Source organism: Elephas maximus, chromosome 17 (genome assembly GCF_024166365.1).
Source record: "Elephas maximus indicus isolate mEleMax1 chromosome 17, mEleMax1 primary haplotype, whole genome shotgun sequence".
Lineage (NCBI taxonomy): Eukaryota > Metazoa > Chordata > Mammalia > Proboscidea > Elephantidae > Elephas > Elephas maximus.
Window position 1 is genome coordinate 62,503,162 of NC_064835.1, and position 487,587 is coordinate 62,990,748.

General features: G+C 47.0%; 10 protein-coding genes and 1 long non-coding RNA gene across 16 annotated transcripts; 6 read left to right on the top strand and 5 right to left on the bottom strand.

Annotated features, from left to right (window-relative positions):
- Positions 1–34,981: 34,981 nt before the first annotated feature.
- EGR4 (early growth response 4) lies at positions 34,982–36,841 on the top strand. The gene is made up of 2 exons (XM_049857363.1): positions 34,982–35,129; positions 35,526–36,841. Exons 1-2 carry the CDS (start codon positions 34,997–34,999, stop codon positions 36,839–36,841), a joined length of 1,449 nt encoding a protein of 482 aa, XP_049713320.1. The 5' UTR covers positions 34,982–34,996.
- Positions 35,115–80,649, top strand: FBXO41 (F-box protein 41). 2 transcript variants are annotated; one of them, XM_049857362.1, is made up of 13 exons: positions 35,115–35,129; positions 65,037–66,067; positions 68,863–69,088; positions 69,563–69,636; positions 69,892–70,244; positions 71,058–71,299; positions 71,553–71,668; positions 71,782–71,934; positions 72,125–72,220; positions 74,371–74,489; positions 74,681–74,839; positions 76,022–76,137; positions 76,269–80,649. In XM_049857362.1, the coding sequence occupies exons 2-13, from the start codon at positions 65,175–65,177 to the stop codon at positions 76,329–76,331; spliced, it is 2,610 nt and encodes an 869-aa protein (XP_049713319.1). In that variant the 5' UTR covers positions 35,115–35,129; positions 65,037–65,174; the 3' UTR covers positions 76,332–80,649. The 2 variants fall into 2 exon arrangements, with proteins under 2 accessions (XP_049713319.1, XP_049713318.1); XM_049857361.1 differs by lacking the exon at positions 35,115–35,129 and adding an exon at positions 45,183–45,342.
- On the bottom strand, positions 44,642–65,176 carry LOC126060283 (collagen alpha-1(III) chain-like). Its single transcript, XM_049856363.1, has 3 exons — positions 65,046–65,176; positions 45,582–45,658; positions 44,642–45,474 (listed from the first exon to the last, which is right to left on the bottom strand). Exons 1-3 carry the CDS (start codon positions 65,174–65,176, stop codon positions 44,642–44,644), a joined length of 1,041 nt encoding a protein of 346 aa, XP_049712320.1.
- A 2,863-nt stretch (positions 80,650–83,512) lies between the features above and the next one.
- On the bottom strand, positions 83,513–106,866 carry CCT7 (chaperonin containing TCP1 subunit 7). The gene is made up of 12 exons (XM_049857091.1): positions 106,724–106,866; positions 95,025–95,178; positions 93,012–93,118; positions 91,304–91,429; positions 90,235–90,287; positions 89,735–89,906; positions 88,020–88,184; positions 87,023–87,211; positions 86,233–86,330; positions 85,722–85,854; positions 84,789–84,995; positions 83,513–83,901 (listed from the first exon to the last, which is right to left on the bottom strand). Exons 1-12 carry the CDS (start codon positions 106,727–106,729, stop codon positions 83,680–83,682), a joined length of 1,632 nt encoding a protein of 543 aa, XP_049713048.1. The 5' UTR covers positions 106,730–106,866; the 3' UTR covers positions 83,513–83,679.
- Positions 106,867–108,115: 1,249 nt separating this feature from the next.
- Positions 108,116–112,270, top strand: PRADC1 (protease associated domain containing 1). Its single transcript, XM_049857189.1, has 5 exons — positions 108,116–108,288; positions 110,206–110,306; positions 110,842–110,951; positions 111,227–111,394; positions 111,612–112,270. Exons 1-5 carry the CDS (start codon positions 108,222–108,224, stop codon positions 111,730–111,732), a joined length of 567 nt encoding a protein of 188 aa, XP_049713146.1. The 5' UTR covers positions 108,116–108,221; the 3' UTR covers positions 111,733–112,270.
- A 259-nt stretch (positions 112,271–112,529) lies between these two features.
- On the bottom strand, positions 112,530–126,813 carry SMYD5 (SMYD family member 5). Its single transcript, XM_049857188.1, has 13 exons — positions 126,697–126,813; positions 120,762–120,870; positions 119,872–120,011; positions 119,273–119,394; positions 118,823–118,892; positions 118,216–118,320; positions 116,938–117,000; positions 116,657–116,727; positions 116,228–116,334; positions 115,767–115,823; positions 114,922–115,016; positions 114,208–114,278; positions 112,530–114,107 (listed from the first exon to the last, which is right to left on the bottom strand). The coding sequence occupies exons 1-13, from the start codon at positions 126,790–126,792 to the stop codon at positions 113,960–113,962; spliced, it is 1,254 nt and encodes a 417-aa protein (XP_049713145.1). The 5' UTR covers positions 126,793–126,813; the 3' UTR covers positions 112,530–113,959.
- A 2,239-nt stretch (positions 126,814–129,052) lies between these two features.
- On the bottom strand, positions 129,053–133,113 carry NOTO (notochord homeobox). Its single transcript, XM_049856364.1, has 3 exons — positions 132,669–133,113; positions 131,267–131,478; positions 129,053–129,211 (listed from the first exon to the last, which is right to left on the bottom strand). Exons 1-3 carry the CDS (start codon positions 133,111–133,113, stop codon positions 129,053–129,055), a joined length of 816 nt encoding a protein of 271 aa, XP_049712321.1.
- Positions 133,114–162,861: 29,748 nt separating this feature from the next.
- On the top strand, positions 162,862–173,963 carry LOC126060583 (uncharacterized). The gene is made up of 4 exons (XR_007513628.1): positions 162,862–162,905; positions 171,513–171,609; positions 172,191–172,297; positions 173,700–173,963. It is a non-coding gene; the product is annotated as an uncharacterized LOC126060583 (long non-coding RNA).
- Positions 173,964–238,573: 64,610 nt separating this feature from the next.
- Positions 238,574–289,843, top strand: RAB11FIP5 (RAB11 family interacting protein 5). Of its 2 annotated transcripts, none has more exons than XM_049856860.1 (6): positions 238,574–239,180; positions 273,166–273,602; positions 273,718–274,417; positions 281,444–283,444; positions 287,193–287,382; positions 287,648–289,843. In XM_049856860.1, exons 1-6 carry the CDS (start codon positions 238,750–238,752, stop codon positions 287,849–287,851), a joined length of 3,963 nt encoding a protein of 1,320 aa, XP_049712817.1. In that variant the 5' UTR covers positions 238,574–238,749; the 3' UTR covers positions 287,852–289,843. The 2 variants fall into 2 exon arrangements, with proteins under 2 accessions (XP_049712817.1, XP_049712818.1); XM_049856861.1 differs by having other exon boundaries at positions 281,768–283,444.
- A 1,846-nt stretch (positions 289,844–291,689) lies between these two features.
- SFXN5 (sideroflexin 5) lies at positions 291,690–456,211 on the top strand. Of its 4 annotated transcripts, none has more exons than XM_049856851.1 (15): positions 291,690–291,827; positions 308,648–308,716; positions 320,883–320,960; positions 354,607–354,633; positions 355,211–355,265; positions 357,108–357,133; positions 384,403–384,456; positions 385,482–385,538; positions 391,619–391,684; positions 405,576–405,666; positions 426,861–426,976; positions 429,022–429,107; positions 435,823–435,940; positions 451,829–451,902; positions 456,130–456,211. In XM_049856851.1, the coding sequence occupies exons 1-15, from the start codon at positions 291,726–291,728 to the stop codon at positions 456,167–456,169; spliced, it is 1,059 nt and encodes a 352-aa protein (XP_049712808.1). In that variant the 5' UTR covers positions 291,690–291,725; the 3' UTR covers positions 456,170–456,211. The 4 variants fall into 4 exon arrangements, with proteins under 4 accessions (XP_049712808.1, XP_049712810.1, XP_049712809.1 ...); XM_049856852.1 differs by lacking the exon at positions 456,130–456,211 and adding an exon at positions 452,254–454,780 and having other exon boundaries at positions 291,691–291,827; XM_049856853.1 differs by lacking the exon at positions 456,130–456,211 and having other exon boundaries at positions 426,861–426,980; positions 451,829–454,780.
- Positions 456,212–463,492: 7,281 nt separating this feature from the next.
- Positions 463,493–479,566, bottom strand: EMX1 (empty spiracles homeobox 1). Its single transcript, XM_049856850.1, has 3 exons — positions 478,962–479,566; positions 473,135–473,319; positions 463,493–463,983 (listed from the first exon to the last, which is right to left on the bottom strand). Exons 1-3 carry the CDS (start codon positions 479,482–479,484, stop codon positions 463,816–463,818), a joined length of 876 nt encoding a protein of 291 aa, XP_049712807.1. The 5' UTR covers positions 479,485–479,566; the 3' UTR covers positions 463,493–463,815.
- Between the last annotated feature and the right edge of the window lie 8,021 nt (positions 479,567–487,587).

Consider the following 487,587-nt stretch of genomic DNA (forward strand, 5'->3'; position numbering starts at 1 on the left):
CCAAATTCCAGTGTCATTTTTTAATGTGATAGAGAAACAAATCACCAACTTCATATGGAAGGGAAAGACGCCTCGGATAAGCAAAGCGTTACTGAAAAAGAAGAAGAAAGTGGGAGGCCTCACTCTACCTGACTTCAGAACTTATTATACAGCCACAGTAGTCAAAACAGCCTGGTACTGGTACAACAACAGACACAAAGACCAATGGAACAGAATTGAGAATCCTGATATAAATCCATCCACATATGAGCAGCTGATTTTTGACAAAGCCCCAGTGTCAGTTAATTGGGGAAAAGATAGTCTTTTTACCAGATGGTGCTGGCATAACTGGATATCCATTTGCAAAACAATGAAACAGAACCCATACCTCACACCATGCACAAAAACTAACTCCAAGTGGATCAAAGACCTAAACATAGAGACTAAAACGATAAAGATCATCGAAGAAAAAATAGGGACAACCTTAGGAGCCCTAATACAAGGCATAAACAGAATACAAAACATTACCAAAAATGACGAAGAGAAACCAGATAACCGGGAGCTCCTAAAAATCAAACACCTATGCTCATCTAAAGACTTCACCAAAAGAGTAAAAAGACCACCTACAGACTGGGAAAGAATTTTCAGCTATGACATCTCCGACCAGCGCCTGATCTCTAAAATCTACATGATTCTGTCAAAACTCAACCACAAAAAGACAAACAACCCAATCAAGAAGTGGGCAAAGGATATGAACACGCACTTCACTAAAGAAGATGTTCAGGCAGCTAACAGATACATGAGAAAATGCTCTCGATCATTAGCCATTAGAGAAATGCAAATTAAAACTACGATGAGATTCCATCTCACTCCAACAAGGCTGGCATTAATCCAAAAAACACAAAATAATAAATGTTGCAGAGGCTGCGGAGAGATTGGAACTCTTATACACTGCTGGTGGGAATGTAAAATGGTACAACCACTTTGGAAATCTATCTGGCATTATCTTAAACAGTTAGAAATAGAACTACCATACAACCCAGAAATCCCACTCCTCGGAATACACCCTAGAGAAATAAGAGCCTTCACACGAACAGATATATGCACACCAATGTTTACTGCAGCTCTGTTTACAATAGCAAAAAGCTGGAAGCAACCAAGGTGTCCATCAATGGATGAATGGTTAAATAAATTGTGGTATATTCCAATGGAATACTATGCATCGATAAAGAACAGTGACGAATCTGTGAAACATTTCATAACATGGAGGAACCTGGAAGGCATTATGCTGAGCGAAATTAGTCAGAGGCAAAAGGACAAATTTTGTATAAGACCACTATTATAAGATCTTGAGAAATAGTATAAACTGAGAAGAACACATACTTTTGTGGTTACGAGGGGGGCAGGGAGGGAGGGTGGGAGAGGGTTTTTTACTGATTAATTAGTAGATAAGAACTGCTTTAGGTGAAGGGAAGGACAATACTCAATACATGGAAGGTCAGCTCAACTGGACTGGACCAAAAGCAAAGAAGTTTCTGGGATAAACTGAATGCTTCAAAGGTCAGCGGAGCAAGGGTGGGGGTTTGGGGACCATGGTTTAAGGGGACTTCTAAGTCAATTGGCAAAATAATTCTATTATGAAAACATTCTGCATCCCACTTTGAAATGTGGCGTCTGGGGTCTTAAATGCTAACAAGCGGCCATCTAAGATGCATCAATTGGTCTCAACCCACCTGGAGCAAAGGAGAATGAAGAACACCAAGGTCACACAGTAACTAAGAGCCCAAGAGACAGAAAGAGCCACATGAACCAGAGACCTACATCATCCTGAGACCAGAAGAACTAGTTGGTGCCCGGCCACAATCGATGACTGCCCTGACAGGGAGCACAACAGAGAACCCCTGAGGGAGCAGGAGATCAGTGGGATGCAGACCCCAAATTCTCACAAAAAGACCACACTTAATGGTCTGACTGAGACTAGAGGAATCCCGGCAGTCATGGTCCCCAAACCTTCTGTTGGTACAGGACAGGAACCATCCCCGAAGACAATTCATCAGACATGAAAGGGACTGGACAGTGGGTAGGAGAGAGATGCTGATGAAGAGTGAGCTAATTATATCAGGTGGACACTTGAGACTGTGTTGGCATCTCCTGTCTGGAGGGGGGATGGGAGGATAGAGAGAGTTGGAAGCTGGCAAAATTGTCACGAAAGGAGAGACTGGAAGGGCTGAGTCATTAGGGGGAGAGCAAGTGGGAGTATGGAGTAAGGTGTATATAAACTTATATGTGACAGTCTGACTTGATTTGTAAATATGTTCACTTGAAGCTCAATAAAAGTTATTAAAAAAAAAAAAAGTGGTGGTTGGCGAGAACCCCTGAGGGAGCAGGAGAGCAGTGGGATGCAGACCTCAAATTCTCATAAAAAGACCAGACTTAATGGTCTGACTGAGACTAGAAGGACCCCGGTGGTCATGGCCCCCAGACCTTCTGTTGGCCCAGGACAGGAACCATTCCCAAAGCCAACTCTTCAGACATGGATTGGACTGGACAGTGGGTTGGAGAGGGATGCTGGTGAGGAGTGAGCTTCTTGGACCAGGCGGACACTTGAGACTATGTTGGTATCTCCTGCCTGGAGGGTAGATGAGAGGGTGGAGGGGGTTAGAAGCTGGCGAAACGCACATAAAAGAGAGAGTGGAGGGAGGCAGCGGGCTGTCTCGTTAGAGAAAGAGCAACTGGGAGTATGTAGCAAGGTGTGTATAAGTTTGTGTGTGGGAGACTGGCTTGATTTGTAAACTTTCACTTAAAGCACAATAAAAACTATTAAAAAAAAAGAAAAAGTGGTGTTTGGGGAGGAGGTGGTAAGGGACAACCGAACAGACTAAAAAAGAAACTACCTTTTTTTTTTTTTTTAAAGCAACTTCTGGAACTCACTCAAGTGGCAAGACATCCTATTCCAAGGATGAGGAATACATTTCATTACTTGGCAATAAGATGGATTGACAACCTAGTAGCATCTATTTCAACATTCCAGGCATCTCAAGTAATGAGAGAATGATCTACATTTACGGAGAAATATTTAAGATCTTCCATAAATTTGTGTCTCCTGTACAGAGTGCTGACAAGCCGGAGATGTAATGACGATAATGAAATCTGGGCTTAGGAATTCCTTTGAAATCGGTCCAGGCTTGTCAGTGCCTTTGAAAGGCATATGGCCAACGGCAGCAATGATAATAAAAGTCCAAGGACACACAGCTCAGTTGCTCAGTTGCTTTCCCCCCCCTTGCTGCCTCTGCTATCTGCCCATTATACACTCTCTGAGCCATCGGCAGGAAGTCTATAAATGTCAGTGTGAGGAGTTCTGGTGCATATTATTACAGCAGGCAACATTATTGTTTTTTCTCTCCTTTAGAAAATATTTTGGCAAGATACCTGAGACTCTGGAATGGGCCGCCAGCTCTCAGTAGGAATCCAGATGGTTGAGATTCCGGCTCCTGGTGTCCTGATGTCTCCCCCTCCCTCCTCTTTCAGATATTTCCATTTGTGTGCTCCTCAGAGATAAATATTTCCATGTCAACCAGCCTCAAGAGCGGTCATTATTCAATGCTTTGGGATTAACCTTGAAGCAGATTAGTTCAATAATATACTCTTGTGACGTTCAGCCTTTGCACCACCCCTTCCCACACTCCCCTAGCCCTTTTTAGCATCTTCCTCCCCTCCCTCTCCTGCTGAGATGTCCTGTGCAGACCTGACCTACTAATGCTCTCTCTTTCTTCCTCCCATTTAACTGGCTGGCCCCTGATAGGTGTTCAAGCACTCTCAGATTGATGTGTGAGCTCCTCTGTAGTCCTCCCCTGACCTCTGTAATCTGGGTGACTGCCCTTCTTGGGGATCCCATAGCATCTCACGTCATCCTCTCTCGTAGGAATATAATGTAGTGTGTAGTGTAATGTGCTTGGCATAGTACTTGTATATAGTAAGTGTTCTATGAATATTTAGCTATTATCACTGTTAACATTATAGCACTTTATTTCAACCATTGAATGGGTGTCTGTCTTCCATTCTGGACTATAAGCTCTTGAGAGCAGGGACTATATTTTTGTCGTCTCTGATTCCCAACTCCTAACACCAAAACCAAAACCAAACCCATTGCTGTTGATTTTGACTCATAGCGAACCTACAGGACAGAGTAGAACTGCTCCCACAGGGTTTCCAAGGAACGGCTGGCAGATTTGAACTGCCGACCTTTTGGTTAGCACCCAAGCTCTTAACCACTGCACAACCAGGGCTCCGTAACTGCTAACACAGTAGGTATCTATGTAGTCTGCCTCAAATAGAATTTGCATGTTTAAGTGAGGCTATTGGAAGGCTGTACCCAAGATAAAAGGAGCCACTTTGATAGGAGAACTATGAATAAGTCAAGGACATTTCAGCTACTTGACTCATATGGCCATCTTTGGCCCTGAGGGAGGGAACGCCACATTACTAGTCCTGAGGGAGAAGAAGTTGCTCAAAGCTAGGACATTCCTAAGCCATGTTTGTTTTACTAGTAAGCAGAGTGACTGTTCTGTATGACAGGGGAGAGTTTGGGCTGCACCCTCTCTTTCATTCCCTGCCTCCACGCAGTGAGCAGCGCAGGCTTACTGTCCTTCTGGTCAGCCTTCCCTGTTCCAACTTCTGTGCCTGGACCAGTGGGAGGGAGGGAGGGTATAGGGTCAGCAGGGTCAATGATTCTCATTTCGGAGGAAAAGGCTAGGAAGCCCCTTCAGGCTTTCAGAACTAAGCTTTGCGCTCCAGCCAAAGAAGCCTTGCTTCTGGCAGGTGGCATCTACCTGGGCACTATTAATCGAGTGATGCTTTGTTTCCCACTTCCATGTATAGCTGAAGGAACCCCAAACTAGAGAAGGAATAAGTGCCGTGAGCCAAAATCTCACTCCAAACCAGGGAAAAGATGCTAACACAAATCCAGACACTTTTGAGACATTCTGAGAGGGTGCTTGGGATGGGCTGGAACAGAGTTTTTCTTGTTACTTTCTACCCTTCCGTTCTGATTAAATCACTTGTGATGAGCAGGGACGGCCTCTATAATAAAAAAAGGTGATTGAAAGAAAACAGAGGCATTAAGCCTGGCTTGGTAGCAGTGAACAAGAGCCAGGGCAGGGCAATCACCCTTCTTACCTTCTTCTTTGAGCCCTACCTCAAGTCTCCTTCATCCCACCTTCTGATTCCCCACCCCCACCCCCACCCTTAGACACACTATCTTCTCCCCAACACTCCCTCCATGTTGTAAGTAAATAGCCCTTGGGTGGCAATCGGGTGACCTGGAATCTCGCCCAGTTCTGCCCTTAACTCACCAGCCTTGGGACCTTGAGTTGTAACCTCTCTAAGAGTCAGTTTCCCATCTGGAAAATGGATATAAATAGTTAGCTCTTAGAAGACTGTCAGGTTATGGACACGTGATGTATGTGAAAGCTCTTTCCTAAGTACACAGTGCTATAAACAATGTCCCCATAGGTTGAGGAAAATATTGAAACACTCAGTATTCCATGGCCCAATGCCAAGAGTTAAGACAGGTACAGGGCTACAGAGTCAGAGACAGCAAGGACATTCAAGTCTTAAGTGATGAGACTCAACTCCTGAACTAGGGACTGGCAAAAGTGGATTTGGTCCTCCCACTGCCTTATGCTGTGATCCCAAGTAAGTCTGAAAACTTCGAATTCCATGATTTAGAGTGAGGAGCAGTGTTGAGGCTTATTTATTCCTGCCCCTTATTCCATAGGTGCAGAAATTAAGGCAGAAGGTTAGCAATTTCTCCTGGTTCTCAGTCCAATTTTCTTCATGCTACATACATCCCTCAGTAAAATGATTAGGTTGGGGGAATGGACCCTTCAGTCCAGGTCAGAGAACTCAATGGCTGTAGAGCTGAAATAGAAGGCTGATATCCCACTACCTAGCCCAGAGGTGGTGTGTCTTAGTTTCCAGGCACTGCTGTAGCAGAAGTATCACAAGTGGTGGCTTTAGAGAAAGGAAATTTATTTTCTCACAGTTCTGGAGGATAAACAGCCAAATCAAGGTCTCAGCTGTGTTGATTCCTTCCTTGTAGGTAGTCGTGGGCATTCCTTGGTTCCTTGGCTTGTAGACAACCTTCACATGACGTTTGTCTCCCCCCACCCCTCGTAGGTGTAAAAACATGAGGGTGGTGTCTGACCTCCTCCAACCCAACAAGCGGAAAGGAGAACCAATATCAACAGTGCAAGGCTGACTCCCATGAGGCAGAGGCCAGAGAAGCCTCCTTTCTGTCCCTCCCACAGCACTCTCTACTCAATTCAATAATCCATTGCAATGGCCACACAGAACTCACAAACCATACTTGAGATTATGGGGTTCATAAGGGAAATAACAGTTACACTTCAGGCTCAGAAACACTCAGGATACAGTTCTTCCATCAGGACAGCCTCTGCCCAGCTATGCTCACAGGCATACCTCTCCCTGGCCCTCAGCCTCTGCCCAGTGGCACTCAGCTTTCTCTCTCCGTGGGCCAGGAAGCCCACCATGCTGTCTCCTGCTGCCAGGTCTCTGCTGTCAGGTCTCTCCTGCCACCACTTCTCACCATCTTCAAAGTTACAGCTCACTGTCTCTTGGTCTTCTACTTCCAGGAGTTCCTCAGCACAGAGATTCCAGGTCCAAAGGATACACTCTCTGCTCCTGGCTGTTCTTCCTTGGTGGTGGTAGAATCCCCCTCTTTGTGCCAGAATTGGCTCTTTTTTAAGGCAAAACTGACCAATCCCCTTAGTAGGCCACAATTACCCTATCACACACACAGTCCCCCCCAGTCACCTGGGTGGCAGTTAAAAGACCATGGCTAGCAAGGCCACACAAAAGTAATCAATCGTACTGCAGCATGTCTCTATCTAATTTGCCCTTTTCATAACTCAGAAGTGATTAGATTTAGAACCCACCATATTCAAGTACGAGCTAATTAACGTAACAAAGAAAACCCTATTTCCAAACAGGATTACATCTACAGGTATAGGGGCTAGAATGGCAACACACATTTGGAGAGACACAATTTAATCCATAACATGGTGCTCCTGGTTCTCACTGGGACATAAACGGAAAAATCCAAATTTCAACCCCATTCTTAGCCCATTCCTACAGGTTCAGTCTGGATAGGGGCTCTTTTGATGAAAGTCATGATTTCTGAGTAAGAAAACAGGTGCAGGAAAGTTCAAAGGGACCATGCTACATGCTTGTTTGGGGACATTAGCAACAAGTTTGGGGCTATCCAAACAGAGTGAGATGGCCTTTTACATATCTGGGCCCAGAACCAAAATCTACTCTCCAAGTGAGCTACAAGGCAACAAGGAGAAGAGAATTCCAGAGTTCTAGTGGCCATTTGGAAACCCGGGTGGCGTAGCAGTAAAGTGCTATGGCTGCTAACCAACAGGTTGGCAGTTCAAATCCACCAGGGGCTCCTTGGAAATGCTATGTGACAATTCTACTCCGTCCTGCAGGGTCACTAGGAGTCAGAATCGACTCAATAGCTACGGGTTTGGTTTTTTTTTTAGTGCTCATTTAGCACAGCATATGCTTGTAAATCATGAGTGTTTCACTCTCTAACCTTTGGGATATGGCTGGCTCGATTCAATAACTGTCTACTGAATACTGATACTGCATCAACACTGTTGGGGGCACAGGGAAAAAAGCATCTGTGGAACTTGGTACATCAGACAGATGGCTTGGGGAGGCGAGACTCAGACTATGAAAGAATGAACTGACAATCCAAGACAGTTCAAAGTGTGAGGTTGTGGGTCAAAACAGTGAAGCAGACCATACGTTCCATGGAAGTTAAAGCAGCGAGGAAGCAATGCAGGCTGCAGTGATCCTGAGAGACTGCAAGATAAAAACAAGAGGTGGGGAGTTGAAAGTTATGTCTCCAAAAGTGGAAAAGTTCACAGAAGCAATCCAACTCCTTGGAATAATCCAACTTCCTGTAAGAAGTGCTCCCAGCCAAATTACCATCACCCTTTACAGAGAATTAGGGCTTATACAGGTTTTAAGGCCTATGTAGGTAGGGTTATAATGACGATTTTACAATGAGACGTGTGAGGGTTAGAGAAGTAGGCAACTTATTAGACATTCTCTACAAGTAAAGGGCAAAGCCATAATTGAAACCCATGTAGTGTGACACCAAGTTCACATCTATTCCCTCCTGCTGCATGAGGTGTGACTCTAACCTCCTGTGAAAATACGATCTGAATCCAGCAGGGAATATCAGAATAGGAACTTCTACCATGTACCTGGGATGCCTAGGGCCAGGGTTGGGCTTAAAGAGCACATGGATCTGGAGCATTGTCAGCATAGAGTTTTACCTACTACACAGATATACTAATCAAGTTGCTGTGGTTGTTAGCTGCCATGGGGTTGGCTGACTCATGGTGACCTTATGTACAACAGAACTTAACTTTGCACCACCCCGTGTCGTCCTCACGATTGCCAACATGTTCTCATCCATCCTTGCAGCTATTGTGACAATCCACCTCGCTGAGAGTCTCCCATACCCTTATTGGTCCGCTACTTCACCATTCACTCCCATGCCCTTGTTGTTAACTCCAGTGATTGATCCCCCTGATGATGTGTCCAAAGCAAGTGTGTCAAACAGTGTTCTGCTGTGATCCATAAGGTTTTCGTTGGCTAATTTTCAGAAGTAGATCTCCAGGCTTTCCTCCTAGCCTGTCTTAGTCTGGAAGCTCCACTGAAACCTGTCCACCATGAGTGACCCTGCTAGTATTTGAAAAACTGGTGGCATAGCTTTCAGTATCATGGCAACACACAAGCCACCACAGTACAGGTGGTAGATTAATCGAATAGGTGAAATGAAACCTAAAAACATATAGACTTGAAATAGCATTTTGAGCTATTCTGAGCTGGGTAGACACTAACTGACCACCCCAGGGAACAGTATGAATATTCACTCAAACCAGGGTACATAATCATCTTTGTGATTCACAAAGCTTATAGAGCAGACACTGTTGCTTGGATAAGGAGCCCTGGTGGTGCAGTGGTTAAAAGCTATGGCTGCTAACGAAAAGGTCAGCAGTTAAAACCCACCAGCTGCTCCTTGGAAATCTGATGGGGGCAGTTCTCCTCTGCTCTATAGGGCCACTATGACTATGAGTCGGAATTGACTCTAGAGCAACAGGTTTGGTGTTTTTTGTTTTGGTTGCTTGAATAACCAGCAACCAATCCTAGTCTGCTTCAGCTTTACTTTCTGCATTACACAGGTGGAAAGCCTGATACTCTCCCAGCCTCCTCTGCAGCCAAGGGTGGCCAAACAACCCAATTCTGATCATAGAGATATAGGAGAAGTCTACTGGGGGTGGGTGGAAGTAGGAAGGCTGCTACCAGCTTGATAAAAGGGCTAATGTGAGAGAAAAATATGATGGTGCCACCCTTCTCCCCCTCCTCTTCCTGCCTGGAATGAGCGTATAATCCCTGGAATTATGCTAGTATTTTTTTGACAGTAAGTTTGGAGAAAAGTACTAATACATTAAATCTGGGCTCTGAGAGGGGTTCAATAAACAGTACTTTTATTCTTTGTCTAGGTTCTAAGCCAACTGAGAAATAAAACAGCAGATTCAGTTGGTGGAGAATAAAATACCACCTTTACTATTGATAAAGCTAGTGTACGGGACACAGTTCAACATGGGGGCCTGCTGACTCCCTACCCCACTACAGGTAGTCTGACCCCTCTTCCTACCTTCCTGTGTCCACCCCCAACACCAGCAACAACTCTTTCGAGAATCCTCCAGGGCCATGATGGAGGTAATGCAGATTCTGCCCCCAGAAACTCCTGAAATGAGTTAGAACAGATCTCCTCCCAGGCCACTGTCTCCAAGGCAGAGAGTTCATTGTCTTTTATTCCCCATCCCAAACAATTCCCAGGTGTGTCTAACATAGCCATTCAGAGGTCCTACAATTAGACTACGTGAGAATATTGGGGTTCTCCAATAATAAAATGTTGACGTGTAGTTCCTCCAGCTAAAACATAACTGGTCCTTTCTGGTCAATGTAGCAGATGATGTTTCTGAGATGCTAAACTGAAGCATTCCCCACAAGGGGCGAGACCTGTCACTCTAAAAAACTTATGTCGTGAGGGAGAGCATTCAATGGCACATGACCTTAGCCCTAGCAACCAACTCCCAAGAGGAAAAGAGCTAGACCTAAAATAAGTACACCCAGATTATTCTACCTAACTTTACTGATCAGAGAAGTCATTTCATTTTCCTTAGAGAAATGACAGGAACTATACTAATGGATGTGCCTGCTCATGGAAGAGAAAAGCAGGGTTGGGGGAGAGGTATCCTCCCAAATCTAAGGATGGTGGAGAAAAAGATAAAAGGAGCCTGCATCTTTGATGGCACCACACAGCTACCAAACCACCCTGCCACCTCCTGCCTCCAGACTTCTTGATATGTGGGCATTAAATGTCCTCATAATGTAAGACTGTGTCCAGGTATTTGGTTATTTGCTGCCAAAAATGTTCTCAATAATATACTTAGATGTATATATATATCTGTATTATTTATTGCTGTATAATAAAGTATTCAAAACTTAGCAGGTTAAAACAATAAATAAACATTTGTTATATCACATACTTTCTGTGGGTCAGGAATTCAGGAGCAGCTTAAGTGGGTAGTTCTGCCTCTGGTTAAAGTCTCATGAGGTTAAAGTCAAGACGTTGGCCTGAAAGCCCAACTGGGCTGGAGGATCTACTTCTAAGATGGCTCATGTGGTTGGTGCTAGCTGATAACCAGAAGCCTCAGTTCCTCTCCAGGCGAACCTCTCCAGAGGTCTGCCAGTATGTCCTCAGGACATGGCAGCTGCCTTCCCAGAGTGAGCCAGGCAGAAGTTGTGATGCCTTTTATGATCTAGACTCAGAAGTCACACACCGTCATTTCTGCACTAACCTATTGGTTACACAGGCCAGTCAAATTCAGTGTGGGAGGGACACAAATATCAGGAGGCAAGGATCACTGGGAGCCATTGTGGAGTCTGGTTACCACCATTTCCACAGAGTTTTTACATCCTCTATGTTATTGAACTAAATAAAATACCATTTTAATGCTTCTTGTTTATAATTTACCTTCCTATACATGGAAACTGGACATTCTTTTATGACTTCAACTGTGTCTTCATTCTCTCTGCTGCTTCTATGGTCCTTCTCAAAAGATCTTGCAAGGGAAAAGGGCATAACTTCTACCTTTTGGGAGGATGAAGCATGACAGGAGATATAATTGGGAGTATAAAGCATAGCAGGGGTGCAGAAATGTAAATGTAAGCTGGGGGAGAGTAGCTAGAAACGTGAGCAAAGAAATTTAAGCAAAGGAAAAAGCAACCCTATTGTACCCACTACAAGTACAGAACTCCTTTCTATGAAAGACAATTCAAGTAGGATAATAAACAGAAGGATATAGAGAAATTTAAAGATGATTAGAAAAATAACAAATTAATAAAAGAAAACTGGGGATTTAGTGGGGCTGTTTTAGTTACAATTTTATTGGTTGAAAAGAACAGAAGCTATCTTACACTAGTTTAAGCAGAAAATAGAGCTTATTCGGACACCTCACTGAACCCCACCCTCAAAAATAGCAGCCCCCCACTCTCGGGCAGCTCTGAAGACCTCAGCAATGAGGAGTTTCACTCTAGAATGTCATCATTGATGTGACTCAACACTAGGGACTCTTAGTCTATGTATCTCAAGTTTCTATCTCCCAGGTCCCTGCAAAAGAGAATACACGTGGCCCAACTGGTACAATTACTGCCTGGTGGTAGATTTAAAGTGTACAGACATGGTTGCTGGGTCCCACTGCTATGATAAGGGGCAGGTCTCAGATAAAGAGCAATTGTGAGCTGGGAAAGCAGCCTACCACAGGGACCATAATAAGCCTCCATCCTTTGGCATCCTGTCTCAGCAGAGCTCTGGCCTACTGGAGGCCCACCCAAATCTTTGCTCATGCTTTGATCTTCCTTATGTTACCCTGTTCTTATGTCCTTTAATGTCTGCACCAAAAATAAAATTACCTTACCAGTGACTATCCATGAAGACACCCAGAGCCCAGAGGATGATGTGAAACATATTTTTACTTTCCGCTTAATATAGCTGTTCGGTGCAGACCCAGTCAGTCTTAGGTGGGAGTCTCAAGTCCCTTTTTCTCTGGATCCCTCTGTCTTAGGCTGGGTTCTCTAGAAAAGCAAAATCAGTAAGGTATATAAATATATACATAGAGAGAGATTTATATCAAGGAAATGGCTCACGCAGTTGTAGAAGCTGGAACATCCCAAGTCCATGGGTCAGGATAGAGGCTTCTCCTGATGCATGTAGCCACAGGAGCTGGTGAACCTAACATCAGTAGGTTGGAGAGCATGGCTCTTGTTCACAGGCTGTGAAGATTGATGAATCCCAGAGATTGGCAGGCAAGATTGCAGGTAAGCTGCTAGCTAAAGTCCCAAGAACCAGAGGTCAGACGAACAGGAGCCAGCTGCAGGATCCAGAACAAGCAAAAGTCCATAGCCTGGCCAGAATATCCATTTATATTCAACGAAGGCCACACGCCAAGGAAACTCCCTTTCAACTAACTGGCTACTCACAGCAGATCCCATCATGAAGGTGATCACATAATATCAAATCTCATCATGGAAGTGATCACACCATCACATAATTATCAAATCACTGAGAATCATGGCCCAGCCAAGCTGACACACAACCTTAACCATTACACCCTCCCTCTTTTCTACTCCTCTGTCTCACCACCTCCCACCTTACCCTCACTCTACGCCCAGGCTCCAGACTCCAGGTTCTATTCTGATAGAGCCCCTTGTGGTCAATGTCTTGGAGGCTGTCTTTCTCTTGGTGTCAGATGGAGCTTCCTTACAGCACTTTAAGCATAGTTAGTTTGTTGTTGCTGTTAGTTGCCATCCATTTGGCTCTGACTCACGGCAACCCTGTGCACAACAGAATGCCAGTTCTGCATCATCTTCAAGATTTTTGGCATGCTCAAACCCACTGTTGCAGGCACTGTGTTTCATAATGCCTTCCAATCTAGGGGGCTCATCTTCCAGCACGAAATCAGGCAATATTCTATTGTGATCCATAAGGTTTTCACTGGCTAATTTTCAGAAGTAGATTACCAGACCTTTGTTCCTAATCTCTCTTAGCCTGGAAGTTCTGCTGAAACCTGCCCACCATTGGTGACCTTATTGGTATTTGAAATACCATTGGCAGCTGCGGATACAGAGGGAACGAGAATCACAGCATCAAGGAGTGGCCTTTGAACCTTGAGCTGATGGGTGCTCAGTACATTAGAGATCTTAGAATCAAGGATCCCTCCTGTGGTAGGTTGAAATGTGGCCCCCAGAGATTGTGTCCATTGGGAACCTCAGAGGGTGACCTTGTTTGGAAAAAGGGTCTTTTCAGATGTGAGTAAGGCAAGGATCTTGAGAAGAGATCATCCTGGATTTGGGTGGGTCCTAAATCCAATGACAAGTGTCCTTACAAGAAATAGAAAGTGGAAAAGACATATATACACACACATGAAGGCCATGTGAAGACAGAGGTAGAGATTGGAGTGATGCTTCTACAAGTCAAGGAACGCCAAAGATTGCGGGGAGCCACCAGAAGCTGGGAAAGAGGCATGGAACAGATTGGAACAGAAGAAACCAACCCTGCTGACACCGTATTTCAGACTTTGGCCTCCAGAAACATGAGAGAATAAATTTCTGTTGTTTTTAAAAAATAAATAAGTGTAATACCAGTGGCATAGCTTTGAACATCATAGCAACTCATAAGCCACTATTGTATGAAAAACTGACAGGCAGGTGGTGGCTATATAGCTTTAGGACTTTCATACTCTTCAGAGTAAAATATCTATAAGACAAACAGGCCTTTACCCTGCTAATTCAAATCAACTCCTATAATTCATTTTTATTTTAAGATATCCTCTCCCCATCAAGGGTAAGGATGAAAAGGAACTAAAGGGGGTTCCTCTACACCTAACGGTCTCTTCATTCCCTCTCCTAGTCTGGGTGTGTGTCCTATGACTCCTACTCACTGTCTGGAGCTGCTCAGGAGCACAGATACAAACTCAACACTGGGAACAGTGATGAACAGCAGCACGTGTCACTCCATGTGGCAGCCTCAAAATTCTGAGACTAGCAGGAGAAAGTCCCTCAGGAGCCATTACACCCTACAGCAGAGGCTAAGAGAAAAATACTAATCGGTACTGGAAAGAAGGTGGGCAGAGAGTGTGGGGTAAGAATCTCTTAGTCAGCTGCCCTGGTCCTATCCTAGAAGAAAGAATTTCTGAAATGTGACAAAGGAAGTTATATCCAAATTGGTAGATGATGGCTTCAAGATGAATAATAGCTATATTTGAACTCTTCTTAAACATAGAAATTCTGCTACAAGAAGCAGCATTGGATCTGAGCTTTATTCTCTGCCAAGCCAAGTTACTTTAGGATTTTTTTTTTTTTTAATGTTATGCCTGCCAAAGCAAATTTGCCCTACTGCTGACAAAGGGGGCAGATGAGATGGTGATATAACAGGACGGGCCACTCTGACTCCAAACCAGATTTGAATACAACCTGTGACTTAGTTACCTAGTGGTACTGTAACAGAAATACCACAAGTGGGTGGCTTTAAAGAATAGAAATTTATTTTCTCACAGTTTAGGAAGCTAGAAGTCCAAATTCAGGGTACCAGCTCTAGAGGAAGGCCCTCTCTCTGTCAGCTCTAAGGGAAAATCCTTGCCTCAGCTTCTGAGACATGGCATCTATCTTCCCCTCATTTGTGCTTGCTTGTCTCTGTCTCTCTGTTGCTCTTTATAACTCAGAAGTGATTAGGTTTAGGATGTACCCTACACTGATATGGCCTCATTGATGTAACAAAGAAAATCTTATTTCCAAATGGGATTACATGCATAGGGTCCCAACACATATTTGGGGGGGGGGGCACAATTCAACCCATAACAGCATGGGTGAGGGAAGGAGAAGGTGAAGGGATAGGATGAAGACCATAAGGTTAGAGGTGGATTACTGCCAAGGTCCCAGTTCTGTTTTGAGTAGTGAGTTTGTGGGCGTTTATTACATTATGGGACTCCCTGGTGGCACAAATGGTTAAGTGCTTGACTACTAGCCCAAAGGTTGGTGGTTCAAACCCACCCAGAGGTGCCTCAGAAGACAGGCCTGATCTGCTTCCGAAAGGTCACAGCATTGAAAACCCTATGGAGAAGTTCTACTCTGTACACATGGGGTCACCATGAGTGGTATTGACTCAGGGGCAACTGTTTCTTGTTGTTTTTAATATATATATATATATATATATATATATATATATAACATATTATAATTAGCTAACTAAATAAAAGTAAGTTGTAAATGAGGATGCGGGGTGGAAGAGTCACTTAAGTCTTCAGCAACTCAATGTTCCTATCTTTTAAACTGGATTTTTTAAAAATGTTTGGAAAATACAAAATTCACAAAAAAGTGAAAATCTTCATAAGCCTACCATGTTTTGGGTGTGGAAATTATATAAAGAAGTCAAAGTCTCTCCTACCATCACTTTGAACCCCAGAGGTGACCTTAGTAAGTGCGGTAGACACTTCCTAACTTATAAAATGGGGATATAATTGGAAGATCTTCATGTTCTTCAGTTCCCCACCCCAATCTACTTGGTAGAAATACCCCTTTAAATATCCTCAAAAGTGTTTACTCACATATGCTTTTCATGGTGTAAGACTAAGGATGGCAACCCTATGTGTGAATGGACGTAGATCCTGGACCCCCTTAAAGCTTGTAAATTAGGAATGATTAGGAAAGATTGGGAACAGGAGTTATTACATAAACAGATGTAAAGAAGGTTGCTTTCATTTTGTTCGGGTTAAAAAAAAAAGTGTCAAAGGCATGTAATGGGTGGTGAATAACTGTGGGGCCAGGAATAATTTGCACCCTCTGGCAGGTCACTTGGACAAATGTGCATCTGTCCAGTGTGTGCTAAGCCCAGGCTAGGTGCTGAACAGGGTGCAGAGATGGATAAGAGTCAGTGCCTGCCCTCGAGGAGTTTGGAGTCTCATTACGGAGATAGGTGTCTACATAGATACTTTATACAAAAAGGTAGTATCTGACCAAGGCTAAAAAAGAGGTGATGAGAGTACGGAACAAAGGGGAGAGATCAGAGTCTGTGTTTGAGAACTTGAGCTACCTTGAGCTGGGACCTGGAAGAAATTCCAGAAAGAACTTCATTGGAGAAGGCTGTAAGTGAGGGGCTTGGAGAAAAGAGACAGTGATACCATACGCCTAAAGACTTAGAAAAGGTGGGTAAAAAGCAGCAAAGACAAGGGGCATGAGGAAGGTCAGCCTCTAAATGTGGGTCACACCCCTGTGCTTTCCAGAACAGCCCATAAGGATGAGGCTAACATGGCCAGCTTGACAGGAGGAGAGCTGGGCACAGATGCTGGGGTCATGTGCTCTGGAGGAACAGACAAAGGGCCAGAGGCCTGGGTCTGTACTTAGCTCTAGGACTCACCCCTTGGGGAGTTTGTCTCTGGAAAGCCAGGTCTACTGTGGGGTAGGAGGTCCCCTGCCTGGGAAGCCAAACCAGAGGCAGGGTCAGGAGACTGGTAGGAAGGTGGTTCATCCAGATGTAAGAAAGTATAGGCAGTAGAGTGAAGTGGTTAGAGGCATGGGTCTGGAACCCAACTTCAGCATTTATGTCCCAGCTCCTAGGACCACTTCCTACCTGTGTAATCCTGGATCAGACCTTAACCCCTCTGTCCCTCAGAACCCTGATCTATAAAATGTGGACAATAGGTCACATACTACCCCATAGGTCTTAGATGCTAGCAAGCAGCCATCTAAGATCCATCAATTGGTCTCAACCCACCTGGATCAAAGGAGAATGAAGAACACCAAGGACACAAGGTAATTACAAGGCCAAGAGACAGAAAGGGCCACATGGACCAAAGACTACATCATCCTAAGACCAGAAGAACTAGATGGTGCCTGGCTACAGTCAATGGCTGCCCTGACACGGAACACAACAGAGAACCCCTGAGGGAGCAGGGAAGCAGTGGGATGCAGACCTCAAATTCTCATAAAAAGACCAGACTTAATGGTCTGACTGAGACTAGAAGGACCCCAGTGGTCATGGCCCCCAGACCTTCTGTTGGCCCAGGACAGGAACCATTCCCAAAGCCAACTCTTCAGACATGGATTGGACTGGACAGTGGGTTGGAGAGGGATGCTGGTGAGGAGTGAGCTTCTTGGATCAGGTGGACACTTGAGACTATGTTGGCTTCTTCTGCTTGGAGGGGAGATGAGAGGGTAGAGGGGGTTAAAAGCTGGCGAAATGGACATGGAAAGAGAGAGTGGAGGGAGAGAACGGGCTGTCTCATTAGGGGAAGAGTAATTGGGAGTAAGTAGCAAAGTGTATATAAGTTTGTGTGTGGGAGACTGACTTGATTTGTAAACTTCCACTTAAAGCACAATAAAAGCTATAAAAAAAAAAAAAAGAAAAAGAAAGAAAGAATGAGAAGGCACTGGCCTGGGAGTAAAGAAAAAAAAAATTACCTACCCCATAGACCTCTGGCAGGAAAGAAATGAGTAGACAAATGTTAAGTGCTAGCAGCACATGGTTAGCACTCATCAATATTAACTAGGAGTATTCTCTAGGCATTCAACCTGAGTGCCTTACTGTATCTCCATTCCTCACTGATTTATTTTTTTAAATCCATTCCATTTTAACCCAGGGCCAATTCATTCAGTTGGTCAAAATGTGGACTGCTAAGGCCAACAGTTTGGGGCTTGGTCCACGGACCCATTAATGTTTCTTGGCTCTTCATCAAAGGTGGAGCACACTCCAGCACAGACCCCAGCCTGTCCACCTTGGCCGGCCATTGGAAAGCAGGTGCTCTTGGTCATGGGCGGGGTGGGGGAGAGGCCTGTAGGAAAGCAGGGTAGGTCCCCCCCACCACCACCACTGAATAAACAATTTGGACTGCACCACTGCCATTATTCTTTAATTTTCTAAAATAAGCAGAATAAATATTTTCAATCATAGGTTTCAATTCCTGTTTTTCCCTCAGCGCCCCTCCCATTCCTTCCATCCTTTCCCACAAAGCTATCACCCCACAGAAGAGAGTCTTGGCGCTCCTGCTGCTCTGGAGAAAGGCTCAGCTTCTGATAACACAATAGAAACGAGGCTCCTGAAGTGGCAGCACCACCGTCCGAAGCAAAGGTGTCGGCAGCAAGCAGCCCACAGCCTATATACGGATCTGCCAGGAAAGCACCGTTTCCAGGGTGAGCCGGCACATCCATTCAGGAAATGAGCAACTCAGAACTTAGCAACGTAATTGAAGCCTAACAGGCTCACCTCTCACCCCCACCCCCTCCCCAGCTCCTGCTCTGCAGAGCTGCCTTAGAGAATTCCTTGCTGGAACTAACAGCTGGGTGAATTCTCCTCACTTGTGTTTCCCAAACAGCCCTGAAGGAGATCTGGGTCTTCCATGGTGTTGGGTTTTTTTTTTTTTTTTTTTGGCCTCAACAGTGGGGCTCCGGTTGTGGAAATAGAAGCAACCAATGAAGAGAGACGAAAGAGTCAAAACAGACAGCCCTCTCGAATCAGCCTGGATGCTCCCATTCAGAAATGGACACATGTGCTTGGGATGGTGACTGATTCTTCTCCTAACCACTGTCATTACAACAAAACAACCGTAAGGGCAACGGCAGATTAAACAAGAGGAAATTAAGGAATCAGTGTACTGACCGAATACATTTATGAAAATACAGTGGGTTCCTGCCAACACCAATTCACAGACCACTTCCTACCCCCACCTGTGTGGTGGCAAAATGGCCTCCACAGACATAGCTGAGTGGAGCTCCGCTCCTTCCTCATCAAGGCCAGGATGACGACCCAGGTGTGATGGCCACAAGGACCAAGAAAGACTGTGGATATAGACCACCACATCCAAGGAGATTTGCTCAGGCAGAAGTCTGAAACTAGCATGGAGAAGAAATGGCTAAGGAAACAATAAAAAGAAGCACAGCAGTCAGAGACAGGACCTCCAGAGACAGACTTCAACAAGGTTACCAGCGGCAGCCCTGAGAGGTAATCCTTTCCTTGTTGCTACTGAATCAGGACATGGAATGTGGCAGATTGTACTTCTTAAAAATGGCCACAATGTTTCCATTCCACATACTCTTCCAGAACTTTGCCACTCTCCACCAAGAGATGGAGTCTTAGTCCTCTCCCCTTTAGCCTGGGTGGTCTTTGTGACTTCCTTTAACTTCTAGAGCATGGCAGAAGTGATGCTTTGGGTCTTCTGAAGCTAAGTGACAAAGATGATACAGCTCCTCTCCCCTAGTCTTTCTCTCTGTCTCACTCTCTCTCTCTGTTTCTCTGTCTCTCTCTCACACACACGTACACACACACACAGAGAGAGAGAGAGAGAGAGAGAGAGAAGGCTCTCCCTTGGACTCAGCCACAATGCTCTGAGGAAGCCCAGGCTACATGGAGAGTCCTGTGTGGACAGGAAGTAAGAAATCCCACTGACAACCAGCATCCCTCTTGCCTGCCATATGAGTGAACCCTCTTGGTAAGCAGATCCTCCAGGCTTCAGGAGAGTCCCTCCCTTCAACTTATACTGTGTGGAGCAGAGATGAGCCTTGCCTGCCAAGACCTGTCCAAATTTCAGATTTGTAAGCAAAATAAATGACTGTGACTGTTTTAAGCCACCACATTTTGAGTAGTTTGTTATTCAGTGACAGAGAACTGAACTAGGAAATAGAAACCACTTTGGGTATTTTAGGGACGCCCTGGTGGTGTAGTGGTTAAGAGCTACGGCTGCCAACCAAAAGTTCGGCAGTTCAAATCCACCAGGCAGTCCTTGGAAACCCTATGGGGCAGTTTTACCTTGTCCTTTAGGGCCGCTATGAGTCAGAATTGACCCGACAGCAACAGGTTTTTAACGGGTTTTGGGTATTTGAAAGAGTAAGAAGTTTATTAGGGGATATTAGGTACTTAGAAAATCTTTGGAAGGGCTAGAATGAATCCTAGAACATAAAATTCTTGAGTTCAGAAACACACTGCCATGTATGCAATCCAGGAACTAGAAGTCCCTGCTGGCCCACACAACTACCTTTCAACATCTAAGAAGCCCATGTGTAGACACTGGAACACTGTTGCCAACAGAAAACCTTATGTCTCCTTAATGTAGCTTGGCAATGGCAGAAAAACAACCAAAAGAGGCATGAAGTTCAAGAATAGGCAAAATGAATCTATACTAATAAAACTGAGAAAAGTGGTTGTCTCAAAGAGGGGATGTGTTTGGACTGGAAAGGGGCACAGGAGAACTTTCTGAAAGTATGTAAGTGCCCTATATCTTGTTATGGGTAAAAAGTCATTAGATTGTACACTTCAGATTTGCTCATTTTTATTGTATACAATGTATAACTTGATAAATCAAACACAGTATGTGCGGCTGGGGGCACTCTACTCCTCCTGGAGATTCCCCACCTAAATTCATAACTACCTATATTAGTTTCTAAGGCTGTTGTAACAAAATACCACAAATTGGGTGCCTTATAAGAACAGAAATTTATTGTTTCACAGTTCCGGAGGCTAGGAGTCTGAGTTCAGGGTGTCGTCAGGACCATGTTCCCTCCAAAGGCTCTAGGAGAAGATTCTTTCTTATCTTTCCCATCTTCTGGTAGCCCCAGGCATTCCTTGGCTCGTAGCTGCAGCATAACTGGCCATTTTCCCTCTCTCTCTCTGTATCTCTTCTCATCTTTTCTAGGGCACAATTTAGACTGGATTTCGGACCCTGCTCCAGTATGACCTCATGTTGACTGATAATATCTTCTAAGACTCTATTTCCAAACAAGGTCACATTTATAGGTACTCAGGGTTGGGACTTCAACATAAATTTTTTGGGGGGACACAATTCAATCCACAGTATTACCCATTTACAAAATCAGAACTCAAGAGTCAACCCTGATTCTTCCCTGTCCGCTTTTCCCCTTCATGTAACTAATCCCAGATAGGAGCTATTACAGAATAGCTCCTAACTGGCTATTGGCTCTGAAAGCATCTCCACTCCCATTGCCATTACCATGTGTCTCAGGCTGGGTTCTCTAAAGAAGCAAAACCAGTGAAGCATCTGTATATAATAGAGATTTACATCAAGGAAATAGCTCACTCGGCTGTAGAGGTTGGAAAGTCCCAAGTATGTGGGTCATGCTGGAGGCTTCTCCCAACGCGCATAGCTGCAGGGGCTAGCGAACTCAAGATCCAGACCTCGGAGGCTGACGAATTCCAAGATCAGCAGGCAAGCTGGTAGCTCAGGTCCCAAGAACCGAAGGTCAAATGAACAGAAGCCAGCTGCAGGATTCATAGTGAGCAAGTGCCCTCGAGCCTTACCGGAAAGTCCACCTACACTGGATGCAGGCCACACCCCCAAGGAAACTCCCTTTCAACTGACTGGCTACTCGCACCAGATCCCATCATGGAGGTGATCATATTATATCAGACCTCACCATGGAGGTGATTACATCATTACATGACTGCCAAACTACATCATAACTGCCAAACCACTGAGAATCATGGCCCAGCCAAGTTGGCATACAATCTTAATGATCACACCATGGTTCAGGCCTCCCCATCCTGTCTCACCTGAATTGCTGCAGCAGCCTCCTAACTGATCTCGTCTCCAGGTCACTTTCTATACTGTGACCAGACTGGTCTTTCTAAAATAAAAATCACATCATCCTACAGAGCTTAAGCCTCTTCAGTGGCATCTTATTACCCTAGGGATAAAATCCAAATGCCTGGACATACTAAAAAGGCCCTCTAGGACCTGACCCTGGCCACCTCTCTAGCTGGACCCCAATTCTCCTTTCTATCCCCTTTTACTCCTTGTTATGGATTGAACTCAGTCCCTCCCAAAATATGTGTTAGAATCCTAACCCTTATACCTGTGGATGTAATCCCATCTGGGAATAGGGTTTCCTTTGTCATGTTCATGAAGCCATATCAGTGCAGACCAAACCCAAACCCTTTGCAGTTAAGTCGGTTCTGAGTCATAGTGACCCTGGAGTGTAGAGTATGTCTTAAACCTAAGGACTCCCCCCATCCCCCAGGGAGAAAAAATCCCTGGAGTTGTTTTGCCATTGTTGTTTCACTAACAACTTGGAGAAAGGCTGGAAGTAGTGTGAGGGAGAGGAGTCAGAAGTGACTTCAAAACAACTGTGGCTTTTACTGAGCACCAACTGGGTGCAATGCATTGTACTCAAAGTTGTATGAAAACCTAAGGACTTTTGAGATACAAAAAAAGCAGATTATACACAGAAAGAAGCAAGCACAAATGGAAAAATAGATGTCACATGAAGATCATCACAGAACCAAGGGACGCTAGGATCACAGAAGCTAGGACAGGGGTTTTCCACAAGAGCAAGTGGACAGAAAGAGCCTTCCCCTAGAGCCAGTGCCCTGAATTCAGGCTTCCAGCCTCCTAAACTGTGAGAAAATAGAATTCCGTTCTTTAAAGCCATGCACTTGTGGTATTTTTGTTACAGCAACACTAGATAACCAGGACACTCCTTGTGCTCTAGCCATCCTGGACTTCTTCAGTTCCCTGAATCATTTTCTCTCTTTTGCTCCCCTCTGTCTTTCTCTCATCTTCTGGCCTTTGCATACACTCTCCTCTTTGACTGGAACATTCTCCTCACTCAACTTTTTCACTTTTCCTGGTTAACTTTTACTCAACCTTCTAGTCTCAATTTGAATGTCACTTCCTTGGGAAGCCTTCCCTGAGTTTCTGAAATAGATAACTACCTCCTGACTCATTCTGACCTTCCCCCACTGCCACATGCATCACAGCTTTCTGCAACAAGTTGTTGAACTTGCTGATATATTAAGTCCCCAGTAAATATTTAGATGAATGAATGAATGACAGCAAAGATTGGAAGAAAAAAGCCAGTCATGAAATTCAGGTCGTGGTGACCAATCCCACCCTCACATGAGGAGGTGCCCAGAAAACATAGGGAACAATTCCGGGCTGGGGAAGGTTATTCACTGTCCAACTGGATATACTGCTTCTCATATCACCTCCCATTGCTGTAGCAAGTGCTTGTGCTTTGACCAACTTAATTCGTTAATTCTTAGTCCTGAGACTGTAGGTAGAACAGATAACATACCCCCATTTCTCAGGAGAGAAAATGCAAGCACAGAAAGAATTAGTAATTTGCTCAAGTAACAGTATGAGCTAAAGGCAGAACAGAGTTGGAATCAGGTCCCCTGACTCTCAGGCTTGGAGTTTATACTTCATGGTCCTATTCTCTATGTCCCCTATAGGCCCTCTGTCCCCACCAACTGTAGGGGTCACTGGTTTGACCTTTATGGGAACTGAAGTCCAGTCGTTCTGTTGGAGTTCCTTCCATTCCCTTCCTATCCTGTACCAGAAACCCACTGCAAATCACAGAGAAAGCCAGTTCTGTTCTGGATCCCTGCTTGCTACTGCCTAGGGTGGTGACCCAGGGGCCCTCCCACTCTTGCCGTGCTGGAGACTTCACATGGCGCACCGCATGAACACGTGGGACCCACTGGTTGCCAAGCTGAATGTGGCTCCGGATTATTCTAGGAAACAAATAAGTTGTTTTGCTCTGGATTGCAGGAATTGCTAATTAGGGATTTTTATTTTGGGCAATGTTCCTTGGAGCTGGCAGACAGATGAAGTAGGCGATTTGCTCTGGGGGCATTGTTAAGCAAAGGGAACTATCCATTCCTGCCCCTAGTGATGAGAACAGCCAGAACTCATTGCTGCCTAGCTCCTGCCCTCAGAGACCCAAGCTGAGTCCTCTTGGGAGACTTCCTGGCTTGCCACGATTTCCTCTTCTCTGGAAATGGCCCCCAAAACATAGGCACAAGCCGTTAGGAGTCTTGTCAGCTGTATATCACCCTGCCCCGTAGCTAGATAATTGTCCTAGTGAAGACACCAGAGGTCTTTCTGGGGCTTCCTATCTGGAACTGAGCACAAGAATCCATTTATCCCAGCAGGTTGAGGTGCAGAACACAGACTCTGGTGATGATCGTGTTTTCAGTCATCAGTGAGAAAAAATAGGAAAAGCTGAGAGCATCCTGGAAACTCAGAGGCCCTGGTTAAGCCAGCACCCGACACCCATTGCTGTACTGATCTCTTGCAGGTTGGTTGGTTGACACTTCCTTGAGTTCTGTGAGATGATAAATTCCTCTTTTTTTCTTTTTGGTTTAAGCTAACTCTGGTTGCATTTCTGTCACTAGCAGCCACCAGCCACGTGGTGGGCAGAGGTCAGAGATTCAGGGACACATAGAGCACACAGGCCTGGCTCAATGGACCTGGCTGTGGATAAACTACCTGGATATTTTGGAGTCATGTTGTCAGACCCCAGACACTTACCAATCCATTCCAAAGCAATTTAAAGAAAGCTATCTCAAGATGGGGGAGGAGAGAGGGTAAAAAAGATGCTCAAGATGGGGGAGGAGAGAGGGTAAAAAAGATGCTGAGGTAAGCTCAGGTAAGAGGAAGCAGGAGGCTGGATCAGACCCAGACCCAGTGCCATTGAGTTCATTCCGACTCATAGCGACCCTATAGGACAGAGTAGAACTGCCCCATAGAGTTTCCAAGGAGCGCCTGGCAGATTGAAACTGCCGACCCTTTGGTTAGCGGCCAAAGCACTTAACCATTATGCCACCAGGATTTCTTCTAAGAGGCCAGGGGGAAGATAAATATGGCAGGTAAATGTAGCAGGTTTGCTTCTGATTCCAACTCTGTTCTAGGGCTACAGGCCTCTCAGTCTACTCTCTGAGTCTCCTTTTGTTGTTCTCAGCTCATGAATTAAAAATCAGTGCTCTGAATACCATTACATTATGTAATCAAATAAAAGCATTTATCAAGGCTCAAGTACTTTTTTGCCTGCAAAGGGAGAAACAGGCTTAGATACAAAGGGGTAGCGGGAGTTTGGTTCCAAATCACAGAGCAGGGAGTGCAGTGTGGAGAAGTCATTGTGTCCTTCCGCCTGCCTCTGACCCTCCTAGAAGCCATCTGATTCACACCTCTTCTGTGATTATCTACCTCTCAGCTCTGATGTTGACTCTACCCAAGGAGGGAGATGTCAAATGAAAGACAAGAGAAAGAATAATCTCCCTCTTTCCTGTGGGACAAAACAGCTTAGAAGCTACCGTGGAAGAATCTAAGAAGCTTTCCCTAAGTGGTTGGCAGCCATATTGTTTTCCTCCTCTCCATCTCCCCCTATGACCCAAAATAGAAGGAACGAAAGGGAAAGGGTACAGAACCCCACACTCTGTATCCCCACCCCAGCCCTCCTCACAGTCCATGCCAGGGCAACCTCACCTTCAGTGGTCTAGACATCTGCCCACTGGAGGGTTGTGAGAAGCATGATGAAGACTCCTGCTCAAATGCCTTTTTCTCACCCAGGTATCTCAGGACAGCCTTAGCACTTTATTCATTTGGGTGAGGCATGGGGTCCCTACATCCTAGAAAGTAAATATGAAGACCCAAATACCAAGACCTTATGAAAAGATTCTCATCCTTACCGATAATTTTTGCAATATAAATTAAAATATCACTGGATACCTCCTTCTGCTTCTCAGTTGGCTTTCAGACGCTGCTGTTTGACCCAGATATTGGAATAATATTTTTAGAGGAAGAGTTGACAGCATATATTATAATTTTAATTATTTGTACCTTTTACCTACGAATTCCACTTTTTTGAAAACAGTCTATGGATAAACTGTAGGTTCAAATACTGGTACCATCACTGACTAGGCAAGTTTCTTAACCTCCCTGTGCCTCAATTTCCCCATCTGTAAAACGAGATACTATTAGTACTCATCGAGTTTTTGTGAGGATTCAAATGATAAAAATACATAAAGCTCTTAAAACAATACCTGACAAATAGTACTTATAGTCAGTGGGACGGCAACGGTTAGTCAGTGGTATGTAAATGTTAGCTACACGCGGTATTCTCATCATTCCCACTGGTACACCAAGTCTGCACGTGAGGGTATGTATGGCCAGATTCTTTATAATAGTGAAAAACAGGAAACTGTCAAGTTAAAAGATTATAGATAGCTACATGATGGAATATTCTGGAGCAGTTGTTAGCAACACCATAGATCATCAGTTTGTATTATGATAGAAAAAATAAAAACCGTTCCAGGTACAAAGCCAAGTTAGTAATAAACATGCATATAGTATGATACCAAGCCCAAAACCCATTGCTGTCAAGTTGATTCCGACTCAGCAACTCTGAGTAGAACTGCCCCATAGGGTTTCCAAGGAGTAGCTGGTGGATTGGAACTGCCAACATTTTGGTTAGCAGCCAATGTCTTAACCACTGCACCACCAGGGCCCCAGTCTGATACCATTTGTATAAATGATGATGATGATGACGCTACTGTTGAATACATGAATGTTGAATGAATATGCATGAAAGAAATCTACCGGAATAGACCTGAAACTATTTAAACGTATTTTTTGTCTGGACATAGGATTATGAAAATAGGATTATGAAAGGTGTTTTCATTTTTTGTGTTACAAATTTTTAATATATTTGTTTTTTCCAATGAGACTGGACTTGGGTGGGCGTTAAAATATACTGCTAATAAAGGAAAATTCTGCTGACCGAAACCATTAATCATGCATGGCCAAGGAAGAGGAAGGAAGCAGCAAGAACTCTGACAATGGGCCCCTTGCCTCAGGAATAGGTGAGCAGATGCATGCCCTAGTGGTCTGCAGAACCTGGGGGCACTTCATGGTCTTGGGGAGGGGAGCTGGGTGCTACAGAAGCTGCAGTTAGAGGCAAACTTCATCTCTGCTGAGGACTCAAAGCCTCATCGGCCTTATTCCTTGTTAGTCTGGCAGCCAGGCCCCGCTTCTGTCTCTGCGTTTAAATAAATCCATTAGGAAAAGAAAAGGATTGGGAGTGGAAGGGGTGCGTGGGAGAGAAGAGGAAAGGAGGGGAAGAGACAGAGAGGAAAGAGAGGGGAGGAAAGGCAGTGTCCCTGCATCTCTGTGGCCCCGGAAATAGGACATGGAACTGCTCCTCAGCTCTCGCTCAGGAGTCGCCATGGCGACCGAGCACTGGCCTCTTCATAATTAATACCCTGAGGCAGCTGTCTTCTTGGAGTCTTCTAAAATATACACACCATTATTTGAACACAAAGGAGCCCTGGTGGCGCAGCAGCGGTTAAGCACTTAGCTGCTAATCAAAGGGTCAGCAGTTCGAACTCACCAATCCCTCTGAGGGAGAAAGACGTGGCAGTCTCCTTCCGTAGAGATTACAGCTGTGGAAACCCTATGGGGTAGTTCCACTCTGTCCTGTAGAGTTGCTATGAGTTGGAATTGACTTGACGGCAACAGCTTTGGTTTTTTGTTTTGTTTTGTTTTGAACTCAATGATATTTGGAGCAGAAAGCCCAGGGTGGGGTGTGAGGCAATAGGCAATGGCATTACCAGAACTGTGACGGGGGGAAGGGCCCTTCCCAGAGGAGAGAGAAGGGAGCCTGCCTTTACCCTCCCCCCCCCCCCCGCCAGAGCTTCCAGGTTTATCCACTGCCACATCCTGGCTGGCACAGGGCTGTGCTCAATGAACATGGGATGAATGAATTTGTTCATTCATTAATTCATTCAGCAAATGTTTGTTCAGTGCTGGTCTAGAAAGTGAATTCTCCTTCCCCCACCTTTTCCCATGGTAATAAGAAATTTCCTCTCACCCTCCCCAAGGCCACCCACCCCTCCCACACACACACATCACCAACAACGATTTCCACAATGGCTCCTAAGGACCTTGTGTGTGCTCCTCCTCAGCACATGTCTGCTGTGACCTGATGTGGTTCTATCCATGGCAGTCACTTCAGGAATTCTTGCAGGGATGGACACCAGGTAGCCCAAGTTTGTGCACCACACCCTATTTGAAAAGCTAGAGGGAGAGTCTCCATCTAAAAAGCCATTCTAGAGGGAATCCTTTAGTGAAATGAATTATCTTTTCCCAAAATGTCTTATGGAGTAGGATAGCCTAGGCTTGACTCTCAGCCCGGCACTGAGTAGAAGCATGGCCTTGGGCAAGTCATTTAGCCTTTTCGACTCTGTCTCTTCACCTGTGAAATTAGGTTTCCAATTCCTTACTACATAGAGCTTTTATGGTAATTAAATAAGGTTTATAAAGTGCTCAATGTATGTGATTTCCCTTTTTCCCCTCTGTGTAAGTCTGTGTTTTTGTATGTAGAGTATGATTAAAATGGAGCTCAGAGACCTTCCATTTGTCACAAAGAAGACCTCTATTCTCTCTGTGCCCAGCGTCTCTTTTGAAGCTGTTACAGTTGCGGGGTAGGGCCAGGACGGTGAGCTGGGAAGTGCTACAAAATGCTCACCCTCCCTTTATGATCTGTTCCCCTCCTCAAGGAACCAAATGAAGATATGAATTGTCCTGTGGGGCAGGGGGAATATTCTGTGTGAGGGTGCCTGTGTGTGTCCACTGAAGGTGAGTAGTGTAGAGAGGGGGGTGTGGGCCGCCTACACCCGGAGCACAAGTCTCTTCCCCATCTCCTCTCCAACTCACTCCTGCCCCCCAAGCCTTGACCCCAGGCCTGGTCTCTAGCAAGTGGAAGTTGCAGTCATTCGGATCCTTGTCCTAACACAAACCAAGCCTGAAGGCCCTTGACAGACCAAAGCAGTGACCTGGCAGCTCTCCAAAAAAGTAGGGGGAATTATCCATAACCAAGGCGGACAAGGAACGCTATGGCAGAGGAAAGAAGAGCACAAAAGACGGTGTCTTAGTTACCTAGTGCTGCTATAACAGAAATACCACAAATGGGTGGCTTTAACAACAGACATTTATTTTATCACAGTTCAGGAGGCTGGAAGTCCGAATTCAGGGTGCCAGCCCTAGGAAGAAGACTTTCTGTCTCTGTAGGCTCTGGAAGTTCCTTGTCTCTTTTGAACTTCTGCTCCTGGGCAATCTTCATGTGGCTTGGTGTCTGTCTTCTTCAGTCTCTGCTCTACTTGCTCGTTTAATCCCTCTTATATCTCAAAAGAGATTGACTGAAGATACACCCTACACTAATCCTGCCTCATTAGCATTACAAAAACAACCCATTCCCATTGCCATAGAGTCAATTCCAACTCACAGTGACCCTATAGGACAGAGTAGAACTGCCCTATAGGGTTTCCAAGGCTGTAATCACAGAAGCAGACTGCCACATCTTTATCCTGCGGAGAGGCTGGTGGGTTTCGAACTGCCAACCTTTCACTTAGCAGTCAAGCACTTTTAACCACTGCACCATCAGAGCTCCTTCCCATAGGCATAGAGGTTACGCTTTACAACACATATTTTGGGGGGACACGATTCAATCCATAACAGATGGGAAACCTGGGGCTGGGCAATCTGGCCCGACGGGGCAACCTGGGGAGCCCTGGACACTGTCCCAGCCAAAGCCCTCCTCCCCCTCTCTCCCAGGCAGCAAGATGCCAGCATGTATCTGAGACATGTGTGCCCTGCGTGTCTGGTGTGGGCTCACCTGGCCTTGGCAAAGCATTTGGATTAGAATCAAGCCCAGGTCTGAAATACAATATAAGGGAAATAGTGCTCTATGTGTCTAATCCTTGCAGATATATGCTGGCTTCTTCATTTCCTCCATGCAAACATATGTGCTGTTCACATAGGAATATGTGAACATAGAGGTATATGTAGCATTTGTTATGACACGCTGCACATGTGACTCTGAAAACCTTTGCAGGATTTGCTGGCCTGCAAGTGTGTCAGCAAGGTGACTGCGATGAATAGATTCCATGAACACACAGGATTGTTGTAGACTGGAGGGTGGGCAGCTAGGGATGGAGATGGGCTTCGGGGTCCCAGTGTAGGCATTTAAGGACTACAGGCTGAATGAATGAACATTGAGAAATTGAATGAACAGATATTTGGCTAATGGACATAGGGTAAAAGGACTGAGAACTTGGCAGGTTTTGGGCATTCTTAGGCAGTCTTTCTTAAAAAGGAGAGTAGGGGGGCAGAAGAGGATTGGATATGCTGCTAGCCACACTGAAGCCCTTCATCCCCAATGGCTTTGTTCCCGTTTCTAGGCAAGTAGAGAAGGAAAGGGGAGTTTCAACTCTCCCCTTCACCTTCCAGCATTCAGAGTCCCAGGGATCACTGTTCTTTGTGAAGAAACATATGCTATCCCATGTATTTACTTAATCCTTTAATTTTGTTCCAGAAAAGAAGTTAAATGTGTTATAACACAAAATAAAATGAAAGTTTAAAAAGGGGATAAGCCTGAGACCAGAAGAACTAGTTGGTGCCCGGCCACAATCGATGACTGCCCTGACAGGGAGCACAACAGAGAACCCCTGAGGGAGCAGGAAATCAGTGGGATGCAGACCCCAAATTCTCACAAAAAGACCACACTTAATGGTCTGACTGAGACTAGAGGAATCCCGGCGGTCGTGGTCCCCAAACCTTCTGTTGGCACAGGACAGGAACCATTCCTGAAGACAACTCATCAGACATGAAAGGGACTAGACAGTGGGTAGGCGAGAGATGCTGATGAAGAGTGAGCTATTGGTATCAGGTGGACACTTGAGACTGTGTTGGCATCTCCTGTCTGAAGGGGGGATGGGAGGATAGAGAGTTGGAAGCTGGCAAAATTGTCACGAAAGGAGAGACTGGAAGGGCTGAGTCATTAGGGGGAGAGCAAGTGGGAGTACGGAGTAAGGTGTATATAAACTTATATGTGACAGTTTGACTTGATTTGTAAACGTTCACTTGAAGCTCAATAAAAGTTAATATAAAAAAAATAAATTAAATTAAATTAAAAAAAGGGATAAGAAAATGAGGGAGGGAAAACCTGAGACCAGGGGAATAGGCAGGCTTCTTTGCCAAGGTTCACAATCTCCCAAAAGTTACGGGGGCGGGGGGGGAGATTTTTTTTTTTTTTAATTTTTCAGAAGAAGCACTATTATTCTACGTGCAGATGCCAGGGAAACATTTCCTGTGAATCCTTTGTGTGTGGCTGGGAACAATGTCCCTAGAGTAAAAATCTATAGAGGAATCTTACAGGGGGAAAAAGGGAGAGCGGGAATTGGCCGTAGTTTTCTAGAGGACAATTTGCCAGTTATCAAAATGTTTCATATCCTTTGACTCACAAATTACACTCATTGGAATTTATCCTACAGATACATTCACATTTATATAGTCAAGTAAGTTGACTACAACACTGTTAGTGTTATGGATTGAATTGGGTCTCCCAAAAATATGTGTTGTAAATCCTAACCTCTATACCTGTGGTGGAGTCCTTGTGGTGCAGTGGTCCAGAGGTCAGCTCCTAGCCAAAAACTCAGCAGTTTGAAACCACCAGCCACTCCTGGAAGCCCTATGGGGCAGTTCTACTCTGTCCTTTAGGGTCACTATGAGTTGGAATCAACTTGATGGCAATGGGTTGTTTGCTGTCATTTTGTTATCATTAACATCACACACAAGTAAAATTTTGCTGAAGACCATTCAAAAGCTGTTGCAGCAGTATATCTACAGGGAACTGCCAGAAGTTCAAATTGGATTCAGAAGAGGACATGGAACCAGGGATATCATTGCTAATGTCAGATGGCTCTTGGCTGAAAGCAGAGAACACCAGAAAGATGTTTACTTGTGTTTTATTGACTATGCAAAGGCATTCAACTGTGTAGATCGTAACAAATTATGGATAACAGTGTAAACCATAGGAATTCCAGAACACTTACTTGTGCTCATGAGGAACCTGTACATAGACCAAGAGGCAGAGAACAAGGGGATATTGCAGGTTTTTAAACTCAGGAAAGGTGTGCGTCAGGATTGGATTCTTTCACCCAAGAAAATCAAACCCTCTGCCATCGAGTTGATTCCAACTCATAGCAACCCCATAGGGTTTCCAAGGCTGTAGATCTCTGCAATACCAGACTGCCACATCTTTCTCCCATGGAGCTGCCGGTGGTTTCAAATCGCCAACCTTTCAGGTTAGCAGTCGATCGCTTTAACCACTGCACAACCAGGGCTCCTTTCCTTTCACCATACTTATTCAATCTGTATGCTGAGCAAATAATCCAAGACACTGGACTACATGAAGAAGAATGTGGCATCAGGATTGAACAAAGACTCGTTAACAACCCACGATATTCAGACTACACAATCTTCTTGCTGAAAGCCAAGAGGACTTGAAGCACTCACTGATGAAGATCAAAGACTACAGCCTTCAGTATGGATTACACCTTAACATAAAGAAAACAAAAATCCTCACAACTGGACCAATAAGCAACATCATGATAAACAGAGAAAAGGTTGAAGTTGTCAAGGATTTCATTTTATTTGGATCCACAATCAACACCCATGGAAGCAGCAGTCAAGAAATCAAATGATTGCACTGCACTGGGCAAATCTCATGCAAAAGACCTCCTTAAAGTGTTAAAAAGCAAAGATGTCTCTTTGAGGACTAAAGTGTCCCTGACCCAAGCCATGGTATTTTCAGTTGCATCATGTGCATGCAAAAGCTAGATGATGAATAAGGAAAACCAAAGAAGAATTGAGGCCTTTGAATTATAGTGTTGGTGAAGAATACTGAAGATACCATGGACTGCCAGAAGAGCTGGGGCCCTGGTGGCACAGTAATTAAGCGTTTGGCTGCTAACCAAAAGGTCAGCAGTTCAAATCCAGCAGCTGCTCCTTGGAAACCCTATGGGGCAGTTCTATTCTGTCCTATAACCAAACCCAAGCCCACTGCCATCGAGTCAATTCTTAGCGACCCTATAGGACAGAGCAGAGCTGCCCCATAGAGTTTCCAAGCAGCACCTGGCAGATTCGAACTGCCGACCTCTTGGTTAGCAGCCATAGCACTTAATCACTACGCCACCAGGGTTTCCAGTAGGATTGCTATAGGTTGGAAATCGACTCAATGGCGATGAGTTTTTAACAGTTCAGAAGAATGAACAAATCTGTCTTGGAAGAAGCACAGCCAGAATGCACCTTAGAAGTAAGGATGGAGAGACTTCGGCTAACATACTTTGGACATGTTATCAGGAAGGATCAGTACTTGGAGAATGACATCATGTTTGGTAAAATAGAGGGTCAGCGAAAGAAAAGAAGACCCTCAACCAGATGGGCTGACACAGTGGCTGCAACACTAGGCTCAAGCACAACAACAGTTGTGAGGATGGCGCAGAACCAGGCAGTATTAGTGTAGGGTACTTGTTAAATCAATCTCTTTTGATATGTAAAAGGAGCAGATTAAGAAAGCAGAGATGAGGGAGACAGATGTCATACCACATGAAGATCACCAAGGAACCAAGGAACAAGGCCCTTCCCTACAGCCAACTGAGAGAGAAAGCGTTCTCCTAGAGATGGCACCTGGAATTCAGACTTCTAGCCCCCTAAACTGAGAAAATAAATTTGTTTGTTAAAGCCACCCAGTTGTGGTATTTCTGCTATAGGTAACTAAGACAGTTAGTAAAAGCAAAATGTGGGAAGCTGTCTACATGTTCATGGATAGGGGAGAAATCAACTAAATCATGGTCTTCCCTTACCATGGAGTACTGTAAACCAAACCCACTGCCATCATTCCAATACATAGTGACCCTATACGACAGAGCAGAAGTTCCCCATAGGGTTTCCAAGGAGTGGCTGGTGGGTCTGAGCTGCTGCCCTTTTGGTTAGCAGCTGTAGCTCTCAACCACTATGTCACAAGGGCTGCGTGGAGTACTATATAGCCCCGAAATGATGATGCTCTATATGTCCTTGAGAAATCTCCAAGCTATTTTAAGTGAAAAAATAAATAATACTGCAGGACAGTATGTATGCTTGTGCATACATAAATATTTTCTGAAAGAATACCCAAGAAACTTAAATGTGGCTACCTCAGGAGATAGGAATGGGGGTGGGACAAAGGGAGTTCCACTTTTCAATTTAGAATATACCCTCCTGTACTAATACCATCTGCCCTGTTCATTAGCAAGGATTACTTTACTTTTTAATTTAAGTAATAATTATTTTTCCTAACGCAAACTAAAATGAAAACATTAACCGTTAATAAAATGGAAAAATTGCTACTGGAGTGCACAAAATATGAACGAATAATAGGAATAATCTCTATGGTTTACTGAGTACCCATGTGCCTGGAACTTCACGTGCTCACACAATTACCTTCCATAGAGAACTTACGAGGTAGGTATAAATATCTCCATTTTACAAAAAAAAAAAAAAAAGGAAACTGACATTAGGGGAAATTAATTGAAACAGCTAGAAACGGGAGGAGGGCGGATTCGAACCCTAAACCTCGGAATCCCAAAGCCCACGCAGTCTTCCCTCTTCGTCCTTGGGCCTCCTGCTCCAGGCAGCAAGTGCGCCCACTGGGCGCCCGGTCCCACACCGCCCAGACCCCTCCCCCAAGCTGGGCGCATCCGCGGCCCCGACGCGCACGGGTCCACGCTCGGGGAGCGCGCGCGCACGCAGCAGCGCGAGCCCCGCGCCGGTGGCGGCGGTGACGTCACAGCCCGAGCTTTCCTTTTCGGGAGTCCCCGGGACACATCCTGTGTCCATGTTTGGGCATTTACGTCACGGCGGCAGGGCCGGGGCCTCCCGAAATGGCAGTGGCCCGGGGAGTCGGAAGCCCAGAGCCAGAGCCGCCGCTGCTATATAAGTGGGGGGGCTGCGGGTTGGGGGAGCCTGGCTGCGCTTTGGAGAGGCGAGAAGCCACCGCCCTAGGCCGGTCCCTGCGAGCGAGGCCGCCGCGGTCCTCTGGCCCTTTTCCCAAAAGCAAGCGCTCAGACCCAGGAGCTCGGGCGCCTGGGTCTGCGCATCGAGGGGCGCCCCGACCGCTGGCCTCCTCTCCACCCGCGCGCCCCCAAATCCAGCGGGTGAGGCCCCGGGCGCCCCGCAGCAGCCGCCGCGCCATGCTCCACCTCAGCGAGTTTTCTGGCCCCGACGCGCTCCTGGTCAAGTCCACCGAGGGCTGTTGCGCGGAACCCAGCACCGAACCCCGGCTACCTGCCAGGGACACTCCAGCGGTGAACGGCTACCCCGGAGGTAAGGAGCGTGGCCGGGGATGCTCAGTCGGCAGCTCAGCGCGGGGGCGCACGGTGCCTAAGAGCGGGCAGGGATTGGGACACAGGAGCTGTGGGGGTAGCGGCCGCCGGAGGCGCGGAGGTACTGGGGCGCGCACCCCCATTCCCATTTCCAGAGGGCCACCAGCGCCTCCGCAGGAACTTGTGCACGCATCAGGGCGTCCTTTTGCCTGTGCACGTGTGTTTTGCGTGTGCATGTTTGTCCGTGCGTCTTGGAGCGTATGCCGGGCCCTTGCCGTATCGGAGTGTGCAGAAGGCACTTTGTGTCCGTGCGCACCAAGGACTTCGTGGGCAGGGGCTGCGGACTCGGAGGCGCGCCCTTTGAGGTGCCCAAAGTTGATTCCTGCTCTGTCCTCAGCAGGCGACTTCTTGAGCTGGGCTTTGAGCAGCTGCGGCGCCGGGGGAAACTTAGCCGACTCCTGCTTCCTGGAGGGGCCTGCGCCCACGCCCCCTTCCAGCCTCAGCTACAGCGGTAGCTTTTTCATCCAGGCCGTACCTGAACACCCGCACGACCCAGAGGCACTCTTCAACCTCATGTCAGGCATCCTAGGCCTCGCACCCTTCCCCGGCCCCGAAGCGGCAACATCCCGGTCCGCGCTGGACGCCCCTTTTCCCACGGGTTCCGACGCTTTGTTGCCGGGTCTGCCGGATCTTTACTCCCCGGATCTGGGCGCTGCCACCCTCCCAGAGGCGTTCTGGGAGGCTTCGCCCTCCGCGGGCGCTCCTTCGCAGTGCCTGTTTGAGCCGCAGCTCTCCCCGCCCGACGTCAAGCCGGGCCTCCGAGCGCCTCCGGCCTCTCCAGCGCTTGACGCTGCCTCGGCCTTCAAGGGCCCCTATGCGCCCTGGGAGCTGCTCTCTACCGGGGCCGCAGGGAGCTGCGGGTTACAGGGAGGCTATCAGGCCTCCCCCGAGGCCCGTTTCCCAGCGATAGGAACCAAGATTGAAGACCTGCTGTCCATCAGCTGCCCCGCAGAACTGCCGGCCGGCCCGGCCAACAGACTCTACCCCGCGGAGGCCTACGACGTTTTCCCTCTGGTTCCTGGTGACTTAGGGGAGGGGACCGAGAGCCTCCCGGAGCTCCTGACCCCACCTGGTGGGGAGGGTGGGGGTAGCGGGGACGGCGGAGAGTTTCTGGCCAGTACACAGCCTCAGCTATCCCCGCTGGGTCTCCGCGGCGCCGCGGCGGACTTCCCGAAACCTCTGGTGGCGGACATCCCCGGAGGCAGTGGCGTGGCTGTGCCTCCCGGGCCGCCGCCCTCCGCATTCACCCCGGCCAAGGCGCGACGCAAAGGGCGCCGGGGCGGCAAGTGTAGCGCTCGCTGCTTCTGTCCGCGGCCGCATGCCAAAGCTTTTGCTTGCCCGGTGGAGAGCTGTGTGCGCAGTTTTGCGCGCTCCGACGAGCTCAACCGCCACCTGCGCATCCATACGGGCCACAAGCCCTTCCAGTGCCGCATCTGCCTCCGCAACTTCAGCCGCAGCGACCACCTCACCACGCACGTGCGCACCCACACCGGCGAGAAGCCCTTCGCCTGCGACGTGTGCGGCCGCCGCTTCGCGCGCAGCGACGAGAAGAAACGGCACAGCAAAGTGCACCTCAAGCAGAAGGCACGCGCTGAGGAGCGGCTCAAGGGCCTCGGCTTTTACTCGCTGGGCCTCTCCTTCGCCGCCCTGTGAGCGAGATGAGTTTGTAGGTTGGGGCGCCGCCGCCAGGCGCGCACTAGAAGACCACGTCCCTCCCTTCCCCCCTCCCCCCGCCACCGCCCCCCTTCCCCCCTCTTCCCTGCGCGCCCCTGAGCGAGCCTCAGGTCCCGCCTTCAGTTTCCGTGAAGCACTTGCCACACATGTCTCGTTCAGCACCAGCTCCGCGGACAGCTCCCGCGGTTTGTGAGCGGCCTTAGCCGCCAGCCGCGCTTTGGCGAAAGTCCTCTCAGGCCATCCACTGAGTAGGCACTTCCTTGGGACTCAAGACAGTCTTTTGTATCTGGCGCACGCCCCACGCCTTCCCTATGGCCCCCAGAGACAGGCTGGGGCAGCGCCGAGCCGGTCTCGCGCGGGACTTTGTAAAGGAATGTCGCTCCCAGCAGCCATTGGTTGTAATGTTTTGCTTTGGGGTTATTTCCTTTTTGTTGTTGTTAATTTTTGTAAAGCAGATGCTACTCTCAAGCAGTTGACAAAACTGTTTATTTTTGCAATTAAAATTGTTGTGCTAAAAGCTTACTGAATCTGCTGTGCAAGCTCCTGACCGTTGCCCCCAACCTCTCCCCCCAGGAGAATCATACCGGGCGGGGGGCGGGAAGGGAACTCCCCATACTCACTGAGTCCAGGCCCTGAATTGAGGGGGAGAACATAGATCAGACATACACCTACTGTCAGGCACACCTGCCAGGCACTGTGGCACATAGTAAGCATTCAATAAGTATGTATTAATGAATTACAGGTAGTCCCTGATTTACGAGGGGGTTCCGTTCTGACGACTCCGTCGTAAGTCGGTTTTGACGTAAGTTGAATACTTTTTTTTTTTTAAACTTTCATTATTATTGCCTTTTATTATCGGTATCTTTATAAAGCCTATCTTTATTTGCCTTTGGGGGTTAGAAACATCACATATAAACTTACATATTTTAGCACTGTATGTAGTACATATTATAAAATGTACCCCCCCCAGAAAAGGACGGTAGTAAGTGCTGTTCATTGTAACTCCAATATGTAAATCGGGGGACTACCTGTAATTTAATCACAGCTGACCTAAGGAGTAGAGATTTTCTGGAAATTGGTTGAAAGGCTTAGATATCAAACATTGCGCATGTATTATCCTTCTTAATCCTACAAAGGAGCTCTGATGGCACAATTGTTAAGCACCGGACTGCTAATGGAAAGGTCAGCAGCTTGAACGCGCCATCCGTTCTGTGGGAGAAAAGACCTGGCAATCTGCTTCCATGAAGATTTCTGCCCAGGAAACCCTATGGGGCAGTTCTCCCGTGTTACATAGCATTGCTATGAGTGAGAATCAACTCCATGGCACACAGCAGTCCTTACAACCTGGAGTGAAGCAGGTATATACCCAAGGCTTCCAACCCATTAGTTCCGATTTGAACCCCTGCTGAGAATTTGCATTTCTAACAAGTTCCCATGTTATGCTAATACTACTGGTTAGGGACCAATTCTGAGAACTACTAGTAGAGCAGTGGTTCTCAAAATTTATTATACATAAGAGTCACCTGAGGATCTTGTTAAACTGTAGATTCAGTATATCTCGTATGGAAATGCAAATTCTCAGCAGGGGTTTGAAACAGAACAAACCGGTTCGAAGCTCTGCATAAACTCCCATTTCAAAGACGAGGAAGCAATGTAGTGATTGGGTAGGTAACTTGCTGAGTAAACACCCAGGAACAGAAAGGGTCAAACAGATCTGTCTGGCTCCAAAGCCAATGCTCCTTTTCCTACCCCTGAGTGGAGGCACCTGAGCTCAATAGCAGTTTGGCAAGGCTTCCTACCAGGAGGTGAGAAACAGGTTTGGCAAATACAGGGAGCCCCAGGCAGTAGTGAGAGCAGCGGCAGAAGACTGCAGTATCTCAGTGCTGTCCGTGAGCACCCAGAGTGTTCAGTCTGACACTGAAAAGCGATGCATATGCATCTGTCAGAGTATCACGTGCTGTCAGGGCTATAAGGGGCTTAGGACTCAGCTAGACCACACCTGAGTCTGATTGATGGGCAGAGCCAAGCCCAGAGGAGCAGGTGCTTTCCCGAGATTCTCAGCCACCTTGGTTGCTCTTCCCACAAAGGTTCTTGTCCAGGAGGCAGCAGCCCAGCCATGCACATGCCAGGGCCCCTTTTCCCAAGCTCTCCTAGGTGACCCCTTGATGACTTTGGGGGGTGGAGCTAAAGAGGATGGAGAGAAAGCATGATCCTGTGATGGGGAAGATGGGAGTGGGTGAGACTTGTCCCTTCCTTACCCCAAAGCTTTTACATTCTGGATGCCTCAGGCAGACTTTGCCGCATAAAAAGACTGCCATGCATCTCATCTCTTCCTTCTGCTAAGGATGGGACAGGGCCTGTTTCTGGGGGCTTCCTTCTTTTCTATTCTGAGCCGATCTGTCCTTGAATGAGGAGAGCCTACAGCCCTGTGATGCCAGATCAACCCAGTTTCTGATCCCCTGGCTTCTTCATCCCTTCACTCTCAGATTTGCTTGCCCTCCACCCTTGCAGCTCAGTTTAAAAAACAAAAACCAAACCAGTTGCCATTGAGTTAACTGCAACTCATGGCAACCCCATGTGCGTCCAAGTAGAACGGTGCTCCACAGGGTTTTCAATGGCTGATTTTTGGGAAGTAGGTCGCCAGGCCTTTCTTCGAGGTGCCTCTGGGTGGACTCAAACCTCCAACTTTTGGCTTAGGAGCCAAGCATGTTAACCATTTGCACTACCCTGGGGCTGCAGTTTAAGTTTGCCAAGGGTGAAATGATTAAGTCAGAGGATTCTACCCCTTCCCTCTCCCATTTCTCTCCCTAGGTGCTAAGTGCATTCACTTGGTTGAGTATTTGGTATTTCATAAACTAATTTGTGGTAAAGGATTCAATATTACCTTTTCTAGGAGAGTTATAGGAGCCCTGGTGGTGCAGTGGTTAAGTGCTAATCAAAAGGTCAGCAGTTTGAACCCACCAGTCTGCTCTGTAGGAGAAAGATGTGACACTTTGCTTCCCTGAAGATTTAAGTCTTGGAAACTCTATGGGGCAGTTCTACTCAGTCCTATAGGGTCGCTATGAGTCAGAATCGACTCCACAGCAGTGGGTTTTGGTTGGCAGCCCTGGTGGCACAGTGACTAAAGCACTCAGATGCAATCCAAAAGGTCAGAGATTTGAGCCCATCAGCCACTCCATGGGAGAAAGATGTGGCAATCTGCTTCTGTGGATTTACAGCCTTGGAAACTTAGTTATCTAATGCTGCTATAACAGAAGTACCACAAGTGGGTGGCTATAACAAACAGAAAATTATTCTCTCAGTTTAGGAGGCTAGAAGTCCGAACTCAGGGCACTAGCTCCAGGGGAAGGTTTTCTCTCTCTCTTGGCTCTGGGGGCAGATTCTTGTTCATCAATCTTCCCCTGGTCTAGGAGCTTCTCAGTGCAGGCACCCCTGGTCCAAAGGATGTGCTCCGCTCCTGGCTCTTCTTACTTTGTAGTAATGCGCAATTCTCTCTTTTATATTTCAAAAGAGATTGGCTCAGGATACAACTAATCCTGTAGATTGAGTCCTGCCTCCTTAATATAATTGCCTCTATTTCTGCCTTATTAACATCATAGAGGTATTTTTTTTAGGATAATCACATCAGATCACAAAATGTGGACAACCACAAAAATACTGGGACTCATGGCCTAAGCCAAGCTGACACACATTTTTGGGAGACACAATTCAATTGAAAATAGAAACTATGGGGTTAGTTCTACTCTGTCCTATAGAGTCGCTATGAGTTGGAGTCAACTTAATGGCAGTGGATTGGGTTTGGTCTGGTTTTGAGGAGAGTTATTTTAAAAGACTAACCTGCAGAGGGCAGTGTTTAAATCAATATTGTTGGGCGCTGTGGAGTCCACTGATTCATAGCAACTCTAGATGACAGAGTAGAAATGCTCCAATGGGTTTTCTAGGTTGTAATCTTTACAGGAGCAGATTGCCAGGTCTTTTCTCCTGCAGAGCTGCAGGTGAGTTCAAACTGCTAATCTTTCAGTTAGCAGGTGAATGTTTAACCACTGTGCCACCTGAGCTCCATGTTTAAACCAATAGAAAAGAGGCTCAAATGATGGTGAAACAGGCACTGTGATAGGTAGGTGGTGGATTCATGGAGACGTTGACCCTCATTGTTTTACTATTTAAGTGACCATTCCTTTCACTTCACTTCCCATGCAGAGCAGGGTCAGGAAGAGCATAAAGGCCCAGATTACAAGCATCTGGCCCCAAAGCGCACAACCTGAATGAAGAAGGAATGGTAGACAGGCTGTGAGTGGCTGGTGTTTGACCACCCATTTCTCCCCCTCAGCAGCATTCCACCCAGAACTATCGTCTGGTCCTCACACTCACCAAACAACTGACTTAGTAGTAGTGCTGGTACCAAAGCCCGGGCTGATTCCAGCACTCCCAACTGAGGAATCCCTCCTGGTTCTCCCCAGTGAAACTGCCCCTTTACTGGAGCTTCCCCTAGTGTGTCTGAGGGAGGAGAATTTTAGACAAGAGGTGGAAAGAATTAAAATCAAAACATTGGAAAATCAGTCCAAACCCAAGGCCCAAATAGAATCAGGAAGTGACAGCCCATTTTCCTGACTTGCTCTTCTTTTTCCCCTGATGCTCAAAATGAGGGTGTTTTCCCAGACTTAGTTCTCACCTATCTCCTTTCCTATTTCCACACACCCCTTGGAGAGCACATTCGTTCCCAGGCCTTCACACACATCAGTAACAGGCTCACTCAAGCCCTGAGTCTCACACTGGAGAGGCAGAGAAGATTAAGAACCTTGATGAGAGTTTCACAAACATCTGCTGTTTCCTCTCCCTTCACCCTAGGCCCTGTTTGAGACAAGCTTGTCCTATTCCAAATTACTTCCTGTGGCCCTTCTGCCTCCATTCTCTCCCCCTTCCATTCCACACTGCACAGCACATAAAACACCATTCATGATGTGTAAGTACTGACCTCAGTTCCACCTTCCTATAAAAAATACATATTTCCCACCTTTTCAGTTGTTGTTAGGTGCCATGGAGTCTCTTTTGATTCGTAGTGACCTCATGTGACAGAGTAGAACTGCCCCATAGGGTTTTCTAGGCTGTATTCTTTCCAGGAACAGATCGCTAGGTCTTGGTGGGTTCAAACCACCGTTTTGGTTAGCAGCCAAGTGCTTACCAGGACTCCTTACGCCTTCAGTTAAAGCCCTCCTATATCTGACCCAAACTAATCTTCCAGCCTCCTCCCTTACCTCTCATGTTCTCTGCCCATCCTCCTCATCTTCACCCCAAATCCTCCCACCCCAACTATAGTCTGAGCTCCTTCAAGGACAGAGTCCATGTCTGATCCACCTGGTCTGATATCATTAAGCCTACTGCCTTTACTGCCCAACATGCTTAAGTGATTTATTATTGCGTTGAATGGCTGACCAAAAAAAGGCCTAAACGGAGGAGAAAAGAGAAGGGGGAAGGAAGGTGGCTGGAGAGCATGAAGCTGGGAAAGAGAAGAAAAGGGAGGAGGAAGGATCAGGAGGGAGAGCTGGGAAGAAGCAGGATTGAGGCCCTGACCTGAGCCATGGCGTCCGTGACTGGCACCACAGCTCTGACTGGTGTGGGCCTGTCCACTTCTCACTGAGCCGGTGATTCTCTTTCTCAGCTCTGGGACCCCAGATGTGCCTGTTGCTCAGCTCTCCCTCTCCCTTTTGGTTTCTCTGGCCCGCAAGGAGTGGGATTCACTTTAACATTTTTAGAACTGTGGTTCCCATAACAACCAAGCAGGAACTGTTGTTTGTGAAATGTAGCCTGGGCACACATGCGCACAAGCACAAATGCATACACACATACACATGTATAACCCACACATACGCACACACGTGCATGTACACACACACATACACAAATACATGCACACCCACAGGCATACATACCTGTATGTACTCAGATATATATGCACACGTGTACACACTCATGCGAACACCCATGCATGCACTCACACGCTTATACATACACATGTACACACATGCATATGCATACTCTCACACATGCACGTCCACATATATACACACACGCATGCATTCACACATATACACTTATACACACATGCATGCACTCACGAATACATGCACATGTGTACACATGTACACAGCACACACACAGATGCACATCTACACACACATGAACTACATGCATGCACACACACACAAAAAGCACACACAGACGTACACAAACCAAAAACCAAACCAGTTGCCATTGAGTCTGTTCTGATCCAAGCACACCCAAAATGATGTACACACGTTCACAGGAAGCACAGAGTGAAGACAGACAAATATTACAACAGCAAAGGTGGAGCCAAGACACATATGGGTATTTTTGGCTGTCTGCAAAAGTAGGTGTATGTAGGGGGTCTGCATTTTGGCAGGAGAGGCTCAGAGGCCTTTACTACAGCAAAGGGTGGCAAGAAGGCACTGTAGTTACCCATAGTCTTTGGAATTCAGAGATTTAAGTTCCCATCGTTGCTGTGCCATTTGCTGGGCTCTGAACTTTTAGCTTCCTGACCTCTAAAGTGGGAATGATAATAATACCTACTTAATTGGGTTCTGGGTTAATAGGTTTAAGGTTAAGCGCCCAACTACTAGCTGAAAGGTTGGTGGTTGAATCTATCTAGTGGCTCCTCAGAAAACAGGGATGGCAATCTGCTTCCAAAAGGTCACAGCTTTGAAAACCCTATGAAGCAGTTCTACTCTGCACACATGGGGTCGAGATGAGTCGAAATCAACTCAATGGCAAGCACCACCACCAGCGACAGGTTTATTACGAAGATTAAATAATGTGCAGAAAATTGATTAGCTTGATGCTTGGCACTTGGTTAAGAAAAGCTGTTGATTTCTCCTTCGACTCAATCTAAGAAAACTTCCTGGAGGAGGAAGGAAATTCAGGAGCTACTGGAAGGAAGAGAAGATGCTTAAAACAGAGGAGAGGGAAGTTTGACTTGCTTTGCTACCATCTGGCCTCAGTCCTTACTAAATTTGCCTCTGCCCAAGAGGCAAACAATCTGACAACAAATTTACAAATTACCCTTCCTAATGCCCCATGCCTCTGCCTTTGTGGAAGTAGGACAGGGTGGAGACAAGTCCCCATTAGCCTCAGATTTACTGGAGAATCCTGAGCTATGTTGGATCCCTGCTCTGCTGCAGCCAGAGTGCCCCTCATGGCCTTAGCACAGACCCTTCCCAAGCCTGCCTCGGTGCCTTTGCCCACGCACTTCCCTTAGCCTGAAATGCCTTTTCTTCATCCAAGTCTCAGTTCAGCCCTGGTCTTGGTAGCCCCCAAACCCTCTCTAATTTCCTCCAACAGACTGCAAACCCCCTCCATGGCTAGGATAGCCAGATTGTTTTCGCCTCACCAGCTAAAGAGTTCTTAAACTAAGGGCAGGGCACTCTCGGTGCTCCAGTCCCAGGAAGCCTGGCTTCTGTCCCGGCCAAGCTAGAGGTGGGGGTGGGTAGTTGGGAACCAGGACTGTGGAGGCTACTGCCCCTTTCCTTCTCCGCTAGGTCTGGAGTGAGCCTTGTGATGGGGACATGTGCTCCTAGATGGCGCCCTAAATGGCAGGAGGGCCAAGCGGGGGCCTGGCCACTGGGCCTGGCAGCGGCCACTCCCCAGCTCCCCTGGTGTCCTTGGGACGCCCAGAGGGAGGGATCTAGCCTGTCTGCGCCGCGACCACGTGTCTAACCCGAGGTTGCCGAGGGTACCACCTAGGCGTGCCGCCCACGAGGCCGCTTAGGAACCGTGGCGCCGGTCCCCTTCCCAACCAGCAGCACCGCCCACCTCGGGTTTTGCCCCGAAGGGGAGCAGGCCCAAGCAAGAGTGAGGGTTAGGGCAGAGAGGCTCGGCTTTGGCTACAATCCCTAAAGGTGGACAGCAGAGGCCACAGCTTGACGTGCCTGGGGCGGGGAGAGGGCACTGGGCGGTGCCGGGAACCAGGAAGACACGGACCGGGGAGGAACGCGGCGCTAGCGCTCTCTGCACCCCGCGGGCGACGCCACGGACCCCTCCCCCATCGAAGCCACCTTCAGCGGAAAAGGGGGGTCCCAGCGCAGCTGCTTCTGGCGGCGACTGCCGAGCCCCAGCTCTCAGCAGAGCCCGCCCCGGAGGAGGGGCCGGCTCCGCCCCACTTCCTCGCCGCCTCCCTCCCCCATCTCTTCCTTTCCTTCGGCCTCGCGCCCCCTCCTCCCTCCTCCTTCTCCATCCTTCCCCCACTCGGTTTGTGCGCCCCTCCCGCTGCGACTGGCTGGGAGGCTCGGCCGCCCCCGCCCCGAGAGGGAGGCGGGGGCCCAAGCGGCGGCGGCCACCCGAGGCTGCGGAGGGGGACGGGATCCGAGGCCCCGAGGCGGCCCTGCGTCTGGACCGGGCACCCGGGGGCCGCCTCGGCACCCCCAACCCAGGGCCGCGGGGCCTGGCCTCGCCGCGGGGTGGAGGAGGTAAGGGCGAGTCGCGGGAGCGCTGCAGGACTGCTCCAGGAGAGGGAGGGCGGGGAGGACCCCGAACCGATTCGTTGCCTCCTCCTCCCCATCCTTCTCCCCCACAGCCCTCCTGAGGCCCGCGGGGCCGCCCTACCAGGAGGGATTCGGAGCAGGCCAGGCCAGAGGCAGGAAAGGGGTTAATTTAAGGAAAGAAAATCAGACCGATTTGAGCCCAGGCTTCCCTTCCCCCCTCTCACCTGGGGCTCCCCGAGCCAGGCTGGGGGGCGGGAGCGGGGGCGGGGGCGGGCTCAAGATCCCCACTGGGACTCTGGACCTTGGAGAGCAGGGCCGGAGGGAGCGCCCTCAAGCCCCAGCCCTCCCCACCTGCATCTGTATGGGGGGGGCAGGGAAGGACCCGGTGTTGAGGCCTGGCTGGGCACCTGTGCGGGAGTCTGAGGGTGGGAGGGTTTGGGTGCCTGTGCGTGCTGGTGTGCACGTGTGATAGTCTGGAGGTGTGCAGGTGTGTGCACGCCTGTTTCTGTCTCCTCACATCGGAGTCCTACGCGGGTGTATGTGCAGACGGCATCTCTGGATGTGAGTGTGCCCCACTGCGTTGCTTTGCCTGTGCCTATGTGACCCTGCTGTGTAAACTACCCACAGTCTGCCTGTGAGCATGCTGTGGGGCCTGATCCTCCTTAGGCTAGTCTGCAGCAAGGGGCCCAGATGGTTTTCTGCGAGTGGGACCCAGGTGCTGGAGCCTGTGTGTGTGACCTTGGGAGGTGTGTGCATGTTCGCAGTCGAGTGAGGAGGAAGCTTAGAACAGATAAGCCAGTGTCGCACCTCCAGCAAGCAGAGGACTGGACGCATTGACCCTGTGGGTCTCCACCAGGCTGAAGTGACTACTATGGGAGGTGTACATGTTGAGGCCTCAGTCTTCTTGGAGGTGGGAGGGTCAGAGGGATTTAGAGAGGCAGGGGACATTCTTTTATTCCCCACCCACAGGGTACAGTGGGATTGGAGTAAAAGGAAATCGGTTTCTCAAAGCCAGGGAAGAGAGAACAGAGCTGAACTTAGCTCAGCCTCTCTGAGTGGGTGGGGGGAGGGGAAATAAGCTATTATCAGGGGACACTTCCAGCTGCCTCCCCTTCCTTAGAATACCTCCTCCACCTACCTGCAGATGCCTCCTGAAACCACTGAGCTTAGAGCTTCATTTCTTTGGCTGGTACATCCATCTATTACCACCCAAACCTTCCTCCTCCCTTTCTGTAATTTCTACCTTCTCTGCTCCTTTTCTACATGTGGGTTTTATATGGCAAGAAGGGAATGAGCTGTTGGGCCCTGAAGGCCAAGCGGGAGAGAAAGGAGATGCCAGGGGCTTGATGGGGAGTTGGGATCAGTGGAGAGGAGAAGATTGAGGCCATCACAAAACAAACTCTGCTAACTTCTCAGTTTTACCTGATCTATATTTAACAGAAAAAGAGAGAGTTTGGTGATGCCCACACACTTGTTTCTGAATTTAGGGATGCCTAGCTTGTTTGTTTTTGGTTTTTTTTTTTTAAGGAACCCTGGTGGCGCAGTGTTTAAGAGCTCGGCTGCTAACCAAAAGGTCGGTGGTTGGAACCCACCAGCTGCTCCGTGGGAAAAAGATATGGCAGTCTGCTTCGGTAAAGATTATAGCCTTAGAAACCCTATGGGGCAGTTCTACTCTGTCCTATAGGTAACTATGAGTTGGAATCGACTCTTCGGCAATGGGTTTGGTTTGGTTTTAGCTTGATTTTGTTTTTGGAATATTTGAAATGGCAAAGGGAGGATGGTTGTTGAAAGGGTACCTGCCATTCTGCCTTTGAATTTCCTGGACCTTCCTACCTCTCTGGTGACCCTCAACACTCTTTATTCATTAATTCAATAAATATTTATTGAGTGCTCCTATGAGCCAGCCTGTGAATATTATAGTGTTGGTACTACATTCTACTCCCAACCACAAGGAGCACAGCACAGAGGCTAAGAGCATGGATTCTGAAAGACAGGTAGTACTGAGTTCAAATCTTAACTTGTAACTGTTCCAGTTATTCATTGGTGTGTAGTAAACTACCCGAGAACTTATGGGGTTAAACAACAGTGATATATTATTTCTCTGGGTCAGCAGGTTGGGTTGGCCATGGCTGTGGACTCTGCTGGTCTCACTTGGAATCTCTCACACAATTGCATTCAGCTGGGAGATTGATTGGGAAGGAACATCAAAGATGGCCTCCTATCTTCCCGGGTCTCTCTACACGTGGCATCTAGTCGCTCAGTAGTCTAGCCCGTGATTCTTATAAGATGGCAGCTGGATCCCACCAGGGGATCTAAAATGACAAGTCCTAAAGTACAACTGCTTATCAGGCCTCTGCCTGCATCAAGCTTGCTAATATCCCATTGGACAAAGCAAGTCACATGGCCAAGCCCTGAAACAATGTGGGAGGAGACCGCATAAGGGCAAGAGGCACCATTCGTTGTGGCCCACCAAAGCAACAATCTGTTGCTGTCGGCCTTGGCCAAGTGATTTGGCCGCTCTGAACCTCAGTTTCCTCATCCTAAAATAGAGACGATACCACCTACCTGGCAGCATTGTCATGAGGACTAAAGGAGAAGCATGGTGTCTGACCAGAATAATTAGTAGGTAAATGTTCACTCTTTTGATTATTAGCCTGCAACTACCCTAACAGCATGGCTATCTTACTCATCTTTGTATCCCCAAGGCATAGGCTTTGTGCTTGACATCTTTTTGCTTGCTGGGTGGAATAGTATGAAGCAAACAAGCCCCAAAGCTTGATGCTCAACTAAAGCAAGAGTGTTGAGAAGATACAGCAAGTTTTTACATCCTAGTAAGTGATGAGCAGAGCCAGGGAGGCATCTGTTACTCGAGGTGATTCTCGGATTGGTCTGATTGTAACCAAACTCACCCAGTTCCAAGATGGTGGTAGAGATCACTTTGGTTACATGAAATCAATCAACTCATCCCCTATGCAGTGTGATTCTTCTAACAGTATACTGATACATACTGTGTGTAAGATGAGTCAGTTGTATTGTCTCTGTAATCAAATGTATATGGTGCAGGGGGATCTGATGTGCAAACAGGTCCATTATCATCCCTCTGTGTGTGATACCTGTTACCATACATGAAGAATTATGGTAAAAAGTGATTCATACCGTGTGTGATTTAAGCTAGTGGTGGGGGTCAGGGACAGCTTTATGGAAAGGGTAACATTTGAGCTGGACCAGCAGAATTCACCAATTAGAGAAGGTACTCCCAGCATGGACCAAGACTTGGGGGTGTAATGACACATGATACTTCATAGTAGAGCTGAGCTCCATAGGGCTCACTAAGGATGCCCATGGGAAGCAGTGGCAAAAGCTGGAGCTGGTAAGTGGTGGTCAGATTATGGGCAGCCTTGAAGGCAGGCAAGGCAGTGTGGACTTAATCTTTCAGAAGTTGGCTACCCTTAGAGGTTTTCTAGAAGAGTGACATGACTGGGTGTATATTTGCAGAAAACTTTGGAAGCCATGAGAATTCCAAGTTGGAGGAGTTAGGAAAAACAAATGAAACAAACAAAAAAAACAAAGTTAGAGTTAGAGACAGTATCAGTGGTCCAGATAGAAGGGTATATAGGTCTGAACTGGGACCGTGGCTATAGGAAAAACTACAAGGAGACAAAGTCAAGAAATATCTAGGAGACAGTATTGACAGAAATCAGTAATTGATGAGATATGAGAGAAGGGACACACTGAGACTTCAGAGATGCCTTGGAAATTGCTATCTAGGGTGCTGAGGAGATGATTTGATGGTGTTGGTTAAGATGGGAAACACGACAAGAAAGCAGATTTGGAGGTGGGAAAATTGTGAGTTCAGTATTAGCCATATTAAACTTTGAACCACTAACATTTAAATATTGTTTGTTAAACACTTCTGCTCATCAAAAGACTTCATCAAAAGAGTAAAAAGAGATCCTACAGACTGGGAAAAAATTTTTGGCTATGACAAATCTGACAAAGGTCTAATCTCTAAAATCTATAGGAAAATCCAACACCTCTACAACAAACAATCTGATTAAAAAATGGGCAAAGGATATGAACAGACGCTTCACCAAAGAAGACATTCAAGTGGCTAACAAATATATAATAAAATGCTTGCAATCACTAGCCATTAAAAAAAAAAAAGTTTTTTTTTTTAATGCAAATCAAAACCACAATGAGATAACATTTCACCCTGACTTTACTGGCACGAACCAAAAAACCAGAAAACAAATGTTGGAGAGGCTGTGGGGAGATTGGAACTCTTATGCGTTGCTAGTGGGAATGCAAAATGATACAACCATTTTGAAAAATGATATGGTGCTTCCTTAAAAAGCTAGAAAGAGAAATACCATATGATCCAGCAATCCCACTCCTAGGAATAAATGCTAGAGAAATAAGAGCTGTTGCACAAATAAGACATATGCACACCCATGTTCATGGCAGCATTGTTCACAATAGCAAAAAGATGGAAACAACCTAAGTGCCCATCAACAGATGAATGGATAAACAAACTATGGTATATACACACAATGGAATACCACTCAACGATAAATCTGTGAAGCATCTCACAATGTGGATGAATGTGGAGGGCATTATGCTGAGTGAAATAAGTCAATCACAAAAGGACAAATCTTTTATGAGACCACTACTATAAAAACTCATGAAAAGATTTACACAAAAAGAAACTATCTTTGATGGTTACAGGGGAGGGGAAGGGTGGGGGTGGAAAAACACTAAATAGACTATAGGTAAGTGGTAGCTTTGATGAAGGATAAGACAGTACACAATACTGGGGAATTTAGCACAACTTATCCAAGGCAGGGCTATGGAAGCTTCATGGATTCATCCACACTCCCTGAGGGACCAAATTACCGGGCTGAGGGCTGTGGGCACCATGGTCTTGGGGAATATCTAGCTCAGTTGGTATAACATAGTTTATAAAGAAAATGTTCTACATTCTACTTTGGTGAGTAGCGTCTGGGGTCTTAAAAGTTTACGAGTGGCTATCTAAAATACACCAGTGGTCTCGCCCCGTCTGGAGCAAGGGAAAATGAAGAAAACCACAGATATAAGGGCAAGATTAGTCCACAGTACTAATGGTCTACAACTACCACAGCCTCCACCAGACTGAGTCCAGCACAACTAAATGGTGCCTGCTTCCACCCCTGACTGCTCTGACAGGGATCACAATAGAGGGCCCTGGACAGGGCTGGAGAAAAATGGAAAACAAAATTCTAACTCATACACACACAAAAAAAAGACCAGATTTACTGGAGAAACCCCGAGAGTATGGTCCCTGGACACCCTTATAGCTCAGTAATGAAGTCATTCTTGAGGTTCACCCTTCAGCCAAAGATTAGACAGGCCCATAAAACAAAATGAGACTAAATGGGCACACCAGCCCAGGGGCAAGGATGAGAATGCAGGAGGGGACACGAAAGCTGGTAATGGTCAAGAAGGGAAGAGTGTTGACATGTCTTGGGGTTGGCAACGAATGTCACAAAACAACACGTGTATTATTTGTTTAATGAAAAACTAGTTTGCTCTGTAAACCTTTATCTAAAGTACAATAAAAAAAATTTTAAATAAAAAATGCTATTTAAAAAATAACAAATAAATAAATATTGTTTAATTGTAACTAAATTCTGATGAAATATTGCCTTTTTGTTCTCTCCCTCTCTGTTGGCTGCTTCTAAGAATCATTTTTAAAAAAAGGATTGCCATAAATGTTTAGGTCTAAAGCATTGGGCTGTCCATGTCTCAGCCCAGTGAATGATGAGATGGAGTAGAATTAGGTTATCTCTAAGAAGGATTTAAATATGTTCAGGTCTCTCCCATCTTAAAAACTGCTTCTGGGTTGTCCCATGCTGCCTCCTCCCCTTCACAGGTGGCTTCTTGTGTCCACTGTCACTACTCGCATCCTTACTTCTCTCACTCCTCAACCCACATCAGCCAGGTTCTCCAAAGCAGCCCTCTCTAAAGTCACCAGTGACTTTAGTACAATACTTTCTACTGCTCTTGAGTTGTCAGCATTATTTCCACTGTTGACTACTCCTTTCCTCTCCACTTGAAGGTTTCCTTGATGCCAGACCTCCCATTTCTGCTGCTGGTTCATAGGAACTTCTTGATTCTTATCCCTCCTCTGCTTTCTTGAGGGTCCATCTTTGCCACCCCTCTCTGTACCCTCTCTCTGCTCAACCACTTTTGTTTTTATGTTTTAGTTGCCAAAATTGTATTTTTGATCCTATATTGCAAACTGTGGGAACCCTGGTGGCATAGTGGTTAAAAGCTATGGCTGCTAACCAAAAGGTCAGCAGTTGAAATCCACCAGGCGTTCCTTGGAAACTCTATGGGGCAGTTCTACTTTGTCCTATAGGGTCTTTATGAGTTGTAATTGACTCGACAGCAACAGGTTTTTGTTTTTGTTTTTTAATTGCAAACTATGTACCAAGTATTTCTATTTCCAAGGCCCAGTGGAACCTCAAACTCATGAAATCTACAACCAAATTCATTCTCTCTCTCCCCAGACCTGCCTTCCTCCTCTTTCTGTCCTTACTGAGCTGCATCCCCATCTACCCATTTGCTCAAAACCCAAATCCAAGCCTCACCCTTGACTCCTCCCTTTCTCACCTGCCAGTCATTCTGTGACCAAGCCTCTTGACTCTTTTTCCTTAGTTGTCCCCATATCCACCCTCCTCCCCATTCACATTTCTGCTACCTTGGTTAACAGTTTCCAGCTCCAGTGTTCCAACAGCCTTGTTCCTGACCTTGGCCCTCAGTAGTCCGTTCTCTAAATTGTAAATTTGATCATGTCCTTTCTTGTTTAAAATCTTCCAGTGGGTCTCCAATGCCCAAGAAGGGCATTGTGTGACCTGCAAGAGGCTTCATGAACTGACTTGCCTCCATTTTTCTCTTCCACCGACCCTCTCTGAGAATTGTGCCACACTGAAGTCCTTGCCATTAATTCATTCCACAAATACATATTGAGCACCTACCACACTCCAGTCACTATTCGAAGTGCTGGGGAAATAGCAGTGATTAAGAAGACAATGTCTCTACCCTCATGGAACTTATATTTTAGCTCCCTGAAGGAGGCATACTCTTTCTCACTTCCTTGTCTTTGTAGCGATGATGTGTCCTCTGCCTGGAAACCTCACAATTGCCCTTCTTTACCTGACAACTCTACATTGCTCTTCAAGAATCAGCCTAATAATAAAATCTATTAAAACATTCTGCATCCTACTTTGGAGAGTGGCGTCTGGGGTCTTAAACACTAGCAAACGGCCATCTAAGATGCATCAATTGGTCTCAACCCACCTGGATCAAGAAAGAATGAAGAACACCAAAGACACAAGGTAATTATGAGCCTAAGAGACAGAAAGGACCACATAAACCAGAGACTACATCAGTCTAAGACCATGGTGTCCGGCTACAACTGATGACTGCCCTGACAAGGAACACAACAGAGAACCCCTGAGGGAGCAAGAGAGCAGTGGGATGCAGACCCCAAATTCTCATAAAAAGACCAGACTTAATGGCCAGACTGGGACTAGAAGGACCTCGGAGGCCATGGTCCCCAGGCCTTCTGTTAGCCCAAGGCAGGAACCATTCCCAAAGCCAACTCTTCAGACAGGGATTGGACTGGAATATGGGATGGAAAATGATACTGGTGAAGAATGAGCTTCTTGGATCAAGTAGACACATGAGACTATGTTGGCATCTCCTGTCCGGAGGCGAGATGAGAGGGCAGGGGGGCCAGAAGCTGCCCGAATGGACATGAGGAGAAAGAGTGGAGGGAAGGACTGTGCTGTCTTATTAGGGGAAGAGCAATTAGGAGTGTATAGCGAGGTATATGTAAATTTTTCTATGAGAAACTGACTTAATTTTTAAAATTTCACTTAAAGCAGAATAAAAATTAAAAAAAAAAAATCAGCCTAGACTTCATCTAAAGTACAATAAAAAAACAAAAATAAAAACTATTCTTTCCTCCAAAAAAAAAAAAAAAAAGTCAGCCCAGAAGCAGCCATCTCTGGGGGTACCCACTGCTCTTGGTTAAATGGAGGATCTTGTACCTGCCTCTTGCATGGCATGTATCCCATGACTGCAATCATCCAGTACCTCTTCAGTCTGCCCCAGGAGATGACAAGCAGCTTGACGGCAAGGGCCAGATCTTGTCTATGTGTCTTCACCATACGTACAACAGCAGCTGGCACAGTTCATGGCACACAGTAGATACTCAGTAAATGTACATTGAATGAATTGATGTTTGAATAGCACTTAGAAGAGAAGTCTAGAGTAGTAATATAGATTTTGGAGCATATTAGTTAGAACTCTTGATTGCAAGTAACAGAAATCCAACCCAAACTATTTTAAGCAAAAAAGGGATACATAGTAATTCATATAACTGGAAAGAAAAGGGGTCTTGGGCATAACTGCACCCAGGTTACAAAAAATGTGGAAAAAAAATTTCTTTAATGTGGTAAATATGGTATGGACTGTCTTTCCAGCCCTTGGCTCAGCTTCACTCTGAACGTTGCCACATTTTCCCCCACCATGCATAGGCTTTCTTCATATGGTGGATTGCAAGTAGTACAAGGCCATAGACAGTTTCATCATCCTAGCAAGTGATTCCAGAGGGACAAGAGGACTCTTCAATCTTCCATATAAACTCCCAGTGAAGGACTCTGATTGGCTGAGCTTGAAGAACATGCCCGTCCTTGGGCTAATCATTGTGGCCAAGTAGATGGTGGTACTATGATAGGCCAGGCCTAGGTCATGTGTCCACCCTGCAGGGTACTGAGATTGGCAGCTCCACCAGAACTACATGGAGTAGGGAGGGGCAGTTCACCAAAAAAAGAATGAGATCTTGCTATTATCAGCAGGTGAAGAAGACTTGCTGAGCAGATGAAAATAATATCCACTGCAGGAATTATCAGTGATCCTATGGTAGTGGAAGCCATGGAAATACAAGATTATCTGTGTTTCTGGCAGTCAACATGTGAAAGTGTGACAGACGGGAGTTAGAGAAGACACATCTTAAGATGGTTGGTCTTGTTTGGAGAGATAAAACTCACATACATGAAAGTCTTTAAAAAATAACCCAAGATGGTGCCTCTGATTTGTTCGGCCCGTAGAGTCTTTTTACCCGAAGAAAAGGGGAACCTTGAGCTGAACTTGAAAAAAACGCATTTGGACTTGAGATAGGCATTTCAAATGCAGAAGGAACATGAAAGGTCCCGGGGATGGTATGAAAGGAAGCAGGGCCAGGCTAAAAAGGAGGCAGGTCTTAGGGCTGCAGAGGTTGCTGATCTGGGGAGACTAGAAAGTAGAGGAAAATATGACTATTCTGTCCTGGTGCTCATAGTACAGGATTGTGATGGGATTTGAACAGAGTACACATCTATTTTTCTTTCTCCTCCTTTCTCTCCTCCTTGCCTCTGTTGCCTTCTTGCCTGCATTCAGTTAATGCTTCATGCTCATGCTGGAGAGGTGTGTAAATCTAGGCAAAATTATTCCTAGGTATAATTCATGGTCATTCCTCAGCTCCAGCAGATGGAGGGAAACTGGGGCAGGCTAGCCTGGAGTGAAGAGCCACCTGGACTCCAGAAGCCCCTCCCCTCCTCAACCCTGCACATCCACACACAGAGCCTGGCTAGCAGGGTGCTATGCAGGCGAAGGGTGCTGTGAAACTGCAAGGGTTGGGGGACAAGGGAGAAGACTGGCAACTTCTGAGACCCTGAAAAGTGCCCCCCATAGGAGGACTAGCGCTTAGCTGACATGGGCAGGCACACACAGGTGCTCTGACACCAGGCTGACCATACATTATGTAATAACCCTGTTCCTGAAGAGTTGTGTGTGCATGTATTGAATTCTACTTATAATATCCTTGGTCACTTTGTCAGTTTCTTTAGTTTTAGTCTACTCAGGTTTTCTATTTCTTCTTGGGTCAATTTTGATAATTTGTATTTTCCTAGAAGGGCATTCAGTTCATCTAGATCTTCAAAAATTTAGGCCAAGAGTTGTATCTAGTAGCATTTTAGTAATTAAAAAAAATATTTTCTTTGTCAGTGGTTATATCCCTTTTCTCATTCATAGTTTTGTGTATTTGTTTTCTTTTTTTTTCTCTTTAAAGAGACTTACCAGAGAGTTGTATATTTAGCTGGTCATTAGAGAGAACCATCTTTTTCATTTACCCCTCAAGTCTACTTTTTGGGTTTGAATATACATAGAGGGTGATAATGTTGGAACAATGATTAAATATTTATTTTAAAAAAAGCAAGTTAAATCCCTGTCTCAAAAAACTATGGTATTTATGGATGAAATAATAGAAAAACTAGGATTTGTTCAAAATTATTCAATGGATGGGAATGGGTGTGAAGCCGGGGAGCAATGTACAGATGAAACAAAATTTGACATGAGCTGTTAAAGCTGAATGATAGGTATACAGGAGTTCATTATAATATTCTATTTTTGAATATATGTGAACATTTCCATAAGGCAAAGTTGTTTGGGTTTTTTTTTTTTTTTAATCCCTATCTCCTTGTGCACACCAAAAATTTCTAGATGGATTAAAAATTCAAATGTACAAAAGGAAACCGCAAAGTACTAAATGAAAACATATATAATTTTTTATGTAGTCTTTGGGTAAGGGCAGACTTTCTAAACATGACAATAAAATCAGAAATCATAAAGGAAAAGGTTGATAAGTTTTACTGAAGCAAACTTTTAAAACTTTTAATCTATCAGTAAAAACCATAAACAAAATTAAAAGCCAGTCAACAAACTTGAGAAAAATATTTACAATATATAAATGACAAAGCTCAATACTGTAAAAAGCCTTTCCAAGCCAATAATGTGAATGTTCAGTGTAAAAACGAGCAAAGTAGTGCATAGGCAGTCATCAAAGGGATACAGATGACTGATAAATGTGTGAAACATGTCCAACCATAGTCACTAAAGAGACGTGAGTGAAACAGCCAGGCCATTTTTCATTTTCAAACTGGCAAGAGTACACTGAGGCCAAACCAGGAAGATGAGGAGTTTGGCTGCAGTTGATAGACAATGGAGAGCCACTGGAGGAGTGTGAGCAGGAGTCAAATGTAAAAAGAGGAACCTAGTGCCTTATAGAAAGGAGACTAGAGCTATGAGACTGAAGGCTAGCCCAGCAATCTAGGTGTGAGGAGGCAGTGGCCCAGAAGAGCACGAAGCATGAGAAAAGAATGGTTCAGTTGAAGGCATTCCAGAAGAAAAATCAGCAGGTCTTGACAGTTAGCAGAGAAAAATCAGGACAGCCAGTGGTGTGGCATGACTGGGAGGACTGTGGTGCCGTTGAAAGAAACTGGGATGCTGGGGGATGGATGAGTGAGGGAAAGGCCAGGATTTGGTTTTTGACACCACGGGTGGTTGTATTAGTCTGGATTCTCATTTATTAGTGACTGGCAACTGACTCAGATGGTTTAAGCAACAAAAAGAATTTACTGCCCCACATACTTGAAAAGTCCTGTATTAAAGCTTTAAGCATTTTAGATCTGGCTCCTGAAATGATATCAAGAATCTTTTTCTTCCTCTCTCACAAGGAGAGGACAGAAATGGCCACAAGCAGCTCCAGGCTCACCTCCCAGCTGAGCACAGATCCTCAGGTAGCTGTATTGGCCAAAATTTGGTGGCATGCCCATTCCTGAACCAATCACTGTACCTCTCACTGTACAGATCAAGGTCACATGCAGCCCCCTCTGGAGACAGAGGCTGGGGCAGCCCTACCCAAACAACATAGATTCAAAATGGGGGAATGGTTCTCTAAGGAAAAATTGGGGGCCTAGGCACAAAGAGGGACTGGAGCTGAGTAGCAAAAATGTTGACTGCCCACTGCATTCCACCTCTCAGCTGTCCAAGATCTACATGCACACTCTTCCCTTCATATAATTAAAAAATTCCTCCTGTTTAACATAATATAACTATCCCATGCACAACTTAAAGCACACTCGTCCCATCTCTGGAGGGAGATGTCCTAGTTGTCACCCACAACCAGCCCCAATTCTGAGATCTCGGGGGTAGACTTCCTGTTTGGTTAGGTGCTGAGCCAGCCCATCATGGTCATTTAGTTTATGGCCAGACTACAATGATGGAGGAAGAATAGGGTACCTGAAAAATCAAAAGCTCTCCATGTTAAAGAGGGGAGATAGTGAAAGTCACTCAGTGGTTACAGGTCCAGCCTATGGTCCATGTCCTGCTGGACCAAATGGCAAGGATGAGGCTTCCTGGCTTACCAATCAGCTGCTCCAGCTCTGCTCTCTCTGAGTCTCCCTCCCTTGTCCATCATGCTCAGTGGCCACATGTGAGCCGGACACTGACAGGTCACCTCCCATTGGTGCAGGTTTTTTTTGTTGTTTTGGGGAGAACCCTAGATGTGAAGAGTCCCTGGGTGGCTCAAACAGTTAAGATGCTAAACTCCTAACCAAAAGGTTGGCAGTTCGAACCTACCCAAAGGTGCCTCGGAAGACAGACCCGGCGATTTGCTTCTGAAAGGTCACAGCCTTGAAAACCCTATGGAGCACAATTCTACTCTGAAACACATGGGGTTGCCATGAGTTGGAATTGACTCCATGGCAACTGGTTCATTTTTCTAGGGACTGAGTAATCCCAGGCCTTTGTTTTCCAGGTTTGCATTTTTTTGTTTTTGTTTTTTTTTCTGGCCCCCCCCCAAAAAAAAAAAAAACTAGTTGCCATGGAGTCGATCTGAACTCATGGGGACCCCATGTGTGTCAGAGTAGAGCTGTGCTCCATAGGGTTTTCAATGCCTTTCTTTCAAGGCATTTCTGGGTGGATTCAAACCTCCAACCTTTTGGTTAACAACTGAGTGTGTTAACTGCTTGCACTATCCCCCCAAAAAAAAAAAAAGCCAAAGCAAACCTGTTGTCGTCAAGTTGATTCCGGTCCCATAGCGACCATATAAGGGACTCCTTTTCTAACAATACAATTCTCCGCATCATTAGGAAGCATTCCATCAATTTGCATTCAGTAATTCCCAGATCTAGTATCCAAAGCTAGAGACATCATTGAAAGTTCTAATTCTCGAATCTAGTCCCTTGTACTGGTGTTGGGAGGAAGGAGGGGGTTGTCTCTTAGCAACAGGCCTTCACCCATCCCAGGGACCTTCAGTTCTGTGGCCTCTCACTAGGCCTCTGCCACACAGCAATACAAACCCCTAGTCTGGGGCAGGAGGCAGAGCTTATTTGCCCCTTCTCACTCAAGCTGCAGCCCAGTGGAAAGCTGTCTATAATGTAAGCTAAGGTAATGGTTGCCCCTGATGAGCTGGGAGGACACAGCAGGAGGGGTTCAGGAGAGGCTGAGGAGCCAGGTGCCTGTCAGGCCCCAGGCTTGTCTACCCCTGTGTTTCCAGCCTTCCTCTCTTTGCTTGAGCTGATGTTAGCTTGAAGCAGAGAACTGGGTCTTAATTATCTGACTCTCAGCCATACTGGATTACTGGCCTCAGTCAGAAAGGGCTCCTCTGGGCAAAACCACATTTTCTCCCTCTCTGCTTTCAGGTGGACCTCCTTTAGCCAGAGTGTGTCTCTTACTGAAAGCCATGAGAAAGGCCACATAACACATCCTGACATTTTTTCTAAAAGTCCTCTAAAGCCCCAGCCTTGGTAGGGATCTGTTCTGAGCACTGGAGGCAGTGGGAGGTAATTTAATCAGCTGCTTTGCTGCTGTGTAACAAGGTTTGCCAACTTCTGAGTGGGGAATTAGAAAGTGGTAATATCTTACACCCCAACTTAGAAAACAAACATACGAAAAAAATATTGCCGTCAAGTCGATCCCAACTCATGATGACCCCATGTGCTTCAGAGCAGAATTCCTACATAGGGTTTTCTTGGCAGTAATATTTACAGAAGCAGATTGCCAGGCCTTTCTTCCATGGTACCAATGGGTAGGTTTGAACCACTAACCTTTAAGTTAGTAGTTGAATACAAACCATTTATGCCCCCCAAGGACCTCCACTCCACCTTATTTCAGCTAATTCTGTCTTAGGTTCTATTACTTGAAAAAGAAAACCCATTTCTGATTCTAATTTCTTGGTTAGGACTTTTTGCTAGTACAAGTAACAAAGGCCCTATTCCAACTAACTTGAGCAAAAAAAGGGAATTGATGGACTCATGTAATTGAACAAACCAGGATCTTAAACAGCGTCTGTGGCAAATCTCTCTTTCTCCATCTCAGTTTTGTTTTTCTGTGCAGGCTTCATTACCAGGTGGTTCCTCCCAAAAGGAGACAAAGATGGCCCTAGCAGCTCTGGCCTTACCCACCAGCTTTGAAACTTCAGACCAAAGAGGATGACTTTTCCAAGTAGTTTGAGAAAAGTGCTGGACCTGACTCAGCTCAAATGGGGTGATCTGTACCCATGCCAGGACTCTGATCAGCCAGGCCTATGTCATATTCTTATTCCTGGAGCCAGGAGTGGACCACGACACCTCATGAGACCACATGGACGAAGAGAGTGGTAAAGGAAAGATGGTTCCCCAAATCAAAGCAGGGTGCTATTACGAGGAAGAATAATGGGTGCTGGACTAGCAAAGGGAACAGATAGTCACATGGTAATGCACAGAAGGCAGACGGAACTCAGGAGCAGGTTAGGATGGAGAGGAAGAGTCAACAGAGGCTTAAATGTGTGAGTGAACCTGTGGGAGCAAACCAGACTGCCTGGGGAGAGGACAGAGGCAGAGGAGGATTGAAGTGGACCTCAGGGAATGCCCCATCAGGAGACAGAAAATTTAGGATGGCAGAAGGGGAGATTTGAAAACAACAAGAAAAACCCAACAGGGACAGAATTATGGCAGCCTGTGAAGATGAAGGGGTCAAGAGTAATCGGCCAATGGAACAAGTGGCCAAATGCCCTCGATGACAACTGGAAAGGATACTTCCGAATTCATTCTATGAAGCCAGCATGACCCAGATACCAAAACCAGGCAAGGACACCACAAAAAAAGAAAATTACAGATCAATATCTCTCATGAATATAGATGCAAAAATTCTCAACGAAATTCCAGCCAGTAGAATTCAGCATCATATTAAAAAAAAAAAGATACACCACAACCAAGTGGGATTCATACTAGGTATACAAGAATTGTTCAACATTAGAAGATCAATCCACATAATCCACCGCATAAATAAAACAAAATAATCACATGATCATCTCAATCGATGCAGAAAAGGCATTCAATAAAGTCCAATAGCCATTCCTGATTAAAAACTCTCAATAAGACAGGAATAATAATAAAAAAAAAAAAAAAACAGGAATAGAAGAGAATATTCCTCAACATAATAAAGGGCATCTATACAAAACCAACCCTGGTAGCGTAGTGGTTAATTGCTACGGCTGCTAACCAAAGAATTGGCAGTTCGAATCCGCTAGGTGCTCCTTGGAAACTCTATAGGGCAGTTCTACTCTGTCCTATAGGGCTGCTATGAGTCGGAATCGACTCAACGGCACTGGGTTTGGTTTTTTGGTTATACAAAACCAACAGCCAACATCATTCTTAACACAGAGAGGTTGAAAACCTTCCGCCTGAGAACAGGAACAAGACAAGGATGCCCTTTATTGCCACTCCTGTTTACCATTGTGCTGGAAGTCCTAGGTAGAGCAATAATGCAAGAAAAAGAAATAAAAGGCATCCAAATTAGTAAGGAAGAAGTAGAACTATCCCTATTCGTGGATGATATGATACTATACATAGAGAGCCCCAAAGACTGCACAAGAATACTACTGGAACTAATAGAAAGATTCAGCAGAGTTGCAGGATACAAAATAAACATACAAAAATCAGTTGGCTTCCTCTACACCAATAAAGAGAACTATGAAAAGGATATCAAGAAAGCAATACTGTTTATGATAGCCCCTAACATAGTTCTCTTTATAGGCATTACTGGCACGAATCAAAAAAACAGAAAATAACAAATGTTGGAGAGGCTGCAGGGAGATTGAAACTCTTATGCACTGCTGGTGGGAATGCAAAATGGTACAACCATTGTGGGAAATGATATCGTGCTTCCTTAAGAAGCTAGAAATAGAAATACCATATGATCCAGCAATCTCACTCCTAGGAATATGTCCTAGAGAAATAACAGCCATCACACTAATAGATATATGCATGCCCATGTTCATTGCAGCATTGTTCACAATAGAAAAAAGATGGAAACAACCTAAGTGCCCATCAACAGATGAATGGGTAAACGAACTATGGTACATACAACAACAGCATACTACACTATGATAAAGAACAATGATGAATCTGCGAAACATCTCACAACATGGATGAATCTGGAAAACATTATGCTGAGTGAAATAAGTCAATGACAAAAGAACATGAGACCACTATTATAAAAATTCATGAAAAGGTTTACACACAGAAAGAAACAGTTTTTGATGGCTATGAGGGAGAGGAGGGGTGGGGCGGGAACACTAATTAGTAGATAAGTGGTAACTTTTGTGAAGGGTAAGACAGTACACAATACTGGGGAAGTCAGCACAACTTGACCTAGGCAAAGTCATAGAAGTTTCACAGACACATCCAAACTCACTGAGGGACAGAGTTACTAGGCTGAGGGCTGGGGACCGTGGTCTCAGGGACATCTAGCTCAATTGGCATAACATAGTTTATAAGAAAATGTTCTACATCTGACTGTGGTGAGTAGTGTCTGAGGTCTTAAAAGCTTGTGAGCGAGAATTATTTTAGGTAAGGGGAAGGACAACAGACAATACAGGGGAAGTCAGCACAACTGGACTAAACCAAGAGCAAAGAAGTTTCCTGAAAACAACCAAACAGTTCAAGGAACAGAGTAGCAGGGGGAGGGTTCTGGGGACTATGGTTCCAGGGGATATCTAGGTCAATTGGCATAACAAAGTGTCTTAAGAAAATGTTCTGCATCCCACTTTGGTGAGTGGCGTCTGGGGTCTTAAAAGTTAGCAAGTGGTCACCTAAGATGCATCAATTGGTTTCAACCCACCTGGAGCAAAGGAGAATGAAGAACACCAAAGACACAAGGAAACTATTAGCCCAAGAGACAGAAAGGGCCACATAAACCGAAGACTCCATCAGCCTGAGACGGGAAGAACTAGATGGTGCCCAGCTACCACCAGTGACTGCCCTGACAGGGAACACAACAGAGAAACCCTGATGGAGCAGGAGAAAAATGGGATGCAGACCTCAAATTCTAGTAAAAAGACCAGACTTAGTGGTCTGACTGAGATTGGAGGGAGCCCAGAGGTCATGGCCCCCAGACTCTCTGTTAGCCCAAAACTAAATCCATTCCCAAAGCCAGCTCTTCAAAGATTAGACTGGACTGACTATAAGACAAAAAGATACTGGTGAGGAGTGTGCTTCCTAACTCAAGTAGACTATGTGAGCAGCTCCTGTTTGGAGGCAAAACGAGAAGGCAGAGGGGACAGGAGCTGGTTGAATGGACATAGGAAATACAGAGTGGAGAGAAGGAGTGTGCTGTCACATTGTAGGGAGAGTAACTAGGGTCACATAACAATGTGTATATAAGTTTTTGAATGAGAAACTGACTTGAATTGTAAATTTTCACTTAAAGCACAATAAAAAAATAAATAAATAAAGCTTGTGAGTGGCCATGTAAGATACATCTGTTGGTCCCATCCCAGCTGACGCAAAGGAGAATGAAGAAAACCAAATACACAAAGGAAAGATTAGTCCAAACGACTGATGGACCACAACTATCGCAACCTCCACCAGACTGAGCCCAGAACAACTAAGTGGTGCCTGGCTACCAGCAGCGACTGCTCTGACAGGGATCACAATAGAGGGTCCTGGACAGAGTGGGAGGAAAATGTAGGACAAAATTCAAATTCACACACACACAAAAAAGACCAGACTTGATGGTCTGGCAGAGACTGGAGAAACCTTGAGAGTATGGCCCCTGGACACCCTTTTAACTCAATACTGAAATCACTCCCGAGATTCACCCTTCAGCCAAAGATTAGACAGGTCTGTAGGGCAATCAACACACATGAGGAGAGTACTTCATAGTTCAATCATGTATACGAGACTAAATGGACACAGCAACCCAAAAGCAAAGATGAGAAGGCAGGAAGGAACAGGGAAACTGGACAAATGGAAATGGAGAATATGGGGTTGAGAAAGGGAGAGTACTGACACATCGCGGGCTTGGCAACCAATGTCACAAAACAATTCGTGTATTAATTTTTTAATGAGAAACTAATTTTCTCTGAAAACTTTCACCTAAAGCACAGTGAATAATAATTACAAAGCATATCAGCCAGTGGAACAAGTGATCAAAAGCCTTCAGTGACAGCTGGATTGGCTGGTTAGCAGGTGGCCTGTGACCGTGAGGAGCACAGTGGCATTTGAGGTTGGCTGAAGTCTACTGCAGGCAGTTAGGAAAAGCATGGCAGTGAGGAGTGGAATGCAGGTCCCAGAAGGCGGAGAAGGGGTGTCAGGAAGCCAAGGATGAAGGGGGATGGACAGCAGGAATTGAGGGGTGATGAGGTGGTAATGCCAGGGTGAGTAGTGGCTTGTGCCAGAACAAGCCTGTGGAGCACAGAAAACGTGGCCCTTGGGGCAAAGGGTGGACAGGGACACTTATTGGTGGCCTACTTAGCAAAGAAATCTGAGAAAAGGACCTAGGTCCTGTGCAGGAGTGGGAGGGTGAGGTACAGAAGCAGGGACAGGAACAGACAGTGACACACACAGATATCATCAGGTGGGGTGACATCTTGGTCACTGCAACACAGTGCCAATCATGCAGCCTGTGTGATGGATATGGTTTCCATGAGATGAAAATAAGCATCTTCTTTTTAAGATTTTTTTTTTTAGATTTAACAAAATAGTGCACTAATCTTGTACAGCTTGCTGACTGTTTACATGTATATACACTTGTATAATCACCACTCAGATCAAGATATAGAACACTTGCAGCATCCCATAAGCTTCCCTCATGCCTCTTCCCAGTCCATATAGCACCCAGGGGTGAATCTCTGTTTTGACTTCTGTCATCATCAGTTTTGTCTGTTCTTGAACTCCAAATATATGGAATCCTACAGCATGTGCACTCTTTAATATGGCTTCTTTTGTGCAAGATAACGTTGAATGGACTCATCCATGTTATTGCAGGTACTAGGAGTTCCTTTTCTTATTGCTGGGTAGTATTCCATCATGAGGGGTACCTGCGTGGTGCAAACTGTTAAGCGCTGGACTACCAGCTGAAAGGCTGGTGGTTCAAACCCACCCAGAGGCACCCCAGAAGATAAACCTGGCATGTGCTTCCGAAAGGTCAGGGCCTCGACAAACGCCATGGAGCACAGTTCTACTTTGTTGTATATGGGGTTGCCAGGGGTCAGAACTCACTGGATGGCAACTAACAACAACATGCCATTATGAACATACTACCGTCATTGTACTGCTGATGCGCACTTGGGTTGTTTCCAGGTTGGGATTATTATAAGTAAAGCGAGTTTTCCTTTTTAAGAACTCTCGTTCTTTCACTCTTGTACATGTACAGGCCCTCTCGGAGGTTAGGCCATTGGTCTTCCCCCTGCATTCTAAGAACTTATTCCCTGGGAAGGGGGCTGCCGGGGAGCAGTGATACCAACCTCCTAAGACTTCCTCCCTCTCTTTCAGCTTCCTTGCCCCTGGCAGCGGGCGCCCTGAGCCTTCCTGACCCCACAGGGGGGCTCGCCCGAGGCCCCCCATGAACGCGCCTGGCTGACCAGTGGGGCGGCCGCGGTGGAGCCCGGGCACCGCGGGGCCAGCGGGGCCATGGCCTCGCTGGACCTGCCGTACCGCTGCCCGCGCTGCGGAGAGCACAAGCGCTTCCGGAGCCTGTCGTCGCTGCGCGCACACCTAGAGTACAGCCACACCTACGAGACACTCTACATCCTCTCCAAGACCAACAGCATCTGCGACGGGGCTGCAGCTGCGGCAGCAGCCGCGGCTGCGTCAGGCTTCCAGCTGGCGCCCGAGCCCGCCGCCCTGCTGGCCGTGCCCGGCGCCCGGCGTGAGGTCTTCGAAAGCACGTCCTTCCAGGGCAAGGAGCAGACGGCCGGGCCGCCCGCAGGGCCACACCTGTTGCATCACCACCACCACCACGCGCCCCTCGCCCACTTCCCCGGCGACTTGGTGCCCGCCAGCCTACCTTGTGAGGAGCTGGCCGAGCCGAGCCTGGTGCCCGCCGCGCGCTACGCGCTGCGCGAGATAGAGATTCCGCTGGGCGAGCTGTTCGCGCGCAAGTCGGTGGCGTCCTCTGCATGCTCGACGCCACCACCCGGGCCTGGGCCCGGCCCTTGTCCCGGGCCCGCCTCAGCCTCGCCGGCATCGCCGTTGCCCGCCGATGTGGCGTATGAGGAGGGACTGGCCCGCCTCAAGATCCGCGCGCTGGAGAAGCTGGAGGTAGACCGGCGGCTGGAGCGGCTGAGCGAGGAGGTGGAGCAGAAGATCGCGGGCCAGGTGGGCAGGCTGCAGGCCGAGCTGGAACGCAAAGCGGCCGAGCTGGAGACTGCGCGGCAGGAGAGCGCGCGGCTGGGGCGCGAAAAGGAGGAGCTGGAGGAGCGCGCCTCTGAGCTCTCGCGCCAGGTGGACGTGAGCGTGGAGCTGCTGGCCTCGCTCAAGCAGGACCTGGTGCACAAGGAACAGGAATTGAGCCGCAAGCAGCAGTGAGTGGGGACGCAGGGCCGTATGGGTGGGTTTGCCGTGAAAGTTTCTGAATGGGTGACAGTGTGCCACTGCGCCACCACCACCGAGAGCTTGCTTGAGTGTGGCTATGAGTGTGTCTGTGTGTGGGACCAAGAGCATGTCCTGATGGTATGTGTTTGACTGGAACTGTGAGTTCAGGGCAGTATGTGCTTGCCAGTGAAGACTGCCTATTTCTCTTCCTTCTCTAGCTGGCATCCTTGTAAAAGCCAACCCCTGCATTTTTGTACCAGATGCTGTCCTTTTTGCCTGCTCAAAGACATGGCTCAGTTCTCCCCTCTTCCACAAAACCTCTCTAGCTACTGTATCAGTCCTAAAAGCAGTCAAGCATGATGTCATTTCTGCCACCTGTCTTAACCCTACTACCCTATAAGCTATTGCCTTGTTTCTCTTCTCCTTGTTTCTCCTACCTCCTTGAAAGTATTGTTCATATTTCTGTCTCCAATTTCTTTCCTCCCGTTCTCTCTTGAACCCACTTTGGTCAGGTTTCTGCCTTCACCACTGTCCTTTGTGTCACCAATGACCTTCATGTCGCTAAGGCTGAGTCATCACCTTGACCCCTCAGCAACATTTGACACAGCTGATTCTTAAAGCACTTTCTTGGCTTCCAGGACACTTTTCTGGGATTTCCTCCTGTTTTTGCTCCTTCTCAGGCTTCTTTTCTGGTTACCCCGATATCTCTCTAGCCTTTAAATGTAGGAGTTATGGGACACGTGGAGGTTATTTATACGTACCTGTTGTGATGGAGGAGCCCTGGTGGCACAGTGGTAAAGAGCTTGGCTACTAACCAAAAGGTCGGCAGTTCCAATTCACCCGCTGTTCCTTGGAAACCCTATGGGGTAGTTATACTCTGTCCTCCAGGGTCACTATGAGCCAGAATCGACTCGATGACAACGGTTTTGGTTTTTTTGGTTTTATTGTGATGGAAGCTCCATGAGGGCAGGGATTTTTCTCTCTTTTGGTCACTGCTATATCCCCAATGCCTAGAATGGTGCCTGGCACCTAGGAGTTGCTTGTATTAGTGCCCGAGGGCTGCCATAACAAATTGCCAGACACTGGGTGGCTTAAAACAACAGACATTTATTCTCTCACAGTTCTGGAGGGCAGAAGCCCAAAATCAAGTTTTGGACTGAGAGATTGGTGAGTGAAAGATGGTTCTTTCTGGAGGCTCTGAGGGAGAATCCTTTCCATGCCCCTCTCTTAGCTTCTGGTGGCTGTTGGCAGTCCTCGGCACTTCTGGCTTGTAGCTGCATAACTTCAACCTCAGTCTTCACATGGCCTTCACGTGGCCCACAGAGGAGAACCCTGTCTCAAATCTCCCTCTCCTTTCCTTCATAAGGACACCACTCGTTGGCTTTAGGGTCCACCCTCAATCCAGTATGATTTTATCCTGAAATTCTTAATTACATTTGAAAAGACCCTGTTTCCATATAAGCTCACATTCATGAGTGCCAGGGGTTAAAAGCTGGACATATTTTGGGGGAGGATACAATCCAAACCACTACCCGTTAAAAAATGCATTACCGTTGAGTCAATTCCGACTCATAGTGAACATATAGGACAGAGTAGAACTGCCCTACAGGGTTTCCAAGGTGCGGCTGGTGAATTCGAACTGCCGACCTTTTGGTTAGCAGCCGATCTCTTAACCACCACACTACCGGGGCTCCCTGCACCACCAGGGCTCCCCCATTACAGTGCTCAATAAACGTTGAATGGATGAATGGACAACTGTGAATGCACTGGGGAATAAACGCTCAAGGGACTGTGTGTTCATGCAACTCCTGGAGGCTGGTGCCATTATAAACAAGTGTCTGCATCTGAGTGTATTTCCCTATGTGCTGATGTGACTTCATGGGTGTATTTTGGAATATTTCTGTAGGCCTGAAAATGTGTGTGTTTGAGTGTGTTGCTGGGACGGTGCCTTCATGTCTTTGTGTCTCTTAGACTGTGTGTGTGTGCCTGAGAATGAATATAACATGAATACATGTACATGAATGTGTGGGGCTGGACACGGGGGCTGTGTATTAGGCTATGTGTAGGGCTGTGTGTATGTGGCTGTGCCTGTGTTTCTGTGTTGGGAGGCTGTGTGTGACTGAGTCTGTGTGTTTCTGTGTGAGATGGATGTGTCTGGTTATGGTGGATAGCTGTGTGGTACTGTGTGTGTGTGTGATATATGACTCTGTGTGCCGGTCAGTGTTTCTGGGGGGACAAGTGGCAGTGTGTGACTGAATATGTCTGTGTGAGATGGATGTGTCTGGTTGTGGTGGATGACTGTGTGGGGCTGTATGGGCTGTGTGTGTGTGTGTGTGTGTGTGTGTGGTGTGTGGTATATGACTGTGTGTGCCTGTTTCTGGGGGGACACATGGCACTGTGTGACTATGTCTGTGTGAGATGGATGTGTCTGGTTATGCTGGATGGCTGTGTGGAGCAGTGTGTGTGTGTGTGTGTGTGTGTGTGTGGTATGACTCTGTGTGCCTGTCAGTGTTTCTGGGGTGACATGTGGCAATGTGTGACTGAGTCTGTCTGTGAGCACTTCTGTGGGGAGCAGTGGTATCTGGTTGAGTGTTTGGGGCCGGGTAGGTGGGGTGTGAGTGTGTGTGCCACTGTGAGGGGCAATCTCCTGACCCTGTTGTGCATGGATCTGTGTGACCATGAGCAGACAGCTCTGCCTGTGTCTCTCCACGGGCTAGGGTCTCACCCAGAGGGTAGGTGGGCAGCCAGGCAGAGGCAGCGAGGTAAGAAATTGCTCTGGGCCCAGGGAGGTGGTGCAGATCGACCAGTTCCTGAAGGAGACGGCAGCGCGGGAGGCCAGTGCCAAGCTGCGGCTGCAGCAGTTCATTGAGGAGCTGCTGGAGAGGGCTGACCGGGCCGAGCGGCAGCTGCAGGTCATCAGCAGCAGCTGTGGCAGCACACCCAGTGCCAGCCTGGGCCGTGGCGGCGGGGGCGGTGGTGCGGGGCCGGGGCCCCGGGGCCCAGGCCGGATGGTGAGTACCTGCCTGCCTTCCCTTCCCTCCTTCACCTGCACAGCCGGCCCCCACGGCCTCCCCTGTAGTACTCCTTGCTGCCCTTCTTTGGCTCCTCCCGCATGAGCAGGCTGCAGGCCTGAAGTTGGGATTCAGGAGCCAAGGGGCCCTCTGATTGGGCAGAAGTGCCATGCCCCTGAGGGGTGTAGAAAGGTGTGCTCCAGTGACCCTGGCCCTCAGAGGCTTATCTCTGCCCCTCCCTGCAAATGAGAACACAGGGCAGGGTCTGGGGGGCTGGGTGGTTGTGGGGAGGGGGCTGGTGAGCCTACCTCTCTGGGCTGTTCTGTCTGTCCATTCGTCCATCTTTCCCAACTTTTTTCCTTCTTCTCTCTCCTCTCCCTCCTCTCCTCTCCATCTTATGCCATTTCTCCTGCTCCTTCTCATCTTCTTCCTTCCTCTGCCCCATTCCTTTCCCTCCCGCTCTGGGGCCCACAGCGAGAGCACCACGCGGGCCCAGCCGTGCCTAGCACATACGCGGTGTCACGGCATGGCTCCTCTCCCAGCACAGGGTAAGCCTCGGGCCTGGCCCGCCCCGCGCAGCCCACCCTCACCCTGGAAAGGTCCAGTGGCCATTGGATGGCCACCCATCTGGGGCCTCATCCCCTCCTCCTTCCCCAGTCCTCTGTGGGTCACCTCGTCTGCCTTTCCACACTCAGAAGGGCTCTTGGAAAGCAGGGTGGGTGGGCTGCCCATGGCTGGTGTGGGGGGCAGTTTGGGCCGGCCTAGTGCCCCTCGCCCTCACCCTCTGGTCCACCCTGCCCCAGGGCCTCCAGCCGCGTGCCAGCCGCATCCCAGAGCTCAGGCTGCTATGACAGCGACAGTCTGGAGCTGCCCCGGCCAGAAGAGGGGGCCCCTGAGGACAGTGGCCCTGGGGGCTTGGGCACACGGGCCCAGGGGGCCAACGGTGGCTCAGAGCGGTCCCAGGCCCCTCGCAGCTCCGGCCTGCGGCGCCAGGCCATCCAGAATTGGCAGCGCAGACCCCGCCGACACAGCACTGAGGGGGAGGAGGGTGACGTCTCGGACGTGGGCTCCCGTACCACCGAGTCAGAGGCTGAGGGCTCCTCAGATGCCCCCCGCCCCGGGCCTGCTGGGCCACTGAGCAGCTGTCGTCTCTCAGGTAAGTCCTGGGAGGGTGGGCAGACAAGACAGCCTTTCCCATAGTGCCAGCCCCCTCAGGGTCTCCGGGCTAGATGGCGAATCTCCTGGTCTTCAGCACCTCCCTTCCCTTTCCCCGGGTTTGCCCAGGAAGAGGTGACACACTCCCTCTCGCACTGGGCCCTTTGCCCTGGGGCAGGAACTGGCAGAGCAGGGAGGGCTGCCCCACAGGTGGGTTTTGGCTGTGTGTCGCTCAGGACTCCACATCTACAGGGCCATTTACATGATCAGCTCTTTAACGCCTAGAGTAGTTGAGTGTTCATTCCAGACTCGAGGCCCCCCTGGAGCAGTGGGTGAGAGCCCCTCCCATACACCCACCCATGCCCACAAGGCCATGCGCATGTGTGGGTGGGTTAGGGCTCGGGCCGAGGCATTAGGAGGTTAGAGGCTCCATGTGACTGGGCTCCAGGCAGTCTTCTGTTCAGAGGCCCAATTTCCATCCATGCATATCCTAGCCCCTGGCGCCTTTCCTTCTCCAAACCTGACTCATTGCCTTATCTGGGGTGAGTCTGGACTTTGTGATAATATACTGTCTTACTAAGAACGTTTAGTTGAGGAAGAGACACCTTTTTCTAATTCACAAAATTAGGGATGGGGTGATGACGAGGAGAGGGAAGTGGGGCCCCAGTCCTTCCTCCAGAGTCACACGGTCCTCAGCATGGGTCTCTCATGCCATTCCTCCTGCAGCTCCTAGCCCTGCCCAGCTCCCCCTACCCACATCCCCACTCTGGCCTTTGACCCCTCCTGCTCACCTTTGCCCTCTGGTACTCTGCAGCCCGCCCTGAGGGAGGCAGTGGGCGGGGCCGGCGAGCTGAGCGGAGCAGCCCCTCGCGCTCCAATGAGGTCATCAGCCCGGAGATCCTCAAGATGCGAGCAGCCCTGTTCTGCATCTTTACCTACCTGGACACGCGCACGCTGCTGCATGCCGCCGAGGTCTGCCGGGACTGGCGCTTCGTGGCTCGCCACCCCGCCGTCTGGACACGGGTGCTGCTCGAGAACGCCCGTGTCTCTTCCAAGGTGCCTGCCCCTATCCATGCCTGCCCTGCACCTTCCACTCACCCCTGCCCTGAACTTGCCTCCCCCCTTGGTAGGGTCTGACCTCCCAAGTTTGAGTCCGTCAAGGTCTGGGCCTTTCAACCCTTACAACACCCCAGCTCCAGCATGGCTCCCCACAACATGCCCGTGGGGCCTCCCATCCTGATGCCGGCCCACCTCCAGCCAGCCAAGCTCAGACTCCTCTTATCCCTGGGGAACCCCCCTCTCTCTGCAGTTTCTGGCAATGCTGGCTCAGTGGTGCACCCAGGCCCACTCACTAACCCTGCAGAACCTGAAGCCCCGGCAGCGGGGCAAGAAGGAGAGCAAGGAAGAGTATGCCAGGAGTACCCGGTGAGGCCCACGGTGGGTAGGTGGTTGGGTGCTCCTGGGCTGCAGGCCCAGAATTGAGCCGGAATGCTTACCGAAGGTGGCCACGAGCAGCTCCCTGTCCTGGCCATCCCTAGGGGCTGCCTAGAAGCAGGATTGGAGTCACTGCTGAAGGCGGCCGGGGGCAACCTGCTGATCCTACGCATCTCCCATTGCCCCAACATCCTCACTGACCGCTCGCTCTGGCTGGCCAGCTGCTACTGCCGTGCCCTACAGGCTGTCACCTACAGGTGGGTCCTCTTACCAGAAGCAAGGCCCATATGCCCTGGGCCTTGGGCTTCAAGGGGTCCCTAGCTTCTGCACACCCTCCCTCAGGGTTCTCAGGTGAAGGGATCCAAGAGCTTTGTGACCCAAGGGAAGGAAGCCTCGTAGGAGCAGAGGCCACCAGCATGGGTGGCCCCAACTTTGTCTTTTCAACAGGAGTGCCACGGACCCTGTGGGCCACGAGGTCATTTGGGCCCTGGGCGCAGGCTGCAGAGAGATTGTCTCTCTCCAGGTGGCACCACTCCACCCGTGGTGAGCCCTGGCAGGGTGGGGAGGGCTGGCTTGGGATGGGCTGGGGCTGGGTCTGGGTCTGAGGACTGAGCTGGTCTGGGCCCATCCCATAAGGATGATTGGGGACCAGATCACTCACATCAGTCTATGCATTTAGGCAGTGTAGAGAAAGTATGAGGAGCAAGGCTTTGGAATTGACCTGGGGTCACTAGTAGTGTGACTTTGGGCCAGTTACCTGACCCAGTCATGCCTCAGTTTCTTAACCTGCAAAGTGAAAGTGACATGAGGAATCTATTGATCTCCTGGAGCCCCGGTGGTACAGTGATTAAGAGCTCAGCAGCTAACCAAAAGGTCGGCAGTTCCAATCCACCAGCCACTCTTTGGAAACCCTATGGGACAATTCTACTCTGTCCTATAGGGTCACTATGAGTTGGAATCGACTCAATAGCAACGTGGTTTTTTTTTTTTTTTTTTTGGTTTATTGATCTTCTTAGGGCCATTGCAGCTCAAATGAGGTCGTGTACATGAAGTCTGCAGGGCACACAGTGAGAGCAGTCAACACTAGCTAAAAAGCCGTATTTGTTTGCCATATGAAAGGCAGTTCAGGGAGGTCAGCGTATAATATAAAGAAGAGCTGGTTGTTTGAGAATCCAGGGTGTGACAGTCATGCATCATTCCGAGTTCCTCAAACACACCAGGTTTTTCACACCTGTTCCCTGGCTTCCATGCCCTTTCTCCACGTAACAGCCCCTCCCAGGGTATCCGGTGTCCCTTCACTAACATCCCATCTAGACTGTCACTGTCTCCCCACTGCCCCATTCCCCTCATAATACCTTTTTCTGACCCCTACTGTAGTTCTTTCTGCAATAATTTTATATGTATATATATATATATATATATATATTTATTGTGCTTTACATGAAGGTTTACAGAACAAATTAGTTTCTCATTAAACAATACACATATTGTCTTGTGACACTGGTTACCAACCCCATGATGTGTCAACACCCACCCCTTCTCAACCTTGGGGTTCCCCATTTCCACTTGTCCAACTTTTCTGTCCCCTTCTGCCTTCTCATCCTTGCCCCTCACCTGGTGTGCCCACTTAGTCTTGTATGCATGGTTTAGCTATGTTTATTATTGTTTTATGGGCCTAATTTGTGGCTTAAGGGTGAACCTCAGGAGTGACTTCAGTACTGAGTTAAAAGGGTGTCTGGGGGCCATATTCTCAAGGTTTCTCCAGTCTCTATCAGACCAGTAAGTCTGGTGTTTTTTTGTGAGTTAGAATTTTGTTCTACCTTTTTCTCCAGCTCTGTCCGGGACCCTCTATTGTGATCCCTGTCAGAGCAGTTGGTGGTGGTAGCCTGGCACCATCTAGTTGTGCTGGACTAATCTCTTTATATTTCGATCTCCCACACTAGACTCCCGGTTCTCAGGGCAGAGGCTGTGAATGTCCGTTTCCGTATCCCTGGTACCAAGAGCATTGCATACGCCAGAGAGATGTCTGTTGTCCGGATGAATGTTGAGGGATGAAGTGTTCAGGGAAACAGCAAGTTTGGTGTGAGTGGAGTGGGCAGGGCCAAGCTGTGAATGTTGAAGGCAGGCTGGGGCAGGGTCACTAAGGGCCTTCTGAAGGGGATTAGATTTTTGTATTTTATCCAGAAAGTGCTGGGAAGCCACTGAGGGGCTTTTGGCTTTTAAGAAAAGGATTAAGAGCACTGGTAATGTCCTATGCTCCCCTCCCCCTAGACTTTCCATTCTTGGAGGACAGGCACCATGCCTGTATTGTTCACCACTGTACTCTCAGGGCCTAGCTCGGCTCTTGGCTGTAGTAAGGGCTTGATAAACATTTCTTGAGTGACTGAGCGAATGTGTGAATGAATGGCTCGCTGTCAGCAGTGTGGAGGATGAATTGGCAGGGAGACTGGTTATAACCCAGACAAATGATGATGGTGGTCTTAACTGTGGGCTCGAGGGTTATTCAGGAATCAGAATCTGCAGGACTTGGTGGGAGGTGGGGGAAGAGGAGTCAGGATGATCCCAGTTTTCTGACTTGAGCAGCTGGGTGGTTGGTGGGGCCCTTGCCTGAGAGGGGGCCCCAGAGGAGGAGCAGTCTTGGGTGATGTGCATCCAGAGGCTTCCCTGACTGCCCTCTCTACCCCCTTCTCCAGCCAGCAGCCCACACGCTTCAGTAACCGCTGCCTGCAGATGATCGGTCGCTGTTGGCCGCACCTCCGGGCCCTGGGGGTTGGGGGCGCCGGCTGTGGGGTGCAAGGCCTGGCATCACTCGGTGAGTCTTTCCTTGGGACTGGGGTGGAGGTTGGTGGGAGCCAAGCATGGGTGCCAGCATTGCACTGTTAAATCCCAGAGAGGCTCGGGGGCTGCAGCCTGGGTGGTGGCCAGAGGCGCCAGGGTGCCAGGCAGGAGATGAGAACTGGAAAGTTTGTCATCAAGATATCATCTTTTCCTCCCTCTCCCCAGCGAGAAACTGCATGCGGCTGCAGGTCCTGGAGCTGGACCACGTGTCAGAGATCACCCAGGAGGTGGCAGCAGAGGTCTGCCGGGAAGGCCTCAAGGGACTAGAGATGCTGGTGCTTACTGCCACCCCTGTCACCCCCAAGGCCCTGCTGCATTTCAATAGTAAGCATGGGGGAATGCTGGTTGGGGTATGACTTCATCCCTCACCACACCCTGTCAGCATAACCAGTTCCCTGTCACTCCTAGGCAGCCAGCACCAGACCTGGGTCAGACTGACCGGGGTCTAGCTCTGGCTTGGCCACCAATGACTTTTGATCTGGCCCAGATAGTTCACTTCAATAGACCTTATCTGCCATGTGCTCTGCAATTAAGGGACATGAGCTTTCCAGCACTAGCGCGCGGGGCGTGCCGAGGCAGGAAAGCAGATGGGTCAGACCACGGGTTCTGGACTGAGCTTGGTCCCAATTCCGGCTCCATTGCTAATAAGATGACTTTGGGCAAGTTACTGCACCTGAGTCCTCTAATTCCTATCTTCTTAAACTGCCTTGCAGAGTGGGCAGGAGGGTTAAGTGATACATGTATAAGCACCCTCCTCTTCTAGGACAGTTCTCAGGGTGAAGACTCTTCTCTTGCTGGTATACACTCCAAATCATGCCTCCTCTGGCCCCTACCACCCCCGACTCTGCTCTCAGTCACTCCTCCACCCTCACTGAGGACACGAGTATCCATCTTGGGCTTCTTGCACCCAAATGAGACCATCATCTAGGACCATCTGACCTCTGCAAGGACCCCGTGCCCTGTCCACTTGGTACCTGGACCTTACAACCAGAATTAAGTGCTCAGCCTCCGAAATCACCATCTCCAGGGCTCCTCCAGGCTCCTGTCTGTCTTGCGCCTATTCCTCCTGACTTCATGGAGACATCAGCCCCTAAGCCTTTTGGCTCCCAGCTTGGTTGCTCCATGTCTCCCCTTCCTTTACACTCCAGCTTAGACCCATCACCTCACCTCAGCCACTCAGTTCCTTGTAGTTCATGTTCAAATCTCAGGCCTACTGTTCCCTCTGCCAGGAAAGCTCCTGGAACTCCTGCACAACTGACTCATGGCCACTCATCCTCCTGGGGTCTGCTGCAGCCTCACCTCTTCCTCAGCCCCATCTTCCAGCTTCTCCCCATGTCCAGTGGGAGCCTCTGGAGGGCATGGGTCTGCTTTACTCTCATGTTCTCAGTGACTGGCATGTGGTTGCTCTCAGTGGGTGTCTGTGATTTAACTCAATCAGTGAGGGAAGGGGAGGTGCCCCCTTGCCCTGGCCAAACACGGGCCCCCACCTTATCCACCTTTTCCCAGGTATTTGCCGGAACCTCAAGTCCATTGTGGTCCAGATTGGGATTGCTGATTATTTCAAAGAGCCCAGCAGCCCTGAGGCCCAGAAGCTGTTTGAGGACATGGTGACAAAACTCCAGGTAAGGGGTCTGGCCACCCAAGACCCCAAACAGCATCCCTGGGTGGGACCTGGGTGACCCTGGGTAAGCATTGCGTGAGGGCCCCACCTGCCTGGTGCTGGAGGAGAACTAACCCAGGGTTCTGTCCACAGGCCTTGCGGCGGAGGCCCGGCTTCTCCAAGATCCTGCACATCAAGGTGGAAAGTGGCTGCTAACCCGGGTGGGGGGGCAGCAGGGCCCCCGCCAGCCCCACATCAGGGTACTCTTTGGACCTCTGGAGGGACCCTGCTTTGGATTGGACCTTCAGAGACTTAGTGTGTTATCCCTGGCTTCCAGGGAGGGGTTGACAATTTCTCATCCTCCTCCCATGACAGTGGAGCAACAGGCCTGACCCCCTGGCACTGCCTCCCCATGGCAGGGGCTCGGACAGAGGCTGTCCTCTGACCCCTAGCCCACCCCCAGCTGGAGCAGCCTTCTGGGCCCAGCCAGCAAGGAGCCGAGTCACCACCAGCACCTGGTATCATCATCTGGGGGATCTGTAGTAACCAGCCAGTGGGTCTTCGACCATTCAGTCAGGCTCCCACCCCTTCCTGAGGCCCAGCATCCTTGTCAGGGACCTCTGCCAGGCCACAGGCCAGAGGGGGCTCCACAAGGCAGCTCAGACTTGGCATGCAGGGCTCTTCTACCATCTGCCTTGCCCCCAGCCCTCTGGGGCACCCCCTTCAGACAGCCCACTGAGGCTCTGGGTCCACATTCTCCAGGGATAACACAGGTGGGCCTTGGGGCCAGGGCGTGTGGCTGGTAAAAGCTGGGGGAGCAGTGGGGTAGTAAACACAGGTGGGGATGGGTTTGGGAAGGCAAAACATTAATCCGGAGCTTCTCCCCAGGATATTGAGACTACCTCCCAAGGGGAAGAATTTCCAGGTGGAGAAAACTTGAGTATTTCTGTAAGAAAAGACAAGACCCCTCCTCCCAACCCCTACACACCCCAATCACACACCAGAGCTGAAATTCAGAGCTAAAAGGTGCATGTCTCTTACCTACCATCCACTTCCAAGCCTCTGGAGGGTCAAGTCCAAGCCCTGGGAAATCTTGTCAGCCTGGAGAGGTTGTTCCTGTCCTCACGGAGTTTCCTTCTAATCCAGGTGCTTGGGCAGGAATCTAATGGCCTTTAGGTCCCCAAGGCTGTCTGGGAGGGAGGCACTGTGCTAGGGACCTGAAGGAAACCTGGTGGAGGATGGTTTGGTTTGTCCCTTGTCTGGGGCTTGGTTGAAGATGTGGGGCCAAAGAAGAGGAAGATCATCAATGGACTGACATGCTCCCTTCCTCAGTCCCCACTGGCCCCATGGGCTGACAGCTGCCTTGGGGTTCTTCTGCCTGGGGGCTGAGCTGGGGCCTGAGTGAGAGCCACTTGACTTTAAAGCCACAGAATACGAACGAGGGTTTTCACTGATCCTTGCATGGTTCCCAAAAGACCAGGTCTGGTACTAAGGCTCCAAAGACTCAGGTGTCCCCACTTCTCCCCTCAGAACTCCCACAATGGCTCAGAGACCGTGGGTCCTGCCAACCTTCATTTGGAAAGTTCTTCCAAACATCTCAAACATCTAATCAAGTTCCATCTTGGAGTTTCCTTCTCTCCTATGCAGGACTGGCACCCAGCCCTAGCCATCAAGCTGACTGGTCCCTGCTGGGGTTGGGGTCCTCTCCTTTCCCAGTCCTCTCCAGGGATCCAATTTTCTGCCACAATCTGGCTTGGACATCAAGGCCAGCCCTGAGTTACCTTGTAATGAGTTCTCCAGGGCTGGGACCCACGGGCTCACCCCAGCTCTCTGGCTCCTCTCCCTGGCTCTGTCCCAGTGCTTTTCATCACTGCTCTGGCTTTTTTTCCGTGGCTTGTTGTCCCTGCCCTCTGAAGACCCAGAATATACAGGGTGTCATGTTGACAAGTCCCTATCCGGTCTTGCACGAAGCCTTGGCTGTGTGTGGCACTCCCACCTCTACCCCAGAGCAGCTAGCTCTGTCAACTGCCACCTCCCAGCCCTGTCCCCAAGTTATGGGAAGGAGTACAACTTCCCTGTCCCTCCAGGGGCCTGGAAGGAAGGTGGAGGTCCACTCAGGGCCCAGCAGCTGTGGGTGTACCTGTCTTGCTTTGCCAGCTGTATCCCCTGTAGCCCCTGCTCTCTGCGATCCCAGGACCAGAGGTTACCCTCCCTGTTTTCTGGGCAAAGCACAAAGGGATGCCCCGCATGGTCTAAGCCTGTCCAACAGAGGGCTTTCACTGCCCCAGGGAACCTCCATCCCTCAACAGAAGGCTCTGGGCAACATCTCACTGGATGGATACTCATCAGAATGCATGGCATCAACGCTGGGAAAGATCAGGATGAATGGACAGAGAGAAAGGTAGTTCTGAAAGGTGCTGATGTTGGTCATAGGTCCATTCACACACACATTCATTCAGGCAACAGCCCTGTGCTTAGGCAGGTGAACAAGAACTCCCTCTCCTCACGCTGGCCTCCCAAGGGTTTGGCCAGGAAGGCCAGACAAGTCCCCTAACCTGTATTTCCCAGCTGTGTGTGGGAGGACATGTTGCCCAAGCCCCTGCCAGTGGGAGTGGTGTTATGTCCCACTGTACACCTGCCCCTGGGACTGACAGACTTGTGTGTCCTGGCCTTCATGCATGCCCCAAGAACTGGCAGCTTTGCAGCACCCCAATCCCAACAGCAACTTAATGCTATTCTTTTGCCTCAGGGGAGATGAGCCTGCTGCCGAGTGGGAGCTTTTGCTTGCTAAGACACTCCATTATTCACTTTCTTGACAGCTACACGCTAGCTAGGGCTAAGGGTGGGAACAGGGATGGAGGGCCTGGCCGTCCCTAGAAACACCTTATCCCATCCTCACCCATCCAGTGGGCCACCCCTCCTCCTCGATACCTCATACCTAGATGTGAAGAGGAGGACTGAAGAAGCAAACCAAGGCAGGCCCCACTCCAGGGGCCCAGGAATGTATAGAGGGCTATCGGTCGTGGCCACTTGGTGTCCCTACAGCCCTCCTCTTGCCACACAGCCTGGCCTAGCACCTGGGAGGCTTGGCATATGTGGCTGGAGTGTTTTGCCGTGATTCATTCAGGCCACTTCCCCACACCCGACAGGAAACGAGGGAGATGCTGTGTTCATCTGGATCCCTGTGGGGAGAGGGAGTAGGTTGCCCAGGCTTTTCACAGACCAGGACAGACCACGTAAGAATCAAGGCATCTCATGTTTTCCTAGTTCCATGATAGAATTGAGCCAGTCCCTCAAGAACTGCATCGAAAAGGGGGCCTTCTCCCAAGGCCTGCTGCCCCAAGGTTTAGCTGCCTGTCTTTTGCCTTTGGATCCCGCCTGTCCCCCTGGCCTGGTCTCTAATATTCTGGGACACAGGCGGGGAGCTGTCCAGGCCCCAATCCCTCTAAGGCACTAAGTTGAGGGAGACCTTCCCAGAGTGACTATTGTGCCAAAGACCCAGTTCCCAGTGGACTTGGGGTACAAACAGGAGAGGGTGAATGCCCAGACAAGTTCCCTCAAACCAGTGAAATCTGTCCCAGTCTGTCAGTTCATGATGAGTGTCCTTCCTTTCCCTGGGGGCCCTTCTGTTTACCCTTGGTGGCCATGCTTCCTCTTCCAGCCTCATCCCAGGCCTGCATTTCTGTATATACTGCTGTGTATTGTGTGTATGTATTTATTCTTGGACAGGTGTGTTCATTTGCAGCCCTTGCCTGAGGATAAGGTTTAGGATTAGGTGAAGATCAGAATACCAGGGCCAACTAAGGGAACCAGCCCCTATTTCCTCCCCAATCTCCTGGGACCCTGGCCAGTCCCAAAACAGGCAGGCTTTCCCACCATGGGTCCCAGCTTCCCCTGCCACTGCCAGCATGGCTCCAGGGAGGCTTGGCCTCAGGCTTCCCAGCCTCGGTTCTTACCCTCGAAGGGGCCTTGTATTCAGGCGCAGCAGCCTGAGGTGACTAAGGCCTGACCTCGTGGCTGGTGCCAATAGGCTTGGCTTTAGCAGACACCACTTGTGGAGACTTCCACAAGTGCCCCCCTGGCCCTGTCTTTCTCACACAGGCAGGCAGGCTGCACTGGGCCCAAGCTGTGAGAGGGTAGCTTCGCCCACTCTAAGCACATCAATCAGGCAGAGGGGTGGGGAGCTTTTTTTGGTTTTACTTTTTGGTAAATTTCTGAAGTGGTGCCTGTACCTCCAGCCCCCAGGGGGCCTTCCCTGTCCCCACTTCTCTGCCCCACCCAGGCATCGCCATCCCAGCACTTTGCTCCACGTCACTCATAGGTGCCCTTGCCGAACGTTCCTGAGTTTATGTATCTAAAGACTCGTGTGGGCGTCAGAATTTATGGCTCGGTATCCAATAAAAGATGGTGAAACTGCCGTATCTGACCCAGGGAGGTAAACGGTATGTGGCCACATCTGTCAGTCGGCCTCACCACAGCCTTTCCGCAGTGACGTGGGCTGAGGCAGGAGGCGGCGGGTAACCTGATCGGTGTCGGCGGGGTGAATAAAGGACTAAAGAAATCACTGGAGAAAGGCACCCAGGTTACTGCTCCGACCATAGTTCCCTCTGTTTTCAGTGTCTACAGCCAGATACAAGGCCTTGGGGTGAGACTCCTGACTGGGCCATAAGGAGGGGCTGACCTGAAGGGCAAAGCCGGCACTAGTACAGCCGGAGCAGCAGGCGTGGCCTTCGCGGACCTGGCCCAATCCCCCCACGAGGCTCTGGCCTGGGGAGACCAAGCTGCCCACCACAGCCTGGCCTTGACTTGCCCGTTTTGTGGTTGCCACTGATTTGATTACTCAGATTCTGAAGTATTTAAAATTAGAAAAAAGAACAGGTGCTTCGGCTAAACTGTGGCACTAATGTCAAGGGAGTAAAATGAGTAATTCCATCTGGGAGTCACCTGTTCTCATCCTCGTTGTACAGGTAGAGCAGCTGAGGCTGAACAATTAGTTTGTCCACATCATTAGGTTAAGATGGATAACAGTCCAAATCTTGTTCCTGCCCACTGACCCACTCTGCTCTTGAGTTTATCGGAAAAAAAATTTTTTTTTTTAATCACTTCCCAGTTTCAGGCAGTAAAAGCTTCTGTGGCTCAAGGTGATAGATACCTCCAGCTTCAACAATTACAATAGCTAGTTGCAGGCAAGCTATTAGAACTAGTGTAAAAGAAGCTGTTAGACCCTACTAGATTCCCTGGGTGGTGCAAACAGTAAAGCGCTCAGCTCAAGACACCCAGAGGTGCCTCAGAAGAAAGGCCTAGCAATCTACTTGTGAAAGACCACGGCAACTGGTTTAGCTTGTTTTTGGGTAGACCCTACTGGATTTCTCCAAGGGAGAAAAGACCTGGCAATCTGCTCCTGTAAAGATTCAGCCTAGGAAACCCTATGGGGCAGTTCCACTCTGTCATACAGGGTCACTATGAGTCAGAATCAACTTGCAGCACACAACTGGATTTCCAGTTATGCTGGCTATAGAAGCCCTGTTAGCGCAGTGGTTAATGGACTCGGCTGCTAATCTAAAGGCTGGCGGTTTGAATCCACCGGCCGCTCCACATGGTCTGCTTCCGTAAAGATTACAGTTTTTGGAAACCCTAAGGGGCAGTTCTACTCTGTCTTATAAGGTTGCTGAGTTGGAATCGACTCAACAGCAACACATTTATGCTGGTTATTACAAATGTCCGTGAAAGCAGGCTCTCAAAAAGTAAAGAGAATCCTGAAAGCAGCAAGAGAGAACTGAACAATCACATATAAAGGATCCCCAATAAAATTAAGTGCCAATTTCTCCTCAGAAATACTGAAGACCTGATGGCGATGGAATGACATATTTAAAATGCTTTATGAAAAAACTGTCAACCAAGAATACTATACCCAGTAATTATGAGCCCAAGAGACAGAAAGGACCACATAAACCAGAGACTACATCAGCCTGAGACCAAAAGAGCTAGATGGTGTCTGGCTACAACCCATGACTGCCCTGACAGGGAACACGACAGAGAACCCCTGAGGGAGCAGGAGAGCAGTGGAATGCAGACCCTAAATTCTCATAAAAAGTCCAGACTTAGGTCTGACTGAGCCTAGAAGGACCCCAGAGGTCATGGTCCCCAGACCTTCTGTTGGCCCAAGACAGGAACCATTCCCAAAGCCAACTCTTCAGACACAGACTGGACTGGACTATGGGATAGAAAATGATACTGGGGAAGAATGAGCTTCTTGGATCAAGTAGACACATGAGACTACACTGGCATCTCCTATCTGGAGGGGAGATGAGAGGACAGAGGGAGTAGGAAGCTGGCCGAATGGACACGAAAATACAGAGTGGAGGGAAGGAATGTGTTGTCTCATTAGGGGGAGAGCAATTAGGAGTATAATAGCAAGGTGTATATAAATTTTTGTATGAGAGACTGACTTGGTTTGTAAACTTTCACTTAAAGCACAATAAAAAAAAAAAAAAAAACTATACCCAGTGAAACTATCCTTCAAGAATGAGGGTGAAATTAAAATACCCCCAGACAAACATAAGCTGAAAGGTCGTATCTACCAGATCAGCCCCACAAAAAAATACTAACAGGAGTTTTGCAGATGGAAGGGAAAAGACAATGGAAAGCAATTCAAAGCCATACATACAAATAAAGATCTCTAGTAAAGGTAAGGGCGTGGGCAAGTATAAGAATTAGTAATAAGGTATTCATGCCTGATAACTCTTAATTGTTTTCTCCTGTGTATTTTAATGACAAATGTATAAAACAAATGTCCACGGTACAGAAGAACAGCCCATGGTCGTTGGTGGTTGAACTGAAAAGACCAGGCGGGTGCTTTCAGCCATCTCTCCTCAGTGGATTTCTAAGAAGTCACTAGCGTTTATAGAGGATGTGGCCTCCCCAAAACATCCCTCCTAGAGTACTCAACCTCAAGATCTTGAATAAAGAGCAGCCAAACACTGAGTCAAAAAAACATGGAGGCAGAGGGGGCACAAGGTGATGTAATGCATTTACCCAAACCCAGAGAAACCATGAGAACAATGCCTGGGCAGGACACGCAGACTGGTGTGCCAGTGCTAAACAAGATGGCATCAAAACAGAGGGAAGGTCTAAAAATGCAACCAGAAGGTGGCCACTCTAGTGGAGTTCACCCCTTTATACAGCAATAAAAGCTTCTCTTATTTTAACTCTACCTCCCAAAACAAGACCTGGAAGAGTCAACCCACACATGGCCTTGAATAGTGACTGGAGGCTGTTGAGGACTTTGGCCAACAGGAAGGAAAATCATCTCTTTCTGCCTGCTGGGTGAATGCATGCGAAGCGAAAATTCTGGACAGACAGACACGAGAGTAAAACTACAGCATCCAGATAATCTGCAAAGATAACTCTAGGCCTTATGTTTTATTTAAATAACCTCCAGTGAGAAGAGAGTGGACCAATTACAACCCCGCTTCCTTGTAACATCAATTAACCAAGACGGGAGAGTAAACTACACACACCCTGCAGCCAGCCTGTCAGCCAATCGCACGATGAGTGGGATGTCTCAGTGCGGGCGGCTACGGCCTCGGCCCCTGCCACCTGGTGGGGGAGCATCCACAGTCGAGCGGGGGTTCTTGATGGTTTCATCTACAGACACGATAAGGCACGCAGCCTCAGAGGCTGCCGTCAGGGCGTTGATCCGCACCATAGCTGGCTCCCACACGAAGGCCTCAAAGTTGTCAGCAATGTCCTCGTTGTTGATGTCCACCCCATACCACATGCCCCCCTGAAAGAGTGGGAACACAGAGAATAGGTCATATAGAGCTGCTCCCAAATTTCTTCCTGCACACCCTCCACGAGGCCTGGTAACTGCTGGGATGCTCAGGTTTGTGACAGTGTTGCCCTGAGCGCAACTTCCCATGGCACCACAACAGGAGCCGGCAAGTGCACCTCGAAGCAGCCCTCCCCTGCCAGCAAGTCCCTTCACACTCTGGATGTGCTGACCGCACAAGAGCTCTGGGTCCTCTCCCAGGCAAACTGCTGTTCTGGGGAGGCTACATCCTCAGGCCACCTTAGCGACATGTACCTAACCATGGTTCTCAGGAGAAACGAAAATGCAGACTTTCCAAAACACTTTCCAATTCCTTATTTTATCACACCATTGCTTCAACTAATCCCCATTTTACAGATGAGGAAACTGAGACACAGAGAGGTATAGCAACTTGCTTAAAATCCTAACACAAGTCAGAAACAAGGTCCCTCATTGAGTGCTGTAGTTATGGTGCTAAGCACTAGACAGACATACCACGTTCAACAAATAGAGAAACTAAATTCTGAGAAGTTTAAATAACCAGCGTGAGCCCACAACTTGGAAGTGGTGGTGCCACGGCTAGAACCCTGGTCACAGGATTCCGAAGTTCCTCAGGGTTCCTCTCCTAAGTGTTTGACTCCAGCACCTTGAGGAATGCTCATTGTCTTGGTACAAGCACTGGAAAAGCCTGGAACCTCCAGTCCTGGCACTGCTTCCCCTGCCCTCAGAGGCAGTAAGCTGGTACTGGGATTAGTTCCAACTCTGCCACCTGGGCCAAGCACACAGTCTTAGTAAGCGCACCACACCCTTAGATCTAGCCCTATCCACCCAACCCTTGGGCTCTAAGGACAGCAAGGACCCACCTGGGCATGCCGGGCCCGCAGCTTGTTGAGGATGTTTGTGGCATCAAAGCCAGCATTGTCACACAGCTGGCGTGGGATAATCTCCAAGGCTTTGGCATACGCCCCAATCAGCAGCTGTTGTTTTCCCGGGATGGTCCTTGAGTAATCCCGCAGGTATTTGGAGAGCTCCATCTCAATGGCACCACCACCAGCCACCACTGAATCATTCTGCAGAGACCAGACCCACATTTTAATGCCTCTGGCTCAAGTTTCAGCCATGGCCAAGTTGGGCCAGACCAGAAAGAGTGGTTCCTCATTCTTTTCCCCATCCTGAGCCCCAGGAAGCCCAGACACGGCCCCTGCTTGCCAGCTTTGCCTAGCATATCCCAATCTTGACCCAGTGAGCTTGATGGTTTTTGACCATCTTTAAGGTCACCTAAGCTTGAGGGCACTGGCACAATCGTTAGGATAGCTGACCATATCGGCTCCAGTTTGCCAGCAAGAACAAAGCTTAGTAAGTGCCCATCATCAGATCAATGGATAAACAAACTATGGCACAAACACACAATGGAATACTACACAACAACAAAGAATAATGACAAATCTGCCAAACATCTGAAAACATGGATGAATTTGGAGGACATTATACTGAGTGAAAAAAGTCAATCACAAAAGGACAAATACTATATGAGACCACCATCATAAAAAAAACAAGAAAAGGCTTACACACAGGGGGGAAAAAAAAAGAACAAATCTTAGCCTGCAAGGCAGCATGACCTATTTTTGAGAGACTGAGGCTCAGTTCTCTGGATTTATGGGGCACATTAGGGCCCTCCATACCACCAAGGGAATGAGAGTTTATATACGGAAGGAATCACCATGCGAACGCAGGGTCTTATCAGCTAGTAAGGGAGAGCACACAGTCATGCAGGCAGGAAGCCACCAGCCCACTACCTTGATGGCCCTCCTGACGATCATGATGGCATCATGCAGGGACCGCTCTGTCTCTTCCATAAACTGCTCAGCACCGCCGCGGAGGATGATAGTGCAAGTCTTAGCCTTGGGGCAGCCAGTGAAGAAATTGTACCTACACTCAGGGTCAAACCATAGAGACGTGAACTCTTTTATGTCACCAACCTGCCACGCTCCGACTTCACTGCCAACCTCTCCTGCCACTGAGCAACTGCTCTTACGTTCTTCACTAGGGTTCCCCAAACCAACTGTAAAGATATTTTCTTGGCAAAGCCTGGGGCTGTACCATCGAGGCATAAAGATTGTGAAGACAGACTTTTGATCCATCTAGACCTTCTTTCCCCCTGAAATACTGCATCTGGGCTCTCTGTGCTCCGCAAAGAGCAGCACATGCTGTATGCCACACCCACAACATGGCAGAAGGCCAGACCTGGGTTATACAGGGAAGGCTCAGGAGACCTCAGCCAACAGGTAGCTCAGGCCCATGGCTTACCTCTCGCCTCCAATCTGGGTCTCCTCAAAGACCTGGCAGCAGCCAAGCACATCTGCTGTTAGAGCATTCACGCTGGTCTGGATTGAGCCTCCACAGGCCTGAGGAGCACAAGGCAGGCAAAACCATTAGCAGTGACGGCTCCCAGCAGGGCTAGAAATGAGTTTCCTGCCACCTAGTCTCAAAGCCAACTCCCACGATAGGTTCTGCCATGGTGCCCCAAATCCCTCTGTGCTGGGTAAATCACTCTCTCCCTTGAGCCTTACTCCCTCTGAAAGAGCAGAAAACAAAATACAACTACAACACATAAAGGGCAAACAGATCTAGTCAAAAGGAGTGGGCACCCCTTCCCACTTCACTCAATACTACTTCCTGCAAACTAGAATGCTCTGGCCCAGCAACTGAACCCAGGAGGAGAGTTTTACACCTACAAGTGTCTTTTAGGATGCTCAAGAAGAAAGGGAAGAAACTGGCTATAAACATCAATACTTAGGCTAGCCCAGCTAATCACAGCATTACCACTAGGCTCCTGCACACACCAAACTAACTTCCTGCCTTGTTTCTATGAGACTAAAGCAGTCTGCATTACTGAGCATACACACGTTAGAAATGAAGTGGGTCCGATAACATCTTTGAGGACCAGGTTTAACCAGGAAATCCTTCATGGCAAGAAAAAAAAAAAAGACCTGAGAGAATAAGGCTGAATTTGCATGCCGACCTGACAGCACTCTATCATTCCAGGGGTAAATGAAAATCCCACCCGGGCCAAGAAGCAGCCTGTGAAAGCTGTTACCATCATCGTCCTCTTCAGATCCTCTTCAGGCACGCGGCCAGCACAGAACATGTCCCTGTCAGCAAAGTACTGGGTAGCCACATCCCCAATGGGGAGTTTGGACAAGACGACTTTGGCTCCAGAACGATGGATCTTCTCTAACTTGTCATAGAGAATGTTCCACTCAGCATCAACGATTGCCTGATAATCCTAAACAAAGAGCCAGAAAAGTGTGCGGACCCTCTGAGGGTGGAGATTAGCATATATGGCAGGCTACTCAAACATGCCGATTTAGCTGAGAATTCACAGAGGTAAGACAGAATAGCCCCTTCTTGATCGAAGCAAACATGGAAGCCCAAAAAGAAGATAACTTAAGAACCACCAGAAACTTTCCAACACACAAGTGGAAAGTAACCCCAGGGCTAGGACAAACTCCAGAGCTGGCATTGCCAAGGCAGGAGCAAGTCTGGCCTGGATGAGTTCTAGCCTTCCTCTGAGCCACTGCACCCATGTAGTTCCCAATGACAAGACCCCTTTCCCCAAAGGCCAGTCTGTGGTGGGGACACATTTCTCAAGAGCATCTGCTTACAGCTGAGTGACACAGCTACCTCCAGAGGCAGCCCTGGTAATACCAATGAGACAATGAGAGGCACACACGTGTCACTATGGCGTTGAACCCAGTCTAGCAGGAGCCCAAAACTGCCCACACAAACTAAACCAAAATACTGTGCAGGCTGTGTGCTGGAGTGTCCTACCTACTCCCCCCCGGGGGCCATAGCATACATCTCTAGGAGGTCTTATCCTAACCAAATCTTTTCAGGTTGAGGTCACTCAGAGAGTACAGAGTGAGAAAAGAAGTGGGCCTAGTATTTAGTTATCAACATTTAGGGGGCCAGGCAGGAGAAAGGAGCCCACAAGAAGCCTGAGAAGCAAAACTGGGTCCAAGACGCCTTGAAGATATCAGGATTTGGCCCAGGAAGCTGCCCATTTCCGTGCACTGCCAGCTGGTGGTGCTTACCTCCACCGTGTGAACTCGGACTTCAGCATTATCTTTCTCAGCTTTCAGCTCAAGCTCAACGTTTAAAAGGGCAATTGTGGGATTCTCGTACTTTTTGGGTTGCATTTCAAACCCAGCATAAGAGAAAGTCTTCTTGAATGCAACGCCAGCTACTAGCTGGGACTCCTGTTTTTAAAATTAAAAAAAAAAAAAAAAAGGTTCAACAGTTCAATACTGGCATGAAACAAAACCAAGTTAGCAGTTTGCTGGGCTAGAGCTTATTCATTTCTGTGAACCTGAAAGACTGAACCATGTCTTCAGTCACCACTGTAACAAAGTGTTTCATTACCAAAAGAGTTGGGAAAAATCAATTAAAAAAACAACATATTTTAGTTGTTCCTTTAGTGGAAGGAAAACCATTCAGTTTGCAGTTACTAAGCATGGTAAAGGCCTGTGTGGGCCGTTCTCTAAGACTGGCCCCTGAAGCACTTCCCAAGAGATAAATGATGTTATAAGAGTCCACACACTGCCAGGAAAGGAACCAAGCAGGGACAAGTAAGGCACAGGCTGTCCAATGCCAGTCGCATTTGTCACCCAACCCTCTAGCCTCCTCCTACTGCCTGCACCTCCACAAACCCCGACCTGTAATGCACACGTATAGACACACCACAACACACGTGCTAAAGTCTGGCTCCCCATATCTCAACCCCTTGTTCCATAATAGAGTTTCCTGTGGTTTGGATTTCACAACAAGACATAATAGAAAGCATGCTGCACTTGAGACTGGTCTCAGCACTAGCAGTAAGCTCAGGTTCAAATCTTGCCTCTCTCTCTTACTGAACGACCAAGTCACTTTCCCTCCATGATAAGAGAATATTGTGGTCAATGTCTTTTAGATTCTCCGCCAGTGCTAATCTATAATTCTAAGCTACAATACTACAGCCCATTGGTAAACAGTATTGTCCCCAACTTCTATCTGCTACGTCATTCGAATCCATGGCCTCCTAGAGAGCGATGCCTGAGGTTAACCACGATGGACGAGCAGAAATTAGTCGAGCCAAGAAAAGGAAAAAAGGGGTGTTCCCAAGAGGTGTGAGGCAGTGTTGTGGAATCGAGGAATGAAAGAAAAGCCATTTAAAACTGCCAGAACATGAAGTACACAGCAGGGACTAGCCGGTGAGGAAGGAGAGGAGGTAGACAGGGGCCAGTTTAGAACCTTCTAGGCCTGGCTCTTATCCTGCAGGCAATGTGGAACCATGGAAACGTTTACATGCAGGGCAGTAAGCTGGGGAACTTTGCCATGCAACATAAAGTAGAATGGAGTTGGGGATACAAGACCAGAAGGATGACCACTGCCATGGTGGTCCTGGGAATAAATAAAGAGGTGGATTAATAACAAATCAGTGGGTAAAATCAGACAACAGTGACTGACAGGTTGCGGGGAATCAAAAAGATATGCAAAACTGATCCTAGATTTCTGGTTTAAGTGGCTGAATGAATGACAGAGATAGCCACTGTGACAAGGAATGGAGAAAACGCTATAGGTTTGGAGGACAAGACGATGAGCTCAGTAGCAGTTAGGTACAGGAGAGTGGTTGCATCTGTGGCAGGGGTGGAGGTAGAGGAGACCTCCTTTTGACTGTAGACCCTAGTGTGTGTCCTCCTCTCCTCCTCCATCAAGTTGTCTGAAGGGGCAATGTGAAAGCAGGGCCCCCTCAGGAGCCCAGCTGGCTTACCTCTAGGGCTCCCCCCTGCACTTTCTTGATTCCAATCATTTTGAGCTGTAGCAAATCATCAAGCATCATCACCGCATCAACCACCATCTTCGCGAAGAAGGCTTTCTGCTGGGAGATCAGCTTGGAGCTCAGAGCGGTCATGGCACACTTCTCCAGCAGCTTCCTCTGCTCCCTGGCACACGAGGGCAGGACCAGCATTAGGCCTTGAAAACCCCTCATCTCATTCTGTTGTAATGTAGAGGTAATTCCTCTTCCACCTCTAAAACCAGCCCTTCCCAACTTCACTTTCTGTGTCTTTATGGCAGATTATCAGTGACAGATGGTGACTGCAGTCAAACACCTCACAGACTATAGCCTCTTTTGTGCTGTGCAGGTTGGGGCAGTCAAGGGTCTGGCGAGAGCCCAACAGTCCCAGGCCTATGTAGGGATCGCAACATGCTTCTGCATCCAGTTAGACTGCAGGAAGTTTATGGCTCTGACAAAACCCACTGCAAACTTACACTTTATCTTCCTTCTTCACGGTCACAGCGATCTCTTTGATCTTGTTAACTGCCTGCCAAAACAGAAGTTGAGTGAGTCTTTCATGCTGAAGGTAAACTGGAAAGTGGATCCCAAGGTCTCTTGTTAGTCCCTAATCTGTTTACTCCCAAATATTAAACATTTCTACCCTATGGCTGAAACATCTCTAGGTTTTGTAGCTGCCCAGAAGAACATAAAACCCTACAGTTTAGAAAGCCCCCAAAGTTACACAAACATAGAGTGGACATAGTTTTGAAGAACCATTAGTATGTTTCCCGGATCTAGCACTGGACCTCAGGTAGTGGACTAAAACACGAGTGGAAACACACCAGGACGGTAACCAAAAAACCCAAACGCATTGCCGTCGACTCTATTCCCACTCATAGCAACCCTACAGGACAGAGGAGAACTGCCCCATATGGTTTCTAAGGAGCACCTGGTGGATTCAAACTGCCAACCTTTTGGCTAACGGCCATAGCTCTTAACCACTATGCCACCAAGGTAGATTAAGGCAAAATTCCTGGCTTACTAAAAGCACCTATGACAATTTCTAGCATATTACACTTTATGTCTTTTCAAAAGCACCCCTCTTACATCACATTTTAACGTCACCACCCTGACAAGGTGATAGTAAGGGGAGAAAGTAGGGCATAGAGGTATTAAGCAACTTGCTCTAGGTCACAGAATGAAGGTGAGAATGGTGAATAAAGGCTAGGTCTCAGGATGCCATGAAGTACTTGATAAAAACAAAACCAGCTTTCATTTACTGAGAGCCTATGATATGTCAGGCACTGTGCTAGTCACTTTATATGTACCACCTCAAAGAGATGAAGCTCAAAGAGATTAAGTAACAGATCTAGTCAAATAGCAACCAAATGGTAGAACTGAGATTCAAACTCCTCTGAGGTTGGTCAAGGATGGGAAGAGAATTCAGAAAATGCTCAAGGAATACTGTTTGCTAGTCCCTTGTTATTCCAGTAAAGACATCATCCTCACTAAAAGAAATGCGAAGATCCCCAGTCACGAGGCCAGTTAGCCCGTATTCCATACCAACTGGGTGGCAGTGCGGAAAGCTCGGATGATGATCTGGGGGTGCAAGCCTTCCTCTACATACGGTTTCACCTGCTTGAGAAACTCCGCAGCTAGGAGGGTCACTGAGGTGGTGCCATCGCCAACCTGGAAGAGAATGACAGGAAATACATGTTTCACAGCTAAAGTACTCTGCTTTAGAAAAGCTGGCAGCTCGAACTCAGCAGCCTCTCTGCAGGAGAAATATGTGGCAGTCTGCTTCTGTAAAGATTACAACCTTGGAAACCCTATGGGGGCAGTTCTACTCTGTCCTATAGGGTCACTATGAGTTGGAATAAAGCTCCCGAATGCCATTTTTAGGGAATCTACCCATTTAAACCAGACACCATTTAAATGAGTGTCCAACTGTTTTCTGAAAACATAGGCCTTTCCACAAGTAGAAGCAAAGCGATGGTAGATAGGTATCCGTCTTGTCAAACGGTCCTGGACTACAAAGGTCAGGCTCATTCTCTAACGAGGGCCGATTTGGACAATCAGATTTTTTCGGATATGAAATCACACATGAAAATTAACTGAACACCAATTTACTATGTACAAGGCACTGCAATGTTTAAGACAGTCCTTGTCATGCTTACAATAAAGGAGATGGTATCTCAGATAACCACAGTTATAAGAAGTGTGAAATATTTGTTAAACAGTACAAAGTACTGCAGAAGTTTACGAAAAGGTAATTTCTAGCCAAATCCCACTAAAACAAACCTCTCAGGACCAGCTAAAGTTCTTTACCCCAAGTCCTTCAGGGTTTCAAGGCTGTAACCTTTCAGAAGCAAACTGCCAGGCCTGTCTTCCGAGGTGCCTCTAGATGTACTCAAACCACCAACCTTTTGGCTAACAGCTGAATGCTTAACTATCTGCACCTCCCAGGGATTCCACACATTTTATAGTACTTGCCAGTACACGGATCATAAGCGAGTTCCATTCTTAAGTGTGTCTCTAAGTTGAATTTGTATGTAAATTGGAACAGTTAGGTATGATTCCTATCTAATGTCAGTTAGTCAAACGCTTGTCTTAGAACATAAAAAACGTTAAAGAAACACCTGCAGATACACTAAAATATCTTTAACATAATAACACAGTAACATTAATAATGTATTGATGCACAGTGCAAAACAGTGCCCGCTTGTTATCACAAACCATCGTATGTACCTTGGGTTTTTTTCAGGCCTTGTAGGGGCTGGTTTTTATCTATGGGTTGTACATAAGTCAGAAGTTAGTACCCGGGGACTGCCTGTATTCTTAAAACGTGAATCTGTCTTTCTCAACATTTATTATGAAGACTCCATTGTTAGAAGTAAAGTAATTTTAAAAAAGGTAGACTGAAAATCTTAGGATTTCCATCCGCATATTTTAAGGTGACAAACAGATCAGAGGTAAAATTATTTTCCTAGCAACTCATACGAATGATAACACATGGCCCCTTCCTAAGACCTCAGGCAGCAGGCTTAGCTCTAAAGACCACTGCCATTCACCACTATGTTAATGAATGTGAAAAGCTACACACATAAACTTCAAAAGACTATTAATTTCATCTGAATATTTTTACAAGCATGTATTACTTGTGCAATTACAATTTTAGATGTAAAATCAAAATGTTTTTTAGAGAGAAAAGCGAAGGAGCATGTGGGCATATGTTCCACCCTTCATTAAAACAGATGATTAATTTTCCTACCTCAGCATCTTGGGACTTGGCTATGTCCACTAAAGTCTTTGCTGCAGGATGGACAACATCAAGCAGTTTCAGAATTGTGGCTCCATCATTAGAAATGGTTGCTTTGCCTTAAAAGGAACAAAAAGTAAAAGTTTTATACTTTCTTTTTATTATTATTTTTATTGTGTTTTATAAACACCTTGCTATATACTCCTAATTGTTCTTCCCCTAATGAGACAGCACACTCCTTCCCTCTCTCTTCACATCCATTCGGCCAGCTTCTGACCCCCGCTGTCCTCTCATCTCCCCTTCAGACAGGAGATGCCAACATAGTCTCATGTGTCTACTTGATCCAAGAAGCTCATTCTTCACCAGTATCATTTTCTATCCCATAGGCAAGTCCAATTCCTGTCTGAAGAGTTGGCTTTGGGAATGATTCCTATCTTGGGCTAACAGAAGGTCTGGGGACCGTGACCTCTGGGGTCCTTCTAGTCTCAGTCAGACCATTAAGTCTGGTCTTTTACGAGTACTTGGGGTCTGCATCCCACTGCTCTCCTGCTCCCTCAGGGGTTCTCTGTTGTGTTCCCTGTCAGGGCAGTCTTCGGTTGTAGCCAGGCACCATCTGGTTCTTCTGGTCTCAGGCTAATGTAGTCTCTGCTTTATGTGGCGGTTTCCGCCTCTTAGGCTCATAATTACCTTGTTACACTCCTTTCTTAAGTTCTGTCTTCTAGTTGGACCTGGAGCCTGTGTACACTTTCTTATGATGGAGCAGAGGGGATCACGGAAAGGAATGATGGGAAAGGAGGCCAATCTGATCTTTTTATACAGAGTCCTCTATGTACAAAGGGGCACCTAAAATCCTAAGCTTCCAAAGACCTGATTCTCTTTGAACAGCGCTTAGCACAGCTCAAAGAGAAAATATTAGAAATGTAGAAAATATTTTTAAAATGAGAACAAGTGATCATTTAGATATTCTTAACACAGTCATCATCCTAATAGCTCACATGCAATAAATATGATGAAGTATAAAGGGGAATTTTCTCCCTGCCTCACCTTCATATACAATGGAGCAGCCACAGGCAACCTCAAATGGTTCTTGTTAGAGATAAGGCAGATACAAAGAACTGATCTTATAACTCTCATAGAGTGGCCCAATATCCAAGTTTGGAGAACCCTTTGTGCTACACAATCCTTCGATGCGGACAGCCCTCAGTCTAGACTCAGTGAGCCGTAAACAAGACATTTGGGAGGCCAGGGTTGCTGCTAAGAAGATGTGGGACATCAAACTACCACCTTGCGGCACCACGGCCACAAGGTTCCAGGCCCTCACAGTCCACAAACTGTCATCTGCCACATGCTCTGTCAGATGAGAGGGAGGTTTGAGTGGCAGCTCAAGCCCGAATTCTCCGGTCTGGATTCCCAGGCCCTATACTATGGCCCCATGGTACCCATCCAGCCAGCTCTCATGTGCCTCTCCCAAATGCACAGGCCACACTGCTCTGTGCTCACTTCTCCACACATCCCTGACCACTGAAATGCCCTTTCTTCTACTTATATGAGTTTGCCTCATGCCTCCAGCCCCAAGTCCTCTCCTCCATCTCTGAGCTCCAAGGGCACACAGAGCAGGTCTACTCACTCCCAATTCACTAGCTTGTACTGCTCTCTGATCCATGGTCTCAGGCTGCATCTCCTCATAAGGCAGCAGGCTCCTGAATCCCCTTCTCCCATATAGTCTCACCAAACCAAAAAAAAAAAAAAATCACTGCCACTGAGTCGATTCTGACTCATAGCAACCCTACAGGGCAGAGGAGAACTGTCCCATAGGATTCCAAGAAGCAGCTGGTGGATTTGAACTGCCAACCTTTTGATTAGCAGCCGAGCCCTTATTCAGGATAATGTATGGAATGGGGCACTTCTGAGTTAGCAATACTACAGATCTTAAAAGCATGGATTTTTTATGCCAACCTCTTCCAGCCCGCTTACTCCCCAGAGTCTCCATCTCTGCTCCCAGGCCTGAAGGAACAGCAGACTTACCTCGGCCATCCACAATGAGCTTGTCCATGCCACGAGGGCCCAGAGTGGTTCTCACAGCCTCTGCAATCACCTGGCAGGCGCTGATGTTACTTACAAGCTGGGGAATGCCTTGCGAGCTATCGGTCCCCTCTTTCAACAGGATAACTGGTGTGGGCTAGAGAAAAAGAGCAATTGATTTCTTTTTAATATGCCCTACCATAATCATCTATATTAATGAGACTCCAGGTGAGAGGAGGGGGAAAAAAGCTCCCACCTCCCTGTAACAGAATCATCTGGAGGCTTTTTTAAGACCACATTCCCCATGTTCCACCACAGCCATTCCCCAACCAGCCTCAACCTCCAAAGACACTACCATGACCACAGCACACCCTACAGATGTGCTAGAAAGGAAAACGGTTTGAGCAACACTGATCTAGACTAAAGAACAAATCAGATCACGTGCTCTCTGGTACCCAGCTAAACGGGCACAGCCTTCCAACTTCTGTGCTAAGGAATTTGGTCACAGCCAGGAGGAAGCAGGACGTGCTCAGCACTCACCCCCTGCAAAACATCCACTGGTCTGTATTACAGCTCCATCCTGAAGAAGGAGAAGGGGCATTGCTGCAAAAGCCAAGATGCCAAGAGCTGCCGGTACTGTCCTGCAGGTGCCCAGGCTGGCAGCCTTCCCAGTGATGCTCAGCCAGAGAGTAAGAAAACAGGCAGAGAACCAAAGAGCACCTCTGTCTTGCCTCACAAAGGGACAACAAATATAATTCATACTGTAACGTTTCTACTCCTCCTTACGTTCTCATGCTGGCATCATAAAGCTTCCTGGTGACTAATCTCCAGCCGGAGACCCCAGACATTTTTCTCTATTTTGCATTAGCCCCTAGGACAGGCACTATCCTCATAGGGGCTTAATTTGCAGACCTGCTTTAGAAACTCTGGGAAGACAGGGAATATCTGCTTACTTCAAAAGGCCTTCTTAGACATCTCTGCTCCAGTGCCATTAGTACAGATACTAATTTCTCAGAGTAGAAAACCAAAGTTCTCTCTGCACACCAGCGTAAGCCTTCAGAGATGAGCTCACGAACCAGACCAAGTCTTCCAAATCAGTGTTCACAGCTAATATTTTTTTATGTGTGTGAAACAGAACATAGTAGGTAAATATTATTTCAAAACTTTTGCTAATTACATGTTATGTTGTTAGCGGGCTGTGGTTTAAAATTTCTTTTACTTTGGACTGCCTAAAAACTGGATTGAAAGCCAAGGCCCTAGTCTACTCCTAGGGGTACTTCAATGATCTGAGCAGGGAAAGCACAAGGCTGCCTCAATCTGTTAATGAGTGAGGAATTCACATACCAGGAACAGAGTCCAGCAATCCATGGGGCTGACTGACTCCCTATTAACTGGGCAACTCCTTAAAAAGTTCAGCCCACGTGGCCAGTGTAGATGGAGGGTAGTGAGAGCAAGACTGCAATAAGGCTGAAGAGGCAGGCAGGAACCAGGTCACAAACAGACTAGCAGGTCATGGAGGGGGTTTAGATTTTATTTCTACCACTAAGGGAAGTCCTGGAAAAGCTTTAAGCAGAGGAATGACACAGTCTGATCTGCATTTAAAAAACAAAAGAGCTTTGTAGAAAATGGGTAAAATAGAGTATGTAAAGACATAAAAACGGAAGCCCCAGAAAACATAGGCATAAAAGAGTGGGGACAAAGAGGGTTCTGACACTTTGTACCATTTATTTTTCTAACCACTGTGCCACCAGGGCTCTTTTTCAACTTTTTTCTAATAATCATATTGTACCTTAGTCATTTTTTAAAAAAATTTTTTAAAGAAAGTCTGTGAGCACTAAACCCATACCTATCAATAATTACGCTGAATGCAAATGGACTAAGTGCACCAATAAAGAGACAGAGAGTAGCAGAATGGATTAAAAAACACGATCCGTCTATATGCTGCCTACAAGAGACACACCTTAAAGACACAAACTGAAACTCAAAGGATGGAAAAAAACTTATCAAGCAAACAACAATCAAAAAAGAGCAGAAGTGGCAATATTAATCTCTTGACAAAATGGACTGCAAAGTTAAATCCACCACAAAGGATAAGGAAAGGACACTGCATAATGATTAAAGGGTCAATATACCAGGAGGACATAACCATAATAAATATTTACACACCCAACGACAGGGCTCCAGAATACATAAAAAAAAACTCTAACAGCATTGAAAACAGAGATAGACAGTTCCACGATAATAGTAGGAGACTTCAGCACACCACTTTTGGTGAAGGACAGAACATCCAGCAACAAGCTCAATAAAGACACGTAAGATCTAAATGCCACAATCAACCAACTTGATCTCATAGACATATACAGGACACTACCCAACAGCTGCAAAGTATACTATCTTTTCCAACACACATGGAACATTCTCCAGAATACGCCATGTATTAGGTCATAAAGTAAGCCTTAACAAAATCCAAAACAGTGAAATATTACAAAGCATCTTATCTGACCATAAAGCCATAAAAGTAGAAATCAGTGACAGAAAAAGCAAGGAAAGAAAATCAAACACATGGAAACTGAACAACACCTTGCTCAAAAACTACTGGCTTATAGAAAAAATTAAAGAGTGGAAAAAAAAAATTCATAGAATCAAATAAGAATGAAAATACATCCTACCAGAACATTTGGGACACAGCAAAAGCAGTGCTCAGAGGCCAATTTATAGCAATAAATACACACATTCAAAACAAAAGGGTCAAAACCAAAATATTAACCCTACAACTCGAACAAACAGAAAGAGAGCAGCAAAAGAAGCCCTAGAGCACCAGAAGGCAAACAAATAAAATTAGAGCAGAATTAAATAAAATAGAAAAAGAACTTAAAGGGTTAACAAGACCAAAAGCTGGTTCTCTGAAAAGATCAACAAAATCAATAAACCACTGGCCAAACTGACAAAAGAAAAATAGGAGAGGAAGCAAATAAACCAAATAAGAAATGAGATGGGCAACAGCACAACAGACCCAACTGAAATTAAAAGAATCATAATAGAATACTACCAAAAATTATACTCTAACAAATTTGAAAACCTAGAGGAAATGGACAAATTTCTAGAAACACACTACCTACCTAAACTAACACAAACAGAGATAGAACAGCTAAATAAACCTATAACAAAAAAGGGCTTGAAAAGGTAACCAAAAAACTTCTAAGACAAAAAGCCCCGCCCCTGACAGTTTAACTGGAGAATTCTACCCAACTTTCAAAGAGTTAACACCACTACTACTAAAGGTATTTCAGAGTACAGAAAAGGACAAAATATTCCCAAACTAATTCTATGACACTGGCATTTACCAAAACGAGGTAAAAAAAAAAACCCCAGTACAAAGACATCACAAAAAAAGAAAATTACAGACCAATATCCCTTATGAACATAGATGCAAAAATTCTCAACAAAATTGTAGCCGATAGAACTCAACAACATATCAAAAAAATAATAATTCGCCATGACCAAGTGGGATTCTGGAAACCCTGGTGGCATAGCTGTTAAGTGCTCTGGCTGCTAACCAAAAAGTAGGCAGTTCGAATCCACCAGGCACTCCTTGGAACCCTACAGGGCAGTTCTACTCTGTCCTACAGGGCCCCTATGAGTCAGAATTGACTCCATGGCAATGGGTATTTTTTTTAAGTGGGATCCATACCAGGTATTCAGGGATGGTTCAACATTAGAAAAACAATTGAAAAAAAAAAAAAAAAAAAAAAACCACTGCCATCAAATAATGCATCACATAAATAAAACAAAAAACAAGAACCAAGTGATCTTATCAGCTGATGCAGAAAAGGCATTTGACAAAGTCCAACACCCATTCATGATAAAAAAAAAAAACTCTCAGCAAAATAAGAATAGAAGGAAAATTCCTCAACGTAATAAAGGGCATTTATACAAAGCCAACTGCCAACATTACCCTAAATGGAGAGAATCTGAAAGCATTCCCCTTGAGAATGGCAACCAGACAAGGATGCCCTTTATCACTACTCTTATTCAACATTGTGCTAGAGGTCCTAGCCAAAGCAATTGGGCTAGATAAAGAAATAAAGGGCATCCAGATTGGTAAGGAAGAAGTAAAAGTATATTTGCAGATGGTCTGATCTTATACACAGAAAACCCCAAAAAATCCACAAGAAAACTACTGGAACTAATAGATTTCACCAAAGTTTCAGGATACAAGATAAAACTACAAAAAACAGATTTCTCTACACCAACAAAAGAGAATTTTGAAGAGGAACTCTCCGAATCAATACCATTTTACAACAGCCCTCAATAAGATAAAATACTTAGAAATAAATCTAACCAGAGGCATAAAAGACCTATACAAAGAAAACTACAGAACACTACTGCAAGAAACAAAGAGAGACCTACATAAGTAGAAAAAACATTACCTTGCTCATGGACAGGAAGACTCAACACTGTGAAAATGTCTATTCTACCCAAAGGCATCTACAGATACAACGCAATCCTGATTCAAATTCCAATGGCATTTTTAATGAGATGGAGAAACAGATCACCAACTTCATATGGAAAGGGAAGAGGCCCCAGATAAGTAAAGCATTGCTGAAGAACAGCAACAAACTGGGAGGCCTCACACTACCTGATTTTAGAACCTATTATACTGCCATCGTAGTCAAAACAGCCTAGTACTGGTATAACAACATACACGTAGATCGATGGAGCAGAATTTAGAATTCAGACATAAATTCATCCACCTATGAGCAGCTAATATTTGACAAAGGCCCAAAATCCATTAATTGGGGAAAAGACAGTCTCTTTAACAAAAAGTGCTGCGACAGGGTTAACTGTGCTGGTGGAAGAAAAGAGCTGTTAAAAGACTACCATCTAATGTTGGCATCTCCTGCCTGGAGGGAAGATGAGAGGGTGGAGGGGATTAGAAGCTAGCGAAAACGACACGAAAAGAGAGAGTGGCGGGAGCGAGCAGGCTGTCTCATCAGGGGGAGAGTAATTGGGAGTGTGTAGCAAGGTGTATATGGGTTTTTGTGCGAGAGACTGACTTGATTTGTAATCTTTCACTTACAGCACAATAAAAATTATTTTTTAAAAATTACAAAAAAGAGGGAAAAAAAGTCAAACCGGGTAATACATAATCTTCATCATACTCCCCGCCCCCAAAATCTCATTTGGAACCCCTTCCTGAATGAATGTATAATTTGTTATAATATTAATGACTTTCCAACCTTAAATTTCTATTTACTTCTGGTGAACTGTGAAATATTAGGCATTAATTTTCTTAGAGTTTAGCAGTTTAGAGCTCTATTTATAACAATAAACAAAATCAAATTTGGTAAATTAAAAAAAAAAAAAAAGACTACCATCTAGAAGTTAGGTAAACAGGAACCACACCCTGTCAACAGGAGAAGGTTGAAACAACCAGTGAATTTTTTCTTAGTGTTTTTCTAGTTCCCTTCCCCTTTACAGGTTCCCGCACGTGCAGAAGAACAAAGTGTGACCGCTGTTTAACCTTCCTTAGTACTCCGAAGATCGCAATGTAATGCCAAAGATCAGTGTGCTTGTGGTATATCCCATAAAAAGTGATGCCAAGGGTTGCCGAAAGGACTCCACCTTGAATATCAGCAGGTTCCATCTTGAATTCCAGATGCACAAACAACCTAATTAACATGCACCACCATTTTGAGAAGTACCCGCCCCTTGAAAGAAATCCACTAAACAGTCATTACTCTATTGTCTCCACTGAACCCATAAGAGCCCTAGCCTTGCTCCCTTTTTCAAGTCAGCCTTTTGGAGAGGCTTAGTCCCCCACTGACTCCTTTTGCTTGACTCAGGCAAAATAAAGCTTGCTGAAGATAAAGTTTGTCTTTCACATGAATTCTTACTCAGGAAAAGACAAGGACCCTTTGTATCAGATTGGCAACTAGTATCAGTCCTGGCATAACTGGACATTCAGCTGCAAAAAAATGAAACAAGACCCATACCTCACACCACGCACACTCACTCAAAACGGATCAAAGACCTAAATACAAAATCTGAAATGATAAAGATCATGGAAGAAAAAACAGGAGCCCTATTACGTGGGTAGCATAAACAAAATACAAAACATTACTAAGAATGCACAAACACCAGAAAAGGAACTAGACAACTGGAAGCTCCTAAAAATCAAACACTATGCTCGTCAAAAGACTTCATCAAAAGAATAAAAACACAACCTACAGAAGGGGAAAAAAATTTTGTGGCTACCGCAAATCTGATCAGCGTCTCATCTCTAAAATCTACAAGACACTACAAAACCTCAACAACAAAAAGACAAATAACCCAGTTAAAAAAATGGGCAAAGGATACAAACAGGCACTTCACCAAAGAAGACTTTCAGGTGCTGACAGGTACATGAGGAAAAGCTCACCATCATTAGCCATTAGCCATTAGGGAAATGCAAATCAAAACTACAATGAGAAACCATCTCACCCCAACAAGGCTAGCACTGATCCAAAAAACACAAAATAAAACACTTATACACTGCTGGTGGGAATGTAAAATGGTACAAACGCTTTTGAAATCAATTTGGTGCTTCCTTAAAAAGCTAGAAATAGAACTACCACATGATCCAGCAATTTCACTCCTTGGAATATATCCTAGAGAAATAAGAGCCATCACATGAATAGATATATGCACACCCATATTGACTGCAGCACTGTTCATAATACCAAAAAGACAGAAACAACCTAGGTGCTCATCAATGGACAAAGAGATAAACGAATTACAGCATATTCACACAATGGAATGCTACGCAAAGAAAAATAACGATGAATCTGTGAAATAGCTCATAGCACGGATGAATCTGGAAAGCATTATGCTGAGTGAAATTAGTCGCAAAAGGACAAATATTGTATGAGACCACTATTACAGCATTCTTTGATGGTTATGGGTATGGGGAGGGAGGGAGAGGGGTATTCACTGACTAGATCAAAACCAAAAACCAAACCCATCGCCGTCTAGTCAATTAGGACTCATAGTGGTCCTATGGGACAGAGGAGAACTGCCCCACAGGATATCCAAGGAGCAGCTGGTGGATTCGAACTGCTGACCTTTTGGTTAGCAGCCTGAGCTCTTAACCACTATATTACCAGGGCTCCCACTAACTAAATAGTAGACAAGAATTATCTTAGGTGAAGGGAAGGACAATACACAATACAGGGGAAGTCAACACAACTGGACTAAACCAAAAGCTAAGAAGTTTCCTGAATACAATCAAACACTTCTAGGGACAGAGTAGCAGGGGCAGGGGTCTGGGGACCATGGTTTCATGGGACTGCTAGGTCAAGTGGCATAACAAAGTTCATTAGGAAAATGTTCTGCATCCCACTTTGGTGAATGGTGTCTGAGATCTTAAAAGCTAGCTAATGGCCATATAAGATGCATCCATTTGCCCCAACTGACCTGGAGCAAATGAGAATGAAGAACACCAAAGACACAAGGAAAATATTAGCCCAAGAGACAGAATGGGTCACATAAACCAGAGACTCCATCACCCTGAGACCAGAAAAACTAGATGGTGCCTGGCTACCACCAATGACCGCCCTGACAGGGAACACAACAGACAGTCCCTGACAGAGCGGGAGAAAAGTGGGGTACAGAACTCAAATTCTAGCAAAAGACCAGATTTAATGGTCTGACTGAAACTGGAGGGACCCCAGAAGACATTAGCCCAGAACTGAAACCGTTCCTGAAGCCAATTCTCAAAGATTAAACTGGACTGTAAGACATAAAATGAGACATAAAATGATACCCGTGAAGACAGTGCTTCTTAGCTCAAATAGATACATGAGACTAAATGGGCAATTCCTGTCCTTAGGTGAGATGAGAAGGCCAAAAGGGTTAGGAGCTGGTTAAATGGACACAGGAAATTAGGGATGGGAAGGAGTGTGCTGTCACATTACAGGGACAGCAACTAGGGTCAGATAACAATGTATGTATAAATTTTTGTATGAGAAACTAACGAACTATAAACTTTCACTTACAGCACAATAAAAAAAAAGAATGCCTGTCAGATAACCCTTTAAATCTGGGGCCAGGCACGGTACCTTGGATACTTTTCCTGGCAGTGACCCAGTTCTGGTGGCAAGAAATGGCTTCTCCTAGCATTCTTTCCTGCCCCTTAGCTGGCCTGGTGCCTGGCACCTTCTATAAGGGAACCCCATCATCTCCCAGTCCTGCTACATCATTCCTTATGGTGGCCTCGAGTCTTCTCTGCTGAGTCCATCTCTGCTCTGGATGGAGTATCACACTTTAAATAAAAAATCAACTTCAGACTCAATCCCTTCCTACCACCTTCAAAAGGTTCTTTCACCAATTCAACAGGCTGGCTTACCCAATGCTTTTGTAAATTTTTTCTCACCTCATCCTTGAAACTGTTGTTAGTTGCTGTCGATTGCAACTCACAGTGACTTTGTACATGCAGAACAGAACTGCTCCATAGGGTTTTCAAGGCTGTGACCTTCCTATTGGAAGCAGATCACCAGGCCTGTCTTCCCAGGCACTTTTGCGTAGGTTCGAATCACCAACCTTTGAGCTAGTAGTCAAGCGCTTAACCATTTGCACCACCCAGGAACTCCATTTGAAATCATATCCCCATCTAAAAAGAGCCAACCTGCCACTTTTTACCAAAATCACTTCCTTAGCACAAAGCCAGCAATTCTTCAGAGCCCCAATTCTCCCCAAATTTTCTCTACAAAAGCTAACAGGAGTAACCTGAACAGGGGATCCTACAACTCTCCTTTCACTTACCCTTGCTCACAACCTTTACATCACCATCCACTTTAATGTATGAGCTTCCCAAAGGTAAGCACTATAGCAATCTCCATTTGTAGAACGGCTAGATTTGGCCACATGTGAAACAACATTCAGCAGCTTTTGGTGCTGAAATTTCAACCATTACATAAACTAGAGGGGACACTGGTAATTCAGTGATAGAATTCTTGCCTTTTACACACCCAGAAACCACCCAGTGTCGTCGAGTCGATTCACACAAGAGACCCAAATTCAATTCTTGCCAATGTACCTCACGTATGCAGAAGATGTGGCAGTCTGCTTCCGTAAAGATTTATAGCCTTGGAAATCTTATAGGGTCACTATGAGTCAGAATCAACTCAGTGGCAGGGCGTTTGGTTTTTCTGGTTTGCACCCCATGTGCAGTCGCCACCAGTTTGTCACTGGAGGCTTGCGTGTTGCTACGATGCTGAACAGGTTTCAGCAGAGCTCCCAGATGAAGAGACTAGGAAGAAAGGCCTGCCAATCTACTACTACTAAAAATCAGCAAAGAAAACCCTATGGATTTTAACAGGCGTTTTCTTCCACTGCGCACGACATCACCATGAGTCAGGGCCCAACTTGACAAAAGCCAACAACAACATCATATACTAGAAAGTGCTTGATACAAGCCATGAAATAAGATAGGACTGGCTTATTTCATTAAAGAGTTGGCAGTATGGTGACACTAAATACACTGAGAATTCAATTCTTAAGTACAAAGCAAGGACTTGGAAGCAGCTGACCGCATGTTCTCCAAGTTCCCCATGCTTTGTAGTCCCAACAGAAACGACAGTCTGGGTAGAGAGATCCTATGGAGACGTAGCAGAGCTGGACTGAGGCAAGCCTTGTCAAGCAGGACCAGTCCTTTTCTATCATATTCCCAGGGCGATGCAGTGGTTAAGAGCTACAGCTGCTAACCATAAGGTCAGCAGCTCGAATCCACCAGGCATTCCTTGGAAACTCTATGGGGCAGTTCTACTCTGCCCTACAGGGTCGCTATGAGTCAGAATCGACTTGACCACAACGGGTTTGGTTTTTTTGTTGTTGTTTTCTTATTACCCTAGAAGACTTTTAGAATATCAGAGAACAATCTGATGACAGCAAGGAGGATTCTCGGTGAAAGTTTCACATTACAAAAGGAGGAGACATCTATCTAAACAACCAAAAGAGCAGGGAAATAGGGTCAATCTGGCAATGATGAGTAGGGGTCCATTCAGGAAAAACCCAAGTGCAGTGGTCTGAAGTCCCCTGGTGAAGGGTTTAATTATCAGACAGAAGAACCTGAGTTCTGATTCCCAGTTCTCTGAATACCAACCTAAACTCTTATGGTAGCCTTGGCAGTAGGATAGACTACAGGGAGGAAAAGGAAGTAAGCAACCACCTGGCTGAGTAATAGCTAACATTTACTGAGTGCTTACTACATGCCAGCCATGGCTCTAAGCACTTTACATACATTAATTCACTTAATTCTATACAATACTCTACTCATTGCTATCTCTTCTGACTGACTGAGGACCAGAAATTAAGTAACATGTTCCAAGTCACACAGCTAGTAAATGGGAGAGTTGAGTTATAAACCTAGACATTCAATATGGCTCCAGAGCCCTGACTCTAAACAGTTATTCTATGCTGCCTCTGTCCAGAAAGTGAAGACCATGTCAAGAATAGGTAGTGTTGAAGGTGGATTGAAGAAGGATGGTGCCAGAGGTCCAAAGTGGGGAGGGTTGCAGATAAACTACAGGTTCCTTGTATCTTGGGCACAACCTGGGTTCATGGGGCATTCAGTAGCAGAAGGAACACCTCAAAGGTGTCAGTCATACATCTACCAGGGCAGGGAGAAGCGGCAGGGAGCCAGAAAAGAGGACGAGTCAGACCGAGAGGCCAAAATGAATGAGAAAACTGCCAGGTGCACAGGGGAACAATAACTTAAGAGTTTTGCCAGCAATAACCTCCTTAAGAGCTGACCTCGTCCAACAGCAACTCAGTAGATAACTACCTAAGTTTGGGAAACAGGGAAGGAACCTGCAGCTCCGAGATAGAGAAAAGGGATGTTGTGGGAGGGGGAGAGCTCCACGATCCCCCAGTCCTCTATTCTAAGGAAAAGACCCAGAGTTAAGGGCCAACTAGAAAAGTCTAGTCCAATGTCGCACCAAGAGGTCGGGGGTCACAGCCAGGGTCTTCCAACCTCTGAGTGCGGTGTTCCCGTCTACCCTGCCCATTCTGGCTAAAGAGCTGCACCTCCTGCGACAAGCTGAGCCTGGTACATTCAATGGGCATTAAATATACGTTTATTTAAGGAATGAATGAGTGTGTGAATGAATGAAAATACGAGCGGAGGAGTATTTATGCTGTCTCAATTTATGCTGCACCGGATAGGCTGGGGGACAGTGAGCTACCATAAAGTGAAACCCTGGGCTCGGCCAAATGTAAGGTCCCCATGCTGCCTCTGCCCGTTCTAGGAACCACATAGCGTCTTTACATCCAGCATTCTCAGGGGCAAGCCAGCTTCCCAGCCGCCAACCGCAGAAGCACGCCCAACTGGCACTCCTTTCACACAAATCTCGATGGGGGACCCCAAAAACGGGGTGCCCGGGTCCACGACGCGGGCTCGTGGCCCCGAAGCACCCTGGGACTTGTAGTCCCCAGCCGATCGGCCAGAGCCTCCCCTGGAGCCCTACGCAGCCCTCGCCAACGGCCCCTGCTCGGTGCCCTAACCGAGCCAGGCCGCTGCGGGCCGGGGTCGCCCACAGGCTGCGGTCGGGTGGACACAGAGCTGGTACGCAGGAGAGGGCTTTAAGGGATGGGTCCCGGCCAGACGGTGCCAGCCACGGGCAGGATGGCAGCGGATGGCGACGGATGCGCGGGACTCCACTCACCATCATTTTGGAAGCTTATTTAATGGCCCGCTCCTCCTCCTCTCTTCTCTGGGTCCCGGCCGTCCGGCAACCCCACAATGCCTCGCGCCAAAGAAGTTCGCAGAACCTTCGTCAAGGCGTTGTGCCGGGAGAGGAAGGGGACGGGCCACTTCCGCCACTCTATGGTTCTTCTACCACAGAGTCGGCAAGGCTAGAAGGGCCAGAGGCTGGGCTTCGGAAGGAGGTGTAGGTCCCGCTACCCGAGGCCTTAATTACCGAAGCTTCTCCGGATTCCGGTCGTGCGTTTTTCTTCTCGGTGGTGCAGGCTTCTTACTCCGCCCCCGTCACCTACTAACCCTGATTCCGCCCCGATCCCCCACTGGACACTAGACCAAGGAATGCAATAAACGCGTGCATTTATTGAATGCTGTGAAACTGGCCTATGCTAAGTAAGCGCTTTTCGTAAATGAGCTCAATCCTAACAACCCTATTGCCTGGGTACTATTATTATACCTAGGGGCCGTGGTGTTGCAGTGGTTAAGCGTTTGGCTGCTAACCAAAAGGCCGGCAGTTCGAGTCCACTAGCCGCTCCCTGGAAACGCTGCCAGGCAGTTCTATTCTGCCTTATAGGGTCGCTAGCTATGAGTCGGAATCGACTCAACAACGGGCTTGGTTCTTTTGTTTGTCTTATTATTATACCTCTTTTCCAGATGAAGGAACTGAAGCTCAGAGAGGTTAAGAAATGGTGTCCAAAGTCACAGTTGCACACAGTGTGACAGTGAGGCGGGGTGAGAACCTGGCCCCAATACTCGTTTTCTGGCTCTGCACTGGCCAAAGCCTTACGGCTGCAGATCAGGCCGCGTTCCCAACGCCTACGAATAGTGAGCGCGCAAGAAATGATGCAACTGGGCATAAGACTGGCGGGCCTTGAACGCCAAGCCGAGAACGGTGGGCCACCTGGGCGCTAGACAAATGCCTTCCCGCGGGGTGGGGGCGTGGGACGGATTGGGGGAAGGAAAGCAAAGCAGAGTGCTCACGCCTGGGAGAAGGCAAATAAATTGTGAAGCGGCCACGGAGAGGATCCGGCCGAGATGGCAGGAACTAACCGCCAGGGCTTTTAGGCCGCTGAAGCGAGTCATCCGGGGTGCCCACCCCCAATTCTCCCTCCTCCCGGACCGGCCCACCAGTCGGTGAAGCCTTGGAGAGTCATATCCAAACTGAGAAGTGCTGGGGCGGGGCTGGGGCGAGGGCTGGCAATTGGTGTTCACAGCTTAAGCCAATCAGCCTTCAGCCCCACTTCTCTTGGCCAATGGGAAGTAGGCTAAGGCGCAGAGGCGGAAAGCGTGGCTACATGAGCAGGCATGAGAGCCAATCGGCAACAGGCCTCGTTCCGGTTAGCCAACAAGCCACGAGAGCGGGTCTGTGGGCGGGAGGCCGGAGCAGCTCTCCGGCTGAAGTCCGGCGAGGGACGCGCGGCGGGGCGCCGGGGGAAAACGCAGAGCCGGGCAGGGCCCTGGAAATGGTCCCTGGGGCCGCGGGCTGGTGTTGTCTCGTGCTCTGGTTCCCCGCGTGCGTCGCGGCCCACGGTGAGCAACGGGCGGGACTGCGCTGTGGGGCAGGCCGTCCAGCTTGCGCGCGTCTCCGGCTGGGGGCCACGGGTCACCTTGGGGACCCCGCGAGTTTGAGGCAGGGCAGGTGCGGGGACAGATGGCTGGCTGGTTGGGTGCTGGTCCCCAGGGACATGCGCTAGGCGCAGCCCAAGCCTAGACTCTGAGTCCTCAGCCCCCCACGTTGAAGCAGGACCCAGGTGGCCGAGGGTGGTGACCAGGACGAGGCACAAGGGACACCTGGAAAATCCTACAAGCTGGAGATATGTATGTGAGCACTCATACACATAAAAATATAATAAAAAATTATACAGCATATAATCCTACATCTGGGCTCTCACACAAGCACACACAATCTGTTAGCACCTACACAAGCACATGTACGTATACAGCCATGTATACATGTATGTATATATTTGTATATGTCGTTAGGTGCCGTGGAGTCGGTTCCAGCTCATAACCCTATATATGTGTGTATGTGTGTGTATACATATATATAAACCCCCCAGTGCCGTCGAGTCGATTCCGACTCGTATATATACATACACACATATACTCACACTTAATTTACACAGATAAACAGATGCAGAGGCTAGGCAAGGAGGTGGGGTGGGGAGCTTAGCTTTAATTCAGGAAGGCCTCCTGGAAGTGCATCTGTATTGGATGGAGAGTCCCCATTCTTGGGTCAAAACGCTATTGCCCAGTGCCAAGCCAACAGAGCGCTACCTGGTGGCAGTGATGTGGGCAGTAGGCGAGGACAACTAGTCACAATCAGCCCAAAGTCTGGCACATGGTAGTGCATGGTAATTTGTTGGCTAGCTGATCCATGGCTAAGGAAACCAGGGACTCGAGGCCAGGTAAAATATTAAACTTTGGTGCTGAAAAGAAGTTCCCACACCCCAGGAAAGTCTGTTTGCTCTGGCAATTCTCTTCCTCAGTGTGTTGGAGCCAGAAATAGTTGCTCATTCGTCACCCTTTGTTGAGCACCCGCTATATCTTAGCCCCTGTGTTAGACACTGGGGATGCAGCAATGAATATGAATACAATTACAAATTTTGTTGAAAACGTCAGTGGAGAAGAAGTACGAGGGGAACTCAATTCGAATGGGTGTTAGGAGAAGGCAGTCACAGTGCAGAAAGTTTCTCTGAGAAAGTGAAATTTAAGCTGTGACCCAAAGGATGCATAGGAGTGAGGCAGGTAAATACGTGGGGTGAGTGAAGGTAGGGAGCCTTCTAGGTAGAGAGAACAACTTGGAGGAAGACCTGGAGAAGTGAAGAGCTGGGATGGTCAAGAAACTGAAAGGAGGGCAGCGTAGTTTGAATATAGTAAGGAGGAGATGAGCTTGCAGTAGTGTCCGGGGGCCAGATCAAGCAGTGTCTTGTAGGCTGTTAAGACTTAAGATTCGATTTTAAGTCCAAAGGGAAGTCATTGAAGTCCTGGGGATGACAACATGGTCGTGTTTATGTGTTAAGATGGCTATTGTTTGGAGAATGGACCTTAGGAAGCAAGAGTGGAGGCAAACAAAAGTTAAGAAGCTGGAACAGTCAGGGCAATAGGGTGGGTGGGCTAGGGGAATGGCAGTGGGAACAGAGAGTCAATTTTAAGTTTTAGTGAGAATTGTTTACCGGGGCCACGACATCTCCACCTTGAAACTCCCAGGCCCACTTCAGAGCAAACAAGGATTAACTCCCCAGAGAGAGAACACTAGAACAGCAGCTATAAATCTCTGGGGTTACTAATGTTATCTGCCTCAACTCTATCCTCTACAGGGCAAAGACCGTCTATCTCACCCTCCTGGGGAGACCAGTCAGCCCAGGTTCAGACCCAGAGTCCACGGTCTGAACCTGAACTAACTTGTTCCCCGGAAGCTTCTCACCTGTACTCTTTGTCCTTCAGGCTTACGTATCAATGACTATTTGTACTTCCAAGTGCTGAGTCCTGGGGACATTCGATACATCTTCACAGCCACACCTGCCAAGGACTTTGGTGGTATCTTTGTAAGTTTCCGGAGGCCCTCTCCATTTTGACGTTCTTCCTCCCCTCCTCACTGAGCTGGGTGTCCCTCTCATCCCTTCAACCAGTACCTGAGTGCCGCCACGGCCCAGTGCTGAGCCGGGGAATGGATCAGAACCCAGCTGTGCCCTCCAGGGGCTGCAGTGCAGGGAGGAAATGCTTCCAGCTCCTCCCGTGGGTCTAGCACAGACCTGGGCACCATGGAGGGACAGGCTGTCATGACATAGTGAGAAACCAAAGGCACCAGCTTCCTCTGCCAGCTCTACCTCTGAACTATGTGATTTAAGGCAAGTCACTTCCCCTCTCTGGGTCCACACAAACTCCCCTATCTCCCAGAAAGGCAGGGTTGGGTAGGACAATCATCTGGGCCTTCGTGAGAATTACAATGCTCCAGTTCCCTGCACACAGAAACCAGTTCATGTTTCCTTCACACTCTACGGGAAACCAATTGGATGGGATGTCAGCGCAGTCAGAAAGCAGCCATCTTTTCACACTCTATTCTACCTGAATGTCTTTCAGCACACAAGGTATGAGCAGATCCACCTTGTCCCTGCCGAACCCCCAGAGGCCTGTGGGGAACTCAGCAACGGTTTCTTCATCCAGGACCAAATCGCTCTGGTGGAGAGGGGGTAAGGAGCGGGCAGACATGGACACAAGGGGAGAGCAGGCATAGGGCAGATTTGGGGGTCATAGTTGTTAGTGATGCTTTGAAACAGCTTTTCTGGGGACGAGTCATTGTTTTAAAGGTGTTTAAAACTATCTTAAGATGATTCCGGCCCTTTGGCTATTTACCTACTAGCCATTATAAAAAATCCTCCATGGTCCTTCTTCCACCCACACAGGTGATGGTCTGGAAAGGGGTAGCTAGGACCCTTTCCTTCACTCTCATCTCCACCTCTTCCAGGGGCTGCTCCTTCCTCTCCAAGACCCGGGTGGTGCAGGAGCACGGCGGGCGGGCAGTGATTATCTCCGACAATGCGGTTGACAATGACAGCTTCTACGTGGAGATGATACAGGACAGTACCCAGCGGACCGCTGACATCCCAGCCCTCTTCCTGCTCGGCCGAGATGGGTGAGGGCTCCTTGTCTCTGGCCACATCAGCATCAGCTAGGTGCCATCACTTGGGGAGGTCAAGGGCAATTACCAGTCCCTTCTCCTAGGCCTCATCTTGGGGTACCCCGATTGGGGGGCAAAAAAAGTCCTTGGGACTCCCAGAGACATGGGGGCAGCAGGGCGTGATGGGGTGCTGAGAAGGTGACCGTTGCCACCTCTCTTCATGCCCTCCCAGCTACATGATCCGCCGCTCTCTGGAACAGCACGGGCTGCCATGGGCCATCATTTCCATCCCAGTCAATGTCACCAGCATCCCTACCTTTGAGCTACTGCAGCCACCCTGGACCTTCTGGTAGAAGAGTCGGTCCCACATTCCAACCATAAGCAACTCTGGGTTGGAAAAGGGAAACCTGGGAGTTCTGCTGTTTGGGAGTTGGGGAGAGCATATGGGGATGGGTGGGAGCCAGGGAGTGGCTTGGGCTTGGGCTAGGCTGAAGGAGGGAAGCTGCACCACTGGCTTCTCTGCCCAGGCCCTAGGGCTTCTGGCTAGGATCTGGAACAAAAAGTGGCCTGAGAGCCATCTGTGAAGGGCTACATCCCACCTGGCCCCAGCCTTCCTACCCAGGGTCTCCTCACAATGCTGTTCACAGCCCCTCCCCCAGGAGTTGCTGGAGTGGTTTGAGGAGCAGCTGTTTTGGGACTCAATAAACCTTCACTGACTTTTTAGCAATAAAGCTACTTACCAGGGTTGCAACTGTTTGTCTTAGAATAAGAGCACACAGTGGCAGAAAGGGCCTTCAAAACTCACTTGTCCCATACCCTCATTTTGAGAGGTAGAAATTGAGGCCCAGAGAGGATAAGTGATTTGCCCAAGGTCCTTAGGGACCAGTGCCCAGACTGCTGGTCTCTGATCCCAGCAGTCTCCTGCTCCAGCACTGAGGAAGCCACCTAGGGAGAAGACTCATCCTGTAGCCTGGGAGTGGGGACCCACACTGGACTTCAGAGGACTGTTGCTTTTGGGCTCATGGAACATTTGCACAGCAGAGTGTGGATGAGACCAGACGTGAGGCTCCCATTTCCCACCACTGCCTGGCCTAATGCTCCCCCTTTGCACCCACCTGACTGCTAGGTGCCCCAGGTAGCCTGTCAAGCCACTGTCTACAAAGCATTCCTGCAGAGGCCTGTCACCACTCACGTTTTATTGAGAACAGTGGGTAGGTGGGCATGGGAGAGGGTGTTGGCTGCTGTGAAGAACCCAATAAGTGAGGGGGCCAAACAAGCAGGTTTCACCTGGCTCCATAATCCAGCAAAAGGCCTGTAGTGGGCACCCACCCTCCTGCGATCCCTCAGCAGAGGGATGTGGCAGGCCCCTCAGAGAAGGTAGATAAGAAGGAATTGGGAGTGATGAGTTGTAATTGCCACAGCACCCAACTAGAAAGCAATGGGTAGTGGTAAATGAGGAGTGAGAAGGGGGTACAGTCAGGATTAATCTCAGAGTTTCTAGTCCAGCTTTTCTAGGTTTCTGGAAGACTTCAGTGTTCCCCTCTGGAAACCCTGAAGATGAAGACTGAGGCCAGGAGAGCCTCTCACTGACCTAGGGAAGACTTTTTTATTTTTGAAGACTTTAGAACATCCTAAATTATGGAGCACAGGCCTGTCATCCCTAGGTCTCGGCCATGCTGCTAAAGTCCTCAGCAGGAAGGGGTGATGATCCTCACATGCCTCATCTGAGGAAGGCCAGGCATCTTCTGTACCCCATGGGGCCAGCCGTTGTGCCAGGGCCTGAGAGCAAGGCACAAGTACAGAGATTCTGGCATCTGGGGAAGGGGCCATCTCCACTATCCCAGATCTCCAAATGCCGGGAGTGAGGCAAAGAAGGAAGTAATCTCCTCTTCCTGATGCAATATCCCCTGTCAGAGAGCCTTAGGGAAGGTGCTCCAGAGGCCCAGCTCCTCCTCTCTCCCTCTGACAGCAGTTGCCTTATCACCTCCAACTGTGGCAGGTGGGAAGAAGGGGAGGGAGCCTCACCTCCTTCCCATTTCTGCTTCAATGAAATCAGGCTGTTCTCAGATTTGCCAGTTCCTGGTGGTGTTAGTTGCCATCCAGTTGATTCCAACTTAGGGCGACCCCACGTATGCAGGGTAGAACTGCTCCGTAGGGTTTCAAGGCTGTGCTACTTTGTTACCCCCCTCAAAACAGAACAGCAGGTTGAGAGGGGAGAAGCCTCAGGTGGATGGGTGAGGGTAGGCTGTGAGCCAAGGGGAAGAAATACTGTTAGGCCTTGACCTTGGATCCAGCCTCTCACACCCTAGAGTGGAGTGCCTCAAGGGAAGGCCAATTCTGAAGGGCTCAGTGACAGTGCAGAGCCTGAGCCAACTCAGCAGCAGTGTCCAGGGCATGAGGTCTGGTGGGAGGTGGAGGGCCTAGGGTCCATTCTCTATCCTACCATCTGGCAGAGACAGAGCTAGAATGGGGGAAAAGCAGGCAACAAGGGTGGGGACTTCCTTCCAAACCTCCTCTCTGGAGGAAGGGCCCCCTTTTCTGGCAGGGACTGGGGTAGGGCCCCTTCTGGGCAGGGCAGTATCACACATCAGTCATCTCATCCCCCAGCTCTGCGTCTTCTGGCTCTCCTTCCTCTTCCTCGTCTTCTTCCTCTTCCTCCGAGGTCACATTGGGGTCATCAGCCTCTGCCAGGCATTTGGGGCAGGAACAAACAAACAGATAGTTCTCCCTGCAGGGGATGGGGGGATGGCAGTAGGGGCGAAAAGTCAGGCAGCCACGGAGACAGAGGACCCCAGAGCCCCGCTGCCCGCCATGGCCCCAACTGGCACCTGAGGATCTTGTGGCGGCTGTGGCGGCTACGCTCCCGCTGGCAGCAGTCTAAGTAGCTGATACAGATTTCCTGCAGAGGAGAGGAGAGGGTGGGGTCTAACAGTCTGTTCTCTATATGAGATGGGATAAGCGCTTCCCCAGTCACCCCCGATCCCCAGGAGCCAGGCCTGAGCTGCCCCATCCGTTCCCCAGCCTTCAGCAGGCAGGCCACTATGAGGCTCCAACACGTGTGTCTGAGACAGAAGGGACTGGGGTTGGCCTCAGGCCATGGTTAAAGCCAGGTGCTGGCCCAGGTCTGTGACTGGGGTCAGAGGTTAGCTTTGTGTGATGCTACTTGCCCTGGAAGAAGATTCAACCAGGCTCTGTGCCCTGTGCTAATAGCCAGGACCCCCAAACCCACGCCAGCCCCCCATGGACCAAGCTGCCAAGAGCTATCTCCTCCTGCTTTCTTAGAAATTAGACTTGTTGATCAAGAGAACCTGGCCGTACACAGCTGTCCTTCAAACACTGCTGCTCTGAGGCATTCTGGAATTATTTTTTGAAGAGGTGGGGTAGGGTGAGAGTACTCATAAGCAAAAGGATTTGTGCCCTGGGGCACATGGGGATTCAACCCAGCAGCCTGGACTTTAAGGGGCTCTAGCCACTGCTGCTCCCAATACCAGAGAGAACTTACGAGGTCGACTGCCCACCCTCCAGGGCTCTGGCCCCCTCACCTCTCCTGGCTTAATATCCTCCAAGGCAGTGACATGCAAAAGGAAGTTGTTTTCTGGGAAGGAGGTCTCTGCATTGGGAACACAGCTGTGGTTGCCTGGGTCAGGAGAGGCAGGTAAGGATTACCAGCTAAGAAAAATAATAGCGTCAGCAGACAAAGCACTGGGTCCCATCTTCTCATTTTCTGATCCCTGCCCCACGTTTCCTGACTCTCCATCCAGTGCTCTTCTGAAGGCCATAGAGCGCAGGCATATCACCGCCCCCTCCCACCCTCTATGACTGCCCTGCTCTCCTCACAGGCTGACCTAATTCTCAGTTTGCCAGTGTCTGGAGAAGGAGCGCCAGGGCCCTGAACAGTTCTGTCTGCTACTGCATGATTGTAACAGCCAAGCCAGGCTCTTTGAAAGCCCAGCTTGGGAGGGGTGGAGTGGCCCTGCAGCTTGGGCAGGAGTGTTTGCAGTGAGGAAACCAGAGGGTGGGAGGCTTAGATCTGGAAAAGGCAGTTAGCTCTCCCCTCCCATCAGGTGCTGATGAGCTTCCTCTTCCCAGGATCCTGAGGGCCTCCCAGCCTCTCCCAACGCTCCCCTGCCAAATCTCCCTTTGCAAGAGTCTGAGCTTTGCACAGGGGCTGGCCTGCTGGAAGGTATTACATATGATCAGTCAAGTGAATGAATGAATGGAAAAATGACAGCACAAAAAGGCCCCCGGGAAATCCTTAAGGAAGCTCAGACCTAACCCTGCTCCCAGATTCAATCCCACCAACATAGAAGGGACCAACTGAGAAATTAACTGTGGCTTTGAGGCCACTTGGCAAAGGCAGAAATGCCCCCGGGACCCCATGACTCACAGCAGCTCTGAAGCACAAAGAGGCCAGATCCTTCACAGTTAAGAAACTCGCCAGTTGCTGGAAGGGAGTAATATGCAGGCATTATTCGACCCATTTTAAAGGTGGGAAAAGGGAACTTGCTTACAAGGACAGGGACTGGCTCCACTGTCCACCAGCCCCACCGCACTGATGCACCTGGTGTCCACCATTTTACCCAAAATTACTCCTCTAAGGCCAAACCTTGCTTTTCTAACACCACCACCCTATTTGTCCAGCACCCCTCCCCCAAGCATTGAGCCTCTGCCCAGATCTCAGGCCATTTCTTCTCCACGTGTCCTGTGGACAGATCTGAGGCTACCCACAAGCACACAGGATTACCTTCCCCCACCATTCACTTAGAGCTCTCTGGGGGAGGACTGTGTCCACCACCTGACTGGGAGGGGTCTCCAAGTTGGGTGAGGCCAAGGCCCCATGTCACCCACCTGCCTCGATGTCCTTGTACAGTTGGTCAATGAAGGCGTCCAGCTGCTCGCGGTCCTGAGGCTTCAGCTCCAGAGCATCACAGGCATGGACCCACTGGCTCAGGGAGCTGGGGGCCCCAGGCAGCCAAGGGTTGGGGAGGAGGAGGCCAGGTCACAGGGCTTTCCACTTCCAGGCAAGTTAAGCCCAGATGGGAGTTTCTCACCCATACCCCGTGTCTTCCTCAAGGGTGGGGCCCCATCTTCCCCGACAGATCAAGCCCCCAAGAACATTTTTTCTGAGTCCCCGCACTGTGTCTGGTACAGTGCTCTGGCCAGAGTCACATCCTGCCTCACCCTATCTTTAAAGGAGCTGTGGCCACCTTCCTCAGTCCATCTCCCACCTGAGCCCTGAGGGATAAGTCCAACAGCCCAGGAACATTCTCTCCTAACCTGGTCCCGATTCCTTGGCCATTGGTCCCAACAAGAGCAAAGAGAGACCGGAATCCATCTGGAGTGAACCACTGCAGGAGAGAGAGGAGATGAATGCTAGGGTTACAGCCACTTCCTGATGCACCCCTCTGTTCTGGAGGTCTTCTCTGAGTGACTCCCATACCAACTCCAGAAGACCAATTCAGCTCTGGCTTAGCGGTCCCAGCAGGAAAGGCTGAGCCCAGTTGCTCCTGGAGAGCTGGACTGACTGGGAGGCCCCGGCCTACGCTCTCCACGCTCACCTGGCTGAGTGCTTCTTCATACAGGGCCTCTGTGAAGAGTCTCCGCAGAAGATCCAGCTGGCCCTGGTTTAGGGGAAGCAGGGAGAGACTTGCATCCCTGGGGATTTCCCATTAGCACCCAGCAGGGCCCAGAATACCAGGTGAGGGAAGAAAAAGGGCCAGCTCTGTAGACTGAGCTTTCCCTCGGGGCAAAGGAAGGCCACAGAGTCCTTATCTCCAGAGAGCTTTGGCAATCCACTGGACTGCTCCAACCCAAGGTGGCAAACCACAAAATTGTCCCTATTTTCCAGCATTTGAACCAGCAGGGCTAGCCTAGTCCTTACCACCAACCTCCAGGCTCCCCTAATCTGACTCCAGACCAGCTTGGAGCCCCCCACCCCTTCCCTCAGAATTCCATGCTGGGAGGCCCATCCCAGATGCATCCCTTTCACACACCTGCCTCCACCCTCAGGCAGCTCCTGCATGGAAGTCTGGTGTCCTCAGCATGAACTGGTAACTGACTGGAAGCGGGCACTTAATAAACTGTGTTTCACGCTGCTCCTGGACTCTGTGGGACCCCAACCCTCAATTTGCTATTATACCTGATTTTTTTCACTGCTATCCTATCATAGGAAACCCTGGTGGTATAGTGGTTAAGTGCTACGGCTGCTAACCAAGAGGTCGGCAGTTCAAATCCGCCAGGCGCTCCTTGGAAACTCTATGGGGCAGTTCTACTCTGTCCTATAGGGTCACTATGAGTCGGAATCGACTCGACGGCAGTGGGTTTGGTTTGGGGTTTTATCCTATCATGAGGAATCCCTGGGTAGCGCAAATGGTTAAGTGCTCAGCTGCTAACTGAAAGGTTAGAGGTTCAAGTCTACCCAGAGGGGCCTTGGAAGAAAGACCTGGTGATCTACTTCTAAAAAATCAGCCACTGAAAACCCTGTGGAGCACAGTTCTACTCTGACACACAAGAGGTCCCTGTGAGCTGGAATCAACTCAATGGCAACTGGTTATCCTATTACGAGGGTTCTGCCTTCCCGCATCAGGGTAAAGGGCACTTTCAGGACAGGGTACCCAGCTCTGCATTCCTCTGTCACCACCCCGCTTCCCTATTTCAGGGCCACTGATCATGAAGTTAAACAGTAACAGGAATACAAGTACTTACAATTGATTTTGGACTCAAGCTCTAACCCCTTCATGTGGCTGGGGAGGGCCCAAACATGAGGCTCCCCTCAGGTAGCCATCACAGGCTACTGAGGGCAGGGCAGGGCAGGGCAGGGATCATAGAAGACCGACCTTGAATTTGTCCCCCAGGAGTTTGTGGACAATTTCCTCCTCCTCATTGGCCGTTTTGTTACAGAACTGGGAAAAGAGCCTGATCCAACGATCCTTATCCTTAGCCTGCAGTGAACAAATACACTGAAGGGTCACACTCACCCAGGCACATGTGTGCACATACCCACGTGGACTCATGGACACCTCCCCACCCTCCCCACTCTAATCATCTCCCCTACTGGACCAAGCTAATCAGTACACCCATACTTGGGAAAATAAGGCTGAGGAACCAAATTTTGACAGAAGGTGCTTATACAGTGGCTGGTCTCATTTGATGTAAGAGACAGTCCTGAAAAGGTGGTACCTATAAATCAAATGTATGAATTGCTACTGCCCAAGAAGTCCTCCCAGAGATGGAAGACAACAGAGAAAATGAGCCCCACTCTCCCACTCCTCATGCCTGATTTACAGTTAGTGGACTCCTAAGGTTTTACGGAGCAAGCAGCTCTTCTTTGGGAAGCCAGGGAGAACTCTGCATCCGAGCCACGGCCTTAAGGCGAGGAGGAGACTAAGCCCGAGGGCTGAATGGGCCCAGAGCCAGCTCCCCAGGAGGGACAGGTGGGCTCACCTGCTTCACCGTGGCCACCATCCGGGCCATCAGCATGATGCTTGCAGTCTCAGGGGGATAGTGAACACTCCTAGGGAGGAAAAAAAGGTTGGCCTAGAAATTCCCTCCCCAGTAGCTGAGCTCAGGGAGGCCCAGTCTGATTGCTACAAAGAACCCTTTGTACCAATTCCATGTATAACCAAAGAGAGAAAGACATAAGCAGGGACTTGAGCAGGACTTTTCATCCTCATGGGCTTACTGAGGACCTCTGTGGGAGTGTGTAAAATGTCGAGGATGGCAGGACTGGCAGCTCAGATTAAAGGCAGGGGGTTGGGTACTGCGGCCTCTGCTTAACCCTAAGAATGGAGGAAAAATCAGAGGGTGGGGGAATGGTAACTTAAAGATGGCTGCTGAGCTGAGGACAGGCAGGGAGAGAGGAATAAAGCAAAGAAGAGAGGAAATGCTACTTACCTCCATGCCTCCTGCAGCTTATTGAGAGGATGCAGGGGGTCGTCCTGGGATGGCCCTGCACACAGGACCTGGTGGTACTGCTCAGCAGCTGCCTGCCGACACTCTGCACTGCAGTACATCACCTGTCAGGAGGGGCGGAGATTGTGGGTGCTTAACCTGGGTGCTTGCCATGGGGTGAGGGGGCTAAGGCACAGCCATCCCATGTTACCGCCTCTAAATGCATTCCTTCCACAAACTGGCCCTGGGCAGGAGCTCAGTGGTTAGATGAACAAGCACAGGGTGCTCTGGGGACTGGGAGAGGGTACCTACCCCAGGCTCATTAAACCACAGGAAGGGAAGACACCTTTTCAGGTAGATGGGAAAACCCCTGCCAGGCAGAGGGGGGAGAGGGGCTTGAAGGAAGAGGGCAAGCTCCCACCAAGCCCACTTTCTAGACAATGGACCTGGAACAGGAAGGATGGGACCAAAACAATAACTGAGCCTTTTCAGTGTCTCACCCTCTACTGTGATTCTCCAGGGCCATGACCAGGTCTGTTCTCACTCCTGTCTCCCCCAAGAGGATCAGCTAAGGTCTCTTCCACCCACCGAGGGACGCTCACCTGGCAGTGGGGACAGTTCTGATGCAGGTCCTTCCGCACAGTGCATAGCTCTGGATGAGGCAGAACCTGGCCTGGTTTTCCAGTCAGCCTCTGGGCGTTCTCCTCGGCCTTCTCCAGTGCCCGAAGGCAGTGGTCACAGGCTGAGGGTGAGAGCCAGACGTGACCACGTAAGTGCCCTGAGAGCAGAGGCCATGTCTGTGCTCTTCAGAGAGGTATTCTCAGGGCTCACCATTGCCTGGCACACACCAGGTTCTCAGTAAAAGTTGGGGAAGTGAGTGAATGAATGACTACGTTAATGAATGGAATGAATGAATGGATTTCACCTCCTCCTGCTCAGGAGCTGCCACCCCTCCTGTCTGACTCCCTGCTCCTCACCGGGACTCAGTCTGTCAGGTTCACCCTGTCCTCCACACTGGGCTTTCCCCCACACTCTGGAGCCAACTGACCTTCCTTTCACAGATGGGCTCTAAGCTAAGAAAAGTGTGCAAAAAATATGCAGCTAGCAAAGCCCAGGGCATCCAACTTGCTTCTGAGCCCTAACTCTGCCTTCTTTGACCAAGAGCCACACGTCCTCCTCTTGGTGGGGGCTCCACTTAGGCACAGAGCCCTTCAGCATGATGTCCTATGGGGCCAGACTCTGAGTGACACTCCTCCACCTAGGGAGACACCAAGAGGACCACTCCACTGCAGGCTTACAGCTCCAAATGGCCTGAGACTGGACAGAGGCGTAGTTCTCAGGCACGTTTCTCTCGACGCAAGACAGCCATTTTCTCCCGAACACCCAGGGTCCCAGAGATGTCAGTCAGTAGGGGGCATAAGCACCTCTCTTCCTGTGCACAAAGGTGACTGGGCCCAGCAGCCATGAGGAGTGGACAAGGAGATGTGCTCACCTCGATAACGATAAAGTGCATTCCAGAGAAACTGTGCAGCCACCAGGGGCCGTTCTACGAAGATGGTCTCCCCCTTCCGGATCAGCTGTTTGGCAAACAGCCCCTTTCCCTGAGGGCAGAGAGGGATAAGATGGCCATTAGAAGAGACAGAGGACCATCCAACATTACCCCGACGTGTCTCCCTCTCAGCAGAAGCCTCTGCCTCTGGAGGGTTCATGGAGAATGGTCAGCAGCCTCCATAAATGCCTCTTCTGGAAATACAGCTCTGACCTACTTTCAGTCACACCTCTTGAAGACCATTCAGAGCAGAGGGCTCAAGGCAGGGATGCAGCCTCCATGGCAGCCAGCTCAGAATACTCAGAAGAGAATTTTTAGAATGGCCAGAGCATGGCCAAGGCTCATAGCAAGCTGAGTGGTACCAGGTGCTGGTGATGGTAGGGCATCCTTCTCTCAGTCACCCATGTGCCCCTCCAGGATCCTGGCAGTGATGCTGCCGCTGCTCAGGGTTGTACACAAACCCTATACCACGGGAGAGGGAGGCCTAGTTTAGGGCACAGTGCTCTACTTCCCTGGTCAGCTGGTACTACAGCACCTAGCACAGTGCTCAGGTGCTGCACTAAAGGAATGAGCTAATCCCAGCACCAGTCCTAATGCTAACGTGCTGTGAGCCTTTAAGCCAACTGCTTCACTTCTTTGCCTCTGCCTCCCGTATAAAAACTGAGTATTATAACACCTACCAGGTGCAATGACATAGTATAGGTGAATGCACCTCAAGAGCTCTGGCTCCTTGCTACTCAAGGTGAAGTCCATGGACCGGCAGCACCAGCATCACCTGAGATTGTTAGAAATGCAGAATCTTGGGCCCCACCTGCTGAATCAGAATCTGCATTTTGACAAATGCCCTGGTAATTTATTGCATGTTAAAGTTTGAGAAACACTGGTTAGGGCACTGCATATATCATGTGAGGATGAAAGATGAGAAAACAATCTCCAAACTGCCATGTGCAAAAGGACTCAGAAGACAGCTTCAATATCCAGGTGGAGCTGCAGGCCCAGGAGGGTACTTACTCCCACTGTTCACTTAGAGAACAGGGATGGTGCCCCCGCCAACACTGAGCTGCCACGACAAAGGGAGAAACGAAACTGACACAGCGGCAAAATGACCTGTCACACTGTAGCTCCCAAACAGCCCCGCTTCCTACTAGCACTGGCACTTTGGCCAGATAGGGGTGCCGCCCACACACAGAACAGCAGAGATGTGTCAACAGGACAGGCCCTGAGCAACCCATGAGCCACATATCTCAGTCCTGTGAACAACTCCAGGAGTTTATCCAGCAGTAGAGAGAGTGGTAGAGGGGCAGAGGAGAAACAAAACCACTGGGCCAAGCTGTGGACACACCCTTGATGGTCTAGCCTCTGACACACCAGTTTCTTTTCTTTTTTTAATTTTTATTGTGTTTTAAGTGAAAGTTTACAAATCAAGTCAGTCTCTCATACAAAAATTTATATACACCTTATTACATACTCCTAGTTGCTCTCCCCTGATGAGACAGCACACTCCTCCTCTCCACCCCTTATTTCTGTGTCCATTGAGCCAGCCTCTGTCCTCCTCTGCCTTCTCATCTCCCCTCCAGACAGGAGCTGCCCACATAGTCTCATGTGTCTACTTCATTCAAGAAGCTCACTCCTCACCAGTATCATTTTCTATCTCATAGTCCACTCTAATCCCTATCTGAAGAGTTGGCTTTGGGAATGGTTCCTGTCTTGGGCCTACAGAAGGTATGAGGACCATGACCTCTGGGGTTCTGCTAGTCTCAGTCTGACCATTAAGTCTGGTCTTTTTATGAGAATTTGAGGTCTGCATCCCACTGCTCTCCTGCTCCTTCAGGGGTTCTCTGTTGTGTTCCCTGCCAGGGCAGTCATTGGTTGTAGCTGGGCACTGTTTAGTTCTCCTGATCTCAGACTGATGTAGTCTCTGCTTTATATGCCCCTTTCTGTCTTTTGGGCTCATAATTCCCTTGTGTCTTTGGTGTTCTTCATTTTCCTTTGGTCCAGGTGGGTTGAGACCAATTGATGCATCTTAGATGGCCACTAGCTAGCTTTTAAGACCCCAGACACCACTCTCCAAAGTGGGATGCAAAATGTCTTCTTAATAGATTTTATTATGCCAATTGACCCAGATATCCCCTGAAACCATGGTCCCCAAGCCCCCATCCCTCCTACACTGGCCTTCGAAGCATTTGGTTTATTCAGGAAACTTTTTGCTTTTGGTTTAGTTCAGTTGTGCTGACCTCTCCTGTGTGTTGTCTTACCCTTCACCTAGAATAGTTTTTGTCTACTAATTAGTGAATATCCCTCTCCTTCCCTCCCTCCCCACTCTTGTAACCATCAAAGAATACTTTCTTCTCTGTTTAAATTATTTCTTGAGCTCTTATAATAGTGGTCTCATATAATATTTGTCCTTTTGCAACTGACTAATTTCACTCAGCATAATGCCTTCCAGATTCCTCCATGTTACGAAATTTTTTCACGGATTCATCATTGTTTTTTATTGATGCGTAGTATTCCATTGTGTGAATATACCATAATTTATCCATTCATCCACTGATGGCACCTTGGTTGCTTCCATCTTTTGCTATTGTAAACAGTGCTGCAATGAACATGGGTGTGCAAATATCTGTTCATAGTTGGTAAATTTTTGAAAATCATTCCTGCCAACGTTCACTGAAGCAACAAAGTGGTCAAAAACTACTCCCACGGGAGGTCCCTAATCTATGAGGTTTCATGAGCCAGCTCTCTCAAACCTTCAAAGTAATTCTTATGCTATTTGAACTATTCAATACAGAAAAAATGAAAAGCATCTCCATTTAAAAAAAAAAAAAAAGCATAACCCTGATGTGGAGGAAGACAGCACAAGGCCAAAAAAAAAAAAATCCCAAACTAATCCCACTTGAATATAGATGCAAAAAGCCCAAAATAACCCATCTTGTTACCAAGTCAGGGTGGGTATATGATTTTCTCCAGCAGCACATCAGGTGCAGGCATGGGAAAAGCACATTCTTCCGGAGCTGAGGCTTTGACAGAAGGCTAGGACAGAATAATTGGGCAAGTAGAGGAGCTGAAGTGATAAAGTGATAAGGAAGAAGTGAAGAGAGGAGGTGGCTGAGAATTAGGAGGCTAAGTGGAAGTAAAGGTGACTGTCACTGCACACTACTAGTCAAGAACCTGAGAGACCATCACACTGTGGGGCTGATGTGGCATGTGGTCGTTGGAATCGACCAGGAGCACTAGAGACCCTGGGGTACAGGTGGGAGATGTGAGCAGCTAAGGAGACCGAAAATTAGGAGAGCTGATTTACAGAGAGGAATGCTCTGGAAGCCTCTGGAGTAGAAAGCTGAGCTGAGGAATTAGATCAGTATTAAGACGACGAGATCAGGAAACAAATGACTAGAGGGCTGGCGTCTTGGGCAAGGACCAAGGGTACACACATCCACTATATGTAATAAATTATTCAATCTCACCAAACAAAAAATTGTAAATGAAAACAAAGCCAAAGCATTTTGCATGTATCAACTGGCAAAGATAACAAGGTAAGAAAATACTCGGCACTGGAGAGAACACACACGTGTGCACAGAAATTAAGCTCCAAGACCTTTGACCCTGCCCCCCAGGTAAAAAATTATACAAAACAAAATGTCTACAAATAAGGGGTTGGTTGAATTAACTGTGATCCTCTCATAAAATAGAATATTACTCAGCTTTAAAAAATTAATACATAGGAATAGTTTCATTGATAGTGAAAGATTTATTCCTACCTCAAAAAGCCAACTCCACTGTGGGCAAGTCAATTCTAACTCACAGTGACCCTATAGGAGAGTAAAACTGTCCCATAGGGTTTCCAAGGCTGTAATCTTTAGGGAAGCAGACTGCCACATCTTTCTTCATCAGTGTAGCTGGTGGGCTCGAACTGCCAACCTTTTAGTTGGCAGCCGAGCACTTTAACCACTGTACCACCAGGCCTCCTTCATCAAAAAGCAGTTTTTAAAAATATTATATATATATATACATATACACACACACACACATTTGGAAACCCCGGTGGTGTAATGGTTAAGAGCTACAGCTAACTAAAAGGTCAGCAGTTCGAATCTACCAGGCGCTCCTCGGAAACTCTATGGGGCAGTTCTACTCTGTCCTTAAGGATCACTATGAGCCGGAATTGACTCAACGGCAAAAAGTTTGGTTTCTTTAATATACATATATTTGCACAGGTGTGGTGCAATGGATTACTTTTATATGGCCTTTCTCACCACCATTTTATAACTCTTACCAAATGATTGGGTGGGGCTATGAAAATAAGGTGCCTGTGGCTCACCAAGAGGACTGGACAGCTTCCTGATAATGCAAATAAGGTGCATGTCATCCTTAAAGTATATGGAACCCTAACAAGGGGATTGGTCAGTTTTACCGTTCCACTAGGCTTAAAATGAGCCATCCCAGAGCTGGAAAGGGGAGGACCTCACTACCACCAAGAAAGAAGAGCTAGGAGTGGAGCATGTCCATTGGACCTAGAATCCCTGTGCTGACAACCTCCTAGACCCAGGAGACAGAGAGAGCTGTAACTCTAGAGGCTGCGAAAAGTAGCGGCAGAGAAACAGCAGCAGCAGAGGCAGCAGAACCAGGAGACAGCTCAGTGGGCTTCCTGGCTTACAGAGCGAGAGAGAGCGGAGAGTGGGGTGCCTCCAGGCACCTGTCAGTGGAGCTAAAGAGCTTTGTAACACTTGCCCAAGTAGGGCAAAGGCTGGGCGCAGGGCCAAGGAACTTGGAGAGTCCTGCCTATGGACACAGCAGAGAAGCTGTCCTGACAGAAGAACTATATTCTGAGTCGTTCCTGATCCTAAATTGTAACCTGTTACTTCCCTAATGGAGCAGTGGTTAAGAGATTGGCTCCTAACCAAAAAGGTCGACAGTTCCAATCCACCAGCCACTCCTTGGAAACCCTATGGGCAGTTCTACTCTGTCCTGTAGGGTCCCTATGAATGAGAACTGACTTGATGGCAATGGGTTTAGTTTTGTGACTTCCCTAATAAACCCTATGAGATTGTCGATGAGTTTTGTGTGGCCACTACAGCAGAGAAGTAGAGTGCTGTGGGAGAGACATCTGGTATCAGAATTGGTAAAAAGGCTGGAGAGATGTGGTATGTCCAACCTCCGCCTCATATGATTGGCCTTGGGCTGTTGGTCTTGATGCTCCTTCCCCCTTCTGAAGTCAAAGGAGGTCAGATGCCTCCACTGCACCATTTTTACAACAAATATAGAAAAATGTGAAAACGTCTCTGCATGATCGAATTGAGTCATTTTTATCTTTTCTTACGTGCACTTTTTTTTCTACAACGAACTTTTAAAGCACGATAATAAAGAGGCTAAAATCATGTCACTATCCCGCATACAAACCTTTCAAATGCTCCCACGGCCTTCAGACTCCAGTCCAAATCCCATGGTACTCTAAGGCCCTTCCTGAAGGGTCCTGCCGTCTCTCCTCACCCCCGACTCAAATTTCACTCAGAGAGTTCCCTTAGGACCCACGCTTTCAGGTACGTCAGTTCTCTGCCCACCACGTACCCGCCCACCGCTCCCAAGGCCCAGCAGCAATGTCCCCCAACCCCTCCAGCCATAGCAGGGCTGCTGGCAGGCTGGCCCGGTTCCGGGGGGAGAGGGCCGCGCACGGAGAATCCGGAAGCCCCCAGTCCACCGCGTCACGGCGCCCCGAGCCTGCGCGTGGGGACCCGCAGGGAGCCACCGGCCCACGAGCAGCAGCTGGGCCGCAGCATCCGAGCGGCAGAGAAGCCTCTAGGCTCCAGGAAAGGAATCCCGGAAGACTGTCTCCAAGGCCGGACGGGATGGGGGTTCCCGGCGGGGCCCGCCCCAGCCTCACCTTGGAGCTGCTCACGAAGCGGACTTCCACCGTGCCCCGGGCCCGGCCCGCCACGCCCACGCAGAAAGAGAACACGTCGCACATGGAGGCCGCCATCTTGGGGGCGCAGGCGCCTCCGCCTCCTGACCCTTGACCCCGCCTCGACCCGGGAGGCCCCGCCCCTCCCTGGCACCAGCCCTGGCCCAAATGTCCCGCAGGCTAGGAGGGTTTGCGTTTCGACTTAGGTCCCTTTTGTCTTTATGTGTAAGGTTGATTGGTTCGTTGTGTGTAGCCGGGCATGCCTTTGTGCTTTTCTGCCCGTGCAGTTTTACGTCTGTCTTCGTGGCTAGTATCTCCCTCTATATCAGAGACTGTGTGTGCATGTATTGCTTTGATGTGTCTCTGTGTCCGAGTCCGTGGACCCTCAAGCTAAAGCTCACCCTGGGGCTTCCCGACCCCGCCCATCCATCCTATGAACCATTTGGCAGTGGGGCAAACAGCCCTATGAAAGGTCAAACTTAACTTTTGACTCTCAGAACTCTTCAGTGTCAGCCTGGGGGGTGGTGAAGGTCTGCATGGTGGACTTCAAGGGATCTGGGGGGAAAAAAAATAACCCGTTGCCTTCGAGTCAATTCCAACTCATAGAGACCCTGTAGGACAGAGTAGAACTGCCCTATAGAGTTTCCAAGATTCACCTGGTGGATTCAAACTGCTGACCTTTTGTTTAGCAGCTGTAGCACTTAACCACTACACCACCAGGGTTCCTGAAATTGTATGCAGAGTTGAGTGTGCACACTATCCTGAGAACAGCAGGGAAGAGGCCTGTTCTCTCATTCAGAATCCCCAAAACGCTGCAAACCACTGAGGTATAGCGTCTGTCCCCACAACCTGCCCTGGCCTGGCCACCACGACTTGTTATTGTTTCCTTGCCCCCCAATTGATTCTGTGCCCCTTGAGAAGGTACCTGTCTCAGCATCTACTGTGGTCTCATGGTGACATCTGGGGGTCAAGTGGAGCCCAGTAACTGCTGAATAGGTAACTGGTTATTTATTTACAAAGAGAGAAAAAAAAAAGTTGAACCAGTCATCTCTGGAAGAAGCAGGTGCAATTGGGTTCCTCTGATTAATAGAGTTGACTTTAAGTCCAGCATTAGGAAGGATTTCCCTGAAGGACAAGGACAGAGAAGCGTTCTTGAAGCTGGATTCCGGCTTCCCCTGAAGTATGCAACCTGGTATCCAGGAGAGGATGGTCCACTGCCTTGGGGCCAGATGGTACTTTGAAGGCCACCGCTCCCTGCCTTTCCTCTTCAGAATGGGCAACGCTGAGAGCAGCTGGGGACGATGCCCTCTCTTACCACTAGGTGGCAGGGCAGGCCTCCTTCCACCAGAGACTTGCCTCTTCACCTCTACCAGGAGGAGCCATTCCGGATTCTGCGTCAATACTCTAAACAGACTGGCCCAGAAGTGTGGAGCTCTGGAAATGCTGGTGGTGGGCCTCACAGAAGTCAGCTATCAGCCAGGCTTCTTAGGAAGAAAGCAAGCAGATTCCTTGGAAGGAATGGGATCCATGAGTCAGGGTCGTGAAAGGGGAAAAATAATGACCATCTTGTGAAAAGTTTATGATAAAATGCTAGCCTTGGCAAAGACAGTCAAATCTCTCCATTTTCTCTAATGATGGGGAGGGAGTCGAGGCAGTTAGCTGTAGGGTGACCAGGATAGCATGTTTGCTCAAAAAAGGCAGCGGGGCCTGAGCTGCTTCTAAGAGTGGTAACAGTCCAGGTAAAACAAGAAAACTTTAAAAAACTGAGTAGAAGGGAGCTAAATAGTCTGTCTTTGCCTCCTCCTTGCTCTTGACCCCACCAGCCCTGGTAGGAAAGAGTCTTCTATGCCCAAACACTGATTCAAGGAGGCCCCTTCCCCACAGTCAGGCCAGGAGAAGATGAATCCCTGAGGAGACAAGGGCTGGTGCAGCACGGGCACTCCCCCAGGTGAGGGTGGCCAAGAAAAGCCTCAACAGTGGCTGCACATTTAACACTGGGCCTGGCACATTTTTAGTGCTTCACAGACATCACCTCACCCACGTAAGGTATAAGTTATTAGCACATCCATTACAGAGAGAAAAAAGGCTCAGAAGTTCAGTAACGTGGCCAAGGACACAGAGCTGAAGGTCAGTGTCTGTGCCTCTGATGATTACGTTACTCCACCCTCCCAGGAATCTATTTAGAAAAGGGAGTCCTTTGACAGGTCAGATTCCTCTGGTGCCCTTTGGGTCTGGAAAGGCTCTTTGGTAAGTAAAATCCACATGTGAGCACGGAGGTCAAGTAGGTGCCCCAGGAAGAATGATCCCAGAGGGCCTGGGTAGAGGCTCTGGCCAGTCCTCAGCTGTCTATTCCTGACTCGGTGTCTTCACCCTGGGTCTTGGTGTCAGAGCTGCTGGAGGGCTCGTCCGGAGAGGCAGCTACAGCAGACGGGGCCGGCAGTTTCAGCTTTTGCTGCTTCTGATATTTGACCCTGCGGTTTTGGAACCAGACCCTCACCTGTAATTGGGGGCAGTGGGTAGAGATCAGAATGAGAGCAGCAATTCCTGCTGCTCCCCCACTCCTGGTATGCCCACCTCTCTCTGCCTGGCAAAAACTTGCTCGCTCTTCTAAAGGAAGCATCTCTCCAAAACACTCTTTCTGGTTATTCCAGTCACCATTCATTCATTCATTCACTATCTAATGAATGAGCTCCCACTATGTGACAGGCATGATCCTAGGTGATGGTGAGACAGTGGTAAGCAAGAGACAAATGGAGCTCACAGTCTGGTGGAGGAAGACTAATGCCAAACATGTATGCAAAGAACTATATAAACACAGATGAAGATAGGAACAGGGGGCTAGGTAGGAGGAATGCCCCTGAGGAACCAGCACTTAAGCCAAGGCTTAGAGAATGAGAGGTCAATCTGGTAGGGACAGAAAAGAGAACTTATAGGAAGACTATGAGGTAGAACCAAGCTTGGAGTGTTTGAGGACCAGAAAGGAGGGTAGCATGTCCAAAATCTGACCGTAAGAGGAAAGTGAAGGGACAGAAAGTGGGTGAGGTTAGCAGGAGTTAGATCACCAAGGACCTTGAAGGCCACAGGTGAGGAGAGTCAACCTTGAGGCTTTCTAAGTGAGATGTGACATAATCTTACTGACATTTCATGAGAACTGCATGTCTGGCTACAGTGTGAAGAATGGATTAAAGCAGAAGCAGGGAGACAGTTGGGACACTATTGCTGTAATCTAGTGAGAGCCGCAGGTGGTATGAACCAGGGCCAGTGGAGAGACATGAATAGCTTCCAGTTGCATTTTGGAGGTGGAGATGATAAGGCTTGCTGATGGACTGGAAGTGGGGGAGAAGAAAGAATGAAAGATGAGTGGGTTTTTGAGCAACTGTGTAGATGGTGGGATCATTTAGGAAGAAAGGACAGATTTGGGAAGGAGAAAAAAATCAAGAATTGAGGTTTAGGCTTATTAAGTTTGAAATGTCAGCCCAGGAGGCATCCAAGTGGAGACAATGTACAAGTCAGAAGAGAAAAGACAAATTTGGGACTTGTCAGCTTGTAGATAGTATTTAAAAACCATCTAGACAAGTCAGCTGGGAGAAGATGAGGTCAACTGGAAAGAGACTGTGAGGTCACAAAGTGAAAAAGTAGTCTGCAAAGGAGACAGAAATGGCCAAAGAGCTGGGAAGAAAACCAAGAGAACGTGGTGTCCCGAAGACAAGAGTGTGTTTCAATAGAATAAGGACCAGTCAACTGCACTGAGTGCTGGTGGGTTGAGAGTAAGAAAAGGAAAGTATCTATTGGCTTAGGCAACATGGAAGTCATTAGAGACCTTGATGAAAAGCTTTGATAGAACAGTAGGGAAAGAAGTTATATTGGAATGCGTTGGGACAGTAAACGGGACAGTGAAGGGGGAAAGTTTTTTTTTTTTAAATGAAATATATATATTTGATTTAATTTATTGTGCTTTAAGTGAAAGATTACAAATAAGTCAGTCTCTCATACAAAAACTTATACACACCTCGCTATGTACTCCTAGCTGCTCTCCCCCTAATGAGACAGCACACTCCTCCTCCTCTCTACCCTGTATTCCCCGTGTCCATTCAATCAACTCCTGTTCCCCTCTTCCTCCTCATCTCGCCTCTAGACAGGAGCTCCCCACATAGCTGAATGAGAAAACTTTTTGAGAAGTTTGCCTATGAAAGGAGCAGAGAAGTGGTACAATAGCTGTAGGACAATATGGGGGTCAAAGGAATATTTACTATTATTTTTTAATAGCTAGTCCCTTGAACATCTACTTAAATTTACTGTCTGCTCCTTATTTAGCATGTAAATATTATAAAGTTCTAGGGTAGCATCAGGATTAACTTTATGGGTTGTTCCCATAATGTAATTTCAAACGGGACTGTTTTTCTCATCATATAGGGAGTATGCCAGTGGTTAGGGCCTGTCTCCCCCAGTGGGCACAGAGGAGGAAGGCCCATGTTCTCCCGCTTCAGCCCTCACAGAAAGTAGTGCCTGTCCCCAGGTGCAGCCCAGGCCCAACCGGATCACTTGCTCCCACCTGGTTCTCCGTAAGATTGAGCCGGGCTGCCAGCTGGGCTCTCTTCTTCCCCACCAGATTGTGCTGCTTTGAAAACACTTTCTCCAGCTCTACCAGTTGCTCCAAGTTAAACATAGTTCTAACCCTTTTTTGTTGATCAGTGTCATAAAGATCCTCAGCTGGGGACCAGTCTGGGTGATCCCAGAGGCCTAGGCAGTGAGTCAGCTCCAAGCCTGAAGAGCAAGCATCAGAAGGGGAGGTTAGCCCGAACCCACCCATCCACCCACTTTGGAAGAAAGAGAATAAGCACACAGTTCCACTGCCCTGCCTTCCCCTTGGCCAGGTAACGCAGCAAGAAGGCAGAGTGGGGAGGGACTGGACAGACATAACAGAAAACAAATCAGTGAGAAAGAAGGGACAATGCCAACAACTACTTCTTCCACTGCTCTCTGCTGAGTGGCTTAACCTCTGGCCGCCCCTCTCTGCCAAACCTCTGTGTCTCCTTGCCCTTGCTCTCCTTCCCATGGCTATTTCAGGAAACTCCATGGGATGAGCAGAGAAGGGACCTCCAGGGGTTCACCTTGTTCATTCAGTAAATACTTTTTAGAATGCCAACTATTTGTCAGGCGTGGCTCCAGGACAAAACAGAAAATCTCTGTCTTCATGGATGTTATAGATTGAATTGTGCCCCCCAAAAAACATGTGTTGAAATTCTAACCCCTGTACCTATAAATAAGGAACCCTGGTGCTGCAGTGGTTAAGGGCTGGCCGCTAATTGAAAGATCAGCGGTTGGAATCCACCAGGCGCTCTGCGGGAGAAAGATGTGGCAGTCTACTTCAGTATAAGATTATAGCCTTCAAAACCCTATGGGGTAGTTCTTTCCTGTCCTACAGGGTCGCTATTCAGAATCAGCTGGATGGCAATGGGTTTAGCAACCTCCCTGAAGAGCACCACCCGTGGCATCCGCTTCTCCCCATAGAGACCGGGCCCTGGGTTGGGACAAGAGCTGCCTGGGGGAACAGTCTGCGCTACCAAGCGTTATCCAAAGGGGATGTGGTAGGGGGTCAAGGCACTCTGTACAAATCCCTCCTCAAGGTGAGCGGGGACCGAGAACAAGACTGAGTACTCCTGCAGCCCCACCGCTGGCTGTGCCAGTTTTCCCAGACGCTCACTAGTGCACCCGCCTCGCTGCTCTGCACACGCCCACCCCTTCCACCCGCTTAGCAGAATGCTGGAGGAGCCACGCGCCGGGGTCTGGTCTCAGCTAGTCCTTCTCTCCGGCCTCAGTTTCAACTTTAAGGTCAAGTGCCGTAGGGATCCTACCCACCCCAAGCGTTTGTGACCACTGTCGCGGCCTCCACTCTTCTCTCCCTCTCCCCATTTCTCTGGAGGCGGGCACCCGGGCACCCCGGCACCCCGTACCTGTGACGCCGAGGCCTGGGAGGATGCAGAAGTGAGCCGCGCGCAGCCCCAGCACTGAGGGCTGGGAAGACAACGGGTAGAGACCCACGCCCAGGTAGGCGGGCAGCCAGGTCGCCGGGCACGCCCAGGGCAGAACCGGGCCCGGGGGCCGGGAGGGAGCGGGCCAGAGACTCGGGGCTGCATAGGCGGCGACTGACAACCCGGAGGCGGCCGGTGCGCCGGGATCGGGCCTACCCAGGATGGCCTCGACGGAGAAGGGGGACTCGAGGCGGCCGGGGCCGCTCCGTGCGCGCCCGGCATCCGCACGCAGGGGCGTGCCTGGGCCTGCGGGGCGACTCTGGGGATTCCGGGTCGGGGGCGCGGGAGAGCCGCCAGTGGGCGGAGGCTGGACCTGTGAGCCGGGGGGAGTCGGCGGCCGGCAGCGGCGCGGCCCGGGGCTGGCCATGGCACAGGGAAGGAAGCCCGAGAGGCGAGCGTGAAGGCCCTGCAAAACCGACAGAGAATCGCGGGCGGACGATGGCTCCAGCGGTCGGCGCCGGCTCTTAAACTTGGCGGGGCGGGGAATGGCGGGGCGGAGCCCGGTGCGCGCCACGGGAGTCCCGGCTGCTCCGACGTCGGGGCGCGCTCGGAAGCCGGAGGCTGCGCCACACCCTCGACGAGGCAAGTTGGGAGGGAGAGCCAAGGAGTGTACTCTCCCTCCGCGTTTGAAAATGTTCACCCTGGTGCGATCGGGAAAAGAGTCCTGCGCTCGCAACCGCTCGGTGGGAGATCTTGGGCGAGCCTCCCAGACATTAGGCATCGTATTTGCCCCTCGTAATGGGAGCTTTTTTTTTTTTTTTAATGGGAGCAGTGTTCCCCTTCTTGTCTGGGCTCGGTCGGGACAGAGTTGTGATCTAGGGTCTATTTATCCGTGTCGCCTTCGAAATAGTAGCCCCGGGCACAGTAAAAAGTGAATTTCTGACCCTGTCCCTAGCAGCCAGTTTCCCTGCCTGGAGACACCAATGTGGTTACCAATTTCTTTTCGATCTTTCTCGGGACTTTCTGCATCCACATCACCTAAGGCCCCACTAGAAGGATCTTTCCTGTATCCAAAAAGGTAGAAGGGAAAAAATTAATAAGAAGGGTTTTTATTTATAAAATCTGTAGAGTATTGTAACGAGTTCTGAATTAAGAAATACTAATTCATTGTCACTGCAGAGGAATTGACGGTCTACAAAATTCCTTGTGTTATGTGGGCATTGGACAGGTATTTGTATCCCCAGTTTACAGATGGATAATGGGTACTTATAAGATGTTGTCCTCGGTAACAAAAAAAGTTACTGTTTGTATTTTCTAACCAGTAAAGTGGATAATAATAGTACTTACTTCATCAATTGCTGTGAGGATTAAATGAGCAGACTTGGCCTGGTGCACAGTGGGTGCCATGCTGTGATTGTGGGGCTCAGACGGACCCCTGACTCCCAAGCTCTCATCGCGCTGTGTCTCCCCATATCAATGTCTAATATTGACTAGCTACCCAAACAGCTTGAAGATGGTTTTGTGTCATTTCAATAGGCAACAGCTATTTCAGACACAAACACGTCCCTCTGCTTCAACAGGTAGGGACGGAAGAACCTTGCTAGGGTGGGCAGCTGCTGGATCCACCTCCTTCCGCCTTCAGCAAACACTGCCCTCTTTCTGAGCAGCCTCCCAGCCTGGAGCATGAGATTGTCAGCGGATGAAATGAGCAGCTGGAGGCCAGACTGGCACCAGGTCTAAGTGTACTGTGTTCTGGGAAGGGGGTGCTGGGTTACAGAAGAGGGAAAGCAAATGGGCACACTGGGACCGGGCTTGGATGGGATGCAAACTCAGAAGGGGACGCTTCCTAGTCTGAGGTCAGACCCACTGGGAGTTGGGGGGTTGGATGAAAGTTCTAGAGACGTTCCCTCCCCACCAATGACTCTCAAATCCAGTACACACCACTCTGCTTTTCAGCGTATTTCTTTTCAGCTTTTCCTTGGAGAGGTACCCCCAGGACCTGCCCAGATTGGAGTGCCAAGGCACCAACAGCTCACCTCTCTAGGAGGGATGGGGGAATCATCCATTTCATACCCATAAAGACAACAGCTTGTGCTGCTGAGGGCAGTGGGGCATAGTCACTGAAAATGGGGATTTTGCAGATAGAGCAGACCAAATGCGCGGCTCCTGTCAGGAGGCAGGATGAGAAGGCAGCAAGGGACAGGAACTTGTTGAATGGACACAGGGAACCCACGGTGGAAAGGGGGAGTATGCTGTCACATTGCAGGGATTGCAACTAATGTCACAAAACAATATGTGTATAAATTTTTGTATGAGAAATTAACTTGACCTGTAAACTTTCACCTAAAGACAGTAAAAAAAGAAAATGTGGATTTTGGAGTTGGACAGACCTGGCTTCAAATCCCAGCTTTGTCACTGAACACTTCTATGACCTCAGATATGTAGTTTATTCACTCTAAACCCCAATTTTCTGTAAATTGGGAATGTTCTCTTAGGTGGCAAAATAATAGTTATCTGATGGGATTGTGACAAGAATTAAATGAGATGTTTTTAGCTACGTCTCCTACAAAGAAAGTAAACCAGAACTCACTGCCGAGAGTTGTTGACTCAATTCTGACTCAGCGACCTTATAAGACAGAGTAAAATTGCCCCATGGGTTTTCCAAGGCTATAATCTTTACCAAAACAGACTGCCACATCTTCCTCTTAAAGAAAGCAAACTACTCAATAAGGGCTAACCATTATGAGGAAAGGGAGGAGCCTGGGTGGTGCAGTGGTTAAGAGCTTGGCTGCTAACCAAAGGTCAGCAGTTGGAATCCACCAGCCTCTCCTTGGAAACTCTATGGTGCAGTTCTACTCTGTCCTTTAGGATCACTAACAAGTTTTTGTGGGGAGAAGGAGGCTGATAATAGTGGATGAGCTGGGCTAAGCTTCTTAAAGGTGTGCAGTGAGAGAAAGAATGGAGCCAGATTTATAGGACCTAGTTAGTACCTGATCTATGTCAACGAGAACCTCAACAGGTTAATCTGGCAGCAGCATGCACCCTGGAATCAAGGGGAGGCAACAAAGAGCAAGACAAAACTTGTAACATGGAAGGCTTATGAACGTTTTGATAAGACTATTTGTGCTGATTTTTAGGTTAAAAAAAATTATGGTCATGGTGTCTGTAGGGCTGAATTTTCAGTACATAATTCAGTATATTTCCATACATAATTACCTATTATCTGTGGTTTCACTTATTTACCCATCAGACTGTAAATTTTTGAGGGCAGGCAGTAATATCCTTATTTTCATGTAAGTAAATAGAATCAGAGAGGTTAACAGACTGCATAGATTCAAATTTCCTAGTTATGTGACCTTAAGCAAATTTGGCTTTAATTTGCATTTCCCTTAATGCTTTCATGTTGAATATCTTTTCATATGCTCATCACCACTTAGATGTCCTATTTTGTGTGAAGTGTCTGTTCCAGTGTTTTGCTTATCTTTGTGTTGGATTGCTATCTTTTTCTTATTTATAAGAAAAAGCTTTTTTTTTTTTTTCGCCATATGTATAGGTAGATATAGCTATTTTGGATTTAAATCCTTTGTTACAATATATCTAGAAGCAAAGATCTTCTACTCTGTGGCCTGCCTTTTCATTCTCTTAATTTTTTTTAATATTGTTGTAAATATGTAACAAAATTTTTGCCATTTCAACATTTTTATGTGTAAAATTCAGTGACATTAATTACTTTCATCATGTTGTACATCCATCACCACCATTATCTGTTTCTAAATTCTTAATTTGTTCTCTAAATTTTATTTTATTGTTGTTGTTGCAAATGCACACAGCAAAACATACACCAATTAACAGTTTCTACATGTACAATTTAGTGACATTGATTACATTCTTCAAGTTGTGCAACCATCCTCACCCTCCTTTTTGAGTTGTTCCTCCCTCACTGACCTACACTTGCCGCCCCCCAAGGTTCCTATCTAATCTTTCAAGTTGCTGTTGTCAATTTGATCCCATATAGATAGTTCTTAAAAGAGCATACTGCTCAAAGCAGACCTTTTTTAATAGTTAAACTAAACTATTATTTGGTTTTAAGATGACTTCAGGGGATATTTTTGGTTTAAGGTCTAAAGATTATCTCAAAACTATAGTTTTAGGAGTATATCCACCCTCCATGGCTCCAGAATGTCTGGAGTCCATGAGAATTTGAAATCCTGTTCTGCATGTTCCCCGTTTTGATCAGAATTCTATGGATTCTTTGATCAAAATGTTCAGTAATAGGCACCATCTAGTTCTTTTGGTCTCGTCGCAAAGTAGGCAGTTATTCATTGAGGCAATTAGCCACACATTCCATATCCTCCTCCTATTCTTGACTCTACTTCTTTCTCTGTTGCTTCAGGTGAACAGAGGCCAATTATTGTGTCTTAATAGTTTTTTGATGACAAAATTCCTAATTTTAGTAAATTTTAATGACCTGCTTTTGTGTCCTTTTAAAGAAATCTTTGCCTGCCCCAAGTCATGAATATAACCAAAAGTAATTTTTTAATTCTTTGTTATTTTACATTTAGGTCTGGAATTTATTTTTGGATGAGTCAAAATCTGAAGCCATAAAGGAAAATATTGGTTTAAATACACAAAATTTTGAAAATTAAGCATACCAAAAATGAAACAAAACTAATAATAGACTTAAAAAAAGACTTTTGAGTTGGAACAGTACGTGAACTAGATACTTTATAGAAGTTATTCAAATAGCCTAAAAGTATATGAAAGATGTTCAACCTTGAATTATCTGCGAAGTACAAATTAAAATCACAATGTGATACTACTACAACCCACCAAAAGGACTATATATATATTTTTTTTAATAATTTTTATTGTGCTTTAAGTGAAAGTTTACAAATCAAGTCAGTCTCACATGTAAACTTATATACACCTTACTACATACTCCCATTTGCTCTCCCCCTAATGAGTCAGCCTGCTCCCTCCTTCCAGTCTCTCCTTTCATGACCATTTTGCCAGTTTATAACACCTTCTACCCTCCCATCTCCCTTCTAGACAGGAGATGCCAACATAGTCTCAAGTGTACACCTGATGCAAGTAGCTCACTCCTCATCAGCATCTCTAACCATTAAGTCTGGTCTTTTTATGAGAATTTGGGGTCTGCATCCCACTGTTCTCCTGCTAGGACTGTATTTTTAAAATATAGAAAATACCGAGTGTTGGTGAAAATATGGAGCAACTGGAACTCTTATCCACTGAACATGGAAGTATAAGTTCATGCAAACACTTTAGAATACTGGCTGTTGGTATTTACTAAAGCTGAACATATGCATACCCAAATGATGCAGCATGTCCTCTCTTAAACATATGCCAAAAAAAATATGTATATATGTTTACCAAGAGACATGTTCAAGAACGTTCATAGCAGCATTATTTGTAATAGCCCCAAATTGGGAGCTATGCAAATGTCTACCAACAGTAGGATAGATAAAGTGTGATATATTCATAAATGGGTTATTATATGGCAATGAGAATGAATGAATTACAATTACAAGCAACAATGTGGGTGAATCTCATGAACATAAAGTAGAGAAAAAGAAGCCAGGCACAAAAGAATACATACTATATTATTCCATTTATATGAAATTTTAAAACACGCAAAACTGTCTGTACTGAAGTCGGATAATGGTTACCTGTGGTGGGGAGGGGTTAATGACTACAGGGGGCATGCACATCTTACTTTAATAGAAAGTGTTTTTTTTTTTTTTTTTTTCAAAGAGGGCATTGGATGAAACCTTTTGGTCCACCCTGGTCCTCTTTTAAATACAGAGCAATAATAGGTAAAATATTAACAGAGAAATCTCAAAAGACAAAGCTAGGCTCCAAAGTGACCTAAACATTTCTGTAGACCAAAAGTGGAACAGAAATTGAAAGCAGAGGGGTTTCTGAAGCCTTGGGACTGCTGGGCTCTGGATCTGGAATCATGCAGCAACAACTGGGACTTTGGTTCCTGGGAGTTGATGGGCTTGTCTTAGAAACCTGGTGCTCGTCATGTGAAGCTGGGGTAGTAGGGAGAGGCTCCTCTGCTTTTGAAAGGAGGTTGAAGAAATCTTCTGGCAACTTTTGCTTGGAGAGGAGCCCGATTATATAAAAATAAAGTCTAGCCCCAGGACAGGAAATAAACCAAGCTTCCACCAGCTTACAGGCTGAGACTCCTCTAAATACTCTTAGTATTGGCCGAAGGCTAACCATCATAAGACCCAGATCTGAGCTAGAGTCTGGAAAGGTGGAGGCAACTTTAAAAATTCTAGGCAGAGAGGAGTAATAGAAGAGACAGAAAACTCCTTTCATGCAGAGTTCTGAAATGGACCCTAATATAGATTGGAATTTTTAATGCAATTAAAATGGGCTTGTGAAATAAAGTTCTAAAACACACATAAAAGCCTAATTCTAGGATAGACAGACGATCAACAAGAGGAGGATGAGCCGAGTGAAATAAGTCAGTCATAAAAGGATAAATATTGTATGAGACCACTACTGTAAATAATCATGGAAAGGTTTACATACAAAAAGAAACAATCTTTGATGGTTACAAGGGAGGGGATGGGTAGGGGTGGAAGACAATAGATAAGTGGAAACTTTGGTGAAGAGTAAGATAGTACACAATACTGGGAAAGCCAGCTCAACCTTGGACAAGGCAAGGTCATGGTAGCTCCATAAAAATACATCCAAACTCCCTGAGGGACTGAATTGCTGGGCTGAGGGCTGTGGGGACCATGAAGTCAGGGACTATCTAGCTCAATTGGCATAACATAGTTTATAAAGAATATGTCCTACATTCTACTTTGGTGAGTAGTGTCTGAGGTCTTAAAAGCTTGTGACCGGCCATCTAGGATACTCCACTGGTCTCACCCCTTCGGGAGCAAGGAAGAATGAAGAAAACTAAAGACAGTCCAAAGGACTAATGGACCACATCTACCACGGCCTCCACCAGACCAAATCCACTACAAGATGGTGGCCACCTACCACCACTGACTGCTCTCACAGGGGTCACAATAGAGGGTCCTGGACAGAGCTGGAGAAAAATGTAGAGCAAAATTCTAACTCAAAAAGAAATACCAGACTTGCTGGCCTGACAGAGACTGGAGAAACCCTGAGGATATGGCCCCCAAACACCCTTTCAGCTCAGGAATGAGGCCACTCCTGAGGTTCACCCTTCAGCCAAAGATTGAAAAGGCCCATGGAACAAAACAAGAATAAAGAGGTCCACCAGCCCTGGGGCAGGCACTGGAAGGCAGGAGCGAACAGGAAATCTGGTAATATGGAACCCAGGTTTTCGAAGGGAGAGTATTGACATGTCGTGGGGTTGTTGACCAATGTCATAGAACACTGTGTGCACTAACTAATGAGAAACTAGTTCTATAAACCTTCATCCAAAGCAGAATGAAAAAAAAAAAAAAGAGGAGGATGAATTCACTCTAGATGAAATGAATCTTATAAAACAGTCCGGTAAAGACTTTAATTGTTTATGTTGTCCAAGAAGATAAATGAAAGCTAATATCCATAGGAAAATAAAATAAATTATAAAACAAAACCAAGAAGAAATGAACTAAGAAAATATAAAAATAACCAATATGGTTATTCAAGTGGATGCACATGTCAAAAGTTACAGGGCTGTACATCTAGAAAGATAGAAAAATTGTACATAAATTATACCTTAATAAATCTTACTTAAAATAACAAATTAGAAATGTTTGGGGATGGGGTAGATACTGAAATAAAAAGAAAATGAAATGAATGCTCCCAAAAAAGCAACAGAGTGACAAAAAGATTTTTAAAAGATGTGATAAGCCAATCAGTTAAGGGACGGAAGGTCAGATGGAAGGGCTCCAACACGCATTCAACAGGAGCTCTGGAAGGAATGGCAGAGACATGGGGCCTTGGTTTGAAAATGCACACAGAGTTAATAAAAATAAACCCACACCTAGATAAAAACATTAAGGATAAATGGAAAATCTTAAAAGCTACCAGAAATAAAAAGATTTTCTTTAAAGGAACAACAATTACACTGACAACAGAATTAAAATAAGCTGGGGGTGAACGAAGGGGCCTTGGCGGTGCAGTGGTTAAACCACTTGGCTGCCAACCGAAAGGTTGGAGGTTCGAACCTACCAGCTACTCTGTGGCACTGTGGGGCAGCTCTACTCTGTCGCATAAGATCTCTAGGAGTGGAAATTGACTGGATAGCAATGAGTTTGCCATTAGGGGTGGATGAGAGTAGAAACCAAACAAGAATGACCATGAGTTGAAAATTGTTGAGGCTGGCTGATAAGTACATGGGGCTTCATTATAGTATTCTTTCTGCTTTTGTTTATATCTAAAAACTTTTATAGTAAAAAGTGACAGTAAGAATAAGGACTGGAGATAAATGAGTTGTGTTTAACTTAAGAAGGTAGAAAAAAGAGCAGGGGAAAGTTAAAGAAAAGATTATAAGGAAAGAAAAAGATACAAATAAGAACATTAGATAATGTAATACAAAAAATATATAGTTGAGAGAATCAATAAACTCCAAAAGAGTACTTTGGAAAAGATAATAGGATTAACAAATCTCTATCAAGACTGACCAAGAGTAAAAACGGCAAAGGCCTAAATAATAATATTATGGATGATGATGAGGCAAGACCAGAGATGAAATAGAGATTATTCCATCATAAGAGAATATTGTGAATAAAATTGTCAATACATTTGAAAACTTACATGAAATGGGTAATTTTCTAGAAAATTATAAATTGTCACAATTAACCTCAGAAAAAATAGAAAACCGTATCACTGATCATTCAGTGATAATCAAAATTTTATGAACCACATTCCCTTTTCCCCCCAAAAGATATCCAGTCTCAACAGTTTTATAGGCAATTTTTTTCCAAATCTTCATGAAGCCGATAATCCTGATTGTATACTGTTTCAGGGAGTTGCAAAGAGGGACAGCTGCCCAAATCGTTACATGAGGCAAGTCTAGCCTTAACATCCAAACCAGGAAAAAAGAGTATAAAAGAAAAAAAAAAAAGATTGAAATGAATTATCCTTGTGAACAAAGCTGCTAAAAGGCTAAATAAAATATTAGCAAATCAAAGCAGCTTATACAAAACAATAGTCATGATCAAATAGCGCTTGTTATAGGAATGTGAAAAAGGTCAATATCATAAAATCTGTTCAGGTGTATACCATATTAAAGATTAAAGAAAAAATATATAACCATTTTAATAGATGGAGAAGAAAACATTTGATCAAATTCTACAATCATTTTTAAAAATATAAACTTTTAGCAAACTAAAGGGTGAAAGTAGTCATCAAAGTAGCACTCCATATTAACAGATTAAAGAAAAAATAGCCTTAGTAGATGCAGAAAAAAGAATTGGTAAAATTCAACATTCATTTAAAAAGTATACCTTTTACCAAAGTAAAGGGTAGTCATTAAAAACATACAAGCATCATATTTAATATGAGAATTTAGGACCAGCCCTAGTTAAAATCAGGAAAAAGACATGTACATTCATTGTCATAGTGTTTATTTGTCATTGTGCTGGTGATGCTAGGAAACACAATAAGACACAAAAATAAAGATATATAAGAATTGGAAAGAAGAAAAGAAAACTGTCCTAATTTATAGGCAACATGATTGTCTAGAGAAAAAATTCAAGCAAATCTGCGGAAAAACTATGAGAACTAATGGGAAAATTTAGTAAGGTTGCTGGATACAACATCAATATATAAAAATCAGTAGTGGCCAGTAAACATAATAGACAAATAGATCCCATTCATAACTGCAACAGAAACTATAACATACATAGGAATAAACTTAAAAAAAAAAAACTTAAAAGGTGTGTGAAATATTTCAAGAGAAAATTAGAAAACATTATTGAGGGACATAAAATAAGACCTAAAGACTCAGTATCATAGATGGCAATTCTTCCCATATTAATCTAAAAATTAAATGCAATTACAATTTTATAAATTTCAGTCTAATTGTGGAACTGGACAAGTGGATTCAAAACCTATAGAGTAAAGCTCCAGGAATCTCCAAGATCATCTGAATAAGATGACCAAGGTGAAGGAACTTGCTGTACCTGAAATCAACACTTCTTATAAAGCTATGGAAACCCTGGTGGTGTAGCGGTTAAGTGATACGGCTGCTAACCAAGAGGTGAGCAGTTCGAATGTGCCAGGAGCTCCTTGGAAACTCTACAGGGCAGTTCTACTCTGTCCTATAGGGTCGCTGTGAGTCGGGATCGACTCGACGGCAGTGGCTTTGGTTTTTGGTATAAAGCTAAAGTAATAAAGATGGTGTGATAGCAGCAGAGGGTGAAACAAATGGAACAGAATGGAATAAACTGACCGAGGCACATATGGAAACCTAAGGTATGACTGAGGAGGCACAGTGCATCAGTGGAAGATAAAGGACTCCCCCAAAATGTAACCAAATTAATTGATTATGCATATGGGAAAAGAAAAAGTAGATTACTACCTTACAGCATACACAAAAATAAATTATAACGGGTGCTATGGATTGAATTATGTCCCCCCAAAATGTGTGTTAACTTGGCTAGGCTATGACTCCCAGTATTGTGTGATTGTCCACCATTTTGTCATCTGATGTGATTTTCCTTTGTGTTGTAAATCCTACCTCTATGATGTTAATGAGGCAGGATTAGAGGTGGTTATGTTAATGACGGGAGCCCTGGTGACACAGTGGTTAAAAGAATGGCTGCTAACCATAAGGTAGGCAGATCGAATCCACCAGCTGCTCTTTGGAAACCCTATCTGGCAGTTCTACTCTATCCTAGAGGGTGGCTATGAGTCGGAATTGACTCGATGTCAACCTTTTAATTTTTTTTTATGTTAATGAGTCAGGACTGAATTTACAAGATTAGCTTGTATCTTGAGTCAATCTCTTTTGAGATGTAAAAGAGAGAAGCAAGCAGAGAAACAGGGGAACCTCATGTCACTAAGAAGGTAGTGCCAGGGGCAGAGTGAGTATTTTGGACCCGGCAACCCTGCACTGAGAAGCTCCTAGACCAAGGGAAGATTGATGAAAAGGACCTTCCTCCAGAGCCAACAAAGAGAGAGAAAGACTTTCCCTGGAGCTGGCACTGTGAATTTGGAGTTGTAGCTTCCTAAACTGTCAGAGAATAAATTTCTCTTTGTTAAAGACATATGCTTATGGTATTTCTGTTATCACAGCACTAGATAACTAAGACAATGGGTTTGAAAACCTAAATGTAAAAAGCAAAATTTCAATTTTTTTGGAGGAAATGTAGAATAGCTTTATGACTTCATAAAGCTATGAAGGAACCCCCCCCCCCAAAAAAAAAACCCATTGCCATCCAGTTGATTCTGACTCATAGCAACCCTGTATGAAGGAAAGGGAAAGGAAAAAAATTCTTAAATACGCAGAACACATCATCAAGATTGCTGCATTCAAATTTAAAACATAATAAACAAAGAAAATAGATGAACCACAAACTGGGAGAAGATATTTATAACGCACAGAGTTGACAGGGTTTGAACAAAGAAGCAGAGCCACTAGGGATTACATGGAATAGGGAATTTATTATGAAATTTTTACTTTACACAATTATGGGAGCTGGTTAAACAGTTTATGTACAGCTGTTGCTTGTACATCTGGTGCTGAGACCTGAAGCCAGCAGGACAGGCAATGAGGAAGAAAAGATGGACATGAAGTGGGAGAGACAAGGACAACATGAACCTTTGACAAAAGCTGGAACTCACAAGGATAAATGGGAACTCATTTGGGTCTCTCACTACTTCCAAGCCTCCAGCTTCAATGATGCAAGTGACCTGTAGGATAATCTGATGCCCTTCGTCCCAGGGTTAAAATCATACCTAGCCCAGGAGTCAGAGAAGCTGAAGGAAGAGCTGTAAGAGCTGTGAACCTGGATGCTGCCTCACACCAATAAAGTGAGTTAATACGTCCACAACAATGTACTTGGGCTGTAATAACACCTGGAACACCCCTTTTTCACCATACTTAACTTTCAAATAAAGACTATAGCAAATTAGTGATTCTGCTAACATAATGCTAACATGATTCACTCACACAATGAAAACATATCAGATCAATTGATTATCCATATGGAAAGAGAAAAATATATTCCTAACCCTCCCATTCTCTACCAAGGAGGATACAAAGTCCTTTTATTCATCCTGCACCCTGAAGGACATTACCCAAGCCCTGCATTGTAATTTAGTCTTCAAAAGGCCATTCTACTGTTCTTTCAGGCCATCTGCTTCAGGGTGATGAGGAACATGGTGAGACCAGTGAATTCTATGAGCCTGTGCCCATCGTGGGTTTCATTTGCTATAAAATAAGTTCTTTTGTCAGAAGCAATGCTGTGTGGAATGCCATGACAGTAAATAAGACAGGATTATGATGATACGATGGGCAGGAAAGACAAATCTGTATCAGAGTAAATGGATATTCTAGTGAGAACAAACCAGTGCCCTGTCCTATGTAATCAACCTGTCACCAGATCACTGATTCATTGCTGAAGAATGTTACCATATCAAGGGATCAGTGTTGGTCTCCGCTGCTGGCAGGTTGGGCACTCAACAGTGACTATAGCCAGACTGGCTTTGATGAATGGGAATCCATATTACTAAACCCATGTATACCCTCCATCCCTCCCATGATGGCCACATTTTTCACGAGTCTGTCTTAGGCTGGATCCTCTAGAGAAGCAAAACCAATAAAGTGTATAAATATATATATAGAGAGAGATTTATATCAAAGATACAGCACAGGGGATTGTAGAGGCTGGAATGTCCCAAGTCTGTGGATTAGGATAGAGGCTTCTCCCTATTCATGTAGCTGAAGGGGCTGGCGAACCCAAGATCAGGAGATTGGAAAGCAGGGTTCTTGCTCACAGGCTGTAAATATCAACAAATTCCATGACTGGCAGTCAAGTCCACAAGGCTTCTCCTGATTCACACAGCTGCAGAGGCTGGCAAGTCCAAGATCAAGTAAGCTGATAGCTCAAGTTCCAAAAACTGGAGGTCAAACGAACAGGGGGCAGCCACAGGATCCAGAGCGAGCAAAAAAAACAGAAATTCTACTTATATTCGGATGCAGGCTGCACCTCCAAGGAAACTCCCTTTAAACTGATTGTCCACTCACCATAGAATCCATCATGGGAGTGATCACATATAAACACTGAGAATCATGGCCCAGCCAGTTTGACACACAGTCTTAACCATTACAAACCCATTATGGTAAATATACCTATTTTGTCTTTGGGGATTAAGTACCACCAGCTGGCCCCTGCCAACCTGGCATCCCATCATCCCCATTGAATTTGGGGAGTCCAGTTCAATGGCATAAGTTCTCATAGTCATTTCTGGCCTACAGAAAATATACATCACTGAGGTCTTCAAAGATGGCCGAGTCCCTTCACAAATATGTTTCTCACAGGCTTGGTGAAGAGAGTATCCTCTGGACCTTCCTGGGCACATATTTAGATGGCAGGCAAACAGGTCTTATATGATAAATCTATTCTAGCATTCCAATCTCTCTCAGCCTTTGTATACCTTTTTCTGCAGTATACCAATATTTCAATCAACCAACCAAAGTGCTAGAGCCACTGAAGGTAATACATTGAGTCAGGAATCTCTGCTTAGTGAATGCTTATAAACAAATCCAGCCTAATTCAACTTTGTATTCCTGATGCCACATCTTCAGGTTCATTTACACACAATTCCCTGGGTTTTTGCCAATATAAACTGGCAGAATCATGCAATTGTTTTGGTGTGTATTGCACCTCCTTGTGGGTCAAACTTTGTACCTCACCCTCTGGAGCCTGCTTGGACTTGAGCCTAGAAACAATGAAAGGTGATGGAAGTAGGTCCTGAGAAGAATCAAGGCTACCACCTCAGGGAAGGTGATTACAGGTTCTTCAGTCAAAGAAAGTCTAACTTCCTCAGATGGGGTGGAAGGGATTGTTCTCTGGAAAAGAGGGTTCAGCCAGATTTAAGGACTCAAGATCCTCAGATTTATTGGAATCTGCGCATATATGTTTCTATTCCAATTTTCAAGGTCCCATTCCTTCCCAATTAATGACCTAACTTTAACAGAAGACACCTGTGAGGTTGAGACTATAATTTGCCCCATAGGACACCCATAGAAACTTTCAGGTCCCTTACATGGACCTTGAGATGGGAATTTAAAGCCCTGATTCATCATACTTTTTCCCCTAAGTTCTTCAGGGCACTTGGAAACCACTCCCATTTCCTTTATAAAACCCCTTATGGAAACTCTGGTGGCTTAGTGGTTAAGAGCTATGGCTGCTAACCAAAAGATCAGCAGCTCGAATCCGCCAGGTTCTCCTTGGAAACTCTGTGGGGCAGTTCCGCTCTGTTCTATAGGGTTGCTATGAGTCAGAATCGACTTGATGGCAATGGGTTTTATTCCCATTATACTTGTATGTCCAAGCAAATATTTGGTCAATCAAGACCATGACTTCTATAGGCACTTGGTTACAGTGGTATACAGGTATAATATCAGTAACTTTTTCCATTGCATGCCATGGAATACCAGTGACCTCTTTACTCTGGAAAAAGGGTCATTCATGCCTTGAAGTGTACTCAGACCACAGAATCAATTCTGGACAACCCAGACCCAACTCAGAGAACCTATCCCTAAGGTTCTGTTCCTCTGGAACCACATCTGGTAGCAAATTCTGTATCCTCAGTGTCCAGAGAAGCAGACCACTAGGAGTGGTGCAGAATAAGAAATTTGTTATGGAAATTTGACCTTACACAGTGTGTAAAGGTGAGGCTGTTACTTCTTTGTCTGGTGCTGAGATCTGAAGTTACAGGGCAAACAGTGGGGGAAGGAAAGGTGGGTGTAAATGGGGGAGCAGAGACAAACCAGAACCAGGAGGAAGGGCAAAGATGAACTGGAACGTACTTCAGCCATGCATCAGTTCCAAGCCCCTTATTTTGATGATGCTGGTAACATGCAAGAAAACCTGGTGTCCTTCATCCCGGAACTAGCCGAGGAGTTGGGGAAAATGAAGAGGTGGTCTGGTGGGAACTGAATCAGCTGTGTACCCAACTCCTCTCATCACTAAGAGACTCTCCCACCCCCTTTTCTGAACCCATTCATATACAGGCAAACTGTTTAGAGAGGGAGGGGAAAAAGTGGTGGTACTAGAGATTGCTAATATGTACTGATCACTTAAGCTTTGCACTTGGGTTATCTCATTTAAGTAGAGAACAAGTTTCTTTCTTGGACTGAGGAAGAAGCATAGCTCTAGAGGGGAATGTTTTGAGCCCTAGTAGCCTGGTTGGTGATCTACTTCCAAAAAATTGGCCACTGAAAACCCTGTAGAGCACAGTACTACTCTGACACACTTGGGTTCACCCTGAGTCGGAGTTGACTCCAGGGCAGCTGGTGGTGGTGGTAGGGGTCCCCAAGCCACTAGGCAGAATGAGGAAGTTGGGGAAGATGTGTGGCGGAAGCCCCTTTGCTGTCCTTTTTCCCAGCACTGTCATGAATCCTTGGCCTTTTCCTACCTTTTCGTTCTCTCTTCTGCAGGTCTCGTATTTCCAACGGAGGCTTTTTTTATTCAGAAGAAACATGCAAAATGGTGACCACTCAGGTCTTTAGAGCTGGGATGGAGGGCCCACACGCATCGTGCCTCAATACAAGCCCAGCAGCAGGGTGAAGGTGCCCCAGGCTGCCTTGGGGGTAGCCCTACACCTCCTCCTCCCGCCTGAGCGGTCTCAGCTGCGGCCACACCTGCTCCTCACCTGCTTTCCCCCATCCCCGCATGCCCTGCACCTGACAGGCCAAGAGCAAACAAGGCTGTTTGTTCCTCCCTCCCCGGAATGCACAGCGACACCAAGGAGGAGCCGTGTGTGCTAACACACATAGCACTTTGCAGCCACCTAGTGTTTCCTGCCTTTTCTCATGTATGCTACTTTAAAGCCTTTCTCTGAAATCCCACACTCTTCAATTAGACTGAAGTCAACAAACATTTGTTTGAGGCCTATTCCATGTGCTGGGTTTTATGAGGGGCACAAAAAGGACAAATACAGCTTCTGCCCACTGGGAACTCACAACCTCACGAGGGGGCAGGGTGAGGGGAGATTCATCCACAACTAACTAATGCTAGTGTCAAAATAAAGGGACAAACTCTGTGGGAGCATGAAGAGCAGAGAGATTAATTATGACTTCTGAATTTTGGATCTTCAGAGATCCAGGGAGGCTCCTTGGAGGAACCTTGGCTCTGCAGATACCTACAAAGGAAAGCCTGTTGAAGGCGTGGGAGTGGTGAGTTCATGCAGAAAGAAAATGTTGTGAGAGAAGAGAGGAGGGCTAGCATCTACCCCTTGGGGACTTCCACCTTGAGCACGGGGCAAAGTCAGAAGGAAGAAGGAATAATTTGACAGGGAGGACGAGGACCAGGGCACACAGCCCTCGCACAGTGAGACGATAGCCGTACCTATCACCCAAAACCAAAAACCAAACTCAGTGTGGTCAAGTCAATTCTGACTCATAGCAACCCTATAGGACAGAGCAGGACTGCCCCGTAGAGTTTCCAAGGAGCACCTGGCAGATTCAAACTGCCAACCCTTTGGTTAGTAGCCGTAGCACTTAACCACTTTGCCACAAGGGTTTCCAATACCTATTACAACACCTAGCAAATAGTAGGTGCATACATATTTGCTGAATTAAAATTTCTTTCTCCCTTATTCCTTCTGTTTTTAAAGAAAGGGACAAGACAGAGGGATGGTACTTTGCTGAACCCCTGTTATACCACTGGCACCACAGTGAGGCATTGGCGCTTCAGTGGTAGAATTCTCACCTTCCATGCGGGAGACCCGGGTTTGATTCCCAGCCAATGCACCTCAGACACAGCTACCACCCATCTGTCAGTAGAGGCTTGTGTGTTGCTATGATTGTTACTATGCATGGGGTTTCCCTGAGCCAGGGCCAACTCCACTGCAGCCAATAACAACTATACAAGGTACAAAATTATGTTATCTTGCTTGGTCCTCACAATTATGCTGTGATTCCCATTTTACAGATGAGGAAACTGGATCTAGGAGAGTTAAGTGATTTGTTTGCAGCTAGTGAACCATCAGAATCCAAATCCAGGCCTTTCTGATTCAAAATTCCACAAGGAGAAAAAAAAAGGAGAGTGTCAGTTAAAATGGTTGAATTGCGCTGAACTGAACTGATTTGTCCTCTGAGTCCCCAGCACTTAGAGGGGGAAGGGGTATTTCTTTTTCCTTTCAGGACGAATGGGGTGTGGAGTTGTGATAGAAGAATATGGTGTGAGACAGAGAGAAATAGCTTTTAAGAAATAACTAGTTTCAACTATTCATAAATGGTGTTACTGGCTTGCGATAAAGCTGAACTTCCAACACCAGCAGAAACAGTAAGCAAAAGCATACATTTTTTTATTTTTGTTTTTTTTATTAAATCATTGGCTCTCTTAGGCTTCAGCCCCTCTCTCAACCTCTTCAACATTCAAGCTCAGGGGCACTATTGTGGTGGAAAGATACAAAAAGATTTGCATTATGATTAGTGATACCTAGCCAAGTGCCTTGTAAGCAGATGGGGTTAGAGAGGGGAGAGGATGAGAGAATCACCTAGAAAGAGGTTTCTGTGCTCAGAAAAGAGAAGGCTGGAAATAATAATATGATGATGATGGTGATGATGATGTGTGTGTGTGAGTGTGTATGCATGGGGGTGGGGAGGCAGGTGAGTGTCGGATGGAGCTGGGCAGAGGAAAAGGAAAGGCTTGGCACAGGCCCTAAGGCTCTTCTGGAGGTGGGCTTCTGGAGTTGTCATCAAACCTTTACTACCCCCTACAAGACTGGGGAGGCTGAGTCCAAGGGGAGGGCAGGATGGGAGAGACTGAAGGAGGAAGGGGACCTAGAAGTCCTGGAAAACATCATCATCCAGGCCAGGTGCAGAGACTGCATCGTGAAGTCAGCTGGGGGTCCAGGAGTGGGGTGAGGGCTCTGGGTGACTATTTGTTCAGCACCTAACTAAGGTTCCTGTTAGGAAATGCCCTTGTTTGTCTCCAGGCTGATTTGTTTGCTGTTCGCACTTGTATGGAAAGCTGCTCCTTGAAGTTCTGGCTTCAAACACAGGGGTGGGTTTGGGAAGGAGGTGTGTGGGCTGATTGCAGAGCCCCCAGAGTCAGAGGATAATCTGGGAAAATCAACATTATAAGTTCCCGAAGAGGAGGGGACGGGCTTGGCCCTGTGAAAGCTGCATGACAGAGGCTCAGCCCGGGTTCCCTCCTTTCCGGAGGAGAGCCTTGTGGGGCCTAGTCCAGTGAGGACTCTTATCAGGAAGGGCTTGGAGTCTGGCTTCCTTACTCAGCCGGGATACTTCTTAGTAAGGAACAAAATACCGTAATCCTGGGGTCCTGCCTCAGAGATGCTATATATTTGGTCTGGGGTGTGGTCTGGGCACCTAGAGTTGTGAGAGCTTCCCAGGAGACTCCAATGTATAGCCAAGGCTGAAAACCACTGCTCCAGAATCTACCAGCATTTCTCAAACATCAACGTGCACATGAACCACCTGGGGATCTTGTTACATTGTAGATCCCAACTTGGGAGGTCTGGGCTGGGGTCCTTAGACTCTGCATTTCTAACAGGCTCCTGGGTGATGGTAGTGCTGCTGGTCCAGGGACCACACTTTGAGTAGCAATGCTCTATACCTGCTTTGAACTCCTTATTCCAGTTGTCCTCACTGCTCAGTGGGAAGGGGGTGGAGCCATGTCCTCCCATCCCCAAGCTTCCTGCACTTGTTCACCTAGCCCATCCTCTCCCACCACCTTACTTGGTAAAGTGATCACCAGACTCCACAGTTTCTCTGGCCAAGGCCAGTCCTTCAGTCCTACTCTGGGACTAACTGGACAAAATAAGTCCCTGAGACAAACCAATTCAACTAACTACAGTTGGGAAATGAAGGGGGAAGATGAGCAAAAGTAGCAGGTACATCCTTCTTCTGTCCTCTTGGGAACTTAGGCCTGTTGGGCAGACAGGACACAAATACTGTGTGGTAAGGCATGTTTCCAAAGATGGCTGCAATAATTTCTCCTTCCTATATGCTCTTTTTTATATGCTCTGTGGCAAAACGACTTTGGCATTTCTCCTCCCCCTCCTCTTAGATCTACATTAGCTCTGTGACTTTTTTTAATCAATAGACTGTCATGAAAGTGGTTCTGTATAACTTTTGAGGCTGGGCCTTATGATCTTTCCTTTTGCTACTTGGGGCACTCATTCGTGGGATCCAGCTGTCATGTGAAGAAGCCCAGGCTAGCCATTCAAAGAGGGAGAGGTCTCAGCCTCCCAACCAACCTTGCCAAGACCCTAGATTTGTGAGTGAAACTATCCTGGGTGTTTCAGCCCCAGCCACCATTTGATTGCAGCCAGGACCAGCTACATGGTTTGTGGGTCCAAGTGCAAAATGAAAATGTGAGATCCATTGTTTAAAAATTAAGAATTTCAAGACAGTGGAATTAGAGCATTAAACCACAGGAAGGCCCTTTTGAATACAGAGCACTGTGCAGCTGCACAGTTTGCACATCTAAGAAGCCAGCCCAGAGTACAATCTCATAAGCCATCCTAGCTGACAACACGTAAAGCGGAAGAACAGCCTAGCTGAGCCCTGCCCAAATTTCTGACCCACAGACTTGTGAGCAAATATAATAGTTGCTGTTTTATACCACTAAGTGTGGTTTAAAAGTTTAGGTATGGTTTGTTATACCGCAGCAGATAACTGAAATGCATTGTATGGTCTGATGCTTTTGTAGAATGGGAGGTCCCTGAGAGCAGGCACTGGCAGGTCAATGTCTGGGGAATCTCGCAGGCTAAAACCAGTGCTAATCTCAGTAAATGATAATGAGTGTTAGCTAAATCTCTATGAAAATGAAGATAGTTCGTAGACTGCACAGTCAAAACCTAACTCCAATCTAGTGATTAAAGGTGCAATTTTCACCTTCAGTCACTAGATTAGATGATGCCAATCTGGATGAAGGCAGGGGAGTGCAGGTGGAAACACTGGAGACAGGACCTCACTTGCCCTGCCTCTGCCCCAGCTGGCAGCATGGAGGAGTGGAAGAAGAAAGGTCTTTGGAGTCAGACAAACCTAGGATTAAATCAGGCCTGCCCATATTCACATTATGAGAGTTTGGGGGAGCCTCACTCCTCCTCATATGTTCTTTTCTTGCTCCTCCTGAAGCCTTTCTCACCCCAGAAAATGGCAACTTCATCCTTCCAGCTGCTCAGGCCCCAAAACTCAGTCATCTTTGGATTCACACTTTCTCTCATGCCTACCTGCAGTCCACCAGCATAATCCTCTTGGCTCTACCTTCAAAACACAAACAGAATCTCACCTTGTCCACCCACCTCCACTGCTACCGCCATGGGCCAAGTCTCCATTATCTGTTGCTGGGTTTACTGTCTATATGCTCCCCTGCTTCCACCCTTACTCCTCGACAGTCTTCAACCTAGGAGTCTGGCAAGAAGGGTCAGATCCTCCTCTGGCTGAAGATCCTCCAGTGCCTCCCTAAGTCACCCCAGGTAGGGGCTGACAAGGCTCTTCATTCTTCTTAGCTTCCTGACCTCATCCATTCTCTCACCGTGCTCCAGCCTCACTGGCCTCTTGGCTCTCCCCTGACCAAGCACACTCCTGCCTCAGGGTCTTTGCACTTGCTGTTCCCTCTGCCTGGAATGCTTGTCCTTCAGATTTCTGCATGGCTCATTCCCTCACCTTCTCCAGGTCCTAGCCTAAATGCCATCTTCTTAATGGGGTTTTCCCTGCCTGACCTTTTCCACCTTGTCCCACATCCCTTATTTCCCTGTACAGCTTTATTTTTATCTGAAGTACTTATTGTCCAACAAACGTATATGTTGCTTACTTACTTGTTTTTAGTGTCTCCCCCAGCAAGAATGTAAGCTCCCCAAGGACAGATATTTTTATCTACTTTGTTTTTACTCTTGGTGCCTAGAACTGAGCCTGGCACATAGTGGGCACCCCACAAATATTTGTTGAATGAATAAATCAATGGATGCATGTAATGAGTATTAGCCTTATCTAATAAAGCTCATCCATTAGATTTCAAGAAGTCAAAAAGGGCTAATAAAAGTACAGTACCTGGCATGAGGAGTCCCTGGGTGATACAAATGGTCAACGTGCTCTGCTGCTAACTGAAAAGTTGGAGATGCAAGTCCACTCAGAGGCACCTTGGAAAAAAGGCCTGGCAATCTGCTTCTGAAAAAGCAGCCGTTAAAGATCCCGTGGAGCACAATTCTACCCTGACACATATGGGGTTGCCATGAGTCAGAACAGAATTAACAGCAACCAGTTTTTTTGCTTTGTTTTTTACCTGGCGTGAAGCAGGTGCTTGTTCGCACATATGTTGGGTGTTGGGGGCAGGGGTGTGAGCAGGGTGGGAAACAGCTTATCAGGCTGTTCAGCGTCTGTACCTTTGAGCCAGAGAAGCTGCTGCACTTGGGCTCCCCACATCTCTGCTTCTCTCAGCCTGGGTTTCCAGTTCACGATTACCAGGGCTTCACCCTTCATTTAGGGAGTTCTGGGTAGGGACTGATTTGGGCCAAATATATCATTATATTACTTGAAACTTGTGGCTTTTCTAAGCAAAAATAAATATCAGAACTAGAGTTTCCACAAGTTCCTTCCCAGCCTTCACCACTCTAAATCTCATAGTCGATTATTTAACCCAGTGGCTCTCAACCTTTTTTGTACGTCTAGGAACACTTTTCTTGTAGCGGCTCCTGCTCATTCATGGCCACTGTCAGAGATCCACCCAGACCCAGCTCTTCTTTCTTGTCTTTCTTTTCCTCTTTATCTCCATCCCCTTGCCAGTTCCCTACCCGCTCCCGTTTCTGATGTATTTGCTATTGGCTGTTTATGGATCCATGTGAAATATTTGGGCTGTTTTATTGTTCTTGTTTTATACGCCTTCAAGTCAGTTCCAAATCGTGACCTTATGCACAATAGAATGAAACACTGCCCGATCCTGTACCATCCTCATAATCTTTGTTATGCTTGAGCCCATTGTTGCATCCACGGTGTCAATCCATCTCATTAAGGGTCTTCTTTTTTGCTGGTCCTCTGTTTTACCAAGCATGATGTCCTTCTCCAGGGACTGGTCCCTCCTGATAACATGTCCAAAGTATGTGAGACGAAGTCTAACCATCATTGCCTCTAAGAAGCATTCTGGCTGTATTTCTTCCAAGACAGATTTGTTCTTCTGGCAGTCCATGGTATAGTCAATGTTCTCTGCCAACACCAAAGGCATCAATTCTTCTTCGGTTTTCCTTATTCATTGTCCAGCTTTCACCTGCATATGAGGCGATTGAAAACACCATGGCTTGGGTCAGGTGCCCTGTAGTCCTTAAAGTGACATCTTTGCTTTGCAACACTTTAAAGAGGTCTTTTGCAGTGTATTTGCCCAATACAATGTGTCCTTTGATTTTTTGACTGCTGCTTCCATGGGTGTTGATTGTGGATCCAAGTAAAATGAAATCCTTGACAACTTCAATCTTTTCTCTGTTTATCATAATGTTGCTTATTGGTCCACTTGTGAGAATTTTTGTCATCTTTATGTTGAGGTATAATCCATATTGAAGGCTGTGGTCTTTGGTCTTTATTAGTAAGTGCTTTGAGTCCTCTTCATTTTCAGCAAGCAAGGTTGTGTCATCTGCATAACGCAAGTTGTTAATGAGTCATCCACCAATCCTGATGCCACTGTCTTCTTCATATAGTCCAGCATCTCAGATCATTTGCTCAGCATACAGATCGAGTAGGTATGGTGAAAGGATACAATCCTGGCACACACCTTTCCTGATTTTAAACCATGCAGTATCCCATTTTTCTGTTAAAACGACTGCCTCTTGGTCTTTGTACAGGTTCCTCATGAGCACCATTAAGTGTTCTGTAACTCCCATTCTTTACAATGTTATCCATAATTTGTTATGATTCATGCAGTCAAATGTCTTTGCATAGTCCATGAAACACAGGTAAACATCTTTCTGGTATCCTCTGGATCGCTCCAGCCGGGATCCATCTGACATCAGCAACGACATCCCTCATTCCACATTCTCTTCGGAATCGGCTTGAATTTCTGGCAGTTCCCTGTTGATGTGCTGCTGCAACTGCTTGGGAATGATCTTCAGGGAATTTTACTTGCATGTGATGTTAATGATATTGTTCAATAATTCCTGCATTCTGTTGGGTCACCTTTCTTTGGAATAGGCATAAATATGGATCTCTTTCAGTCAATTGGCCTGGTAGCTGTCTTCCAAATTTCTTGGCGTAGGCAAGTAAGCACCTCCAGCACTGCATCCACTTGTTGAAACACATTAATTGGTATTCCATCAACTCCTGGAGCTTTGTTTTTCACCAATGTCTTCAGCGCAGCTTGGACATCTTCCTTCGGTAAAGTCAGTTCTTGATCATATGCTACCTCCTGAAATGTTTGAATAGCAACCAATTCTTTTTGGTACAGTGACTCTGTGTATTCCTTCCATCTTCTTTTTTTTTTTTTTAATTTTTATTGTACCTTAAGTGAAAGTTTACAAATCAAGTCTCTCATACAAAAATTTATAAACACCTTGCTATATACTCCTAATTGCTCTCCCCCTAAAGAGACAGCACACTCCTTCCCTCCTCTCTCCTTCTATCTTCTTTTGATGTTTCCTGCATCATTTAATATTTTGCCCATAGAATCCTTTAATGTTGCAACTTGAGGCTTGAATTTTTTCTTCAATCCTTTCGGCTTGAGAAAGGCTGAGCATGTTCCTCCCTTTTGATTTTCTAATGCCAGGTCTTTGTACATGTCATTATAAGACTTTGTCTTCTCGAGCCACCCTTTGAAATCTTCTGTTCAGCTCTTTTACTTCATAATTTCTTCCTCTCACATAAGCCTCTGTACGTTCAAGAGCAAGTTTCAGAGTATCTTCTGACATCCATTTTGGTCTTTTCTTTCTTTCCTGTCTTTTTAATGACCTCTTGCTTCACTTATGATGTCCTTGATGTCATTCCACAACTCATCTGGTCTTCAGTCATCAGTGTTCAACATGTCAAATCTATTCCTGAGGAGGTCTCTAAATTCAGGTGGGATATACTCAAGTTCATACTTCGGCTCTCATGGGCTTATTCTAATTTTCTTCAGCTTCAGGGTGAACTTGCTTGTGAGCAATTAATGGTCAGTTCCCAGTTGGCCCTGGCCTTGTTCTGATATTGATATTGAGCTTTTCCATCATCTCTTTCCACAGATGTAGTCAATCTGATTCCTACATAATCCATCTGGTAAGGTCCATGTGTACAGTCACCATTTATGTTGTTGAAAAAAAGGTATTTGCAATAAAGAAGTTGTTGGTTTTGCAAAGTTCTATCATGTGATCTCCAGCATTGTTTCTATCACCGAGGCCATATTTTCCAACAATCCTTTGTTTCCAGCTTTTGCATTCCAATTGCCAGAAATTATCAGTGCATCTTAACTGCATGTTTGATCAATCTCACACTGCAGAAGTTGGTAGAAATCTTCAATTTCCTCAACTTTGGCATTAGTGGTTTGTGCCTAAATTTGAATGATAGTCATGTTAATTGGTCTTCCTTGTAGGCCTATGAATATTTTCCTATCACTGACAGCATTGTACTTCAGGATAGCTCTTGAAATGTTCTTTTTGAAGATGATGCAACACCATTCCTCTTCGATTTGCCATTTCTGGCATAGTAGACCGTATGATTGTCCAATTCAAAATGGCCAATACCAGTCCATTTTAGCTCACTAATGCCTAGGATATTGATGTTTATGAGTTCTATTTCATTTTTTACTACTTCCAATTTTCCTAGATTCATACTTTGTACATTCCACGTTCCTATTTTTAGTTTTATTAGTAATGCATGTTTGCAGCTGTTTCTTCTCATTTTGAGTTGTGCCACATCAGCAAATGAAGGTCCCAAAAGCTTGACTTCATCCACATCATTAAGGTCAACTCTACTTTGAGAAGGCAGCTCTTCCCCAGGTGTCTTTTGAGTGCCTTCCAACCTGAGGTGCTCATCTTCCGGCCCTATATCAGATAATGTTCCACTGCTACTTATAAGGTTTTCACTGGCTAATTTTTTTTTCAGAAGTAGACAGCCAGGTCCTTCTTCCTAGTCCAGCTTTGTCTGGAATCTCAGCTGAAACCTATCCACCATACGTGACCTTGCTGGTGTTTGATACTGGTGGCATAGCGTCCAGTATCAGAGCAACATGCAAGCCAGCATAGTACAACAAACTGAATGTGTGTGTGGGGGGGGGGCGTTTTGTATATATATTAAATTTTTGTAAATAGTATTGTTATAGACCTCTTCTTCTTCTTTTTTACTCAAAACCCTTTTAAAGGTCTCTCTTTTGGTGCTATATGCATAGATGTTCCATTGCTTCTAACAGCTGTATTCTAGTACGTATTTCATGTTGCAGATGAAAATTCTGCTGTCAGGTTCATCTTTTACTTGTAGAAAATTTTGTTTAAAGTCTGATAAGATTTGCTCTTTACCATTAGCATTCAGAAGTTGCAACAAGATGCTTGGGTATACATTTTCTCTCAAACTGTCTTTCCAGCTGTGGGCCATAGGCAGTTGGAGGGGGTGGTTATGAATTGACTTTAGGATGTACTGAGTATGCGGTACCTGAGAAACATCCCAGTTGGGATATCTGACAAGAAGGTGGATAAGAGAACGTGTCTGGGCTAAATCTAGACTCAGGAGTCATCTGCATGCGGGTTGTAGTTTCAAATGAAAAATACAAATGGATGAGGTCAAATGTTGAGAGTAGGTCAAGCAGGGAGATCCATGGGCTGGGCTGCTGGAAGCAGAGGATTACCTGAGGGTCTACTATTAGATGAGGTTTTCCTTTCTTTCTTTAATTCCTTTTTAAAAACATTATAATTAAATTTTGCAAATTCCAAGAAAGCTACAGATAAAAATATAATAAATCCTCCCAAATCCCATCAACTATCATCAAATTTTAGCTTTTGCCACATTTACTTCTTTTTTTTTTTTTTTTATTAAAAACACATTACAGACATGTATGCAACCCCTTTGTACCTCTCTCCAGTTCTGTTCGCTGGCGATACCTGCTATTCCGAACTGGTGTTACCATTTTCACTTATGTTTTCATACAGTTGCTCCATATTTATTTATCCATAAGCAAAATAGAGAAGTGCTTTGCGTGGTTTTACAATTTGTACAATATATGTGGCGTCACACTGTACCTATTCTTCAGCTTGTCTCTGTCACTCAGCACTGTGTTTGTGAGTCTCACACATGTAGCCCTGGTTTATTAGTTTTCATTACTGTAGAGCATTCCAAAGTCAATGTAGCCATTATACTGTTGATGGACATTTGAGTTGTGTCCCATTTCGGCTTAATCTCACAATGCTGCAAAGGACGGCACCTGCTACTCTGGGCTAATGGCCACACTCAGGCAGTTCTGGGGACTAACTAGAAACCCTTAGGGGACCTAAGGGCTATAAACCAAACCAAACCCATTGCCATAGAATCGAGTCCAACTTGTAGCAACCCTATAGGACAGAGTGGAGCTGCCCCATAGGGTTTCCAAGCAGCAGCTGATAGATTCAAACTGCTGACCTTTGGTTAGCAGCAGTAGCGCCTAAGAACTATGCCACCAGAGCTCCAGGAGACCTACTATTATAGAACATCTGCTATATGCTGGGTATGGCAAAATTGTAGCAGTGAATTTTTACCACAACCTAGGAAAAATCATAAATCCTAGTTTATAAATAAGAAACAGAAGGCTCAGATAGGGTAAGCCGCTTGTCCTGATCACAAAGCTATTAAGAGAGGGTGAGGCACCCTCTTAATAGCTTTGTGGCCAGGCTTCTCTGGCCATGACTACTTTGTCCTTTCCCTGGGGAACTGACATTCTCAGGGTCTCCTCTTACAGCTGCAGCAGTGGGGAGAGGGGTGCTTCTGGGAGCTTCCCTGAGCAGGTTCACCTCTGCTGTGTGGGAACACACCGCGGCTTGGTTCTGGGAAGGGCCCTATTAGGGCTCACTGTTGGGTATGCGAGGCCCAGTGACAGGACGGGTGGATTCAGCTGTTATTTATGGGTCCAAGTGCAGGCAGCTGACAAGGCACAGGATTAGGCCCCTGCCTGCTCTAGGGCTCCAGGTTCCTGGAAGGCAGGATCTCGTGTTCTACGCTCTGAGTCTCCACAGAGCTCTTTGTACAGTGCCTTGGAGACTCTAAGATCCTGTTTGTGGTTTATAGAGCTCCAGGCTCACTGCAGAAAACCTGGATTCTGGTCCAGCCCTATATCTAACTTGCTGCGTGACGCTGGAAAGTCACTTAACTTCCTTGTGACGTGGGATGATAGCCTCATGGGGTGTTGGGCCCGTTAATGGAGACACCATTTTGTCTTTTAAGCGCCTGCCACACCTGGGTGCTGTTCTAGCGCGGCCTGGAGAAGGCACCGGGATGTGAGCTGACCTTGGCACCTGGAGCCTGGAACCGAAGGCCGCAAGGGCAGGGCGGACGGAGAGCGTCCATTTCTCGCCGCAGGCAGCAGGGGGCGCGCGCAGACCGTGTGATACGGGTGCGGGCCAGCAGAGGCGTGCGAGCGGGCGTGCGGCGAGGGAGAGGCTCCTTCCTCGGGGGCCTAGGAGTGAGGGCCAGCTTGTTCTACAGACCCCTCAGAAGCGACGGGAAATGAAGCAGGCTGGGGAGCAGGGGCGGGGCGTTGTGCCCCGAGGGTGGTAGAGGCTGGGTGCGGGGAGTGGCGCTGTGTCGGAACCCGGGACCGACGGCTGTTCTTGGGCTTGCGGAATGAACGCTTCCTAACAGCTGGGAAGAGTGTGGAGTCAACTGCAGGAGACCCCCAAATGCCAGAGCCGAAGAGACCCCACTTTTCGTTTGGTTCCCCACCGACCTTGGAGAGTCTCGGAGCGAGGAAATGAACTGCTCCTACGCGGTCACGCTGGGAGGCGGCAGTGCGGGGGTTTAGGGGAACCTATTTTTTTTTTTTTTTTTATCTTCCCGCTCCCAGACCAGAGCCCTTGCCAGCCCCGAATCTGCTGCCAGCTGAGGCCCTTCTGTCCTGATAAGAGCTTATAGCCAGCTTTTTCCCTGATAGCCAAACTAAACGTTACATAAAAATATACCAATACCGAAATTATTCTTAAGAAAGTTAAAGTCCTCCATCATCCCCCAACGAAATGACCACTGTGAGCAGTATTTTTCAGATTTATTTCTCTTCCATGCACACACCTAACATATATCTTTATAATAATGATTTTCACAGAAATTGAATTACCTTATATAACTGTTCTTCAACTTGCTTTTTCACTTACTATATCGTGGATAGGTCACTGTGGCAATGTATATAGCTCCACCTCATTTTCTAAAACTGGTTCTACATGGCCCTGCCAGACATCATTGAGCCAGCCCACCACTCATGGGTCTGGAGAGGGTTTTCCATTTTCCCTCATTTTCTCTGTGCTCCCTGCATACCCTCCTTTAGGAGAGATTCCTAAATGTGCAATTTCTGGGATAAGAGAGAGGCTCATGTGCTTTGTTGGTTGATGTTGCTGAATTTCCTTGCACAGAAGTTGCCTGGTCAGTATGTCCACCCATGGCGAATGACAGGTCTTGATGGGTTTAGCCACAGCCTCTCTCAAGGTAGAAGCTGAACCCCTACCCCCCAACTCTTGAATCTGGTGGTTGGCGGAACTGGTCACTTCTGGCAGACCAGCAGCTCACTAAGGAACTTAAGGGAGGGTGAAGAGGAAGGGAGGGCATGGTGGTGGTAGCGGGCGGCGGGAGTATTGCTTGGTGAGTTCAGAAGCAGCTATGGCATGAGAAAGGACTTCATAACACATCCAAGAAGAGGGGTGATTACAAAGTGGCCTTGCCCCCTCTGGGGCCAGAAGAGGAGCAGGACAGTCAGTCAATCTCAGGTGGGTGTCCCTAGGAAGGAAATTGTACCATTCCTGGGGGAGAGGGGCCCACATGGGCACAGGTCCCCCAGGGGCCAGCTAGCTCACTGCCCTTTCAAGGCCCAGCATCTGTGTGGAGATGGGAGAAATCCTACCCCTGGGCACACCTTCCAGCCTCAACAGCCTGTCTTTGGAGAAGGAGGAAGGCAAGGACCCATGCAAAAATGGAACCAGATGTAAATAGGTTCACAGGCCGTCGAGATGGAGAAGATCTGAACCACTTCCTGGAGGAGCTGGTTGGGAGGCAGCTGGGCCTTGGTAGATGGGCAGGATTTGAGCCCTCCGACAATACTAGGCAAAGGCATGTTTGTAGGAAAGGGCATGAACTGAGGGTGAGTGGGGGGAAGAGGCAGGGCAGGAGGAGCTCTGGCTGGGGATGTGGCAGAGGCTGGTGGTACAACATCTTACAGGGCCTAGGAGAGGAGTTTGGGGATTCAGGGCTATTGGTTTTTTTTTTTAATAATTTTTATTGTGCTTTAAGTGAAAGTTTACAAATCAAGTCAGTCTCTCTCACAAAAACCCATATACACCTTGCTACATGCTCCCAATTACTCTCCCCCTAATGAGACAACCAGCTCGCTCCCTCCACTCTCTTTTCATGTCCGTTTTGCCAGCTTCTAACCCCCTCCACCCTCTCATCTTCCCTCCAGGCAGGAGATGCCAACATAGTCTCAAGTGTCCTCCTGATCCAAGAAGCTCACTCCTCACCAGCATCCCTCTCCAACCCACTGTCCAGTCCAATCCATGTCTGGAGAGCTGGCTTCAGGAATGGTTCCTGTCCTGGGCCAACAGAAGGTCTGGGAGCCATGACCACTGAGGTCCTTCTAGTCTCAGTCAGACCATTAAGTCTGGTCTTATGAGAATTTGGGGTCTGAATCCCACTACTCTCCTGCTCTCTGGGCTATTCTTGTTACCTCTGGGGCCCTAGGAGATCTGGTTAAGACTCTGGACAGGTGCCCTGGGGCTGCTGGAAGCCTGTCAAAGGCTCACTTCCCAGAGCAGCCGAGGACTCGCTGAGACCTCGAGCGGCGATCAGCGCGGAGCAGTGCGGTTTCCTGGGCACCAGGGGGCGCCGTCTCCCGCTGCGCCGTCCAGAGCTGCCCGGCCCGGGAAGCGAGGGTCCTGCCTCTCTCCAGACTCTGCACCCTCAAGGTTGGCTGTTTGTCCTTCCCCACCCCCAACCCGGAATCCTTTCCTCATGCTTCTCCAGGCCGACGGTTAAGTAGGGCTGTGCGAGTGAGGAGCGGGGAGGTTAGAGCCAAACCTGAGGACGAATTGAGGAGGGTCGGAGGGTGAGCCAAAGGAGGCAATGCTCGGGTGTCGTCCCTCCACCAGCCTGACCTTTTCCCCTTCCTCCGCCCTTTCGCTTGCCTCTCGACCCCACTCCCGTCCCTCTGCGCTCTCTCCCGTGACCGTTCTTCCCTGTTTCCCTCATTTTATGTACCATCCACTGCAACGTGTATGCTTATTTTGGGTAGGGTACAAAATTCATAACTTCGGAAGTGAGACCAAAAAAGCCATTGTCCCCCCACCCCGGGGCCTGCCTCCTTCTCTGAGTCGCCCCGCCCCTGTCTGCGTGCGGCCCCAGGGGCCAGGCCTCCCCTGGGTTGGGTGGGGAGGGCCGCGCAGGAGGGTCCCGGCCTGCACCCCCGCCCCCACGACAGGCAGATCAGGGCCAGGCCGGCGCGCCGCGGGCGGAATCCGGGGCCGGGGATTGAGGCGGCCCCCAGTGTTTGCCCAGCGCCCGCCCCCACCGCCGCGCGCCCTAATCTCCGTTACACTTGCAAGTTGGCTTCCTGCCCCGGGGCCCTGGCTCCCCGAGCAAACAGGCCGAGCGCGGCTCTGCATCCGAAATGTGGCATTTGAGCCACGCCGCGCAGGAAAGCCAGGGCGCGGCTGCTCTGCGGTAATTGCCCTTCTCCGCCCCTAATCCCCCGGCTGCCCCTCCCGGCGGCTGCGGCCCTGTGATTAGGGCGGGAGCCGCAGGCTCAGCCCCGCTCGGAGGGGCCATACCCACCCTGGGCCTTGGAGCGCGTTGGGACACCCTCCCCCCGAGCCGTGGTCCGTCTGGACTCAGGGGTGGAGGATGTCCCTGCAAAGGACATGGAGACTGCGAGACTGTGAAGTGACAGATGGGGGAAGGGTAGGGAGGGAAAACCATCTGCCAATTTGCAAAGGGAGTCGAGGCCAGACACAGGACACACCCGGGGGTTTAGGGAGACCAGACTACAGGCCACTGCTCTGTCCAGTATCATGAAATAGGGGGAGCCGAGGACCCACAAGGGTATAGGCTGGGTATGAACCCACCCTGAGGGCTCATTACAGACCTCGAGTCCCCCAAACCACCCTCAAGGGCCCCAGTGCCTCTGCAGTGGCCAGGACCAGCTTCTAATGGTCTGCTCAGAGGGCCCCCGGCCTACAGGGCCCCCGTTCAGTCAGCACACGAGTACCAACTGCACGCCTGCTAGAGCAACAAAGGAGCCACGCCAGGCTCCAAGCAGGGAAACAGACGTTGCCTTTTACACAAGTAGTTAATGACAGAGGTCAGTGCAGAGGAGAGAGATGGGGTGCTATGGGATCCATTGCGGGTGAACCCACTGAGGCCTGGGTGATGGCTTCACCAGGACAAGTCTCTGTTCCCAGCTGGGGTGAGCTTTGTTTCTTCTCTCTCACCTCCTACCTTCCCTCCAGGTCCAAGGCCCGCACCCTTTCTTCTTTCCCTTCCCAGAATAGGCACCCAGGCCTCAAAGGGCAAGACTTTGCCTCCCTGGACCTAGGCCCACAACTTAAGCTTGGCTTCTCTGTACAGGGGCAAAGATTGAGATGCAGTGTCCCTTGGGGATCCAGGGAGCAGGGCACCCTGGACACCCTGAGGCCCAGGTAAGGAAAGCTTGGGCCAGCGGCAAAGGCCGATCCAGGGTAAGTGGAGCTTGCAGAAACAGAGCATAAAGGCAGAGATGTAGCGAGAAAGCAGGCTTCTGCTGAGAAGACTCACTAGCAAACTGAAAGGTCATCCCTCAGTGCCTCGTCCTAAAGCTCCTGAACAGGGCTGGGGCTAGGGTGAAGGAAGGATGCACCTAAGATAGAAATTTTAGGGAGGTGCTGACTCTCTGGGGCATGCAGGTGTAGGCTCGGCGCCTGAGAGTGAATGCCTCCTTAACTTTTGTGCCTTAGGTGCTTCTGTCACCAGGCCAGTGGTAGGAGTGGCTCAGGAGGGGCACAGGTCATTCCATGGGGGAGAGGGGGCAGTAAAAGCCAAGCTGATCAGATGAGGCTTTATTATACAGAGGTCAGTGCCAGAAAACTCTCAAAGGACAGGGAAGCACCAAGAATCACCTGGGTAGAGGATGGTGCACAATAGTGAGGACTGGGTGTTTTATACACCCAGCACATACCAGTATGTCATCTAATGCTAGCGTAGGGAGAACAATGTGCCCGTGTGCAGGGGAGTCTAAATAATGATTAACAGGGTTGTTGTTGTGCTAGCTAGGTAATGGGTTTATGTAGACATTACCGTGAAGTCAGGTGTGTTTTTTCCTGGCCCAGGTCACTGCTCGGTAAGGTACTCTGGTTCTTCCCCAGTTCATTTGTGGGAAGGATCCACCTCGTATTGTTCAGGACCCCCTCAGCCTCCTTGCCCATCCTAGTCTCAGACTGGCTGTCACTGCGCATAAGAGAGCCCTTCCCTCACTTGAGGCAGCCCCAACCACTACCCATTGCCCTGTTGATTTGCCTCCTAGCCCCGAACCTGCCCTGACACCATCTTTGCTATTTACCTGGTGGTTAACCTTGGGTGGTGCAAACAGTTAACACGCTTGCTGCTAGCTGGAAGGTTGGAGGTTCGAGTCTACCCAGAGGTGCCTTGGAACAAAGCCTTGGTGATCTGCTTCCAAAAAAATCAGCCACTGAAAATCCTATGAAGCACAGTTCTGCTCTGACACACATAGGGTCCCTGTGAGTTGGAATCAATTCGATGGCACCTGGTGGTACTGGTAAGTACTTGCTTGGTACTGCCTCCCAGCTGGGACGGAAGCTGCACAGGGCAGGGGTGTCATCCCTCACAGCTACCTCCAAGAGCGGTAGCTAGCGGGCAGTGAGTGCTGAATAAATTGCTGATGAATGAGTAATGACCCTGGATCTCCCACCCTCCTCTCCCCCAAGCCTGAATTCTCCCCTCTAGACATGGCCTTGCTTTACTTCAAACCCCACTTAATCCTCAGAGCCTGCACCTAAGTGTGCTCATGTGCACAGTTGGTGTGTGTTTGTTCTCACATCCTCTGATATCAAGCCAGGCTTCTCTCTCCAACCGGACACCGAACTCCCTGAGGGCAGGGACCAAGCCTGGCCAGGAATTCCTTGTTTTCCCTGTAGAACCCAGCCCAGAGCGGGCCTCAAAGTATGCTGCTTATTGAAGGATGAAACCCAGGGCCTTTACCCCCATCTGAACACTGTGACGAGTCCTCCTAACGCCTTATTTCTGGTTGGAGGCTGATCCAGGCCACGTGTCTCGGTAGTAGCAGAGCTGGGGCTGAAGCCAGGCTCTGGCTTTCTGGAAGCCTGATCTTTCTACCCAGACTGTATGAACGCCTCTTTTTACTCGATAATCACATCAGGCAAATTATAAAGATACAATACTCGCTGCCTCCTGAATGTAGGCATGGGTCGTTGGGGGCTTCTCAGCTCTTCTCGTAGCTACCAGGTCCTTGGCCACTGACTCCAATGAACATGACAGTGTCTGTGTGAGCTGGTGGGAGTGCGTATGGTATCTGTTGGGGGTATGTGTATGTGTGGTGTCTACTGTGTATATGAACGTGTGTGTCTAGGAAGATGTGTCTGTGTGGTGTCAGTGAGGGTGTGTATGGATCCTGTTGGATGTGAATGTAGGCTTGTATGGGGGTGTTGCTGGGTATGTGTGTCTGTTGAGTGGGTGTATATGTGGTAGCTCCTCGATTGTGTCTGCGTGTTTATAGTGTTTGCTAAGGGTGAGGGTGAGTGGTGTCTGGGGGTGTATCTGCAGAGTGTGTGCCGTGCTGGCGGGGGTGTGTGTGTAATTCTGCTCTGCGTGCGTGCAGGTGGCCGGGTGCCTGTAGGCTGTATCATGATGCTGCTTTCCGGAAGCCTCTGTGTAAAATGCCTGGTGATATGCCCCCACCAGAGACCCTAGACCAGCTAGGGAGGCATGCCGGAAAGATTTGGGAAGTCCAGTGCCTCAGGAGGTCAGGAAGCTGAGGAGACCCAGGCAGGGGCAGATGCTGACTGGGAGAGGGACACAGAGAATGGTACCTGGAGACCTCGAATCCTGTTGTATACAGATGGCAACACCCCCTGCACTGTACAGATCTCAGGCAGAGCAGGGGGATTGACATGTCAGGTCTGGTTCTCAATCCAGGTGACACATTCAGGACAATTCAGGAGAGGAGCCCTGATAGAAGGCTGAGCTCAGGTGGTGGAGAGAGGTAAGGCAGCTCTGGGGGGCTAAGGCAGCCACTGGCCCACATGGCACCCTTCTGGACAGATGCAGCCCCATGCCAGGGCAAAGGTCTTGGTGAAAGGAGCAGGAGCTGGTTCTCAGCCACATGCCCCCTGGTCAGGGGGCCTTGTGCAGTATACTACCTGCCCAACTGTACATGGTGGCCCTGGACCATGGCCTGGGAGCCTATGATCTTCCATTTCCTCTAGAGGCTGATAGGTGACTGGGTGAAGGTGCTGCACAAGGCCTGGCTGGGAAGAGCTGGCTTCAGAAGCAGGACAGCAGGAGACCTGTTGGCTAGGCACACTGTCTCCTGGGTCCCAGGCTGGCCTTCACAGCAAAGGCAGGGCAGAGGGCACCAGCAACCCGGAACTGTCTTGCTCCACAGAATGCAAGAATGGCCACCCATCAGCCATGGGAGATCTAAGATGGGGAAGACAAAAAAGCAGAGGGGAGGGCTGACCAGAAAGGAGTCTGACAAAGGAGGAGAGAGGCCTCCCAAACAGAAACAGGAATCACCAAGATGACCCACTAACTGTATATGTAAACTCGAACCACTAACTTAGTGCTGGCCTCAGTTTTGTCATCTGACTAAGTGGGGTGGGATGCAATGATTTCCCACTGACTCAAAAAAAAAAAAAATTTTTTTTCCCCACCAGTCACACAGAACTGGCCTGGCCTAGGACTGACTTGGTCTTGCCTTTCCCAAGGCCCTGTCCTCATTCCCATGAATAGCTGGCTATGGGGTGGGCAGAGTGTTGTTGGCTCAGTGAAGCCCATTTCCAGACTGAAACCCAGCTCAGGGCTCATGTCTTGCCTTCTGGAACACTGTGATCACACGTGAACAAAGGTGCATCACTATTGTCTGCTTTTCGTCCAAGAAGGGCTGTGTCTTTTAACACGATTCAGGAATCAAATTTGGAGCCCAGATCTCTAGACTTCCAGGGCTGAGATCCTGGGAAGCTCCAGCCAAACTCCAGAGCTGATGCAAGCAGCCGGAACTATTTCTTTGCTCACTGGGGCCCAGAGGACAGACAAGGGCAGTGAATCCTGGGCCTTTGGAGGTCAGGGAGAAAGTGGAGGAGGAGGAGGGAGCTGGCTGTCTCTGCTCAGAGGAGGGAGGGGGAGGCGATGAGCAAGGTTTTTCACTCCTTCAGTAAAACAAACAAAAAAAATTATTTCTCCTATTTTCTTCTCTGAGATTAATGATAAACTGTCTATCCCCTAAAAGAAAATGATAAAGGCTCTAATTTTACTTGGAGGCTTAAAAATGCCATTTCTACGCAAAACAGGGAGCCCGTAATCAGACCTGAGCGGGGCAGCGCTTTGATAGAAAACGTTTTCCTGTTTCCCCCTATTCCTTCCCCTCCTTTCCTTCGCAAACCAAGATGCCCAACAGCAAAGAACAATGCTCAATAAAGTGAAATAATATTTTAGTCAAAATAGGCTGAAACTGCTCCCAGCCAACTGTAAATTAGCATTTTGAGGGCAAATATGCAGACAATTTGAGATAATGAAGCCTGATTATTCAATCCAATGAATGTTAACTAGGGGCTGAGGCTCCTCGGCCTTATCTCACACCCTTCGATTTATTTTTTTAATCGTTTCACATTTGAACTCTTTATTTGTTTCTGTTTTATGCACCCTGTCCCTGTCTCCCTCGTGTACACACACACACACACACACACACACACCCCACACACCCCACACACACAGTCTCTCTCCCTTTCTCCCCTCCTCCACTCCTGTCCAGGCTGCAGAAGAGGACCATCATAGGGACTGTCAGTCTGTCCACGTAGCCTGGCCATCGGGTCTGATTCAGCAAGCCCAATGAAGCACCTACTGTGTGCACAGTCTTTTGTGGAGTGGAAAGGGGAATAAGAGGCTAATATGCATTAAAGACAAGAAGACACAGGCTTTGCTTTCCAGGGCTCAGAACAGGGCTGGGTATGGGGCATAGAAAAGTCACCTGTGTGTATAAAGGAGCATGTTGGGTGTGTGTGAAGTAGAAGATTCAAGGTGGACATGAAATCCAAAACAACAGGAGAAATACCATTCAAGTCCTTCAACCCACCCCTCTTGAAAGGCTCATGGGAATCCCTGTTGCCCCCAGGAGCCACGGAAACCTTTCTTAAATTATTCTGGGTTCCAGGTAAGAATGACTTCATAATTTATAAAGCCCAGTGCAAGGTGGAAATGCAGAGCCCCTTCTTCAAAAATTATTGAGAACTTCATGATGGGGATGGCAGAGCATGAACCCAGGCTGAGGTCCTTCTGAGCAGGGAGACCTGTGTGACTGCTCAGCTCCGACACCTGTGAAGCCGGCTTGGCCCCAGGAGCAAAGTCCAGCCTCAAAGCTGGGGGAGGTAATCCAAAAAGGCTTTCTGAAGGAGGAATGAGGTCACTCTCAAGTGAGCAGTGATGTTCCTGAAATGCTGGGGAGAGTTTTGGCTGACCAGGGCTAGCCCCGGGGTAGGGGTGGAGTGGGTTAGCCAGGAACCCTAAGTCTCTGAGCAGCTGTCAGCACAGCTGTGTTGCCCCTTGGCAGTGTCCATTATCCAGTCCAGAAATGATACTCCCACCTGGGCGAGGGTTTCCCCCATGCTTCTGTGCTTCCTTGGGCCTCAGGCCCCTTTCTTTGGGGTGGGGAGGGCTGAGCACATGCTCCCCTCTTTTCCTCATCAGTGCCTGTCCCCCCAGTTCGTTCCCTTTCCCTCACAGCTTCTGCCTGGTGCCTGCCCCTGCAGCTTCCCCTTGCCTCTGTGCTCATTGAGTGCCCTCCATGGTGTGGGCGGTGCTAAGTCTTCTCTCAGCATGGCCTCACCCCTTCTCTGCCCTTCTTCTCAACATGCCCACTCCCATTAGACCTGACTGACCACTGAATCACTTGTGTACCCCCAACACCTCTGCTCACACTGGGCCCCTCACCTGGAGTGTCTTCCCTTCCTTCAACCCTCTCCTCCCATCTATTCTATTTCCATTCATCTCTTTACTCCCAGGAGCCCTGGTGATGTAGTGGTCAGGAGCTTAGACCGCTAACCAAAAGGTCAGCAGTTTGAATCCACTACCTGCTCCTTGGAAAGCCTATGGGGGCAGTTCTACTCTGTTCTATAGGGTCGCTATGAATCAGAATCGACTTCATAGCAAGGGGTTTGGTTTAGTTCTTCACACCCAGCTTTGATGTCAGCCAGCCCTGGTTCTATGTCCAGCTCTGCCCTTTATTACCGTGTGCTCTTGGGTAAGCTATTTCACCTCTCTAAGCCTCAGTTTCCCTGTAAAAAAGTGGGGATATATTGGATCTTGTCCCGTGAGGTAAGTGTGAGCATGGTGTCATGGACTGAATTATGTCCCCCCAAAAATGTGTGTATCAATTTGGCTAGGCCATGATTTCCAGCCTTGTGTGGTTGTCCTCCATTTGTGATTGTAATTTTATGTTAGAGGGATTAGGGTGGGATTGTAACACCACTCTTACCCGGGTCACACCCCTGATCCAGTATAAAGGGAGTTTCCCTGGGGTGTGGCCTGCACCACCTTTTATCTCTCAGGAGATAAAAAGGAAAGGGAAGCAAGCAGAGAGTTGGGGACCTCATACCACCAAGAAAGCAGTACCAGGAGCAGAGTGTGTCCTTTGGACCTGGGGTTCTTGTCCAGAGAAACTCCTAGTCTGGGGGAAGATTGATGAGAGAAGGCCAACAGAGAGAGAAAGCTTTCCCCTGGAGCTGACACCCTGAATTTGGACTTTAGCCTATTTTACTGGGAAGAAATCAATTTCTTTTTGTTAAAGCCATCCACTTAGGGGATTTCTGTTATAGCAGCATTAGATGACTAAGACACATGGAATGAGCTGGTGCATGTAAAGCCCTCAGCACAGGCTGACACACCTGAATGTGTACGTGCTAGCTCGCAGCTCTGTGAAGCCTTCCTCGCATTACAGCTCTGAGTGCGAGCCTCTCAGAACTTCTGTGGCATTTGGAGTCCTCATCATACAGTCTACACTATCCTTGACCTGACTGTGAGTTTCCTAAGAATGGTGTGGAGGACACAGGATGGGTTCCCTCAACCTCCCATACCGCTCTTCTGTTGGCTGGAGAGGCTGGGAAGTTAAAAACTGCATTGCCAGACTCCCTTGAAGCTAAGGTTCTGGAAATAAATTGGGTTCCATGAATTGGTTATACTCAAGAAGGTAAAAGTGAGGTCAAGGCCATTCATTTCCTGCCTGTAGTTGTTTCCCATAGCTGATAAGATTGTAGAAACAAGATTTTTTTTTTCTTCTCTCTGTCTCTCTGCAGCAGCTTCCCATTGTCCTGGTTCTCTAGCTTCTGAGTGTCAAGAGGCCACAGCAGCAGTGACAGTACCAGTTGTGGCATCTTGATCTCTTTATTGCAGGTACAGGAGTGTGGTCTCAAACTCATAGTTCAAGGGGTGACCTCAGAAGTTGTTGTGCTACAGGGTGTCAGTTCAGAATTCTTCTAGGGGTCATTCCTGAATGTCCAGGATAGAACCCACTAATCTGGCCCTTCCAACCATTTTGTAAAGCATCTAATTCCCTGTATTAAATCTTTCCCTGGTTAAAACGCCCAGTGGGTGTTGCCACACTAAACCCTGACAAGCACAGATGGGAACCAGGCATTCTCCTTCTCTTGCACACTCAGAGCACTGCACCTCCACACAGGTCTCCCTCTCCTCAAGAAAGCTGATTCTTCCCACTGGCAGACCCAGCACCAGGCCCAGCCTCTGAGTTGCCCCATTCGGCTGGTCATTTGCCTATTTGCTCCCCAATTCATTGCCTGCCCTTCCCCTGCTCTGTCCTGTATGCAGGAAGCTCGCCCTGCAGATCATATCTCCCAGGCTGCCTTATCCACTGGTTATCTGTTGAGTGCAAACATCCGAGGCACTGGTGGATGGTTGGAGAGTGGGAAGAGGGGAAAGGGTAGAGTATTTCTCATCCTTTCTCTCTCTGCTTCCAGCGGTGGATCCAGCCTCTGCCAGGCAACCCCCAGGATGGGTCCAGCTCCCAGCCACTGGCCCCTCCGCAGCTCTTGCACTGACCTGTCAGCCCAGTGCCTGGGCTCTGGTGAGCACCATCTCTTCCCTCTGACTCTCTAGCTCTAGAGGGGGTAGCAGCTTCCTGCAATGGTTTATCTTTGAGTTACCCCACCTCCCAGTTTTCAGCTCTTACAATACTCCTGTAACTCGGTTCTGAAACTAATCTCCTCTATAGTGAATTGGATGAGGGCAATGGCAGTTGAGTGATAGAACGCTCACCTTCCATGGAGACCTGGGTTCCATTCCTGGCCAATGTACCTCATGTACAGCCACCGCCCCCGTCAGTGGAGGCTTGCATGTTGCTATGGTGTTGGACGGATGTCAGTGGAGCATCACGTCTAAGATGTTTGAGGAAGAAAGGCCTGGTCATCTACCTTAGAAAATCAGTCAATGAAAACCCTATGGATCACAATGGTCTGATCTGCAACTGGTGGTGGGGGAGGGCACAGGACTTGGCAGCTTCCCTCCATTGTGCATGGAGTAGCCATGATTCAGGGGCTGACTCGACGGCAGCTAACAACGCAGTGAACTGGAGTCCCTGGGTGATGTAAACAGTTAATGCGCTTGGCTGCTAACGGAAAGGTTGGAGGTTCAAGTCCACCGAGAGGCCTCAGAAGAAAGGCCTAGCGGTCTACTTGCAAAAAAAAAAAAAAATCACTATTGAAAACCCTATGGAGCAGAGTTCTACTCTCACACACAGGGATTCACCATGAGTCAGAGTAGGCTTGTTGGCAACTGGTTTGGTTTGGTTTTATAGTGAGCTAGCTGGCGTGAGTGTGGTTTCCTGATAGCGCCATGCCTGTTAAGCCCTGGTCATGAGGCTGAGGGGCTGGAGCCACATCTTCCCTCCTCAGGAACACAGCCTGTCTTCTCTGAGGCCTGCCTGGCCAGCTGGTCCAGGTCTGCCTGCAGAAACATTTGGGCAGAGTCCTTTGGGGGTCCCCTTCCCCAGCTGGGGTGTGGGGCGTGGGGGAGGAGCGAGGGCTGAATGGCAGCTTTCGCCAACACCTCACTCTTCTCTTCTCGACATGTTTACTCACAGGCTGTCTGGGAAGTGAGAATCCTCCCTAACGGATGTTTCACCCAATTAAATAATTAACTCGGAGTGTTGCTAAGCATCCCCAGTGATCGTCTTCTAGTCCTGGAAGCTCCCCCATGCCAGGTTGTGGCTGCTGCTGGCCTGGGCCAGGCCAACACTGGGTGGAGAGACGCTGCTGGGAAGAGCCAGGGGGCTGAGGGTGCCCCCCATCCCATGCTTCTGGGCCAGTATCAGGGAAATTAATGCACTTGAGAGGCGGGACATGGAGGATATTTAGAGAAGGGAGTCCAAGGGGAGGCTGAGGTGTCTAGGAGGGGGCGGCCGAACCTTCTGGAGCCCTTCTAGGCTATACACCACCCCTGTCCCCCATTCTCCCCTTATTCCACTGCAGAGTCTCTATCCATTCAAGAAAACAAGAGGAGACTGCTCCCTAATGTGTGGTCTCGGGGAAGGAGCTGAGCTGCTCTCCTAATGGACAATCAGGTAAGGAACCTACAAGAGTGAGGCTAAGTATGAACTGTGGAATATCACTCAGCCCTGAAGAAAATGAGATAAATTCACATGCCGAGACATGCAAAGATCTCTAAGATATTGTAATGTGAAAAAAATGCAGACACCTGTAGATGTAGTTCCATGTAATCTATGTAAAAATAATGCAGACATGCACACGCATACTTTATATCTACAGAAAGGGGATTAGATGGAAGCACACCAGAATTGTTCATAGTTAGGGCCTGGGGGCCAGGGATTGGGGTGGGCAGAAGGGGGTGTTCTTATTTTACTCTCTGCACCCCTGAAATGCTTGACTCTCTGACATCAGGAATGTGTTCTTGTATCACTTCCATAATTAAAGCAAAAAAAAAAAAAAAAAAAAGAGAGAGAGAAACAGCTGATTAAAAAAAAAAAACTGCTTGGAGGAGCGTTAGGATAAATTAAAGAAAATAGATTCTTAACCCCAGAGAGTCTAGATTCTTGAATCAGTATTTTTTAAATCATTTTGGCCTCAACCCACGGTAAGATATAGGTTTTCATCAGAACCCAGTACACACATGTGTATATATACCAAACAGAAGTTCTATAAATACTTGCCTTCAGTAATACCACTCACTCTGGTGTTTTCTGTAATTCTCCCTTAAAATATTTCTAATATCATGAACATTAATGGGTTCCACCCTGCAGTTTGGAAAACACTGCCTAACCTGATGGGGTTCTGGAGCTCCCTTGGGAGAGAGGTTTGGCCATCAAGCCCTCAGGACCCCAGAGTCCCGAGAGGAACGCTGGAGCTTTTCGGTCCAAGTTCTTGAAGGAAGAGAGAAGTCCTGCACGGCCATGACCACTGGGTGGCGCGCTGGCTGCATTCCCCACCAGCCCCGGCGCCAGGCCTGATAAAAAAAAAAAAAGAACCACAACACTCCGTAGAAGGGGCCCAGATCTACTCCCTCACTGGTGTAGCTTGGCCTTAAGAATGGGACCAAATCCCGCTTACCCTCCACCCCCAGGTTCAAACCCAAGTGCCGGTTAAAGTAGCCGCGTGGCCTTGGACAAGTTTTTTAACCTCCTGTGTCTCTGTTTCCTCGTCTGTAAAATGGGCATACCCAACCCACTGCCGCCAAGTCGATTCCGACTCATAGCGACCCTATAGGACAGAGTAGAAGTGCCCCACAGAGTTTCCCAGGAGCTCCTGGTGGATTCGAACTGCCGACCTTTTGGTTAGCAGCTGTAGCACTTAACCACTGCACCACCAGGGTTTCCAAAATGGGCATAGATAATTATAATACTTCATTCTGTCAAGTTGTTGTAAACATAAAATGAGTTAATACAGAGCGCTAAGAACAGTGCAATCGGTAAGAGTAAGCTATTACTAGGGCACGGCTCTTCCCCGCTGTGCCTCCGGCTCTGGGGCTGGAGCCGGCGGGCCGGCAGGGCTTTAGAGGTCAATTAACTGCAGAAATGAATGAAACCCCGGAGAGCCCCTTCCCACCCACTCCCTTCGGCGGGGCAGTCAGGCCTGAACGGTGGGGTGAGGGGAGGTGGAGTGTGGCCGGTGGTGATGAGGCTGATAAGCCACGACTCCCGCTCTCCTGTGACCGAGCCCTGCGGCCCTGCCGCGGCCCCCTGACTCCCTCCCTCCACCCCACGCCCACCCTCACCCCCGCCCTCACCCCCAGAGCCAGGCCTATCTCGGCCATCAGTGGCCCCGAGCCAGGGCCACTCCTTCCCTTGACCCAGACGAAAAACGCCCTGCAGACCCGGGGAAGGCCTCATTCCATCCTCCCCGCTCCATCCGGCCCTGTCTGTATCAACCTAACCTCCCCCAGGAAGCTGGGAAGACTCCCCTCACATCCCTTATCCGCCCCCTGCGCTCTCTCCCCCTCCACCGGGTGCAAGGTCCCATCCCGCCAGAGGCATCTGCTCCTCAGGGCTCGGTGTCCTCCCGCGTCTCTCTCTCCAGTCAGCCTCCCCTCCCTCTTGAGCCTCCGGCCTCCCTTCTCTCCTCTCTGCCTCGCTAAAAAGCATCCTCAACGCACCCCGCTTCCAAAAGCCCTTTCCCAGACCTGTGTGGCCCTCCGCACGTTCACCCAGAGCAGGCCTATCGCAGCCATCACTGGCCCAGTGAGGGCCCAGCCGCGGAAAATAGGCCTATGGCAGTTAGTTTTAAATTGCTGAATGAGCTCTCACTGCCGGCAATGCCAACAGAAACTGCTCGTTAGCGCCCCTCCTCCAGCGGTGCCCAGGGCACTGCCCTACCTGCTATACCCTAGTTATGCCCCGACACCAGCGCTTTGGCCTAAGCCATCTTCTAAAAAAATGTCAGACCACCATGTTATCTATTTAGAAGTCCGAAAACACCTTCCCAAAGTATTAAAAGTACACCTTCAAAGCGACCGCGTTTCTTTGTTGCAATTGCCTTGAGGCTAACAACTCAAAGGCAGACCTGGCAAAGAAGAATCCGGCATTTAATCCAACATCTCTTATGAACCTTCTAATTTCAATTTTTAACATAGGTAATATACATGGGAAAAATCAACGATTCCAAAGGGCATTCAGTAAAATCAAATTTCCTCATAACAACTAAAATGATATGCAGAAACCTTGATTGGATTCTTGTTTGGGAAAAATAAAACAGACTTTAAAGACACTTTGCTGACAATCAGGGGAATATGAACTTGGATAGGGTATTAGGTGGGAGTCCTCGGGTGGTACAAGCAGTTAACCGCTCAACTGCTAACAGGACAGTTGGAAGTTTGAGTCTATCCAGAAGCATCTCAGAATAAAGGACAGGCAACCTATTTCTGAAAGATCAGCCATTAAAAACTCTATGGATGGACAGGAGCTGGTTGAATGGACACGGGAAATACAGGGTGGAGAGGAGGAGTGCGCTGTCACATTAGAGGGAGAGCAGCTAGGGTCACAATACAATGTGTGTATAAGTGTGTGAGAAATTGACTTGAATTGTAAACTTTCACTTAAAGCACAATAAAAAACAGAGAGAGAAAAAGAAAACGCTATGGGCACAGTTCTACTATGAGTCAGAACTGACAGGATGGCAATGAGCTTGGTTATATAGACACTGGACTCCAACTCATGGAGCTTGGCATTGGCCAAAGTGGTTTCAGTACAGCCATACTTGCTAAAATGAGGCCTCTGAGAGATCAGGACGACATGTTAGGAGGAAGAAAGTAGTTTGGGGGCTGAAGTTGAGGGTGTTTCCTTTTTATGGGAACGATTTTCTGTATGAAGTAGGAGGCTTTGTGGAGGAGGTGGTTTTAGCTGAGCTGTAAAGGATGGGTTGGATTTGGCCTGGTCGAGATGAGGCGTGATGGCATTCCTGGGGCCAGGAGTGTGTGAGCCCAGATGGAAATGTGGGGATGAAGAGGACATACTGGGGACAGCTGGAGGGTAGGTGCATGTGGGAGGCAGGGTGGGCAGGCGGGGCCCAGTGCATGGAGGGCCTTGAATGGTAAGCTTAGCATCACGGCTTCATGTAGATGCAGTGGAGGACTTTGATCAGAGTTGTGACGTGATCAGAGCAATGACTTAGCGCGGCCAATCTGTGAGTTGAGTGTAGGTTGGATTTGGTAAGGTCTGGAGCCCTGGTGGCACAGTGGTTAAGAGCTCGGGTCGTTTGAATCCACCAGCCGCTCCTTGAAAACCCTCTGAGGCAATTCTACTCTGTTCTATAGGGTCGCTATGAGTTGAAATTGACTCGATGGCAATAAGTTTTATTTTTTTTTGGAGGCCAGACCGCCAATTAATTAAGACAATTTCAATGACTAAGGAGGTGTTCAGAAACCCTGGTGTCATAGTGGGTAAGAGCTACATCTGCTAACCAAAAGGTCGGCAGTTCAAATCCACCAGGTGCTCCTTGGAAACTCTACGGGGCAAGTCTACTCTGTCCTACAGGGTCACTATGAGTCAGAATCAACTCGATGGCAATGGGTTTTTGGAAGGAGGTGCTCCGACTGCTTGATACCAATTTTTGGGTCCACTTACTAGTTACTGAATCTTAGCTACAAAATGCTAATAGTAACTTTCTTGTAAGGCTGTGTGAAGTTTAAATTTGACCGGTTACTCTTGCACAGCGATTGGCACATAGTAAATACTCGGTAGACATTAACCTTTATTGTTAAGGGAACCCAGCTCCGAGATAGAATTGCAAGGGGAAGAGCCATGGTAAGGGCAAATTTTGGTGACTAATTAATGGGAGGAGAGAATGAGAGTAGATGTTATGTGTAAGGAATGGGGGGGCTTGGTGCACAAGGTTTCCAGGTTCCTGGCAGCATGGCAGCTCCATGAACAAAGCCAGGGTGGGCAGGTGAGGAATGACTTTGGGGACAATGAGATGTTGGGTCGGGTTCGGTCTCATGGTGTGAGCAGGAAGTTGACTGGGCCTTAGAACAGAGGTCAGAGCTGTGGATAAACTGCCTGAAAGCAAGCGTGGTTGAAGATGCAAACGGAAGGAAAGGCCAAGTGAATCCTGTGGAATGTCTGTAGTGGGGGTGGGGGAAGAAGTAGAAATGGGAAAAGGAGCACAAGAGAGATAGGAGAACCAAGGGAGACCAGAAAACTCCAAAAGGCAACAGAAGAGTGAGGGTCAGCAGCATCGCATGCCTCTGAGAAACTGAGGAAGATGAAGAGTGATGAAGGGTCGTTGGTGTTTTTGGTGAAAGCAGTTTCAGTGGCGCGGTTGGGGCATAGGCCAAACTACTGTGCGTCAAGGAATGAGGAGGAAGTGAGCAAATTACAGTCCTTATCGTACATTATTAGTGTAAACCATGGGGTCTCTGGGTGGCACAAACAGTTAAGCAGCCAACTATTAGCTGAAAGGTTGTCGATTCAAACCCACCCAGAGTGCTTCAGAAGAAGGCCCTGACAATCTCTTTCCGAAAGATCATAGCCTTAAAAACTCTATGGAGCAGTTCTATTCTGCACATATGGAGTCCCTGTGAGTCAGAATTGACTCAACTGCAACTTACGATGTATATTACCTTATCCCTTTAAAAACTTTGTCTATGAGCTCTTCTATAGTTATGCTCAAATGATAGCAGAAGAAGCATATTTAAGGATGTTCATTACAACATTGCTCACAATTCCAAAAAAAATCAGAAATCATCAATTTGTTGTTGTGGTGTGATGGATCACTTTTGTGTGGCCTTTCTCACCACGGTCTTGTAACTCCCACGCAAGTGATTAGGTGGGACTGTGCCAATAAGGTAACTGTGGCTCACCAAGGGTATTGGTCAGTGTTGCCATCCCGCTAGGTTTAAAAAATAGAGCCAATTCTAGAGCAGAAGGAGGCTCTCGCCACCACCAAGGAAGAAGATCCAAGAGCAGAGTGAGTCCTTTGGACTCGGTATTCCTGTGCTGAGAAGCTCCTAGAACCAGTAGACAGAAGGAGAGAGCTGTGACACTGAAGATGGCGAGAAGCAGTGGCAGAGAAATGGCGAGAGGAAAAGACTGGAGGAGATGGTGCAGTGAGAAAGCTGAGTGCCTTTGGGCAAGAGGCCTGCTGGTGGAGTAGGGTGCCTCCGGGCACTTGGTGGAGCTGGGTACACCAACCCATGGGGCTAGAGCTGACTGCCTTCAGTCTGAGGCTTTCTGGTGGAGTGGGTTGCCTTGGCGCACTTACTGGCAGAGCTAAAAGTGCTTTGTAACACTTGCCCTGCGCAGGGCAGAGAGGGGCCAGAGACAGGTGTGCTGAGAAGAGGCTGTCCTGATGGAAGACCTGTATCCTGAGTGTTTCTGAGCCTGAATTGTAACCTGCTGGCATAGTGGTTAAGAGCTTGGCTGCTAACCAAAAAGTCTGCAGTTTGAATCCACCAGCTGCTTGTTGGAAACCCTATGGGGCAGTTCTACTCTGTCCTATAGGGACACTATAAGTCAGAATCTACCCGATGGCAACGGGTTACTTTCTTAATAAACCCCAGAATCATGAGTACTGTCTGTGAGTTCCATGTCGCCATTGTAATGAATTATCAAATCCAGCAGAGAAGTAGAGCGCGCCATCGGAGGGATGGTTGGTGTCAGAATTGGTAAGGATGGCAGAGAGAGGAGGCATGTCTGACTTCTGCCTCATAAGACTCAGCCCTGGGCTGTTGATCTTCATTCTCCTTCCCCATCCTGAAGGTAGAGGAGGTCAGATGCCTCCCCCAAGCCATTCTTACAGTTAAATAAATGATAGTACATCCATACATGGAATACTATGCAGCTGTAGAAAAGAATGAGACAGGCTATATGAACTAAGCGGGTACGATCTTCATGACACAACAGATGGAAAACGCAACTAAGCAAAATATGTGTATCATGCTATCATATCCAGGAGGAAGCGGCACCTTTTAAACTGCATATCCTCAGGGCTACAGACTAGTACAGGGCGGGGGAAGGGGGGCCGCCTCTTTCTAACCACTCAAAGGCAGGGTGAGAGCCATCCAGGCCCAGAGTCCGGGTCTGGCAGGCTGCACCCACATTCACACTGGCTCGGCCTGCCTAGGCCAAGGGATCAGGGCTCCACCCTCCTGGAGGTCCTGCCTTGGCTGTTGAGTGGGGAGAGGAGGAGGAGCAGAGCCGGGAAGGGGGGACAGGCGGTGTGCCTCGTGGAGCAGTGGAGGCAGTAAAGGCGGCCAGGGGCTGGGAAAGGAGGGGATGAGCGATTGCCTTACTGTTCATGGGCGACCCTGGAGGTGGCTCTGCTGGCTGGGGCAAGGCAACATTTTTCAGAGTAGAAACCTGAGTCCAAACCATGTTCCAGCCAGCGACTCAATAGAGCACAGCCGGAATTGTAGTTCCGGAAATGAACATCAGAGGGCGTCCCCGGCTTATCTCTGCCCAGTGAGGGAGGTGGGAGGTTGTGTGTATGTGGCTTCACCGTGAGAAAATGGGGTTGGGGGGGGCAAGAAGGGGGCCAGGTCTTAGAGCCTAAATTTGACCCTGCATCCCCTCTGTCTCCACCTCCCCCTCGCCTCAAGGTGCGGCCACATATTCTAATGACAGCAGTACACAGGATAGATCCAAAAGAGGGCAAGCCTGAGGCGGGAGACGGGAGGCTGGTAACGAGAGCTGGAAAGACGTGATAAGGACTGCACAAAGGCAATGACAGTGCGGATTGGTTCAGGAGACAGGAAGTCAGATATAATGGAAAGGTTCTAATAAGCAATTGAATGCGGGGAGCAAGTGTGAGGGAGAGGCGAACTGACTTCCAGCGTTTCTCACAAGTATGGCGTCCAAAACCCGGATAGGAATACAGGAGAGGAGCAGCGTGGTGGTGGTCAGGGAACACGAGCAGGGTATGAACCTGTGGGATGTGGGGTTCTGACAGATAGCCTGTCCAGAGATGTGTTGGGCAGTTGCTGTACCATTCTGGAGCTCTGGAGAGAGTTGGGTGAAACCTGAGGTTTTGGGAGTTTTCGTTGTGTATGCAACATTAAAGCCCTGAAGTGGCTGAGATTACTCAAGGAGCTTGAGAAAAGAGGCAGGCCAAAGGCAGAAGTCAGAGGAGCATCAACATTTCAGAAGCTTGGAAGAGAGGTTCCGGGGGTGGATTTGAGGTAGTGGAATAACTGAGAGAGATGGAGTGGGCACAATGGAGGAGAAAGTTTAAAAGTGGAGAGTGGTGAAAATGTTTCAGGAAGAGTGGTGATGGTTGAAAAAAAAGGGGGGGTGGGGATTAGCATCCCTATTGCTCACCTTCTAAAGAAGGTGCCAGCCTGGTCCCAGGACCTTTTACGATGTATGGTTCAGAGAGTGGAAGAGAAGACAAAGCCAGAGGAGTTAAGGGGAAGGTGGGACCATTTGTCAGAAAGGAGTGGAGTATAGGAAAGAAAAAAATCCGTGGAGGGGGGTGTCACTGAAAAAAGAAAAGCTTTGGGGAGTGGAAGTGAGCGGGTATCCTGAGTAGCTCAGAGTAAGAATTGGGGGAGAGGGGAAGGAGGGTGGGCTCTGGGAAAATGTGTTCTTCTAGTAGAGTGTAAGTTGAAATTTGTTTTTGATTTCTATTTGGGGGCCAAATAACGCCTCTCTGAATGGTACTCTGTACCAATATTGAACCACCCAGGACTTCAGTATTTATTAGAACTCATTAAACCTTAGCAGGCTATACATAGGGAAAAAAAAAAAAAACCTTAACTTGACAAACAGAAACTACCAGAAATCAATAGTATCTAAATGATAAAAGCATTCCCATAAAATTTAAGATCAAGACAAAAATATCCACTATTGTTGCTATTATTCAGCATCGTACTGAATGTCCGACTAAGAAGACAAAAAAAAAAGTATAAATTTTGGAAAGGAAGAAATCAAAAATATTAGTTGCTATTGTGTACCTAGAAAATTCAAGACTCAAGGGAAAAACAACTAGACCTAGCAAGATAGGTGACCACATACCATGTAAAAATCAACGGTTTCCCTCCACACCAGTAATAAAAAAAAAATCAAACCCGTTGCCGTCAATTCCAACTCAGTAAGTGATGAAAAAACATGAAGGTAAAAAGGTACTATTTCCAATAGCAACAAAAACTATGAAGTACTGTGTCTAGGATTTGAATTAGTAAAGAAACAAAAAAAGTCCAACACCTATTTGAAGAAAACTCTAAAGCTCTACATAAGAGAAAAGAAAACCTAAACAAATGGAGAGACATATTATGTTCCTAGATGCTATTGTTGTCCAGTATTTTAATTCTATTTTAAACCCCATAAATTAGACATTACTGGTTCGATGAGTTTGATGAGTGAGGTATTATTTTCATTAAGGCAGCATTTGTTTACCTATATGTTTACCAATTTCTTTGCTTGTCATTCCTTCTTGAGTCACTGACCTTCCTTCTAGGATCATTTCCTTCTTCCTAAAAAACTTTTTTTTTTTTTTGTACTTTAGATAAAGGTTAACACAGCAAATTAGTTTCTCATTAACAATTAATACACATATTGTTTTGTGACATTGGCTGCCAACCCCATGACATGTCAACACTCTCCCATTCTCGACCTTGGGTTCCCCGTTACCAACTTTTCTGTCCCTTCCTGACTTCTCGTCCTTGCCCCTGAGGTGGTGTGCCAATTTAGCTTCTTTTTGTTTTATTGGCCTGTCTAATCCTTGGCTGAAGGGTGACCCTCAGGAGTGACTTCAGTACTGAGTTAAAAGGATGTCCGGGGGCCATGCTCTTGGGGTTTCTCCAGTCTCTGTCAGACCAGTAAGTCTGGTCTCCTTTTGTGAGTTAGAATTTTGTTCTATAGTTTTCTCCAGCTCTATCTGGGACCCTCTATTGTGATCCCTGTCAGAGCAGTCAATGGTGGTAACTGCACACCATCTAGTTGTGCTGAACTCAGTCTGGTGATGGCTGTGGTAGTTGTGGTCCATTAGTCCTTTTGACTAATCTTTCCCTTGTGTCTTTGGTTTTCTTCATTCTCTCTTGCTCCAGATTGTGGGCGGGGGAGGGACCAGTGGAGTATCTTAGATGGCTGCTCATAAGGTTTTAAGACCCAAGATACTACCCACCCAAGTAGGATGTAGAACATTTTCTTTACAAACTATCTTATGCCATTTGAGCTAGATGTTCCCTGAGACCGTGGTCCCCAGCCCTCAGCCCAGTAATTTGGTCCCTCGGGGAATTTGAATGTGTCTGTGAAGCTTCCATGACCTTGCCTTGGTCAAGTTGTACTGACTTGCCCTGTACTGTGTACTGTCTTACCCTTGCCAAAGTTACCACTTATCTATTGACTAGTTAGTGCTTTTCCCTCCCTTGCCTAAACCAAACCAAACCAAACCAAGACAAAACCCATTGCCATTGAGTCAATTCCAACTCATATAGGACCCTATAGGACAGAGTAGAACTGCCCCATAGAGTTTCCAAGGAGTGCATGGTGGATTCGAACTACATGACCAGCGTTTCCTCTCCTGCCTAGTAACCATCAAAGATTGTTTCTTTCTGTGTATAAACCTTTTCAAGAGTTTTTTTTAAGTAGTGGTCTCATACAGTATTTGTCCTTGTGATTGACTTGTTTCACTCAGCATAATGCCCTCCAGATTCATCCATGTTATGAGATGTTTTGAAGATTCATCATTGTTCTTTATTGTTGCATAGTATTCCATTGTGTATATGTACCACAGTTTGTCCATTCATCTGTTATTGGGCACTTAGGTTGTTCCCATCTTTTTGCTATTGTGAACAATGCTGCAACAAACATGGGTGTACACAGGTCTATTCGTGTGACAGCTCTTATTTCTCCAGAATATATTCTAGGAGTAGGATTGCTGGATAGCATGGCATTTCTATTTCTAGCTTTTTAAGGAAGAGCCATAACATTTTCCAAAATAGTTGTACCATTTGACATTCCCACCAGCAGTGCATAAGAGTTCCAATCTCCAACATTTGTTTTTTTTTTTTTTTTATTCCTGCCAGTAATGTCAGGGGCAAGATGGTATCTCATTGTAGTTTTGATTTCTATTTCTTTGTGGCTAGTGATTGTGAGCATTTCCTCATGTGTCTGTTAGCTGCATGAATGTCTTCTTTGGTGAAGTGTCTGTTCATATCCTTTGCCCATTTTTTACTTGGATTATTTGTCATTTTATTGTAGAGGTGTTGGATTGTCCTGTAGGTTTTAGAGGTTAGACCATTGTTGGATTTGTAATAGCCAAAAAATTTTCCCAGTCTGTAGGTTCTCTTTTTCCTCTTTTGGTGAAGTCTTTTGATGAGCATTAAGTGTTTAATTTTGAGAGGATCTCAGTTATCTAGCTTATCTTCTCGTGTTTGTGTATTGTTAGTTATGGTTTGTATGCTATTTATGCCATGTATTAGGGCCTGTAGCATTGACCCTATTTTTTCTTCTATGATCTTTATAGTTTTCGGTTTTATATTCAGGTCTTTGATTCATTTTGAATTAGTTTTTGTGTATGATGTGAGGTATAGGTCCTGTTTCATTTTTTTACAGATGGACACCCAGTTTTGCCAGCACAGTTTGTTTAAAAAAACTGTCTTTCCCCCATTTAATGAACTTTGGGGCTTTGTCAAAGATCAGGTGACCGTAGGTGGATGGATTTACATCTGGGTTCTCAATTCTGTCCCATTGGACAATGCGTTTGTCATTGTACCAATACCAGGCTGTTTTCGCTACCATAGCTATATGATTCTGAGGTCAGGTAGTCCTCCTACTTCATTCTCTTTCTTCTATTTCTTTACTTGTCCAGGGCTGCTTTCTTTTTCATATAAAGTCAATGATTTAGCTTTTCCTTAAAGAGTGCTGTTGGTATTTGGATCGGGATTACATTGTATTTGTAGGTTGCTTTGAGTAAAATTGGCATTTTCACAATGCTGAGTCTACCTATCCATGAGCATGGTACGTTTTTATATTTATTTAGGTGTTTTTTGGTTTCTTGCAGTAGTGTTTTGTAGTTTTCTTTGTATAGGTGTTTTACGTCCCTGGTTAGATGTATTCCTAAGTAATTTATTTTATTAGGGGCTACTATAAATGGTATTGGTTTCTTAATTTCCTTTTTGTGGTTCTCTTTATTGGTGTATAGGAACCCAACTGATTTTTGCATGTTTATCTTGTATCCTGCCACTCTGCTGAATCTTTCTGTTAGTTCCAATAGTTTTCTTGTGTGGTCTTTGGGGGTTCTCTATGTATAGTATCACATCATTCACGAATAGGGACAGTTTTACTCATTTCTTACCAATGTGGATGCCCTTTATTTCTTTTTCTTGCTCTATTGCTCTAGCTAAACTTCCAGCACAATGTTAAATAGGAGTGATGATAAAGGGCATGCTTGTCTTGTTCCCGTTCTCGGGGGGAATGTTTTCAGCTTCTCCCCAATGAAAATTATGTTGGTTGCTAGCTTTGTATAGATGCCTTTATTATGTTGAGGAATTTCCCTTCTAGACCTGTTTTATTGACAGTTTTTATCAGGAATGGGTGTTGGACTTTATCAAATGCCTTTTCTGCATTGATTGAAACGATCATATGATTCTTTTGTTTTATTTATGTGGTGGATTACGTTGATTGATTTTCTAGTGTTGAATCATCCTTGCATACCTAGTATGAACCCCACTTGATTGTGGATTTTTTTTTTTTTAAATATGATGCTGAGTTCTGTTGGCTAGAATTTTGTTGAGAATTTTTGCATCTATATTCGTGAGAGATATTGGTCTGTAATTTTCTTTTTTTGTGGTGTCTTTGCCTGGTTTTGGTGTTAAGGAACATTTTTTAGCGGTTCTATAGTACAGGTTTATTGGTAGTAAACTTATTTTTTGTTTATCTTGAAGTTATCCTTAATTCACCCTCATTCTTGAAAGATAGTTTTGCTGAATGTATAATTCTAGCATGACAAGTTATTTTCTTTTAGTCCTTTGAGTATACAATTCTCTGGCTCCCATTTTTCACTCTTGCTATTGAGAAATCTTTTGCCATTTTAATCGTTGTTTCTTTGTAGGTCATCTGACTTTTTCTGATTGCCTTTAAAAAAAAAACAAAACAAAACTTTTTACTATGGAAAATTTCAGACGTACCCAAAGTAGAGAGACAAGTATAATGAACTTCCAACACTCAGCTTCCACAGTTAATAACATCTTAGCAATATTATTTCTTCTGTTCTACCTCCCCTCCCTCCAGGCGTTTTTTTTGACTGGAGCATTTAAACCAAGTTCCAGATAGATGTATGTATCAGGTTGTGTCTCTAGTAGATAAGGACTTTTTGTTTTATTTTATTTTTGTATTAAAATCTTAATATCATCTAATTCCTTGTGCTTGTTTGAATTTAAGACTCAGAAGACGCATCACCCAAATGCACAGTGTGGCCTTTCTAGAGCAATCTCTTCTTTTTTCTCTCATGATAGTGATGTGTTGAAGAAATTAGATCAATTAACCTGTGAAATGTCCCAATTTCTGGTTTTGGCTCTTAGCTTCCTCATGGTGTCATTTAATCTTTTGTTTGTTTGTTTTAATCCTCTGTGTTGCTGTATGGAGCCCTGGTGGCACAGTGGTTAAAGTGCTCAGCTGCTAACCAAAAGGTGGTTGGTTCGACCCACCAGCTGCTCTGCAGGAAAAATATGTGGCAGTCTGCTTCTGTAAAGATTACACCTTTGGAAACCCTATAGGGCAGTTCTACTTTGTCCTGTAGGGTCTCCATAAGTTGGAATCAACTCAGCAGCAGTGGGTTTGGTTTGGTTTGTGTTCTGTAAACTGGAAACTGGCTCTAAAGTCTTCATTAGGCTTGTGTTCTTTTTCTGGCAAGACCAGTTTATAGGCGGTGCTCTGTACCTTATGGAAACCCTGGTGGCGTAGTGGTTAAGTGCTACGGCTGCTAACCAAGGGGTGGGCAGTTCGAATCTGCCAGGCGCTCCTTAGAAACTCTATGGGTCAGTTCTACTCTGTCCTATAGGGTCACTATGAGTTGGAATCGACTCGACAGCACTGGGTCTGGGTGTACTTTATATTGTATCACATCAGAATGCACACATTGTACATTTGCTCCATGTCCATTAAGTTTTCTTATTTTAACAATTCCATGTTTCTTTTCTAAAAGTTCTATTTTTCCTTCAATTCTGTCTTGTCCTTTAAAATAGCCTCTTCTTTCTTGCTCATTTTTGTAATTCCATCTTTTATTTCCTCAAGCCTTTCATACATAGGAGTTTTTATTCAAAAACCAACCAAACCCATTGCTGTTGAGTCGATTCCAACTTATGGCGGCCCTACAGAACAGCCTAGAACTGCCCCAGAGCTAGTGATTCCACTCAGTTTGGAAATCTACATCTATTGATTGCTCCTGCTGACCCTCGTTGTAGTTTGCTGGGTAATCTTTGATGGAGAACCCATGTTTAGGTGATCCGATCTGAGCCTAAAATAGGAGTGCTTTCCTCCAGGGAAGGAGCCCTGGGGGTGCAGTGGTTAAGTACTCAGCTGCTAACTGAAAGGTTAGTGGTTCAAACCCACCAGCTGCTCCATGGGAGAAAGATGGGGACAGTCTGCTTCCTTGAAGATTACAGACTTGGAAACTCTAAGGGGCAGTTCCACTCTGTCTTACAGGGTCACTACAGCTTGACAGCAACCAGTTTGGTTCCTTCTGAGAGGATCTGCATTTGCTTCCTGGAGAAACGTGTGCACTAAAGGCCTGGGATAACCTTTGTTTCCTCTAGAGTCCCACCACTTGATGTAGGGGTCTCAGGTTCAGGGCCCCTTCTCAGACTCACAAATAGATTAAAAGGCTGCGGTTGGCATTTGCCTCAGGGCAGCCCTGCCTAGTGAGTTTTGTATTATTTACCACTCTGATTTCAGTCCAAGTTTTTTGCTTAATTTTATTTGTTTTGTTTTGGTTTCCCTTTCTCTTTGGAGATTTCTCTTACACCAGTAAAAAAAAAAAAACAAAAAAAAACTCCCAGTAAGGCTAACAAAAACTTCATGCTTTATGTATATTCTACTTATTTTGCAGTGGGAGCACCCTTCATGAGTATCTAGTAGGCCTTGCTCCTGGAAGTGGGAGTTTGCAGCACAATTTTTAGAATTAAAATCTGGGAACAACCTGAATACTTATCCGTGGAGTGGCAGTTTAATTAATTATGGCGCATCAGTACAATGGAGCACAATGGAATAGTTTAAATAAAGAAGACATGGATCATCTCACCCCAGCATTACTGGCACGAATCAAAAAAGCAGAAAATAACAAATGTTGGAGAGGCTGCAGGGAGATCAGAACTCTTATGCACAGCTGGTGGGAATACAAAATGATACAACCATTTTGGAAAACAATATGGCGCTTCCTTAGAAAGTTAGAAATAGAAATACCATATGACCCAGCAATCTTGTTCCTAGGAATATATCCTAGAGAAATAAGAGTCATCACATGAATAGACATATGCACACCCATGTTCATTGCAGCATTGTTCACAATAGCAACCTGGATGCCCATCAACAGATGAATGTATAGTCAAACTGTGGTACATACACACAATGGAGTATTACACAACGACAAAGAACAACAATGAATCTATGAAGCATCTCATAACATGGATGAATCTGGAGGACATTATGCTGAGTGAAATAAGTCAATCACATAAGGACAAATACAGTATGAGATCATTACTATAAAAACTCATGAAAAGGCTTACACACAAAAAGAAACAATCTTTGATGGTTACCAGTGAGGAGAGGGGTGGGGATGGAAAAACTCTGACTAGACAATAGATAAGTGGTACCTTTGGTGAAGGGTAAGACAATACACAACACTAGGGAAGCCAGCACAACTTGTACAAGTCAAGGCCATGGAAGATCCACAGACACATCCAAACTCCCTGAGGGACTGAATTGCTGGGCTTAGGGCTGTGGGGACCATGGTCTCAGGGAACATCTGGCTCAGTTGGCATAACATAGTTTATAAAGAAAATGCTCTACGTTGTACTTTGGTGAGTAGCATCTGGGGTCTTAAAAGCTTGTGAGCAGCCATCCATGATACTCCACTGGTCTCACCCCTTCAGGAGCAAGGAAGAATGAAGAAAACTAAAGACACAAGGGAAAGATTAGTCCAAAGGACTAATGGACCACATCTACCACAGCCTCCACCAGACTGAGTCCAGTACAACTAGATGGTGCCTGGCTACCACCACTGACTGCTCTGACAGGGATCACATTAGAGGGTCCTGGATAGAGCTGGAGAAAAATGTAGAACAAAAGTCTAACTCAGAAAGATAGACCAGACTTGCTGGCCTGACAGAGACTGGAGAAACCCTGAGAGCATGGCCCCTGGACACACTTTCAGCTCCGTAATGAAGTCACTCCCAAGGATCACCCTTCAGCCAGAGATTGGACAGGCCCCTAAAACAAAATGAGACTAAAGGGGCACAGCAGCGCGGGGGCAAGGACTAGAAGGCAGAAGGGGACAGGAAAGCTGGTAATAGGAAACCCAAGTTTGAGGAGGGAGAGTGTTGACATGTCGTGGGGTTGTTAACCAGTGTCATAAAACAATATGTGTTCTGTTTAATGAGAAGCTAATTTGTTCTGTAAACCTTCACCTAAAGTACAATTAAAAAAAAAAAAAAGAGATAGATCTATGTGTAATGCATGGGAGATCTCTAATACATGTTGCTAAACGAAAAACCAGGTTAGGACTCTTTGTGGTATAATCCAATTTACATATTAGAGAAAGTCCAAGTAAATACATACCTAGATAAATAAATAGAAAAAGGCCTTTTATTAATCTATTAATAGAAGTATTGCAATTTATTGATAATAGTAACCTCCAAGGAAGGAGAAAGCTGAAGTAGGGGCAGAGATTAAAGCTGCCTTTTCCTCTTTTGCTCTATACATGTCTGTATGGTTTGTTTTTTTTTTTCCCCCATTTTGGTATCACAAGTAGGTACTTACCTATTACTTACATAAATTTCCTTTTTAAAAGCATTAGTTGCCACAGACAGGCCAAGGAAGGACTTCACAGAGTCCACTGAATTTGGCTACTTGAACAGAGCAGCTTCAGACCCATGGTGAGGAAGAAGCTGGGCTCAGGGGCGAAGAAGGAGCCAGAGATGGGGCAAGTAAAGAAACTGAATTAATATTTAAAATCTTCCTGCAAATTAAAGTCCAGCCCCAGATAATGTCCAATGGTGCATTCTCTTAAATATTTAAAGAAAATATAGTACCAATTCTATTTTTTTTTTTTTAAAGTGATGCACAATTTATTTTGGGTGTTATGCAAGTACTTTTACACTCATTTAAACCCAACGAAAACCTTTTATGATAAGTAACTGAGAAAACTGAGATGCAGAGAGGTTAACTAACTTGCCCCAAGAGGTAGTGAAGATGAGATTCGAACCCAAGTCTGTTGGAGCTGAAAGCTTATCCTTTCTTTACAACTAAGTACTGCTTCCCATGGATCCCACTGCTGTACTTCCAGCTAATTGAAAGTGGTTCACCTTTTTAAAATTCTACCAGTTCTTTTCAGCTCCAACATTATATTAGTATTGGCACAGTGAACACCAACTCCTTTTAAGTGACAGACCTAATTCACAGCCATTTTCTCTTCAACATTTTCTTCCATGTCACCAACAGATCAAGTACTTCTTTCTCTAAAAAGTCATTACTATTTTTAGCTCCTCAAAGATATATTTTTAAAAATTTTTATTGTGCTTTAAGTGAAAGTTTACAAATCAAGTCAGTCTCTCATACAAAAATTTATATATACCTTGCTGTGTACTCCTAATTGCTCTCCCCCTAATGAGACACCACACTCCTTCCCTCCACTCTCTATTTTCGTGTCCATTCGGCCAGCTTCTGACCCCCTCTGCTCTCTCATCTCCCCTTCAGCTAGGAGATGCCAACATAGTCTCATGTGTCTACTTGATCCAAGAAGTTCATTCTTCACCAGTATCATTTTCTATCCCATAGTCCAGTCCAATCCCTGTCTGAAGAGTTGACTTTGGAAATGGTTCCTGTCTTGGGCTAACAGAAGGTCTGGGGACCATGACCTCTGGGGTCCTTCTAGTCTTAGTCAGACCATTATGTCTGGTCTCTTTACAAGAATTTGAGGTCTGCATCCCACTGCTCTCCTGCTCCCTCAGGGGCTCTCCGTTGCACTCCCTGTCAGGGCAGTCAACGGTTGTAGCAGGGCACAGTACCAATTCCTAACAAATTCTTTCAGAAAACAGAGGAGGAGGACACACTTCTTAGCTCATTTTATGAAACCGGTATAACCCTGATACCAAAGCCAAGCAAAGATATTATAAGAAAAGAAAACTATGGACCAATATCCATTATGAACATATGTGATCGTTAAGGTTGTGTGTTAACTTAGCTGGGCCATGATTCTCGGTGGTTTGATAGTCATATAATGTTGTGGTTACTTCCATGATGAGATTTGATATTATGTGATTACCTCCATGGTGGGTTCTGCTATGAGTAGCCCATCAGTTGAAAAGGAGTTTCCTCGGGCATGTGGCCTGCATTGAATATAAGTGGATATTCTGGCAAGGTTTGTGGGATACCATGATGGTGGATAAGGCATTCTGTAAGTCCACGGATGGTAGTTTTGGCAGAAGCATTGCATGCAGGGAAGCAAATCCATATTCAGAGTGTCTATTCCAGTAAGAACAAAACGCTGCCCTTTCCATGATGGAAGTGGTCCAATGTAATCAACTTGTCACCAGGTTGCTGGCTGATCACCTTGAGGGATGGTGCCATATCAGGGACTCAGTGTTGGTCTCTGCTGCTGGCAGATTGGGCACACAACAGTGGCAGTAGCCAAGTCAGCCTTGGTGAGTGGAAGTCCTTGTTGCTGGGCCCATGCATAACCTCCATTCTTGCCACCATGGCCACTTTGGGCTCCTTATGCCTCTGGGTCAACAGGCACGGAAGGGAGTTATCATACTGGCTGGTGTGCTTGATCCTGATTACCAAGAGGAAATCGGATTGATATTACATAATGGAGGTAAAGAAGAGTATGTCTGGAATGCAGGAGATCCTTTAGGGTGTCTTTTAGTTCTACTATGCCCTGTGATTAAAGTCAATAGAAAACTACAGCAACCCAATTCCAACATTACTACTAATAGCCCACACCCTTCAGGAATGAAGGTTTGGCTGACCCCACCAGGCAAAGAACCACAACCAGCTGAGGCACTTGCTGAGGGCAAAGGGAATATGGAATGGGTGGTGGAAGAATGTAGTTCTAAATTCCAGTTACGATCACATGACCAGTTGCAGAAGCAAGGATTGTAATTGTTATGAGTTATTTCTGCTTTGGATGTGTGTTCATTGTATCATGTTAGGTGCAAGTATGGTTTTATAGTTGTCCTTATTCAGATATTATGTATGGTCTCAGGAGATATGTACAGGTGCCAAGTTGGCAAGGGCTGGACTGTGATGGTTAAGGTTGTGTGTCAACTTGGCTGGGCCATGATTCTCGGGGGTTTGATAGTCATATGATGTTGTGATTGCTTTCATGATGAGATATGATATTATGTGATCACGGACCTGCTGTGAGTAGTCAATCAGTTGAAAGGGAGTTTCCTTGGGCATGTGGCCTGCATTGAATATAAGTGGATATTCTGGCAAGGCTTGTGGGCTTTTGCTCATTCTGGATCCTGCAACTGGCTCGTTTGTTTGGCCTCCTGTTCTTGGGACTTGAGCTAGCAGGTTACTTGTAGTCTTGCCTGCCGATCTTGGGGTTCATTGATTTTCACAGCCTGTGAGCAGGAGCCCTACTCTCTGACCCGCAAATCTGGGGTTCACCAGCCCCTGTGGCTACACGAATCAGGAGATGCCTCTAGCCTGACCCATGGACTTGGGATGCTCCAGTTTCTGCAACCATGTGAGCCATTTCCTTGATATAAATCTCTCTATATGTATTTATATGCTTTACTGGTTTTGCTTTTCTAGAGAACCCAGCCTAGGACAACAGAGATGCAAAAATCCTTAACAAAATGTTAACAAATCAAATCCTGCAAAAGTGTAAATGGGATTGTACACCATGGCCAACTGGGCTTTATCACAGGAAAGCAAGGTTGGTTTAACATCCAAAAATCAGTTAAAGTGAATCGCTGTTTTAACAAAATAAAGGATGAAAACCATATGATCATCTCAAGAGATGCAGAAAAAGCATTCAACAAAGTCTAGTTTTATTATCCATTAATGATAAAAACTCTTAACAAAGTAGGAATAAAAGGAAACTTCCTAAATTTGATAAATGGCACCAAAACCTAAAGTCAACATTATATTCGTAATAATGAGAGACTGAATTTTATCCCCTTAAGATAAGAAATAAAACAATCCCATGATCTTCTAAATCAACACAGAAAAGACGTAAGGTAAAACCCAACACCCATTCCTGAAAAAACTCTCAGTAAGATAGAAATAGACGAGAAACTCCTCGACATAATAAAAGGTATCTGTACAAAACTAGGAAACCCTGGTGGCATAGTGGTTAAGAGCTACAACTGCTAACCAAAAGGTCGGCAGTTCAAATCCACCTGGCACTCCTTGGAAACCCTATGGGGCAGTTCTACTCTGTCATGAAGGGTCTCTATGAGTCAGAATTGACTCAACAGCAATGGGTTTAATACAAAACTAACAGCCAACATAATTTTCAATGGAGAGAAACTAAAAACATTCCCCCTGAGAATGGGAACAAGACAAGGATGCCATTTGTCACCACTCCTATTTAACATTGTGCTGGAAGTCTAAGTAGAGCAATAAGGCAAGAAAAAGAAATAAAGGGCATCCAAATGGTAAGAAAGAAATAAAACTGCCCCTATTCATGAATGATGTGATACTATATAGAAAGAACCCCAAAGACTCCACAAGAATACTACTGGAACTAATAGAAAGATTCAGCAGAATGGCAGGATACAAGATAAACATACAAAAATCAGTTGGGTTCCTATAAACCAATAAAGAGAACTACGAACAGGAAATCAGGAAAGCAGTACCATTTATAATAGCCCCTAAAAAGTAAATACTTAGGAATAAAGTTAACCAGGATGTAAAAGACCTATACAAAGAAAACTACAAAACAGTACTACAAGAAACCAAAAAAGACCTACGTACGTGGATAGGTAGATTCAACATTGTGAAAATGTCAATTCTACCCCAAAAAAAAAAAAAGCAAGCTACAAATACAGTGCAATCCCGATCGACATACCAATAGCATTCTTAAATGAGATGGAAAAACTAATCATTAATTTCAAACAGGCCACGGGTAAGTAATGCATTATTGAAGAAGAAAAACAAAGTAGGAGGCCTCGCACTACCTACCTCAGAACCTACTATACAGCTGTGGTAGTCAACACAGCCTGGTACTGTACAATAATAAATACATTGTCCAGTGGAACAGAATTGAGAACCCAGATGTCAATCTATCCACCTACAGTCACCTGATCTTTGACTAAGTCCCAAATTCTGTGAAACGGAGGAAAAGACTGTCTTTTTAACAACTGTGCTGGCAAAACTGGAAGTCCACCTGTAAAAAAAATGAAACATGACCCATACCTCACACCATACAGAAAAATGAATTCAAAATGAATCAAAGACCTAAATATACAACCCAAAACTATAAAGATCATGGAATAAAAAATAGGGTCAATGCTAGCAGCCATAATATATGGCACAAATAGGATACAAACCGTAATTAACAATACACAAACACCAGAAGATAAGATAGATAAATGGGATCTTCTGAAAATTAAACACTTAGGCTCATCAAAAGACTTCACCAAAAGAGTAAAAAGACAGCCTACAGACTGGGAAATAATTTTTGACTGTGACATATCTGATAATGGTCTAATCTCTCAAATTTACAGGAAAATTCAACATCTCTATAATAAAAAGGCAAATAATCCAATTAAAAAATGGGCAAATAATATGAATAGACATTGCCAAAGATGACATTCATGCAGCTAACAGACACATGAGGAAATGCTTGAGATCACTAGCCATTAGAGAATAGCAAATCAAAACTACAAGGTACTGTTTTGCCCCAACATTACTGGCAGGAATCAAAATAACAAATGTTGGAGAGGTTGCGGAGAGATTGGAATTCTTAAGCACTGCTAGTGGGAATGCAAAATGGTTACAATCATTTTGAAAAATGATATGGCACTTCCTTAAAAAGCTAGAAATAGACATACCATAAGGTCCAGCGATCCCACTCCCAGGAATATACCCTAGAGAAATAAGAGCTATCATAGGAATAGACATATGCACACCCATGTTCATTTGCAGCATTATTCACAGTAGTAAAAAGATGGAAACAACCTAGGTGCCCATCAACAGATGAATGGATAAACAAATTATGGTACATATACACAATGGAATACTATACAATGACAAGGAACAACGATGAATCTTTGAAGCATCTCACAACACAGATGAATTTGGAGGGCAATATGCAGAGTGAAATAAGTTAATCACGAAAGGACAAATACTGTATGAGACCACTATTATAAAAGCTCATGAAAAGGTTTACATACAGAAAGAAACAATCTTTGATGGTTATGAGGGAGGGCATGTGTAGGGAGGGAAAAACACTAAGCAGATAATAGACAATGGTAACTTTGGTTAAGGGTAAGACAGTACACAATACTGGGGAAGTCAGCACAACTTGACCAGGGCAAAGCCATAGAAGCTTTACAGACACATCCAAACTCCGAGCTAGTGCGCTGAGGCCCGGGAACCATGGTCTCAGGGAACATCTAGCTCAATTGGCATAAGATAGTCTATAAAAAAAAAATGTTCTACATCTGACTGTAGTGAGTAGTGTCTGCGGTCTTAAAAGTCTGTGAGCAGCCCTCTAAGATACATCTTCTGGTCCCATCCCAGCTGGAACAAAGGAGAATGAAGAAAACCAAAGACACAAGGGAATGATTAGCCCAAAGGACTAGTGAACCAGGGCTACCACAATCTCCACCAGACTGAGCCCAGAACAACTAGATGGTGCCCCGTTACCACCGCTGACTGCTCTGACAAGAATCACAATGGAGGGTCCTGGACAGAGTGGTAGAAAAATGTGGAACAAAATTCAAATTTACAAACAAAACAAAACAAAAACCAGCCTTGCTGGTCTGACAGAGACTGGAGAAACCCTGAAAGTATGGTCCCCGGAGACCCTTTTAGCTTGGTACTGAAGTCACTCCTGAGGTTCACCCCTCAGCCAAAGATTAGACAGATCTATAGGGTGGCTATGAGTTGGAATTGACTCGATGGCACTGGGTTGGGTTATAGGGCCAACATTAACACCTGTGAGGAATGTGCTTCGTAGTTCAATCATGTATATGAGACTAATGAGCACACCAGCCCAAAAGCAAAGATGAGAAGGCAGAAGGGACAGGAAAACCGTATAAATGGAAACAGGGAAGCTGGGGTGGAGAAGGGGAGAGTGTTGACACATCACAGGGTTAGCAACCATTCTCATAAAACAATTTGTGTATTAATTACTTAATGAGAATCCAATTTTCTCTGTGAACTTTCACTTAAAGCACCACTTAAAGAAAAATAAAAGGTTAAGGAACAAGGCAAGAATGTCTGCTTTTGCCGCTTTTGATCAACATTGTACTGGAGGTTCCAGTCAGTGAAATAAGGTAAAAAAGAAAAGAGAAAACAAAAATAAAGGCAGCCACATTGGAAAAGAAAACTGCCTTTAATCGTAGATGACATGATTCTATATATAGTAAATCCTAAGAAATCCCATGAAAAACTACTGTCGTTAAGATGGTTGGTAATACTTCCCCAAATTGATACACAGATTCAATGAAATCCCTATCAAAGTCTCACCTACTTTTTTTTTTTGCAGAAATTGGCAAGCTGATTCTAAAATTAATGTGAAAACATAAGAGACCGAGAATAGCTAGAACAATCTTGAAAAAGAAGAAGAAAGTTAGAGGATTCACTTTCTTACTTCAAAACTTACTACGAAATTATAATAACCAAGACAATGTGGTACTGGCATAAATATAAACATAGAGATCAATGGAGTAGAAGTGAGACTCCAGAAATAAACCTTTACATTTACGGTCAATTTATTTTTGGCAAAGGTGCCAAGGCAATTAAGTGGGAAAAGGATATTCAATACAAGTGTTCGCAGAGTTGTGAAGAAACTAGATTCCTCAAATAAAATGGTACAACCCCTTCAGAGAAAAGTTTGGCGGTTCCTTAAGAAGTTAAAAATAAACTTACTATTCGGCCTAGCAATTCCACTCCTAGGTCCTACCCAAGAGAAATGAAACCATATGTCCACACGTATGTGAATATTCATAACAGCATTATTCATAATAGCTAAAAACAGGAAACAAATCAAATGTCTATCAACAGGTTAATGGATAAACAAAATGTGGTATGTTCACACAATGGAACGGTCTTCAAAAATAAAAAGGAATGAACTGCTGATACATAGTACAACATGTATGATTTCTTTGTATGAAATATACAGAAAAGGAAATCTATAGAGTCAGAAAGGAAATCAATCATTGCTTGGGGCTAGATCTGAGGGTGATCTTGACTGCAAAAGAGCCCAAAGGGATTTTGGAAATGATGAAACCAGATGCTGGGAGGTGCGCTGAAGAGGATTGTGGCATTCTTGGGTGGGGCAGGGGTGCAAAAAGTGGGTAAGTTTTTGTAAAGGAAGTGGTCATTCCAGTTGTCAGTCTTTCTTGGAGGGGACAGATCAGAGTGTGGAAAGACCAACCTTAGAATCGTTGCTTGAGTAAAGGCTACTGGGAGCCCAGGACTCCAGGAGCCTTCAGCAAAACAGCCCTCTGGGTTCTCCGCTCTGAAGAGGAGATTACCCTGTAGTCCTTTTGTCTCCTTCCTGGCTCTGCTCCCAATTTCCTGTGGGTAACTGCTTCAACCAGGAAGCACCCAAGCTTTTAGCCAAAACGTAGCTGCAGAGAACGCCTAGTCTGAATCATACTTTTTGAAAAGAAACATTTTCCTAATCCTTAAATGGGTTGGCATCACCCTTAGGAGACAATGCCTAATCCTTAAAGCAGCCCCCAAAGTCCTAGAAGTGGGGCTCTTGCCTTGCCCTACTGCCATTCCCCTGAGGTGCTCAGACCACACCAGCCTCCAGCTCTTCCCTGTCTTGGGACTTGGGACAAGCGATTCCCTCTCTATGCAAACTTCCAGGATTCCTTTTATCTTCTCGTTTTTCTCTGGTTTTGCCTGGATTTTGTGGAATTTCCTCAGGGAAACCTTCCAGGTCTCCCTCCTGAAATAAAATGCCCCTGAAACACCATTACCAGTTGCCATCCAGTCAACTCTGACTCAAGGCGGCGACCCCATGTGTGTCAGAGTGGAACTGTGCTCCCTAGGGTTTTCAATGCCTGATATTTCAGGAGCAGATAGCCAGGCCTTTCTTCCGAGGCACTGCTGGATGTGTGGACTCAAACCTCCAATCTTTTGGTTAGCAGCCAAGCAATGTATTTGCACCACCCTGAAATATAGGCTCCTGTAAGCCTGTGCTCTCCCCTCCCAGGACTTATTTGCAGTTCATAGTTTCACATTTTTGTAGTTATATGTTTAATATCTGTCTCCCCCTTGAGAGTTCCTCCCTTGTGGCGGAGTTGCAAGAGAGGCTGTGTCCATCTGTCTCATGTTTGTTGAATCAATACAAGAAAGAAGCCATTTACAAAGACGTCCGCTCCTTCCTCCCCAAAGATTTAAAAACTGCAGAGTAGTTTAGCTTCTTATTTTTGAAAAACCTTTTGTTTTAAAATAGGACATTGGATGTATCACTGCAATTGGCTTAACCAAAAGGCCCAAGGCTTAAGTGTTTTCCTCAGAATAAAGGAGAAGTCAGCCACCAAAGGCAAAGCCTGGCAACACACAGAAAGGCTGATGCCTTGAGCCCACAGCTTGTTCTTGCAGGTTTCAAAGGCCTGCCGGCCAATTTTCAGATGGGGCTGCAAGTCCAAGCACCTGGGCCCCAGCTTGGACCAGCAGCGTCTGCGGAGGAAAGTTTTCCCAAGCACAGGCTGGGGCAGGGAGCCTGTTCTGAGATAAGGGCAGTGCAGATACAGCTCCTTCTCCCCCAGCAGCCTGCAGCACTTAACGGCCTTTTCTCCCATAAGCCACTGCATCATTTCTGTCAGCGGATATTTAGGCTGCACCCTTAGTGTTTTGCTGTTTTAACTCCTGCATAAATGAACATCTTTATACAAAGTTCTTTGAATACTTGTCTAAGGATTTCCATAGGGTAACTTGCTAGAAATGGAATTGCCAGATTAAAGGAACAACCCATTTTAAATTGTTGATCCAAAGAACCAAACCAATCCCATTACCAAGGAGTGGATCTTGACTCATAGCGACCCTATAGGACAGAATAGAACCTTGGGGTTTTCAAGGCTATAAATCTTTACGGGAGCAGACTGCCACATATTTCTCCTACTCAGCAGCTGGTGGGGTGGATAGGCTGACCTTTTCGGTTAGCAACTGAGCACTTAACCACTGCACCACCAGGGCTCCGAAATTGTTGATAAACTAAACCAAACCAAACCGGTTGCCATTCAGTCAATTCCGACTCATACCAACACCACAGGACAGAGTAGAACTGCCCCGTACAGTTTCTAAGGAGCATCTGATGGATTTGAACTGCTGATGTTTTGGTTAGCAGTCCTAGTTCTTAACCACTAGGCCACCGGGGTTTCTGAAATTGTTGGTAGAGAGCTCCAAAAATGTTGTGCCAGTTTGTACTAACACCAAGAGTGTCCCTTTTACTCCCACATTGGACATCCAAACCCAAAACCAAGCCCCACTGGTGACTCATGGTGACATCATGTGTTACAGAGTAGAACTGCTTCGTAGAGTTTTCTTGGCTGTAATCTTTATGGAAGCAGATTGCCAGGCCTTTCTTCACGGAGCCGCTGGGTGGGTTTGAACTGCCAACCTTTAGCTTAGTAGCCCAGCACAAACCATTTGCACCACCAGGGCTGCCTACACTGGACATCACTAGTATTAATTTGTGCTTTTAAATGAGTAGTGAGGTTAAGCATTTTTACATATGTTTAATTGTCCTTTGTATTTTCCCTGTGAACTGTTGATTCAAATTGTTTGTGCAACTGAGATATCAACCCCAAATATAAAAAATAAACTTTTATATTTTATTCTGGTACTTCAGTAGGGTTTTTATTATATATTTAGGCCCTTAATCTGACACATTTTTTATGAATTGGGATTCTAACTTAATTACTATTATTTTTTACAAATAGAAAGTAAACTCGTCCTTTTCCTACGTACTGGAAATACCATCTTTATCATATATTAAATTCTTGCGCCTGTGTAAACCTATTTCTGGACTTCCTATTCTCTTCTCATGATTCTGTTTAGCTATCTCTGGCTTCGCACCAGGTTGTTTAGTTATTGCGGCTTTATAACACATTCCTGATACCTAGACACTGAACAGATGTTGGTTAACTCTCTCAATCTATTCTTCTGAATATACTTTAGAATCAATTTGTCAAGTTATTTAAAAACCCACTGAGATTTTTATTTCTTTTACTTTCAAACTCCTTAAGCAATTTTGAGACATATGTAATGAGCAATTGCAGTCTACTCTATTCTGACACCAACTGAGGAAAATCAATCAATTCAATCCTATTCCATTCTGTTCCCAGCTGCATGTGGAGCACTTCTTCCTCTGACCCTAACCACCAGGGCTAGGTAAGATCTCAAGTTAAAGGACATGGTCCTTCAGACTGCCAAGTCTGCCCAAGATCTTAGATGGCAGCCGCAAGCTTGAGACCCCCACAACACCTTCACTTCTGACCTGATAGTGACAACCTTGGGAGTTCCCTCTATCTCTTCAGCATATCAGCCATAAACTCAGGATCCCTAAACCTCCATCACTTCTGACCTGCTGGCTCCCACTACTCTCTTGGGTTTGAGTAACCAGAGTTACCTCATTAGCATAAACTATTAGGTGTGACCTGGAGCCATTATAGATAAAGACACTTCAATCAGTGGGGAAAATTCCAAGGTTTTAGAGGTTATCTCTCAGGAACCAAGGACACAGACCAAATTCTTTGTGTGAAGTTAAATTCTTTACCCCACAGCATATCTTTTATTGATAACATATGTTTGCATTTAGTTTTTTTAAAAAAAAATCATATCTGAAAGTATTTTCTTTAAAAAAATTTTTTTTGTGGTGAAATAAATATATTGTCATGGATTGAACTGTATCCCCCCAAAATTTATGTCACCTTGGATAGGCCATGATTCCTAGTTTTGTGTGATTGTCCACCATTTTGTCATCTGATGTGATTTTCCTACATGTTGTAAATCCTTTCTCTATGTTGTTAACGAGATGGAATTAATAGAAGTTATGTTAATGAGGCAGGACTCAATGTACAAGATTAGGTTGTGTTTAAGCCAATCTCTTTTGAGGGGAACCTCATACCACCAAGAAAGGAACGCAGAAGCAGAGTATGTCCTTTGGACCCAAGGTTCCTGTGCTGAGAAGCTCCTAGCCCAGGGGAAAATTGAAGACAAAGACCTTCCTCCAGAGCCGACAGAGAGAGAAAGCCTTCCCCTGGTGCTGACACCCTGAATTCGGACACAGCTTACTAGACTGTGAGATAATAAACTGTTTGTCGAAGCCATCAACTTGTGGTGTTTCTGTTATAGCAGCACTAGATGACTAAGACATATATACGTAACTAAAAATTACCGTTTTTAGGTGTATACTTCAGTGACATTAATTACGTTCACCATGCTGTGCAATTATCACCACTGGAGGTGAGGCCAAGATGGCAGAGTACTCAGATGCTTCCTGTGGTTCCTCTTACAACAAAGACCCCAAAAAACAAGTGAATTGTTTATATACGAGCCCTGAACATCAAAGTCAAAGTTGAGGAGTAGGATTGAGCCACAGAAGGAGAGAGAGACAATTCAGAAGCAGCTAGGATTTGCCAGACCTGACCTGGCCAGCACTCAGGACGCATTTTCCACATCGGGAGGAATCCAGTGGTGGAGAGTCTACTCAAGCCTCCGGACTCAGGGAGAAGTGGTGCTCAGTTGGTGAAAGATAAGTACAAGTGTCTAACCTACCATGCAGATCAAAAAATCCTTCCCCCGTTTGAGAAATACCTCTCTCTCATTTACCTGCTCCCTTCCTGCTCTGTTCCAGGTCCTGGTCTGGCTTCAGTGATTGCTGTGCCCCCTGGGCCAAAAATAGGACCCATTGTGTGCCGCAAGCCATTCGCCCCACTTTTGAGAGGGAACAAATAAACAGGAAAAAACAATCTGTCAGCTCCCCTAAACTGGAAACTCAGGGCAGGCACAGCCCCTTTGCCTAAACACAGGCATAAGGGGTCCATGGATTTTGAATGCCTTTCACCCCTGCATAGACCTGCGTGGGCCCATTTCAAGAGCGTTGGCCTTCATTAGCACAGTACAACAGAGTACATACCTGAAGGCTATTTTCAACTGCAACAGCTATAAGGTGGAGTGGCAGATTCATGACCTTTGACACCATCCTTCCCATTAAGCAGGGCCCTCGCCACCCACATCAGGGGCTTGAGAACTGGCAGCTCTCACTGCACCTAGGTACCCGTGACAGGGGTCCAAGAATAAATGGTGCCTCCCAGTCCTTACAGCCAACAGCACTGTGTGCCCAAAGTCCAGCTGCAAAACCAACCCACCTATGCACTCTAGAGAACAGGGACGCGCCTTCCACCCAGATGCTCAGGGGCAGCTCTCAGTCTCCCGCCTGGCTCAGCACATGACCTCTTACTATAGCCAGATACCTGTGCCTACTCCAATTACCCCTGCCCATTTAGGACTGTAGGTGAGAGCCTACATGACACACTCAGCAACCAAAAACCTGGAGACCTGAGCTGAATTCACACAAAAAAAGTAAATGTATTCCTGGACTCATATACCCACTAATAGCTCTAAATGCCTGGTGACAGGATGTGAAAGCTCCAAAAAGGCCAATAATCAAAGTAGCACACACGACAAGCCTATTTGGGCTTATCAAAACAAAACAAAACAAGAAGCTAGGACACAGTAAGCAAACATAAAATAAATATAACTTATCATTGGCTCAGAGAAAACAATCAATATCAAATCACATAAAGAGACAGACCATGATGGCTTCAGCAAGCAACCAAAACAAAGAACCAAGAAACGTCCCAGAGAAAGAGAACTTCTTGGAACTACTGGAGGTAGAATTCAAAAGATTAATATATAAGCTCTTCAAGAGATCAGCAAGGAGATCAGGCAAAATACAGACCAAGCAAAGGAACACACAGGCAAAGCAACAGAGGAACTTAAGAAGGTTATACAAGAGCATAATGACAGATTTAACAGGCTGCAAGAATCCATACAGAGACAGCAAACAGAAATCCAAAAGACTGACAATAAAATTTCAGAGACAACTCAATAAAAAGTCATAGGAAAAGGAGAATGAAGAACACTAAGGTCACACGACAACTAAGAGCCCAAGAGACAGAAAGGGCCACATGAACCAGAGACCTACATCATCCTGAGACCAGAAGAACTAGTTGGTGCCCGGCCACAATCGATGACTGCCCTGACAGGGAGCACAACAGAGAACTCCTGAGGGAGCAGGAGATCAGTGGGATGCAGACCCCAAATTCTCATAAAAAGACCATACTTAATGGTCTGACTGTGACTAGAGGAATCCCGGCGTTCATGGTCCCCAAACCTTCTGTTGGCACAGGACAGGAACCATCCCCGAAGACAATTCATCAGACATGAAAGGGACTGGACAGTGGGTAGGAGAGAGATGCTGATGAAGAGTGAGCTAATTATATCAGGTGGACACTTGAGACTGTGTTGGCATCTCCTGTCTGGAGGGGGGATGGGAGAATAGAGAGAGTTGGAAGCTGGCAAAATTGTCACGAAAGGAGAGACTGGAAGGGCTGACTCATTAGGGGGAGAGCAAGTGGGAGTAAGGAGTAAGATGTATATTAACTTATATGTGACAGACTGACTTGATTTGTAAACGTTCACTTGAAGCTCAATAAAAGTTAATAAAAAAAAAAGAAGTAAAAACTTAACACTTACAAATATGGAGATATATATCAAAAGAAACGATTAAAAAGTTAGAAAGTAATTGCTTCTAGGATAAGTCTAGAAGGTGGGAGCAGAGGAGCCAGGAACTGAGCTTTCTTTCAGTACTACATAATTTTTAAGTTATGTCCAGATGCTACTCTGATATTTTTTAAATTAAAATAGCATTTGATAATTAAATCAGGGATTACTGAACAGCTAACCATTACTCTAGCCATCTATACTATATGGCATCATGGCAAAATGAGTTGTTTTTTTTTTTTTAATATATGAATAAACTTAAAGATTCAAAAAAAAAGTCATAGGAGCAGAACTGAGGCAATGGGAGTCAGGATTAGTGAGATTGTAGATAAAGAACTTGACACCAATTTATTTGAGGAAAAATCAAATAACAGAATTTTAAAAAATGAATAAACCCTAAGAATTATGTGGAACTCCATCAAGAGGAATAACCTACGAGTGATTGGAGTACCAGGACAGGGGGGATAACAGAAAATACAAAGAGAATTATTGAAGATTTGTTGACAGAAAACTTTCCTGATATTGTGAAAGATGAGAGGATATCTACCCAACAATTATTACCACTATTTCCGAAAGTTTTTCATCACCCCCCCCCCCCCGCCCCAGTCCCTGGTAACCACTAAAAAACTTTTGTCTCTTTGTATTTGCCTAGTCTAGACATCTCACTAGACATTTCATGTAAGTGGGATCATGAGTTTGTGTAATATTTGTTTCTGTGTCTGGCTTATTTCACTTACCATAATGTTTTCAAGGAGTATCCTGATGTAGCATGTATCAGAACTTCATTTCTTTTTATGGCTGAATAATATTCCATTGTATGAATGTACCATATTTTATCAATTCATCTTCTAATGGACAGTTAGGTTGTTTCACCTTCTAGCTATTGTAGGTAATGCTGCAATGAACGTTGGTGTACAAGTATTTCTTTGAGTCCCTGCTTTCAATTTTTTTTGGTATATACCTAGGAGTGGAATTGCTGTGTCATATAATAATTCTATGTTTAATTTTTTGAGAACTCACCACAGTGGCTCCACCACTTTACAGTCCCACCAGCAATGCATGAGGGTTCTAATTTCTCCATATTCCCACCAACACTTGTTATTTTCCATTTTCCTGTTAATAGCCATCTTAATAGTGGTGAAGTAGTACAAAAGTATTTTCTTTTAATTGGCGAGTTCCTCCCAATCACAATTTTGTGATACAGAGAGATTTAGTCTTGTCATCTTTTATAATTTAAGATTGCATTTTAACATTCCCTTGTTGTTTTCCATCAATTTGCTGTCTTGTGTTCTCTTTGTTTTCTTTCCCACCCCCAACAATTTGAAAAAATGTATAATTATAAAAAATTAATCTTTATCATTTTATTAGTGTACTTAAGCCTGTGTAGTTCCAAGATTACTCCTCTCAGAAACCAAGAGATCAAGCAGACAAAACATAAGTAGAGATATTAAAGACCTAAGCAATGCAATTAGTAAATTTGATCTATTAGATGTAATAGAACGCTATACCCAACAGAGAGCTCACATTCTTTTTGAGCACAAGAGGAATATTTAAATTAGCCATGTAAAAAGCCATTAAAAAAAAGCTGTAATAAATTTCACAGCATCAGTATCATATAGGCCATGTCATCTGACCATATGAGTTAAAATAAGAAATTAATAGCAAAAGTCAGACTTAAGAGTACATGCCTCTTGCAAATTTTCTTGTCCACTGTGATCTCTCTTACCCACCTCTCCCTCCTGGATTGCTAGATGGCTCCAGGGAACATGAAAATCTCAGTATACAGAGCAATTCAAAGTTCTCCAGCCTCTCCTCTCATGCCCAGCTTCCAGACCAAGTTTCCTCATCCAGAACCCACCCAGGTGACCAAAAGAAGAAACAAAAAGATCATCTATTTTATCAGGATCCATCCTTCTAAGAGGTTTTTTTAAAAATGATTTTAATTCAACAATTTTTACATATACAATTCAGTGACATTGGTTATGTTCACTGTGTTGTGCAACTATCCATCACTATCTGTTTCCAAATTACTCCACCACCATTACCAGAAATCCAGTGCCCTCTAAGCTTTCCCTCTCCTTCTCACCCCTGGTAACCACTAATACACTTTGGTCTGTATACATTTTCCTATTTCATGTAAGTGGGATCATGCAATATTTGTCCTTTTGTGACTGGCTGATTTCACTCAATGTAACGTTTTTAAGGTTCATTCATGTTGTAGCGTGTATCAGGACTTTGTTTCTTTTTATGGCTGAGTAGTATTCCATTGTATTTATGTATCACATTTTGTTTATCCATTCATCTGTTGATGGACATTTAGGTTGTTTCCATCTTTTGGCTATTGTGCAAAGTGCTGCAATAAACATTGGTGTACATATTTCTGTTTGAGTTCCTTCTTTCAATTCTTTGGGGTATAATAATTCCTAGGATTGGAATTACTGGGTCCTGAGTCAGAATTGACTCAATGACAACTATGGACAACAACAAAGAACCTTTATATAGCCACTTCACACTTCACAGACGACCAGTGTTTATTGCTTTCCATCCCCAGCTCCACGAAAAATGAATAAAGAAGGAAGCTACATGTATTGTAGCCTCTTTTCTCTCCCTTCGGACATGTTTTATGATTTTTGTTCATTTATTAAGTCAACAAATATTTACTGAGCACCTACTAAGTGTCAAGCACTGTAGTGAAAGCTGAGGACACAGAGGTGAACTAGGCAGATGTGTGTGGTCTCTGTCCATGTGGAGCTTTATGGTCCACCAGGGAGAGAGACACAAAAACAAATAACCAGCCAAACAAGTGTAATATTGCCTCTGTGGACAGCCATGAGAGCCTGTGATAAGGACAGTCTACCCAGCCAGGGAGACTAAGGAATGCGAGACTGCTAGAGAAATGCTGGAGTGATATCAACAGGGGCAGTATGAGTTACCTCGGCAAAGGAAAGGGAAGAGTGTTCCAAACAGAGAGAACAGCAGATACAAAGGCACGGTGATAGGAGGGAGCAAGATAAATATGAGAGCTTACTTCACTAGGTCACTGTGAGGCAAGGAGAGGCTGAAGAGGTGGGTGGGCACCAGACCATGCACAGTTTTGCTGGCCAGGCTTGAGGACAGCTGCCTCTCTTCTTTTTCGTATATATAAATAGGTTATTATTGTTTAATATAACACAAATTGGAAACCCTGGTGGTGTAGTGGTTAAGTGCTACAGCTGTTAACCCAAAGGTCGGCAGTTCAAATCCACCAGGTGTTCCTTGGAAACTCTATGGGGGCAGTTCTACTCTGTCCTATAGGGTCGCTATGAGTGGGAATCGACTCGACGGGACTGGGTTTTTTGGTTTATAACACAAATTTAGAAAATCATGTAAAACAAATGTACCACTAAATGAATTATTATAAAGCAAACATCCTTTTAACCGCCACCGAGGTCAAGAGCCACCACCCCAGAATCCCTTCACAACACCCTTCCTCCCTCAAAGAGTGACCACAGTCCCAACTTCTATGGTTATCATTTTCTTGCTTTTCTTTACAGTTTTATTACTTGTTGCGGGTTAGGTTCTCTGAAAGTACTCTGTGGTGGTTGGGGGTTGACACCTATGAAGGGAAGGGGAGGGAGCAGATTGGAGCAGAGGGAGAACTTGAACTGTGATGCAAGCACAGCCTACCTCTGAGAGTAAATATTGCAGGCAGATCATTCCCCATCTGGTCAAATTGGCTGGGCCTTTACACCCCTGCCTCACTGAGCGATTGGGGCATGCTCTTGGGGGAAGTGACTCTCTGCACTTGAGACAGACTAAGAAGGATCTGAGAGCTGGAGGATATCTGTGACCACACCCCACAGTGGGCAGCAAGTTGTTCCTTTAGGAGATCTGAGCTGTGCCTGTCTGTGTTTAACATATCACTGAAGTGTGATGCCTAAACACTCTATTTTAGTTTTACTTTTTTTTTTTTTTAGAGAAAAGACTAAACAGGAATGCATTAGGGATCCAATTTCTCCACATCTTTGTCAACACTTTTTATTCTATCTTTACAAAATCATTCTTATTTGAAGACATGATCAATTGAAGCACAAACCACCTAGGGAAAAAAGACCCAATCCAGGACCCTACACTGCATATATGTATGAAAGAGCACTCTAAATCTGAGGTGCTTGGAATAACTAAAATGGCTAACACAGGTCTGGATCAAAGTCCATTTTGTTTTACCTCTGCTGCTGCTTGTAAACTATGAGCACCACTTTCAGATAAAAAAGTCTTGTTTTGCAAACAAATGCAGTTATGCTTGCTTGACTGATCCCAGCAAATGTGTGTGTAGATTGTTCTCAGAAAAATTCTTGCCCTCAAGAAGAATGCATTTGAAAATAGATTGACTAATATGATGATAGAGTCATTTGTAGTTGCAGTCACACTAGCCCTCTTTTATAAAAAGTCTGCATTTCTTTGTGAAAGTTAGAGAACTTCATAATTTTACTCAGTGTTGCCCAATTCGAGTTGTATTCCTCAATAAAACTATCATTTCTCTCCATACAGAGTTAGTGTTGCTTAGACTTTTGACATTTCTGGTGTCAGAAGTGGGGATTCCAAAGGTGCATTATCTTCTGGGACCCCTGAGACACTGAGGACTTGGGCTTTGGTACCAGGTGAGCTGCTTAGGTTCTCCACCTTTGCAGACTCTTGGGAGTCACCTCAAGGTAAATAATCTCTCAAATCCAAGCTCTGCTCCTTTTTGTTGGTTGCTCTTCAAGTTGTATTGTTGGATTTCTTTTTGTTCTTGCAAGTAAGTAATTTGTACCATCTCTTTGAAGAATGGGAAATGAAAATCCAAAGATATATCAGAACTGCCCCCTGGAGGCCCTGATCATTATGTGAACAAACATTTTGGTCCCTTAATATGCTCATTGTTGTCTGCTAGGCATAACTTTACCAGAGATAGTTTTGAAAATCAGGGGTTACTTTAGGGTTCATTCAAACTTTCTAAGTTGATTTTTCTGTGCAGCGAATTAGAAAACCGAGGCTCCCTAATCAAACAATCTCAACAGGATATATATTTTGATTGGTATTTAGAGGTCTCTAAAAGACATTGGGATTTAAAAGACATTGGGATACTAAAATTGCCTCCCTGCGGAATACTGTTTCTAAACTAAGAAAACCAAAGAATTGTAGGGCCCAAATCCTGTGCTATCCCTTCTGTTGCACTTCTGGCTGTTGCTCATCTGTATCCTTCTCTTTCCTCTTATCCATTTGATAACAACCTGCCTGAATGCCCCTTCTTTCCTAAAACACCAACCAATAAACCTTTGCCTGAGATGCCCTTTAAAATTCATCCTGGTACGGAGGCTCAGGACCTTCCCCACATTACTTTTGCACCTTGAATGTGGTCAAACTGCATAGTTTTGTGAAGGATTTTCCAAAATTACGTGAAGATCCTTACAAATTTGCAGAAGAATTTAAGATTCTTGTTGAGGCTTACCAACCTGGGCTCCCTGATTTGTATCAATTAATGCATATGATAACCGGGCCCAGGGAAGACAAATTATGGCTGGCGCAAGCTGAATGGAAGGACCCTAAAGGCAGTCTAGCTTTAAATATAGATAAAACAGCTACCTAACTGTTTGAAGACTCTTGGGCCATAAGCAAAAGTCTGTTTAAGGCAATCCTTAGAGCCTTTCCCCCACTAATTGATTGGACAAAAATCCACTCTTGCAAGCAGAATAAAGATGAGACACTTTATGATTGCCAGACACGGTTACTCCAAAAATTTTCCAAACACTCTGGGCTTACTTTATCAGCCACGGGCACTACTAGAGCTCTTAATGCTGTTTTATATCTGGTCTTAAGTGTGAATTTCAACCTTAGTAAAGAAACACTGACTGGACTGGGTGATGGCTCCTATTGTCAAGCTAACTAATCTGGCCTATAAACTTTCCAGACTTTAGAAGCCAAAAAACTTTCTAAGGCTAATAAGTTAATGGGCCTCCAATTGCAGCAATTAAAGTCTCTCAGTCAAAAGAAAAACACCAAACCTTCCAATGGCACTAAAGCTAGCATCTGTCATTATTGCAAAACACCCAGCCATTGAAAAAATTAGTGCCACAAATTAAAAAAAAAAAAAAAGAATCAGTGGGATGCCCTTCAATCTGATCTGCAGTGAAGGGGCTCCAGGGACAACACAGGGACTTTTCCCATGGTGGCACTTAACTCACAAGGGGAAACTATGATGTACATTAAATTAATTTAATTTAATTATCCTTTAATTGATACTTGAGCCACTGTGTTTGCCATTAACCCCACTTGTTTACAAAAGCCCCTTCCCTGGAGTACAAAAACCTCTAAAGTAGTGGGGGGTTACTAACCCAGAACAAACGTTGATTCATTCCTAGGCTGTTCCAATATCTGTTGCTCCCATTGAAGATTTACATCCCTTTTTACTTAGCCCTAACACCCCTGTTAATTTGTTAGGAAGAGATCTTTTGTCCAAATGGAGCTACCATTTACAATTTAATGAAAAGGGAGAAATACTACTGTATTAAATTTGCCTGATATTCCTGAGTCAACAAAGACTGTCTCTGAATTAAATGATATTCAGGAAAAGGAAGCCATTTGCTATATGCAGGCACATGTTATGCCTCTTCATAGTTCAACACAACCTAGCTCTGTCGCTTCTGACACTCTTTTCTCACTCCCTGAAACCTTGTGAGCCACTACATCCACAGATGTAGGCCGAGTGTTGTCAGCTGATGCAATTAAGATCCAAGTAGATTTATCTAAACCTCTGCCAAAAATTCCCTAGAATCCTCTCAAGGACTTGATCCTATCATACAATATTTCCTTTCTAAAGGTTCAATTGTCCCTTGTAGTTGCCCCTGTGATGCTCTTGTTTTTCCAGTTAAAAATTCAAATAATAAAGGTTGGAGGTTTGTTCAAAATTTGCAAGCAATCAGCCACATTGCAATTCCTAGATTCCCAGGGGTCTCTAAAACACATTTATTAATTTTTAATGTCCCTCTGAATGCAACTCACTTTACAGTTGTGGATCTTTGTAGTGCCTTTTCCAGCATCCCTATGCATCCTAAAAGTCAGTGTTCATTTGATTTTACCTGAGAAAATCAACCATTTACCTGGACTGTAATTCTCCAGGGATTTACTGAGTCTCCTTCTTATTTTTTTCAGATTTCATTTCTGATTTGCAGCTTTTACAATTTATAAACCAGTCTACATTACTACAGTATGTTGATGATTTGTTAGTCTGCTCAGTCTCCCGGCAAACTTGTCTTGAAAACAGTATAGTTTTATTAAAATGTCTGGTTGCTGGTGGACATAAGCTTTTTAAGGAAAAATGACAATTGGCCCAGCCTTCTGTTAAATATTTAGGCCATCTAATCTCTGCAGAAGGTATCTCTATTGACCTGAAACAAAAAGAATCTATTATTGTTTTTCCTATACCTGAAACAAAGAAACAATTGCAAGGTTTCTTAGGACTTCGTGGTTATTGCTGAACATGGATACACAATTTTCTTTGGTGGCTCAACCTCTGTACAAATATTTAAGAGCTTCTGAACCAGATTCATTAGAAATAATACCAGAAGATCAAGAGGCAATAACTAAATTAAAAGAGGCCTTAATGAATATGCCCACTCTAGGATTTCCAGCTACCATTTAGATTTTTCCTTATTCATACCTGAAGTATTTGGAAACACTTTAGGTGTTTTAACTCAGAAAAATGGAGTGCTGCAAAGACCCATAGGTTATTATAGCCTGCAGCTTGACTTGATAGCAAGAGGTTATCCTCCCTTCCTTTGTGCTGTAGCTGCCATTGCTAAGCTGATAGAAGCCACAACAGATGTAGTACTGGGAAACTCTTTGGATGTGTATGTGCCCCATGCTATGTCTGCCTTACTTAATTCTATCTTAACACAATATATTTCTGTCAGCAGACTCACCTCCTATGAAGTCCTCCTCCTGGCTACATCTAATATTAGGTGCACTCTGTGGCTTGTTTAAATCCAACCATCCTTCTCCTTGTAGTGAACGAAGAAGCTGTCCTCCACATAATTGTTTAGACCTAACTGAACAGTTCTGACTCCTCAGAAGGATTTGGAGGAAACACCTTTAGTTATTCCTGATTTCATTCTGTTTGTAGATGGTTCCTATTTAAAACCTAGTTCCAATAATTCTCATTATCAGACGGGATATGCTGTCACAATTTCCACCGAAGTCCTTGAAAGCCAAACACTTTCAAAAGGCACTTCAGCTCAACAGGCTGAAATGATTGCTCTTACCAGAGTTAGTGGTGGCACAATAATTAAGAAATATGGCTGCTAAGCAAAAAGTCAGCAATTCAAATCCACCAGCCACTCCTTGGAAACTCTATGGGGCATTTCTAATCTGTCTTACAGGGTCACTATGAGCCAGAATCAATTTGACAGCAATGGACCAGAGCTTATAAAATTGCTGCAGGAAAGCCTGTTAATATTTACATGCACAGTAGATATTGTTTTAGGGTCGTATATGATTTTGTGATACTTTGGAAACAAAGAGTGTTTTTTACCTCATCAGGGAATACTATAAAAAATGGAGTTTTAGTAGCAGACCTTCTAGATGCTCTGTTATTCCCTTCTGAAATTGGTGTGACAAAAATACAGGTTAATCAACCAAAAGGGTACTCAAAACTGAAGAAATTAGAGGAAATAATCTTGCTGATGCAGCAGCCAAATATGCTGCTTCTCAAGTAATTATTGGATCTATGTTAAATAAAGGAGAATCCCCCAATTTGTTTATTGATTACTCCAATCTTCATGACATAACTTTAGAAAAAACCTTTCAAAACACCAACAATTAGCCCAAGTGGATGGATTAGAGACATGAGAAAAAGTAGGCTGTTACCAAGATTCCGCCACTAAATTGTGGATTTGGCTTAATAAGAAAACATTTTTACCCAGTTTTTTCTTTTTTTAAGTTCCTATGATGTGAATCCTACATAAAGGCTCTCACATGGGACAAGATAAAATGATTGTGATCTTAAAAAAAAAAAATTGATAGGAAAAAGTTTTGGAGGCTGCCAAACATATTGCTGCTCATTGTCCCATTCACCCTCACTACAATCCTGGAAAACACCTTAAATTCCTACCCAGACAATATCCCTTATCCTCTGGACCTATGCTTGATTAGCAGCTAGATTTAATTCAGCTCCCGCCCTCAAGTGGTTATAAATATGTCTTAGTAATGATTTGTAGATTTTCATACTGGGTAGAAGACTTGCCTTGTTGTCATGTTACTGCAGCTTTTGTAGCAAAGAAATCTCTTGAAAACATCTGGGTAGCAACAAAAACTCTGTGCCATAATCAGGGAACTCATTTCACTGCTCAGGTTATCCAAAAACTGTGTCAATTCTTCTTCATTTATCAAAGATTACATTGCCCTTATCATCCCCAGCCTTCTGGTCTAGTAGAAAGAACTAACGGAATAATAAAAACCCAAATAGCAAAGCTTTTTGAAACCTTAAATTTATCTTGGACTAAGGTCCTTTGCTTGGTTCTTTTAAACTTGAGGTCCACACCATTTGGATTTCACAAGCTTACTCCCTATGAAATAATTACTGAGAGACCCGTGGTCCTTCCCTGTGTTGCCTGCACTGACCCTAACATTGTACAACCTGACCTACTGAAATACTGTCAATTGTTAATGCAATATTCTAAGAAATATATTTCACAGGTTAGAGAAGTGTTTGATGACCAGAAATCAAACACCCAGAATCCACCTAACACTGTCCTCATGGGAATATGCGTATTGGAAGATACATCAATTAAAGGACCCAGTGGAACCTCACTGGAAGGGGCTCTCTACTTAGTTCTCCTCACCAACCCATGGGCAGTGAAGCTGTAAGGAGTTAAGCCTATTTGCCACAAATTTAAATGGCTAAGACATCTTTTTTTTATATAATTTTTTTGGTGCTTTAAGTGAAAGTTTACAAATCAAGTCAGTCTCCCACATAAAAACTTATATACACCTTGCTACATACTCCCAATTACTCTCCCCCTAATCAGACAGCCTGCTCTCTCCCTCCACTCTCTCTTTTCGTGTCCATTTTGCCAGCTTCTAACCCCCTGCACCCTCTCATCTCCCTTCCAGGCAGGAGATGCCAACATAGTCTCAAGTGTCCCCCTGATCCAAGAAGCTCACTCCTCACCAGAATCCCTCTCCAACCCACTGTCCAGTCCAATCTATGTTTGAAGAGTTGGCTTCAGGAATGTTTCCTATCCTGGGCCAACAGAAGGTCTGGGGGCCATGACTACCGGGATCCTTCTAGTCTCAGTCAGACCATTAAGTCTGGTCTTTATGTGAGAATTTGGGGCCTGCAATAAAAAAAAAATAGTAAAAACAAACAAACAAATAAATAAATAAATAAAATTTTTTTTAATCCCACTACTCTCCTGCTCCCTCAGGGGTTCTCTGTTGTGTTCCCTGTCAGGGTAGTCATCGGTTGAAAGACATCTTTTTTATCAAGAGGGGCCAGTCCCCAGAGAAGAACATCATGCTTGGTAAAGTAAAAGGTCAGCGAAAAAGAGGAAGACCATCAATAAGATGGATTGACACAGTGGCTGGATGATGGGCTCAAACATAGCAACTTTTGTGAGGATAGTGCAGGACCAGTGTTTCATTCTGTTGTATATAGGGTTGCTATGAGTCGGAGCCAACTTGACAGCACCTAACAACAAGAACAAGACACCTCTTTGGACTTGTCAGCCCTCTGGAGATCTGAAAATTACATTTAAACACCCTGGCGACCAGAAGGAGATGACCACCGAAGTAGGCAGTTCATCCCAAGATCACGGAACAAGACCTCATGTATATAACCGAATTTTATGGATTTTGCTTGGTAATTATAGCTCTCCATATTGTATACCTGTGGTCTTATTTCCCGTAGAGTTATTCACTATGAAAGCCCATGTAAGTCTTATTCTTTTCTTCTTAACAATTTTTTCTAATACTTGGAGAGAAAATGCTTTTGTGAAATTAGCCCAATCAGTAGCTAGTGCCAGTAATTTCACTGAATGTTGGATCTGTTATCCCTCTCTGCAAACTGTACATGAAAATTCAGATTTTCAGAAAATTCAGATGCTAATTATAATTATATTAGCATTTCCCATATTGAATTACAGTCTTGTACCCTATATTACTGTTAATGTCAACCTCACCTCTAAATGGGTCACACATGTTAGACTATAGCATTCCCCTGGATTGCAGTCCAATTTCAGGCACCATGCTTTAATTTAACCCAGATTGTAAGCCTGAATTTCTCTGAAGCTTCTTGGGACCCTTCTGATTGCCAAAATGGTTTTCTAATCTCACAGGTAGATCCCCTAGATTCTGGAAAAATGCCCAGGCAGCAAATTTAACAGCGTGCCTGAGAGGACAAAGACACATTTGTATTGAACATTGGAACTGGCTGAAGTTGGAATTATTGTCCACCTGTCATAATTCTTTGGTAGAAAATTGGATTGAGAAGGTCGATCAAACCATTCCCTTCCCAGACACCACTACCAGAAATGTATGATTTGTGCTCCCTTATGGGTATGTATTTTTATGTGGAGGATCAGATTATCCCACAACAGAGGCGCCTACTCTATGTGGTCACCCTTATGCCTGGACAGTGCCTTGCTTAGATGGTTGGAACATGACAGGTCAATACACCTTGAGGACTTTAGGAATCCCTTTAGATATCCACACCTATAAACGCTGGACAAATGATACAAAAATTTTCTCTCAGAGTAGGAGAGACTTTATGTCACAAAATAATCCAATAGCTGAGAAACCTGGAATGGGATGTATTCCTCTGAGCACTGTTACCCAACTACAGCATTCCCCAGCTTGAAAAATCTGCTCACAATTTATCTGTTACAATGTTTTAAATTGCTGATAATATTGGTGAATGACACTACAAGGAAATAAGACTGCAGGTATACAGTAATAGCTATAATCACCAAGCAAAGTCCATAAAATTCAGTTACTTACATGAGGCCTTTTTCCACGATCTTGGTATGAGCTGCCTACTTCTGTGGTTGTCTTCTTCTGGCCACAAAGGTGTTTGAATGTAATTTTCAGATCTCCAGAAGGCTGACAAGCCCAAAGAGGTGTCTTGTTGTTAGGTGCCATCGAGTTTGTTCCTTCTCATAGCGACCCTATGTACAACAGAACAAAACACTGCCTGGAATGGCAACCCAACTACTTTAGAATCCTTTGTTAAAGTAGTATTAGATTATAGAATAGTTTTTGATTTCTCTTAAATCAACAAGAAGGAGTCTGTGCCATTGCTAATACCTCCTGCCGTACTTGGATAAATACCACAGGAGAAGTAGAATAAGATATTAGAAAAATTTGTCAGAGTCTACTTGGCTACTTTCAATACCTCCTATACCTGGCTCTCCCTTTTTAGACATTCTTAGTTGGTTACCCAATGGCATTGTTTCCTGGTTGCACTCTATACTACAAATTGGATTAGTCATCTTGATTGCTGTAATTATTGTAGGTCTTGTTAAATGTTTATGAAATGCCTGTCTAATGCATGTATTCAAACTGTAGTTTTTCCTCTTATGCAGAGGATTATGTATCTTGAAGAAAGCAAGTCCTTAAAGTAGACCAACTTCACACTTTGAGTTAGCCTTGTAAGGTGTCAAGTTTTTCCTCCAAATGTATCCTCGCTCCCACATACCCCAACTAGAGGATCACAGAAGAAGGGTGTCTGGGTTATGGCATGGTGGAGAATCCACTTTATGAAAAAGACCAATTTGATGAAAAGTTCATGTGGAAAAAAATACTCTCATAATTGTGATTATATTAGTTATCTATTTCTGTAGTAACAGAAATACCAGAAGTGGTGGCTTTAACAAAGAGAAATTTATTCTCTCACAGTCTAGGAGGCTAGAAGTCTGAATTCAGGGAGTCAGCTCCGAGGGGAGGCTTTATTTCTCTGTTGGCTCAGGGGGAAGGTCCTTGTCATCAATCTTCCCCTGGTCTAGGAGCTTCTCAGTGCAGTGACCCCAGGTCCAAAGGATGAGTTCCCTCCTGGGTCTTCATTGTTGGTGGTAGGAGCCCTCTCTCTCTCTCTGCTCGCTTCTCTCTTTTATATCTCAAAAGAGATTGATTCAAGATTCATCCTAGTCCTGTAGATTGAGTCCCACCTCATTAACATAACTGCCTCAATGCTGCCTGATTAACATCACAGAGGTTAGGATTTACAACACATAAGAAAATCACATCAGATCACAAAATGGTGGGCAACCACACAATACTGGGAATTATGGCCTAGTCAAGTTGATACACATTTTTGGGGGACACAATTCATTCCATAATAGAGATCAAAGAATCATTAAAATTCTTGATCAAAAGAGGGAAGTGTGGAAGAGCACTCTAAAACTGAGATGCTTGACATAACTAAAATGACTGACAAAGGTCTGGATCAGACTCTATTTTATTTTAAACCCCTGCTGCTGCTTGTGAAGTATGAGCACCATTTTTCAGTAAACAATCTTGTTTTGCAAATAAGTGTGGTTATACTTGCTTAACTATGAATCTAGTAGTGTGTGTGCAGATTGTTCTCAGAAAAAAATGCTTGTGCTCAGGAAGAATGCATTTGAAAATAGATTAACTGATATGATGATAGATCTATTTGCAGTAGCAGTCAAGCTAACCTTCTTTTGTAAAAACTCTGCTTTCCTTTGTGGATGTTGGAACACTTTGTAATTTTACTCAGTGCTGCACAACTTGAGTTGTATTCCCCAATAAAACTCTATCATTTCTCTCCAGAGTTAGTGTTGCTTACACTTTTGACATATGGAATTCTACTATAAGGAAGATTTTTCTCTTTTCCCTCTAGTATCTTATTTATTTATTCAATAATGTATTTATATCACTAAGACTCATGGATCTTTATTTCATTTTATGGGTTGTAAATATTGAAAACAATGAAATAACAAATTGTTCCAGCCTTGGCCATTGGGAGTTCTTTCAGGTTGACTCCTGAGTCCTTTTGAAATATCCTCACTTTTTTTTCCTCCTCAGTGCTTCCTTAATTTCTGGCACTACAAGATGATCCAGGCTATCTTATGTTTTCCTTCTCCCAGCCTTAGAATCAACTATTTCTCTAAAGAGCCCTGGTTTCTTTTACTGGAGAAGAGTATTAAAAACCATAATCCAGCTACTGATCGTGCTTGTTACTACTGGTACATTTACCCATTTTTTTAAACGTGTTTTTCAAGTTTCTAAGGTTTCTTTTCTAGCTCTTTTTTCCTTGGAATTTATCTGCTGAAAATCTAGTTTTTTGCCCTGTAGTTTCACACAGTCTGAATTTTTTTTTTCCTATAACGTTTTTTATTCATTTAATAAATTCTTTGTGTGTGTGTGTGCTTTAGGTGAAGGTTTACAGAGCAAATTAGTTTCTCATTATACAATTAATACACATATTGTTTTGTGACATTAGTTGCCAACCCCGCAATGTGTAAACACTCTCCCCTTCTCAGCCTTGGGTTCCCTATTTCCTGTCTCCTCCTGCCTTCTCGTCCTTGCCCATGGGCTGGTGTCCACATTTAGTCTCATATACACATTTACATATATTATTGTTTGTTTTATGGGCCTGTCTAATATTTGGCTGAAGGGTGAACCTCAGGAGTGACTTCGGTACTGACTTAAAATGACGTCCAGGGGCCGTACTCCTGGGGTTTCTCCAGTCTCTGGCGTAAGTCTGGTCTTTTTTTGTTGTACATTTTCTCCAGGTCTGTCCAGGACCCTTTATTGTGCTCCCTGGCAGAGTAGTCGATAATGGTAATCGGGCACCATCTAGTTGTGCAGTTCAGTCTGGTGGAGGCTGTGGTAGTTGTGGACCATTAGTCCTTTGGACTGATCTTTTCCTTGTGTCTTTGGTTTTCTTCATTCTCCCCTGCTCCAGACAGGGTGGGACCAGTAGACGTATCTTAGATGGCTGCTCATAAGCTTTTAATACCCCAGATGCTACTCACCGAAGTAGGATGTACAACATTTTCCTTATAAACTATGTCATGCCAATTGAGCTAGATGTCCCCTGAGACCATGATCTCCAGCCCTCAACCCAGTAACTCTATCCCTGTGGGAGTTTCGGTGTGTCTTTGAAGCTTCTACGACTTCGCCTTGGTCACGTTGTGCTGGCTTCCCCAATATTGTGTACTCTCTTACCCTTCACCGAAGTTACTGCTTATCCATTGTCTAGTTAGTGTTTTTCTCTCCTTTCCCTCCTCTCCCTTGTAACCATCAAAGATTGTTTCTTTCTGTGCGTAAAACTTTTCAAGAGTTTTTATAATAGTGGTCTCATAGAGCATTCATCTGTTTGTGATTGACTTATTTCACTTAGCATAACGCCCTCCAGATTCATCCATGATGTGAGATACTTCACAGATTCATCATTGTCCATTATTGTTGTGTAGTATTCCATTGTGTGTATGTACCATACTTTGTTTATCCATTCATCTGTTTTTGGGCACTTAGGTAGTTTCCATATTTTTGCTATTGTGAATAATGCTGCAGTGAACATGGGTGTGCCTATGTCTATTCATCTGACAACTCTTATTTCTCTAGGATATATTCTAGAAGTGGGGTTTCTGGCTCGTATGGTATTTCTATTTCTAGCTTTTTAAAGAAGCATCATATCATTTTCCAGAAAGGTGTACCATTTTGCGTTCCCACCGGCAGTGCATAAGAGTCCCAATCTCCCCACAGCCTCTCCAACATTTGTTATTTTCTGTTTTTTTTAGTCCTGCCAGTAAGGTTGGGGGTGAGGTAATATTTCATTTTAGTTTTGATTTACATTTCTCTAATGGCTAGCGGTCTCGAGCATTTCCTCATGTGTCTGTTAGCTACATGAATGTCTTCTTTGGTGAAGTGTCTGTTCATATCCTTTGCCCATTTTTTAATTGGGTTATTTGTCTTTTTTGTTGTTGAGGTGTTGGATTTCCTATAGATTTTAGAGATTAGACCTTTGTCCTATATGTCATAGCCATATTTTTTTTCCTCAGTCCATAGGTTCTCTTTTTACTCTTTTGGTGAAGTCTTTTGATGAGCATAAGTGTAAGTGTTTAACTTTTAGAAGATCCCTGTTATCTGGCTTATCTTCTGGTGTTTGTGTATTGTTAGTTATGGTTTCTATCCTATTTATGCTGCCATACAGTCTGAATTTTCCTGGTTTTATCCCCAATATATTTTAACACTTTTCTCTGTCCCATGTATTTCCTGTGAATTTATAGTTGGATCTAGAGTCTGTAGATCTGGTTAGATTTTTTGAGCAAGACTACTTCATAGATAGTAGTGTGGTGTTTTTATTTTATTTTACTTGTGTGTATTCTATCAGAAGGTATATAATTCTTGGTTATTTCTTTTTTGTGATGTCAGCAGCCATTGATAATCATCGCTTAGATCCTGGAGATATTCTAATTCAATCATTCCTTCCTCATTTACTTGCTGGAACACTTCTATAAAGAGAATCTTTGCCTTATCTACTTTTTAAAATTTTTTTAACCTAGCATTACTGTTCATATAGGAAAGATAGGATTTCTTCCCTTTATTTAGCAGTTTTCAAATTAAAGTTTTGGTTCCCTAGCATCTTCTAATGATGACAAATTAAAATTTTAAAAGTCGTTATGAATCATAGATTTAAATATATTGAATGTAATTCAATCCATTGATTTATTGTTTTTATTGATGCTCAGTTTATTGTACTTTGGCCAGTGGAAACCTCTGGAGTGGGCTCCTGAATTATTTTGATTCAATGCTGGTAGCCTTTGATAGCCACCTTCCAATCTGGCATATGGGAAGTGGCATGAGGCAGATGCTCTCTGCAGCTTGGTGAGAGTGCCTCTGCCCAAACTCACATTCAAAGAGGACAACACTTTACCTTCTAGGTTTCTGGTTAGGGCATTGAGGGCTTCACAAGAGACAGAACACAGGAAAGGGAGCACATGGGCGAGGGGAAGACTATCAGTTCAGCTTTTAACTTGTCTAGCGTGAGATAATTGTGGGATGTCTCATGGCATCTGTAAATGTGGATCTGGAATTCAAGAAAGAGGAAGTAGAGATAAGGGAGTTGGGACATATGCAGGGTGGATTAAGTTATGTATGTAAAAGTGACTCACCAAGGAGAGCCTGAGGCGTGAAAAGAGAAGAGGGCTAAGAAATAAACCAAGTAAGAAATGCGGGGCAGAAGAAAAGCCCCTGAAGGAGATCCAGAAGTAGTGGGTTGAAGGAGAAGCAGGAGCAAAAGCAGGATAGAGTGAAGTTCCAGAGGCACAGAGTGGAGATGAGAGAGTTTGGAGAAGGGAGTGGTTAACTACTGAACGCCAAAGAGAGTGAAAGTAAGATAAGGACTGCAGGAGGTCCTTGGGGTTTTGCAGTTATGAATGGAGAAGTAGCTGGCATGGGAGATGGAGAGCCAGATTACAGTCGTTGGGGAGTGAATGGGGAAGTGAGAGAATGAAGAGTAGGAGAATAAATCCTCTTCAGGAAACCTGGTGGAAAGGAGAACATGGTATAGGCTGATAGCAAGATGGGGTGGTTGTTTTCCCTGTTTTTACTGTAAGTGATTTGAGCATATATATATGATGAGAAGAAAGAGCCAATGGATGACAGATGCAGGAACAAAGGAGGGGGTGGAACCCTGGATTTTCCAAGGTAGACAGAGAGAAATTAAGCCCCCAGGAACACCTCCTCCTCTGAGATGAGAAAAACGCAGGTAGAGATTGGTATATATGTTGGGGCAAGAAAGCTGAGGGTGGATATTCATGTACAAGTTTTGTATGGACTTCTGTTTTCGTTTATCCTGGGTATGTACCTAGGAGTAGAATTGCTGGGTCATATGATAACTCCATGTTTAACATTTTGAGGAATTGCCAAATTGTTTTCCAAAGCAGCCGCACCATTTTACATTCCCATCAGCAATATGTGAGTGTTCCAATGTCTCCACATCCTCACTAACTCTTTTTATTATTTGTCTTTTGATTATAACCATCTCAGTAGGCGTTAAGTGGTATCTCATTGTCATTTTGATAGATTGAAAATCACTTTCCTAATGGCTAAAGACTTTGAGTATCTTTTCATGTGTTTATTGGCCTTTCGTATATCTTCTTTGGAGAAAATATCTATTCATTTCTATTGCTGAGCTGTAAGAGTTCTTTTTATCTTCTGAATACTAGTCCACTATCAGATACATGATTTGCAAATATTTTCTCCCATTATATGGCTTGTCTTTTTACTTTCTTTTTTTTTTTCAATAATTTATTTTATTTTTTGTTGTTATTGAAAATATACACAACAGAACATACACCAATCCAACCATTTCTACATGTACAATTCAGTGACATTAATTACATTCTTCAAGTTGTGCAGCCATTCTCGCTCTGCTTTTTTGAGTTGTTACTCTCCCATTAACATAAAATCACTGCCCCTAAGTTTTCTATCTAATCTTTTGAATTGTTGTTGCCAATTGATCCCATATAGATAGAGGTTAAAAGAGCAGAATGCGCAAGGCAGACATTGTTTACTAATTAAGCTAAACTACATTGTAAAGAAAAAAAAATTTTTTTTCTTTATTGTTGGGTTTAAAGAAGACTTCAGGGGATATCATGGATTGGATTGTGTCCTCTCAAAATATCTGTCTACTTGGCTAGGCCATGATTCCCAGTATTGTGTGATTGTCCACCATTTTGTCTTCTGATGTGATTTTCCTATGTGTTGTAAATCCTACCTCTATGTCAATAAGGCAGGATTAGAGGCAATTATGTTAGTGAGGCAGGACTCAATCTACAATATTAAGTTGTGTCTTAAGTCAATCTCTTTTAAGATATGAAAGAGAGAAGTGAGCAAAGAGACAGGGGAACCTCATACCTCCAAGAAACCAGAGCCAGGAGAATAGCGCGTCCTTTGGACCTGGGGTCCCTGTGCTGCGAAGCTCCTCAGCCGGGAAATATTGATGACAAGGACCTTACCCCAGAGCCGACAGATAGACAAAGCTTTCCCCAGGAACTGGCACCCTGAATTTGGACCTCTAGCCTCCTAGACTGTGAGAGAATAAATTTCTCTTTGTTAAAGCCACCTACTTGTGGTATACCTGTTACAGAAGCACTAGATAACTAAGGCAGGGGATATTTTTAGTTTAAGATTTAAAGATTATCTCAGGGCAATGGTTTTGGGGGTTCATCCAGCCTCCATGGCTCCAGAAAGTCTGGACTCCACAAGAATTTTAAATTCTGTTCCTTATTTTTCCTTTTGATCAGGATTCTTCTATAGAATCTTTGGTTAAAGTGTTCATTAATGGTAGCTGGGCACCATCTAGTTCTTCTAATCTCATGGCAAAAGAGGCAGTTCCTCATGGAGGCAATTAGTCCCACATTCCGTTTCCTTCTCCTATTCCTGACTCTCCTTCTTTGCCAGTTGCTTCAGGAGAATAAAGACCAATTGTAACTTGGATGGCTGTTTCCAAGCTTTTAAGACTCCCGTCATTACACAATGAACTAGGAAGTAGAACAGAAGCACTAAACATGATATTAGGCCAATTAACTGGTATGTCCCATGAAACCATAATCCTAAACCTCTGTCTTATGCTGAGTTCTCTAGAGAAGCAAAACCAGTGAAGTGTGTATATATATGTGTGTATGTATATATATGTACGTATGTATAAAAAAAATTTTTTTTAATGTATATGTATATATATATGTATTTTTTATGTATACGTGTGTATATATATATATATATATATATATATATATATATATATATATCTCAAGGAAATGGCTCATGTGGTAGAGGCTGGAAAGCCCCAAGTCCACGGGTCAGGCTGAAGGCTAAAGGCTTCTCCTGATTCACATAGCTGTAGGTGCTAACGAAACCAAGATTAGCAGGTCAGATGGTAGGCTGCTGGCTGAAGTCCCAAGAACCAGAGGTCAGATGATGATAAGCCAGATGCAGGATCCAGAGCGAGCAAAACCCAGCAAGCTTTGCCAGAAAGTCCATATATATTGGATGCAGGCCACACCCCTAAGGAAACTCCCTTTCAACTGATTGGCAGCTCATAGCAGATCTCATCATGGAGGTGATTATACTATACCAGATGTCATCAGGTTGGTAATTACAGCATTACATAACTGCTAAACTACATCATAACTGTCAAACCACTTAGAATCATAGCCCAGCCCAGTTAACATGCAGCCTTAACGATCACAGCCTCCAAATCAAGAATCCAAACTACGAGGTGTTTGGTTGTATGTCAGCAACTTCAGCAGCTGCTCTTTTTGTTGTTGTTGTAAAAATATATATCACACGACATCTTTTCATTTTCTTGATAGTGTCCTTTGAAATACAAAAGTTTTAAATTTAATGAAGTCTGATAAATTAATTTTTTTTCATTTGTCACTGTGCTTTTGGCCTGAAATCTAAGAAGGCTTTGCTTAGGCCTTCTTATGTTTTGTTTTAAGGCTTTGCTTAGGCCTCCTATGTTTTGTTCTAAGAGCTTTATAGTTTTAGCTCTCACATTTAGGTCTATGATCCATTTTGAGTTCATTTTTGTGTATGGTGTCAAGGAAGAGTGCAACTTAGTTCTTTTGCACATGGATATCCAGTTGTCCCAGCACAATTATCGAAAAGACTATTCTTTCTCTCACTGATTTGTCTTGGCGCTTTTGTCAAAAATTAATTGACCGTCAATGTATGGGTTTATTTCTGGACTCTCAGTTCTATTGCATTGATCTTTATGTCTATCCTTATGCCAGTACAACATTGTCTTGATTTGTAGTAAATTTTGAAATCAGGAAATGTGAGTTCTCCAACTTTGTTCGTCTTTTTCGAGATTGTTTTGGCTATTTTTCATCCCTAGCTTTTCCATATGGATTTTAGGATCAGCTTGCCAATTTCTGCAAAAAAGGCAGTTGAGATTTTGATAGGGAATAGGTTGAAGCTGTAGATCAATTTGAGGAGTATTGCCATCTTAACAATATTAAGTCTTCTGATCATGAACATGGGGTATCTTTCAATTTGTTTAGGTTTTTTTGTTTCTTTCAACAACGCTTTATAGTTCTCAATGTACAAGTCTTACATGTTTTTTGTTAAATTTATTTCTAAGTATTTTGTTCTTTTTTAAATGTATTTTAGATGAAGGTTTACCGAGCAAACAAGTTTCTCATTAAACAATTATTGTGTTTTGACATTGGTTGCCAACTCCATGACATGTCAAAACTCTCCCCTTCTTGGCCTTGGGTTCCACATTACCAGCTTTCCTATCCTCTCCTGCCTTCTCATTCTTGCCCCTGGGCTGGTGTGGTCATTTAGTCCCATTTTGTTTTATGGGCCTGTCTAACATTAGGCTGATGGGTGAGTCTCAGAAGTGACTCCAGTACTGAATTAAAAGTATGTCTAGGGGCCATACTCTCAGAGTTTCTCCAGTCTCTGTCAGACCAGTAAGTCTGGCCGTTTTTTGTGAGTTTAATTTTGTTCTACATTTTTCTCCAGCTTTGTCTGGGACCCTCTATTATAATCCCTGTCAGCAGTCAGTAGTGGTAGCCAGCTGCCATCTAGTTGTTCTGGACTCAGTCTGGTGGAGGCTGTGGTAGTTGCAGTCCATTAGTCCTTTGGACTAATCTTTCCCTTGTGTCAGTTGTTCAGTGCTGCTGTAACAGAAATACCACAAGCATATGGCTTTAACCAACAGAAGTTTATTCCTTCATAGTCTAGGAGTTTACAAGTCCACAGGCAGGGAGTCAGCTCCTGGGGAAAGTTATCTCTGTTAGCTCTGAAGGAAGGTCATTGTCATCAATCTTCCCCGGAACAGGAGCTTCTCCAGGCAGCAACTCTCGGTCCAAAGGACACACTCTACTTCCAGCACTGCTTTCTTTGTGGTATGAGGTCCCCGTCTCTCTGCTTGCTTCTCTCTTTTATATCACAAAAAAGATTGGCTGAAGATGCTATCCAATCTTGTAGATCTTATCAATATATCTGCTGCTATCCATCTTATTAACATCATAGCGATAGAATTTGTAACATATAGGGAAATCACATCAGATGACAAAATGGTGGACAATCATACAATATTGGGAATCATGCCATAGCCAAGTGGACAGATATTTTGGGGGAACACAATTCAACCCATGACACCTTGTGTCTTCAGTTTTCCTCTTTCCCTCTTGCTCCAGATAGGGTGAGACCAAAGGAGTGTCTTAGATGATCATTCACAGGCTTTTAAGACCACAGGTGCTACTCAGCAAAGTAGAATCTGGAACATTTTCTTTATAAACTATGTTATGCCAATTGAGCTAGACGTTCCTGGAGACCGTGATCCCCAGAGCCCTCAGCCCAGTAATTTGGTCCCTCAGGGAGTTTGGATGTGTCTATGGAGCGTCAGCGACTTTGCTTTGGACAAGTTGTGCTGGCTTCCCGAATATTATGTACTCTCTTTCCCCTCACCAAAGTTACCGCTTATCTATTTTCTAGTTAGTGTTTTTCTCTTCCACTGCTCCCCATCTCTTAACCATCAAAGATTGTTTCTTTTTTGTGTGTAAGTCTTTTCATGAGTTTTTGTAATAGTGGTCTCATATAGTATTTGTCCTTTTGTGATTGACTTATTTCACTCAGCATAATGTCCTTCAGATTCGTCCATGTGGTGAAATGCTTTGAAGATTCGTCATTGTTCCTAATCATTGTGTAGTATTCTATTGTGTATGTATACCATAGTTTATCCATTTATCTTTTGATGGGCACCAAGGTTGTGTCTATCTCTCTGCTACTGTGAACAGTGGTGCAATGAACATGTGTGTGCATATGTCTACTCATGTGTTGGCTCTTATTTCTCTAGGACGTATTCCTAGGAGTGGGATTGCTGGATCATATGGTATTTCTATTTCTAGTTTTTTTAAGGAAGCACCATATTGTTTTCCAAAATAGTTGTATCATTTTGCATTCCCACCAGCAGTGCATAAGAGCTCCAATCTCCCCACAGCCTCTCCAACATTTGTTATTTTCTGTTTTTTTGATTGGTGCCAGTGATGTTGTGTGATGGTATGCCATTGTGGTTTTGATCTGTGTTTCTCTAGTGGCTAGTTATGGAGAGCTTTTCCTCATGTACCTGTTAGCTGCATGAATGTCTTCTTTGGTGAAGTCTCTGTTCATATCCTTTGCCCATTTTTTTTTTTTAATAATTTTTATTGTGCTTTAAGTGAAAGTTTACAAATCAAGTCAGTCTCTCACACAAAAACCCATATACACCTTGATACACACTCCCAATTACTCTTCTCCTAATGAGACAGCCTGCTCTCTCCCTCCACTCTCTCTTTTCATGTCCTTTTCACCAGCTTCTAACCCCCTCCACCCTCTCATCTCCCCTCCAGGCAGGAGATGCCAACATAGTCTCAAGTGCCCACCTGATCCAAGAAGCTCACTCCTCACCAGCATCCCTCTCCAGCCCATTGTCCAGTCCAATCCATGTCTGAAGAGTTGGCTTTGGGAATGGTTCCTGTCCTGGGCCAACAGAAGGTCTGGGGGCCATGACCACCGGGGTCCTTATAGTCTCAGTCAGACCATTAAGTCTGGTCTTATGAGAATTTGGGGTCTGCATTCCACTGCTCTTCTGCTCCCTCAGGGGTTCTCTGTTGTGTTCCCTGTCAGGGCAGTCATCGGTTGTAGCTGGGCCCCATCTAGTTCTTCTGGTCTCAGGATGATGTAGTCTCTGGTTTATGTGTCCCTTTCTGTCTCTTGGGCTCATAATTGCCTTGTGTCCTTGGTGTTCTTCATTCTCCTTTGATCCAGGTGGGTTGAGACCAATTGATTCATCTTAGATGGCTGCTTGCTAGCGTTTAAGATCCCAGACGCCACTCGTCAAAGTGGGATGCAGAATGTTTTCTTAATAGATTTTGTTATGCCAATTAACTTAGCTGTCCCCTGAAACCATGGTCCCCAGACCCCTGCCCCTGCTACGCTGGCCTTCGAAGCATTCAGTTTATTCAGGAAACTTCTCTGCTTTTGGTTTAGTCCAATTGTGCTGACCTCCCCTGTACTGTGTGCTGTCTTTCCCTTCACCTAAAGTAGTTCTTATCTAGTATCTAATGAGTGAATACCCCTCTCCCACCCCCCTTCCCTCCCACCTCTCATAACCACAAAAGAATGTTTCCTTCTCATTTTAAACTATTTCTCAAGTTCTTATAATAGTGGTCTTATACAATATTTGTCCTTTTGCAACTGACTAATTTCACTCAGCATAATGCTTTCCAGGTTCCTCCATGTTATGAAATGTTTCACAGATTCCTCACTGTTCTTTATCGATGCGTAGTATTCCATTGTGTGAATATGCCATAATTTATTTATCCATTCATCCGTTGATGGCACCTTGGTTGCTTCCATCTTTTGGCTATTGTAAACAGTGCTGCAACAAACATGGGTGTGCATATATCTGTTCGTGTAAAGGCTTTTATTTCTCTAGGATATATTCCAAGGAGTGGGATTGCTGGATCATATGGTAGTTCTATTTCTAGCTTTTTAAAATATAAATTTAAGGAAGCGCCAGATCGATTTCCAAAGTGGTTGTACCATTTTACATTCCCACCAGCAGTGTAGAAGTGTTCCAATCTCTCCACAGCCTCTCCAACATTTATTATTTTGTGTTTTTTGGATTAATGCCATCCTTCCAAGAAGGATGGCATTAATCCAAAAAACACACACACAAAAAAATTTTTTTTCTTTTCTTGGAATGAGATGAAATCTCATTGTAGTTTTGATTTGCACTTCTCTAATGGCTAATGATCATGGACATTTCCTCATATATCTGTTAGCCACCTGAATGTCTTCTTTAGTGAAGTATCTATTCATATCTTTTGCCCATTTTTTAATTGGGTTATTTGTCTTTTTGCAGTTGAGTTTTTGCAGGATCATATAGATTTTAGAGATCAGGTGCTGATCAGAAATGTCATAGCTAAAAACTTTTTCCCAGTCTGTAGGTAGTCTTTTTACTCTTTTGGTGAAGTCTTTGGATGAGCATAGGTGTTTGATTTTTTTTGGAGTTCCCAGTTATCTAGTTTTTCTTCTACATTCTTTATAATGTTTTGTATACTGTTTATACCATGTATTAGGACTCCTAACATTGTCCCTATTTTTTCTTCCATGATCTTTATTGTTTTAGATTTTATATTTAGGTCTTTGATCCATTTTGAGTTAGTTTTTGTGCATGGAGTGAGGTATGGGTCTTGTTTCATTTTTTTGCAGATGGATATCCAGTTCTGCCAGCCCCATTTGTTAAAAAGACTGTCTTTTCCCCATTTAACTGTTTTGGGGCCTTTGTCAAACATCAACTGCTCATATGTGAATGGATTTATGTCTGGATTCTCAATTCTGTTCCATTGGTCCATGCATCTATTATTGTACCAGTACCAGGCTGTTTTGACTACTGTGGCGGTATAATAGGTTCTAAAATCAGGTAAAGTAAGGCCTCCCACTTTGTTCTTCTTTTTCAGTAATGCCTTATTTATCCGGGGCCTCTTTCCCTTCCATATGAAGTTGGTGATTTGTTTCTCCATCTCATTAAAGAATGTCTTTGGGATTTGGATCGGAATCGCATTAAATGTATAGATCGCTTTTGGTAGAACAGGCATTTTTATAATGTTAAGTCTTCCTATCCACGAGCAAGGTATGTTCTTCCACTTATGTAAGTCTCTTTTGGTTTCTTGCAGAAGTGTGTTGTAGTTTTCTTTGTATAAGTCTTTTACACATCTGGTAAGATTTATTCCTAAGTATTTTATCTTCTTGGGGGCTACTGTAAATGGCATTGATTTGGTGATTTCCTCTTCAATGTTCTTTTTGTTGGTGTAGAGGATAGATCTAGTAGTTTTTTAGTGGCTTCCTTAGGATTTTTTTATTTTATAATTTATGTTATTTTTGTTGAGCATATACGCAGCAGAACACATACCAATTCAGTAATTTCTATATGTACAATTCAGTGACATTGATTACATTCTTTGTGTTGTACAACTGTTCCCATCCACCTTTTCCAAGTTGTTCCTCCCCCATCAGCATAAACTCAGTGCTCCCTAGGCTTCCAATCTAATCTTTGGAGCTACTGTTGTCAATCTGATTCCATATAGATAGATCTTAAAAGAGCACAATATTCAAGGCAGGCATTCTTTACTAGTTAAGCTAAACTATTATTTGGTTTTAAGAAGACTTCCAGGGATAATTTTGGTTTAATGTTTAAGGTTTAAAGATTATCTCAGGGAAATAGTTTCACGGTTTCATACAGCCTCTGTGACTTCAGAAATTCTGGATTCCATGAGAATTTCAAATTTTGTTCCATATTTCCCCTTTTTGATCAGGGTTTTTCTGTAAAATCTTTATTCAAAATATTCAGTAGTGGCAGGCTGGCACCATTAGATTCTCCTGGTCTCATGGCAAAGCAGCAAGTTGCTAATGGAGACAATTAGCTCCACATTCCATTTTCTCCTCCTATTCCTGACTCTCCTTCCTTTATTGATCCAGGCAAATAAGAGACCATCTTGGATGGCCGCTTGCAAGCTTCTAAGATTTTTTTTTAATATACAAAATCACGTCATCTGCAGATATAGTTTTATGTCTTCATTTCCAAACTCGATGCCTTTTGTTTCACTTTGTAGCCTAATTGTCCAGGCTAGGACCTGCAGCACAGTACTGAGCATAAGTGGAGACAGGACATCCTGGTTTTGTTCCTAATCTTAGTGGTATACCTTGATTCTTTATGGGGTGACTGACTATTGTTTGCAAAGATGTTGATTTTTCAGAAAACAACCTGTAGGTTTAACACATCCAAACAAAACTAAAGCTTGTGCAGATAAATACACAGGTGAAAGTAGTTATAAAATGTTTGAAAAAAAAAAGTGAAGATTTGCTTTTCCATTATAATAAAACATTTTAAAATGTGACAATAGCTAAAACAGAATGGCACTGGCAGAGTCATGGTTCTCAATGGAATACAATGCAATGTCCAGACTGCCTACACTATACATAAGAACTTATGTGATAAAGGAAGATTCACAAATACAAAGAACAAAGGGCCAGATTTATGCAATAAGTATTGGGAAACTTGGGTAGCTGTTGGAGGTGTTAGTGTTCACCTCAAACCATTCACCAGAATAGTTTCAGAAGGATTCAGAGGGGAGGGAAAAACAAACAAAAGGCCAAACAACTGAAAAACTAGAAAAAAATATAAGTGAATATTACTGGATCTGTAAGTTTGGAAGAACATAAGCTAAAGCGCAATGGAAGAAGTCAAAAAACATATTGGCAATAAATACAACTATAAAATATAAAAAGTTCTACTATTTTAATATAAAAGGGTTAATGGAAATTAATAAGAAATTAAGGCTTCAAAGAAAAATGGACATAGAAAAATGCTTTACTAAAAGAAGAAATACAGATGACTAATAACTGAAAAAATGCTCCATCTCACTGGCAATGGAAAAATGCCAATGAAGCATGTACGACATTTTGCCTTCAGTAAAGATTTCTAAGATGATAATACTCTTTACTGCTTAGGGTGTGTTGAGATAGTTCTCACACTAACCCTGTGAGGTAAGGGCCTAAGGTCCTATTGTTAGGTCCATTTTATAGATGTATAAACTGGAACTCAAGAGGGGTTCAATAATTTGCTCAAGTTCGTACAGCTAGTAAGTGGTGGCACCAGGGTTTGAACCCCTGGTTGTATGTCTCTGCTATAGTGAGGGACCTAGAAAACAGTGCCAGGAAAGACTGAAAGACAGGGAAGAGCCAGACAAACATATCTGAAGTGTCTATGAGGAAGAGCAACTGAGCTTATATGGTATTGCAGAGGGAAGCATCGTGTGGAAATTAAGCAAAGGCAATCTTTGAAAGCAAGAACTGCCCCTAACAGACTGGAGCAGCCAGAAAGGCAGTGAGCACACTCAGTCAGCCGTGGGGAGGCAGAAGCAGCTGATGCTTTCCGGGAGTCCTCACTTCTAACCCTCACCGCAGGCTGCAGGGGGCGTTGGGGTGGGGGGTGCGCTCATTTTATAGGGACGGAAACGCACCTCTAGGTGGCTAAGATACCAGTGTCTGTGGAGTTTCTGCTCTTTCTCGACCTCAGAGGAGAGAGGAAAGCTGAGGATCACCAAGCTCCTTTTTTAAAACAAAAAGTCCCTGCCGTTTCCTCCTAGAGTCAAGTGACCCGGGCCTCAGGGCAGCTTCGTCTTGGCTTCGCGGCCCTCCCGACAGCCGCAATACACGCCAGCAGGAAGCCCGAGCTTGCCAAACTGCGCTGGCAGGCGGGGCAGGGGGAAGGAGAGCCGAGGCGGAGGAGCCCATCTTCCACCTCCCAGCCGGGCCCCCAGCACCTTGCTCCTGTGGCTTTCGCAGAGGCGGGTCTCTGGTTTGCCTTGTAGGGCCCTGCTTCTCTAAGTGTGGGACCTGGACCTGCAGCATTAGCATCACCTGGGAACTTGTTTTTAGGTTCCGCGCCCTGGATTCTGACTCATGTGACAGAGTCAAACTGCCCCGTAGGCTTTCCGAAGGCTGTAATCTTTACGTAAGCATATTACCAGGTCTTGTCTCCTGCGTAGCCGCTGGGTGGGTTCGAATTGCCAACATTTTGGTTAGCAGCCAAGCACAACCATTGTGCCACCAGGGCTCAGGAACCCGTTAGAAACTCAGATTCTAGGGCCCCACCCCAGACCTTGTTGTTGTTAGTTGCCTTTGAGTCATTCCCATTCAAGGAGTCCCCAGGTGGGCAGAGTAGAACTGCCCCATGGGGTTTTCAAGGTTGTGACCTTTCTACTGGATCAGAAACTTTGGGGTGGCGGGGAGGGGTGCATGAGTATCTTAAAGAGCCCTCCAGATGGTTCTCTTGTGGTCTGAGAATCACTGCTCAAAGGGAAGCAACAGCAGGTTGTGGCAGAAACGCAGGTTTCTGAAGCTCTTATTCCCTGAGACACTTGGGGGAAGTTACTTAATTACTGGACACCCTTTTCCTTACTGAGCCTAATTATCCCCCATTTAGGATATTTTGTGGGCTGTGGTGAGGATTAAATGAAATAACTTGTAAAGCTCTCGGAATAATAGTTGGCATATAAACCAAAACACACAAAAAAACCCCAAACCCATTGCCCTCTAGTCGATTCAGACGCATAGCGACCCTACAGGACAGAGTAGAACTGCCCCATAGAGTTTCCAAGAAGTGCCTGGCGAATTCGAACTGCCGACCCTTTGGTTAGCAGCCGTAGCACTTAACCACTAGGGAACCAGGGTTTCCACTTGGCACATAGTAGGTGATAAATGAAGTTGAGCTCTCTTTCAGCCTTTCCCTGATGACTTGGTACTGGGGATGGAGTGGTGGAGGACAGGGGAGGAGGTGCGGGGGGCTGGGAGTATAGTCATGCAGAGACAGACAGAATCCTTAAAGGAGAATGGAAAATGTATGTTAGTTGAAGTTGGTAAAGACATCTTTATTTGAAAAGCCCTGGGGGAATCCATTCTTCAACTGGAAGAATATATGGGTTCCTCCTGTTCGGTAACCTTGGGTAAGTCCATTAGCCTTTTTGTACCTTAATTTCATCATCTGTAAATGGGTATGACAACATTTCCTGTTTTAGCAACTTTAAATGGATGAAGTTCCATTCCAGAGAGAGGTAATTCAACACAATGCAGAAATTATTCAACAATATCATTAATATCACATGCAAGTAAAATTTTGCTGAAGATAATTCAAAAATGGTTGAAGCAGTACATCAATAAAGAACTGCCAGAAGTTCAAGCCAGATTCAGAAGAGGTGGTGGAATGAGGGGTATCATTGCTCATGTCAGATGGATCTTGGCTGAAAGCAGAGACTATTGGAAAGATATTTGTCTGTGTTTTATTGACTATGCAAAGCATTCCACTGTGTGATTCGTAACAAATTATGGATAACATTGCTAAGAATGGGAATTCCAGAACATTTTGTTGTGCTCATGAGGAACCTGTGCATAGATCAAGAGGCAGTCATATGAACAGAACAAGGGGATACTAAGTGGTTTAAAATTAGGAAAGGTGTGTGTCGGGGTTGTATCCTTTCATCATACTTATTCAATCTGTATGCTGAGCAAATAATCTGAGACGCTGGACTATATGAAGAAGAACACAGCATTAGGATTGGAAGAAGACTCATTAACAACCTGCGATATGCCGAAGACCAACCTTGCCTGCTGAAAGTGAAGAGGACTTGAAGCACTTACTGATAAAGATCAAAGACTATATAGCCTTCAGTATGGATTGCACCTCAACATAAAGAAAACAAAAATCCTCACAACTTGACCAATAAGCAACATCATGTTAAATGGAGAAAAGGTTGAATTTGTCCAGGATTTCATTTTACTTGGATGCACAACCAATGCCCATGGAAGCAGCAGTCAAGAAATCAAATGACATATTGCATTGGGCAAATCTGCTGCAAAAGACCTCTTTCAAGTGTTAAAAGCAAAGACGTAGCTTTGAGGACTAAGGGGCACCTGAACCAAGCCATGGCATTTCCAGTCACCTCATATGCATGTGAAAGCTGGACAATGAAGAAGGAAGACAGAAGAAGAATTGATGCCTTTGAATTATGATATTGGTGAAGAATATTGAATATACCATGGACTGCCAGAAGAACAAGTGAATCTCTCTTGGAAGAAGTACAGCCAAAATGCTCCTTAGAAGTGAAGATGGTGGAACGTCATCATGTACTTTGGACATGTTATCAGGAGCCACTAGTCCCTGGAGAAGGACATCACGCTTGGTAAAGTAAAGGTTCAGCAAAAAAGAGGAAGGCCCTCAAGGAGATGGTTTGACAGTGACTGCAACAATGGGCTCAAACATAGCAGTGATTGTTGAAAATGGCAAAGGACTGGACAGTGTACATAGGGTCGCTATGAGGTGGAATTGACTTGATGGCATCTAACAGCCTAAATGACCACCAAGCAGATATAGTGTGAGTGCAGCATGTCACAGGCAGTAGAGTCACTCAGAAAATAGCTTCTGCTATTTTCCAGTTGGAGACCTAGGGAAAATTAACCAAGCTCTCTCTGCCTCAGTTTCCTCATCAGTGAAATTGAGGATAGCTATAACATCTGCCTTAGTTGGTTGTCATCAGGGGTAAATGAGATAATACATGTAAAATAAATAACTCCAAAGCCCACAGGCTTAATCATTACACTACAGTTGCTTCATATTGTTAGCTGCTGTCCAGTTGGCCCCTGACTCATGGTGATCCCATGAACGATGGAACAAAATGCCACTTGGTCCTGTACCATTTCCATGATCGGGTATGGATCGGACCGTTGTGATCCATAGGGTTTTCATTGGCTGATTTTTGGAAGTAGATTCCCGGGCCTTTTTTCTAGTCTGTCTTAGTCTGGGAGCTCTGCTGAAACCTGTTCAGCGTCATAGCAACATGCAAGCCTCACAACCATAATGTATATGAAACAAAATATAATGTAGAGAAAGACTGGCAAGAGCTACAACAAAATGTTAACTGCTTATTTCTGGATGGTGGGATTATGATTTATTTTTGTTTTCTTCTTTATGTTGTTCTGTATTTTCCAAGTTACTTTTATAATCATCAAAAAAAGTTGTACTTGATGTTCAGATGGCTTGGGATTGTTTGCGATGATCTCCACTGTGTTAAACTTATTGATAATGTTTTCTCATGTAATCTCAGCAGCCGTTTGAGGTAGGAATCATTGCCCCCATTTTCTAGATGAGGTCAAGAGAGGTTAGAGAGCTGGCTTAAACTTCAGATCTCACAGCTGCTAAGTGGCAAAAGTAAGATCCAGAGGCAGATCTGGCTGTCTCCAAAGCCAGGCACTGCTCACAGGGATGCAGTGCCCAGGGCTTCCCCACCCCTTGTCCCCTACTCTCTTCTGCTTGGAGAGTTAAAGTGGGAGGCTGTCAGAATTGGGCCTGTGGCGTGTTCCTGTGGGTCTCCTCCGCCTGGTGTATTGGTTTCCTACATCCATACTCCTGGTGGAGGACATGGGCTGGGGGTGGGGATTTTGGCAACCTCCTCTCAGCATACGAAGTCAAGGGATGCTGTGGAGAATCTCCCCAAGAAGAAACAAAGGTTTTCACTATAAAGGTATCCAATATTACTCAGTTGCCATCAAGTTGATTCCGACTCATGGCAACCCCAGGTGTGTCAGAGTAGAATTGTGTTCCATGGGGTTTTCAATGGCTGATTTTTTTTGCAATAGATCACCGGGCCTTTCTTCTGAGGCACCTGTGGGTGGACCTGAACCTCCAACCTTTTGGTTAGCAGTGGAGCATATTAACTAACCATTTACACCAACTAGGGACCCCAAAGGTATCCAAGAGAGGAAGTAATAATAGTAGCATAACTACGCAAGACTGGGAGAGGGAAGTGACCTGGGTGAGCTAAATCATGATGATTTATCATAGCAGGAAGATAATGGCTAGGCCTGGTAAAGCCACAAATAGCCACGTAAGCATTCTAGGTAGAGACATGGAGGTAACCACCAGGCCTGAAAACACCAATGGCTACGAATGCCTATCCCTGCATTGATGGGTGGAGGGGTGGGGTTAGCTTCCAATTATAAGCCCTTCTGTCCTATTTGATTTTTTTTTTAGGCGCATGTTTGTATTACAAGGAGCCCTCGTGGCACAGTGGTTAAATGCTTGGCTGCTATCCAAAAGGTGGGCGGGTGGAACCCACCAGCTGCTCTGAGGGAGAAAGATGTGACAGTCTGCTTCCGTACAGATTAAAGCCTTGGAAGCCCTGTGGGGCAGTTCTACTTATACCAATAGGGTTGCTATAAGTCAGAATTGACTAGATGACAACGGGTTTTATGGGGCAGGACTAGGCAGCGTTTCCTTCTGTTGGACATAGGGTCGCTACCAGTCGGACCCCACTCCACGGCACCTAATAACAATTACATTTTATTTGAAAGTTATTTTAAAAGTACAGCCTCTTAAAAAAAAAAAAAGTACAGGCTCTGGGATCCTTTGTGGATTCAAATACCACCCTGCCAGTTAGGGATCTTGGGCAAGTTAACCTCTCTAAGCTGCAATTTTATCGTGTGGAAAACAGGGACAACTATACCCACTCTACAAAGTTGGTGTGAGTATAAAATGAAGTGATGCATATAAGGCACCAGCCTTGGCCGAAATTCAGCATCTATAATTATGAACAATTGTTATCATTAATAAACTAAGAGTGCAGGAAACACCCGGGTTCCGCACACCAAAGAAAACAAAATCCATTGCCCTCTAGTCGAGTCTGACTCATAGCAATCCTATAGGACAGAGTAGAACTGCTCCACAGGGTTTCCAAGGCTGTAAATCTTTACGGAACCAGACTGCCACATCTTTTCGTCCGTCTACTGAGCGGCTGCGGGTTCGAACAGCTGACCTTTCGGTTAGGAGCCAAGAGTTAAACCAGGCGATACCAGACCTCCTCGACACATAGTAAGCGCTTAGTAATGGGTGGAAAAAATTAAAACCTTCATCAGAGTCTATAATTCTCCCCAAGCCATGACGCAGGAGTCCCAGGGCTCGGAGTGAACACTTAAATATTGATGTGGTTACTCATTTATTCATCACTCTGCTCTGCGCTGCAGTGTCCGCCGCGGCTGAGCTCAGTTCTCTGGCTCCCGGGCCGGGGCCTTGCAGTATGGGAGGGGGCGCCTCTCCCGCACGCGAAGGTTGGGGGCAGCAGCCGTTCACCCGCTCCTACGTCGCTGGTGCGGGGCGGTCACGTGGCGGAGCGGGAATCGCGTCTGGTTTAACGCGGGCATCTTCCCCGGGAGGGCCGGGCTGGAGGAGGAGAGAGCACGGCCTGAGACGAGGGTGGGCAGCCGGGGTCCGCATCGCACCCCTAAGTCAGTGTCAAGGCCACGGGCGTCCCGCGAAGCCGGCATGTCACACCCGCTGAGGACGTCGCGCTCCCCAGAGGCTGGAGGAGGCTAGGCGAGGTCTCCGAGGGCGCCCCTAGGCGGCGCAGGCCCGGGGGCGGGGCCGGGGCGGGGCCAGCGCGGGAGGCCCGCCCACCCCTTTGCAGAGGCCGCGCGCCCCGCCCCCGGTCTGCCGCGCGTCTGGGCGGGTCTGCAGCCGGCCAGGCGGCAGCTCGCGCCCCCGCAGCGCTGCCGCACCGCCACGCGCACTCCGGACGCGGGCCGCGGGGCGGAGCAGGGGGCGGGGCGCTGACGTCACGGCGCGGCCGGCGGCTGGGGGGGGCGGGGAGGCGGGGAGGCGGGGAGGCGGCGGCCGGCTCGGCCCAACCCAGCCGGCTGCTGCGGCGGCCGGCTGTGCTGGCGGGCGGCGGCTCTCCGGTCCGGCTCCTGACCCACCTCCGCCGCTGCCAAGTTACTCACTAGTCCCCGTGTCCGTGCCCCACTCGGCTGGCCCTCGCCCGCCGCCGCTAACCCCCGCCATGGCCCTGGTGCGGGGCGCCGATCCGGTGGCGGGGCCCTCCCGCTGGCTGCCCACGCACGTCCAGGTGACGGTGCTGCGGGCCCGCGGGCTGCGGGGCAAGAGCTCGGGCGCGGGCAGCACCAGCGACGCCTACACCGTGATCCAGTTGGGCCGCGAGAAGTACAGCACGTCGGTGGTGGAGAAGACGCCAGGCTGCCCGGAATGGCGCGAGGAGTGTTCCTTCGAGCTGCCACCCGGCACCCTGGACGGCCTGCTACGGGCGCAGGAGGCCGATGCGGGTCCGGCTCCCTGGGCCGCGGGCCCCGCCACCGCCTGCGAGCTGGTGCTCACCACCATGCACCGCTCGCTCATCGGCGTCGACAAGTTCCTAGGCCAAGCCACGGTGGCGCTGGACGAGGTCTTCGGCGCAGGCCGCGCCCAGCACACTGAGTAAGTGGGGTCGAGGGGTGGGCACAGAAACGGTTAAGAGTCTAACCGGGCGGGGCTGCTGGGGGAATACAACCCCGAATCTCGGCCAGGATGGTGGCACCTCCTGCCTCGCGCTCAAGGGCATAAACCGACAAGTTGGTTCTTCCCGCTTCGGGGCTCCCCTACGACCCCCCTCCCAAAGGTGTATTGTTCTGGGTTTGGGCCCTGGTGGGCCCTTGTGAAGCCCGCGGGAGGCGTGGGTGGGGACGAACGCTGGGCGTAGATTTCAAGTAAAGTTTAGGAGTGGGATCCAGAGGGTTCTGGGCTGTGGGAACCTCAAGAAGGAAACATCTGGGGCCATTCGTAAGTCCTTCTGGCCTCCCTCCTTTTCCTCGAAGGGGAAGGGAACTTCTGGGTGCCTGTCGGGGCTCAGGGCCCGCAGGGGAGTAGAGAGGCTCTGACTCGCCCTGGAGGAAGGGAAGGGTGTAGTGTTGTCCGCCAGGGCGAGATTGAGTAGAGGCGTCCCTTCCAAACCCAGAGGCTGCTGAGGGCATCTCTCTTGCCTGCTTCTCGAATGCCCTCAGGAATCTGGAGACGCCTCCTTGGACCCTGCCCCTCCGGGGCCCCTGAGCTGAGGACAGGAGAACCTCCTGAGTAAGGGAAGGAAACGCTTTAGTCAGCCTTTAATAGCCCTGCCCTAGGTAGAGGCAGTGGCATGCTTAATGCACAGCACTAGGTAATCCCCCAGTCACTTCCCCCCAGAAGGGCCCGGTGGTTTTTTAATCATTTATTTTGGCAGCGTTTACCCTTCCCTGTGCTGAGATCAAGGCTTTAGACTTGGAGCCTTGTTTCCTGTTTTGTGCTAGGGCTGGATCTACAAGCCAGCCCCCAGGGTTGACAACTTGCTGTGGATCACTCAAGGGGTTAACTGGGAGTGATGGCCTCTCCTGGGCCTGGTGGACCCTGTGTGAAGAGGATAAGGAGGTTGGGGCGGGGGTGTGCCTGGAGTGGGGAGAGGTGCTGGAAAAGTTTGCTGGAGTTGGACGACATCCAACTGAGTAAATTAAATTTAGGAAGGTTTGCTGGAAGAGAAGGATGAGACTGGTGCAGACCAAGTGAAACCAGGAAGGATTTGGGTAGAAAGGGATCCGACCTCGAAGGTTTTTCAAGATGTAGGTAGGGAGTACATCATGGCCCTCTGCATGGCCTGGGGTGGGGAAGCAGGGTTGGCACAGGGCAGCTTCCAGGCAGGGCTGTGACCTAACTCCACTTCCCCCTCACCTGGCCTTCTCTCCTTCTTCCCTCATGACTTGCTGTTTGGTTGCTGGATGTGATCATGTGGTACAGCTTGGCCCTTGTTTTGTTTTTTTCCACCCCTTTCCTGTCTTTTCCCTCCTTCCTGGCTCGTGAAGCCCAAGGATATGGGCGTGGGGTAGAAAATGCTCCCCTGGTTCTCTTAACCCTTTCTTTTTCAGAAGAGGTGCCTGCCCTCAAGTTCATTCCGCCCCTTTCCCAGTCCTTCACTCTCCACTACTTAGCTAATCTGACCAGACTGGGTAGATGAACTCCCTCCCCCCACCCCCCAGTCTCCAGGCTTTCGGGGAGGGGCTTCTGTGAGGAGCTTCTGTGAGGTCAGTGGCTTTTCCAGTTCCTGCCCTTGCTTTCCTCATGTCAGCTGGCTGTGCCCATAGACCCAGGTGGGCCTTTTGTCAGCCAAGGACAGTTCCTCTCCGAGAATTTGATTGGCCACCTTTGGATCTGATAGGAGCCTCGTTTTACTTTATAGAAGTCATCTTTTCCACCAGGATCTTTCAGAACCCACCTCACTTCCTTTCTCCTATGCATTGACCTGAGTTATTTTATTGACCTGAGTTATTTATAGAACCGGAAACCCTGGTGGCTTAGTGGTTAAGTGCTACAGCTGCTAACCCACGGGTCGGCAGTTCAAATCCGCCAGGCGCTCCTTGGAAACTCTGTGGGGCAGTTCTCTGTCCTATAGGGACGCTATGAGTTGGAATCGACTCAATGGCAATGGGTTCGGTTTTTTTGGTATTTATAGAACCTAGAGAGAGGGCAGGCACTTGTGGTGGACAGGGGAAAATCTGTGAAAGGCCAGATCCTCCGGTTCTCCAGGCCCTGACCTAGCAGCATTCCCACTGACCACTCCTGATGGCATTTCCTGGAGCACCCTGTCTGCCTTACTCCACCAGGCATGGGCTGTTGAGATAGTGAGTCCACACTTGCCTGGTGGGGGAGTGGGCAAGACACTGCTGGAGAAGACCAGAGCTTACTCCCCTCAGCTTTGGAAAATGGTGGACAAGGACAGTGGTCACTGTTGAAACTCCAGGAGCCAGGTTGTGGTGGTCCCAGGGAGGGCAGATGGGAACATAGGTGTCACCGAGAGAACCTGACTGGGGAAGGACAGCCTCATGATTAAGCGGGCAGGGGGCACGGGTTGTGGCGTTGCTCTGAAGATTCTGATTCCAAACCTGCCAGTTGGTTGCAAGCCACTTAAACTCTTGTGCCTCAGTTTCCTGATGTGTAAAGTGGGGATAATTACCACCTTCACAGGGCTGATGTGAAAGGATGAAATGAGAATGCAAGTAAAGCACCTAGTGCTTTCCCTGGCCTTAGGTGGCCGTGAACAGCAGTGATGGTGAAGGGAGGTTTTGGTAACAACGCTGGTAGCCCTAGTCTGGGAGACACCACTGCCATGGAAGAGCTTCTCATGTGACGAACTCAGAGCATGGATAGCCCCAGACCCCTGGGTGGCAGAGTCTGCAACCCTCCACCATGCCCTTTGCTCCTAGAGGCACAAGAACGAGGGCTGGGCTTGGGAGGCTTCTGCAGTGGTGAAGCCAAACTCAGACTGGCCTGTAGGCCTGCAGCTCCCCTCCCCAGCAGCCTTGCCCTCTTGGGAAAGCAGGACAGCACAGTGTTTAAAGAACCTGGATGCTGGGGCTTGACAGCCAGTGCTGTCGTTCACTAGCAGCCAGATTACTTAATCTGCTTCCTCATTTCTAAAAACATCAGGATAATAATCAGAGTTGATCAGACCAAATAAGATATCATCTGTAAAAGGCTTATGTATTTCTGGATGCATAGCAAGCTCTCAAAATATTATTGTGGGTCACTCTAGGAGTCCTGCTTTGTATGATGGTGGTAACCGGGGTTCTAGGTGCCTCAGCATCCCCCGGAGGCCCTTTGCCAGTGGGGAGCTCTTTGAGGTAAGGGATTTCACTGGAGGCTTCTAAATAATTGAAGAGGAAGTTCTCAAAACAAATATTAATATAGTAAACAAGTTAACTGGTTATAACCTTCTTACTCCAATAAAACCATACTTGGATCATCATGGTTCCTATGGGTCTGAAAATCCTAAAAGATGCTTCTCCATGAATTTCCTTTCTGGTTTTTACCCACAGCATCCTTCCCAGTGCAGCCTAGTGGGTATGTCTGTGTTGGCCTCTCTGACTCTCCCTGACAGTCAGGGGAGAGGGTGGCAGTGGTTAGTTCTTTTTGTCCCCCTTTCAGTCAGGTGGGCCACTTAGACCTGTCTGACCCATTGGGCTGTCCGTGTGGATTATGCTGCCAGGTGAATGACTCTGAACATGTTGGGAGTTGGGGGAAGGCAGAACAGGCAAAAGTTTTGGGGTGGGAAGATAGGGACTCTGCTATGAGGCGATTTTGATTGGGGGGACCTGGTCTTTGCTCTTTGGGAATGCTGGTCAGTGTGTTTGAGAGAGGGGAGGGGGGGACACAACCCTGTTTGGGGGGCCCATCACCTACCTCATCCCTGATCCTGGTATGGAGTAAAACTGTCTCTGCTGTGAGACCTGGACTGTGGAGGGTGGCACCATCATGTGGGCTTGTTGGATCATGGGAAAGCCAAGGTCGTGAGTACCGTTTGGCTTGGGAACAGTTTGTTCTTCTTCGCAAAAGAGTAAAACTATTCTATGGACAGCCCCTCATTGGACCTGCACCATTGTTTTTTGGAGGGCCTCAAGGAGGCCTGTGGCTGTGGAAGACAAAGGCCTGAGAGCAGAGCCTTCTGACTTGACCGTTCACAGTGGCCTGAGATGTCCTTGAGGAGGGCAGAGGCCTGAGGGAACATGTAGCCTGTTGGCTTGAGATTGGGATGGCCTTTTAGGGCTTCCATCCATCCCCGTGCCCCTAGTTGGTCTGCATTTAACTGTTGTGGGCAGGTGTTCTAGCATTTGGGGTGTGTTTGTGTGTGTGTGTGTGTGTGTGTGTACGTGCACAACCACACAGCCTTCCTTCACTGGTTTCCAGATGGCTACCTTGGTCCTCAGGAAGTAGCCAAGGCTGCTAGGGTCCCTGGATTTGGCTCTTGCTACAACCCCAGACTTGGATTTGAGGCCTGAGGGACTGCTGGGGAAGTCTGTTTTGGCTGCCAGGTAAGGGTGTGGCTGTACTCAAAAGTCATTCATTAGGACGCAGGAGGGTGCATCTCCTTTAGTTGTGGGGCAGCTTTTATTTGGGGTTGCATGAACAGCGTCTGGGGAGTGGGGAGGGGTAGAAAGTGTGACTCCTCTGTCAGACTGGGCAGCCCCTGCTGGCACAGCAGCTTCCCCTTTCTTCTGCATCTGCCCTGGCCCTGGGCCCTGGGCCCTGGGCCCTGGGTAAGGGCCTGAGGAAGGACATGGGACTTTGGTGCAGCGCATCTCTGCCCTGTTCTGCCTTCTTGTAGGCTGCCAGTGTTAAGGCGCTCCTCAGCAGAGCCTCAGTCCCAGGCGACCTTGAGGGCTGTCCTTTTCCTCAGATGAGAGCTGCCTGCCCCGCTTGTTATTATGGCCACCTTGGTACTGTGACACTCTGGTCTTGCCCCGTCCAGATGTTTCCCTTGCCCTTCCCCACCTTGCTCCGGGACAGATAATTAACACAATGACAGGAGCCCTCTTTGCTCTGTGGGAGTTAGTACGCGTTTTTCCTTGTGTAGGGCCGGTCCTCTGCAAAATGATGTCGTCATGAAAAAGCTTTGTCCTTCCCCACGGCCAAGTAATAAAAATAAATACACAATGTGGGCCCTTTATGTCGCTGGCAGTCCCCTGAGGGAAGAGCCTGATCGCTTTGCTGGCTGAGCTGGCTGGGGACCCCTTGGGTTATTTCTTCCCTCAGAAATGATGGTGGCCAGAGATGGAAGCTGGGCTTGGATGCTCATGCTGGGGCATGACTGTGTGTGGGTCTGGACGCCAGGCCTCTCCTCAGAGGGTGGTAACCATGGGCTCTGCAAGTAGAGATCCCAAGAGGCAATGCGTTAGAGGAGACGCTTACATGGGAGGAAGCTTACCACAGGCCACTTCACTTAGCCTGGGTGCAAATCCCAGCCCTTAATCACGGAATCTTGTCAGCAGAGCTAGAAGAGTGCTTTTGTTGTTGTTAGTTGCCATCGAGTTGACTCCAACTCATGGCAACCCCATGTGTGCAGAGTACAACTGCTCCATAGGGTTTTCAAGGCTGTGACCTTTTGGAAGCCTGTCACCAGTCCAGTCTTCTGAGGCGCTTCTGGGTGGGTTCAAACCACCACCTCTTGGCTGGTAGAGCGTTTAGCTACTTAAGCAAATCAACCCCCTTGCCGTCGAGTCCCTTCTGACTCATAGCAACTCTATAGGAAAGAGTAGAACTGCCCCATAGAGTTTCCAAGGAGCGGCTGGTGGATTCAAACTGCTGACCTTTTGGATAGCAGCCAAGCTCTTAATCACTGTACCACCAGGGCTCCCTGAACTACTGAGACATGTGGAAACTGAGGCTCTGTGAGGGCGGGGTCGGAGAGGGAGAGGGACATGCTCTCAGCTACTCAGCAGATTAGTGGAGAGTGAGCTCTGTGTGGTTTCTCTCAAACCCTGTAGGCTCTGAGGTAAAGAAGAGATGGTATTGACCCCTCCAAGGTTTCCATGCAGATGCCCGTGGGCTTTTAGTGAGACAGGGAGATTGCAGCTGGGAAAGGGGAGAGGCCTTGACACTCACCTGCTGACCTTGAGGGTCAGTCTAATCCAAAGGTGTTTCTGGAGTTCCTGCTGGGCCAAGGCGAGAGGGGGGCCCTGGTGGGGGGCAGAGGGGGTAGAAATTCAAGGGAGGGGAGGACGCAGGCATCCCTGTCTACATTCCCTGGAGGGGCAGTCTTGTGAGGAGGATAACCCCCTCACCTCTGCATTTGGAGGATGGGGATAACCAACTGCTCTGCCAGGTCCTCCTTGGAAACTCTATGGGGCAGTTCTACTCTGTCTTATAGGGTCGCTATGAGTCAGAATCAACCTGACAGCACTGGGTTTTCTGGGTTTGGTGTTATGGTACCCCTGTAGGGGGCGCTGGGGATGTTCGGAGAAAACCCAGCCACTTGGGCCTGCACTCCTTGAGGAGGGGCAGACCCTCGTGAGGAGGGGTCATATTCCAAAGACCATCGGGTCAGCCATGGGGAGGCTTTCCTTCAGCCCAGCCTTCTCTGAATTCCCACACGTGGAGCACATAGCACTCTGTTTTGGTGGATTATTAAAATCTTGCTTTGTTGGTCTAGTCAAGCCCTAATGACTTGACTGAAGAGCGCTGGTGGTGCAGTAGTTACGTGCTCAGCTGCTAACCAGAAGGTCAGCAGTTCGAACCCACCAGTTGCTCTGCAGGAGAAAGATGTGGCAACCTGCTTCTGTAAAGATGACAGCCTTGGAAACCTCATGGGGCAGTTCTCCTCTGTCCTATAATGTCTCTCTGAGTCAGAATCAACTTGATGGCAATGAGTTTGGTTTGGTTAAGGACTTGACTTACATTGGTTCAAAGCAGCCCCTGAGGTATAGGTCCTCACAGCAACCTTCTGAGGTATAGGCACTGTTACTATGTTTAACAGCTGAGGAGACTGAGGCACAGAGAGGTTAAGTGACTTTTCTAAAGGGAAACAGTAAGTGGCAGACCCAGAATTTGAACACAGGCAGTCTGGCTTCAGATTCGATGTTCTTGGCCACCATGCTGTACTGCCCATCTCAGTTTTCCCTGCGTGGCTTCCACGATTCCACCCTACATAGGGCCAGAGGCTCAGCAGCTGCCCTCCTGAGGCTTCCTCTCTTCCCCAAAGCAGATCGTGCGAGTTAGCTTGGAGGCTGTGTGAGCACATCCTTCTCCTCCTCCTACGTGAGCCCTGGTTTATTGGGTTGAGCATGTTTGATCTGCGGCTCTGGGCCTGGTTGTGTCTGCCCCAGAGGCTGCCGCCTGGCACTTTGGGAAGGAGGATATGTCCTTCCAGGAGTGGATGAAGGCTGGGAAGCTCTGCCTTGGCCTGGACACACACCCCACACCTCTGGTGAGAGTCACTCCCCTAGGGTTTGTATACTGGAGCAGGGCTTGGGGACATCAATAGATATGAAACTTCCTGACCTTGCCCGAGCCATCACATGCCTGCTTTACAGTGGCGGTGATGGAGCACTCCCAGCCATCCAGTTCCTCCTCCTACAGAAAATGCAGTCATTTCCTTTTTTTCTCCCCTTTTGTTCAACATTCGGGAAGCAATGACTGGGCAACCACAGTGCCTAGGTCAGCGCTGTGGAGGATACAGAAGAAATAGAATGTACTGCCCTTTCCCCGGAAGGGTGAAAATGTGTTTGAGACAAGACTTTCACAGGAAGGATGATTAACTTACGAAGCAACAAATAAAAAGCATGAGAGGAAGGAAGGGGCAAACGAAGGGGGAACTTTTGAGGGCTGGAGTGATCAGGGTGGACTTCCTGGGGGAGGCAGGGCCTTGAATGACAGGTGAGGTGTGGTGGCCTGGTGAGTTTCAGTCAGGGAAACTGCTCCTCAAGAAGGGGAGGTGAGTGGGGCGGGGCTGGGCCAGGAGGGGATGCAGACGGACACCAAGCTTTTCTTTGAGCCTCATTCCCTGAAACAGTCTACCTTCTTTTAATGCAGCTTTTTTATTTTTGAGTAGCTCACCTGGTTTAAAATCCTAAAGGTACAAAATGCAGACAATGAAAAATCTCCCTTGCTCAGAAAATACAGAACAGAATTTCAAATTCTCATGAACTCCAGACTTTCTGGAGCCATGGACGTTGGATAAGCCTCTGAAACCATTGCCCTGGGCTAATCTTTAAACCTTAAACCAAAAATGTCCCCTGAAGTCTGAAAACCAAATCGTAGTTTAGCTTAACTAGTAAAGGATGTCTGTCTTGAGCACTGTGCTCTCTTCAAACTATCTGTGTGGGATCAAAGTGACAACAGCCACCAGGAAGATTAGATAGGAGCCTTAGGGGGCAGTGAGTTTGTGTTAATAGGGAAGGAATAACTCAGAAAAGGTGGGTGAGAATGGTCACACAATCCGAAGAATGTAATCAGTGTCTCTGAATTGTACATGTAGAAATTGTTGAATTGGTATATGTTCTGCTGTGTGTATTTTCAACAATAACAAAAAATAAATTATTGGAAAAAAAAATCTCATCCTGACCTCGGGTCAGCCAGCAGCTTTCCTCAGAGGTGACCAACATTACCAGTTCTTGTGTCACCTTACGAAGTTATTAATAGAAATGAGTCTATAAGCAAATGCATTGCCTATTTTCTTCCCCCCTCCTTTTTTGTTTGTCCAAATGCAACATTCTCAGTGCACGGTCTGTACCTGCAACCTGCTGACTTTCCCATGTAGGGATGTTTATTGTTTGTCTCTACCTTTTGTGGGGTCTGACCTGAGACACTGGCGGAGGGGATGGTCACCACTTAGTTTTTCCCTCCATGACCCAGGGTTCCTGTTTTGGGGCGAATATGGGGTTAGGAGCAAATTGGTGGTGGGGTGGGGGGGGGCGGGGTAGTGGTTAAGTAGAATTTCTTCCTTACACCTCCCTTTGCCGAAGATGCCTTGGGAGGGGTCATCTTGCTGATTCTCTCCCTTTTCCTGGGCAGGGTCAGTGCTGTTTGGCCCTGGGCTACCTCTCTCCCATGGGGCTGATGACAGCCTGGAAAAGGCCCCTGATAGACAAACCCAAAACATATGTGTGGTTTGGCCTACTTTCAGAGGGTGTTCCCGGCAGTAGCTCATTTCCTTTTCCCCTGAGGGTAGCAGATGACCCCTATTTTTACAGATGTGGAAACTGGGGTCCTAGGAGGTGGAATGACCTGTCCAAGGTCACCTGGCTACATAGTGGCAGCCCAATTTCTGACCTCCAGGCCCGGAGCTTCTTTCTCTACATGGTGCTATCGGACTACATACTTCTTGTGGCTATCTCTGGTGGTTAGACTTTGCTGGGTGAGTGCGGACCCCTGGCCACCTCTGCAGCCCCCCAACAGTGACACATCACTGGAGCTTGCAGCAGTAGGAGAGATGAGGAGTAGCCGAGATGCTTGTGCCCTAAAGGGAGGGAGGCTGACACTGCTGGGGTCTGAGGTGGACCGGAGGAGCTGTCTCTGTGGAGACAGCGGTCACTGATGAGATGACTGTTTTGGGCTCCGAGGAGAGTTGGTGCTGGGCATGGTGCCAGAGAAGGTGATAAGGGTCATCCTTCTGGCCTGATAGGAGGCAATCTCCTGTCCTATGATTGCGTCTGGCTTGCAGTTTTACTGCAGATACCAACGCAAAGGGTAGTTAAGTTGGGGGTGTCGCAGCCAAAAGAGGGCTGCCCTGTGGTTGTGTGTAAGGCAAGACTGCTTGGGGAGAGGACACTGGAGAGGAAGGAAGATGTCAGAATAAAAGAGACTCGGGGAAAGTTTTTTCCAGTTGCCTCCCCAAACTCTGAGTGATAACAGTTTTAGTTGGCACTGCACCCTGTCCCAAAGGACTTATTTTATCATCCCCATTTACAGAGGTGAAATGGTTTTTTAAAAGCCACTTAGTAAGTCAGAGGCAGGACTAGAACCAGGCCTCCTGTCTTCTAGTTCCCTGGGGCTTTCCTATAATACCCTTAAAATGATTTTTTCCCTCAGTTTCTTTTTGGGACTGAAGCTGCCAGCTCCATCTCATTTACCCAGCAGGTGTTAGAGGTGTTCCATATATCAGGCCCTGTCCCAGGGTGTGGGGATAGAAGGTGAGTAACAGTCCCTGCTGTCGACAGAGGGCGAGACTGCAGGCTGGGGGCCCTGCCCGAGGGCCACTGCAGGAGCGTGAAAAAGGGGTGCTCAGGGGAGGGGACCCCTGGTCCCTCCTACCTTCCCCATTGCTGCTGTCCTAGTTTAGGCAAATTTTATTTTTACTTCTGCTCTGGGCTGTTACCATAGCTGCTGCTGTCTTTTTATAGGCAGTTTATTAATTTATGATGAGAAGTAAAACTGCAGAGGCCTAAAGAGTTGCTCAGGTTAGCTTGGCCGCAGGACCCTACCCTGGGCTGTGCGGGCCCATGCCAGCCTCCTCCCTGCCTCGTCTCTCTGCTGTGTCCAGCAGTCTGGCGCTCTTCCTACAGCACACTGTTCGTCAGGTCCTGTCCTTATTTCACGCCCTATGGGACTCAGACGTACCAGCGGTTGTGAAGATGGCCCAGGACTGGGCAACATTTCATTCTGTTCATAAGGTTTCCGTGTGTCAGAGCTGACGGTACAGCAACTGTCAACAACAACAGTACTCTCTGGGGCCCAGAATAAAGTCCCAGCTCCGTATTGTGGTACCTGAGGCAGTCTCCTACCTGCCCCAAAGCACTTCCCTGCCCTTCGTCAGGTGTCCAGCCCTGGGCATCTGCCTCTTCTGTTCCGTCCACCTGGGATGTATCTCTGACTCACTCCTCGCCTCCTTTCTATCCGTTGTTCAATTCCAGCGTAAATGCATGTTCTGCACGCCCCTTCTCAAAGCCATCTCACCACTCCCTTTTAGCTTTTGTAAGAGCTTTAATTGTGCATTTTTGTGGTGCTGATCACTTTTTTTCCCTTCATTCATGTGGCTATCTTATTTCCCCACCAACGATGTAAGCTCTTTGAAGATACTCCCTTTTTCGTGTTCTGAGAAAAGTTTGAATGGAGGTCTGGCTGGTGGGATTTCACTGACGAGTTCCCAGTGCTTCTGAGAGGGACGGTGCTGGTGGTGTGGGTGTCAAGAGTAATAATTTTAGGGGGCATGTCTCCCTGCCCCTGTCTAATTAAAAAAAAAAATAGTTTTGTTTTTGAGAATATATACAGCAAAACATATACCAATTCAGCCATTTTTACATGTACAATTCAGTGACATTGATAACATTCTTCAAGTTGTGCAGCCATTCTCACCCACCTTTTCTGAGTTGTTCCCTGTTAACATAAACTCACTGTCCCTTAAGGCTCCTATGTCATCTTTCAAGTTGCTATTGTCAATTTGATCCTATATAGATAGATCTTAAAAGAGACAATGCTCAAGGCAGACATTCTTTACTAGTTAAGCTAAATGTTGTTTGGTTTTAAGAAGACTTCAGGGCATATTTTTGGTTTAAGATTTAAAGATTATCCCAGGGCAATAGTTTCAGGGGTTCATCAAGCCTCCATGGGTTCAGCAAGTCTGAATTCCATGCGAATGTGAAATTCTGTTCTCTGTTTTCCCCCTTTTGGTCAGGATTCGTCTATAGAATCTTTTATCAAAATGTTCAGTAATGGTAGCTGGGCACCATTCAGTTCTTCTGGTCTCACGGCAAAGAAGGCAGTTATCTGTTCGCGGAGGCAATTAGCCACACATTCCATTTCCTCCTCTATTCTTCACTCTCCTTCTTCACCGGTTGCTCCAAGTGAGTAAAGACCAATTGCTGTACCTTGAATGGCACCTTGCAGCCTAACTGGCTAATTTTAACACCCACATTTACAGAGGTGAATTTGCTTGTTTAAAGATACTTAGTAAGTCAGAGGCAGTGCTAGAACCCAGATCTCCTGTCTTCCATTTCCACTGTGGTTTTCTTAGGCCCTGTGTTGGTTACAGAGGGCTGATGAGTTCACAGGTTAGCCCAAGGCTAACGGACAAGATCAGATGTGGGGGCTTAGTCATAGGACAAGGAGAAATAGCCTGTACCCTGGCCCAAGGCTTATCCCCTGACCTCCGCAAGTATCTAATATAACCCTGCTGTTGGCCCCAAGTGGGACCAGGTATGAGTGAGTCAGTGTACCCTGAATATTTTAGGGTGCACCTCTAACCATCTCCAACAGATTTGGGTGCTTTTTAAAAAACATAACCATAATGCTATCATCACACACACACACAATCAACAGAATCAACAAGAGGCCCTTAATCATCTAATACCCAGTTCGTATTCATATTTCCCTGATTACCTCAAAAATATCTCTTCATATGTGGTTTGTTGAGACGGGATCCAGATAAGGCCTTGGTTGTTACGTCTCCTTGTTGTAACATTTCCTCAGGTGTCCCCAGTGTAACAGTTCCTTACCTTTTGGTTTCATGCCAACATTACCTGATGGAGAAACCTGTCCATTTGTCCTTGAGAATATCCCACACTCTTGACTGGAGTGATTGCTTCCTCATGATGCCCTTCAACCTACTTATCCCCCCTTGAACACTGGTCCATTACCCAGGCTCCACCCTCCTGGCCTGAGTCCCTCACAGGTGGAGTGGCTAACTCCACTGCATCCCATCAGGAAAGTCACCTGTCTGCCCTCTCACCTTCAGTGAGGCCAAGAGTTGCAGTGGGCTCTAGGCTGTCAGCTCGACATTATGAGCCTGCTAACCGAAAGGCTGACGGTTCAAACCCACCCAGTGTTTCCATGGGAGAAAGAACCTGGCCATCTGTTTCTGTAAAGATTACAACCTAGGAAACCCCATGGAACAGTTCTACTCTGTCACATGGGGTTGCTGTGAGTCGAAATTGACTCAAAGGCACCTAAAAACAACAACAAAGTAGGAATGGCAGAATGGTACGGTTTGCACAGGAGTAGTAGGGCTTATTGTTGTTGTTAGGCGCCATTGAGTGAAACCCTATGTACAACAGAATGAAATGTTGCCTGGCCCTGCAACATCCTCACAATCGTTGCTGTTTGATCCCACTGTTGTAGCCACTGTGTCAATCCATCTCATTGAGGGTCTCCCTCTTTTTTGCTGACCTTCCACATTACCAAGCATGATGTCTTTTCCCAGCGATTGGTCCCTCCTGATGACATTTCCAAAGTGAGCAAGACAGAGTCTCACCATCCTCACTTCTAAGGAGCATTCTGGCCGTACTTCCAAGACAGATTTGTTCGTTCTTGGCAGTCCATGATATATTCAGTATTCTTTGCCAACACCATAATTCAAATGCATCGGTTCTTCTTTGGTTTTCCCTATTTTGTGGTCCAGCTTTCACATGCATGTGAGACAATTGAAAATACCATAGTTTGGGTCAGGCACACCTTCATCCTCAAAGTGACATCTTTGCTTTTCAACACTTTAAAGAGGTCGTTTGTGGCAGATTTTCCCAATGCAATACATCATTTGACTTCTTGACTGCTGCTTCCATGGGCTTTATTGTTTCAAGAAAAATTAAATCCTTGACAACTTTAGTTTCTTCACCATTTATCATGATGTTTTTATTTGTCTGCTTATGAGGATTTCCCTTTTCCTTATGTTGAGGTGTAATGGGTACTGAAGCCTGTGGTCTTTTACCTTCATCAGTAAGTAGTTTAAGCTGTCTTCATGTTTGGCAAGCAAAAGCCCAATTTAGTGCCGTTATTGTCCAATTTGGTGATGACATTCAAATTAAAAACCATTTACATGGCAAGAGTTTCCTGCCAGCACAAAGATTACCAGGTCTTATGAGCCTGGGGAGGGGAGAACAGAGGTGGCCTGGCCTCTGAAGGCTGCAGGCCTCCTGAGGATAAGTGGTTTAATCTGCACAGTGCCATTTGAAATGTCCAGTTGCTGGCCTGGAGTAGAAATCTGAGGCAGGCAGTGTTATGGGGAGGCATTTTGGTATTTTCCCCAAGAATTACTTTTTTTTTTAATTGTGGTAAATATATATGTACCAAAATATTTACCATTTCAACATTCTTCTCATGCACAACTCAGTGACGTTAATTGTGTTCATCATGTCGTACAACCATCACCATCCTCCATTTCCAGATTTTTCCATCGCCCTTAACAGAAGCTCAGTGTCCCCTAAGCATTGAGTCCTCCTTTTCCCCTCCCTCCCACCTGCCCTGGGTAACCACTAATAAAATTAGGTCTGTGTACACTCCCCTGATCTAGATATTTCATATAAGTGGAATCATACGATATTTGTCCTCTTGTGCCTGACTTATTTCACTCAGAATGACATTTTCAAAGTTCATTCATGTGGTATCACGTATCAGGACTTCATTTCTCTTTGTGACTGAGTAATATGCGTTGTGTAAATGGTTTAATGCTCAACTGCTAGCCTAAAGGTTCACGGTTTGAACCCACCCAGAGGTGCCTCAGAAGATAGGCCTGGCGATCTGTTTCTGAAGGGCCACAGCCAGAAGAGAGAAGCTGTAGACATGGTGGATTGCGGCCCAGCAGGTGAGACTCAGCGGAAGACCAGCCTGAGGAAGTCGGCGACTGTGGTGCTGGGGCTTGATGAGAGCAAGCTCTGGAGCCACCAGCTCCCCGGTTAGCAGGTGCAGCTGGCTGTTTTTGTTTCTCTGGCGTCACCTTCATTGGCATGCAGAGTATCTGAGGGTCAGCCTGAGCACTGTAGCATGACGCTGGGAAGGCTGAGGGCCTTCAGCTGGTTTCCTGACCTTTGCCAGGGTTAAGCATTCAGCTGCTAACCAAAAGGTTGGCATTTTGAATCCACCAGCCACTTGCTGGAAACCCTATGGGGCAGTTCTACCCTGTCTGATAGGGTTGCTATGAGTCAGAATTGACTTGATGGCAGTGGGCCCCTGTGGCCCTGAGTGGGAAATGGGGAGCAGTGCCTGCTGTCTGCTCTGCCACCTTAGCCTGGGGCCGACAGTGTGGTGGGAGGGGGAGACCTGCTCTTCTGCCCCACTTGTTCCCTCCCTACTCCAGAACAGGTGCTCTTAGCCCTTTCTGTGCCATAGACCCCTTGGGTATCTGTGAAGCCTATGGGCTCCTCAGAGTAAGGTTTTTAAACATATAGGTTACAAAAGACACTGATGATATTGAAATAAAGTTATCAACATATGAAAACATTTGATCAGGTAATATATATATGCCTTATTAATGCATTAAACAGTATAATCTAGTGGTGATCTAAGGTCTCTGGGTGGTGCAGATGGTTTGCTCTCAGCTGTTAATCAAAAGGTTGGCAGTTCGAATCCACCCAGTGGTGCCTTGAGAGAAAGGCCTGGCAGTCTACTTCTGTGAAGATTACAGCTGAGAAAACCCTATGAAGCACAGTTCTACTCTGTAACATGTGAGGTTGCCATGAGTCGGAATTGACTCGATGGCAACGGGCTAGTGGTGGTCTAACCAATTTCAGAGTAGCTATGAACAGAATTTTGTGACATCTGCAACAGCTGAAATATGATATGAAAATATCAGATTTTTCTTGGTACCTATATTTGTAATTGAAGAAAATGCTAAATTTCAGTTTGAGATTAGTAAAAATAAAGACAGAATTTTCCTCCCATCTAACGCAGATTCCTCTGCTCTAGAGAAATAAGGGGAGCGACTTTGGATTCCACAACTGGCAGGGAAAGGGGGCTTCTGGGCCTGGGGAGGGTACATGTTGTACTTGCAGAAGGGATGCTGTCTAGTGCATGATGAAAGTCACAGGCTCTGAAGCCAGGGAGCCTGAGTTCAAATCCTGGCTCTCCTAACCAAAAACCCTGTTGCCATTGAGTAGATTCCAACTCATAGTTACCCTATAGGACAGGGTAGAACTACCCCATAGGATTTCCAAGGAGCAGCTGGTAGATTCAAACTGCTGACCTTTTGGTTATCAGCTGAGCTTTTAACCACTGTACCACCAGGGCTCTCCTGGTTACTAAAAATAAGTTTGTGAATTAACCCTTTGTAAACTTCTCTGCTTTGCACCTCCATGTCTGCATCTGCAAAACACTGAGAGCTGATGCTTGTGTGGTGTTTCCTGGGCCAGGTCCTTTGCTGAGTGCCCCACACATGTCCCGCTTAGTGCTCACAGGGGTCTTGTGAAGTGAGGGATTTCTGTTACCCTCGTTTCATAGATGGATGAGGAAACCGAGGCATAGAGAGCTTAGGTACTTGCCCAAGGTCACACAGCTAGTAAGTGGACAGGCGGGGACTTAAACCCAGGCAGCCTGGCTCCAAGGTGCACATTTTAACCACTCGACATACTTACTCTCAGGGACTACCCCCCATACCAACCTCACAGGGTTGTTGGGAGAATTAAGTAAGATGTAATTTGGTGTTGTGGAGTGTTTTTTTTTTTTTTTTTTTTTTAAAAACTGCTGCTGTCAAGTTGATTCCTACTCATAGCAACCCTATAGGGCAGAGTAGAACTGCCCCACAGTTTCCAAAGAGTAGTTAGTGGATTTGAACTGGCGACCTTTTGGTTAGAAGCTGAGTCCTTAACCACTGTGGCACCAGGGCTCTGTGAGGTATTTAGTAAGAAAAGGGTGGTTGTAGTTATCAGTGGTAGTACGATTAGTGGCTTTGAAGGCCTGCCATGGGCTAGAGTCGGATGATCTCCTGACCTCCTCCAGGCAGGAGGCTGGGCACTTCCCGGATCTGGTTGGGCGTCTTCTCCCTCAGGGAAGTTAATGAGAGTCTTAGCTTAGAGATGGGGCCTGAGGAAGATCCTGATGGTTAAAGAAAGTCCCTTTTTGGAACTCTCTCCTTTAAGCCTGACACTGTGGCCTCTACCATCAGGAGGATGGTGAGCAGGGGAGGAGCCTCTTGGCTCTTTGGCAGCTCCTGGCCTAATAGGTGAGACCTGTGGGTTTGTAACGGTAGAAACATCCATAGAGCAGTTGTGGATGGGGAAAAACCAAGTGCCTAAGTTAATTTCTAGATTAATTTGTTAGTTCATTGGACAAATATTTGTGTGCCTGCTATTTTAAGTGCTGGGGATGCAGAGATGAACAGAAAAGTTCTTGCTTATAGAGTAGGGGAGGCCTTGTATACATGTATCATTTTGCTGTGTGGGAGACGTATGTGTGTGTGTACACACATATATACACACATACACATTGTGTGCACACACGTGCATGCACACACAGTGTCAGGTTGTGTCGTCTGATGAAGAGTTAAAACAGAGTAAGGGGCAGTTGTAGTTGGGGACAAGAAACCTGACTTGAGTGAGTGAGTGAGTGAACCAGGGTTTGAAAATCTAGGCCTGTGTCTCAGGCAGAAGGAACAGCAAGTACAGTGGCCTCGAAGTGGGAACAAGCCTGGTGAGTTGAGGGACCCTAGGAAGGCCTGTGTGGCTTGAGGAAAATAAGATGCAGAGAGCTGTAGGAGCCAAGACCTGACAGATGGGTCCTTCCTCTGTGTGTGTGTGTGCGCGTGTGTGTGCGTGTGTGTGTGTGTGTAATAAGCAGGGAATTTCAGTAGTCAGCAGGGAGATAGATGATGGGGGACTGGGCTGCAGGAGTTGAAATTCTGGGTAGATCTAACAGTTCCAAGTTTGAATGTGGGTGTGAGGAGGGGAAAAATGTGGTTCCTGGGTTTGGGATCTGAAAAAATAATGGGCAGGAGCTTAGGAAGGGGCACCATTATTTTGGTCATAAGCTGAATTTTGGACTGTTAAGAATTGGGGATGGGGTTAAAGGGGGTCCCCTGGGAGGCAGGTGTGTCAGGCCCCCACCCCCGGCCCCAGTCTCTGACAGTCACCCTGGGACGTGCATGACCATGGTTGATGTCTGCCCCAGGCTGGGTCTCCAGAGTGTTGGGCTTTTCCAGTTGTGCTGGGGGACAGCTGTTAGCCCAGCTGTGTTTCCTCATAAATGAGTGGTGAGCTGGGTTGGGGGATTCTGAGGGTGCCCCTAGAAGGAATAACTTGGGTCATAATGTTAGTAACAGGTGAGGGAACTAGCCCTCCTACCCCTTCCATCCCACCTTTGTCCTCTGCTTCTGGGGGCGGCGGGGAGTGGCAGACAGGGGAGGAGACTGAGAGCTGAGTCCCAAGTCTGCACTGGGCCTGCTGAACTTTGTCAGGTGGAGCTTGGAGGCAGGTATTGCGGCTGAGCCAGGGGCTCTTTAAGAGCTTTCCTGTGGCTCACCCTCCCAGCAGTTCTGGACCCTGATGGCTGTAGAAGGCTGGGCTGCTCTCTGACAAGGTTTTAATAGGCTGGGGATAGGACAAAACCTAACGGTTCTCTCAGGGCTCCATCTCCTAGGATTGTGCTAGCTCTTCGAAAGGGGTTCTGGTCTTCACACCCCATGTCTGTGGCTCTGTGACGTGTGTCTTTGTCTTTTCCAGCCCCTCACCTCTCAGGGTATTTGCATTCCGCTGTCTGAGAGATGCTAAACCTTAAAGGCTAGGGACATGGGCTTGGACTCCATCACTTACCAGCCATGTGATGTTAGGCAAGTTACAAAACTTCTCTGCCAGTTAATTTTCTCATCTGCAAAATGGGCATAATGATCAGTCTCAGGACTGTGTAGGTAGTAGAGGTGCAGAGCCTGGCCCCCACAGCCAGAGCTCAGTAAGTTTCGCTCTGGCCCGGCGGTGGCACGGGCATGCCCTGGGAGCGGGTTGGACATGTAGACCCTCAGGTCCGTCTACACTTACCCTGCATCGGAACCTGCACGTTAACAAGACCTGGGTGCACCTTTTGCGCTCTGCAGTTTGAGAAGCGCTGATATGCGTCTCTCCTGAAGAGCAGTGTCCACGTGCACAGCCAAAAAAAAAAAAAAAAAGGTGTGAGGAATTTTCTCCTCTGCTCCTTTCCTGATGGGGCCTGACAGTTCTTGGCTGTAGAGGCACCTGGGGCAAGTTCCAGATGATTATCATTTTAATCAAAACCCCAGTCTCCTGAACACATGCTGCCTGGGCCTTGAGTTCAGGTGCCCCAGACGTGGGAGAGTCAAGGTGGGATGGATGCAGGTGGAACAGTTTAGTACCTGAGTAAAAGATGTGCTTTCAAGTCGATTCTGACTCAGCGACCCTACAGGACAGAGTAGAACTGCCCCATAGGGTTTCCAAGGCTGTAATCTTTATGGAAGCGGACTGCCACAGCTTTCTCCCACACAGTGGCTGTTGTGTTTGAACCGCCGGCCTTTTGGTTAAAGCCTAACACCTAATCATTATGCCCCCAGCGCTCCTTGAAAGATGTGCAGGTTGGTGATTTACATGTTGTGCCGAAGAGGAATCCAGGCTTCGAGGACTGGGTGGGTGTCTGGATATTTGTCTCGGGGCAAATATCACTGTCGTTCTTCTTGTCTCAGTGAGAATGCTGTTTCGGAAACGGCTTCAGGAAAAGGAGGCCTGGTTCATTTTAGCACTATTTATTAATAGAAAATGCTTAATAATGCCTGCTCCTCCACTGCCAATGTGTTCTTCTGGTAAGAATGTAGGAATAGCCTCCTCCTCCTGGCAGGGGGAGGGGTGGTGGGTAGAGTCCCTGGGTGGTGCAAATGGTTAACAGGCTCGTTTGGAGGTTTGAGTCTACCCAGAGGCAAGTCAGAAGAAAGGTCTGGTAATCTACTTCTGAAAAACTAGTCATTAAAAACCCTGTGGAGTCCCTGGGTGGTGCACTTGAATATTAGCTGAAAGGTTGGTGGTTCAAACCCACCCAGAGGTGCCTTGGAAGAAAGACCTGGCAATCTGCTTTTGAAAAGTCACAGCCTTAAAAACCCTATGGAGCACAGTTCTAGTCTGCACACAAGGGGTTGCTGTGAGTCAGAATCGACTCAATGGCAACTGGTTCGAGGGAGGGGTGAACATTCCTTGGGTCACTTCTCTCAGAAGAAGCAGGTCCTTGGGACTCCGGAAGGCAAGCTTAAGCGGGGCAGGAGAGACGCAGGCTTCTCCCTGGGTGCCACTTGAGTTTCGCTGAGCCTGAGTGCAGGTGAGGGGAAGACTGGTCTGTGATGCATGAGGTCGTGTAGAGCAGGCAGGAACAATTCTGCTGTTGAATGCAACAATGTATATAAGGAGCTACACACCCTGACCCAGTGGGATTTAGTCCAGCTACGCAAAGCTGGTCCACCAGTCACAATTAGTTAATGTAACTCATCACATCAACAGGCTAAAAAAGAAATATATGACCCTATCAATAGATGCAGAAGAAGCATTTGACAGAATCCAACACCTATTCATGAAAAAAATTCTCAGCAAGCTAGGAATAGAGGGGGATTGTCTCAACTTGGAAAAGAACGTGTACAAAAAACCTACAGTTGACATCATACTTAATAGTGAGAAATTAGGTGCTTTTCCCCTAAGACTGGGAACAAGACAAGGATATCCCCTCTCACCACTCTCAGCGAGACAAGGATGTCTCCTCTATTCAACATCATACTGAATTCCTAACTAGTGCAATTAGACAAGAAAAGGAAATAAAAGGTATACACACTGGGGAGGAAGAAATAAAACTGTCCTTGTTTACAGATGGCGTGATTGTCTATGTAGAAAACCCCAAAGAATCAATGGAAAACAAAACAACCTAAAACTAATGATTACAGCAAGGGAGCAGAATACAAGGTTAATATACAGAAGTTAATTGTTTTCCTGTATATGAGGGACAATTCTACTGTGGTTTCCACGTGTGGGCTGGGTGAATTCAGTCACACAGGAGGGGGTTTTTCCCCCTCCCACTAAAAAGTAAAGATTCCCAGGCCTGGATCTTCTAATTCAGTAGGTTTTGGATGGTGTCTTGTAATCACTCTATAAAAGAAGAAAATCCTGCACTGATGCAATCCAGGTTTGGGTGCCGCAGCTGTAGCGCTCTGAAGTTTTGTGAGCCTAGATGCAGCTTGCGGCCTTGATCATCTCCAGACTAATTTTGGCTGATTCTCAGTCACGTCTGGGCAGTGACATGTCAGGCCTCAGGTTGGACCTCAGAGTTCCTAGGACTTCAGTTGAGGGAGCGAGAGAAGGCGAGAGAGCGTATGCCTAAGCGAGCTACCGACTGACATCCAGCGAGAGAGACAGAAATTCCAAAACCGGAGGTCAGGGCAGGGAGGCCTGGGAATTGGAGGTCACTATGAGTTTTTTTTGTTTTGTTTTGTTGGACTGGACTCCATGGCAGTGGGCTTTTTTGGTTTTATTTGTTAAAGGAGCCGGCAGATTCCCCTGAAGGCAGGCATGGTACTCAGAGTTAGAGATTCTAGAACAGGACAACTCCTGGCAGCTCACCATCCTCGTGGGGAGTGACACACAGCTCCGCATTGACCAGACTTTGCATGTGTTACCCTCTTAGCATCTCCGGGGGCGCGCCGTTAGCCCCACTCGATGGCCTACTAGACAAAGGCTTGGGGAGGTCACCTGCCAAGGTCACACGCTACATGCGCCCATCCACCCTGCCCTGCTGCCCCGGCTGTCCAGGCTAAGAGCAGAAGTGAAGGGGTGGGCAGAGCTGCAGGGAAACGGGAACGAGAGCATGGGAGGAGTGATCCCTGAGGGGTCTTCATGTGTTATTTCTTTACTTTGGAGCTGTGTGTCCTAGGGGATACTCAGTAACTATCTTCAAGGAGTACAGTCCAGCTGGGGAGACAGTGGACACCCAGGAAATGACAGTACCAGTGGTTATGAAACACAGTGTCGCCAGACCTGGGTAGCATGAGTTGGGTTCAGAGTGTGTATGCTTGATCAGAAAGGGAGGAATTGGACTGGGCCGGTTGGTGGCTACAGAGAGAACTTGTTAGAGGAAGTGGCACAAATGCCAGGGAGCCACAGCTTATAGGGATGAGATGCTCAGAGCCTGTTTGTTCTCGAGCGTGCTGTGTGTGGGCTCTGTATGCAGAAAGCCCTCATCTGTTCCATTGTGGGGTCTTCAGGCCCAGTTGGTGGTGATCATGGCATCCAAGCTTCCCATGGACTGCGTGCTGCACAGCCTGGCAGGTCTGGGGGCTGCTTGGGGGGTGTCTAGACCAGGCAGGAGGGAGCAGGAGCAGTGGGCGGTTGGGGGGGTGGTAGGGAGGGGTGTGATCTTGCCATCTCAGCCTGTGTGTGTCACACACTGTGGAGGAAGGTCTGCTCTGGGATAGTCCTCGGGGCACCTGAGGTGCCTGGCAGGTCCGGTTCACTCCTGCCCTGCACTGTTGGCAGAGGGGGGTGGGGTGAGTGAGCAGAGAGATAAGTGGGTGATGGCAGCGGGGAGTCCAGAGGTAGGCCCCAGCCATTCTTAGCCTCACTCTGTTCTGGATTGGGGGCATATCAGAAAACATTGAGGGAAGCTGTTTCTTTTCCCTTCTGGTCACCCTGAAAAGCAGATCCAGAGAGAAACTCAAATCCCCTGGGGAAGAGCAGAAGGGGAAGTGACCCAATGGGTGAGGAGCTAGGGGGAGTTGGGAGCAAAGATCCCTGCCTCACCCTGGGCTAGTGATGCCCCCCCACTTCATCTGACAGGTGGAAGGAGAGAGGACCACCATTCTGTGGTGAAGAAACCAAGGAGCCAAGGTAGAAGTGGGAGCCTTCCTTTGTCTCTTTTGCTGTTCCAGCACTAACACCTGCTCCTTGTATAAAGTTCAGACAGGACAAACACAGACGATGTAGGAAGAGCCTCACACCCAGAGATAACCACTGCTGCTGCTGCGGTGTGTGCAATGTGGCCAGCTGGGGTGAGGGCCCCTGACCTTTGTGCCCAGCAGAGGATGTCTGTGGTTGCTGATTCCGGCCACTCAGCTAAGGCTGGGTTGTTTTGGGGCTGAAGCCCATAAGCTTCTCTTCTGCCCCACCTCTCAGGATCTCCCTGTGCTAAATGGGGCCTAGTCCAGGTTGGGGAAAGTGGCTAGGATTTGGGCTTTAAAGAGTTAAAGGGTCAGACCCAAGGCAGACTTCGGGTTGAGAAAGTAAAGGGTTGTGGGGATGTTGATGCTAGCTGGATGGTCTTACTATTAAATTTCTCCTCTTGTCCCACAAACACCCTCATACACACAGTCCCTTCAGTCTGTCTCTTGCTAGGCTCTGTTCCCCTCATCTACTCCCCCTCTCCTCTGCTTCACTCTCCCTCCTGCCCCTGCTTCTTAGGAGAGTGTGGATGTGGGTACGTACATCCTGAGCATGGCCCTTCGCCCTCTCCGCTTGTACCACTGTCAGTCCTGACCTGACGTTTGGAGGGTGTGGTCTCGCAGGTTTGGGAGCGACAACTAATAGCTGGCTCACTCCTCTGCTCAGGCCATCGAGCGGGTCCCCAAGAAGGGGCGGGCGCATAGCCCAGGAGGAAGTACACAAGGGTTTAGTTATGATAGACTCTCCCAAAGGGATGCAACTGGAGTTGCCCCAGGAAAGTCCTTTTTTTTGGAACGACCCTCTTTTCAAAACAAGCCCTTGTAATGACTCAGTTCCGGACATTTGGATGTGCAGGGACTCGTCATACAGAGAATCCGCTACTCCCAACCCCCATATGTTCACCGGAGGCTCAGGGAGCTGGTGTGTGCAGTAGGTGGATCCCAGGTGGGAGATGACCACATAGCAGTGCATGTATACATGCATGTGCATGTATATGCATGTTATGTGTGTGGGGTGCACTTGTGTGCACACCACAGGGCTGGGAGCCCTCCCATGACCAATCTGACTATTTCTACCAGGCAGAGAGGGAAAATCTCATTCCTCAATTTCTAGCTCTCCAGCAGAGACCTGAAGAGCAGACCTGCCCAACATCGGGGACCTTTCCATCTGGGTTCTCAGGAAGTCTGCTCTCTCAGTCTTTTCTACAGGATGGGTTGGCCTCCCTGGCCTGCTGCAGAATGGAAGAAGAGCAGAGAGATGGGGAAAACAACAGCAAGAACAAAAAACTTGTAGGGCAAAAGGAGTTGAGAGGGCTTGGGGGAATATAAGACCAGGACAGAAAATGTGGGTTTGAGCCCTGCCGGTGATTAACTTCCCTCTGTGGCTTTGGGCATATGACTTATGCTTATTGAACTTCCTCCTCTGCCTGTGGTAGCACCTCTGTGAGGGCCAGGGCAGTGGTGTTGCTCAGGTATTTGCCAGTCATACACATTAGCTTTAAGCTTGAGACTTAAAAACAAAAGCCATCACCTCCCCAGCCTCTGTCCTGCTTCTTGGGCAGCCACTCCCAACTCACTGAGCTATTCCTTTCAGTATTTACTCCGTACTTCCAAATAATAAGCCATTATTTCCTTTTTTAAAAATTGTAGTAAAATATATACTACAAAAAATTTGCCATTTTAATTATTTTTAAGTATACAATTCAGTGACATTAATTACATTCACCTTGTTGTACAACCATCGCCACTATTCATCTACTCTAGTATCTACTTCGAAATGTTTTTCATCACCCTAAACAGAAACTTAGCACCCCTGAAGCAATATACCCCATCTCCCCCTCCCCTCCACCTCTGGTGACCAGTGATAAACTTTTGTCTCTATGCATTTGGCTGTTCTAGGTATTTCACGTCAGTGGGATCATGGAGTATTTGTTCTTTCGTATGTGACTTATTTCACTCAGCATAATGTTGTCAAGGTTTATTCATGTCACAGCATGTATCAGAACTTCATTTCTTTTTATGGCTGAATAATATTCCATTGTATGGATGGACTACATTTTGTTTATCTGTTCATCTGTTCATGGACACTTGAGTTGTTTCCACCTTTTGGCTGTTGTGAACAGTGCTGCAGTGAACATTGGTGTGGAAGTATGTGTTTGAGTCTCTGCATTCATTTCTTTTGGGTGTATACCTAGAAGTGGAATTAGTGGGTCATACTGTAATTCTCTATTTAAGTGTATGAGGAATGGCCGAATTGTTTTCCACAACAGTTGCACCATTTTACGTTCCCTCCATTAATGCAGCAAGGTTCCAGTGTCTTCGCATCTTCCACAGTAGCCATCTTAGTGGATGCGAAGTGTCACCTTATTGTGGTTTTGATTTATATTGCTCTAATGACTTTTCATGTGCTTATTGTCTGTAAAGTGGTGCGAACTGTTAACATGGCTAACGCGCTCACTAAAGTTAAAGCTCTTGAGGTTTGAGTCCACCCAGAGGTGCTTCAGAAGAAAGCCCTGGCGACCTACAGAAAAAGCAGCATTGAAAACCCTGTGGAGCGCAGCTCTAGTCTCACACACACGGGGTGAGAACCCCGTGGAGCGCAGCTCTAGTCTCGCAGACACGGGGTGAGAACCCCGTGGAGCGCAGCTCTAGTCTCGCAGACACGGGGTGAGAACCCCGTGGAGCGCAGCTCTAGTCTCGCAGACACGGGGTGAGAACCCCGTGGAGCGCAGCTCTAGTCTCGCAGACACGGGGTGAGAACCCCGTGGAGCGCAGCTCTAGTCTCACAGACACGGGGTCATCGCGAGTCAGAATCAGCCCCACAGCAACTAGTTTATTGGTCTTGGCCATTTGTGTATCTTCCATTGTAGGAAAGTTTATTCAAGTCCTTTTCCCATTTTTAAATTGAATTGTTTGCCTTTTTGTCATTGAACTGTAAGAGTAAGCCATTATTTCTTATGCGTGGCTTACAGAGATGATATGTATTTCTTAATATATCAAATTTGGAATTTATCTCTTGACTTATAGAAGATGAAGAATTACCTCTTACACAGTCTTTCTGCTTCTCCTTCTTCTATCTTCCCAATTAAGTTATAATTTCAGGCTAAGTGGATTTTCATCCTATGTATGTAAATATTGGTCATTGCTAAACCTAATAGTATACTGGAATTGTTTTCTTTCCTATACAATTTTTGTTTGTTTCTCCTGGAGATAATAGTTGCCTCGTTTTTGTACCTGCTCAGTTTTATTTGTACTCCTCTCTAGATCTTTCTATATTCCCCAGAAGACTTTCAAGGTTATTTTCCTCAAGGTCAAAATACATCAATAATTTATCAATTTTATTTGTTTCTGAAAACTTTCTCCTAGGGCCCTTATTATCCTGCACCCAGTGGTATTGCAGAGCTGTTATCTGGGGAGTTCCCTTGCGCCTGGCTTCCTGTGGCCAGTTTTTCTCAGTCTTGGCTACTCTTTTTAGTAGAGCATAGCTTTTAGTAACCTCTGAGGAAAGATACATGAAAGATAATTTTTTGAGAGTGTACGTGTCTGAAAATGCCTTCATCCTTGATTGACTAGGTCTAGAATTCTAGGTTGGAAAGTTTTCCCTCCACATGGTGCCCAGTGTTGCTAATGAAGATTCCAATACTTTTCTTATTTCTGACTGTGAAAAAGACTATGAAACTCTTTTTCCTCTCTGGAAGCATTTAGAGTCTCCTCGTTACCACTGGATGGAAAACACTGGAATCGAATTGACTACATCTGCGGAAAAAGATGATGGAAAAGCTCAATGTCATCAGTCAGAACAAGGTCAAAGGCCAACTGCAGAACAGACCATCAATTGCTCATATGCAATTTTAGGTTGAAGCTGAAGAAAATTAAAACAAGTCCACAAGAACCAAAATACAACCTTGAGTATATCCCACCTGAATTTAGAGACCATTTCAAGAATAGATCGGATGAGTTGCACAGTAATGACCAAAGACCAGACAAGTTGTGGGATGACATCAAGGACATCATCCACGAAGAAAGCAGAAGTTCACTAAAAAGGCAGAAAAGAAAGAAAAGACCAAAATGGATGTCAGAAGAGACTCTGAAACTCGTTCTTGAATGTAGAGTAGCTAAAAGGAACCAAATAAAATGATGATGGGAAAGAGCTGAACAGAAGATTTCAAAGGGCAGCTTGAGAAGATGAAGTAAAGTATTATAATGAAATGTACAAAGACCTGGAGTTAGAAAACCAAAGAGAAGAACAGCTTGGCATTTCTCAAGCTGAAAGAACTGAAGAAAAAAATTCAAGCCTTGAGTTGCAATTTTGAAGAATTCTATGGGCAAAATATTGAAAGATGCAGGAAGTATCAAAAGAAGATGGAGGGAATACACGGGATCACTGTACCAAAAAGATTTGGTCGACGTTCAGCCATTTCAGGAGGTATCATATGATCAAGAACCAATGCTGTTGAAGGAGGAAGTCCAAGCTACACTGAAGGCATTGGCAAAAAACAAGGCTCTAGGAATTGACAGAATACCAATTAAGATGTTTCAACAAATGGATGCAATGCTGGAAGTGCTTGCTCTTCTTTGCCAAGAAATTTGGAAGACAGCTACCTGGCCAACTGACTGGAAGAGATCCTTATTTGTGCCCATTTCAAAGAGAGGTGATTCAACAGAATGTGGAAATGATTGAACAGTATCACTAATATCACCTGCAAGTAAAATTTTACTCAAGATAATTAAAAAATGGTTGCAGCAGTACATTGACAGGGAACTCCCATAAATTCAAGCTGAATTCAGAAGAAGACATCCGTCACACATTGGATTGTGTCCCCTAAAGATATGTGTATCAATTTGGCTAGGACATGATTCACGGTATTGTGTGATTAGCCACCATTTTGTCATCCTGGGCGGTTTTCCTAGTTTTGTAAATCCTGTCTCTGTGATGTTAATGAGATGGAATTAATGACAGTCATTTTAATAAGGCGGGACTCAATCTACAAGATTAGATTGTATCTTAAGCCAATCTCTTTTGAAATATAAAAGAGAGAAATGACCAGGGAGACACAGGGACTTCATACCACCAAGAAAGTAGTGCCAGGAGCAGAGCTCATGCTTTAGACCCGAGGTTCCTGCATGGAGAAGCTCCTAGACCAAGGGAAGACTGATGACAAGGACCTTTCCCTGGAGCTGGTGCCCTGAATTTGGATTTCTAGCTTACTAGACTGTGAGAGAATAAATTTCTCTTTGTTAAAGCCATTCACTTACGGTATTTCTGTTATAGCAGCACTAGATGGCTAAGGCAATGTGGAATGAGGAGTATCATTGCTGACGTCAGATGGATCTTGGCTGAAAGCAGAGAATACCACAAAGATGTTTACCTGTGTTTTATTAACTATGCAAAGGCATTTGACTGTGTGGATCATAACAAATTATGGGTAACATTTTAAAGAACGGGAATTCCAGAACACTTAATTGTGCTCGTGAGAAACCTGTACATAGACCAAGAGGCAGTCATCCAGACAAAACAAGGGGATACTAGGTGGTTTAAAATCAGGAAAGGTGTGAGTCAGGGTTGTATCCTTTCACTATACTTATTCAATCTGTATGCTGAGCACATACTCCGAGAAGCCGGATTATGTCAAAAAGAATGTAGCATCTGGATTGGTAGAAGAGCATAGCTTCTAGTAACAACCTGTGATGTGCAGATGATACAACCTTGCTTGCTGAAAACAAAGAGGACTTGAAACACGTACTGATAAAGATCAAAGACTACAGCTTTCAGTATGGATAACACCTCAACATAAAGAAAACAAAAATCCTCACAACTGGACCAGTAAAAAGCATCATGATAAACAGAAAATATTGAAGTTGTCAAGGATTTTGTTTTACTTGGATGCACAATCAATGCCCATGGAAGCAGCAGTCAAGAAATCAAACGACGTATTGCATTGGGAAAATCTGCTGCGAAAGACCTCTTTAAGGTGTTGAAAAGAAAAAATGTCATTTTGAGGACTAGAGTGCACCTGACCTAAGCCATAGTCTTTTTCACTCGCCTCTTGCCTCATATGCAGGAAAGCTGGACAATGGATAAGGAAGCTGAAGAATTGTCACTTTTGAATTTTGGTGTTGCAAAGAATATTGAATATACTATAGATTGCCAGAAGAATGAACAAATCTGTTTTGGAAGACATACAGCCAGAATCCCCCACGTGTCTGTCAGTTTGTCTTACTGTGGGAGCTTGCATGTTGCTGTGATGCTGGAAGCTATGCCACTGGTATTTGGATACCAGCAGGGTCACCCATGGAGGACAGGTTTCAGCTGAGCTTCCAGACCAAGACAGACTAGGAAGGACCCAGCAGTCTACTTCTGAAAAGCATTAGCCAGTGAAAACCTCATGAATAGCAGCAGAACATTGTTTGATATAGTGCTGGAAGATGAGCCCCCCAGGTTGGAAGGCACTCAAAAGATGACTGGGGAAGAGCTGCCTCCTCAAAGTAGAGCCAACCTTAATGACTTGGATGGAGTAAAGCTTTCGGGACCTTCACGTGCTGATGTGGCGTAACTCAAAATGAGAAGAAGCAGCTGCAAACATCCATTAATAGTCAGAACCTGGATGTACAAAGTATGAATCTAGGAAAACTGGAAATCGTCAAAAATGAAATGGAATGCGTAAACATCGATATCCTAGGCATTAGTGAGCTGAAGGGGACGGGTATTGGCCATTTTGAATTCGGACAATCATATAGTCTACTATGCTGGGAATGACAACTTGAAGAGGAATGGTGTTGCTTTCATCATCAAAAAGAACGTTTCAAGATCTATCCTGAAGTACAACACTGTCAGTGATAGGATAATATCCATACACCTACAACGAAGACCAGTTACTGTGACTAAACCCACCCAACCCACTGCCGTTGAGTTGATTCCGACTCATAGCCGTCCTATAGAACAGAGTAGAACTGCCCCATAGAGTTTCCAAGGAGCGCCTGGTGGACTTGAACTGCCAACCTCTTGGTTAGCAGCTGTAGCACTTGACCACTACGCCCGCCACCAGGGTTTCCTTAATACGACTATTAGGAAAATTTACGCACCAACCACTAGGGCCAAAGATGAAGAAACAGAAGATTTTTATCAGCTGCTGTAGTCTAAAATTGATCGAACATGCAATCAAGATGCATTGATAATTACTGGTGATTGGAATGCGAAAGTTGGAAACAAAGAAGAAGGATCAGTAGTTGGAAAATATGGCCTTGGCGATAGAAACAATGCTGGAGACTGAATGATAGAATTTTGCAAGACCAACGACTTCTCATTGCAAATACCTTCTTTCACCAACGTAAACAGCGACTATACACATGGACCTCGCCAGATGGAACACACAGAAATCAAATTGACTACATCTGTGGAAAGAGACGCTGGAAAAGCTCGGTATCATCAGTCAGAACAAGGCCAGGGGCCAAATGTGGAACAGACCATCAATTGCTCCTATGCAAGTTCAAGCTGAAACTGAAGAAAATCAGAGCAAGCCCACGAGAGCCAAAATATGACCTTGAGTATAAAAAAAAAAATCCCACCTGAATTTAGAGACCATCTGAAGAATAGATTTGACGCATTGAACACTAGTGACCGAAGACTAGATGAGTTGTGGAATGACATCGAGGACATCATCCATGAAGAAAGCAAGGGGTCATTGAAAAGACAGGAAAGAAAGAAAAGACCAAGATGGATGTCGGAGGAAACTTGCTCTCAAAAGTTGAGGAGCTAAAGCAAAAGGAAGAATTGATGAAGTAAAAGAGCTAAACAGAAGATTTCAAAGGGCGTCTCGAGAAGAGAAAGTAAAGTGTTATAATGACATGTGCAAAGAGCTGGAGATGGAAAACCAAAAGGGAAGAACACAGTCGGCATTTCTCAAGCTGAAAGAACTGAAGAAAAAATTCAAGCCCCGAGTTGCAATAGTGAAGGATTCTATGGGGAAAACATTAAACAACGCAGGAAGCATCAAAAGAAGATGGAAGGAATACACAGGGTCATTATACCAAAAAGAATTAGTCGATGTTCAACCATTTCAAGAGGTTGCATATGATCAGGAACCGATGGTACTGAAGGAAGAAGTTCAAGCTGCTCTGAAGGCATTGGCGAAAAACAAGACTCCAGGAATTGATGGAATATCAACTGAGATGTTTCAACAAGCAGATGCAGCACTGGAGGTGCTCACTCGCCTATGCCAGGAAATATGGAAGACAGCTTCCTGGCCAACTGACTGGAAAAGATCCATATTTATGCCTGTTCCTAAGAAAAGTGATCCAACCAAATGTGGAAATTATAGAACAATATCATTAATACCACACGCAAGCAAAATTTTGCTGAAGATCATTCAAAAACGGCTGCAGCAGTATATCGACAGGGAACTGCCAGAAATTCAGGCTGGTTTCAGAAGAGGACGTGGAACCAGGGATATCATTGCTGATGTCAGATGGATCCTGGCTGAAAGCAGAGAATACCAGAAGGATGTTTACCTGTGTTTTTTTGACTATGCAAAGGCATTCGACTGTGTGGATCATAACAAATTATGGATAACTTTGCAAAGAATGGGAATTCCAGAACACTTAGTTGTGCTCATGAGGAATCTTTACATAGATCAAGAGGCAGTTGTTCGGACGGAACAAGGGGATGCTGATTGGTTTAAAGTCAGGAAAGGTGTGTGTCAGGGTTGTATCCTTTCACCATACCTATTCAATCTGTATGCTGAGCAAATAATCCAAGAAGCTGGATTATATGAAGAAGAACGGGGCATCAGGATTGGAGGGAGACTCATTAACAACCTGCGTTATGCAGATAACACAACCTTGCTTGCTGAAAGTGAAGCGGACTTGAAGTACTTACTAATGAAGATCAAAGACCACAGCCTTCAGTATGGATTGAACCTCAACATAAAGAAAACAAAAATCCTAACAACTGGACCAATGAGCAACATCATGATAAACAAAGAAAAGATTGAAGTTGTCAAGGATTTCATTTTACTTGGATCCACAATCAACAGCCACGGAAGCAGCAGTCAAGAAATCAAAAGACACATTGCATTGGGTAAATCTGCTGCAAAGGACCTCTTTAAAGTGTTGAAAAGCAAAGATGTCACCTTGAAGACTAAGGTGCTCCTGATCCAAGCCATGGTATTTTCAATCGCATCATATGTTTGTGAAAGCTGGACAATGAATAAGGAAGACCAAAGAAGAATTGATGCCTTTGAGTTGTGGTGTTGGCGAAGAATATTGAATATACCATGGAGTGCCAAAAGAAGAAACAAATCTGTCTTGGAAGAAGTACGGCCAGAATGCTCCTTAGAGGCAAGGATGGTCAGACTGCATCTTACATACTTTGGACATGTTGTCAGGAGGGATCAGTCCCTGGAGAAAGACATCATGCTTGGTAGGGTACATGGTCAGCCGAAAAGAGGAAGACCCTCAATGAGGTGGATTGACACAGTGGCTGCAACAATGAGCTCAAGCATAACAGCGATTGTAAGGAAGGCTCAGGACCAGGCAGTGTTTCGTTCTGTGTTCATAGGGCCGCTATGAGTCGGAACTGACTTGACGGCACCTAACAACAACGACAACACAGCCAGAATGCTCCTTAGAAGCAAGAATGGGGAGACTTCGTCTCACGTACTTTGGGCATATTATCAGGAAGGACCAGTCCCTGAAGAAAGGCATCATGTTTGGTAAGGCAGAGGGTCAGCAAAAAAGAGGACGACCTTTAAGGAGTTGGATTGACACAGTGGCTGCAACAATGGGCCAAATATAGAAATAAATGTGAGGATGGCCCAGGACCAGGCAGTGTCTCTTTCTGTGTACGTAGGGTTGCTGTGAGTTGAAACTGACTTGATGACACCGAACAACAACAACAGCTTTATCCTTGGTGCTCTGAAACCTCACAGTGATATCTCAACATGGGTCTTTCTTCATTCATTGTGCTGGATACTTGTGGCCCCCTTTGTGCTGGTGCTGATGTCCTTCAGTTTAGGAAAACTTTGTTGTATTATTTCTTTCATAGTTTCTTCCTTTCCATGTTCCTTTCTCTTTTTTTGACTCTCCCATTATTCGACTCTCCAGTTATTTGATTGATGAACCTCTTGGATTGACCTCTAATCCCCTCTTCTTCTACTTTCCTGGAAATTTCCTCCACTTTATCTTCTAATACTTCCTTTGAATGTTTTATTTCAGCCCTTGTATGCCAGGGAGGTTATGTGTTCTCGGTGCTGGTATGAAAGACGGTTGACTTTCAGTTATTTGTCTGTGCTCAGCCCTGACCCTGATCTCATCATTCAGGCTTGGTGTCCTAAGTGCAGTGCCTTTTTGGTTCATTTTCTCTGGGGGAAGCTCTTTCTTCACATCTGTAGCAGATGGGGAAGGATATGGCCTGGCTGAACAGAGCGGGAGGGTGTCTCACTGCCCCACGGACGAATGCTGTTTGATGTGGCTCTCTGGTCTGAATCAGATTAGTCAGCCTGTCTCAGGCCTTCTGGGCATCTGAATAGAGTTGGGGAGGGGATTTGGGAAGCAGAGGAACGAAGAGCTCCTCCTGACTCTCCTCCTTACTGCGAACCCACGTGCACAGCCCCTCCTGTGAAGGGTATACTGCACCCACCCTGTGCTGTGGACAGTCCCATCACACTGTGTGTTAGAGACTCGTTCCTTGTGTTGCTCTGGGAAACGTGTAGTGGGAAGAACCTGGGCTTTGGAGTAAAGAAAACCTGACTGTATATCCTCACTTCCTTTTACTGATTGCTTGTTCTTGGATGAATTATTTTATCTCTGAGCCTCAACTTTCTAATCTGTCAAATAGGGATAGTGTCTCTTGCCTCATAGGCTTGTTGTGAAACACAAGTGGAATTGAGTTAAGAACCATTGCACTGGTTGTAACACAAAGCAAATGCTCAGCAAATGTGAGTGCTCTTCTCTCTCCCCTGTTCAAGGTCTCTTTAGGCTGCTCTTGTTGGCTACTCCATCCTGCAGAGGTGTTCCTGGCAGGGCTTGGGGTGAGTCAGTATGTGGGTGAGGGGTGTGTGTGTGCTGGTGCACTAGGGTTCCTGACCCTGGGCCTTGGGTGAGCTGTTCTTTTTTGGGCTCATTTGTGGCTCCAAGCAGAGCTTTGGCTGGGAGTGGCCAGAGATGACGTAAATAGGGAAAAATGTGGGTAGGTCTGTCTGCACCGGGGTCCTGGAGATCTGGGGGTCTCTCCCAGGGCCAGCCTTGTCCCCCTGGGCCTCAGAGTTTCAGGGTGTGTGTGTGGGGGAGAGAGGGGCAGAAGGGGAGGTCTCTAGGCTCCAGGGGAATGTTGCTGACCACTGTACTCCCTGCTGGGTGTGTGTGAGTCTCACCCAGAGCTTCACCTACTCAGGATGTGGCTCCTCCATCATGGAAAAGTTTCGGATAATTTCTCAGCTATATCTGTGGCCTGTGGGCCAGGGTCTGTGTATCAGAGCAGGGACGTATGGGGAGAGGCTCTCAGTGGCCTCCAAAGCAAGGAGGTGCTCTGTGACCCTGAACCTGTGACCAGAGCTCTGCCTGCCCCCCTTGTTCTCACAGGTGGTACAAACTGCACTCCAAGCCCGGCAAGAAGGAGAAAGAACGTGGGGAGATCCAAGTTACCATCCAGTTCACGCGCAACAACCTGAGTGCCAGCATGTTTGACCTGTCCATGAAGGATAAGCCGCGGTCCCCCTTCAGCAAGATCAAGGACAAGATGAAGGGCAAGAAGAAGTTTGACCTGGAATCCGCCTCCGCTATCCTCCCAAGCAGTGCCCTGGAGGATCCTGAGCTGGGCAGCCTGGGCAAAATGGGCAAAGCCAAGGGCTTCTTCCTCCGAAACAAGCTGCGCAAGTCATCCCTGACCCAATCCAACACTTCTCTGGGCTCGGATAGCACCCTGTCCTCTGCCAGCGGGAGCCTGGCCTACCAGGGGCCTGGTGCTGAACTCCTCACCCGCTCACCCAGCCGTACCAGCTGGCTGTCCACCGAAGGGGGTGAGCAAGGGGCTGGGCCCCCAGGAGGGCAGAGGAGGGCTGGCCGTGGGATGGCCTGAGGTGTGGACACGGGGCTCCCGTTCCTGTGGGCTAACTCCATCTGTTTGCTTTTCAGGCAGGGACTCTGCACAGTCCCCCAAGTTGTTCACCCACAAAAGGACCTACAGCGACGAGGCCAGCCAGGTGCGAGCAGCTCCTCCCCGAGCCCTCCTTGACCTTCAGGGCCACCTTGACACTGCTTCCCGCTCTTCCCTCTGTATCAATGGGAGCCACATTTACAACGAGGAGCCCCCGGAACCCCTGCGGCACCGCAGCTCCATCTCGGGCCCCTTCCCACCCTCTAGCTCCCTGCACAATGTCTCCTTCCGGCCCTCTGAGGAGGGGCCTCGGTCGGTAGATGACTCCTGGGGCAGGGGCAGCCGCAGCACCAGTGGCTCAGAGGCAATGCTTGGACAGGAGGAGCCAAGCACACAGCCCAAAGTGCTGGCCATCGGGGCTGGCCACTCTGGCGAGGAGGAGGGGGCCCAGCTTTCAGAGGGGAAGCCAGTCCAGGTCACCACACCCATGGTGGCCTCCTCTGAGGCCTTGGCAGAGAAGGAGGGAGTCCGGAAGGAGGAGCGGAAGCCCCGGATGGGCCTCTTCCACCATCACCACCCAGGCCTGAGCCGAAGCGAGTTGGGGCGACGTAGCTCACTGGGAGAGAAGGGCAGTCCCACTCTGGGGGCCTCCCTACACCACTCTTCCAGCGGGGAGGAAAAGGCCAAGAGTAGCTGGTTTGGCTTGAGAGAGGCCAAGGAGGCAACTCAGAAACCCAGGTACGTTCTTGGCAAGACCACCTTCCTCTTTGGGGAGGATGCCTGGGTGTTTGCAGCCATTGGCCTGGACCCTGGGGCAGGGAAGACAGCACAGATACTGCCCTTGGGCAGGCTGCTGGAGCTCTGGCTTTGCATGATTAAATGGGTACCCTGTCCTAAGCCCAGGCTTGTTCTCTGCACGTGGACACAGGTGAGTTGCCAGGGCCCAGTGCTCTGAGGGTCATGGGTTGAGGGGCAATGCGCTCTGCCGCGTGGGTTGGCACACCTACCCCCTGAGGAGGGGGAGGTACAGGGGAAGCAGAGAGAGGCCATTTGAATGGATTATTTCCTGGCCTCCACTTCTTGCCCTCTGGCCTCAAGGTAAGGTAACCTCAGCAGATAGAGAGGAGGGGTTTGGGGACTGTACCCTCAGACTTCTCTGAAAATAGACTACTCCCCGCTCCCCACAGCTGCTCCAGCTGGCTTGTGGTCTCTTCCCTGTGAGAGATGGGAATCAAGTGATTGATGCTTGTTATGGATTGAATTGTGTCCCCCCCCAAAATATGCGTTGGAAGTCCTTCACCTTTGTGCCTGTGGTTATGATGCCATTTGGTCATGGGCTGTCTTTGTTATACATTAATGAGGCAGGATTTAGTGTAGGGTGTATTTTGAGCCAGTCACTTTTGAGATATAAAAGAGGTTAAACACAAGCTAGCAAGGAGAGGTGGGGGAAGAGAGATGCCAAGCCAAATGGAGGTCGCCCCAGAGCAGAAACTCAAAGAGACAACCTTCCTCCACAGCCAACAGAGAGTGAAAGCCTTCCCCTAGAGCCTGTCCCCTGAATTCAGACTTCTAGACTCTTAAACTGAGAAAATAAATTTCTGTTTGGTAAAGCTACCCATTTGTAGTATTTCTGTTATATTTTTTTTTTAGATAACTAAGACAGTACCCTACCCTTTTCTCCGAAGACATTCACCTCGGGTGACTCCTCTGGCCTGGCAAGAGGCTATGGGCAGCTCCTCTGAAATCTATAATCTACACACTGTCCTTGGAGACCTTTGGGGCTTTGGCCCTTTCTGATGTCTCTTGGTTTTGGGATATGGCACTGCTGAAGTACTAATGGCTGGTCTGTCTGGAATGTGCTGAGTCCCACCTAGGGGGGATCTCAAGAGTCCTTGAGCCCAGGCCCTGACAGATCCTCTGGCCTCCACCCTGGCTTCTTTGCCTCTTCCTAACTCTGAGCTAGGAGAGGCTGCTGTGCTATCTGGTGGGGGCCCAGGGCAGGGCCAGGAGAGGCTGCAGTGTTACCTGGCATGGCCCAGAGTGGGCCCAGGGTAGGCCACAGTAGCATGTGTCTTTCTTCCAAGGGCCTGGGAGCAACCCGGACAGTGTCTTCGGCAACCCCAGCCAGTGTGGTGGGGACAGCTATATTTGTTCTCTCAGCAAGCCCACCCCTCCCACCTCCATGGGTATATGGGCAGGAGGTGGAATGGGAAGGCTGGGCACAGTGATGAGGGGTGGAGAGAAAGGGGGCAGAGGGAAGACCCCTAAACCTAGTCCCCAGTAGAGGGGAAAGGAATCCTGAAGTCCTGGCTTTTCTCTTTCTTTTTGAAATTTTGAGTCTGCCAAGAGGAGTGAAGAGAGAAGTAAAGGGCCTTTCTAGGGCTGGGCTCTCCCTCACTGGCTGGCAGCCCATGTCAGAGCCTCATAGATGAGGGGGCTGGGATGGGTCAGTCTCTGGGTATGTCCCCTTTTGCTCCCCTGCCTAGTATAGCAGCTTCTGTCCCTACTGCCCAGTCCCCACTCACCAAAGCCCAGGGGGAACTGCTAGGCGTCTGTGGCCTGCAGGAGACTAGGAGGAAGGAGACAGGCCTTTCTGGAGGCCCAGACTGAGCCTGGTGGCCCTGGGACAACTCTGAGAGATGTTTGGAGGGAGGTGGCTGGAGAGCCTGGACAGGGATGTTTTTGGGAGGATCTGGGTCAGAAGGGCCACAGGCTCTGGGCTCAGTGCTGCTGTCGGTGGGGTGTCTCTGGGCCTTTTCCAAGGCAGCCAGATGCTGGGGTACATCTTTGTGTGAGGTCATTTGTAAGTGAGAACCCAGACTTTGAGCTTAGACCCCTGGAGGCTGTGATGTTGTGTGATGGAGTTGTGGCTGCCCCTGGGATACTTAGTCTCCGTTTCCCTATGTCTCCTAACATCCCTTCAGAGTCAAGAGAGTTTGGATCATTGATGGGCACAGAGAAGCTGAGGTTTCTGTCCTGCTTACACTTGAATTCTGAGCCTTGTCCTCAGCAGGTTGGAGGGTACTCAGGCATTCCTGCCTTCCCTGGTGCCCACTTGTAGGCGGCGGCTGCACTGTGGGCTCTGGGGCTGCATGGGAGAGGCTGTTCTTTGGGTAAAGTAGCCTGGCCTGGACAGACAGAAACATGGACGTTGAGCCCTTCAATATCACCCTGACCCTGTGTGCCTTGGAGGTAGGGGGGAACACTGGCTGAAAGGAAGGACTGCTGGGGCTCACCCAGAGGGCTTGCTGAGGGCTTTTGAGTTAGAATGAGGTGAGCTAGCTCATGGCAGGAAGTTGTAGGTTAGACAGCAGAACTGGAGTGACTGAAGGTAGCTGCAGAATCCCTTGCTATGACATGGGGAGTCTCTCCACAGGTCAGAGATTAGGGGTGCCTCTGCCCTGGGGCTGCGATGGAGAGTGCCAGTGTTCACACTAGGAAGGGCAGCAGCGCCCTCTAGTGCTCCCACGTGGCACTGATGCCCCACAGAGAGGTAGGACACAGCCTGTGTTGAAAGTGTTGGAAAAAACCTTAGTCCGACCGATAGGACAGAGTAGAACTGCCCTAAAGGGTTTCCAAGGCTGTGAATCTTTACAGAAGCAGACTGTCACATCTTTCTCCTGCGGTGTGGCTGGTGGGTTTGAACCACCAACCTTTCTGTTAGCAACCAAGCAGTTTAACCACTGCATCACCAGAGCTCCTCAAGTTGAGTATAGTATCCAGAAAAACGGCAGCTGTTGCTGGGGAATGCAGTGGCTGGAAGAGAAGGCTCGAGAGTGTGAAGGGCCAAGAAGGTGGCCTTCCTTTACCTCCTGAACTGTCCCTCCTCTGCCAGGTCCCACAGTCCCTGTTACACTAGGCCCCTCCCATTGTGTGTGTGTTGGCGGGGTGGTGCTTGAGACTCAGCCCCACCTGGGCTGCAGGACTCCTCCCTGCCCCCCAGTCCCACAGTGAGCTGTTCACACCAGGCTGCAGCACAGGCACCAGCTACCTAGTGTGTGACTGGGGATGGCCAAGGCCACAGGTGCTAAACCTGCTAATGCTAGAGTGGACAGGCGTTGTTTCTTCCTTTCTAACCCCTTTAAAACATAAGCTTCCTGAGGGCAGGCTATCCTTCTGTTCCCTCCCCTCCCCATCCCCCTCACAGGAACTATAGCACTTTGTACATAATAGGGAGTCATATGTTGATACAATGTTTTTTTGTTTTTTTTTTTTTAATTTGGTTAAGTATGGTATAACATAAAGGCAAGTGTATCATCATGGTGGCCTTTAGCAATCTCTGCACCTCCCCCGTCCCTCACCAGGTGTGGTTTCTGTGGCTGCTGGACTAGCTCAGTCTTGGGCTGCATTCTTAGAGGTGTACATGACTAACTGGATGTGTGCACAGTGACTTCTAGTTAATGTGGCCAGACGTCATTATGCCTGTTTACTTGGCATAGTTCACAGTGCCCTGTCCCTGGTGGTGCAGTGGTTAAGGGCTCGGCTGCTAACCAGAACGTCGGTGGTTAGAATCCACCAGGCGGCTTCTCCACAGGAGAATGATGTGGCAGTCTGCTTCCATAAAGATATACAGCCTTGGAAACCCTATGGGGCAGTTCTACTCTGCCCTGTAGGGTCACTATGAGTCAGAATTGGCTCAACAGCAATGGGTTTTTTTTTTTTTTCTTTCACTATATTAAAAGTGTTCTGATTTGGAAGATAAATCATATAATCTCCCTACTTATAGTTTACAAGCCTCTTCTCTGTCACCTTAATGTGTCCAGATGATGAGAGGGAGGGAATGTGTCTAGTATCCTGGACACGCTTCCTGGGATCTGGGGGCATATCTTAGGAGGATGCCAGGAAATCATGCCTTAGGAGGAGCGGCTGGAGGAAGGGACATTGGCTGAGGGTGGGTGTGCCCTGGAGGCTGTCTTTGACCTTTTGGTGCACTGCCTGGTCGAAGACCCTGATAGTGCAGTGGTTAAACGTTGGGCTGCTAACCAAAAGGTCAGCAGTTCGAATCCACCAGCTCCTCCTTGGAAACCCCATGGGGCAGTTCTACTCTGTCCTGTCGGGTCACTATGAGTTGGAATCAGCTCAACAGCAATGGGTTTTTTTAAATTTTGTTTTGCCTGGTCAAAAGCCACAAAGACTACAGCTGGGACCAATGAGTGGGAATAACAAGCACACCAAGTTCATCTCAGCCTAAGGAGGAATATTCTTCTGGAGAAGTCTGGCCTCCCGCTGCGTATGTGACCTGGTGGTCCAGTGAGCTGCCCAGCAATGGTGGTGGTTAAGGGAAAAGGGCTGGCGCAGTGAACAGGTGATTCCTGCATTAACTGGCAGGTTTAACCAATTGCTGTAAGGTTCCTGCAGGCCCTGAGGGTGAAGAGCAGAGACATTTTGACTTCTGGTTTCTTTCCCCATCAAACCTGAAGGCAGAGAGGAAGAAGCGTGTTTGAACTGTAATAGAGAAAGTGGAGATTTGGTACAAGGCAAGACTTCTCTAGAGAGTAAACATTCAGTCTTAAAAGGGAAGACAGATGAGCAGATGTTGAAGTCCCACTGCCTGGGGCATTGTGCGGGCTGCCTGGTGGGCTCCAGGATGCAGAACGTGTTGTCTCTGTCCTCGGAGCACAGCCAGCAGAGAACCACACTGATCTGTGCTAGGTGGAATGGGAGGGAGGGGATGGGCATGAGAAAAAGGTTCCAAGTGAGAACTACAAGGATTTGCATCTGGTATGCAGTGTGGCAGGGAAGTCCTGGACAGTACAGGGTATTGGGTGGGGGGTGTGTTGCTGGATAGGAAGGGCAGGAAGGATGCTCTCAGAGGTACCACAGCTTGGGAACGTCTGCTGATCCTGGCGCCTGGAGTCTCTTCCTCCAGGGAGCCCTTTGCCTGATTCCATACCAACGGGTTTGTGTGCATCTCTGGGGAGCATGTGAGGAGGGGTTGTGGCGAGGTTGCTGAGCCTACCTTGGGGCTCCCACCCTCCTGCCCTGCATTTCTGCCTACCAGCCAGTTTGCTCTAAGACTGCCAGGGTGAGTGGGTGGCCAGGCTGGGGTTGAGGGGGTGTAGAGCTTGGTGCTGTTTGTTGATAGAGCTCTGTTCCCCCAGACCACCCTGGTAACTCATCCTAAAGGGAGCTGGGGAGAGAGGTACCTCCAAGTAGTGTCGGCTCTGTCCTGCTGGCAGGGTAGGCTATGATTGGTGTGTGTGCTGGAATGGGGGGCAAGGTTTTGGACCCCCTCTTGGCCCCCAAGGCAGGCATGTATGCCTTGGCCCCGGGTCCTGCCAGGAGTGAAGAGAGAAGGGTTGGGACTGCAGGCCCAGGATCCTCTCTAGAAGCTGAGTGGTGCTGGGAAGCCCAGTGGGGAGGAAGTGGATGAGTTTTATTTATTTATTTATTTACCATCTCCCTAATCTTCAAGTGGTGGGGATGAGACTGAGAAGTGGGAAGAAGCTGGCTGAGTGGAGAAGATGAATATATAAGAGTTTTCCAGGTTGTTTCCATCCTGGGGCACACAGGGGCCAAAGAATGGAGTCTTGGGAGCTTAAAGTGGAGACTGGGGGACTGGGTATGAGGAGGGAAGCTGGGGGACTGGCCATGAGGAAGGAGACCGGGTTTGGCAGCAGAGGATTAGGCCACTTCGGTCTGGGGCTGGCAGGTGGGCCCAGCTGCAGGGCAGATTCCCGTTACACCAACATCTAAGTGCTAAAAGCTGGAGCGTGGGCCCCCTTTTCTCCTGTACTGGTTTTCTGGCCTTTTGTCTGTGTTCTGAGGTATCTTGGGAAAGCAGAGGCTCTAGTTTCAGAGGCTGCCCCTGCCCACACTTCTCCAGTCAGCCGTGCACTATGGATAAGGCGTGGGGAGGGGGGCATCCCTCCTGGAATGCCCTTGGAGGGAAGAGCTGAGGCAATGCTGTCCGGTGTCTTTGGAAGTGTAGGCTCATTCCTGAGGGGACCTGTCCTGTCCCAGGCCAGTCCCCACCCAGGGGAGCCAGGATCTGTGTGGGGAGACCCAGGATGACACCCAGAGTTATCGGCGCTGCCTCCCTGGCTGTGTTTCCAGCCCTTTGTCTCTCTAGAGGAGCTGTTTCAGGGCTAACCCCCGGGTGCCTTTGGTGAGGGGTGCCGCCTGCTGGGTGCTGAGCTGTGTGGGTGCTGAAAGTAGACATCCTAACAGCTTTCTTGTTTTCCTAGTTGGCCATTCATGCTGCTCCTCCAAGAAATGAGAGGAGTGGGTCCTCTTTGATTGATGACAGTCCATCGCATTACCTCCTGTCTTCGCAGGGGTCGTAGAACCAGTCTGCGCTAGGATTCCAGGTGCCTGGCTTGGCTCTATCAGTGCTGGCTTTGTCCCTCCCCCAAGTACCTAGTCCTGGCCTTTCTCTGGTCTCTTTATCCCTTCCAAGCCAGCTAGTATTTTCTTTCCTCTCTCTGTCCTTAAAGGTCTGTAAGGCGTTTTCTGATGGGTTCGTTAGGCTTCAGCCCTGTGTGGAATAGAATCTTCAGCATGGCATAGTGAAAAGAATACTTGCTTAGGTTTGGATCTTGGCTGCAAGATGGGATTATTGCTTTCCAGGGTGGGTGTGAGGATTACATTAACTCTGCCCAGCATTTTCTCCTTGGGGGTGCCTAATCATGTCCGGAAGCCTGAGCCCAGCCCATGTGCGTATGGTTGTCCATCCCGCGGAGGTGGGGAGGGGGTGGTATGTAGCAGGAGCGTTTCCAGTCTCGGCATTAACCAGGAGGCTCACGGTTTTGTCTCCCTCCACAGCCTGGACGTGTCTCCTCAGGTAGAACCTGACCCAGCCGCTCTTCCTCACCACCTCCCCTGCTCCCCCTGTGCTCCGGCCCTTGCCACTCCTGCTCCCACCGCTGCACCCATGCTAAGCACTAACCTTTTTGTAGCTGCCTCCCCTGCTGCTGCCACAGCTGCTGCCACCACCGCCACCCCTGAAGCCACCCATGAAGCCACCCCATCTGGATTCTCGGGTTTCACCAACCCGTTCCTCTCCTCCTTGCAGAGCAGCCCCTTCTTCGATGAGCTGGTAGCACTCAAAATACTAAACTGTCCTTCACCTGCTCCCTCTCTCCCCAGTGCCTCAAGGGCCAGCTCCACCCCCCTGGCCTCCCCGGGGAAAGCCCTGACTGAGTGGGAGGACACCTTCAACGTCTTTGCTGCCAGCAGGCTGTGTCCAGAGGCCAGGAGCAAGATTCTGGCCCCTGCAGGAGTGGGGCTGGAGGCGACTGGGCTGCAGGCCCCAGGCTCCGGGGCTGTGACAGTGAAGGCAGCTGAGACCTGGGGAGACCCTGAGGGAGGAGGAAGAGATGGGAGCAGCATGTGGCAGGAGCCCAGGATGCCTGTGGACTTGGGACTGGACCAGCAGAGTACGGCTGACCCGGAGCCCCTTGGGTTGGTAGGGGCCAGCCTGCCCTCCACATCAGCCCAGCTGCACCTCAGAGCCTCAGACTCTGAGCCAGGCAGGGAGCCGCCGGCCCCAGGAGGGGATGCAGGGCAGAGTCCAGCAGACAGCGCGACATCTCTGTTTAGCTCCCCAGAAGTGATCAGTGTGTGGGAGAGGCTGCCTGGCCCAGACGACACCCCTGAGACCCAGCATGAGGAGGCCTCCCGAGGTGAAAGCCAGCTTTTCCATGAGCTGAGTACGGTCAATGATTCCTGGCCTTGGGATGTGGTCACCATTTCTCCTGCCACTGAGACATCCTCACCAGTCCTGCGGGGAGAGTCTGACGAGCTGCCTCCCCCCCAGGAGCAGCCAGAAGCACCAGAAACTGTGAGCCCCAAGGGGAGTGAGAAGCTTCCCCCACAGGAGCTGGAGCCAGAGCCTAAACCCAAGAGTGTGTCGGAGGAGGGGCTGCAGCCCAGCACGCCGCCTCCCAAGCCACCACGTCTCTTCATACCTGGAAGTTCGCAGGAGCAAGAGGAGGAGGAAGGGAAGGCTGCAGGGAGGCCAAGTAACTGGGGGCCAGATATAAGAGAAGATGCCTTCCCAAGCACACTGGCTCTTGGTCCTCAGGAGGCCAAGGAGGAGGGAGAGAAGCCTGAGTCGGAGGAGTCTGATGGCCATTCTTCAGAGACCTTGCTGGGCGAGCCTGGCTCGGAAGATGCCATGGAGGATGCCAGTCCCCCTGTGTCAGGGTCCTGCCTGTCTCTGCCCACCAGTTGCCCTGAGGGCCCTGTCCCCACACCCTACTACTCAGAGAGCTTGGCTCTTCAGAGTCAGCAGATCTGTAGGGCTCCGGAGAGAGGAGAAGCCCCCGTGGCTCCTGAGGCCCAGAGCCGGGGACCAGCAGGAGAGGAGCTTAGGCCCCTGTCAGTCAGCTCCCAACAGACTGACTTGTGGGCCTCCACCGAGGAGGATACCTTGAAGCCCTTGTCTCAAGGGAGCCGAGACCCCCCCAGCTTCCCTTCCACATCCCCTCTGGGGTCCAGGGACTCTTCCATCCACTCTGGTCCAGAAGAGCTACCCACCCCTCCAGAGCCCACCTTTCCACCACCCACCCTCCCACCCTGGGCCAGCCACCTCCATGGGGGGCTCAGCCCTCAGTGCTCTTCCCTGCCTGGAGCCTGGCCCCAGGCCTCTTCCTCCCCAACCCCAGGGGAGCCAGCCTCGCCCCCAGGACCCTTTGAGCCCTCCCCCACCGGGGGCTTTCCCGCCCCACTCGGGGAGGACCGCGCTGCAGCCACCCCAGCCTCCCCGCTTGTGCTTCTGCCCTTGGAGACACGGCCAGTTGAGGAGCCACAGCCCAGTGCCAGGTGAGCTTCCCACCCCACTAACATTTCCCAGGAAGCAGGGGCTGGAGCGGGGCAGAACCTTCACAGGGGCTGGGTGTTGACGCTCCAGCTTCTCCTTTCCGAGGCAGGTGAGGGTCTCCACCTAGGAGGCAGGATGGGGGGGCTTTGACAGCAGGGGTTTTCTATGCTCCCAGCTCTGAAGCTTCTTCCTCCTCGGGACCTTGAACAAGGAGGGTGCCTCCAAGAAGGGCTGTGGTGCCCCAGAAGCCAGGGGTTTGAGGGATGTCCTGAGGAGATGCAGGGGATAGAGAATGGAGCTGAGAGAGAGCCTAGGTGGCCCCGCACGGGAGGGGAGGGGAATGAGCATGGTGCTGGGGCCCCTTCAGAACTCTGGCGCTCATCACCTGGCTGGCTGTGGGCTGCCTGGAGTGGGCCCACCTGCACAAAGCCTGTCAGCTAGGGGCTGTGTTCTGGAGCCTGATTCTCTTCTCAGGGGCAGGCCCTGGCAGAGCAGGAGAGCAGGCTAAAACTGGCACCCTGGAGCACAGGCCCTGGCTCTTTCCAGTTTCCTGTCCAGATGGGGTGGGGAAGCAGGCTATGAAAGATAGAGAGCCAGAGGAGGGACCAACGCCTAGGTCAGAGAGGAAGGCTGGAAACGCCTTTGGAGAGAGAGGAAAAAACAAAACAAAACACAACCTGAAATACTTTCCATATATGTGACCCTCAGAAAAAAGAGCTCAGTAACTGCATCAGGTGCTTTGTTAGTTTGTGTTTCGTGCCTTTCAGGGGGTGGTCCTGATGCTTTTAGGGCTGTGCTGAGTGGACAGTGGATGCCTGTGTGCTGTGGACACTGTGACATTCATTGGTCTGGTTTAGAAGAAGTATGACGCTGTGACCTCCCCAGGTGGCTCATGAAGAGCTGAGGTCTTAAGACACAGGTCCCTGGGAGGTAATGGGACGTGACTTAGAAGGGGCAGCAAAGTCCAGAGGGACGATAGCACTCTAGGAGGCCGGAGTGAAGAAGGGTGGGGAGCCAAGCCAGCTGCAGACCTTGATGACCAGGGCAGGGCGCGGGTTTAGAGAGCAGGGCAAGCTCCATGCTGGCTGTCTGTGAGGCCCCCTGTTCATACATCCAGTCACCCAAATGTACTGAGCGTTTACTGTGTGTCACGCACTGAGCAGAGCTGAAAGACACTGTCCCTGTTGTATTCCCAAGGGATTCCCAGTCCAGCAGAGAGGTGGAAGTGAACCCGTGAAGGGAACCTCCCAGAGAGGCCAACGCTGACATGAGAAGCTGGCGGGAGGGGAGTGCCTAGGTTGCACTCAGGCTTCTGTTCCAGTGGGAGGGGGTGATGCTGTCCCCCCACTGAGGTGACAGATAGGAGTGGGGGACTGGTGAGTACAGCTTCCTTGCTCTGTGTTTGTGGCATCTGCAGCTGGCTCTGCTGTATCCAAGCACCACTTCTAATTATACTTGCCATTTCTTACTTTATTCTCTTCAGAGTTGGCTTCATGTCTGTACTTGGTATAATCCTTACATCAGCCCCCAATAAAACTATCCCTATTTCTCAGGTGAGAAGATGGGGTCCACAGAGCTGCAGGGCTCAGGGTCCCTCAGATGTATGAGGGCAGTCATACCCAGAGTCTGGAACCCCTGGTTCCTTATTTAGGGTGTTTTTATGCCATACTGGTAATCCCCACCCCGTGCAACCCAGAGGTGGCTTTAGAGCCATTTTTATACTCCTATCCCTAATGCGAGGAGCCCTAGTGATTAAAGTGGTCAGCTGCTAACCAAGAAGGTCGGCAGTTCAAACCCACCAGCCACTCCACTGGAGAAAGATGTGGTAGCCTGCTTCCATAGAGATTTACAACCTTGGAAACCCTATAGGGTCACTGTGAGTCAATAGACTCAACAGCAGGGGGTTTGGTTTGGTTTTAGGTATCTCCTAGATGGGGGGAAAGGACAGACAGTTCCTTTTCCTATTCTCTGCCCCCAGGCTGGGCTCTCTGCCATGCCTGGCAATTTGTGAGACTGAATCTACAGCTCTGTCCTGAGTTACAGAGCTGGCTCGTCTGGATCTGGGTGAGCCTTCCTTCAGTGGAGCTTGGGGCCTTGGGTTAAGCCATTTTGCTTCCTATCCTAAATGGTCCAATTCCTCTGTGAAGTAAGTATACATTTTAAGTGGTACTCTAGAGGCAGTCCAGTTGATTTGGGGGCATGATACTTGGGTAACTCACAGGTACAAGGTGCTGGAGGATCCCAGAGGAGGGTCATTTTAGTCAGTCTGGGGGAATCTGGAAGGCTTCCAGGAGGAGGTGGCCCTGTGTGGACTTGGAAAATGAGTAGGAGCTAGCAGTGCTCCAGGCAGAGGAAGAGCTTTTGTAAGAGCCTGAAGACACCCCATTTTCCTGTGGCTGGGGGAGTAGGGCATGAGAGGGCATTGACACTTGTGTTTTCTTACCTTGATAGGGAGCCATTAAAGGAGAGGCCTGAGGTTATTATTCAGCAGCAGAATGGGGGCAAGACTGTCATGGAGGAGAGGATTTAGCTGCCGAGGCCAGAAGGAAGATTTAGCTAGCACTGGCTTGGAGAGGAGGGAACAATTTGAGAGATGGTAGGAAAGTAGCAGGGTTTGGCCGTTTGTTGGGGCCGAGGCCGAAAAGAGGAGTCAGGCTCCAGGTTTCTGACTTGAGCCTTGTAGACTAATGGTGCCACCCACAGCCATGGATGCACAGGAGGAAGGGCAGGTGTGGAGGAGAGTGTGATGCCCTTGAGGTGGCCCCAAGTGGAGAGAGCCAGTCCACAATTGTCTACATGGGTCTAGAGCTCAAGGATGAGGTCTGGGGTGAAGGTGGCGATCAAGGGGTGGGGGAGCGAAGGAGGTGGAGAGGGAATAACACAAGGGCAGACTAGTAGCTGAGAAGGGGCCATGAGAGTTTAGAAAACCAGAGTGATGTAAACGAAGGGAGAAAAGAGAGCGGCCTAAAGGAAGCAATGAGTGTCAGCTCCACAAGAGGGGTCAGTGAGGTGAGCTCTGGCAGGAGTCGGTGACCTCAGCAAGACCGCTTTTAGTGGCTGGTAGGGCTGATGTCCTCTTCTAAAGGGCTGAGAAGCCAACGAAAGGTAAATTAGAGACAGGATGTAGTCCACATACTCTAGGGAAGCTTGGGTGAGGAGGAAGTAGCAAAAAGTGTTCACTGAGGGTGGTAACTAGAGTGAACACAATGTCATGGGAGGCTTTCTCAGGCCTGCTTAAGTGCTGATGGGAAGCAACCAGTAGGGAGCGAGATAGGTGACCCACCTTCCCAGTTTGCTCTGGCCATTCATGGTTTTAACAGAAAGTCCCATGACCTGGGAAACCCCACAGTTCTAGGGAAGGTTGGTCACCCCTAGAGGAAGGTTACAGTATACAAGAGGAGGGAGAAGAGATGGAGGGAGGAGGCATCCATGGCAAAGACTAGGTGTAGGTACAGAGACGTCTGTAAGATGGCCTCTGCCCTCTCTGTGAGGGGCAAGGTCATCTGAGGGAGTGAACTGGGGAGGGGACAGATGGTGAGGATTGAGGACGGTAGTGAGGGAAAGGGAGAGGAGGGTTGCTGAGGAGCGCTGGACACAGCTGCCCTGGAGACCTTGACGGTGTCGGAGCAGCCACCACCAAGTGGAGTGGCTTTTGTGAGGAGACCTGGAGGCTTTGCAGAGAAGGTGGCTGTACGTTTTCCTTGTGCTGCCCATCCCTCTCCGTGACCCATCTCTTGTCTGTCTTCACAGTCCCCACCCTGTGAAACCCCTCAGTGCTGCCCCTGTGGAGGGCAGCCCCGACAGGAAGTCTGCCCGCTCTAGTCTGAGCACAGCCCTGAGCAGTGGTCTGGAGAAGCTCAAAACAGTCACATCTGGCAGTGTTCAGCCTGTAGCTCCTGCCCCCCAGATTGGCCAGGCTGTGGAAACCAAGATACTGAAGGTGAGGCCCAGTGGGGTTCTGAGGGGGCATCAGACCAGATCTTGTGGTCCTGTGGGGAGAGCCCTGGGCAGGGTGCTGGGAGGGTGGAGCAAGGAGGAGGCTTTAGGACATTCCAGAAGTCCTGAAGCCCATCAGCCATCTCTGGCAGTGGACACAGAGAACTCCAGGGCCCAGTGGTGGTGGAATGGTGGAACTGGGGCGGTGGCTGGCAGGCCTGCGGCTGCCCTAGAACTGCCCTTCTCACTCTCCCTCGGTCTGGCCTCAGGACTCAGGTGCGCTGGACCAGTCGGCCAAGTACTACCACCTGACACACGATGAGCTGATTGGCCTGCTCCTGCAGCGGGAGCGGGAGCTGAGTCAGCGGGATGAGCATGTGCAGGAGCTGGAGAGCTACATCGACCGGCTGCTGGTGCGCATCATGGAGACCTCACCCACACTGCTGCAGATCCCCACTGTTCCCCCCAAGTAACCTTTCCTCCCCACCCCGGGAGGGCTGCTGTGGACCCCCAACAGGCTCAACCCTCCCTCCCTCCTGCTGAGCTCACTCTGACCTGGGGTGGGGTGCAGTGTGCTCATCACTCCTTGTTCCCCTCTCCCTCCTGCTCAACTGGAGCTGCTGGAAGGGGTGCCCTTTGGACTCCTTTGTGGAGCACCAGATTACATGTACAGCTGTGTACCTCTGGGACCCCTGGGTCCTTCTCACCTGCCTATTTTCATACCCCTTAGCTTTGGGAGCCCCAGGGAGTTGAAACAAGATGGAGCAGCTGTGAGCTGATGTTTGACATGGTATCTGGGGTGAGACTATTGCTGACACATACTTTATACCCCCCAAGGATGCTCAGCCATTTCTTCCCACCACTAAGTCCTCTCCTCTTCATCTCCCTCCAGCCCCTGAGAGGGGCTCCCAGTATTACTGGGCTGGGGCAGGGACCAAGCTGCCCGTTGGTCCGTGACTTCTGGGCAACCAGGCTGCCTGCTCTTCAGCCTCGCATCCATTCTAGCACCGACAAGGAGCCTGTGCAGTCATGTCTAGTCTCTGCCATGTCCTGAGTCTGTTTCTAGCTGTCTGAGGAGTGAGAGTAGCGTGGATAACTTGCCCTCTGCAGTTCCTCCCTCCCCTCCCCTCCCCTCCCCTCCTGACCTTCCATCAGTGTCACAGGGGAATGTCTAAGTCAGGGCAGGTGGGACGAGAGCCCCTTCTCACTGTTTGAGTTCTCACCCACTCCAAGGTGTGGGGCCCTCCGCAGGGCCATAGGCTGCTTATGTTTTGGGGTTCGACCCCAATCTGTATTCTTGTTGCCCATCCAGATGCCAAAACTCTGTGCTGCTGCAGGGTTTGAACTTTTGGGAACCAATTAAAATGTGCCTTTTGTGGGAGGGGTCAAGAGCCCCTCTCCCTATTTGGCGTCCCCTCCTGTCCCTCTTGAGCACACCAGGAATGAATCTGTCAGGGCTGAGGAATGGGAATGGAGGAAGGAGGCAGCACTCTGCTCCCTTCCCCACCCCCAAGAGTTCATTCCATTTAAGGGTCTGGCCAAGCTGCTGCTCTTCCCTTGACCTCCCTGCCTTCTTCCCCTCAACTTCTTCCCTGCCTTCAACTCCAACTGGAGAGTCCTGGGATAAAAGCTACATTCTGGAAGTGGGAGGTCCCACTCTGCCTTTGGGAGACACCTATTCTTAGGAAAAGCCTTTGTTACCCTCCCATCCAGCCACTGAGCTGCTGCCCCAACCGTCCCTCCTGCCCTTGGCCTTGCCTGGCTCGGCTGCAGTGCACTTTGAAATGAGGTGTCAGTCCTTTGGCCTACCCCCCGTTTGCTTGCAGAAAGCACAAGAGGCTTCCCCAGGGAATTGCAGGCTTCAGACAGCCTGTTTTAGTAAGGGATGGGGGGAAGGAGGATGCTTTGGCCCAGTGAGGAAGTGAGCGTTCTCTGGGGTTGCCTTTTCTTTGGAGAGGGCCTGGGGGTCACTTGTAAAGCCTTAGGAGGAGATATGCTCTGTGGCGATGTCTCTCTTCTGCCAGAACGGAGCAGAGGAGCCCCACACAGGGGAGAAAGCCCTTAAGGACCACTCATCAAAGCGGAGAAAAGTATCTACAGGTGCCCAGGACTTCAGTCGCTTTTTTGGTGGAACCACTGGGGATTGGAAAAGTGTCTCTACTGGGGTGAGGGGGTCACTCCCCTGCTAGCAATCCCCTGGACTCTACTCATCCCCAGCCCTGACTCCAATTTTCCAGATATTTTTGACTATGGGCCTCCAGCATGCCCAGAGCAGGGATGTCCTCAGAAAAAATTTTGAGTTGAAGCCCAAGGTTCTTGTTTAGCGTTTCTGCTCCTGGCCCCAAGTCGGAAGAGAGCGCACAGATCTGCTTTGCTGTTTGTCTTCCTAGTTGTAACTCCTGTTTATAAAGAGCTTGTAGTTCATGTTTTGAGCACTTTATGAAGAATAAAAAGTTCACATACTGCAGGTGGCTCTGTCGTGTTCCTGCTTTGGAATGGGCGAGTCAGAGAGCTTCCCGTGGGGTAAAAAAGGCAGCCTTAAATCAAGGTGGGGAGGTTCCTGACTGACAACCACCCCTGCCCTGACATCAGAGGCAGCAGCACAGTGTTGCCTGGGGGACTGTAATCAGTTCTTTCTCACTCTCAGGACACCCACATTTATTAGCCACCTTTTTATGGGTACATTTATTGGGTACTGTGGAAGAATATAGAGGGTAAAAGACTTGATTCCTGTTCTCAAACGATTTAGTCTAGTAAGGGAAGAGAAAAATCCAAGATGGAAATTGTTCTTCATGGTTAGCTAGAATCACCCTCCAGCTTTAGGAAAAGTCTGTTTCTGCAGTTCAGCCATTAGGAGACGAGGAACCGCCACTGTTGCAGAACATGTGGCGTCTAGAAAGACATGAGCAGCTTGAACCACCCTGCACCTCACCGTGAGATTAAGGTGGCCCAAAGTGGGGCTTGCTAGGGGCAAGACCAAATATTTCTACTGCCCTCTTTGGTGAAGTAGGGAGCTGTCCTCTCCTCAGTCTGACTCACTGACCAGATAATTCAGCTGGGAATTTTCTATTCGACTCTGCACAAGTGTGGATACATTCTTGGTGCTGGTACCTTGCTCTACAATCTTCAGAACTCATCCTTACCTAATGTCCTTGTATGAAGTGCTTGATGAACACTATTGAGCATCCCCCCTACCCCCAGTTCTCTTCCTGCCCAGAAATTAGGCTGGGGAGGGATCTGTCTTGGTTGGCCAAAGGAGGTGGAGACTGCCGGGGACAGATTACCCAATAAGCAAGGTAAGCACGGGTTTTCTTGTGTTTACTAATCTGTAGCCCACGATTACACCTGTTTTTCACATCGTTGATGTGATGAAATGCATGTGAAATTGTTCACTGCAGATGAGTAAGTAAACACAATTAAGCCCGTGTGTACCTTGCTTACCGGTTAATCTGCCCCTGCTAAGACTGCACCACTTAACTCTGTACTGTGAGCCTTCCTGTACCTGGCCCTGAATATTTAGCAGTGAATCGAAAAGTCACAGCCCCTGCCCTTCTAGATCTTACACATTGAAAAACCCGTTGCCGTCGAGTCATAGTGACCCTACCAGTAGGAAAGATACATGCAAAATCATAAATGCAAGGGTTGCCAAAGAAGTACTGGTGACATAGGACTATGTGATACAGGATTTTATGGAAATAGGGCAGTGGATCTGGGGAAATGCAGTGTTTGGGCTGAAGCCAGAAACAGAGCAAGCGTCAAGGTAAGATAAAAAGTCTTCTGGGCAAAGGGTACAGAATGTTCAAGGCCCGGGGGCGGCGAACACCCAGCATGCTCCAGGAACTGAGCGGCAGGGTGACTGGAGAGTACAGGGGGCAGGGTGGTGACAGATGAAACTGCATGAAGCCGCCGCAGTGCAACTCCTTGCAGAAAGCTTTCCGAAATTAACCCTACTCCGCCTTGTCCGTCTGGCCCCCTGACGGGCCCTCTTGGATCGGACGGAGCCTTCTCCTGAGTTGCAGCTTCAGGAGCGACTTCTGGGGGCAGGTGAACAGCGAGGAATCTGTTCCATGGCCCCTTGTTGAGACCTTAGAGTCGTACTACGTACAGCTCTCTCCCAGACTGCCAGCCTCAGCAAAACTGGCGGCGCAAACCGAGACCCGGACCGTGCAGGTGCAACTCTCGGCAGTTCGGGGCTGTCAAGCTCCGTGACAAGAAAAACTACATTCCCCACAACCCCCTGCGCCTCCGGCTCGCTGCGGTTGCTTATGGCCAATCGGAAGCGACAGCTGTGGCGGGGGCCGAGGAGGGACATTTTAAAAGGGCCGGAGATTGCGGGCGTCATTGGCCATGGCGGATACAGCGACTACAGCATCGGCGGCGGCTGCTAGTGCCGCGAACGCCTCGACCGATGCACCTCCTTTCCAGCTGGGCAAGCCCCGTTTTCAGCAGGTGAGGACCAAGCTGTGGACTGAGGGTCAGCGGGTGGCACAGGGCGGGCGAGCAAACTCCCTTCAAAGTCCCCTTTAGCCCTAGGGTCTGCGACCCGCGGCCACCAGACCCTGGAGCTACCGTCTGGGGGGACCGTGGCCACAGCCGCCCGGTTCTTATTGGTCAATGATGTGGGCGAGCACTCCCACCTTGGCTCTCTATTGGCGGTTGGCGCCGTCACTCCCCGGCTGCCTGCCCCCTCCAGCCTGTACCGCCCGAGGCGCCTTGTGATTGGCCGCCGCCGGCCGGGCCGGGCTCCCGGGCGCCCGGGGCCGCACAGCTTCTGCAGGGCGGCTGTGGGCTGTGCGTCCGCGCTGCGGGCGTGAAGTTCGAGCCCGGCTCTGGATGAGAAGTTGGCGCGGCTGAGACACCTTGTAACTTTTTCCCCTCCGTGGGGACTGACGTGCGTTCCGAGCCGCTGGTAGAGCCGCAGGGCAGCTCCCAGCTCCATGCGTGCCCGGTGTTCATGCTCACAGCCTTCGGCCGGGGTCGGGTCCGCGAAGGGCGATGGGTCGGGGCCTCGTGCCCGGGGGTGGCTGCGGCCGGCAGAGGGTTCGCTGACTCAGCGAGTCGGCCCCGTGCGTGGCACCCTGCCGGGGAAGGTGCTGGGGACGTGCGGGGAGCCGGGGGCGCGGAGGAAACGCTGTGTCATCGCCTGGGCTGCCGGCCGGCGCCTCTGGGGGTCCGCGGCCGGGAGTCCGCGCAGCGCCCCCCATCGCTGCGTCCTAGGGAGGGTCTCTGCACCTGCGGCCCTGGCGCCGCGCCGCGCTCGGCTCCCTCCAGACCCGCTCGGGCTCTTCAGGGCCCCCCAGGCCACGGATCCAAGGATGCACTCGGCAGCCCGGACGTGCCGCTCCGGCCCGGGAGCCAGGGAGCCGGCAGGAGTCGTTCCCCTTGGGCCCCTGCAGCCTCGAGCGTCGAGAAAATGGGCTTTTTTAGGAAAAGGGCAAGATAAGTGTTTGAATGAACCGGAGGCTTGCATGCCCGGGGGCGGGTGGCAGCGGAGGCAGACAGAACGAAGTTTGCTGGAAGAAAAGAAATTGTGCAGAGGTCGGTGAGATTGTGTGTGTGTGTATTTCCTGGAGAGGGTGCCGGTTCAATTAAAGTGGTGGCCCGAGTTTCGAACTTCGCTGATAATTAAAGAACGGTGCTCCTGAGCCTTCTGAGAAAATGCCCCCGCTGTTTTTAAATAGGACTTTAATTTCTTTTAAAAATAAACCATCTCAGCATATACTATCTGAGGCGAGACTGGCGTCTTCCCGCCAATGTAGGTTGCTATGCCACCTAGGGCCCACACTGTTAGGGGTTCCCCTGCCTGGACTTGAGCAAACCTTCATTGGCTGCCCCTCCACCCTGCCCGCTACACATTCTCCTTATCCTCCTAGACTCAGTAAGGCCTGCCTCCTCCAGGAAACTTCCTTCTTTCCGAATCATGACTTAACCCCCCGGTTTTATCAGGTCGCCGTCCACCTCTTTGGTCACCCCAAGTGGGATCCTCATAGCCCAGGCTTTTCTTACAGTTTGTGGCGCTCGAATTGTTTGCTGGGTGGTTCCTGGGTCTCCTCAGCCACAGTGGACACTTTTTGAGAGGAAGGTCTGGTCTTTCCCTGAGCACTGGGTTAGGCACATAGTATGTACTGAATAAAGATTTGTGGGTTAGGGCTGCTCTTCCAGTGCCTGTTACCTGTGCATGACGTTTGGGACACTCAGTCACCCAACAGACATTTACAGAGTACCTCCTAGTAGCTTTCATTATTGAGTCCTTTGCCATTATCACCTCTTGAGCAAAAAGTGCACATCTGAGGCTATTCTGCTCCTGCAGTCCTTGCTGGTACCTATTTTTGGCAGGGCTCTTGAGGGGAGTATTTGCTTTTGAAGTTCCACTTCTTCAGCATAGTGACCTGCATAAAATGTAGTGCATATGATTTATCTGTGTTAAGGAACTTCTCCTCTTTTCCCCAAACTTGCTCCTCCTACAGTGCTCCCTGGCTCTGCAGGCAGCCCAACCGGCCACCCAGCTGCTGGAGCCAGAAACCTGGGAGTAACCTGTATACTTCCTTCCTCTCCCCTTCTCTGAATACACCTGGAGGCCCAGTGATTTCACCTCTTAGACAGCTCTTGAATCTGCCCATTTCTACTGCCACAGCCCTAGACCAAGCCCCATCATCTGTCTTGTACCCCTGCAGAAGCCTCCCAACAGATTTCCAGCTTCCATTTGGGCCTCATCCAATCCCTCCGTCTTCCGCAAGTTGGAGTCCCAACAATGCAAGTCTGATGAGGTGCGCCCCCACCCCCAAATGCCCTTCAGCAGCTTCCCCTGCTGCTTCTGAGATACAGATCTCACTTCTGAAGTTGCCTCACAGGCTTCCGTGGCCCAGCCCCTGCTGACCTACTCTTCTTGGAACCCCCATACACTCCCTCGTTCCCACCACACTGGCTACCTTTCAGCCCCATGAACCCACCGTGTTCTTTCCCACCACTGATCCATTTGCCTGGAACACCACCTCCTCCCCTGCCCCCAACTCTTGTCCCCATTCCTCCTCATCCCTGATGTCTCCTCTAAGCATCACTTCTTTGGCAAAGCCTCCTCGTACCCCCAGGTTGAGTTCCTGGATTGTGTTCCCCTACTGCAAAGCGCCTGTTTCAGTGTATACTGATTTTGGGTGATTATTTTATTGCCCTGTGTCTCTAGCTCTCAACCACAGGTTCCATGAAAGCAGGGATTGAGCCTGCCTTTACTCCCCTTTGTCTCTCCAGGGCTCAGCACAGTGCCTGACACTTAGGAGGTGCTTACTATTTGTTGAATAAATAATTTTACTGCAGATGCTTCGGTAGGTCTTTGTGGGTTTGAATTAAGTTGATTTAAGAGATTGTGATTAGGGAGGTAGGCCAGTGTCTCTCCAAACTGTCCCTTAGGGGTCTTGTAAAATTGCAGCTGAGTAGGGACGAGTTTGATGCTGTAAGATTCTTCAGCCCTGTGACCCCGAGTGGGAAGATCTCTAAGGAGGCGCATCTAGAGACACAAAGGTCTGCTATAAATGTACAGGGTTGACAAAGGCCCAGCTCACATCTCTATATGGGTCCTGTCCTTAGTCTTGGCATACAGTAGGTATCCAGTGAATGCACACAGTGCCCTGTACTGGCCTGATAGAAGCCTGTTTCTTAATCCAGGGACCATTCCCAGAGTCCATGCCGAGTGTACCACCGTCATGCGCCAACTGGCTTTAAGGCCTTTCCTTACTCTCTGGAGTCACCCCAAAACCCCTTCTTCCTTTCATCTTTCTAGAGTTCCCTCTCTAACCCCTCCCCCTATGCAGGTACAGATGGTGGGGTAGGAGGAAGAAGAGTACTAAACAGGATCAGAGGGTGGGGAATGACAGTTTGCCTTGCTAGGCCCAAAGGTCTGTGACCATTTTTCTCTCCATAAGATGAGGATGATGAAAGCTAGGCATTGTTCCTATCTTTTTGTGTATTGACTTATTTAATTTTCACAACAGCTCCATGAGGCAGGTACAATTACCCCCATTTTATATGTGAGAAAACTGGGCATACAAACAGATTACATAACTTCCTAGGCTGACTGTCTCTAGAGTGCATGTTTGTTTTGTTGATTTGTTTATTGTCACTCAAAAAAAATTTTTTTTAATTTTGGTAAACGTATACAAAGCCAAAGATATGCCATTTCAACAATTTCTACATGTACAATCCAGTGACATTGATTACATTCTTCAAGTTGTGCTGCGATTCTCACTGTTCTCTTCCAAATTATTCCATTACCCTTTTCTTAAACTCACTGCCCCTGTGCTTTCCATCTAGCCTTTTGAGTTGCCAATGTCAGTTTTATCTCACATAGATAATTCTTTAAAAGAGCACAGTGCTCAAAGCAGACATGCTTTACTAATTGAGATAAGCTATTTTTTTTGGTTCAAAGAAATATTGTCACTTCTTAATTATAGAACTTTTCAAACATAAAAGTGGAGAGAATCATTGCCATTATACACACTCATCACTCAGCTTCAGCAATTACCAGCTTAAGGCCAGTCTTGTTTTGTCTGTACACTTTCTGTCACATCCCCAACCCAGTGAATGATTTTGAAGCAGAGCCCAGGAATCACTTCCTTTCATCATACCTACTAGCTGTCGTTAGTTGCCGTTGAGTCAACTCCAACTCGTGGCAACCTTATGTATAACAAAAGAAAGCGTTGCCTGGTCCGGCGCCATGTTCATGATCGTTGGTATGTTTGAGTCTATACCCACTAGTAGGTACCTCTAAAAATTAAGGACCCTTTTGATTAAAAAAAAAAAATTTGATTAGTTTTTTAAAATAAACTTTTTAATCTTGGAATAATTTTAGATCTACAGAAAAGTTTAAACAAAACAAAACAGTTCTTGTATACCCCTCACCTAGTTTCCCTCTGATGTTATCGTCTTGTATTACCATGGTACATTTGTTAAAAACGAAGAAACCAATATTGATACAGTACTATTAACTAAACTGCAGACCATACAGAGCCAACGAGCCTGGTTGGGTTTGGTTTTATACTAATATCCTCTTTCTGTTCCAGGACCCCAAAGTGCATTTAGTCACCATATCTCCTCCATCTCCTTTGGTCTATAACAGTTTTTCAGACTTTCCTTGTTTTTGATGGCCTTGACAGTTTTGAGGAGTAATGGATTTTTTTATAGGATGTCCCTCGATTTGGGTTTATCTGGTGTTTTTCTCAAGGTTAGACTGGAGTTGAAGGTTTTGGGGAAGAATACAACAAAGGTGAAGTTTCCTCTTCGTCATATCACATTGGAGGGTTTTTAAAATTTTTTAAAATTTATTTTGTTGTTGTTGCTGAGAGTATACATAGCAGAACATATACCAGTTCAGCAGTTCCTACAGGTACCGTTTAGTGACATGGATTACATTTTTCGAGTTGTGCAACCATTCTCACCCTCCTTTTCTGAGTTTTTCCTCCCCCGTTAACATAAATTCACTGCCCCTTAAGGTTCCTATTTAATCTTTTAAGTTGCCGTTGTCAGCTTGATCCCAAATAGATAGTTCTTAAAAGAACATAATGGTCAAGACACACATTTTTTACTAGTTAAGCTAAACTATTATTTGGTTTTACGCAAACTTCAGGGGATATTTTTGGTTTAAGGTTTAAAGATTATCTCAGGACAATAGTTTCAGGGCTCCAGAAGTCTGGAGTCCGTGAGCATATGAAATTCTGTTCTGCGTTTCCCCTGTTTTGATCACGATTGTATAGAATCTTTGATCAGTAATGGTAGCTAGGTACCATCCAGTTCTTCTGGTCTTGTGGCAGAGGAAGCAGTTGTTCATGGAGGTAATTTGCCACCCATTCCATATCCTCCTTCTGTTTCTGATATTGCTTCTTCCTCTGTTGGTCCAGGCAAATAGACGCCAATTGTCGTGCCCTGCATGGCCTTCTGCAAGCTTTTAAGACCTCAGGCACCATGCAACGAACTAGGAAGTAGAACAGAAACATTAAACGTGTTATTAGGGCAAGTAACTGGAAAAAAAAAGAATGTTCCACAAAACCATGACCCCAAACCTCCAAACCAAGAAAGGAAATCCTGTGAGAATTTTGATTGAACGTAAGCAGCCTCAGCAGCTACTCTTTTTTTTTTTTGGCCAATTCAGCATTTTACAGATGTACAACTTATTGACAGCAATTAAAATAATAGGCTATGCAATCCTACCCTTAAGCAATGCTATGTTTCCATCACTGTTAACCCCTCACCCTCCCTCAGGCCCTTGGTAACCACTAATAAATTTTGTTCTTTATACAGTTGCCTTTTCTTGTCTTTTTATGTAAGTGAGTTCATATAATATTTGTCCTTTTGAGATTGACTTATTTCATTCAGCATAATGTCTTCCAGCTCCATCCGTACTGCAGCATGTATCAAGACTTCATTTCTCCTGCTGGCTGAGTAGTATTCCATTGTATGGATGCACCCCGTTTTGTTTATCCAGTCATCTGCTGATGGGCATTTAGGTGGTTTCTACCTTTTGGCTATTGTGAATAGTGCTGCAGTGAACATTAGTGTACACAACTCTTTTTGGTTCTCTGCTTTCAAGTCTTTTAGGTATATATCCAGGAGTGGAATTGCTGAGTCATATGGTAGTTCTATTTTTAGTTTTTTGAGGACCCATTGCCATACTGTTTTTCACACTGGCTGTACCATTTTGCATTTCCACCAGCAATGGATAAGGGTTCTGATTTCCCTACATCCTCACCAACATTTGTTATTTTCTGGGGTTTATTATTATTATTTTTTTTAATCTCAGCCATCCTAGTGGGAGTGAATTGGTATCTCATTGTGGTTTGGATTTACATCTCTCTGATGGCTAATAATGCTGAGCGTATTTTCATTGTATTTGGAGGCCATTTATTTGTATGACCTCTTTGGTGAAATGTCTATCCAAGTTCTTTGTCCATTTTATGACTGGGCTATTTGTCTTTTTGTTAAGTTTTATATATATTTTGGTTATTAGATTCTTGTCAGATATATGATTTCTGAAGATGTTCTCCCAGGCAGTAGCTTGTCTTTTCACTTTTTTAATAAAGTCTTTTGATGAACAAAGGTTAATTTTTATGAGGTCTCGTTTATTTATTTTGTCTTCTGCTGTTTGTGCTTTTGTTATCATGTTATATGACCCATTGTTAAAAGCTAGGCCTGACAGCATTGCCCCTGCTTGTTCTTCTAAGAATTTTATGGTTTTAGTTTGCACACTTAGGTCCTTAATCCATTTTGAATTTGTTTTTGTGTGTGGCGTGAGGCATGGACATTGTTTCACTTTTCTGCATGTATAAATCCAGTTTTCCTAGCACCATTTTATTTATTTATTACCTGAGAAGTTCACAGAATGTATTTATTTTTATTGTACTTTAGATGAAGGTTTACAGAGCAAACTAGTTTCTCATTAAACAGTTAATACACATATTATTTTGTGACATTGGTTGCCAACCACGACATGTCAACATTCTCCATCTCTACCTTGGGTTCCCCATTACCAGCTTTCCTGTCCCTTTGAACCTTGAAGATATGCTGAGTGAAATAAGTCACACACAAAAGGACAAATATTGCATGACCCCACTTGTATGACATATGAAGAATAGGCTAATGCATAGAGACAAAAGTTTATTAGTGGTCAGTAGGGACTGTGGAGGGGGAGCGAAATGGGAAATTCCTGCTTCAGGAGTGGTAAGTTTCTGTTTGGAGTGATGGAAAACATTTGTAAATGGATAGTGGTGATGTAATTAATGTCACTGAATTGTACACTTAAAAATGGTTAACAGGGCAAATGTTTTGTTATACAGGTATCCCCCACTTTTCAAAACCTCGCTTTATGCCATTTTGCTTTTTGTGTGTATGTGCTTCAGATGAAGTTTTACAGAGCACATTAGTTTCTCACTAAACAATTAATACACAGGTTGTTTTGTAACATTGATTGCCAACCTCGTGACGTGTTAACACTCTCCTCCCCTTCTCGTCCTTGGATTCCCCTTTGCTATTCATCCAGCTTTCCTGTTCTCCCTTCCACCCCCCCAGTCTTCTCGTTCTTGCCCCTGGGCTGTTGTGCCCATTTAGTCTCATGTATATGGTTGTGCTATGTGTATTATTGTTTGTTTTATGGGCCTGTCAAATCTTTGGCTGAAAGTGAACCTCAGGAGTGACTTCAGTACTGAGTTAAAAGGCTGTCCGGGGGCCATATTCTCAGGGTTTCTCCACTTTCTGTCAGACCAGTAAGTCTGGTCTTTTTTTGGCCATTACTATTTATTGAAGAGACTCTTCTTTCCCCATCAATTGGACTTAGCACCCTTGTCAAAAACCAGTTGGCCATAGATGTGTGGGTTTATTTCTGGACTGTCAATCCTATTCCATTTTCCTATGTGTCTATTGTTATACCAGTACCAGGATGTTTTGATTACTGAGCTGTATAGTATGTTTTAAAATCAGAAAGTGTGAGTCCTCCTACTTTTTTCTTCTCTTTCAACGTTGCTTTAGCTAGTTTGGGCTCTTGCCATTCCATATAAACTTGAGGATTGGTTTTTCTATTTCTGTAAAGAAGGCTGTTGGAGTTTTGATTAGGATCGCCTTGAATCTATAGATTGCTTCCGTTAGTATTGACATCTTAACAATATTAAGTCTTCCAATCCATGAACACGGACCATCTTTCCCTTTATTTAAGTCTTCTTTAATCTCTTTCAGCAGGGTTTTATAGTTTTCATCGTGTAAGTCCTCCATGTCTCTGGTTAGATTTATTCCTAGGTATTTTAGTCTCTTGGATGCTATTGTAAGTGGAGTTGTTTTCCTAATTTCCCTTTCAGATTTCTCACTGCTGATGTATAGAAATCCAACTGATTTTTGTTTGTTGACCTTGTAACCTGCAACTTTGCTAAATCCCTCTATTTGCTCTAGAAGTTCTCTTTTGGACACTGGGATTTGTATCAGACAGCTTTTGAAGTTAGTTTTAACATAATCACAATACTATTAACGTACCTACAATAATTCTAAGCATAAAATAACGAGTTATTATTCACATTTTCCTGATTGTCACGTATTTTTTTTAAATACTTTGTTTGAATCAGGATCCCACAAGGCCCACAACATTATATTTGGCTGATACGTCTCTTTCGTCTCTTCTATTGGTCTTCCCTCCCTCCCTCTCTCCCTCTTTTTTTCACACTATTTACTGTCCTGTAGAATGTCTTCATTCTGAATGTGGCAATGGCATCCCTGTGGTATTAACATGTTCCTGTAGCACCTGTTCCACCTGTGTACTCACAGTCATGCTTTTAACCACTACTCCATACTGCCTACTGAAGGGGAGAAAGACAGCAAGCACCTGGTGACCTTCCGAGACCTGACTTTGCTTCCTCTCTTCCCCCTTCTCATTTCCTCTCCTGACCTGACTTTTTACTTTTCTTCAGCCATATATACCCCTGGGCAGGAAACAAACACACATGCTTCTGCCCATTTGTGCTTCAGTCTATCCAGAAATAAGTTTTTTTGTTTTTTGTTTTTTTTTTTTTAACTTCCTCGTTCTTTCTGCTAGGATGACTGGGGCTATGAGCGCGTTGTTTGTGTGCTGGGGTCTGAAATCAAGTGTAGCCTACTGCAGCAGAGCAGGGGGGTTGCATAGAGCTCCCTCTGGGGTACAGAGAACTTGCTGGGCAGGAAAACGAGCTCTTCCCTTCAAGGTTGAGAGGTTTGTGTGGGCTGAGAGTCCAGAGGCAGTGGGGAAGCTCCTCCTACCATTTGCCTGAAATAAAGTTCTAAAATCAAAGTGCCGTCAGGTTAGAGATTTATTGTTTCCTAGGGCTTGGCTGGTTTGTGCCATGGAGAAGGCCAACGCCGCCTAGTCTAAAGGCTGTCAATCCAGGCTGCACAATAGAATCACGTAGGCAGTTAAAAAAAAATATTGATGCCTGGCGCCCACTGCAGACCAATAGAACTGGTCTGGGCAGAAGAGATTCCAGTGTGCAGCTGGGGTTGCCGACTACTGGGCTGGTCCATCCTTTCTGCCTCTGGGTTATAGGTTCAGGGAGTATTTTATTCTTGACCCAGAAGAGTAGCAATTTAGCGGCCTGGGGACAGGAGGACTCCCATGCTCTTCCCAGACCTTTGCCCTTTGCTCCTACCCTCAAGGTCTGCTCTCCCCCAGAGGCCTGCAGGTGAGGAGAGGAGCCAGGCCTGAGACCAAGCCATGGAGGTGGAAGGCAGATTGGTGCTACAGGTCTGGAGTCTTTGCTGAGAATTAGCTGACTTACCTTTCTAGTGTAGGAGAAGAGAAGGAATCACTTGGCTGACTCATTCTTCCAGTAAAGAAGAAAAAAAAAAAAAACCAAATCCCTTGCTGTTAATTCCAACTCTTAGTGACCCTATAGAACAGAACTGCCCTGTAAGGTTTGCATGGCGCAGCTTGTGGATTTGAGTCAATTATCTTTTGGTTTGTATTGGAGCTCTTAACCACTGCACTACCAGGGCTCCAGAAAAGAAAAAGGGGAGGAAAAAAAACCCAAATCCCTTGCTGTTAATTCAAAAAGGGGAGGAAAAAATCCACGGACTTTCTGATTGGGTAAAGATGGGGGCTGAATTTTGAAGGAAAAACAAAAACAAAAAGCAACAACATGTATTTTAAACTATTGAGAAAGTAAAAAGTAGCTCAGACTGGGAAGTACAAATCCTCCCTGCCAGTCATCAGGCTGGAAAGACAGACCAGATAAAGCCAGTTGCAAAGAAATGTTTCTCCCAAGGACGGGCTGCAGTTATTAAGTATCAATCAACCCCCTTCTTTGAGTGACTACTCTTTTTAACTCACTGAGATATCTTATTCTCTAAAATCATAGATTGCCAGGAACTTTGCTGTTTAAAATTGTATCCGTAGGAACGAAACACCCCCCTCTTGCCTGGTGGATATAAGTCAGTATGACTCAGAGAATCAGCTTTGTTTCTAACCTAAGCACAAAGCTTTGACTAAGGGGTTCCTGGACACAGCATTCCACGTTAGCTTTGTAGTTTTCCGGGAAACAAGACCCTGCGTCTGCTTCTACCTTCAGACCTGTGGTGACCCCTAGCCCAGCTTTGCTTTGAGCCTATGAAAGCACTGCTTCATTTGAATTTACTCCGCATTTCATTAATTGTTTAGTGAGGCACCACCAGTTCTTCGGGCATATCGACCCCCTCATTGCAATGAATCAATAAACCTGACTTGATTTCATCAAGCTTGTCTTTGGTAGTCTTAGGCTGATAGGACTAGAGCACTGTCATCTTTGCTTAGCACATCTATCTCAAAACCCCTTTCTTGAATCTCAGGCCTGTATTTCCAGTGTTTATTGAAAAGTTACATCTGGAAGGCCCTCTATCCCAAACTTATATGACCAACATATAATTTTTATCTTGCTCTCCACTAAATCAATGAGCTCTGGCTTTCCTTATCCCGGCATCTTAGTTACCTAGTGCTGTTACAACAGAAATACCACAAGTGGATGGCTTTAACAAACAGAAATTTATTCTCTCACAGTTTAGGCAGCTAGAAGTCCAAATTCAGGGTGCCAGCTCTAGAGGAAGGCCTTCTCTCTCTGCCGGTTCTGGGGGAAGGTCCTTGTTTCCTTTTAACATCTGCAGGCACAGCATCCTTGGAAATTTCCGTGTGTCTTGTTATCAATCTTCCCCTAGGTCTAGGAGGTTCTCAGCACAGGGACCACAGGTCCAAATGATGTGCTGTACTCCCAGCTCTTCTTTCTTGGTGCTAGTGAAGTCCCTCTTCTCTCTGCTTGCTCACCTTTTATTTGTTGTAAGATAAAAGCTGTCACTCAAGCAAGGGTGTGACTTGAGTAAGGGTGTGACTTAAGTAAGGGTATAAAGGCTGTGACTCAAGATATACCCCACACTGATCCTGCCTCATTAACATATAGAGGTTAGAATTTACAACACATCACAAAATGGAGGATAATTAGATCATAGAGTGAAGGACAGTCACACAATACTGGGAATCTTGGCCTAGCCAAGTTGACATATATTGGGGTAACACAATTCAAATCGTGACACCTAGTTAATGAGCATTTGTGTCTAACTAGAGATCTAGGCATCATCCATGATTTTTTGCTCTTCCTCATTCTCCATAGTCAATCAGCCTTGCTGTCCCCCCCAGGACTCAGCAGAGTGTGGGTACACAGTGGGTCCTCAGTAGCTATTTGGCAAATGAATGAATAGACCACAGGGGTCTAGTGCTGTTTCTGATCCCAGCATTCATGTCTTCCAGCTGTTGCTTATAACCTTCTCTGCTTAATCAACTCATCCATCCCCCTGTCCCAGCTCCTCTTCCTCTGGGAAGCCTCCTCAGTTCACTCCAGGAAGTAATAAGCTGTGTGTCCCCACTGCGCTTTGTGATGTCTCATTTAAGCACTGATCACAGTGTTTTGTAGCTATTTACTTACTTATTTGTCTCTCTTGATGGAGTCTGAACTTCTTGAAGACTTGTTCATTGTGGTGTTCCCTGAGCCTGCATCTGTAGGGATTGTAGGTGTCTGTGGAACAAAGCGCTTTAACAGAGATTCTCTGGCAATAGCAGAGAATGACACAAGAGGGCTGAGCAGGGCTGGGACAGGATCAAGACACTGTCAACCTGCAAAGGAAATCAGAGGCTGGAAGGTCCTACTGAACTGCCTCCAGGAAGCTGCTTTACTCAGACCATTCTCCCAGATCCTCACCTCTCTGCCTGCTGATCCTCTGCCATCCTTGGGCTGCTGACCGGCACACTGCTATCCCTTTCAATTCCTACTCTCCCTTCAAAGCCCAGCCTGAGCTCTGCCGCCTTCAGGAAGCCTCAAGGCCCGCTGGCTGCTCATCCGCCCTCTCAGTCATGTCCATGGCAGGTGTATTTGTACAGCCCCTGCTAAATGTGTAATACTAGACCAGGTGCCAACAGGCTACAGAGGGAACGTCCAGCAGCTCACATCTGTCCTTCAGGGGCTTGTAATCATGTAATATACCAGTTTATGTTTTCATTTAAATACATATTTTAAAATAGAAAACTAAACTTCTGTGTATTATACATAATGTTCAGCTATCGAAATAAAAATCACCTGTAGCCCCATTACCCAGAGACAACCTCTGTTAACATTTTAATGTATTTTCATCTAAAAAAAAAAAAAAACTAGCTCCTCTTAAAATAGAAGTTTTAACTTTTTACTTTGAAACAGTTTCAGTCTTACAGACTCATTGGCAGAATAGTGTAGAGAACTTCCATTTATCTTTGTCTGTAGCCAATCTAGACATTTTGTTACGTTTCCCTTATTATTAATTTTCTTTGTCTACTGGGTGATTATAAAGTCCAGAAACGTAGCAAATATACATGATATCATCAAGGGTATCTTTAATCTGTAAATAAATAAAGTAATAGTATCTGCATTTCCACATTTTATGATCACCCTGTATATTTACACATTATTTTTCCTCAACCATTTAAGAGTAGACCACATTTGTCCATGCTCTTTATCCTTTAAAATACTTCAGTGTGTATCTCTTAAGAACAAGGGCATTCTCTTACACAAACACCGCACGTGTGCTATACTCAGAAACTTAACATGGTTACAATACTTTGATCTGTGATCCACATTCCAATTTTGCCAATTGTCTCAATAATGTCCTTGAGAGCATTTCCCCCATTAGTCCACGGTCCAATCCAGAATCACGTGTTGCACTTAGTTGTCTTTTTATTCTCCTTTAATCTGGAACAGTTCCTCAGCCTTTCTTTGTCTTCATGACATTGGCACCTTTGATGAAGAGGGCCAGTTGTAGGGAATGTTTCCCAATCTGGGTTTGTCTGATGTTTCCTCCAATTTAGATTCAGTCCCACTGGAAGACTTTGTAGGATGGTGTGAACTTCTCAGGGTATCCATAGGCACACGGTGCAGCCACTGGGGATGTTGACTTTTATCACCCTGCCCAGGTTTTGTCTTGTTTCCCCATTGTATGCTTACTCCTTCCCCACCTTGTGCCTAATACACAGTCTATGGGGAGACAATCTAAGTCATGCAAATACCCTGCTCTCATCAAACTTTCCTTTAGGGTTAGCATCAGCTGATGACTCTTGCCTGAACCAATCATTAATACAGTGGTAAGTTTTTGGCTCACCACCCCGTCCACACTTATCAGTGCACCTTCTGCTGTTAGGAAGAGCTCTGTTTCCCCCATTGTTTCTTTGTTTGTCTTCGTTGTCAGTACATACCATGGATTCCTACTTTTTCAATGGGTTATAACCCATCACTGTTCTTAATTATTTTTATGCTCAAACTGTCCTAGATTTGGCCAGTGAGAGTCCCTTCAAGCCGGCTCCTGTGCCCTTTTAACACGTCTCCATTGTTTTGGGGACACTTTACTTTACGATACAACAAAATATACCAGTCTCACCCTGTACCTTCCCTGCCCCAGCCCTGGAATCAGCCATTTCTCCAAGGAGCCCTGATTCCTTTTAGTGAGGCATTATATTAGAGACCAGGATCTGAATGCCTTTTGGTCTTTTTGTTATTCATTTAATATCACCTGTTGTTGCTAGGTGCCCTTGAATCAGTTCTGACTCATAGTGACCCCATGTGCAACAGAAGGAAACACTGCTCCGTCCTGTGCCATCCTCACATTCATTGCTATGTTTGAGCCCATTGTGGCAGCTACTGTGTCAATCCATATCAGTGGGGGTCTTCCTCTTTTTCACTGACCCTCTACAAGCATGGAAACCCTGGTGGCCTAGTGGTTAAGTGCTACAGCTGTTAACCAAGAGATTGGGCAGTTTGAATCCACCAGGCGCTCCTTGGAAACTCTACAGGGCAGTTCTACTCTGTCCTATAGGGTCGCTATGAGTCGGAATCAACTCGACGGCAGTGGGTTTCTACAAGCATGGTGTCTTTTTCCAGGGACTGATCCTTCCTGATAATACGTCCAAAGTACATGAGATGGAGTCTCACCACACCCACTTCTAAGGAGCATTCTGGCTATACTTCTTCCAAGACAGATTTGTTTGTTCTGGCAGTCCATGGTATATTCAGTATTCTTCATCAACACCATAATCCAAAGGCATCAATCGTCTTCGTTCTTCCTTATTCATTTTCCAGCTTTCACATGCATCTGAGGCATTTGAAAGTACCATGGCTTGGGTCAGGTGCACCTTAATCCTCCAAGTGACATCGTTGCTTTTTAACACTTTAAAAAGGTCTTTTGCAGCAGATTTGCCCAATGCAATACGTCATTTGATTTCTCGACTGCTGCTTCCATGGGCATTCATTGTGGATCCAAGTAAACTGAAATCCTTGACAACTTCGATCTTTTCTCCATTTATCATAATGTTGGTTATTGGTTGTGAGGGTTTTTGTTTTCTTTATGTTGAGGTGAAATCCGTACTGAAGGCTATAGGCTTTGATCTTCAGTAAGTGCTTCAGGTTCTCTTCAGTTTCAGCAAAACAAGGTTGTGTCAGCTGCATATGGCAGGTTGTTAATGAGACCTTCTCCAATCCTGGTACATTCTTCACATAGTCCAGCTTCTTGGATTATTTGCTGAGCATACAGATTGAATAAGTATGGTGAAAGGATGCAACCCTGACACATACCTTTCCTGATTTTAAACCATGCAGTATCCTCTTGTTGTGTTCATACAACTGTCTCTTGATCTATGTACGGGTTCCTCATGAGCACAATTAAGTGTTCAGCAGTTCCCATTCTTTGTAATGTTACCCATAGTTTGTTATGCTCCACACAGTCAAATGCCTTTACATAGTCAATAAAACACAGGTAAACATCTTTCTGGTATTCTCTGCTTTTAGCAAAAATCCACCTAGCTCCATTCATCTCTTTGCCTATTAAGTTGCAATCATACTGCTTATTTGCACTTCACAAAATCATAAGCATTTTTTCCATGTTATAAATATTGTCTGAAAACATGGTTTTAAATAGCTACATGGTATTCAGTCATATGGATGGACCGTCATTATTTAGCCATCCATCCTTATAAATAATGCAGCCATGAACATCTTTGGCATATACCTGTAAGCACATCTCTGAACATCTTTGATTTTTTCCTTAGACTAAATTCTTAGAGGTGACATTTGCCAGGCCAACAATGTGAGCATCACGTATGTGTGTCTTAAGTGGGGACATGGTTTAGTCCATTTCAGTTATGTTAGACAAGTAACATTTTTAGTTAGGAATGGTGCTACAACTTGACCTGGCTTGTGAAATGCAGCACCTGGGTGGGGGCAAAGGTAGGGAGTAGAAAGGGTGCTGCATGCAGGGGCTGCCACGGTGAGCAGAGAGATGGAGGCAGGATGGGGATGTTGAGGTGACCTGGGGCCTGTTGCAGAGACTTTATTGGGAAGGGAAAGGACCAGAGGTTGGCTGCCAGTCCGATGGTCTAGCGAGCAAGAGGAGGGAGTGTGGAGGCTTCCATTTCCTCCACCATGCACAGGATGGTGCTTGGAGAGCTGTGGGGCTCCAGGGAGGAAGCAGGAGCCCAGTGAGGCATGAACCCCCACCCCCTCACTTGGCACCCTCTCCCCTCTCCTTGGGACCAGCTTTGCCTAGTTGGCTCTGTCCCCAGGGCAGAAGGCCCAGTGGAGGCGTTGCTTGGTTTCCTTTCATTGTGCTGTAATGCCTGTGGCCTGTTTAGCACAAAGCCCTGCTTTTCCAGGGCCCCTGCTCTGAAGCAAGGCTGGGGGGCAGCTGGCCCCTGTCCTGCACCTCTTGGCAGCTCCAGCGCTATGGGTGAAGGAGGGCCTGAGGGCTGTAAGGCTGGTACTATCTTGTTTGAGTTAGTAGTGAGAGACATCCCCGAGGGGGCAGAGCCTGAGCTGGGCCCTGAAGACCTGTGAGGGGCAGGCGGGACCCTCTCTCACCTAGGAGGCCCTAGGGAAGGCTGGGAGAGGGCTAAGGAGGAGGTCTCATCTCCAACCTGCACGCCCGGTGGTGCTTGGGGGCTTCTGGAGGGCAAATCTCAGGACACTGGGAGAGAGGGAGGAAAACAGAGCACCTTGAAGAGAAGTCAAGAAGATCACTGAGTGCCAGTCTTCATGGTCTTTCTGAGTTGACTTTAGAAAGCCGTCAGATCTGGGAAAGCTGCCCCCAGGGCCCTGAACAGTGATATTCATCACCTCTATGGGTCCTCGGGGGGGTTGTGGGGCCCCAATAATAAGGGTGAGCTTCTGGGTGGGATTCCCCTGTGTCTGGAGGATGGTGTACAGCAGCTGATCTATTCTCCTCTCCTACCCCTTCTCTAGACTTCCTTCTATGGCCGCTTTAGGCACTTCTTGGATATCATTGACCCTCGCACACTCTTTGTCACTGAGGTAAGTCATGGCTGGCACTCTCAATGGCTCTTGTACCTTGTCACTTCAGAAGATCCATGGGTCATGTGAAGAAGCAGGAAGGGTGACGGATGAAAAAGATAAGGGGGTGGTGGCAGGTGAGAGGAAAATATATATATATTTGAGTGTATACACTGTGATATGTGCTTTATATACATATTTCATTTGGATCTCACAATACCGCTTCAAGGTAGATATCGTTATTATCTAAAATTTTAACAAAATTATTACTGACTATATGGATTATATGCTCATTATAAAAGTTGAAACAATACAGATACGTTTAACTAGAACAAAAAACATCCTTTTATACATCTTCTCTACCCAGCTCCCTCTTCTCATAGGTGACTGTTAATGGCTTTAAATGGCAGGTTTGTGGTATAACTTGCCTTTTTTAGATGTGTATTTTTATGAGTTTTGACAACTGTATTCGTTTATATACCCACCACCACAATCAAGACATAGAACATTTCCATCACCCTCAAAAGTTCTCCCCAGCCCAGCCCCTGGCAACCACTGATGTGTTTTCTGTCCTTATTATTTTGCTGTTTCCAGTATGTCATATAAATGAAATCCTACAATATGTAGCCTTTTATGCCTGGCTTCTTTCCTTCTAGCATAAAGCTTTTGAGACTTATCTATGATGTTGTGTGTATCAGTAGTTCATCCATTTTTATTGTTGAGTAGTATTCCATTGAATGGAAATTCCACTGAATTTGTTTATCCATTTACCTATTGATGAACACCTGGACTGTTTGAAGTTTTTGAAAATTGTGAATAAAACTTCTGTGAACATTCTTTGTGTGGATATGTGTTTTTATTTCTCTTGGGTAAATAACTAGGAATGTGACTGCTGGCTCATATGCTAAGTGTGTGTTTGTAGGAAACTGCCAAGCCATTGTTCACAGTGGTTGGATCATTTTACATTCCCATCTGCAATGTATGAAAGTTCCAGTTGCTCCACATCTTCACCAACACTTGATATTGTCAGTTTAAAATTTTTTTTTATTATAGTCATTCTGAGAGATTATTCTTATAGGCTTTTTAAATGTACTTACAAATGTTTATGGGAATGTGTGCCAATAAAAAATAGCAAATAATTATTAAGCATTTACTATGAGCCAGGTAGTCTTGTAAGCATCTTACATGCATTAGTTGATCAGATTAAGTCAAAGCCAGTGCTACGAGGTAGATATTATTATAAGTTCCATTTTACAGATGAGAAAACAGAAGTTAAGTCTCATGCACATGGTCACAGAGCTGGCAAGTGGTGGTGCCAGGGTATGAACTAAGGTAAGCTTGTCTCCAGAACTAATTACCCTTAGCCAGTTTGCTCTCGCGTTCAGGTAACTTGAGTTAAGGGAACTTATCCAAAATCAGTTAGCTAACAGAAGGCCTGAACTCAGGCCCTGGGTCCCTGCAAACCCTGGAGTGAGGCATTGATCCTCTGAGTCTGCTTCCCAAGTGTACAGGACTTCACTGTACATCTTTTCTGTGCTGAGCTTAGTCTCAGGGTTGATCTGCTCTAGGAGGGAAAAACCATGATGGAAGGAAGCATAAGGCTTGCTGGATACCTGGGCCTAGGACCATCCTAGATGAATGTAGTCCAGTAATGTGAAATGTAGAAACTACCCTGTTATGTGGTTTCTTACTGCATCTCAGCAAGAATGAAGAGCTCAGGTATTTTATTGCCTGGCCTTATCTACCCTTCTGCCCTTGTAGGTCTACCACCTCTTGAAGTCAAAGCAGCTGTACTTCTAGGCTCTGTCAGGGGCATCCAAAAGAGTTCTTATGTGTTTATATAAAAATTTTGGAAGAGCACCATACTAGAGAAACTACTTACTACCTAGCCTAGGTAATGTGTCTTAATAGAAAGTTCTAGAACTGTGTAAAACTAAATACAATTGCAGTCCTAAAATCCTGACACAAATGCCACCTGCTTGATTGAGAAGTCAGCAGAGGCCAATACTTAACTCAAAGTCTAGAGGTGCTAATGGTGGACTTTGAGGCATGCTGAGAGATAGATGGAGGGAGGCTTGGGAGGTAGGGAGGCATTTTAGTGTTCCTCAGAATTACCACAAGCAGGAAGTGGCTTTGGGGAGGGATGACCAGCTATATACCTCCCCTTCGGTTCCATTCCCAGACCATTTCATTTCACAACTCCTCCTTGTACCACATCTTTCTTTTTCAACTCTTGCATTTTAAAAGACCCCAGTGTTCTCATACATCAGTAAACTATTTTAGTTGGTTTCCTCTATCAATACATACAAAAATATCATACTTTACTATTAATTGAAATGTCAAAACCAGTTAAATATTTACTGACTAGAACATAACCAAAGCAATGGCAATTTTAGAATATTCCTTGATTTCCACATGCTCCCTCCCCTCATCAGAAATTCTAATTGGATTTCCAGAAACATACACACCTCCCCTGCCCTCTGCACCCCATTTGGAACTATTTCCAGCACAACTTGCCACCCTTTCAGAAAGCTTCTGCCCACAGAAAGTCTTCTAGTCCCTAAAAACTCTGAAAGGGCCATGAATGGGGCTTGCAGATGAGGTAGGCAGTGGGCTTAACCTTTGCTGGCTCTAGCCCAGGCAGGTTGCTTAGCAAAGCCATCTCTATGAAGCAGTGAGAAATCTGAGGTGCCGAGGGGAAAGTTTCTTACCTGAACCCCTCCCCCACAAGCTGTAGATACTGGGAGGTCCCTTCTGGCTGATGTCCTGGGAGGAAACATGGGGCAATGGCTGCCCAGTTGGAGGAGATCTGGGTTGGGCCTGTTTGTGAGAAAACCAGACCCATTGCCATGAAGTTGATCCCAACTCATAGCAACCCAGGGTGGAACTTCCCCATAGGGTTTCCAATGAGCAGATGGTAGATTCAAACTGCCAACCTTTTAGTTAGCAGCCGAGCCCTTAACCACTGCACCACCAGGGCTCCTTGTCTGGGAGGGTGGGAGGATAATGGCGGACTTGAGGGAGTGGCTCTGGAGCTGGTTTCCTGAGCTGGAAAGATCCTGAACAGCTGAGCCATACATATGGTGACCGGGTTCTGAGGGGCAGTAGCTGACTCAATAGATAGACTCATCTTAAGGAAGTTCTGCAGCTACTTGTTTGCCATTTATAACTGATCCAGCTTTAAAAAGATTCCAACCCTTGTATGTGTAATGAGGTGGAGAAAATTTTATTCACCATAATTTCCCTTAAGAAGAAGGCTGTCTTTGTTCTAAGAATGCTTTGAACAGGATCTCAGAGGAGGGAGGAGGTTGCTCTGCTTGGCAGAGGGGGAAGAATTGTGCTTTTTGATTCTAAAAGGAGAGAGGAGAGAGAAGGAAAAAAAAAAAAAAGGAAAAACAGTGGGATGGAGCACAAGAAACTGGGGTAAGCTGTAAGGACAGTAAAAGAAATCCCACAATGGGAACTGGACTGGGGGCCCTTTGGAGATGGGTGATGTCCCCTGTGCTTGAGAAAGTTGCAGTGTTGCAATACTATCCCCTCCATCATCATTCCTGGGGATTTGTCGGTAAAGTCTGCCTGGTTCATGAAATTTCTACGAGAATACATTTTTGGGGGGATCTTGAAGGGTGTGAGTCTCTGTCCACAGTGCAGTGCGTGCAGAATCTAGCCTGAGGAAGGAAACCAGCAGGAGCTTGCAGAACCCCCGAGGAGAAGGGTTTGGCCTTTCACATAGGCTGTGGAATTAATATCTAGATTTCTGAGGGGCAAAGCTGTACCAGCTGACATCAAAGTTACATTTTTTTTTTAATTTATTTTGGCAAAATATATACAGGTTTCCCCCACTATCCAAAAGTACAGCGTTCCTATGAAACCTTTTGTAAGCTAAAATGGTGTAAAGCAAAGAAGCGATTACCATTAATTTATATGGGGAAATTTTTGAGCATTCCCAGATCCAAAAAATAACCTGCCAAATCATACCAAATGACACATGAAACCTAAAACAACACTAACATGTAGTAAAAGCTGAGATGCTGAGTGTAGCTCCTGGGGAAAGAGCTTGGCAATGCCACTCTCACTGCTCGGGGTGCATGCTGCCTTTTTAATTAACGGCTTGCTGCAAAGCAAATGCTGAACACTATTTCTGCTTTTCGCCTTTTATCGTAAAAGTGAAAATCCTCTTCGGATTTCTTTTGATTAGTGAAAACAGGTACTAATGTAGGTTTTCGAAAAAGCAAAGTGGCGTACTAACTAGACAATAGGTAAGTGGTAACTGGTGAAGGGTAAGAGTACACAAAACAGGGGAAGTCAGCACAACTTAAGCAAGGCAAGGTCATGCAAGCTTCATAGACACATCCAAACTCCTTGAGGGATCGAATTACTGGGCCGAGGGCTGGGGACCATGATCTCAGGGGACATCTAGCTCAATTGGCATAACATAGTTTATTAAAAAAATGTTCTATATCCTATTTTGGTGAGTAGCGCCTGGGGTCTTAAAAGCTTGTGGGCGGCCATCTAAGATATTCCACAGGTCCCACCCCATCTGGAGCAAGACAGAATGAAGAAAACCAAAGACACATGAGGAAGATTAGTCCAAATGTCTAATGTACCACAACTACCACAGCCTCCACCAACTAGGTGGTGCTTGGCTACCATTACTGACTGTTCTGACAAGGATTGCAACAGAGGGTCCTGGGCAGAGCAGGAGAAAAATGTAGAACAAAATTCAAACTCACAAAGACCAGACTAACTCTTCTGACAGACACTGGAGAGGCCCAGAGAATGGCCTTCGGACACCCTTTTAACTCAGTACTGAAGTCACTCCTGAGGTTCCCCCTTCAGCCAAAGATTAGACAGGCCCGTAAAACAATAATACACGTAGCTCAACCATGTATATGAGACTAAATGAGCACGCTAGGCCAGCGGCAAGGACAAGAAGGCAGGAGGGGACAGGAAAACTGGACAAATGGAAAAGGGGAACCCAAGGTTGAGAAGGGGAGAGTGTTGACATGTTGCGGGGCTGGCAACCAGTGTCACGAAACAATATGTGTATTAATTGTTTAAAGAGAAACTAATTTGCTCTGTAAACCTTCATCTAAAGTACACACACACACACACAAAAAGCGAAGTGGCATAAAGCAAACTTTCAAAAAGCTGGGAATACCTATATAACAAAACATTTGCCCTTTTAACCATTTTTAAGTGTACACTTCTGTGATGTTGATTACATTCACTGTGTTGTGCAGCCATCACCACTATTCATTTACAGATGTTTTTCGTCACCCCAAACAGAAACTTAGTGCCCCTGAAGCAATAACTCCCCATTTCCCTCCCCCTCCACAGCCCCTAGTAACCACTAATAAACTTCTATGTCTATACATTTGCCTATTCTTCATATGCCATACAAGTGGGATCATGCAGTATTGGTCCTTTTTGTGTGTGACTTACTTCACTGAGCATATTTTCAAGGTTCATCCATGTTGTAGCGTGTATCAGAACTTCATTTCTTTTTATGGCTTAGTAGTATTCCATTGTATGGCTGTACCACATTTTGTTTATCCATTTGTCTGTTGATGGACACTTGGGTTGTTTCCACTTTTTGGGCTATTGTTAATCATGCTACAGTGAACGTTGGTATATGAGTATCTGTTTGAGTCCCTGCTTTCAGTTCTTTTGGGTATATGCTGAGGAATGGAATTGTTAGGTCATATGGTAATCCTAGGAAACCCTGGTGGCGTAGTGGTTAAGTGCTATGGCTGCTAACCAAAGGGTTAGCAGTTCAGATCTGCCAGGCGCTCCTTGGAAACTCTATGGGACAGTTCTGCTCTGTCCAGTAGGGTCACTATGAGTTGGAATCGACTCAACAGCACTGAGTTTGGTTTTTGTTTTTTTTTATGGTAATACTATGTTTAACTTTTTGAGGAACTGCCAAGCTGTTTTTTACAGTGGCCGCAGCATTTTACATTTCTACCAGCCATACGTGAGGGTTCCAATTTCTCAGCACCCACACTTGTTATTTTCCATTTTCTTGATAATAGCCATCCTAGTGGGTGTGAAGTGGTTTTTTTATTGTGGCTTTGATTTGCATTTCCCTGTTGACTAGTGATGGAGCCCTGATGGCTCCAACCATTAGGAGCTTGACTGCTAACTGAAAAGTTTGCAGTTCAAACTCACCCCGCGGCCCCATGGAAGAAAGACTTGGTGATCTGTTGCTGTAGAGATTACAGACAAGAAAACCGTATGGGGCAGTTCTACTCTGTCACATTGGGTCGCCAGGGGTTGGAATCGACTTGAGGGCACCTAACAACAATGACTAATGATGTTGAGCATCTTTTCATGTGCTTATTGGCCATTTGTATATCTTCTTTGGAGAAATGTCTATTCAAGTCCTTTGCCCATTTTTTAAATTTATTACTTATTTTCGTTGTTGAGAATATACGCAGCGGAACATACACTAATTCAACAATTTCTACATGTACAATTCAGTGACACTGATTACATTTTTTGAGTTGTGCAACCATTTTCACCCTCCTTTTTTGAGTTGTTTCTCCCTCATTCACATAAATTCACTGCCCCTAAGTTTCCTAATCTTGCTTTACCCGTTTTAAAATTAGGTTGTCTTTTTGTTGTTGAGTTGGAAGAGTTTTTTTTATAATATATATGATTTCCAGATATTTTCTCCCATTCTGTAAGTTCTGTCTTCACTTTCTTGAAAAAGCCCTTTGATGTACTTTTTTTTTTTTATGAAGTCCAATTTATTATTATTTTTTCTTTTGTGCTGGTGTTTTTGGTGTCACATCTAAGAATCCATTGTAAGAATCTAAGTCCTGAAGCTTTACCTGTACGTGTTATTCTAAGAGTTTTATGGTTTTAGTTCTTACATTTAGGTCATTGATCCATTTTGAGTTAATTTTTCTATGTGGCCTGAGGTATGGGCCCGACTTCATTCTTTTGCGTGTGGAGATGCATTTGTCTCAGCACCGTTTGTTGAAGACAGTATTCTTTCCCCATTGAATGGGCTTGGCACCCTTGTTGAAGATCAGTTGGCCATAGATGTATGGGTAAGTTACTTCTAGTTATGGATGGAAGATGAAAGGAATTTGCTCTTCTGAATTCAATAATTATTTAAGGAAATGGATGAGTGACAGATTTTCATACTAATTGGAATAGTGTTAATAATAACAACTTAGTACATACTAGTATTGGTGTAGTAATCTGAAACTATTTGGGATGTACTGTAGGATAGAGTCGCTATAAGTCAGAATCAACTCGATGGCAATGAGTTTGGGTTTTTTTGGTAGGATAGAGTTAGTAAATAATCGTACTGATGTTGAGAGCTAGGGTTCTCACTGGAGGAGTAGGGAGCCAGGGATTGTTGTAGACTATGGGGAGGAAGAATGTCCTGGGGAAGGGAACTGTATGGCAAGGTCAGGAGGTGGGAACATGTAGGCAGGACCCAGAGGGTGGTGGTTCATTTTGCCAGAAGGTGGGAGTGTGAAATGTTTTCGGGTGCTGTTTACCTCCTGGCCTCTGTCTTATCTCATGTGGTGTTACCACTGCCATCTCATGTTTAATATATTAAATTTGATTATAATAAATTAAATATAATAGTATATTTAAATCATTTGGACATCGCTGTTAGCCAAAGAGTAACCGTCTGCATTTAGTTTGGGGGTGGGTTGTGGTGCTCTTCCCACGCCTCTAGAAAAGATTAGTTTTGCTTCTGATGATTCTGTCGCCAACTTTTCTTTACGTGCCCTTTCCTTTCTGTGTCTCTCTCTCTTCTCCCAGCCATCCTGATATCCTGTAGTCTCTGGCTACCACTCTAACACTCCAAGACTGCCCCTTTGCTTCCTCCCTCTTCCCCCTCAGGGACTTGGGGGCAGGCCTGGAGGGGCAGACTCTCCTCTGCTCAACCATCTGCCACTGGAGAAGACCTCTCCCAGGTGCGTGTGTTTCCAGAGGGACCTCCTGGGGACCAGACAAGGAGCGACCCTCACAGAGACACTTTCTGACTGACAGGCAGGCAGTAGGCAGGCAGGCTGGTGAAGGAGATGGAGTTTGGGAAGTGGCAGCTTGGGGTGTTCCCCTCCACCTCTTGCTAGGGCTCCGGAGAGGGGCCACAGCCTTGTCTGTGGGCCCACAGGGCCCCTCAAAGTTCTTTGCATTCAGGGCTGCTGCTGCCTGCTTTTTCCTGGTTGAAAAGACTTCCTTCAGAGTTCACCCTGCCACCAACCTCCCAGGCTTTTCCCACCCCTCCAATACCCAGGCCCTTCTGCCAAGTCTCACAGTACAGCAGAGTGAAAGGAGGGCTTAAAGCAGGGAGGCTCTTCCAGCCCCCAGAACAGCCAGCTGTCAGGCATCCCTCGTGACCAGTGGCTTAGGGTCTTGACTGTCCCACAGGGCCTGGGGCTCCAGCCCCAGTAGGGGCTCTGGTTGAAAGTTAGTAAGGCCCAAGGCCAGCCTGTAGGCCCTTGGGTGGTGCAAGTGGTTTGTGTTCGACTGCTAACCTAAAGGTTGGCGGTTTGAAACCATCCAGTGGCTCCGTGGAAGATAAAGCCTGATGATCTGCTCCTCTGAAAGTTACAGCCAAGAAAACGCTGTGGAGCAGTTCCACTCTGTAACATATCGAGGTCGCCATAAGTAGGAATCGTCTCTGTGGCAATTTTTTTTTAAGGCCAGCCTATAGCCAGCCCCCAGCGGCAGAGAAACACACTCTAGCTTCCTTCAATCCTGAACTTTCGGCCTTGTCTTCAGGAACTTTGGATTTAGTTCTCTTTCAGTCCATGTCTTTTGCCAAGCTCACGGCTCTTTGGAACTTATTCTTTTGGCAGGAGGGCTCCCATTGATGACCATGTCAAATGAGATGGAATCTGGCCAGGTTGTTATAGGAACTCAGGAGAATCCTGTAAGTGGGAAAACTAATGAGAACACGGGGCCATTCACCACTCAGTGTTGGAAAGTGGAGCATTAATTTGCAGGCCAGCAGGGCCTGCGACAGCGGAGGAACTGGGCTTCGGTGGGGAGCTTGCAGTATCACCAGGAGGCCTTGAGGCTGTTGGGTGTGTGTATAGAGGATGGGCAAAGCAAGAGTTTGACTGAACTCTGGGTTCAGATACCGAATTTCTTACTTAGTTACTACCCATGCAACCATAAGCAAGTTAAAACGATCAATATGATACCATTTTTGTTGAAAAACAAATGTATTAAGTCTAGAAGGAAAACCAACCTCACTCTTGCATGATTATCTCAGTGTTGTGATTACAGGTGATTTAAAATTAGGTTTTGTGATTTTCTTTTTTTGGTGACATTTTCTCTAAACAACATGGATTACTTATATAATTGGGGGGAAAAAAACTCACAAAGACATCTCCACTTTGGAAACAGATTCTGAGAAGGGACTTTTTGTAATCTAAGAATTGATGTCCATACTTTTAAGGAGGGGAAGTTCAGTACTTTTTAGCATTCAGGCTACCTTTTCCTGACCCCTTGTCTGCCAATGGTTCAACTATTGGCAGCTCTGGGTTATATCAGTGCCAGACACAGGTACTTCACACACAGGCCTGAAGGATCGAGGGCAGACTGGCTGGCTTGTCTGGGTGGATGGTTATTCCTGCTGTTAGAGCCTAGGAGGCAGCTGTTCATTTCTCTTCCCATGCAACCACCCGGTCAGCCAGCTTAGCAAAGCCCCAGTCTGCCCCACTAGGGCACCCATCCTGGTGCTGCTCCTTTTTTTTAGACCAAGGGGCTTACGTTGAGGTCTCTCTGCACTCCTGTCCCCAGCCAGGTATGTCCCTCAGACAAAAGGGAGGAGGGTAGCGCCACTGGGTTTCCCCCTCACAGTGGGCATTCGTGATGTCTGGGCCCCTCATCTGGCCCTTGACACAGGCTGCCTTCTATCACCATTGTCTGTTGTTAATTTTTCTGAGGTACAACATAAACCAGTTGCCGTTGAGTTGCCTCCGATTCATGTCGACTCCATGTGTGTCAGAGTAGCGCTGTGCTCCACAGGGTTTTCAATGGCTGGTTTTTGGGAAGTAGATTGCCAGTCCTTTCTTCCCAGGCACCTCTGGGTGGACTCAAACCACCAACCATTTGGTTAGCAGCTGAATATGTTACCTGTTTGTACCTCCCAGGGACTTCATATATGTATATGCATACATCTAGCACAACATTCATATAATAAAACATACATGTAAAACCTTAAGTGTATAGCTACGTAAGTTTTTATGTATGTTTATATCTATGTAACCACCACTCGGATAAAGATATCAAACATTTCTGTCATTCCAGAGGGTTCCTTCTTGCCCTTTCCAAGTCAGTACCTCCCTCCAAAGGTAACACTTATAATGGTCTCTACTTCCATAGGTTAGTTTTGCATCCCTTTGAACTTTATGCATGCTCTCTTGTGTCTAGTTTCTCTCACTCATTATTATGTGTATTAGCTGTCTGTCACTCCAAAATCTAGTGGCTTAAAACATCAACAATTCATTATTTTGCTCATTGATCTTCAATTTGGGCAGGGCTCAGAGGGTTTGGTTTGTCTCTGCTCCATTTGGAATCAGTGAGGGCAGCTTGACTGGGGGCTGGAAGATCCATTTCAGATGGCTCACTCACATGTTGGGCAAGCTTGTGCAGCCTAGGCTCAGCTGGAGCTGTGGGCCAGGGGCCTCAGTTCATAGCTGCATGGGTCTTGGGCTTCCTTCCAGTATGATGGCTGGAACAGGCATCCCAAGAGAACAAGGTGGAAGTGCAAGGCATTTTGATGACTGAGCCTAAGAAGCCACATTGCATCATTTCTGCCCTCTGTTGGTTGAGGTAGTCACAAAGGCCTGCCTAGGGTCAGGGGGTGGGGACATAGATTCCACTCTGGATGGGGGTGTGGGAAGGTTCTAAAAGAGCATGGGGGATGGGAGTTATTGGGGCAACCATCTTTGGAAAATACAACCAGCCACATTATGTCTGGGAGATCCATCCACGTTGTTACATGCATTCATAGTTTGCTTTTTTAATTACTGCATAGTATTCCATCGTGCGTGCAGACTACTTTTCACTTACCCATTTCCTATTGGTTAACAATTGAGTTGCTTCCAGTTTTGGGCTATTGTGAATAGTGCTGCTATGAACATTCTTACACAGGCCTTTAGGTGGACAAAGATTGTCTTCTGTCACTGTTGCTGTCTCTGTCGTTTTTAAGTTTGAAAAAATCATACAATTCTATTAGCTTTTTTTCCCTCTCCCTCCCCATCGGTCACTGTAGCCATATGTATTTTAATATGTAAATCTCCGCTAAACCAACCAAAACCAAACCTGTTGCTGTCGAGTCGATTCCAACTCATAGCGACCCTATAGGAGAGAGTAGAACTGCCCCATAGGGTTTCCAAGGAGCAGCTGGTGGATTCGAACTGCTGGCCTTTTAAATAGCAGCCGAGCTCTTAACCATCTCCACTAGTATTTATATAATGTTTTTTAAAAGAGATTGTATAAGTATTACAAAAATATATCCTCTTTATAAAAACTTTCAATATTACTATTAAGATTAAAGTTTCTTCTGACAATTCTGGGCCCTTTTTATCCCTATCTGAGGTAACATTGGCGGTGTAGTGGTTAAGTGCTACGGCTGCCAACCAAGAGGTCGGCAGTTCACATCCGTCAGGCGCTCCTTGGAAACTCTATGGGGCAGTTCTACTCTATCCTATAGGGTCGCTGTGAGTCGGTATTGACTCCACGGCAGTGGGTTTGGTTTTTGGTTTGGAAGTAACATATTTTACCAGTTGGGTGGGTCTCCTTCCAGAGCTTTTCTTCAGGGGTTTACATATGTAAGTATTCTTATAGAAAATATTATTTTATATGTGTGTGAGCTTTGTTTGTTTGGTACAATGAATGACGTCACACTGCTCTGCAATTTGCTTTCTCTCTACATCTTAGAGATACAGCCACAGGGTCATATGCAGATCTACTTCACTTTTTAAACTGGCAAATAGTGTTTCATAGTGTTACCAGGCCACTGTTGGTTAGCCATTTTCCTACAGAAGGACATTTAGTTTGTATCCTTCTTTATTGTTTCGTTTGTGTTGCATGAGACCTTGTCCATGAGACACTGTAATACTTGATTATTACTAATGCAGCCCTACAAAGGAAAGAAGCCCTGGATCTGTGCCCCTCAATGTCGCTTTCCTTTCTCCTGCAGAGACGTCTCAGAGAGGCTGTGCAGCTGCTGGAGGACTACAAGCATGGGACCCTGCGCCCTGGGGTCACCAATGAACAGGTACTTCTCCTGGAGGTGGGAGTGACGGCAGGTGGGAAGGGGAAGGGAACCCCGTCTACACCCTCAGCAATGACCTCTACTGCTGCTGCATACCACTGTGGGCTTCTGGCTCTTTGGAAGGGATATTCAGATCTCTCCTGAATCCTGGGTGTATTGGGAAGCGTGGGGCTGATAAGACTTAAAAAAAAAAAAAAAAAAGACTAGACAAGCCCAAAGGCAGTGATGGTGCTGGAGCCCGTGTGGCCTTCAAGAGCTAATTGTGTACATCTCTTCCTACCTCCACATCCAGTGATATCATGGTGGTAGCTTGAAATCAGCTATGGTGGGAATATTTACATCATAAGAAACAAAACCATTGATTAATATGCCGAGGTGTTTCTTTTTGTTCGTAAATTTTAACTAAAAAAAAATTAAAAGTTAAAATTAATTTTAATTTTTTCCCAAAGCAATACATGGGCGTAGTTCAAAAAGTCAAGTAGTGCTAAAACACTTGCAAAAAAAACTGTCAATATGCTCCCCGTCTCTCCTCAGTTCCCGTTCCTAGTCCCCAGAAGCAACTACTTTTAGCTGTTTGGTTTTTTCTTTTTTTTTCAGCCAGAGATCCATATTTAAAACCAATATGCTTACTTTTCCTGCTACTTCTCAATTTGATCTTTTGCATTATCTATTATGGTAGAATGGCCCCAGTGGCCTAGTGGTTAAGACCTTGACTGCTAACCAAAAGTTCAGTTTGAATTCACCAGCCACTCTTTGGAAACCCTCCGGGGCAGTTCACTCTGTCCTGTAGGGTTGCTATGAGTTGGAATTAACTCGACAGCAACTGATTTTTGCTTTTTTTTTTCAGTATGGTAGATGAGCATCCTGCTTTCTTATTACCCACCCCATAAATACATTTCTCCTTCCCATACCACTCATCCTACCAACATAGTTATCATGGCTTTTGGGTATGTCAATATTCAATATCATATTATTGTTGTTAGATGCCATCTAGTTGGTTCCAACCCGTAGTGACCCTAAGCACAACAGAACAAAACACTGCACGGTCCTACACCATCCTCACATTCGTTGCTATGTTTGAACCCATTGTTCCTCTTTTTCACTGACACTCTACCAAGCATGATGTTTTTCTCCAGAGACTGGTCCCTCCTGATCACATGTCCAAAGTAAATGAGACGAAGTCTCGCCTCCCTTGCTTCTAAGGAGTATTCTGGCTGTACTTCTTCCAAGACAGATTGGTTTGTTCTTCTGGCAGTCAATATTCTTCGCCTACACCGTAATTCAAAGGCTTCAATTCTTCTTTGGTCTTCTTTATTCATTGTCCAGATTTCACATGCAAATGAGGCAATTGAAAATACCATGGGTTGGGTCAGGAGCAACTTGTCCTTGAAGTGAGATCTTTGCTTTTCAACACTTTAAAGAGGTCTTTTGCAGCAGATTTGCCCAGTGCAATACCTTGTTTGATTTCTTGACTGCTGCTTCCATGGGTGTTGATTGTGGATCCAAGTAAAATGAAATCCTTGACAACTTCAGTCTTTTCTCTGTTTATCATGATGTTTCTTATTGGTCCAGCAGTAGAAGTGAGGATTTTTGTTTTCTTTATGTTGAGGTATAATCCCTCCTGGAGGCTGTAGTCTTTGATCCTCATCAGTGAGTACTTCAAGTCATCTTCATTTTCGGCAAGCAAGGTTGTGTTATCTGCATATTGCAGGTTGTTAATGAGTCTTCTTCCAATCCTGCTGCCATGTTATTCTTCACACACGCAGGTTCTTAGATTATTTGCTCAGCGTACAGATTGAATAAGTATGGTGAAGGGATACAATCCTGACGCACACCTTTCATGATTTTAAACCAATCAGTATTCTCTTGTTCTGTTTGAACGACTGCCTCTTGGTCTATGTACAGGTTCTACATGAGCACAGTTAAGTGTTATGGAATTCCCATTCTTCGCAATGTTATCCATAATTTGTTATGATCCACACAATCAGATGCCTTTTCATAGTCAATAAAACACAGGTAAACATCCTTCTGGTATTCTCTGCTTTCAGCCAGGATCCATCTGACGTCAGCAGTGATACCCCTCATTCCACGTCCTCTTCTGAAGCTTGAAATTCTGGCAGCTCCCTGTCGATACACTGCTGCAACTGCTTTTGAATCATCTTCAAAATTTTACTTGTGATATTAATTTTGTTCAGTAATTCTCTCATTCTGCTGGATCACCTTTCTTTGGAGTGGGCACAAATTTGGATCTCTTCTAGTTGGTTGGCCAGGTAGTTGTCTTTCAAATTTTTTGGCAGAGACGAGTGAGTCCTTCCAGCGTTGCATCTCTTTGTTGAAACATCTCAATTGTATTCCTTCAACTCCTGGAGCCTTGTTTTTTGCTAATGCCTTCAGTGCAGTTTGGACTTCTTCCTTCAATACCATTGATTCTTGATCAGATGCTACCTCCTGAAATGGATGAAGGTCGACCGATTCTTTTCGACACAGTGATTCTGCGTATTCCTTCCGTCTTTTGATGCTTCTTGCATCTTTCAATATTTTACCGATAGGATCCTTCAGTATTGCAACCAAAGGCTTCAGTTTTTTTTTTTTTTCTTTTTTCCAGTTCTTTCAGCTTGAGAAATGCCAAATGTGTTCTTCCTATTTGGTTTTCTAACTCCAGGTCATTGCACATTTAATTATAATGCTTTATTTTGTCTTCTCAAGCTGCCCTTTGAAATCTTCTGTCCGGCTTCTTTACTTCATCATTTCGCTACACTTTTTTTAAGAGCTAGTATCAGCGTCTCTTCTGACATCCATTTTGGTCTTTTCTTTCTTTCCTGTCTTTTAATGACCTTTTGCTTTCTTCGTGTATGATCTCCTTGATGTCATCACACAGCTTGTCTGGTCTTCAGTCATTAGTGTTCAATTCTCAAAACTATTCTTGAGATGGTCTCCAAATTCAGGTGAGATATACAGAAGGTCATATTTTGGCTCTTGTGGACTTGTTTTAATTTTCTTCAGCTTCACCTTGAACTTGCGTACAAGCAGTTGATGGTCTGTTCTGCAGTCCTCCCCGGTGTTGTTCTGAGTGATGATAGTGAGCTTCTCCACCATCTCTTTCCACAGATGTAGTCGATTTTATTCCTGTATATTCCATCTGGCAACATCCACATGTATAGTTGCCATTTATGTTGTTGAAAAAGGTATTTCAAATGAATAGGTCATTGGTCTTGCAAAATTCTATTGTGTGATCTCTTGTGTTGTTTCTGTCATCAAGGCTATTTTTTCCAACTACTGATCCTTCTTTATTTCCAACTTTCACATTCCAATTACCAGTAATTATCAATGCATCTTGCTTGCATGTTTGATTAATTTCAGAGTGCAGAAGTTGGTTAAAATCTTCAGTTTCTTCATTTTTGGCATTAGTGGTTGGTGTGTAAATTTGAATAATAGTTGTATTAACTGACATTCCTTATAGGCTTATGGATATTTTCCTATCACTGACAGGGTTGTTCTTCAGGATAAACTTTGAAATGTTCTTTTTGATGATGCATGTGATGCCATTCCTCTTTAATTTGTCATTTCTGACAAAACAGACCATATGGTCCTCCTATTCAAAATGCCCAATACCAATCCATTTTAGCTCACTAATACCTAGGGTATCTATCTTCAAGCATTCCATTTCGTTTTTGACATCTTCCAATTTTCCCAGAGTCAGGTTGTTTGTATCATGATTGTATTTTATCTCTTCAACTTTGTTTTATCTGAAGTTATAATTGCCTCATTTTTCCCCTTGGCATAGTTTCCTTTGTACCACCTCTAATTCTTACTGCACCCTCCAGGAACCTTCGAATATTCTTGGTACCTGCCTTTAATCTGAAGACTTTTGTTTTTCAGTTCCATATTTTCCCCTGGAGATTTTTCTTTCTGGGCCCCACCTCGCTTCAGCTCCAGGCCTTGCTTTTTCTTGGTGTATATCTTCATTTTGGTAACTTTCTGATAAAGGGTAAATGAGAAGAAAATGTTCAAGTCCTTTTGTGTCTGAAAAATTGTAATTCTGCACACACTGTTCATTGAAAGTTTGACTGAGGAGAGAGTTCTAGGTTGACAATCATTTTCCTTCAGAATTTTGAAAACATTTCTCTACTGTCTTCTGATTTTTCAGTATAAAACCAGAACCAGTTGCCATCAAGTCAATTCCAACTCATGGCAGCCCAAGGGTAGCTGTTGAAAAATCTAAGGCCATTTTTTTTCCTGATCCTTTATAGTGACCTGTTTCTTCCTTTGGAAATTTTTAGAGTCTTCTCTTTATCTGTGAAATTTATTTCTGAAATTCCAATTCATTATTTTGGGTTCTTGGTACCTCTTTTCAATCTGAAGACTCCTGTCTTTCAGCTGTTGCAAATTTTCATATACTGTTGATTTGATAATTTCTTCTTGTTGTAGAACCTGTGTTAATCAAATATTGGATGTTTTAGATGAACATTCAGATTTTCTTTTTTTTTCTTTCTGTTCCATCACTTTGTCTTTCTATTTGGCTTTGCAAGATATTTCCTTGAGTTTATTTTCAACATATCTATTGAATTTATTTACTTCAGCTATTGTACTTTTAATTTCCAAGGGATCTTGATTGCTATTTGTTTCTTTTCTTTATTCTTTTTCATAAAATCCCATTCCTGTTTCACGAATACAATATCATCTCATCTCTCTGCATTCTGGAGAGCAAGTAGGGGAAGAAAGCTGCAGTCTGAATATCCACTTTGCAGACCTTCACTAATTTCTCTGCTTCTAGCTCTACCTACCCCCATCCTCCACTGTTCCTAGTTTTCCCAAATCTGGGGTCACTTGGATTCTGTTTTTCTAGTACATTGTTAAACCTACAGGATTTGGGAGCATAGGTGAGGGTGGTAAGAGCCACTCTGCTGTGCGGGGAAGATATGAAGACCCCACTGCTTTCAACCAACCCCCTGTGTTTGGCCCTATGATTAACCCCTTTTTCTGTGGTATCTGGTTCATCCAAGTCCTGAGATTGGCCAGGGTTCTGGGAGGTGATGGACTGACTCCTTAGTAAGTGTCCCCTCTGCAGGCATTTAGGGGGTGGTTTTGTCCTCTCTGCTGGATCAGTTGCTGAAACTCCACTCATTTTCCATTCGGAACCATGTTGCTGTCCCTGCTCTGCTGTTATCTCCTCCTCTGTTCATTGGTAACTCTGTGATGTATTGCCCATGCCTTCTAACACTTTTGGGCCCAAACCTGAGTTGGACCCTTCCAGGCCCGTGCTTAGGGTCTATGCTGCCAACACCACGCACTGGTACCTGGCTGGGTTTTCCAAAGGTAGGTGGTTTAACAATCAGTGCTCCCCAATCCAACTCACCTCAATCTGTTTTTATGGAGCACCTACAGGCCAAGAGAAACCCCGGAGGCGTGGTGGTTAAGTGCTACGGCTACAGTTCAAATCCACGAGGCGCTCCTTGGAAACTCTACAGGGCAGTTCTAGTCTGTCCTATGAGTCGGAATCGACTCGACGGCAATGGGTTTGGTTGGTTTTTTTTTTTTTTTTTTGGTTACAGGCCAGGCCTGCCGACAAGGCCTGGGAGATAGAACAAGCAAGTGGCTGGTTGAGGTTCTTGCTTTGTGGACTCTGAGAATCCAGGCAATAACGGTGGAAACACATGATATTGTGGGTGAGCAGAGGAAGGAGTCACCAGCCAGAGAAGGCTGCCTAAAGGAAGAGATTTCTTACCTGAGAGTTGAAGAAAGAGAAGGGGGCTGGTCTGGGTAGGAGCAGTCCGGGCAAGGAAGCACATTGTGCTGGAGGTGGAGAAAACAGCCCCCTCAGTGGACGGAACAAGGCGTGAGCAGTTTGTGTCTGCTCTGGTGTCCTTTTGCAGGCATGTGGGTCAGAAGCCTGTGGTGGGTCCTACTGCCTGCCTGCCTGCCAGTCCTGTTGTCAAGGGCAGTGCTGGGTAACCTGCCCACACACTTTTTTTCCTACAGTTTGTCATCAAACCTGTTACAACATCTCCCCAGCGGGTATGCACGACTATATTGATAGCTTGTTTGCCCCTAGTGGCTTTGGTTGGTCTTCTGTTAGTGAGTGGCTAATATCTCATGCAGAGACTGTGAACTTGTTAAGAGGTTGCTAAACCAATGAGTAATAAGTCCTGAGGATCGAAGTAAAAAAGTAGAATTTACCCTTTGGGCTTAACAAGTAGAAATTTGATGTGCTAAGGACCCTAATAAGGACTGTAGCTATCCGTTAAATAACAAAGCCATAAATGAGAGCAAAAATGTAAACACTGGCACAGACTACTAAGTTTTCTGGGTGTTGAACCTGATGTGTACACTGTTATATGCCAGGGCTTTGATGGAATGATTTGGCATGGGTGGGAATAACAAAACAAAACGAGAACAGCCGGTTGCAGTCAAGCTGATTCTGATTCATGGCGGCCGACCCTGTGTGTCTCAGAGCAGAACTGTGCCCCACAGGGTTTTCCATGGCTGTGGTCTTTTAGGAGCAGATTGCCAGGACTTTCTTTAGAGGTGCCCCTGGGTGGATTTGAACCACCAACCTTTTGGGTAGTAGCCGAGTACTTAACCATTTGTGCCACCTAGGGACTCCTCGGATGGGGATGGGGGGAGTTAAATTTGGAAGACTCCCTGTGGTAATGAGCCACCACTCATCATGTCCAAACCATGGGCCAGGCACGGTGCTAGGTACTCGGTTATCTCCATTCATCTTCACAGAGAGCATATTATGTAGATACCCATATTAACCCTATTTTACAGGCAAGAGAAGGAGCCCGGGTGGTGCAGTGGTTAAGCATTCAGCTGCTAACCAAAAGGTTGATGATTTGAACCCACCAGCAGCTCTGTGGGAGAAAGGACCTGGTGATCTACTCCCCTAAAGATTACAGCTTAGGAAACTCTAGGGCAGTCTAGTCTATCCTATAGGGTTACTATGAGTTGGAATTGACTCCATGACGAGCAACAACATAGGCAAGAATACTGAGGCCTCACAGACTTGCCTACAGTCACATAGCCAGTATGTGAAGGGACAGAGATCTGAAACTGGGCCTATTAGACCCCAGCACCCATCTGCCACCCACCATTGAAGGTGAATTTGGAAGGAAAGATGGTATTCTGTAGAGGGGAGTAATGTGTACAAAGACCAGGAAGCAGAAGTGAGGGAGTGGTGAACTTGGCATTTGGGAAGGTCTCGCAGCTCCAGTTACATGTGGGGACTCCAGGCAGTGGGTGTTCGCTGAGCACCTAGTATATACAAGGTGCTGTGGTAGGTGAGCACCCCCTTGAGGGGAATATGCGTGAGCAGCAGGTCCGCTTCCTGGAGCCGGCCTGCAGCGCAGGAAAGGAGGCCACATGTGCTCATAAGCAGGTGCTTAGAGGGCAGTCCAGGCAGCTAGGCCATGGGGAGCTAATACTAAGGTAGGTAGGAGCGCAGAGGTGAGAACCCTGAGAATGCAAGTGATGAGGACAGGCTTCACGGAGGGAGGGTACAAGTGGGCTGTAGTAGAAGGTAGAGAGGCCCTAGGCAGTGGGTGGGTGGGGTGAGTCCCCTGTAACTCAGAGATAAAAGCCAAGAAATAGAATGGAGTAGTATGCGAGAGAAAGCCAGAGGTAGAGGGAGGATGGAAGATGAGATTAGAGAGAGGACGTTGGAAAGTTACGGCCAGACTGTGAAAGCCTTCGGCAACCAGGGAGAGATGCTAGATCTGCTGTGTGGGGCAACAGGAAGCTACTGAGAGCTCTTGAGCAAGGGAGTAGCAGGAAAGTGGCATTGTGGTCGGTACTGTGGTAAGATCAGGCTGGCGGTGGTGCCAGGGGGCTGGGGGAGGAGTACATGATGCTAAAGAAACCAGCAGGGAAGCTCCTGGAGTAGGGGGAACTGGACTTTGGGAACCACTAGAGGCAGTGCTTGTCCATCAGTCCACACTCTCCAGAGGTCAGGAGCCAGCCAACCCCTGTTAGGTGCCTGCTCTGCACCTGGCATAACATATCAGCTGCTCAGAGGCACCATGTTGGATGGATCCTGCCTGAGACCTGCAAGGAGACAGGGCAGCTGGGATGTCAGAGATCCCGCATGCAAGCCTCCCCCTCTGGCAGGGAGGGAATGAGGTCAGATGTGTTTGGGCTCTGCTGAAAACAGCAGAGAAAATACGAGAGGCTTAGAAGTACTTGCTTTCCAAATATTCTGTGGGTGTCAGCATGTTTGTCAGAAGCTGGCTGAAGGGAAGGCTTGGCTGATCCCCAGGTCTTAACCCCACCCTTAGCTTAGCCTCAGGGATCCTGCCCAGTACCCTGACCCTCTGGACTGGCCTCAGGTTGGCCCTTACAGTTAGCAAAGCAGGCAAGTGATCACCATCAGTGGAAGCGTTTATATGACGTGCCAGGCGTTACACCTGGTGCTATAGACATCTCTGGGCTGGATCACTGCTGGGCCCTCCTGGATGGTGTCCCCATCTACTTGGCCCCTCTGTACAGTCCTAAGACAGCACTCAGAGTAACCTGTGAAAACACACATTACAGCATCTCTTCTTCGACTCCAGGGTTTCTCAACCTCACGCTATTGGCATGTGGAGAGGGATAATTCCTTGTTGTGGGGACCATCCTGTGCATCGAAGAATGTTAACAGTGTCCCTGACTTCTACCCACTAGATGCCAGTAGCTGCTTCTGGAGGAGCAGACATTGCCAGTTGTCCGCTGGGTGCAAAATGCGCCCCCCCATTGAGAACCACTGTTCTGGTAGGAACTCTACAGTGCTCCACATCCCCCAGGGTCAAAGTCACAATCCTTAACATGGCCTGCACAGCCCCCTGTTTCTCTCTGATCTTGTGTTCTACTGCTCTCCCCCTTATTCAATCCACTGCAGTCAAACTGGCCTCCTTGCTGTCCCTCACATGCCAGGCAGGCCCACTTCTGCCTGTGGTCCTTTGCCCTGGCTGTTCAGTTTGCCAGAACCATCTCCCACCAGATAGCTGCAGAGCTCACCCCCTTCTTGGAGGATTTCCTCCAATGTCACCTTCTGATTGAGACCTGCACTGATTATCTTATCTAATGATCTAATCCACCCCTCCCCGTTCCTACTGCCTGCACCCTGTCTTCCTTACTCTGCTTGACTTCTCCTTGTTTCCTGCAGCACTTATCCTTCTAACATATTAGAGAATTTAACCAGTCAGTTCAATTGGTTCCATCTAATGGCGACCCCATGTGCATCAGAGTAGAGCTGTGCTCTATAGAGTTATCATGGCTGTGACCTTTCAGAAGCAGGTTGCTAGATCTTTCTTCCAAGGTGCCTTTGGGTGCGTTAGAACCGTGAACCTTTTAGTTAATAGCCAAGCACTTAACCATTTGCGCCACCCGGGGACTCCATTAGAGAATTTGCTTGGTTATTATTTTTACGGCTTATTGTCCGTCTACCTCCACTAGCGTGTAAGCTCCACAGCTCACAGAAGCAAAGATTTTCATCTGTGTGGTTCGCTGATACATCCTTGGTGCCTAGAGCAGTGCTTGGCACATAGTAGTAAGTGCTCAATAAATATTTGTTGAATAAATGATTTTTCTTTTACTCTTCACAATAACCTTGAAAGTAAGTATTCAAATCTTCATATTACAAATGAGGAAGCAGAGGCTCAGAAAAATTACGTAACTTGCCCCAAATCACACGGCCAAAAACAGGTGACAGATCCAAACCAGGGTTGACTCCAGAGTCTGTCCTCTTCATAGAGAGAAGTCTCACGTCCATGGGAGGCAGGGCTGCTGCTGTGTGCTCTGCTGCGGAACTGGGGGAGGTTCTCGCCTCCTTCAGGCATCTGTAGAATTGGGGGATGCCCACACCCCACATAGACTCTTTTATGCACGGATTACCTGGGAGTAACCATGGCAACAAAATTAATGGTGAGGAGTCTTGCGATTGGCCCAATTGATAAATTAGGAAGATTTTTTGTTTTATGGGGCATCTTTTGCCTTACAGAAGGATCCCCTTCAGGCTCTGTTTAATTACCTTCTGGAGGTTGTTTTAAATAGGCTCTGTCTTTGCTGCCTCAGGAGCTTTGCAGAAGCAGCTGGGAAGAAGGCAGAGGGGCAGGAAGTGAGCCAGCCTGGGAGCACGCCCGGGCAGTTCCTCCCGGTCTGGGTGCTGGGGGTGTGCCCCCTCCCACTCCTCTCCCACCGGAGAAGGCAGGGCTCCTACATCAGCCTCTTCTTTCAGCAGGTTGGGGTCCACCTTCTGCCTCTCCTTCTACTCTGAGGTTCACTTAGGTTCAGATGGCAGCTCAGCCAAGACACTGGCCATTTCTGAAATCAGCAAGCTTCTACATTGTTCCAGCTACCTCTCACTCAGGCTGCTTCTCCCACACCCCTTCTCTGCCTTCATTTCCGAGTTGGGAAATCAAGCAAGGCTCAAAGTCTAATATCCATGCCGGTTTGTCGCTGCAGGCTGTAAGTGGGGGGTGGGGGGGGTGGGGGGTGGGGGTGGGGGATCGGGGAGGCAGCCCTGCTCATTTTGTGCATTCAGCCAGAAGCACAGAGGGAGCTGGGCTGAGCCCAGAAAATACCAGGTCACAATGAGGCATTTTAGTTTAAAGTGGAGATGCCTCCGGGCGCAGGGCTCCCTGTCTGAGATTCTCAGTGTGGGTAGACCATCCATTGCATCTTACTTGGCCTCCCATTGAATGCTTCCTATCCCAGGATGACCTTCCCTGGTAACCTATTTACAGGACTGGCTTATTAAACTGCAAACTAATAGCCAGCTCTTAACTAGTAGGTGGTATGTGCTGACGTTTCTGTATTCCAAGTGTGACTCATGGGTCCTGTAGATCCCAGGGAAAAGCCCATATGGAAGGAATCAGACCTGATTCTTTCTCCTGGTCTCTCACAAGGTGGGCCTGGCACCTTAGACCATCAGACAGAAAGAGGAGACTTGTTTCCATTTCCTGCCCCTCCTCCCGCCAGGTTATTTTTTTATAAGCCCGTATAAATTTATTGCATACTCCACAAGCATCTGTTTAACTCTCATTTTAGCAAATCATTACAGAACATTTTATTGCATTTAAATTTTTCTTACATTAAAAAAAAACTCGTTGCTGTCGAGTTGATTCTGACTTGCGACAACCCTATAGGACAGAGTAGAACTGCCCCATAATGTTTCCAAGGAACAGCTGATGGATTCGAACGTTGACCTTTTGGTTAGCAGCCGAACTCTTAACTGCTGTGCCACCAAGGCTCCAAACAAACAACCCCTTGCCGTTGAGTCGATTAGACTAGTAGCGACCCTATAGAACAGAGTACAACTACCCTATAGGCTTTCCAAGGAGCGGCTGGTGGATTTGAACTGCTGACCTTTTCGTTAGCAGCTGAATTCCTAACCACTTTGCCACACTTTCATTGATTTCAGACTTCATTTAAAGGCTATATGCACATACAGACATATAAATACAATACATATTTACATATTTAAATGTATCTTTGGGGTTTTTAAACATTTGGTTGTAGCAATATATATATATATATATAACAAAACATTTGCCCTTTTAACTGTTTTTAAGTGTACGCTTCAGTGACATTGATTACATTCACCGTCTTGTGCAAGCATCACCGCTCTCCATTTCTAAATGTTTTCATCACCCCAGGCAGAAACTCAGCACTCCTTGAGCAATAACTCTTCCTTCACCTCTCCTCCTGCCCCTGGTAACTACAAATAAACTTTTCTCTCTAGGCATTTGCTATTCTCGATATTTTATATAAGTGAGATCATTCAATATTTATCTTTTTGCATCTGAATTTCACTCAGTGTAATGTTTTCAAGGTTCATCCATGTTGTGACACATATCAGAACTTCACTTCTATTTATGGTTGAACAATATTCAATTGTATGGATAGTTGGGCAGTTTTCACCTTTCGACTATTGTGAATAATGCTGCAGTGAACCTTGGTATATAAGTATCTGTTTGAGTTCTTGCTTTTAAATATTTTGGGTGTATATCTAGGAGTGGAATTGCTGGGTCATGTGGTATTTCTATGTTTAACTTTTTGAGAAACATAGAAACCAAACAGTTTTCTGTTGCAGCAGCACCATTTTACATTCCACCAACAATGCTTGAGGGTTCTGATTTCACAACACCCTTACCAACAATATTTTCCATTTTTCTGATAATGGCCTTCCTTATGGGTGTGAAGTGGTATCTCGTCTCAATTTTGATTTGTATTTCCCCAGTGACTAATGACTTTGAACATCTTTTCATGTGCTTGTTGGCCATTTGTATATCTTCTTTGGAGAAATGTCTTTTCAGGCATTTTACGCATTTTCTGATTGGGTTGTCTTTTTGTTGTTGAGTTACAAGAGTTCTTAATATATTTTGGATATTAAACTCCTGTCTCTGCACTTTCTTGATAGAGTTCTTTGATGCACAAAAGTTTTTCATTTTGATAAAGTCTGATTTATCTATTTTTTCTTTTACTGGTGGTGCGTTTGGCATCACAACTTAGGATCCATTGTGAAAACTAGGTCCCAAAGCTTTACCCCCCTATGCTTTGTTCTACAAATTTTATAGTTTTTAGTTCTTACGTTTAGGTCATTGATCCATGTCTTAGCTATCTAGTGCTGCTTTAACAGAAATACCATAAGTGGATGGCTTTAACAAAAAGAAATTTATTCTCTCACAGTCTAGGAGGCTATAAGTCCAAATTCAGGGTGCCAGCTCTAGGGAAAGGCTTTCTCTCTCTGTCGGCTCTGGGAGAAGATCCTTGTCATCAGTCTTCCCCTGGTCTAGGAGCTTCTCAGTGCAGGGACCCCCAGATCCAAAGGATGTGCCATTCTCCTGGGTCTTGTTCTTGGTGATGTGAGGTCCCTGTATCTTTCTGTTTGCTTCTCTCTTTTATATCTCAAAAGACATTGACTTAAGACACAACCTCATCTTGTAGAGTGAGTCCTGCCTCATTAACATAAAAAGAAAAAAAATTTTTTTTCTTTTTACATTAACATAACTACCTCTAATCCTGCCTTATTAACATCATAGAGGTAGGATTTACAACACATAGGAAAATCATATCAGATGATAGAGTGGCGGACAATCACAGAATACTGGGAATCATGGACTAGTCAATTTGACACACATATTTTGGGGACGTAATTCAATCCCATGACAATCCATTTTGAGTTAATTTTTATAGGTAGTGTGAGGTATGGGTCCAACTTCATTCTTTTGCATGTGAAGATCCAGCTGTGCCAGCACCATTTGTTGAAGAGACTATTCTTTCCCACTGAATGGACTTGAGATCCTTGTTAATATCAATTGGCCATAGATATATGGGTTTATTTCTGGACATTCAATTCTGTTCCATTGGTCTATATGTCTGCCCTTATGTCAGTGCCACACTGTTTTGATGACTGAAGTTTTATAGTATGTTTTGAAATCCAGAAATGTGGGTTCTCCTAGTTCTTCTTTTTCAATATTGCTTTGGCTATTTGGGGACCTTTGCAATTTCGTATGAATCTGAGGATTGATTTTTCCAATTCTGCAAAAAGAGCTCTTGAAATTTTTATAGGGATTGTGTTGAATCTTGTCTTAGTTATCTAATACTGCCATAATGGAAATACCACAAGTAGATGGCTTTGACAAAGAGAAATTTATTCTCTCACAGCCTAGTAGGTTACAAGTCCAAATTCAGGGCATCAGCTCCAGGACAAGGCTTTTTCTCTCTGTCAGCTCTGGAAAAAGGTCTTTGTCCTCCATCTTTCCCTGGTCAAGGAGTTTTTCAGGCACAGGGGCCCTGGGTCCAAAGGATGCATTTTGCTCCTGGTGCTACTTTCTTGGTGGTATGAGGTCCTCAACTCTCTGCTTGCTTCCCTTTCCTTTTATCTCTTGAGAGATAAAAGGTGGTGCAGGCCACACCCCAAGGAAACTCCCTTTACCTTGGATCAAGGAGGTGACCTGAGTGAGGGTGGTGTTCAATCCCACCCTAATCCTCTCAACATAAAATTTCAATCACAAAATGGAGGACAGCCATACAATGCTGGGAATCATGGCCTAACCAAGTTGATGCATACATTTTTGGGGGGACATAATTCAATCTATGACAAATCTATAGATTGCTTTGGGTAGTATTGACATCTTAACAATATTGTTTTCTAATCCATGAACATGGGATATCTTTCTATTTATTTAGGTCTTCTTTAATTTTGTTCAGTAATGCTTTATAATTTTCAGTGCACTATAGTCCCACCCTTATCTGTGATTTCAATTATGTGCAATCAACCAAAGTCTGAAAATGTTAAATGAGTAGTGTGATGAAGTCTTGCACTGTCCTGCTCTGTCCCACCCAGGAACCACATTCACATAAGTTTTATTATAGCATATTGTTATAATTTTTCTATTTTATTATTAGTTATTGTTGTTAATCTCTTACTAATTTATAAATAAAACTTTATTATAGGTATGTATGTATTGGACAAAACATAGCATATATAGGGTTTGGTATACTAGCCACGATTTCAGACATCCACAGGGGGTCTTGGAATGTACTCCTTGTGGATAAGGGGGACTATTGTACAAATGTTTCACCTCTGGGTTAAATTTATTCTTTTAGGTGCTATTATAAATGAAATTATTTTCTTAATGTCCTTTTCATATCATTCACTGATGGCATGTAAAAACACAGTTGCCTTTTGTGTGTTAATATTGTACCCTGCAACTTTGTTGAATTCATTTATTAGCTCTAGTAGCTTTCTTGTGGATTCTTTGAGATTTTCTATCTATAGAATCATGTCATCTGTGAATAGAGATAGTTGTACTTCTTCTTTCTGGATTTGGATAGCTCTTATTTCTTTTTCTTGCCCAATTGCCCTGGCTAGAATGTCTAGCATAATGTTGAGCAGCAGTGGTGAAAGTGGGCGTCCTTGTCTTGTTCCTTATCTTAGGGGGCAGTCTTGCAGTCTCACCATTGAGTATGATGTTAGCAGTGGGTTTTCAATAAATATCCTTTATCATGTTGAGGAGTTTCCCTTCTGTTCAGCTTGCTGAGTATTTTTTATCATGAAAAGGTGTTGGATCTTGTCAAATGACTTCTCTGTATTAATTGAGATTTTTTTTTTCTCCTTCACTGTATTAATGTGGTGTATTGCATTAATTAATTTTCTCATTTTAAACCACTCTTGCATTCTTGGGATAAATCCCACTTGGTCATGGTGTATAATCCTTTTAATATGCTGTTGAATTTGGTTTGTTAGTATTTTGCTGAGAATTTTTACATCTATATTCATGAAGGATATTGACCTGTAGTTTTCCTTTCCTATGATGCCTTTGTCTGGCGTTAGTACCAGGGTAAGGCTGGCTTTATAGGGTGAATTAGAAAGTTTTCCCTCTTCTATTTTTTAGATGAGTTTGAGAAGGATTGGTGTCAATGCTTTATATGTTGGGTAGAATTTCCCAGTGAAACCATTTGGTCTGGTACTCTTCTTAGGAAGTTATTGATTACAGATTCAATCTCTTCACTTGTTGCGGGTCTGTAGAAATATTCTTCAGTCATTGTAGGAAGTTCATGTGTTTCTAGGACCTTGTCCATTTTGTCTAGGTTATCTAATTTGTTGGTGTACAATTGTTCATTCACTTTCAGCAAGCAGAGTTGTGTCATCTGCATATTGCAGGTTGTTGTAAATGAGTCTTCCTCCAATCCTGATGCTATGTTCTTCTTCGTATAGTCCAGCTTCTCAGATTATTTGTTCATCATACAGATTGATTAAGTACGGTGAAAGGATACAACCCTGAGACACATCTTTTCTGATTGTAACTGTGAGCTATGGATTACTCTGCAACATAAAGAAAACAAAATCCTCACAACTGGACCAATAAGCAACATCATGATAAATGGAGAAAAGATTGAAGTTGTCAAGGATTTCATTTTACTTGGAGACACAATCAGTGCCCATAAAAGCATCATGCAAGAAATTAAATGACATATTGCATTGGACAAATATGCTACGAAAGACCTCTTTAAAGTATTAAAAAGGAAAGATATCACTTCGAGGACTGAGGTGCACCTGACTAAAGACATGGTATTTTCAATTGCCTTATGTGCATGCAAAATCTGAACACTGAATAAGGAAGACTGAAGAATAATTGATGCATTGGAATTATGGTGTTAGTGAAAAATATCGAATATACCATGGACTGCCAGAAGAACAAACAAATCTGTCTTGGAAGAAGTACAGCCGGAATGCTCCTTGGAAACAAAGATGGTGAAACTTCGTCTCACTTACTTTGGGCATGTTATCAGGAGGGACCAGTCCCTAGAGAAGGACATCGTGCTTGGCAAGGTAGAGGGTTAGTGAAAAAGAGGAAGACCCTTGACCAGATGGATTGACGCAGTGGCTGCAACAGTGGGCTCAAACATAGCAATGATTGTGAGGATGGCGCAGCACTGGACAGTGTTTCGTTCTGTTGTACACAGGGTTGCTATGAGTCAGAACCAACTTGATGGCACCTAAGAACAACGACACGACATAACAAGTAGAGTTACAAACCAAAAATACTGACCCTTATATTTACTGATAAAATTACCTTTTCCAGAGATCTTTTTTTCTTTGTCATACAGCTTCAAGTTTCTGTCTAGCATTCTTTCATTTCAATATTAAGGACTTCCTTTGGCATTTCTTGTGGGGCAGGTCTAATTGTAATGAACTCCCCTTCAGCTTTTGTTTATCTTGGAATGTCTTAATTTTGTTCTCATTTTTTTGTAAAAGGTATTACTTTATTTGATTTATTTCAGCTGACATGCTCAACCTGAGTTAGTTTTTTTTTTTTATTAACTTTTATTGAGCTTCAAGTGAACGTTTACAAATCAAGTCAGACTGTCACATATAAGTTTATATACACCTTACTCTGTACTCCCACTTGCTCTCCCCCTAATGAGTCAGCCCTTCCAGTCTCTCCTTTCGTGACAATTTTGCCAGCTTCCAACTCTCTCTATCCTCCCATCCCCCCTCCAGACAGGAGATGCCAACACAGTCTCAAGTGTCCACCTGATATAATTAGCTCACTCTTCATCATCTCTCTCCTACCCACTGTCCAGTCCCTTTCATGTCTGATGAGTTGTCTTCGGGAATGGTTCCTGTCCTGGGCCAACAGAAGGTTTGGGGACCATGACCGCCAGGATTCCTCTAGTCTCAGTCAGACCATTAAGTATGGTCTTTTTGTGAGAATTTGGGGTCTGCATCCCACTGATCTCCTGCTCCCTCAGGGGTTCTCTGTTGTGCTCCCTGTCAGGGCAGTCATCGATTGTGGCCGGGCACCAACTAGTTCTTCTGGTCTCAGGATGATTTTTAAAGGATAGTTTTATGAATATTTTTATGAATATAAAATTCTTGGTTGACAGTTTTTTTCTTTTAGCACTTGTGATGGATAAGGTTGTGTGTTAACTTGGCTGAGCCATGATTCTCAGTGGGTTGGCAGTTTTATGATGTTGTGATCACTTCCATGATGAGATTTGATATAATGTGACCGCCTTCATGATGGGGTCTGCTGTGAGTAGCCAGTCAGTTGAAAGTGAGTTTCTTTGGGTGTGTGGCCTGCATCAAATATAAATGGATATTCTGGCAAGGCTCGTGGACTTTTGCTCACTCTGGGTCCTGCAGCTGGCTCCTGTTTGTCTGACCTCCAGTTCTCGGGACGTGAGCTAGCAGCTTAACTGCGGTCTTTCCTGCCGATCTTGGGATTCGTCAATCTTCACAGCCTGTGAGCAACAGCCCTGCCTTCTGACCTGCCGACCTTGGGTTCACCAGCCCCTGCAGCTATGTGAATCAGGAGAAGCTTCAATCCTGATCCATGTACGGACTTGGGATATTCCAGCCTCTGCAATCACGCGAGTCATTTGTTTGACATAAAGCTCTCTCTCTATATGTTTATATGCTTTATTGGTTTTGCCTACCTGGAGAACCCAGCCTAAGATACAGCTGTGGTAGTTGTCTGCTCAGTGACCTCATCTATTTTTTGCAACAACTGCCTTCATGGACATGCATGGATACTGAAGACTTTGATCCCTAGACTGTGCCCCGCTCATGTTTTGAAAGAGATTTCTTTGTAGTCCGGTGGAGGGAAAATACTTCTTACAGTCATTGCAAATTGGCTCTGTGTCAGAGCTCTCCTTCAACACTTAAACCAAAACCCAAGCTCATTGCCATCGAGTTGATTCTGACTCATAGCAACCCTGTATGACAAAGTAGAACTGCCCTCATAGGGTTTCCAAGGCTGTAATGTTTATGGAAGCAGACTGTCACGTCTTTCTCCTGCAGAGTGGCTGGTAAGTTCAAACCTCTGACCTTTCAGTTAGAAACCTGGCTTATAGTACAGTTAGGGATCAGCCCTAGGTGAAAGCAAAGGGTCTTCTTAAGTATTTTCTGCACATACTTTTTACCTTGAGCATGCATGTGGCCCTCTTAATACCCTGTATACACGGTACTTCTGAAAGACCCAATTTCAACAAAACAAAACAAAACTCTCAGTCTGGCCTTTCCTTCAGCCTCCTGGCATTAATTGTATGCTTCAATTGCACTGTTCAGCCCAAGGCAGCTATGGGCAGTTAAAACCCTTAGGTGTTATTGTCTGCGGCTCCTCTCACCCTGTGTGAGAAGTCTTACTTCAGTCCTTCAGGCAGCCCCCAGACAGATCAGTATAGACACAAACAACAGTCCACTAACAAAATCAGCACTTCCTACTCTAGAGCCAGAGATCAAGTCCCCTCTCTGAGAGTGCATCTCCCGCTGCTGCTACTTCAAGATGGCAAGCCACTGAGCTGGGGAGGAGGAGTAGTACAGACTATAGAAAATCAAAGCTTTCCTACTATTTAAAAAATACCTTTTTCTTGATTTAGTTTTCACTTAGTTGCTGTAACCCTTTGACTGCTTTCTGGACTTCTTACAAAGCTGAGTCTGCCGATTTGTACTTTTTTTTTCCCTCAGTGACCCTTGAGGGGATGGGTACATGGAACTTCCCACACCACCATGCCCCTGCCAAGTTAATTTTAAAAACAATGTAGGTCTAAGGCATGAGGTGATTTGCACAGGGAGACCATTCAAGTTAGTAGTTAAGCCAGGGCCAGAAACCATGACCCCGATTCTTCTAGGACTATTCCTACATCCCCTCAAATCTCCTGAGCTGAAACATTGCCAGACACCACAAGAAGAGCCTCAAAAAGCATCTTAACTTTCATCCCTGCCTCTTCTATGGAAAGCCTTCCTGATAACATGGAAGGATGTTTTGTATAGCCCCAAATGAATCATGATATTTAGGGTTATACCCCAAATTGCATTGGCTCAAATAAGATGGAAGTTTATTTCTCTTCCATGTAATAATACTTCTTCAAGTTCCAGTGGGCAGGTGCCTCTCCTCCACTAGATCATTCAGAGACTCAGGGTTCTTTCATCACGTTTCTCCACTATCTCCTGGGTGGTGTTCTCTCTGCGTGGCCAAAACTAGGCTGCAGGAAGGGGATAAAGAGCATGGAGGGGGAGGCTCTGGCCAAATAAATCATGTCTTACTTCCCCTCAGATGCTGTCTGGGGGACTCAGTCACATGGATAAGCCTAACTGCGAGGGAGGCTGGGAAATGTAAAGTAACACGTCAGCCACCTGCCAGTTACTGTTCTATTGCTATGGAAGAAGGGGCTTTAGATTTTGTTGGACAGTTTACAGTCTGTGATGTAGGGGTCAATAAAGAGGTTGAAAATTGTGTATTATATTTCAGTTTTTTCTAGTGGTTACCCTTAATTTTTTAAAAACTATTATTTCGAATAGGTAATATAGAAACAATATACAAAATTCTAAAGTTATAAAGAGAGTAGAGAGTTCAAAAATAAATAAGTCTCCTTTTCCTCATTCCCCTATTACTCACTTTCCCTCCCTAGAGAACCAGCAGTTTCCTCTGTATCCTTCCAGAGATAACTGTATACATTTATCCTTTTTTTTCTTAAATGCTAATGATATAATAATGATACCCAAAATAAATAAATAAACAACAACAAAAAGTTGCCATTGAGTTGATTCCAACTCATGGCAACCTCATGTGTGTCAGAGTAGAGCAGCACTCCGTGGGGTTTTCAGTGGCTGTGATCTTTCGGAAGTAGATCACCAGGCCTTCTTCCAAGACACCTCTAAGTGGATTTGAACTGCCAACCTTTTGGCTAGTAGCTGAGCACTTAACCATTTGTGCCTCCCAGGGGATCCTATAATAATGATAACTATGGTGAAATTCACTGGAGGTTAGGTTGTAAGAGTAAAACATGAAAAATAGCCTAAAAGTCCAACAATAAGGGACAGTTTATAATATATTCATTCAAGGCTTCTATCAGAATAAGCCTGCTCTGTATGTGCTAGTGTGAAAAGCTCTCTCAAATATATTACATGCCAGTTATGGATTGAATTGTATCCCCCAAAATGTGTGTCAACTATGATTGTGTGATTGTCTACCATTTTGTCATCTGATATGATTTTCCTATGTGCTGTAAATCGTGCTTCTGTGATGTTAATGAGGCAGGATTAGAGGCAGTTATGTTAATGAGGCAGGACTCAATCTACAAGATTAGCTTGTATTTTGAGTCAATCTCTTTTGAGATTAAAAAAAGAGAGAAGAAAACAGAGAGACTGGGACCTCATACCACCAAAAAAGCAGTGCTAGGAGCAGAGTGTGTCCTTTGGACCCAGGGTGTTTGTGCTGAGAAGCTCCTAGAGCAGGGGAAGATTGAGACAAAGACCTTCTTCCAGAACTGACAGAGAAAGCCTTCCTCTGGAGCTGGCACAGTGAATTCGGACTTCTAGCCTCCTAGACTATGAGAGAATAAACTTCTGTTTGTTAAAGCCAACCACTTGTGGTATTTCTGTTATAGCAGCACTAGGTAACTAAGACAGTGCCTAATTTAAAAAAAAAAAAAAAATGGGGCAGAACAGTGTGCTACCATTTAGTGATGAGGTGTATATGGAGGTTATGAGTGGGGACTCTAGAACCAGGCTGCTTGGGTTCAAATCCCAGCCCTTCTGTGAGATTTTGGGCAAGTCAATTCACTGGTCTGTGTCTCAATTCCTATATCTGTAAAATAGGGGATATACTAGTCTCTACCTCATACGGTTGGTGAGGGTAGTAAATAAGTTAGTATGTACAAAGCCCTTAGAAAAGCGTCTGACACATAGAGGGTGGTCAGTAAATATGAATGAGTGAATGAGAATGAATGAGTGAATGAATCCAAGTCAGAGATCATACACTGTAGTTCTGGCTTCATCTCTGAGATCTTGGGTATGGCTCTGAAGTTCGATTTTCTTGCCTGTCCTATGTATGGAAACGGGTGATCAAATAGTTAATGGGAGGGAACGTGCTCAGCAAAATGCAGAAGCATGAAATTTTCATGTGAGGCTTTACCACTGCCTTTTATCTGTGCCACTAGCCTGCCTGGGACATCTCTGTGGTAGTTTCATTCATGAAGTGGGGAACACGTCTGTAGGCTCTGGGTTCCTGGCCTTCAAGAGTACCCTATGATGACTCTTTGCTGATAAGCCAACATCTGCCCGCTTTCCAACTGCTGCTCCTTGGGGGGGAGCAGGAGCCAGTCCTTGAGCCTGAGGGACACAGATGTGGCCATGGATTAGAAGTGCAGTGCTCTATTATAAGAACTTGAGAAATAGTTTAAACTGAGAAGAAAACATTCATTGTGGTTACGAGAGGGGGGAGGGAGGGTGGAAAAGGGGTATTCACTAATTAGATAGTAGATAAGAACTACTTTAGGTAAAGGAAAAGACAACATACAACACAGGGGAGGTCAGCACAACTGGACTAAACCAAAAGCAAAGAAGTTTCCTGAATAAACTGAATGCTTCGAAGGCCAGCATAGCAGGAACGGGGGTTTGGGGACTGTGGTTTCAGGGGACACCTAAGTCAATTGGCAGAATAAAATCTATTAAGAAAATATTCTGCATCCCACTTTGAAGAGTGGCGTCTGGGGCCTTAAACGCTAGCAAGCAGCCATCTAAGATGCATCAATGAGTCTCAACCCACCTGGATCAAAGCAGAATGAAGAACACCAAGGACACAAGGTAATTATGAGCCCAAGAGACAGAAAGGGCCACATGAACCAGAGACTACATCATCCTGAGACCAGAAGAACTAGATGTTGCCTGGCTACAACCGATGACTGGCCTGACAGGGAACACAACAGAGAACCCCTGAGGGAGCAGGAGATCAGTGGGATGCAGACCCCAAATTCTCATAAAAAGACCAGACTTAATGGTCTGACTGAGACTGGAAGGACCCCGGTGGTCATGGCCCCCAGACCTTCTGTTGGCCCCGGACAGGAACCATTCCTGAAGCCAACTCTTCAGACATGGATTGGACTGGACAATGGGTTGGAGAGGGATGCTGATGAGGAGTGAGCTTCTTGGATCAGGTGGACACTTGAGACTATGTTGGCATCTCCTGCCTGGAGGGGAGATGAGAAGGTAGAGGGGGTTAGAAGGTGGCGAAATGGACATGAAAAGAGAGAGTGGAGGGAGGGAACGGGCTGTCTCATTAACTAAAAAAAAAAATTTTTTTTTTTTTTCAGTCTAATTAGGGGGAGAGTAATTGGGAGTATGTAGCAAGGTGTATATAAGTTTTTGTGTGAGAGACTGACTTTATTTGTAAATTTTCACTTAAAGCACAATAAAAATGATTTTTTTTAAAAAAAAAAGAAGTGCAGTGCTGTTTAGTTGGACTCCTTCTAGGGCAGGGAGCAACCCGTGCTGGTGAGGAGTACCTGCTGCCAGGCTGAAGGAGGAGGTTCTGGGACTTTTTACCAACCCCACCAGATGATGTCAGCTAACTGTCTTCCTCCTCTTTTGCCTCTGGTTGGCAGTGGCCCTAGCCAGCCCCAGATATCCATCTGCTCTGGATGGCCACTGGAGAGTGGAGAGGGCTGTCTCAATCCTGTCTTTGGGCCCCTGAACCCTGGCTGAGTCACTTATAATCTCTCTGGGATGAGTTACCTTGTCAGAAAATCATCTACCAACCTCACAGGCATGCTGTAAGAATAAGACAATAGAGATGAAGTCACTTTGAAAAATGATTTAAGTCCTTTAAAAAAAAATACTGCTCATTTGAATTGCTTCCCCTCTATTTTGGGGGACCAGCATTTACTGAGTGTTCTATGGGCCAAGTATTTTATATATGCACATCTTATTCAACCCTCTGTATTATTAAACCAAGTGCTGTAACATGCAACCCTAGCTCTCACAGTAATGCAGTAGGTTGGTTTCACACTCATGTCAGGGTCTAGTGCATCAGGAACTTGGCATATGTCATTGTTCAGGGACCAGGCTCCTTTCGCTTCATGGCTTTACTGTCTTCCAGGGCCTCATAGTCCTCCACTGGACCCTCTGCAAACAGGGAAGAGAGAGCACATGGCAGATGGTAGATTGTAGGAGGGAGACTTTGGGACTGGGCCTGCAAGTAGCAAACATCAATCCTGCCCAGTCAGCAGACAGTTCCACAATCCCACTTGCTGGTAGATGGCCTGGGGAATATAGGGTTCTCTGTGTACATGAAGGAAAAGCAAACTGGCTGATGAGCACCACACACTGTCTCTGCCCTACCCTTTCAACAATCCTGGGACTTAGGTGGGGGCTTCATCCCCATTTACTGGTGGAGAACTCAAGGCATAGAGGCAGAGTAGCTTGTCCAAGCCCATGCATACAATAAATGTCAGAGCCAGGATTTAAATACAGACCTGTCTGTTTCTAACGCTGTGTTCTTTATATTGTCTCTGATGTCCTTGGACTACTAGTTTTTCTGTTGGCTATCCAACCGTATCATGGGGGATTTTTTTTTTTTAAAGAATCAGATGAGGAGATCTTGAGTTTTTTTAAATGAGCTTTTTATTTTAGAATAGTTTTAGATTTGCAAAAAAATTGAGAAGATATTACAGCGAGTTCCCATAACCCCCTACCCAGTTTCCCCATTGTTAATATCATACATCAGTAGGACACATTTGTCACAATTAATGAGCCAATGCTAATACATTATTATTAACTGAAGTCCATGCTTTATTCACATTTCCTTTGTTATTACCTAATGTCCTTTTTCTGTTCCAAGTTCCCATGTCGGATGCCACATTATGCTTAGTTGTCATGTCTCCTTAGCCTCCTCTTGGCTGTGACAGTTTCTGAGATTTTCCCTGTTTTCAATGACCTTAATAGTTTTGAGGAGTAATGGCGCAGATATTTTCTAGAATAACCCTCAATTTGGGTTTGTCTAATGTTTTTCTCATGATTAGACTGGGATAATTAGACTTTGGAAGAAAGACCCCAGAGGTAAAGTGCCATTCTCATCATGTCATATGAAGGGTGTATAATCCCGATATGATTTATGACTGTTGATATTGACCTTTATCTCCTAACTGAGGAAGTATTTGTGAGGGTTCTCCACTGTAAAGTTATCCTTTTACTCCTGTAAAAACAGATTGGGGACAGTGTCTGACCTCCTCCAACTCCACAAGGGAGAAGGAGAATGAAGATCAGTAATGCAAGGTTGACTCCCATGAGGTGGAGGACAGACAGGCCTCCTCTCTGCCATCTTTACTAATTCTGAAACTAGCCTTCCCCCCACAGCGCTCTTTCCATCTCTGCTGGGTTCGGTAATTCATTGCAATGGCCACGTAAGAACTCGTGGACCATACTCATAGTTATGGGTTTATTAGGGAAGTAACAGTTACAACTCACGCTCAGGAACACTCAAGATACAGTTCTTCCATCAGGATAGCTTCTTCCCAGCTGTGCTCTCAGGCATACCTCTCCCTGGCCCTCAGTCTGTCCGAAGGCACTCAGCTTTCTTTCTTTGTGCTTCGCAGCCCAGGGCACCATCTCCTGCCACTGGGTCTCTGCTGCTGGGTCTCCCCTGTTGGTCTCTCTTTCCTTAGTGGTTGTGGGCTCCTCCTCCCTGCTCTGGAATTGGCTCTCTTTTAGGGCAAAACTGACCAATCCGCTTGGTAGGCCACAGTTACCCTATTACACAATCACCTGGGTGGGAGTTAGAAGACCATCGCTAGAAAGGCCACATACAAAAGTCATTAATCCTCTGCAACCTCCTTTCCATACTATACTGTTTGGAAGTAAGTCGCTGAGCACAGTCCATACATAAAGAGTGGGGAGAACCCCTGAGGGAACAAGAGAGCAGTGGGATGCAGACCCCAAATTCTCATAAAAAGACCAGACTTAATGGTCAGACTGGGACTAGAAGGACGCCGGAGGCCATGGTCCCCAGACCTTCTGTTAGCCCAAGACAGGAACCATTCCCAAAGCCAACTCTTCAGACAGGGATTGGCCTGGAATACGGGATGGAAAATGATACTGGTGAGGAGTGAGCTTCTTGGATCAAGTAGACATGAGACTATGTTGGCATCTCCTGTCTGGAGGGGAGAAGCTACCGGAATGGACACGAGGAGACAGAGTGGAGGGAAGAACTGTGCTATCTCATTAGAGGGAGAGCAATTAGGAGTGTATAGCAAGGTGTATGTAAATTTTTATATGAGAGACTGACCTGATTTGTAAACTTTCACTTAAAGCACAATAAAAATTAATAAAAAAAAAAAAAGAGTGAGGAGTTATGCTCCCCCCTCCTTGAGGGCAGAGTATCTACCATACATTATTTGGAATTCTTCTGCATGGGAAATTAGTCTTTTCTCCTTTTATTTATTTATTCAATCATTTATTTATAAAATGATATATAAATGTAAATGATATTTATATCAGTATGGACTCATGGATATTTATCTTATAACTTTGAGTTATAATCCAATACTGCTTTATATAGTTTGTGTTTTGACTTGTTCCAGCTGTGGCCATTGCGAGCTCTTCCCATTGGCTCCTGTTTTCCCTTTGACATATCCCAACATGGGGTTTTTTCTTTCTTTCTTTTTGAACACTGTCTTACTTTCTGGCACTACAGGATGCTCCAGGCTCATCTTATATACCGTATTTTTACACAAATAACATGCACCTTTTACGTTTATTTGCCAACCATGCATTGCCCCCTCCCTAAGATATTTTTTGTAAATGCACTGTATTAATTGTTTCTTACAGCAGGATGTAAAAAAAAAATTGGCTTACTGGCGCGTACGTAAATACCTCATGGGGGATTTGATTGGCAAACAAATGTAGAAGGTGCACATTATTTGTGTAAAAATACGGTATTCCCTCCCCAGCCATAGAATCAGCCATTTCTCCAAGAAGTCCTTGTGCTTTTATTGGACACTGGTATTAGAAACCAAGATCTGGGTGCTAAGTGTGTTTGTTGCTAAGGGAGTGTTGTTGCTTCTAGGCCTTGACAGAGCAAGGAAATACATATGTATACTAACCTGTGCATTTGTACGTGTCTATAAATGTTTCTGTTTATATCTGTCTGCATCTATACTGAACTAACACAAGACTGATTCTGATACTCCAACTCTAACCCGGCAGTACATGGATCATTCTAGCCTTCAGCTTCTGCTCATGTAAAACTTCCTACTTCTCACTCAAAAGTGAGAAACCTGGCTCCAACAATTCACCGTCCATTTACTTAATTGTTCAGTTCTAACGAATGTGTGTAGTAGTTTTGGAATTGTTAACCTGTACTTCACAGGGGAAGTTTTAAGAGTACAGATAACTCTCCAGAGGTTCTAATGCGCAGCAAGGGTTGGGAACCACCACGCTAGGCTTGCCATAGCCTTGCTGTTCCCCAGGCCGTGAGAGAGACGGCTCAGCTTCCCTTCCTGTCCTGGGGCTAGGGTGAGTGTGATTCGAGGATGCTGGAAAGATGTGTTCCCTCTCTCTGTTACTTTACACCCTTGCCCCTCTCCTGCCCCTACAAACTCACAGAGACCTGTCACGGTGCCTGATGTATCACCATGAGAATGATCCTTTTATGCTAAGAAGTGCCTTTTATAAGCCCTTAAAATGCCACCTCCATCTTGCTTGGCTTGTGATAAACAGATACTTCTTCCCTGACAGGAGGGACTGACACAGGATGGGAGTCCCTGCCTCATAGTATTGCCAAACCCCAGTGGGAGAGTTCTTCCCCACTTGGGTGGAGATCGAGGGATAGTTGCAGGGAGAGGGCCCAGCCTGAGCTTTGTGTTAGGTCCTTACCCTCCTCCTTCCTTTAACCAGAGTCAGAGCCTCTGGAGTAGAGGGCACCCAAGGTCATGTCCACCTCAGAGTCAGAGACTGCCAGCAAGAGGCCCATTGGCCAGAGTCTGTACCTGGGTATAACTGTGTGTGAGACCTACAGGGCCTGCCCCATCAGCCTCCAGGGTGAGGTTAACATCACCTCTCTACACACTCCTGGCAGAGGTGCCCCAAAGCCAATGGGAAACATTGGGAATGAATGCTGGGAAACTCTCTCAATCTTCCTGGGCCTCACTTTTTTCATCTGTGGAATGGGACTAACAATGCCAGCGGTGGTCTTATAGCCTTCTAGCCTGGAGCTGGGCCTGCTTAACTCCCACATGGCCCTGGGCAGGAGGGCCTGGCCTGGGAGGGGTATAGGAAGCCTTCAGGGGATCACAGGCTTAGACCACGAATCCATCTGCCCATTTCCAGTCTTGCGAGGCTTCTAGGTGTCTACTCTGTAAGGCACTATGCTGAGGGCTTCACAGGCAGAACTCCAGCCTCACAACCATCCTGGGCTTTGGTGGTCTTAAGCCATTTCACAGATGAGGAAAGCAAGACCTAGAGTAGTGAATGCCGTAGTGAGCCTGGGATTTGAACCAAGTCTGCCTGACTCCAAGCCCCTGCTCCTAGGACACCCTGCTGCCTGTGTGGCTATGGTCTGACCTAGCCTGTCTGCTTGGCCACCCTTAGTTCTCTGCTGCTTTGACAGGTGCCTGTTGCCTTCCTATCTCCCTACTTGGCTGAATAAAAAGAACAGTGGTCTCAGGGCCCCACCTCTGGCCTTGTTCCTGCCCCAAGAGACACCTCCCGCATTGAACCTGCTCAGAAGGCGTGTCCCCCACCCCCCATATTCTCCTCCCTCAAAGTCACATTGTGACGCTTCACCTCACCCTTCAGCTCTGGGTCTCTCAGTCCCAGCCTCATGCCTCCTTGCACTTCACACAGATGTTCAAGGACAAAACATACTCGTGGATATTAAGGTGATTTGAAAAAGTATGAAAGTTGCAAAATTCTTTCTTAGGAAAGGTATATTGTTCTTAGAAAACAAAACAAAAAAAAACCATTGCCGTAGAGTTGAATCTGACTCATAGCAACCCTATAGAGTAGCTACTGATGTCAACTTGTTGCTGTTGAGCTGATTCTGACTCATAGTGACTCTATAGGATAGAGTAGAACTACCCAATAGGGTTTCCAAGGAGCGGCTGGTGAATTTGAACTGCCAACCTTTTGGTTAGCAGTCATAGTTCTTAACCACTGCACCACCAGGGCTCTGCTTACTAATGCAGAGCTTCACAAACTTGAGTGAGCATCAGAATGCCCTGGAGGGCTTATCACAATGCAGACTGCTGGGCTCCATCCATCTCCGACTGCCTGATTCAGGGGCCCTAGACACTGCTGACCTAGGACCATACTTTGTGAACCACTAATTAATACATGGAGAATATATGCAGTATTATTAAGGGAGGGACTATCTCCCAGTTGGTTGAACCCAACAACGAAAAAAAACAAACCAGTTGCTGGTGCGTTGACTGATTCACAGCAACCTCATGTGTGTCAGGGTAGAACTGTGCTCCACAGGATTTCCAATGGCTGATATTTTAGAAGTAGATCACCAGGTCTTTCTTCTGAGGTACTGCCAAGGGTCTCCCCAGTTGGTTGAACCCTTTGCCGTTGACTTGATTCTGATTCATGGTGACCCCACATATTACAAAGTAGACCTGCTCCCTAGGGATTTCTTGGCTGTAATCTTTACAGAAGCAGTTTACCAAGCCTTTCTTCTGCAGAGCTACTGGCTGGGTTCAAACCACTGACCTTTAGGTTAGCCCGTTGCCCATGGCCCTCGAGTCGATTTCGACTTATAGTGACCCTATAGGACAGAGTAGAACTTCCCCACAGAGTTTCCAAGGAGTGCCTGGTGGATACAAACGGCCAATGTTTGGTTAGCAGCAGTAACACTCAACCACTATGCCACCAGGGTTTCCAGCTAATCGCAAATCCCTTGTGCCACCTAGACTCCTAGTTAGTTGGCTGAAGCTACCCGTTAGTGCCAAAATTGTGTTTCAGTGAGTTTGAAGGAAAGCTTTCCAAAGCAAATTACCAGTGCCCTGCTGGAGCTACACATGCTGCGTGGCTGGGAAGAGATATGGGAAGGAGTCTGCCAGGCCCCTGGCCTGCCCTTCACCCTAAACCTCAGGAGCCAGTTCCCAACCTCCCTGGTGCCAAAATTGCTTCTCAGCTTAAACCTACAGCATCTGGAGAAGCCCCAGTCTTGTGAGCAACCTTTCAGGGGATTGCTTATAACTTTTTTTTATCTTAGAAAGATAAAATTTTGTTTTGAATTGTATCAATGCTGGGGGTAGCTGACACCATAACCTTTTCCAAGCAAAGTATTTTTTTTTTCTTTAGAAGGGGGATTTATTTTAATGAATTTTTATTTTTATCACAGTAACACATTCTTGAAGGAGCCTGGTGGTGCAGTGGTTAAGCGCTTGGCTACAAATCAAAAGGTTGGTGGTTCGAACCCACTAGCCTCTCTGCAGGAGAAAGATGTGACAGTCCGCTTCCATAAAGATTAAAGCCTAGAAAACCCTATGGGACAGTTCTACTCTGTCCTATAGGGTCCCTATGAGCTGGAATTGACCCGATGGCAACAGGTTTGGTTTGGAAAGCATTCTTATAATTTTAAAAAGTTAAAAAAAAAAAAAGAAAAAAAAGTTAAATAGCACCACAAAGTAAAAAGTCATTCCCTACCCCACCCCAACCCCTGATCTTCTTCCCAGAGGCAGCCATTTTCAAGTCCTTTCTCTGTTTCTTCTTTCTTTCACTTCTATACAGTCATAATAAACAATCACTTACACAACTATCCTTGATGGAGCAGTTTTAGACATTATCTATGACTTGCTGTCAAGCTGGGTGAGGGTGATGCTCTGTTGTAACCTCCTCCAACACTCCTCCTTTTCTTCACCCTCCTAGAGGTGGAAGTGGCAAAGCCGGGAGCCCAGGCAGTTTGCCTAGCTCTGAAAACACCGCGCTCTGCTGCCTCTAGTGATCGTTCGAGGCAATTGAAGTATCTTCGTTTAAATCAAGGGTTCTCATCCTGGCTGTACCTTAAGAACCAACTAGGGAGCTTTAGAAAAATGCTGGAAGAATTCCCCCAGACATTCTAACGTGAAGCCAGAGTTGAGAACCCATGATTTAAATGCCCCTCTCATTCTGTAGGATTTCAGTCTGTCCAGATCTAGAGACAAGGCAAAAGATAAGGAGGCCTACTCTGCTCCTGAGATCTCAAACAAACTCTGAAACTGGGGTGTAACCAGCTACTAGTTGTCTTTTTTTTTTTTAAGCTTTCTTCTTGTTCTTCTCTTTCTCTCTCTCTTTTTTTTTTTTTTGATATTTTACTGTGTTTTAGGTGAAAGTTTACATAGCAAATTAGGTTCCCGTTTAACAATTTTTATATAAATTCTAAGACACTGGTTACTGCTTAGTTACCTAGTGCTGGTATAACAGAATACTAGAAGTGAATGGCTTTAACAAACAGAAATTTATTCTTGCACAGTTTAGGAGGCTAGCAGCTCAAATTCAGGGTGCCATCTCCAGGGGAAGGCTTTCTTTCTCTGTCAGCTCTGGGGAGAAGGTCCTTGAGATCAATCTTCCCCTGCGTCTAGGAGTTTTCCAGCACAGGGACCCTGGGTCCAAAGGACATGCTTCACTCCCAGCTCTTCTTTCTTGGTGGTAGGAGGTGCTTCTCTGCTCCTTTCTCTCTCCTTTTATCTCTTGTAAGATAAAAGGTGATGTAGGCTATACCCTAGGGAAACTCCCCTTACATCAGATCAGGGCTGTGACCTGAGTAAGGGTGTTGCATCCCACCTTAATCCTCATTAACATGACCTAATCCTGCCTCATTGACATAATGGACAGCTTACTCCCAAATGGGACCATAACCACAGGCACAGAGTCTAGGATTTAAAATATATCACAAATAGAAGATAATTAGATCACAAAATGGAAGATAACCATACAGTGCTGAGAATCATGGCCTAGCCAAGTTGACACATTATTTTGGGAGGACATGATTCAATCCACGACAGTTACATTTTTTCACAATGTGTCAACATTCTCACTGTTGCTGTTATGTTTGTTCTGTTTCCATTAATCCAGCTTCCCTGCCACTCCTTACCTTCTCATCTTTGTTTTAGGGCAAATATTGACTGTTTGGTCTCATATAGTTGATTATCTAAGGGAGCACAGTACTTATGGATGATATGGTTTATTTTATGAGCCGATCTATTATTTGGATAAAAGGTAACCACTGAGGGTGGCTTCAGTTCCAAGTTCAAAGGGTATCTTAGGGCAGTAGCCTCAGGGGTTCCTCTTATCTCTATCAGTCCAATAAGTCAGGCATTTTTTTAGGAATTTGAGTTTTGTTTTACATTTTTCTCCCTTTCTATCTGGGACCGTCTGTTGTGTCCCTGGTCACAATGGTCGGTAGCGTTGCTGGGCACCATCTAGTTCTTCTGGTCTCAGGCTAGATGAGGCCGTGGTTTGTATGGGCTATTAGTCCTGTGGACTCGTTTTTCTTTGAGTCTTTGGTTTCCTTTATTCTCTTTTGTTCCAGATGAGCAGAAACCAATAGTTGTATCTTAGATAGCTGCTTACAAGTTTTTAAGACCCCAGAGGCTACTCACCAAACTAGGATGTAGAACATTATCTTTATGAACTATGTTATGGCAATTGACCAAGTTGTCCCACGAGACTATGGTCCAACCAGCTGTCTTTTGTTAATATTGTTGCTGTTGGTTTATTAGAGGACATAGTCATAGAGCTTGACCGTGGGCCTGTTGAAGTCTAGATGGTAGAGGAGATTGGGAGGGGGTCTTAGAGCCTGCCTTAGTTTACTAGTGCTATTGCAACAAAAATACCACAAATGGGTGGCTTTACTGAACAGAAATTTATTTCCTCACAATTCAAAAACCAAATCCATTGCTATTGAGTTGATTCCGACTCAGCAACCTCACAGTTCAGGAGCTTGAAAGTCTGAATTCAGGGCACTGGCTCTATAGGACGGGTCACTCGGTTCACTCTGGGGAAGATCTTTGTCTCTTTCAGCTTCTTGGAGATCTCCACATAGCATCTGTCTTTTTCCCATTTGTGCTTGCATGCTTCTGGGCTTAATCTGCTCTTTTTGTATTTCAAAAGTGATTAGGTTTTAAGACACACCGTACACTGATATGGCCTTATTAATATAATAATGAAAATTCTATTCCCAAATAGGATTACATCTACAGGTGTACCCAGTGTATAACCCAGTGCCATTGAGTCGATTCCGACTCATAGCGACCCTATAGGACAGGTATAACCAAAGCCAAACACACTGCTGTTGAGTGGATTCCAACTCATAGTGACCCTACAGGACAGAGTAGAACTGCCCTGTATGGTTTCCAAGGCTGTAATTTTTTACAGAAGCAGATTGCTACATCTTTCTCCTTTGGAGCAGCTGATGGGTTTGAACCACCAACCCTTCGGTTAGCAGCCGAGTGCTTTAACTATTGCACCTCATTCACAGGTATACCCATTGCCGTTGAGTCAATTCCAACTCATAGTGACTCTATAGGACAGAGTAGAACTGCCCAATAGGGTTTCCAAGGAGCTCCTGGTAATTTTGAACTGCCGACCTTTTTGGTTAGCAAATTCTTAACCACTACACCACCAGGGTTTCCATTCACAGGTATAGGGTTTAGAATTTACAACACATAGTTTTGGGGGACATGATTCAGTCCATTACAGAACCCCTCAGAGAGAGGCAGATGGAGTTAGGTTGGTGTGATAATGGTAATAGCTAAATGATGCTTAATTGCTCACCTTGGCCCAGACTTGGTATATATTATCTCACTCATCCTTGTACCCACCTGGTAAAATATGTGGTGTTTCCCCATTTACAGGTAGGTAAATGGAGGCCCAGAGAGTCTAAGTGACTCTCTGAAGGCCACACTGGTGAGTAGTGGGGCCAAGATCCATACCCAGGCCTGTCCGACTTCCCACTGGCCCCCAGCTGGTCATTTCTGACCACTCCTCAGAAGCTTCCACTGGACAAACAGGTCTAGTCTTCTGCCTCTGTGCCGACACCAGCATGTCAGTGGATCAGGGCAGAAGGCTCTAGCTCAGGCTTTTTCACCAACTCAGTTTATGACCTTCTGATTCTTCCTCTGTAAGAATTATAGGGGTTGATTCGGAGTTCTGCAGGAGGTCCCTCAGCTCTCCCACTGTGGGATCTGTGCCTTAAGTTATCCCCTGATGCCATACCCCCCAGGGGGCTGCTGGGCCTGGGGTGAGGAGGTCACCTTGGCCTCTTATGCCTTTGGAGTTGGATCACTGGTTAGAAAATGTGCCTTTGAGACTTTAAACTGATGTGTGTTTTTCTTTCTTTTCTTTTCCTTTCCTTTTCTCTCTCCCTCCCTCCTTCTTTCCCTCCTTCCTTTCTTCCTTTCTTAGCTCTGGAGCGCTCAGAAAATCAAGCAGGTAATTCCATTTTGGATTTTTTCCCTCCCTTCTCTGTGTTCTCCTGGGCCCTGTCTTGCCCTGTCCGGGGGAGCTAGCTAAGCCCCTTCTCCCATAACTATTGTACACCCAGCCTCTCCCCTGCCATTTGTCCCTGGCCACCTCACCCCTTCCTTCTTCTCTAGCACTGAGAGCCTGAGTTTCTGAAGACTGGCGTTTAGGCCAAGCGTGCCTTTCTCTGGGCCCTCAAAGCACCAGGAAAGGACTGCCTCCTTCCACAAAATCCTTATTAAGTGTGTACTCTGTGCCAGGCACCAGCGATAGAGGGCCTGCAAGATAGCAGTCTCATGGGCTTTTGGTCTCCCCGCCGTCAGCTTTGTGGGTTAGTCAGGAGGTGGGGTGCGGCTTGTGAGGCACATTTGGTTTTCTTTGCCCTGAATGTGGGAAAGGACTGACTGGCCGGAAGGCAGTTACAGCCACTGGTCACCCACATCTTCCTTGGGGAACGACCAATCTCCCTCCTAACTCTCCTAACACCTCTACTTGTCTTGCCCACCTCCCTGCCGTCATGTTGTACTCTGTTCCCTGCTCTGGCCAGGCTATCCTGCATCCGGACACTAATGAGAAGATCTTCATGCCTTTTAGAATGTCAGGTAAGCCCTGGGACCCCCTGGTTCTGCCCAGCCTCGGGTGCTCACTTGCTGCCTGCTGTCACTGCTGCAGGACTTCCAGGTGCACTGGCCTGAGATGAAGCCTGTTACATGCATGTCCACACAGTTCCCCTTGACTCAACCCTGTAAGACTCAGGCCAGGCCCTGGAATCACCTATGAAGCTTTTTAAAAAGTTGCCTGTCCTCTCTGCCTGCCCTCCAAACTTTCTGACTGAGCAGTCGGATGGAGTCCTGGCCTGACAGGTCATCCACCTCTGACTTAGTGGCAGTCTTGGGGGTGATGCCTGTTCACAGACCAGCCCTGGCTTCTACAGGTACTCCTCCTCCGTCACCTGTGCCCAACCACCTTTCCTCTTAAGTCCTGCTTCCTGCTCACCTTTCAGGCAGTTAATCCCCAGATTTACCACCTGTTCTCTGATCCTACTATTAACCTGCCTTCTAGAACATCTGTGCTCTGCACCACTGAGCACATAGAGAAGCAAGGTTACTGTTCTGGGCAGGTCAGCATCAGCGGGAGGAAATGAGATCCTGCCCCGGAAGACTCTCGCTCAGTGGGCCTTAGAGGAACAGCTCCAATGTAGGGGCTGGCAGAGCCCACCCCCAGAGCGCCTGACTGCATGGGGGTGGGAGAATGCACAACCAGGGAATAGATGGACACATGACACCAGCACGCACACCTGGCCAGGTAGTGCCAGTGACCCCCACTTTGCCCTCAGGCACACCAAGGCAGCAAAGGCTCTGAGCATCCTGTATCCAGGTGTGGGTGCTCCCTAGCCCCTGCACAGGCCATAGCAGGAGACCTCAAGCTCTCACCTCGAGCCTGGCTTCTCTTGGAGTTCTTGACCTTGGCCTCTCCCCAGAGGAGGTATGTAGGAGAGCAGTGGCACACGTGCATGCACAAGTATGCACCCACAGCATGCTGGAACAGGAGGCTGCTCACTGACCGCTGCAGGGGTGGTGACGGGAGCCCTGCTGCAGTATTGGGCCACTAGCACGGAGGAGAGGGTGCCCAGGGCCTGGCTGTGCTTCATGCCCGCTGTCTACTATCCTGCGGAGGGGTGTCTAACCAGAGTACTTGAGATTTTAAAAGCTCTGACACTTAGAAGTACATGTCTTAGCTGTGGAGGGAATTCCCTCTCCAGAAATGGCTCATCATGCTGGGGAAGTAAGGGCCTGTGCCAGACAAACTAGCTGAGAGGGAGAGAAGGACACTCGGACCCTCGGAAGATGGCCAGTCCTGTGTAGTGAGTGTGGGCAGGGGGTGTGTGCCTCACAGAGGAAATCATCCAGGATCGCTGCGTGGTGGAGTGGTGGTGCTCCAGGCACAGGCAGCCCTGCCTTCAGGCAGAGGCCTCTGGGTTTTGGAGGGGAACAGAGAGGGAGGATGGCAAGGGCGGATTAACCAGTAAGCAAGGTAGGCACAGGCTTACAGTAAGCAAGGTACGCACAGGCTTAATTGTGTTTACTTACCAACCTGTAGTGCACAATTTCACATGGTGAAATTTCACAGGTGAAATTGTACACTACAGATTAGTAAGTAAGCACGAGTAAGCCTGTGTGCAACTTGCTCGTTGGGTCATCCATCCCTGGCTGGAGACTCGGGAAACCCTTCCCCACTCAGGGCAGATGGCTGAGGAGGGCTGAGCTGGGGAAAGGTCTGGGGGCTAGAGGTGCCTCCTGCATAACTGACCTGAGTCCCTCCATCAGTAAGGGCCTTGACTAGCCCAAGCCCAGAAGGCTCCTTGGGTATCTCGGCTGAGAGTGGGGTAAGATGAAGTAGGGGTGGGATTATAAAACCTGATTCTTTTCTCTCCCCTCCCACAGGTTACATTCCTTTTGGGACCCCAATTGTAAGTATTACCTTCCAAGAATTCTTTTCTTAAAAAATGTTAATATATAACTCTACATCATTGTTCATAAATATTTGAATGATTTGTTGATTTAGGATAAATTCCTGGAGGGGAATTATTGGAGAAATGGTATAAATATCTTTTTAATTCTCTTAATGTGCATTATTAAACTTCTTTCCATAAAATATGTGCCAGTTTACACCCAACACAGTCTGAAAGAGTCTTTGTTGATGTACATTTTCCATCCCAGGGATTGCTGTTAAGTCATGGTGGTTACAAGGAAGTTTTCCCAAGGAACTTGGGAAGTAGGAAAATAAGGGTGCCTTCTTAAAATTAAATTTTTTAATTAATCAGAAAGAGGTTTTCAGTATTCATTTACTTCAATTTTGGAATCAGGGTTGAGTTTACTATTGACTTTTTTTATTGAAGTAAAACACACATACAGAAAGGTATACTCATCATAAATGTCCAGTTTGATAAATGCTTATAAAGTGAATATATCCATGTAAGTATCACTTAGATAAAGACTCAGAAATTATCAATATCTCAGATTTAAAACGTGTCCCTCCCAATCACTACCTTCAAAGGAAACCACTTTTTGGACTTCTATCACTGTATTCTAGCTTCACCTGTTATTGAACTTTATATAAATGGAATCATCAGTATATACTTTTTTGTGTTTGGCTTCTTTCACTCAACATTGATTGTGAGACTCATCCATACTGTTATATGTACTTGGCTCTTTTTTTTTGCTGTATGATATTCTATCGTTACAGATATATCAAAATTTCTTTATCCATCTACTGTTGGTGAACATTTGGGTTGTTTTGAGTTAGCTCACAATAAATAGTGCTGATATGAACATGCTTGTACAAGTCTTTGAGGGGACATATGCCCTCATTTCTCATATACCTAAAAAAAATGAAAACCAAACTTGTTGCCGTCAAGTCAAACACTTATATACCTAGCAGCCTAAAAAAATAACAACTAAATGCAATGCATGATCCTAGAATGGGCCCTGGAGCAGGGTGGAGGGCCTGTGTAAAATGGCATAGCAGTTTTATAAACACACACTTACCATATGATGCAACAATCTTAGGTATTTGTTGTTGTTGCTAGGTGCCATTGAGTCAGTTTTGACTCATAGCAACCCTATGTACAACAGAACAAAACACTGCCCCGTCCTGAGCCATCTTCACAATCATTGTTATGCTTGAGCCCATTGTTGGCAGCCGCTGTGTCAATCCTTCTCATTGAGGGCCTTTCTCTTTTTCGCTGACCCTCTACTTGAGCAAGCATGATGTCCTTCTCCAGGGACTGATCCTTCCTGATAACGGGTCCAAAGTATGTGAGACAAAGTCTTGCCATCCTTGCTTCTAAGGAGCATTCTGGCTATACTTCTTCCAAGACAGATTTGTTTGTTCTTTTGGCAGTCCATGGTATATTTTAAATTTAGGTGTATGGTAAATTTAGGTATTTACTCAAGAGATGAATACATATGTCCACACAAATATTTATACATAAATGTTTATGGTAGCTTTATTCATATTAGCCTAAAGCTAGAAACTTCTAGAATATCCATCACTTGATAAATAAATTATAGTATATCCACATAATGGAATACTACTTATCATTAAAAAAGAATGAACTACTGATATATGCAGCAGCATGGATGAATCTCAAAAGCATTATGTTAATTGCAAGCACTAAGAGACAAAATGCTCCATACTGTAGCTGTTTATATGCCATTTATATGACATTCTGGAAAAGGCAAAACTAAAGTGATAGAATTCAAATTAGTGGTTGCCAGGGGCTGGAGACTGGGAAAAGAGATTGACTACAAAGAGGCATGAGTGAACTTTTTGGATAATAATAAAGATAATAGAACTCTCCTATTTCTGAATTGTGGTTATACAACTGCACATATTTATCAAAACTCATCAAACTGTAACTTAAAGAGGATGAATTTTACGGTACACAAATGATACCTTAATAAACCTGATTTCAAATTAATATTGAAATGGGTTAAGAATATCTAAGACTGTGAAAATATTCTAGTATTAGATAGTGGTGATGGTTGCCCACTGAATTGTATACTTTAAAACAGTGAATTTTATGATATGTGAATGATATCTCAATTTAAAAAAACAAAAAAGACAAGACAATCTTGAAGAGAAGAACAAAGTTAGAGGACTTGTCATACTAGATATAAAGACTTTTTGTAATTAAGACAGGAATATACAGATAGACCACTGGAACAGAATTGAGAGTCCAGAAACAAATTCCACACGCATGTAGTTATCTGGTTTAGATAACTGTGCTTAGCAATAGTGCAATGGGGAAAGATGGCCTTTTCAATAATTGGTGCTGTCTCAATTTGATGGGAAAGTGAAGCTTGACCCCTACCCTCATACCACAAACCAAAATTAATTACAGATAGATCATAGACCCAACTGTGAAAGGCAAAACCAGAAATTTTTCTAGAAAACAACATAGTATATTATCTTTACACCCATAAACAGGACATAAAAAAGCACTAATCATAAATGCAAGATTGGTAAATTGGACTTCATTAAACTAAGAATTTCTTTACACCAAAATTTCTCATTAAGTTCTGGGGTCTTAAAAGCTTGCCAGTGGCCATCTAAGATACATCTACAGGTTCCATCCCATCAGGAGCAAAGGAGGATGAAGAAAACCAAAGACACATGGGAAATGTTAGTCCAAAGAACTAATGGACCACAAGTACCACAGCCTCTACCAGCCTGAGCCCAGAAAAATTAGATGGTTCCCAGCTACCACTGCCAACCACTCTGACAAGGATCACAATAGAGAGTCCTGGACAAAGGAGAAAAATACAGAACAAGATTGAAATTCACAGTAAAAGACCAGACTTACTGGTCTGACAGAGACTGGAGGAATCCTGAGACTATGGCCCGCAGACACCTTTTTAACTCAAAACTGAAGTCACTCCTGAAGTTTACCTTTCAGCCGAAGATTACACGGGTCTATAAAACAACAATAACACATGTGAGGAATGTACTTGGTAGCCCCGTCATGCAAATGAGACCAAATGGGTAACACCTGCCCAAAAGCAAAGAGGAGAAGGTAGGAAGGGACAGGAAAACGGGATGAATGGAAACAGGGAACCCGGGGTGGAGAAGGGGAGAGTATTGACACATCATGGGAATTGCAACCAATGTTACAAAACAATTTGTGTATAAATTGTTGAATGAGAAACTAATTTGCTCTGTAAACTTTCACCTAAAGCACACACACACACAAAACTCTATAGCTATATATTGTTAAGATAAGGAAAACTATAGAGTGATATAAAGAACGCCTAAAAAAACCAATAAAAAGGGAAGACAAACAACCCAATTTAAAATGAGCCTAAATAAATAAATAAAGCAATAACAGCTTGACAAGAGATATCCAAATGACCAGTCTCAGTAATCAACTGATAAATGGGGGAGGAACAATCCCGAAAAGGAGGGCGAGAATGGTTGCACAATTTGAAGAATGTAATCAATGTCACTGAATTGTGCTTGTAGAAATTATTGAATTGGTGTATGTTCTGCTGTATATTTCTCAGCAGCAACAACAAAAATAAAAAAAATTTTTTAAAGTGCAATAAGATACTGCTGCACATCCAACAGAATATTAAAGACTGACAGCATCAGGTGTTAGCAAAAATGTAGAGCAAGTGGAACTCTCTTACACTGCTAATAGAAAGGTAAACTTGGTATGTCTACTAAAACTGAACGTAGGCATATGCTATGAACTAGCTGGTGGCCTCTCCCCCGCCCCCAATTTTTTCATTGTAAATACATACGTTTCCCTTTGTCATTAATAAGTAATCTGTGGGGTGAAACTTTGAGACCGTATAAATATCCTGTTCCCATTCAGTTTTTTACTCGATGATTTTAACATCTGTTGATGATTCTTGCCTGAATCAGTTATTACTGTGGTGGTTATAGAATGCTGATTTCCTATGTATATTATATATATATCATTCCTCCTGTTTATTAGTTGGTACCTTCCTGTAAATAAGAGTTTTCCCTCCCTCCACTTTACTTTTTTTTTTTTTTACTATTAGTATGGTGTCATGCATTTTTTTAATTTAATGGGTAATGATTTACTCCTGTCATTATCCATTTTGATATACAAATTCTGCCAAATTTGACCAATAGGAACCCCTTAAAGAAATTGCTTTGTCCATTTGTCATGTCACTTTTATTCTTTCAGCACTTCAATACTTTCTGACACACAGGATATTCTAGGTTCCCCTTGTACTTTCTCTGCCCTAGTCTTGGAAGCATAGATTTCTCCATGGAGGCCTGCTTCCTTTCAGAGGGAAATAGTATTAGAAACCAAGATCTGGATACTGGGTATGCTTGTTGTTACCAGGGTGTCATTGCTTCTAGGTCCTCTCAGGAGGCAGAGCTACGAGGTATAACTTTTTTTAAATCATGTAATTCCAATTGAACATCTCAGGGTTCTTTCCCTCCCTCTTCCATTCCATATTTATATCTCCCTTCTCCCAAGATGAGACTGCCACAGCAATATATTTACTCACTTGCTAAATTCTATACATACACATAAAAGAGTTTCAGAATTGCTACATCAATACCTCTCGCAATAAATACATTAAGGCCCAAGATTTCTTTGAAGTTCTTTTTTCCCTTAGCATATATCCACTGAAAGTGTACAGAGAACTCTGTTCAAAAGTTATTTGAATTAATTTTTTCTTCTGTATGTTTATATTATATATTTGCTATACACTTAGCTTTATTTATTTTTGTTGACACCCAATTTTAGTTGTTTTTACATTTTTATTGATTTATTTTTTGAGTATGTAAAATATTATAGTTCAGTAGTCAAAGCACATTTATAAAAGTTCCATTCCCCTTCCTGTCCCTTCTGTCTCATTCTCACCAACCCTCTGTAGGTGTTTTATACTTCCTATTTCTTTATTTGGAAACCCTGGTGGCATAGTGGTTAAGTGCTACAGCTGTTAACCAAAGGGTCGGCAGTTCGAATCCACCAGGTGCTCCTTGGAAACTCTATGGGGCAGTTCTACTCTGTCCTACAGGGTCGCTATGAGTCAGAATTGACTCGACGGCACTCAGTTTGGTTTTTGTTTTTGGTTATTTCTTTTTTGCAAAAATAAGCAGATACAAATATATTTTCCCCATTTTTCTTATATAAAAGGTCGCATATTATATATACTATTTTGTACAATGTGTGTGTATGTGTTTTTTTTTTTTACTTAGTGATATGTCCTGGAAATCACTCTATATCACTTTGTAGAGATCTTCCCCATTCCTTCTTACAGCTAATTAGTATTCAACTATGTGGAAATACTGTCATTTATTCAGCTAATTTCTTATGTGTGGGTATTTAGGATATTTTCAGTATTTCGCCACTATGAATAAGGCCATAATTGGTAACTTTGTGAGTGTGTTTTTTTGGTATTGTTGAAGACGTATCTTCAGGCTAGGTTCTGTGGAAGAACTGGAAACCCTGGTGGCATAGTGGCTAAGTGCTATGGCTGCTAACCAAAGGGTCTGCAGTTCAGATCTGCCAGGCGCTCCTTGGAAACTCTATGGGGCAGTTCTACTCTGTCCTATAGGGTCGCTACGAGTTGGAATCAACTTGACAGCAATGGGTTAATGGGCATGGAAGAACTAACTAAATATACATTCCTAGCAAGTTTGAGCAAGAAAAAGGGAGAGAAGGTACAAATAAACGATATCAGGAATAAAAAAAGTACAATAACAATAGATATAATAGAAGATTAAAAATCAGAATGCATTGAACAACCTAGGACAATAAGTTTGAAGACTTAGAAAATATAGTTTAGCAAAACTACCTAGCAAGATGAAATATAAAATTGAATAGACTTCTAACTAGAAAGAAATTAAATCAGTAGTTTAAAATATTCATTATAAAACAAACCAAAAATTACCACACTGCTGGCCTCAAATGATCGTCCAAATGACTACACTCAAAAGATTGGGCAAACAGCCAACATCACTCTAAATGGAGACAGCCTGAAAGCATTTCCCTTGAGAACGGGAACCAGACAAGGATGCCCTTTATCACCGCTCTTATTCAACATTGTGCTAGAGGTCCTAGCCAGAGCAATTAGGCTAGACAAAGAAATAAAGGGCATCCGGATTGGCAAGGAGGAAGTAAAATTATCTCTATTTGCAGATGACATGATCTTATACACAGAAAACCCTAAGGAATCCTCTAGAGAACTACTGAAACTAATAGAAGAGTTTGGCAGAGTCTCAGGTTATAAGATAAACATACAAAAATCACTTGGATTCCTCTACATCAACAAAAAGAACATCGAAGAGGAAATCACCAAATCAATACCATTCACAGTAGCCCCCAAGAAGATAAAATACTTAGGAATAAATCTTGCCAAAGATGTAAAAGACCTATACAAAGAAAACTACAAAGTACTACTACCCAAGAAACTAAAAAAGGACCTACTTAAGTGGAAAAACATACCTTGCTCATGGATAGGAAGACTTAACATAGTAAAAACGTCTATCCTACCAAAAGCCATCTATACATACAATGTACTTCCAATCCAAATTCCAATGACATTTTTTAATGTGATGGAGAAACAAATCACCAACTTCATATGGAAGGGAAAGAAGCCTCGGATAAGCAAAGCATTACTGAAAAAGAAGAAGAAAGTGGGAGGCCTCACTCTACCTGATTTTAGAACCTTTTTTTTATACAGCCACAGTAGTCAAAACAGCCTGGTACTGGTACAACAACAGGCGCATAGACCAATGGAACAGAATTGAGAACCCAGATATAAATCCATCCACATATGAGCAGCTGATTTTTGACAAAGGCCCAGTGTCAGTTAATTGGGGAAAAGACAGTCTTTTTAACAGATGGTGCTGGCATAACTGGATATCCATTTGCAAAAAAATGAAACAGGACCCATACCTCACACCATGCACAAAAACTAACTCCAAGTGGATCAAAGACCTAAACATAAAAGACTAAAACGATAAAGATCATGGAAGAAAAAATAGGGACAACGTTAGAAGCCCTAATACAAGGCATAAACAGAATACAAAACATTACCAAAAATGACAAAGAGAAACTAGATAACTGGGAGCTCCTAAAAATCAAACACCTATGCTCATCTAAAGACTTCACCAAAAGAGTAAAAAGACCACTTATGGACTGGGAAAGAATTTTCAGCTATGACATCTCCGACCAGCGCCTGATCTCTAAAATCTATATGATTCTGTTAAAACTCAACCACAAAAAGACAAACAACCCAATCAAGAAGTGGGCAAAGGATATGAACACGCACTTCACTAAAGAAGATATTCAGGCAGCTAACAGATACATGAGAAAATGCTCTCGATCATTAGCCATTAGAGAAATGCAAATTAAAACTATGATGAGATTCCATCTCACTCCAACAAGGCTGGCATTAATCCAAAAAACACAAAATAATAAATGTTAGAGAGGCTGCGGAGAGATTGGAACTCTTATACACTGCTGGTGGAAATGCAAAATGGTACAACCACTTTGGAAATCTATCTGGCGTTTTCTTAAAAAGTTAGAAATAGAACTACCATACAACCCAGAAATCCCACTCCTCGGAATATACCCTAGAGATACAAGAGCCTTCACACAAACAGATATATGCACACCCATGTTTATTGCAGCTCTGTTTACAATAGCAAAAAGCTGGAAGCAACCAAGGTGTCCATCAACAGATGAATGGTTAAATAAATTGTGGTATATTCACACAATGGAATACTACGCATCGATAAAGAACAGTGACGAATCTGTGAAACATTTCATAACATGGAGGAACCTGGAAGGCATTATGCTGAGTGAAATTAGTCAGAGGCAAAAGGACAAATATTGTATAAGACCACTATTATAAGATCTTGAGAAATAGTATAAACTGAGAAGAACACATACTTTTGTGGTTACGAGGGGGGCAGGGAGGGAGGGTGGGAGAGGGTTATTTACTGATTAGTTAGTAGATAAGAACTACTTTAGGTGAAGGGAAGGACAATACTCAATACATGGAAGGTCAGCTCAACTTGACTGGACCAAAAGCAAAGAAGTTTCTGGGATAAACTGAATGCTTCAAAGGTCAGCGGAGCAAGGGCGGGGGTTTGGGGACTATGGCTTAAGGGGACTTCTAAATCAATTGGCAAAATAATTCTATTATGAAAACATTCTGCATCCCACTTTGAAATGAGGCGTCTGGGGTCTTAAATGCTAACAAGCGGCCATCTAAGTTGCATCAATTGGTCTCAACCCACCTGGATCGAAGGAGAATGAAGAATGCCAAGGTCGCACAATAACTATGAGCCCAAGAGACAGAAAGGGCCACATGAACTAGAGACTTACATCATCCTGAGACCAGAAGAACTAGATGGTGCCCGGCCACAACCGATGACTGCCCTGACAGGGAGCACAACAGAGAACCCCTGAGGGAGCAGGAGATCAGTGGGATGCAGACCCCAAATTCTCACGAAAAGACCAGACTTAATGGTCTGACTGAGACTAGAGGAATCCTTGCGGTCATGGTCCCTAAACCTTCTGTTGGCCCAGGACAGGAACCATTCCCCAAGACAACTCATCAGACATGGAAGGGACTGGACAATGGGTTGGAGAGAGATGCTGATGAAGAGTGAGCTACTTGTATCAGGTGGACACTTGAGACTGTGTTGGCATCTCCTGTCTGGAGGGAAGATAGGAGGGTAGAGAGGGTTAGAAACTGGCAAAATTGTCACAAAAGGAGAGACTGGAAGGGCTGTCTCATTAGGGGGAGATTAAGGTGGAGTATGGAGTAAGGTGTATATAAGCTTATATGTGACAGACTGACTTGATTTGTAAACGTTCACTTAAAGCTCAATAAAAATTATTACAAAAAAAAAAAAAAAGATTGGGCAAATCTGCTGCAAAAGACCTCCTTAAAGTGTTGAAAAGCAAAGATGTCACCTTGAAGACTGAAGTGCATCTGACCGAAGCCATGGTGTTTTCAGTCGCCTCCTATGCATGCGAAAACTGGACGATGAATAAGGAAGACTGAAGAAGAATTAATGCCTGGAATTGTGGTATTGGAGAAGAATATTGAATATACCATGGACTGCCAAAAGTACGAGCAAAGCTGTCTTAGAAGAAGTACAACCAGAATGCTCCTTAGAAGCAAGGATGGCGAGACTACGTCTCACGTACTTTGGGCATGTTGTCGGGAGGGATCAGGAGAAGGACATCATGCTTGATAAAGTAGATAGTCAGCGAGAAAGAGGAAGACCCTCAGTGAGATGGGTTGATAAAGTGGCTGCAACAATGGGCTTAAGCATAACAACGGTTGTGAGGATGGTGCAGAACCGGGCAGGGTTTCGTTCTGTTGCACATAGGGTTGCTATGAGTTGGAACCATCTTGATGGCACCTAACAACAACAACACTCAAAAGAATAGTCAAACTCAATTTTGTAAAAACCTCTCAAAGAGAATGAAAAAGACGTAATGTCCCCAATTCATTTGTGAAGTTGTTAGAACTTTGAAACCGACCAAAGAAGTAATTATAAGGAAGAAAAATTGCAGGCCAATATCGTGAGATGTTATGAGATTACACATAAAAATTCTAAATGAAATAATAGCAAGTTGAATCCCCAGTAAAAAAAATAATCATAACCAAATAATTTTTACCAAGAATGGTAACAATGGGGAATATATTAATATAGTTCATCATATTAACAAATTGAAGGACAGACATGATCATCTCAGTAGATACAGAAAAAGCACTTGATAAAAAATATAACTATATCAGTTAAAAGAAAAAATTAGTCGATTATGTCTAGAAGGGAACTTCCTTAACTTGATAGCATGTGTACCCTCCCCCACCAAAAAAAAAAAAAACCCAAACTCCATAGAAAGCGCCCTTTTTAAAGATGAAACAATAACGGTAATTTCTTAATGTTCAGAGCAGGGCAAGAAAGCCTGATAACGCTGCTTCTGTTCAGCATTTTCCTGGGAGACTAGCAAGTGCAGTAAGATGTGAAAAAATAAGTATCTAGGATCAGGACTGGAAATGGAGAAACGAAAATATTCCTGAGAATAGACACGCTATTACAACAACTAAGTGTTTTAGAGATTTCTAGGTGCAAGACAAGTACACAAAAAACAGTTGTATGCCTATAAGCCTGCACCCAATATCCAGAACATCTCTCTTACAGATGTACCCTGCATTTTTTTACAAATGTAAACATACCATTTACAATCATGCTTAAATCTATAAGGTACCAAAATAAGTTTAAGATGTGCAAGACTTTATGGAAAAACTTGTAAAACTTTGTTGAAGAAATTAAAGATCTAAATACAGGTAGTCCCCAGGTTATGGATGTCTGACTTAGACGACGCATACTTTCCCTTAAATGTTAATGTAAATTTGCCCTCATTTTAAAAAGATTGAACACCTACTTGCAACAAATTCTTCATTGCAATCACCTTCACTTGCTGCATGTGCAGCTTTTAAATCATTGAAAAGGCTTCCAGCCTTTTCTTGCACTAAAACCAAAAAAAGCAAACCCATTGCCATTGAGTCAATTCAAACTCATAGCGACCCTATAGGACAGAGTCAGACTCCCCCATAGGGTTTCTAAGGATAGCTGGTGGATTAGAACTGGTGACCTTTTGGTTAGCAGCTGAACTCTTACCTGCTGCACCACTAGGGCTCCTTTTTTGCACTAAACTAAGGCTAAATAAGAACCGTATGTACCTGTTCTGATTTACATTACAAATTCTTAAAGACACAGTCAGGAATGGATCTTGTTCATAACCTGGGGACTGTCCATAAATGGACAGAGATATCATCTTGGATAGGAATATTCAGTATCATCAAAATATCAGTTTTTTTTTTTTTTTTCAAATCAAAACCTAGATTCGATGCAGTTCCAATCAAAAATCTAAGCAGAATTTTTCATGGAGCTTGACGAGTTGATTATAAAAACTGTATGAACAAGCAAAACCCAAGAGCAGTCAAGGCAATTTTTAGGAATAATGTTGTGGGAGAGGATTCACCCTACCCTATCATAGGTAAGACAGTTAGTTTTGGTATAGGGATAAGAAAATAGATCAATGGAACAGAATAGAAAGCCTGGAGACATGCCCATGTACACACACACAACATCCCTATTTCATTAAATATTGTTGCTTTTAATTTTGCCTCATCTGGCATGAATATTGCTATTCCTTTTATAAAAATATGTTTGCCTTATATATCATTGCCTATACTTTTATATCAGAGTGCATTTAATTTCTGCATCATCTGGTATTATGTCTCTTGTAGACAAAATATAGTTAAATTAACCTATTTATATTTATTCTATCACTGATTATTGTGACCACTTATTCAAGCCATCAAACGGCTTGTTTGTTGGTGGTTTTATTAAACTTTCTTATTGTTTCCATTTCTTTTCCTGTTTATCACCTTTTCTGTTTATCACTGGAGTGATAGTTTTCATTGGTCCTTTAGGTTTCTTAAGTGGTTTGGAAGGAGAGCATCCTAATTCTCTCTAATTACCCTTCATCTGTAATTTTTATATAGAGGTTGCATTATGTATTCACCTTATCAATGTCAAGAATTGAATAAGAAATACGACCTCCCAACCCTGCTCACATAGGAAGAGACTTTTAACATTCCATTTCACTCTACCCTTCTTGCCTTTCTACCCATACACACCTACCAAATATCTTAGTCATCCAAGTGCTACTATAACAGAAATACCACAAGCGGTTGGCTTTAACAAAGAGAAGTTTAATCTCTCACAGTCCAGTAGGCTAGAAGTCCAAATTCAGGGCACCGGCTCCAGGGGAAGGCTTTCTCTCTCTGTCGGCTCTGGAGGAAGGTGGTTGTCATCAGTCTTTCCTTGCCTGGGGGCATCTCAGTGCAGGAACCTCAGGTCCAAAGGACGTGCTCTCCTCCCAGCAGTGCTTTCTTTGTAGTGAGAGGTCCCCGTGTCTCGCAGCTTGCTTCTCTCTTTTATATCTCAAAAGAGATTGGCTTAAGATACTATCTAATCTTGTAGATCTCATCAATATTACTGCCACTAATCCATCTCATTATGTGATAGTGATAGGTTTACAACACATGGGAAAATCACATTAGATGACAAAATGGTCAACAATCATACAATATGGGGAAATATAACTTACGCAAGTTGACAGATATTTTTAGGGGATGCAAACTCATTAGATTTATGAATCCTTTCTTAACACTTGTATTAGATTTCATAATTATTTAGGCTTTTCCCCTTTGTGTGTATGTTGTATGTTTGGTTAGAGTACTTCTTTGAATAACATTCAGAATGAGTGGGTAATATATTTTCTGAATCCTTACATATCTGGAAATGTCTTTTTTTCCCCCATTCTTATATGAACAATAGTTGGCCTGATTCTCTTTTCCTTTATATGTAAACTTCACCACCGCTCCTCCTCCTCCCTTTGGATCTTTAGTATTTTTTTATCTTTTTCTTTGGAGTTCAGAAATATCCCCAGGATTAAAAAAAAAAAATCTCCTTGTATATATATTTTTAAATTACACAAGTAATACATGAATATGTTCTTTGGAGTTCAAAAATACCACCAGGATTTTTAAAGGAATATTTTGGTTTCTTAAGTGGTTTGGAAGGAATTTGCCTTTAAAACTTATACACGTAATACTTGAATATGTTCTCTCAACTCAGAATTCAAACAACATTAAAAAAAAAGTAAAGTCCTTTTGATGACCTTCAACTCCAAATCCACTCCCAGAAGAAACCGCTGTTAGAAGTTTGGTGTAAGCTTCCAGGCTTTTTTTTCCTGTACATTTGCATGTGCATAAATCATCATTTAAAATTATTTTTTTCCTTAAAAACGTAACAATATGCTTATTTATCTATAACTAGTTTATTACATTTAATAGTTTGCCTGCATAAAGATCTGTTTCTTTCATTCATCCATTCATTTGTCCAGCTGAGTAGTGTTCTCTCCCCTAGTGATAGATTTGGAGCCCTGGTGGCGTAGTGGTTAAGAGCTTGGCTGCTAACCAAAAAGGCTGGCTGCTAACCAAAAGGTTGGCAGATCGAATCCACCAGCACTCCTTGGAAACCCTAGGGGGCAGTTCTACTAGGTACTGTAGGGTTGCTATGAGTTGGAATTGACTCGATGGCAACGGATTTGATTTTAGTTTTTTTGGTTAGTAATGGATTTATGTTGTTTCTGATTATTTGCCATTAGAAACAACACTGCTGTGAAAAATCCCTATAAAGCTCTTTTTGTCCAAGTATGAGGATTTCTCAAGGGCAGATTCCAGAAAGTGAATTTGCTGTATAAAAAGCTATGCACATTAAAAATTTTAATATGTATTGCCAAATTTTCCTTCAAAAAGGCTTTATTTCATCACACCTTTGTAACACTGGCATTCATCTTTTTACTAATCTGAGGGGGGAGGTAGTGTCTCATTATGGTTTTAATTTTCATTTCCCTGAGCACAAGAAGGATTTTGCTTCTTTTCATCTACTTATTGGCCATTTGTATTTCCTCGTCTATAAATTTACATATTCTGTTTATTCTTCCATAGGATGTATTTTTCTAATTAATTTGTAAGAGTTCTTTATGTATATTGGATATTAATCCTTCAAATTATATATAGTGCAAATCTCTTCTCCCTGTCGTTTTCTTTTACTATGGTGTCTTTTATTGTAAAAAGGAAGTTTTAAATACTGATGTTTTTAAATGTAACTGTCTTTTCTCTGATCAATTTTGAGTCTTGCCCCACTCCTCATCCCTACTTCCTTTATTAAAATAACTAGTTTTGGGTAGGTTTGCAAGAGTTGTGTCCAGAAATTAGTTCTTGGGTATATTTATCAATCCTTTTGTTTTCATTTTTTAATTCGTTCATTTCTGCTTTTATCTTATAATTTCCATTTTTCTCCTTTCCTTTGGTTTAGTGTGGTTGGCTTTCTTACTTCTTGCCTTTAATTCTTAGTTTATTTATTCTCATTCTTTCCTCCTAATAAAAGCATTTAGGGCCATTAATTTGCCTCTAAGTATACATTTCACTATATAGGTAGTCCCCAGGTTACACACGAGATCTGTTCCTAACTGTGCCTTTAAGTCTAATTTGCAAGTCAGTAGTAGGTGCATACAGTTCTTAGTGCAAGAAAAGGCTCAAAGCCTTTTCAATTATTTAAAAGCTACACGTGTAGCAAGTGAAGGTGATTATGATGAAGAATTTGTTGAGAGTAGGGGTTGGTTCACCCATTTCAAAGTGAGGGCAAATTTACCTAATATTAAGGGGCAAGTGTGAATTGTTCGAAAGTCAGACGTCTGTAATCCAGGGACTGTCTGTATCTAATGCATATTCATATATACTGATAGTATTTTATTTTATGGAGCCCTGGTGGCGCAGTGATTAAGAGCTCTGCTTTCAACCAAAAGTCTGCAGTTTGAATCCACCAGCTGTTCCTTGGAAACCCTATGGGGCAGTTCTACTCTGTTCTATAGGGTCACTATGAATTGGAATCTACTTGACGATGACAGGTTTGGTTTTTTTTCATGTTATTTTATAAATGATTTTGAAATTATAGTTTGGAATTTCTCTTTAATCAACTGGATATTCAGAACAACACTCATTTTTCCCTTTTTTCTTAATTTTATTTTTTTGTTGTTGAGAATATGCACAGCAAAACATACACCAGTTCAACATTGTCTACATGTGTAATTCAGTGACATTGATTACAACGGTTCTCACCCTCCTTCGCTGAGTTGTTTCTCCCCCATCAGTACAAACTCACTGCCCCCAATCTTATCTTTTGAGTTACTGTTGTGAAGTTGATCCCATATAGGTAGTTCTTAAAAGTGCATAATATTCAAGGCAGACTTTTTTACTAATTAAGCTAAACTACTGTTTGGTTTTAAGAAGACTTCAGGCGATATTTTTGGTTTAAGGTTTAAAGGTTATCTTAGGGCAATAGTTGGGGGGTTCATCCAGCCTCCATGACTCCAGAAAATCGTGAGAATTTAAATTCTATTCTGTGCTTTCACTTTTTTGATCAGGATTCTTCTGTAGAATCTTTGATCAAAACGCTCAGTAATGGTAGTAGGGCACCATCCAGTTCTCCTGGTCTAATGGCAAAGGAGGCAGTTGTTGATGGAGGTAATTCGCTACCAGAAGAACATATTTTAAATTCCAAGTGGTTGAGTTTTAAAAAATGTATTCTTTTGTTATTATTTTCTAGTTTACCTTATTTTCAGAGAGTGTGGTCTCTGCCATTTGGGATTCATTGTGTTTTTCTTTGTAGCATAGTGTTTTTCTTTGTAGCATAGTGTATGATTTTACTAGTAAGGATTAGGATCATCTGTATGTAAGAGAAAATCCAAAATAAAAATGGCTTAAACAAAATAGAAGTTTACTTCTCTATGATGTCAAAGAAGTTTAGAGGTAGGCAGATTCCCATAATGTCATCAGAAACTCAGACATCCATCTTTCTACACCATCATTCTCAATCTAGGCTTCTATTTTTAAAGTCAACTCATAGTCCAATATGCCTGCTGGAGTTCCAGTCATCAGTTGCATAATAACCCACCAGCACCTGAACCCAAGATCAGCTGTGTATCCAAGAGACTGAAGAGAGACTCCAGAACCAGCGATCATGACGTATGGTTTATTTGGCAAGCTTACTCACAGGACCGTGGCCCAAGACGGCAGTTGGACCAGTTTAGCACTCTGCCCTGGGCCATGGGCCTGTAAGTAAGCTTCCCAAATAAACCATACGTCATGATCGCTGGTTCCGGAGTCTTTCTTCTTTCTTCCGTCTCTTGGATATGCTAGGTTCACCTGCTGCTGGGTTATTACCCAGCAATTGGCGAGCCAGCCAGGAGACTGAAGAAACCTCCGTGAGTGCCGGACATATGGCGGGGAGAAGGACATTGATGGGAGGAATCCCAGGATGGCCCCTATCCTCCATGTGGGGGGGGAGGGTTGGATGGCCCCTGTCCTGCATGTCTGTGGGAAGGGTCATGGCTATCTTGGATAGCTAGAGCCCACCACGTTTGAGTACGAGGACACCCCCAAAACACCTTAGGGGATTGAAGATATGCTGTGTCAGCTGGAGGCCCCAAAGTAAAGCCAGATTGCCATGCCGAGGGGGCTAGTGTGGGGTGGCTTCTACTGGCAGCATTGAGAGGGGCGTCCAATGCAGAGTGCTAAACTGGTCCAGCTGCCACCCTGGGCCACGGTCCTGTAAGTAATGTTCCCAAATAAACCATGCATATGTCGTGATCACTGGTTCCGGAGTCTTTCTTCGGTCTCTTGGAAATGCGGCAGACCTTGGGTTCAGGTGCCCCTGGGGTGTTACCCAACAATATCCATATTCCAGAAAGTAGAAGGAGGGGAAGAGTAAAAGAAGGAACCCCTCAACTGAGTCAGCTTCCTTTAAGGAGTACTCCTGGGAGTCACACACAATACTTTTAGTTTTATTTCATGTAGAATTTGGCTGGGTACACAGTTTATCCTCAATTATATAGAGATTATGTTAGTAAGAAAGAAGGGAAAGGTGGCTATTTGGTAGGCAAACAAAAGTCTGCCACAATAATTTTTATAAATATTCCATCAACATATGAAAAAAAGAGATGTATCTTTTGGAATGTCATCTCCTTGCCAAACTGAAGAACTGGTTGTTTGAACAAGCAAAAGTTGAATTGGGGCTCATTTCCCTAAAAGAGGCCAAATGGACCCTTACGAACTTAATGGCTGCCATCAATTGGGATGAACTGGCTAACTCCAGAGATGCCAGCACTGTCTGTAGTTTGCAAGATGTTCCTGAGGTTCATCCCATACTTTTCCATTCTGTCCTCACTCTACCCAAGACAGTCATTTCAGGGTCACTATGGCCCTGAATACCAGAAGGATGTTTACCTGTGTTTTATTGACTATGCAAAGGCATTTGACTGTGTGGATCATAACAAACTGTGGATAACATTGCAAAGGATGGGAATTCCAGAACACTTAATTGTGTTCACGAGGAACCTTTACATAGATCAAGAGGCAGTTGTTCCAACAGACAAGGGGATGCTGATTGGTTTAAAGTCAGGAAAGGTGTGCGTCAGGGTTGTATCCTTTCACCATACCTATTTAATCTGTATGCTGAACAAATAATACGAGAAGCTGGACTGTATGAAGAACGGGGCATCAGGATTGGAGGAAGACTCATTAACAACCTGCATTATGCAGATGACACAACCTTGCTTGCTGAAAGTGAAGAGGACTTGAAGCACTTATTAATGAAGATCTAAGACCTTTTTTTTAAGACCACAGCCTTCAGTATGGATTGAACCTCAACATAAAGAAAACAAAAATCCTCACAGCAGGACCAATGAGCAACATCATGATAAATGGAGAAAAGATTGAAGTTGTCAAGGATTTCACTTTACTTGCATCCGCAATCAACAGCCATGGAAGCAGCAGTCAAGAAATCAAAAGACGCGTTGCATTGGGTAAATCTGCTGCAAAGGACCTCTTCAAAGTGTTGAAGAGCAAAGATGTCACCCCGAAGACTAAGGTGCACCTGACCCAAGCCATGGTGTTTCCAATCACATCATATGCATGTGAAAGCTGGACAATGAAAAAGGAAGACCGAAGACGAGTTGACGCCTTTGAATTGTGGTGTTGGCGAAGAATATTGAATATACCATGGACCGCCAAAAGAACAAACAAATCTGTCTTAGAAGAAGTACCACCAGAATGCTCCTTAGAAGGAAGGATGGTGAGACTGCGTATTACACACTTTGGACATGTTGTCAGGAGGGATCAGTCCCTGGAAAAGGACATCATGCTTGGCAGAGTACAGGGTCAGCGGAAAAGAGGAAGATCCTCAATAAGGTGGATCGACGCAGTGGCTGCAGCAATGAGCTCAAGCATAACAATGATTATAAGGATGGTGCAGGACCGGGCAGTGTTTCGTTCTGTTGTGCACAGGGTCGCTTGAGTTGGAACTGACTTGATGGCACCTAACAACAACAACATGGCCCTGGATAGAATGAGGACAGAGTGAGATAGCCAGTTCTTCCCAGTTGACGTGAGAGCACCATGAGTCAGGATCAACCCAACGGCAACTGGTTCAACTGGTGTGGCCCTACAGGAAGAATTTGGATGCAGATCCATTCCCGTGCTGTTTGGGGGTTGATGGTTGAAGCAGATGCTATCAACCAATCTTCTTCCAGCCTGGAGCAAACATCCCCCTATGAATAAATGGATACATTGTGAGAATAGGATGCCCTGGCTTCTGAGATCCTCTTTGAGTACCTGATTGAGGTGAAATGGGCAGCGTGACGTGGGACACCTAACAGCAGGCCTCAGCAACAGCCAGAGCCAAAATGGCAATGCTCTTCTACCTCCACTTCCTTGCCCAAATAGCCAGAGCCCAAGATTCAGAACAGAGGGGCCAGAGGCCAGTCCCCTAGAGGAACTGAAGCTGCTATTGCACATGAAGAACCTGGTGGTCATCTGTCCTGGCACTTTGTCATGGACAAGCAACATAAGGACCTGTTGGCCCTGCCTGGACCACTGCCTCGCCTGGTATGGAAGAGCACCATGGCTGCTCCCGCACTTCCACGCTGGGCCTAGCTCTCACCAGCCACATCAGCTCCACTACACATCTCAGAAACACCTGGTCTGAAGGGGAGCGAAGGTTCCAGTCCACACCTTAGGGAAGCTCCTGGTCTGGTAGAGTGGGTAAGAAATATGCACATGCAGAAGCCACTAAAAATGCTTACCGAAATAGAAATGGGGGTGCCAGCGAATGTGCTAGGAACGGTCCCTGGGCAACGAGGAGAAGAGACGAGTAAGGCTGTTAGCTGCCTGGACTGTGACACCTCTGGGAGCAACATCCAAGCTGCCTCCTGCCCAGGTGAGCATGCCCATCCACACCTATTCCATGGCCTTCCCAGAGAGTAGCCCCTCTCCTACCCTGCTTACTCCTGGTGCTTAGGAGAAACGAGCTGGTTTTCTCCCAGAGGCTGGTGCCAGTTTAGTCAGCAGATTTCACAGATCCACTGGCACTCATGTAGTGTCTTATTTTAAGCTTAACATTTGAAGATGGAAAGTTCCCCCCCCCCCCCTTCGGTGTGTGGCAAAGAGATCCCTATCTATATATAAGCACAGCAGCTAAGCCAGTGCACAAGGGCTGCCGGACTCCTTTTTCCTGAGGCTTGTGTAGCTCATAGGCCTTTCTTTGGGATCTTCCCGGACAAGCCCCACCTATGGCAGTCACTTCTCATGATCCGCGTCTTCACTCCCAGGGTTTCCACTAAGAGATGTGCAGCACTGTCATTTTCCTGCACGTGTGGCTGGGGAGAAGTCCCAGTAGTCTGGCTCCCTCCTGCCCTCTCCACTTCCCTAGCTGCCTGCTTGTGCCCTGCAGCCTTAGCTATTGGAAGGCCTCAGCTGTCTGAGCTTCTCCGGGCAGCATCTGTTCCTCCCTCCTCAGCCCTGAGCTACCGAAGGTACTGGTGCCCTCCCCACTACCCTGCCTCTCAAACTTGGGACCCAATCTCCCATGTCCAGCTGAGAAGTTAAGGAGTGCAGACCATGAACTCCCAGTCAGCGAGCCTAGTGGCCTTAGATTAAATCCACATCCGATTTCTGTCTTGGGAAATGAAGAGCCTATACTCCCTGCTCTGAACCCTCTCATTTTAATGCTACTGCTGATCACATAGACTTAGAAACCCATGTATTGGAAGGCGCTGGCATAGATCACCTCATCTCCAGGTGGGGCCTCACTTTTCATCAGGACTTGGCCGTGTCCAGCCCTCCTCATCCCAGACACTTAAGTCCCAATCTCAAAATTTTTCCTAGCCTGCCTCCAGTATGATCAAACATCAGCCATTTTGGCTTAGTTGGTGCCATATAAGAGGTGTTGCTCAGGTTAAGCAGAAATTGACCAGTCAGTGACAAACATTCATTTTGTATTTTCTTTAACTGGCTGGAAAACTTTAAATAGCAGCACTTCTAATGCACCAAAGTGTTCCTTTTTAGATCATTAGCCACATAAACCAGAAAGATGGAGAAAAAGTAGAAGGAAAAAGCAGGAAGCTTGCAGGGACCAGGCCCATAGTAGGTCTATTGAAAATGAAGAGGAACATTCTGGAATTGAGTGTGCGAGCCAGTGTGGAGGGGAAGGATATGATGTCAAAGAACTTTTGCTTTACCAGTGAGGACTCCCGTGGGTGAGAAGTGCACGTCGTATCGTCCCGCCCCACTGAAGCTTATGGTCTCTCAAGAAAGAAAGACTATAAACAGGTATTTTCTACTGAAGTGAATGCTGCAGAGATGTGTAGGGGGCTGGGGAGCATGTGACAGAGGGCTGAACCTCATCTTGAGGGTTAGGAAGGACTTCCTGGAAGAGATGACAAATAAGGTAAAACCTGAAGGAGGGGAGCGATGAACCTAGTAAAAACTGAGTGAGGGACAGTTATTTTTATTTTATTTTACTTTAGATAAAGGTTTACAGAGCAAACTAACTTCTTATTAAACAGTTAGTACACATATTGTTTTATGACATTGGTTAACAACCCCATGACATGTCAACACTCTCGTTTCTCAACCTTGGGTTCCCTTTTACCAGCTTTCCTGTCACCTCCTGCCCTCTAGTCCTTGCTGCTGGGCTGGTGTGCCCCTTTAGTCTCGTTTTGTTTTATTGGCCTGTCTAATCTTTGGCTGAAGGGTAAATCTCAGGAATGACTTCATTACTGAGCTAAAAGGGTATCTGGGGGCTGTACTCTGGGGGGTTTCTCCAGTCTCGGTCAGGCCAGTAGGTCTGGTCTTTTTTTGTGAGTTAGAATTTTGTTCTACATTTTTCTCCAGCTTTATCCGGGACCCTCTAGTGTGATCCCTGTCAGAGCAGTCAGTAATGGTAGCTTGGGACCATCTAGTTGTGCTGGACTCAGTCTGGCAGAGGCTGTAGTAGTTGTGGTCTATTAGCCTTTGGACTAATCTTTCCGTTGTGTCTTTGGTTTTCTTCATTCTCCCTTGCTTATTTCTGCTATCTCTTCTCCAAGAAGGTAATTCCATACCCTTCCCCTGGCTTAAGTTTTTATCACTCAATTGTTTTGGCACGTAACCAGTATCCTCTCTAGATTTCTTTTAAACCTCCTTTCTCCTATCACTTGAGTCAGTTTTGTATTGGAGGTGGCCAAGAGGATGGGAGTCTGCTCAATTCTTTCTTTATGAGTCCCAGTATCATCACACACAGAATCGTAGCCAGTGGCCTTTCTTCCCTCTGTCCTTGTCTTCGACTGCTTGTGTCCTGCTTCTGGCCAACCAGATTGAAATATTTTGGGAGGTCCTTTCTCTTAGATTGAGACTTCATCTCTCTATAGTGGTTAGAGTGCTTGAAGGAGAAGGCCTGAAGTGAAGGTGTGATTTTTCTTCTGACCCAGTTACTAGATGGGTGCTGTAGGCCCTACTCTTGACCCTGTCCTGAGACTAGGCTCAAGCACAGACCCCTCCTTCTTCCCTGGATCTCTTACAGCAGCCCAGAGATGGGCTAATGGTCACCAGGTGGGTGGGTTAATAATCAAGGCTGCCCCAGGGACCAACATTACCAGCAAAGATACAATTCAAGGTACATTAGTAATGGTACAAAACTTTGGACCAGGAAGGATAGCATAATCACTCTTCATATGTGGCAATCTCCATATCAGTTAGCTATTGCTGAGTAACAAACACCCGTAAAATTTCTGTGGCATCCATAAGTCTTTATTCATAGGGATCTCTGGTTGGTTGGGGTTTGGTTGGTCTATATTAGGCTCAGCGGGGGCAGGTCTGCTTCTCATTGCAGGTCTGTGGGTCAACTTGGAGTCAGCTGACCGAGGCTAGGCTCTGCTCCTCATGTCTCTCATCCCCCTTGGGCCAGCAGGCTAGACAGGCCATGTCTTCTCATGACTATGTCAGAAACACTCCTGGTGGTTACCTTTCACCCAAACAAAAGTAAACAATATCACCCATGAGTACTGTGCTCTCTTAAATAAGCAACTATATGAGACCAAACAGTTAACATTTACCTGAAAACAAAGATAAGAAGTTAAGGAGGGAGCAGGGAAGCTATACTAATGGAAACAGAATGGAAATAATGAGAATGTTGATATATTGTGAAAAATGTAACAAATGTCAAGGAAAATTTGTATAAAAATCATTAAATGGGAACTTAATTTGCTGTGTAAAGTTTCGCCTAAAATGCAATAAAACATTTAAAAAAGAAAGAAAGACAGAAACCCAAAAGGGAGAGCAGATGCACATGAACTCTCCGAGGCCTGGCTCAGAACTGGTGCATAGCCACTTCCTCTCACATGCCACTGGCCAAAGCAAGTCATATGGCCAGGTGAAATCAAGAACAGGGAAATACATTTCTCCCACAAGAAGGCTGTGACAAGGGTATGGATACAGGGAGAGGTAAAGAATTGGGACCAATAACTCAATATAAGTTCCTCCTCGGAGTCCAGGGCTCAAGACTTAGTCCAACACTCCGAGCAACTGGGACATTCATAAAAGAAGTTAGGAAGAGATGAGCGTTGGTGGTCATTGTCACAATCCATCAGAGTTTTTCCCTGGCCGGAGATGATTCAGCGTTCTTAATAATCAGTGAATTAGCAATGTTCTTCCAGTCTGTAGTGTGAACCCAGCTTTGTGCAGAGTGCTTTGGGGGACATCAGAGAGGAAGACCCTGATTCTATCTTTAGAAGATCACCATCCTTTGAGGGGTAAGACTTGTCTTCAAAGATGAGATGGGAAGAAGATGATGCTCAATTGTGTGATGTAGATGGTGGAGTTCAGAGAAAGGAGAGACTGTGAGGGGCAGGAGTGACTGGCCAAGGCTAGGAAAGAACTAGATAGGAGAAGAGGAGTGATACTAATAACTAACATCCAGTAAGCACTTGCTTCATGCCAGGCAATGTGCAGATTCTTCCCATGAGCTGTCTCCTCTCATGATCGTCCGGAACAGTACCAGGATTACCCCCATTTAACAGATGAAAAAACTGAGAGCCCAAGTTACTTGCCTGTGGTCACACAGCTGGTAAGTACTGGAGCCAGGATCTGAGCCCAGCTCTTCCTGCAACCAAAGCCTGAGTGTTAATCACTAGGCTCCATGACTGGCCACCAAGGGGAAGGGGAACAGCATAGGTACAGACAGATGTGCAAGGAGGACAGCAGCTAGGAGGCTGGAGCCACGGAGGGGACCCCAGCTATGTTATGAGCTAAATGGGAACAAAGGAGGTGTGATCTGGCCCAGGTCCTGTAATGAGTCAGGGCTTGACATCCTGTTGGCTCATGTTTCCCTCTCATTCCACTTGCGTTTGTACCAGCTGCATTCTGGGCTCTCTCCGCCAGCCTGTGTGGCCATGCCTGAAGTTGGGAGGGGTGCAATCCACTGGCATGGAAGTCGGGTGGGCTGGCTCCCTCTCTCTAGCCTTCTCTTTCCCCACCCCCTGCCATGCTCTGGAAGGGGTGGCGGAAGGGAATGTTGGACAGGTTGCGCCGGAGATATACATCTGAGTACCGAAGGGAACGTTTATTTTTAATTTAGACTTAAAAAGAAAAAAGGAAGCTATGAAATATCTGCACTTGCTCCTGGCAGTGTGCAGATGGTTCATGCGTTTTGCCTAATAGGGAATAAAGCTAGAACCCGTGGGCTTCTGCTGCCCACAACCCTGATTGTAAGGGCCTGGAGGGCAGGATCCCTGCTCCCCTTGCCAAACTTTTAATGGCTCCCCATGGCCCCTTTTGGCCAATTCAGCTTTTTGTTCTGCTGCCTTCTAACCTCAACCTGTTCAGACTCCCCTCTGTTGATCTCCCAAACCTTCAGTCAGGACAGCCTCCCAGCTGTCGCTGCTCCCGTTTACACACACATGCACACACACCACAGCTCAACCCTACCTCTTTTGGCAAATAGCCAGGTCAACACTGACCTCTCCCTTAGTGAAAACTCCTGCTTGGATGTTTGAATTTATCGACATTACACACACCAAAAACGAGCCCTGGTGGCACAGTGGCTAAGCGCTTGGCTGCTAACTGAAAGTTCGAACCCACCAGCTGCTCCGCAGGAGAAAGATGTGGCAGTCTGCTTCTGTAAGATTACAGCCTTAGAAACTCTATGGAGCAGTTCTGCTCTGTCCTCACTATGAGTCAGAATCGACTCGACAGCAACGGGATTTTACACACACCCAGGTACCTAATTAAATTATCTTGTCGTTTTCATGTCTAAGTATTATAAAGGCTGTTCTCATACATTTTTTTGTTTTTCTTTGTATTTGTTGTGGTAAGGGGCCATATATCCCTGTCCTTTGGTATCCTCACTGGGAGCAGCACAGAGCTGGTACATAGATGATGCTGGACAAATGGGCATGGAGTGTTGAATTCCCTTCCTCCTCTGTGCTCATGGAAGAGCTGGAGAAGGAGCACCCTAAAATTAAGAGAGTCAGGGCTTTCAAACCAGAAATCAGGAGACCTAACTCTAGCTTGCTCTGAAGCCTTGAGCAGGCCACTAATCTTCTCCAAGCTTCAGTTTTCCAATTAGCAAACTATGGAAAGTAATCTCTGTTTTGTCTGATCCCCAGGATCATGGTATGTGACACATGGGGAATGCTTGACACAAATCAATCAATCAGTATCTCTAAGCATGAGGAGATTTATTAAAATACTCAGAGGTGCTCGAAAGGATGCCAGGGCTGTGTTAGGAGAGGTGGCTGGCTGGGGTTGTCTAGCAAAGTGAAAAGCTTGCTGGTCACAGAGCCATGTGGGGGTTGTGTGTGTGCGTGTGTGGTACATAGCCTGGGTACTTGTTAAATTTATTTAGGGCTCTGGCTTATTCTGGAAAAGACTTGATACCAGTTACAAGAGTGCATTCTACAAGATAAAACAAGCAAAGATGAAAGTGAGACCAAAGGAAGGTTAGGAAAAGGAAAATAAAGGTAGAGCCAGGAGGAAGGTTCTGGCACATGAAGCATGCAATGAGGTCTGTACCCTTGGCAAACGTGGACTGTGGATATATGGCCCGAGCTTCCTAGCAGTCCATGCAAAGAGAGACACAATTAAATGGCTTGGTGTCTGCAAGACACATGCAAAACAGTTACTCAGAAGTATAATTTCTGACCCTGAGACCATATAACAGTTTCCACCAAGAGGATTCATAAAGGGGACCCAGTGATGTCATGAGCAATGTCCTGGACGACAGTTGCAAATACAGTGAGTCTGTGGGATGTTGTTCCTGTGGCCCTAGTACAGTTCAAGGGGTACAGTGGGAACTGGGGGACACAAGGTAGTTTATGTCACACCCACATTATAGAAACAGACAGATTAGGGGGGATTGTATGCAGAGTCCCAGAGGGTAGAGAACAGCTTTCATGTCCTCAAGCTTTGGGAGGCCATTCACACATATACTTACCCCTCCCTCCTGGCTCACTTTCTATGCCCAGTTTCAGGCCTCTGGGCTCAGCTTCATCTCTCTGGTCTGTCCCCTGACTGGAAGGCCAACTAGAAGGTCCTGGGACCTGGGAGCCTCTTCAGCATGGGTGATCCCATTACAGACAATGAAGGCTTTTCTGTTGGTCATACCTGCAACTTGGAACCTAAGGATAGAATTCTATACCTAGGTAGGACCTCTAAGGTCAACCTTTCACTTTTTAAGTAAGACAGCTAGAGCCCCAAATGGGAGTGTCTTCTGCCAGAGCTCACACAAGGAAGCTAAGACTCAAGGTCTCCTGACTTTGACATCAGGACTCCTAAGTTGACATTACAAAGGGAAATCAACTTGGAATCTCATCCTGGGAGAAAAGTCTCCTAAGATAACTTTTCATTAGAGTGATGGAGGGACTTTATATTATATAATTTTACTCAAACCGATATGGGCCAATAAATATAAATGTGTGTGCACGTTCACTGTTTTAAAACATTTTAATGTTTAAAACATGATTTACTAATGCTGCTGAGGATGTCTAGAATTTGATTTACTGCATAGTACTGAATGTTTATACTTGTTCCTTGCAGAAATTCTTGCCAAAGAGCATTTTATCTACAGGAATAATAAATAAGTCAATATGTGGATGGTTGTGCACATTTTTTCCATATGTAGCAGTTCTTGGTAGATGTTATTTTCCAGGCAAATACTCAAAAGGTAAAATTGAGAGACACACGTGGACCCCTGAAGTCCAAGGTTTAGCCAGTGTAATGATCAGTTAATCTTGACTTCAACCAAAAAAATAAAGTCAGTGAGTCTAGGTCTTAGGTGATATTTGGGCTTTGGGAATAATGAATCCACACATACGTAACCATACTTAGCTTTATGTGTGGGAGTATTCATTCATTCAACAAATATTTATTAGACATTGCATTTCATTCAGTAGCTTCAACATGGTTTGAGTTTTTGCTTTATGGAGGCTCAGAGATAACAGATACAAATTCCCCCAACTAGTATTTGAAAAACACTTAAGGCCTGTGAAATAATGTTTATTAAATCCTTAAAAAAATCCTGTTGGATAGCTAGGGCATGAAGGAGCCAGTTACCAAAGTGGAAGTGAAGGTACTCCTTTTGTTTGTGTGTTTGTTTTTATTGTTTTTCCTTCTGATTATGGAAATAATCCATGTCCATTGTTAAAAAGAATGCAGAAATATTTATGTTGAATGTGAGAAAGGACCCTGCAATCTGACCTCCAGAGACATCCACAGCTAACAGTTGGCCTGCTGGGCTACAGATTTTTTCATGCTTGGAGGTGTGTGTGTGTATGGTTAGACACAGACCAACCAGACCAGTTGCTGTTGGTTTGATTCTGACTCATGGTGGCCCCATGTGTGTCAGAGTAGAACTGTCCTCCATGCAGTTTTCAATGGCTGATTTTTCAGAACTAGATCACTAGGTTTCTTCTGAGGTGCCTTTGGGTGGACTTGAACCTCCAACCTTTTGGTTAACAGCCAAGTGCATTAACTGTTTTTGTCACCTAGGGAAGGTTATATGTAAGATGGTTTCCTTTACAGAAATGGGATTTACTGCACATACTCTTCTGCAACTTGTTTTTTTTTTTACTGTGTACCATCTCACTGTAGACATCATCCCACATCAGTTTGTGCAGGTCCCCCATGTTCTTGTTCATGGCCATATGATTTTTCTTTTCAAAATGTAGCTTTTTTTTTTTTACTTCTTCAGTCTTTTCTCTTTCTCTCATAGGTGGTTGGTCTTCTCTTGCCCAACCAGACACTGGCCTCTACTGTCTTCTGGCAGGTAATAGTCCCTAAGCAAGGAGGGCTCCTGGAGCAAAGGCCAAACAAATTCTGCTAAAGAACTCCTTGGCTTAGTGGCTCCTGTCCTGCCCAAGCCGCTTGAAATTGAGTCAGCCCCACGCCACACCCCTCCCCTGGGAGAAAAAAACGACATCCTTGGGCCTGGCTGAGCAGGCCCTGTGCAGCCCAGCACATGTTGGGCCATTAGGTGTCACTCTAACCTGTGGACAGAGGCAGTGAGGGCTGGGCTGGTGCCCTCACCTGGACCATGATGGGTGTTTGGTGGCCACCTCACTCTGCCCACTGTCTACTTGTCCCACAGCCGGTGACCCTGAGGCCTACAGCCCCATTTTGACACCAGTCTCCACCAGTCTGTAAGGAAGTGAAGCCCACCCCGGGTAGTGAAGTGGGTGAACATGCATCTCAGATCCCGCATCTATTCTTCAAGACAGTCAGGGTTGTAGTCCCTGAAAATAACTGAGAATATCCTGTGTGTATATCTGGGCAGAGAAAGAGGGCCTGGAAGAAAACTGTGTCTGTAGAAAATGCAGGAGAGTCTTCCTGAATCAAACTCCTAATAGCATCCATGTTTGGGCACTGGAGGTGGTGCAGGACATTGGGCTGGGGTATTTTTTAAAGAGGCTCAGGGTTGTCCATCATTCCAGGGGCCTAAATGCCCACCTCTACCCAGCAGACCCAAGCAAGTAATACAATAAAGATGACTGTGCAAAGCAGTGGGTCCTGTCTGGGGCAGTGCCGCTGTAATTCAGGAAAGCTGACTATCCCCGGATGAGGGTGGTGAGACCAGCCACCCTAGTTTGCCAGGGACTGAGGAGTTTCCCAGGACTCCAGACTTTCAGTGCTAAAACTGGACAGTCCCAGGCAAACTGGGATGGTTGGTCACACTAATGAAATGGATGGAACCGACTGTAAGCTGAAGACAGTGTCCTGTGTCTTTCTGCAATGGGGGTAGCCTCCTTGGTAACCACACCTTTTCTGACTTTCCTCTCCCTTCTTGCCTTTCAGTGGCTGAACCAGAGTCACAATGCTTGTGTCAACTATGCAAACCGCAATGCTACCAAGGTGAGCACCACTGACCACCGCCCAGTAGTGGAATTCAGGCTGGGGTGGCCCAGCTATCCTCCTTACAGTGACATGCCACCATCAGTGGCTTCCTCCTCTGGGCTAAACATTGCCCTCCTCTAGACAACTTATTTAAAATACCAACCCATCAGGAGGAGTAGCAGATTTACACTCTTACTTCACTGGGGTCAGCAGCAGTCTCCAGGCAGGGGGCCCACTGGAGAGGGGCTGTTTACTTTAAGTAAAGAAGGCTCGTAAAATGTGAGTGTGGCAGGGGTGGTGCAAAGGATAAATTTTGCTGGTTTCAGAAATTTTCTTGGGTAACTCTTATACCTGGATTGAATATCATAGTTGGTAAAGTAGAGGGTCAATGGAAACAAGGGACCCCCTCCATGAGATGAATTGACATAATAGCTCCAACAATAGACTCAAACATACCAATGATCACAGAGATGGTGCGGGACCAGGCAATATTTCCTTCTGATATATATAAAGTCACCATGAGTTAGAACCAACTGGAAGGCAACTAAGAACAGCAAAAGATCAAAGGGACATCAGCCATCTGGGGACTTAATTGCCCTAATGCTTCCTCCAAGCTAGCCTGGAAGCTGCCTCCGTGTTCCCAGCTCTCAGACTGCTGCTGGCCACACAACTCAGGGGCTGCTCCTGAAAGAAGAGGGGTCCGAGAGGTCCCTTACACTCTTGGGATAAGCTCATGGGAGAGGCCCAGTCCCCATTCCATTATCCAGGAAAAGACTGGCAAGGCCGCCTCTCCCACTGGTCAGTTCTCCACCATTTTAGCACCAAGCACAAAGGCAAAGGGAGGGGAAGAGGAGCCTAGGCCCTCTTTGGGGGCTGTCAGTTTGGGGTAGATGACAGTCTTTGTCATTTTCTAACCTCGGGGGAGAGGTGGGTGTTAGGAGCTGGGCCTGGGTCATAAGAACCTTAGGGGCCTGATCTTCTGAGGATGCCCCCTCCCCCATCTAAACCTCAGCCCAAGTCTCCCCATGTGCTTTGCACATGTACTTTTCTGCTTTGATGACTCACATTTGTCTTAAACGAAAAATTGCGAGTGTGGCACTGTTAAGGACAAGTTCCCCGGCTTTTTCTTAATTTTCCACAGTGGAACATGGGATACATTTTCCTGTAGAAATATTGGGAGACTATAAATCAAATGGAGCCCTGGTGGCACAGTGGTTAAGCGCTATAGCTGCTAACCAAAGGCTGGCAGTTCAAATCCACCAGCCACTCCTTCCAAACCCTATGGGGCAGTTCTACTCTGTCGTATAGGGTGATTATGAGTCAGAATCGACTTGACGGCAACGGGTTTGGTTTTTGGTTTTTTGGTATCATCTATTACAACTGTTGTTCAAGTTTATCCACCAATCATTAATGCCAAAGATGAAGAAATTGATTCTTTTTACCAGCATCTGCAGTCTGAAATTGATCAAACATGCAATCAAGATGCATTGATAACTACTGGTGATTGGAATGCAAAAATTGGAAACACAGAAGGATCAGTAGTTGGAAAATATGGCCTTGGTGATAGAAACAACACTGGAGATGGCATGATAGAATTGTGCAAGACCAATGACCTATTCATTGGAAATACCTTTTTTCAACAACAAAAAAGGTGACTATACATGTGGACCTCACCAGATGGAATACAAAAGAATAAAATCAACTACATCTGATGGAGAAGCTCGATATCATCACTCAGAACAAGGCCAGGGGCAGACTAGAACAGACCATCAGTTGCTCATATGCAAGTTCAACTTGAAGCTGAAGAAAATTAAAACAAGTCCACAAGAGGCAAAATACTGCCTTGAGTATATCCCACCTGAATTTACAGACCATCTCAAAAATAGATTTAATGCATTGAACACTAATGACTGAAAACAGACAAGCTGTGGAATGACATCAAGGACCCTATACATGAAAGCAAAAGGTCATTAAAAAGAGAGGAAAGAAAGAAAAGACCAAAAATGGATGTCAGAAGAGACTCTGAGAAATGCAAATCAAAACTACAGTGAGATTCCATCTCACTCCAAGAAGGATGGCATTAATCCAAAAAGGACATAATAATAAATGTTGGAGACGTTGTGGAGAGACTGAAACACTTATACTCTGCTGGTGGGAATGTAAAATGGTACAACCACTTTGGAAATCGATTTGGCGCTTCCTTAAAAAACTAGAAATAGAACTACCATACAATCCAGCAATCCCACTCCTTGGAAGAATATATCCTAGAGAAATAAGAGCCTTTACACAAACAGCTATATGCATACCCATGTTCACTGCAGCACTGTTCACAATAGCAAAAAGTTGGAAGCAACCAAGGTGCCCATCAACAGATGAATGGATAAATAAATTATAGTATATTCACACAATGGAATATTATGCATTGATAAAGAACAATGATGAACCCATGAAACATTTCATAACATGGAGAAATCTGGAAGACATGCTGAGTGAAATTAGTCAGTTGCAAAAGGATAAATGTTGTGTAAGACCACTATTATAAGAACTAGAGAAATCGTTTAAACAGAAAAGAAAATATTCTTTGCTGGTTATGACGGGGGGAGGGAGGAAAGGAGAGGGTTTTTCACTAATCAGATAGTAGATAAGTTTTATTTTAGGTGAAGGGAAAGATAACACACAGTACAGGAGAGGTCAACACAACTGGACTAAACCAAAAGCAAAGAAGTTTCCTGAATAAACCAAATGCTTCAAAGGCCAGCGTAGCAAGGGTGGGGGTTTGGGGACCATGGTTTAAGGGGACATCTAAATCAATTGGCATGATAAATCTATTAAGAAAACATTTTATATCCCACTATGGAGAGTGGCGCCTGGGGTCTTAAATGCTAGCAAGCGGCTGTCTAAGATATATCAATTGGTCTCAAAACACCTGGAGCAAGGAAGAATGAAGAACACCAAAGACACAAGGTACTTATAAGCCTGAGAGACAGAAAGGACCACATAAACCAGAGACTACACCAGCCTGAGACCAGAAGAACTAGATGGTGCCTGGCCACAACCAATGACTCCCGTGACAGAGAACACAACAGAGAACCTCTGAGGGAGCAGGAGAGCAGTGGGATGCAGATTCCAAATTCTCACGAAAAGACCAGACTTAATGGTCAGAATGGGACTAGAAGGACCCCGGAGGTCATGGTCCCCAGACCTTCTTTTAGCCCAAGACAAGGAACCATTCCCAAAGCCAACTCTTCAGACAGGAACTGCACTGGAATATGGAATGGAAAATGATACTGGTAAAGAACCAGCTTCTTGGATCAAGTAGACACATGAGACTATGCTGGCATCTCCTGTCTGGAGGGCAGATAAGAGGGTAGAGGGAGCCCAGAAGCTGCCCAAATGGACACGAGGACAGAAAGTGGAGGGGAGGAGTATGCTGTCTCATGAGGAGGAGAGCAATTAGGAGTGTATACGAAGGTATATATAAATTTTTCTAAGAGAGACTGACTTGACTTTTAAACTTTCACATAAAGCACAATAAAATTTAAAAGGAAAAAAAAAAAGAGACTCTGAAACTTGCCCTTGAACGTCGAGTAGCTAAAGCGAATGGAAGAAATGATGAAGTGAAAGAGCTGAACAGAAGATTTCAAAGGTCTGCTCGAGAAAACAAAGTAAAGTATTAATAATGAAATGTGCAAAGACCTAGAGTTAGAAAACCAAAAGGAAAGAACATGCTCGGCATTTCTCAAGCTGAAAGAACTGAAGAAAAAATCCAAGCCTTGAGTTGCAATATCGAAGGATTCTATGGGCAAAATATTGAGCAATACAGGAAGCATCAAACGAAGATGGAAGGAATACACAGAGTCACTGTACCAAAAAGAATTGGTTGACATTCAACCATTTCAAGAGGTAGCATATGATAAAGAACGATGGTATTGAAGGAAGAAGTCCAAGCTGCTTTACAGGCATTGGCGAAAAACAAGTCTTAATGAATTGACGGAATACCAATTGAGATGTTTCAACAAATGGATGCAGCGTTGGAGGTGTTCACTTGTCTTATGCCAAGGAACTTGGGAGACAGCTACCTGGACAACTGACTAGAAGAGATCCATACTTGTGCCCATTCCAAAGAAAGGTGATCCAATAGAATGTGGAAATTATCGAACAATATCATTAAAATTTTGCTGAAGATGATTCAAAAACAGTTGCAGCAGTGCATCAGCAGGGAGCTGCCAGAAATTCAAGCCAGATTCAGAACAGGATGTGGAACCAGGGATATCATTGCTGATGTCAGATGGATCCTGGCTGAAAGCAGAGAATACTAGAAAGATGTTTACCTGTGTTTTATCAACTACGCAAAGATATTCACCTGTGTGGGTTATAACAAATTATGGATAACACTGGGAAGAATGGGATTTCCAGAACACTTAATTGTGCTCATTCGGAACCTGTCCATAGACCAACAGGCAGTCATTTGAACAGAACAAGGGATGCTGCTTGGCTTAAAATCAGGAAAGGTGTGTGTCAGAATTGTATCCTTTCACCACACTCATTCAATCTGCAGCTGAGCAAATAATCCAAGAAGCTAGACTATATGAAGAATGTGGCATCAGGATTGGAGGAAGACTCATTAACAACCTGTGATGTGAAGGTGTCACAACCTTACTTGCTAAAAGCAAAGAGGACTAGAAGCACTTACGGATGAAAATAAAAATCTACAGCCTTCATTATGGATTATACCTCAACATAAAGAAAACAGAAATCCTCACAACTGGGCCAATAAGCAACATCATGATAAAAGGAGAAAAGATTGAAGTTGTCAAGGATTTCAGTTTACTTGAATCCACAAACAATGCCCACGGAAGCAGCAGTCAAGAAGTCAATGTATTGCATTGGGCAAATCTGCTGCAAAAGACCTCTTTAAAGTGTTAAAAAGCAAAGATGTGACTTTGAAGTCTAAGGTGTCCCTGACCTGAGCCATGGTATTTTCAGTCACCTCATATACTTGCGAAAGTTGGACAATGAATAAGGAAGACCGAAGAAGAATTGATACTTTTGAATCATGGTGTTGGTGAAGAATATTGACCATACCATGGACTGCCAAAAGAATGAACAAATCTGTCTTGGAAGATGTACAACCAGAATGCTCCTTAGAAGCAAGAATGGCAAGACATGGTCTCACATACTTTGGACATGTTATCAGGAGGGACTAGTCCCTGGAGAAGGACATCATACTTGGTAGAGGGTCAATAAAAAAGAGGAAGACCCTTAAAGAGATGGATTGACACAGTGGCTGCAATAATGGGCTCAAGCATAGCAACAATTGTGAGAATAGCACACTTCTGGGCAGTGTTTCGTTCTGTTGTACATAGGGTTGCTATGAGTTGGAAGTGACTGGATGGCACCTAACAACAACAACAACAACAACAATCATCTATTAACATGGGAGTCCAGTTGCTGCATGACAGACCAGAGCTGTGAGAGCCAGCCAGACCATTAACCAGCCTTGACACCACCATTTCCACCTCGAAGGTGCCCCATGTGCAACATTTGCCTTCCTACACAGGAGACTCCTGGCCCTGGCCATTAATGGTCTATTTTGGCTCTTGTTTTCAGCCCCAACCAGCAGAATCTGCCCATCACCTTTCTAGAACCAGTTTTTACTGAGTTGATTCTGACTCATGGCGAACTCAAGTGTGTCAGAGTAGAGCTCTCCATGGTGTTTTCAGTGGCTGATTTTTTGGAAGTAGATCACCAAGCCTTTCTTCCGAGGCGCCTCTGGGTGAACTTGAACCTCCCACCTTTCGGTTAGCAGCCAAGTGCATAAACTGTTTGTACAACCCAAGGACTCCTTTCAAGATCAGGGAAGAAATGAAGTGGGCCCTTTAGCATTTCGCTGGACACTGCTGCCTTGTGTCTCCACATGTGGAACTGAGTTGAGGGAGGCCTGGGTCCCTGTGGCTTCCAGACGACCTCTTCCTTCTCACCTGACCTTCTGGGCTGGTGAGAAGGAATACTTCTTGCTGGCCAGGGGCTGTTTGCAAGGGTGGCATGTGGGAACTTGGAGCACCCAGTGGGTCTGAAATTCTGCCTCTGTCTTCCAGCCTTCACCCACATCCAAGTTCATCCAGGGCTACTTGGGAGCTGTCATCAGTGCCGTCTCAATTGCAGTGAGTAGCTCCCCCACCTTCCTCTTAATTCTGCTGCTCTGTAGCTGCCCCACCCAGCATCGCAGGCCGGACCCTTGTCTGAGAGTCATCGCCAGAACAAGGGTTGTGAGGGACCCCTTGGTGGGTGGGCCGTCAGGGCAGGTTTTCTAGGCAGAGAAGAGCAGTAAGCAAACTGGCACTCCAGGTTTTGGAAAGCAGGCAGAGAGGTGAGGTGGCCCCTGCGGGTGATGGGAGTGCTGCCAACTGCAGCAAGGGCGGTATGTCTGTCCCTCGAGGTGCCTCTGTTTCCCCAGCACGCTTCTCAGAGGAGCTAGTCTTCATGCTCAGGAAGGCGGCTACGCCAGAGGGAGAGACAGGCGGATGATCCCTCACTGGTGCCCCAAACGCCACCTCCCCTTTACTCTTTGCCTGAACACCTAGAGCGCCCTTGTCTCTCTCTGTGGCCTTGATTGCTGTCATGTGGTCGCAAGCCCAGTCCCTCCTGGAGGCCTGTCAGCCCCTCAAGACAAAGGTGAAAGCCTCCTTTCAAATCTCCCACAGGACTTGGAGAATTGAACAACTTCTCAGTAGGGGAGGTTTGCAGTCTGACTGTGCATGTAAGGATGAATGGTGGCTCCCTGTTCCCAAATGAGGGCAGAGGGCAGATGACACAGCAAGGGGCCTGGGCCAAAGCCAGAGCAGAGCCCACATTCCCAGGACCTCGTCCACACTCAATCCACCCTTGAGGCCACCCCTGCCCGTACATCTGGTACTCTTTAGGTCCTGGTGGAGGGCCTCCTGTAGCTGACTCCAAAGGGAGAACTTTTGTTATTTTGTTCATTACACAATAAATAAATGTTACTGGTGAGAAAAATTAATTAGAAAATACAGACAAAAAATATTCACGTATTGTAAGGAGAAGGAACCCTGGTGTCACAGTGGTTAAGCACTCCGCTGCTAACTGAAAGGTCAGCAGTTTGAATCCACCAGTGGCTGTGTGGGAGAAAGACCTGGCAATCTGCTTCCGTAAAGATTACAGCCAAGAAAATCCTATGGGAGAAAACAAAAAGTGCTGGTGAGGTTGTAGGGAGATTGGAACTCTCATACACTGCTGGTGGGAATGTAAAATGGTACAGCCACAATGGAAAACGGTATGGCACTTCCTTAAAAAGTTAGGAATAGAAATACCTCATGATTCACCAATCCCACTCCTGGGTATATATCATAAAGAAATAAGAGCTGTAACATGAGTAGACATATGCACACCCATGTTCATTTCAGCATCATCCACAATAGCAAAATGATGGAAACAACATAAATGCCCATCAACAGATGAATGGATAAACAAACTGTGGTACATACGCACAATGGAATACTGCACAACAGTAAAGAATAATGATGAGTCTGCAAAACATCTCATAACGTGGATGAATCTGGAAGACATTATGCTAAGTGAAATAAGTCAATCACAAAAGAACAAATATTGTATGAGACAACTATTATAAAAAGTCAAAAAAAGGTTTGCACACAAATATTCTCTGATGGTTACTAGGGAGGGAAGGGAGAGGGAGGGAAAATCATTAACTAGGTAGTAGACACGAGTTAACTTTGGTGAAGGAAGAGGCAATACACGATATGGGGGAAGTCAGCACGTGACCAAGGCACAGAAGTACGATGAATGGAAATGGAGAACTCAGGATGGTAATGGAGAGAGTGCTAACACAATGTCACAGAACAATTTGTGTATAAATTATTGAATGGGAAACTAATTTGCTCTCTAAACCTTTACCTAAAGTGTAATATATAAATAAATAAAAAGAAAACCCTACAGGGCAGTTCTACTCTGTCCCATGGGGTTGCTCTGCGTCAGAATTGACTCAATGGCACCCAAGAAGAACAACAACACAGCATTGTAAAGAACTCACATGTAATAATCTTTGGGCAGAATCTACTTTTTCTTCTTTCCTATGTGCAAAAATGGAGCCCTGGTGGTGCAGTGGTTAAGAGCTTGGCTGTTAACCAAAAGGTCAGCAGTTTGAATCCACCAGCCACTCCTTGGAAACCCTATGGGGCAGTTCTAGTTGATTCTATAGGGTTGCTGTGTGTTGGAATCAACTCGATGGCAATGGGTCTTTTTTAAGTTATGTGTAAAAATGGCGTGGAGGAGGCATCTGACTTCCTCTTAACTCCACAAGAAGGAAGGAGAATCAAGATCAACAGCCCAAGGCTGATTCCTATGAGGCGGAGGTCAGACATGCCTCCTCTGGTTGCCATCTTTACCAATTCTGACACCAACTGTCCCTCCCATAGCACTCTCTACTTCTCTGCTGAGTTTGATTATTCATTGCATTGGCCACACAGAACTCAAAGACAATACTAGTGATTACGGGTTTATTAGGGAAGTAACAGGTTACAATTCAGGTTCAGGATCTCTCAGGATACAGTTCTTCCATCAGGACAGTATCTTCCCAGCCCTCTGCCCTGCTCAGGCAAGTTTTACAAAGCTGTTTTAGCTCTGCAATAATTGCTCTGAGCCATCCCATTCCACCAGCAAGCCTCCTGCCCAGAGGCACTCAGCTTTCTCCCTCAGTGGGTTGGGCCATCTCCTGCTGGTCTCCTGGTTCTGCTGCTGCCGTTTCTCTCTCTCTCTCTCTGTCTCCTGGTTCCAGGAGCTTCTCAGCGCAGGAATCCCAGATCCAAAAGATGTACTCCACTCCTGGCTCTGGGATGGCTCATTTTAAGCCTAGCAGGATGGCACAACTGACCGGTCCCTTCGTTAGGGTTCCACGGACCTTATTTGCACAGTCCCACCCCACATGGATGCCATGAACTTTATTTGCATTATTAGCAAGCTATCTAATCCCCTTGGTGGGCCATAATTACCTTATTTGTATAGTCCCACCCAATCACTTGGGTGGGAGTTACAAGACCATGGCAAGAAAGGCCTTATAAAAGCTATCCCTCACGCCCCACCGTGTCATTAAGTAAGCATAATAATGGTTCACAACAATGTCACAGTTGTACCATACACCATAATTCATTTCACTGTTCTATAGCAGGAACTTGGGGTGGTTCGGAAATGGCTTCATTTATTTTACTCCCACATAGATCAAGTCAGCTCCAAACAGCCGTTGGGAGGGGGTTCCCTATCTCATGCCCAAAATCTTACCCGAAGCAAGAAGTCAAACACTGGCAAATCTATTTAGATGGCTTGCCAAGAGGCTACTAGCCCCACCCTTATGGTCCTGCAAGCAGCCCTAGATTTCCTTTAGGGGACATGCAAATTGGGGATTCCTGATTGTGGGGATTGCTGAGCTAAGGTCAGGGATTTTCTGAGAGAGGGCAAGGGCTCTTTTGCCTCTTCCTTGCTCCCTATGACAGGAGAAGTTGACAGCTTTGCCTAGTTAGCAGCTCGAAGATCCCATTTTCCTTCTTTGAGACTTAAGAGTGAGGTAAGGAGAAGTTGGGGAGAGACCACATGGGGAGAATATTGAGCGACTGAGCAGCAAAGGTTAGAGTAAAGGGGATTATTGTCCTGGTGGGACTTCCTTCCCTGTAGGCCTGCAGCTCTGGGATCAGGAATAAGGCTTTTTCCAAGGCTCCGGGCCCTGCATCTCTGCTCCTCACTCTAGAAGAGGGGTCATCAGCCATTCCATCCCCAGAACTTCCCAGGGCCAGACCTAGCCCAAATCTGGGAGTGAGGGCTCTGAGGACCAGGTGTAGTAGAGGTATTGGGGACTTGGGGCCCCCAGGGCTTCCAGAGCCAGGTCACACCCAGCAGTGGCTGGAGGACTTATGGTGGGCTGTCACAGTCCCTGGGTGCTCTGCCTGTGCTCCTCCCCCTGCCTAGCTGCAGAGCCCCCTGGAGGGCCTTCCCTGACCACTCCAGCTCACACTGCACCCCCCATCCGAGTCCTAGAAACTTATGTCTATCTCACATACTCACTCATGCCCGGGTCCCAGTTCTCTCATTGTTCCATGCCTGAGCTTGTCCTCAGCTGGATTATAAGTTAACCAAGGACAGGGACTGTGTCTTCTCCCCCACAGAGGGGAGCACAGAGCACTGCTCCGTAAATGCTTATTAATTAGGTGGCTGATTGATTGCTGGCCTTGGTGGTGGCGGCGTCCCTCCACCCGATGTCTTCACACAGTAAGGGTCCAGCTCCGGCAGATGGAGCGGGGTTTCTGACTTGGAAAAGCTGCAGCTCGCTTGCTTTTCTTTTGTGTGTAAATCACAAAACCTCCAAAGAAAGAGGCTTTATTTTATTTTCCTTTCCCTTGTTCTCTGGAACCCCAGGCCTCGCAGCCTCATTAACTGATCTCTGCTTCAATTAGTGACAAATCCCCTCCCAGGGCGAGCCTGTTAGGAAGAGGTGACCTGCAAACAAGTGTCATGGCCTCAGTGGTTGGCCCAGCTCTGGCATTAATTAAAATGAGTCCTTACAAGCAGGTGGCGTAGATGGGGGCTGACAGGCCACGGGCAGGTCCCAGGTGCTAAGGGTCAGCTGGAGTGGAGGCCAGGCCTCCACTGGACCCTGGAGAGCCCTTGCCCTGTCTCAGAAAAGCCTCTGGCCTTGGCCAGCAAACCTCTAGAATCAGGGATCCCCAATTTGCATGTCCCCTAAATGAAGTCTAGGGCTGGTTGCAGGACGCTGCGTCGGGGTTAGCAGCCTCTTGGCAAGCCATCTATATGGATTTGGCAATGTATGGCTCCCTTCTTGGAAATAAAAAGAAATTCCGACTTAAGTTATTTTTGAAACCCAACAGTTCCCTTTTTTTTTATATATATATATAAGAAAGGAAGCCTCCCGCAGTTTTCACTGGTCTTTCGTTTGGGAGGTGGTGTTAAGCACCTCTGTGGTCAGCCCTTGCTGGGCCCTGGGTACATGAGGGTGAGGGGAGGCCAGACTCATTCCCTCACTTTAGGGGGTTGATTATGTGCCAGGCACGGTAAAGGTGCTAGGGGTTAAGAGATGCAGAGTAGGGAAGCTGAGAATACTCTGTGATAATCAGACACTGACCAAAAAAACCTGCTGCCATCAAGTCAATTCCAGCTCATAGCGACCCTATAGGACAGTAGAACTGCCCCATTGGGTTTCCAAGGAGCGGCTGGTGGATTCAAACTGCTAACCTTTTAGTTAGCAACCATAGCTGTTAACGACTGCACCCCAGTTCATACAGGGCAGACTTACAGGACAGTTGGGTGAGAACCAGAGGAAGGCAGGGTGGACGTCCAGGTGGAGGGCACAGCACGTGCAGAAGCACACAGGAGGAGAGCATGACAGATTCAGGACACGGCCAGGAAATGAGTGTGGCTGTCTTGTAGCGAAGGTGGGGAGGTGATGAAAAAGTAGGAGGTGCTAGCAGAGCCCATTCACAAAGGATTGTGAGGGCCTTGCCAAGGAGTTAGGAGGGCCATGCCAGGAGGCCCTACCTGGGCTCAGGGACCTAGGGTATGGCAGGGGGTGCAGGCAGAGGTGGGCTGGAGGAGAGAGTTATGGGGAGTTGGCGGGCCCAGCCAACGGACAACCCTGGATAAAGGTGGACTTGGGGCTGGAGGGGGCTGAGTCCTGCAGGACCATCAGGAACTGGATTCTGAGATGCTTCACCTTCAGCCTGGCCTTAGCTGGCCGAGATTGTCCCCTGTTGGGGAAATGTTGACTTCCATTCCCAAAGGTTCTGGGTGCTGAGGAGTCCTTTCTGTTGAGGATGCAGTAGTTGTCTGTTAACCTTTACTACTAGACACTGGAGTAAGGAAGTATCCCAGGGAGCCTTTTGGCTGAATCCCTAAACCTCCCAGTTGTCATTGTTTAGTGGCAATGCCACTTCCCCTTGGTAGTCAGATAATGATCATAATAGTAATATGGTTAACACTTAGAGTGCATACTACGTGCTAGGCGTCGTTTATATGTTATTCCCATTTTACAGGTGAGAAAACTGAGGCATAGAGGTGAAGTAATTGATAGAGCTGGGATTTAAGCCCAGACTTTAGCCACACACTGAAGGACCCCTTTTTCTTCTACCCCCCCTGTGGTACAAGGAGGCAGAAAAAGACAAGTCATGTGTTTCAGCTTCCATGCCCCCTGGTAGAAGAGTCCCTCCCTAGATACCCTGAGAGCAGTGGGAGCTGGAAGAAATATTTCGAGAGGCTCTTTTGGTGTAATGGGGCTAGACCCCGCACCCACCTTCATACTCGGTTCCCAGGCCTGGGGCCAAGGTAGAGGAGTAGCATATCTTTGTCAATGGGTCCAGAGCAAGCTCTACTTCCTGCAGGACAGTGCCTGGCTAGCTCTGTGGTGGAGGCTGTACATCAGGACCTTCTCTTCTTCTCTGGGCCTGATGGAGGTGGAGGGGGTGACAAAAAAAAATTTTTAAAAACCAACCCATTGCTGTCGAGTTGATTCTGACTCATAGCAACACTATACAGGACAGAGTAGAACTGCCCCATAGAATTTCCAAGGAGTGGCTGGTGGATTCGAACCACCACACTCTTAGCCACTATGCAATCAGGCTTTCATAGGGAGGTAACAGCTCCTGTGACTCTCAGGACCAGTCTGTTACCTCATGGCTTTGCTATGAATGGATCCCAGGCTGGAGGGCCCACTGCCTGGGCCCTGTGGCAGAATCTGAAGTGTTCCGGAAGCCTGCAGATGGTGATGCTGGCAGTGGCGAGTCAGACAGAAACAGCAGCTCTGCATCTATTCTTGTGGGGACAAGTTGTTGTCACCTCCTACGTGGAAGGGGTCTGATGTAATAGGCTCTCAGCAGGTGGCCGGCTGAGCCCTGTACAACATAGGGCCACGTTCAGGGTTCAAGACTAGTCGCTGTTGCAAGCAAACAAAACACTCGGCTGTGGTGAGTTAGCCTGTGCCTAACTCTGTTGTGGACGCTTTGGCCTCTTTGCGTCTGAGCCTGTTGCCAAGCAACATACTGGCTGGGGTTGGGGGACAATTGGCCTCCATAACAGATCATGGATCCAGTGGGTTGCCAAGAGTTTGTTCTACAAAGAGCACCCTCTGGTGGGTATTTTTGGGTGCCTTGAAGATTCGACCTTCCCCAGCCCTGGTCCCCATGTCCAACACAAACCCCTGACCATTTGGTTACATTATTATTCACTACCCAAGAGTGGAACTAATCTCTGGCCTCATGGCATTCCTCCTTTCAGGCATGGTGCCCCTTTCTCCATTGTTCCTCGGGGCCACTTGGACCATCTTGTGGCAGACGCCAGTAGAATCTGCAGAGCCTGCCATGTACCGTTCTCTGTGCAGCCATTTTTCTGAGTGCCCTGCGGACAACCTGGTATTTCATGTTTCTGAACATCTACTAGGCCCCCCACCGCTTACCTGGCTACCTCCTACTCACCCTTTAGGGTTCAATGAGGCATCCCCTTTCCCAGAAGCCTCCAGAATTGCCTGCCTCCAGGCCCCTGCCCCTTAGCAGAGTGTGTGAAACGATCTACTCTGGTGGATCCTCAGACCTGTGATGCAGGATCCGGCTTTTCATTCTTCTCTCCCAGAGCCCAGCCCAGAGTGGTGCTCTGTAAGTGTTTGCTAACGTGAACGGCAGTGGTTTTGTAGCTCACTTTTCTCCTGCCTCAGAATTCATTCACTTGATTGATCTTAGAAGCATTTATCAAGCACCTACACGTTTCACCAGGCACCAGAATTTAGTGAAGAATAAGAGAAACGCAGTCCCTGCCTCCACAGCAGGACCTACTGGAAGACATGGGTAGTTCGTAGAGTCTATACGTGAAAACATTTCTGTACTATTCAATTTTCAAATCATCTACAGGTATTATTTGACTCAAAAAATTTTAAGAAGGTAAATAAATATATTCTTAGAGACTGTGAGAGATGCCTACGAGAAAAGTTCCAGGTTCTGTGAGTGAATGGAAAAGGGGAGTCCTGAGGGAAGAGGAGGCCTCTCTGAGAGCCTGATGTTTAATCTGAAAAGTGAGGAGGCAGGAGAGGGGTTAGTGTGAGGGCCCTGGGGAGAGAGTGTGAGCTCCCAGAGGATGGCAAGATGGTCAGTGGCTGGAGCTTCGCAAGCAAGGCCAGCCAGTGGTCGTGCCGGGCCGTGCGGGTCTGTAAGTACAGTGAGAAGCTGCAGAAAGCTTTTTTTTTCCCCCAGATATTTTTATTGTGGTGAAATATATATAGGAGCCCTGGTGGCACAATGGCCAAGTGTTTGGCTGCTAACTGAAAGGTCAGCCGTTCAAACCCACCAGCCACTCTATGGGAGAAAAGACCTGGCGACCTGCTCCCCTAAAGATTTCAGCCTAAGAAACCCTGTGGGGCAGTTCTACACTGTCATCTGGGGTTGCTATAAGTTGGAATCAACTCAATGGCACACACCAACAACAAAAATATATATAGCAAAAAATTTACCCTTCTAACCATTTTTAAGTGCATAATTCAGCGACCTTGATTACATTCATCATGTTATGCAACCGTTGCTACTATTCCAAGCTTTTCCATCACCCCAAACAGAAACTCAGTACCCCTTAAGCAATACCTACCCCGTTCCGCCTCTGATCCATCCCAAAAGAACCAAAACCAAACCCATTGCCATCGAGTCAATTCCGACTCATAGCGACCCTATAGGACAGAGTAGAGCTGCCCCATAGGGTTTTCAAGAAGTGGCTGGTCGATTCGAACCACTGACCTTTTTGGTTAGCAGCCAACCTCTTAACCACTGTGCCACCAGGGCTGTACTGATCCACCCCAAGTAACCACTAATAAACTTTGTCTTTATGCATTTGCCTATTCTAGATATTTCGTGAAAATGAGATCATTCTATATTTGTCCTTTTGTGTCTGACTTATCTCACTCAGCATATTTTGAAGGTTCATCCATGTCATAGCATGTATCAGAACTTCATTTCTCTTTATGGCTGAATAATATCCATTGTGTGGATATGCCACATTTTTTTAAATCTGTTCATCTGTTGATGGACACTTGGGTGGTTTCCACCTTTTGGCTGTTGTGAATAGTGCTGCAGTGAACATCTCTTTCAAGGAGGACTTCAAGCAAGAGTCGCTACCCATTTTTAGAGGATTGATCTGGCTGCGGCCAAGAGTGGGAGCAGGGAGCCCAGTTAGGAGCTGGGCAGTCATCCAGGGAGAGAGGATGGTTACTTCCGCTAGGTGGTAGAAGCAGAGGGGGAGAAGAGGCTGCATTCAAGATCTCTAGGAAATAGGACAGGTAGATCTAGGCAGTGGGCTAGATGTGGAGTGGGAGAGGCTCCTGTCCAGGACAACTCTGACGTTTCTGACACGAGGAGCTGAGCTGGGAATGAGAGAGGAGGAATAGTATGTGGGTGAGGCAAAGCAAGGGTTTGTAGAGGCAGAGCGCCCGAAGCCACAGAGCGGCTCTGCCACAGAGCTGTCCTACAGGCAGTTGGACATGAGGACATAGAGCTGGGTGAGAGAGAGATGCATGCATTGCCAAGCCCCATCTAGTGTCTCTACTGGCCTTGCAGAAATTAGGCTGTCGTTGGCCTGGAAACAACCTTGAGACTCACGGATACAGCTACCGGTGGCTTCTCTTCGGCCCCTTAACTCATGATGCTGCAGTTGTTATCATGGAGCTCCCACCTCACCCGAGGTTCCTGGTGCTGGTCAGCAGTTAGCCCCAGCTAAGTGGGGCTATCAGGAAGCCCAGTTCTTGTCTCCTCTTCCTCTTGCCCCCTGTCAGCTGCCTGTGATAAATTCATTGACCTGGAATCCAGACCTTGGAGAGAAGTAGATGGAGACAGTCCCCCGATCTCCACAGGTCCTGGCCTCCTGCTTCTCACAGGACCCTGTTTGCTGGCCACACCAGGAATTCTTGTGCAAAGTCTCATTCTGTTTGCTTTCCCCTCCGCCAAAATGGAGCCCCTGTTTGGTTAATTTCTACTTTGTGGCTTATTTGGAAGCTGTGAAAACAGACCCCGGGGGACCCTCAGCAGTGATTGTTCCATATCTCATTATCTTCCCCGAACCCGATTATTAGCTCCGATTTTTCTGATTGCTAGCTGCTGTTTGTGATGAGTTGTGTGCCATTAGTGCCAGCTGGTTCCCTTAAACAGGACCTACCATGCCAGGGAAAACGAGCTGGCATTCAGAGGCACCAGCCACTTGGCTTTTTAATTTTAATGGGCTCCACCAAATGTTCCAGGCCAAAGGGCTCCTGAGGAACCAGAACAGACGGACTTCTACCCCAGGTCGGTAGCCCACCCTGGATTCCTTTCCAGGCTGTGGCTATCCTCACTGCTGGGACGGTAAGGCCTGGGCCTTGGGCAGGGAGAGGATCCAGGCTGAGTGGCTACTTGCTTCCCCATATTCATGCCATTCCTGCCACTGGGCCTGTCATCACTGGTTGGACTGGGTGACCTCCGTGAGTCCTAGTGAGCTCACAGCTACAAACAGGCCCAGGTCTTCTGCCCACTCTTGCTGGTCCTTGGCTCCTCCCTGTGCCTGGGCATGTTGACCATGCTCTCAGAAGCTTGCATTGTGCTAAATCACATCCTGTCCACAATGGGGAGGTGCCAGTGGGCTTCAGGGGAGAGGAGGCCAAAAGAGACCTGAGACCGGAGCACTGCTTTCTCCCTTCTTCCTCCCTACTCTGGCTTCCTATGTAGGACGGGTGAGAATGCGTGGGACACCCACTCTGCACTGTGCCAATCCTAGCCGGTGGGTAGAATGGCTGCAGCCAGGGAGGGGAAGGCTCGAGGCCATGGGGGCAAGGCGGAGTGTTTGCTACAACCAGTGGCCACTATTCCTCGTTACCCACCCACTGTACTCCCAACCCTGCCCGCTCCAAGAGGCTACCATGTGGAAAGGGCTCAAGCATCCCTGCTGGCTTCCTTGGATGGCTTCCTCTACCCACTCCTCCAGCATTTCCTGCATCTTTCCAAATGAGTTATGTGGGGCTTTAAACCCAGACCTCCTGATTTCTAGCTGCTGGCGGGTGGGGGATGGGTTCAAGGGCCCTATCTCCCCTGACTTGAACTGCCTTCCATTTTTCACTCATCTGGACCTCTGCCTCAAGCCGATATCTGGCTCTTACTATGAAGCGCCAGTTTTAAATGGCATGTGAGGCATTGAAGCATCACTTACTGAGAAGGAAGACGATTGGAAAATAAATAGTACAGTGGTTAAGAGCAAAGCTTTGGAGTTAGCAGACCCTAGGTTCAAATCCTAATTTCACCTGCCTCGTAATAGCTGTCTGTCCTTGGGCAAAGTCACTTAACCTCTTTGAACCCACCTCTTCTCTGTGAAAAGGGGCAACATGTCCCACAAAAAAGCCTTGTTAGTTGCTGTTGAGTCAGTTCTGACTCATGGTGACCTATGCATAACAGAACGAACTGTTGCCCAGCCTTGTGCCATATTCATGATTGCAAAAGCCTTGTAGGGGGAATTCAATCAAGATATTTCATGTGACAGACTTAGCACATGGCCCGGCATGTAGGAGGGACTTACTGTCTTTTCCCTGGGCCCCTTTCCTCCTCTTCCTCTTCATCAGTAATGCCCGTCTGCTTGTCCTTCAGCACTTCCGTTCTTCCTTCTCTGCACTCTTTATAAGCATTTTCCCCAGTGTAGTTTTCGGGGAGGGAGTGAGGCCATTTCTGAGTGACCAAAATAGATAGGCACCCCCTGATGAGAGCTGAGGAGACCTGGACTTGGTAAAAGGAGCCCTGGTGGTGCAGTGGTTAAGTGCTTGGCTGCTAACCGAAAGGGCAACAGTTTGAACTGACCAGCTGTTCCATGGGAGAAAGATGTGGCAGTCTGCTTCTATAAAGATTTATACCCTTAGAAAGTCTATGGGGGAGTTCTACTCTGTCCTATAGGGTCGCTATGAGTCTAAATTGACTTGGTGGCAATAGATTTTTTTTTTTTAACTTGGCATGTCCCATCTCCATGGCCAGAGGCAGCCTGGGAAGCAGAGGTGGCAGGGCCCAGCCTGGGCTAGCAGCTTCCAGCCCTGCCCTGTTCTACCAAGGAAGGTGTCCAAGCTGCCACACATCACCCTGCCACCCAACCATCCCTCGAGCAAGCAGGGAGGACAAAGATTGGACTCTGAGTATCAGCTTGAGACAAAGGGGAACCCAGGCTTGGCCTGCCTAAAGCACACTGGCTCAGTAAGGCCCTGGGCGCAGTGCCTGCTGGGTGGGGAGGGGGCTGGTGGGCTAGCCTTTCCATTCCTACTGTACTGCACTTGCCTGGACTGCTGCAGGCACTGGCAGCCCTGCATCTTCCTCAACAACCCAGAAGGTTGAAACCAGAGCCAGGGCTGAGGGAGCCACCAGGTATACAGAGCCAAGAGCAGGCTGCCTTAGGCCCAGGGAGAGATCTACAGGCAGGGACAGGCTTTATACCCCTGTCCTCTGGTCTGGCCACATGAGTGCATCCTTTTCTCCCTCCATGCCTGTGCCCATGCTGTCTAACCCACCAGAAGGTCCTTTTCCTCTGCCTGGCCTAAGCCTTCCTTCCATAAGAAGCCCCCTTCTAGCCTTTGCTGATCTCACCATCCTTTCATTTCTTTGTTGGTTCGTGCAATCATTCCTCACTCACCAAGTTGCTGAGCATTTCTCATGTGCCATCCACTGTCCTAAGCGCTGGCATATGAAGATGGTCCCTCCCTCACAATCTGGAGGGGACATCAGAACCATGAGCAGTGGACTGAGTGATGTTGAGATGGAGCTATTGGTGATGTGTGAGGCAATTTACTGCCCAGGACAAGGCGGCATTGTTACAATGCAGTTTCATTTATTGAGGCCTCATATGTGCCAAGCTTATGCTAACCATTTACATACATTCTTGTTACGGTCCTGGGATGTAGCTATTACTATTTTTTTACAGACAAGGAAACTGAGGCAGAGAAAGGCTAAATTACTTACCTGCCTAAAGTCCCACTGCTAGTAAATGACACTAGAGGTGGGCTTTCAAAAACAGGTGTGGACTGAGTAGGGGTGGGAAGGCATGCCAGGAATAGAGAACAGCACTGGTAAAAGACTCTACAGTTGGAAGGTTCCTGTGGCATTTGATAAACAGCAGCCCAGACCATGTAGGCAGAATGTGAGGCATTGGAGCGCCGAGAGTGCTGCGTGAAGGAATTGGTGATGGTGGACATGATTGGACCTGTGTTCTAGAAAGACAAGGGACAGCATGGGAGGTGGACTGGGATGGAAAGGACTCAAGCAAAGGCGAGGGAGGAGGCCTGGTGTCCTGGCTTGAACAAGGGGAGCTGAGGTCTGGATGAAGGCAGGCCAGTGGGCCCAGGGCTTTCACTGCTGCTTTGAGCTGCTCTGCCTAGCCTGAGGCCTCCCACTGCAGGCCCATGCCTGGGCCCTCAGTGGGGTCTGGAAAGGCAGTGGGTAGGGGTTGGGGTAGGAAACGAGGAATTCCTGTACTTCATTTAGAAGTCCCTGGGTGGCACCGATTCTTAAGTGCTGGGCTACTAACTGAAAGGTTGACAGTTTGAACCCACCCAGAGGTACTGTGGAAGAAAGGCCTTGTGATCTGCTTGCAAAAGGTCACAGCCATGAAAACCCTGTGGAGCACTTCTCTTCTGCATACATGGGGTTGCCATGAGTTGGAACAGACCCAACAGCAACTGTCTTATACCATTTATTTACAGATTATATAGCCTTCTACCAGTAACTGCCCCACCATCCCTCCTCCACCCCCTGGGAGGCAGTTCCACCGTGTGTATGACATTTTTCCTCTCTTCCTTCCTCATGGGCCAGTTAACTGGGATGAATAGGTAATAGCCACACGACACCTTTGCAACATCAGGTGACTGTGAGGATAAGGGACCTCGGTGCAGTTTCAGGGGAGGATGATACCCCTCTGTGTCCGCCCTTCCTCCCACAGGCCACTGCAACACCATGCCCTTTTTCAGTTTTTTTCTTTTTTTTTTCTCTTCCCAAGGTGGGCCTTAACGTCCTGGTTCAAAAAGCCAATAAGTTTACCCCGGCCACTCGCCTTCTCGTTCAGAGATTCGTGCCATTCCCTGCTGTAGGTAAGACTTGCCCAGGGAAGGGGTGTCTGTGTACGTGTGCTCCACGTGGGTGTATGGTGGCAGGGGTCCATGGGAGCTGGCCTGCTCTTCCACACCTCTCCTGATACCTGGGCTCTCCTGCCTGGGGTAACTGGAGCAAAATGTGTATAAATAGAGGAAGTGTTGATGGGTACCCTGCTGACCAACTTCTGTGCCTGAGACGCTGCTTTTAGCCCATAATTGGAATCTTCAGGTCCACAAAGGGCCTGCAGACAGAATGCAGTGGATCCCGGGAACTTGGCTGGGGAAAATATTTGCACTAACCTCTAACTGAAATTTAACATTTCCTTCAAGTACGAATGTAGGCAACAAACCTCAGTGATATTAGCGGGATCTGTGCCTCTTTCAACAATAGAAATCACAGATATTTTCATGTCACTTCGTAGTTTTTACAGGGATCTTAAAATGTCATTCATGTTCAACACTAATTCAGTTTCAGTAGTTAACAGATCCTCTGTTAGATCTTGTTATCTAATTCACTAATTAAAAAACACATCTGTTACTATGTCACAATTTAAAAAACAACCTGATATCTTATTTCCGTAGAACCCCTTTGTAATCCTATGTATTTTCTTTTATGCATTTAAGAACATTATTCTGAGAGGTACATAGGCCTCATCAGACCGCCAGAGAAGTCAACCAAAACCGCCAAACCCGTTGCCGTCGAGTCTATCCTCACTCATAGCGACCTTATGGGACAGAGTAGAACTACCCCATAGAGTTTCCAAGGAGCAGCTGATGGATTTGAACTGCCAATTTTTGGTTAGCAGCTGAGCTCTTAGCCACTGAGCCACCAGGGCTCCACCGGAGGAGCTAACGGCACACACAAACACACAAAAGTTTCTGAGCCCCAGCTAGTGTGAGTGTTTCAAGTCTTTTTGAGTATTGTGGACCCCTCAGGTTTTGGAGGCTGACACTCAAGTCCAGATGAGTGTGCACGTGCACACGTGTGTGTGGAGAGGTTTTCTCCTGCTGTGAGCCCAGTCTTTGCTGCATGTGGAGTTACCCATGGCCATTTATAGAGTCAATTTCAACTCACAGCGACCCTACAGGACAGCAGGACTGCCCCATAGTGTTTCCAAGGAGTGACTGGTAGATTCGAACTGCTGACCTTTTGGTTAGCAGCCGAGCTCTTAACCGCTATGCCAGCAGGGCTCCGAATGGATTTGGGGTTAGGAGCTCACAGTAGATGCTGCAGGCTCAGCCCTGAGAGTCCCACAAAGGCTCAGCCTGGCCCAACCTTTTAAAAGCCTTCACCCTGTTTGGGGAGAGGGGCTCGGCAGTGGGAAGTTTAAAGAACAGTAAAAAGAAATAAACGTTGAAAGCAGTACATGGCAGCATATGATCAGTATTCAAAAGAGAGGCGTTCCCCTGAAATCATCTTTAAACTGAGCAACAGTTTAGCTCCATTAATAAAGAATGTTTGCCTTGGACATTGTGCTCTCTTAAAGAATTATCTATATGAGATCAAATTGACAACAGTAATTCTAAAACATAAATGAAGAGTTTAGGGGCAATGAGTCTAAGTTAATGGCGGTAAAACAATACAGGTAGAGATGGCAAGAATGGTGACAGAATATGAAGAATGTGACCAGTGTCATTGAATGGTTCACGTAGAAACTGTTGAGTGGGTGTGTGTTTTGTTGTGTATATTTTTATATATACAAAAACAAAATTTAAAATAGAAAGGTATAAGCAAGTGCTCGATTGATAACACCCGAGCTCCCCATCAGATGCCAGAGGACAAAGATGGAAGCAGGCCCAGGATGGGGCGTGGGGTCCTGTGACCTCCCTGGTGCCAAGGCTCAGTCTGAAGAGCCAGGAGTCAGACCCAGGCTCATGGTCCTAGCTCTGCTCTTCACTTTCAGGGTTCAGCTTCCCGATCTATACAATGGGGGCACACCATACCCACTTTCTTGTGTCCCAGAGCTGTGGGGAGGATCAGATGAGGCCGTAGATGAGATTCTATTGATAAGAAAATACTTTGAAGCCCCTGAAAAGCCCCTTTCAGAAGGTGGGAGATCATTACTGGGCAGCCCCACCTCCTTGATGGCCCAGAGGCTAATGAACTCCAGAACTAACCACCCAGCTGCGCCTCAGCCAACCCAGATAATTGCTATAGCAACTCCACACTTTTAATGAACTCTTGGCTATTTCTGGTGTGGGCCATTAATGGAATAACTCTTTAGATCTGACTTTGTTAAAGGGCCTAATTGAGCGAGCACTGCCGCTGATCTGCGTTCCTCGCCATTCAGGGCTAGAGGGTCAAATGCAGCCTGAAAAGTGGGCAGCTCCCAGCTGCATTGGACTGGATCTGGGACTCGGGCAGATGTAATCTGTCCCTGGAGCCAAACTTCAGATAAGAACTCTGCCAGGGGCCCCTTCCTGCCCTGCTCTGCGCCATCGTGCTAGGTGACCTTGGGGTGGTATTGTCTTAACCTCTCTGGGGTTTTTCAGGGATGGGTTCCTGCTTTTGGTTTTGACCCTTTCTGCCATCACCACTTTAGACTTTCTGACCTCTCTCTCTTTGGGCTCCAGCCTGTGATTCCCCCTTTTTTGTCAGGAAGAAGCCTCCGGCCTCTTCCCACTCACCCAGCCACTGTTGAGGAGTCTTAAAACCCTGCATATTCCTGGCCAGTTGCATAGGCTGCCCACAGTGTGGGTCACAGCCCTGATAGTTCTAGCTCACCAGGATCCTGAGAAAAGTGGGCCCTTTCTGGCTGCTTCTGCAGGCCCGCTGCGCGAATCCTGCTGTGTGCCTGCCTGCCATCCACCCTCAGCCCCAGTTCTCTACTCCCCCCATGTGCAGGGTTCCATCTCTTTGGCTCCTGATGTCCATCCCAGGCCCATCTGCAAATGGGCACCTGCCAACTCCTGGTTAACACTGACAAAGTGGTTTACAAGAGGAAGAGGCACGCCCCTCACTCACCCTGCCTGGCCACCATCCAGTCCTTGCACTTGGCCTCCCCTCACCTCAGCTCCAGGCCCCACCTGGCCAGGACAGAGCATCTCTAAGCCCCACTATGTGCTGGCAGGGTCTAGGTCTTGCTGGGTGTTCACCCCTGCTCTCTGCAGTGGGCTAGGCCAATGTTAAGGCCCCTGAGAAGCTAGCTCAGGATTTGCTTTACCTTGTAGAGGTCCTTTGCCCCCTCAGGCACCTGGTATGATAAGAAGACAGAACTCACCAAGCCTTGAGTGCACATAGGATGTGGGTTGAGGCACGTGGAAGTGATCGTGTTAAGCCCTGGCTCTTGTGTGTGTGTGTTGAGGGAGGTGTGTTCAGTGTGACAGGAGGGTTGTGAAGAGGCCTTTGTGACCTGTGCTCAGAGGCCACACCCTCGCTTCCACCCCTGAACAGGCAGGGGACTCAAGCTCCAGGGAATACAGGGGCTTCCAGGAGTCAGTGGCTCTTTCCCACCTCTTTGACGCCCAGCTCCTTTCGGGACCTCCTGCTCCAGCCTGGTGTGGGGAGGTGGGAGGAGACTTCTCTTCACTGGTCTCTGCACCCAACTCTGCCGCTCCCACCACTCTGCCTGCAATCTCATCTGGAAATGGGGGACAGGACCAGACCCCACTTCAGCTCCTTCCTGCCGAAACCTCCTTCACAGTCACTGCCGGCTTCCCTGGGTTTGCAGAGCCCAGTACACAGGGGCTTCTGTCTCTCCACGTTTCTCCAGCAGGCCAGTCTTCTACCTCAGACCTCCTTCTTAGCTCAAGGAGGACCCAAAGACAGAATGGGCCATTTCCATTTTACAGAAAAATTAACAATTCAGACTTGCTAAGAGTTATACAAGATGAGGAAAACCCAGGCCTTCCAGGCCCAGCCCAGGGCTCTTTCAACTCCTCTTGGATAGCCCCTCACCCCTGTGGCTGAGAGTGTCCAGAGTCACTGAGTGTCCCACCAGGAGTAGGCTCTGCCCCTAAGCTCGCCCTTGGTGTTTCAGCCTGGGTGTGTACGTGCATGTTCATGTGTGTGCTGAGCACGTATGTGTGTGTGTACTGTGTGCCTGTACACATGCATATGAACACATGGAAAGCCAGGGAGGATGCTTGGCGTGGCCACTCCTCTCCCTCGAGCTGGTTTCTGAGCCTTGCTGTGCCCCTGGTCTAGAACGGCAGTCATGTGGGAAATCTCAGTTTCTATTTATACATGGAGATGTTAGGAAAGACGGTGAGCCCGGGAGCATGTGTGCTGGCATCAGAATTGATTGGGGACTGGTAATTAATTTGTTTAGACCTTAATTAATTCTCCAGTTCTTTCTTATTTGTGGACTGTCACGCTTAATTGTGTTCAGGAGCGTTGAGCTCTGAGCAGGCCCTCTATTAATTGACGTGTGGTTGCTGAGAGGTGGAAGTTAATGGTTTGGGGAGCTGGGCACGTAGTGTAATTAAAGGTTAGTAGAGGAGGCATTGGAAAAATACACACCCCCAGGTCCAGCCACCAACTCCGGGAGCAGAGTTCATTCTAGGGGAATGTGGGCCCCACAAACAGCACTTCTGTGAGGAGCCTGTGGGTTGGGGGTAGGCAGGAGGAGTTAACTAACTGGAGCTCTGGGTACTGGTTCCCATGGTCTAGAACAGCAATCACGTGGGAAATCTCAGTTTCTATTTACACATGGAGATGTTAGGAAAGACGGTGAGCCCAGGAGCATGTGTGCTGGCATCAGAATCCATTAGGGACTGGTTCTGATGGTCCACCATGATGCCTGTGGTTGGTGCTGTTGAGATGACTTGTTGTCAGGAATAGGGGGAGTGCTTTAGCTGAGACCTGAGAGGTGGAGGCCCCATGGTATCAGCTGGGCAAGCACAACTGGAGGGCTGGCATCTCAGACTTGGTATATGTATGTGTGTGGGTGGGCAGGAAGCCCTGAAGGTCACCCCCAGGCTTCCTGGCTGAACCGACATGGATCAGGAACAAGGAGAGTTCTGGGCTAATAAAGAACCCCATCTAGGCTCTGAGCTCATTTTGGATGGGGGAGGAAGACAGACCAGAGCCTTAGCATCAGTCAGCTGACTCCTCCCATAGGAGAATGACCTTCCCACCGGAACCGGAAAGACCAGCCTGATATCCCTTTGCCGGGAGACTTCTTCCTGTGCTGTTTACAGTTAATTCCCTTCCGTTAAATGTCACAGCTTATTTCATTGCCATGAAAAACTCCCTGTGTCCACCAGCGAGTCCATTCCTCAGGGTGTTTGGGAGAAAGCCTTCTATTCATGAACGCCCAGTGTGCTCCCCACCTGACCCCCATCTCCATGCAGGAGTGGTCAAATGCTCAAAATGTCACAAAAAGCAAAGGTTCTGGTGATAAGTGCTATAAAGTTTCATGGAAGGGTGAAATCTGGTAGAGATGATCTCTTAATCATTTTCCAACACTAAGGTTTTAGAAATCTAATCTGAACTGAATTATTTAGGGAGAAAGTTTTTGCTTACAAAAAAAAAAAAGCAAAGGGCTAAACTACATTATCACAGGAACACTTAGGCATGGTGGGCATGGATTCTGCATAACCGTGGAAGGAAGCTCTTGTCAGTACTTTGTGGAAGGATGGGGTGGGGTGGGCTGGGTGCCAATGATGGGGGCAGTCCCAGAGCTGGCATGGGTCCCCAGTGTATGTCAGGCCCCAAGAGGACACAGGTAGTAGGTCCAGGTCAGCCATAGGGAAGTCTAGTGATGTGCCCCAGGGCTGTGTTTCCACTTCAGTTACTTCATTGCTGCTTTGGACAGAGGAGGCCTGTGGCTCGCATTCAAAGAGCAGGGACACCAATCTGGCAGGGTTTGTGAATTCATCGACAACAGTACCAGGATCCAGAAAGATTTGTAGAAGTGGGCAACTGCCCAAATGTAAGGGTCCTGGAATCTGGCTTAGCCTGAATACTCAGAACAGAGACCTGGGGGTTTCGTGGGCTCTGTGCTGAGGATGCTGGCACAGTGGTTAAGAGCTTAGATGCTAACCAAAAAGTCAGCAGTTTGAATCCACCAGCCGCTCTTTGGGAACCCTGTGGGACAGTTCTACTATGTCCTACAGGTTCGCTGTGAGTTGGATTCGACTCTACAACAACAGGTTTTTTTGGTTTTTATGCTGAAGATGGGGCTTACTGTGTGGTGTATGACCTCTGATGGGCTCCTCAGACTCCAGCCCCATTCCTAGAGATAGATGGCCCAGAACAAAGGGATCTCTAGTTCTGGGCTCTACAAATCAAGAGTAGCACTGACAAATGGGAGCCCAACAAGAGTGGCATGGTGTTTATGAATTTTGCAGAAATGGCAGAGCATGTCCCTGAAACAAGCTACCTGCATCCTGGGTTTGGGAAGTGTCCCAGGAGCAAACCAGCCCAAAAAGCTGTGGGGGGCACTCACATGTGACCAAGTCTGTCAGGACCTGTATACAGTAGGTGCTCAGTAGATGCTTATAGAATGAATGACTTTGTGATTCCTTCCAACTCAAAGATTTTATAATTCCTGAAGTCACAGGGAGCTGGGCCTTGAAGGAAAAGTCGAACTTACAGAGGCAGAGAAGGTAGGAAAGCACAGGGCGGGGGAGAGAGGGGTTATGAGTGCAGTGGGCTCCAGCTGGGGGAGCGAGCTGCCTGGTTGACGTAGGTAGAGGGTAGGGGGCATGTTGGGGCCCTGAATAGTTGCTTAGGGTACCAGCTTTATCTCGTGGTAGATGGGGAACCACTGGAGAGTCTCGAGCTAGGGAGCAGCTGTGATAAAATGGAGGTTTTCAGAAAACGGATATGTTAGCAGAACCTTATATTAAGAGATTCTGAACTTCAGAGTCAGCCCGCACCTAAATTTACAGACTAATTTTTCAATCCAGAAATTCCCATTCCTTAGTTTGTGACACCTCAATATGAGTTGTGAAACTCCCCCGATTCTCAAGCTACTTAAAAGAAAATCTCTTTCGTCAAAAAGTTAAACATGAGTGAAATTAGTCAGTTGCAAAAGGACAAATTTTGTATAAGACCACTATTATAAGAACTTGAGAAATAGTTTAAAATGAGAAGAAAATGTTCTCCTGTGGTTACGAGAGGGGGGAGGGTGGGAGAGGGGTATTCACTAATTAGTTCGTAGATAAGAACTACTTTAGGTGAAGGGAAAGACAGCACACAGTACAGGGGAGATCAGCACAACTGGACTAAACCAAAAGCAAAGAAGTTTCCTGAATAAACTGAACGCTTCGAAGGCCGGCGTAGCAGGGGCAGGGGTTTGGAGACCATGATTTCAGGGGATATCTAAGTCAATTGGCATAATAAAATCTATTAAGAAAACATTCTGCGTCCCACTTTGAAGAGTGGCATCTGGGGTCTTAAATGCTAGCAAGCAGCCATCTAAGATGCATTAATTGGTCTCGACCCACCTGGATCAAAGGAGAATGAAGAACACCAAGGGCACAAGGTAATTATGAGCCCAAGAGACAGAAAGGGCCATATGAACCAGAGACTACATCATCCTGAGACCAGAAGAACTAGATGGTGCCTCGCTACAACTGATGACTGCCCTGACAGGGAACACAACAGAGAACCCCTGAGGGAGCAGGAGATCAGTGGGATACAGACCTCAAATTCTCATAAAAAGACCAGACTTAATGGTCTGACTGAGACTAGAAGGACCCTGGTGGTCATGGCTCCCAGACCTTCTATTGGCCCAGGTCAGGAACCATTCCCAAAGCCAACTCTTCAGACATGGGTTGGACTAGACAGTGGGTTGGAGAGGGATGCTGGTGAGGAGTGAGCTTCTTGGATCAGGTGGACACTTGAGACTATGTTGGCATCTCCTGCCTGGAGGGGAGATGAGTGGGTAGAGTGGGTTAGAAGCTGGCAAAATGGACACGAAAAGAGAGAGTGGAGGGAGAGAGTGGGCTGTCTGATTAGGGGGAGGGTAATTGGGAGTATGTAGCAAGGTGTATATAAGTTTTTATGTGAGAGACTGACTTGATTTGTAAACTTTCACTAAAAGCTCAATTAAAAAAAAAAAGTTAAACATAGAATTATGACCTTAGCAATTCCACTCCTAGGTATATACCCAAAAGAACTGAGAGCAGGAATTGAAACAAATATTTGTACACCTATGTTCATTGCAGCAGCATTCACAATAGCCAAAAGGTGGAAACAACTCAAGTGTCCATCAACAGAAGAAAAAATAAACAAAATGTGATACATACAATGGAATATTACTTAGCCATAAAGAGAAATAAACTCCTGATACATGCCACAACATGGGTCAACCTTGAAAACATTATGTTAAGTGAAATATGTCAGATGCAAAAGGACAAACACTGTATGACCCCACTTATATAAAATACTTGGAATAGGCAAATGGATAGAGACAAAAATTTACTAGTGAATACCAGGGGCTGGATGTTAAAAGGGAATGGGGATTTATTATTTAAGAAGTACTGAGTTCCTGTTTAAAAAAAAAAAAAAAAAACCCAAACCTGTTTTCGTCAACTCATAACTACCCTATAGGACAGAGTAGAACTGCCCCATAGGGTTTCCAGGGAGCGGCTGGTGGATTCGATTGCTGACCTTTTGGTTAGCAGATGTAGCTCTCATCCACTATGCCACCAGGGTTTCCGAGTTTCTGTATGGGGGGGTGAAAACATTTGGAAATGGATAGTGGTGACATTTGTGCAACATGGTCAATGTAATTAATGTCACTGAATTGTACGCTTAAAGTGGTTAAAAGGGAAATGCTTTGTTATATATATATATATACATATAATGACAACAGAAGAAAAACCTCCAGCATATAGCACAGCATCTCAGATGGCCTTATGGGGACTATTGTGAAATCAAGCAAATATTAAGGTGCACAACCTCCTTTGATCATCCTCACTCCTCTACTGGCAAAGTGACTGCGTTCTGCTATGATTCGTGGATGTGTGTGTTTACAGACAGTGGTGTAAATCGTGCACCTTTGTAAATACATAGACTACCTCTGGCAGGTGAGAATGTGGCTACAGTGCTTGCCTCTGGGAAGTGGGGTGAAGCTAAGCGTCAGGGGTTAAGGAGACTCACTTTTACCGTTTACTCTTTTCCGTTGTTTGAATTGTTTACTGTGTGCATGTGTTACCTCCAAAATAGTAGGAAGGAAGGAAAGAAGGGAAGGAGGGAGAAAGGTGGAATAAAGGGAGGAGAGAGGGGAGGAGAAGGGAAGGGGGGGAGGCTAGCATTGCCTTTCCCTCCTTGTAGGTGAGGCAGTGGAGTCTGGGAATACTTCACCCAAGGTCAGCCTGGAGCTTGGATAGGAACTAAATCCCCTGGTTGCTACTAGAGAGTTTTGTTTTAAATGAAAACGGTTCAATTTTTTTTTTTAATACATGATTATTATATAAAGGTAAACAATCCTACTACCCTCCCCAGAGATAATTTTGGTATATATCCTTCAAAGCAAGTAAACATCCCGCAGTATGAACCTCTGCCTATTTATTTATCTATATATAGTGTAAATATACTTATGTAAATATAGATTTTGTGTAAATGGGATCATGCTATATATACTATTCTGTAAACTGCTTTTTTACCTCACAGAAAATTTTGCCCATCTTTTCGTGACAGTCACAAATGTCTAATTTATCCTTTTTAACAGCCACAGCAACTCATTCCCTGGCTGTTTTTCTTTAAATGATGAAATATTTCAAACACATAGAAAATGATAGGAAATAGAGAAATAAAAAGTTGCACACACCCAAAGCCTTCCTCGCCCTCTACCTTCTTGGTCCTGGTCTCCTCTTTCTGTCCCCAGGGAAGACCACTGTTTTTATAATTTAACATATGTGTATCACCATGAACCATGAATGGTATGGCTTATGTGTTTTTAAATTTTACATTAACCATATCATACTGTACATATCCTTTTAACTGTGCTTTTGAGATTTACCCACGTTAACACATGTATACTCATTTCTTCTGCTATTTGGCACTCTACTGTACGACTATTATTCAAATTTACACACTAACTGCTAGGGCCAAAGATGAAGAACTAGAAGATTTTTATCAGCTGCTGCAGTCTGAAATTGATTGAACATGCAATCAAGATGCATTGATAATCACTGGCGATTGGAATGCAAAAGTTGGAAACAAAGAAGGATCAGTAGTTGGAAAATATGGCCTTGGTGATAGAAACAATGCTAGAGATCGAATGATAAAATTTTGCAAGACCAACGACTTCTTCATTGCAAATACCTTCTTTCACCAACATAAATGGCGACTATACACATGGACTTCGCCAGAAGGAACACACAGATATCAAATTGACTACATCTGTGGAAAGAGACTATGGAAAAGCTCAATATCATCAAGCAGAGCAAGGCCAGGGACCGACTGTGGAACAGACCATCAATTGCTCCTATGCAAGTTCAAGCTGAAACTGAAGAAAATCAGAGCAAGCCCACGAGAGCCAAAATATGACCTTGAGTATATCCCATCTGAATTTAGAGACCATCTCAAGAATAGATTTGATGCATTGAACACTAGTGACCGAAGACCAGACGAGTTGTGGAATGACATCAAGGACATCATCCATGAAGAAAGCAAGAGGTCACTGAAAAGACAGGAAAGAAAGAAAAGACCAAGGTGGATGTTGGAGGAAACTCTGAAACTTGCTCTTGAGCGTCGAGCAGCTAAAGCAAAAGGAAGGATTGATGAAGTAAAAGAACTGAACAGAAGATTTCAAAGGGCCTCTCCAGAAGACAAAATAAAGTATTATAATGCCATGTGCAAAGAGCTGGAGATGGAAAACCAAAAGGGAAGAACACGCTTGGCATTTCTCAAGCTGAAAGAACTGAAGAAAAAATTCAAGCCTCGAGTTGCAATAGTGAAGGATTCCATGGGGAAAATATTAAATGACGCAGGAAGCATCAAAAGAAGGTGGAAGGAATACACAGAGTCATTATACCAAAAAGAATTAGTTGCTATTCAACCATTTCTAGAGGGCGCTTATGATCAGGAACCGATGGTACTGAAGGAAGAAGTCCAAGCTGCTCTGGAGGCACTGGCGAAAAACAAGGCCCCAGGAATTGATGGAATATCAATTGAGATGTTTCAACAAACAGATGCAGCGCTGGAGGTGCTCACTCGTCTATGCTAAGAAACATGGAAGACAGCTTCCTAGCCAACTGATTGGAAGAGATCCATATTTATGCCTATTCCCAAGAAAGGTGATCCAACTGAATGTGGAAATTATAGAACAATATCGTTAATATCACACACAAGCAAAATTTTGCTGAAGATCATTCAAGAACGGCTGCAGCAGTATATCGACAGGGAACTGCCAGAAATTCAGGCTGGTTTCAGAAGAGGACGTCGAACCAGGGGTATCATTGCTGATGTCAGATGGATCCTGGCTGAAAGCAGAGAATACCAGAAGGATGTTTACCTGTGTTTTATTGACTGTGCAAGGACATTTGACCGTGTGGATCATAACAAACTATGGATAACACTGCGAAAAATGGAAATTCCAGCGCACTTAATTGTGCTCATGAGGAACCTTTACATGGATCAAGAGGCAGTTGTTTGGACAGAACAAGGGGATACTGATTGGTTTAAAGTCAGGAAAGGTGTGCATCAGGATTGTATTCTTTCACCATACCTATTTAATCTGTATGCTGAACAAATAATATGAGAAGCTGGACTATATGAAGAAGAACGGGGCATCAGGATTGGAGGAAGACTCATTAACAACCTGCTTTATGCAGATGACACAACCTTGCTTGCTGAAAGTGAAGAGGACTTGAAGCACTTACTAATGAAGATCAAAGACCACAGCCTTCAGTATGGATTGAACCTCAACATAAAGAAAACCAAATCCTCACAACTAGACCAAGAGCAACATCATGATAAACAGAGAAAAGATTGAAGTTGTCAAGGATTTCATTTTACTTGGATCCACAATCAACAGCCATGGAAGCAGCAGTCAAGAAATCAAAAGACGCATTGCACTGGGCAAATGTGCTGCAAAAGACCTCTTCAAAGTGTTGAAGAGCAAAGATGTCACCTTGAAGACTAAGGTGCGGCCGACCCAAGCCATGGTATTTTCAATCACATCATATGCATGTGAAAGCTGGACAATGAATAAGGAAGACTGAAGAAGAGTTGATGCCTTTGAATTGTGTTGTTGGCGAAGAATATTGAATATACCATGGACTGCCAAAAGAATGAACAAATCTGTCTTGGAAGAAGTGCGGCCAGAATGCTCCTTAGAGGCAAGGATGGCGAGACTGCATCTTACATACTTTGGACATGTTGTCAGGAGGGATCAGTCCCTGGAGAAGGACATCATGCTTGGCAGAGTACAGGGTCAGCAGAAAAGAGGAAGACCCTCAACGAGGTGGATTGACTCAGTGGCTGCAACAGTGAGCTCAAGCTTAACAACGTTTGTAAGGATGGCGCAGGACCGGGCAGTGTTTCGTTCTGTTGTGCATGGGGTCGCTATGAGTCGGCACCGACTTGACGGCACCTAACAACAACAACTGTATGGCTGTTCGACCAGTGATTAATTGAAGACATTGCAGTTGTTTTCTGGTTTTCATTGTTATACACAATTCTGTACGAAATAACTTTGTATACGTGTCCATGTGTAAGAGTTTCCCCAGGGCAGGGTTTTCAAACCACCATCTGTATCACAGTCATCTAGGGAAGATTTAGAAAGATACAGCTATCTGGGCCTTGAGTCCTTGAGTGGTGCCAACGGTTAAGGGCTTGACTGCTAGCTGAAAGTTTGGCAATTCTAACCCACCCAGAGGTGCCTCAGAAGACAGGACTGGTTGGTGATCTGCTTCCAAAAGGTCACGGCCTTGAAAGTCCTGTGGAACAGTTCTACTCTACACACATGGGGTCACCATGAATCAGAATCAACTTGACGGCAGCTAACAATGACAACAACAACATCTGGGCCCTACCTCAGATGTGGTTTCAGTTGCGTGGCCAGTGTTGAGAATCACCAATCACTAGGGTGTGTACCTAGAAATGAAATTACTGGGTCACTGGGTATATCCATCTCTGACTTTACTAGATATTGCATATTGTTTTATAGTCCACCAGCAAGGCATAAAGTTTTGTTTTCCTACATCCTCTTCAATACTTCTTCAACATCTGGTATTATCAGTCTTTTAAAAGATGTGTCCATCTGAAATGGCTGTTGTTGTTGTTAGGTGCTGTCAAGGCAGTTCCAGCTCTTAGCAACCCTGTGTACCACAGAACGAAACACTGCCCAGTCCTGTACCATCCTTACAGTCCTTATTAGGTTTGAGCCCATCATTGCAGCATCTGTGTCAGTCCATCTTGAAATGGTTAGTTAATCATTTTAATTTGCATTTTTGTAATTCCCAATATGGTTGAAAATCTTTTCTTAGTTTTATTGGGATTTAGGTTTCCAAACAGAAGAGAGAGGAGATCCTTATTTCATACCACACACCAAAGCAAATTTTAGATAAAGACCTATGTGTGGAAAGTAACTTTTCAAAACTTTTAGAAGAAAATGTAGATGAATACTTACAACGTTTGAATAGGGGTAGAGTTTCATAATGACACAGAAAGTATATACCAGAAAGGAAAGGACTGTTCATTTGATTATACGTTACACAACAGAAGACACCATCAACAAAGTGGGAAGACAAGCCCCAGACTTGGAATAGGTATTTGTAAAGTGTTTAACCAGCGAAGGTTAGTGTCCAAAACATATAAAGAACTTCTGCAAGTCGATTAAATCGATTAAAAATACACATCTTGGGCTATAGTGAGATTAAGTGGATGTTTATTGGTTTTTTTATAGTTCTTTTATGAATTATATATTCATTTTTTTGTAATTTTAATCGTTGTATCTTTTAATAATTTTTAAAAGCTCTTTATAATATATTTTATGAATGTTTTTGGCTAAAAGTAATAGAAACTCTCAACTGGAACTGGCTTAAATAATAAAGGAATTTATTACTTTACAAAGGGCAAGTCTCAGGTGAGGCTGTATCTGCAGTGGGGTAATGTCATCAGGGACCCTTCCTTCTAGGTCTCCACTCTGCCAGCCTTCTAGGGGACTTCATTTCAGGCTAGCTCCTTTCGTGGTTCAAAAATGGTAGCAGCAATGCCAAGCATCACCTCCAGACCCAACAATGTCCAGGGGACAGAAGGCTCTGTCTCCCTGCCTCCCCTTCTTAGCAGGCATCCCTCATTGGCTAGGATCTGGTCGTGCCTGCCTTCCTAAACCAAGGGAAATGGGATTATTACAATTAGTGTAGACTAACATTTATATATATTTTTTTAATGTTTTGGGGGTAGACTAGCTGTTGGGAGCCAGTCATCATGACCCTCCATGAATTAATGCTAGTAGCTCTTTGTCATATATACTAAATATATTTTCTTAGTTTCCCATTTCTTATAATATGGTTTATAAACAGATACTGGATGTCATGTTTCTCAATTCTAAGATGCCTCTATTTTAAGAGGCATTAATATAATAGCTTTTCAGAAGAGGAACACTATATTAAATACTCATTGGAATGAACGAACGAGACTAGCATTCACTTGCACGTTCAATTACAAGGCACTTTCTTCAGTATCAAGGAGCCCTATGTGCAGTGGGTAAAGCACTCGACTCCTAACCAAAATGTCGGTGGTTTGAATACACCAGCTGCTCCTCGGAAGACAGAAAGTGTGGTTCCGTAAAGATTACAGCCTTGGAAACTCTATGGGGCAGTTCTACTCTATCCTACAGGGCCACTAAGAATCAGAATCGACTCAAAGGCAGTGAATTTTTTTCTTCAGTTTTATAGCATTTGAATCTAAGCCTTATTTACATTTAGAGTTAAAGGATTTTTCTAATTCTCTTTTGGACATTGGTAGTTAAACGCGGCACCACAGCCACCCACTATTTTTTGTAATCCTTGCTTCTAATCTTGACCCCTTGGCTCCTTTAAGATTGACAGTATAATTTCAAAGCGTATGAAAGAAGAGGGGGAATTTTTGTCTGCATTCCCTATTTGGTTATACTTATGGTTCTATTTTTTATTCGTTTACTCGAAGAAAAAAAATATTCCTGAAGTTAATCAACTTCTTTAGGAAGCTTTTGACAAATAGATGCCTAAAAGGGAGCCCATGATTAATTAGGTCACACCAATCCCTGCTAGCTTTAACATTTTTATGATCAACTTCAGGAAATATGGTAATTTCTTTTAAGTGTCTAGACAAGTAAAGTATGATTACGTTCTCACTATAAACATTCAAACAATATAGACAATTTTAGAGTCAAAAAGTAAAAGTCCTTTTCAACTCCCCCTCATCCTCAATCCCCCAGATCTGGTTCCCTTCCACAAAGGGACCACTGTGTGAGGTCGAACCTTCTCCAACGTTACTTCTGGATGTATGCACACACCTGTGTGTGCATGCCACTCCCAGGGATCTACGTGCATTTAATCCTCCTGTACATACTCAGTGGCTTTTTTTTTTTTTTCTCATAAAAGTTTGTTCTGGAAATCTTCCCGTGTGAGTTCCCTAATGGTGGACATTTAGATTGTTTCTAATTATTTGCTCTTACAAACAGTGCTATAATTAACATCCTTGTAAATGTCTCTTTGTGCATATGGGCAAGCATTTCTTTAGGGTAGCTATCTATGGTTTGGCAATTTCTGCTGCCTTTAATTGCATTGCCTGGTATCTGGCAGACAATCTTCTGCATGTACAATAACTTTTCATGTCCATTATAGTGTAAGTTTTAAAAAGATGTCTTAAGCAACAATTAGGAATCTAAGTTTAAGTTCAGATTCTGTGTGGGTTGCTACGCGTGGATGAACAGATACCTCTACCCATGGCTAAGTTCGCACATACACAGGCCATTGTGTTTGGTAGCAGGTGAGATGCCCTACCTCCTCCTCCCCACCCTCACCCCCCCAGCAACATACAAGATAAGGCACATCGTGATTTTTAAAACATTAAAATGTGGGAAAATACCTCATAGAATATTTTATGGTATTTTACTTTATGGTGTTTATGGTATTTTATTTTCCCCAAACGAATAGCATATTGCTCTCCCCCAAATTTTGAATAAGGAGCCCTCATGGTTAAATAGTTAAGTGCTCTGCTGCTAACAAAAAGGTTGGTGATTCGAACCCACCCAGCAGCTCCGTGGGAGAAAGACCTGGTGATCTGCTCCTGTAAAGATTGTTGTTGTTGTTGCTATGCTGTCAAATTGGTTCTGACTCGTAGCGACCCTATGTACGACAGAATGCTGGCCAGTCCTGCGCCACACTCATGATCGTAATGCTTGAGCCCATTGTTGCGGCCATTCTGTCAATCCATCTTATTGAGGGTCTTCCTCTCTTTCACTGACCCTCTACCTTACCATGCTTGATGTCCTTCCCCAGGGACTGGTCCCTCCTAATAACATAACCAAAGTACAGGAGATGAAGTCTCGCCACCCTTACTTCTAAGGAGCATGCTGGCTATACTTCTTCCAAGACAGGTTTGTTTGTTCTTCTGGCAGTCCATGATGTATTCAATATTCTTCCCCAACGCCCTAATTCAAAGGCATCAATTCTTCTTCCGTATTCATTCTCCAGCTTTCGCATGCATATGAGGCAACTGAAAATACCATGACTTGGGTCAGGTGCACCTTTGTCTTCAAAGTGACATCTTTGCTTTTTAACATTTTAAAGAGGTCTTTTGCAGCAGATTTGTCCAATGCAGTAAGTCATTTGATTCCTTGACTGCTGCTTCCAGTGTTGATTGTGGATCCAAGTAAAATGAAATCCTCAACTACTTCAAAAAAGATACAACTTAAAAAAAAATTACAGCCTAGAAACCCTGTGGGGAAGTTCTACTCTGCCACATGGGGTTGATTTGAGTCGAAATCAACTCAAAGGCATCTACCAACAACAACAATTTTTGAATGGTCCTTTCCCAAAGAGTTGATACAACTGCTTTATCATAAATTAATTTCTCCTGCACATGGGTCTGTGGCTAGACTCTAACATACTCCATTGCTCTACTTATATCTTTCTCTGCAAGTTCAGGGGCGAGTTCCCCTGTAGTCTTCCTTTTGAGAACTTTCTTGCACCTTTGTCTTTGTGTCTACTGCTCTTTCTTCCTCTCCACTCTGTCCCTTTTAAACTGGGTGCTTCATTAGCTGTTCACAATCTCCATAATTTTGCATTGTGATGGGTCTGATGTGAGAACATCTGCAGCAGTCAAGAGCATATTTTCCTCAGGACTTGACACTGAGCTTGCCATCGACGAGAAGCAATCTCTCTCTCTCTCTCTCATTCCATGACATCTCCCAGCATCGCTGCTCCAACGTCAGTTATGCCTGAGTCTTGAATGGTGTCAATCTGAGTTGAAAATGTGCCAGCTTTCTTAACATTATCACTAACAGACTGCTTAATTAACCTGCTGATACCATCAATAATAGATCTCGCCGGTGTGTTAAACGGGAGACCCGTGGTTGGTCTCTCTCTCTCTCATTTACTTAGGCTTTCAGTGTCTGTGTCTCAGGAGCTGGACTTGGCCAGGAGTGAGAAGGAAAGGACCAGGCAGGGTTTGACAGGGACAGGGCAGAATGATCAGGTCTAGGTGGGATCCCAGAGATGAAATCACCGTGGGAAGTTGGTGTTCTCACTGCTCAGAGGCAGGGACGGCTAGTGCCTGTGCATTCAGCAGATTCTCCATATATGGGCGCCCTGTGTACACAGTCCACAAAAGCAGGTACAGGGCGTGTGCCATCCAACTAGAGTAGGCAGAAAGAATGCAGGTGTTCCAAGGGAGGTGCCTGGGACTTGCCCTCATTCTGAGGGGGCTTGTAGGGTTTTCCCTGTCTTTTTTTCCATTCAGGCATCTTAGCAGAGAAGAGGGCCTTGTCACCCCAGAAGTGTTCAGGAGGGGCTGTGTGAGGGGAGGGAAGCTGGGCTTTCACTTCCTTTCATGCTTCATCGTTTGTCTCTAGTGGTTTTGTGTTTGAACCAAAGTCCTGCTCAGTCCTGCTCTTGCTACCGTTCATATTCAGAAATCGTGGAGAACAAGTGACATGCCTCCACAAGGCTGGGACTGGGTGGGCCACCACCTCCAAATCACATACTCTTTTCTTTCTCTTTGTCTGTCTCCCCCCACCCCACAACACACAAACATACACCCACACATACTTTGGGCTGTCTTCGGGTTGTCAGTCACAGCTTAGCACTATGGTGTGTGTCCTCCAAGTCTTTGCCCCCTGGAACTTAGTGTTTTCTCTGAGAAGACCCCCCCTCCCACACACACACACGTAATTGGGACTAGAGACATTTTCAGCCATCCCTGGCTTCCCCTGACCTGGCATGGGTGTGAGTGCACAGGCTGGTACTCTTGTGAGTTCAGCCATCTCTCAGAGACCCCGTGGGGTCTGAGTGTAGTCCCTCCATTTACACCCGGGAAGCCAGGCATGGCCAGGGGTGGTGGTGAGAGCTGGCACAGGAGCAAAGGCTCCTGACCACAAACAAATGCTCATCCCCTGGACCATATTCCTGTAGCCTCAGCTTTCCTGGGGTGGTGGTGGTGGTAGCGTGGTGGAGGGGATTCTCCAAAGGCAGAGAATGATGCCTTTCGGGGCAGAAAATCTAAAATATCCTCCCCAGTTGGGTCTTCTGGGAACTGAAGGCCAGGCAGTCCAGGGGTGTGGGGGGGTGCAGATCATGCCTAACGCCACTAGAGGGCGTGTCACTAACACTGAGAGGCAGGTGCTGTCTTTCCAAGGCCATCTTCTGGGGCCCTTCTGGGAGCTAAGCCCTGCGGGCCCTGGGACTGGCTGGAGCTCACTTCTGGAGGAGGGCCAGAGGCAGAGCCAAGATTGGAACACAAGCCCAGGCTCCCAGCCTCCCCTCCAGACATTCCCTGCTGCTCTAAATTTCCTTTACCTCAGATTCACCTTCTTAATTCTGTCAGTCTCTGGCTGTGATTAAAGCAGGGTTTCTCCGTCTCAGCACTATTGATGTTTTGGACTGGACAATTCTTTGTTGTATGGGGCTGTCCTGTGCATTGTAGGATGTTTAGCAGCATCCCTGGTCTTATACCTGTTAGATGCTAAAAGCATTCCTCTTTCACCAGGTCATGATTATCAAAAAATGTCTCCAAACATTGCCAAAAGTTCCCTGGGGGAAAAAATCGCCCCCAGTTGAAAGCCACTGTGTAAGACAAGTGAGCATGCCTGTGGTTCACAGGGACAGCTTCACCTTCCTCTCTGACACTGGTTAGTTTTCGCCTTTGCTCACCAGGTTCCCAAGGGCCCTCAAATCCCCCAGCAGGATGAGGGGCAGATGGACAGCACAGCCCCACCTTCCCCCCTCTGCCTACTGTACTTGTAGCCTTGTTGCTTGGGGCAGGGAGAGGAGGGGCACAGGGCTTGAGTCCCAGCCGCAGAGGAAGGTCTGCCTGTGGCTTCCATTGCCACTGAGTGTCATGTGGAAACACGAGAGAGATTCAAAGATGGCATATGTGCTGTCAATACATTTTAAAGCTATTTGATCTCCTGCTTTTCTTCTCCGAAGTCTGCAGAGATCTTGGCCATCCCCTCTGTTTACTTTACCTCCCCACTTTATTGAAACAGGAGATGAAGCTCAAAGACCCCCAGGGTCTCAAGCCACCCCTCACCTGCAAACCCATCCCCCAGCCAGGAGCACCCCAGACCGCTCTCTCCCAGTGCTTGGCTCGGGCACCAGGAGCATCTGTGGTCTCCCTCCCACTCCACCTGCCCACTGGGCCCCACCGCCCTCCAGCTCCCCAAATTCTCTCGCCCCCCCACGCGGGAGGGAGTGGGGAAGCAGCAGGTGTTGATGCTAATCAGCGTTCACAGCCCAGAACTGCAGTCGCTCCCAGGCTCACACACTCCCCAAAATTAAACACTCATTATACAAAATTAATTGACATTAATTAGCAAAAATTAAAACTTTAAACACAGCAAGGCGCTTTTGGGGGAAGAGTGAAGCAGGCGGGCTCTGCATTTGTCACCCCCTCTCCCCACCCGTCCACCACCCCCAGGTCCCCCACTTCCATCCTGAATCAGGGCTAGAGAAGTTCAGGTGAGGTCAGCACCTGCACCAGGCCTAGGCCTGGCCAGAGGGACCCTGTGGCCTCCCCTCCCAGGTAGAATGGCACCCCCCACACACCTGCTCCCTGACCCCTCCCTCTGTCCAGCCAGTGAGTCCCAGGCAAGGGGAGCAGAAAGAGATTTACAATGCTAGTCACCAGCTGATGGGGTGCCCCCCAAATCTCTAATATCCAGTATCTGATTAAGGAGCCAGAACCCTCCCTCAGCCCAGGCACCCATTATCTCAGCTCAGGTGGGGGTCATGGCCAAAGAAAGGAACCCAACCATCTGAGGCAAGAACATAGAAGGTTTGCCTTTAACTGTCTGACTCGACGCACCCCCCCTCCCCACCTCCCACTGCAATCAGCCCCTCCCCTGGGCACCCAGAGGGTTAGGCACTGTAGCCTTTCAGCTCTGGCCCACTTGGCTGTGTGACCTCAGATAAGTCACTCCCTCTCTCTGAGCCTCAATTTTCCATCCATATGATGAGGGGGTGGTGCAGGGTGAGCACTGAGGTTCCTGCCTGCTCTGGCACCTGCTGTTAGGGAATCAAATCCCTGGGAACTGGATTCACTCTGAGGAGCGAGGGGCTGAGTATGGGGGGTGGGGGATGGGGGATGGGGGTTGGGGGGATGACATTTAAGGGAATGCTGAGAAGGGCAGCCCAAGGGACTGAATTGCGGATGGTGGAACATCAGGCATCAGTGGGGCGGGAAGGGGCAGGGGGCTCTTCAGGCCAGAGAGTCCTCCCAGGTGGGTCTCCACTTTCCTTGCTTACGTACAGAGTCTGCCTCAGAGGGGAGGAAAGCAGCAGCCTGGATAACTAGTCACTCTCTAAGCCCTGAACAGCTTCCCCTTCCTCCCTGACACTGGTTAGTTTCTGTGTTTGGCCTTTGCTCACCAGGTTCCCAAGGGCCCTCAGATCTCCCCAGCAGGATTAGGGGCAGATGGACAGCAGAGCCCCACTTTCCCCGCCTTCTGCCCACTGCATTTGAACCCTTGTTGCTTGGGGCAGGGAAGCTTGGGGTGAGGAAGGGAGGGACCCTGGCCAGCTCCTCCTCCAGGTGGAATGCCATGTTCACACTCACACCTGCCCCCTTCTCCCTCTCTCTCCAGCCAGCGCCAATATCTGCAATGTGGTCCTGATGCGGTATGGGGAGCTAGAGGAAGGGATCGATGTCCTGGATGGTGATGGCAACCTCGTGGGCTCCTCCAAGATCGCAGCCAGACACGTGGGTCCGCCCGGGGGCCCAGGGGCTGGTGGGGAGACCCACAACAGGGAGGGGGTTGGTTTTCTCTTGACATTTTCATTCCTGGGGGCTTCTATCCACGGCCCCCTTCTTTTGCCCTCTCAATCTCTCCTCCTCACCCCACCACCTCCCATCTGTAGGACCCCAGCCTGCCCAGCCAGCTCCTGGGCCAGTCCCGCCTCCTCTACCTGCTCCTCTCCAGCCCCTACCCCATCACTGTGAACCGCTCGCTCCCACCCCTTGTCCCAGCCCCTCAGGACCAGCCTCCCAGATCACCTAACCCAGATGAGGTGTTAATTGGCAAGGGCAGAGAAGACCCCCCCCCCAGAGCTTTCTTCCCCCTCCTCAGGACTAGGGCCCTGCCCCCTGGACCTTCAGATCCTCTAAGGTGAGAGGAGGAGGCCCAGAGGCAAGCGGTTTGTGGTTCTGTGTTAATAGGCACTCGTGGAGGTGATACCTCACTAGGGACAGACTGCGGTGGAGGATTTCAGACTTGTGGGAGGCGCTGGGTGGTGGTTTGGGGAAGATGATTTTGTCACACGAAGGCCTTCTTTCACCTCTGGTTTCACTGGCCTTGTCAACTCTAGCTATTGTAATAATACTTTTAAAAATTCCAGTCCATTTGTACATCTCTGCTTTCCCAGCTTTCATCCTAATGGTGATTAGAGGCTGGCCCTGCCCCAGGGCCCTGGCCTTTAGTCCTGGGATATGGAGGGTCAGCTGTGGGGTAGCTGGGCAGCCACCTCTGCTCTAGCCACTGTCTCTGGTCACCTCCTGTCAGCAAGGCCTTCACAATGAGCCCTCCCATCTGGGAAGACCCCTCTCATGGTCCCCATCTTCCCCTTCCCACCTGCGGCAGGGATGGTGGTGCGCACCCAGGGCTGGTGAGGGGTAAGGGGCTTGAGCGTGCTGGTGCCAACATTGCATCCTCTGCTTTCTGCACTGGCTCTGGTCCTCCCATCGTGCCCAGTCCTGCCCAGGAAGCTGCAGGGGCTCTCTCCCAGGCCTTCCAAGGCTGGTCATGAAAGGCACAAGCTCCTGGGAGAAACTTTCAGCCCTGAGCCCATCATCAGAGGGATTTAGCCTTAATCTCCTGCTTGCCCCTAACCTCCTACCTGAAGAGCTTTACTTTTCTACCTGGCTTCTGTGAGGGAGGCAGGCCATGACTCCTCCTGGTGTCCCGCGGCAGGAAAATGCAAGCTTCTGCAGTCCCTGGGCTTCCTCTGTCTTGCTCAGTCCATCCCTGTCTGGCTGGTGAAAGATTCCAGGAACTGGTGGGCTCTGAGACATTCCTGAAGGCTTTTCTTAGGGCTGGGAGTCCATGGGGTTAGGAGTACTCCCCACAGTGACCGTCAGTGTGAAGAACTGCCACTGAGCTGAGCATGCCCACCCAGGAATCCCACAGGAGCCCCAGGGCAAGGTCCCAGGCAGACCCTGGATGACCCAGGCAGATGCTTAGCAGAAGCATTTCCCCCTCACAAAGCCAACCTCTTGCCACTGAGAAAGACTCTCATCCTGAGCCAGGAGACTGACAGCCTTCAGAATCTTAGTCTTTAAGCGGCATCAGAAAGAAAGGAAAAGAAGTGAATTCACCAATCCCTGTCCTCCCTAGCACCATGAGCTCACATGGCTCAGCAGGCCCCAGCTGTTTGTTTTGGTTCTTCCCTAGTCTGCTTTGTTTTTAGAGCATCTCAAGCCCTTCATATGCCTCCCCCAGCCCACTGCACGTAAGGGGCAGGGGGCCACCTGCCTGACCATGGCCCCGTTCCTGGGGCGGCCTCTGTGCTCCCACCCCCATGCCATGGCAGGTAATGAGACTGCTCTTTTCAGGTGTGTGGTAAGAGCACAGGGTGGCTCTTTTCCATCGTTGGAATACGGCTTCTTGAGCAATGCCATGAATAATTCCATTCAGCCAGACGTGCTCAGCAGTGCCACACATACCAGGGGGCTTCGGGGCAGGGTGTGCTGCCGGGTGGCTGCCCTCTACCCCAGGAGCCCCACTTATTGCAGCCTCTGCTCGTTCTCAGGCCCTGCTGGAGACAGCGCTGACGCGGGTGGTCCTCCCCATGCCCATCCTGGTGCTACCCCCGATCGTCATGTCCATGCTGGAGAAGTGAGTTGGGGCAGCCAGCACAGAGGGGCCATGTTGAGGAGGAGGGAGAAGACAGGGGAGGGGAACCGGCTTTCCCAGGGCAAGGGACAGGGCCAAGCTGGCAGCCTGCCCCAGTTTGTTCAGAGGGGTAGGAAGTGTCCGGCTCCATTTTCAGACTATCCCTGGTAGCGCTACTGGAATCAATCTGTGAGTATTTGTGGACTTTGAGATGCAAGACACTATCTTAGGTGATGGGAGGGATATCAGAAGGAACATGCTGGCCCTGTCGCAGGAGCTGATAGTTCTGGTGTGTGTGTGCATGTGTGTGTGTGTGTGTGTGCATTTACACACTATTTGTGGCTAGTACAGGGTCATCTGTGAAGAGAGAATCTGAGGATTGTGGTAGGAAGACTAGATTTGGGGCCAGGGCCATCCTTTCAGAGATCCATCAGGAGGCAAGTCACCACCTCGCTGAGCCTCAGTTTATCCATCTGCAAAATAAGGATAGAAATAATAACCTCCCTGCCTGTCTCAGAGAACACATATTTGTCATGACTGTAAAGAAATATGGAAACCCTGGTGGTGTAGTGGTTAAGTGCTACGGCTGCTAACCAAAGGGTCAGCAGTTCGAATCTGCCAGGCACTCCTTGGAAACTCTATGGGCCAGTTCTACCCTGTCCTATAGGGTCGCTATGAGTCAGAATCAACTCCACGGCACTGGGTTTAGTTTTCTGGTTTGGTAAAGAAACATGGGAACATCGTAATAATAACGATAACAGAGTGATTGTGTTAGCCAATGAGTATGAAGTCGAATCTTAAGACTTAAATGCTGCTGGAAGAAGCTGCTGAGCAGAGGGAGGAGGAGCATGAGGGCAGGCCCTGAGGATCAGGACAGGTCCAGGAGGAGCAGGGAGGGGGCTTTAGGTGGAGGAGCAAGAGGGATAAAAGCCTTAAAGTGGGGACTACTGGCTTGTGCAGACGATGGTGGGGAGGTGATGGCTCCCTCCCTCCTGGGGACCAGCCTGGGAGCGGCTGCCTCAGGCAGCTGTTGGGATGGGGGCAGGGCAGGATATGGACAGAATGACAGGGACTCCATCTGTGGTTCTGGGGTTTCTCTGGACGTCCCCACCCCTAGTTTGTTGTTGCTAGCTTCCACCACAGCCTTCACTATGGATTGCACCTCAGCATAAAGAAAACAAAAATCCTCACAACTGGACCAATGAGCAAAATCACGATAAATGGAGAAAAGATTGAAGTTGTCAAGGATTTCATTTTACTTGGATCCACAATCAACAGCCACGGAAGCAGCAGTCAAGAAATCAAAAGATGCATTGCATTGGGCAAATCTGCTGCAAAAGACCTCTTTAAAGTGTTGAAGAGCAAAGATGTCACCCTGAAGACTAAGGTGCGCCTGACCCAAGCCATGGTATTTGCGATTGCATCATATGCATGTAAAAGCTGGACAATGAATAAGGAAGATCAAAGAAGAATTGACGTCTTTGAATTGTGGCGTTGGCGAAAAATATTGAAAATACCATGGACTGCCAAAAGAACGAATTAATCTGTCTTGGAAGAAGTACAACCAGAATGCTCCTTAGAGGCAAGGATGGAGAGACTGCGTGTTACATACTTTGGACATGTTGTCAGGAGGGATCAGTCCCTGGAGAAGGACATCGTGCTTGGCAGAGTACAGGGTCAGTGGAAAATAGGAAGACCCTCAACGAGGTGGATTGACACAGTGGCTGCAACAGTGAGCTCAAGCATAACAACGATTGTAAGGATGGCGCAGGACTGGGCAGTGTTCCGTTCTGTTGTGCATAGGGTTGCTGTGAGTTGGAACCAACTGAACGGCAACTAACAACAACAACAGCTTCCGGCAAATCGACCATGGGCTCATGACAATACCCTGTGCACAACAGAACTAAATGCTGCCCAGTCCTGCTCCATCCCCGTGATCAGTTGTGGATCAGACTGTTTGGATCCATAGGCTTTTCATCGGTTGAATTTTGGAAGTAGATCGCCAGGCCTTTCTTTTGTCCTTAGTTTGTGGCCCTTCTTATTCCTGTACACTAATGGTAATAACAACTAACACTGATTTAGCTTTTCCCACATCCCAGTCCTCCCTTCAGTCAGATCTCTGCCCCAGTGCCATCTCCTCAGAGAGGCCCTCCCTGACCCCCCATCCAAGATAATCACCATCACCCCTCCCCCTCACGCTGCCTTATTTGTTTTAACAGCACTTACCAGTCTATGAAGTTATTTATCTATTTGCTTATTATCTGTCTGCCCCACTAGAATGTAATCTCTTTGGAGGCAAGCAGGTTCCTTTTGTTTACTGCTGCACACAGCGTCTAGCATAGTTCCTGGAACGTAGTAGATGCTCAGGAAGGGTTTGTTGAATGATCAAGTGATCTCCTTTAACCATTACAACAATGCTACAAGGTAAATACTATCTCCCTACTTCACAGATGAGGCAAAGAGGGCCTATGTGACCTGCTGAAGGTCACTAGGAGATGGCAGAGCAGGCGTGACTTAGGAATCTGTCTGCAAATCTAGGCTCTCGATACCATACTGGCTGCCTCTTCTGGTCATCACATCATGTTATCAGCATGTCTTTGGGCCCTGCCTTGCATAGAGACAGGGGAGTAACAGACTTGGAGGCATGATGTCAGGAAGCCTGTATTTTGATAAGGGAAGCTGGAAAGACCCACACCCAGGTCAGCTATGGGTAAGATCAGACAGTGTGTGAACAGGGCCAGGGTGGGCCTGAGGGGAGGGCTGGCTTCCCAAGGAGAGGGCTGGGGCTAGTCCTGAGAGCAGGGTAGGGAGACCTTTCTGGGCAAGGTGTGGACAGAGAAGAGAACAGCCCAGATGAAGCAAAGCATGCTCGTTGGGGAGGTGTGGGATCAGCTGATGAGGGGCCGTGTGCCAAGTGAGGAAATGAGCCCCTTCTCACCCTAGAAGAGAGGGGACCCTCTGGGAGTACCTGAGCAGGGGTGTGGTGTGCAGAACACTGGCGTTTAAGAAAACTAATCTCATATGGAAGTTTGCAATAGACAAAAATAAACAGAACCTGGGAGGGATCTTTTGTGCCCCTGACTTGTATACGTAGCCCCCATGTAAACTGTCCCCGAATAGCAGTCACTGAAAGTACACACCAGGAAATGGGGGCAATAAGGGAAGCAGGGCTCCTGTCTTCAAAGCTGCTAAATCCTGAACCTTGGGAACCACATGGTCTGTGATGCCTTCTTGGTTGGCATCTGAGTTGGGTTTGCAGGAAGTGGAGTGATGGTTATTGGCTCATTGGTTTGGGGATTTACACTCAGGATTTGGGGGGCATAGGAGGTAGGATGGGGATTGTTCTAGTTTTGAACTTCCCTGGTCTGGGTTCTGCCTAGAATCTAGGGTGCCATGTGGTCTGGTTAATGGCAGGGCCTCTGCTGAGGACACCGATGGGGAAGACAGCCCCCGCTCTGCAGGAGCCCAGGTTGGGTGAGGGAGTCAGGACAGCCAGGGAAAAAAAGACAAAAGAATGCTTACAAAGCAGCCTACTTGCAAATTAATGGAGTGCAAACTAAAACTAGCAGCTGAGGGAATGCGCAGCAATGGGGGGGACAAGCTGTTGTGTGGCAGGGCGGGGCTGGGACGTCCTCTCACCTCTCCTCTGGCCTCGGTTTATCCTCTCTGCCAGGGGTCCCTGGGTTTCCTGCTAAGGTAAGAGAGAGGTGGGAACTCAGCACGTCAGTTGTGCCTGAGTCTGAGACTGAGAGGAAAGATTCTCAAGTCAGATGCTGTGGTGCCTGTGCCCCAGCCCAGAGCACTAGCCCCTCTGAGAGGGATGCACACACCCTCACACACACACTCACACAGTCACACACATATGTAACAGGCCTTCGCTCGACTGCACCCTCCTCCGAGGGCAGCTGCGTGGCACTCACACTCCAGGCTTCACACACATCCCCCCTCCAGCACGTTCCTCATTGGAGCAGGGGGTGCATGTTGTAGACCCAAGGCTGGAAGAGGGAGCAACACCCGAGAGCAGCAGCTCCCCCCTCATCCCGACATAATCCCTGTGCCTCAGCTCGCCTCTCAGCCCCGCGTCCCTGGGCAGAGCTAGCCATTGGCCTGCAGGCAGCACAGGTTGGGGCTGGTGGGCCGGCACACCCTCCGCCGTGTGTTCCTGAGGCCACTCAGCTGCCCTCATTCCCCAGGATCCGGGTCTTTCCTTTCTCCCAGGCATTCTCACATCCCTCCATCTGCATATTTTAACTCCTCCAGCTGCCTTTCCAGTCCCTCCCCGCCATTTCCCTCTTCTCCTCCCCTCCCTCCTGTCCTCCTGTGTTCACTCTGTTCTGCCGTGTTCACTCCTGCTCTGGGCTGGGTCTTCAGGCTCCTGCTAGGCCTGAGCCTCATTCCTGCCTCCTTCCAGAGCTGGGAGCACAGTCCCGTTTCCCAGTAGGGATTTCAGTCCAGCCACCCCCTCCCCAGGGGAACTAAGGGCACAGTGCCCCACCAGGAGGTCCCAAGGACTGAGCCCATGTCTGCCCTCACCTGGCAGGAAGGGACCTTCAGGCTTTCTCCCTGTTACTCTGCCCTACCTTGCCCTGCCCTCTGGACCCTCGGGGTTATGCCTCCTGGGACTTCATACCCTCTTCACCTTCCCGTCCTAGTTTCAGAGCCCCAGTGGCACAGTGGTTAACAGCTTGGCTGCTAACCGGAAGGTTGGCAGTTCGAATCCACCTTGGAAACCTTACGGGGCAGTTCTACTTTGTCCTGTGCATGAGTTGAAAGCGACTCAATAGCAGTGGGTTTGACTTTCGTTTTTTGTCCCAGTTCCTCCTGACCTGATCCCCCTCAGGGACTGAGTGAGGCCTGGGTCTCTGCTACTGGGCCAGTGGGCAGCCTCACCTCCCAAGGCCTCCTCAGAGCTGGGGCTGCCTGTGTGGCGGGTTTGGAGAATGAGCCCATATATTCTACCCTTGATCTGCTTAAGAAGTTGGTCAGAGTTAAAAATTCCCAGCCCCTCCATGACTGCTTTGGAAGCCCAGGAGGCCTTGGGCTGAGTCTGTGGTCCATGCGGGGCTGGAATGGAGGAGAAGGTGGGGAGGAGGTGCAGGATCGAGGCAAGGAGGAGGTCAGGTGGGCCAGAGCTGCTCTTAAGCCTGTGGAAACTCCCCTTTCCAATCTCAGACTTAATTCAGCCGCTGGACAGATCTTGGGGTCTGGGCCCAGATGGAGGGCTGGAAGAGAGTCCAACCACCAGGATCCTCCCTCCTGCTCCCACAGAACATCGTAATAACAACAGTAATGATAACACAATTCCTGAGCACAACTGTGTGCTAGGCCTAAGCTAACATTTTTACTTGTAGAGAATTTACGAGTAGTTGGATCTTTATTGATTCCCTAGCAGGAACATTCTGGAGGAGGGTTTCTCAAGAGTGGTTCTGGGATCAGCTGTCTTAGACTCCTGGAGGGCTGTTTAAAGTGCAGATTCACAGGACCTCATGACGGCAAAAGGTCCTCGGAGTCTGCATTTTTAACCAGTTGCTCAGATCATCTCAATGCACACTGAAGTTTGAGAACTGCCACCCCCATTTTTGCTGCCTGCTCAGGGCCAGGTGCTCTTGGGATTCTTGTGCCAGGATCTGAAGATGGTGTGGGGTTTGCCTGCCCCTCACGCTGAGGCCCTGCCCCCAGGGCCTTCACCTGCCTGTGGCCATAGCCAGCCCTGCTGCCCTTCACACCAGGAGCTGGTCACATCTAACCTGTCCTCACAAGTAGTCTAGTCATCCATCCTAATGGCACGTCCCATCCCAGACTTCCCCAAGTGAAGTGTTTGGTGGTTGCCTCTGAAGGGCCTGCTGGATAGTGCCAGCCATAAAGCTATGACGAACAGCATGGTGAAGGTGGGCTGCCAGCTGGTGTGACCACCACTCTGCCTGGGGAGCCCATTTTGTCACAGACCTGGAGGACCCAGGCCCGTTCTCTTGCCCAGGAATGTCACCTTTGAAGCCATGGGGAGTGGGTGCCAGCTGTGAGCATGCTGGGAGTGAGGCTGGCAAAGGGCCCTGAAGGCAGGAGCCAGGACAGCTCAGGTGACAGAGCATCAGGAGTCAGGAGTCCAAGCAGTAGATCTGCCTCCTGGCCTTGGGCAAATGACTGGCTCCTCTCTGTGGCTCTTGGATCAAGGTTGACGAGATGGCCAGTGGGGCATCGTCTATTCCCACACGTGGAAGATCACCCTTCTTGGCTTTGTGTGTGTGTGTGTGTGTGTGTGTGTGTGTGTGTGTGTGTTGTGGTTTGTCTCCTTCCCTGGACTTAGCATCAACTCTGATTGGTTTTCTATTTAATTCTGTGCTACCTTTGAGGGTACCCTTGCTCTCCTCTATGTCTCCCCAGGAGCAGAGACCTCACCTGACATCTCCCCCACGCGTGGCCCTCCTGCACAGAGATGGACACGTGGTGGGTGGTGGGTACCCCACAAGCTCTCAGTTATGATTTCAGTAGGTATGAGTTCAAACAACAATATCCTTCGAGGCAGGCCTGGGGAGAGAGGTGCCGATTGGGGAAGGCCCCAAATACAAAATTCCACCACATCTATTTAGCTATAGGCTGGCACTAGTCTCAGGACTGTGCTGCCTCGGCTCTGAGCCTCTGAATGGGACTCAGCATGGCAAGTGGCCATCCCACCCCGTCTCTGGGCCTCATAGGTCTCCCTCCTTCTCTCCCTACACAGGACAGCTCTCCTGCAGGCGCGCCCCCGGCTGCTTCTCCCTGTGCAAAGCCTCGTGTGCCTGGCAGCCTTCGGCCTGGCCCTGCCACTGGCCATCAGCCTCTTCCCGCAGATGTCAGAGGTCAGTGGAGGCGGGGGGGCGGCTCATGGGCAGCACAGGCAGGGGCGCTGGAGAGTCTAACTTTGGGTCATTTATCACCAGTTAACAGTTGCCATCGAGGGTCTCCAACTCAAGGTAGCCCAACCCCATGTGTGTTGGAGTCGAATGGTGCTGCGTGAGGTTTTCAGTGGCTGATTTTTCAGAGGCAGATCACCTGGCTTTTCCTCCAAGGTGCCTCTGGGTGGGCTTAAACCACCAACCTTTCATTAGCAGCTGAGCGCGTTAACTGTATGTGCCACCCAGGGTTATTTATTAACAAATACTTATCCATTGCTGACTGCCTAGCACTGTGCTAGATACTGGGGTTATAGCTATGAATGAGACAGGCCCAGGCTCTGATCTCAGAGATGAGGGTCCAGCAGTGAGCACAAGGATAAACCAGGGAACAGCAAATGAAGTGTGAGACTGTTAGGATGGGAGAAGCTCAGCAGGACGTGGGAGGAGACAGCAAGGGGACCAAACCCTGTCTAGAGGGAAGCAGCCGTTCACCTGGGGCCTGGAGGATGGGGTGGAGTTGGCCAGGTGGAAAGGGGCCTGGGGGAGTCACATAGCCAGGCATCACCTGGTGTGAAGGTTCTCCTTGAAGCAGTGCAGTGTGTTCCAAGAACTGACCAAAGTCTGCAGCACAAGCAGGGAGAGGAGCAAGATGAAGTGGGCCGGGGGCCAGGAGGTGGGGGTTGGGACCTTGGAAGTCAAAGCAAAGAGGGTAAAGGTCATCATAAGGGCCATGGAAAGCAGGACCACAGATTTCTGATTTTGAGTGGTCCCCGTGGCTGCATGGAGGAGGCTGGGCTGGAGCTCTGGAGAAGGAACCATCCGGAGGCTGTGGATGGCGTCCAGTGAGAGATGGTGGCGGCTTGGACCAGGCTGTTGGCAGTGGGCATGGAGAGAAGTGAGCCGTTTGAAAGTTAGGAGGCAGCTTCATCGGGATTTGGTGAAGAACTGAATGTGGTGGGGGGGACGGGGAGCTGGCAGGAGAGCGCCGGCTTTCCGATTTTGGACAACCAGGCAGATGTAGGTGCTACTTAACAAGATGGAGACGCTGGAGGAGGGGCAGGTTTAAGGGAGGACAGCATGCTGAGTTAGACGTGGAGCTTGCGGTGCCCATGGAATATCCAAGTGGAGGTGTCCTGGGGGAGGCTGCCACTGCATCTAGAGCCCAGTAGAGAGACTGGGGCTGGAGTGACAGAAGTGGAGGCCGGCAGTGTAGAAACAGTCATGGAAGAGAGGGCAGTAGGTGGAATCAGCTGGGGAGAGTGTGGAGAGAAGGAATCCGAGCAGGATCCATAGACGAGTGGCCAGGGAGGTAAGGGTTACAGGGGAGCTGAGCAGTTCACAGGGTCAGGTACTCAGGCAGGGTCAAGCTTTGTGAGCCCTGAAAAGTGTCCACTGGCATCTCAGGTCATGAAGGCAAGCCCTGTCCCCAAGAAATGGCCCAGGCAGGTGAAAGGTGAGGAAATGGGGCTGGCAGGGCTGACAGCCGGGTCGGGAAGCCTAATGCCAAGGGAGAGCAGAAACAGGTTAGCAGCTGGAATGAGGTGTGGGATCAAGAGAAAGTTTCTTTTTTTTCCTTTTTTAAATGGGAAATACTGGACTTGTATAAATGCCAAAGGCAAAATGCCAGGAGAGAGGCTGAGAACATTGGGAAGGGTAACAGGGAGAACAGAGCCCATGAGGAGGGGCAGGGACCAGGGCACAGGTGAAGGGATTGGCCTTCACAGGAGGAAGAAGAAAGGGAGGGGTGGGGAAGGGGGAGGAAGTTGTTCTGAGGGCTTGTGGGTTCTCTGTGAGGAGCAGAGGGGAAGCCGGGAGATGGGGAAGGGGGAGCAGAGGCCTGAAGACTACAGAGAAGCTTTGAGACATTCAGAGGGGAGAGTGTGATAGGCTTAACCAGGGAAGCCTGCTAGGTGATGCGAGGGGTCAGCAAAGGGCTGGGTGAGCGTGGGGTGGACACCACTCTCTGGGGAGGGGTGGGTCAGGGTCCAGCTCCGGGGAAGGGGTGTTGGGTTCACTCAGGCTGGGGTTTCCCCTGCTGGGTGGGGCCTTCAGGATATGGTAAGAGATGGGGGGAGCAATGGACTGTGGAATCTAAAAAGGATTAGGATTGAAGATGCTATTTATTTCTGTTCTGCAATCAAGGGCAGCCTTGCTCTCCTGTATGTCTCTCCAGGAGCAGGGGCCTCCCCCGACATCTCCCCGACATGTGGACCTCCTGCACAGGAATGGACACATGGTGGGTGGAGGGTGCCCCACAAACAGTTATGATTTCAGTAGGTATGAGTTCAGCCAATAATGTCCTTCCAGGGACAGTGTCCTTCACTTTCTGAAGCCGCTGCATCTCTCTGTGTGCTCAGGCTAAGTCCTCGTTTCTAGGCAAGGGTCAGAGTCACTGAACTGTGTGCGTGTAGGCACCACTGTGTTTAGAAGCTTCAGATAGCTCTCAGCTACCTGCCTGCGTAAGAGAGGGGACCCACAGCAGAGAAGACCCCATGCTGCAGAATCAGGCGCCATCCCAGTTGTAAGGATTTTCAGGGTCATCCAGTTTACCCCCTCCTGGCTCAGATGGGAAATGGAGGCCCAGAGTAGCCAAGGGACCAGCCTAAGGTCACAGAAGCCAGGTGCTGATCTGGGAGGAAACCCTAGATATCCACACTTCCAGACCAGAACTCTTAGGAAATGGGCCCTCTGATTTTCCTCATTCAGCCACCCTGCCACCCCTGGGCCAGCTAAGAGAGGAGGCAGCTGAAGGCAGCCCCACATGCGGCTGTGGGTCTTCTGTGGGTGTTCCTCTGGAGCAAATAATGAAGAGACAGGCATTTACCCACCATGCCTTGAGCTCTACTACAGAGATGGTTTCAAGTGAGTGGACCCACCTCCCAGAGCCCAGGCTTCTCTCATCCCCCATGCCTGCCTTAAAGAGGCATGAGAGTTAGTTCCTCTGGGTGTCTAACCAAAATCCCTCTTATTGCAACCCAATCCTCTTCCTTAGTGTTGGAAGGAGTACAGTCAGCGCATAAGTCTTTGTCAGCTTGAACACGAAGGTAGGGACAAGATTTTCAGAGCTCCCTTTTCAGCTGTGTCAACTCTGACAGGATGCCAGCCAGCCAGGGTATTATGGAGCGCTTTGAGGCCTGTCTGTGACCTGTGGCACCAAGGCCATCAGCCAGTTGGCTGAGAGGACCTCATTCCCCCCATTCATCCTCCCAATTAAATCTCTCTAACGAAGTACTTCTGCTGCTGTTTGGGGATCATGTCTCACATCCTAGAAGCCAGTGGGATTTGCCACAATAAGTCTGGGCTTGCTTGAGCTGACCCAACCTTGCGAAAAGGCACCAAGATTGTCAACAGGAGTATTCACTGGAATACTAATTAATTAATTAGGGACTCGGAGATAGAGTTTAGAAACTGGTTCCTGGAGTGGCTGGCAGGCAGTGATTGGTGCGGAGTTTCCAACCCAGGAAACCCAGGAGTTACGGAAAGAACTTCAATCCCTCCCTTTGATTCCTAGCAGAAGGTTTTGTCTGCTCTTTTCAAATTAGTATTTCTGCCTACTAACATGGAACAGAGTGTCAAGTTGCAAATAATAATAAGAGCTACCATTTATTAAGCATCTACTATGCCAGGCACCATGCTGGGAAATCCACATGCCTTATTGTATTAAATCTCCCTAATGCCCTTTGGGGAAACCCTGGTGGCGTAGCCGTTAAGTGCTACTGCTGTTAACCAAGAGGCTGGCAGTTCAAATCTGCCAGGTGCTCCTTGGAAACTCTATGGGGCAGTTCTACTCTGTCCTGTAGGGTCGCTATGAGTCATAACTGACTCAACGGCAGTGGGTTTTGGTAATGTCCTTTGGGAGTCCCTGCATGGTACAAATGACTGACAGCTTTGGTTCAGCTTTGAACCAAAAGGTTTGAAGGTCAAGTCTACCCAGAGGAGCCTCAGGAGAAAGTCCTGATGATCTACTTGCAAAAAATCAGCCCCTGAAAACCCTATGGAGAAGTTTTACTCTGACGTACACGGGGTTTTCATGAGTTAGAATCGACTCCATGACAGCTGGTTTTTAATGCCCTTAGAGTTGGAGAGGTTATTGCATATCAAGGGTTGTTACATAGACAGATGTGTGTCCAAAGCTCTGGGGGAAATTTTGGCTGGAGATATGGGTGCGGGGCCCTCGGTGCACAGGGGTAGTTGAAGCCAAGGAGGGGGGTGAGGTCACTGTGGGAAGAGTGGAGGAAGGACAGCCATCAAGAAAGGAAAGGAGTAGCCGGGGGGCAGGGGGATGACTCAGATGGAATGGCTTCAAGGAAACCAAACAAGAGAGCCTTGCCAGGAGGAGGGGCCTCTGCAGAGTGAGCTGCTGCAGAGGGGACTAGAAGGAATTGATGAGGCTTGGCAGCTGGGTAACATAGCTAAACGAGGCATCCAGGAAGCAAAATGGTAGTCAGTTTTTATTCTTCAGGGAAGTGCATTCAGGGATGGGAAACCATTGGTGAACAGCAAAGGAAGTTTCAGTCACTGAGTGTTCTGACAGGGGACTTGGGGGTCTTGGAGAGATAAGCAGTAATGGGGAGGGAATGAACATAGACAAAGGCAGGAAGGCATGGCCTCGACTGGGTCCCTAGGTCCAGTGACAGAGGAGCCCAACTGGCTGTGGTGGGGATGGTGGGAACGGGGATCCAGAACATGACAATCCTGTGAGGTAGGTACCAATACTATTCCCTGTTTACAAGCAAGGAAACTGAGGCCCAGAGAGATTAAGAAACTTGCCCAGGGTCCAAAGTTGGCAATGACAGAGCAGGCTTTCCATGCAGGCAGAATGATTCCATACCATCTTCAACCCAGCCCACCTCCTCATACATGAGGAGACCCAAACCCAAGCTCCAGACAGCATGAGGCTGATTTATCAGAAAAAGCATTCCAGGAGCCCCTCGCCCCCTTCCTGCTCTTCCCAGGGAATGAGCGTCCATGTTGAAGGACCTTCTGAGTAATGCCCCCTGACAACCCACATTCTTTCTGGTGGGAGAGGCAAAAAAATCACTAAACAGGAAATGTCAGGTACTGGTAAGGGCAATGAGGAAAATAAAGCAGAGGGCTGTGCCAGCACTTGCCAGGGGTGCTTGAGGCCAGGGAGGTTATGGGGGCTGCCCTGTGGCATGGTGGGGCCTGATTCAAGGTGGCCTTTCTGGCCCTGCCCGCTGTGGAGATTGGGACTCTGAATTCCAGATTCTCACTGAACTGTGTCCCACTCATACGTCCACGTGTGCACACGCGTGCACACACATTGGTGCCCCAGGTCTCTCAGGCAGATGTCCAGGGTCCAGCCTCCAGGCCCACAGGCTTGGCTGCCACAAGAGGCTGGACCTGCTGCTCTCAAATGTTCCTCCAGCTCTGACAACTGGTGTTCCAGACCTAGGAGCACTTCCAACCCCGTTTATTGAACTTCTGTCTCCCTGGAGCAAGAAGCAGAACCTTGGCCAAGAGCCCCTCCCCACTTTCCCGCCTCTGTGTCTGTCTCTATCTTTCTTTGTGCCTCTCTCTCCTTTCCTTGATGCCTCTTGGGCTCTCCCCCACCCCAGTCCCCTCTCCCTTCCCGCACTGTTCCCCCAGGAGCTCGGGGGCTGGGGAACCGGGCTGCGTGTACAAGCCGGAGCCATTGTTAGACAATCTGTTTTTGTCTTCATCTTGTTGGCAGGCGGCAGGAGAGGAGCAAAAGGTTAATGAGGCACTGTGCAGCCGGATTACTGCGCAAACGGGCGGCGGCGGCGGGCGAGCCAGCCGTGGTGACAGGGAACTAATTAGGAGCAGTTTAACAGGAGGAAAAAGTGAAATCTCCTCTTCACCAACTGTCAATAATTAGCTGATTTGGTGAGGTTGAAATGTGTCCACAGGAGAAGGTGGAGCTTTTCTGTGGATGAGTGGGGAGTGGGGGGCCCTGGTGGCCCTGCCCTGTTTCTAGGTGCTGTTGGGTCTGGGGGTGCTGCCGTAAGTTCCCCCAGGCCCATCCTCGTCTGCTCTGGTTGGCATGTCTCAGCCCCAGCTCTGTGTGACCTTAGGTCTTAACCCCAGAGAATCAGTTTCCCAAGCCATAAGATGAAGTTTGGAACTAAGTTTCTTTCTGGCTCTGCCGATTTGGATTCTGGAAATGAAACTATGAGACGGGGCCCTGGTGCTAGAGTCAGGACATCTGCCAGCTGGCTGTGTGACCTTAAGTCGGATGCTGACCCTCGGTGCTCATCTGCAGCATGGCTGAGATGTGGCTCGTGAATGGTGCCAGGGTAGGGGGAGGGCTCCAGGACCCTCACCTGGCATCTTCGGTCCTCCCAGTAGCTCCAGAGCTGTGTGCCTCTGGGCAGGGGCTGTGGCAGAGGGGAGGGCCCTTGCTGCCTCAGTAGAGGCTGGAGGCTCGCCGAGCGCATGCATCTTTGTATGTGTCTCTCTGCCCTGCACCAGCTGTTGCAGGGGCAGCATGGGCGCAAGGAGTCAGGTTCACTAGCTGGGAGGATTGTTTCCTGTTTGGCCTGTTTTCTCTGTTGGCCTGGCCCTGGCGGTTGTCTTGTTGGCCCCTGCCCTTTGGCCTTCCCTGACACCTCAGCAGGCACTCCTCCCCTCCGGCTTCTGCTGAACACCTTGACTAGAAGAAAAGGTATCATCAGAGCCCCCCCAGGGCTTCCTGCTAAGTGCCTCTATGTCAGCCCTACCAATCCGCCAGGCCCCTCCCTCTCAGCCCAGCCCCTCCTCACCTCAGCAGCCCCACCCCCCATCCTACCCTTATGACTTTGTGCCCCTTCCAGCTCTCAGTTAGGAAACAAAGACTGTATGGGAAAAGAATTTGGGTATCCAGGGTGGGTACCAGAATCTCCACCAAACCTCTCCTCCCCCTCACCAGCCTTGAGGAAAATGATGGTTTCATTGAACCAGCTTGACTGGGCAGTTGTGACCTACCACAGGCAAATGTCTTCCCCAGCTTATCTTCCTTTTGCTGAGGAAGCTTTGAAATTCCCAGCCAAAGATGAGAAAAAATTGAGAATGAGCTCAGGTTCACCTTCAAGCAGTTCTGGAAATGGCCCCTCCTCCAGGAAGTCCTCCTTGATGAGCTGTTATCTGTTTCACCTCACACGTATAGGTGGTGGTGGTGCGCCTTTCTTGTGTCCCATCTCCCCCTCGGGACATAGGGTATCCCTAAGTCTGAGAACCTGCTCTTTACCTACCAACTGCTGATACAACTTAACTTTGTTGGCTGATTCCTGCTTCTCCTACTCTTCCAGGGCTGATGCGAAGCAGGAGGCAAGGTCTAGGAGTCTTTGGTTCCCTCCTGAGTCCACAGCAGCATTCACTGTCCTCCAGAGAGAGGGAGACAGTCTCAAAACCATCCCCTTCAGTCTCAAATCCACCTCCTACTTTGCTTGGAGATGTTTGTTTGGGGGTTTTCTTGTTAACTGGTTTAATCAGTCCCTACTGAACTCCAAAGTGGGCTATTTTTGCCATCAGAAATCTGCCTCCTCCCCGCCCGCTGCTTTCTTGGAGTTTGCCCACAGGACCCCCCAGGAGGGACGGATGGGAATGGCAAAGCCGCTCAGAGCCCAGGAACGCCAACGCCACCTGTCATGTTGCCTGTTCCCCACACCCCCACCCTAAACCTGTGCGTGCACACAGGCCCACGCATGAGCACACACATGCCCTGATGACAGGCCTCAGCAGGGCCGCCTCCGAGCCTGTCCTCCCTGGTTCTCCCTTCTAGAGCCCTCTCGAATACCTTCTAGACAAATTCAGGATAGTGAGGGAGGAGGTTTGGTTGAGCAAGGCTCATGTTGAGATGATTAAGTGCAAAGTGTTTAGAACATGCCTAACCCTCAGCCAGGGCTCAGCCGTGTCAGCCATGAGGAGCCACGGGAGAGCGAGACGGGGCCTAAGCGCTGGGATAGCCACAGGGTCCTGCCTTCATTAAGCAGCATTGCATGGGGTTTCTAAGCCTTCAAAGGGCCCTTTCATTATTTTCTTGATTATACCCTCATCCCAGCCCCAGGAGGTAGAAAATCATCCCACTGCACATGTGGGGAAACTGAGGCCTCAAGGCTGAGGAGATGGGGGCCAGGGTGATCCTGAGATGGGCCCACCAGAAGGCACTCAGGAACAATGCAGAGCTCCAAAGCGGGGAGGGAGTCTGGGCATCTACCAAGTGCACATAGCACAGAAGTGCTTGGGGAATGTCAGCTCAATTTGATTCAACTGTTACTGATGACCTACATTAATACAAGGCACAGGGACACTGAGCTGCCTTGAGTACCTCGAGATTGCGGGGGGAGAGGATAGTCGCTGTGCTTAGAGCTGCTTAGAGTAGGAATCAGCCTGGGACTGAGGATATGATGGAGAAGGAGGCAAGTGCTATGGTACTACGGGCTACAGCAATGGATTGGGGCTGAGAAGATCAGGGGAGGCTTCCTGGAGGAAGCAACCTTAGCGGGTTAGGACATAGCCTAGTCTCAGGCCTCAAAACCCAAATGTACCCTGTGCAGGAAACGGAGAGCAGCTGGTGGGTGAGAGGCCTGGAGGAGGCCCTAGAAGGCCTTGAATGTCCAGCCCAGCAGTCTGACATTCACTGGGAAGGGAGTGGGACCCCAGAACCAGCACCAGAGTCTGAACCCAGGGGTCCAGGCTCAAGGTTCAGCTGCTGCCCAGCCCCAGTGTAACACCCCTGCCCTCCAAGGACACTCAGGATAGCTTCCCTTGCCCAAAGATGGAGTCTGCATATGTGTGTTTGAGCAGGACCTGGGTTCTGCCCAGGCCTGGTGGGAAAGGGTGGGTTGAACTGCCCAGTGGGCAGGCTGGCCCCAGGCCTGGCAGAGGCCTCAGGCACACAGGATCAGCCAGGTGCCGGCTGGGCTTTGGATCCTGTGTCAACGTTGCCGCCACTTACAGACCGTCAGAGGCCTGGACCCTGGGCCAGGAGGAGGAGGTGGTTTTGAGCTATGTCACAAGGTCACGCTGAACACCTCACTCCCAGCCTTGTGCCTTTGAAAAGGAGGCAGAAAAGCCACCAGAAGAAAGGCAAAGAGGAGGAAGCTTTTTGTAGTAGGTAAAAGCCCCTGAGAATGGGGCACAGGCGGGGGATCTGGTTTCCTGTTTATGTCTCCACACCTTAGCTCCACGTTCAAATATGTAAACTATCCTCTGGCCGCTGGCTGCAGGTGTGTGTGTGCCAAGGCTACAGACGCAGAGGTGGCCCCAAATGCATTCCTGACTCTGGCCCCCACCCCTCAATGGGCCAAGAGACAGAGGTAAATAGCTCAGCGTTAACCCTTCCCAGGCCACAGAGGAAAGCCAGCGAGCCTGGGGGTGCTGGGGCAGCTGGGGAGAGACTGGACATGGTGCTCAGTGTTGGTTGGCTCTCACCTGAAATGCAACCAGAATCCCACTTTGGCAGTGTCTGCTGGGAGGGGCTGCAGGACTCGAGCTGGGTCTGTAGGGTGGGGTTGGGGCACTGACGAGGTGGGGGTCCTGATGAGGGTTAGGTTCTGTGTGGGAGTCAGAGACATTGTAATTTCATGCAGGGGTGGGCACGTTATTTTGGGCAGGAGCCTATGGGCTGACTCCCTTCTTTAATGCAGGGCATGAGGTGGGGTCTTTCACCTTGGGGGGCTTTCCCCAGGCACTTGACAGCTCAGAGGTACACAGCCTGAGATGGGGCAAATGAGCAGGCCTTCATCTTCCCAGCACCCCAGGGCTGGGGGGATACCATCAGCCAGTGCTGACTGATAAGTTCAGCTTCCTCAATGATCCCTGCAGCCCCTACCTCCCAGGGCTTTGGCTCCCCATCCCATCCCAGACACCGCTTCCCTCAGGAACTGCCTGCTGACTGGCTATCAGATGCCTGGGAAGGGGTCCACCCGTGTCTGCATTAGGGAGGAAGGGAATGGGCCCATGGATTCCTGCCTGCCTCCAGCTGGCAGCCCGGGGCCTGGGTCACCCATTCCCCCTGCGGCCCCTCCTCACCCAGCCTCATTTCTCCTCATCGTGTTCTGTACAGAGGAGATGCCTCAGAGCAATCTTGTGGTCAGAACTAAGCCCCTGCTTGTGACCCACTCCCCTAGGACTCTAGCCTTCACTGGACCTGGAGCTATACCCACCCCTTTCACTATGCCCTGACACCTCTCCTCCTCCCTCCAAACCCCCCCGCCGTGAGCCGCTGAGGCCACGACACCATTTGTTCTGCTGCCCACATGGCACCTAAATCTGGCTTCTGCTTCTTACCCATCAGACCTCCAAGCAGCAGGGGGACCAAAAGGGAGCAGCCTAAGCCCTTTGTTCCTACCTGGAGCTGGTTAGGGCAGCAGGAGGTGGCAGTAAGGGTATCCTGGTACCACCCTCACCCTAGTACCTGAATTACATTCATTTACTGGCGAGGCCAGGGCTCTGGACAACATGGCTCCCTTTGGAGGAGACAGCCCCATACACACCCCAGAAGAAGTGATCTACACAGGAGAGACTTGATTATTGGTGGAGAGGGAAGGGAAGTCTGGTCAAGCAGGAAACACAGGAGTCTTGCCCCATCCTCCCCCAGGTGAGCCCAGAAGTGAGGGCCCCAGTGGTCCTGACACCAGTGAGACCTAGAAGATGGTAGGCCATTGGCCAATACCTAGCTATGGCCAGAGAGCAGAGGGTTAATGAATGGCCAGTGGAGTTGGCTCAAGGTGGAAACGCGAGGCTATGACCAAGCAAGGCACTGAGTGGGGAGTTAGGAGACCTGGACCCTAGGAGGTGTCCAAAATCCAGTAGCTAAGGCCAAAGCCTCCCAGTCCTCACCAGGAGCACTCTCCAAAAATGCTATGTTGCCTGGTGTCCATGGCTGCCTGGTGTCTGTGCCACCCCCTGTCACTGCTTCCACTCTTTAGGCTGGTCCCCCCAGGCTGCCATCACGAGCTCCTTCCCTTCACTTGCCCCTCAAATGTGCATGTTCCCCAGGTCTTGGCACCCGCTTCCTCCATCTGCTCTCCTGGGCAACCTCCCCCACTCTGGAGGCTCTGGCTATGCTCACACATCCCAGGCCCTCGCTTCTGCCCAGACCCCTGCCCACAGCTCCAGAACCCTGGACCCATCTGCCCCTCAGGCCTCTCCACCTCAAGGACCCATAGGCACCCAGACTCAACATGGCCAAGCCTGAGCCTATTGCCCCCCTACCTGTCCGCCTCCTGTATTCCCTGCCTTTGAGGATGGCATCACCAGCTAGCCCTGCTCCCAGCTGGAACTAGGAGTCATGCAAGACACAGTCATCCTCAACACCTCCCTCTCACCCCCACGTGGAATTGGTCATCAGCTCCTCTGGATTTCAGCTTCAGGAATCATCCCCAGCACAACCTCCTCTCAGCAGGACCTAAGGTCTCTTGTGGACTCAGCTTCCCACACTGCTCCCCAGGAGGCTTCCCTCTCCCCTCACTTATCCCTCTAGTCCACCCTTCACACCCACTGCCGCCCGAGAGACCCTCCTCAAACTGAGTCTGAATCATAGTCCACTCTTGCTCACAATCCTTCCATGGCTCCCCATTGCCCTCAAAGTGTGGACAACCTTCGTGTGGCCTACAGGGCCCAGCCCCACCTCCGCTTCCTCCCACATTTCTAACATGCCCAGCATTGTCCACCCCAAACAAGACATGCTAGCCAGCTAATGCTTTTCCCTTCACCCAGCCAGCTTTTCCCACCCTCCCCTATCAAACCCTTCCGTTTATTTCCTGGCCCACCTCCTCTGGGAAGTCCTCCTTCCTTGGTCCTCCATGAGTGAGCTGTAGCCCCCACCCCACTATAGTTTCCATGGCACTTTGCTTGTCTCTCTGGAATCCATCTGCTTTCACTGTCTGACTCCTCCCCAGATTGCAAGCTTCTCAAGGGCAGGGGCTGGGCTTGACCGAGTCTCTGTGCCCAACCCTGGTGTATGGCATTGTCAACCACAGATAAATACCTGCTGACCTGAGGGAAGATTGAACTGAAACAGAGGGAAAGCCTTGAATGCCATCTCTGCTCTAAGCCCAAACCTCTGCTCCCGAGCATCTCAACTACTTCCCCCAGGAGCTTACCCACTGCCCGCGTTTCCCCCATGCTTCCCTCCTACCTGGTGCCCGTAGCACGGTGGGAAGCCCAGGGGAGCCTGGGGGTTGCTGGGTTCTATGGCAGCCTGCACCAAGAGGGAGGTTTCCATCTCCAGGGGGGCCAGCACTCCCCGGGGAGTGGGCAGAGTGGCCCCGTGGCCTGGGCTGTGGTCTTCTGCCATGGTGGTGAGCAGCCTCTGATTTTAATGCGGGCCTCAGTGCTTCAGTGAAAGCAGGCATGGGAAGTTGCTAATAATGGCACTAAAATAAAATATGCTACATCTGTTATGGGTAGCAGAACAAAATTAGCTGCTCACACCTCTGACATCCAAGATGTCTTAACTTAAAATACTCCTTGGCTTACTTTACATCATTTACTGATTATATTTAAAAGAAATACAATTTTGCAATTACTGTTCTTTCCAGTGTGATATCTATGCATCATTTTCCTTTTATGTTTATATATTTCTCCTTCATTAGTGCAGTCTGAAGGGTGATTAGGATTCTTCAAACATTTTACAGAGGTTAAACGTTGATTAAGATTTAATTATTACTGTAAATAGCTTGGAATGACATATGGTGCAAAAGCCTGACATATGTGCATTTGAATAAATGAAGTGCTATTTCCCAGGATGCCTCAGTAGCTGTTTAACAGCTTTCCCGAAGGGTTATGTTACACCTCATGGTAAGATTGCTGGGATGTTATATTTTGTTGGTTTTTGCAGCTGAAAGCTAAGAACAGTTTTCCAGTTTTTTAAAAACATTGAATATTTTAAATACCTAAATTGTTTTGCACAAATTTTTGCTAATTTGTCTAACTAGGTTAAACATTTTCAAAAGCATTTAGATTTTTAAGCGTGGGCGCTGTGCATTGTGTCAGTGGCAGCGTGGGGACGAGGGGAACTGGCAGGGTGGAGGGGACGTGGAGGCCGGCAGGGGTGGGGAAGGAGAAGGTGGCTTGAGGAGAAGGGATGGGGGAGAGGTCTGGGTCCTAAACCTAGCTCTTGTCTGTTTGCCCCTCTCAAGTGGTCAGAGCTTGGGTATTGGGGCACCAGGGGCTTCAGAGGAAAGTCCCCATCTTCTTCTGGAGCCCCACCATGCCTACCTGCTCCAGTCTACAGGAGCTAGGTCTTGCCTCCTCCCTGATGTGTGCAGCCCGGGCATCACTGAGTTCTGTACAGAATCCTTCCTCCCTATCCTGACTGAGTTTTTACACAGCCTGGGCAGGTCCGTGCACCTTCTGCCTGCTCCCCCAGGGTTGCCATGGCTTGACATACAGCAGGGGCCTGGGACGGAGGTCAGCTAGGCTAAGTTACAAAGGCCTGTCACTGAGGTGGCTCCTCCCTCTGCCAGTTCCTCTCAGGTTGTGGGCTCAGGCACTCCCACAGGCTCAGTCCTGGAGTTGAAAACCAACATCTGGGCTGCTGGAGAACTCCAGGGGGATCCCATCCTCCCAGTGCCTTCTGCGTCTTTTCATTCCACTCATTGAATCAACACTCATTGAATACCTACTGTGTACCGGCGCTATGGCAGGCTTTGAGGATACAGGGGTGAACAAGATTAACCCACTTGCTGCCTCGTGGAGCTTGCCACCTAATGCGGAGAGCCAGCCCCCCAACAGTGATACACTACTCCGAATTAGAAGTACAGGCAGTGGAGGGTGCATGGGAGAGGTGGCCAAACCTAGCCTAGATGAGGGAAGGTGTCTAAAGCTGAGACATGAAAGATCAGCCAGAGGCAGGGGAAAGTAGGGATGAAGGAGACAGGAGCAGAAGTGGGCAAAAGTTCAGGTAAAGACTCAGAGATGAGAAATAGCCCAGTGCATCTGAGGAACTGAAATAAGGCATGTCCGGCCGGTGTCTTCAGTACACGGGGAGGATGGTGAGAGGCAGCAGGGCTGGAGGGCATGGGAGTCTGGACTTGACCCCTGCCATTTTACAGTGGAGAGAAACGTGATCAAACTTGTGCTTTAGAAGGCTCACACTGGCCATGCTGCAGTGGATGGAAGGGGTTGGAGGAGGCTTTGTGGGCAGGGAGAAGAAGGGGACAATAAGGAGGCCCCAGGGTTTTAGGCTAGAGCATGGTTGAGTGGTGGTACCAGTCCCCAGATGGAGAGCAGGGTGGGCCGGGGAGATGGTAATTTCAGTTCTGTTTTAGATGGGTTGAGCCTAGGTTCCTGTGAGACACTCCAATAGAGAGGTCTAGCGAATAGTCAGTGGTGGGCATGTGGCTCAGGGGAGAGGCGTGGCTGGAAATACCTCAGATCTGGGGGTCACCAGTAGGTGAGATGATGCAGGGGCATATGCAGAGGAGAAGAGCAAGCCCCAAGGACCCAACAACATGCTGATACTGCTCGGACCAGGGAAACCAGTAGAGAGAAGCACAAAAGACAAGAAAAGACTGTTTCAGAGAGAAGGGAAAGGTCAACAGCATAGGGTGCTTCTGAGAGATCAACGAGTGGGAGGCCTGAGAAGTGTCCAGTGAGCATAACAAAAAGGACAATGGCAGTCACCTTGCAGAAAATGACCTCAGTAGAGTGTAGTAGGAACAGAAACCAGATTTGCTGTGGGTTGAAAAGTCGGTGGGAGGTGAGGAGGTGGAGACTGCCAGTGTAGACAACCCTTGCAAAGGAATTTGGTTGTTGAGGAGAGAGACCTGGCAGTAGCTGGAGCATGACGTGGGATTAAGGGAAGTTTTTATCCGATGGAAGTTTCTGGTATATTGAAACACTGATGGGCAGGAGTCAGTAGAGTGAAGAGGTGGGGAAGACTGAGGACATTCAGGATCAAGCTCCAGTAGTAGGCAAGAGGGAGATGGAGCCCAGCTGGGGGGATCTGCCTCTCAAGGAGAGGGATGCTGCTGTGGGGTAACAGGAGGGCAGGTGTGGAGCAAAGTCATGGACGCAGGTAGGCTGTGGGTTTGATGATAGGAAGCTGAGGGTGTTCCCTCCTGATGCCTTCTGTTTTTTCCCTGAAGTAGGAAGAAGTTTCATCTGCTTAGGATGCATAGGGATCTGAGGGTGGGTATGGCTGACAAGAAAAGAGAAGGTTTAATGGGCCTCTGTGGAGAATGGGAGAGTTGACCAGGCCAGTGGATTGTAGCTGGCCACTGTGAGGGTATAGCTAAAGTCAGGGATGGTGAATTTTGAGTGGCCTCCATCAGGCTGTCAGGTAGATGGATGATGATTGGGTTCCTCCAAAGTGGGACTTCCACCATTCAGGGTTTGAAGGACGTTGGGACAGGGAGTGGTTGACATGATGGCCCATGGTGTATGAATTGGAGGAAGGGATTGAAGACTGAGAGAGAGGGAGTCTGAGGCCTGAGGTCTTGGTGGTTTAAAAACAGGGGATGGAGTGAGTGAGGTGATGGAGGGGTAGGGAACTGTGGGCCCAAGAAGGTGGGGTTTGGACTTAAGGCATCTGGGTGGTGACCAGGTCCAGGGTGTGGCCTTGGGAGTGGCTGTCTGCAGTGCAGTGAACAGGTCCTTGGAGATGAGGAAGACACAGGCCAGAGTGTAGGATGTTCATCCACGTGGACACAGTTCACAAGAGAGAGACACAACCTGGCTGGCAGGGATATACTGTGAGCCATGTGCCAGGAGGGCAATAGAGAAGGAAGATGTGGTAGACAGGGCACGTGGGCCCTGGCTGGGGGGGGCACAGAGGGGCAGAACTATGGGCACCAGGGTCGTCTTAACCAGTACTCCCAGCCTTCCCACTCTCCCCTGCAGATTCCCCCTCTCCTTACCTCTCTCTGTTTTCACTCTCCTCAGATCGAAACATCCCAACTGGAGCCTGAAATTGCCCAGGCCACGAGCAGCCGGACAGTGGTGTACAACAAGGGGCTGTGAGTGGTGGCAAGCCTGGGACGGAGCATCATCTGGGCTGGGGAGGTGGGGGACAGGGAAGGAGTCTCGCAGGGCTGCACTGGCAGGAAGCATGCAGACACCCCCAGCCCTGGGCCGTCCCGCTGGCACTGTACCCACCGTGGTAGAGAAACTAATACATTCACACTTTAACGTAGGGGAGAGGAATCCTGACACATTTCCTGTAAAACTTAAGTGCATTTCTGGGCCTTACATGGGGTTGTCACAACCCTATTCAGCACAATTATGTGTAAAGCTGAAAACTCGTAGAGTGCCCACTGGGTAGAATTAGAATTCTTTTATACTTTGGTTTCTTTTTTATTTTTTATCAGAATCAAGCCGTAGCCTGGCTTTTGGCTGCCCAGAAGAGATCTTGGACAGGTGGTAGGAGCAGGGGTAGGCCTGGGGGTTGGGTTGCTTTGGCACCAGGCTAGTAGATTTAGGATTTTAAGGTGGCTGGGAGAGGAGAGGCAGTCTGCGCCCGGGAGGATCAGCCAGCCAGGACTAAGGTCCTCGGGAAGGGGTCCAGGAGTCAAGAAGCACTGAAGAAGGCACCTGAGGCTCCTTGGACAGCTGGCTCTGAGTGTGGCCAGCGCCATCCCTGCTGCAGCTGCAGAACCAGCCTTTCTGAATGAAACCTGTGATACACTGGGGCTGGGGCCAACCTTCATGGAACCCTGGCTAATGTGGGGGCCCCCTGAGATGATCCCAGCTCCAGGCAGGAGCCCTAGGAAGGAATGATGCTTGTGGAAACATGTGCCTGTACTCCAGCCTCCAGCGGAAGCTCCTCCTTGGAGACAGCAGGCTGCAGCCATACTGGAGCTGGGCAGTGGGGCTGGAGCTGGGCTGACGACTGCCAGGGGAGCCTCTCTAGCACTGAGGCTGCTGCCCCCTCCCCACCTTTTCCTGAGCAGGGGGGCCTTGTGCCTGAGAGTGTGGAGGCCAGAACTCTAGGTACTATCTGAGAGGCAGCACCAACCCAGGAACGGACAGGCCCCAGCTCGGGCACTAGTGGGTTGTGTGGCCTTGGACAAGTCCACTCCCTTCTCTGTGCCTCCACTCCCTGTTTGGAACCAGAGGACTGGATTGAGGGGGTTTTTTCGGCTCTTCCAGCTTAACCACATCTTTGCCTGTCCAGCACCAATGCTAGCCCACCCAGGGCACTTCAGTGTGGACACTGGACAGGCCCCTTTGGACACAGCCAGCAGCTGGCCTTGGAACCTAGACCTTGCCCTTCGGTACATGTTCCCACATCCCTGGAGATGTTGACCTTTGCCAAACACTTTATAATTTTGGAGGAAGAGGCAGACAAGGATGTGTGGGGCCATACCGCATGCCACCTGTCACCCTGCACTGGCTCCCAGAGGCCCCTCGCTGCTGGCCCCCATTTCCTTCCCATCTGTGGGCCAGGAGAGAGGGGAGAGCTCTACAGAGGGAAGTAGGGGGTGGGGTCAGGGTGAGTGGGGTGACTCCCTCGTCTGAAAGGTGCAGGTGAAGAGGAAGCACTGGCCTCAATGTGTACCCTTCACTAGACGCAACTGGAAAGGGGGGCTCAGCAAGTAGCCCCAGGGCTTCCCCTGCTCTGACTCTGCGGGGGGCCTTGGGATCCCCAGCCCAGATGGTGAATACATGCCATACAAGAAAAGGGGCTGGTGCAGGGCAGCAAGGGGTGGCCCCAGGAGGCCTTTTCACCACCCTGAAGGTAGGAGCCGATTTGGTGAGGAGGGTCTTCCGTGGGCACTGGAACTCTCAGCCAGCCCCCAGTGTGCACCGGCTTGCACTGTAGGAAGTTGCCCTGTAGGGCACCCACTATCCGGAGGAGCAGCCACCGACCTGCCCATCAGGAAGGGGAGAAGGCAGAGACAAGCCTGGAGGGCAAGGCAGCAGGGGAAAGGGGAGGGGTGCCATGGTGTGGGAAGAGCAGGTATTTTTGATCCAATCCCGCCATAATGTGAGTGTGCCAATTACTGAGGGCTGTGCTCATCTCTGGGCCTGGGCTGGGGGCTGGACATGCCTGGGTCCTCTTCTGAACCGCTTGCTTTACGCTCCCTCTGCCCCCACTTCCCATAGGCTCTTGTTCTTGTGCACTTTACCTTGGGACCAAAACTGCCTGCCCAGCCCCACTCCCACCTGCTCCAGAGGCCTCATGGTCTTGTTCCCTATTTGTTTTGTCCCCTGGATGATTTCTGATCATGCTCCCAAATGCAGTTTCAGGTGAGCTAAGGCAGCTCCTCTTGTGAGGGTAAGGGGGCAATGGATCCTTACAGTTCAGGGTGACAGCGACAGGGGGACAGTGAGCCATGCTGCTAAGCCCAGGTCTGGCTGCAGAAAAACCCATGAGAAAACTTTCGGCCAACACTCATCCCACCATTCTGCTGGGGCCAGAGGAAGGGATGCCTGGTGGGCAGATTGGTTCATGGCTGGGGAGGGGTTGAGCATGGATCCATTCAGTGCAGAGCTGGCCCAGCTGTGCCATAATGCTGGCCTCCAGCCCTGCTGTACTTGCCCAGCCCACCCCTGGCCACTTCAAACATTCTGTCAGGCTTGCAGAGGCCCTTTTCCCCATTTTCTAAGAGCAGAAGACCAAGATGCCAATGTAGCTGCTGAATCAGGGTGACCAACAGGCCCCCTTCCCGCTCCCTGATCTAGAGCCGGCTTGCTTCCTGTCCTGGGCCTCTGGCCTGGGAGAAGGGTGGGCATCCAGAAGTGGTCTTCCAACCCTGGGGAGTGTGAGTGAACAGCCAATACATGCCTCCGCCACATCCAGGGGAGTTTGCTGAGAGCACAGTATCTTTTTAACCTCAGAAAATTTCTCAATCTCTGTGATTTATGTGATACTAATGAGCTGTGGGCAATAAATGAAGGATTTAAACATTAGGGCTTGGCTTTGTGAATTGTGGGCGGGAGAGCTGGGGATGGGGTGGGGTTGGTAACACAGGCAAACAAGGGCTCAGGCAAAGCATATAGGGGGGAAGGCCCTGAGGAGGGTGCAGGCATGCCCTGGGGCTGCAGACCCTGGCTCAAGGGTGGGTCAGATCAGCTGGGAGGCCCAGAAGGAAGGAGAGAGGCCCAAGAGCATGTGAGGGCAGGAAGCTGGGCGAGGAATGGGCTGAAACTCTGCAGAAGGACCCCTTACAGAGTGGTTATTGAGTGCTCACTAAGGGCTCCACCTCAAGGAATTTTAGTAAATAAGGAATTTTGATAGATTCCCTTATAGTTTATATCTGTATGGGGCTGCGATCAGAGGTGAAGGGCCTTTCCTAGACTGCCTGGGGCCAGGAGAGGCTTCCTGTTGTTATTAGTTGCCATCCAGTGCATTCAGATTCATGGAGATCCCATGTGTGCAGAGTAGAGCTGCTCCATAGGGTTTTCAAGGCTGTGACCTTTTGGAAGCAGATGGCCAGGCCTTACTTTCAAGATACTTCTGGGTGGGTTTGAGCCATCCAGTGCTTAACCATTTGTGCCAGCCAGGAGCTCCTGAGAGTCTTCATAGGGAAGGGAAAAAATATTTGCCATAGAGTTGAGTCCAGGTCATGGCAACCTCATGTGTGTCAGAGTAGAACTGTGCCCCATAGAGTTTTCAATGGCTGATTTTTTTGGAAGCAGATCACCAGGCCTTTCTTTCCATGTGCTTCTGGGTGGAGACAAACATGTTAATCATTTGTACTACTCAGGGACTCCATAAAAAGGAAAGGTCTGATCCACATGGAAGCTGTCTGATGTCAGCAGGGAGCTTGTACCACCTGGGAACTCTGTCCCTTCCTAACTCCTCCACAGTCCCTTCACGGGAGGACTTGGTGCCTCCTGATATCCCTGGCTTCTCCTTTTCCAGCAGCCCCTAGAGTTCCTAAGTGAGGCCTGGCCTCCTTGCTAGGATATCCTTCAGAGGTGGAAGGGAAAAGCTGATGGCCTCTCCTGCCAGGGAACCATGTAGTAGAGAAAAGCCCTCATGGCTGGGGTCAGGAGGATGCAGGGTCCAGCCCCAGCTCAGCCCCAGCATGACCCTGGGACTTCTCACCTCTTTCTTTGTTCACCCATTCATTCAGTCAGGGGTCTATTTAGCATGTTCTCTGTGACAGACATGTCTGTAGCTGAGGCTTGGCATTCCTATCTATAAAATGCCAAGAACAGCATCACTCCTGGATTGTTGTACGGATTTGCAAGACCAGGGGAGGAACTCACCCAGACTCTTCTCTTCTGCTTCACAGGTATCATGGTGGCTGCTGCCTCCCCTTGCCTGGGAGCTAGGCCCCCCAGGAGGGTGGGAGGAGGGAAAAGGATGGAGGGAGGCCAGGAGCTTCTGGTCACTGGGGAATTTCTTTGCTAAGAGCCCACAGGCCACGGCCCCCATCCGGGCGGAAATCCTTGACTCTCAGGACAGACACAAATCCCTCCTGGGAGCTGTTTGTTGTTTTTAGCTGGGTTGGGGGCTCAGCCCCTGCCCAGCCAGGAGATCATTAACACTCCAGGAATGCAGCCTCCCCTGCCCCCACCCCCACACACCAGGTCCCCAGGGCTTCCTCCTCCCACTCAGGTGATAGAGGGAGGGTCAGAAATGCTAGGGGATGAGGGCAGCGATGAGTGACCCTTTCTGAAGGGCCTGAGAGCCTGACCTCATTTTCAGAATGGGGTGTCCCTCAGTCCCCCAGAGCTTCTGCTCCTCCTACCATCTCATCCACCCCCTGGCCACTGATTAGCCCCCCAAACAGGAATGTCTTAGTTACTCCCCCAAGACCTAACCCCCCATAGCCCTACTCTTTCCTGCACTATCAGGTGCCTCACAGGGCAGTGGCTGAGAGGACTTCATTCTCCATCCACCACTCTGAGGCAGCTGCTGGCAGCCTTGTCACAGGCTGGAGGCTGGCTCCTTCCTGACAAGGATACCACCTCAGCCAGAGCAAGAATCTGGGGCCCCATCCCACTCTAGTTCCCTGGGAAAAGAGACCAAAAGGAGAAAGAGAAGGTGGATCGATAGACAGATAAATAGAGGCACCAGACCCCCTTCTTAAAACCCCAAAACCAAAACCCAAACCGAGTGCCGTTGAAAGGCTCCAGCAAATCAGTGAGGAACTGAGGGAAGGGGGCGGCCATCAATCCCAAGCCACCTGAGGTTGGCTCTCCATCTCTTCACAGGGGAGCATGGCAGAGGTACAGTACAGCAAGGGCAGGGTGAACTGCAAGTTCAGTGTTGTTCTAGAATAGAGGGAAAGACCCTGGGAAGGTAAGTAAGTGGAGCCAGAGGCTGCAGGGTCAAGAACAGTGGGAGCCATTGAAGGCTGTAGGTAGGGGAGTAGTGGGTAGAGTGGACACAGGCAAGACTGCCAGGGGGACCAAAGAAGAGGCTGCTGCAGCAGTCAAGGCAAGGGAAGATGGTGGCCTGGACTGGGGTGGTGAGGATGGGGATGTAGAGAAGAGAAGAGGGTCAGGATTGCCCAACTCTTGGTGATTGATTGTGGGGAGGGTGAAAGAGAGTCGAAGATGACGCCTGGTTCCTGACTTGGGCACCTGAGGAAATGGTGGCACCATTTTCTCAGCTAAGGAACAGAGAAGGAAGGACAAATCTGCAGATAAGGTGATGCATTCACCTTTACAAGTTATGAGAGGTTCTTGTGAGATAACCAAGTAGAGATGTCAGGAGACAACTGGGTACACTTCCCTCGGGCTCAGAAGACAGGGAGGGGTTGGATATATAGATTTGCATGTTATCAATTTATAGAGCAACTGCAGCTAAAGGAACAGAGGAAATCACCCAGGAAGAGTCTGTAGGGTGAAAAGAGGAAGGCCTGGGATGGAATCTCAAGGAACCCAACCTCTGCGGCCCTGGGCAGAGATACAAAAGCTCAGCCACAAGAGAGGGAAGAGGAAAAGGAAGAGAGTGTGGTACTTCAGAAGACAAGAGAATAGAGTGTTTCAAGTAGGAGGGATTGTCCATGAGTTTGATGGGTGCTGAGAGTTGAAGGAAGATGAAGACCAACGTGTGTCCCTTGGAGGGACCTGGAGAGAATTGTTTCAATGGAGTGTGGTCAGGGCTAAAGCCCTGGATCTCCATGGATTGGGAGACCAGTAGGACTGCCACTGACTGCCAATGTAGACAACTCTTCAGAGAAATTTGGTTTTGAGAGGGGACATAGAGATACGACAATGGCTGCACATGATACGGAGTTAAAAAGCCAGTTGCCATTGAGTTGATTCTAACTCATGGTGACCCCACATGTGTCAGAGTAGAACTGTGCTTTGTAGGGTTTTCAATGATAGATTTTTTGGCACTAGATTGCCAGGCTCCTCTTTCAAAGTACCTCCGGGTGACCTCAGACCTCCAACATTTTGGTTAGCAGCTGAGCACATTAATTGTTTGCACCACCCAAAGACTCCCAGCATGGAGTTAAGGGGAGGTGGGGTATGAGATGGAGACTTTTGAGCATGTTGAAACCCTAATGGTCAAGAGTCAGAAGAGACTGTAAAGTCAGGAAAGAGGAAGAACAATCCAGGAACGGGCTTCCCTGGGGTAGGGAGGGGAGAATCTGGAGCCCAGGCCAGGGAAGGGGGAATTCCCCTTGACCAGGAGGAAAGAAAGATCTCAGGTGATAGCAGGAGGTGGGTAGGGAGGATGGGTAGGATGCAGGTTGTGCAGGCTTGAGGGTGGGAATGTGAGGAGTGTGAGGCTCCTTCCCCTGGCCCCCACCCCACACCCTCTGTCATCCCTCCCCCAAAATGTATCACGAGGGCTGGGCCATGATTCCTGGTATTGTATGATTTTCCTCTACGTTGTAAATCCTGCCTCTATGATGTTAATGAGGGAGGATGGGAGGCAGTTGTCTTAGTGAGACAGGACTCAATCTAGGACTCAATCTACAAGATTAGATTATGTTTTGAGGCTGGCTCTTGAGATATAAAAGAGAGAAGTGAGCAGAGAGACAGGGGGACCTCACACCACCAAGGAAGCAGCACCAGGAGCAGAACCTGAGAAGCTCCTGGACCATGGGAAGATTGAGGAGCCAACAGAGAGAAAGCCTTCCTCTGGAGCTGAAACCTTGAATTTGGATTTACAGCCTACTTTGAGGAAATAAACTTCTCTTTGTTAAAGCCATCCACTTGTGGTATTTCTGTTATAGCAACACTAGATGACTAAGACACCCTGTTTTTACCCTTCTCCACCAAGCTCTCTGTCCTAGGGTGTTGACTCATATGGATGTGTCCTATGGGTTCCACCATTGGGGGTCACTATCAGGGAGTTGAGGACTGGAAGAGAACAAGACAGACATATTCCTCCTGGTGCCTCCAGCAGGGTCTGTGGATTTCTCTGTACTGAAGGCTGCAGCTCCTCTCCATCCAGCTGTCCTCTCTACCTTCTGGTAGCTGTCCCTCCTTACCTCAGCAGGCTCAAGGGCTATAAGGGCTCCCTGTTGTTACTAGTCCTGGGGTACTGCAACATCCCTTGTGGTTTTGCAAAACCTGTTAATTGTTCCTTTACTATACTCTCACACTGCCTGGTTTGAAGGTGCCATCTCTATACACCAGGATCCTGACTGGTACAAAGGTGTTCCCTTCCTTTCTTTCTGAAGATGCAAGTACAGTCCTCTGCTGGGAATAAGAGGGAGGAAAGGTTTGGGGAGAAGAGTGACAGCTTGAGACACCCCTGTGGAGGATGGCAGTGGACTTATCGGCAGGGTTGACCTCAGCCGAGGCTGGAGACCCTGACATTGAAGGCGCCACCAGCACTCTTGTCTGATGTCCTAGGGACTAACGGAGAGGTGAATTCAAATAGACTTGGGGTTTTCTCCAGGCAGGTGCAACCAAGAACAGTGGGACAAAGGGCTGTCAGACTTTGTTCAAAGTGATCGCCCAGGAGGAGGGCAGGAAGTGAGAACAAGCAGGCATGACAGGGCCTGGGAGAGAATAGAGGGGTTGCACCCAGGAGGGCCCAGTGAGGTCAGCGCACTGATGCAAAGGGGAAATGAGTGAGCGGGCGGGAAGGACTTGTGGTCTGGTAGGAAAGGACGTCTGGATTTGTGATTTTTGAGAGAAGAGGCAAGTCTGGGCTGTGATAAGCCCTGAGAGTGGGTGGTGTTGATGAGGAGAGCCAGGAATGGGAGGCTGGGGGTCCTGGGAGGGTTTTCTCTGTGGACCCCACGGTCTTGGGGGACAGAAGACTCAGCTGGTTACCACAGTCTCTGGCAAATGAGGAGGCGTGACCAGAACATGCAGCCACGCACTGCAAACATGCACAGCGGCCTGCCCACACACCCACACAGTCACACGCACACACACACACCCCCAGCCCTCACAGACACTCCCAGACACCCTCACATGCATTCACCCTCACACACCCCCCCAGACAGCAGATGGGGCGCTCGGGTAATTGGTTAAACCTGTTCTCGATGTCTGGCTCCGCATTGGCAGCGCCCGTCTGACAAGAAAGCTGGCTGGGCCTGCACCATCAGCCTGCTGGCCTTCCTTCCCCACCCCCTCCATGGCTGCCCTGGAACAGGGGCTCAAGGAGAGGCCCGTGAGCCCCTGCCTGGCTCCCGTGGGCTGAGCTTAGTCCACTCCACAAAGACTCCTCGAAGGCCCGTGGGAAGCAACCACTTGGCTGGAGAGGAGGAGTTGGTGCAATCTAGTGCAGAGATGCTAAAAGCATGAACCATAACACTGTGAAGGCCGTGGGGACTAATTCTGGGAAGTACTATGGACAAGAGGATGTGTAAAGATCATTTCCTGAAGGCCAGACACATGGCTTAGGCCAAGAGAGTAAAGAACAACTCTCCTGCACTCCCTCCGGAAGTTGCCACGACTTGGAGTTCTCACAGGTGCTCTTACATACCTCAGCCCATGGTTCTGCAGGCTTCCTCGGGAGGCCAGCTCAGCTGAGAGGAAATGTCTGACCCAGGGCCCCTCAATGAAGGCCCCACTGAGCAGCTACCTGCACACCCGAGGACACCAGCAGGCCAGCGTCCACACCCGTCCTCACCTTCTGTGGGGAGGGAGGGAGCAACATTCCTTGTCTTCTTCTCCTCTTCTCGGCTGCATCTGTGTCTTTTCGAGAGAGACTTTGGTTTGTTCCCTGGATAGGGCCCAAAAACTCCCAAATTAGCAAACCTGGCAAGCCCGCAGCTCAGAAAATAGTTCATCCTGATTCCATGTTTTTCAGGCTTGCAGAAGCCTTTATTAATGAAGTCACAACACCAATATTTACCGTCTGCAGGGAGAGGCACAACATGGGGGACGGATGGGAATGCTGTGGGGACTCCCCGCCCCACCCCCTCGCAGGCCTGGCCTAGGGAGAGTGGCAGGTTTGCTTGGGTCCTTTCCAGCCCTTTATTTGGATGACAGGGGTGCTCTGCTGTGATCTGCCTGTCCTCCCTCCCCCTACCGAGTGAGCTAGAATATTGAGGGAACAGCTCACCATTCCTTTGCCCCCCATGGGGGCCTAAAGGAGTACCTCTTCTCACCTTCACCCAACCTGTACTTACATGCTCCTGAGAGGTTATCCCACCTCCTTGGCATTGAGAGTCTACCATGAGGTTGAACATGGACTTATCCAGGTTCAGGCTTTCAAGATGTGATGGACAGGTTTTCTTGGCTGATGAGGGGGAATGAGACCAAGCCCTTTGGTTTCTAGCATTGAGTGGGCACAAGTGATGTGGGCACAGAGTGTGGAGAGACACTGATGGTCCCAGCAAGACCTTGGCCTGTGTTCCCAGAAGGACCTCCTGCGCTAGAATCCCTGTGTGTGCCCAGGTAGTAGGGCTGGACCTTTGACATCTTTCCAGGGAATTCGACATTTATCAAGCACCCACCGTGTGTTCACTGGCACTCCAGGCAGAAAGAACTGCATACACAAAGGCACAGCAAAGGAAACCATGGCTCAGTCAGGACAGGGCAGACATGGGAAAGCCTAACGTGGAGGGCACCAGGAACAAGGTAGGAGAGGCCGAGGGTGAACTAGAAGTGGGTGCAAAATGGGGAGTTAGAAAAGGAATGACATGGTCTTCTTTGGGCTCAAGGAAGAGAAGGCCAGTCTCAGCATGGAGGTTCTCCCTTGAAAGGGGTCTCATCTCATCCTCATTACACCCACTACTCCTCCAAGGAGCAGACCTGGGCAGGTGGCAGGAGGAGCTGAGGTGTGCTGCACTGAAGCAGTATGGTTGAGAAGCTAGACTAGACTCAAGATGCTAGATGTCAAGGGAAGGAGGGGCAGAATGAAGAGGAGTCCAAGGTTTCTTCTAGCTTGGGAGGCAGCATACATGGCTAAGGCCATTTGCCAAGATGGGCGATCCTGGAGGAGACCAGTTGGGGAGATGAATCCAGCTGTGGATAGGTTGGGTTTGAGGTGCTGAGGGGTCTGGAGATCAGTAGGCAGCTGGCTCAGTGGGTCTGGCTCGGCAGAGGTCAGCTGGAGGTGTGGACCTGGGAGCCAAGGACAAGTTCTGGAAATGGATGCAAACCCCCCAGGTGGAAGTCACAGTAAGGAGGCAGGAGGACCAAGGACCGACCCTGGGGTGCACAGAAGTGGAGGAGGCAGGGAAGAGCCTGGGAGAACTCAGACAGATGGGAGGAGGAGGTATCACAGTTACCAACATGAAGGCAGAGGGGTGGGAGTGGAGGGAATGGCCCCTGTGCCAATCCTGCAGAGCAGGGAGCAGGTGGACCCAGATGTGAGGCATCTGGGTTTGGCCACAAGGGGGTGATAGTGACCATGGTTGGTGACTGTCATCAGCATCAGCAGAGTGGTGGGCAGAGGCCGAGGAGCAGAGGGTAGGGAGCATATGGGAGGTGAAGTGGGGACAAGTCTGGACATCTTAAAGGAAAGGCTATTAGGAATACAGTTTTCGCTTTTTCAGGAGGAGGGAGACCTTAATAGGTGCCAAGTAGGAAAGATAAGTGGACAAACTGAAGGGCAGCAAGTGAGCTAATGAGCTCTTTCCTGGTGGGAGAGGCCTGAGTCCCTGGGGACAGGTTACAGGCTCAGCCTCAAGCCATGTCTCTGAAGCTTTAACCTGCCCCAGAGGGCTCTCCGAGGACAGGTGAGCATCCTGGTGGGGCCAAAACTTGGTGCTGGGACTGTCAGCCTCTGTGAATTGCACCCCCTCTACCCAGCCCCCCAGGTCCCCCCTTTTCCTCTGGTTCCTCCTCAACTGGAGAAGCCACCAGAAGGTGGGAGTCCAGAATTTCCACTTCCCCAGGCTTGGGAGAGCTCCCTCTCTCTCTCCTCTGACCCACCTGGGATATTAATTTGGAAAGACCCAAACCTAGCCTCGCTCAAGATACAAGGAGGTCCTTCCCTATGTCTAGCTTCAGTTTCTTCTGCTGTAAACTTGGGGCTAAAGACCAGCACTGACCACCAACAAAAGAAAGGACTTAATGAATTGAATCCCCAGTGTCCAGCCCAGACTCCCAAACCATGAGCCAGCTTGCTCGGCCACCTTCCACTGGCTCCCAAGTCCACCACCCCAGGCTCCCAGGCTCTGAGGTTGGAGCTGAATGCCCGAGTCATGAAGAGAGAGATTTTATTATTCCCATAGGGAAGGGAGACACAAAGGGATCACTAAGAACTACAGTGAGTGCCTGGAAAATAAATTAAAACAAATGCATCAAAACAAAAAAGAGGTAAGAGAAAGGAAATGGAGAGCAGCTGGGAGGCTGCGGTGGTGGGCGGCAGGCCCAGGCAGACAGGCTCTCCGAGGAGATGGCCGAGCCGCCCCGGGCCTCAGCCAGCCCATGTCTTTTCTGTCTGTCAATGGTGGCCCCAGGCTCCAAGCCCTGTGAGGCTGTGACTCAAGGCCTCCCCGCGGCCTGGCAGGGGAGTAGCCAGAGTCCAGCCCGGTCCCCACCTCTGGGGGGCCTGGCCACCAGCGAGCAGCACTCTGCATTTGTGGGTTGGTGGCTGTCTTCCCTTAGTCATTGGAGGTGACATCGATGTCCTCCCCGTTGGCCTGCTTTGTGGCGATGCGCCACCGGTTGATGTGGTGGGAGCCCTTTTTCTTCTGCTCAGACTCGGGACCCTCCTCCTCCAGCTTCTGCCGCTTGTACTTTGTCCTCCGGTTCTGGAACCACACCTTTACCTGGGCCGGGAGGGAGGGGGCACAGGTGAGAAATACCCAGGTGAGCCCCAGAGAAGCCACTGGACCTCAGCACTCAGGTGGAGCTGGGAGCCACACGTGGTCAGGCCTCTCCTCTGGCCAGCTGCCACCTGATGGGTCTGGAGGACTGCTCTTCCAGGTGCAAGTGAGCTGGGGCCAGAGAAAAGGGTGGTTCTCCTGTCCATCTCACTTAGAGATAAAGGAGGGAGTCCTGGAAGGAGGGAGCCTTCCTCCAAACAGCATCCTCTCTCTTGAGCTGGAGGAAAGCATGCGGGGTACAGGGAGCTCAGGCTCTGGAGTCTGCACACCTGGGTCCCCCCTACTTTCTAGTGCTGACATGAACAGTAAATGAGGGAACATATGAAAAGCCATTGGCATGGGTCCTGATGGGCTCCCTGAAGGTCCCAGGGTCCCTGCGCCCAGGGCTGGCCTGTGTGTCTACAGGGCGTCAGTGCCAGCTAACCACTGTACAAAGAGGCAGCGTGGACATGGCTACATAAACAGGAGGTAGTGTCCACACCCAGAGCAGTGCCCAGGACAGCTCCTAGGGGCACCAACCCCATCGTGAAGTCTCTAACCTCCCATGCTTTCTCTGTCACCTGCTCACCAGAGGGCCCTGACTGAGAAGTCCCTCATTGAACCCCCTCTCACCCACGTCAGAAGTGGAGCTGGGCAGTGGGGAGCCTCCATGCCTCCTCAGGATAGTATGAAATCCAGCAAGGAGACTTCACCCTCCTTGGACAGAGGAGGACGAGGAGGGGGCATGTCTGAACCGCCATCCCCCACAAACACTCTGCCCTCCAGGGCAGCTCTGGACCTCCTGCCCTCATAGCCCTGGCCTCTGCGCCTCACCCAGATGTAGAAGAAATACCAGCAACAGAATCAGGCTTGTCTTTAAGCACAGTGAGGGAGGGCCTGTCCCTTTGTGTCAGGCAGTGAGAGTCCCCATGGGGGAGGGTTCAAGCAGAAGCTGGACAGCCACCCTCCCCGGGTTTAGGGAGAAGGGATAGAGGAAGGAAAGACGGGGGCAGGTCTGTTATTCTAAGTCCACCTCCTACAGGAAGTCTCCCCAGACTTAGTCCCATCTTGAATCACTTCCCTCTTCTCCTTCCTCTTCCAGCATCTGCTCAGTGTCTGGGACACAGCCCTTGACATCCTCTTGTGCATAATCTGGGAGGGTGGTCCTGGCTCCCTAACTAATCTTCGTGCTTGCTGATTGTGGAGAATGCCTTCGCCCGTCCACTCCACATGACTACGCGGTTCTTTACTTGGCCTTGTGGAACCAGACCAGAATATCATCCTCAGAGTCGGGAGGTGAAGCCTGGGTGCTGAGCCCTGGGTAAGGCCCTTCCCCTCACTGGGCCCTTAGGACAGATGTTTTCTGGGGCCCTTGCAACTCTGGGGCACCTCCTGTGCTCTTGTTCCAGAGGGTACCTCTGGGAGGTGATGCAATGAGTGCAGGTATGAGGTGTGGGTGGTGTCCTGGAAATGAGGAAGAAGGTTCTGCCAAGTGTAGCTAAGTGACCCGTGGTGGCCATGCACATGGCAAGTGGTGAGTGTGGAATGGTGGTGAGGACCTCAACTTTAGCAGCAACAGGAACTGCTAAGGCGAGGTCTTTGAGCCCTGGGAAAGGCTGAGGACAGTGTTCCTCAGAAAGGCTACCTCATCCGGGCCCCACTGCCTAAGAAGGGTGAAAAGCACAGACCTTAGCCACAAAGCCAGGCAACGGCAGCCACAAGCAGGCCTGACCTCTGGGCCCAGGGAGCAGCTTCATGCCCAGGACACCGCATCCTCATATCTCTCCTTCCCAGACAGTCCTTGCTGTTGCCTCCACAGAGACCACTCACCCCAGGGCTTCCCCTCTCCAAGTTGCCACTGCAGCACCTACCCGCCCCTGGTTGCTGGGCACTAGCATGGAGCTGGGACAGCCAGTGTTCAGTGCTACACAAAGCCAGCCGGGGACACAGAAGCCCAGCCCAAAAGGAGGGGGTGCCTGGCCTTGATGGACCAAGTGAGGGGAGGAGACATCAAACCCATAGCCCACATGCCTCACCTCAGGTAGGCAGGGGAGGATGGCAGATGATCTGGGCTCAGGGCTTCTGGAGCTTTCCTTGACTCAGGGCTGGCTGGGTCCTGGGTGGTTCTCGGTACAACCATTTGGCAGCCAGGCTGGCCCCTGCCCTGCATCCTGGAGCCCACTGTGGCTGTGCCAGCCAGTAGGTGGGTGAGTTCACCCTGCCTCCTGTGCAAGGCATGTTCATGACTCAGGGCTGGATGCAGGGCTGGGGCATCATTCCAGGGAAGCTCAAGTGGGGTGGCTCCGGGCTGGGCTTGGCCAACCTGGCGAAGGGGGTGATCCAGGGCAGCCCTGGGGAGCACCAGGGCCAGAGGGTCTTTTTCTTTACCTTTCTTCCTCCACTACACACTCTTAAGTCTCCTTCCAGAATGTGACAATCACACCAGCCTCTAGTGGGACGGAGCCCAGCATGCTACCCTTTCCCAGCAACACTGGGGAAGACGAAAAGCTTCAGTGGTGGAATTTCAGGCACAGAATATGTTTTCAGCCTGGGGAGCTTCCAAGTGAAAGGTGATTCTGAATACTTTCCCCATGAAAACTCCTGGGGTCAAGGAGGCAGTTTTCTAGAAAACAGTGTGCAATCCCTGCAGACATAAACTCTCTCCCTAGACAGCCTGGCTATCTTCCGGAGAACAGCCTCGGGGCCTGAGCGTCCAGATGCTGTTTACAAAGACTATATAATAACAGGGGGTGCCATTACTTAATAACATTAATGGAAAAGCCAGGAGGCGCAGTGTTGGCGCAGTGCGATCACAACCATGGAAAAACAAAATCTATGCCTGGGGGAAAAAAGACTAGAAGGAAATGTACCAAAAGTGTGGGTGAGTTTTCTTTCTTCTTTCTACTTTTCCGGATGTTCTTTAATGCATTACTTTTTAACAATTAATAGTAATGTTTTTACTTGAAAAGAGAAAAGGAATTGATCCAGTCAGTTCTGCAGGAGCCAGCCTTATGCGCTTTTTTCTGCCACATCCCCCCGATCCCACTACTCATCTCTGGCTGGAGGACCCCTCTCACCCATCTCTGACCTCTCTAGGTTTGAGGAGAGGTTCCTTGTGATCTCCCAAGTCCCCATTTCACTGAATTTCTAAGATAAACCAGATCCTTCTAAGACTCTCCACATTTGCCTGAGTTATCCAACTTGGAAAACTCTTACTTAGCCTTCAAAAGCCTGTTCAGATGTTCCCACAGTCTGGCCTCAAAAATAACCAAAATAACCACTCCTTCTGGTTGCCTGTGAATAGGGCCTGTAGGTGGTTTCTTGTCCAAAAAAGTAGCCAAGGTTAGGGCTGGGCAAAGGGGCAGCTGGTATCTCAACCCACCTGGAGCAAAGGAGAATGAAGAACACCAAAGACACAAGGTAATTATGAGCCCAAGGGACAGAAAGGTCCACATAAACCAGAGACTACATCAGCCTGAGACCAGAACTAGATGGTGCCCAGCTATAACCGATGACTGCTCTGACAGGGAACACAACAGAGAACCCCTGAGGGAACAGGAGAGCAGTGGGATGCAGACCTCAAATTCTCGCAAAAAGACCAGACTTAATGGCCTGACTGAGACTAGAGGGACCCCGGTGGTCATGGCCCCCAGACCTTCTGTTAGCCCAAGACAGGAACCATTCCCAAAGCCAACTCTTCAGGCAGGGATTCGACTGGACAATGGGATAGAAAAGGATACTGGTGAAGAGTGAGCTTCTTGGATCAAGTAGACACATGAGACTATGTGGGCAGCTCCTGTATGGAGAAGAGATGGAAGGCTGGAGGGGGCCAGACGCTGGCTGAATGGATACGAAAAGAGAGAGTGGAGCGAAGGAGTGTGCTTTCTCATTAGGGGGAGAGCTATTCAGAGTACGTAGCAAGGTGTGGATAAATTTTTGTATGAGAGACTGACTTGATTTGTAAAATTTCACTTAAAGCACAATAAAACTTTTTAAAAAGGGGGGCAGCTGGAAACTAAGCCTGGAGCAACCAAATGCCCCCCCCCACACACACACACATTAAATAGAAGAATGCAAGTATGCAAGGGTCATTACCATTAGGTCACCTGAACCTGCACTCCATGTCATGTGACTGCCTACTAGCACATTATGGGTACATATGACATCACCTGACCCATGACCCAATATGTGCCCCATATTGTGGGCACACACACATCACACACACACCCCACACTTAAGGTTCTGATCTGACTCAGGCCTGGGTCTGCCCATCCAGCCACCAGGACTGAGGCTTAGATGGGCATTTTTCTGGTCAGATTCCAGGGCTGCACCAAAGCAGTGAGGGCAAGTAATCAATGCTGGAAGGGAGAACTAGCGTTTGCCCAAGGCCCCTCACTCCACCTCCCGGATTCACCCACTGGCCATCCCAGCACACAAACACCTGACTCTCCACCAAACACACAGCCCCACCCCAACAAAGAAGTTCAAGCTGCCCACCTCCCAACACCACTGCTGAAGCTTCCGCATGTAGAGACCTCTGAGCTCTGGGCTAAAACCCACACACTGATCTGCTTAACCCTCCCAGAAGTCTTATCCATGAACTGCTGTTTGCATCTACAGATCAACAACCAGCTATGAAAATGCAAGGGAAAGATATAATGAGAGGGATAGGGGGAGATCGGTGACAGCAGAGAGCAAGGAGAATCACTGATAAAGTTAACATATGGATATGTGTGGAATCAAGAAAATTTGTTCATTTATTTAATACACATTTATTGAGCATCTACGTGCTGGCACTAAGCTGGGTTCTGGGGTACAACAAGAAACAGACAGGCTCGGCCTCTACTTAGCAGACCAGACCTGTTATTCATCAGAATCACCCAGAGAGCTGTTTTAAAAATACTTTTCCTGGGCCCCATCCCGAACCTCCTAAGAGAATCTCCTGGGTGAAGCCCAGGAATCTGTATTTTAAGATCTTCATGGGAGCTGGTCTACAGATTTGGGAAGCTGGTCCTGTGGGTAAGGCTGATAATTAGACAAGTAATAACAGCAAAGGCCCCTGCATGTTATGATAGGTGGGAGGTACATGGTGAGCTCCGAGCACTGGGAGAAGGGATTATACAGAAACACAGGGAAGTAGACTATAGATGAGCACAGAAACTCAGGGCTGGAAAGGACCCTGGAGTTCGTTTCATTTCATATCACAGACATGGCAACTGAGGCCCAGGGAGAAAACAAAGCCAGAGCCAATGATTAACTGACAGATGAGTATATTCTATGTCAATTACTAACTAGATCCCCAAGAGACAGAAAGGGCCTCACAAACCAGAGACTACATCAGCCTGAGACCAGAAGAACTAGGTGGTGCCCGGCTACAACAGATGACTGCCCTGACAGGGAACACAACAGAGAACCCCTGAAGGAACAGGAGAGCAGTGGGATCCAGACCTCAAATTCTCATAAAAAGACCAGACTTAATGGTCTGACTGAGACTAGAAGGACCCTGGAGGTCATGGTCCCTAGACCTTCTTTTAGCCCAAGACAGGAACCATTCCCAAAGCCAATTCTTCAGACAGGGATTCGACTGGACAATGGGATAGAAAATGATACTGGTGAAGAGTGAGCTTCTTGGATCAAGTAGATACATGAGACTATGTGGGCAGCTCCTGTCTGGAGGGGAGATGAGAGGGCAGAGGGGGTCAGAAGCTGGCCGAATGGGCACAAAAATAGAGAGTGAAGGAAAGAGTGTGCTGTCTCATTAGGGGGAGAGCAACTAGGAGTATATAGCAAAGTGTATACAAATTTTTATATGAGAGACTGACTTGATTTGTAAACTTTGACTTAAAGCACAATAAAAATTAAAAAGAAAAAAACACTAATTAGATCTATAGAGATGGAAGTCTGAGGTAAACAGTAGATGCACAGAAGAACACACAGAATCAATGGTAAAGAGATAACCAGCTGATGGGTAAATAGAAGTTATTGTTCGGAAGAAGAACATAATTAATAGAAGAGATAAATTAGCCAGCTTTAGGGAGGTGGTTTAATGAGAGCAGACAGAAGATACAAAACAGCTCTCTGTGGGGGACAGATTAGAGAGCTCTGAGAGACAAATATAGATATTGATAGTAGAAATACATAGCAGGGGCTTGATGGGAGTGACTGATGACTGACAAATAGCCGATAGCTGGAAAAGACAGGTAGGTTTGCCTGGTAAATGCTGAGCGATGGACAGATAATTAATTATATAGCCTAGGTCCAGATGATAAATTACAAGGTGAAGAGAAAGCTCTGGCGATGGCCACGATGTGGCAGAAAGAACACTGGAATGTCAGGAAGCCAAGTTTGGATCTCATTATGATGCTAACTTGGCATATCACTTTAAAGAAGGGGAGAGGGAGGGGCTAACTTGGCATATTACTTTAAACGAGGAGAGAAGAAGATGGGAATTAATATTCTTTGCACTCCTATTAAGCTAAAATATTAAAAAAAAATTTTTTTTTTAACTGTTAATTCCAACTCATGGCGACCCCTGTGCCCCGCAGTGTTTTCAATGGCTGATTTTTCGGAAGTGGATTGCTGGGCCTTTCTTCCGAGGGTCCTCTGGGTGGACTTGAACCTCTAACCTTTTGGTTTTCGGCTGAGCGTGTTAATTGTTTGCATCACCCAGAGGCACTTGAGCTCATATTAGGTGCTTTTAATCCTCAAACAACCCATTTTCTGGATGAAGACATTGAAGCTCAGAGAGGCTGAGTAACTCTCCCAGGGCACAGTTAGCAGGGAAGTAGGCATTTGAAATCACGTTTGCCTGATTGGGGAGCTCTCCCCAGTGTCTTCCCATCTTAGGGCTGGATCACCTGCAAATACAATCCCTACCCTCTGTAAAAAGCAGCCCATTTACAGATGGAATAAGATAGATTATGAATTTTAATAACTAGTTAAACTGGACACAGTGTATTAATCTATCTGGTTTTTTTAAATGTATGTTTGAAACATCTCATAATAAAAATGAAAGAGTTCATTTACTAACTGGCATTAATAGCAGCAAATATTGACAGGCAGCTAGATTCAGTTTGAAAGGAGGTTAATTAAAAATGCTCTCACTGAGCTAAAAAACAGAAAGTTTAAAAACAATGACATAATTTCAACAAGTGTTATCTGTGGGTGGTGGGATTATAAGCCGTTTTTGTTTTCTTACACTTCTACAATTAAAACTTAATACTACTTTTTAAATGAAGTTAATTATAAATGCCATTCTTAAATTGACACCTTGTTTTAAACAATAATTTTAAAACACGTTGGCGGGAGGGGAAAGAGGGTGTTATTTATTAACTTATTTTTAAAAACTGCTTCCCTTAAATTTAAAAAAAAATTTAATTCCATTGTTTTATAAGCTTTTTCTCTGCAGTTAGAAGAGGTCGGCTAGCAAATCTGAAAAGGCGCAGGCCCTGCAGTGAAGCTGGGAGCGATTCCTTGACTGTTAAGTGAGGTGTCAGCCAGATATGATGACAACGGATGCCTAAACGCAATGAGAGGACAAGAGGGCGAGGGTGGCTGCAGGGAGCTGGGGGCGCCGCAAGGGTCCAGACTCCCCACCTAGGCCCCTTTCCTGCCCTTGCCTCTCCATCCCTGATGGACAGGACCAGAGAGCTGCTTGTTACCGGGAGAAGCCTGCAGCTTCCTTCGTAGCCCCTGGTGCCTTCTCACCCTCCCAGGCTGGGATGGGGTGGTGGAGAGATGGGGAGGAACAGTAGGGGAGGATGCGAGGTGGATAGGGGAGCTGAAAATGAAATGCCGACTGGGGTGGGGGGGAGCAGTTTAGCCACACACCGGCCTCTCTCATTCCAAAGCCTGGGAGCTTGCAAGGACGCCGGAGAGTAAGGTCTCCGGAGCCCCATTCAGACACTAAAATCCTCCTCCCGGGCACGGGCCCGGAGAGGGTTGTTCAGCCCCTCAAAGACATCAAACAGACTGGAACCAAGAGCTTAGGTGGTGCTTCTGGGCAGTGTTTATTATGGCAAAGCCTTTACTTACAATGGATCCACATCTGCCTCCCTGTATTTGAAAATGTTAACTACCAATTACAAAAACACTACATGGTAACTGTAATTCACCCAGTTCAAACCTCGCCAACACCACAGGAGTCTATTTCCTCCTCCATTTGACAGCCCTTCAAGTGGCTGAAAGCAGCCCCTGAGTACCCCAAGTCTACAGTTCCCACCATCCCAGGCCTCTGAGATGTTCTAGTGTGCACATCCACCATGGCTTCCAGACCCGCTGCCAGTCGGCCTGAGCGGGCCTCAGTGCTGCCTGGGACCCCAAGCAGGGGCTGGCCTCTCCCTGGCTAAGGCACCTCTGCTTCTTATGTTTATTACGGCCTGAGGACACCTGGGCCTTCTCCCCATACCACATCTGCTCTTGGGCAGCTGAGGCCTCTGCCAGCTTTGCCCACGAACAGCTGTGAAGTCAGTATAGGAGGGCCTGGTCATCCCACGAAATCGTTGGTGCTCCTCAACAGTATCAGGGGAAGGGCAGTGGGAAATCACAGGGCTGATACCGGCTCCAGTGTCCAGTGGTGCTGCCCGGGAGTGACTGGGGTATGGGGGCTCCCAGCCCCCTGATAACCTGGCACCTCCTTATGGGCTTTAGGAGCAGGACTTGGGATAAGATTTGCATTTACTCTGCCTCCTGCTGGGTCCTTAGTGCTCCATACAAGTCCTGCAGTCTGAGCGTTGCTAAACACAGTCAGAGCGACTCGTTGCCGCTGAGTCAATTCCAACTGATAGCGACCTTATAGGACAGGGTAGAACTGCCCCGTAGAGTTTCCAAGGAGCGCCTGGTGGATTCCAACTGCAGACCTTTTTTGGTTAGCAGACGTAGCTCTTAACCACTATGCCACCAGGGTTTCCAGTCAGAGGGAAGGAGCGCTAAAGACAGCCCTTGAGGGAGCACCACCGGGGTGGCCTTTGCAACTGAGCGGGAGAGAACTTGCGGGAGGCTGGGGGAGGGAGGTGGGAGGCTCCGGGCCGCTCCTGCACCAGCCCACCCCCACGGCCACCTGGCCGCATGGCAGGGTGCAGGGCAGGCCGCCCGCGGGAGCGGAGGGCGTTATTACCTGAGTCTCCGAGAGGCTGAGGCTGCCGGCCAGCTGCTTGCGCTCGGCGCCCACCACGTAGTGGTTCTTCTCGAAGGCGCGCTCCAGCCGCAGCAGCTGCGAGGGTGAGAAGGCTGTGCGGATCCGCTTGGGTTTGCGCGCGAAGGGGCCGTGTAGAAGCAGCCCGTCCTGGGGCACGTCGCTCGCTGCGGCCGCGAAGGCAACACGCGCAGGTACAGACAGAGAGAAGGAGCGCCGTGAGCCAAGTCGGCCCTCTCGCCGGGCTCCCACACGCCAATCCTTGTTGCCCCCACTTCCCCGTTTGTCCCTTTTGCCACCCTTTCCCTAAGCCCACTTCCCTCCCCGATTTTTCCCCTGTCGGAAAACTGCCCTGCCCCGGTTCTCACGAATCTCAGCTCTGCAGACCGAGAGGTGGGCTCAGGCCTAGTGAGGCACTGGCCGGCCCAAGATGTGGAAAAAGTCTCTTGGCTCTTTTTCCCCACCCTTTCCCAGCGACGCTGCCCTTGTATCTGGGCCCCAAAATGATTGGCTTTTAATTAGCCGGTCACTATACCTTTTCCTCTGTGTGGACCAAGAGTCGAGGCAGGACAGGGTTATCAGGAAGGCAATAAGGAGAACATCAAGGCTGCAAGGCACCCCGTGCCAAACAGATGCCGGAACTAGATGATGCCCAAGGAGCTTTCTCTTCACCCTTGCTTAAATCAGCCTTGCAGCTAAATGCTTAGGCTCCTAACTTGTTGAAAACTCCTGCCAGCAGGCACAGGCTCTCCTTTGTAAGTGGAAAAATGGGCCAGGGGCTAGGTCAATGTCCAGGCAGCACCTGGAGGTCTAAGGTCAGCCCCTTCCTTCCAGTTTCCCCATCTCTCACCCCAGGCCTTCAAGTGGCCTAGAGGCCCAGCTTCTAGAGTAAAACCCTTCCCCACAGGAGCTCTTACTGGTCTCTGGTGGGAAAAGGCCCATGCTGAAGAAACACATGTATAAATATCTAGATGTCATCTTTCTCTCTAATATATATAGATATAGATATATTGGTTTCTGCATGGGCGTGTGTAAATATATGCTCCAGCCTCCCTACTGTCATGTTCTCCCATCTACTGTACAGGATTTTCAAAGGGTGAGACTGTCCCTTGGCAAATGCTGACCAGCACGGGGACTCAGCTCCTACACACAGGAGAAGGGGCTGACACTGGACTGGATGAGGTTGGGGCACAGATGGGGGTTCAGGAACTACAGAAGCTAAAACAATCTTCCACCCACAGCACTCAAAGAGCCTCCACTGGTCCTCACACAGTCCCTTGTGCAGTGACACATGCAGACTCCAAACAGTCCCTGACGACATCACCCAGGGACTCTCATGCAGTAGCACATAACAGTCTCCAGAAACACCAACAACACGCACCCTAGATGGAATGTTTTGGAATGTTTTGACAGGGTTAGCTGTTGAGATTTACTGATCCAATTAATTTATTCAGAGAGATGGCCACCGATTTGACTCAGTGGCCACTGGTTTGACTCAAATTGACCTGTTGTTTTGCTCTTGAGACAATTATCTGGATAATTCAATTGACATCTCCCATCTCTGGAAATATTTATGTAAGTGAAGCAAAGGCACCTAATTGAGGTAAACTCTTCAGGTAATTTTTCGTATCCCTCTGCTGTGGGAACCACTGGATCCTCCTTTCTCCAAATCCCTGGGCTTTGGACACATATATAGCAGGCTGGGGTTTTCTGTGGAGCAGGCTGCCCAGGGTTGAGGGGTTAGTACCTGGGGGAGTCAAAACCCTCAACAAGGAGAAGTCACTGCCCTCCAGTTGCCTTATCTATCTTAAGCAGCTGGATCTGTACTGTTACAAAAGGGGGTGGGATCACACCACTGGGAAGACACTCTGCCCACCGGGCCCTTCAAGGTGGTGGCAGAACCAAGACACTCAGACCTGACATGAGGAAGAGAAGTTTAACTTAGGATGGTTCATGGGACAGATGGTCAGGAGAGGGAGTCTGGGAGAGAGGCTAAGAGGGAGAGAAACGAGGAGCCTGCTGGAGGTAGAAATTAGGTGGATTAAAGTCTGTGGGGTGTGGGTCAGTGTGGAAGGCTGTGGAAAGGAGGGGATAAGTGGGAAGCAAATGCTTCTTTTTGATGTTAAAATGAATTGCTTCAAAAAACATCATTCTGACCCCTACGGAAGTCCCAGCAGTGGTTTCTTCTGAACATATGAGCCAGAAAGGAAGAAAGCAAGCCTAGCTCAGCCCTGCGTTCCCAGGCCTCAGCTGCTGGCTGTTCCAGGCTGGTCAGACGTGAGGTGGCAGTGAAGAGAGGGCCCACAGGTGGGAGTGAATGAGATGCAGAGGCGTGAAGGGTGGCTTGGGGCTGAGAAAGCCCCAATGCAGGTGACTAGATGGCTGCTTTGTGACTCTGGTGTATCGGTGACTTGTGTGCTGTCGTTTTTTATGTTTGTGTTTATAAACCCAAAGCCGAAGATACAAGCAACAACAACCTAGGTTGCTCGGGTTTGGCCTCACTGAGAAAATGGCTCCAGTTCATTTCTACCTGTAATGTCCTATCATGGGTGGATGGCATGTGTCCTGCATTCTGTGTACATATACATATGTACAGAAACACAGGGGTCCTTCCAACCCCCACCACAAAGAAACAAGAGGCTGGAAAATTATTCAAGGTGCTGATAAGCCGATAACAGGCTATTCAATTTTTAAAGAAGCTGTCTTTTCCCTGTAAGAAACTGACCAACTGTTCCATGTTCTGTAAGGCCGAGGCTGGTGCCTTACGCCCCTAGGTACCTGGGCCCAGCTCGCTCTGACCTGTGGGGAGAAAGCCTGAACCACACCCACCACTGCCTCAGTTTCCCTCGACTGAACTACAAGGACAGAGCAAGTTAAGGGCTGGAGTGCGGCCCTGTTTGGACGCAGTAATTCCGGGGGGTGGAACGGCTGTCAGTTTGGCCAAGGACAGGTGGAAAGGGGCCGAGACAGCCATTCCTAGAACTGGAAACTGAACACCCACCCCCGTTTTCCTAGAGCCTCTCTTTGCGGGTCCTTTCAAGACAATGACTGGAACTTGCAATACAAACTCAGGAATGAGGTGACTAGAGCCGGTAGTTGGGGATTCGAAGAGCCCGGGGCTCAAGCAGCAGTCTCCGCTGAAGAAGTCGTGGCTGACTGGGGGATCGGGGCAGGATGGTAGAATGGAAGAGCCTGGGGCTAGGATAGGGGAAGGTTGACCGGCAGCAGAGATAACCTCATCCCCCTCCTGCTGCCGGAACAAAGGCGCGCTTTGAAGCACGGGCCCATTACTACCGCGGGTCCCGGAGGGCAGGGTCTCCGACGGCCCCTCCTGGCGCTGCTTCCCAGGCCGGAAAGTCCCGATCTCCGCGAAATAACACTGAAATGCCGCCAACTCCCGGTTTTCACCGACTCCTCCCCTTCGGGGCTCGCCAGCCGGTCGGGCTTCTGAGTCTGCTGCCAGGTCCCGACCATCCCGCGCTCACTTTTCCTCATCCACCGCCTCGCTTAGCTGAGAAGCCGCTTCCCTGCGCGCCGGGATCGCGCCGCCCGAGAGCGCTGCGCACAGAGCGTAGACATATTCATTTTCGTTCCTGTAGGGTTTTTTTTTTTTTTTTTTTTTTTGCATTAACACGGGGCTGAAATGAGCATCGCAGAGCCGGGTTCTCTAGAAAACGCGGCGCCGGAGGACCCGGGACCGCTCGGCTCGCAGCCCCGAGGATCACTGAGACTGCAGGGCGCACCGCCGCCGGGGCGCGAATCGAACTGCCGGGGCGACGATGGGCTGCGAAGCGAACGCGTCTCAGGGTTCGAAAAGTCCTTCAGTGCCCAACGGATTTCCCGGTTCAAATATGCGGCCACACTTGGCTCCATCTCCTCACCCAGGATCGATTCTCCAGAGAAAAATCCAACCATTTGTGCAACTCGACATCGTGCCTGCCGGGACTGATGGCTCGGGCAGCAGCAGCAGTTTCCGAAGGGTTTTATGTAGGATTTGTCCGATCTCGCTTGGCTGGGGATGCTCAGAACGAGGGTGGATTTCTAGCGAGGCGCCCTGAGCCCGCACAGGCTAGGCCGAAAGCGGGAAAAGAGGCCCAGTGGACTTCCGGCGTGGGATCCGAAGCCAAGTGCACGGTCCTGGACAAGCCGAGCCGCAGGAAGCCGAAGGGCTTAGGACCGGCCTGGCCCTCTCTTCTGAACTCCAGTTCCCCCATAGCCCGCTACCCGCCCGCCCCTCCGTAGCCCCGGCCCGGCGGTGACTCACAAATGGCTGTGACTCCACTCTGGCCCGCGGACGCCAGGTTTCCAGACCCAGGCTGGGGATTGAGTCCACGAAGGACCGGGGTGGTTTGCTCAGTTTTGAAGAAAGCCCCAATTTCATCAATAAACACATTTTAATTGGCGGAAACTCTTGCCCAAAGCGATTGACATCTTAGGCAATTTTTCGGATAGTTTGGGCGAATCTTTGAAATGTCCAAGGGAGAAAAAAATCTGGCTAAAAAAATTCTTGTTCAAGTCACTACGTTCCTTGTTTTTGTAGCATCTCTCCGGGTCAGTATATATTGGCCCAGCGGGACTGAGAAAATTGCCAGACAAATCCGGACTTGGTAAAGCGGCTTTCTGTAAAATAGTCAAGCAGCTATAGGCAAAGCTTCAAAAGATCATTTTCCCCCTATTATCCCAGTAATTGTATTATCCCATTTTCTTTGACTGTGTAGACCTGGCTACCACCAGATTAGCCCCGGGAGCCAAAGCCCCAGCCACGTCCTTTTCATTTGTTTTACTAAAAGCTGGGTTGCCCAGCTTTGAGCAGCAGAACCTCACAAGACTGAGATCCCATCTACTCTAACAAAACCGAAAATCAAAGCAATTAATGCATGAATTAAGGCCAGCATCTTTAAAAAAAAAAAAGGAAAGAAAGAAAAGAAAAACAAGCTCCAACAAATTCAAGGAAGAAAACGAACTCCAACAAATATAACTCTCTTCGGGAAAGTCAGATAATTGAAATCTGTGTGTGTGTACGTGTGTGTGTGTATACGTGTGTGTGTAAAGCCAGTGGGGGATCTTCATTAGCAAGCCGATTGCCGGGTGCAGACAAGGGGGGCCCAGACTGGCTACGACCTTAAAAGCCCTCTGCTCCCGCCCCCTGACCGGAGGACTGTCGCCTGTCCTCCAACAGCCGGGAGAACTCTCCGAGGGGGCGAGCCGCGGAACAAGCCAGTTTGCCACTGCAAACCTTCCGCACTCTGAGTCCGAGAGGCACGTGTGACTTGAAGAAGTCGGGCCAAGGGTGCTGAGAAACATCCCAAGGCAGCTGAACACTCCACACGGGACATTAACTCTCTGCTTCACCCTCCCTGCTGCCCCCGCTTCCCACAGACCCCGGGCACGCCGTGGACTTTCTCCTGCCGGGACGCGACAACGAGGGCGGATCCCTGGGAGTTGGTGCGAGCGAAGTATGGTCCTGGGTCCAGCCGGGGCGGAGGGAGGGCGACGTGCGCTTCGTTCTCTGGGCTGGGACTGGCTCAGCCGGGAGAGAGAACAAGGCAGGCCGCGGAGAGAGCCAGGAGATGCGCCCAGGCTTGGCGTCGGGACACACATCCTTCCTGGGAAAGATCTGAGGTCCCAGCCCGGCTCTCCGGGAGGGAGACTAACGCGGCTCTTCCCGGCTTAGAAATCGGCCTCCGCGAAATCTGCAGCCTTCTCGGCAACAAGTTCTGAACAGCCCTGCGCGCCACCGAGCCTCCCCCGCGCCGCCACAGCGCGGGCGCCGGTCGGTCGCCTCGGCCGGCACAGCGCTGGCACTCACCCTGGAAGCGGTGGCCGAAGAAGCGGTTCCGCAGGACCCAGGGGTAGAAGTGGAGCGGGTCCCGGTGCTGGGCGCCGAAGAAGGAGTGCGGGGGCTGCAGCGGGGAGGCGCCCAGCTGGTGCGCCGGGTGCACGGTCAGCGCGGGGTGGTTCATAGCCTCTGGGAACACGAGCTCAGGCCCGCCGTAGAGAGAGCGGCCGGCGCCCGCGGCGGCGGCGGCCGCCGCGGGGAAGCCGCTCACGAAGGCGGCCTCGGCCGCGCCGGGGTGAGGGTAGTTGAGTGCCGTGGGCCGGAGCGGCTCCTCCGAGGCGGGCGCCGTCAGGGGATGGGAGCCCGCGCCCCCGCCGCCGCCTCCGCCGGCGCCGCCGTCCTTGGCCACCAAAGACTCGATGGTAAAGCCGCGCTTGGTCGCGGGCTGGAACATGGTCGCGGCTGCCGAAGCCGGGCGAGGCAGCCGGGCTCTGGGGAAGGTTCCGCGTCCTGGCGCCGCCGCCGTGCGGGGTGTGCACCCAGCCAGGCACATGCACACACACCCGCACCCTTCACCTCCCCCGCCCGCCCGCTCGCGCTCGGCCTCCGCGGGCGAGCCAGGAGCGGAGCGGCGAGGGGCGTGCGAGCCAGCGAGCGCGGAGTCGGGCCACAGCGCGCAGCCAGAAGCGCCGGCCCCTATGGCCGCGCGAGCAGCTACCGGCGCGGGCACTGGCGCGGGCTCTGCGCGATGCTGCGATCTGCCTCTGCGGCCCGAGGGCTGAGCCCAGCTCCCTCCCTTTCGAGCGCCACCAGGACCGGCCCCCACCCCCGGTCCTCACTGAACTGCCCAGCCGGGCCACGGCCGCGGCGCTGCTAGGCGCGAGTTAGCGGGCACCTGCCCCGCGCTCGCCCATTGGCCGCCGCTCACCTGCCCCAAGGTGGGGGGCGGGGAGGGGCGGGGCGAGGGACGGCGGGCGGAGAAGGAGCCGGGAGTCGCAGGCAAAAGCCGGACTGGAGCCTTTGCCAGGCGATCTAGGAACCCTCCCCCTCGCCGCTGGCTTCTTCCCGCGTCTCCGCCTTCACGCTAAGTCTGGCCGCAGTCTTCTGGACCCAAGCGGGAGCCGGAGGAGGCAGCTGAGGGGCCTGCAGCTCAGGAAGAACCTCCAGACCCCTATCCCCCTTTTTAACTCAGTGGAACCCTATCCCACTGGTCCCGGGACGTTTCAGTTCTTGGACAATATGGATCCGAGCGTGTTTGGGGCCTGACAACTGGGTTCTCGGGAGAACCAGCTCCCGGCTCCCCTGGCCTCCGGAACCCTCCAGTCCATCCACCATACCCTTCCTGAACCCCGGGCAGAAATCGCGGCCTTGTTCGTGAGGTTTCACGTTTTCTGGATGTCGTGAGGAACTCACCTCAGGAAAAGGAACTCTCAATTCTTTTCACAGGGCGCCCAGCCCGGGACAGCGCGGAAGAAGCCGCCGCAGCAGCCACCCCACCACCTTCTGGCCTCAAGCCGCACCTCGGGGGCCCCGGAATCTGCCCCTTTGCCCAACCACCGCGGCAGAGGCCGCTCAGACCAGAAGGGCGGGTCTCAGCGCAGGGCGACCAGCTTTCCTCGCCTTCTCCAGACTTGAGGGTCAAGTTCCTGCAGGCCCTGTCGGGACCTAGGGGACACTGCCTTAAATTGGAGCTGGCTGCTCAGCCCGAGCCTGTCCCCGAGGGGGCACGCCGGCCATCCCGGGAACGCTGTGGCCGTCTGGACTCCCCCGAGCTTCACCTTCCAACCGCGTTCGCGGAGCAGCCAGCGACTCTGCTGCGGCCAGTTTCCATATCGTGCGCTAATTCCCTGGGGTGACAGGCGGTTGGCGATGAGAACCAGTACTCCGCCAACTCTGCCACTTGGGCCTTCGTAGGCCGCGGGAAAACGCTGCGCCGAGGCCTCGCAGGGCGCTGGCGATGGTGGGGCGGCGGGGTTGGGACCCCGAGAGAGCACCGCAGGGAGGGGACCGCAGCGCGCTCAGCTTCTTCGTCGCCGCCGGGCACAGCCGGGCCCTTGGAGCCCGAAGGCCAGGGTCTGTGCGCCTCGCGGCTCTGCGGGGACTCCAGGCCGGGTCTTGGGAGCGGCCCGCCTGAGCGCCTGGAGCGGTGCTTCAGGAGAGCGCTCCCGGCGCCCTGGCCGCTACAAAGCTGGTTAAAGTCTATTTTCCACTCGACTGCGCTGAAAAGCCCCCGCGCGCCTCGGTTCCGGCTTCTTTGGGCTGGGGGCGGGGGGCACCAGGAGGGGAGGTGAGGCGATCGCACCCTGCAGCCCTTCGGGTCCGGGGCAGCCCAGGCCAAGCACCGCGGAGGCGCCCCAGAAACGTGTGCGGCTCCTTGGCCAGCGCCCGGGTCTCTTTCTCGGCCTCATCCAATGTGTCTGCCTCTCTGTGCTGGCCTCTCCCTCCCTTCCGGTGTCTGTCTCTATCTACCACTCCCTGCCTCCCTGCTCCCCACCCTCGACTTTTCCCTCTCCTTATTTCTTCCTCACTCCTCGATGGCAGTGGGTTTGGTTTTTTTTTTTTTCCTCCTTTGCCCCATCCTCAGTCCTGGAAAAAGGAAAGCGCAGCTGAATGGGAACAAGGACCTGACCAGGCCCTATCACCAAGGAAGGGAGTGAGAAGCTGGTCAGAGGCACAGAAGGAGAGAAAACGGAAAACGGAAGGAGATGGCAGGGGATTTTGTTGGAGCAAGGTTCTCGCAGCGACAGCGGTTCCGTTGTATAAACATTGTCGGGGCCTGTGCTCCTCAGCTACAGACCGCGTCCTGTGGCTGCGACGGAGAAGTCAGGAAGCAGAGCAAGCTGAACCCGGCCGCAGGGCCGTGCGTGCTGGCCCGGGGGCGAGCCCCACCTGCCAGCAGCGCAGGCACGGTCTCCTCTCCAAGGCACTAGGGCATGGAGAGGAGCTTGGTATCTACTCGACCATTCCTAGACTTAACACTAACCGCATCGCCTTTCACTAGTGTGGTTATGGGAACACCCGTTTTTATCTAAATCGATAGACCTTAATATATAACAACACCTACCCTTGTTGCGTTGCTTTCGAAATACTTTGACATTCAACTAGACGTCTGTCATTAATTCCATCTTACAGGTAAAGAAACAGACCGCAGGGGATCAGTGGCTTCGGTCTGGTCACGGTCTGGGTTGGTCTTTAACAGAGTTGGGACAGCCCGTAGGTAAATCTGGCCATCCCATTCCACCCCACCTTTGCCACGGCAGCCTGCAGACTCTTCCCAGACAGGGAGTAGCCTGGAATGGGGATGGCATGCTAGGATGCTCTGCATGAAGGGGGATGCTGGGGTGCGCTGGATGAGGGGAGTTGCAACTCCTCCACCTTCATCCTCCCCTCGGCTTTCCCTCACCCACGCCGCTTTCTTTCTCCAACGCCCCTTTCTCCCATTTCCTCTCCAGTATTCCCTAATCTTCCTCCTTATCTTTCCCTGCAGGTATTTATCTCTTACCAGCATTTTCCTCTATCTCCGCCCTTCTTAGGGCCTCTTCCCCTTCTCTCCCTTCCTCTGCAAGGGGTTATGAGAAGAATATGCCACCCTCAGGGATCTCTAAGCCCACCACTGTGTTCTAGATCCAATAACAATGCCCTGCTCTCCTTAATCTCTTCCTGCGCCCTCTCCTCTGTCCTCCCAAGCTCTCACATTTCTGGCTAGTCTACCCCTAGCTGATCTCTCCAGGCCAGGTCTGGGTCAGCTAGCCAGCCAACTTACCCAAACCCTGTGCCCCTCTGCCCCACCTTCTGTTCCCAACTCTCCTTCTCCTTCATTCTTTCCTCCCTCCCAGGCTGCTGAGCTGTGCCAGAGACCCGAGGCTGACAGCAACTCTGGCTGACGGTAGCGCCCTACCATCCCAAACCACCTCTGGGCTTCTTACTCTACTTTCCACACCTGCCCCTCCCCCTTCCCAGATTTCTCACCTCACTTTCTGCGGAGGATCTGGTTCCACACCATTTCCCCTCCCTCATCCATCCCTAGATAACCTGAGCTCAAATCCTGGCTCTTCCATTTACTAGTGGTGACACCTGGGGCAAATGACCTTGCCTCCACTTGCATATCTGTGAAATGGCAAGCATTATACTGGATCCCTGTGAGGATTAAATGAGAGAACATTTGTGCTGCAAAGGACCAATGCCTGACTTCTAAGAGGCACCCAGGAAGTGTTATTGTCTTTGCCTTTGTCATTGCAGGAAATTTGGAGTTTCCTCTCAAGTACTCACTCTCCCTCATGCTCCACACCCAACCAGTCTCTCAGTCTTGTACTTAAGTATTTCTCAGGTCTGTATCCTCTCGCTTTTTGTTTCTTTGCCTGGCTATCTTCATCCTTCACAACTCAGTTCAGTGCGCTAATTCCCTGGTTAGTAAAGAGAACCTGCTCCCTGGGAGCCCACCCCTACCCCAACACTCTGCCATAGCACTCACCTGCAGGGTGGAGTTCTCCCTGCCTGTCTGTCTCCCTCAACAGGCCACGACCCCGCCCCCCAGAGCTGGGAAGCTGTGGTGTCCATCACAACCCCAGTCCAGGCCCAGGCAATGTTTATCCAGCAGAACCCCTGCTCTCGTGGGAAGCTTGGTTCAAGACCACCCTCTGTCCATCTCCCTTTTACCCTTTAGCCCCCTCTTTCTGCTTCGACCTTCATGTTCCCCCACCCTACAAAAATTTCATGTCCTCAAATCTCCCTCAATATGTTGGCTTTTGCTTTTCATCTTCACCACCAAATTTTGTGAATAGTTTTCACTCTCTTTCCAACAACCTCGCAACCTAGCTTCCCCTGCCCCCCCCCCCCCACCACATTAGGAAAACGGCTTGCAAAATTTCGGAAACTTTTATTATGGTTGGTATTATTTCAACAGCGACATGTGCATAAATGGGGATAATAAGCACAGTTATTGTGAGATTGAATGAGTTGTAATTCCCGTCCAATGGGCTTAGAGCAGTGCCTGGTGTGGTAGTAAGCATTTGATAAATGTTAGCTGCTATTATTTTATAGATCTGTGCTGTCCAGTAAGGAAACCAGGACTACATGTGGCTATTGGATGCTAAAAATGTGGCTGGTCTGAACTGAGATGTTCCCTAAGTGTAAAATACACACCAGATATGAAAAGCTTAGTGTTAAAAACAAAAGTAAAATATATCTTTAATGCTGTCTATATTGATTATTGATTATATATTGTAATTATAACATTTTGATATACTGGGTTAAATAAAATAGATTATTAAGGTTATTTTTACTTTTTTTTACCTTTTGATGTGACTATTAGAAAAGTTTTAATTACATGTGTGCCTCACTATTGGACAGAGTTGGTCTAGAAAGTACAGATAATTCAGAAAGTACAGATAATCCAAAAGAGAGGGGACTGCAGGTGTGTGGTGGGGGAGGAGAACAGGCCTTAGCATTATCTAATCCAGCCCTCCAAATCAGCCACCACGAAATTCTTGCAGTACATCTTTCCAATTGTTTCTATGTGTATTTCCCTTTTTAAAAAGGGAGGGGGAACAATACTGTACATAGTGTACACACATACAGGTACATAGTTTTGTAACCTGCTCCTTTATCTTTACAATCAAACTCAAGCATCTTTGAATCTCACTACATATTCTCCTTTATCGTTGGGTATTTATGCTGTTTACAGGCTTACACTCTTTTAAACAAAATTTTGACAAGCGGTCCCGTAGTATCTTATTGCATGTCCATAAGTATTTCTTTTCTAGAGAAATTTCTAGAAGTGTAATTTCCAGACATGCAGTGTTCTAATTTGTTTTGATGTATGTCACCAATTTGGCTTCTAGAAAGGTGGTACTAATTTACTCTAACACCAGCAGAGTTTGAGAGTTTCTCTTTGTCCTCTGAAATATTAATCAAAACTCATTATTTACAAATTCCGCTCTTTTGTTGTTGTTGTTAGGTGCTGTCGTGTTGATTCGGACTCATAGCGACCCTATGCACAACAGAATGAAACACTGCCCAGTCCTGTGCCGTCCTCACAATTGTTGCTATGCTGGAGCCCATTGTTGCAGCCACTGTGTCAAGCCATTTAGTTGAAGGTTTCCTTCTTTTTCGCTCACCCTCCACTTTACCAAGCATGAAGTCCTTCTCCAGGGACTGATCCTTCCTGATAACATGTCCAATATACGTGAGATGGGTCACACCATCCTTGCTTCTAAGGAGCAACCTGGCTGTACTTCTCCCAAGACAGATTTGTTCATGCTTCTGGCGGTCCATGATGTATTTAATATTCTTTGCCAACACCACAATTCAAAGGCGTCAGTTCTTCTTTGGTCTTCCTTATTCATTGTCCAGCTTTTGCATGGATATGAGGTGATTGAAAGCTCCATGGCTTGGGTCAGGTGCACCTTAGTTCTCAAGGTGACATCTTTGCTCTTCAACACTTTAAAGAGGTCTTTTGCAGCAGATTTGCCCAGTGCAATGTATCTATTGAATTCTTGACTTCTGCTTCCATGGCTGTTGATTGTGGATCCAAATAAAATGAAATCCTTGACAACTTCAGTCTTTTCTCTGTTTATCATGATGTTGTTTATTGGTCCAGTTGTGAGGCTAGTTGCTTTCTTTATGTTGAGGTGCAATCCATACTGAAGGCTGTGGTCTTTGATCTTCATCAGTAAGGGCTTGAAGTCCTCTTCACTTTCAGCAATGTTGTGTCATCTGCATAACACAAGTTGGTAACGAGTCTTCCTCCAATCCTGATGTCCCATTCTTCATCATATAGTCCAGCTTCTCAGATTATTTGCTCAGCATATAATTGAATAGGTATGAATAGATTGAATAGGTATGGTGAAAAGGTACGACCCTGAAACACACCTTTCCTGACTTTAAACCACACAGTATCCCCTTGTTCAATTCAAAAGACTGCCCCTTGATCCATGTATAGATTCCTCATGAGCATATGTTCTGGAATTCCCATTCTCTGCAATGTTATCCATAATTTGTTATGATCCACACGGTTGAATGCCTTAGCATAGTCAATAAAACACAGGTAAACATCTTTCTGGTATTCTCTGCCTTCAGCCAGGATCCATCTGACATCAGCAATGATATCGCTTGTTCCATATCCTCTTCTAAATCTGGCTTGAATTTCTGGCAGGTCCCTCTCGTGACACAGCTGCAAGCGATTTTGAATGATCTTCAGCAAAGTTTTGCTGGCATGTGATATTAATGATATTGTTCTATAATTTCCACATTCGACTGGGTCACCTTTCTTGGGAATAGGCATAATTATGGATCTCTTCCAGTCGGTTGGCCAGGCAACTGTCTTCCAAATTTCTTGGCATAGACAAGTGAGCACTTCCAGGGCTGCATCTGTTTGTTAAACATCTCAATTGGTATTGCATCAATTCCCAGAGCCTTGTTTTTCACCAAAACCTTCAGTGCAGCTTGGACTTCTTCCTTCATTACCATCGGTTCCTGATCATACATTACCTCCTGAGTTGGCTGAGTGTCAACCAATTCTTTTTGATGTAGTGTCTCTGTGTATTCCTTCCATCTTCTTTTGATATTTCCTGCCTTGTTTAATATTTTGCCCATAGAATCCTTCAGTATTGCAACTGGAGGCTTGATTTTTTTTCTTCAGTTCTTTCAGCTTGAGAAATGCTAAGCATGTTCTTTCCTTTTGATTTTCTATCTCCAGGTCTTTGCACATGTCATTATAATACTTTACTTTGTCTTCTCGAACTGCTCTTTGAAATCTTCTGTTCAGCTCTTTTACTTCATCATGTTTTTCTTTTTGCTTTAGCTACACAACATTCAAGAGCAAGTTTCAGAGTCTCTTCTGACATCCATTTAGGTCTTTTTTTCTCTCCTGTCTTTTTAATGACCCCTTGCTTTCTTCACATATGATGTCCTTGATGTCATTCTATCTATCAATCAATCAATCAGACTATCTATCTTGCACCTATCTATTTATTGCTATCCACTCCCAATATCTGGATGCAGATCTCTCATGGGTTTGTAATGCCAACCTTGTATTTTTCCCTAGATCAAATCACTAATTTCCAAATGCCTATGAGATACCTTCCTGGGGGCCCCACAGCAATTTAGATGCTCACCATACTCCAAAATTGAGCTCAATATCTTCCCCACCAAATCTGTGACTGTCTCTGGCTTTCTTTTTTTGATAATAGCCCCATCTTTCTCCAAAATACCCAGGTTCAAGAGGCATCTGTGATATTTTCCTTTCTCAAGGTCGCTGCCCTTTGCGTCCAATCAATCTTTGCATCCTTTCCTTCTCTCTCCTTTTTTTTCTGTTCTGCTGCTGCCCTTATTTGGGCTCTTGCTACAGTTTCTCTGATTCTCTTCAGATACTCTCTGTGGTAAGTCCTCTACAATTCATCCTAGACATGGCTGCCATTTTTCTACAATACAACTCTACCCTATGAAAAATTTTTCACACAACTATGGGCCCTGGGGCATTTTCTGTACTTCTCTGTGACTTGGTTTTTTATCTGCAATCTGGGGGTCATAATAGTACCTATTCTGGAAGGTTGTTAAGAGAACTAAAATGAGGCAATTCATGTAGAGCTCCTAGCAGATAGGAAGCACTCAGTAAGCATTAATTATTAGTATCACTACATGCAATAAAGCTCAAACT

Bases quoted from the DNA above. Each gene is read 5' to 3' on its own strand.
- SFXN5 (XM_049856851.1), top strand. From the start codon at position 291,726: ATGGCGGATACAGCGACTACAGCATCGGCGGCGGCTGCTAGTGCCGCG. The intron at 426,977-429,021 runs GTGGGTCCGCCC...GCTCGTTCTCAG, and splicing joins CCAAGATCGCAGCCAGACAC to GCCCTGCTGGAGACAGCGCT. The intron at 435,941-451,828 runs GTCAGTGGAGGC...CACTCTCCTCAG, and splicing joins TCTTCCCGCAGATGTCAGAG to ATCGAAACATCCCAACTGGA.
- EMX1 (XM_049856850.1), bottom strand. From the start codon at position 479,484: ATGTGCCTGGCTGGGTGCACACCCCGCACGGCGGCGGCGCCAGGACGC. The intron at 473,320-478,961 runs GTGAGTGCCAGC...TCGCGGCCGCAG, and splicing joins CTTCGGCCACCGCTTCCAGG to CGAGCGACGTGCCCCAGGAC. The intron at 463,984-473,134 runs GTAATAACGCCC...CTCCCGGCCCAG, and splicing joins TCAGCCTCTCGGAGACTCAG to GTAAAGGTGTGGTTCCAGAA.
- PRADC1 (XM_049857189.1), top strand. From the start codon at position 108,222: ATGGTCCCTGGGGCCGCGGGCTGGTGTTGTCTCGTGCTCTGGTTCCCC. The intron at 110,952-111,226 runs GTAAGGAGCGGG...CACCTCTTCCAG, and splicing joins ATCGCTCTGGTGGAGAGGGG to GGGCTGCTCCTTCCTCTCCA. The intron at 111,395-111,611 runs GTGAGGGCTCCT...ATGCCCTCCCAG, and splicing joins TTCCTGCTCGGCCGAGATGG to CTACATGATCCGCCGCTCTC.
- NOTO (XM_049856364.1), bottom strand. From the start codon at position 133,113: ATGGCCAGCCCCGGGCCGCGCCGCTGCCGGCCGCCGACTCCCCCCGGC. The intron at 131,479-132,668 runs GTACGGGGTGCC...CTTGCTCTTCAG, and splicing joins CCCAGGCCTCGGCGTCACAG to GCTTGGAGCTGACTCACTGC. The intron at 129,212-131,266 runs GTGGGAGCAAGT...CCCCAATTACAG, and splicing joins TCAATCTTACGGAGAACCAG to GTGAGGGTCTGGTTCCAAAA.
- FBXO41 (XM_049857362.1), top strand. From the start codon at position 65,175: ATGGCCTCGCTGGACCTGCCGTACCGCTGCCCGCGCTGCGGAGAGCAC. The intron at 70,245-71,057 runs GTAAGTCCTGGG...GGTACTCTGCAG, and splicing joins GAGCAGCTGTCGTCTCTCAG to CCCGCCCTGAGGGAGGCAGT. The intron at 74,840-76,021 runs GTAAGCATGGGG...ACCTTTTCCCAG, and splicing joins GGCCCTGCTGCATTTCAATA to GTATTTGCCGGAACCTCAAG.
- CCT7 (XM_049857091.1), bottom strand. The intron at 90,288-91,303 runs GTATGGAATACG...CTGTTTTGGCAG, and splicing joins TCCGCACTGCCACCCAGTTG to GCAGTTAACAAGATCAAAGA. The intron at 85,855-86,232 runs GTAAGCCATGGG...CCCTGAGTGTAG, and splicing joins ACCCAGATTGGAGGCGAGAG to GTACAATTTCTTCACTGGCT.
- RAB11FIP5 (XM_049856860.1), top strand. From the start codon at position 238,750: ATGGCCCTGGTGCGGGGCGCCGATCCGGTGGCGGGGCCCTCCCGCTGG. The intron at 239,181-273,165 runs GTAAGTGGGGTC...TTGTTCTCACAG, and splicing joins GGCCGCGCCCAGCACACTGA to GTGGTACAAACTGCACTCCA. The intron at 287,383-287,647 runs GTGAGGCCCAGT...GTCTGGCCTCAG, and splicing joins TGGAAACCAAGATACTGAAG to GACTCAGGTGCGCTGGACCA.
- LOC126060283 (XM_049856363.1), bottom strand. From the start codon at position 65,176: ATGGCCCCGCTGGCCCCGCGGTGCCCGGGCTCCACCGCGGCCGCCCCA. The intron at 45,659-65,045 runs GCAAGGAAGCTG...CTGCTCTCCAAG, and splicing joins CAGGGCGCCCGCTGCCAGGG to GTCCAGAGTCCCAGTGGGGA. The intron at 45,475-45,581 runs GTGAGAGGGGGG...CCCTCCTGGTAG, and splicing joins CCTGGCTCGGGGAGCCCCAG to GGCGGCCCCGCGGGCCTCAG.
- EGR4 (XM_049857363.1), top strand. From the start codon at position 34,997: ATGCTCCACCTCAGCGAGTTTTCTGGCCCCGACGCGCTCCTGGTCAAG. The intron at 35,130-35,525 runs GTAAGGAGCGTG...CTCTGTCCTCAG, and splicing joins GGTGAACGGCTACCCCGGAG to CAGGCGACTTCTTGAGCTGG.
- SMYD5 (XM_049857188.1), bottom strand. From the start codon at position 126,792: ATGGCGGCCTCCATGTGCGACGTGTTCTCTTTCTGCGTGGGCGTGGCG. The intron at 119,395-119,871 runs GTGAGCGTCCCT...CCCTCCTGACAG, and splicing joins AGAACTGTCCCCACTGCCAG to GTGATGTACTGCAGTGCAGA. The intron at 118,893-119,272 runs GTAAGTAGCATT...TTTCCTCCCTAG, and splicing joins AAGCTGCAGGAGGCATGGAG to GAGTGTTCACTATCCCCCTG.